General features: G+C 42.8%; 1 protein-coding gene and 1 non-coding gene across 2 annotated transcripts; both read left to right on the forward strand.

Moving 5' to 3' along the window:
* The first annotated feature begins 32,446 nt into the window (after nucleotides 1-32,446).
* LOC124802561 (galectin-6-like) lies at nucleotides 32,447-463,588 on the forward strand. Its single transcript, XM_047263428.1, has 7 exons — nucleotides 32,447-32,719; nucleotides 243,728-244,193; nucleotides 395,865-395,953; nucleotides 427,903-428,110; nucleotides 462,033-462,242; nucleotides 462,655-462,740; nucleotides 462,858-463,588. The coding sequence occupies exons 2-7, from the start codon at nucleotides 243,825-243,827 to the stop codon at nucleotides 463,180-463,182; spliced, it is 1,287 nt and encodes a 428-aa protein (XP_047119384.1). The 5' UTR covers nucleotides 32,447-32,719; nucleotides 243,728-243,824; the 3' UTR covers nucleotides 463,183-463,588.
* Nucleotides 65,043-65,115, forward strand: Trnaa-cgc. The gene has a single exon. It is a non-coding gene; the product is annotated as a tRNA-Ala (tRNA).
* Nucleotides 463,589-540,308: the final 76,720 nt, after the last annotated feature.

Below are 540,308 nucleotides of genomic sequence, written 5' to 3' on the forward strand. Positions count from 1 at the left end.
AACTACTTAAACCTAACTAACCTAAGGACATCACACAACACCCAGTCATCACGAGGCAGAGAAAATCCCTGACCCCGCCGGGAATCGAACCCGGGAACCCGGGCGTGGGAAGCGAGAACGCTACCGCACGACCACGAGCTGCGGACGCACACAGTTTTAATCTGCCAGGAAGTTTCATGTGCCAAATTTGTTTAAACCCCACTGGGGAATTGTGAAAGGAGTTTACTGGGGTACAGTTGTATGTTTACTAACGTAAAACAAAATGAAACTATGATATTATAAACGATGTATGTTTCTGATAGGCTTTATAAAGCAGATCGCTGACTGAACGACCGCAGAGCGAAAGATACTGTTTCTGGTCTGAGATTGTAGTGTTGGAGTAAGAGAGCAGTGCATAGCTGTCTATGAGCGAAAGAGGATGGAGTAGGCAGTTTTTGTGGTATGCTCTGTGAATGTATCAAGTGTTAGATTATAATGTAGGAATAACGAGTACATGTACGATTGGAAATAGATACGTGGAAGCAGAAGTGTTCACGCAAGCAAGGTAAAGATGTTAAATATTTATGATTCTCGTTTTTCCAGTGCGTTAGTGTAGATAAAATGGCTGATAATTCGTAATTGTTCAGAAACCCCAGAATGTACATAAACTATTTAGATATCTCCCATTTGTAATGTTTGTAAGATTTGTCAACACTGGTATATGTAATTTGGTAATTTGTATTTATGCTCTTTTCGTGAGGTTAGATAGTACTTGCTGTATAAATCTCCTTGTTTGTGACTCAACTAGAATGTAATTTTTCTGAGTAATGTAATTTCAGTTGTATGATGTTTTGAAAAGCCAACCTTGGAATACAATAACACCAAAAATGTGAGTGTTAGTAATTCACCATAATTTAGTACCGCCTCCCAGTCCAGGTCGTATGTTTTTCAAAGGCATTGAATTTTTCTTAAACGTTTTCTTTTATCAGCCAATAGAATTTCATGTGTATTTCAAAGTATTACGGCCAGCATTGCGCACTGCTGAGCCTGTAGCTAGTATACTTTTAATTTTTTTATGAGAGACCAAAATATATAGCATTCCACCATTGCTGCTGTAGAGGTAAGAAAACTTAATTTATTTGTTATGTCCAACGGGACCTAAGTTATCAGTTTTGAACAGGGCCAGAGGATTCAGTGCTAAGGGGCTGAATGAATTTTGCAGTGACTGCATTTCTTCATTGGTATTGGGAGTTGCATTGCCCAATGAATGCGTATAAAGTTTTTGCTAACAGTAACACAGAGTAAGTACACCAATCGCAGTTACAACACGCTACACGATAACTCCAGTTCCTCAATCACGCATTCATTCGATGTGCCACAAAGCAGATCGAGTAAGTCAAGCGGTTCTAGGCGCTTCAGTCGGGAACCGCGTGACCGCTACGGTCGCAGGTTCGAATCATGCCTCGGGCATGGATGTGTGTGATGTCCTTAGGTTAGTTAGGTTTAAGTAGTTCTAAGTTCTAGGGGACTGATGACCACAGATGTTAAGTCCCATAGTGGTCAGAGCCATTTGAACCTTTTTTTTTTTTTTTTTTTTTTTTTTGAGTAAGACAATTTCATTCTTTTTATGTGCAAAGGCACTCAATTAAGTAACTTAAAGAAAAATATTAAAGGAACGTTACAGGTGAAACGATGGGTGCAGTGCTGTGACCCAATGACAACCGCCACAGATGAACTTTGGCACCACGTGAAAGCAACCATTGGCGCCTTATACGCGTCCTTGCCATCACGCTAGGAACAAGTTATTAGAGCCCGTGACGGACCCTGTGCCTACCATGCAACAGGACATGCACAAATGCTGACCGAGCTGACTGAAATGCTAGCCTTTTCTGCAGGACATACTAACGTACATGTTCGGTGAATGTGAACGTCCTATCCCTAGTAGTGCAGGATGTTGCGTTTCTTCTGAACATGAGTATATGTTACCAACTTGTGGTAGCATATGAACTGTGACGTATGACACAAATGGGGGTCGCAATGTAGGCACTCCACACTCTTAAGAGTACCGACAATCCTGATATAGTTTTTCTTATTTGAGAGCTGTGGAGAGCAGCTCTCGAGAGATGCAGGTGGCCGTCTACACGAGAGGTCTAAGCTCGCACAGTACAGCTGCCTTGAGATCTTGCCAAATTCTTGGTGACAGCCGGCGAGTTGACTCTCGGCGATGTTTACTCTACACGTATTACTCGCAAAAGCTCTACGAGAGTGAAAACTCTCACCTCTACACCTAGCTTAAGTTTCCTTTACAACCCCTAGAAGCCTGTATTAAAAATTGTAAAACATTCTGTACTAAAGGAAGCGCCCTGTGTACAGACGTTGAAGTGTAATGGATGCTTGTTAGTTCTACGTCCTACATCTATAATCGATAACACACTGGGAAGTTCCTGACAGATGGTGCTAGCATGGTACCACATATGTCTTCATATTTCAATCGCGTATACAGCTCAGGAAGAACAATTGCTTGAATTCTTATTTGCGTGCAATAATTAGTCCGATTTTGACTTATGATCCTTATAGGAGCGATACGAAAGGGGCGGAAGTATGTAGATTCTTCACTTAATATTGGTTCTTTAAATTTTGTAAGTAGCTTTCACGTGACTCAGTCGGTCTTTAAGAGTCTGAAAGCTCAGCTTTTTAAACATTTCTGCGACACTCTCCCGTGAGTGAAACGAATCTGTGGCCATTCGTATCGCCCTTCTTGTATACGTTCATTATCGTCCGTTAGTGCTACTTGAACAGTATTCTAAAGTGGAACGCACAAGCGATTCGTAAGCAACCTTCTTTGTAGACTGACAGCATTTTCGCAATGTCCTGCTAACGATGAAATCGCACGTTTTAAATAAGGAATGTCTACGTTACAGCATATTACGGACATATTTCCTTTTATGAAGTGTTTAGAGGTTGCGGAGACCCAAAAAAACTTAATTTTAAGAACCGAAGTTTTCCACATGCTTTACCGACAACCAGCTCTGTGCGTTTATTCCGTTTCATATCCCTACGAATTGTTACACTCATATATTTGTCTGAGCTGACTGACTCTACTTGTGAATCATAATGTGATAACACACTGCTGTCCAAAATAAAGCAACAAACGGAAATCTTGTGAGGTTGCGTTTATTTTGCCACAGAACAGCGTAAACGTTGATAGTAATGTAGAAACAGTATAGAGTACAGAATGTAAACAACTGCCATATGCATAACGGTAGACAAAAGTGGTCTTCGTTTTTTCAAACTTAACAGATTTGCACACACATTCTGACAACTGGTTAATGTGCTCAGTATTCGGCGTGACCACCTCTGGCTGCAATACAGGACTGGCAACAACAGGACATGTTGAGGCAATAACGCTGACTCTTCCTGCAAAGCTGCTCTCAAGTCTTGGTTGGTGGATGCTGACGTGATGAACGTCGTCTTCCTAGTGATTCCCAGGCATGCTATATGGGATTCAGATCGGGAGAACGAACAGGCGTGCAATACCTTCCAGTCACCCGTGCTCTATCAGGTCGAGCATTGTCGTCCATCAGTGCAAAGTCTGGACTCACAGCACCTCGCAACAACCGCACATGAGGTCCCAACATCTCGTCACGATATCTGACAGCAGTTAAACCTTGCCCTTTCACCTGTACAATTTCATGAAGAAGTGTTCGAGTGTTCGACATAATCCCTGCCCACACCATTAGGGATCCTCCTCGATATTGGTATCTTTCCACAATGTTTGGGTCCCGAAAGTATTGGGACAAAAGCGATTGTGCCCCAAAGTACTGTTATCCAAGACGGCGGCGATGACGTCATTCAAGATGATGGATTTTGGCGGGAAGTTTGAATTTTGCCAGGAAGAGAAGATGGCGGATTTTGGCGGGAAGATGGGGCAATTGGCCTACCTCCACTAACCTAACCCCCCTCTCCCCGCAAGAAAAATGGCGGGAAGTTCAAATTCCAACTGGATAATGCAGTAATTAAGCAGATAATGCAACAAACGAGACGGACATCGCTGTAGATGATGTCTCCACACCACAAAGCACAACACAGGTGACACCCGACGCATCAGTTCAACAGAATATGTTGACACCACCACTCAGTTACGAGGAATAAGAGAAAAACAAGTTGACACTACCACTCAGTTCAATGAACAATTTTCCAGCTTACCTGATAAGCTTAAATCATACACAGAAACGACTGAAAACCGTTTAAAACGGGTAGATACAAATATTAAGGCCAGTGAGAAAGGTCTTTGCTATAAAATTGAAGCCACAGCCAGGCAATGGACCGACAGCACCAAACATCTGAGAGATGACATTAATGCTTTAAGGCATCAATGTAGTGAAACTTATAAAAAGCTTACAGATGAAATCCCATCAGTTAATGAACGAACAGATCTACAAGACACTCGATTAGACATACGTCTTAAGGTTCACACTGAGATCTCAGAAAAGCGATGCAAAGACTCAGTAGATGACATTAATTCTATTTCGACGAATGTAGTGCCCGCTTATACTGACGAGAAACAAGTTTCAAAATCCCACTGATGTAATGGACACCGTTACCGATTTAGAGGATGTCTCCGAAAATTACAACGACAAAGATAGTGACAGTTCTGTGGTGCCTACTTTGCAGTAAACCACAGACAATGTACATACCGATCCTCAAATAATGAACAAACTCCTCACACTATAATTTCACCCCTAATTTCACTAGTAATAAGACGGTAGATTACGGTATTGCGGACGCCGCTGATCTGTACATGGCTGACATTTCTCAATTGTTATAAATTATTCAACGTCAAGTTCAATGTGTAGTACAGCCTGTTGGAAGCATAGGGGCCACGGTCAAAGTGTGATGTCTCCAACAGGTATGTGCCACGCCGTCCTTGAAACCAACAGCTGCGCTATGAACAATACCGTCGAGCCGCACAACGGCATGTCAGAGATTACTTCTAAGCAATGTATCGCCACCAAAACAAAACCATGCGCCGCATATATCAAGCCCACTGATGCCAAAGTTATTTCCTTTTACTCGCAATACCAATCTGATTCAACAGCAGTGCACATATCCTATGAAATTAGTCGCCAAGTCATCAGCAGCAAATCAGTCAACAGTAAAACAATCAGGGTTCAATATCATCAGCACCAAACTGTCAAGCATATTTATTTGAAAACATCGATTTCCAAAACTAATTTCATCTACATTCATCTCGAAAATACACTCCTGGAAATGGAAAAAAGAACACATTGACACCGGCGTGTCACACCCACCATACTTGCTCCGGACACTGCGAGAGGGCTGTACAAGCAATGATCACACGCACGGCACAGCGGACACACCAGGAACCGCGGTGTTGGCCGTCGAATGGTGCTAGCTGCGCAGCATTTGTGCACCGCCGCCGTCAGTGTCAGCCAGTTTGCCGTGGCATACGGAGCTCCATCGCAGTCTTTAACACTGGTAGCATGCCGCGACAGCGTGGACGTGAACCGTATGTGCAGTTGACGGACTTTGAGCGAGGGCGTATAGTGGGCATGCGGGAGGCCGGGTGGACGTACCGCCGAATTGCTCAACACGTGGGGCGTGAGGTCTCCACAGTACATCGATGTTGTCGCCAGTGGTCGGCGGAAGGTGCACGTGCCCGTCGACCTGGGACCGGACCGCAGCGACGCACGGATGCACGCCAAGACCATAGGATCCTACGCAGTGCCGTAGGGGACCGCACCGCCACTTCCCAGCAAATTAGGGACACTGTTGCTCCTGGGGTATCGGCGAGGACCATTCGCAACCGTCTCCATGAAGCTGGGCTACGGTCCCGCACACCGTTAGGCCGTCTTCCGCTCACGCCCCAACATCGTGCAGCCCGCCTCCAGTGCTGTCGCGACAGGCGTGAATGGAGGGACGAATGGAGACGTGTCGTCTTCAGCGATGAGAGTCGCTTCTGCCTTGGTGCCAATGATGGTCGTATGCGTGTTTGGCGCCGTGCAGGTGAGCGCCACAATCAGGACTGCATACGACCGAGGCACACAGGGCCAACACCCGGCATCATGGTGTGGGGAGCGATCTCCTACACTGGCCGTACACCACTGGTGATCGTCGAGGGGACACTGAATAGTGCACGGTACATCCAAACCGTCATCGAACCCATCGTTCTACCATTCCTAGACCGGCAAGGGAACTTGCTGTTCCAACAGGACAATGCACGTCCGCATGTATCCCGTGCCACCCAACGTGCTCTAGAAGGTGTAAGTCAACTACCCTGGTCAGCAAGATCTCCGGATCTGTCCCCCATTGAGCATGTTTGGGACTGGATGAAGCGTCGTCTCACGCGGTCTGCACGTCCAGCACGAACGCTGGTCCAACTGAGGCGCCAGGTGGAAATGGCATGGCAAGCCGTTCCACAGGACTACATCCAGCATCTCTACGATCGTCTCCATGGGAGAATAGCAGCCTGCATTGCTGCGAAAGGTGGATATACACTGTACTAGTGCCGACATTGTGCATGCTCTGTTGCCTGTGTCTATGTGCCTGTGGGTCTGTCAGTGTGATCATGTGATGTATCTGACCCCAGGAATGTGTCAATAAAGTTTCCCCTTCCTGGGACAATGAATTCACGGTGTTCTTATTTCAATTTCCAGGAGTGTATTATGCCAAGCCGAACACAGAGGTAACAAAATTATATTGCCTTATGTAAGTAAATACAGCATAGCAGGATCCGCCATCACATAAATTACCTTTGATACGATTTTACTTTACCAGACTGCGACGTTACACACGATTCTGACACTGATACACTGAATTTGTCCATTTTTACGTCTTTTGTAGCTATGCAACACCTGAATGAAATGTACTCAATTTCAGTTTCCATCATATAGCAATAATGAGAAATTACTGAAATACCAATAAGGTAAGTTTTAGCGCCAAGAATACGGCTGCGATTATGAAAGAAATTATAAGCACACTTATTTCAGCAGCAAGAATTTCAAAAGAAAATTTTTATGTAGCCAGCTACTTTATTTACACTACTGATAGGCACCAATTTTGACGACATAAATTATTTCTTCAGTTCGATGTCTTGCATCCTGAAGATATCACACTACTGCTATACATATATTTTTTTACACTTTTCAGTTATGTCTGTTTTTTTGCTACTTTTCAGGAAATATGACACTTGGCACTTGTTTTGCAGAAGCCGTTAGTTGCATTACCAGCAAATATCAATTTCTGCTTCTTTTGGTTCTACATGCCAGTTCACATACCTATGGAAAACACACCAGAGCTTTTACTTGACACATTTCTATACAAATTCTGTTGGTAGCTTGTTTTCATGCTTTCTTAATTACTCAGCATTTTATTAGTAGCGACGTGCTCGGTAGGGAGAATCTTGCAAGTCGGCTCGCATACAGTAAGTTTAGACCTTGTACATTTTTGTGTTTTCGTATGCATGTGCATGAATACAACGGAAAGATGCACGATTTATTTTAACATGTGTCCAGCGGATTACATCCCTTGGGTGGTCTGACTGCTGCTAACGGTAACTCTAACTTTTTTTCTATAATAAGAATTTTTGTCCTTTGGCATACAGCCTCTATTTATCTTATGTTCATTTTATTTCTGATGCTATTTCGTCTTTGCTGATACGATGTAATGTACTATTTTTTATGACGCTATGCTAGTCCACTTTGCCATTAATGCATACCCTATGCAAGATACTATTACTACTGAAATTAATGATATTTTCTGATGAATTATTATTACATTTTTTGTTAGGTTAGTCACTCTTTGTATTTTATGATGTCTCAATGTTTCATTTATGCCTAGTCTTCCGCTCTAGTTTGCTATATATGGAAGTGAAATGAAGTCCCATGCTTCTTTACAGAGCGTAGGGGAACGATGCGGGAGACCCGCACCGCCTTACTAGGCAGGGTCCTAATGGAGGTGGTTTGCCGTTGCCTTCCTCCGACCGTAATGGGAATGAATGATGATAATGAAGACGACACAACAACACCCAGTCATCTCGAGGCAGGAAAAATTCCTGACCCCGTCGGGAATCGAACCCGGGACCCCGTGCTCGGGAAGCGAGAACGCTACCGCGAGACCACGAGGGGCGGACTTGCTATATATATATCTTGTACTTAATGATGTCACTAGTTTACTTGCTTTCATCTATGTAAATTTAAGAAATCAGTGTACCCTATAACACATGTCCATTTCGTATATTTTGCAGAACCAATGTACCAATGTCTCATTGCATGCAAAAGAGACATTACGCTCATAAATAGAAGCACATGAAAGTGTGAAATGTGCCACATGTAAAGGTGTGCAGGAAATGCATTACATAGAAAGCATGACATAAGCAACTGATATGGAGTACTAAACACCGTTGACACTTCCCACACTGTTTCCTGGCAGGCCTTTATAAACATTTTCCTGTTAGTGTACTAGGTTGCCTATAAAGATTTGGAATTAAAGACATTTTTTATCTGCATTTTGTGTTAGGTATAAGAGCGCTGTTAGAATATTTAATGAGTGTACATGCTCTGAGCTGCACCAGTTTTTTTGATAATGATGGAATATTGATGTTTAATGAGTGCTCATGCCCTGAGCTGCACTCCAATAATGATGGTTATATTGATATATTGATGATTTTTCTGTAACGATATTGTATAATGTTAATACGTATTTTGTGTATGTTGTGTTCTTTCTAGGAAAATCTGTATTACCCTGTGCCACATGATTGGAGGTGTTCGTGTGAGACTGTCACAGTAGCTTTACACCCAAAAAAGAATTTTTTAGCCATTCCTTGTGAGATTGCATATGATACTGCCTTCTTATGTTAGCATATGACTGCTTTTTCCCAGGTTAATAATCACATTTCCAGCTTCCACTATTTCTGCAGTTCACCCTCATCATTGCATATTTATGCCAAGATTTACTGTGATACGTTACATTTACCTAGTCAGTAAGCTGTATTGCACTTAGTACTCCTATCTTTATGCTTGCATAGACTACAATCAAATTTTCTCTTTGCTTTGGCCACAGCAGCTCTTGACTCAAGACGAATGATGATTGACTGTTAATTATTTTCTTTGCAGATAAAGTGCACTACCCTTATCAGTCCTTCCCTGTAGCTATGCACATTGTTAGGGATATAGGTCATTCAACAGACTGAAAATTATGAAGCCCCGAGAGTGCACTACCCAACCTATAAATATTGTGTCTTTACTCATACAATGCCATAATTTGATTTTATGATGCTATTTGTCTAATATGTGCTCATGCAGGCCATACAGAGCAATACTTCCAAATGATACTGCTATTTATGCACTTTGTTCTTGTAAAAGCCATATCGAGTTGCATCTTCTCTTAGGCCTTTGAGTGCCATATAAAGTTACAGGTAAATGATATTTTATGATATTTTCTCAGCTTTGATGTTTATCCTGTGTAAAACAAGGCCACTTTGAGGCACAAAGATGATTTAGGTAATATTTTAGTTACTAAGATCAGCATTTATTTCACGTAATAGACCACTTTGAGCCACAAAGATGATTTCTGTAAAATTTTTAGCTATTAAGGTCAGCATTTACGTATCTAGGAAGGACACTTGGAGCCTCTATCATTTTATAACTATTAAGGTCAGCATTTATGTATGTGGGAAGGCCACTTTAATCCTCTGATTGATATTTCCTATACGATTGTGTTAAATATTAAGATTTGCATGTACTCCAAGTACAAGGCCACATGAGGCCATTCAATTCTTGATTTTACTGTTAGAATTTCTTAAGTAATTGTGTCACAATATTGCATGTATAAGGCCACTAAGAGCCACAGTGTAATATTATGAACCAGTAATGTTCTCTGTCATGTCCAGTTATTCTATGTCTAATTGGCAGCCTGATGCCAAAACTTACTGATTTTGCCTTATTCAGAGTTCACTTTCAGTTCTGTCTATTCACTCTGATGTAAAGCACTGTTGCGTCATCCATCCTGTAATTTCATTAGGATACTGAAGTTTTTCTGATCAGATAGATTACTCGATGTTGACATAGAAATGGTTATGTTCCATTACCTTACCTTTGCTACCTTTTAATAACTTCCATTATTTGGTTCAAGGTATTGGAGGAATTTATAAGTGGTATTCATACTTCAACATAAGTGACAATATATGTCTTTTGGATCTCAGAAGAATCTCCACTATCATGACAAATGATGATGTAGGTCATCACATTAATGATATTATGAGGATTGCCAACTACGTTGGTTGGTAATCTGTTGCCAAGTACCTATTGTATCTCTGCACATGACTGAGGAAAATAATATAAAATGTAATCCACATTAGTCACTACTCTATTGTTGAACCTGTAAAAAAAATGGACCTTATGGTGCAGTCATTTCAACATACTCATCTTGCCCAATGCTGTACCATTATCTTGACTATTAGGATTGTATTCTGATTTTGCTTTACGTGATTAATTTGTCAGCAGCCTTGTTTACGAGACAATTTACTCATATTATCACCAGATTGTGATTAATACTAGTGCACCTGAGCACTCTCAGTTCTTTCAAGTTTAATTATGTTATACAGCCAGATTTTTTTGTACAACCATGATATGTTACTTCATAATGGTCCTTAGGACTACACTATAATAGCTCTATACTACTCAACCTTTCTACTTATCGGTAATGAGGTAAATTTACTACATATTTGTTGCACAAGGTACTTCCAAATATGTGCCAAATTTGTTTAAACCCCACTGGAGATTTGTGAAAGGAGTCTACTGGGGTACACTTGTATGTGGCCAGGGATTTTACCCTGTCTCGACATGACTGAGTGTTTGTGTTGTCCTCATCATTTCATCATTATTCATGCAAGTGGAAGATAGGACTGAGAAAAGGTTGGGAATTTGTACAGGAGCTGATAACCCCGCAGTTGAGCGCCCCACAGTCAAAAAATCATCATAATCATCATCATTTGTATGTGGCATCCGAATATGATAATAATACTAATGTAACTAAAATGAAACTATGATATTATAGACGATGTATGTCTCTGATAGGCTTTATAAAGCAGATCGCTGACTGCATGACCACAGAGCCAAAGATACTCTTTCTGGTCTGAGATTGTAGTGTTGGAGTAAGAGAGCAGTGCGTATCTGTCTGTGAGCGAAAGAGGATGGAGTAGGCAGCTTTTGTGGTGTGCTCTGTGAAGGCACCAAGTGTTAGATTATAATGTAGGAATTATGAGTACATGTACGATTGGAAATAGAAACGTGGAAGCATAAGTCTTCACGCAAGCAAGGTAAAGTTGTCAAATATTTACGACTCTCGTTTTTCCAGTGCGTTAGTGTGGATTAAATGGTTGATAATTTGTAACTGTTGAGTAACCCCAGAATGTACATAAACTGATTTGATGTAAAGGTTATTTACATATATCCCATTTGTAATGTTTCTAAGATTTGTTAACACTAGTATATGTAATTTGAAAATTTGTATTTATGCTTTTTCGTGAGGTTAGATAATACTTGCTGTATAAATCTCCTTGTTTGTGAATCAATTAGGATGTAATTTTTCTGCATAATTTAATTTCAATTGTCTGATATTTTGAAAAGCCAAAGTCAGCTTTGAATTAATTGCACCAAAATGTCAGTGTTAGTAATTCACCATAATCAGTACCACCTCCCTGACCAGGTCGTATATTTTTCAAAGACATTGGATTTTTATTAAATGTTTTCATTTATCAGCCAATAGAATTTCATGTGCATGTCAAAGCATTACTGCCAGCATTGCCCACTGCTGAGCCTGTAACTAGCATATTTTTATTGTTTTATGAGAGACCAGACTATATCGCATTCCACCATTGCTCAGTTTTGAACAGGGGCAGAGGATTCAGTGCCTAGGGGGCTGAATGTATTTTGCAGTGACTGTATTTCTTTATTGGTATTGGGAGTTGCATTGCCCAATCAATGCGTATAAAGTTTTTGCTAACAGTAACAAAGAGTAAATACACCACTTGCAGTTGCAACACGATAACTCCAGTTCCTCAGTCACGGATTCATTCAATGTCCCACAAAGCAGATCGAGTAAGACAATTTCATCTTTTTAAGTATACAGGCACTCAGTTAAGTATCTTAAAGAAAAATATTTAAAGAACGTTACAGGTGAAACGACGGGTGCAGTGCTGTGACCCAATGACAACCGCCACAGATGAACTTTGGCACCACGTGAATGCAGCCATTGGCGCCTTTTACGCGTCCTTGCCATCACGCATGGAACAAGTTATTAGAGCCCGTGACGGACCCTGTGCCTACCATGCAACAGGACATGCACAAATGCTGACCGAGGTGACTGAAATGCTAGTCTTTTCTGCAGAACTTACTAATGTACATGTTCGGTGAATGTGAACGTCCTATCCCTAGTCGTTCAGGATGATCAGTTTCTTCTGAACATGAGTGTATGTTACCAACATGTGATAGCACATGAACTGTGACATACGGCACATATGTGGGACGCAATATAGCCACTCCACACTCTTAGAGTACCGACAGTCATGATATAGTTTTTCTTATTTGAGAGCTGCGGAGAGCAGCTCCCGAGAGATGGACGTGGCCGTCAACACGAGAGGTCTAAGCTCGTAGAGTACAGTTGTCTTCAGATCTTGCCAAATTCTCGGTGACTGCCGACGAGTTGACTCTCAGCGATGTTTACGATACACGTATTACTCGCAAAAGCTCTCCGAGAGTGAAAACTCTCATCTCTACACCTAGCTTACGTTTCCATTACAACCCCTAGAAGCCTGTAAAGGTAATTGTAAAACATTCTGTACTAAAGGAAGCGACCTGTGTATAGACGTTGAAGTGTAATGGATGCTTGTTAATTCTACATCCTACATCTATACTCGATAACCCACTGGGAAGTTCCTGACAGATGGTGTTAGCATGGTACCACATTTGTCTTCATATTTCAAACGCGTATGCAGCTCAGAAAGAATTATTGCTTGAATTCCTATTTGCGTGCAATAATTAGTCCAATTTTGACTTATGATCCTTACAGGAGCGAGACGAAAGGGGCGGAAGTATGTAGATTTGTTAGTTGCTTTCACGTGACTGAGTCTGAGTCTGAAAGCTCAGCTTTTTAAACATTTCTACGACACTCTCCCGTGAGTGAAACGAATCTGTGGCCATTCGTATCGCCCTTCCTGTATACGTTCAATGTTGTCCGTTAGTCCTACTTGAACAGTATTCTAAAATGGAACAAACTAGCGATTCGTAAGCAATCTTCTGTGTAGACTGACTGCGTTTTCGCAGTGTCCTGCTAACGATGAAATCACACGTTTTAAATAACGATCGTATACGTTACTGCATATTAGGACATGTTTCTTTTTATGAAGCATTTAGAGGTTGCGGATACCCAAAAACAACTAAATTTTAAGGACCGAAGTTTGCCACATGCTTTATCGACAACAAGCTCTGTGCGTTTACTCCGTTGTTACAATCATATATTTGTCAGAGCTGACTCACTCTACTTGTGGATCATAACACAGGGGTGTCCAAAATAAAGCAACAAATGGAAGGTTTGCAAGGTTGCGTTTATTTTGCCTCAGAACAGCTAAACAGTTGATAGTAATGTAGAAACAATATAGAGTACAGAACGTAAACAGTTGCAATATGCATAACGGTAGACAAAAGTGGTCTTCGTTTTTGCAAACTCTACAGATTTGCACACACATTCTGACAACTGGTTGATGTGCCCAGTGTTTGGTGTGACCACCTCTGGCTGCAATACAGGCCTGACAACGACAGAATATGCAGTAAACGATGTCATCAACCTCATGTTGAGGCAATAACGCCGGTTCTTCCCGCAAAGGTGCTCTCAAGACTTGGTTGGTGGATACTGACGTGATGCAAATCGTCTCCCTAGTGATTCCCAGGCATGTTCTACGGGATTCAAATCGGGAGAGCGAGCAGGCGTGCAATACCTTCCGTTAACAAGAAATCATCAGTCACCCGTGCTCTATCAGGTCGAGCATTGTCGTCCATCAGTGCAAAGTCTGGGCTCACAGCATCTCGCGACAGCCGCACATGAGGTCCCAATATCTCGCCACGATACCTAACAGCAGTTAAACCTTGCCCTTTCACCTGTACAATTTCACGAAGAAGTGTTCGAGTAGTCGACATAATCCCTGCCCACACCATTAGGGATCCTCATCGATATCGGTCTCTTTTCACAATGTTTGGGTCCCTAAATCGTGTTCCATGTTCACTCCAAATGCGAGTCTGTCGAGAATCACTCTCTAGACCAAATCGGGACACATCTGTGAAAAGAACATTGGCCACACAGTTCGACTGCTCAGATGGCATATCGACGACTCCACTCTAAACGTTCCCTTCTGTGAATAAGCGTCAAAGGTATACACACAGCAGGTCACTGACAAAGACCACTCTTCTGAAGCATTCTGGACACCATTTGCCTCGAGATAACACTTCCAGTGGATGCTGTGGCGTCAGATGCCAGTTGCCGTGCAGCATGAAGGCTGTACCATCGTGCCCTTACAGCCATACAACGGTTCTCTCTTTCTGATGTTACGCGTGGTGGGTCCTACCCTGGTCTTTGGGATACAGTTTCAGGCTCTATAAAATGTCACCACAGCCGAGAAACAACAGAACGATTCACGTTAAGCCATCGGGCTACATCGGCTTGCGACTGTCCTGCTTCCGTTTTTCCCATGGTCCTCCATCGCAGAGAATCTGGTACGCGTCTTCCCTGTGACTGTGTACTGTAGCCCCCCTCGGTCTATCTGCCGTAGTTGACCTGTCTGGCCGGCCGAAGTGGCCGTGCGGTTAAAGGCGCTGCAGTCTGGAACCGCGAGACCGCTACGGTCGCAGGTTCGAATCCTGCCTCGGGCATGGATGTTTGTGATGTCCTTAGGTTAGTTAGGGTTTAACTAGTTCTAAGTTCTAGGGGACTAATGACCTCAGCAGTTGAGTCCCATAGTGCTCAGAGCCATTTGACCTGTCTGACGGAAGATAGTGATGTTGTTATCTGGTGTATATGCTGGACCTTTCGTTGTATCTTACATCAGATGGAGCAACCACAAACATCTTCACTGCAACGGGGAGTAAATTTCGGGTTTTCAAAATAATAATTAATGTTGGCTTTTTGCACAATCGATCACCCTTAATTTGTTGCTGCGTTACCGAAGACAAGATAGTTATTAACGTCTTTGTATGTCAGTTATTATTTCAACTTCCTATTTCCAACGTTACTACTGATCCGCATTGTTTCTGGTTTTGTATTATTTCTATCCGATTGGAAATGAAATGTTGAATAGGTTTTAAGTCACAATTTACCCCTTGTAATATTTCATAATCAAACTTTCCGTCATTCAGAGATACAGTTTGCAGCTTGCCTATGATTATCGTTGAATAATGATGAAATGTTGAATAGGTTTTAAGTCACAATTTACCCCTTGTAATATTTCATAATCAAACTTTCCGTCAATCAGAGATACAGTTTGCAGCTTGCCTATGATTATCGTTGAATAATGATGAAATGAAATGAAGTCCCATGCTTCTTTACAGAGCGTAGGGGAACGATGCGGGAGACCCGCACCGCCTTACTAGGCAAGGTCCTAGTGGAGGTGGTTTGCCGTTGCCTTCCTCCGACCGTAATGGGGATGAATGATGATGATGAAGACGACACAACAACACCCAGTCATCTCGAGGCAGGAAAAATCCCTGACCCCGCCGGGAATCGAACCCGGGACCCCGTGCTCGGGAAGCGAGAACGCTACCGCGAGACCACGAGGGCGGACATCGTTGAATAATACATATGCTATTATGGAAATTTTTTACTAACAGCATTTAATAATAATTAAACGATTATGAATGATTGCGTTTTGTATATAGAGACAAGAGGGTTAATCCTACACTTACTATAAGGAATTACGGAAACTAAAATGTCCATGATTTGTATAGTTCGTCACTCAAAGATATTATAGCTAGGACTACGGTCCATTACTATACTTCCATACAGTCATACAAACTTTGTACGCTTTTACTTTCACAAAGCTAAGTGTCCAATTCCGTTCTTATATTTAGTTTAACTTCCCTTCGTATAGTCCACAGATCCTATTATCGGTTATTCGGCATGTAATAGAATTTAATACTGAGCGCTACTTTTCCTCGCGCACCCAGTTTCTCAGATATTCTTAGTCCGTGACCTTACGGCAAAAGTCTGTCCCGTACAAATTAACTATAGTCAGTTTTCTTGCAGTTTAACACAAGTGCTCTGATACCTTCCGTAGCATATCACACGTAAATGCCAGGTACATCGCTCGCCGCAGCTACGTAAACTTATTCAGAGCACAGAAAACAAGACAAGAGAGCTAACAATACTCGTGCTTGGTTTATAGAGTAGAATTTAGAAACAAAAGTAGCCGCATTGAACCCTTTTTGACTTCTCTGAGGCGCTAGTTTGGTCCGGGGGTTATTCTGATGAGAGATTATATATTGGTAATTTTAATTAAAACTCTTTCAATGCTATTAATTATTTTTAATACAATAAACCACCTCTCCCCTATATGAGAATAAGCCTGATACTACTGTTCTCAACTAAAAGAGCTGTTATAACTCCCCCCCCCCCCACCCACCCACCCACCCACACATACCACACACCCAAAATGACAACAGTTTGCGCTCTACTGCACAGTGTTGTCATTCTCACTCTTAACCACGATCTTTATATTTCCACGAAGTTAGTAAACAGTCCTTACGTCGCTTAAAAGGGGGAAATGAACTTATATTTGCTGATTTATCTGGGGATTTTAATGTAGACTGTGAGGCTAATTCCCCTGGCTTTTGCAGCTCCGAAGTGCTGGTGATTGGCGAAAAGGGGAAGGTTGATGGTTACGTTATGTTTTTCTTTTTACGTTATTTTGTATAATGGTTCTTACTAATAGCATGTTTCATAATATCGCCATAGATTTTTACTTAGTATAAGTCTTCTAAATACTTCTTGACTATATTATTCAGAATAACTCTGCCTATCATAAATAAGTATCTGCATTTTAGATATAGTTCACTTAAATACTTCATCGTTAAATTATACAGAATAAGTCTGCCTATCATAAATAAGTATCTGAATTTTAGATATAGTTCACTGAAATACTTCATCGTTAAATTATACAGAATAAGTCTGCCTATCATAAATACGTTCAGTACAAGTATTTTACAATTGTTTAAAAATTGTCTAAAAGAACAGTCTTCGGTCTTGAGCTTGATAGAGTTTTCAGTCTATGAACTCTGCGTCGCCCTTCTCTTGAGGCCCTCCGTGCGGTTGCACAGGGGAAAGTAGAACCAGTTTTCGTGAGGCCGTCCGCACGGTTGCACAAGGGAATGCAGCAATTAATTGAGATGGAACTCATCTTTTCGAGCCGCCGCTTGAAAAGGCTAGCGACTCGACAGATTGCTGTTAGCACTGCCTGCATGCGGACTTCAATTGTTTGTTCGTTACGTCAACACCTCGGGGATATTGTTGCCAACACATGTACCCGCCTCTTCTTCTGACTTGGCGGAATACTTTAGTTCAATTGACTATTTGCTGATATGTCTCTTCTTATAATTACTAATCAGCGGTAGACGCTATATCTTGATCAATGGTGCATCTTATTTCTTCTTGCTGATTGACGAAGTACTTATTGACGTCTTCTTATCTTCCATTGCTTTCAATGTACACACATCAAAAAAAGTTTTGCGTCACCCCGGTTACCAGAAATCCTGAAGACAGACGTTGACTGTGGATATCGTATCACAGACACAGCCCCTTGGACTGTTCAGAGATGTCACTAAACCCGCCCAAAGATGTAAACAACTTTGCATGAGGAGAGCCTATTTTATACGGAGGGGATCCGGCAGCCGATCAGTTCCAGTCATTCCACCAGGAAGGAGGTACACGGTTTGTGTTGTCTGTAGTTCAACCATGCCTAGAAGGTCAATACCGCGGTTCGATCGCTTCCGCATTGTTACTGTGTGCCAGGAAGGGCTCTCAACAAGGGAAGTGTCCCGGCGTCTCGGAGTAAACCAGAGCGATGTTGTTCGGACCTGGAGGAGATACAGAGAGACAGGAACTGTCGATGACATGCCTCGCTCAGGCCGCCCAAGGACTACTGCTGCAATGGATGACGGCTACCTACGGATTATGGCTCGGAGGAACCCTGACAGCAACGCCACCGCGTTGAATAATGCTTTTCGTTCAGCCACAGGACGTCGTGTTACGACTCAAACTGTTTTTCTGTACAGGTTCCGGAACTCTCGGCACCGAGATGAAACAAAACTTTTTTTGATGGGTGTATCATGGCGTCCTTACATGGGGTTTTATTTTGCAGATGTTGCCCCCCCCCCCCCCCCCCCCCGCAGGTTTCTTTCTTCGTATCATCGTCAATCTTGAGGTAAGCAGCTTTAGACGACCATTTGATTATTAGGTTGTCGTTGTCGCAATTTTCTTAACGTCTTGGTACGTAGCAGCGTGCAATTTCGCCCCCCAGGATTCGTGTAGAAGTTCTCTGATGCAGCTTAATGTGCTCTCGTCCTATCAGAGAATTCAGGCAGCGACAACACGTCATCTCGACCACCAGTTAGTTTTGTCAGCGTCAGCATGTTATCTCGCCCCGCAAGATGTTGCCGACAGCGTCGGTGTGCATTCTCGTCCCATCACGTAGGTTGTGCAACGTCGGCGCGTTGAACCGAGCCCTCGAAGGTAGTGGTTCCGCACAACTCAGTCTCGGGGATAGTGTGTATATGGAACATAAAGCCGGCCGGAGTGGCCGTGCGGTTCTAGGCGCTACAATCTGGAACCGCGTGACCGCTACGGTCGCAGGTTCGAATCCTGCCTCGGGCATGGATGTGTGTGATGTCCTTAGGTTAGTTAGGTTTAAGTAGTTCTGAGTTCTAGGGGACTGATGACCACAGCAGTTAAGTCCCATAGTGCTCAGAGCCATATGAATGACAAGAGGTCTAACAAACCACTTCCTGCGCGCCACAAGCCCACGTTTTGTCTTTTATTTAGTTCCGAACACGTAACATGTATGATACGACTGGCCAATATTCTGTCTCACACGTTCAGTTACGTTTATCTTTAAACATACAGTCACAAATCATCAAATCACTAAGTATAGTATAAAGATTCGGTCCTCACGGTAGTTCTTAATACCAGATCAATCACAGTCGGTGACCATATATTGCAAGAACTCACACAGTTTGTTCCATTGAATTAGGATCAACCCTCGTAAACACGAAATAATTGACTGTTAACTTTTAGGACAACTGTCCTCGTGTTACATACTGAATTACTGCTTAAGCACTCATCGTGCTTCAGTCTGGAACCGCGCGACCGCTACGGTCACAGGTTCGAATCCTGCCTCGGGCATGGATGTGTGTGATGTCCTTAGGTTAATTACGTTTAAGTAGTTCTAAGTTCTAGGGAACTGGTGACCTCAGAAGTTAAGTCCCATAGTGCTCAAAGCCATTGGAACATTTGAACTCATCGTGCTTTTACATATACTGGCCTCATCAAACTGACTTTACGTCTGAGACATTTATTCAACTTAACACTAGAACGTAAATTCACTAACAACGCAAGTAACCATACATAAAACTACACTACGCAGTTTTCTTACATTTACATGAAATCACACAAAAATATAACTTATCCTAAAGCCAATAACTAAACTCTTCTTTCTCGTTCTGTTCTCATTCGTAAGATTTCTTCAGGTCTTTATGAGGGAACAATCCTTTGACGAGTCACCCCCCCGCCTCCCCCCATTATGGATATTTCCCAATACATAACTACCCAGATGTGGAATCTTAATTATCTAATACAGTCCGGTATATAGATGCTGCCATTTTTTATTCATCGTCTTCACCGCAGATGACTTGGCGTGTTTCCGTAACAGTACTTTATCATTCAAATTATATGTATTAACTTTAATTAGTTTCCTATCACACTTTCGTTTCCTTAACATCGCAGCTTTGTGCAAGGCTAGCTGAACTTTACTAATAAATACATTTCTGTCTATTACGGGATCAGCTATTCTCGGTACGTTCTTAATCCAGTCACAGGATGCTTCCTTGTGGAACATTATTTCTACAGGACTACACTGGGTGGATGAATGAGGCAGTTAGTTACGGATCTTTTCAAACAAACCTACGCATTCTATCCATCTATACAGGTTCTTCCCTGTATACGTTCTAAGGAACTTATTGAAGTCCCGGAATACCCGCTCCACAGGCGATGCCTCGGCCTGGTAACGAGATACAAAGATGTGTCTTATATTTAAATTATCCACACATTCATGCCAGGCTTCACTAGCATAATACGAAGCACTATCTCGGTCAATATAGCAGTGGGTTTGCCTAGATTTGGAATGTAGTAACTTACCAGTTTACTTAACGTAAGTTTGGCATTAGTAGATCGTAAAGGATAAATTCGTAGAATCTTCGAAAAAACATCAAAAAACGCTATTACATATTTAAATCATCCTTTCGCCGTTGTTAATGGCCCTACGACGTCACATAACACAAGTTTAAGAGGTTTTGACGGTGGGCTGTAACCATAGTTTCAAATAATTTCCTCTTCATGTTGAGAACAAACCAGTATTTTTTCAGAGCCGGCCGTTGTGGCCAGGCGGTTGTAGGCGCTTCAGTCTGGAACCGCGCTGCTGCTACGGTCGCAGGTTCGAATCCTGCCTCTGGCATGGATGTGTATAACGTCCTTAGGTTAGTTAGGCTTAAGTAGTTCTAAGTATAGGGGACTGATGACCCCTGATGTTAAGTCCCATAGTGCTTAGAGCCATTTGAACCATTTGAAATTTGAGTATTGTTTCAGTTTCTCCGAACACTTACTAGCACTAAAGTGTCTTCACGAATAATGGGTATACCGTACAAGCCGTGGAAACATTACCGTTGGGATACACGCTCTCCATCTCTCTTCCCCAACCATAATCTTACGAAACAGTATATTTAGATGTGACTTACACTTTAGCATATGTGAATTACTAATGTTATTCCGTAGATTACAGATAACTTACTCCAGTATGGGTCCCGTTGCTGTAACTTGGACATATTTTTACATAAATATCCTACCACGTTCTTAAAAGGTACGTTCTTACAAGGTACGTTTGAAATTCTGATTACGTTCGATTAGCTGACCCTCATCACCACTGCCTTGAGGTAATGGAGATAAAGAGTCAGCTATAATATTGTCTTTACCTTTAATGTTTTTTATTTGTATCTGGTATTCCTGTAATAGTAAAGCCCATCTCATTAGCCTTGAATGATGAATTTTGCACCTCATAAGAAAGGTCGATGTCCTGTGGTCACAATTTACTACTACCCTTTTTGCGCATACAAAATATCTAAACTTCTTGAGAGCCCACACCATGCTAATATCTCCCACTCGGTCGTAGTATATACTCTCCCGCAGTTCGAAAGTGTGCGGCTTGCAAATGAGATAACTTTAATACCTACCAAATTGTCAGTCTCTTTGACTTCGAATAACACGGCACCTATGCCCCTTGCTAACGCGTCCGTCATAATACAAAATTCTTTAATGATGTCAGGATGACACAAGAGATTAGCCTTTTACAAAGCTTCGAGTAACTCGTCAAAAGCTTTGCTGCACTCGTTGTTCCATTTTCAAGGTGCATTCTTTTGTAATAATCCCAAAAGCACATCATTGTTTAGCAAGCGATTGGATAAAACTTTCTCAAAAAAGACGCCATACCTAGAAAAGATTTTAATTGCCCTTTGTTTTGGGATATGGACAATTTCTAAATCGCATCCAATTTCTTCAGATTAGGTACTATCCCATCCGGCGAAATGATATGCCCAAGAAATTTGATTTTATCTCGGCCAAATTTAGGTTTTTCTAGATTCACAGTTACACCGTATTCACTGAACTTGACCAACGCCCTCTTCACAAAATCAACGTGCTCTTCCCAAGTAGTAGTGGCTATTAGCAAACCAACGGCGTAAGCGGTTACTTTCTCTCGTAAATCGTAACCTAGCGTAGAGCGCGGTGATAAAAACACCTCCACTTACATTTAACCCGAAGGGCATCACTCTGAATTGATAGCTCCTTCCGGCAAATATAAATGCAGTGTATTTTCTAGAATTTTTAACTAGTTTAGTTTGCCAATAATATGATCGGAGGTCTGGTACGTACAGGTTTGGTGATTTTATTAATATCTCGGGCGTCCAAAACAAAATGCAAACTACCGTCCGATTAAGGCTCGATTCACACGGTGGGCAACGTCACGTCAACGTCAACGCGGGTCACGTGACGTCAAAATATTCGTCCAATGCTTACAAATAGCGAGGTTCACACGGTGGGCAACGTCATGTCAACGTCAGTTTGCCTACCGGCCGGTGTACTTCGAAAGAATAGTTTGACGTTGACGGTGGGGGTCACGTGGTTGGCGAACTGCTTACGACTGGCTGTTACTTTTCGGTCTGTTCTGCGGCTGCTCGCATGGCACGAGTTTGATTCTGGTAGCAGTCTTCTCCACATCGAAAATATCTACTGAGTTTTTAGTTATAAAATATTTTTATATAAACATGAACGACGAGAAGTTAATCGAAATTGTTCACCAAAATGTGGAGTTGTATGACATGAGCTGCAAAAAATACAGCGACACTTTGTTTAAAGAAGAAATATGGAAGAAAATTGGATTGGTTATCGGTCGCCCAGGTAAATAACTGTATGAATATTGTAGGCCTACTGCAGATTATATTTATTTTGTATGTAACGTATTTAGATTTATAACATCGCACCTGCATCTATTTATGTATGTATGTACACACGATTAGGAGGTGAAAACGCTCTGCAGAGGTTAGAGCCTTGTTGCTTTCCAATTTTAGAATTATTCGCGAGTCGTGAAAGTTTATTTCGACCATGTTTATATGTAATACTTAACATTTCGAAGCAAATGTGAGTATTCCACGCCACATAGTCATTTTGGCTAGTAGTTTACTTATGTATGGTATTTATTTACATACTTTCTGGTACTGAGTCTCGCTCAACATTTCGTATGGATACAGCTTATTTAAGTACAACTGCAGTAAGAAGTTCGATGTTCCACATTTATATACAGTGCGCAGTTGGTTCTCTGCAGTGCCAAAGTTTATGCAGGACGAACTGTAGCAGATTTAGATCTACATAACAAGGGGCCATAAATTGTGAATGTTTAGCCTATAGATCAATTTGTTGATAGTGTGCAGTACTACAATAAATATTCTGTTCTATAAAATACGGAAAGGTACAGAACAGGAACCCTCAAAGGAATTGGTAAAGCTGAAGCATCAGATTCACCTCAAACAAACCATTAGTTTTTTTCGTGGAGAAATTGCACGGCGTATGTTTGTGTCTGCCTTCTTGATGCTGCCGCTTATCAAAGACAGCAAATTAAAAAATTGCTGTCTCGACATTCGTAAATATTTATAAAATGACGTCTCCTCTTCTTTCAGCTCTCTGCACAACGTGTGATATTCGCCTTCACACATTCTCTTCAAAATCATTTTCTTCTCCCACGTTCGTTTTGATTGCCTTGCCAATTCCCGCTCTCTTTCCTCATCATCTGAAGCAATTGCAATCGTAGCAAGTTCATCAAGACTAAATATAATGTCCGCCATCCTCTCTCGTGAACAGTTCCGTCCAGTGTGAATGCAAGTGGATTTTTGACGGTGTATGACGTCACTGACGTTGACGTGACGTTGCCCACCGTGTGAATCGAGCCTTATCCACAGCTACTAAGGGACTGCTGTACGGAGAAGTGGAAGGCTCAACGAAGCCCCAGTTCAACATGCTTAGAATTTCCTACGCTACCTTTTCCTTTTTTGCCCAAGGTATTGAGTATGATGCTTTACAGACCGTCTGAGGAAGGTATATATTCATCTCTTACTCATAATCCTTTATAACACCAGGTTCTTTTTTATCAAAAACATTAGCATCACTCCGAATTAATTCAGCTAGTTTGTACCTTCACTCATTAGTTAGATATTCCGATTCTAGCATTTTAACTTTTATAAGTTCATTGACGTCTGACGCTCCTTGATCAGTTAACGAATATATGGGAACCTTATTGTTGAAGTAGAGTATTCTAGCTTCATTACTTCTTATTTTAATTTGATTATATATTTTGTTTTGAAATGCCAGTTTCCGCACTAGCAGTAACTCAACAACCCGTCCCTGATTGTTTAAGGAACACACACCCTCCGAATTTGTCGAGCGTTGCGTCTCGTTCACTCATAAAATCCCATCCCCGATTACATGAGTAAATTAAATTAGGAGCCAGCAAGGAGATGCTAATAAGTCGTTCTCCTTGCGCTACTATTTCTATCTGAACTTGGGCCTTAATGGGTACAAAATGGGTTCCCAACGCTCCGAAGTGCAGTTGGCTACAGATAATACTGGCAACTTCTGTTTGCTATTCAAATATTTATGAAGTCCCGTATTCATCACACTAAAAGTTGTGCCAGTGTCCAACATGATGCTAATATGAAGGGCTTATTTCAGTAGTGGTACAAGTCCATTACCTCCACTTCTCTGTCTATAATGCTTCTGAAATTAATGATTCAAACAAACAGAAAGAAAAGTTCATCTTTAGCAAGAAGCCATATGCTTGAATATTTCTGGTATCTCAACTGCAGATTTTTCAGCTCTCATTTAACTTTAGGACTCTTCTATCTCAGAATGAACAAAAATGGACTTGTACCACTATTGAAATAAGCCCTTCATATAAGATTTTAACTTTAACCATGGCTTGCACCACTTCAATAAGTTTATTATCTAATTTTCCTGGATTATCTAAGAGTTCTTCTCTAATATCCAATACCATCATTGTACCTCAATGCATACGCCTTTAAGATTTTATTGCCTCCCGTCTGTTCGCCAGCTACACTGGAAAGGTCCAGGGCAGCTGGGTTTAGTTTGTCGCATCTTTTTGGTGGTTACCCGTTTCATCGAGCACCACCATTCGAACCCCAGAATTCTGACCATTCCATTCATTGTTACTGTTAGGAGATATATTCTCAGGCATAGACATTACGGGCGTTGGTACAAATTGTCCGTTAGCTGTAAAAACATTAGTGGGAACCCCCATTGAACATTCGGTCCATTACCCCACTAACACGCTGTCTTGCGCTTGTCCTTGCTGTCCCGACAGCTCTTCGAACTTTCGTTTTCTATTAAAACAGTTTGAATTGTGTCCATTCTGATTTTGCTGATTTCTGTTGCTATATTCAGCACTATTACTACAGTTTTGTCCATTACTTCCGTCACTGTTGTTAGAATTATTCTATTTATAATTTTCATCTCCAGACTGATCGCCATTATCCTGATTGCTAAACTTACTATTCTGATTTCGATTAACATAGTGACCCTTTCCATTGCCTTTCGTTTTACTATTACTGTTATTGCCACTACAACAATATTTTGGTGACAGTTGTTACAATTAGTACAGTGAAATTGATTCTCCATGCTCTTAGCGTCTCCCTGCATTACGTCAATAACTGACAAAAATTGGTCGTCTTCGTCATCCGGTACGTTTTTTAATTTCTTGCGGAAACAAATAGGTAATTTCCCTTGAAAATTCTAATAACCTCTGTGTGATTAATGTGATTGTCCTGGTATCGAGTTTTATTGATGCACTTTTCAAAGTATTTTCGTAAAGTCCCTTCTTTAGGATTGTAAAATTCCAGACTATATATTTCATTCCTTAATCGATTTTGTTTGCTTTGCGATCATATTTTGCAATGAATAATTTTTTCAAAATTTCTACTTGTTCTGCAACTTTCAGCCGCTTGTACCTTCGACACTATAAACTCTATTTTATCTTGTTCCTTCCAAGATCGGGGAAATACATTTCTGGAACTTTATAACACCATTGGAGGTATAGATTTTTGTCGTTCGAAAATATTTGAAATTGCTTAGTTTTGAAAATACTGTGTACAACCTTAGAGGATGAAACAGTTCCCTAGCGATCTTAATATCAATCTTCGAGATCCGACTCATCGTTACTCATATGATCGCTCCCTCTCCACTTTCGCTTCCGAATGGGCGATTAATTTCTAGAACAAGGTTCTGGATATCTTTCAAATTGGTTTTGTCTTTTAGGACGTCCTTTACCTTTTTACAAACGATTAGTTACATATTCCTGCCATAAAGGCATCTCGGATAAAACTTTCTCCTTAATAAGATTGAATTCTGCTTTCATTTGTTTCACGCTGTCTACTTCCTCGCGTTGCGTTGCATTTGGTTTATTCTGTTGCATCGCGTTCTCGATAGCATTCTGAAATTCCGTGTGAACTTCTCCCGCCTTTGCTTCTAACCAATCTGACAAATTTTCCTCTATCTTAGTCGTCTGTTTACTAAGATAGTTATCAATAAACTCCTGCCCTGTGACCAGAATGAGACTTTCACTCTGCAGCGGAGTATGCGCTGATATGAAAAAACTTCCTGGCAGATTAAAACTGTGTGCCGGACCGAGACTCGAACTCGGGGCCTTTGCCTTTCGCGGGCAAGTGCTCTACCAACTGAGCTACCCAAGCACGACCCACGCCCCGTCCTCACAGCTTTACTTCTGCCAGTACCTCGTCTCCTACTTTCCAAACTTTACAGAAGCTCTCCTGCGAACCTTGCAGAACTAGCACTCCTGAAAGAAAGGATATTGCGGAGACATGGCTTAGCCACAACCTGAGGGATGTTTCCAGAATGAGATTTTCACTCTGCAGCGGAGTGTGCGCTGAGCACTTGCCCGCGAAAGGCAAAGATCCCGAGTTCGAATCCCGGTCAGGCACACAGTTTTAATCTGCCAGCAAGTTTCATATCAGCGCACACTCCGCTGCAGAGTGAAAATCTCATTCTGGAAACATCCGCCTGGCTGTGGCTAAGCCATGTATCCGCAACATCCTTTCTTTCAGGAGTGCTAGTTCTGCAAGGCTCGCAGGAGAGCTTCTGTAAAGTTTGGAAAGTAGGAGACGAGGTACTGGCAGAAGTAAAGCTGTGAGGACGGGGCGTGGGTCGTGCTTGGGCAGCTCAGTTGGTAGAGCAGTTGCCCGCGAAAGGTAAAGGTCCCGAGTTCGAGTCTCGGTCCGGCACACAGTTTTAATGTGCCAGGAAGTTTCATATCCCGCCCTGTGATTTTTTTAAATCTTCTTCTTGTTTAGTTACTTTGTTAATCTGTTCAGCTATTTTATTCTGTTCTTTATTTGTTGCCTCCACATTCCCCTCTAATTTAGGTATTCATCCCTTTTCTTAGTACGTGATTCTAGCTCTTTAACAATCTTTAATACCTCTTACTTTGATTCCTGGTCTTGATGATCTCATAGATTCCGTAATTCTATCATCTCCTCCTGAATAGCTTTTTTCGCAAGTTCGCGTTGTTTCTCTTGTCATAAAATTTCCTCTCTAATGCTTTTATCACTAAGATCACATTGATTATTTAGCTCTGTTTGTTTCTGATTTGATTTCACTAGAAATTCAAATATCTCCAGATGGCATATTGACCACACTGGTAGGATTACTTTCCTCCCAAGTACCTACAGTTTCAACTTCGTCACTTTCGGTATGGTCATTACTCTTCTCCAAACTAGTTCTACACCTATTTGACATTTCAGGTTCCAACAAATCCTGTGTCGTATTAACATCAAAATTTTCCACACTGTTTTCATCGTCTGTCGTACCTTCTCTCCCAAAAGTCCCAAACTTGTATGTAGATTCGAGCTTAAATGGTATCCCCATTTCATTGTTATCAATATACACTCTCAGAATAACACCAAAATAATAAGGCACAATAAATAAAATATAACTCTAACTACTTATACAGTTTATGCGTCACGGACTTGCCTCATTTATCCACACAATTAAAATCAAAAGGAAGCACGATCAGGTACTGTTCAGCCAGTAGTAAAATGTGTTTACACATACAATTCCGAGACGCAGTAACACAAGTTTATTATGTTCTACTTCCGCACAGCTTCTGACGTCTCGTAGTTCCCGGAGGTAGGTGTCTCGTTGTCGGCTGCACTCGCAGATGCAATCTTCCGTCCGCAATCAGCTCGTGTCGTTGCACGCTGGAAGTTCTCAGTCACTGTTCATTACGGAATCACAACAATTATATTTCACCATTGTTTATTGCGTGATAATTGTTTTCATACGTTTTTTCGACCCACGCATTGGGCGACAGTTGTAGCCGCCCTCGGTCTATCTGCTGTCGTCGACTTCTCTGACGTAAGATGTTGATTTTGTTATCTACTGTATATGCCCAATTTTTTGTTATATCTCACATGAGGTGGAGCAGCCACAAACATCTTCACTGTAACGGCGACTAAATTTCGGGTTTTCAAAATAATAATTAATGCTGACTTTTTGCAAAGTCGATCACTCTTCATTTGTTGCTGTGTTACCTAAGACAAGATAGTTAATAACGTCTTTACATTTTAGTTATTATTTCACCTTCCTATTTCCGACGTTACTACTGATCCGTACCGTTTCTGGTTTGTATTTTTTCTGTCTAATTGGAAATGAAATGTTGAATAGCTTTTAAGTCACAATTTACGCTTCGCAAATGTTTCATAATCGAAACTTCAGTCATGCAGAGATACAGTTTGCAGCTTGCCTATGATTATCGTTGAATAATACATACGATATTATGGAAATTACTTTTTTATTAACAACATTTAATAATAATTAAATGATCATGAATGATTGCGCTTTTGTATATAGAGGCAGGCGGGTTGATCCTACACTTACTATCAGCAATTACTACAACCAAAATATCCGTGATTTTTGTAGTTCGTTACCCAAAGATGTTATAGCAAGGACTATGGTCCATTACCATACTTAGATACAGTCATTCAAACTTCGTACGCTTTCACTCTCATAAAGCTAAGTGTCCAACTCCGTTCTTATATTCAATTTAATGTCCCTTCGTATAGTCCACAGATCCTATTATCGGTTATTCGGCATTTAATAGGATTTAGTACTAAGCGCTACTTTTTCTCGCGCACCCAATTACTCAGATATTCTTAGGCCGTGACCTTACGGGAAAAGCCTGTCCCGTATAAATCAGCTATAGTCAATTTTCTTGCAGTTTAACAAAAATGCCCTGATCCCTTCCACAGAATGTCACACAGAAATTCCAGCTACAGTATGTCGCACGCCGCAGCTACGTAAACTTATTCAAAGCACAGAAAGCAAGAGATCTAATAATATCGGCGCTTGGTTTATATAGTAGGATTTAGAAACAAAACTAGCCGCTTTGAACCCTCTTTGATTTCCCTGAGGCGCTACTTTGCTGCGGGGGTTATTCTGATGAGAGATTATATATCGATAATTTTAATTTAAGCTTTTTCAATGCTATTAATTATTTCCGATACTATCAATCACCTCTCCCCTATATGAAAATAAGCCTGATAATATTTTTTAAAGCGGTTATAGTACACAACGATTGTGGATATAGGACTATCCAGCAAACACTGGCTCGTTTGACAGGTGTCCTGACGTCTTCCTTGGTGTGGTTGTCAGTTGAATGGTTCAAATGGCTCTGAGCACTATGGGACTCAACTGCTGTGGTCATAAGTCCCCTAGAACTTAGAACTACTTAAACCTAACTAACCTAAGGACATCACACACATCCATGCCCGAGGCAGGATTCGAACCTGCGACCGTAGCGGTCGTGCGGTTCCAGACTGTAGCGCCTTTAACCGCTCGGCCACTCCGGCCGGCGGTTGTCAGTTGACTAGAATGCCATATACCCTGCAGAACATGATCCTACGGACATCTGTTGGCTTTTTGTATTATTATATCGTGAATTAGACACGGGACGAGCAAATAGCGGTTTGTTGCTTTAATTTTGGACAGCGGTGTAGGCTATTTCTATTTCTATTTTTCGTTTTGTGAAGTGCATCATTTAATGTTTCTGTAGATTTAAAGCTGGTTGCCATTCTTTCCTATATTTGCACCACTGCGAAATCTTACGAAATCTTAACAATATCTGACTGAATAGATGTGCTGCTTTGCTTTTTTGAGACACTACTTCATTGTAGGTAAATGAATGAACTGCGAAAAGTCTGACTTTACTATTAACATCGTCTGATAGGTCATTAAGATACAATATGAACAAGAAGGGTCGCAACACTCTTACACTCTTCCATAGGACACACCGTAAGTTTACTTCTGCATCTACATACACACCCCGCAAGGTGCCTTATGATGCGTAGCGAAGGGTATCCTGTACCGCTACTAATCATTTCCTTTTCTGTGCCATTCGCAAACAGAGAGAGGAGAAAAACGGCAATCTATACTCCTCCGTACGAGCCTTAATTTCTCTTATCTTCGTGGTCCTTACGCGACATGTACATCGGTCGCATTAAAATCGTTCTGCAGTCAGCTCAAATGCTGGTTCTCGTAATTTCCTCAACAGCTTTTCCTACAGCGATTCTCATTTGCGTGTCCGAAGCATCTCCGTAATACTTCCGTGTTGATCGAACTTACCAGTAACAAACACAGTAAAACGCCTCCGAATCTCTTCAATGTCTTCCTTGAATCCAAAGGGTGGGGATCCCAAACACTCGAGCAGTACTCAAGAATATGTCGCTCTGTTGTTCTATACACGGCCTCCTTTACAAATGGACCACACTTTTGTCGATACCTCTATGTCCACGATAACATATTGCCTCCTGCCTATTAAGAAATCCTCTACATAGTCACTAGTTTCATTTGTTATCCTGTACCACCGTAACAGACGTTGATGTATTGAGTCAAATACTTTTCGGAAGTCAGGGAATACTACTACTACTACTGCTGCTGCTGCAATCACCAACCATGCCTCGATCCATGGCTTTCAGGATGTCATATGAGAATAGTGCGAGTTGGGTTTCGCATGATCGATATTTTTCGGAATCCATGCGGTTAGCATGGAGGACGTCAAATCTGTTCGAGATAGTTTTACTGGAACTGTAGGTAGGGCTTCTGAAGGTATCCTCACACTTAAAACCAGCTCCAACAAACAAAAACACACAGCTTTTGCAAGTTGAACAAACTCCCAAATGTTGTGAGTTCGACAGACTTACAAATATTGTCAACTGTTGCAAAATGGTGACAACAGTTTCAGGCTCTTATAAACACCCACATTTGGCGATTTTTATTATTATTTTTATAGAAAAGAAAATTGATTCTGGTTGTGAACATACAAAACGAAAATCAATCCAAAAAAAAGACGCTTGTCGTTCAGAAAGTTTTTGACAGAAAGAGAAACCCACAAAGTTTTAAAATCTGTGTTGGAGAAGCTCTATATTGAAGCCAGGCAAGGTTTCAGGAATTTTGTCATAATGACATGTGGATAATTCGAAGAACTCTTGAAGCTGGCAGCACCACAAATTCAGAGGAAAAACACAGATTTTAGTGCTACAGTATCACCAGGTCAACAGCTTACTGTAAACCTTCCATATGTGGCAACAGGTTACAGTTATACAAGTTTAATGTACTCTCTTTGAATATCACTGGCTAAGATTGGTGAAACTGTGCCTAGAATTTGCTGGGTTATCGTGAATTAACTCAAGGATTTTATAAAAGTAAGTAATCGATAGTCGCCATAGTATACACAAAAGAAAGAAACAAAGCAGACGACAGGACAATGAGCATACGCCTGTTACATAACTCTGCTGTGTTTTTACTCACTGGCCAGGATGTCATGTGAGAATAGTGCGAGTTAGGTTTCGCATGATGGAAATTTTTCGGAATCCATGCTGTTAGCATGGAGGACGTCAATCTGTTCGAGATAGTTTCACTGGAACTGTAGGTAGGGCTTCTGAAGGTACCCCCACACTTAAAACCAGCTCCAAGAAACAAAAACACACTACTTTTGCAAGTTTAACAAACTCACTAATGTTGTGAGTTCGACAGACTTACAAATATTGTCAACTGTTGCAAACTTAACACAATACTTCCCTCACATAGTTTTTCAGACTCAAGATTTCAAATAAATGTTGACGACAGTTGACAACTAAGTCGAACTTCGACATGAAAACAGTTGTCAGAGTTTCTTGGAGTTGGTTTTCCGTGCGGAGGTACGTTAATACTCGCGAAACGTTTCGGTTTCGGAATAGATAGTGTAAATGAACCGGCTGTGTTCGCCGCCCGGATTCCAAGGCCATCGGTCGCCAAAACTACTCTCGCCTGCTGGCGCGCTTCCCGGCCACTTCGCTTCGCTTCGGCTCGCCTCGCACGTGGCAGCAACAGCCTGGCACAATTCCCGACCTGCCCTCGGCTGTGGCCGCGCGTCGACGCGATGACGAAACGACCGCCTGCCTGCTCAGGTAGCGTGGCTCAGCCTGCCTGTCTGCCCGGCGCATGCGCAGGCGACGCCCCTGCGCGCTTTACTCTTTAGTATGAGCTCGGCGCTCCAGCCGTAAAGCCGCGTGCGGCGCAGTGAGGCCGGCCGGTGCAGCGAGAATAACAGGCCGCGACTGGGGAAGCGTGGCAGTTGGGAGTGAAGGGTACAGTGTTTAAACAGCGGCAGCGGGTCTGTGGTGTGCAGTGTGCTGCATATAACTCTAAACGCGGAGTTCTCCTGTGCTCAGCTGTTCTACACTTCTATACCTGCGGTGCTTTACCTGGGCGCCTGGATCAGCTGTTTCCAACAACACAGGTAAGGTGGCGCCGCGTTTGTTATTTACACTTATCACGGAAGCTCCGAAACGAAGTAGAAAGAAACTCATTGGGTGTGTGTGTTTATAGTATACACGTTGCTGTCTCTTGGAAGTCACTGTTTATCATTATTATTATCATCATCATCATTCGTTTAAAAGTGTCACCTAGTGGCGACTTCGATGCAGTGCTTCATTCCCTACCACTTTTACTGCATCATCGTCACTTTCTACACGTCTCACATTCTGTAATCGATGTTTTAACTTTCGAAACTAAAGTTCGCTACCCCTGGAAAACAGTCAACTAACAAAAGACTGCTGGTTAATCACATACCTAACGTTGCGGTGCACGGCAATGTAATAAATGAAAAGCACCTTTGTTCTACAATATTGTAGTTGAAGGTTCTTCAAGGGTAGCGAAGTTTAGTTTCGAAAGTCAAAACATCGATTATAGAATGAAAATCACCAGTTTGCTTTGTTCTGCAATATTGTAGAACAAAAGCAAACTAGTGGTTTTCATTAAGTATAATGTTGTTCTACCAAGAACCGACGGAAGATTCTGTTAGCACGCCAATGTTTTGGTCGGAGAGCCCCTGTAGTGGTAGTAACTTTTTGTGCTTACATGGCCTTGAGTACCTACAGTTAGTATAATAAAAAGCTTCCGTTTTCTGTAAATCGGAAAGTGTTCTTACTTTTGACATCCAGACTTAGACTTTCAGTAGGACAAATCATTCAAAATTAACAACTTTCCTGTAGGCTATTTTCAAAAATAGTTTTATTTGACATAAGCTCTCCACCCCATTTTCGCTCTTTTTATTTCTTCTGCTATTTATCCGGTTGTTAACTTCAACTCGTCAACCGGTTCTGTGGTTTCATTCTTTATTTTACCATTTTTGTCAATGATTTCATTAAACATTATTTAGGCTTATTGCAGTTGCTTTTAGGACCACTTCAAAACGTGCGTCACTAAGTCGTTTCATTAGTTATATGTTCTTCACCTGTAGTGTAGATAAGGTCCAACAACGAACAGACGAATAAGTCAAGAATTGGTCAAGGTTCCTGGTTCGAGTCCCGCTCCGACACACAAACGGTTTTAATGGCAGAAGCGCGCGCACTCCGCTGCAAAGTGAAATAATCATTCTCGTAACCAAGTCTGAACGTAGGTCTGAAAACCTACTATGAGAACATAAAAATAATGTACAATCAGGCTATCTGAAAGAAAACAATTCAGATCGATAGTGAAATAAGAGAACCAGTTGATACGTTATTCGTTTCACAGCTGAGGACACAATTCAAAGGTAAACAATAAAACTGAAGGAAAGAATAAACACATCTAGGAGAGTTTTTGGTAAACTAATTAGTGTTTGCAAAGTTAATCTTCCGTAGTCGTCTGAATCAGCAAGTATACAATCTGGGAGTGTTCTCAGTTTTGACTTACAGCGACCATGCGGAAACCATTAAAACAGGGGCTTCACAGGGAACACTGGAGAGAGACTTGACAGGAAGCATTACGAGGCATATCAAAACAAATAAATGTTGCGGAAGAACAAACTGAAGTTTTGACTGATGGAAATGAAATGAGTATAGCATGAGGCCACGCGGATGGATAATGGAGGAACCACTGAAGTGTTTTGTTCAACAAGAGATAACAGAAGACAGAAGAGACCATCTAATGGAAAGTGGGTGGACAGCTTTAGCAAACATGCAGCAGCATGTATGCGTACAGCCGACGACTGTAGTGCATGGAGGAGGCATTTATCGATCAATAGCTGTCAGGTGGTTGATATTGGTAAATATAATTTGCTGTGCAGACGTTCGGACTTAGTTATATTTCAAAATTAAAATATTTGTGGTTTTGTTTATATGGAAAACTACGTATGAACGAAGAAGAGCATGAAGTGAGAAGGAGCCGTGACTACAAAACTGGATCATCTATTGATGGGACCAGGTTAAGGTTCTCGTCACACCGTCTACGTGTTTGTCTTACTTTCCTTACGCTCCGTGAGGCATATGCTGCTGTGGTTCATTCGATTGAACCGAGTGCCCTTCCCGTCCCTGTGTTCTGCCGACGCTCGCTTTGCTGAGTATTTCGTCGTAACAAATTTACGATGCCATTAGCTCTATTCTTTCGATATCTCAGCCGCATGGTATTCCGAGTTCCAGCAACTGCGGATGGGTCGACAGAAACGTCCGATCCCACGCGTCGGCTTTGAGCCGTGACGTAACGGTGTTGTGTGTGACGTCATAACGGCGCGGAGTTTGGTTTGAGTGTGGCTGTCTCCAGTTCTGTTTTATCTTATTTTATTTACTTTTCTGATCTGTTCTTTCTATCTCGTGAGATTTTTTTTTATAATTTAAAAACACTTATTAGTTATTTTAATTATCTGTTTCCTCCCATTTCTGTTTTAGTTTATTATATTTATCTTTCTGATCTGTTCGTTCTATCCCGTGAGATTTTTTTTAAAAAAAGACAAACACTAATCAGCTACTGAAGCATCTTTATCTTCTATGGGTTGCAGGGGTTACGACCCCTGGGGAGGTGGGTGGGTATTCATGCATGGCTGTCTTCACTTACACGTTGTAGCTACGCAAGGCGTCTAAATTTGTTTATATTTAGTTTGCCCCCCCCCCCCCCCACAACCCAAAACACCCCATTTCCCGCGCTTGTCCCGTTAGTGTCATTATGTAGGCTTCTTGTGGAAAGTGTGTGTGTGTTTTTGTTTCCGCCATATTTGTGACGTCATGGGTCAAAGCAGACGGGCGGGATCGGACGCTTCCGTATTTCCCTGCGGATACCTTGTTTCCGTTGTTCAAAATGGTTCAAATGGCTCTGAGCACTATGCGACTTAACTTCTGAGGTCATCAGTCGCCTAGAACTTAGAACTAATTAAACCTAACTTACCTAAGGACACCACACACATCCATGCCCGAGGCAGGATTCGAACCTGCGACCGTAGCGGTCACTCGGCTCCAGACTGTAGCGCCTAGAACCGCACGGCCACTACGGCCGGCTTGTTTCCGTAGTGTTCTTTACGATATTTAGACGGCGACTGCTACATCTTCGGCGTTAACAATAGTTTTTTTTTTTACACGGGCAAAAAGTGGTAACCTACGTTAGTCTTAGTAGGATTATAAGTAACTTCTCATCCACGACTCTTTAAAGAATCTAACTCCACAAACTGTATTTTAAGAAAAGCTAGTCTTCATACATATTAATGCTTATGACGGCATCTCTCATGGATTATGTTTCGTACAATGATATACCACTGGAGGTGTCTGCAAAATTATATGTGGATACTGCCTGCAAAAAAAGTTTGGAGAACAGAGGTAGCGTTAAAGAATTAATGACTCAATACATCATGCCAGCTGATATGACTCAATACATCATGCCAGCTGATGAGTTTTTGCTGCACGAACAGCGAAAATATAGTAAGCGATAAACTCTTTCCTTTTTGGGAGGGGAGGGTGAGGGTGTCAGCTGGAAGAAATTTCGAAGAAATTATGTGTAAAATTTGTTGGAAGTTGCAAAATGCTCTCATTCCCAAATACTTGATGAACAAAGTCCGGTTATTTGATCGCCACGAGTTACCCTTTCTTAAGACATACACACAATTTCTAAATTTAAGTTTGACCTATTGTGATAAACGTTTAACGTAAGGGTAGACCTCTTAATGAGAGGTTATGACAGCATTTTAAATTTTGTCGAGTATTTCAAAAATATTAAAAATAGAATTTTTGTTCCCCTGGAAGCAGATACACGACGTGGATATACAGGATGTTCTAGGAGGAATGATCAGTATTCACTGTCACTGAATATTGATCATTCCAAGCAAAAAAAGTCTAGTAAACATGGACTCTAAAATGTATACCTTAACAGCTATGAGCACTTATTCAGTACAAATGTTTCGCAATAGCAAATATGGTGTTCTTAGCTCTTACGGCAAGCATTTTAGAGCCTTTTGTTTACAAGGCTTTTTTGCTTCGAAAGGTCGTTCCTGTCATATACCGGAACAGTGACAATTCTTCCTGGAACACAATTACTGTAGTTAAAGACGTAGAATGTAATGTAAATCATTTAGCACATACGACAGATAGTAAGGTCGATTCGTAGCTTGCACTGGAGTGGACCTTCTGTTTATTGGCAAGAAAAGTGCGTACAGCTACTGACACCAAAGGTAAGTAAAAGTAACGTGTTGTTGTCAGAATATGGTAAAGTAAGCAGGAAATTCAAATACAGGGTGTTTATAAATGAATATCGGAGTCGTAACGCTTTATAATATTTATTATATTAAACTTACAGTTATAAATGATATGTCAAATTAAAGAGCAACTCAAATTTTTACCAAGAACCTTATAAATGTTCAATGTGAGCACCATTTGTCACACGGTACACATCAATTCTATAGCCGAATTCTTCCCAGACATTGATAAGTGTGTCTTCAGTGATTGTCACAACAGCTGCTTCAATCTGGTTTCTTAATTCAGGGAGGTCTGCTGGTAGCGGAGGCACGTATACACGATCCTCGATAAAACCCCAAAGGAAAAAATCGCATGGCGTTTGGTCGGGTGCTCGTGGAGGCCATGCAAGGCAAGCCCTGTCATTGGGCCCCTTGCGGCCTATCCAGCGCTTGGGTACAGTGAAGTTCTACCAATCGCATGCTTCGCTATGCCAGTGCTCACATTGGACATTTATAAGGTTCTTAGTAAAACTGTTTGAGTTGCTTTTTCATTTGAAAAAAAAAGAGGTTTAAATGGCTCTGAGCACTATGGGACATAAAATCTGTGGTCATCAGTCCCCTAGAACTTAGAACTACTTAAACCTAACTAACCTAAGGAAACCACATACATCCATGCCCGAGGCAGAATTCGAACCTGCGACTGTAGCAGTCACGCGGTTCCAGACCGTAGCGCCGAGAACCGCACGTCCACACCGGCCCGCTCTTTCATTTGTCATATCATTTATAACTGTAAGTTTAATACAGGGCTATTAAAAATGATTGACGCGATTTCATAAACTCACTGTAGCTCCATTCATTGACATATGGTCACGACACACTACAGATACGTAGAAAAACTCATAAAGTTTTGTTCGGCTGAAGCCGCACTTCAGGTTTCTGCCGCCAGAGCGCTCGAGAGCGCAGTGAGACAAAATGGCGACAGGAACCGAGAAAGCGTATGTCGTGCTTGAAATGCACTCACATCAGTCAGTCATAACAGTGCAACGACACTTCAGGACGAAGTTCAACAAAGAACCACCAACTGCTAACTCCATTCGGCAATGGTATGCGCAGTTTAAAGCTTCTGGATGCCTCTGTAAGGGGAAAACCGATGGATCGGTCGTGGTGATCATGATCAGCAATTCATGTCACGGCCTCCACGCTCTCCCGACTTAACCCCATGCGATTTCTTTCCGTGGGGTTATGTGAAAGATTCAGTGTTTAAACCTCCTCTACCAAGAAACTTGCCAGAACTGCGAGCTCGCATCAACAAGGCTTTTGAATTCATTGATGGGGACATGCTGCGCCGAGTGTGGGAGGAACTTGATTATCGGCTTGATGTCTGCCGAATCACTAAAGAGGCACATATCGAACATTTGTGAATGCCTAAAAAGCTTTTTGAGTTTTTGTATGTGTGTGCAAAGCATTGTGAAAATATCTCAAATAATAAAGTTATTGTAGAGCTGTGAAATCGCTTCAATCATTTGTAATAACCCTGTATAATAAATATTATAAAGCGTTAAAACCCCGATATTCATTTATAAACACTCTGTGTACTGAATTCTTGGAAATGGAGGCACGTGAAAAGCTGACTTGGAAATATCACATTTAACATTTCTGACACCATCAAAGTGGTCTCCACGATCACTGACACTCAAATGTAAAAGTTTGTTTGCATCGCTTATCTTCGCTCTGTATTTCATAAAAAGTCTATGCACTCATTAACGATATTATTAGTGCAGGAATTAAGGGTCAGAATGATCTGCCATATCAGCTCCTAAACTTCGTATAGTCCGTTGTTCAAGAATGTCGCAGTTCGGAAGCTCTGGCAAATGCGATATAACCCGTCGTCTTTGATCAGGGGCGCTGCCAGCCATTAGTGACTAAGACGTCATGTCAGACAATCATATCAAATAGAAGTATCGGGACCCCTCGGGAATATGTGCGATGATTTCCTTATTGTTAACAATCCGAAAATGGAACGGGACAAAATTTAACATACAGCACACTAAAAGGATTCTTTGTCACGGTCTTCGCAGTTTGCAATTCCGTGGTGTGTGTGTGTGTGTGTGTGTGTGTGTGTGTGTGTGTGTGTGTGTGTGTGTGTGTGTGTGTGTGTGTAGATGCTCCGTGAAAAGAACGTATAGGAACTTGTTTTGGTTTTTGATGCCAGCTAAGGAAGGGAGGCGGATGCGAAAAACAAGTGATATTTTTCTGATATTTCAAGCATTTTGTGAACTATGGAAGGGGCAGAGATGCATACATTAAGCCTAGTTTACACGACGACATTGGGTTGCACCACTCGTTGCGTGGAATGAGTTGCACGCAAGTGCTTTCATATTTGACTGTAGACACGGCGACGCCTGTGTACACTTCAGTTTCGTCGTTTTGTGGGTCCCTGAGTCGTGTCTGAAATGAAAGTTTTGGCAGCTGCACGTCGCATGAGTTGTGATGGACTTAAAGCTTGTTGCGTGGAATCGCTGAATAAGAATAAAATAAGAAACGTGTGTGGATTCGTGACTGTATGAATAAAAGACGTCAGCTCGGTTGCTCAGCATCCTTGCTGAAGTAATTTATAATGGAAGCCCCAAGAAGTTCTTTTAATTATCGTAGAATGTCACCAGAACTGTTCACGTTTCTTCTAAATAGAGTTAATTATGCGGTAAGGAATAAAGATACTGTAATGCATGAAGCACTGCCTCCAGAAGTGAAACCGAGCGAGGTGGCGCAGTGGTTAGCACACTGGACTCGCATTCGGGAGGACGACGGTTCAATCCCGTCTCCGGCCATCCTGATTTAGGTTTTCCGTGATTTCCCTAAATCGCTTCAGGCAAATGCCAGGATGGTTCCTTTGAAAGGGCACGGCCGATTTCCTTCCCCATCCTTCCCTCACCCGAGCTTGCGCTCCGTCTCTAATGACCTCGTTGTCGACGGGACGTTAAACACTAATCTCCTCCTCCTCCAGAAGTGAAATTACATATCACATTGCGTGCATTACAATCGAGAAAACTCGGCATGCTATAAGATGCGCTTTTAGTTGCTAATGACGCTTTTCTTTAACACTAATAATTATTAACACTAACAGGAATAATTATTAACATTGAAAGCAGTAATTATTCGAAGCAGGCTGCATTAAGAAGAGAATGGCTTTCAAACTACTCTCTTGAAGATAGGTCTGTTCAGTGGCAATATTTCAAAAATTCAAACATGTCAATGTGGAACACTGCTGCGGCGTTTTAAATAGATAAATATTGAATAAAGAATGCAGCTTCTTGATTTGTGTAGCCTTCCCTCCTGTCAACAAAATCCCTAAAAATAAAAAATAAAAAAAAGACGGCCAACTCGAACGTCTTGTAGACGAGAGCATTTCCACAGATAGAATTACATTTGCTTGTATTTTTCTTAATTCAGTTGTATTTATGCTCCTAATTCAATAAATTTTGCCCTGCTGCTCAGATATTGTCAAACTATCTGTGTTCTGATCGCACGTGATGGCCTCGGGAGCAGCAATATTTTTGTAATCACCATCACTGAAATCCCACAAATACCTATGCATAGGATAGACTTCCAAAAAGCGGACATTATTCTCCGTTCCCCACTTCATATTTCAGTTTGTCCACACTCTGCGAACACACACAACCTCAAAACTTATGCAGCTAGTGTCACCAAAGTTCTAACATGCCGAAAGTGTTTAGTTCACCGATGAGTTGCGCAAACGCGCGGCGCGCATGCGTAGTGGCCGGTAGCGCAGTTGCCTGCAACCTAGTGTCGTCGTGTAAACTAGGCTTTAGAATGGGCCAAATGGGAGATTTATAGGTAAGCATAATGGTACATGGGGATTTCAGAACATAAGTTGCACATATCGTCACACGCTATACAGGGTTATTACAAATGATTGAAGCGATTTCACAGCTCTACAATAACTTTATTATTTGAGATATTTTCACAATGCTTTGCACACACATACAAAAACTCAAAAAGTTTTTTTAGGCATTCACAAATGTTCGATATGTGCCCCTTTAGTGATTCGGCAGACATCAAGCCGATAATCAAGTTCCTCCCACACTCGGTGCAGCATGTCCCCATCAATGAGTTCGAAAGCATCGTTGATGCGAGCTCGCAGTTCTGGCACGTTTCTTGGTAGAGGAGGTTTAAACACTGAATCTTTCACATAACCCCACAGAAAGAAATCGCATGGGGTTAAGTCGGGAGAGCGTGGAGACCATGACATGAATTGTTGATCATGATCTCCACCACGACCGATCCATCGGTTTTCCAATCTCCTGTTCAAGAAATGCTTCTGCTTTAGCCTTTTCCGTAAGATTTTCCAAACCGTCGGCTGTGGTACGTTTAGCTCCCAGCTTGCTTTATTCGTCGACTTCCGCGGCTACGCGTGAAACTTGCCCGCACGCGTTCAACCGTTTCGTCGCTCACTGCAGGCTGACCCGTTGATTTCCCCTTACAGAGGCATCCACAAGCTTTAAACTGCGCATACCATCGCCAAATGGAGTTAGCAGTTGGTGGATCTTTGTTGAACTTCGTCCTGAAGTGTCGTTGCACTGTTATGACTGACTGACTGTGAGTGCACTTCAAGCACGACATTCGCTTTCTCGACTCCTGTCGCCATTTTGCCTCACTGCGCTCTCGAGCGCTCTGCCGGCAGAAACCTGAAGTGCGGCTTCAGCCGAACGAAACTTTGAGTTTTTCTACGTATCTGTAGTGTGTCGTGACCATATGTCAATGAATGGAGCTACAGTGAATTTATGAAATCGCTTCAATCATTTGTAATAGCCCTGTATACGAGGTGTGGCTAGAAAAAAACCGGACTAGTACTGGTGAAACAATAAAACGAATGCAATAAGGCTGAAAGTCGCGTGGCCTGTCACGTGACTCTCGCTCCGCCTACTGCTCGAGTTTCATCTGCCTCCTGCACTCAGTCTGCCCGTGGCGTCTGTTTTAAGTAGTTGACGTTTTGTCTGTGCGTCGGAAAATGTTGAGTGTACAGAAAGAACAGCGTGTTAACATCAAATTTTGTTTCAAACTAGGAAAATCTGTAAGTGAAACGTTTGTAATGTTACAACAAGTGTACGGCAATGATTGTTTATCGCGAACACAAGTGTTTGAGTGGTTTAAACGATTTAAAGATGGCCGCGAAGACACCAGTGATGACACTCGCACTGGCAGACCATTGTCAGCAAAAACTGATGCAAACATTGAAAAAATCGGTAAACTTGTTCGACAAGATCGCCGTTTAACAATCAGAGCAGTGTCTGAGTTAACAGGAGTTGACTTGTTGTCTTGTCGAACAAGTTTACCGATTTTTTCAATGTTTGCATCAGTTTTTGCTGACAATGGTCTGCCAGTGCGAGTGTCATCACTGGTGTCTTCGCGGCCATCTTTAAATCGTTTAAACCACTCAAACACTTGTGTTCGCGATAAACAATCATCGCCGTACACTTGTTGTAACATTACAAACGTTTCACTTACAGATTTTCCTAGTTTGAAACAAAATTTGATGTTAACACGCTGTTCTTTCTGTATACTCAACATTTTCCGACGCACAGACAAAACGTCAACTACTTAAAACAGACGCCACGGGCAGACTGAGTGCAGGAGGCAGATGAAACTCGAGCAGTAGGCGGAGCGAGAGTCACGTGACAGGCCACGCGACTTTCAGCCTTATTGCATTCGTTTTATTGTTTCACCAGTACTAGTCCGGTTTTTTTCTAGCCACATCTCGTATGTTCCAGGTTTCCTGCAGAGACAGTTCTGGTGTGTAACGCTGTGCGACTGCAAGATCGTGGCAACCCGGAACGTAATCCAAAGCTAAAGTGGATGGGACAGCATGATTCTTATGGGCAAAACGTCTAAACTGCGTACGGATTCATGGTGAATTTATGGTGATATATGGATCAAACATAGTCTTATGTGCAGCCAAGTGGCGCCAACAATTTGACCAAGGCCGCACAGACGAGCGTGATGCTGATTGGCAAGTCAGATCTTGCACCACGCGATTACGGTCTTTTCGGCAAGATGAAAGAACATCTGGGGAAAGAGATTTTTGAGAACGTTCACACAGCGCTTTTCGAAAGGCTCCGTTACCATAGAGTGGATTATTATCGTCGTGGAGTTAACGAGTTATAGAACGTTTGGACTGAGAATTGGTGCCTATGTTGAAAAATAGTGTCAAGTGCGTGAGTCACTTTGAAGCGCACTGCAGCGTTCGATAAGTTGACCGGCCATAATGTGTAATTTACTTTTCGAAATTCCCTCGTGGAAGGATGTAGAGTCCCAGATTGCGTTCTTTAGTAGTTGTCGATTTCCGACTTCATTTTGGATGGTGTGCATACCCTGTTAATTTTCTGCCTATGGTTTGTCGCTAGTACTCGACGGTGTTGGTGAGTCAGATTGGTTTCCTAGTATATTTTTACTTCTGTTTAATCGTAGTCTTCTATTATCCCTCTCCGTTACTGTAAATTCGTGTGTAAATTTATGATCTCCCACCCTCTTGGTAAGATGCCTGTGAAACGTCCCCTTTTGAAAATTTACTGACACACAATATTTTTAGCGCAACGCAATCTGATTTTCAAAAAATCCCAACGAAAGAATGGCCCTGACTAACATTAACCTATACGTTTCACAAATCACTTACCTCACAAAAATCTTCGTTACTGGAACTACTGCAATACAGCGAGCGCCACTACTGCCAGCTAAATAAAAGATTCAAACTACGGAAGGCACTAACTACTGATAGGCATAGTTAGCAAATGAAAGATTTTAGTAGAGAACAAACAATGTATTTACCTCAATAGTCATAATTGACATCCAGTCTTACAAATTTCAAAACTCCATTTCTCTCCCCACATCCACCACTGCTGGCGGCTCACCTCCAACTGCGCAACGCTACGCGCTGTTCACATCCAGCTGCCGCTGCCCAACACTACAGGGTGGTCCCGAATTCATGGTACAAACTTTAATGGTAGGTACAGGACATTGTAACAAGGATTTATTGTATAGGAATGTATAGTCGCAGGTGACGCGGTGAGGCGTAAACAGGGGAAAGAGAAATGGAGTGATCGGTTGGTGTCACTGCCGGTAGAGGGCAGTAGATGAACATGATGTATCGCAGTAGGGACAAGCGCCATTCACAATTGTGCTGCCGTAGACGATGGGTGACTTTACGTATGCAGAAAAAGCAGACATGCATTACATGTACGGCCGTGCAAATGGTAACGCCAGAGCTGCGTTACGAATGTATCGCGCGGAGTATCCTAATCGACGAATGCCGGATCATAGAATTTTTCAACGGTTACATCGTCAACTTTGTGAAACAGGTACGTTCGACGTCAACAGACATGACGCTGGTCGATTAAGAGCTGTACGCACTCCAAGACTGGAAGAACGCATCGTGAACATAGTGGCTGATAGACCCGAGTCAAGCACAAGAACTGTTGCGCGTGACGTACATGTGAGTCATCAGACTGTATGCAGAGTGTTAAATGAAAATCGCTTACACCCCTTCCATTTTCAAAAAGTACAAGCATTGAATCCGGCAGATTATCCTCTTCGCGTGAACTTCTGCCAGTGGTTGTTGCAGCAATGTGCGTTGCAGCCGGATTTCGTAGGTCATGTGCTATTTACAGATGAAGCGACATTTTCACGCGAGGGTGTCTTTAATGCGCACAATTCCCATGTGTGGGCAACAGATAATCCACATGCAACGCGTCCACATGCGTATCAACAACGTTTCGGTATTAATGTGTGGGCTGGTATTGTGAACGACTTTTTGATTGGGCCATACTTACTACCCACGCGACTCTGTGGCGAAAGCTATCTTATTTTTCTGCAAGAAGTGTTACCAGAACTGCTGCAAGATGTTCCGCTCGCCATTCGTAACCGCATGTGGTTTCAGCACGATGGAGCGCCAGCACACTTCAGCACTGCTGTACGGAATTACCTGAATGCCACGTTTGGTGCTAGATGGATTGGGCGTGGTGGACCAGTCCCTTGGCCACCCCGATCTCCTGATTTCTCTTGCCTCGATTACTTTTTATGGGGACATCTTAAGAGTCTTGTTTATGAGACTCCAGTTGACTCAGATGAGGATCTCGTTGCTCGCATATCTGTAGCTGCTGCAGGTGTGCGTGAAATACCAGGCATCTTTGAACGTGTACGCCAATCGCTGCACCGACGCTGTCAAGCATGTATCGCTCATGGTGGACGCAATTTTGAACACTTACTGTAAACATGACACTTGTCAACAACGATTTCAATAAAATCTTTCGTTTTCCTTTCGGCCGTTATTTCCCCTGTTTACGCCTCACCGCGTCACCTGGGACTATACATTCCTATACAATATATCCTTGTTACAATGTCCTGCACCTACCATTAAAGTTTGTACCATGAATTCGGGACCACCCTGTATAATGGCAGACAACAATGCAAACTAGCCACAGACTGCACACAGCACAGCCAGTGATTTTCATACAGAGCGCTACGTGGCGTTACCAATAAGAAAACCTAAACAGCCTACTTACATAGCCCCCATGCTCCCCACAAAAAATTTTACAAATTGTTTTGGGCACTGGCCAATACAGATTTGAAAAAATTTCTTTTATTTTGCTGGCAGTAGTGGCGCTCGCTGTATTGCAGTAGTTCCAGTAACGAAGATTTTTGTGAGGTAAGTGATTTGTGAAAGGTATAGGTTAATGTTAGTCAGGGCCATTCTTTCGTAGGGATTGTTTGAAAATCAGATTGCGTTGCGCTAAAAATATTGTGTGTCAGTAAATTTTCAAAAGGGGACGTTTCACCTGGTATCATCTTTAGTGCGGTCTAATATTTTTGTTCATTACCCTTTATTGGTTCCCCCTTTTCTCCGTTGAATTATTTGTTGTTGTACGTGTTATTTTGGTTCAAACCAGTGCATACAGTACATCATCTCTGCAAACTTTTTTTTTTTCATATTTCGTATTGTGTTCCCATGTTTGTCCTACGTATAAAGCGCAATGATACCCAGTAGTATAACGATGACAGAACTGTAGTTGCACTATTACATCACAGCTCTATATTTGCGTTTACTTCCCTGGTGACAAGAAGGATGTTAAGGTGTTAAAGCGCAAAGCGGACCAATTGCATTAGCTCTGTCGTGAACCACGCTCCTCAATTGATCACTTGACTTGGACATGGCGACAGTTTCTTGAAGGAATTTACGTGCCACCGACATAAATTAAATAGTCTTTACGTGTTAACGACAATCTAACGGTATGTCCTTCATAGTGTGTGCATATGGACAGTGGTTTTGATGCACTCATTCCCTGAACATACTTAGTATCCTGTCTCATCTTTATCAGCAGCAAGCGTAGTGTTATTCGTGTACCTTACACAAAGACAACTGTTATCTGTGGCGGACGGAGAAGCGATGTTTACCTCGAAAAAAGTAAACAACGCTGTATCTCCCACGTAAGGATTCTGAGATCTCACTGAATCCGCGGGGAAACTCAACAATCTGGTGTTTCGCCTTCTTCTGAGAGCTGTCATTTTAGAATGAGAATCTTGTGCCCTCTGTCATGAGTACCTAGAACGGATCTTTCCTGATTACATTTGTGGATACATGTGCGTCAAAAACGCTGGAATGTTAAGCAACTCTGGAGTTCTTCGGATTCCACAAATATCTTGGTTGTTCTGTTATTTTGCCATACCTAAATGTAATTCACTCCAATTGCGGAACGCGTCTTTGTATTACATGTATAAGAATTAAATGTAGATTACAACAATAAACTGTTAATCATGTTCTAAATGTGTACTTAATTATCAACCTACACTTAAAATTCTATTACAGAGCCGAGACCAAACAGAAAGCGTCAGTAATACGGCTATGGGTGTAGGTGTTGTTCAAAAGCGTTTGCGGCATCATGACAGCAAACACCTAAAACGTTATATGAACAGTGTATATGTCCAGTGTTGGGTGTGCTAGAAATGGCATTATCTTTCGACTGGACACTTATAAAATTTATTTAGTCTTTGCTTCGGTTGATGTGATGTGTTACTCTCAAGTAATCTCTCTATGAAGTCGGTCAACGCATGTTCATTTCTGTTAACAGGACGTTATTCTCGTGTGGACCGGAAAACTAGACGACTTATAAACTCATTATATTTAAATCAAAAAGCTTCAGTGAAAGTGAAAGGAGGAAGTACCAACTGGATAGAACTAGGAAAACGCGTAAGACAAGTCTGCTGGTTGTCTCCTATCCTTTTCAATCTGTTCTTAGAAAATCTGATTGACCACTGCACACTAATGACAAGGGCGTAGGAGTTGGAGTAAGATGATGATGATGATGATGATGATGATGATGATGATGATATTCGAGGGTTGAAGATGACGTGAGGCTTCTACCAACAGACGAAAAAGAATTATAGGGTATAATGGATACCATGGAATGTAAATCACTAAAAAAACCGTAATGGCATGAAGAGCCAATAAAAGTCTAACGATGATACGGAAGAGAGAAATACCAGAACATGTGCAAAGCTTTAAATACCTAAGAAGCAGGATAGAAACCGACTGGAAGAGAAGCACTCAAATTAAAACCAGGATAGTATTGACAAAAGACCCCTTTTATAAGAAAAGGGGCATTTTCTCCAGCAATATGGACGAAGTATTAAGGAAAAGAATGATACAATATTTTGTATGAATTGTCCTCGGATATGGTGTTGAAGCGTTGACATTTAGGAAGAAAAACAGAGCAAGGCTGGAGGCTTTTGAGATGTGGATGATAGAAAGTGTAAGCGGTATGGATAGAGTGAAAAATTAGTGGATGAGCAAAGCTGCTGAATATAATCAAAATAAGGAAAATAAACTCGATGGGATGTATATCAAGAAAGGAGGTGGGGCTTATAAAAACAGTCTTCGTTGGATATTTGGAAGGGAAGAGGGGGCGAGAGTGGAAGACTTTTCAGATCCTGGATGATGTGATGTACGGCAGCACATACTGCAGCATTAATAAGGAAATGGAGACGCAGACCACCTGCTAATATAGCTGAAAATATCATAATAATCATAGTTATTAGTCTCGTGTCAACAGTATTTACATATTTCGTGTCATGTGCTTAATAAAAGATTTCTTATCGTATACATGAAAGGAAGGTAGAAATTCTTAGTATTATTTCTTTCAAATTCCTTCCAGTTCAGCACTGGCTTTTTCTTGGCCTACGTTGGCAAGATGACAGGTATCCTATATCATTCACTGTAATATTTTCGTCCATCACTCTCGACTGGCCCTTTACTTTTTCGTCTAGTAAACAGGAAATCATCGAATGTGCTAGTTTCTGTAACTTCGGTAGTGGTCTTCAGGATGAATTTTTTTCTAATTATTTCGTCAGAGGTTTTAGACACAACTGTTCATATTCTCTGGTGTTCACTATTTCCAAAAATGATTGTTTCCAGCATTTTAAAGCTAAAAATATTGAGTATATCCGATTTGTAATTTGTAATACGGCGAAGAGTGAACATACCTTACACCGAGACTGTTTGAAACAATTTGGTACCACTACCAAGTCACTAAATATTCTAACAACTCTACCACAAGAAAGGTCAAAATTTTAATAATGATTACGGTGTTGCTCACGCTGCTAAATACTGAATTTTCGGGCAACAACAAAGTTATTAAGTGGCAGGTGTCATTAGAGCACAGTTAATAAAGTCATTTCATGTAATAATGAATAAACTAGGCACTCATCTTTTCGTGTTTCCCACGCTGGTCTCGTTGTATAATCATGGCTCAATCGTCGAAAATCTAGGTGGTTATGATTCCAAGCTCGGGTGCAAGGAGGCCTAGGTTTTATTCTGCTACATTCAAAAGTTTTATAGATGTGTGTCATAAATCATTCTTGAAGATTACACTTCTGCAGGACAATGGTGATGTAAAAAAGTAATCAGCACTCCGAATTTAAGTTAACTTCTTTTTTTATTACTTTTGTTGCAGTATCACCTAACACACAAAACATCACATTATAAAACATACTTGAAAATATCTTCCTCACTGTTAAAGTTCACATTTTATAAGCTGACTACAATATGCGTCTTTTCAACATGACGTCCAAGACTTGACTTTCTCAAGGTCCGACTCTCTAACTAACTAACCAATAATCGCTTACGTGCCCAAAAATCAGAGTTAAAAGTACGACAAAGATTATAGTGACAAAAGAAAGAATACACATAAGAATAATATCATTGCAATATAAACATATCGATGTATCAAAGTACCTCTACATTAATCAAATCAAATCTGAATGTTGTCTCAGAAATATGTTTACTACTTTACATAAACACAGTACAATATTGCTGGTATCGAGAGGTTCAGGTGAGCTGCCGTAATAGTTACGTAATTCAAGTACAATTACAATATAGTATAGCGTGGCTGTAGATATATGTAAAAGAACGTGCGCGACGTTATAACAGACTTACGCACTGGCTGTTGTGGATGCTATATCATTGCGAGTCAGGCGCTGAGGAGGACTATGTATTCGGTAAGACAGGACAGGGGTCCACACCCACACCTAGGCATTAACTGCAGGTTCCTTAACCAGCTTCAGTTTATTGCTACAATGGCTCCAAATAGGTTATCTTAAATTCATTCATTCATTCAGGTCGAACCGAGCTATTAGTGGCTGGATATTGTAAACAGAGAATGTAAGTTTATGTTTGGGGGTTGGGCTTTCATCGTCAGGGCTTGGCGCTGACAGCTTTCATTTTCTGCCAGTCTAAGTTAAAAATGGATGTTTACGCGAAGTGCACGTCGATCTGAACAACAGTTATCCTTAAGCGTTGCATTGGCTGTATGTTTTACAGATACGTATTTTCAATAACCATATCGATGGGAGCATTCATATCCAAGAGATCAGTGCGAAATGTACACACATTCCAGTCACTCAGCAACGAGACCGTTTGGCTCTGCAACGAAAGACACACTTGTCTGTCACCTGAAGGCTGATTTTTATGTCGTTCCTCAAAACTGCCAACAGCCAATGTAATTCACACAGTGGAAATATTTATTTATTCATTTATTTGTCATTAATCTTCCAGTTGGCCGATTTTGCGGAGAACCTCGTCGCTTCAGGCGAATGTTGGGTTTCTTTTGTCTAAAGGCTACATTCATATCGTTCTCCTAACCATGATCTACAGAATAAGCACATCTGTTTTGATTACGTCAATGTTCTAATATATACTTCATTCGAGCATGTCACATGGTTTCGTGTAAAGGGCTAAGATGGTATTGATACAGGGATGTACGTGACAGCATAGGCGTCCGTAGAAATTTATCCAGGAGGGAACAAAATTCTAAAATTGTAATTTTCGATATAATTGATTCGGTGAGTTTGCGAATGTATAGTGGTCCAAAAACTAAATTTGATAGGAGTTACAGAAAACTATTAAATCTCAAACGAGTGATGGTATCGGTTCAGTGTTTTTAGGTACTTTACTTTTATACCGAAATGGCAAGCATGTTTCATTAGTTGAAGCTAAGTAGGCCGATATATTTTTATGCTATTAATATGAACACCATTATTTTGATTCAACGATTTAAAATTACATCTATCTTATGATTAAATCTATAGTATTCAACGAGTTATTCACAAGAAAATTTTGTTCGTGTACCAATAATATTAGGTTTTAACACACAATTAAAAATATGAAATCGGAGAAAACATCACAGCTACTGAGACAATCGTCTTGCAACAAATACAATCAGGCGACAAATTACAAGGTTTACAGCTTTGCTTCCGCCGTTTTTTCCCCAATATTTGAGGCTTTAATGAAACAGTTTGGTTACACATGTATTATTCAAAGTATATTCCATCGCTGGCCACTACTTTCTCCCATCTTTCGGGCAGTGTACGAATCCCGCGTCGAAAAAATTGTTCATCTTTTGAAGCGATTCACGAATCGATCCAGTTTGTGACTTCTTCATGAGATCGGAAGTGTTGGTCAGCCAGGCCATGCGCCATTGATCTAAACAGGTGATAGTCAGAGGGAGCAATGTCCGGAGAATACGGCGGGTGGGATAGGACTTCCCGTTTTAACGTTTCCAAGTACGTTTTGACCTCTTTTTGCAACGTGGGGTCGAGTGTTGTGTTGCAAAATCACTTTATCGTGCCTCTCGCTAAATTGCGGCCGTTTGTCTTTTAATGCTCTGCTCAAACGCATTAATTACGTTCGATACCGAGCACCTGTGATTGCTTCACTTGGTTTTAACACCTCATAGCACAAGACGCTGAGCTGGTCCCACCAAATGCAGAGCATGATCTTAGAGCCGTGAATATTCGGTTTGGCCGTCGACGTGGAAGCATGGCCGGGATATCCCCATGATTTTTTGCACATTGGGTTATCGTAAAGAACCCATTTTTCGTCACCGGCCACAATGCGATACAGAAACTCCTTCCGTTTTTGTCTCTGAAGCAACTGTTCTCAAACACACAAACGCCGTGCAACGTCTCTCGGTTTCAGCTCACACGGGACCCAAGTTCCTTCTTTCTGATCATGCCCATAGCCTTGAGACATTTTGAAATGGCTTGCTGTGTCATTCCCACTAATCGTGCCAGTCTGATGCGATTCTTCACTCAGCATCTTCGAAAACATTCTCTCTTCCACCACTATGCCGTTCTACGACGTTAAAATCGCCGTTCTTGAAGCGTCGAAACCACTCACGACACGTTCTTTCACTAATAGCGTCCTTATCATATGTACTTGAGAGCATTCGATGAGACGCAGCCGCTGTTTTCTTCATATTGAAACAAAACAGTAACACCTCTCGCAAATGACGAGAATTAGGCTCGTAAACTGAGATTTTCTATCAAGAACAACTTTATGATGAGTACACAAATAGACTAATGTTTGAATGAGGTTATGTTGACTGAGGTCGAAGCTAACTGCCTGACGTCTGCGATTTGTTTCTTTCGACCGCTACTTAACCGGTGTCGCCATCTATCGGCAAACGGCAGAAGCAAAGTTGTACACCTTTTATTTTCGTCCAAAGTGTGGAAACAGAATCAAAATGTAAAAATCACATCAATGCACATCGGGCTCGGCAGTGCTAAGTCTGCCATTTACAGAATGGCACGCAATCGTTGCTAGAAATGTGCGAAATTAAGGATGTACCCTCAGATTCCGCATGTGGACTCCTATGCGTGACAGTCGTTATCGAGCCCGTTGCTGTAGCCGAGCGGTTCTAGGCGCTTCAATCTAGAACCGCGCGACTGCTACGGTCGCAGTTTCGAATCCTGCCTCGGGCATGGATGTGTGTGATGTCCCTAGGTTAGTTAGGTTCTAGTTATTCTAAGTTCTAGGGGACTGATGACCTCAGATGTTACGTCCCATAGTGCTCGGAGCCACTTCAGTCGTTATCGCTACGGGAGGGAGATTCCCAACTTCTTGCTGCAGCGCGTTATCGCCTTAGCAAGTCATCTTTCTCAGCGCAAGCGAACTGCGGTCCTTTTCTGGAATCCTGTGCTGGTGACGTTGTGCTTCCCCGCCTTCTCGGTAGAGAACGGTACCACCGTGGAATTCCTGGCCAAGGCCGACACAGCTTTGCCGCCGTCTCACGCTACCGGAGGTGTACTAACAGGGCGATCCGTGTGAAACGGCAGTCATGTCCCGCTTCCGGTATTACACATCGGGCGGGACGTTCTATCGCTTGTGCTGTCGCTGTGGATCACAGCTACTCTGTTTAAACTAGCGGTTGTCAGGTTGTACCGCGGTATGCATGGTATTTCTTAGCATATTGTGCAATATGGAAGTGCTTACAAATGTGTCGTGTTTCATCTACATCCATACTCCGTAAGCCACCAGACGGTGTGTGGCGGTGGGTACCTTGAGTACTTCTATCGGTTCTCCCTTCCATTCCAGTCTCGTATTGTTCGTGGAAAGAAAGATTGTCGGTATGCCTCTGTGTGGGCTCTAGTCTCTCTCATTTTATCCTCATTGTCTCTTCGCGAGATCTGCGTAGGAGGGAGCAATATACTGCTGGACTACTCGGTGAAGGTGTGTTCTCGAAACTTCAACAAAAGCCCGTACCGAGCTACTGAGCGTCTCTCTTGCAGAGTCTTCCACTGGAGTTTATCTATCATCTCCGTAACGCTTTCGCGATTACTAAATGATCCTGTAACGAAGCGCACAGCTCTTACGGCAAGAAAAATGGAATAAAAGTGAGATAGACTTTCATCCTTCTTTACCTCCTCTGCATGACTGCAGATGACGTGTCACTGAGCACATTTGTACTGTGCATGCAGTACACGTGAGGTGCCTAGTTGTTTCCACTGCCCTATGTGGAATACATACGTTCTTGTACACTTCACTAACCTGCTGTCTTCATGATTATGATGATGTCCCCAGCGCAGAAAATAGCACGCAGGGCTTGGATTCTTTTTCTTGAGGCTGAAATTAACTTCGCAAGGAACTGCTGCTACGAATAAACTATAAGTCATTTGGGATGCCAGTCGCGTTTTTATTAATATAGACACGAGAAACTATTCTTGATCACAAAGTGTTGAACATACCTTTCCACAGTCATTATATCTGGCTAAAATAACATGAAATACATCCTGCCACAGACAACATGTCTGTCTACTGGAACCGTCAGAACTGGACAAAAAATTACATGAATCAAATATTACTGTTACAGACAACATGTCTATATCTAGCGACGGTCGGAACTGTAGTAAATAAAACTGCATGAAACAAATACTGCTATAGCAGACAACATGTCTGTCTACTGGAACGGTCAGAACTGGAGAGCCGGACTGCCCGAGACACTTCGCGCGCCAAGCAAGCAAGGCGTGACCCGAAGGCCACCGAAGTGCATCGGCAGTAATATCAGCAGTTCTTCGTTTTAGTAATACTTTGATTTTAATAAGTTTGAAACGACTGACTGATAGCTGGCTGTTTAGAGATCTTTATTTATAGAGATGTTTATTTAAAAAAATGTAGTAATTTGGATGACAGGTTTAATTAATAATAGCAACTAAAGTTTAACGTTTTGGCGCCCTACCGCCGAACACAGCAGCCAATCACAGAGCAGCAGCATCATGCAGGCGGTCTTTCTCACGGCAATGGTACCGAATCTAACATCTGTCACCGGTACCTCATCCCACATTGTGTCATCTCTATGCTTCTTGCATCTCCACTGCCCTGGGAATAGCTTCCTGGAGCCTAATATGATGGCTGGATAAGCTAGAAATATTACTCTCCATTGGATCTTCTCTATCACGTTTATCAACCCTATCTGGTACGGATCCCACACCGGTAAGCAGTATTCAAGCAATGGGCGAACAAGTGTACTGTAACCTACTTCCTTTGTTTTCGGACTGCATTTCCTTACGATTCTTCCAATAAGTCTGTCCGACATCTGCTTTACCAACGATTAATATTATATGGTCATTCCATTTTAAATCACTCCTAATGCCTACTCCCAGATAATTTATGGAATTAACTGCTTCCACTTGCTGATCTGCTATATTGTAGCTAAATGATAAAGGATCTTTCTTTCTATGTATTCGCAGCACATTTCACTTGTATACATTGAGATTCAATTGCCATTCCCTGCACCATGCGTCAATTCGTTGCAGATCCTCCTGCATTTCAGTACAATTTTCCATTGTTACAACCTCTCGATATACAACATCACCATCCGCAAAAAGCCTCAGTGAACTTCTGATGTTACCCACAAGGTCATTTATATATATTGTGTATAGCAACGGTCCTACGACACTCCCATGCGGCACACTTGAAATCACTCTTACTTCGGAAGACTTCTCTCCATTGAGAATGACATGCTGCGTTCTGTTATCTAGGAACTCTTCAATCCAATCACACAATTGGTCTGATAGTCCATATGCTCTTACTGTGTTCATTAAACGACTGTGGGGAACTGTGTCAAACGCCTTGCGGAAGTCAAGAAACGCGGCATCTACCTGGGAACCCGTGTCAGTTTCTTTGTAGTAGTTTTCAGCTAAGTGTGGAGACACATTACCACAAATAGATCAGACATGGAACACCTACCGAAAGTAAAACTACTGAAGCATTGAAGGCCAAAGTACAAACACATGTTTTCAGTGTGAATTTTCGCTGTACAGCCGATTGTGTGTTGACGTGAAACTTGCTGGTATGAAATTTCCTGGAAGATTAAAACTTTGTGCCGGACCGAGACTCGAACTTCGCAGAAGAGCTGCTGTGAAGTATGGAAGGTAGGAGATGAGGTACTGACAGAATTGAAGCTGTGAGGACGGTTCGTGAGTCATGCTTGGGTAGCTCAGCTGGTAGAGCACTTGCCCGTGAAGGGCAAAGGTCCAGAGTTCGTGTCTCGGTCCGGCACACAATTTTAATCTGCCAGGAAGTTTCACATCAGCCCACGCTCCGCTGCAGAGTGAAAACTTCATTGCGGAACTTGCTGGTAGAGTAAAACTGTGTGCCGAATCGGGGATCGCACCCGGGATCTTCGCCTTTCTCGGGCAATTGCTCTACGGACTGACGAAGTGTGAGTTCCGGCTCCCGCACACACTTTTAACCTGCCAGAAAGTTTGACATCAGTGCACACTCCACTGCAGAGTGAAAATTCATTCTGGAAACTGTCATGCCTTCTTTAGCATGGTGTGTTGTTCTTTTGTGGATACAGGAGCGAGGAAGAAATGCTGTTCATAAAAAAGAATTCAGATATTAATTTATTCCACATCTAATATCAAATAGCAAAAGCAATACAGAACTCTGTTGCTGTACTTTAAGCGTCAGTTGCTAACAGTAGATGTCAATGTAAAAATATAGTGACCAGCCAGAACATTGACCAACAACCTACTATCGATATAAATCCATCCAGGCGATAGCAGCATCACGTGGCGAGGAATGACTGCTGGTCAGAGACACGCACGGTGCATGTAGTATCAGCATGTGTAAAACGCGGAAGGCACGCCATCTGTCTTAGTCTGATAAGGGGCAGTTTGTGATGGCTCGAAGTCTTGGGACGAGCATTCCAGAAACTGCACGACTTGTCTCCAGGACATGGCGAAACCAAGATGAAAACACGTTCAGAAGTCTTGGGGTTGGATGGCCACTCCTCATTATACGAGGGTCACTCCAAAAGAAATGCACACTATTTCTTGTAAAATACAGTTTTCATTCTGCATGTGTGAAAGTTTTACAGTGTGTAGATACATCCTTCCCGCTTGTTTTCAAACTTAGTTCAACCGGTTCCCGTGAGTGGCGCCGTCACAGCAAGATGGCTGCTACACTTGACGTTCGTCAAAAGCAACGTGCTGTCATAGAATTCCTGTGCTGTGAAAACGACACAGTGGGAAACCTCCACAAGAGGTTGAAAAAGGTGTATGGAGATAGTGCTGTCGATCGCAGTACAGTTAGTCAGTGGGCAAGCAGGTTACGTGATGAAAAGCGGGCACAATAATATTGAGGATTGTCCTCGCAGCGGCAGGCCTCGTACTGCACACACTCCAGACAATGTGGAGAGAGTTACAGAATTGGTGACTGCTGACAGACGTATCACAGTGAACAAATTGTCACGCTACGTTGGGATAGGGAAAGAAAGTGTTTGCAGAATACTGAAAGTGTTGGCATTAAAAAAGGTTTGTGCCAGGTGGGTTCCCAGGATGTTGACAGTGACTCACAAAGAAACAAGAAAAACGGTATGCAGCAAACTTTTGGAACAGTACGAGAATGGTGGAGATGAATTTCTTGGAAGAATTGTGACATGTGATGAAACATGGCTCCATCATTTTTGACCAAAGACGAAGAGACAGTCAATGGAGTGGCATCATGTAAATTCACTCAAGGAAAAAAATATTCAAAACGACACCTGCAGCTGGAAAAGTTATGGCTACAGTGTTTTTCGATTTCGAAGGACTCTTGCTTGTGGACATCATGCCAAGTGGAACCACCATAAATTCTGATGCATATGTGACGACAATGAAGAAACTCCAAGCTCGACTGAGTCGTGTTCGACCACATCGGCAAAAGCAGGATGTTTTGCTGTTGCACGACAATGCTCGGCCACATGTCAGTCAAAAAACAATGGAAGCGATCACAAAACTCGGATGCGCGACACTGAAACACCCGCCTTACAGTCCTGACCTGGATCCATGTGACTATCGTTTCTTTGTGAAACTGAAACTGTCTTCGTGGAACAAGGTTTGAAGATGATGACTCCTTGTGCACGCTGCCAAACAGTGGCTCCAACAGGTTGGTCCAGAATTTTACCCTGCGGGTGTACAGGCGCTGGTTCGAAGATAGCGTAAGGCAGTTGAGAGGTATGGAAATTATGCGGAGAAATGAAAATATTGTTCCTAAAGGATGTATCTACATACTGTAAAACTTTCAAACATGTAGAATAAAAGACGGATTTAAAAAAAAATAGTGTGCATTTCTCTTGGAGTGATCCTCGTAGAAGGCGGGCGTCGTAGGCCGTGCAGACTGGTAAAACAGGACAGGTGGAGAACTGTGACGGAACTGCCGTCAGACTTTAATACTGAACAGTGTGTCTGAACACACACTGCATCGAGCACTCGTACCTATGGGTCTCTCTGCAGCCCCCCCCCCCCCCCAGGGGGTTCACAACTCTTTTGTGGATAAGTGCGTGGCGAGCACGGGGCCCCGAGCCATTGCAGCCTTCTTTCTCTCCCGGGCTGCATTTCCTTTCCGTTCCCCCTCCTTTCCCCTCCATGCTCCTTTCCCCTCGCCCTCTCCTCTCCCTCTATTGGTGTCCTTGCTTATGTTGGCCCCCGCTATCCTCATGGTGCTGTTGGTTTTACACTCCGGCTTTGTTGCGTAATCGTCTCCTCCTTTTGGCATTCCTTGGTCCCCCTCTGGGGTTTGACCTCCATTACAAAATTTCTCCTCCGTAGTGTGAGCCATTTGGGGAAGAGCACCTTACCCAGTGTCTCCGACGTGCGCCCTCCTAGTACATTCCACCTTTTCTTTCACGTCGTTGTTTGATGCTAGGGTGCATAGCCAGCACGGTAGCCAGCCCGTGTGGTGGGGTCGCTATGTACCCTTTTGGTCGAGCCCCCTGAACACACAGGGATCACACTTCTGATACCTGAGCTGTGACCTCCTCATGCATGCCTTGGAGTGGTTGCTCGTCATTCTGGAGCATCGGAACTCCCGGAAATGGCCGCCGTGCCAGACGGCCCTTGCTGTGGCTGGGTGGCGCCCGTGAGGAGAGCCCCTGATCGGAGTGGGTGGTATCAGGGCGGACACTATGCAGATGAAACGCATACGGGTCCAAAACTCTGGCCGTTCTTCTGCGGCCGTCTCTCTGCGTGGTACTGATTCCTCAAGTGCTGCTTCTCTTGCCCCTTCGGCCTTCCCTTCCATGGCTACCCCCTGGGAAGAGGGTCAGGCCCGTCGTCTAGGGGCAAAAACTTTCCCCCGTTATCTAGTTTACACCAGGACTGATGGAGATACTTTCACCAGTGTCAAACCTTTATTCTTTGTGGAACACATTGAAGACAAGTTCGGCGAAGTGGACTCCCTGAGCAAGATGCGGTCGGGTTCGTTGCTGATAAAAACCGCTTCAGCTGCCCAATCTGCGGCCCTTCGTGCCTGTACCCATCTTGGCACAATTCCTGTGTCCATTACCCCTCACCAGTCTCTAAATATGGTACAAGGTGTGATTTTTCACAGGGACCTCATCCTTCAAACTGATGAGGAACTTCGGGACAATCTCGGACGGCGGGGTGTTCACTTTGTTCGGCGTGTTCAGAAGGGTCCTAAAGATAATCGTATTGATACTGGTGCCTTTATCCTGGCCTTTGAAGGGGATACCCTTCCTGAGAAAGTTAAGATTATGGTCTATCGCTGTGATGTGAAGCCATACATCCCACCTCCTATGCGGTGTTTTAAGTGCTTGCGTTTTGGCCACATGTCTTCTCACTGTTCTCAGGACTCTCTCTGTGGTGACTGTGGACGTCCACTCCATGAGGGGAGTCCCTGTGTTCCCCCTCCTGTATGTGTAAATTGTCATGGTAGTCATTCTCCACGTTCACCAGATTGCCCAGTATATAAGAAAGAAAAAAAGATACAGGAGTATAAGTCCCTCGATCGTTTAAGCTACACAGAGGCCCGTAAGAAATATGCACGACTGCACCCTGTGTCCATGACATCTAGTTACGCCTTGGTTACATCTTCATCCCTTGCTCCCCCTTCCTTACCCCCATCCCGGACCCCTCTCCTTCCCCCCTCCCCTGCGGCTCCCACACCTTCTCCTCTGGGCGCTGCTCCCCCTCCCCAGCCGGAGAAGTGTCCCACTCCTTCGGCGTCTGCCGGTCAAGGGCGCCTCTCCCGGGATGCCCCTTCCCGGCACCTTCCAGGTCAAAGGTCTGCTGCAGCGCGGCGACCGCGAGAGCCGCGGTCTATAGGCCCCCAGGTCGCCCGGTCTCTTTCTGTTCCTGATCTTGCTGCAGCTGGCTCCATTATGCCACACAGCCCTCCTCGATCTCAGCCTGAAAAGAAGAAGAAACATAAGTCCCGGGACAAAGAGCCTCTGGTGTCACCGGAGGTCCCTTCCCCGACTTCACAACCGGATTCTGACCTGTCGTTTATGGATGTCGCCCCCTCCTTGGCGGTGACGGGTGGGGACCCGGCGGTATGACTGGATTTAGCGTGTTCAGCCCTCATTTAAACCATCGTTCTGTGGTTCTCCAATGGAATTGTAATGGCTACTATCGTCACCTTCCGGAATTGAAATCCCTTCTTTCGTCCTACTCAGCAGCTTGTGTGGTTCTACAGGAATCTCATTTTACTGATGCTCACTCACCGACCCTCCGTGGGTTCCGTGTTTTCTGTCGAAATCGGGTCGGACCCTTGCGGGCTTCTGGTGGCGTTTGTACGTTGGTCCGTACAGACATTGCTAGCACGTGGATTCCTCTCCAAACTACATTGGAAGTGGTTGCTGTTAGGGTCCACTTAGACTCTGCAGTCACAGTATGCAATCTTTATCTCCCTCCTGACAGGACTCTTACACCTGCTGCCTTAACCACCCTTCTTCAGCAACTTCCTCCTCCCTTCCTCCTCCTTGGGGATTTTAATGCTCATCATCCTTTGTGGGGCAGTGCCTTTCCATCTAGACGAGGTCTTCTTATAGACCAATTTATTGCAGACCACGACCTGTGCCTTCTTAATGATGGCTCCCCTACTCATTTCAGTGCTGGTCATGGGACCTTTTCTGCCATTGATCTTTCTCTTTCTTCTCCCTCTCTCCTCCCTTCATTACACTGGTCGCCACACGACGACCTTTGTGACAGTGACCATTTCCCGTTGATTATCACGCTCCCTTCCCGCTCCCCGATGGAGAGGTTACCTCGTTGGTCTTTCCACCGCGCCGATTGGCCTCTATATACTGCACAGGTCGAGTTTTCTCCCTCTTTGTCGGGTTGTATTGATGACGTCCTACGTGACGTGTCTGACGCGATTGTTCGCGCTGCTAACCTTGCTGTCCCGCGCTCATCTGGACAATTTCGTCGTCGGCAAGTCCCGTGGTGGAGTACGGCCATTGCCATTGCCATCCGTGATCGCCGTCGAGCTTTGCAACACTTTAAGAGGCACCCATCTGTAGCCAGCCTTTCTACCTTTAAGCGCCTTCGCGCTAAAGCCCGTTATTTAATCAAACAGAGCAAGCGGATATGTTGGGAACGATTCGTTTCTTCCCTTGGTTCCACTGTCCCTCTGTCACGGGTATGGGCTACACTTCGCTCTCTCCAAGGTTGCCATCGGCACTCCACCCTCCCAGGCCTTCACCTCCCAGATGGCATTTGTACGGACCCATTAGTTCTCGCAGAACATCTTGCGACCCATTTTGCAGTGGCATCAGCGTCGGCCTCCTATCCAGCTGCTTTCCTTCATCAAAAACAGCAGGCTGAAGCTGTCACCTTACGTTTCACCACTTGTGAGCCAGAATCTTATAACGAACCTTTCACTGAATGGGAATTTCTTTCTGCTCTATCTTCTTCTCACGATACGGCCCCTGGCCCAGATTCCATTCATAACCAGCTGCTTCAACATCTCAGTGCTCCACAACGGCACCATCTTCTTCGGGTGTTTAACCGTATCTGGCTCCAGGGTGACTTCCCTTCTCAGTGGAGGGATAGAATTGTGGTTCCTGTCCTTAAGCCTGGTCAGAATCCCCTATCTGTTGACAGCTATCGGCCCATTAGTTTGACCAATGTTGGTTGTAAGTTACTTGAACGGCTGGTAGCCCGTCGGCTCACTTGGGTCCTCGAATCTCGGGATCTATTGTCCCCTTACCAGTGTGGCTTTCGAGAGGGACGATCTCCAATCGATCATTTACTTCGCTTGGAATCCGCAGTTCGGCAGGCTTTTTCCCAGCGCCGCCATTTGGTTGCAGTGTTTTTTGACCTTCGCAAGGCCTATGACACGGCCTGGCGCCATCACATCTTACTAACCCTTCATCAGTGGGGCCTTCGGGACCCACTCCCGATTTTTATCCGCCAGTTCCTGATCCATCGGTCATTCAGAGTTCGAGTTGGTACTGCTTTTAGTTCTCCACGGACCCAGGAGACGGGCATCCCACAGGGTTCTGTCTTGAGTGTCCTTCTTTTCCTCATTGCTATCGATGGACTTGTGGCCTCTGTCGGTCCCTTGGTCGCCCCTGCCCTGTATGTGGATGATTTCTGCATTTGGGTTAGTTCCTCCTCGATGCCATCTGCAGAACGGCAGCTCCAGGTGGCTATACGGCGTGCCTCTGCATGGACCCTCTCACACGGGTTTCAATTCTCTCCTTTAAAATCGCGGGTGGTCCACTTTTGTCGCCGTACTACGGTCCACCCTGATCCAGAGCTCTATCTCGCTGCACAACGATTGCCTGTGGTTCCACAGATTCGTTTCCTGGGTCTTCTTTTCGACAACAAGCTCACTTGGCTGCCCCATATCAGACTCCTGAAGGTAGGATGTTTCCGTAAACTCAATGTCCTTCGCTTCCTTGCCCACTCCTCTTGGGGTGCGGACCGTTCCCTCCTCCTCCGTCTTTATCGTGCTCTCGTTCTGTCTCGTTTGGACTATGGTTGTCAAGTTTATGGTTCAGCTGCTCCTTCCACACTGCACGTGCTGGATCCAGTCCACCATCGTGGTGTTCGTTTGGCCACCGGTGCATTCCCTACTAGCCCTGTTGATAGTCTCCTGGTTGAAGCTGGGATCCACCCCCTTTCTGTTCGGCGGTCCCAGCTTCTGGTGTCTTATGCCCTCACTATCCGTTCTTCTCCCACTCATCCTTCCTATTCTATCCTGTTCCCAGACTATGGCCGTCGCCCACCCGACTCCCGCCCTCGGGCGGGTTTACCGGTTGGGCTGCGCCTTGCGTCTCTTTACCGTGATTTTCAGCTTCCTTCTTTGTCCTGTCTTCCTCGCTCCCTCCCCTCCACCCCTCCTTGGTTAGTTCCTCGGCCTCGAATTCGGATGGATCTCCGCCGCGGTCCGAAAGATTCCATCCCCCCGGTGGTGTTCCGTACCTTTTTCCGCCAAATTTTATGGGAGTTTCGGGATGCTGTTGTTTTTTACACTGATGGCTCTAAATCTGCTGATCATGTTGGGTATGCCTTCACGTCCTCTGTTGGAACGGAAAATCATCTGCTGCCACCTACATGTGGGGTGTTTACTGCGGAATTAATGGCAATTTCCCGGGCCCTTACCTTTAATAAACAATCCCAACACAAACGCGTTTTGTTATGTACGGACTCGATGAGTGGCCTTCTTGCTATTGACCGGTGTTTTTCGCGCCATCCCTTGGTCTCTGCCATCCATGACCATCTCGCTGATATTCACTGTGCTGCTTGTTCCATTGACTTCCTTTGGGTCCCTGGCCATGTGGGTATCCCGGGTAATGAGCTCGCTGATCGTTTGGCTGGGGGAGCAGTTACTTACCCCCCGTTTTTTGTAACCCCTCCTGCAGCGGATTTACGGCTTCACATCAAATCCCACTTCGCACAGTCATGGGCCAATTCTTGGGAGGCTACTCCACTGTCTAATAAACTTCGTACAATTAAGGTGACACCAGGCCCGTGGCGTTCTTCCTTTCGCCTCTCCCGAAAGGACTCGACCACACTGTGTCGTCTCCGCATTGGCCATACCAGACTGACTCATAGTTTTCTTTTGCGTGATGACCCACCCCCGCTATGTGGTTGTGGAGCCTTCCAGTCAGTGGCCCACATTTTGGTTGAATGCCCCCTTCTTTTGGGTCTGCGTGTTAAGTACAGACTCCCCCACACTTTACCTTTGATGTTGGCTGACGATTCCCGGGTGGTCTCTCTGGTTCTCGGTTTCCTCTGGGAGAGTGGTTTTTATTCTCAGTTTTAAGGTTTTTAATCTCTCTCTGGTGTTGGGGCGGGGCGGTGAGTGTTTGGGTGTCTCCCACTGTAGGCAGTGTTCAGAGATTCCCGATTCACCTCCCTGACCGGAATTTCTTTTTTCTTCCCCTTTTACTTTGTTTTTACCCCCCTTTTTTAAGGCGTGGTTAGTCTTTCTATTCCCATACGTACTTTGTGAATTATAGCAGTTGTACCTTTTAAGTCACAGGTGGTCTTGCCTATGCTGCTTCAGCATAGTGTTGGGTTCGTTTCTCTTGCCAACTTACCTCATTTGTTTTTTACCAATGACAACGTGACTGCCCTTTTACGTTTTTCCCTTTTTCCGTTTTATTGTTCTGACTTTTCTGAGATGTCCTGTTAGCAGAATGGAGTATATTTGAAACAAGGGACTGATGACCTTGCTGTTTGGTCCCTTACACCTCAAACAACCAACCAACCAACCATCTCTGCAGCCGACGACCCATGCATGTGCCAATGTTAACACGACAACATCGGCAACTACGACTGAAATGGGCACGTGACCATCGCCACTGGACGTTGGCGCAGTGTCGGATCGTTGTATTCCCGATGAATCCTGATACCTTCTTCATGGTACCAATTGGAGGGCGCTTCCGTCGCCTTCCAGGGGAACAGCTCCTTGACATCTGCAGGGCGGGACAGAGACTAGCTGCGGCGGTTGCAATATGATCTGGGGAGCATTAACGTGGGCACCCATGGGTCCAGTGGAGCTTGCGCAAGGCACCATGGCAGCCAAGGAGTATCATACACCGGTTGCAGACCATGTACATCCTTCCATGACGATCCTGTTTCCCGGCATCGGTGCATTTTTCAGCAAGATAATGCTCCATATCACAAGGCTGCAGAGGATCAAGTAGGTAAAAAGACGAGGGCTAATACAAATCCTTGGGTAACAGAAGAGATACTGAATTTAATTGATGATAGGAGAAAATATAAAAATGCAGTAAATGAAGCAGGCAAAAAGGAATACAAACGTCTCAAAAATGAGATCTACAGGAAGTGCAAAATGGCTAAGCAGGGATGGCTAGAGGACAAATGTAAGGATGTAGAGGCGCATATCACTAGGGGTAAGATAGATACTGTCTACAGGAAAATTAAAGAGAACTTTGAAGAAAAGAGAACAACTTGCATGAATATCAGATGGAAACCCAGTTCTAAGCAACGAAGGAAAGCAGAAAGGTGGAAGGAGTGTATAGAGGGTCTATATGAGGATGATGATCTTGAGGACAATATTATGGAAATGGAAGAGGATGAAGATGAGAGATATGATACTGCGTGAAGAGTTTGACAGAGCACTGAAAGACCTAAGTAGAAACAAGGCCCCGGGAGTAGACAACATTCCATTAGAACTACTGATGGCCTTGGGAGAGCCAGCCCTGACAAAACTCTACCATCTAGTGAGCTCTGTATGAGACAGGCGAAATACCCTCAGACTTCAAGAAGAATATAATAATTCCAATCCCAAAGAAAGCAGATGTTGACAGATGTGAAAATTACCAAACTATCAGTTTAATAAGTCAGAGCTGCAAAATACTAACGCGAATTCTTTACAGATGAATGGAAAAACTGGTAGAAGCTGACCGCGGGAAAGATCAGTTTGTATTCCGTAGAAATGTTGGAACACGTGAAGCAATACTGACCTTACGACTTATCTTAGAAGAAAGTTTAAGGAAAGGCAAACCTACGTTTCTAGCATTTGTAGACTTAGAGAAAACGGAGCTAGGTGGCGCAGTGGTTAGCACACTGGACTCGCATTCGGGAGGACGACGGTTCAATCCCGTCTCCAGCCATTCTGATTTAGGTTTTCCGTGATTTCCCTAAATCGTTTCAGGCAAATGCCGGGATGGTTCCTTTGAAAGGGCACGGCCGATTTCCTTCCCAATCCTTCCCTAACCCGAGCTTGCGCTCCGTCTCTAATGACCTTGTTGTCGACGGGGCGTTAACCACTAACCACCAGCACCACTTAGAGGAAGCTTTTGACAATGTTGACTGGAATACTCTCTTTCGAATTCTAAAGGTGGCAGGGGTAAAATACAGTGAGCGAAAGGCTATATACAATTTGTACAGAAACCAGATGGCAGTTATAAGAGTCGAGGGGCATGAAAGAGAAGCAGTGGTTGGCAAGGGAGTGAGACAGGGTTGTAGCCTCTCCCCGATGTTATTCAATCTCTATATTGAGCAAGCAGTAAAGAAAACAAAAGAAAAATTCGGAGTAGGGATTAAAATCCATGGACAAGAAATTAAAACTTTGACGTTCGCCGATGACATTGTAATTCTGTCAGAGACAGCAAAGGACCTGGAAGAGCAGTTGAACGGAAGGGACATGGTCTTCAAAGGAGGATATAAGATGAACATCACCAAAAGCAAAACGAGGATAATGGAATGTAGTCGAATTAAATCGGGTGATGCTGAGGGAATTATTTTAGGAAATGAGACGCTTAAAGTATTAAATGAGTTTTGCTATTTGGGGAGCAAAATAACTAACGATGGTCAAAGTAGAGAGGATATAAAATGTAGACTGTCAATGGCAAAGAAAGCGTTTCTGAAGAAGAGAAATTTGTTAACATCGAGTATAGATTTAAGTGTCAGGAAGTCTTTTCTGAAAGTATTTTTATGGAGTGTAGCCATGTATGGAAGTGAAACGGGGACGATAAATAGTTTAGACAAAAAGAGAATAGAAGCTTTCGAAATGTGGTGCTACAGGAGGATGCTGAAGATTAGATGGGTAGATCACATAACTAATGAGGAAATACTGATTAGAATTGGGGAGAAGAAAGATTTGTGGCACAACTTGACTAGAAGAAGGGATCGATTTGTAGGACATTCTGAGGCATCAAGGGATCACCAATGTAGTATTGGAGGGTAGCGCGGAGGGTAAAAATCGTAGAGGGAAACCAAGAGATGAATACACTAAATAGAATCAGAAGGATGTAGGTTGCAGTAGGTACTGGGAGATGAAGAAGCTTGCACAGGATAGAGTATCATGGAGAGCTACATCAAACCAGTCTCAGGACTGAAGACCACATTAACATCACAATTCAAGGTGGGTTACGGATTGTTTCGAGGAACACAGCGGCGAGATTCAATGGATGTGCAGGCCCCCAACTCGCCAGATGTGAACGCGGTCGAACACATCTGGGATGTGATTGAACCTGGCGTCAGAGCTCGTCGGCTCCCTCCACGGAATTTATGAGAATTAGGTGACTTGTTGTGTCCAGATGTGGTGACCTTAAGGGGAGACGGAAGGAAATTTTATCCAATGCTATTGTACACTTTGAATAGGTACACTTTTCAAAAGAGTAAGTGATAAAAATTAAATTTTTACTGCATATATATAACATATATGCCTCAATTTTCAAGTAATATGAACATTTTTGAAGCCTACTTGCCTTCCGTCTCCCCTTAAGGCCTCATTGCTTCCATGCCACGACGTGTCGCCGCTGTTATCTGTGCCAAATGCGGACATACCGGCTATTAGATACGTCGTCAGAATGTTCTTGCTGGTCAGTGTACATACAGGTACAAAAGATTTATAAAAGTCATTCTTCAATACAATATCTATTCAGAAGATGCCAAGCCCTTGCCGCTAAGAAATTCTGTGTTATTCAACTGGCAAACACTCAAAAGGTCAGACGATGACTGTTCGAACTTAAGTACACCCGCCACTGGAACTCCGGAGAGAGGATGCTTGCATCTCATTGGCAGCGGCGTAAACGTTGATGGCAGCGCCCTTGTGCCGCGGTGGCGGTCGTAGGAAACGCGGTGGCTCAGATGGATAGAGCGTCTGCCATGTAAGCAGGAGATCCCGGGTTCGAGTCCCGGTCGGGGCACACATTTTCAACATGTCCCCAATGAAGTACATAAACGCCTGTTTGCAGCTAGGGTGTCCATTTAATTATCATTCCATCTGGTTTCCCCCTTCAAGCTAGACGAGTTTCGTTCTTTGTAATTTTTTCGTCTGATGCTTATTTCGTGAGATATTTGGCCCTGTCACTATCAATGGACCACCCTGTATAGTGTGCGAGCCACTGTACGGAGCGTGGCTGAGGTTACATCATAGCAGTATTAAGGATTCCTTGTCCCACCCAGTTCGCGCAATGAGCGACGAAAAATGACTGCTTATATCGACCCAATCAAGTAACTACGAAGGTACTTACTGGGTTCGAGTCCCAGTTCGGAACACAGCTTTAATCGGACAGAAATTTTCGTTGTTGACATTTATTACCGCAGATGTTTTTATTCGAAAGGAAACTAGGCCGAGAGTCGTTTAATTTCTCATTACCGACAGCTGTTATAAATTAGAGTGCAGAGCAGTGTGTTCTGGCTGACGTCAGTTTTATATCAGTATGCGAAGACAACACTTCTCCACCCATGTCGACCCTGAGCTTCTACTATGTATCTAGTCACATCTACACTCCTGGAAATTGAAATAAGAACACCGTGAATTCATTGTCCCAGGAAGGGGAAACTTTATTGACACATTCCTGGGGTCAGATACATCACATGATCACACTGACAGAACCACAGGCACATAGACACAGGCAACAGAGCATGCACAATGTCGGCACTAGTACAGTGTATATCCACCTTTCGCAGCAATGCAGGCTGCTATTCTCCCATGGAGACGATCGTAGAGATGCTGGATGTAGTCCTGTGTAACGGCTTGCCATGCCACCTGGCGCCTCAGTTGGACCAGCGTTCGTGCTGGACGTGCAGACCGCGTGAGACGACGCTTCATCCAGCCCCAACCATGCTCAATGGGGGACAGATCCGGAGATCTTGCTGGCCAGGGTAGTTGACTTACACCTTCTAGAGCACGTTGGGTGGCACGGGATACATGCGGACGTGCATTGTCCTGTTGGAACAGCAAGTTCCCTTGCCGGTCTAGGAATGGTAGAACGATGGGTTCGATGACGGTTTGGATGTACCGTGCACTATTCAGTGTCCCCTCGACGATCACCAGTGGTGTACGGCCAGTGTAGGAGATCGCTCCCCACACCATGATGCCGGGTGTTGGCCCTGTGTGCCTCGGTCGTATGCAGTCCTGATTGTGGCGCTCACCTGCACGGCGCCAAACACGCATACGACCATCATTGGCACCAAGGCAGAAGCGACTCTCATCGCTGAAGACGACACGTCTCCATTCGTCCCTCCATTCACGCCTGTCGCGACACCACTGGAGGCGGGCTGCACGATGTTGGGACGTGAGCGGAAGACGGCCTAACGGTGTGCGGGACCGTAGCCCAGCTTCATGGAGACGGTTGCGAATGGTCCTCGCCGATACCCCAGGAGCAACAGTGTCCCTAATTTGCTGGGAAGTGGCGGTGCGGTCCCACCCGGCCTCCCGCATGCCCACTATACGCCCTCGCTCAAAGTCCGTCAACTGCACATACGGTTCACGTCCACGCTGTCGCGGCATGCTACCAGTGTTAAAGACTGCGATGGAGCTCCGTATGCCACGGCAAACTGGCTGACACTGACGGCGGCGGTGCACAAATGCTGCGCAGCTAGCGCCATTCGACGGCCAGCACCGCGGTTCCTGGTGTGTCCGCTGTGCCGTGCGTGTGATCATTGCTTGTACAGCCCTCTCGCAGTGTCCGGAGCAAGTATGGTGGGTCTGACACACCGGTGTCAATGTGTTCTTTTTTCCATTTCCAGGAGTGTATATACATATTCCGCAAGCCACCGTATGGTGCATAGCAGTGCATACCTTGTGACACTACGCGTCATTTCCTTTCGTCTTCCACTCGCAAAACCGAGCGAGGTGGCGCAGTGGCTAGCACATTGGACTCGCATTCGGGCCATCCTGATTTAGGTTTTCCGTGGTTTCCCTAAATCGCTTCAGGCAAATGTAGGAATGGTTCCTTTGAAAGGACTACCTTCACCACCCTTCCCTAATCCGACGAGACCGATGACCTCACAGTTTGGTCTCCTCCGCCAAATCAACCCCCAACCCACTCGCAAATAGAACGAGACAAAAAGACTGTCTATATGCTTCCTTACAAGCCCTAATATCCCTTATTGTCGTGGTCCGTACGCGAAACGTACTTTGGCGACAGTAGAATCGTTCTGCAGTCAGTTTCAAACGACGGTTCTCTAAATTTTCTCAATAGAGAGAACGTCGCCCTCCCTACAGGCATCCCCCATTAGTTCACGAACCAATACTCGCATGTTGGTCGAACCAACTAGTAACAAATATAGCGGCGGAACCGGTTTATAGTATTTCGTGACTTTAATTACTTATAAATGATATTTCAAGTAGATCAAAAAATATATAAAACCATTTACCTATTGTCACCGTAACAATTCGTTTGATCTCAAAAATGATTATCCTGCCTAAAATTTGTCACTCTGCTAAAGAAATCTCCACTTGACGTTGTGTAGAAATGTTGTCTGTAAAGTCGTGTGAGTGGCACTAAATTGCATATCATTTATCAGATTTTACACAACCGTTACTTAAGATGGAAGCACTTCTCTCTTGCAAAACGAACATTTAGTCACAAAATATTACCCGCGTACAACACTGACGTATGTCTCCTATTAAAATATTTCATTTAAATCGTTCGAAATAATTAGGTTTCATACATCAGCAAATACGAAATTGATATTACGTAACGTGCTGGGAGCACTATTTTTAAAGATTCAATATGAGTTGAATTCTGCCTTTTGAAGTAGATTCGGGACCACCGGTGCACATTTATTTCCATTCATTTATATCTAACAACATTTATGTTTGTTAAAATTCTCGATTCAACACTGCCGTGGAAATATTTTTGCTAAAATGGCGGCAGACAGACTATAGTCAATTTGTCTATTGTTATTCTCGATTCCTTTTATATCAAGTTAATATATTCAGATAAGTCTTTAAGCCTTTTGCTCTCTATTCTTTAGCATTTAAAATTATGCTCAATGAAAAAAGTTTCATATTTTTTATACCAGCTACTAGTAAACTCCACTGTAAGTTACTATCGCTAATGGCTGCGCCCCTAATTGCGGAGCTGAAAATTAACACTTAAAAACATAAATTAGGTTGAATTACAATTGAAATAAATACAAATCCACGTTTAGATAATAGCGACTCTATTTTTCAAATAATAACTAACAATATAGTTACAGGTTTTCTCTTTACAGAGCTCACACGTCTCACGTCCGAACAGTTCATCGGTTAGCACAGGAAGACAACTGAACCACAATTATCACAGATAACAAAAAATATTATAATTGTCGTTGTCTATGAATGTAGTTCTCTGATAATAATTTTAATTCACACAGAAATTAAATTATTACAGAAATAATGAAATAATTATCGTCACTTTTACACGATAGTCTTTTTATACGTAGTATCGATAATATTTGTTGAAGTTTGTACACGTAGTTTATTTTAACATCTTGTGGCTAGAACATAGTGTCGTGGATATTACATCGCCACTGAATTGCTTTAGTGTTTTCCTTTGATCGAACCTAGTGGGGACCTAAACTCTGGAGCTGTAGTCAAGAATAGGTCTCACTAGTGTACTAGACGCGGTCCCGTTTACATACTATTCCCCTTCCCTACTATCACCCTCGTATGTCCGTTCCATTTCTCTTTGCTTTGCAGCGCAACACCTAGACAAGTAATGGGAGTGACTGTGTCAGGCAGCATATTACCAATACTGTATCCGTACATTGCCGGGCTATTTTCGCTGCTCATTTGCGTTAACTTTTGTTTTTCTACCCTTAGAGCAGATTGACATCAGCACTGTAACTCGAAATTTCGTCTGTCTCGTATCCTCCTGCAATCACTCAACAACGAAACCTTTCCCTACACAACAGCGTTATCAGCAAACAGCCGCACATTACTGCGCACCATGTCCGTCAGATCATTTATGTATGTGAGAACAAGGGTGGTTTGTCACACTTCCCTGGAGCATTCCTACGATATCCTTGTCTCTGGTGGACACACACGCACACACACGGGATATTAAACATTAACTTCCTTTCTTTTTCCTTTAAATCGTCGTGCTAGAAACTGAATAATCGATTAGACTGATTGACTGTAGCTCGCTGAGGCGACAGTTTAATTGCGACAGTCTGCGAAGAGAATAGCAGTGACTGGTTATACAATTACTGATGCCTATTATAGTTGCGGTGGCGGTCAGGTCAACACACGTGCGTGGCCGGGCACCCGATTACTGGTGGCGCGGGCTATTCCCGGTCGCCTGTATGACCTCATTCGCTGGCTAATGCATTCTTCGCGTGTCGCCTAGCGGTGCCTAGGGATTCTTGGACGCAACGTTCTGCATACTGGAAGGCGAGTACTTCCCCTCCGTCGGGCGGGCTTATCTGCCACAGAGAACGCACACACGCTTCCTGGCACGAAATGGCGAGCGGCACTTCACAGCTACGTCTGACCTACACTGTCGACAGTAGCATAATCACACTTCGCAAAGGCAACGCCCCTCCTAATGCATGTATTTATAAATTCCACCTCAAATTACTGTATGTAAATTATTCACGATGACGTCACTGAGCTACCGTACAAATGATATTGATCTATTTGCTGACTTCACGGTTTTCAGACTCTTCTTCATCTACGGAACTACTATGCGGGTCTTGGGTTTGTGTCTATCTTGACTAGGTTAATGCGTTCGCTATTCTCTCCATAGTAGCTCACACGAGTTCCTATTTTCTGACACATTATAAGACCTACACTTCCAATACCCATTACTGATTTTGTATTTCTAGTTCGATACTCGCATGACCAGAAATTCTGTTCTTCCTACCTACGCATTTCCTTTTTCAAATTTGACGACCTATTAAACCGATGAATAGAGATAACATTTTACTGAAAAGTGGAACATAAATCTTTCAGTTTCCAAACTAACGCAGATGTCCAGCTACGCTCCAAAACAGTCTGAATCAAGAATCTCAACGATTTTTGCTTATTACACACACGGATACTGAAAGATACAGGCTTTCGAGAATCTTTTAAGTTGGAAGACGGGCAACAAATCACGAAAGAAATTACAAAGTGTCAATCTTCGGACCTTTTTCTGTACTTTTATTATAAAACCTTGGTTCTTGCCAAGTTTCATGGTTCTAGGTCAATGGGGACTATCCGACAGGCTTTAATAAGTGAAATTACAGTTAAATTAATACAATGAAATTAATACCCTTAGCTGCATACAGGCGTTGATAGATGTCAACGGGGACAGTTGAAAATGTGTGCCCCGACCGGGACTCGAACCCGGGATCTCCTGCTTGCATGGCAGACGCTCTATCTTTCTTTTTTTTTTTTTTTTTTTTTTTTTTTTTTTTTTTTTTTTTTTTTTTTTCTTTTTTTTTCCCGTTGTGTTTGGTCGTTACGGACGCCACATGACATCCGTTCAAGTTCGTTTGTTGATCCTTCCACTCACTTTTTTATTATACAGGCTAACTAGCTCTTTAACCGAACACGCTGAGCTACCGTGCCGGCAACGAAAGAACAGATACCATCTTCATATATATACAGGGTGTCCCAGCTATCTTGTCCACCCAAAATATCTCTGGAACAATAACAGCTATTGGAAAACGACTTTCACCGGTATCAATGTAGGGCTGGGAGCCATGAATGTACATATTTGGAAACATTCTAAAACGAAAGCATATGTGTTTTTTAACACAAACTTATGTTTTTTTAAATGGACCTCCTATATTTTTTCTTCAGCAATCCATAGCATGACAAAGCACATACACAATGGCGTTGATTGCATCGCAATATTCCCATTACATCCCGAGATATTGAGACGCGAAGTTGACGCTTGAAACACCCGACATGCGCTGCTAGCGCACGTCCTGAGGCTCAGGCGTGAACCCCATGCTGCCCGTAATCGCGATGTGATTGACATGTGTAATCACACCTCCATACTTATCAAGAGGGACACTTACTTGTCAATCACATCGCGATTACGGGCAGCATGGGGTTCACGCCTGAGCCTCAGGACGTGCGCTAGCAGCGCATGTCGGGTGTTTCAAGAGTCAACTTTGCGTCTCAATACCTCTGGATGTAATGGGAATATTGCGATGCAATCAACGCCATTGTGTATGTGCTTTGTCATGCTATGGATTGCTGAAGAAAAATATAGGAGGTCCATTTAAAAAAAAACATAAGTTTGTGTTAAAAAACACATATGCTTTCGTTTTAGAATGTTTCCAAATATGTACATTCATGGGCCCCAGCCTTACATTGATACCGGTGAAAGTCGTTTTCCAATAGCTGTTATTGTTCCAGAGATATTTTGGGTGGACAAGATAGCTGGGACACCCATATATATATATATATATATATATATATATATATATATATATATATATATATATATATATATATATATATATAGGCTCACCTGCCATTTGACCATCTTCTGTGCGGATGCACAAACATTGCCCGAACTCTTACAGGGATCGGTAAAGCCGCGATAATGAGTGTAATGGGCAGGGGCACTAAGAGTATAGTGCGGGACAATAAGTTGGGAATGTGGGTCTCACGGGAGGCGTGCCAGAGATAAGTCCCTGCAGTCGCGCTATCCTCTGTGTCCTCGGTGGCTCAGATGGATAGAGCGTCTGCCATGTAAGCAGGAGATCCCTGGTTAGAGTCCCGGTCGGGACACACATTTTCAACTGTCCCCGTTGACGTATATCAACGCCTCTATGCAGCTAAGGGTATTCATTTCATTGTATTAATTTGATTGTAATTTCATTCTAACTAGCTGCACTGTCACCGATGGTATGTCCGAAAGAACAGATACCATCTTCATTCATATATTTAATAAGTGAGTTAGCGAGTGCCAAAAATGACGTAAATGGCCACATCATTTGACTGCATCGACTGAAAAGCTTAGCTTATTTGCACAACCAAGGGGCCATTTGAAACTTGAGAAAAAAAAGTTTGTTACAATGTACGAAAATTGGTTATGATTTCAAAAGTAGTCGCCATAACTGTTAACACTTTCATCCCACTGTGAAACAAGGCGGCCAATGCGTTCACGGAGAAATGTTGGCGGTTGCCTACGGAACCATGACTGTACCCTCACGTGCAAATCTTCGACCGATGCAAACCAGCGGCAACGAATGTTTTTCTTGAGGGTCCCAAAAATATGGAAATTGCATGGGGAGAGATCGACAGGATGCGTAAGGGCTTCCCAGCGAAACGTCTACACCGCGGTCGAAACAATCTTGATAACCTGTGAGCGGGCATTATGCTGCAACAGAATGATACTGTCCTCAACATTCCCTGGCGTTTGAACTTGATGGCGCGCTTTAGTTCTTGTAAGGCATCCGCCTACCGCTGTGCGTCAGTTAATTGTAGTGCCCTGTTCCAGAAGGTAAGCGAGTAGTTCTAAAGAAAGACATTTCGCGGCCGTCGATTTGCTTCGGAAGAAGAGATGTGCGCCTGGGTACAATCGCCGTTCCATAGGCGACCGCAAATATTTCTCCATGAAGGTAACAGTGGGATAAATGTGTAAACAATTATTGCGATTACTTACTTGTTTTCTATCTGATTTCATTTGGCATCCCCTTATATATACACCGCGAACAAACGCAGCGCGTGGACGGACTGCCCTTATTAAAGTTTAGCCGAAGGATGCCAAAGGAAGTGCTTTATTCATGTTTTGTGTGAAAGGTATTGATTTATTCAGATCGTGGGATAGTTTGTTCCATACAGAGACAACAGCAATAATGACAGGGCTCAAGAACGCTTTTGTTTCCCTGACTGGGTAGCCTAAGGCTGCACATGTTGTTACCATTCTGTTGAGGGGTGTTCGGCATGTGAGACTGAGCGGCTTTCCTGGTGTGTAATGGATACACACGCACCATTCGTAAATGCATATCCCCCTGTGGCTTCACATGGTCAAACAAGAAAGGAGTGCGCCAGTTTTCAACACTGCGTCACCAGCTCGTGGTCTTGCGGTTAGCACAGTTGACTCTCGAAGGCGGAGATCCCGGCCGGGTCGGTGATTTTCTCCACTCAGGATTGGGTTTGTGTGTCGTCCTCATCATCATTTCACCATCGTCGTCGCGCATATCACCGAAGTGGCTTCAAATAAAAAGACTTGCACCAGGTGGCAGAACTCGCACTAAAGTACACTCACGCTCATAAATTAAGGATAATGCTGATACAACGCTCTGGTGGGCGGTTTGCGGTTTTAAATCACCTAGGACTATGACCGTGCGGTGCATTTGACCTGCGGTCGTCGCACGGTGGCGCTGGCAGCAGTCCACATACACAGAGGTGTGTGGGTGCATATCAGAGTACGGTGCAGCGAGTAAGTGTGCAGACATTTCAGACGTGCTAATGGTGACTGTTTGTTGAAAATGGCTCAAAGAACACATATTGATCACGTTATGAGGGGTAGAATACTAGGGCGACTGGAGGCTGGTCAAACACAGCAGGTTGCAGCACGAGCCCTCCGTATGCCACAAAGTGTGATGTCAAGATTATGGCAACGATCCCAGCAGACAGGAAGCGTGTCCAGGCGCTACAGCACGGGACGTCCACAGTGTACAATAACGATATCTCACCATCAGTGCCCGCAGACGGCCACGGAGCACTGCAGGTAGCCTTGCTCGGGACCTTAACGCAGCCACTGGAACAATTGTCTGCAGACACACAGTCTACAGACGACTGAACAGACACGGTTTATTTGCCTGGAGATCTGCAAGGTGCATTCCACTGACTCTGGTCACAGGAGATCTTGTAGAGCCTGATGTCAAGAACACAGTGCATGGTCATTGGAATAGTGGTCCCAGGTTATGTTCACGTACGAGTCCAGGTATAGTCTGAACAGTGATTCCCGCCGGATTTTCATCTGGCGTGAACCAGGAACCAGATACCAACCCTTTAATGTCCTTGAAAGGGTCCTGTACGGAGGTCGTGATTTGATGGTGTGGGGTGGGATTATGATTGGTGCACGTACACTCCTGCATGCCTTTGACAGAGGAACTGTAACAGGTCAGGTGTATCGGAACGTCATTTTGCACCAGTCTGTCCGCCTTTATAGGGCTGCAGTGGGTCCCACCTTCCTCCTGATGGATGATAACGCACGGCCCCACCGAGCTGCCATCGTGGAGGAGTACCTTGAAACAGAAGATATCAGGCGAATGGAGTGGCCTGCCTGTTCTCCAGACCTAAACACCATCGGGCACGTCTGGGATGCTCTCGGTCGACATATCGCTGCACGTCTTCAAACCCCTACGACACTTCAGGAGCTCCGACTGGCGCTGGTGCAAGAATGGGAGGCGGGAGGCTATACCCCAGCAGCTGCTCGAGCACCTGATCCAGAGTATGCCAACCCGTTGCGCGGCCTGTGTACGTGTGCATGGTGATCATATCCCATATTGATGTCAGGGTACATGCGCAGGAAACAGTGGCGTTTTGTAGCACATGTGTTTCGGGACGATTTTCTCAACTTATCACCAATACCGTGGACTTACAGATCTGTGTCATGTGTGTTCCTTATGTGCCTATGCTATTATCGCCAGTTTTGTGCAGTCCCTTAATTTATGAGCCTGAGTGAAAATCCCGGCAAAATATGCCATACGTACATTTTAGTATTCCAAAACTATTATCCAGGTACTATGAATCTGATTTTGTGAAGATTAGTATCCTCGTTCTAACTTTACAGCATTGAGGAATGGCAACGGGATGCCTGTTACGCATAATTTCCGCTGTCGCTCTCTCCCCCTCCCCGCCCCTTCCCCCTCTCTTGATCAATAGCCCGAATTCAGGTCAAGGCAATCGATTCTAAACTGCCCACCTCAGTGGTCATTGTATTTCGATACCTCTCCGCAGCGATTCTTGCCGCGAGTTTCTGTTTCCTCAATGCGAAATCATAGCTGCGGCTTACGTATTGGTTGTAGCGTTTAGCCACGTTCGTACGCTTTACAATAACATTGCGAAAACGATACACACAAGCAGCAGCAAAAAAAAAGAAAAAAAGAGGTTGCTGTGGCCAACATCAGTATGATCTCCGGTTGAAAAAATTAGCATCCTTTCCATTCTTTCTCGAAACAGTTGCGCAAAGTCAACTGTACAGCTGAGAGGATCATCATGTGCAAGTGGAAGACTGTAAGGACGATATGTGGTGAACAACGAAATGTGGTTTGGCAGACACACACATACGTGACAGTATTCCTCTCAGGATCTTCACTTCGAAGATTATCCTGACACGTCTTCCCTCATTTTCGACTGAAGGATCTAACAGTTTGCAGTACTTCCGGCGCTACTGTTTCTATAATTTGTATTTTAATTGGATGTGTTCCACGTTTTGACAAGACAGCGTATGTGTGGTTTTGAACAGACATATGCCTTCTATTCTAAGGGATGAATAGAAGAGTGTGGGACGAATTATACTTCCTGTATTTATCTATTTGGTAGCTAATGGGTCGACTGCACCTGTCTATACCTACATCCAAACTCTTCAAACCACTGCGACGTACCACGTATTACAGTTTCTTTTCATTCCACATATGCAGCGCCTGAAGTAGTACTCTGCGCGTACTATAATTAGTCTAATCCAGTCAACACGGAAACCACGCGAACGATACCCAGGAGATGGCAATATATTCCGCGTTTCCTCAATACTGCTAACTGAAATGTTGCATGCATAGAATTTTTCGGACTAGGCTGCATCACCTTTAAACGTCACAGGTTCAAAAAGTGGTTCAAATGGCTCTGAGCAGTATGGGAGGTCACCAGTTCCCTAGAACTCAGAACTACTTAAACCTAACTAACGTAAGGACATCACACAACACCCAGTCATCACGAGGCAGAGAAAATCCCTGACCCCGCCGGGAATCGAACCCGGGAACCCGGGCGCGGGAAGCGAGAACGCTACCGCGGTGCGAAAATCGGCAATTGCCCTAAATAATGGTAAGTGTGAGGTCATCCATATGTGTGCTAAAAGGAGTCCGTTAAACTTCGGTTACACGATAAATCAGTCAAATCTAAAGGCCATAAATTCAAGTAAATACCTAGGAATTACAATTACGAATAACTAAAATTGGGAAGAACACACAGAAAATATTGTGGGGAAGGCAAACCAAAGACTGCGTTTTATTAGCAGAGCTCTTAGAAGATGCAACAGATATGCTAAAGAGACTGCCTACACTACGCTTGACCGTCCTCTTTTGGAGTACCGCTGCGCGGTCTGGGATCTTTACCAGATATAATTAACGGAGTACATCGAGCAATTTCAAAGAAAAGCGTACGTTTTGTGTTAGAGGAGTAAAGGAGTGAGTGTCACTGATATGATATGGGATTTTGGGGTGGATATCACTAAAACAGACTTTTTCGTTGCGGCGGAATCTTCTCACGAAATTTCAATTACCAACTTCCTCCTCCGAACGCAAAAACATTTTGTTGACGCCGACATACATAGGGAGAAACGATCATCATAATAAAATAAGGAAAGACAGAGCCTGCACGGAAAGATAAAGGTTTCCGTTTCTTCCGCGCGCTGTTCAAGATTGGAATAATAGACAGTTATTGTGAATGTGGTTCGATGAACCCTTTGCAAGGCACTTAAGTGTGATTTGCAGAACATCCATGTGGATGTAGAAACTTGCACCGCGAGTGAGCACGTGGTTCTCTCTCTCTCTCTCTCTCTCTCTCTCTCTCTCTCTCTCTCTCTCTGTGTGTGTGTGTGTGTGTGTGTGTGTGTGTGTGTGTGTGTGTGTGTCAGTGCCAGATTTGTTGGGTATGTAGGCCACACACTGGTATAGCGCGCGCGGTGCCGTCTCTATCTTTCGCACACAGGACGCAGTAGGTGTGATTTCCCCTTCCTCTTCCGCTGAGGCCGGTGACCGCGTATCACCGGAAGTGAAATCGGTGACCGACGGTCATGGCCGCAGTGTGTCCTCCTATCCGTGTGGAGGAGATTTTCCAGGTGAGGCATGTGCATTCGTACCAGAGAGACAGAGAATGCATCTAGAGAGCCTGCAGTGTGTGCGAGATACAAATGCGCGACATATCTGGAAAAAATTTCGTCTAAGTTCTCTTCAGCTCATGCTTTGGGTCCACTCCCCCCCCCCCCCCCCACCCCCCGTACTCTACGGATTTATGGAGAGCCCTGCATGATTCATGGTGTTGATTCCCGCCAACACTACTTAAGACATTAGTCGAGTCCATGCTACGTCATGTTGCATGACTTCTGCGTGCTCGCAAGGGTCCTACACGATATTGGGCAGACGTACCAGTTTCTTTGGCTCTTCAGTGTATTTGGCCTATGTAGCACGTAGTCTGTTTCAAATTCAAGTGAAAGTTAGCCATACGCGGCATACAATTTATATAAAAGTAAACTTTTACTAGTGTGTTTCTCTATTAACTATGTGTTCTCCGAAGCTTGTGGATTACACGTATGTCTTACTGATACCTATCGTGTAGTCAAGGGTGTATTAAACAATACGAAGACGGATCCTAAACTCCTAAATTGAAATTTCCATTGTTTTCTCATTTTGAATGTCACACAATCAATGGGCTTACATTATTTGTTTGTAAGTATGAAGCCACATCTCGAAGACGAACTATATCAAATATTCGTCCTTTTTAATAATACATATTTCTCGCTATAAGTGCTGAACATCAACAGTTGGATGTTACTTTGTGGTTGTAAGGGGTAGTCAAACGAAAACTAGTCACAAGGGAAAATTTAAATAAACCTTATTATTTCGAAAATCACCATAACTGTATACACATTTCTTCCATTGTGAGACAAGGCCGTCAATCCCTTCATGGAAAGTCGGCGGCGGTGGTCTAGCGGTTCTGGCGCTGCAGTCCGGAACCGCGGGACTGCTACGGTCGCAGGTTCGAATCCTGCCTGGGGCATGGGTGTGTGTGATGTCCTTAGGTTAACTAGGTTTAGGTAGTTCTAAGTCTAGGGGTCTTGATGACCCTCAGATGTTAAGTACCATAGTACTTAGAGCCATTTGAACCATCTCCCCAAGCGATTTCCATATTTTTGGAGCCCCGAAGAAGGGCATTTGTGGTCGTCCAATTCCTTCGGTCGAAAAGGTGCATGCTTTGGTACAATCATGGATTTGTAGGCAACCGAAAATGTTTTTCGGTGGAGGTATTGACCGCCTTTCTCTCACAGTGGGATAAATGTTATAACAGTTACGGCCATTACTTCTCAACTAACAAGGGAACCTCCCCATCGCACCCCCCTCAGATTTAGTTATAAGTTGGTACAGTGGATAGGCCTTGAAAAGCTGAACAAAGATCAATCGAGAAAACAGGAAGAAGTTGTGTGGAACTATAAAAAAATAAGCAAAACATACAAACCGAGTAGTCCATGTGCAACATAAGCAACATCAAGGTGATGAAGAACCTAAGAGCGCGGTGGTCCAGTGGTTAGCGTTTACAACTGTGGAACGAGAGGTCCTTGGTTCAAGTCTTCCCTCGGGTAAAAAGTTTTATTTTCGATTTTCAGACAATTATTAAAATTCAGGCACTCACTCACACATAATCAACTTCGCTCTCCAAAATTCCAGGACATGTTCGGATTTGCTTGGACATATGTAGGATTTGACGGTCTACACACGGAAAAATTTGAAAAAGTTAAAAACTTATGTTTTGACAGAGCACTGTGCGACTGTGAAACTGTTGCATTCATTTGTTGCAGTTTATGTGACGAATTCTTATGTTTTCATCACTTTTTGGGAGTGATTATCACATCCACAAGAAAACCTAAATCGGGCAAGGTAGAAGAATCTTTTTACCCATTCGCCAAGGGTACAAGTTAGGTGGGTCGACAACATATTCCTGTCATGTGACGCATATGCCGTCACCAGTGTCGTATAGAATATATCAGACGTGTTTTCCTGTGGAGGTTGACCTATGACCTTGCGATCAAATGTTTTCGGTTCCCATTGGAGAGGCACGTCCTTTCGGCTACTAATCGCACGGTTTTGCGGTGCGGTCGCAAAACACAGACATCAAACTTATTACAGTGAACAGAGACGTCAATGAACGAAAGGACAGATTGTAACTTCGCAAAAATAAAGAAAGTAAAATTTTGTCTCGCGGGAAGACTTGAACCAAGGACATCTCGCTCCTCAGTTGCTCACGCTAACCACGGGACCACGGCGCTCCTTTCCACAGAGGTTCCTAGATTGTTGCCTATGTTGCGCGTGGACTGCTCACTTTGTATACTTTGCTTATTTTTTTCGTAGTTCTAAACAACTTCTTCTTGTTTCCTCGATTGATCTGTGTTCAGTTTATCAAGGCCTATTAACTGTGCCAACTTATAACTAAATCTGAGGGGGGTGCGTTGGGGAGGTTCCCTTGTAAGAAACAGTTTATTTACTACGTTGCACCTGCCTCATTTTCATTTGACTGCACCTTACACTTGACTCATTAAGTATCCTCCGAGGGGGCATTTAATAACTAACGCAACACATTTTTCTCTGAAAGCAGGTGAGGTTTATGCAGGACTCCAATACACCATATTATTCCCTACTCTTTTGGCTGCAAAACCGTATATTTCAACACAATCTCCGTTCAATGCGACGGCCTTGCGCCACATCAAGGGAAGGCCTGCTGTATGCCCGCATGGTATCCTTCTTCTGGACGACATGGGAGCCAATGTCTTACCTCCAAGTCATTGTCACGATCAGCCTCGTAATGCGCAAAAAATTCCGCACTGTTGGTCCTTCGTTGCTCTTTATGGTCTTCTGTTGGCGGCGAGGAAACAGCGGGTAAACACCTTTGAGTACCCCAAGAGGTAGCCAAGTGTGTCACCACTACCAACAGAGACATCCAGTGTTTGATCGCGATCCGTCGATCACTTCGAATGAGAGAGAACGTACGTTCCAGCATTGCAGTAATGATAGCTGTGAGCGGCCGGCCGGCACGCAGAAGAAAGGTTCGCGCAACCTTGTTGCGATAATGACAGATAATTCGCCCAACGACTCACCGTGCGTTTGTTCCCTGCCAGGTCTCCGTAGATATTCTGCAAGAACCTATAAGCATCTGCGTTGCTCGTCCGCCAAAAGAAATTTGATGACAACTGTCTGCTTCGAACGCATCTTCATTAGAGGCGCCATTTTAAAGGCTACGTATAGCGCCACCAGCCGGCCGCGGTGGCCGTGCGGTTCTAGGCGCTTCAGTCCGGAACCGCGTGACTGGTACGGTCGCAGGTTCGAATCCTGGCTCGGGCATGGATGTGTGTGTTGTCCTTAGGTTAGTTAGGTTTAAATAGTTCTAAGTTCTAGGGGACTGATGACCTCTGATGTTAAGTCCCATAGTGCTTAGAGCCATAGTGCCACCACCTATCGTAACTTCATGAAACTATAGGATGGCCGGCCGATGTGACTGAGCGGTTGTAGGCGCTGCAGTCCGGCACCGCGCTGCTGCTACGGTCACAGGTTCGAATCCTTCCTCGGGCATGGATGTGTGTGATGTCCTTAGGTTAGTTAGGTTTAAGTAGTTCTACGTTCTAGGGGACTGATGACCTCAGATGTTGAGTCCCATAGTGCTCAGAGCCATTTGAACCATAGGAGCTGAATCGGGAATATTACACTATGTTCCACAACAAATTCCGTCCTTTTTTTCAGCAGAAATTGGCGAAGAAAGCAACGTGCACCCATTTGTTTTGACAACAAAAATATGGCAGTGGGTAGTTCAATTAGCATCATCTCCGCTGCTGTGAAGCCTTCCTGTGGTGTTCTGTCTCTTGTTATTACACACTGAAACATTCCTTCCGCCTCTTCGTTGTTTATGGCTGTTGCATCGTTCAAAGTCCCTCCCGCGGATGCGGCCAGAATCCACCAACTTCCAGCGAAGTGCAGCGCTCGAGACGTATAGCTTCGAATATCCGAAAATTTACTAGGAAACATTTCTTGGCGGACCCAGATTAATTCCGTGCACTGATACAGTATTAGAGCCAGTCCAAACGAGGGTCGAAATCTCGTTTTAACCCACAGCATGACGTTAAAAGTGTCTGAGTCGTGTGCGGCTCGCGTTGATGCGTTTAGCTTGGCATCTTGTAATAGCGATAGTGGTGCCTAGTTTTTCTTAGTGTGATCACTGGCGCCACTACGTTTGCTCGTCTTGTCTGTCCGTGAGTGGCAGCAGCAGCAGCGCTTATCGATAGTGCGTACTGTGGTACCATCTTTGGAGCGGCCTCTAGTATTTCTGGGTCGTCGTGTGTCGAACCAGAAGAGTTGGGACGGAGCAGCAGTAAGGTCTGGACAGACACTACTTTCCCGACCCCTGGCAACGCAAGCACTGTCCAACGGAAGGATGTGGTCGCGAGTGTCAAGGACCAGATTTTCAGCAAGTTTTAGTTGAATGGACCGTGATATTCGAGTAGTGCAACTTTCACGCGCGCGCGCGCGCGTGTGTGTGTGTGTGTGTGTGTGTGTGTGTGTGTGTGTGTGTGTGTACACCCGTTGAAGTGACCTCATGGCAATAAGTTGTCAGTCGACGATTTGTACTGGGATCTTTCCCGTGCCTGACTTGAGTGGGGACGACCGTTGATTGGTCGCTCGATTGGTCGTCGCAGCGGACGACGTGCATTTGGCCTTCCGACCGCTTCTGCTTCTGGCTTCTCTGTGTTTGTGCCGACTTATAATTCATCTGTGTTGTTTCACAGTGACTGGTTTTTGTATTGTGAGTTGTTGGATCAGTGTGTATCTTGTGGTTTGGAATGAGCAGTTGTTTTAATGCTGTCTGCGTACTGGATTTGGGGAGGAGCTTCGAACGGAGATCAGTTCTGTTGGGGCGCAGCAGCGAGCAGGTCCGAGCAGCGCGTGGGCCAGCCGGGGCCGCTGGCGGCGTCCTGCCACTGCCGGATCGAGGAGGGGTAGCTGCGAGAGCGGCGACTTCGTTGCACACCGAACCTGGACCTTTAAGTTGAGTGAAGGGTTAACTGTTAATGCAACCTCGACTTCTGAGATATCGCCTTTTGTCAGCAGGTTGTTGCTCCTAAGGCCGCTGAGCCTGGCGGCAACGAGTGAAGTGTCTCGAGCCGGTGAAATACTGCAGCCGCCTTTCTCGATTTGTTATTCCTCATTGAATTTAGTATTATTCTTATTAGTGAAGTGCAACCAGCGGTATTTTCTGCCTCGTGGCCGCTAACGCCCCAGTTACCTGCCCTGGAGGTTAGCGCATTTTTCCGGCAGTGTACCTTTCTTCGTCGTGTTGTTGCTGTCAGACATGGAGTGTAGTTCGACAGCCTCTCGTATTGTACTGTGCGTATTTTTTGGGAGGTCTACCTGGTTCTAGTGTTTCCTTTGGCCTTGGTTGTTTTCTGAAGACGTAGTGCTGTCTGTCTCTTCGCCCTCGCCTAAAAATATTCCATCGTTGTACCGGTGATTGGACGTTAGGCGGATTGGTTGGTCGGTCGGTCGGTGCTTATGCTGGCCAGGGTTTGAGTTGCCATCCTGTTACGTGAGTACAACTCTTGGCTGCATGTTTCACCTTACCTTCTGTTTGAGTTACCTTCACAGGCCGACCTTTGGAACACTTGCTGAGAACAGCTTGTCCTGATTCCTTACATTGTGATGTGTGTTTTAAGGATATTTGTAATTTTCTAATTATTATTGGTATGGCCTTCAGCCGAGCACTAATTTCACTTCTTACACGATAAGGCCTTCAGCCATGTTAGAGTAAGTTTTTTGAATCAAACTGGTTTTAAAAGCGAGGTGTTTATTTTAAAAGTGATATTTGGAATTGTTTTCCTGACTTCAAATTCAGGCCTTCAGCCGTTTGTTATTTGGAATTGTTTGTGGCCTTCAGGCGAGTAATGATTTGACTTCTTTTATAATAAGGCCTTCAGCCGTGTTACAGTTCGTTTTAAAACGAAGTATTTATCTTAATATGTGCTATTTGGAATTGTTCTTCTGACTTCTAATTCAGGCCTTCAGGCCTTTGTTGTTTGAGGTTATTGTTGCCGGCCTTCGGCCCTAACAGTGTGGAATTTTTTTCTGTGATAAGGCCTACATCCGTCATATAGTCAATTGTGTTTAAGAGATTGTTTTAAAATTTTGATTTCTTTATAGTACTTTTACATATTTGTTGTGCAACCGAGAGTTACTTATTACGGCCCCATCCTGAGAAACCAGCTTTCAGTGTCACTGCTCCAAAACCAAACATTAATGCCCTGTAGGTATGTAATTAAAATGAGAAAGACTCTTAGATTCACCGACTACACTGGAAAATGTACGCCGCCAGTAGTTAATCCACTGCCTCCTCAAGGTTCCCTGGAAAATTTAAAAATAGAATAAGCCAGTTAAAAAGTCACAAAACATTAATCTTCCGCGGAAACAAAGATGATTTATTGTGGTCAGGTAGGCCCTACGAAGGCCATTATTTCATTAACCACCACCTTCAGCAAGCTAAATGCCGCGGTTGCGCGCTGATCAGATGCACGCACATTAAACTGCAATACTCGACATTGGAATCGGAAATAAATGGGGGAATTCCACTCCCGCACATGGGAATGCTCTTTCTAATTCTTCTAAACTGTCTATTCTGGCAGAACGAGTTTTTCGATAGTTAGGGTTCACACTCCACCAACATATACTCAACACTTTTACAAGAGATCCTCCTTCAAAGACGACACACAACTTGGCTCCCACATCTTTGAGGGCCATCAGCCGACTCCTCAAATTCCCAAGCTCCCGGAAACTCCTGAAAATTGTTCCAACATTCAAGCCTTTCAGCCATTCAGCACCAGGAGTACAAGGCAAGTACTTCCATTGGCCATTACTTGCTGCCGCTAACAGCATTCTTGTGCAAAAGTGCAGCTTCTTGCCCTGATTTTTCAGAAGTTCACTTCTAGCATGTGACGGAAAACATTCGACTCCATGAGAGAGTCACTAGCCCTAAAGTCAGCACGGCAGCCTTATATATTTAGACGAATTACGGAAAGTCTGACCCAGACCCTCATGGCTTGATCAGTGGGGTGCTATTCCGTTCAAAGTATCCAGGAGAACGACCCCATGATCGTTGCCAGGTATAATTTGTTGCAATACAGCTAGTGATACGTGACAGAAAACTTTCGAGTCTCACTGTAAGACAGTCGTTCCATTGGATGATTGTAGCGCGTGTGCGTAATAGTAAAGGCAAAGATGCGTTCAGGGCTACGTGGAAACAGTTTCAGCTGCTGCCACGTCTTATATTTTTACCGCGAAAGTTATAGCTGTACGATAGGTTCTCATAAATTTGGTCGTCACTCGCAGTTACAGAACGCAGTTATAGTATCGGACTCAAACAATGTATTGCGATCCACCGAAACCGCGACAAGACACAGCGAAATTTTATAGGAATTGCTGTTGACGGAGGAGTTTTGTGTGTCCGGTTCTAGAATGAACATCGGTCTACGGCTCTCCACTTATAAGACTTTGTTACGAATTTGGCTGATGAGCAATAGTTAAAGGGTTGGCGTCTTTCATTTTTCATAAAGGACAACACTAAGCTGTGACTAAACCAATAGTTAGCAATTGATTTCGAAAACGTGATTGGTAGACATTCTGACAAGGGAAGCTGATAAGTATCCCAAAAGAATATGCATCAACCATGGCTGAACTCTTTTTAAGTAAAAAATACACGGTACACGTGTTAAGGGTTTTTCTCCCTGGTAAATTCATAAGAAGGAGCATATGTAACCAATTGGTGTTTTTCTGCTGCTTTTTCAAAGCTAAGCAGAAACTATTAACCCAAAATGCGCCAGTCTCGCCATTCATGAAGATATCGAAATATATGTAGGCCGTTTGGATTTTCACGTAACAGTGACGTCCGTGTATAGATTTTGTGGTTTCATCAGTAGTTACATTAACACAGTCTTCCAGCGCGCAGTACCATTCCCATACTCCGGCGACCTTCTTCTTTCCGGCTACAGTTATTGTCGTTGTCGTTTGAAGGTTTTTCTGTCTTAATTTGTTAGACAAGTCTTCTTTCTTGTGATATTTCTGTGTTGATGTTTTGCTTTTGTACCAAGTGTTCAGCGAATGTTTAAATAATCCCACATTGAATAAGGATAAAGGATAGTCACATTCTTGCCAACACAAACCAAACTGAAATGCTAATGGGAGGGCGACACGGTAATTTCGGAAAAAGGACAGGGGGAGAGGTGTCCGTGTTGGTTGAGGGCAGGTGTGTGTGTGTGTGTGGGGGGGGGGGGGGGGGTTGACATCATCGAAAGCAAACTAGAAAACTATGGGCTATTAACCTGTGTGCCGTAACAAGGAAAATATCATGGTGTCAGTCTAGATGTTTGAGGATTGAATCGAAGGTTAATAGTCAAATGTTTTTTTCCAGCAGTTACTGCGGCTTCTGTAAGAATGCTTAGTATATATAAAGTGAAACTATATGATCTTTGTTTTTGATTACCAAGAAAACATTGAGACACACTAGTGAGACGTGACTACTACTGCAGTTTATTATCGCGACTACGCAGAAAAAAAGAAAAAAAATCAAAACTGGAACATGATTGCTCCCGACTCGGTCACAATTTCTCCAGGAATTTGTTCCTCTACACCTCAGCAATCGTAACCAAAAAGAACCCATTAAAAGCTGAGTCCGCTAGACTTGGTCTTATTCCCAGTTTTTTGAAACACTTACGTGTGGACGCCTGTAAAAGAAATTTCTATCGCTGTTGTCGGAGTCCTTTAATGTATGGAAAGAGCTTCTCAGATATTGGCATCTGGTTACTGAATAGCAGCGGAGCGTAAACTGAAAGGTAGCAGAAATGTTCTGTTAAGCGAAAAAAAAAAAAATTGTATATGAAACGACACTGCTGTAAATAGACTCGATCATCGTTTCAATGGATTTCTGTCGAATGAGATAATCGTTGTGTGTGTGTGTGTGTGTGTGTGTGTGTGTGTGTGTGTGTGTGTGTGTGTGTGTTTAATTGCTGTTCACTTCCTAATGATTTTCTTACTTTATCCACATTCGCCTCATAAAATTTTGGTACTGGAGCTGAAGACCTCGCTGTCATGCGCCCACGCCACCATATCAACATCATCATCATCATAATCATCAACAACAGGAACAGGAACATGGTATATATTACTTTGATATCCATGTCCCGACTAATCTCCCAGCCTATTGCGCGATCATGGGTCATAATGATGCCCTAACGCTTCCGATGTATTGTGGATTACACGCTGCGACGAACCGGCGCCTATCATCAGTACTTACTACACGGTACTGGGAACGAGTATCTAACTCATCTGCTCATTAGCTTCATTGACGCTGCGGCGCGGCCTTTCCCCAGTTATTGCCTCCATTCTGTCACATGCACGCATTCCAGGTGTTAGTGTCTGCCTGTCTATCCTTATATTTGTGACTGAGAGAGATAATTATGGGCCGCTACGGTCGCAGGTTCGAATCCTGCCTCGGGCATGGATGTGTGTGATGTCCTTAGGTTAGTTAGGTTTAAGTAGTTCTAAGTTCTAGGGGACTGATGACCTCAGAAGTTAAGTCCCATAGTGCTCCGTCATTTGAACCATTTTTTTCAGACCGGCAATAACAAGAAAAGCGCTTCCTAAAAAAAAAGAATTTTTTAACATCTAACATAAATTTAAGTAATAGGAAATATTTTCTGAAGATATCTGTGTGGAATTTAGCTTTGTACGAAACTGATACGTGGACGATATTCAATTCAGACAAGACTAAAGCTTTTGAAAGGTGGCGATTTACAAGAATGCTGTAGACTAGATAGGTAGATCGAATAACTAGTGAGCAGGAGCTGGATCGGATTGAAGAGAGAAGAAATTTACAACACAACTTGTGTAAACGGAGTGCGTTGATAAGGCAAATTCTGAAACACGAAGGAATCATCAATTAGGTAACGGAGGAAGCGTGAAGGGTAAAAACTGTAGAGGGAGACCAAGGCTCGACTGCTGAAAACAGGTTTAAATAGACGTAGGTTGCAGTAGTTACGTTGGACCCCATGACAACGCGCTGTTAGTGACAATTTTCGAAGCAATTTGGAAGAAAAAAAAAAGGCTAGGCCCCCTGCTTGCAAACAGGTTATATGTCACAATTCGAATCTCCTAGTGTGTCAGGGTAATGAAGCTCATTTCTTCGTCGTAAGCACGGTGATGAAACGTGTGGTACTCAATTCTCAAGATTCAATCTCTGGGAAGTGTTACGTGGGATACCGCCTATCTTACTTTGCAGAGGCCCGTAAAAAGACACACGTACGATCGGGAACCGAAAGTTAGTTTGTACATCAAGGCTGTACGGTGATAAAAAATGTACACCCACTATTTAGTTGTTTTCAGTATCCTACACGTCACTGTAAAACTCTCTAATGTAACTTTTTCGTACTTCTACAGCTAGTTACTTAGATGAAACAACGGCGATGTTCTCTAGACGAAGAGCTTCTGCGGGCATTAGAAGACGAAACTACTCAATATCGCCATAAGATGTTAGGAGAAAAAGTGTGGATTTACGATTAAGTTCACTGACGGGAATGTGTTTTCCAAAAAAGTACCTATTCTGATACTTGTAACTGTTACTCGAAACATGTTTGCAGTGAAGCAACATTGACGAATTGTGTCAATACCTCATGGGAAACAGCTAGGAACTGTTTCGCGAAGCTTCTAAGGTAACGGATGCCACGTGGTCAAACACGTCCGCCGTACATTTGTGTAGTTATATCTTTCAGTTCACAAGTATGTCACATTTATTATGTTTACCGGGCTTAAGAACCATGAGGGAGCGCCATTAGACTCAGTAAACTTTACATTTAAAATTATCTACAACAAAAACATCTTCTACCGTAATATTACTGTATAAAAACCGAAAGACAAAAGTGATTACACAATGGAATTTCTTTGGTGCTTGCAGCTCACCCTACCCTGTTGATGACGGAGTCATTCCGCTGCTAACACCACAGGACCGATTGCAACTCTGGTTTCTGCCTTTTGGTTTAGCGCATATTGCTCGCTTTTGTGAAATCAATACTTTCTTTCTAAGTGATGAGCTACCCCAGAAAATTATTCCGTAAGACATTATTGAGTGTAAATGTGCAAATTATGTCAGGAAGTTGATAAGTTTGTTTCCAAGATTAGCAGTTATGCGAACAGTGGCAGTAGCTGAACTTAATTACTTGAGAAGGTCAGTAATATGCTTCTTCCTGTCCAGATATTCATCAATATATACACCTAAAAATTTGGAGTATTCTACTCCGTTTACTGATTTCTGTTCAGGTGCTGAAGCAATTGCTTGTGTCTACTTGTTGTACTGAACTGAATGTAATAAGTTTTTCCAAAGTTTAGGGAGAGTCGATTTTCATAAACAATCTCTCCAAAAAGTTCTAATTCTGCTTATTGAATGAATGGTAGCTGGACGGTCACTCACACCTATAAGAAATAGACAGAAAATTGAACCCTGTGGGCCTCCCTTTGTGATTTCTCACCAGTCACAAAAATGTGTACCCTTCCAACATTGTTTGGGTTATTCAGCACAAAATTTTGTATTCTGTTTGTTAAGTATGAGTCAAACCATTTGTGTGTAAAGCCATAGATTCCATAAAAACTGATTTTTTTCTAAGAGTGAAAAGTGATCTATGCAATCAAACGCCTTAGGAAGACCACAAAAATACCTTCTGGTGTTATTTTATTATCTGAGGTTCGTAATACTTGGTGAGTGAATGTGTAAGCAGCATTTTCGATTGTGCAACGCTTTTGGAATCCAAACTGTTACATGCTAAGAAAATAGTTTGTACTTAAATATGAGACTACCCTTGAGTACATTAGTTTTTCGAATATTTTGGAAAAATGTGCAAATAAGAAAATTCGTTGGTAATTATGAAGTCTCTCTTGTCACCTTCCTTATAAAAAGTCTGCTTGGAAAGATTACATGGGCCAGTTATGCATGTCGTATATTACCAAGGACATTACTTATTAAGTTAGAGCAGCTTCTCAGAATTCTCTTTAAAGTTCTGTCAACACCGTAATATGAGCTTTCCATTTTTTAGAATTTTTATAATTCTGCCAAATTCACTGAAGGATGTTGGTGTTAATTCTACTTGCTTAAAGTTTTGTGGAATGAAATCTTTAATATATTCTCTTGTTTCACCAGCTGAACTTATTAACCCAGTTTTTTGTGTTACATTTAGAAAGTGGTTGTTAAAAGTACTCACAGCTTGTGAATTGCTACAACATTGTCATTCAGTTTAACTGTTGGATATTTTGTACACTAACTGGCCGTCCTGTTAGAGTTTGACAATATCCCATATACTTCTAATCCTATTATCTGCATTATTAATTTCTGTCAGGGCAAACACGCTTCTTCGCATTTTAATGACTTTCCTTAAAATATTACAGTATTGTTTTCAGTATGGAAGTAATACCGGATCTTGACTTAGTCTGGTCTTTACATAAATTTCCTTCTTCCTCTTCCATGAGCTTTTATTGCCTTTAGTTATCCACAGCTTACTTGTACAGAAAATCCATAAAAAAGGACAACTTTTTAGGAAAGCAACTTTCAAATATTGACACAGATTTAATATGCAATCAGTTTAATGACATTGGCATCTCTTTCTGTATACCCCTTATCCCATACTACCTCTTTCAATTTACCCTTAAAACGCTGTATCCTGTTCCCGTTGTATGAACCTGACTCGGGGCTGGAAGGTGCTATATTATTTTCACTACCTGTACATCATGATCACTTAGTCCATTAACAACTGCGTTCAGCCTGAGGCCTTGGTTGGGTTGGGTTGTTTGGGGTAAGAGACCAAATAGCAAGGCCATCGGTCTCATCGGATTAGGGAAGGAAGTCGGTCGTGCCCTTTCAAAGGAACCATCCGGGCATTTGCCGGGAGCGATTTAGGGAAACACGGAAAACCTAAATCAGGATGGCCGGACGCGGGATTGAATCATAGTCCTCCTGAGGCCTGTTTACAAAAATTTTATCAATTACGTTTCTATCCCTCCACCCCCACCCCCCCAAAAAAAGTTGTTAGTTGTAGCTGAAATATGATGTACTAATGAACACAGAGTCTCATGATGAGCTCAAAGTGCTCTTAAAACATAAATAAAATACTTTGTTCAAAGAGATATTAAAATTAGTTTGGGATTAATGGTTTTATATTTGATGGCAGCTTTTAATATATCTTCGGCTAATCGTTCTTGAGTGGTTCCTCGTAAGTAGACAGGCAGTAGCTGCTACGTAGCTGTCTGGTTTCACTTGCCACTCGTCGTCCTTGCATGTCGTGGCACACGCTAACCGCTGGTAATTAAGAGCCCTGCTTTCCCGTGTCTCAGCTCACCACTCAGGACTGTTGAGGTCCTTGATTCAAGCACTGATAAACACAGTACTGTACGTAATGACGAAAGTCACGGTAAATCAATTTGCTCTTGTTGTGAAAAGTACATTCTGAAATACGGCGACGGTTTGCAGATCAGTTTCTAGAATCGGCTCTAATTAACTAGCATATTGGGAGCCATAAGCGGTGTGTTAGGCGATTTTGGGCATCCGCAGTGTTTCTTACCTTCGACCACATGAATAAACTCTGGCGAGAATGTAAATTCCTCGCGTGCAGATTATCCTGCCACTAAAACAAAGGTAACAACATGGTTTTCAAATACCGGGTGATCAAAGAGTCAATATAAATTTGAAAACTTAAAAAACCACGGAATAATGTAGATAGAGAGGTAAAAATTGACACTCATGCTTGGAATAACATGAGGTTTTATTAGAACAAAAAAAAAAAAAGTCCGACAAATGGCGCTGGACAGCAAAACGTCAGTGACTGCGAATGACAATCATGTATAAAAGGAGCTGTAATGAGAGAGAGAATCAGATGCGCCAGCAGTCGCAACATGTTGACGTTACCTGAAAAGGCGCTTTTAGTGAAGCTGTATTATCAGAATGGGGAGTGTGCTAGTTCAGCGTTACTATCCTATCGCCGTAGGAAGGGGATTCGAACGGGTAAAGGTCCGTTGACAAATGCAGCTGTGGCGAGAATGATTTCGAAGTTCGAAGCCACGGGTTGTTTAGACGATAGACCCCGTAGTGGCCGACCGAGCACAAGGCGTAATGCTGCTGAGACAGTTCAGGAAGAAATGGAGACTGTAGCGGGTTCGTCTATGCACGGAGAAGTCAGCGCTCGTGCAGTCGCACGTCGCACTGGCATTCCATACACTACTGTTTGGTTGGCACTGAGGCGTACCCTCCGATGCTATCCGTACAAAATCCGTCGGCATCATGAACTGTTACCTGGCGATTTAGTGAAGCGGAGGGCATTTGCGGTGTGGGCGTTTCAAAAGATGGCGGAAGATGACTATTGGTTGAGTAAGTGTTGTTGACCGACGAAGCTCAATTCACGCTCCGAGGGTCAGTCAACGCCCACAGCTGCAGAATTTGGGCTAAAGAAAATCCTAGAACTGTCGTGGAAACTCTATTGCACGACGAGAAAGTCACGGTATGGGTTGGATTTACCACATCTACCGTTATCGGGCCTTTTTTCTTCGAGGAAATGCGTGATTCCGGTTTTGTAACTGTTACCGTGACGGGTGAGAGGTACGCCGATACGTTACAGAATCGCATCATCTCTAGCCTGGCTGATAAACACCTGCTGGAACGTACGATGTTTATGCAGGATGGCGCTCCACCCCATATTGCTAGACGCGTGAAAGATCTCTTGCGCGCGTCGTTTGGTGGTGATAGTGTGCTCAGCCGCCACTTTAGTCATGCTTGGCCTCCCAGGCTTTGGGGTTACCTGAAGTCGCAAAGTATCGTGATCGACCGACATCTCTAGGGATGCTGAAAGACAACATCCGACGCCAATGCCTCACCATAACCCCGGACATGCTTTACAACATTATTCCTCGACTACAGCTATTGATGAGGAATTATGGTGGACATATTGAGCATTTCCTGTAAAGAACATCATCTTTGCTTTGACTTACTTTGTTATACTAATTATTGCTATCCCGATCAGATGAAGCGCCATCTGTCGGATATTTTTTGAACTTTTGTATTTTTTTAGTTCTAATAAAACCCCATGACATTCCAAACATGTGTGTCAATTTGTATCTCTCTATCTACATTATTCTGTAGTTTATTCAGTTTCCAAATTTATACTGAGTTTTTGATCACCTCGTATAATAAAGGTGGTGATGAGACTCGTTTGTTCGTACCACTATGATAACAGTGTATGGGGGAGATGCTGTAGAGATTCCGAAACGGCACTTCCTAATCAGTAAAAAAGGAACTTTCCAATTTTTTAATTTGGGGAACGATTTTTGTTCATTACGTGTAACGCGAGAGACCGTCACAGAATGAGAACGTCTCGTGGCTGGAAGCGAGAATCAATCTGAGGAGTTACTTTAGAAATGTTTCCGTTGTAGTCTCCGATAAACATCTTATTTCCTACTGTGCTAATAATGGTGATCGAATTTCTCTCTGAGCAGTTCACTGTTAGCGTTCCTGGGACGTCAACGCAAACTTCTATGATCAATTAGGTTCTGACAGGTTTTGAAGAGAACGATTACTTTTTAACCAGTTGACGTTAATATTCTCATTGCATAACGATGACCATTCTTCTTTTGGCTTAACTGCAAGCCATCGATAGTAATCACAGAGAGAGAAAAGGGTATTATAGCGGAAGCGAATTCTTGAACGGTTTTGGAAGCTGGTCAGTGCGTTCACTATCCCTTCTGCCAATATGGCTTGATATCTGCTTGAGAACGATCTATTTGTGGAGCTCTTTCGATCTTGTAAGATGGCAAAGGATGTATTGCGCTAGATAGTGTGCATTTCTCCCCGACACTGGTCTGGAAACAGCGCACTTGCGGAATCTGTATGTGTCAGGACTTAGCCGACTTTAGCTCTTTTGCATGAAGTATGAAGTATAACTCAGCTGTCAACAAAGCTGTTTCTAAGGCTAGCAAGAAGGAGAGCATCTCTGACCATCGGCTCCATCGCAGAATATAGTTCCTGCAGAGATGCCTGGTATTCTCGAGCCATCTACAAACATTTGTTGTCCACCGTTTGGGGCACGGATCGGACGATTCGCATTTTATCGGTCGAAATTTTCGAAGGTGGGTTTCATGGCTCAGGCCAGGTGCGTGTTACTCTTCGGTTGAACTCATTTGTTACACAGCATGAACAATATCAGAGTGAAGTATGTTCGCCACGACAATGCTGGGCTTGAACAGGAGAGGAATGAAACTCATGGTTGGACTATTGACAGGCCATGGGAATTTAAAAAAAAAACCTATATACAGTGGGGATAATAGATGGTCGAGGAAACCGTATCACATTTGATCTTCGAATGCGAGGCATTGGAGATTAAAAGACACAGAATATTCGGATCAACCAGATCTGAAGACCAACTAAGAAAATAGGCCAAGCACTTCGTTCCGTTAAGGATAAACGTCCCCCTCTGTCTGCTAGTGGTGTATATGAGATTCCGTGTACATGTGGAAAGGTCTACATTGGAACTACAAAGAGAAGTGTGAATACACAGTTGGAGAAACATAAAAGTTTTAGCCTACTAGGGAAAACAGACAAATCAGCCGTGGCGGAACATGCTCTTCAATCAGGTGACCACGTAGTGAAATTTTCGGAAACTGAAGTTTTATGTACTATGACGAACTATTATCCACGGTTATATAGAGAAGCCATTGAAATATATAAACATGGGGATAATTTTAACAGAAGAGAAGTAGTCACGAAACTCAGTGATGTATGGACTGTGGCGCTACAGAATCGAGGAGATATTTTTACCTTTGACTTACTATAATCGATAGTTAAAAAGTTTTATCTTTGACAAGATTTATCTCTGCTATCACGTGAAATCCAGACCACGCCCACATTCCACAGTATTTAGGCCGGTCTTCGACGTCAGACTCTTCGGTAGGCAAGACTCAACACAACCAGGAGCACCTCCGAAGATGTCCAACGTAGCCATGGACGAAACGTCAGGGATTGAAGAGTTCCGTGGACCACGGCCATACAACGCGGAAAAATTCTCAGCAGCTGAAACATCCGGTCGTGAAAGCCTTCATTGTAAGATCTGAAGAAATTGTGTCTAGCAGAGCACTGATAAAGGATCTCCTTGCACTGTTCAATGGCACTGGTTGGCTTTACTAGACACACAGGGGACGATACCACACAATAAACCCTGTTTCGGTGCGGGCAGCAGCGGGCTTGACCAATGTTGTTTTTGCTTCCCTTATAAAATCAATCAATCACTTAGTCAGTCAGTCAATCCATGTTCGCCACGAGACATTCCACATAGCACTGAGGGGGCAAAAGCCATGGTATACCTCCTCACATCGTGTCGGACCTCTGTTTTTTTTTTTTGTTTTTTTTTCGGCGTAGTGCAGCAACTCGATGTGGCATGCCCTCAGTAAGTTGTTGAAATCCCCAGCAGAAATATTGAGCCATGCTGCCTCTATAGCCGTCCATAATTGCGAAAGTGTCGCCAGAGCAGGAGTTTGTGCCCGAAGTGACCTCTCGATTATCTATCAAAATTGTTCAATGGGATTCATGTCGCGCGATCTGGGTGGCCAGATCATTCACTCGAATTGTCAAGAAAGTTCTTCAAACTAGTCGCGAACAACTGTTGCCTAGTGACATGACGCATTGTCATCCATAAAAATTCCATAGCTATTTGGCAGCATGCATTCCACGAATGGCTGCAAGTGGTCTCCAAGTAGCGGAATATTATCATTTCCAGTCAATGATTGCTTCAGTTTGACCAGAGGCCGAGTCCTTTCCATGTAAACACAGCCCACGTCATTATGGGGCCACCACCAGTTTGCACAGTGCCTTGTTGGCAACTTGGGTTCATGGTTTCGTGGAGTCTGCGCCACACTCGAAGCCTGTCATCAGTTCTTACCAACTGAAATCGGGACTCTTCAGACCAGGCCACGATTTTAAAGTCATCTAGGGTCCAACCGATATGGTCACGAGACAAGAAGAGGCATTGCAAGTGATGTCGTGTTCTTGGCAAACGCACTCCCGTCAATCGTCTGCTGCCATACCCCATTAACTCTTTCAGGGGCAGTGGCTATCACCAAGTGTTATCTCTTTCAAGGGCGGTGGTTATCAATGTTAACCACCTATTTTACGACACCTGGTGACCGAATGGGTCAACAGGTGTCACTGCGAGCCACACAGTTAGTTCAGGGAGTTCTCCCTAGATGGCACGGCATTGGCTATCACGCATTTTGCTTCCCTATTGTTGGTACAGCACAATTCGTTTGTTGCCTAGCAGCAGTTTTGCGCCGTTTAGTTGGTGTACGTTTTGAAGAACAAATTTGGCACATATATACTACGTTCATTTCCAAGTAAGTATTTTCATATGTAAATTTAGTTCATGCCGATGACCTTCAGTGCAACAGTTAACGTGAAAAAAGTTTATTTATATCATACTTCTGTTACTTTAATCTAGGTTAGCGCTGGTAACCACCGCGCAGCTGGGATACCGCTTTCATTCAGTATGGCTAGGAGGTGTCTTAGTGATGATGAAATACGAAAACTACTTTTCGAGGACCTTCCATCAGACTCAGATAGCGAAATAAGTTTGTTTGAAGACTCTGACACTGATCCTACATATGAACCTGACTGTGGTAATTTGTGTTATCATGTTCTAAAGAGAGTAGCAATGAAGCAGATGATAATTTACCAGAAAGTAATCATCACTTATGCGATAATAAGCAGCCTTGCATGGCTAAAATTCCATCAAATGATGATTCTTCAGCCTCTGAATCACTTTCTCTGTCCATGCCTAGACGTTCGAGATCACCACTGGCTAAAGCAACAAAATCTGTGACAGTTAGTTCTTCACATATACAGCCAAATACTCCAAATCATTCTGGTACCTCTCCACATTGGAGCCAAAATTTCAGAGCTGAAGCACTGCCTAATTTTGTGGAAAAAATTGGTCCTACAGATGTTTTTACAGAGATGTCAAATCCATCACCACATGAAATATTTTGTGAATTTTTTATTGACGAAATGGTAAAACATATTACATTTCACACCAGTTTGTACACCACACAAAAAGGAAAGCCTTTCATGCCAACTGCTGAATATGAGATAATGGTTTTCTTAGGCATCAGTTTATTTCTGAGTGTCAAAAAACTACCAAGTTATCGAGATTATTGGTCTTCATCTCCAGATTTAAATGAGTCAGTTTTCTCCTCAGTCATATCTATTCAAATGACAACTCGATGATGCCTAAAAGGGGACAGGCCAATTTCAAGTTTTTAAAAATAAGGCCTCTTGCTGAAATGTTGAATAAAAGGTTTGCACAATGCTATCAGCCTCATCAAAAAATAGCAGTTCATGAGTCAATCGTGAAATTTAAAGGCAGAATGTCAATGAAGTAATACATTCGGGACAAGCCTGTGAAAAGAGGCTATAAAATACGGGTGCTGTGTGATGAATCTGCATATAATTTGAAGTTCCAAATTTATAGTGGAAGATAAGCTACAGAGTAGTCTGAACTGGGACTGGGTGCAGAGGTAGTAACAGATTTATGTGAAGAACTTTATGGCAAAAATCAAATTGTTTTCATGGATAATTTCTTCGCATCTTATACCTTTTTGTCCTACTAAAATCCCAGAAAACATTTGCAGTTGGAACTGTGACCCCTACACGTAGATTCCTCTCAAAACTGAAGCAAGATAAAGAGATGAAACGAGGGGACTTTGACAGCAAAGTCAGCAATCATGGTGTAGCATTTTACAAGTGGATGGACAAACGAGCTGTGAATTTGATCTCTACTGTGTATGATCCTACTGACACCACAAGTGTAAATAGGAAGGAAAAAGATGGATAACTACTGTAGTGGCATGTCTCCGTGTATTGAGTGACTATAACAGGAGCATGAAATTTGTTGACAATTTTGATCGTCTAAAAGGAGACTATGGTTGTGATTGCACAAGTAAAAAATGGAACAGTTCACAAATAAAGACTTCCGAAAGAAAGGATACAAAGGACTGCTTGCCAAGGCAATTGTCCATCGCAGTGGCCTAAGTCAAAAAGGGAAGAGCGTAAATCTCAGTAAACATAAACCACACTTGGACAAACAAATCAGACTGGAAGGTAGTGCACATCAGCGAAAACAGGGCACATCAAGATGACATGCAGTACGCAGCAGCCGGCCGGTGTGACCGAGCTGTTCTAGGCGCTTCAGTCTGGAACCGCGTGACCGCTACGGTTCGAATCCTTCCTCGGGCATCGATGTGTGTGATGTCCTTAGGTTAGTTAGGTCTAAGTAGTTGTAAGTTCTAGGGGACTGATTACCTCAGATGTTAAGTCCCATAGTGCTCAGAGCCATTTGAACCATTTTAAAGTATGCAGCACACGTGCTGTTCCTGTTAGAACAGTGTGGATGTGTTGTTCATGAAATGTGCCTCTTTGACTACGATAAGGCAAAACTTGCTGTCGAACATTTCATTCTCAACAATGATGTACTTTTGAGTTGTTTGTGTAAATAATTTCCTAAGAAAACTGTTCAAAATTTTACCTCTCAAAATTTCTCAACAGATAAGTAACTAATGAGTGGGCAATGGTTAACAGAGGCAACCACAATCTGACTGTAATTAAAAAAGTAAGCAAAATATTGTAAAATTATATTAAAATAAATTGTTTTGTTTGGTAAGAAGTTTTATTATTTTGACAAATCAGGTATTTTCATAAAAAAATCCTGCCCTTTAAAGAGTCAAAAAATGTGTTGTTAACATTGATAATCACTGCTCCTGAAAGAGTTAACGCCAAATTACGCAGCCATGTCCAACGGATACGTTCGCTGTAGATTGATTTCTGCGGTTATTTCACGCAATATTGCTTGTCTGTTAGCAGTGACAGCTCCACACAAACGCCGCTGCTCTCGGTCGCTAAGTGAAGCCCTGAATTGTCCATGGTGAGAGAAATGCCTGAAATTTGGTGTTCCTGGCCCACTCTTGCTACTGTGGATCTCGGAATACTGAATTCCCTAAAGATTTTCGAAATGAAACTCTCCATGCGTCTAGCTCCGCAGTCAAAGTCTGTTTATTCCCGTCGTGCGGCCGTAGTCACGTAGAAAACTTCTTCACATGGATAACCTGAGTAGAAATGTGAGCACCGCCAATGCACTGCCCTTCTATATCTTGTGTACGTGATACTACTGCCCATCTACGAGGGTCACTCCAAAAGAAATGCACTTTTTTTTTAAATCCATCTTTTTTCTACATGTTTGAAATTTTTACGGTGTGTAGATATATCCTTTAGGATCAATATTTTCATTTCTCCACATAATTTCTATCCCTCTCAACTGCCTTACGCCATCTTGGAACCAGCGCCTGTATACCCACACGGTAAAATTCTGGACCAACCTGTTGAAGCCACTGTGTGGCAGCATGCACAAGGGAGTCTTCATCTTCAAACCTTGTTCCACGAAGACTCTTTTAGTTTCCCATAAGAGATGATAATCTCATTGAGCCAGGTCAGGACTGTAAGGCGGGTGTTAGTGTTGTCCGTCCGAGTTTAGTGATCGCTTCCATGGTTTTTTGACTGACATGTGGCCGTGCATTGTCGTGCAACAGAAAAACATCCTGCTTTTGCCGATGTGGTCGAACACTACTCAGTCGAGCTTGAAGTTTATTCAGTGTCGTCATATATGCATCAGAATATATGGTGGTTCCACTTGGCATGATGTCCACAAGCAAGAGTCCTTCGGAATCGAAAAACACCGTAGCCTTAACTTTTCCAGCAGAGGGTGTGGTTTTGAATTTTTTTTCTTGGGTGAATTTGCATGATGCCACTCCATTGCTTGCCTATTCGTCTCTGGTGAAAAATGATGGAGCCGTGTTTCAGCACCTGTTGCAATTCTTCCAAGAAATTCATCTCCACCATTCTCCTACTGTTCCAAAAGTTCGCTGCATACCGTTTTTCTTGTTTCTTTGTGAGCCACTGTCAACATCCTGGAAATCCACCTGGCACAAACCTCTTTTAACGCCAGCACTTTCAGTATTCTGCAGACACTTCCTTCCCCTATCCCAACGTAGCGTGACAATTCGTTCACTGAGATGCGTCTGTCAGCAGTCACCAATTCGTTAACTCTCTGCACATTGTCTGGAGAGTGTGCAGTACGAGGCCTGCCGCTGCGAGGACAATCCTCAATATTACCGTGCCCGCTTTCATCACGTAACCTGCTTGCCCACCGACTAACTGTACTGCGATCGACAGCAGCATCTCCATACACCTTCTTCAACCTCTTGTGGATGTTTCCCACTGTCTCGTTTCCACAGCACAGGAATTCTACTGTATGACAGCACGTTCCTACTGACGAACGTCAAGTGTAGCAGCGATCTTGAAGACATGCTGTGACGGCGCCACTCACGGGAACAGGCTGAACTAAGTTTGAAATCAAGCGGGAAGGATGTATCTACACACTGTAAAACTTGCACACATGCAGAATGAAAACTGTATTTTTACAAAAATAGTGTGCATTTCTTTTGGAGTGTCCCTCGTATATATCTGCGTATCGCTATCCCATGTCTTTTGCAACCTCAGTGTATGAAGTTACAAAAGTCGCCATACTCCAGATTTGTTTCAACTACCCATGCACGAAGAGCTTGAGGTTACTTAAAATCTGATGACATCTGTGTCGACGAGTTGCTGTGTGTAATTTGTACAACAACTGGCAGTCTGGTCTGCGAGCGATGGCCATCTTGCAGGTGACGGAACGCAGGCCCTGAACGTGGGCTGCTGTTTTATGGGAAGTCGCGTCACCTCTCGGCATGCGGGGGGTCAGGAGGTGTCTGTCACTTCATTAACGCAGCGCAACGCGTGACCTAAAGGATCGCGAGACGTCTCAGCTCACACACGTCTGCTCCAGTCACGTACGGCACACGTACCAGTATATGGATTTTTAGCTTGATTTTAATGCGCACTCTATAGTCTGTATGATTTTAGCAGAAAAGCAGTATTACACAACTCCAGTATACGTAGTGCAATGGATGATGATGTGAGATCATAGGAATTTTTTGTCAAATTTTAAAGAAAAAATATTCATTACAGTAATTTAAATATACAGACGTGGAATCCCTATCTTGTCTTATTGATTATGAGAGTGAATCATTTTTAAGCATAGATATTACGTATAGGTAAATGATAATGCAGTCACATTGTTCACTGTAACTTTTTTATAATTTCTATCTGATTTGTTCCAAAATACTCAAGGAAAATGGCAACTCTTTGGTTCTCAAATTGTGGTGTTTCTTTGTCATCGTTGACAGTGAATATAAATTTCCATTCGTTTGCAGTTTAGGCTTTAAACAGTGTGAAAAGAATAAGATAGTAGAATCAGTGGAGCAAGGACGAGGGACTGTGACAAGCTTCCAGTGGCGCCGACTTGGTGGGAAGGGGGTGGGGGCGGCAAGGTACTTCGTGCCCCTGCAATAGTTCAAAGTAGTGGTCTCGCCCCCCCCCCCCCCCCTCATATTCAAACATGCATTTCTCACCGCTCTCTCCCCCTTCCTCATCCTTTACTAGGAAATTTCTTAAAACTTGCACATGTATTTTTGCATAATAGTATGTAATGATTATGTAGGGAAAAAATACCGATTTTGCGAGCTAATTGCGTATTCCTTTCTGCTGCTCCTCCAACCTCTGCATATGACGAACTGTCGTGACAGGGTTTGTCCCCTGCTTCTGTACTACTCGCACACTTTTACTGTACGGAGGTATGCGGGGAACGAAAGCTCGCCATGAGCTCGCAGCGCTTTGGCTGCTAGGACGAGCTTCACTTCCCCCAACAGCAGCCTGCTGGCATCTTGTAAAAGGAGCTAATGAGCAAAAGTGACACCGAATTTGATGGCGATCGCTAGGACACCACACAAATCAGCACCGGCTCCAGGGATTTTGCCGCCCCGCGCGAACATGTCAAGCGCCCCCCCCCCCCCCCCCCCACACACACACACACACACACACACACACACACACACACACACACACACACACACACACCCGACCCCTTTTTCGGCATAGTCAACTTTTCCCACACTATATTTCATACATGACACCTTATTTCCACATATCACACTCATTCGTCTCTTTGTTGTGAATATGTCTTTTAATATCAAAGCAGCAGTCAGTGATACGTTCATAGTGCAATACATTGTAAGCCATTTTTGTTGGAGAAAACGTTTCTTTTGTAAATCGGACCACACTGTTTCTTTACCATATATAATTTTCAATAAGACCATTGATTTTGTGAATAGTTTGTATTTCCAATTTATTCTCACATTCCTTCATTTACGCAAGATGGATTTGCCGCCCGCAAAAATCTGCCGCCCTGGGCGATGGCACGGTTCACCCCTCCCCCTCCCTAGAGCCGACCCTGACAATAATCAACACTGTTGTTACATGGCTACTTCTCGTTAGGCGCACAATACTGTTACGCAGGCCGCAGCTAATGTTGGCAGCGAACGTAAATATTCCGGAGCTGGGCATCGCCAGTGGTCAGTCTTACTGTGACTCGGTTCAGTTCTTAATCTTTCGTCCCTTACTGTCCAGTTTAAAATGGACGGGTTTCTAATTAGGAAGAAATGTGACAATGTGGCAAGTGTTAGCGATGGTGAAGCTAGACCCAGTGTTAGTGGTGCTGTGTGTGATAACAAAGCACAGATAGTGACGGAACTGTGGCGGTGACAAAAAACACTGTTCCCGGAAGAAAACAACGCTGTTATCAGCCCTCTTGGAAACAGCAATTTGCATGGATCGATAACAATAAGGTAAAAGATGTTATTTTTTGCAAAATTTGCAGACAAATGTTTGAAGAAAATCGTTTTCAGTTTTCTCACAGAAAGCTTACTAATGAAGTGTTGGCAGAAGAGCCAACACAGTGTTGCTAGAGGAGGCCGAAATGCACGCTTTTAAGCTCACGTAGATTGGCGTGAGGTCTGGAACAGTTAAGGGAATTAATAGTAGCAAATAAAGTACGTAGTTGATGTAATACCTAACTTTAATCCATAATTGGTGTACATCGCTCTTGTTTATATATGTTGTATAATCTCAATATCAAATGCTATGGCGCCTTGCTAGGTCGTACAAATGACGTAGCTGATGAAGGCTATGCTAACTATCGTCTCGGCAAATGAGAGCGTATTTGTCAGGGTTCCATCGCTAGCAAAGTCGGCTGTACAACTGGGGCGAGTGCTAGTAAGTCTCTCTAGACCTGCCGTGTGGTGGCGCTCGGTCTGCAATCACTGACCGTGGCGACACGCGGGTCCGACGTATACCAACGGACCGCGGCCGATTTAAAGGCTACCACCTAGCAAGTGTGGTGTCTGGCGGTGACACCACAACTAATATATCTGTCGTCTATAGCAACCTTTAAATCACAGGTAAGTGGAACAGAACTTCTAAACTTGGTTGTAAAATAATAAATGAGTTATTATTTTAAAAATTTTTTTTTCGAATTCTCGAAGTAATTGACTAACGTCCAGCGATTTAGCGCCCTTACACCGCACGCTATACATTTCTCCTGTTGCCCACACTGATCCACGTGATTTGCTGATTATATTATTCTTCCAAACAATTCGATTTCCTTATCGGTGCTTTTTATCAAGAAACTGCTGCTCGAAAACAAGTGGCAGAGTTCAGAGAGAATGTAACCAATCATTTACCTATACAAAAGTTTTACTTATTCGTCAGTTAATAAAAAAGTGAAGTGACGTCAGAGGTTTTTGAAGATATGGTCACCTTACGGTACACGAACTTCAGCTGTTCCAGAAAGCTTACTTTCGTAACTGCAAGTGCACTTTTTGGTTAAACACCGTGTCCCAAATGCTGTTTAAGGAACGTTCAAATTTTTTTCACCATCAATGCATTTATGAATAAGAGTAACGACAGATACCGTAGTTCTTTCCAAAGCCACATCAAATGAATTCCCAGTTGCGAATAAGGACTACCATCAGCTGTGGAATAACAACGAAAATTTATGCCAGACCGGTAGTCGAAGCCGGATTTCCCGCTTATCACGAGCGGACGCCTTACCATTTGACTATCCGTGCACGACGCGCGGTCAAACCCGAACTTCCATATGTCGTCAACCATTCGTCCACGACCTGCAGTCGTACATCAATTATGTATATTCGTGTGCTGATCACACGTTGTACTTGAAAGGTGCATGCCCGGTATCGGCAGATAAATACATTGCAGTCCCTGTGTTGCTCTGATTATGATGCAAAGTTCCTTTGTACATCTACATCAATATCTACGTGGATACTTCGCAAATCACATTTAAGTGCCTGGCAGAGGGTTCATCGAACCACCTTCACAAATCTCTATTATTCCAATCTCGTATAGCTCGCGGAAAGAATGAACACCTATATCATTCTGTACGAGCTCTGATTTCCCTTATTTTATCTTGGTGATCGTTCCTCCCTATGTAAGTCGGTGTCAACAAAATATTTTCACATTCGGAGGAGAAAGTTGGTGATTGGAATTTCGTGAGAAGATTTAGTCGCAACGAAAAACGTCTTTCTTTTAATGATGTCCATCCCAAATCCTGTATCATTTCTGTGACACTTTCTGCTATATTTCGCATTAATACAAAACGTGCTGCCTTTCTTTGAACTTTTTCGGTGTGCTCCATCAGTCCTATCTGGTAAGGATCGCACACCGCGCAGCAGTATTCTAAAAGAGGACGGACAAGCGTAGTGTAGGTAGACTCTTTAGTAGCTCTGTTACATTTTCCAAGTGTCCTGCCAATAAAACGCAGTCTTTGGTTAGCCTTCCCCACAACATTTTCTGTGTGTTCTTTCCAATTTAAGTTGTTCGTAATTGTAATACCTAGATGTTTAGTTGAATTTGCGGGTTTTAGATTAGACTGATTTATCGTGTAACCGAAGTTCGAGTTCCTTTTAGCACTCACGTGGATGACCTCACACTTTGCGTTATTTAGTGTCAACTGCCACTTTTCGCACCATTCCGATATTGATCTTCTGATGACTTTATTAGTCGATAAACGACATCGACATCTGCAAAAACCGAAGACGGAAGGAACAACAAAGGGCCTATAACACAAACTTGGGGAACGCCAGAAATCACTTCTGTTATACTCGATGACTTTCCTTCAATTACTACGAACTGTGACCCCTCTGACAGGAAATCACAGATCCAGTCGCATAACTGAGACGATATTCCATAAGCACGCAGTTTCAGTACGAGCCGCTTGTGTGGTACAGTGTCAAAAGCCTTCTGGAAATCCAGAAATACAGAATTTTATCAATAGCACTCGGCACTTTATGTGAATAATTAGCTAGTTGTGTTTCACAAGAACGATGTTTCCTAAACCTATGTTGACTGTGTGTCAATAGACCGTTTTCTTCGAGGTAATATATGTTCTAAAATCCTACTGCGTATCGACGTTAACGATATGGGCCTGTAATTTAGTGGATGCATGCATGTTCGAAGAAACTTTGCATCGTAAATGGAACATTCAATACAACGGCCAAGAGTGTGCCGAGAGTACCAAATTTCTGGCATTACGTTTGACCAAGGACAACGCAGGGGCCCGCGGCCTGTGCTTTAGGACGTAGAGCTATCACAGCTGACAGAAAAGCAACACTGCGTGAAATAGCCGTAGAAATCAATGTGGGACGTACGACGAACGTATCCATTAGGTCAGTGTGGCGAAATTTGGCGTGAATGGGCTATGGCAGCAGACGACAGACTCAAGTGCCTCTTCGAACAGCAAGACATCGCGTGCAGCGCCTCTTCTGGATTCGTGACCATGGACGTTGGACCACAGATGACTGGAAATCTGTGGCATATGAGGTCAGACCCGACTTCCGCCGGTTAAGAGCTGATGAGAGAGTTAGTGTGGCGCAGACACACGAACCCATGGATCCAAATTTTCAATAAGGCACTGTGCAATCTGGTGGTGACTCCATAATGGTGTGGGTTGTGTTTACATGGAATGGACTGGGTTCTCTGGTTCAACAGAACTGGTCGTTGGCTGAAAATGGTTATGTTCGGCTACTTGGAGACCAATTGCCACCATTCTTGGATTTCACGTTCCCAAACAATGATGAAATTTTTATGGATGACAGTGGGCCATGTCAGTGGGCCACAGTTGTTTCATTGGTTTGTAGAACATTCTGGACAGTTCGAGCGAACAATTTGGCCTACCTGATCGCGCGACATGAATCCCATTAAACATTTATGGCCGGCCGCGGTGGTCTAGCGGTTCTAGGCGCTCAGTCCGGAACCGCGCGACTGCTCTGGTCGCAGGTTCGAATCCTGCCTCGGGCATGGATGTGTGTGATGTCCTTAGGTTAGTTAGGTTCAAGTAGTTCTAAGTTCTAAGGGAGTGATGACCACAGATGTTAAGTCCCATAGTGCTCAGAGCCAAACATTTGAGACATATTCCAGAGGTCAGTTCGTTGCACAAAATCTTGCACCGGCAACAATAGAGTCAGCATGGCTCAGTGTTTCTGCAGGGGACATTCAACAACTTGTTGAGTCCGTGCCACGTCGAGTTGCTGCGCTATGCCAAAGGTCGGACACGATATTGAGAGGTATCTCATGACTTTTGTCACCTCAGTGTACAATGACAGACAAAACAGATCTTTCACGCTGAACAAATAAAAGTGTAATCTTAGTACAAATTGTGTTAGCAAATTAGTTACGGTCATGGCGTAGTGGAAACAAAATCACTTTCTGCCTGAATCAAGCAATTACTCTCACAGCGTGTACGACGAGCGTTTGAAAAGTCCGTGCGAAAGTCCGAGACATGGCACCACCAGAAAGATGGCACCACCAGCGCGTATCGAGATCATGTCTTCGACCATAGATTACTAGTAGACTGGCTTTGCTGTGCAGGAGCTATAGGGCTGGTGTGACTCCAACATAAATCACGTGACTGTTGGCAAAACGTGGCGGGATTTCAAATCAGCGGTCTGCCATCCTATCTTTGTTTCGTATTTTACCCACATTTCTCAATCGACTCCCAAACGTTTCCAGCAAAAAATACTTTTTTATTTGCGACAAATTGTCAGAACTACATTTGACCTGGATTTGTTCACAGTACCATTTATAAAATCTAACGAATACATCAAACGCCCATCTGGAGGGCAGCGGGACGAAATTACTATAAACTATCAATTAAAGTTAAATGTCGTTAAAATTCTTTTAAACAGTAAGAGTGGGCTCGTGTCAAAACTTTAAACATTGGAATCGCCGCGTTTTGAGCTGTAGTCACTTATAAAAGAAAATGGGATATGGGAATTACGTCAACTATAGGTGCCAAAATTGTCGACTTTAGGAGCAGGTCCATTTAAGAGTATCATATTTAGGTGCACTTCAAAGGTTCAGTTCCTACTATTTTTACAAAAGTTTAAACTATCAGCTTTAAAAAAAATGATATTTTAGATGAAAGGTGAGACTTTGACGTTTCAGAAAATAATTTTGGAGCCTACATTTATTTAATAGTATTAGAAGGTAGAAAAAAAAATTCCCTTCATGTGTCGACTATAGGTGGTCTTACCTTATTATACTCTCACTTGTATATACAAAAAGGCGCGTATGTGCAGATGGCTTAAAGTTTTTCCGTTTCAGGGGCTGTATCCAAAGCTGCCCTCGGTTTTCATCCTTAGCGAAACCTACGAGTAGGAACGAGAAACAGTTATACTTACTTCTGTAACCGAATTATCACAGATACTTTCCAAAATGTAATATGAGTCTGACTTTACAGGCATCACTTTCAACACTTTAATTTACGTGATCCTCTATTTCAAGTGTAAAAAACGTATAAACGTCACTTCAGCAGATTTCTATAAACGCATCTGCACTATCATAGAAATGTAATGCCATTTCCCCCGACAAAACGCTGAGTACAACCATAAGCGCAACACGAAACAACCATGTTTCGTCAACATTCACGTTGGAGCCACGAAAATGACGTCAGGGCCAGTCTATTTTATGGTCGAAGGATCATGTTTCGTTAGTAGCATCTTTGGAAAGAACGCGCACCAAATTTCAGCCATATTGGTCTATTTCTTTGTGTTTGGCATTCGCTTGAATCAAGGAAGCCGAGTGATTGTCAAAAAAACGGACGAAAAAGAATTTCGTGTGGTGATTAAACATTACTTTATGAAAGGCAAAACGTCTCAGGAGACTAAAGACAAGCTTGATAAACATTACGGCGACTCTGTACCTTCGATTAGAACAGTTTATAAGTGGTTACAAAATTTTCGGAGTGACCATATGGGCACAAGTGATGCTGAACGTTCTGGACTCTATGTAGAGATTACGACTCCAGAAATCATTGATAAAATCCATGATACGGTGATGGATAACAGAAGAGTTAAGGTACGTCAGATTGCTAGTGCTGTGGGTATCTCGAATGAACGGGTACATAATATTTTGCATAAACATTTGGACATGAGAAAGCTATCCTCAAGATGGGTTCCGCGATTGCTCACGATTGACCAAAAATGGAATCGTGTGAAGTGTTGCAAGGATGGTTTGCAGCTGTTCAGGAAGGATCCGCAGGACTTTAAGCGTCGTTTCGTCACTGTGGATGAAACATGGATACATTACTATACTCCTGAGACTAAACAACAATCTAAACAATGGGTTACCAAGGGAGAATCTGCATCAAGCAAGGCGAAGACCATTCCTTCAGCCGGAAAGGTTACGGCGACTGTCTTTTGGGATTCGCAAGGGATAATCCTCATCGACTATCTGGAAAAGGGTAAAACTATTACAGGTGCATATTATTCATCGTTATTGGACCGTTTGAAAACCGAGCTGCAAGAAAAACGCCGGCTATTGGACAGCAAAAAAGTCTTCTTCCATCACGACAATGCACCAGCACACACCTCAGCAGTTGTGGTCGCAAAATTAATGGAAATACGATTCCAACTCGTTTCACATTCCCACTATTCTGCGGACTTGGCTCCCTCGGACTACTGTTTGTTCCCCAATTTGAAGAAATGGCTGGCGGGACAGAGATTTTATCAAACGAGGAGGTGATTGCAGCAACAAATAGGTATTTCGCAGACTTCGTCAATTCCTATTATTCGGAAGGGATCAACAAATTAGAATAGCGTTGGACGAAGTGTAAAAGTCTAAAAGAAGACTGTCGAAAAATAAAAAAATGCTTACCCCAAACACGTAAGTAGTTTTAATTTTTGCATGGACTTTTCAAACGCCACTCGTAATTCAAGAATTCAGCTTGCTGCCGCAAGTAGTGCACGCCCTGCTTGACGGCAAGTAAAAAATCACCATTTTTCACAAAACAACCACGAACTTCAAAACATTTATTTGCCAGCGAAAACACAACAATGCACCGCTAACATACGACACAGTGTCAAGCAGTAAATGACTCAGGTAGTGAGTGCTTCCTTTCACATTCGGTAGCGAAGAAGGGGGCTACTGGACGTACCCTTTTTACGCCTCCACTGAGATCGCTGTCCGTTTGGCCAGTAAAAGATACTAACCACTCCACTAGGTTGTTACGTCCACACGCCGGCCATGTCCCGTCAGTTCGTGACGTCCGTACATTCGATCGTTGAGCGTCCCGAGTTTCTGACGTCATAGCTTTCGGGAGTGCAGCAAGTGCAGAGCAGTATCTAACGTGACAGATATTCTCAACGTGTGGTTGAACGTTGTCCAGTGAGATGGAAGAAAGCCACTTACGTTACATGCACGCCATCTCACTTCAGTACAGACATGCGAGACGTACAGACTTTCAGCTGAAGTCCGCATGTATATATCCCGTTTCTAGTCATCAAAAAATTAATGGTCTCTCGAAAAGCGCCGCTAATTGTTTGATTTGTTGTATAACATGTCGGGAAATGTCGTATTGGTGGTTAAAGAACTATTGTAACTTGGGTATTATAAAAGTGTCCCGTTTCAAGGCTACGGCAAACAGCAGCAATAAGAAATGCAATGCTCTTGATAAAATTTGTTATTACGAGGGTCACTCCAAAACAAATGCACACTATTTTTGTAAAAAAACAGTTTTCATTCTGCATGTTTGAAAGTTTTACAGTGTGTAGATGCATCCTTCCCCCTTGTTTTCAAACTAGTTCAACCTGTTCCCGTGAGTGGCCCCGTTAGAGCATGTCTTCAAGATCGCTGCTACACTTGACGTTCGTCAGAAGCAACGTGCTGTCATAAAATTCCTGTCCTGTGAAAACGAGACAGTGGGAAACATAAACGAGAGATTGAAAAAGGTGTATGGAGATGCTGCTGTCGATCGCAGTACAGTTAGTCGGTGGGCAAGCAGGTTACGTGATGAAACCGAGCACGGCAATATTGAGGATTGTCCTCGCAGCGGCAGGCCTCGTACTGCACACACTCCAGACAATGTGCAGAGAGTTAACGAACTGGTGACTGCTGACAGACGCATCACAGTAAACGAATTGACACGCTACGTTGGGATAGGGGAAGGAAGTGTTTGCAGAATACTGAAAGTGCTGGCGTTAAAAAAGGTTTGTGCCAGGTGGGTTCCCAGGATGTTGACAGTGGCTCACAAAGAAATAAGAAAAACGGTATGCAGCGAACTTTTGGAACAGTACGAAAATGGAGATGATTTTCTTGGAAGAATTGTGACAGGTGATGAAACATGGCTCCATCATTTTTCACCAGAGACGAAGAGGCAATCAATGGAGTGGCATCATGTAAATTCACACACACCCAAAAAAAAAAATTCAAAACCACACCTTCTGCTGGAAAAGTTACGGCTACACTGTTTTTAGACTCAGAAGGACTCTTGCTTGTGGACATCATGCCAAGTGGAACCACCATAAATTCTGATGCATATGTGACGACACCGAAGAAACTTCAAGCTCGACTGAGTCATGTTCGAACATATCGGCAAAAGCAGGATGTTTTGCTGTTTCCGATAATGCACGGCCACATGTCAGTCAAAACCATGGAAGCGATCACAAAACTCGGACAGACAACACTGTAACACGCGCCTTATAGTCCTGTCCTGGCTAGATGCGACTATCATCTCTTTGGGAAACTGAAAGCTCTCTTCGTGGAGCAACGTTTGAGGATGATGACGCCCTTGTACACGCTGCCAAACAGTGGCTCCAACAGGTAGGTCCAGAATTTTACCGTGCGGGCATATAGGAGCTGGTTCCAAGATGGCGTGAGGCAGTTGAGAGGGGTGGAAATTATGTGGAGAAATGAAAATGTTGTTCCTACCGGATGTATCTGCACACTGTAAAACTTTCAAAGATGTAGAATAAAAGATGGATTTTAAAAAAAAGTGTGCATTTCTTTTGGAGTGACCCTTGCATCATGCTTTAATTACGTGCTAAGAAACTTCGTATGGTCACTTAACAGTCGCGGTCAGTATTGCGTAACGAGTAGCGATTAAGAAAGGTAAAGAAGCAGGTCACGTGTTGCTAGGCCGCGACTATCTACATCCAAATATTATTTTACTATCCTTCCTGTTCTTCAATAGATTCTGATACTTTCTTATTAGTTTAATAAAAGTATATTCTATAAAATTCGTTGTTATGTTGTTGTATCTAGGAATCCTGCTTACTCGATGCGCGAGACAAAAAATCAAACAACTCGTATTAATGAGTCTTATTAGAACAAGACAAGTACAAATTCCTAAATTTGATCTGAGCATTCTTGTCCTCTATCCATGATCATCCACAAGTGCAATTACGCAGATGTGTTGCAAACAAAAGGGCGACATACAAAATAAAGTCTTGATAAACACACAAGTAAAACTTCTGGTCCTAGCGACCCCTTCTATCAGAAGTCTGTCAACTGCAGTGAATGCTGATCTCTAACTGTGATATGTAGATATTGCTAATGAGGATGCTACGATACGTCGGCTAACGAATAGGCTAACGTTGAAGCTGATATCAAAGTGCGCCTTCACCAGTGGGGCGCGGCGCTTATGTAGTCTTCACCTAGGGGCCGCTGTTGTCGCGTTGTCGTCCTGGTGGGAGGTGGGTCAGGGCGCCATTGGCTGACAGCCTTCTCTTCTCTGTCGTTCCCGATAAGCGTGCCGGCGCTAAACTTTACGCTGTAACGTGTGTAAATGTATGTGTACCACAGTGTAAAGTAACACTCGCGACACTCACTGCAGTAAAAGTAGTTACCGTTTGACAGGAGGAGCGACACTAGCGCTCCAAGCGGCGAGTAAGGTGAACGTCAGACGCGTCGTAAGCATAATGTTTGTTTTGCATCCATTTGCTACCTAATTTACGAAATATTTGAGTTATTTTCTTGCCTCCAAGGGTTTGTGTAGTATTAGAAGGCATATATGTTTCTAAAAATGATTCTAAAATAAGCGCAAGTATGGACAAAAACCATGAATCGAGCGACAAGCTACAACACATTCGTGAAGAAACACTTGTGACGTTGGATAGAATTGCAACTTACCACGTTGATACCAAAAGCATATAAACACGCTTATTCACACATACGAAGCACAGACATGTACCTCTACAAGGAAAAGCGATTGAAAGCTCATTTATTGTTCTGTAGGCCTACTGTGTTTGTCATTGTCGCCTGTTGCCACAAGTACGACCTTAATCTTTATGTTACTCTAAGTGAGACAAGCAACTGCCAAATAGTGGGAGAAATATGTTGAAACATTATAATGAGCTGATTACATTACATTTCACGCAAAACCAGATATTTGAATAATTTTCAAACAATCTGTCAGTGAACAAGGTGCTAACAAAATGTCATGACACGAAGGAAGCAAGGAAAATTGACTAACAACAGAAGTGAATGAGATAGATACCAAACATTACGCTTTTGTAAGACACGAATAACTGTACTTAATCTAACCACTTCATCGTCAAATCAGGTCTGTGTTGACGATTCACACGAATCTGGCACTGATACATGGAGAGCTGAACTGGCTGCTTCTGTGTCATAGGACTGTTTTACAGCTTTAGATGGATTGTCGAATCTTTTGTGGCAGTTTCCTCTTCGTCAGTTGAGGTGGCTTATTTCGGACGTCAAACATTGTGGGTATTGCATTCCATAAGTGTTTATCATTGTCTGCGTTCATGAACTGGTTTTGTTCGAAATTTAGCGAACAAAACCTGATATTGTTATACTGGTAACCTGGGTCTTTTTTCGTGAGGTCTTCTCGTCTGCTACTAACTAGCCATTTTCTGCTCCTAAAACGAAACATTGATCATTAATACACATGTAGTTTGCAAGTGACTCCTGACGATACAGTTTAGTAACATGATGGTATATACCTCTCAGGATCCTTAGGAAACCTAAAAAAAGACATCTGTGATGTCTTGTTCCTGTTGCTGCTACAAATTATTGCGCCACAAACGCTCCCGCTTGTAAAAACCATTGTAGGAATCAAAACAAACAACCACTATTCGCTTTCACGATCGCGCCGAACTCACAGTTTAGGTTACTGGCCGCTTGGGGCGCTGCTGGCGGGGTAGGCAACAAAATCTAGACGAAGTGTCGCAATTGTTATGTTAGGCTGTGGGTCTACTGTTTCTGAGGAGTGAGTGACTTCGATTGGCTTAATCTACAAGACAGCTTGCACTACTTGCCCTACGATATTTTGCACTTTCTTGTTTTAAGTTTCTTATTTCACATGTTGTAAGGATACTGCTGCTGAATAGGAACAGTGATCAAGTAAGAATTTGTATGGTACTATTTGTAGTGGAACTTTTATAAGACGATGTCCTTATTGACTGGACACGGTACTTTTCTTTTTGCCTTATAACATATCTGTGGATATTGAAGTTTTTATTTATATAGAGAGAACAACATTAGTAGCTTATCGACAAGGGAGCAAGTGTGCGTTTTAATAGAGCTAAAGTAGGAATTTTTACGCCCGTACATTCCGTAAACAGTGTGATGTGCGGGACAGATGCAGGCAAGTGCCGCTGGAGCGCGCTGCGATCGCGTATACGACGTTGAGAACACGCACCGTATGCACAAGCCCCATCGTTTCTGAGCACGTTGACGTTCGACAGCACTGTTCGTAACGCAGCACGGCGTAACGCAGCATACCATCAGTCCAGGCTTGGCATGTGCAGAACTCGCACGTTCGTCTCCGTGAGCACAACAGACTTCACAGCCGTTCTTACTTGCCATCGGCGCGCGGTCACGGCGGCGTCTGCGGCAATGAAGTTCCCGGCACCGTCCGCCTTCTTGCGGCTCCAGAGCAACACCCTTCTCTCCCTGGAGGCCTGGAAAAGAACCGTGTCGTCGACACGGCACGTAATACGCTGAAGCGCCAAAGAAACTCCTATAGGTGTGCGTATTCAAATAAAAGAGATACGTAAACAGGCAGAATACGGCGCTGTGGTCGGCAAGGCCTACATAAGACGTGTCTGGCGCAGTTGTTGGATCGGTTACTGCTGCGACAATGTCAAGTTAAAAAAAAAAGAAAGAAGTGAGTTTGAACGTGGTGTTCTAGTATGATAAAAAAATAGGTTAAATATATTTGATGTGTTTCATACTAGAATGTCGTGTTCCCAGTTTGGCACAGCTTTGCCACAGGAGACACGAAAGCGGTCGAAGACGTCCGTCTTCTGGTCGGCTCCTGATCGTTGTCAGAAGGAGGCTCGTTTTTTGATTACGCAAAGGCTTCTATTACTTGGAAAAGAACAACCCGGATTTCTTTACGTAATCGGTATGAATTTTATAATTACCTAAGGGACCTTTAACAATGAACAATAAACAAAATTGCATTTACAAATGAAATCATTAATAAATGGAGCAGCTATGAGTTGTATAGAAGACAAGGAGCGGCCTTCTGTCTACGACCAGGATGCCGCAGTATTCTCTGCTGTAGTAAAGGATGTTTGACATTTATAAAAATAATATGACTGGAGGTAAAAAAAATATAAAAGAAAAGAATAGAATAAGAAATCTCGTAAACACTAAATATATTCAAACAATTCTCACAAGCAATTAGGGCTTATTTATAAGCAGTATATCTTACATAAGTACTTTTCTAACTATATGGTGCTATCAGATTTCAGCCTGTCCTGTGCTAGCTCCTTGGTTCACGTTTTTGTCACAAATTACAGTCATTACTTTTCTCCTTCCTTCAAGACAATTCTTGCACCGTTCAACACCTTCATAACAATAACTTGCCGTTTTACAGTATCGAACATAAATTACTCGAATTTTATTAATTAATAACTGCTGTCTGCACGCTGGCAAGACAGCTCACTTTTATGGATTAAAGGCGACCTTCTTTTCGCTTTCACATTACAAGCAGAAGTACAATAAAATATGAAGATCAACAAAAGTTATTACTGTCGTCTTTTATTTAGATCGAAGCGGAACGTTCAGTTCAGCTTCTGTTAAAATGTTTCTTTGACTGCGCAATCGATGTATTAGCGTCCGCGCTAGATGCGCATCTTTACAGTTACGTAAATTATATAAAACAAGTGTCTTTCAAAGAACAGGTCTCATCTCATAAGTTGATCATTTAATATACAGATAGGTGAATGCCTTTCCAAGGGTACTCACAGCTTTCACACTACGGAAATCCCAATAATATTACAGTGTACAGTCGGCGCACGAGTGATGGGACACAGCATCTCCGAGGTAGCGAATACTGTAGTGTAACGTGAATATCAGGAATCCGGCAGAACATCAAATCTCCGACATCGCTGCGGCCGGGAATGGATCCTGCAAGAACGGGACCAACGACAACTGCAGAGAATCGCTCAACGTGACAGAAGTGTAGACAGAAATGTAGACAGAAGTGCAAGCCTTCAGCAAATTGCTGCAGGTTTCAATGCTGGGCCATCAACAAGAGTCAGCGTGCGAACCATTCAACGGAACATCATCGATATGGGCTACCGACGCCAAAGCCCTACTCGTGTATCCTTGTTGACTGCACGACAGAAAGCTTTACGCCTCGTCTGGGCACGTCAACACCGACATTGGACTGTTGATGATTGGAACCATGTTGCCTCGTCGGACGAGTCTCGTTTCAAATTGTGTCGAGCGGTTGGAAGTCTACGGGTGTGGAAAGAACCCATGGACCCTGCCTGTCAGCTAGGGACTGTTCAAGCTGGTGGAGGCTTTGTAATGGTGCGGGGCGTGTACAGTTGAAGTTATATGGGACTTCCAGCAGGACAGTGCGACACTCCACACGTCCAGAATTGCTATAGAGTGGCTCCAGGAGCACTCTTCTGACTTCCCCTCGTACTCTAACGGGTTTATGGACAGCCCTGCAGGATTCATTGTATCAATTCCCTCCAGCATTACTTCGGACATTAATCGAGTCCATGCCATGTCGTGTTACGGCGCTTCTACTTGTTCGTGGGGGCCCTACACGATATTAGGCAGGTGTACCAGTTTCTTTGGCTCTTCAGTGTGTTATGGCTCAACATTGGGCTGATCAGACGTCCCCGTTTTGCCGTATAATCCCAGTTTTCACATAAATGTCCTGTGCCCGAGAAAATCATTGGGGACACACAATTGTCCCACATGTTAGTCGAGAAACAAAATGCGTGCAATAATATTTTTATTTAATTATTATTTGTGAAAAACAAGTTCCCTACAACGTTATAGAAACATTTGGTTTTACTAGTATTATGACTAAAGCAAGAGAAAAAGATATATGGAAAATAAAGGCAGGGTCTACGTACTCCTGCCTCTAACTTACTGACCTCCCACTTTATGTACCTCACGACAAGCAAAAAGTAAACTAAAGCACGTATAAAGGAGCATCCGAACAGGATTGCAGCCATATAGAAGTTAATTTTCTGAAAACTGTGAATATTGTTAGCAGCGATTATTGAATATTGTTTGTGGTGTTTACACGTTTGCTCTAACAGTCGGGAATCTTGAATTTTAAACGTATAATTTGTATCTTATTACTGATTAGTTACATTGCATAGTTGTTGGGATTAACAGATAGTACCTAAGCACCTAGTTATTGAATAAAAATTGCAGAAAATATATCCAGGCTATTAAAATAAAAAGTCAGTTTTTTTGTTGCTTAAGAAAAGAATTTGTGTGTAACGTACCTAAATGTTCCTTTTCACATTCTTGCTATGGGTGTTTCGGCTGCTCAATGGTCATAAGCCTATTATCATTTTATAAATATCACGATAACTGACGAAGTGTAGTAATTAAGTTACGTTTGAAGTATAAACACCAGTGTCTCGTTTTTTTTTTTTTTTTTGTTTTTTTTTCCACTGAAATCTGGTCAGCCTACTCAGCAGTGCATTTGCTACCGTTATTCATTGTGAAAATAATACGCCCTCTTTAAATTACTGATTCCGTTAGATGGAAATAATTCAGGAAGTGGACATGTTAATCTCATTCGTCTGTATCTTGATACAAGAACTCAATCTTCCTTTGCATAGTTTCACCAAGATAATAAATACAATTTCTCAAAAATTTTGGAAAATTTCGTAAATTCGACGCAATTTTAGTAATCCTACGTTGCGCACTGTACAGAAAGTTCCTCGATTTCAAAACTGCATGTTCAGAGAGTTTCCGCAGCGGTAATTCGCACGAAAACACACAAAGCACCAAGCCCCTCTGCCGCTAGCTAAACTTAGTCTTTAGTATGCAGTTATTTTTGATCTGTTATCTGCATTTACTACAGCTATTGGTACGGTTCTATGGATGTCTCCATCCGTGCTCTAATGTAGGCTAGAGGGTACGAGGTAACCGCAGTTTTCGGCGTAATTTTACCTGTAGTTAAATTTTTCGTGGTTCGACTGTCCCTCTCCACATTCCAGTTTTACCTGTGGCTGCTGCTCAGTGGATGCAATGCAAACTACATGCGTTTTTTGTTTCGACGCTTCATGACTGCTGTATCCAACACGAGTTGCATTTACGCTCTGTTGGTCTACATTTGCTCGTATTCATACTCGTGACCTTCCTCCATAACACTTTTTTCAACCGAAGCACTTTACGTAACTTCCTTTCAAACACTGAATCGCGTTTCCGGTATAAAAATCTGCGCATAAACTGGAACATCCAGCTTGTCGCTCTCAAAGACTCTCTCCATTGTTCCATGATGCGTTAAATGGGAAATGTGGCAGCCACCAGCAGAGCACAAAGAACTGTGACAGTAACGAATGGAAAGAAAGAGACCACTACCACTGCACGGAAACCACTAATTACTGAACGTAACTCCGACATATCTCACAAAGCGTTACCAACGTTTCCATCACTTCCTGACACCCCAGAAGTACAGTTACCGTCAGTGACATATTGAAAGCCATAGGGAATATTTTCGAAGGTAATCAGTTGGCAGGAAGGAAAGACAGTAAGTGAACGAAAAGACTTAGTAGGAAATTACCTAAGGTTCCAGTTGGTATTTGTGATGGTAGCTACAACCATAAATGAAAATGGGAAACGCACGAATTTATATGCTTTCTTCTTCTTCTTCTTCTTCCTATTATTATTTCCCGCTCGGGCCGGCCAATGTGGCCCAGCGGTTCTAGGCGCTTCAGTCTGGAAACGCGCGACCGCTACGGTCGCAGGTTCGAATCCTGCCTCGAGCATGGATGTGTGTGATGTCCTTAGGTTAGTTAGGTTTAAGTAATTCTAAGTTCTAGGGGACTTATGACCTCAGATGTTAAGTCCCATAGCGCTCAGAGCCATTTCCCGCTCAACACCCAACCCAGAATCTTCTGCAGGGGAGTTTAGAAGTGCGCGACGAGGTTACGGCTCTGAAGCACTACTCCAAACCAGAACGAGTTAAGATTTCCGCAGCGGGATTCATTGGGCCAGCGCAATGAATGCAAAAACTACATACGGAATATAATTTAGGTGAGACCTTTAAGCTTGGGAACTCATCATCAGTGCGTCGTCCAAAAATATAAATAAATAAATGTAGGTTTAGTGACTTCACCTCTGTACACAGAGGCAGATGACACTATTCAGCACAAGTGATAGTGGGTTGGATTTCTGGGTAAGACAAAAAAAGTAACGACAATCGTTAAACCATCTACATCGTCCATTTCAAATGAAAGTAACACGAGAACTTTCGAAATAGACCGCTAAATAATGGAAAAGACGTGCTTTTTTCCATCAGTCATGAAATACGGCACTAGGAAAAGTCTATGCTACAAGATCGTAATACTGGTCAATCGTTTGTAGAGCATGCTGTTATAGTAGTAAGCAAATTCGCTATATCAAACCAATTTGTTTTGTCGCATACCCGGGTCCGTCTGCGTGATAGGTGGGAGGGCGAGATGGGGAGTGAGTGTGTCTCAGAGGCTCCTGAAGATTTGTGGAGGAAAGATGTGCTAGTATAACCACTAAACACAACTGTCTCTGTACAGGAAGTAAAAGAAAACAAGGAGAACTGTCAACTCTTTCGTCAGTCAACAGCTGGAAGACATCAGAGCGCGCTGCTGCAGTTGAGCTAACGCACGAGTAAGCGACGCAGCATATCTTGGTAGAAAACCCGTAACAGTCTCGCTGGTCGTTTTCTACTCGGACAGTGCAATTCTGAAGCGCTTTCGTGCTGATGGTACGACGTTCATGTAATGTTGACAGTTAAGTACATCCTGTGGCGCTGTTGCCGCCGATCTAGGTCAGACGTGACGCCTGGGGAACATAAACGGACAACTTTCCCCTCCGTGCTTCGTGACTGATAGCTTGTGAAACTTCTGAGCCTTCTTCCGTATTGCTGCGTTGTGAACTGCATCTTAAACGATAGCACGGCTCCCACTTAGATACGAAATCAAAATGTTCATACCAACAATGAACAAGGACGAGTGCAGGATAGCAGAAAACAACTAGCTGTAAAATGGAGAAAAAGCAATGATCGCCCGACGTCACATTCCTTGCTTTCAACATGTATTTGTTGGCAAAACTGTGGTGAATACATAAAAAACCTCGCATGAATCGGTTCCAAAACTGTGCGCCGTGTTGACTTGGGGCACTGCGAAAAATCTCCAGTACTGTGTGTGTGAAATCATATTGAAACGTCCCCTTAGAAAAACTAACGAATTACTGTGCTGATAAACCTCTTACATTATTTGATTTTCAAACAGCTGAGCAGAACTGAACGTACTCAGACATTTCGCTCTTTACCTATTCTGATTAACACTAAACTGACACACAATATTTTTAGCGCAACGCAATCCGACTTTCAAAAGTCCCTACAAAAGAATGGCCCTGACTAACAATAACCTATACCTTTCATGAATCACTTACCTCACAAAAATCTTCGTTACTCAAGCTACTGCAATACAGCGAGCGCCACTACTGCCAGCTAAATAAAAGATTCAAACTACTGAAGGCACTAACTACTAATAGGAATAGTTAGCAAATGAAAGATTTTGATAGAGAACAATCAATGTATTCACCTTAATAGTGTTCAAAAGTCATAGTATATATAGCACTTCATGATATCCAGTCTTACAAATTTACTGTCTCTGATGGACACACGTCCAGATCATCCGCTCTCAAAACTCCATTTCTTTCCCCACATCCACCACTGCTGGCGGCTCACCTCCAACTGCGCAACGCTACGCGCTGTTAACAGCCAACTGCCCAACACTACAATAGCAAATTCCAACAATGCAAACTAGCCACAGACTGCACACAGCACAGCCAGTGATTTTCATACAGAGCGCTACGTGGCTGTGGCGTTACCAATATAAGAACCTAAACAGCCTACTTACATTATGAGACTTAACTGCTAAGGTCATCATTCCCTAAGCTTACACACTACTTAACCTAAATTATCCTAAGGACACACACACACACACACACACACACACACACACACACACACACACACACACACACACGCCCGAAGGAGGACTTCCGCCGGGACCAGCCGCACAGTCCATGATTGCAGCGCCATAGTTCGGCTAATCCCGCGCGGCAAACTCCAGTACTAAACACCATCTGCAACAGTAACGGATACAGAGGAGGAATAGAAATACATTGAATTACTTCGTGATCCGCTGTATGCAGTTTGTTGAGTAAATTGTTGTGAATTTAAAACACAGGCTGTTCCAAAAAGAGTGATCCGATGTTTCAAGATTATATCTTCAAAATGAATGGAGTTACAAGCTCCATATGCATTTTAACCTACTGACAGAACTAAAAGGCCCCATCGTATTTTATAAGCCTACCAGTAAACCACCGATGCTTAGACGAATCGAAGGCCCATGTGTATAAAACAGCTTCAAACGTCTGACGACGAACGAGTAAATGTGTTAAATATTTGGCTTTAAGCACATAAGCGAGAAAAAGTTTACGAATATTTTGAAATTATGCTTAAGGTTTGTTGGAAGTCGTTAAGTGCTCGCTTTATGAAACACTGGATGTATGTAGTCTAGGTAGTTCGCTCTCTATTTGAAGCAAAAACTTCTTTTTCGCGAATCTCAGTGTTTATGATGTCACATTCCGTGAACTATGCGTCGTACAAAGATATAGTTTTGTAGGTACATTCAGTCGTATATGTGGATACTGTCTGCAAAGTGCGTCGCGAATAGAGTCAGTAATAAAGAAGTAATAAACTAAAACGTCACACCTGGTGCTGGAGTTGACTGCATGAATAGCGAAGATGTAGTAAGCAATAAAATTCTTTTGTATCGTCTTTTGCGGGGGAATATCAGCAAGAGCAACATTCATAAAGGTTTGAAATTATGTATAAAGTATGTTGGAAGCAGCTGAGTGCTCTCATTCTCAAATACTGAGTGAAGATAGTTCGGGTGTTAGCGCGCCTTCAGGTACGCTGCCTTATTACAAGCACACAATTTCCAACTGTAATATTTATCTTATTGTAATAAACTTTTAACATGGGATTACGACTCTTAGTGAGCAGATTATGACAGCATTTTAAATTTGATCAATAACTACACGAAATACTGAAAGTCAGACTTTTGTTGCCCAGTTCAAGCTGTTAGATTCGGAACCTACAGCTTGTGAAAATGCTCCGGGATAGTGCTTTAGTGATGTAGATATTTTTCACATTCTTGCAGATAAATGCTTGGGAAACTTTTTACATTTACTTATAAGATTAAAGACTTCGTTTAACCTTCCACAAATGTTGAACGCGACCTCCACTGAAGGCACGTCAGACATCCGGACGATAGATAAATTTGTCCCATAGTTCCGGAACATGTATGACGTTATACAATCTCTGCTGTTTCTGTGCGGAGGCGCATTTTACCCGTAGTTCTTGGAATGGGAGGCACACACAGTCCTTCACAAACCTCACAAGAAAAATCACATGCCGTGACTCGGCGACCTTTGAAGGCCAATGGTACAATGCGAGATTCTCCGATTATGGCTGTAGGACGTGCAGAGACGAACTTCGGACGAAAATCACGCCGCGTAGTTGTAACCGAATTGCGCTTGTTGGCGTAAAACCTCATTTATTGCTTTGCTGTCGCCATTTCGACGCACAATGCGTAATGAACGATCAAGAGGGTTCGCACACAGCTAGCTGGACCAGGAAGATCCCGGCTGGCAATCACTTGAACGGAAGCTTACTACTGGCGACAAGGTAAACTTTTAGTTTCAATAAGTAAGTTAAAGTATGGAAGAATCTCTCTGAGATGACTTGTACGTGTTTATTATTTTATTTTCAAACTAACATAACTGTATCATCAGCGCACTTCAAGTTGCATAGACCCATGTTTTGACTTAAAGCGACGCGGAGAAAAAGAGCGCCGGAAACCAAAATAAATAGGAGACCGCTGAGTAGCAACGATTTGAAGTAAGTGGCGTGCCACTGGAGGAGGAACGGATGAAATCACCTTGAGATATCAAGTATTGTCTGTAGGATTCAGTGTGGCACCCTTCAGTCACTACGTTCTGCAGTATTACTACTTACTGCACAATTTAAGACTGTGTACAGTGTTGTGCTACGAACTTTTCTGACTTTCTCATTCCCTCTGTAGACGAAGTCTGTCGAGCATCGCTTTCACAGCACCCTGTAGTCGCTCATTTGAGGAAGCCACAGGACTTCACGTCGCAAGGGACGACAATCAATGCGGCCGCATGCTGTGAGGCCGTGTGAGTCATGCTGCGCAGATGCGTTCAAACGAAGGAAGCGGGCACGTGGTCACGTGACGTTCAGCTGCGCGAATATGACCGACGGCGTGTTGCGTCATGAACGTCTTCGACAGTTGAAATAGAAGGTGATGGACCGTCCCTTCCTATAGTCGAGACTTTGCCGTGTAAGAAGCACTCCGTCACCAGACCACAAGTGGCCCGTCGGGACCATCCGACCGCCATGTCATCCTCAGATGAGGATGCGGATAGGAAGGGCGTATGGTCATCACACCTCTCTCTGCGATGTAAGACGTCCACGTTTATTTCCGGATATGAAGAAAAGGTTCCCATGACGACGCTTCACTTCAAATGAATTGCAGAAGGCAGAAGACTTTTTGTAGAAGCCCATAGAGCTGGTGCACCTTTGAGACAGGAGCCTCAATCACTGTCAGGTAACGCTAGTGTTATTCTATCCCCCCCCCCGCCCCTCCCCCCTCTCTCCCCCCTCTCTCCACCTCTCTCGCCCCTCTCTCCACCTCTCTCGCGCTCTCTCTCTCCCTCTCGCTCTCCCTCCCTCTCTCTCTCCCTCTCCCTCTCGCTCTCTCCCTCTCGCTCTCTCCCTCCCTCTCTCTCTCTCTCCCTCTCCCTCTCCCTCTCTCTCTCCCTCTCTCTCTCCCTCTCTCCCTCTTTCTCCCTTTCTCTCTGTCCCCTCCCCCCCCCCCCCCCAATAAGACCAGAGATTTAAACGTGTGAATATCAGAAAGGCTTTATGTACATCTACTTCATTCACAGACTATTTTTCAAAACGGTGATTGAGACTATTGTCTCAATTCTAATTAACAGCAATTGCTGACCCACAGCTATTCTAGGATGCTGGAAGTTAGTAAATCATTACACACAGGCTGACAGAAAATAAGACTCTGAAGTGCCTTAACTGGGCACAAGATTGGTTCTTAGATATTGTTGCTGACTTCGTTTACAGAACAGTTGAAGGGACAATTGAGAGGTATTCTACCAGTTTGACTTCATGGAGGGTAAAGACAATTTGGATGCATTTATTTATTTATTTATTTGAGCATTTACATCACTTGCTTTTCATTTGATCCTCGGTGTGCATACACTATTTATCCATCAATGATTATACTGTTTAGCCACAACGCAAGCTGATTTTGTGTGAAAAAACATAAATGTATAAATTACTTAGAAATAACAAACAATATTTCTTTACTATTAGCAAAGAAGGAAAAGCTTCAAGTCTGAATATGTAAGGAATAATTAAAATTTTCTTGACAAAAAATATTTACAAACAGGTTTATCCAGCCATAACTCTTAGAGATCCAAACATTTATATTAATTCCAGTATATTTGTTACAAATTTATATTATTCAAGAATATTTTGTTGATTAGTCGCTAAACTGGTGATTGCACCTTCTCTATAGTTCCGGGATCTTAAATTACCGTGCATCACCTCTATCACTTTTAATCGAGCATCCTCAGACGTTGTTTACAGTTAACACTGCAGTACACATATTATATTGATGATGATGATGATGATGATGATGATGATGATGATGATGATGATACAGGTATTACACAAGCATCAGTCCTGTTAATATTGTGCTTATTATATTTCTCATAATTCAATATTTCTGTCGCACAGGAGTAACGACTATTAACAGAAAGGCATGGCAATGAGAAAAGACGATAGAAAATTGTGCACATTTTAAGCAAACATACATAGCTAGCTCGAATCCTATGCAGTTTTCGGAATTTGTACCGTACTGAACTACGTCACAGAGACCCAGAAATCTAGAGAAGGCAATAACTCATCCTCAAGAGCGCGAGAATTAATGCAAGTTATCAGAACAGATTAGAAAAAAGGCCGGAAATGTGCAGGAATGACAAATGCTAGGAAAGTATTCACAATGTAAGGCAGCTACTGGATCGGAGGAAGACATCTAGAATATAACGAGAGAAACAACGCTAATTATAATAGCAAAATCTTTAGTTTCTTTATGAATGCAGCAAAGTTCTGAATCAGGCTTTGTTTACTACGTACTTTATTCAAAGCAATAAGGTTGAAATTGGGGATCACAAAGATTCAGAAGGGGCAATGTTATGTCAAGTGTTATTGCAGATGTAAGTTTTCTAAGTATCTAAACTGCACTTAGGCAACACAGTTGTTTACACAATTAAATTGTTTACATACACGTCATTTATGCTGTGACAGTCTTTGGAAAGTTTGAGGTAAGTTCCTAAGGGGCCAAACTGCTGAGGTCATCGGTCCCCAGGCTTACACACTACTTAATCTAACTTAAACTTCGCCTATGCCTGAGGGAGCACTCGAACCTCCGACGGGGGAAGTCGCCCGAACCGTTGAAGGCGCCTCAGACAGTGTGACTACCTCACGCGGCGCTGTCTGTTCTTCCCAGTTTAGGTGTTCATACTCGATCTACCTCAGCTGTTTTTTTTTTTTTTTCTTTTTCTAAAGAAATGTGGAACTGTTTCTGGAAAAGTGTTCACTGCTCAACTTTTGTATTGTTGTAAGGATCTCCTGAGACTTCTTGGTATATGATAGTGATTTAGGAAGTCGGCAAGTAAAGAACTACAAAAGGCGCGGGTTTACGGGCGACATCGACGCGGCAGTAACCGACAAGATTCGTTACCTGTGTGTGCACAGTATCTAAAACTACGAACACATCGCCACTTCTTCACTTAATGGAGCTCGACACAGAAATATCCAATTCCGAATGAAACTAACATTCGTAAACGATACAGAGGAATTACAAATATTGGTTGCGAGTGGGCATTGACTTGACTCAATGGGGTGAGGTTGGAAATTTTGCCGAACTGGGATTCGAACACGGGTGTCCTGGGACGCAGCAGATGCGCTGACCACTGCGCCATCTGGACACAGTGATGATCTCAACTGCACGGACTGTCCTGGCACGCCTGCCGTCAGACGCAAATTCATAACTCATCCACGCACTGCTTGTGTAGTGCCCCTTGCCCATTATCCACATAACTCGCGGCATTTCGCCGATTCTTGGAAGAGTTCGAGCCCGGTTTGCATCCGCACTGAAGAGACAATTGGCCGTTCTCCCCTTAATTATAGATATATGAGGTGTGTGTTCTTTCGAACATATATTCCCAAATAAGTCTAGCATGTTTATTGTAATGCTCTCAATATATGACAAAGAATCAGGCTGTGTATTTCTGTCTCGTTCATAATGAATCGGTGAATAGTGTAATCTACTGAGCAGATAAGTCCAGCACTCAAATATACAGGGTGCGAAATTAAGTACACAGACCTGCCAAGGGTGACAGCAACAACGGCTCGAACCAGGCTGGGCATTGAGTCGAACTGAGTGTGAATGACATACGAGTGTACAGGTATGTTATTCCATACCAGAATTCATCAACCGTAGTGGATGGTGACTGGTGCATGCCGCTCTGTAGGCAATTCATGATTAGATGTCTTCAATCGATGAGAGATCTGGGGAAAGTGCTGGGTGCCTATTGTGTATCTTTCCGCCATTGTGCCGATCGTTTCGGTACTCCATAATATCGAACGGTCTAGTACTCGAATTAGAGTCCCTGCGTTATTCAGTATGCATTTCGGTAGCGATACCGTTCGGGTCTAGAGAACCGAAGCGCCGTTGTCGGTTCGTGTCGCGCAAGCCAATGAAAAGCAAGGGGCCGCAGATCCGTGCGTGCCCACTGCAGCGCGCACAACGCCACAAACACAAAGCGGCTAGCTGACGACACAGGCGCGCTATTCTTCCAAAGTACCCCAATTCCATCGAGGTGACGTGCCCGCCTTCATCGTCCTTGCCTCCTCCTTAACAGTATCAGGCGCAGTATATCCATTTCCATGATTCTCAGCTGAAACATATAAAAATTTTTACAGTTTCTCTTACAGCATGTTTCCATGCATGCATAATAACGATAGCGTACTTGACTATATTCTGCAGATTGTCATCTTATTCTGATTCACACTGACATCGTGTTTTGGATTTTTACGTTTCGGAAAATGAGTTAGGAATAGTGTGTAATACCACATTGTACTAATACATCTATAAAAACACCCGAAAAATTGATTCTGAGAGTTTCAAAGAATAAGACGATAAGCAGAATGTGGTTATAACAAGCTCCTAGAGATCCAGATGATTAAGTAGCCCACTTCCCTATATGATGTGTCAACGTTTTGGGTCTTAAAAACAAAATTGAAAAAAAAAACTCATTTTCGAGAGCTCCTGCAGTTCGAAGTTTATATAACATGCATCTCATGAATGAAAATGTTTCGTATATGGTTCTACAGTCTAAAAATATTACGGCAGAGATCTTTCATCTCTGTCTACTGTCGTTGAGGATTCGATCGCAGATAAACACTTGTGACAAGCAAGATTATGAAGATGTCTGCTGCTAGTTACATTCCCAGTAATTTGTGCTCTTAGATTCCTGTCTAACTGCATACTCGAAATCGCTACATATTCGGAAAAAATGATGAATTATTTGTGATAAGAAAAAATATAAAGGTCACTATCGGTTGTTTCACTTACAGCAATTTCCTACTTTAAACACACAGAAATCACGAAATCATTACAGAGGAAGTGCGCTCTTATATGTAAGTAATAATGAATATTGCAGAAAAATCTTAACTTACACGAATAACAATGTCTCAGGACGCGTTGCATATATATATGAAGAGCAAAAAAAAATATTTGAATTCAACCATGCGCGTACCCGTGTCCCTTCGTATCGCAATCCCGCGTGCTAACCACTTGGCCACGCCAAACAGGCACGCAGTGGTCAATTCTTGTAGTATTGTGGAGAGGAACGTAGGCTGACTTCGTTGCCAAACGGTGCTGCGTGAGTCATATATGCGTGATAGTCTGGAAGGTTTCCAATATCAGGCTTCACATAATTGCTTTCCATTGTTACTTGAAAGTTGTAAACACGTTTCGATAATTACTAACCCATTTGTGGGGAAAATTACACAAAGGTACTAGAAACGTCAGTTCACACTCGCGTAATATACGTAAGCAGAGCCGATGACTTGATATTTAATGATGTTTAAACTCTTATTTGCATTAAAAAAACACGTATTTTGAGAGAATATTGACCGAAAACGTTTTTTTATGTAATCATTCACAGTAACAACCTAGCCTAACCACATTTCTAACAAAGGAAAATGGTCTATTATGAACTCACTTTCCAACCGGATGCGTCCTCTGGTGATTCTTTAGTAACACAATCACTACCAAAGATAAAACCACTAAATATGATTAAAATAACAGATTATAGGTGTACATAAACCACAGCTCAACGATCGACAGGGCCAGACCGAAATCCAAAACCTCTCGATACAATTGTTAAATCGGTGGGAGGACCGTTCGGTAACAAGTCTCAGAAGCTTACTGAATAGGATATTTCGATAAAGAACCGAAAATGACGTCACTACCGAGACTAACCTACTACACCGATCGGTATGAATGATACAGAATGAGGCCCTTAGTAAGTAGGCAGGGCCAGTTTAAAGCCGAAGCGACACAAACCGACACTTTGTTCGCCAAGCTGAGACGGGTGCAAGATTTGTACATAATACGTATCACATGCTTAAAATTGTGGTTGGTGGAAAGAGCAGGGGGAGGACTGGCTTCTGTGGATAAATATCCTGGAACCGACTTTGTAAGGAGGTCAGGGCAGGGTGGGCAACTGCCGGTCTTGTGTTATATTGTTGAAATACAGCGTCATGGACACCTCAAAGATAGGGCACTGGCCTTAAAACGTCAGAAATGGAACACTTACTACTGAAATTAGTGGCTGTGCTGACCAGAGGTGGTCATGTTGTGTACCGAATGACACCGCATACCATCATCCTAGGTGCTCCACCTTTGCTACGATGGCGAATGTTGCCTTGTCCCGGGGTTTAGTAGACGGTCGTCGCATGGTTATGTCTGTCCTCGTTTTCTTCGCGAAAATGGTTTGTCTTCCCAGGTTTAACTCCGTACATTTCCTTCTGGAATTGGAGTTCCTCGGTTAGCGTTGGCGTTGGTTATAGAGGCTTTGACGTTGCCTCCACCCCTCCGCTTTTCTCGTGTCTTCTCCTGCTGATGTTGCCCTCGTTTTGTTGTGATAATGGTATGGTGTGGAGATCTGGGAGGGTCGGAGGCGGTGCTGGTGTCCCAACGTGCGTAGCGTTTCTGGAGCGCCCCTGCTGCCGCCATATCCCTCCCCCCCCCCCCCATCCCCCACCCTACCCCTCCTACAGCTGTTCTTTCCTCCTACTGCTGCCCCGACGTCCCTTTTGCCTCTTTGTTTGCCTCTTGACTGGACTGTGCTGTTTGTGTTGTTCTCTCCCTTGGTTTCTGCCATCTTTGATCATGGGACTGATGATATCGCTGTTTCGTGCTCTCCTCCATTCAACCAACCAACCAATCAACGATGACGAATGCACCCTGGCAAAATTAGTTCTCCTCAAAGGCTTCACACATGGATACGCTCATCTAAAAAGAGCCAAGACTCCTCTGAAAATACCATGTGATGTCCTCATGAGTGTATTGTTCAAAATGGCTCAAATGGCTCTGAGCACTATGGGACTTAATATCTGAGGTCATCAGTCCCCTAGAACTTAGAACTACTTAAACCTAACTAACCTAAGGACTTCACACACATCCATGCCCGAGGCAGGATTCGAACCTGCGACCGTAGCGGTCGCGCGGTTCCAGACTCAAGCGCCTAGAGCCACACCGGCCGACAGCGTATTGTTGTTGAATGCTTCACTGTCGCTGCGCCTACCGCTGTTGAGACGTCAAGAGAAACCGCAACAATGGTCTCCATGCTGACCATCTTGCGGTGCTCAATACCGTGGCGCACTGTCCATGTGGATACTTTTCTTGCTGCAAATAAGCCCATTTCCAGACTCAAGTTGCTGACGTGGCTGTCCGATCCTCCATCCTCCACGACTGAACGCACTGTCGTGATGTCGAGCAGCAATATCGCTGAGCGATACATCTCATACTTGATAGGCCACGATCCTAATACTGTCGATTTCCGACACGTCAAGGTAGAAGTTTGTACTCCTCGCACGATCTTCTCACAAACGACCAACAGTTTCTGAATGCGAAACGGGCTGCGTAATTTTTCCTGCTATACAGAACGTATATGATGATATTCCTATACACTTCGTGGCGTCGTACTGAAATGCTAATCATTTAGTATGTAGTACACTCAATGCCAATGTGGCATATGTTGCTTGCCGCCTTGACGATTTTAGAAATTTGATGGTCCGAAGTGTACACCGAATGATATTTACTGGCTGTATTCAAGCCTTGGTCACTGTCCACTGTTTCTATGACAACAGTCCCCTTCAACACTAAACTGTCGCAGGATGTGTCCGGCCAACAGAACCCTTCTTGTAGTCAAGTAGTGAATTAAATTTCTTTTCTTCCAGATTAAAATCAGTATCCCGTCATTAGTGTTCCAACATACATCTATAATTCTCAGGATTTTTCTTTAGCACCATATTTCAAAATATCTTACCCTTCTCTTGTCTGTAACGTTTTTGGTCCACATTTCACTTTCATATAAGGCTATACTCCAAGCAAATACTCCCACAAAAAATTCGCAACTCATGAATTTATATTACACATCAAGAAATATTTCTTTCGCAGAAAATTTTTGTTACTATTGTGTTTTGTTTATATCTTTGCCATTGCGCCTCAGATACCAAAACTCGTCTGCTAGTTTGTGTTTCATTTCGTAATGTAATTCCCTCAGTACTGGCTGATTTAATTAGGCTACATTTCATTAACCTCATTTTACTTCTATTCATACCATCATTATGACCCCTTTTGAGTTCACTGTGGATATTCACCTCATCAATTAGTGTCAGTAGATCTCACGACGCAGGCTGCACTCGCTTTGGCGCGGGTTCGATTCTTACAATTGTCCCATGTCCAGTTTTTGTACCTCTCTCTTGGTCAGTTTTAGGAAACTTTTGGCGATACTGTCTCTGACGGCGCGCTTGAATTTGCGCGCGCAACGGCCTTATTGGCTAACTGCAATGCTAATTAACTCGGAAACAGCGCATCCCAGCACAACGTACCCTGCAGCACTCTAATCAGTCTGTTTCTGACCGCTCCGTAGATTCTAAACCGGCAAATAAGTCCTTGACAAAGCGCTTTTAAGAGGGAGTGGTGATGTGCTGGTACCTCAGAGAAGCGACCCACAATGCTGTTAAGCACTTGTTAAGGCTGACGCCCAATTAGAATGGCAGGCAGATCGCACGCTGGTGACGCAACCTGCCAAATGTGTAAACAATAGTCTACGTAGGGCACACTTCCGTACCTGCATACTTTCCCCTCTTCTTCGACGTCAGTATGAATCACGGACGTGCCTGTACGAAGCAACTAGCTTGCATTATACATTGCATGTTTCACCAGTGATCTTTCAGTTAACAGTCCCTCAGTCTTGGAAGCAGGAAGTAAAAAACGTTTGTTTGGCTGACGTTCTGGGGTTTGGTAGTTTCTTCTTCTTGGGTATCGTGTTTCACTTAAATCAATAGTTTCTATATAAAACACGACATTCAGTATATTTCTGTCTCCCCAATAAAAGATAAACATTCTTATAATCATGAATGAACACAGCAAACATTTTGTATTTTATTGCAGACCTCTGTAGATTTCAGCTACAGGGCAGACCTCAGAAGTGCGTTTAATAGCGAATTGTGTGGGCCCAGAAAGCTTGTGTATGCACATGTTGTTAAAGTGGCCTTAAGCTGGCGTATGGTCAGATTGAGGTAGCTTTAACAACTTGTGCATATACAAGCTTTCTGGGTCTATATGACTAGCTACTGATGACGCAATGATGATGGCTATATTGTAGCTGAAATCTAGCTAGATCTGCAATAAAATATAGATAGATACCTGTCTGTTTACTGTGTTCATGCATGGTTATAATCATTTCGCAGTCGCTGATCACAACGATTCCTAAAGGAATCCAACCTTATGAATATTCCTGTTAAGATTTGTAGCTTATCGCTTTTGTTGTTTTTTTTTTGTACAGCAAAGAAGTGCTGAAGGAAGTGCAAGAGTAATTCAAAGCAGAAATGAAGGTTAACTGGATCAGGTACAAACATTAAGGGTTGCAGACGACATTGCTTATTGTCTTTCTTGCAAAAATTAATGAAGACTTAAAAGCTTTTGAACGAAATGGGCGGTCTATTGAGCATCGAAATGTTCGAAATCATTAGTTCTATCAGTGTAAAAGAATAGCACATTATGTCGTTGTCGACGGTATTATGACAAAATACGGGCTTTGGCAAATACGGAAGCCCTTATTTCGTTTCTTGTTACTGACTGCCAGAGGCGTAGAACAGAATAATGTGCTATGCCAGAGGCCACAGTCGTAAACAACTGCTAAGAACAAATGTCCACACACCGAAAAGCGTATTCTGCAGGACGCAAATCAATCATACATTTGACTCAAAATACCATACACTTTACACCAGCAAATCTGCCATATTTTTTATAACCATTCAATTACGTTATGCGTATGAAGTTGTTGCAGTGCACAGTGACAGGAATTCTTCTAGTCTTCGGTGCGCGGGAAGAGCCTCTTAATGCCAGATTTCGACACGCACGTTGCTCAAATGAGTGTAGTAAGATTCTGGTCTTGTCACATGGACACATATCGTGCTGGATAATGACGGCTCAAGCGGAGAGACATTAGACAGGAAAATAATCAAACGCTTCGCATAGTTCAGATACAATTTCGATGAATGCGAAATTAACATATTACAAAACAATGACACGAGTTGAATCTTTGATCACAGTAGAACGGCTGAACTTGGAAGAACAGAATTACTTCTTAATACGCTAGAATTTGAGGAACGGATGATCCTCAGGAAGATATAGGACCTCCAAGAATAGGGGATAGTCTGTATAGAAGACGAGCAACAAAGAACTGTGTATCCGAGTAGAATGTCGTATAGTCTCGGGAAAAGGACTAAGTTACTCGAACACGTCCGTGGATAAACTAGAGGAGACTGAGACTTCCAATACTGTACTTTATAGTGAGAATAAAAACAAAAGTTTGCTGAATCCCAGAGGTACAAAGGGGTTTGGAAAATATGGTAATACAGGAAACTGAAATTTACAAAAGCATAACTCTCAAAACGAAAATCGAGTATCACAGGTCTCGAGGATAGAACTAGGCCCAGAACGAAAACATCGTGGACAGAGGAACGAGGAAGATTGCTGGAATGATGAAGGAAAAGCGAAGAGCTAACAGGGTCACATTACCGGAGATCCATTGTGTGAAAATGTGTATTGAAGCGGAGTTCTTATCCTTTTCATCCCCTCCGATGTACTTCATAGAATTTATGGACTTACCGTGTATTACTTTAAATTAATTATTGGAGCGTTGACTTACTACGCCTGGATTCATAGACTAAGTGGCCACTTCGCAGAGCCTGTAAGCTGTAATTCCCAATTCCTGCAGTAGTGTAGCCATTCGGGAAAGTTAAACGTGATGCTGCATGTTCGATATTAAAAAATTTAGACGATAATCGCAGTTACAATGCACAGCTGTCTGCATCACATGACGATGACGTTCAGGGTTGTGTGACATGAATGTTCTGATGGATTCCGTAAGACAATTGGCTCTGAGCACTATGGGACTTAACATTTATGGTCATCAGTCCCCTAGAACTTAGAACTATTTAAACCTAACTAACCTAAGGACATCACACAACACCCAGTCATCACGAGGCAGAGAAAATCCCTGGCCACGCCGGGAATCGAACCCGGGCGCGGGAATCGAGACCGCTACCGCCGTAAGACAATTCTTTGCGAATACGTCGTGGTGGTATCTCTGATACAGAATACATGAAAGAAGTTAGTTGGGGCATTTCATGGTCGATACAGTGAAAGTCGTAAGCTCTTTCTTCTTATCTCGTGTTCGCTACTGAAAATCTCGTGCTTGTACTCTTGTTAACTTTACTATTACAGAGATCGCCTAAACTCTTTTTTTTTATTGGTCCTGTGCGCAACAAATAACTTACTTGGTCTTTCTGCTGCCACTGCTTGATGTGCTGCATTCCATTATTTAACAAAAACATAAAAAAACCTATTATTCATGCTGAGTGCAATGCATGTTCTGTATGGCGGCTCCTGCTGTTGCTGCGCCTGCCTATTACAACTACATATAATTCAAGTGAAAGGGTTTGGTCAAATCTAAACTCGATAAATGATAACCCAAACAAGTAATTCCTTTTTTTAAAAACTATATTCTGAAAGCGATTCTTTCACATTCAATTAACAAAATACTAGAAGCTCTTTGAACAATCGCTTCTTGAGTAAATCTGCCTCCAGTGGCATTACAAATTAATCAGACTCTTGAGACAGACTGAAATACTTCTTAATTAAATACTTAGTGAAACAGTTCCCTGACAATTACAAAAGAAATCAATAACAAAAATCAATACTTAATCTATTCGACTAACAATGGTTTCGGCCGGCCGCGGTGGTCTTGCGGTTCTAGGCGCTACAGTCCGGAACCGCGGGACTGCTACGGTCGCAGGTTCGAATCCTGCCGTGGGCATGGATGTGTGTGATGCCCTTAGAACTTACACCTAACTAACCTAAGTTCTAGGGGACTGATGCCTAAGATGTTAAGTCCCATAGTGCTCAGAGCCATTTTTGAACAATGGTTTCCCTTGAGAATTCAACTCCTATCATTATCAAAATTACCGTCTGCTGCTATGCACATACACAGACCCTTTTCTTTAAATCAATAAGCGCGCTGTAAATTATTAAAAAAAATATCAACTCGATACCAAATCCTGTGTCGCTGCTGGCGGACACGACAGTACGGCAGCTCGGCGACGACCCCACGCCCAACACACGTGCGTACCACAGCAGGCGGGCTCCTACACTGGCCTCCAAACTGCCACTAGTTAATCCGTGCGCTGCGAAGCGCGACAACAATATCTTAGATTCCAAAGCTTGTGTACGCGCGCTGTAGCCAACCTTTAAATCCTAAGAGAGTTATTACCAACTCTCAACAGAAGCGACGGAAAAGGCGCTGTAACAGACAAAACACCATAGAGGGAAACGACGATCTGGTGCGATATTACAGACGCAACTCATTTATCTAATTCATAAAACTAATGAGAAGTTAGTTTGCAGCTGGATGTAAACAACAGAGTTGGGGCGGAGGACTGTCAGTCCCCTAGAACTTAGAACTACTTAAACCTAACTAACCTAAGGACATCACACACATCCATGCCCGAGGCAGGATTCGAACCTGTGACCGTAGCGGTCGCGCGGTTCCAGACTGTAGCGCCTAGAACTGCACGGCCACTCTGGCCGGCTGTGTGTGTGTGTGTGTGTGTGTGTGTGTGTGTGTGTGTGTGTGTGTGTGTGTGTGTGTTGGTGCTCAAGTTAGCAGTAACCCTGCGCTTGCTTTATTTTATTTTCAGGCTGTGCCCATTCAGCCATCTCAATAGTGGAATGTCAGTTATGACGATACGGACATAAGGACAACACAACACCCAGTCCCCGACATGAGGAAATCTCCGACCCGAAGAATCGAACCCAGGCCCCTTCGCTTAGCAATCAGACTCGCTGACCTCGCAGCTACCTAGACGGACGACGCGGCGTGTTTGGTTTGGTACAAACGAATCCGGCTGCGGTCTCATTAATTTTCCACAAACTAACGAGGGAAATGCGTGACCGCGAACTCTCAGAACCGCACGAAAAAGATCTTAGAATATAAATCACTCGTCACAAAATCCGTAGTACGGGCCATTCGCATGCAAAACTGTGCGTCTTATCACGAGAGGCATTTGAATAATCACCTATTCAAGAGACGGACTTTGAAAAACGAACCGAAGGCAACAAAATATTGCAAAGTCTTTTGATTTGTACTTCTTTAGGCAATACAGATTCTACATGAGAAGTATTGTTGATTTAGTAAGACTAAAATGTGGAAACTCATAAATAAAATTACACGATCGTCATTTATCATCAGACTTCATGCAGTGTTGTACAGTCCACTTTCTGCACGGAAATGCAAACCTGTGTTACAGTATGCTTGGTAAATTGTAGGTTATGACACTGAAATACAAACATCGTCGTTTGAAAATGCAATAAGTGTGGCGTTTGATATTGGATTGCTTGAAAGCATAAGTGATGTTGAATATGGAAAAGTGACTTCAGCCGGAAGTGCATATTGTTCTGTTTTGCTTATGCCGGCCGCTGTGCCCGAGCGGTTCTAGGCGCTTCAGTCCTACCACGCTGCTGCTACGGTCGCAGGTTCGAATCCTGCCACGGGTATGGATATGTGTGATGTCCTTACGTTAGTTAGGTTTAAGTCGTTCTAAGTCTAGGGACTGATGACCTCAGATGTTAAGTCCCATAGTGCTTAGAGCCATTTGAACCACTTGTTTTGCTTACCACCACTTGATTGGAATCACACACCTATATTTTTGAAGGTTAAGTAGCTATGTGATACCGTCAGGTCAGTAGGAAAAGTGGTTAAGATAGCAGAGGGACGTATTGCAATAAGTCACGACATCGATAAATGCGTGTTTTTGATCCTATTACACTGATGTTTTGTTTCTTTGGGCTACCGAAGCTCTTCTCTTCTATCTTGAAAACGATGTCATTCAAATGTCTTTCGTGGTAAGACACACAGTTTTTCATGCGAATGGGTCATTCCACTGTTTAGTCGGATGCACGATTTATACTTTAAAGACATTTTCGTGCGTTTATGAGTGTATCCAATGATACAGGATATTTCAGCGTAATACAAAGATCAACCTTATGTCATACATAAAGGCATGTGAGGGTATAAACATATTTAATGAGGAGAGGACCGGTGTTTGTCAAGGAACCATTTAGGCTTTTGCCTGAAGTGATTTAGAAAAGCCTGCATCATATCCACTACTTCATTCCGTTATACCTAATATTTCTTAACTTAATTCGGAGGAGGTTCGAGTTCTCCCTCGGGCGTGAGTGTGTGTGTGTGTGTGTGTGTGTGTGTGTGTGTGTGTGTGTGTGTGTCCTTAGGATAATTTAGATTAAATAGTGTGTAAGCTTAGGGGCTGATGACCTTAGCAGTTAAGTCACATAAGATTTCACACGCATTTGAACATTTTTTTCTTAACTTAATTACATGACAAATACACACTGTGCATTTACTCTCTCCACATATAGGATGGGACAAATAAAAGTGACCGGAACTAGTGGACACGATTGGACATGTATTTGTGGCAGCATTAAGGGAAGAGGAAAATACTTACAGTTACTTCCAACAAGATGGAGCAATTGCCCACACAGCCAGCCGAACCTTAGAGCACATTCACACAATCTTCACGTCTGGCAGAATTGCTAGCAGAAGTCAGTCACCTAGATCATCTAATCTGTCAGTGTACGATTGCTTTGTGTGGGGAGACCTCAAGTTTAAGGTGTATTGCAACAACCCTCATAGCCTTCAAGAACTGTAGCAGAACATTTCGGATGAGATTGCAGCAATTTCAGCGCTCCAGCTTTGATCCGCCTGCAGCAACTTGATCAGGGCCCAAAAGTGCTAAGAGATGAATCGTGGTCACTTTCAACGGCTGCTATAATAAGTTTAGTGCTTTATTTCCTTTCCCCTGCTGTGTTTAATTGTATCGTGGAACTCTGTTCTCCCGGCAACTTTTATTTGTCCTACTGTGTAGAATCGAATGACGTATCAAATTCCCCTGTAGCACTTAAGCCACCCCGCTCCCTCGGAGCTTTACACTACTACCATTTACTGCGTTGTCCCGTAGGAAATTCTTTGTTTTGCACACTATACTCTGTTCATCATAAGAATAAACCTGATGTAAACATTACGCCATGTATTCTTCCGCTTTCTCATTGGATTACGTTTCACGTGGAGTGGAAGGCAAGCTGTGACCAGTACAGTCAATTAAGATCGTAAGGATGCATTTTATATTGTGTTGAAGTACATAGACTGAGCGATAATGCGGAATAACAGCTTTACTGGCGCATTAATCTTGGACAGCGCTGGCCAACCAGCGGTCCAACTTACCTGCAATGATGTGAGTAGTTGCTGTTCAGACGTAAAACGAGACGAGCGAAGAAAAAATATAGCTCCGAATGTCATTTACTTTTTAAAGAGAATGAAGTAATATTCGGCAAAACTCTTGCACTACCGCGCGCTTCTTAGGTGACCAGACGGAAAGCATAAAATGCTCTCTTTGTCACCCAACATAATGTTCTGCTTACAAACAAGATAAACACAGGGTAATTCTTCTGAGCGAGCTGTGTGTGATGCAAAAGCATACTGCAGGGATTTCACCGTACTGTTGGATGTTGAAGCCACTAAAGGTATTAATTACAGTCAGTCGTCTGGTAATTTCTGAGCTCTTTCTTTATCCGAGATATACATTTCAGTTCGGGAACTGTCATCTGCTACGTTTATAATGAGTCGAACAACAACAGAATCCACGAAATCATCCAGGCGCCGCATTTTCTCCTCTTATTTTGCGACTTGCTGTTCTATATCGAGCCAGCGTTCGGCAGTGCCACGCGCAAGAGCTGCTTGCCTTACTTCAGTCGTTTGGCAGCTTGTTATTTCGCGGGCCAAATCCATATCTTGGCTCCAGATCAATTCTGTTCGGTTCATGTTGTAATGGTACAGTGACAAACTTAAAAATGCAGCATTTAAGGTGTGCTCGATGCTGTGAATATGTTCATGTTTCTACGACACTTATTTACATCTGTGGTATAAAATACTGGACATAGTATTTAGTTTTTCATTTTTGCCTTGAACATTTAACTTTTGTTTTCTTAAGTAACCGTTTTTAACGTCTTCCATAAAATATCGATAGCTAAAAATTTATATTTGAAATGAAAACAGGTATTTCGCTTGCAATATGTAATTAGAAACAAGGAGACGTGCATTATTAATAAAAAAAATGATAAATTTTACGATTACGAGATGTAATTATTCTGATTGAACGAGGAAAAAAAATGACTCAGACGAGACATGAACATGCGAATCACGATCTGCAGTTAGTCATCAAACTACTACGCTATCGATTCTGCTATACATCCAACGAACACTTGGGTTTCAACTGTATCTAATGCAGTCCCTCGGAAAACTTCAAAGCCGATTACCTCTCTAAATTTATGAAAAACATGAACCACCTTTTTCTCGACACTTTTTAACCATGTGCCACAATCAGCCTCAGCCATTTTCATACTGCATATTAACAGCGCGACAATAAGAGCACAACAGAGGCTGCGACTGCACGATTTTTGAAATAAAAACCACGCAGCTAAAATGTGAGTAAGAAAAAGGTTGATGGCTGTTAATGCGTTTGAATATCTCGATTTCGTTTAACGTAACTTAGTAAAATGTATCTACTACATAAGTGGGACCTACTTCCAAGAGTGTAACACCACCAGTGTACGTGTGTTACGGCTTTTGACCAATCATCACGTTTGTGTCTGTTTACATCATTTTTATTTTATGATGAACGGAGTATAGTGTAAAGTGACATACCTGACAAACATCGTGCAGAACAAAATCGGTCATAGATTAAAAGAAAAACTTTTGCAATCAAAGATTGTTTCATATTCTAAAAGTTTCATACATCCACTCGGTCTGTTCTTCACAGTGATTGTCACATCATCAGGGGAAATACAGCGACGTATAATAACCCGCCGTGAAGCTACTACCACCAACATTTTTGGTTTCAAGAGCTATTCGTATGACTCCGTCCGCAGTATAGCCACGATGATCAAGGGCTGACTACAGCTATTGTACCTGTGTGGGCCATTTAATAACGGTGCAGTATGACTCATCTGGTAATTCCCAGTTGCTACAACCCGCCATTATCAGGCAGCTCTAAGACACTTCCATTGCCCCCAGCACTTTTAGCTCCTTCTCCGATATCAGCCATGACCAAAATTATTTGCTCTTATTTATAAAGAGGACTAACTTCTTTCTCTTTCCTGCATGGAGAAAACTACGTCAGACGACTTGTCTACCAGATATTTCAGCGTCAGTCGTTGGCTTTCGAGTGACAGTAACGATACTCTCCACGTCTCATACTCGTTCACAGATCTCAGGCCGTTATCTGTGCTCAGCATTGCACGAATGATTTCTCACTTGCGCATCCGGCTTGTTAGGTATATGTTGTATAGTACTACGAGCGTTCCGGGTGACCGCGCCTGCTCATTGACATGTTGGAGACGGTCTGTGTTAATGGCTTGGCTAATCAACGTGCGCAGTACTGGCGGTGATCGAAGGCAGAGTTTTCCAAGTGTAGCTGTGAACGTAACCTTGCGGCGGTGAGAATTCCCGACAACAATCGCCCAACTCACAGCTGTGACTCATTCTATGAAAGCACGGAAGTGGGGACGCGACGCGACTGGACCTAGGCTTGCGTAACTCTATCCACACAACGAGACCAGTTCTTGCTGCGCAGCAATTAATGACCTGCAAAGCAAGCCACAGCCTACCACATACACTAATGTCCTTTATGGTTGGTTCAATGATAAAATTTTTTGACTGACAGCGCCTCTGTCCATGGTTTCTGTGTCCAAAAAATTTGCTGCTTTCCTTGTCTGCCCTCGGCTGTTTCTGAAAAACTCTAAGCGACATTGTCAACATTTTATATCATTTTGTACGTTATTTTTTCATCGAAATGTTCCACCTATCAGTTTTGTAGAATATCGTTTCCCAGTCCACGAGCAGAGGTTAATTTTGCGCGAGATAACACAGGAACGTGTGGTTAATCCACGTTACTGCATCAAAACCAGTTAACACACAAATGAATTTGTCACATATTCGTGTTGTATTAATTAAAGACGATACTTCATCAAACTGCATAAAATGATGTACACTAAACAACATAAATACTAAGACCATAAAGTTCTTATCCATCAAAAACTAATAACAATTCAGAAAAGTACAGTGCAGTGCCTTCTTTAAACTTTGAAAGAGGCGACGTAGATTCCAAAATAATGCAGTGATATTGATGCGTGAAACGACCGCGTCTATTAATGAAAGCGAAACCGTGTCTACGGCCAGGTGGCAAAACTACGAGCGTAAGTCAATTATTATCCGTAAAGTAATTATAAAATTTTATTGTAATCAAGTAGGTAACTTACAAGAACATCATTTTTCGACATAGTCTTCTTGCGTTTCAACGCACTTGGTCCATCCTTGTACAAGCTTCCCGATGCCCTCATAAAAGAAGGTTCTCGGTTGAGCTGCGAGCCAGGAATGCACCACTTCTTTCACTGCTTCGTCCGAGGCAAATCGACGGCCCCGTAATGCCTGTTTGAGTGGACCAAACACGTGACAGAAGGGGGCAAGATCGGGACTACATGGAGGACGATCCATACTTCAACTTTGAGTTTCTGGAGCATTTTAGCAGCGTGGGCAGCAGTATGCGAACGGGGATTGTCGTGCAACAACACACCACCTTTTGACAGCAATGCTCGGCGTTTGCTTCGAATTGCAGGCCTTAGCCTGGCAGTAAGCATGTCACTGTAACGTACACTGTTTATTGTTGTGCTTCTTTCCCCATAATGTTCCAGAACTGGACCTTGTGCGTCCCGAAAAACCGTAAGCATCAGTTTTCTTGCGTACGGTTGGGTCTTGAACTTTTTCTTGCACAGCAAATTTGGATGTTTCCATTCCATACTCTGCTGTTTACTCTCCGGCTCGTAATGATGCATCAATGTTTCGTCACCAGTAATAATCCGGTCCAAGAAGTTGTCCGCTTCTTTACCATAGCGATCCAAATGTTTTTTGCAAATGTCCAAGAGCGTTTGTTTATGCAACTGTGAGAGTTGTTTTGGGACCCATCTTGCACAACAAACTTTATGAAACCCAAATCTGTTGTGGGTAATTTCGTAGGCAGAACCGTGACTAATTTGCAGACGATGTGCCACTGCGTCAATAGTTAATCGTCTAAGAGAATTATTTCACGTGAACGCTCAATGGTTTCTTCATTTGTGGCGGTAAATGGTCGTCCGGCTTCTTCATCGTGCGTAACACTTGTGTGACCATTTCGGAATTTTTCAATCCATTCGTAGACATTCCGTTGTGGCGAAACACTGTTTCTGTGCTGTACCGAAAGTCTTCGATGAATTTCGGCCCCTGATACGCCTTCCGACCTCAAAAAAACGGATCACTGAACGTTGCTCTCCTTTGGTGCAAATAGAGAGCGGAGCAGACATGATTAACAGCACGGCAGCGATAACGAAACTAACCTAGCAACTTGAAAATTGCAAAGATATAACAACAAACAAACAAAGCATGCGTCATCAACATAAAACGACAGTACTACCCAAATAAACAAAAATATAACTAAATTGCGGATAATAATTGACTTACCCTCGTAGTTTGATAAATCGGCTCCTTCAAATACGCATTTCGAAGCTACAGTTACGGATAACGAGTTCAGATGAGGATGCTCAGTGTGGGATCGTTTTCGTTTTGACCCGAGTGACGGAAAAGTACTCCATATATTGCAAAATGATTTTAATTTGGGTCATGGTAAACGACTGTCACACCCAAAGCTCTAGCGGAAGTGTAGACGGCACAACTTAATATCTTTTTTAAACAAACCCATCCTTTTTGCAGTGAACACACAGTGTGTAGTGTGGCGATCACTCTGTTGTAGAAATAATTCAAAAGCCAAGATCACTTAAAGCGATCTTGGCTTTTGTATTATTCCTAATCCCATCCTTACCTTAGTTTTCTATTTATGTATGTGTGTATTATAAACATTAACTAGTACAGTTCTTCTTCAAGTGTCTAATTCAATCCATGTTACCAACATACTATTCTGAACCTACGAGTATAATGTGGGATCCTAAACATGCCGTCAGTTTTTGCTTCTCGAGTGCCCCACTTTCTCCTAAAGTCAGACCGGTCATTTCCTAACCTCATTTAGATTTTCCCTTCAATTCTTCGAGAAATGAATCTCATATTGAACAAGTGTTTTAGGGGTTTATTGCCGCTTCAGATTGTATGTAATCTCGTCTGCCGATGACAATAGAGGAAGTCGTCGTACGCTTGACACTGCACACACATCTGGCGCGCTAAGAGACCCATGAAACATTCTAGCATGATGCCGCGAAAAACTTTCTCATAACACTCTTGTTTTCTTGTTGCATGTCGTACTAGACCTCTTATGTGATAAATGGCAAATCTGTCACCTCTTGTTTTCTTAGAAAGTGTAATTATATTATTTTCGAAACCAGATGGAATTTAACCATTTACATTAATTTTATTTACAAGGAACCATGTCTTGCTGCGCCCTATGGCGCGATGGCTAGTATTTCAGCAATACCCGTGTATATGTTCCTTCCGAATAGGTCCCAGTAGTTATTTAAAATTACGTAGGTTCAAATTGTTTTGTGAAACGTACGTAGGTGCTCACATTTCAGATAGCGCTTGCTGGCAACCATGATAATTATGTGCTTAGTTCGAGACTGCTCCTTCAAAGGCAAATAAGTTTCTAGTGTAATTGGCTGACCACTGTGTAACGTGCTTTTGATCTGCCGGAGAGAGTGACGGGCCATAACATTGGTTGTGCAATTGAGCGTGTTGCTGGGAAACCGCGAAGAGGGCATCGCACGCCGGCCTCTGACAGAATGAACATACGAGGCAGTTGCTCCTTTATTCTATAATATGTCTGTCAAGACTGAAGGAAATTCTTTCCTTGGGCGATTTCATAACCTTTTAAAACGCCAAACTGGAAACCTGTAAAGGTCATTCGGCATACATTGCCGTCGACAGTGAGACGTACATTCCTAGTTTCGGCGGTAGCAATACACAAACGCCCCCTAGCAATATTTGTGCTTCCGTGACAATGTGGCGCAGTCTTGACGCTTCCAGTGACAATGTTGTTGTTGTTGTTGTTGTTGTTGTTGTTGTTATCTTCAGTCCTGAGACTGGTTTGATGCAGCTCTCCATGCTACTCTATCCTGTGCAAGCTTCTTCATCTCCCAGTACTTACTGCAACCTACATCCTTCTGAATCTGCTTAGTGTATTCATCTCTTGGTCTCCCTCTACGATTTTTACCCTCCACGCTGCCCACTAATGCTAAATTTGCGGTTCCTTGATGCCTCAGAACATGTCCTATCAACCGGTCCCTTCTTTTTGTCAAGCTGCGCCACAAACTCCTCTTCTCCCCAATTCCATTAAAAAAAATGGTTCAAATGGCTCTGAGCACTATGCGACTTAACTTCTGAGGTCATCAGTCGCCTAGAACTTAGAACTACTTAAACCTAACTAACCTAAGGACATCACACACATCCATGCCCGAGGCAGGATTCGAACCTGCGACCGTAGCGGTCGCTCGGTTCCAAACTATAGCGCCCAGAACCACACCGCCACTCCGGCCGCCAATTCTATTCAATACCTCCTCATTAGTTTTGTGATCTACCGATCTAATCTTCAGCATTCTTCTGTAGCACCACATTTCGAAAGCTTCTATTCTCTTCTTGTCCAAACTATTTATAGCCCATGTTTCACTTCCATACATGGCTACACTCCATACAAATACTTTGAGAAACGACTTCCTGACACTTAAATCTATACTCGATGTTAACAAATTTCTCTTCTTCAGAAACGCTTTCCTTTCCACTGCTAGTCTACATTTTATATCCTCTCTACTTTGACCATCATTAGCTATTTTGCTCGCCAAATAGCAAAACTCATTTACTACTTTAAGCATCTCATTTCCTAATCTAATTTCCTCAGCATCCCCCGACTTAATTCGACTACATTGCACTGTGACAATATGGAAATTAAATGTTGAATCTGTGGCCGTCTTAAACCTCATGCAGGCAGCCGACACTACGCTCAGTTAGACGATCCATGTGAGGGCCATCATCGTAACAACTTCGTCTTTGCCTTCCATATCATCATGAGCCATTTGACATCCACTCCCGATTAAACGCTACAGCTAGATTTTTCTATTCATTATAGTCTTCAGTCATATGCATCTATGTTGGTCCTGCACATTTCGTAGTATCATCTGCCAAATTTCCATTACCTGTCGCTTCTTTCTATATTAGGAATTCATTAAAGAGTATCCTTGGTTCACTTACTATCCTTTCGACTGGCTGCATGTCTAGCCCATCTCAGTTTCATTTTTATACAGTTATTTTCCTGGAATTAAGTAAAGAAGCTCTATGATAGACTGCCCCCTAGCATTTATTAAGTCAAAAGTGGACGTAAAAAATTAATATTTAATGTATAAAAGATACTAATTTCGCTCCTAAGCGGCGGGAGGCCCTACGGCATTCAAGATCGGCTAGTGAGAAACGCTCTTATGATTTGCTCGGTCTTCCCATCCCACTAGTGTAATTTCAGCGCCGTTTACCGTTGGTATCCTCCCTGCCTGCATTCCAGTCATGGGAAGTTCCTCCTTACTCAACGCTGTGGCGATGTATATCACTCCTTAAGAAAACTACACTCATGCTCATAAATTAAGGATAACTGCAGAATGTGGTGCCACACAACGTGGCACTACACAAAACTGGCGCTAATAGCATAGGCGCACAGGCAACTCACACGACACCGATGTGTATATGATCACCATGCACACGTACACAGGCCGCACAACGGGTTGGCATACTCTGGATCAGGTGGTCTAGCAGCTGCTGGGGTATAGCCTCCCGCCTCCCATTCTTGCACCAGTGCCTGTCAGAGCTCCTGAAGTGTTCTAGGGGTTTGAAAACGTGCAGCGATACGTCGACCGTGAGCATCCCAGACGTGCTCGATGAGGTTTAGGTCTGGAGAACAGGCAGGCCACTCCATTCGCCTGATATCCTCTGTTTCAAGGTACTCCTCCACGATGACAGCTCGGTGGGGCCGTGCGTTATCATCCATCAGGAGGAAGGTGGGACCCACTGCACCCCTGAAAAGGCGTACATACTGGTGCAAAATGACGTCCCGATACACCTGACTGTTACAGTTCCTCTGTCAAAGACATGCAGGGGTGTACGTGCACCAATCATAATCCCACCCCACACTATCAAATCACAGCCTCCATACAGTTCCCTTTCGAGGACATTAATGGATTTGTATCTGGTTCTTGGCTCACGCCAGATGAAAATCCGGCGAGAATCACTGTTCAGACTATATCTGGACTCGTCCGTGAACATAACCTGGGACCACTGTTCCAATGACCATGTACTGCGTTCTTGACACCAGGCTTTACGGGCTCTCCTGTGACCAGGGGTCAGTGGAATGCACCTTGCAGGTCCCCGGGCGAATAAACCATGTCCGTTCAGTCGGCGGTAGACTGTGTGTCTGGCGACAACTGTTCCAGTGGCTGCGGTAAGGTCCCGAGCAAGGCTACCTGCAGTACTCCGTGGCCGTCTACGGGCACTGATGGTGAAATATCGGTCTCCTTGTGGTGTTGTACACTGTGGACGTCCCGTACTGTAGCGCCTGGACACGTTTCCTGTCTGCTGGAATCGTAGCCATAATCTTGAGATCGCACTTCGTGGCACACGGAGGGCCCGTGCTACGACCTGCTGTGGTTGACCAGCCTCCAGTCGCCCTAGTATTCTACCCCTCATGACATTAATGTGTGTTCTTTGAGCCATTTTCAACACACAGTCACCATTATCACGTCTGAAAACGTCTGCACACTTACTCGCTGCACCGTACTCTGACATGCACGAACACATCTCTGCGTATGTGGACTGCTGCCAGCCCCACCGTGCGACGACTGCAGATCAATTGCACCGCATGGTTATACCCAGAGGTGATTTAAATCTGCAAAGCACCCACCAGAGCGTTGTTTCACCATGTATCAGCAATATCCTTAACTTATGAGCATGAGTGTACTTACTCATCTTTCCTGCAGCGTTCAAATAAGATGTTAAAAATAGCTGCACTAATGGCGCCCGAAATAAGAGGAACCTGAAACAGAATCGAGTATTACTGAAAGGAGCATGAATGAGAGAGAAATCGAAGATTACTGTTGTCAAAAGCAAGTACCCAATTCCTCTAATGAACGATTGGAGACCACATGTTGATTAAACCAAAATATTCAGGCAAAAATCTGCTTCCCAGATTTTGTCGGTGAGGAGATCAGGTTCATCCGTACAGCTTCATTCACAAAATCCAGTTTTTATACCGATTTCTAAAGCCAGTTTGTTCCTTTGCTTATTTGAAACTCATGTCTTTTTCGGTTTCATGGCTAGATGACCCGAGTTGACTATTGCGGTGTAAGCACCACCGAGTGGGGCTGCCATGTCAGGCTCCGCCGTTGTATAATATCTTTTGACTGTTTACTTGTTTCTGCAAAAGCTGTTCGCTTAAAGACGAGAATATATTAGTCGGCGATGCGAACCGGTTATCCGTCTGTAGCGGAAATACTCTTGCTCAAGTCACTAGGTACAGTCATGTTGTTCCCGGGTTCGATTCCCGGCGGGGTCAGGGATTTTCTCTGCCTCGTGATGACTGGGTGTTGTGTGATGTCCTTAGGTTAGTTAGGTTCAAGTAGTTCTAAGTTCTAGGGGACTGATGACCATAGATGTTAAGTCCCATAGTGCTCAGAGCCATTTGAACCATTTTTTGAACAGTCATGTTCCGATTCATAAGTACCGTGCGTTGTTATCTCGCAGTTCGAGCTGTAAAGAGTGATCGAGTAAAATATCTTTGCGGCAGGCTGCGACAACTTGGTGCTGTCACACATCCTTTCAGTTTCTTCACCACCTACCGAGCTATTTGGCATACAAACTTGTACTATTGTGGTGGGTGTTTGCTACATGTCTAGCTTGGCTATGATAATGCGTTCACTAGGCTAGTGACTGTATATCGCATACTAGAGTTTGAGAATTCTTGTCCTTCAGTTATTCTCATTCATTTTTAATGGCTTGTGACTACAGTCCGTTAGACTGCCTCTTTTTTTTTTGCAAACAGCCATTGGACCTTCTTGTACACCACGAACAAATAGCGAAGGGTAAACAGAGCAGATACCAGGATTCTGCCGAACAGAAGAATATCGTGCCGATCGAAAAAAATGCCGCACTGAAATGCTAAATGAAATACCACGCTTTATGGAGTATTTACGGAAAGTACCGAGCAAAACCAAGACCAGCCGTTCCTCGTCCCGCACGCGATCCGCAAATCCTATTGACATGCAGTATGGCACGTCGTTTCCGATCCTGGTGTATCGTATCTTCTTGCATCATACAACTACGGGGACTGGCACGAGAACCCCGTTTTGCGGAGCTTACATTGCAGTAGCCGATTTCGCTCGCCTTGTCTTTCAGCCTTCGCACATTTCTCGGAAACTTCTGCGAAAACTTTCATCGTCAACATTAGCAAGCGTCATAACACGGTATTAGTCTTTTCAAGCTCGCTAGTGCCGTTAAAAGAAAGTACATTGTAACACTAAAAAAAAAAGACACCCTTCATTATTTCAGTCGATACGACAGTGAAGATTATTTCCCAAACAACAAAATTGTGTGTCCTTCTGCCTGCCGTCATTTACTGAAAACCCTGTTTAGATACCTTAAATCGGTCACGAAACAAGAAGTGCAGGCTTATGTAATGCACGATGTGAGACCGTACAAAGTGTGCGCTTCTTTTGCTAACAACATAAAATGCGGCATGGGGTGAGCGTGGCAAGATTGTTAACATCAGATACATCGGAACACTGAAGAGCCAAAAATATAAAAACTGTTGTCAAATTCAAATGCAGACATACGTAAACAGGTAGAATACGACGCTGTGGTCGGCAATGTCTACGTAAGACAAGTGTCTGGAGCAGTTGTTAGGTCGGTTACTGCTGCTACAATGGCAGGTTATGAAGATGTGAGTTTGAACATGGTGTTACAGTCGGCGCACAAGCGATGGGACACAGCATTTCCGAGGTAGCGATGAAGTGGGGATTTTCCAGTACGACCATTTCAGAGTGTACCGTGAAAATCAGAAATGAAATGGTTCAAATGGCTCTGAGCACTATGCGACTTAACTTCTGAGGTCATCAGTCGCCTAGAACTTGGAACACACATCCATGCCCGAGGCAGGATTCGAACCTGCGACCGTAGCGATCGCTCGGTTTCAGACTGTAGCGCCTAGAACCGCACGGCCACTCCGGCCGGCGAAAATCAGGAATCCGGCAAAACATAAAATCTCAGACATCGCTTCGGCCGGAAAAAGATACTGGAAGAATAGGACCAACGACGACTGAAGAGAATCGTTCAACGTGAGAGAAGTGCAATCCCTTCCGCAAGTTGCTACAGATTTCTAAGTTGGGCCATCAACAAGAGCCAGCGTGCGAACCATTTAACGAAACATAACGATATGGGCTTTCGCAGCCGAAGGCCCACCCGTTTGCCTTTGATGTCTGCACGACACAAAGCTTTACGCCTCGCCTGGGCCCGTCTGCACCGACATCAGACTGTTGATGACTGGAAACAAGTTGCCTGGTCGGACGAGTCTCGTTTCAAATTGTATCGAGCGGATGGACGTGTACAGGTATGGAGACACCCTCACGAATCCATGGACCCTGCATGTTAGCAGGGGACTGTTCAAGGTGGTGGAGGCTCTGTAATAGTGTGGGGTGTGGGCAGTTGGAGTGATTTGGGACCACTGATACGTCTAGATACGACTCTGACTGGTGACACGTACGTAACATCACCTGCATGCATTCATGTCCATTGTGTATTGCAACGGACTTGGGCAATTCCAGCAGTACAATGCGACACCCAACACGTCGAGAATTCTCAGTTGAGTGTCTGTATGCTGAAGCTGCTGAACTACCACTCTACTACCGCTGTGACTTTCTCTTCAGCAGGTATGCATGCTGTTTGTCTCTCATGCGTGGCGACCCCTCCTATGCCTCCTCCTCTGATGATTTCTTTGATCGTCAGTACGGGGATCGTTCCTCTTCTGTTACCTCCTGGAGTCCGCTTTCGCTACTTCCTGCGGTGGCTTAACTTAGCGCTACCTGCAACTTTGCCAATGGGTGTGAACCGTTTACCACCTTGGCTTCGTGAAGCGGCCCATGCTAACTTTGGCCTTCATTCGCTCCCTAAGGACACTACTCAAGCCCCTGTCTATCGACTTCAGTTTCACGACCTTCGCATGGAACTTAGCAATAGTATCTTTGCATACGCTGATGGCTCTCGGACTGACCATGGCGTCGGGTGTGCCTTCGTCATTGGCATCCGTGTCTCTCGATATCGGCTTCCGGCACACACCTCAGTATTTACAGCCGAGCTTTTCGCCACGGCGTACATCGGCGGCACAGCCTTCCCAATTGTGTTCTTTGCTCAGACTCACTCAGTGCCCTTCAAAGTCTATGTGCACTGCACACTGCCCACCCCTTAGTCTAGTGGATCCAGAAAATCTGTCACTTGCTCACTGTTGGTGGAGCCAGTGTCAGGTTCTGTGGGTCGCTGGTCATGTCTGTCTGCAAGGAAACGAGGCTGCTGACGCTGCTACCAAGGCTTCAATCCTCGTACCTCAGCCCACGGTTAAGTCTGTTCCCTCTGATGATCTCTGCGTTGCCGTCTGTCAGGAGGTGGTGTCCCTTTGCCATCGCCAAAGCTCGTCCCTTCGCGGGAATAATCTTCTGCTTATTAAGCCTCTCCCAGTGCCTTGGACAACTTCCTCTCGGCCCTCTCGCCGGGAGGAGATTTTTAACTCGGCTGCGTATTGGGTACTGCCTTTCCAGCCATCGTCATTTGCTCAGATGCGCTACACCACCACTGTAACCACACTGCGCACAAATTTTAACTGTCCGCCACTTCCTGCTGGAATGCCCTTTTATTACCAATTTACGTTCCAGCTTGGGTTTACCTCCTGATTGATCAGCGGTTTTAGCGAATGACGCGCAGGCGGTCGACCGCGTTTTAGTTTTTTATCCGCCACAGCAATATGGCGAAGGCCATTTCATTTTTAGTTTTGGACCTCAATTTCTGTATGGTGTATTTTTAGCCCTTTTCCACGTGCCTGTTTTTACCTGTGTCCTATTCTCTCCATTGGGACTGACGCATAGTCGTTTAACTCCACTCTGTGTTCTGTAGTTTTGACTTGGGGCCTGTATGACCCCAGCTGTGCAAAATAAAGCAAACAAGACATATGGACAGTTTCTGACTGCTATGGTTCAAATGGCTCTAAGCACTATGGGACTTAACTTGTAAGGTCATCAGTCCCCTAGAACTACTTAAACCTAACTAACCTAAGGACATCACACCCATCCATGCCCAAGGGAGGATTCGAACCTGCAACCGTAGCGGTCGCACTGTTCCAGACTGTAGCGCTTAGAACCGCTCGGTCACCCAGGCAGGCCTGACTGCAATACTTTACTTACTATAGATTACGACAGCATTTTAAATATTTAAATTTTATTAATAGTTAACGCAATATTGAAAGTAGAAATTTTGTTTTCCCTGGAAGCCGTTAGATAGGCAATCGGAAACTGGGGTTGTGTCACTGTTTTAACCATTTAGTAATACAGATGACCCGTCGTCCGACATGTAAGCCGGCGAGTTCGCGCAGGTCCCCCCCCCCCTTCCCCCCCCCCCTCCCCCCCTTCCCCCCCCTCCCCACCCCTTGTCGACGCAGCACTGTGAGCGCACTAGAAACGCATGGAGCGGTAGACCACAGACCGCTTCGCTGCTGCGGCACGCCCAGCAGCGGAATGGTTAATAAGCGTTGGTTTAGCGCGCATCTGTTGTTTCGGCATTTTCCCTCGCAGGATGAGGACGTTCACCGTCAGCAACTCCGGCCGGTGTGCCCGTGCGGTTCTAGGCGCTTCAGTCTGGAACCGCGTGACCGCTACCGTCGCAGGTTCGAATCCTGCCTCGGGTTTCAATTAGTTCTAAGTTCTAGGGGACTGATGACCTCAGATGTTAAGTCGCATAGTGCTCAGAGCCAATTGAGCTAGCTGTCAGCAACACTGCAAAAAAAGGCTAAAGCCTCTTAGTCGGTAAAGATGTTGAGAGTTTGTATACGCGTAGGCGCTAGTAAAATAATTTCGTCATCACGTGACCAATTTATACGTAGAAAACCGCCGTACATTCACTCTGAAGGCGTCTTTTGCTACAAGATTAAATGCGCGTTTACACCTGTGCGCCTTGCGGCTAGTCGCCTTGCGACTGTGCTTACCACATCAGCAAGTACACTACTGGCCATTAAAATTGCTACACCAAGAAGAAATCCAGATGATAAACGGGTATTCATTGGACAACTATATTATACTAGAACTGATATGTGATTACATTTTCATGCAATTTGGGCGCATAGAACCTGAGAAATCAGTACCCAGAGCAACCACCTCTGGCCGTAATAACGGCCTTCATACGCATGGGCATTGAGTCAGACAGAGCCTGAATGGCGTGTACAGGTATAGCTGCCAATACAGCTTCAACACGATACCACAGTTCATCAAGAGTAGTGACTGGCGTATTGTGACGAGCCAGTTGCTCGGCCACCATTGACCAGACGTTTTCAGTTGGTGGGAGATCGGGAGAATGTGCTGGCCAGGGTAGCCTCGAACATTTTCTGTATCCAGAAAGGCCCGTACAGGACCTGCAAAATGCGGTCGTGCATTATCCTGCTGAAATGTAGGGTTTCGCAGGTATCCACTGAAGGGTCGTAACACATCTCAAATGTAGCGTCCACTGGTCAAAGTGCCGTCAATGCGAACAAGAGGTGACTGAGACGTGTAACCAATAGCACCCCTTACCATCACGCCGTGCGATACCCCAGTATGACGATGACGAATACACGCTTCCAAGGTGCGTTAACCGCTATGTCGCCAAACACGGATGCGACCATCATGATGCTGTAAACAGAACCTGGATTCATCCGAAAAAATTACGTTTTGCCATTCTTGCTCCCAGGTTCGTCGTTGAGTACACCATCGCAGGCGCTCCTGTCTGTGATGCAGCGTCAAGGGTAACCGCAGCCATGGTCTCCGAGCTGGTAGGCCATGCTGCTGCAAACGTCGTCGAACTGTTCGTGCAGATGGTTGTTGTCTTGCAAACGTGCCCATCTGTTGACTTAGGGAGCGATTCTTGGCTGCACGATCCGCTGCAGCCATGCGGATAAGATGCCTGTCATCTCTACTGCTAGTGATACGAGGCCGTTGGGAACCAGCACGGCGTTCCATGTTACCCTCCTGAACCCACCGATTCCATATTCTGCTAACAGTCATTGGATCTCGACCAACGCGAGCAGCAATGTCGCGATACGATAAACCGCAATCGCGTTGGGCTACAATCCGACCTTTATCAAAGTCGGAAACGTGATGGTACGCATTTCTCCTCCTTACACGAGGCATCACAACAACGTTTCACCAGGCAACGCCGGTCAATTGCTGTTTGTGTATGAGAAATCGGTTGGAAACTTTCCTCATGTCAGCACGTTGTAGGTGTCGCCACTGGCGCCAACCTTGTATGAATGCTCAGAAAAGCTAATCATTTGCTTATCACAGCATCTTCTTCCTGTCGATTAAATTTCGCGTCTGTAGCACGTCATCTTCGTTGTGTAGCAATTTTAACGGTCATTAGTGTATGTAGGTTGCATGCCTCTTCCTCAACATGTGCATTTGGGTGATTCCAATCACACCTGTGTTCACACTGGGTGCGTCTACTTCCATTTGTGGCAAGCTGCAGCAGCACGCCAACAACCCGCAAAGCTCACAGGTGTAAAAGCATCGTAACATTTGCCGACGAGACAAATTAGCCGATTTAGTTATTTCTTAGATCTGATACGAAATATCGGAGTAAAAATTGTTCTAAAATTTTTTCTGTTCTCGTGACATTTTGAATGGCCCACTATCCGTGTCTTTCAAAGTGTTTATGTTCGTGGTCTTCTACATCTACATTGATATTCCGCAAGCCACCCAACGGTGTGTGGCGGAGGGCACTTTACGTGCCACTGTCATTACCTCCCTTTCCTGTTCCAGTCGCGTATGGTTCGCGGGAAGAACGACTGTCTGAAAGCCTCCGTGCGCGCTCTAATCTCTCTAATTTTACATTCGTGATCTCCTCGGGAGGTATAAGTAGGGGGAAGCAATATATTCGATACCTCATCCAGAAACGCACCCTCTCGAAACCTGGACAGCAAGCTACACCGCGATGCAGAGCGCCTCTCGTGCAGAGTCTGCCACTTGAGTTTATTAAACATCTCCGTAACGCTATCACGGTTACCAAATAACCCTGTGACGAAACGCGCCGCTCTTCTTTGGATCTTCTCTATCTCCTCCGTCAGACCGATCTGGTACGGATCCCACACTGATGAGCAATACTCAAGTATAGGTCGAGCGAGTGTTTTGTAAGCCACCTCCTTTGTTGATGGACTACATTTTCTAAGCACTCTCCCAATGAATCTCAATCTGGTACCCGCCTTACCAACAATTAATTTTATATGATCATTCCACCTCAAATCGTTCCGCACGCATACTCCCAGATATTTTACAGAAGTAACTGCTACCAGTGTTTGTTCCGCTATCATATAATCATACAATAAAGGATCCTTCTTTCTATTTATTCGCAATACATTACATTTGTCTATGTTAAGGGTCAGTTGCCACTCCCTGCACCAAGTGCCTATCCGCTGCAGATCTTCCTGCATTTCGCTACAATTTTCTAATGCTGCAACTTCTCTGTATACTACAGCATCATCCGCGAAAAGCCGCATGGAACTTCCGACACTATCTACTAGGTCATTTATATATATTGTGAAAAGCAATGGTCCCATAACACTCCCCTGTGGCACGCCAGAGGTTACTTTAACGTCTGTAGACGTCTCTCCATTGATAACAACATGCTGTGTTCTGTTTGCTAAAAACTCTTCAATCCAGCCACACAGCTGGTCTGATACCAGTGTGACAACTGACACCCAGCACGTTTGTGTATGTTGCATGGACTAGTTGTCCTAGCGTCGTCCAGGTGGCCGAAAGACATAAGAGAAAGAATCCTTTATATGACCTCAGTTTTGCTTTCAGCTGTAACTGTTGTTACAAGGTTTGATGTCCTGTTATAAAGTCGAAGATGAGGTCCCATACTCCGAAGAGCGTAGGGGAAGATTGCCTTCCTCCGATCGTAATGGGGATGAATGACGATGACGAAGACGACACAACAACACCCAGTCATCTCGAGGCAGGGAAAACATCCCTGACCCCGCCGGGAATCGAACCCAGGACCCCGTGCACGGGAAGCGAGAACGCTACCGCAAGACCACGAGCTGCCGACTATACAGTTGAAGTATGTTAAAAATAACAACGTTCTTGTGGGGATAAGTGAGTTTTCATGGTAACGGTCAACGGCTGTTATCAATGACGTGAGAGGATTTAGGTTATTTACATCAAGGTTGAATTCGCGCGCACACACACACACACACACACACACACACACACACACACACACACACACACACACAATTACTAGAATGGCAAAGGCTCATCTTTTACTACAGCCTGACGTTTGGTGATGTATGATTGTTGTCTCAGGGAGTTTGTGTACTGCACTACTACGATTTTCTGAAACGGAATGATGATTTAAGCTCTGCAAGGTGGTCTAAACAAGTTCTGCAGCTGTGCAAATATCTGCAACTGGTTTAGATTAACACATAAGTTGTGGAATCGTGTTATGAAAAGAACATTATAGTTACATATACACACGTTCGGAACACTTTAATAACGAGCACACTATTAGAAGAAAAACCTAAGCTGATCAAAACTGGTTAAAAACGCATCATTAAGCTACTCTGTTAAAACTATATTTATGGAATATGCCGTCTGTTCTTGAAGGAATATTGATATATTAACAATTTGAGTACACAGTATTAATGTTCCACAACAATATCTGTTTAATAGTTTGTCATGAACAGGCTTTCGGCTTCTTAGGCTATCGCCGGATAACTTAATACTAAACAGATATTCCACACAACTCCAGCGAGAATGCATAGCTATACAGAGATTGTTGTACAAAGATATGTGACATTTTCAGCACCTTGCCAAAAATTAGCAAAAGAGAGCTTCACTAATTAAGACAAACTATATTTCAACCAAAATTCAGAATACCTAACTCACTTGCAATAGTGAAAAAACTAAAAGATGTACCCATTCCACATAGTGCAAAACTACTGTCATTTGATGTTAGTAATATTTCTGTTACAGAGGCAATGGAAATGGTAACAGAACTGTTACGTAAAACCAGAATAAATCCATGGGAGACAAAAGATATGAGAATGGCAACTGGAGCTTGCATAAAGCAAGATTATTTCAAATTTTATAGGCGCTGTACTGCCAGTCAGATTGGTTAACGGTGGAGTCCCCACTAGGGCCCATATTACCTGAAATTTTATGGATAATTTTGTGTGAACATTTTTCGGTAAAGAACGTCGAAGTTGTAAAATACCATACTGAATTTCGTATGTGGATGATGTACTATGCTTGTGTACGGGTACCACCAGAGAATTAAATCAATTTTTTCGACATTTGAATTCAAACCGCAGTAAAATAAAGTTTACAGTAGACTTGGGAGGAGACACAATCAACTTTTTAGACTTCATCATTGATGTCAGTAAGCAACAGCATTTAAGATACAGAGCAAAGTAACCGCAACAGATCTAGTAATACCAGCCAGTTCTCTGCATCCCATAACTCATAAGCATGCAGCCTTCCACTCCATGGTGTACCGCCTACTATCTCTACCACAAACCATACCAGATTTTTGAAAATGAATAGAAAATAATTAAAGAAACAGCACACAGCGTTGTTTATAGTCCTGTCCCAATTGACAGCATACTCAGCAAAAATGGGAGGGAGAGGGGGGGGGGAGAGGGGGGGGGGGGAGAGAGAGAGAGAGAGAGAGAGAGAGAGCGCGAGAGAGAGAGAGAGAGCACTCCTTTATCCACCTCAGACAGGACAAAACCATACTGATAACAAATGGGCCCCCACGCTGTATGTGGGTAGAACTTCATGGATTCTTGCGAGGAAACAAAAATCTAGGAAATACATTTCAGCAATACACTTCAGCTTCTTATACTAGGAGTACTATTGCCCACTTTCTGTTAATCGGTAGTTGTAAGACTCCACCTTTAGAACAGAGTGTAGTTTACAGAATTTCCTGTAATCTGGGTGCAAATTATACGTAGGGCAATCAGGTAGGGCTATAACTAATAGGCTGACTGAGCATGAAAGGAGCTGGAGACTGAAAAAGAAAGGTTACCTATGTGCTGAACATGCATGTCATTCATATGATGCGAAATGTGATGTTCTCCATAGAGGAGCTAAAGGCAGAAAACTGAACATTCGAAATTCTGGCCATTAATAAACATCAATCAAAGAATTCTGATGTTGCCCTTAATGACCAAACACAGTTCCATTTCTCATCCTTACTGAAGTAGCAGCATCCAGTCCTTATTTCCCTCGGCATTTGGTAATAAGCGTGTTACGACTGTTCCACAACCACATTCCATTCTGCCCCCCATTTTTTTCGTCCTGTTCATCATATTCACCAGTTTGCCCATATGACATAGCAGCATGTGCCACTGCTCACTTGTACAACATATTTAACTTATACATGGATATAGTTTTAATATTTGAATATACTGTAATATAACAATTAATTTGTTCGGAGTCTCTTAAGGTATGCTTGTCATAAAACGTCACAAGTCTTTGTACAGCAATCTTTATACAGCTATGCGTTCTCGGTGCCAAGTTGTGTGCACTATATGTTAAGTATTAACTTATCTGACAATGGCTTAGGAAGCTACAAGTCAGTTCATAATGATCTAGTAAATAAATATTACTGTATGTTCAAGTTATTAAAACCTGATTTATTAAACTCCTTAAAACTATTAAACTCTGCCGGTATTTCAGACAAGACACACTGTAATGTAATTATTTAGGCTAACATATAGTACAACTGTAAAAATACGTAAGATGGTTCTAGTTATGCTTGCTCTGAGACATGTTCCGGTGTATCTTCCGCCTGCCGTACGAAAAATTACAGCTTGACACGATGCATTATTGACCATCGTGTCAAAACTCTAAACGTCAGTGTATGCCTATTTCTTACTACTGTTTTACCAGTAAACAAACAGCTGTTACATATCTTTTGCGCTCACCGGCATGCTACGATTCTAAAGTCTGGCTTCTTGACACTAATGATACTGTGTATGTTATTGCCTGTGGTGTATTGCCACTCTAGTAATGCACGCTGTGAATTCAGTCAACATGAGGCAAAGATAACAAAGCAAGACATAAGTAAATCAAAGAGTAACCAGTCATTTGTACATTACCAAGGCGATGCTACGTTTTAAATAGTATAATACTGGACCATGTACACCAGAACGGGTTTTACGTAGGTAAAAGTGTATACTTACTGTATAGTACTGTACTAGGACATAGCGAAATGGCACCACTTAAAGAATTTATTGAGGCGGTGTACTCGTGTAGCAAGAAGTTGTTCAACGTTTGAAATTACAGTTCGGTTATTAATCTGATTATATTCTCTATATTATGAAGCAGATTGCCACTTATCCTAAAGATGACAGGTTGATTTGCAGCCAGCCACGCCGAAAAGACTGTTACGACATTTCGGCCGAAGCGTTGTTCAGAAAAACACACACACACACACACACACACACACACACACACACACAAAAGAATGCTCACATCACACCCATGACCATTATCTCCACCCGTCGTGCCTCTCTACAACTCAACGCGTAAGCGTAATATTTATGGTAAGGAGCAATCTACCCTTTCTTGTTGATATTCCAGCCTAGACTCCCCATTGTTTAATTTTACTCCAATTGTCGGTCTTTAAAAAAATATTACGTCACTGAATTTGTCTTGACGAGGCGTGGTTTTCTGGGGCCAAAATGTGACATAGTTTGACACGGAGGAGGCAGAGTTTCTTGGAACACTTCTGCAACACTGGGAAGTTTAAGTCGTGTTAAAAGTTGCCCTCACGTCTTCAATTCTGTAAAATTTTATATCCTATACGAGAGTCGTTCACTAAATAATATCCCATAATTTTTTCTTCGGGTACGTGTCTTACAAATGTCAGTCAAATTTTCTTTTGTATGTACCATTTCTCCACGTAGCCTCCACAACAATCTACGGCCTAACGCCAGCGTTGTGTAAGTGTGAGTATCCAATGTTGCTAAACGTTCTTGTCCTGTGTATGTAACAATGTTTTTACTACATGAATTACGCTCTCGTCTTCATCGAAGTGTGTACCACTTAGAGGTCCGAGGACACCGTGTCTGGGCTCTAGGGTGAATGATGGGATAATGTCCAAGCTAATTTCGTAATTTCCTGTCAGAAAGATCGCAGTTCGTAGCAACTGGTGCAAATTCACAAAAAAAGTGATACCTGGCGTTCCTCAGGTTAGTGTTCTATTCCTTCTGTTGTTTCTGATCTATATAAATATTTTAGAAGACAATCTGAGCAACCATCTTAGATTGTTTACCATCTAGTAAATTCATCAGACGATAAAAAAATTGCTAAATTATTTAGATAATATATCTGTATGGTACGAAAAGTGGCAGTTGACCCTAAATAATGAAAAGTTTGAGTTGATCCATATGAGTACTAAAAGGAAGCGATTAAATTTCTATCACACATGGCCGGCAATTGAACTAATTACCTAGGAAATACCTTTACGAACAACTTAAATTGGAACCGCCACGTAGTGAATGTTGTGCGGAAGGCAAAGTGTGGGGGTTTCTTCTCTTGCTGCGTAATATTCTATAAAAGGAGGTCCTACGTGTTTTTTCCAAAAAATTAACAATTTCAGTTTACAACATATGTTTATTTTAATCTTCTTATGCGAGCACACAAGTTTTCACAAATAGCGCGCACACTTTTTCGTATAAAGAACTTAGAAAATGTATCTCTCCTGCACAATCCAAAGAATTTCACCGAAAAGTTTCCGATCGGAAACTGAAAACAACTTGAATTAAAGTCTGAAAATACCAATCTCACTTAGCGCAAAAACAGTCCTATACAGGGTGGTCCATTGATCGTGCCCGGGCCAAATATCGCACGAAATAAGCATAAAACGAAAAAACTACAAAGAACGAACTTGTCCAGCTTGAAGGGGTAAACCAGATGGCGCTATCTATGGTTGGCCCGCTAGATTGCGCTGCCATAGTTCAAACGGATATCAGCTGTGTTTTTTAAATAGGAACCCCCATTTTTTATTACATATTCGTGTAGTACGAAAAGAAATATGAATATTTTAGTTGGACCACTTTTTTCGCTTTGTGATAGATGGCGCTGTAATAGTCACAAACTTATGGCTCACAATTTTAGACGAACAGGTGCTCGTTAAAAACGTAGCTGGTGCTGGTGTGCAAGATCGTTTAATGCTAGAAATAGTAAATTTTCGTATTCTTTAATTATGTAACTACTCAAAAGAGCTTTGCATTTCGCTTAGGTACCTTCCTGTTTCGAAGAAAAGTATTATAACTACATTTTATTACATTCTGCAATTAAGTGCTTATGATGGACACGTCATTTACAATGTCCTAAATTCAAAATTGGAAAGTGATGGTTTTAAAGTGGAAACTTTGATAGGAATTGGGGTACGTGGGGGACCTGTACTGGTAGGAGTCCATAGTTGCTCTTCTGAAATAGATAGTTCCTGATTTAATTGTTGATAATTGCGTTTGTCATTTTTTTTCATCTGTTTGCGGAAAAATCTGCCGCAGTCTTCCCACGTCAATTGGAATTCCTAATTAGAGAAAAAACAAACTGTTGTTCTTACAGTCATAAGACACTGGGCCAATACAAACAGTTCGATAAACTGTGAATGATAATTGCAATCCTTAAAAAAATACTCACTAGTACACGTTGGCTAGCTAGGTACTCTGCTACTGATACAGTTTTGAAGCAATGGGAAGAATTGAAGTTATTTTATCTCGCTAAAAGCGACTTTAAATGTTGCATGGCTGAACAACTTTACAAGGTAATGGATTGTGCAGTATCTACGATCTCACTCATGTTTCCCAGAAATGAATTAAAATCCATAAGCAGAATAAATTTGCATTTTTAAAATTAGGTTATTGAGGTTTGGAAACTCTTAAATGATTTCTTTCTGAGCTTCAAATTACTCAGAAAGATAGTTGCTCTAAATCGGATGTACTAAAGGAAGGCGAACTCGGAAGTTTTTCGTTCGAAAATCACCTAACGCGGACCGTAGCCTCCTAATTTCGTTACGAATTTCAATCCATGGTACAAGTTCTTAAGCCAGAAGAACGTTTCGATGTCCACAGGAGATGCACGACGCTTCTAGTAGAATTTTGTAGGGAATTTCAATAGCGATTGCCGGAAAATGTAGCAGATTTGTAAAGGATGACTGTGCTTCATCCTTCCACTGCAACTTCCCAGCAAAGGCCAGATGTTCTACCAGTTGTCAAGAGCTTTAGAAGTGCAAAGAAAACTGTTGAAATTGATGACATAATCTCAGAATGGACCGCCCTGCCAAATAAACAGTGGAAAAAGATAGTAGGCGTTGTAGATTTCTGCACAAAGGATTTGTAAAAAACAGACGCAGCTAGCTGGTAGTGCCAGACTTCGGAATATTGGCAAATTTGCATCTGGGTTATTAAAATTGGCCGTATCAAGTGCTACACCTCAACAAGCACGTCAGTATTTTCTTGCATAAAAAAACGTACATTGTTGCATTTAAAATCGGAACTTTCCAAGAATCATATGGAGAATAAGAGTGCCGTATATTACATTTTTGGTTTCCTCTTTGCAGATGTAACAGGTACTGCTTGAAACAGTTGAGTGATGGTGAAAAACTACAAATGTTTTCTTAATTATAGCTCTGCGACAACAAGTTAACTGAATTAAGCAAAGAAGTTCTGGGAGACCTCGGTGACTTCTGGAGGTTACCAACTTCATTTGTTAGCTATGTAAACAGTAAACGCTTTGTACGTAACAGTAGTTTAAAATATTATTACAATCGTTGTTACATGAACAATGCAAAATCAGAATTTGGTGAGTACTCTTGGAATAGCGAAAAACTATAGTCTACTCGAAACATTTCAGTTCTCCGAAAGCGTGCAGTCACCAAATTATCTTGAGATATTCACCACAGTCGAATATACGAGGGAAATCCCAAAAGTAAGGTCTTCTATTTTTTTATAAGTACATAGACCTGTTTATTTCTGCAATGGTTTACAGCTTGAACATTTAGCTATTTTTCGACATAATCACCGTTTCTGTCGATGCATTTTTGTAGACGCTGTAGCAGTTTTTGTACGCCCATGTCATACCAGCTCGCCGCCATGCTGTTCAGAAAGTTACAAATTTCTTCTTTCACCACGTCGTCGGAGCTGAATCGCTTTCCGGCCAAATGTACTTTTAACATAGGGAACAGGTGATAGTCAGTGGGCGCCAAGTCAGGACTATAGTGTGGGTGGGTGATTATGTTCCACTGAAACTGTTCCAGGAGAGCAACGGTTTGCCGAGCGATGTGTGGGCGAGCGTTGTCATGGAGAATGTGTACGCCCTTGCTCAACATTTCTCTTCTCCGGTTCTGAACTGCCCGTTTGAGTTTTTTCAGAGTCTCACAGTACCTGTCAGCGTTAATTGTGGCCCCAGTGGGCATAAAGTCGACCAACAATACCCGATCCCCAAAAACGGTTGTTGTGACTTTACCGGCAGACTGTGTTTGTTTGAATTTCCGCGGCTTTGGCGAAGAAGGATGCCGCCACCGGCGTGATTGTTCCTTCGTCTCAGGTTTCGTCACCCGTGACAATTGAGTCCAGAAAGTTGTCCTGTTCGGCTGCAAGGCGGTGAAGAAATGCGCAGGAGGCATCAACTCGTTGTATGGTCCTCAGTCAGCATGCGTGGCAGCTATCTTGCGCACACCTTCCGGTACTTCAATGTTTCCGTTAAAATTCTGTGAGCGGTGCTTTGTGAAACCTCAGGAACCGACGTGCAGAGATAATCCAGGCTGATCCGCCGATCTTCACGCATGCTTTGCTCAATCTTAAACACTGGCTCTTCAGAAATTGACGATCTCCTGCTTCTTTGTTCGTCGTGAATTTCGGTCCGACCAGGTGCAGACTCTCTACACCACTTCCGAACATTTTTGACATTCATGCACAACTCACCATACACTTCCGTCTATTGGCGATGGATTTCAATCGGCGCAGTGGCCTTTGCGTTCAAAAACCGAGTAACTGCGCGCAATTCGCACTTGGCGGTTACATCCTACGGGAGCTCAATTCTCAACGGCTGCTAAGCCAAGACTGAGCGCCTCAGCGCGGCGTGCGCATGTTTACACACGGCGCGTGAAGCACTCTTTACAACAGTGTGACCAACTGCCACACAGAGTTCTGTACTTGTAAAAAAAACAGGAGACCTTGCTTTTGGAATTACCCTCGCACAAAACGAGCTTTGCTACAGAGCAATGTTGAAAATTAGGTGGACTGATGCCGTAAAGAATTAAGCAGTTCTCTGCAGAATCGGCGAGGAAAGGAGTACATGGAAAACAATGACAAGAAGAAGGGACAGAATGATAGGACATTCGTTTAGACGTCAGGGAATAACTTCCATGGTACCAGACGGTGTTCTGGACTGTAAAAAAACTAGAGAGAAAGACAGATTGGAATACATCCATCAAATAATTGAGGACGGGAATTACTCCCGGGCCGCATCAAATCGGTCAGAAGAATGATGACTCAAAAGTACGAGCTACTCTCCTTTGAACTTTCTCGGAGTGCTCCGTTAATCTTATTTGGTAAAGATCCGAAACCGCACAGCAGTACTCCAGAACAGGTCTCATAAGCGTAGTGTGTGCTCCCTCTTTAGTAGGTTTGTTGTATCTTCTGCCAATAAAACGTAGCTTTTGGTTCGTCTTCCCCTGGTTCAAATTTAAATTGTTCGTAACTGCAATCCCTAGGCATTTACTTGAATCGGCACCATTCCAACGGGTTTTTTTAGTGCATATGTGGAGGACCTCACACTTTTGTTACGGATCAGCTGCCACAATTCGCACCATATGGTTATATTTAAATCATTTTTAGTTGTTTTTATCTTCTGATGACTTTACTAGACGGTAAACGACAGCGTCGTCTGCCAAAAACCTAAGAGGGCTGCTCAGATTGTCTCCTAAATCGCTTATATAGATGATCAACAGTGCCTTTATCCCTTCCTTGGGGAAAGCCAAATATCACTTCTGTTTGCCGATGACCTTCCATCAGTTACTACGAACTGTGACTTTCTTGACAGGAAAATACGAATCCAGTAGCACAAGTAAGATGCTACTCGATGGTAGCGCACTTCGAAGCCGCGTGAGAGTTACAGTGTCAAAATCCTGCAAGCCTGAAAACGTGGAATCCACTTCACATCACCCGTCGATAATACTAGATTACTTCGTGTAAATAAAGACAGTTTTATTTCACAAGAGCGATGATTTCTGAATTAGTGCTGACTATGTGTCATTAGACCGTTTTCTTGGTTGTATTACATAATATCTGAACACAGTTTGTTCCAAAATCATACTGTAAATCAGCGCCATTGAAATGGGTCCGTATTTAAAATGACTCGAAACCTATCCATCAGAAGAGTAGAGACGCTGCACTTTTCGCGCAGGTAGTGGGGCTCCTGCGAATTGTACAGCATCAAACAGCAGTCGCTGCAACAGTGCTGTTTCAAACGAGCGATAAAGCAAAACATCGATGCGGAAGCAATGCTCTTGTTGCAGTCAAGCGTGGCGCTCGGCGCATTTGAACGCAAAATTGGCTCTCTCGCGCCAATGTGGCAGCAACAGCGGTTCCTAGCGGCCATTCGCGACACTACAACCTGTTGAGGGAGAACGCCCAGCACATCAAATGCGCTGGAGTCACCGATGGATGGCGCTGGCGAGGGATGTGTGACTGTGGCGTCGCGCATTGCCTTAATGGTCTGACATTAATTAGCTGCGGGGAAAAAAATTGAACACGTAGGTGTTGCGACCTTTCAATAAATGTCGCCTAACCTCGTAAATAATCAGTTCATGAGTGTGATAAGCTAGCCGGGTACTGCGAAGAATGTTTGCAAGCTTAGCAGAACAGAAGATTACTGATGGGACTCGAAAGAATAAAGAAAAAAGAAGAAAAATACAGATTGACGGTTGAAAGTTTATGGACACCTAGTAAGAATGAACATAGATCGACTGAGTAGAAAGATATTGATCTTCAGTGCCATCAACATTGAAGTCCACATCTGATTGGATACAAGAGGTCAAAGGAGATGCGCAGGAAACTCGTATTATAGTAGCGATGACCCAAAACAGAAAGGAAATCAGAAGAAAAGTCAGTAGAACTAAACCATTTGAAGAGAGACCACTAAAAAGCGCGCGCACACACACACACACACACACACACACACACACACACACACACACAGAGAGAGAGAGAGAGAGAGAGAGAGAGAGAGAGAGAGAGGATGGGACGAGCTTCAGATAAAGGGGAGTAGGGGAAACACATCGAGGTAGAAGACAGGCCCACATGTACTTCGAAGAAAACTTAACCATAATGCCAGATACAATGCCCTGGTAGACTGCCACAAGCTGACGATGAGAAAATACGTAGAAATTACTTGGATATAGAGAAACTGTTCAAATAATTAAAGTACCCTGAAACTTTTTGTAGTTATGTGTGATTTCGAGAGCTATAGCAGTGAAGTTGTGGAAGGAGGCACGAAAGAAATGAAAGGAGAATGTATCTTCAACGGTGTTGCAATGGGTTTCACCTGGTTGCAGCGTACACCCTTCTTTCAAAATCACGAGAGAAGATGGTGTACTTGGAAAAGATGTGGAGGCATAGGAAGATACCATCGGTAAATAAAGATTTTACAAATAAAGCGCCTGACTATAAACCATGTCTAGGTTAGTATTGTTGATGAGAGGGCCGAAATTCAACATAATAAAGAAAAGTCAAACATTTTCATGGGCAGTAACGAATGGCTTTAGCAGAATCATCAGTAGTAGTACAATAGAAAAACAGAATGCAATGCAGTAGTAAGGCTCACAGAAGCTATCGAGGACTCAGGAAGCCAACGTATCCATGGAGAAAATACTACGAACGAGATAATAAGCCAGAAAAGTAAAATTAACAAGAAATGCAAATAAACTGTCAGAATTCACTAGGGAATTACGTGAAAGAAATTGAAAGAGACATGATCGCAGGTAAAATACATTCACCACAGGAGAAGATTAAATGTAACTTCGAAGATGTAAAAACTGTCAAACTACGATACAGAGGAAACGTATCTTCTTCTTCCTCCTGGCTTTATCCCGTGTCCTCACGGGGTTGCCATGTCGATCTGTGTTTGGCAGTGATGCAGCGGATGGCCGGACGTCCTGACGCCAAAAATCCTCCACATTTTGCAGACAGCAACGGTGTGCATTCGACAGCATGCGTATCTAATGTGTTCCAAAACGCCGCGCATAAAAATGAGATTTTCCGGTGCTCGTATCTCTGGTTCTACAGGCGATAAAAAGGTAAGGCCAAGTGTTTTTGATTGACGTTGGGCTAGGGACCATTTGCTTAGCCAACAGAACGATCGTCTTAGTGTTACTATCCTACATTGTAGGGTCAAAGTATGACATTACACACTTCCTCCTGCTTAAGAAAATGTAGCCAATCGGTTGGTTCTTTTTGCATTTGATGTGGCCTAAGCTGCGCATGATGGAACTTAGGGAGACACAAACACAAAAGAAGGTTTTTTTACCAACGGGCCAAAATCCAGTCGAGAATTCAAAGACGGTTGTGCACAGCAAATGGCTGAAATTTGTACGATATTTTCGAAATACTCCGATCTCGAATAACCTTGAAAATTTTCTTAATATCTTTATTCTGTTCCAAGATACAGAGGTTCTAAGTTATCCTACTTTTACACGTAAAATCTGGTATGAGGTGAGTTGGGTCGGGTTGTTTTGGGGAAGATACCAAACAGCGAAGTCATTGGTCTCATCGGATTAGGGAAGAATGGGGGAAGGAAGTCGGCCGTGCCCTTTCAGAGGAACCATCCTGACATTTGCCTGGAGCGATTTAGGGAAATTAAGGAAAACCTTAATCAGGATGGCCGGACGCGGGATTGAACCGTCGTCCTCCCGAATGCGAGTCCAGTGTGCTAGCCACTGCGCCACCTTGCTCGGTGTTATGAGGTGAAATATAAATAATAAATAACAGCAAATTGCTCAAATTTTAACAGTATGTTCTCTAGACATTTAATTAGAAGAGCCATCTCCCTGTTAAAAAAAAATATTATCCGTTATCGAGAAACACACCAAAAACTTGTTTTTGGGTACCAAAACCCAGCCACGGATTCCGAGACGGCTGTGCACAGCAAATGGCTGTAATTTTTACGGTGTATTCCTAAGATCACAATCTCGAAAATTCTTGAAATTCTTGAAAATTTTCTGAATATCGTTATCCGTTGAAGAGATACAGAGGTTCAATGTTATCCTATTTGCACACGTAAAATACGCACGTAAAATGTGGTGTGAGGCGAAAACGTAGCACGGAGCGATACGCTGTAAAGTCTCTGCGTTACGATCTGGGAACCCCATTTTGTAGTACTGAAGCGCCGGCAAAAGACAATTTTTTGTACGAAAAATCCTGTCGGGTCTGTAAAATTAGTTTTACTTTATTTCACTTAACTATCTAAATTTTATGACCAATATATTTCTTTTCATATGAATTAATGCCCTGTTGCAGCGGGGAAAAGAAGGGAACCAGCGGAAAAGTTTTCCTGTCGGAGCATAGAAAATGCGAATATATTTCTGTTTATATAAAAGACTTTGACTGAAAAGCCAGTTAACAGCTGCCTCTTTCTACATTCCTAAGCACCTTTAAAAATTTCCCCATAAATTTTGGCATGTGAATATAATCGCACTTTTTTACGCTGAGAGAGAAGACTGTGGCAGTGGCAAAGAGACGGAAAAGTAATAAATACTGGAAGATAATAGACAGTGCTTGTGTTATAGAGAGAGCAAAGGAGATAGGCAGTGTGAGAGAAAGAGAGAGGCACAGTGGCAGTGGAACATAGCTGACAGTTACAGAACAGTGCTAGGAAAAGAGTGAAGGGTGGGGGGGGGGGGGAGAGGGAGGTATAAAGAGAAAAGAAAGTGATAATGAGAATATGACAGTGCGAAAATACAGCTGTAGTGAGAAGGAAGGAATGAGATACTAGCAGTAAGAGAGAAAAAGGGAGACAGTGAAAGGAAACTGTAGTAGTATGACAGGACGAAGGAGACTGTTTAACAATGAAATTAGCCAGACAGCCGTGCAATTAAGAAGTTATTTTATTTTCGCTAGCAGTTTCGGCAGTTCATCGTCCGGTCCATATGCACCCCTCAAAAATATGAATATTGGCATACTGGGGCCCTATGCTTCTGGATGTCGTGAACTATCGGAGACTTGACTGCTACTCAGTATGCCAATATCGATTAATATCGATTATTTTTAGAGGTGCATTTGGGGCCTGAACATGGTATACCGAACTGCCGGAACTGGTAGTAAAAATAAAATAAAATAAAATAACTTCTCAATTGCATGGCTGTTTGGCGAGTTTCATTGTAAACATTTGACCAGCCAGTGTCCCATGTCCACAGTGGATCAACAGAGACTGAAGGTGACTGTGGTTGTAGTAGCACAGGAGGCAATGACAGAGAGACACAAAAGGAATAATGACAATCGGTTGGACTGAATGATTGTGAGAGGACAACGGCGACTGGATAGGTATGAGCGATTTGTAGCAGTGAACTAGTGGTGTGAGTGAATTACAGTTAGGGGAGATTGTGAGAGTTTGAGATGAGCTGTATGTTGAAAAACGCGAATTTTTGAGAAAATTTTTAAGGGTGCTGGGGATGTTGGGATGAGACAACAGGGCCGGGCGGAGTAGCCGAGCGGTTCTAGGTGCTACAGTCTGGAGCCGCGCGACCGCTACGGTCGCAGGTTCGAATCCTGTCTCGGGCATGGATGTGTGTGATGTCATTAGGTTAGTTAGGTTTAAGTAGTTCCAAGTTCTAGGGGACTGATGACCCCAGAAGTTAAGTCCCATAGTGCTCAGAGCCATTTGAACCATTTGAGACAACAGGTACTCCAATTTTCAGTTGGAGTCTTGTAAATAAACAGGATAGGAACATTTTTCCGCTGGTCCACATACCACTGAATGTACCTGAAGAATTGTATCAGTGTACGACACACATTTCAAGAGAGATGACGTAATAAACATTCAGATACGTAAAAAACCAGATCTTGCTTCCAACAGAGTGCGTATTAGCCAAACTAGACTCATCCAGTGTTTGATGATAACAGTCGGCGACTTCCAATAAACTTTAAACATAATTTCAAATATTTTTTTACAACTTTTCTGGCTTGTATGCTTAACGTCAAAGATTTAACAAATTACAATGAAATGAAGACTCTTAGCTGCTTACAGGCGTTGACATACGTCAACAGGGACACAGGGACAGATGAAAATGTGTTCCCCGACCGGGATTCGAACCCGGGATCTCCTGCTTACTTGGCAGACGCTCTATCCATTTTTTTATCTCATTTTGTTCGCTTTTGTTCGTCGCAACTGCTCGGGGCGGACGTCGTAAGACACCCTTTTAAGTTCGTTGTTGATCGATTAACTGAGTTTTTTTATTACAGAGGGCAGCTACCCCTCTGACCGAAAACGCTGAGCTACCGTGCCGGCAGATCTGAGCCACCGAGGTCACAGAGGATAGCGCGACTGCAGGGATTTATCTCTGGCACACCTCCCGCGAAACCCACATTCTCAACGTATTGTCCCGCACTACATTCGTAGTCCGAAAGAACACATACCATCTTAGTATTTATGAAGATTTAACACATTAACTCATTTGTAAAGTAATCAGACGTTTGAAGCTGTTTTATGTGGGAGCTCGATTCTTTAAAAATTGGGAGTGGGCTGTTTACTGATGGACAAACTAGGCTATGACAGTGAAGTTTATCAGTAGGAAGGAAAATGACTTGCTTACCATTAACGTTTTGAGGCGACACAGCGAAAGAATTCTCCTACCTAAAATTTGAGATTACACAGAGTGGCCGAAGCAAAGAAAATACCAGTGGACTGGTGTTGACGAAACCAGCTCCTTTTTTTCTGCAAATACAAGGACCCAACAGGTGTTGATTATTGAACTGTGAAAGGAGTTACTCGAAGTATTCGTGAGGAGCATGCCACTGTGTGAAGTGAAATGCGGAGCATGGGAAACTCGGAAAAAGAGAAACTGTGAGTGTGTTGAATTATGATTCTACGGAAGAAACGTTAGAAATTTAGTGGAAAGATAAACACGAAATAGAGGTACTGAAAGAAACGAGAAAGGAGAAGTCTACGGAAATTGCTCACATACGCAGTGAATGGTATAGTTCAGTGGGCAATGGCAGTGGAATCCAGTAATTGTTAACCTTAAGTTAATGCTAAAAAGATCAGGCAGTAGGGGTTGGGAGGGATGCGTGGTCGTCGACGACAATTGGGGCAGACAAAGGGTAGGTTATGCAAAATATACAGAGGAAGTTGGGTGAAGTATGTAGTTACGTCGAGATGAAAACACGGAGAAGAGTATCAAAGCCAGTGGAAAACTTCTTAAAAAACAAAACTAACATTCATTAGATTTAGGCAACCTGGGAAATCGGAAATCGGATAGCCGGACAGGATCTCGGGCCACAACTTACAAACAGGTGTCGCATTGTCTTAAATACTGCGCTACTTTCCTCGGCACGAACATCAGATAAGGCCCGCGCCAAGCCTTCAGGCCTACTTTTCTCCTGTTCTAGATCTGGGTAAATGGTGTGACGAAACGTTAAGCGTTCCTCAACATTGTACAAAGCTGGCCGTTGGTAAACGTTTACTTGTGAAAGGTGTTGATCAGACCAGTGAAACATAGTCGTGATTCTAACTGAGAAAAGCTTAATGTCTCAATGAAAACAGTCATTGAGCTAGTAAAAGCAAATTCTATGCATTTAACAAAAACAGTACGTTACGTACACTAGACATAATATTCAATTGTCATGCACTACACTCATTTGACCTTGCTTGAAGGATGCATCATTCGTAGCAAAAGTGCTAGGATATTCTGCATGCTTTCACTCTGTATGTTCTTCCAAGGTAAGGCGACAAAAATCTATATAACAACTTCTCTAATAGCAGCAAGAAATGGGATTAGTACGTGAAGTTAACAAATATATATTGTAGGGTTGTTGTGGTTGTGGTCTTCAGTCTTGAGACTGGTTTGATGCAGCTGTCCATGCTACTCTATCCTGCGCAAGCTTCTTCATCTCCCAGTAGCTACTGCAACCTACATCCTTCCGAATCTGCTTAGTGTATTCATCTCTTGGTCTCCCTCTACGATTTTTACCCTCCACTCTGCCCTCCAAAACTAAATTGGTCATCCCTTGATGCCTCAGAACATGCCCTACCAACCGATTCCTTCTTCTAGTCAAGTTGTGCCACAAACTCCTCTTCTCCCCAATTCTATTCAGTACCTCATTAGTTATGTGATCTACCCATCTAATCTTCATCATTCTTCTGTAGCACCACATTTCGAAAGCTTCTATTCTCTTCTTTTCCAAGCTAGTTATCGTCCACGTTTCACTTCCATACGTGGCTACACTCCATACAAACACTTTTAGAAACGACTTCCTGACATTTAAATCTACACTCGATGTTAACAGATTTCTCTTCTTCAGAATCTCTTTCCTTGCCATTGACAGTCTACATTTTATATCCTCTCTACTTCGACCATCATCAGTTATTTTGCTCCCCAAATAGCAAAACTCCTTTACTACTTTAAGTGTCTCATTTCCTAATCTAATTCCCTCAGCATCACCCGACTTAATTCGACTACATTCCATTATCCCCGTTTTGCTTTTGTCGATGTTCATCTTACATCCTCCTTTCAAGACACTGTCCATTAGGGACTCTTCCAAATGGTGCACGATTCTTACATCGTGGACATATTTTTAATAATGTTTATGGGTGTTAACAAGTAAGAAAGTTTCTGATGGGTTCCTTACCAGTGATCTACCTGACAGCTTAAGTGTGACATTTTCTTTTTCCTCTTTTTCTTCTTCTTCTTATTCTTCTTATGATGTGCAGGTCGACCAGCGAATGAGAGAACTGGCTTTCAAAGTAATGTTGCGCATGTTCGACGGGAACATCCATGCATATTGGAATTTCAGTGTTAAAATCGCAGTGGTCGTTTGTGGCTCACTGTTGGACATCAGTGTCATCTCCTGTGGAGTGGTGCATAATGAACGGATTAATAAAATAACGTCCGTGTTTCTAAAGTTGTCACATGGGACGAGAAAGCGCTCGTGGACGAGAAGTTTGTCGACTTCTCAGAAAGTAATTGTCACTCTGCAGAGTGAAAATTTCACTAAGGAAACATCCCCCTCGCTGTGACTAAGCCTTGTCTCCGCAGTATACTTTTTTACAGAAGTTCTAGTCTTCCAAGTTTCACAGGAGAACATCCGTGAAGTTTGGATGGTAGTGGATGAGGTACGGGCAAAAATAAAGCTGTGGGGGCGTGTCGTGAGTCCTTCTTGGTTGGCTAGTCTGTAGAACACTTGCCCGCGGAAGGTAAAGGTCTCGAGTTCGAGTCTCGGTCCGGCACAGTTTTAAGCTGCCACGAAATTTATTGGTCGACTTCTATGGAATTTTATGTTCCACAGCAATCTGTAGAATGGAACACTGAATAAGTCATGTCAATTTTTGCTCCGTGTCTGGTGAGATGCAAGATCTCGTTCTACATAACAAGCAGAACTAGGTAGACACAGTAATGGGTCTAGTCGTCTTTTTAGTGGCAGCTCATATTTGGCCGGTTTTCTATTACAGCTTACATCCTATCAATAGATGCTCCTTACAGTAATGATCACTCGAAAGTGCGTCTGTGTTTGTACGTTTTGTTGTAATGAAAAATGTCATTTCTGTTTGAAGAGTTTTCGTATTTTTTTCATGTTATAGGTTGCATGTTACGAAAGTATGTCGTTCGAGGCAACGGCGCAGTGAAGTGTTATGAAAAAGACATAGTTCTTTGTACAGTTTGATATAATGAAATGTCAGTTAACGATAAATCACCGGTTAAAGGCTCCAGCAGTTCTTATGACGAAAGACATATTCAGAAGCTTCAGAACTGTACCATACTGTATATACAGCAGGTTGGGGTCGAGAAATCCGTACCAGAACTACATGAATGTGCTATTAAAGATCACAGAAGGAACAGGAAGCATGACAGAAAAAGTCTTCCGAATATTTCGACCCTCAAATTTTGAAGTGTCGACTTACATCAATCTAGAACGCAAAATTTTCAGATAAGTGTACATCTGCAACATATTAATAAACTACTTAGGACACACTGAAGCAATACTCAGCAAGAGCCTGCTAACAATTAACCCAACGCGCTGCTAAGCACGTCATGGCAGTTTAATACCTTCACACAAATTGGTCACAAGTTTGAAGAAATCTCCTGGGAAAGATTTTACCCACAAATATCAGAGCTTTGGGGCTAGATGTCATCAGTGAAATCTACTCAAGTCTTGTTAAAGAAATCGAACTCCACCCTATCTCGCCTTCCCTCCCACCACCGTAGTCTTAAGCGAAATTGTAGTGTTGGAACGAACAGGGATAACATATATATGTGTACAAAAAAGATTTGAGTTTGGGAGTGGATAACAAAGAAACTCACTATTACTACGAGGACGGCCTTAAACACTCTCACCCAATTAAAGGGTACTGATGTACAGAAATTTATCGACTATTTGTAATTTGCAGCATTTGTGTCTGGAATCTCATCTAGGAAACGAATTCTGACCGTCAGTGCGCAATTACCTGCCTGTACTTCTCGATACAAGGTAAGAGAGGAAAATGATTATGAAGAGGACGCATTAGTCAATAACATAATCACATGATGGAACAGCACAGTTAGGACAATCATTTTAAATTACAAAAACAGCTGGGGTAAAAAACGGACTAGTTTGAAACCACACATAAGAATGCAACAGAGACAAATCATTGTTTGACGAAACTTTGAGTATTTAATTTTTTTTAAGTTTGAGAGAAGGAAACTATACATTTTGCATCTCACGTCTAATTTCAAACGTATGTAGTTTAATTCAAATGGTTCAAATGGCTCTGAGCACTATGGGACTTAACATCTATGGTCATCAGTCCCCTAGAACTTAGAACTACTTAAACCTAACTAACCTAAGGACATCACACAACACCGTCATCACGAGGCAGAGAAAATCCCTGACCCCGCCGGGAATCGAACCCGGGAACCCGGGCGTGGGAAGCGAGAACGCTACCGCACGACCACGACATAGTTTAATTAGCAGAAACAGGACAGAGCACTTTATCTCCAAAGAATTTGAACGAATCATTCGTATCACAAACATAAATTTCACTTCTTCATTTTCTTGAAGAATAGTTTTCATGTATCTATTGATAATGATGCGATTCGCAGTTGTGCTGCATCTCCAGATTAACGTAGGAAGTAATGTAGTGAGCAACATCCGTCCTTTAACGCCATCGTATGGCATTAAGGTAAAAAATATAAGGAAACATGGGCCTATCGTTATAAGACAAATAAAAGAATGAGGGAAATAATGCGGAGTCAACCGCGTTCCGGCGAACAGAGCACTGAGTGTTACGTACAGACGAAATGGAAATATAATGCGATCGAGAAGACAGGATACATCAGACCTCACAGCCGGCGATACAAACATAGAGCCACTTCTTCATTTTCTTGGGATACGTGTGAAATTATTTTAAGAAAAAATAAATTATCTAGCAATTTTTGCAGTTATGTTGTTCAATTTCTCTAAGGTACATCTAAAAGCAGTATAAACAATATACAAAATAACATAAAGAAAGTGTTCTGCAAGAAAAAAAGTGTACTTGATAGAGGCATCGAGCTACGAAAGCTGAAATACATGTTTTGCGACGTGCCGCATCCAAATATTGTTTTATTCACCATTATGAATCTAAAAGATTCTGGGATTTCCTTCTCAATTTGATAGAATTTTTATCTTATGGGGAAGACTATGGTTCGTTATAGAAGTTTTGAAAGCTGATGTGCTTGCTGACTGGATATGGAACTTAGTTTTTGCGTTAGGCTATTAAAGTTTTAGCTATGTACACTACAAACAGAACAGCATGGCTAGGCTGTGGAAAAGGCAGGAAATACGCTTGTTAACAGTAATTTTACGCGCGTCCATTTTGTAAACAAACTGCACCATTTACGAGTCAGACACAGCCGACAACTGCCGCTGGAGAGCGTTGCGGTCGTAAATAATATCTGCATCTACTTACATACTCAGCAAGCTACCATACGGTGCGTGGCGTGGCGTAGTGTTCATTTCTTTCCCTTTTCCAGTCGCGAACAGAGCGAGGGAGAAACAGCTGTCTATATACCTCAGTACGAGCCCTAATTTCCTCCTTCGTGGTTCTTAGGCGAAGTGTACGACGGCGGCAGCAGAATTTTTCTGCAGTCAACTTCAAATGCCGTTAATCTAGAGCGATACTTGTTCTTCAAAAAATTCATTTTTGTAAATGAGATTTTAGAAATGTACGTGCAGCTAAACATAGTAGAAGGGTATATGGCTAATTTTTTGCAGTTCTCACATTTTTCTGTGGCGTGTTTACTCCAAAATTATTCAGCGGATGCAGTTTTATAAGTCCGCAAGGAGATGTCTTACTGCAAGTCGCCGGCCGGTGTGGCCGTGCGGTTCTAGGCGCGTCAGTCTGGGACTGCGTGACCACTACGGTCGCAGGTTCTAATCCTGCCTCATGCTTGGATGTATGTGATGTCCTTAGGTTAGGTAGGTTTAAGTAGTTCTAAGTTCTAGGGGACTGATGACCACAGATGTTAAGTCCCATAGTGCTGAGAGCCATTTGTACCATTTTGTACTGCAAGTCTGTTATCTCCATTTCGAGTAAATGCTTTGAAAGACAGAAAGACAGAAAAACTTCGCAGCCACATCCATCCATTCTGCCGCTGGAGACATATCAAAACGCTGTTTTAGGAATCACGACAGCTTCTCTACCTCTGAAACGCTTTGGAATCCTGCTGCAAATTCCTTCTTAAGATCTGACATAAAATCTGAGAATTCTAAAATTTCCATTCCAGTTTGATTTTTATATTAAAAATTGTGGGACAGTGAAAACATTCTTGACTTGCAATATATTTTCCAATGATATTCAGCTTGCGACGGAAAGAAGACACAATTTGTCTCAGATCACACATTAATTTCCCATTTCATTGTAACTAGGTACTGAGCGCATTTAAATGTTTCAGAATGTCTTTCAAGAAAGCCACAGCTAGTGTACTGCATTCGTTTTCCAGGAACTACAAATGCTTCTTGTGAATCCAAGTCTTCTAAGAAGGATGTTAGTTCTTCTTTTTTTTGTAAAAACGTTCATTCAGTTGACCTTTACTTAGCCAGCGAACATTGTTCTACTGTAGCAAGTCAGAATGCGCTGAATCACACTCAGAAAAAAAACTATTTGAGCTGACGGTGCCGAGGAGTAGAACGAGACCTCACAAAATTAATCAACTTCACCAACCTGTCCATTACTCCTTTCAGAGTCACACTAAGTATTCAACAAAGGGCTGCCTGGTGAATTAGCCCAGGAATATTTACTTTCATTCTCTTCACTAGTCCTCTTCCTTTGTCGATAATAGTTAGGGACCCGTCAGTTGAAAGGGACACCGTTTTTGTCATCAAAAGTCTTGAATAAATCTTCTCCGTTTTTCTTGCCTTTTAGCGTCAATGTTGTTACCAATTCTTCCCTAAATTCTTTATTTTTAGTATCCAAAAATCGCACGACAGTTTACTTTTGTTCTTCATCAATTACGTCACGTGATTCATCTAGTACTATGGCGTAGCAAGGCATCTTCTGCAGAAGTGCGGGTAAATTATTTTTGTACGGCTGGTCCCGGCGGAGGTTCGAGTCCTCCCTCGGGCATGGGTGTGTGTGTGTGTGTTTGTCCTTAGGGTAATTTAGGTTAAGTAGTGTGTAAGCTTAGGGACTGATGACCTTAGCAGTTAAGTCCCATACGATTTCACACACATTTGAACATAAATTACTTCTATTGTCAGTAGCTATAAATGGTTCAAATGGCTCTGAGCACTATGGGACTTAACATCTATAGTCATCAGTCCCCTAGAACTTAGAACTACTTAAACCTAACTAACCTAAGGACATCACACAACACCCAGTCATCACGAGGCAAGGAAATACCTGACCCCGCCGGGAATCGAACCCGGGAACCCGGGCGCGGGAAGCGAGAACGCTACCGCACGACCACGAGCTGCGGACCAGCAGCTATAATTTGGGCTCTTCTTGTATTACTTGTTGACGACAATGGAATACATTGAACTGCGATAACATCCTTTTTCTCTTCAAAAAGTGCCTCGGCCACTTCCAACATACATTTGTTTTAGTATCTTACAGTGTGAAAATGGCTTCTGGTGTTCAATAAGCGTCCAACAAACACACATCACTGCTTCTGTAGATTTTTCGAGCTGGCTCATTTTCCTTGACGAGCTCCACTCCACATAGGAAAGTTTTTATGGAGCCGGTGATGAGTTGTTTCGTACTGCCGCTTTAAATTGGCACTTTTAACAAGAGCGACAGTTCACTTGCGTATGAGGCAAACTGGAGTAGCTAGAGACCTATGCGGCACGGTAAAGATATTGTTCAGTCCACTCGGTCAAAACTTGCTTTTTTCAGTATCAGCTTAAAGCGTTTTATGATCCATATCGATGCAAAAGAAATGTTATAAGCCTTGATAGTAAAAATCGCTCCGGACGAGGTGTCTAAAACTGCTGACGTAGTGACGATAAAATTTGTCTACTTTATAAACACTACTGGCCATTAAAATTGCTTCACCAAGAAGAAATGCAGATGATAAACGGGTATTCATTGGACAAATATATTATACTAGAACTGACATGCGATTACATTTTCAGGCAATTTGGGTGCATAGATCCTGAGAAATCAGTACCCGGAACAACCACCTCTGGCCGTAATAACGGCCTTCATACGCCTGGGCATTGACTGCTTGGATGGCGTGTACAGGTACAGCTGCCCATGCAGCTTCAACACGATACCACAGTTCATCAAGAGTAGTGACTGGCGTATTGTGACTAGGCAGTTGCTCGGCCACCACTGACCACACGTTTTTATTGGTGAGAGATCTGGAGAATGTGCTCGCCAGGGTAGTAGTCGGATATTTTCTGTATCCAGAAAGGCCCGTACAGGACCTGCAAAATGCGGTTGTGCATTATCCTGCTGAAATATAGGGTTTCGCAGGGATCGAATGAAGGGTAGAGCCACGGGTCATAACACATCTGAAATGTAACGTCCACTGTTCAAAGTGCCGTCAATGGGAACAAGAGGTGACAGAGACGTGTAACTAATGGCACCCAACCATCACGCCGTGTGATGCGCCAGTATGACGATGACGAATACACGCTTCCAATATGCGTTCACCGCAATGTCGCCATGTGACCATCATGATGCTGTAAACAGAACATGGATTCATCCGAAAAAATGACGTTTTGCCATTCGTGCACCCAAGTTCGTCGCTGAGTACACCATCGCAGGCGCTCCTGTCTGTGATGCAGCGTCAGGGTAACCGCAGCCACGGTCTCCGAGCTAATAGTCCATGCTGCTGCAAATGTCGTCGAACTGTTCGTGCAGATGGTTGTTGTCTTGCAAACGTCCCCATCTGTTGACTCAGGGATCGAGACGTGGCTGCACGATCCGTTACAGCAATGTGGATAAGATGTCTGTCATCTCGACTGCTAGTGATAAGAGGCCGTTGGGATCCAGCACTGCGTTCCGTATTACCTTCCTGAACCCACCGATTCCATATTCTGCTCACAGTCATTGGATCTCGACCAATGCGAACAGCAGTGCCGCGATACGACAAACCGCAATAGCGATAGGCTACAATCCACCTTTATCAAAGTCGGAAACGTGAGGTACGCATTTCTCCTCCTTACACGAGGCATCACAACAACGTTTCACCAGGCAACTCCGGTCAACTGCTGTTTGTGTATGAGAATCGGTTGGAAACTTTCCTCATGTCAGCACGATGTAGGTGTTGCCACTGGCGCCAACCTTGTGTGAATGCTCTGAAAAGCTAATCATTTTCGTATCACAGCATCTTCTTTCTGTCAGTTAAATTTCGCGTCTGTAGCACGTAATCGTCGTGGTGTAGCAATTTTAATGGCCAGTATTGTACATCTACAAGGATACTCTGCAAATTAAATTTAAGTGCCTGGCAGAAGGTTCATCGAACCACCTTTACAATTCTCTATTATTCCAATCTCGTATAGCACGCGGAAAGAATGAACACCTATATCTTTCCGTACGAGCTCTGATTTCCCTTATTTTATCTTGGTGATCGTTCCTCCCTATGTAGGTCGGTGTCAATAAAATATTTTTGCGTCCGGAGGAGAAAGTTGGTGATTGGAATTTCGTGAGAAGATTCCGTCGCAACGAAAAATGCCTTTCTTTTAATGAAGTGCAGCCCAAAGATTGTATCATTTCTGTGACACACTCTCCCATATTTCGCGATAGTAAAAATCGTGCTGCCTCTCTTTGAACATTTCCGATGTACTCCATCAGTCCAATCTGGTAAGGATCCCACACCGTGCAGCAGTATTCTAAAAGAGGACGGACCAGCGTAGTGTAGGCAGTCTCCTTAGTAGGCCTGTTACATTTTCTAAGTGTCCTGCCAATGAAATGCAGTCTTTTGTTAGCCTTCCCCACAACATTTTCTGTGTGTTCCTTCCAATTTAAGTTGTTCGTAATTGTAATACCTAGGTATTAGTTGAATTTATGGCTTTTAGATTAGACTGATTTATCGTGTAACCGAAGTTTGAGTTCCTTTTAGCACACATGTGGATGACCTCACACTTTTCGTTATTTAGAGTCAACTGTCACTTTTCGCACCATTCCGATATCTTTTCTAAATCGTTTTGCAGTTTGTTTTGATCTTCTGATGACTTTACTAGTCCATAAACGACAGCGTCATCTGCAAACAACCGAAGACGGCTGCTGAGATTGTCTTCCAAATCGTTTATATAGATAAGGAACAGCAAAGGGCCTATAACACTACCTTGGGGAACGCCAGAAATCACTTCTGTTTCACTCGATGACTTTCCTTCAATTACTACGAACTGTGACCTCTCACAAATCCAGTCACATAACTGAGACGATATTCCATAAGTACGCAATTTCACTACGAGCCGCTTGTGTGGTACAGTGTCAAAAGACTTCCGGAAATCCAGAAATACGGAATCGATCTGAAATCCCTTGCCAATAGCACTCAACACTTCATGTGAATAAAGAGCTAGTTGTGTTTCACAGGAACGATTTTTTCTAAACCCATGTTGACTGTGTGTCAATAGACCGTTTTCTTACAAGGGAACATCGCCATCGCACCCCCCTCAGATTTAGTTATAAGTTGACGCAGTGGATAGGCCTTGAAAAACTGAACACAGATCAATCGAGAAAACAGGAAGAAGTTATATGGCACTATGAAAAAAATAAGCAAAATATACAAACTGGGTCGACCATGCGTAAGATAGGCAACATTAAGGGCAATGTGAGGCGAGGAGCGCCGTGGTCCCGTGGTTAGCGTGAACAGCTGCGGAACGAGAGGTCCTTTGTTCAAATCTGCCCTTGACTGAAAATTTTAACTTTTTATTTTCAGTTTATGTGAAAAACTCTTATGTTTTCATCACGTTTTTTGGAGTGATTGTTACATCCACAAGAAAACCTAAATCGGGCAAGGTAGAAGAATCGTTTTACCCATTCGCCAAGTGTACAAGTTAGGTGGGTCGACAACATATTACTGTCATGTGACGCACATGCCCTCAACAGTATCGTACAGAATATATCAGACGTGTTTTCCTGTGGAGGAATCGGTTGACCTATGACCTTGCGATCAAATGTTTTCGGTTCCCATTGGAGAGGCACGTCCTTTCGTCAACTAATCACACGGTTTTGCGGTGCGGTCGCAAAACACAGACACTAAACTTATTACAGTGAACAGAGATGTCAATGAACGAACGGACAGATCATAACTTTGCGAAAATAAAGCAAGCAAAATTTTCAGTCGAGGGGAGTTGTTCACGCTAACCACGGGACCACGGCGCTACTGTCCTCACATTACCCTTGATGTTGCCTATCTTACGCATGGACGACCCAGTTTGTATATTTTGCTTATTTTTTCATAGTTCCACACTTCTTCTTCCTGTTTTCTCGATTGATCTGTGTTCAGTTTTTCAAGGCCTATCCACTGTGCCAACTTATAACTACATCTGAGGGGGGTGCGATGGGGATGTTCCCTTGTTAGAGGTAATTCATAATGTTCGAACACAATATGTTCCAAAATCCTGCTGCATTTCGACGATAACGATATTGGCCTGTAATTTAGTGGATTACTCCTACTACCTTTCTCGAATATTGGTGTGACTTGTACAACTTTCCAGTCTTTGGTACTGATCTTTCGTCGAGCGAACGGTTGTAAAAAATGGTTCAAATGGCTCTGAGCACTATGGGACTTAAATGCTGAGGTCATCAGTCCCCTAGAAATTAGCACTACTTAAACCTAAGTAACCTAAAGACATCACACACATCCATGCCCGAGGCAGGATTCGAACCTGCGACCGTAGCGGTCGCGCGGTTCCAGACAGTAGCGCCTAGAACCGCTCGGCCACTCCGGCCGGCGAACGGTTGTATATGATTGTTAAGCATGGAGCTAAGGCATCAGCATACTCCAAAAGGAACCTAATTGGTGTACAGTCTGGACCAGAAGACTTGCTTTTATTAAGTGAGGATATTTACTTCTACGTTACGCATGTTGGCAGCTTTATTTAGATTAGTTCTTTATAGGGTATGACTTCTCCGATTTAAGAGGTTTCAGAGGTTGCCAGAGTCTGAAATTGATTCCTAATATTTCCTTGTTCATTAAAGAAAATTCGTGTGTTGCATTCCTGCGTACAGAGTTTTTACGTGGAGCGACATAACATGCTGCCCCGGCCAGCCAGAGTCCTCTCTTCCGTCACCGTTCTCCAGCGCACTCTCTTGCGCCGCACAGCATAGCAGCTGCATACTTCATCTACCTACAACTAAACATGGAGAATTCTAATTATTCACCAGTTAATTGTGCACTACTATGAAGAATTCTAATTGTTGTTGTTGTGGTCTTCAGTCCAGAGACTGGTTTGATGCAGCTCTCCATCCTACTCTATCCTGTGCAAGCTTCATCATCTCCCAGTACCTACTGGAACCTACATCCTTCTGAAACTTTTTAGTGTATTCATCTCTTGGCCTCCCTCTACGATTTTTATCCTCCCCTCCAATACTAAATTGGTGATCCCTTGATGCCTCAGTACATGTCCTACCAACCGATCCCTTATTCTAGTCAAGTTGTGCCATCTCCTCAATTCTATTCAGTATCTCTTCATTAGTTACGTGATCTATCCATCTAATCTTCAGCATTCTTCTGTAGTACCACATTTCGAAACCCTCTATTCTCTTCTTGTCTAAACTATTTATCGTCCATGTTTCACTTACATACATGGCTACACTCCATACAAATACTTTCGGAAACGACTTCCTGACATTTAAATCTATACTCGATGTTAACTAATTTTTCTTCTTCAGAATCGCTTTCCTTGCCATTGCCAGTCTACATTTTATATCCTCTCTACTTCGACCATCATCAGTTATTTTGCTCCCCAAATAGCAAAGCTCATTTACTATTTTAATGCTCTCATTTCCTAATCTAATTCCATCAGCATCACCCAAATTAATTCGACTGCATTCCATTATCCTCGTTTTGCTTTTGTTTGATGTTCATCTTATATCCTCCTTTCAAGACACTGTCCATTTCGTTTAGCTGCTCTTCCAAGTCCTTTGCTGTCTCTTGACAGAATTACAATGTCATCGGCGAACCTCAAAGTTTTTATTTCTTCTCCATGGATTTTAATTCCTACTCCGAATTTTTCTTTTGTTTCCTTTACTGCTTGCTCAATATACAGATTGAATAACATCGGGGATAGGCTACAACCCTGTCTCACTCCCTTCCCAACCACTGCTTCCCTTTCATACCCCTCGACTCTTATAACTGCCATCTGGTTTATGTACAAATTGTAAATAGCCTTTCGCTCCCTGTATTTTACCCCTAGCACCTTCAGAATTTGAAAGAGAGTTTTCCATTTAACATTGTCAAAAGCTTTCTCGACGTCTACAAATGCTAGAAACCTAGGTTTGCGTTTCGTTAATCTATTTTCTAAGATAAGTCGTAGGGTCAGGCTTCTACCAGTTTTCCCATTCGTCTGTAAAGAATTCGTGTTAGTATTTTGCAGCCGTGGCTTATTAAACTGATAGTTCGGTAATTTTCACATCTGTAAACTCCTGCTTTCTTTGGGATTGGAATTATTGTATTCTTCTTGAAGTCTGAGGGTATTTCGCCTGTCTCATACACCTTGCTCACCAGATGGTAGAGTTTTGTCAGGACTGGGTCTCCCAAGGCTGTCAGTAGTTCTAATGGAATGTTGTCTACTCCCGAGGGCTTGTTTCGAATTAAGTCTTTCAGCGCTCTGTCAAACTCTTCACGCAGTATCATATTTCCCATTTCATCTTCATCTACATCCTCTTCCATTTCTATAATATCGTCCTTAAGAACATCGCCCTTGTACAGACCGTCTGTATACTCCTTCCACCTTTCTGCTTTCCCTTCTTTGCTTAGAACTGGGCTTCCATCTGAGCTGTTGATATTCATGGAAGTGGTTCTCTTTTCTTCAAAGGTCTCTTTAATTTTTCTGTAGGCAGTATCTGTCTTATTAAGTAATTAATTAATCTTCTAATTATTTACCAGTTAATTGTGCACTACTAGAAAAAATTAAAAGGGTGGCACTCAAAAGAATGTTATCTACAGAAAAACGTTTTTTTAAATAATTTGCGCCCTAAGTTATACTTTCAAAATATTTTTGGTGGGCCAGTTTTTGATCTTCGGCGGTCCGCCAGTTGCCGACCGCTGCTGTAAATGTTTGGTTCACGATGCACGCAGAGCAGTGGCACAGGGCAGAGACATTCTTCCGTAGAATGCTGGTACAGCTGTACCAGAGGACGGTGCTGTCACGCCCCTGGCCGAGATTTCACGGCGCGGAATGAGATCAGTTGCCGTAAATAGTGTGCTCAGGAGGCGGTGCCAACTGGCGCCAGCTGAATAGCTCACATGCCTGAGCCTAGGTGTTTGTCCGCTGGTGTGTCATGGCTCCGTCTTCATTCCCTAGCTGTCTGTTTTTTCCATCTTGTCGGTAAGCGGCTGCTTAAGCATGTTGCGGAGTTGCAAGGAAAGTTGAAAAAGTAAGTTACACATTATCATGGCAGACTAACAAGGGAAACTTCCCATCGCACTCGTCCCCCCCCCCCCCCCCCCTCAGATTTTGGGGTAAGAAGGCGCAGCGGGTAGCCCGTCAAAAACTGAACACAGGTAAAGTTTGAAAACAGGAAGAAGGTGTACTGAACTGTGAAAAAAGAAGCAAAATGGAAACAGAGAACGGTCCAAGCTTAAGAAGTGCAACATCGAGTGAAGTGGATGAGACACGGCGTCGTGATTAAGTGGTCACGGTATTGACCTGTAAAGCGGACGAGCCGTGTTCAAAACTCGCTCTACCATTTGCATTTTTTTCACAACATTGTGAATTGCCCATCCGGTCAGTGAAATGTTTTTTCTCTTTCTATAGTCTTGGCAGTTGTCAAACTCTACACTGGATATAGAATGTGCGTCATGTGGTAAGAATACGTTACCGTTGCAAGTAAATGTTATGAATGGTGAGAGCAGGCGAGACACCACATGGACATTTCGCAGAAACGAAAACAACAAAGGAACGAGAATGAGATTTTCACTCTGCAGCGGAGTGTGCGCTGATATGAAACTTCCTGGCAGATTAAAACTGTGTGCCGGACCGAGACTCGAACTCGGGACCTTTGCCTTTCGCGGGCAAGTGCTCTACCAACTGAGCTACCCAAGCACGACTCACGCCCCGTCCTCACAGCTTTACTTCTGTCAAAGGAACGCTTTTGGTAAACATTTTTGGAATACAGTGATCAATAGATTATTGTATTTTTAACTAAAGTTCAGTCTTGATCACAACACTTACGTCTCAATAACGTAGGTGGCTGCGTAGCAGCTGAGGAGAGCTCCGCCTAACATCCTCCAAGGGAGCCATGGGTCTGAAGATGGTTATATGAATATAACCGAAACCGGTCACATATGTTATTGAGAAATAAGTGTTGTGATCAAGACTGAACTTTAGTTAAAAATATAACAAAGGAACGGGTGTGAATTTTGTTACAACAAAGGAATTCGAGACTCAGAACTTCCAAAACGGAACGCAGCTTTAAAAACGTTAAAAACACATGTTCTGGCAGACCATGCAGAAACTGCTTGATTGTGAAACTGTTGTGTTCATTTGTTACAGCTTATGTGACAAACTATTGTGTCTTCATCATTTCCTTGGGAGTGATGACATTCACATTCATACGAACACGTAAATCGGGCAAGGAGGCATATCTCAGTCACAATGCGTAAAAATTAGGTGCGTCAATAAGACAGCCTTTTCATATGTCACGTACTGTCACCAATGCCGTGTATGACACTTACCGCCTTGTCAACAAATGTTTGCGGTTCCCATTCGAAAGCCATGTGCTTTCTGCTGCTAATAGAGCAGTTGTGCAGAATCAACTTCAATTATGTGTCCCTTCCTTACACCTCGCTGTTGCAAACGGACGTTACATCACGACTCAGACACAGATTTGAATACAGCGAACAGCGGGAAAAAAGAGTAAGAGAGAGTTTTGAATACGGCTCGCCCGCTTTGCAGCCCAGCACCCTGACCACTTGACCACGACGCCGTGGCTCTTGCACTGTGTTGTACTTCTATGTTGTACTTCTTCTGCTTGGGCCGTTATGGTACTATCTGGCCACGACGCACGCAGAATCCAAAACTACCACTGGCGGTACTCGGGCACGGATGTGTGTGTTGTTCTTAGTGTAAGTTAGCTTAAGTTGGATTAAGTAGTGTGTAAGACTAGCGACCGATGAACTCAGCAATTTGATCCAATAGGAACTTTTTTGTCATCAGTCTGGTTTGATGCGGCCCGCCACGAATTCCTTTCCTGTGCTAACCTCTTCATCTCAGAGTAGCACTTGCAACCTGCGTCGTCAATTATTTGCTTGACGTATTCCAATCTCTGTCTTCCTCTACAGTTTTTGCCCTCTACAGCTCCCTCTAGTACCATGGAAGTCATTCCCTCGTGTCTTAGCAGATGTCCTATCATCCTGTCCCTTCTCCTTATGCGTTTTCCACATATTCCTTTCCTCTCAGATTCTGCGTAGAACCTCCTCATTCTTTACCTTATCAGTCCACCTAATTTTCAACATTCGTCTATAGCACCACATCTCAAATGCTTCGATTCTCTTCTGTTCCGGTTTTGCCACAGTCCGTGTTTCACTACCATACAATGCTGTACTCCAGACGTACATCCTCAGAAATTTCTTCCTCAGATTAAGGCCGGTATTTGATATTAGTAGACTTCTCTTGGCCAGAAATGCCTTTTTTGCCATAGCGAGTCTGCTTTTGATTTCCTCCTTGCTCCGTCCGTCATTGGTTATTTTACTGCCTAGGTAGCAGAATTCCTTAACTTCATTGACTTCGTGACCATCAATCCTGATGTTAAGTTTCTCGCTGTTATCATTTCTACTACTTCTCATTACCTTCGTCTTTCCCCGATTTACTCTCAAACCATACCGTGTACTTCTAGACTGTTCATTCCGTTCAGCAGATCATTTAATTCTTCTTCACTTTCACTCAGGATAGCAATGTCATCAGCGAATCGTATCATTGATATCCTTTCACCTTGTATTTTAATTCCACTCCTGAACCTTTCTTTTATTTCCATCATTGCTTCCTCGATGTACAGATTGAAGAGTAGGAGCGAAAGGCTACAGCCTTGTCTTACACCCTTCTTAATACGAGCACTTCGTTCTTGGTCATCCACCCTTGTTATTCCCTGTTGGTTGTTGTACATATTGTATATGACCCGTCTCTCCCTATAGCTTACCCCTACTTTTTTTCAGGATCTCGAACAGCTTGCACCATTTTATATTGTCGAACACTTTTTTCCAGGTCGACAAATCCTATGAAAGTGTCTTGATTTTTCTTAGGCTTGCTTCCATTATTAGCCGTAACGTCAGAATCGCCTCTCTCGTCCCTTTACTTTTCCTAAAGCCAAACTGATAGTCACCTAGCGCATTCTCAATTTTCTTTTCCATTCTTCTGTATATTATTCTTGTAAGCAGCTTCGATGCATGAGCTGTTAAGCTGATTGTGCGATAATTTTCGCACTTGTCAGCTCTTGCCGTCTTCGGAAGTGTGTGGCTGATGCTTTTTCGAAAGTCAGATGCTATATCGCCAGACTCATATATTCTACCTACCAACGTGAACAGTCGTTTTGTTGCCACTTCCCCCAATGATTTTAGAAATTCTTACCATCACTACAAGGCTGCGTTTACGGTGCCACCGACAACAGTTGTTAGACACTGCCGGCAGAGGTCGGCCGATAACATCGGCCTACAGTGTAGTCATAGTGCGTCCGATCTCGTTAGTCAGTTTTCGGCAAGGTCAAGGAAGTTGGGTTTTAACCTCTTAGGATGTGGTGGATACCACGACCCTCTGTACTTGGAAACGAATGCTGCATAGCGGCTTCTGCTATTAAAGAGACTCCGAATGCATCTGAATGAGCTTTCCTGTCTCGTAAAGAACGTGACTGGTACTTACACACTCCGTCCTCAGTTATTGGAATAACCAGACAAGTTGATAAAGAATACATGAGATGACGGGAGAAACGTTCTGTTACAAACTCCAGACCTTTAAAAGCAAGTTATACACTCACTGTATTTGTTTAAAGTTGTGCAGACGTACGTCAGTTAACCTTCAGTGAATGTCATCTAGCACACGAGTGAAAGACAAGCAGAAAGTGTGGTATAAGATACTCTGACAATCCAAAGCACTTAAAAAATGGAAATACATACCGTACACCACATTCGCAAACCACTTCATGTTAACAGAACCACTACCCTACTGGCATAAAAAGCCAGTAAGCCGTAATCATAATTTGTAGACAGCTAATGACAACGTACCACAAAAAAAGATCCAGTACAGAAGCTATGAGCACACAAGATACGCTACTGTATCCACCCGAACAAATTATTTTTTGGGGCTACAATCTATGCTTAAAATTTCCATTAAAGATTTGAGGTTTCGAATAAACCTGCGTGTTCAGTCCGTGGACTCTGAACTATATCCCGATTATGATGATTTCATATTCAGGATGCCACAAACTCACTCCTTCTTAGACTAAAGTTATTCGTTTCTCACCCCCCCCCCCCCCCTCCACCATATTTCGTGTGCGCGAACATCGGTCGATTTGACCGAAGAAAACAAACTGATCCGAATTTCGCCGATTGTCGTCTGAAGTCTGTACGTTCGGTAGAGAAGACCGGCTATAGCTGGGGCGGGCAGGAATCCTGCACGTGTGCGGTGCACTTGCACGTGTGCAGTAAACAGGTGTTCTGGGTGCACACAGGGGCAAGCTGGCCACCCGCTTCTCTCCCCTCCCCGCCATACCGTCTCACCGCTTCTTCCTCTGTAATGCGTTTTGTTTCCTGGCCTGCTTTATTGAATGAAGGAATAAGGTTAGTACGAGTGCTTGAAAGAAATCATGGTTTGAAAGAGTACCTATTACCTACGATACGTTGTATTTATCACAGGTGGAGTTTATAATACGTTTAATGTCTAGAACAAAATTTCTACATACAGACAAACGCAAACAGTTACGTAAATTTTCATTACTGATGTTTACTTTTAACCGAGACTTACTAATTTTCATAACAGAAAAAAATCTCTCGCAAACGTATGTCGAGCCAAACATATTATCTTCGCGGCTTCACGATGGAGACGAGGAAACTCTTGCTGTGGAAATTTGTGATAAAAATCTATTACACGTCTCGCCAAAAGGAACTTGTCTCTCATACGAGAATTACGCTGTAGACTCTACAGTGTAGATCTGTTAATTCCATTTGCAAGCTGGGATGAATATCATCTACAGAAACAGCAAATTGTCTCGAGAACTATTCAAAACCATGGGATAAGTATGATATATCCCCAAATCGCTTGAGAATTTCCTCTTTTATTGCACTAAGTACGGGGACATATTGAAATTTATTATAATGGCGTTCAATATTAAACTTCCGCTGACCAGCGAGAATACTGTCATTTCGAATTTTCACGTTTTTGCACAAAGAAAAAGTGATTCTCCCATTCCTTTTTAAAAGATAGAAAATCTCCACTTCTCCGTTTCCTTGATTCACTCTGCATTTTCCGGTTCTTGAAATACAACGTTCACTACGTAGTGGTCGCTTCGCTTCAACGTCCACAGCTTAGCCTGGTACTACACTGCCGCACCCTGCCAGCTGTCACCACAGTCCCATTCGACGATTGCACGCGAGCAGCACACGTGCAGCGCTGTGCGCTCATGAGCCGCGTGCAACGTTTGCCCGCCCCAGGGCACGTAGTGTCTTACTGATCTGAAAAGATCGGCCGCTGTCGGTCGTCGGTGGTTTCCGCCGATCTCGGAGTCACCGTGACCGCAGCCTAACGTCGTGGACCGCCACGAAGACTGGGGGCGCTGCGAAGCCAACTGGCGCTCGTCCCTGCCCTGCCGCAGATGGCGCTGGGCTTCAATCTCGTATCAGTGACGTGACAGCATACATCTACTGGGGTGATAGCGGGTCTCGAGAAGTCTCCGTCACGTGCCGAGTAGCCGCCGCGTTGGGCCCATCGGCTAGATTTATTAACAAGAGGCCTTGGGTCGGTATCTGCATCAGTTTCTATGCGATGGGCAAAAAATCCATAAAGTGAAATTTCTTGGGTCTTGTAGGACCCCACGCTGGTTCGGTTGCTGATTAGTCGTGAAGGTTATTATTTCTGCGGAAATCAGCAAACTGGAATTTATGCTGAACTGATTAGTCACTGTGGACTAGTGGTCATACATATCTGTCAAGGGGAGACCACGATGATGGACTCACGGATTTACCTCAAATTTTGTACACCTTTGGTAGGCCATTAAAACAACATAATGTGCAAGTAGTAAGGCCGTGTCCTACGTGAGCGACAGAAGCGAGCGACTTCTGGATACGCGACACTCCAGCGACAAGCAGCAACATCGGGCGAAAACCTTGGGTGTCCTGTGTGTGAGCAACCATGTCGCGCTTCAAGATGGTTGCTTAGAGCCAAACAGCTGTTTCTATAAAACGGCGTCCTTAACCTGTAGAATAATGTACCTGTAGAATACTGTAGCTGGAGAGTAAGGCTACAGAGTTAGGCTTACTTAAGAAAATAAAGCGAAAATGAATGCTGTGCATGAAATTTACAAATTGAGGAATCTCCATAGAGAATTTCATAAGTATCGTCTGCTACGAAGATCAATGAGCAGAGGAACATTCGACTATCTCATGAATAAATTAAATACAAATGTTTTTTTTTTTTTACATGATCACGAACTTTCAACAGACAATAAATGCAGAGGAATGACTATTACGCGACTAACTATGCTAAATACAAACATAGCTACACATTTTGATACCAACGGATAATAACTATTTGTGGTGTAGGGGTAGTGTATTCACTTAATAATTTTGTGTGAAGAAAAAGTCCTCCATTCGATTCCTGGCCATTCATGTCTTTTTACTGACTCAGTTACGATTGTGTATACTAAGTTTCATGTATACTGTTCACACTGCATTGCTAAGTATATTTTTTAAGGTCTTGCCAAAGAACTTGATCTTCACACCTATCCCAATGTATTTACAATGAACCATGAAATTTTACAGATATTTGATGTTGCGAACGTAATCCTTCAGCAGTCATAGCTAAGGTCAAGCGTTTCAATTACTCTAAATAGTAGGTAAAGGTAAAGCTTACAAAAATTTTTTTAGAAGAAAGTCAAACATTTTGTGTAAAGATTTGTCTAAAAGTATGAAATAAAAAATATTAGGGAAAGGTTTGGTGCACCTCATTTTCTGTTCATGATTTCGAACATCATTCAAAGGCAAGTAGAACGTTTCTCTGATATACTTATTTCTTTTACACAAATCATTTAATAAAATATTTGACTGATTTCTTCCAGTTTTGAATTTCAAGTTTTATTCAGAAAGCATGATCTTACTGACTCCTCGTTTGCCTTCCTAACGTACTTTATTCGAAAGAAGCCTTTTTGACATTTAAATACCGCACCAATGTATCTTTTTATGTGCAAAATAGTTAGGTCTTGAACAGTTGACATTTTTGACACTTCATTTACAGCAGCTTTTCGTGAAATATTTCAATTTTTCCTCAGCTTATTAATTAAGTTTTGGTTCTTACCCTTATTACTTTGAGGCAGTTAAATATATTTTCATGCCAAAGAAGACCTCATGCTGGTCTCTGTGATACCCCATTTACCTGTTTCTCTCCCTTTGTTTGGTTGTTTGGCTATGAAAATTTAGACAAAACCTCATGGTGTAAGTTATAGGAAGTCTTGTTTTCGCTCTGCTCATGGGTTTACAAAAACGTATCGACTGTTAATCATATGATAAAATAGTCCTTTCTGCGTGCTGTCATTTTCAAAATTCGTCGTTTCGATATCTTGAACCTTTTATGAGTTTTTTACGACCACTTGATTCCCAAAGCGCAGGAAAGGTTCGGACGCGCCGCGAGCGACCCGTCTGCGGATATAACAATCAATATATCAAGAATGAAAAGGGATATCATTCCGGTCTCAACTTCAAATACAATTTAGATATATTTGTTACATTTCATACGCAATAATGTATGGCCGTAAATGAACTATACGGAAAGTCTACACAATGTGGTTTTACCTCTGCAAATTCTTAAAAGTTTCGTGCAGCCATGTACTCAGTTTCGTGCTGCACGGTAACTATGACGAATAACGAAAATAAATTCTGACCTTTATCATTTAAGGATATCAAGCTATAGGTTGCGGGAGAATCAAATTTTTTCACCGAATAGTTTTCTTAAAATCGGATGTTAAGTAATTCATAGTCGCCATCGCGTCTGCTCCATTGCTTTGCCAAGAAGACACGTTGCTGTCGCCCTGTGTCGCGCGTGCTGCAGCGACAAGATTCAAACACGTCTGGGCTAGGCGCAAATTGAGGCGCGTGTGTCGCGACGCAGCGCAGCGCGCGTTTTTGTAACATCACAGGTTCAAATGGGGCCGCGCAAATTGCGACGCGACTGGGACGCGACTGGGACGCGACACGCGCCTGCGCCAGGTCGCGCGGCGTTGTGGTTGAGGCACAGTTTCTCGCGCCGCGCGTCGCGCGTGCCTCGCTAGCACCGTGGGAAATTTGAGGCGGGCAGCGGAAAAGTAGCCCGGCCATATGCTCACATCGGAACGACGCATATGAGCAGTGGTAGTACTGCCCAAACGATAATTTTTGCCTTACTGTGTACAAAATTTTATTGCCTTTGGGTAGCGTTTCGTTTTTCGCCATTTAAGCGCTCCAGCTCTATTCGTAGGTACAATATACTTTTCTGTTATTTATATCTGTATAGTTTTGTTTTTCTTCTGACAAGAAAAATGCATACTTCAGTAACTGTTGAGCCATTGGCCTCTGGAATTGTATCATATGCCTCCGCGATGTTTTCAGATCGCAAGAAGGGCCAGAGGGTAGTGAATAAGGAAGCAAGGAATATTATAAAATCATGTGATTAAGAACCAAAGCAGGAAAGTAAAACAAGGTTATCTTCTCGCTGCCTAGTATGCTGGCGTATCTGTACGATCTGTTACAAAAATTTAGAAAGGGATAATCTCCACAGGTGTGATACCTTTTGTGTTCCTGGTAAAATGCATCCAAGATCTGAAGTATAGAAGTCTCACTGTGATTACTCTGATATGGGTGTAATACGACACACTGTACTACATGCATGTGAACATCACATTTCCACTGCAAGCTAGAAAGAGTCGAAAAGCAGTCACAAATAAGTGTTTTAATTGGTTCGCCGTTATGAAAAAAGCATTTCAATTGTTGCATGCACATTATCAGCATTAATAAACTAATTTCTACAACAGCCTACACAAATGAAGAAAGTGGTCGGTATTATTACGAATGTAGGAATATCCTGAAAGAGTGTTATGATTAGATATATTTAATTTGTTGAAATGTACTGCGGATCTACTTTCATGACAATGTTTTTCGAACTCCAATTCACAGGGTACACATGGCTAGCTTGTGCATTCCTGTCGCGCGCATTATCCTCCGCTACTGACAGTACACTGACCATTGTGTTGTGCGACGGACCAATTGTTTATTTTTCTCAATAACAACTATTTTATTCGCGGTCACTCATTGTCAGTTTGGCAAGCCGTAGGTGAGTAACCAGTATCTGGCATGTGCCTATCATTCCGCCTGAAGGAATGCTCGTCACTATTTATTACTGCTCAGATCAAGACAAGGAACAAAATCCTTTGGTAAGTTTCCATTCCAGTCGCTCAGTGTTAAAAATATGATGGGTTACGGGGATTACACCAAAATTCCAACAGAATTGGCAATCTATTTTGTGTGAGTTGTTAACCTTTTCTCATTCGAAGAAGCATCACCGTTTGTGAGTAACGGTCACATTTCTCTTGGTGACTGGTTTAATTGTACTTTCTTTCTCACAGTGTAATTTGCCAAACTCATCTCACAGCAGCTATTGAGACAGACTTCCGAAACGGGGTGCCTCATTAAACAAGTTATTGGCAATCACAGAGCTCAATAACTTACGAAAACCCTCATAGTGTCGGTTTTCAGTAAAATGAAAGAAGAAATTTCATGTTTATTTTCATACGAGGAAGCTCTTGTTTCGCTAACCGTCGATAACACTTCAAAAATTACAGTCACTGGAGTGAAATAAATAAAAAGGGAAGTATAAGTACTGATATATCGCCATAGATAAGAAAGTTCCGTGTGTTTAAGAATTGTCAAGACACTCTCCTCCTTTGTGTGGCATCATTCGCCAAACTTTCGTATCGATGTGTCGAGCGGTTTAGGAGATATCAGAGATGTTGCGAGTATTTCATTCTCGCGGGTGAGATCGGAAGTGAGCGCGCTACGTGGGATCCATTTTCTCGAGATCGGAGGCAAAGAGAGACCATCTCCCAAGTCTAAACAAAAATTCAGCATGTTAGCTAAATTTCATACGCAGCAACATATGGTGTAATACGCACCAAACGCAAAATCATAGCGACCCCTAATTTTCGTTGCAAACGTTTTGAGTTTTGCGTAGTGTCTTACGAAAATGTGTACATCACAATTAGAATGGTCATTAGCGAGGTGATGGGCACTTCGCCACAAAGCAGACACATAACGCTACAAGTAAGGCAAAAATGCCGCCCGGTGTGGCCGAGCGGTTCTAGGCGCAACAGTCTGGAACCGCGCGACCGCTACGGTCGCAGGTTCGAATCCTGCCTCGGGCATGGATGTGTGTGATGTCCTTAGGTTAGGTAGGTTTAAGTAGTTCTAAGTTCTAGGGGAATGATGACCAAAGAAGTTAAGTCCCATAGAGCTCAGAGCCATTTTTTTAAGGCAATAATCATATGTTTTCAGAGAATAGTTTCTGTAAAATCGTTTGAGAAAGATAACAGGTTGCGCGCGCTTCTGTTCTGTCAGCGCAGAGCGTCGTCAGTCGGCGCGTGCGAAGTATGGTGTACGCGTCGCAATATGAGCTGGACCCGCGCGACCCGTGCGGCACGTGCGTGTCGCGCTGTAGTGTCGTGTCATGTCACACGTGCTATACGCTTCTCAATTTGCGCCTAGCCTAAGACGTCGGTGTGGTCTAGTGGTTAGCGTAGTTAGAGAGTCGAGAGCGAGGCAAAGGTTCGAATCCAGCCAACACTTAATTTTTAATCTTTATTTTTTTCATCACTGGTCAAATTATTTAATTTACATAACATCTCTGACGTAATATAATAAAAAAAGTGCATTTTCATGAAGTTGCAGCGAATTTCATATGTTAGTTGTCTATTTGCTATTTGTAATTAAATTTTCAAGGATGAAGGACTGGCTTGGAAAACCCGAGTCACACCTCGATAATTAATGGTGCAGAAGACGTTATTCAGTAATACAGTACGTCACAAAGTGCCAGACCACAAGCATAATGTACAATTATTCGTCTGATGTGCTCTCGACTTAACACTTTGCACGATGGCATTTGTCATACAGGCATGGAAAACATACACTGAAACGGCATCTGCAACATCAGATGAATGCTGTTTTCCCGCATTTGCAGGAAACGTTCTGTTTTTCTAAGGGACAACACACCTTGTTGACATTTTCAAACTTGTGTCTGCGTACAATAGTTTGGATGCAAGCCACGTATGACCAGTGATGAAAAAACTATACATTAAAATTTAAGTCTGAGAAGGAGTCGAACCGTCGCCTCATGCACGTTCGTCTTACGAAGCTCGAACACACTTGACCACCATGAACTCGAACATCCGACCCTACACACAGATACATACGCCACATAACAGACGCGTGAAATTTCCCTTGCGATTTTCTCGAAATTGCCAGAGTAGTGTACATTGCTGCTTTCACATTACATTGTTTTAATTTCCTACTGAAGGTGATCCCAATGTCTGGCCTCCCCCTTGTATGTAACTGCTCTGAATCGCTGTTTACCAGAGGACAGAAGTTCAGTTGAAAGGGTGTGTTATTTGCTGTCAACCAGCAGATTCCTGTTGCACAGCGTGATTAACGTTAATTACAGTTATTCCATATTTTGGCATTCTTCCCTTCGGTGGTTAATAATTAATACATTATGAAACCGTTGCTGATGACTACTGGCTGTTTTGAGATGATCTTTAGTTCAAAATGTTCAAATGTGTGTGAAATCTTACGGGACTTAACTGCTAAGGTCATCAGTCCCTAAGCTTACACACTACTTAACCTAAATTATCCTAAGGCCAAACACACACACCCATGCGCGAGGGAGGACTTGAAACTCCGCCGGGACCTGAATTTCAGTAACCGTTTTAAGATCGTTGAGATACTGTTCATATTTTAAGTAAATTCATTCAAGGCAGTAATCCGCTGTTCCTGAAGTAATTCTAAAAGCTACGAGCCAGCATTTTATTTGCTTGAAAATAAGTTTAATTTAGGGATTAATTTGTTACTCTTGAGCTATTCTTATTGGAGACAGAATTGGTAATGTATTGATGTTTTACGTGGGTTTTTTACGGCTGTAATTTTTCAAAAGATGAATGTACTTGTAAATGCTAACTGGGAGCACACTCCTTCTGGGTGGTATTCTATTAGATTTTTTTGGGTGTATTTTTAAATATGCACACGCCTGTCAACCCACACCACCACTCCAAACCCTAGTTCTGCTACAGGTTTTTCATAAACTAATTAAATTACAGAACCAAGCATGTAGCAAGTACAAAGATCAGTTAGCATTAAAGACACCTTTTACGAGTTCTAAACAACTTAGAAACACATTTACAGACTTGAGTGTTCAAAGAACTAAGAATTACTTGGATTGATAGGTAATCGACTACTTTAAATCATTCGTGTAGTGTCTTGCCCTTGCCTCTTACACTCTACACGCTCCAGTAAAAAGTGCACGGTATCCTCTTCAACAGTAAAGTGATCACAATTATGAGAGACCGAGCGAGGTGGCGCAGTGGTTAGCACACTGGACTCGCATTCGGGAGGACGACGGTTCAATCCCGCGTCCGGCCATCCTGATTTAGGTTTTCCGTGATTTCCCTAAATCGCTCCAGGCAAATGCCGGGATGGTTCCTTTGAAAGGGCACGGCCGACTTCCTTCCCTAAAAAACCGATGAGACCGATGACCTCGCAGTTTAGTCTCTTTCCCCAAAACAACCCAACCCCAACAATTACGAGAGCCAATTAACTGAACACTTGCTTCGTTTTGTTGGTGGCCAAGAGCGCTTCTCCCAATCTGTTAATGGCGACAATTTCTTTTTATTTGAGTCCAAAATTAAGAAACAATGGACTCTCGTCTTGTGTACGGGAGGAGTCAGATTCATTGTGAGGTAAATTTTCCTAACTCGCTTAAGACGAATGCCGGATAGGTTCTTCCAACGAGATTTCATTACCCAATTTTGTCAAATCCGAATTAGTTCTCCCTCTCCAATTATGTCGTTAAGGTACGATAAGGTCTAATCTGCCTTGCTGTCATATTAGAATTACGCAGGAAAGTGTAAGTCAGGTACGTCTACATATTTCCATACTGCAAACGACATTGAAGTGTTAATCAATAATGAACCTTACGACACAACCGTAAAAATTCAGTGTAAAAATTTGGAAGTACATACGATAATTTGCATCATTCTTCGAAGTACACATTTCCGAAACACCGAACCATAATGAACGAACTTCTCATTAGCCTGATATGTACCAACTTATCTTCGAAACAAATAACGCGTTCTGATGATATATTTATTATCGCAGCGGTATGAACCTTAAGTCCTCTACTACTTCGTTAGTCGGGTCGTGAGACCTCTTCTAAGGTCTCAAAATGTATCCAAACACTATAGCACTTCCGCAGTCAAAATTATTGTGTAATATCTACAATTACTCAAAGTGCCAGAACCGACTCTAGCGACTGCAGGTTGTAACTAAAATAAAATATTTTGGCAACGGCGATTTTTATTTTATCTAAGATTAATATAAGTATCAATCTAAATCTCTTTTCTCTATTGTTTGGGATCGGTTTGGGTTATTATAACCATCAATAACAAAATTAATGTACCCAGACCACTTTTGGAGGCGTTGTACAGAACCACCTTGTACCATCATAAGGAGGCTGTCACAGACATCGGACAACGGTTATTATGGGACCTACAGCATATATTATGTCACAGTAGGACATTCTGCGTAGAATTACTAAACAGCATGGTGCTTCATATTTCTGTATATAAGCTTATTTCGACTTTATTGCCTTTATCAGTACATCTGCAAACAATTACATTTGTTTATATTTTACATAATACGTAATATATAAATGTCTTCTTACACTGTATGTTGTCCTGACGTTGTAAGCGAACAACGCCAAGTTCGAGTAAACAACTGCTGCTCTCTGTAGTTCTTGGATATAATATTTTTTCAATAACTTCTTAAAGTTGTCCGATAATTTGATGTTACACTTACAATATAATCCGTTTTTTATTATTTTGACAGTCGTACAAATTAAAGTTTGACAGCTACTTGTTTACTCAAAGCTGTTTACGTAATAATATTATCTTGGATCTCTTCCATTTGGTCCGTGTTTGCATAGAAAAACAGTAATATTACAAATTGAGTCCGCCTTGATGCTAAACACCTTGTTATTCAGAATGAGATTTTTACTCTGCAGCGGAGAGTGCGCTGATATGAAACTTCCTGGCAGATTAAAACTGTGTGCCCGACCGAGACTCGAACTCGGGACCTTTGCCTTTCGCGGGCAAGTGCTCTACCAACTGAGCTACCGAAACACGACTCACGCCCGGTACTCACAGCTTTACTTCTGCCAGTATCTCGTCTCCTACCTTCCAAACTTTACAGAAGCTCTCCCGCGAAAGGCAAAGGTCCCGAGTTCGAGTCTCGGTCGGGCACACAGTTTTAATCTGCCAGGAAGTTTCACCTTGTTATTTATTTCTGTTCCTAACGGCAAGATGGAACAGCAAGATGGCGTAATATTCTGGATCAGAAACAAAGTGCAAAAGTTTTGTTTTTCTGTGTAAAAAGCAGCCACACACCATTTAACGAACATGACATGATGTTCGCTAAGTAAAAAAACGGCAACAGAAAAAAAGAGCACAGAAAATATGTCACAAACAGCACCAATAATTGCTTAAAACATGCTGTAGCTTACAATATATAAGATTAAAAAAATCCCACTGATGGTAGTGATATTTGTCGCCGAAACTAGTTTGGGATAATAAAGAAATAAACGAATAACAAGGTGTTTTGCATCAAGGCGGACTCAATTTGTGATATTACAGCTGTTTACGTAGTTGCTGGTCGAAGGCCTATGGAAGCTCTGTGAAGGTGTAGGCGTGAAATAAAAATATTTGTTACCTACTGCTGTTAACACTACAAGATGGACTTGCGCCAAGGCATGTAGAAGTATGAACCTCTGCCTACCTCCGTCAGCGGAGAGTCAGAGCTGTCACGACGTGACATTTGTTTCCACTAAGTCAGAAAATAACACACAGCACGCGGGGTAGAGAGACGGTGAAGGTCATGGACAGTCGCAAAAAGTGCAAAGGTCGTGAACAACTGGTAAAAGGGGACAAAAGAGAGATGGATACCATACCTCTATTTTGATCGAGATTACGACCTTTTAATACGGAACAGTCCAGGAGAAGAAAGTACAGCGTCTGGATTTCTGTCGGCGAAAGCTAGATAAATATACTCAACATTTCGCGGCCCTGTCAGCAACTGTATAAATATTAATTTTAATTTCACTAACGAGTGGCTGCCGCATCTTGCTCGCGAAGTGTGGCCGAGGCAGTGCCAGATAAGTTTTACAGTCTGACGATAATTTATGGATTTGTAGTTTTAGCTTGACGATGTCCACTGTGGACAAACGATAGATGCTGTTTTTCTGAGGAAGGTTGGGTTATCCTGACTGAAACTTAGGTAAATTCTAGGTAAACGGTGCAGCTGAGGGTGTTCATTATTAAAATTAAGAAAGCTAGATAGCTTCTTCGATAGTAGGCCAGCACCAATTGGAGGCCCGACGTGTGTGCTCCAGTGTTAGCCAGAAATCAAACCCCAGCCATGCTTCTTGGTCTCTCTGATAATGCTTATCCAACAAAAGCGAATGAAGAAAGCAGTGTACGTAAAATAGCAGTGTGCACTATTTTTGACAGAACTGCAGGTTTTTCTGCTATGGTAGAAGACACCTTCGGAAACTTCCCTTTAAGAAACTAAGAGAAATAGCCGAAGGGAGGCCTTTCCTCAAAGAGAAAGGAACCATCAGTGGATATCCTTTTGAGTGTCTAGAAATACCCGAGCACAAATTACTCCCGTACATTATGCATATGGTGGAGCCATCAAGAAATTGTTTGAGAACCTGCACCATTGTATGTAATTTGATGGAAAGTACTTTGGGCTGATGGGAAGCTGGTTTTCAGGAAAGTATGAATTTACATTTCTTTCTAGATATATCTACCATATTAGTAACCGTTAGCCAACAATTCTACGTCGAATAATAGGAAACCTATCTAGACCAGCATACCTGTTGCCCTTTTCTGGACATCACTGCTCCATATTACATCTTTGTAGAAATGTGCGCATCGCCTTTCCCTGTTCTCTAGCGTTATCAGTCATTTGCAGTCGTCAGCTCCCATTAATATTCGATTGCGCCAGCGACTGATTCTGTAGATATCAGAATTTTCTCGTGATGTGTTCAAAAAAGTGGCTCTGAGCACTATGGGACTTAACATCTGAGGTCATCAGTCCCCTGGACTTAGAACTATGTAAACATAACTAACCTAAGGAAATCACACACATCCATGCCCGAGGCAGGATTCGAACCTGCGACTGTAGCAGCCGCGTGGTTCCGGACTGAAGCGCCTAGAACCGCTCGGTCACAACGGCCGGCACTCGTTATGTGTATCAGATTTTCAGTTTTTGGGTTAGCTCTTTACATGTTAGCTGATCTCTCTCTCTTATGATTCGATTGCGTACGCTTTTTTTCTTCTCTCGTTATGTCCTACTAAGAGTGCATCACCACTTTTACTCTGCATTACTTGACACACCTGGCTGAGGCACAATCCGCATTCGATGAAACACACAGTGGTTACAACCCCAGCGCTCGTTTTCCGTGCGAGCCATTTACTGGTTCACAATACATGAATAGGGTGGCGTCAGGTATTCAGAAAATTAGCAGTAACTCATATGGTTATACATCAGAGCAATTAAATGCCTAGCAGCAATTAAAGAGTTGCTGAGATTATTGTGAGTGAATTACATCACTGAATAGGTAACATAAAAGGTTACCGAAATCCCCCCTCCCCTATTTTTATTTCATTAAACACTGACGGAAAAAAATCGCAACACCAATAAAGAGTTCGGCGGCATAAATGAAAGTTGCTACGCGTGTTTCTACACCGCCGTGGTGGCCGAGCGGTTCTAAGCATTCAGCCCGGACTGCTACAATCGCAGGTTCGAATCCTGCCTCGGACATGGATGTGTGTGATGTCATTAGGATAGTTAGGTTTAAGTAGTTCTAAGTTCTAGGGGACTGATGACGATAGATGTTAAGTCCCATAGTGCTCAGAGCCATTTGTCCTCGCAACGGAAGGCTTCGTACTGCACACACTCCAGACAATGCGCAGAGTGTTAACGAACTGGTGACTGCTGACAGACGCATCACAGTGAACGAATTGTCACGCTACGTTGGGTTAGGGGAAGGAAGTGTTTGCAGAATATTGATCGACTACTTTAAATCATTCGTGTAGTGTCTTGCCCTTGCCTCTTACACTCTACACGCTCCAGTAAAAAGTGCACGGTATCCTCTTCAACAGTAAAGTGATCACAATTATGAGAGACCGAGCGAGGTGGCGCAGTGGTTAGCACACTGGACTCGCATTCGGGAGGACGACGGTTCAATCCCGCGTCCGGCCATCCTGATTTAGGTTTTCCGTGATTTCCCTAAATCGCTCCAGGCAAATGCCGGGATGGTTCCTTTGAAAGGGCACGGCCGACTTCCTTCCCTAAAAAACCGATGAGACCGATGACCTCGCAGTTTAGTCTCTTTCCCCAAAACAACCCAACCCCAACAATTACGAGAGCCAATTAACTGAACACTTGCTTCGTTTTGTTGGTGGCCAAGAGCGCTTCTCCCAATCTGTTAATGGCGACAATTTCTTTTTATTTGAGTCCAAAATTAAGAAACAATGGACTCTCGTCTTGTGTACGGGAGGAGTCAGATTCATTGTGAGGTAAATTTTCCTAACTCGCTTAAGACGAATGCCGGATAGGTTCTTCCAACGAGATTTCATTACCCAATTTTGTCAAATCCGAATTAGTTCTCCCTCTCCAATTATGTCGTTAAGGTACGATAAGGTCTAATCTGCCTTGCTGTCATATTAGAATTACGCAGGAAAGTGTAAGTCAGGTACGTCTACATATTTCCATACTGCAAACGACATTGAAGTGTTAATCAATAATGAACCTTACGACACAACCGTAAAAATTCAGTGTAAAAATTTGGAAGTACATACGATAATTTGCATCATTCTTCGAAGTACACATTTCCGAAACACCGAACCATAATGAACGAACTTCTCATTAGCCTGATATGTACCAACTTATCTTCGAAACAAATAACGCGTTCTGATGATATATTTATTATCGCAGCGGTATGAACCTTAAGTCCTCTACTACTTCGTTAGTCGGGTCGTGAGACCTCTTCTAAGGTCTCAAAATGTATCCAAACACTATAGCACTTCCGCAGTCAAAATTATTGTGTAATATCTACAATTACTCAAAGTGCCAGAACCGACTCTAGCGACTGCAGGTTGTAACTAAAATAAAATATTTTGGCAACGGCGATTTTTATTTTACCTAAGATTAATATAAGTATCAGTCTAAATCTCTTTTCTCTATTGTTTGGGACCGGTTTTGGTTATTATAACCATCAAGAACAAAATTAATGTACCCAGACCACTTTTGGAGGCGTTGTACAGAACCACCTTGTACCATCATAAGGAGGCCGTCACAGACATCGGACAGCGGTTAAGAAGTGGGTAGATTAGTTTTCTTTATTATGGGATATACAGCATATATTATGTCACAGTAGGACAAAAAAAAAATGGCTCTGAGCAGTATGGGACTCAACTGCTGAGGTCATTAGTCCCCTAGAACTTTGAACTAGTTAAACCTAACTAACCTAAGGACATCACAAACATCCATGCCCGAGGCAGGATTCGAACCTGCGACCGTAGCGGTCTTGCGGTTCCAGACTGCAGCGCCTTTAACCGCACGGCCACTTCGGCCGGCACAGTAGGACATTCTGCATAGAATTACTAAACAGCATGCTGCTTCATATTTCTGTATATAAGCTTATTTCGGCTTTATTGCCTTTATCAGTACATCTACAAACAATTACATTTATTTATATTTCACACAATACGTAATTTATAAATGTCTTCTTACACTGTATGTTGTCCTGACGTTGTAAGCGAACAACGCCAAGTTCGAGTAAACAACTGCTGCTCTCTGTAGTTCTTGGATATAATATTTTTTCAATAACTTCTTAAAGTTGTCCGATAATTCGATGTTACACTTACATTATAATCTGTTTTTTATTATTTTGACAGTCGTACAAATTGAAGTTTGACAGCTACTTGTTTACTCAAAGCTGTTTACGTAATTATATTATCTTGGAACTCTTCCATTTGGTCCGTGTTTGCATAGAAAAACAATAATATTACAAATTGAGTCCGCCTTGATGCTAAACACCTTGTTATTCAGAATGAGATTTTCACTCTGCAGCGGAGTGTGCGCTGATATGAAACTTCCTGGCAGATTAAAACTGTGTGCCCGACCTAGACTCGAACTCGGGACCTTTGCCTTTCGCGGGGAAGTGCTCTACCAACTGAGCTACCGAAGCACGACTCACGCCCGGTACTCACAGCTTTACTTCTGCCAGTATCTCGTCTCCTACCTTCCAAACTTTACAGAAGCTCTCCCGCGAAAGGCAAAGGTCCCGAGTTCGAGTCTCGGTCGGGCACACAGTTTTAATCTGCCAGGAAGTTTCACCTTGTTATTCGTTTATTTCTGTTCCTAACGGCAAGATGGAACAGCAAGATGGCGTAATATTCTGGATCAGAAACAAAGTGCAAAAGTTTTGTTTTTCTGTGTAAAAAGCAGCCACACACCATCCAACGAACATTACATGATGTTCGCTAAGTAAAAAGACGGCAACAGGAAAAAAGAGCACAGAAAATTTCACAAACAGCGCCAATAATTTCTTAAAACATGCTGTAGCATACAGCATATAAGATTAAAAAAATCCCACTGATGATAGTGATATTTGTCGCCGAAACTAGTTTGGGATAATAAAGAAATAAACGAATAACAAGGTGTTTTGATTCAAGGCGGACTCAATTTGTGATATTACAGCTGTTTACGTGGTTGCTGGTCGAAGGCCAATGGAAGCTCTGTGAAGATGTAGGCTTGAAAGAAAAATATTTGTTACCTACTGCTGCTAACATTACAAGATGGACTTGCGCCAAGGCATGTAGAAGTATGAACCTCTGCCTACCTCCGTCAGCGGAGAGTCAGAGCTGTCACGATGTGACATTTGTTTCCACTAAAAGTCAGAAAATAACACACAGCACACGGGGTAGAGAGACGGTAAAGGTCATGGACAGTCGCAAAAAGTGCAACGGTCGTGAACAACTGGTAAAAGGGGACAAAAGAGAGATGGATACCATACCTCTATTTTGATCGAGATTACGACCTTTTAACACGGACCAGTCCAGGGGAAGAAAGTACAGCGTCTGGATTTCTGTCGGCGAAAGCTAGATAAATATACTCAACATTTCGCGGCCCTGTCAGCAACTGTATAAATATTAATTTTAATTTCAATAACGAGTGGCTGCCGCATCGTGCTCGCGAAGTGGGGCCGAGGCAGTGCCAGTGTAAGGTGTCAGGCAAATCCAACACCTCCCATGAAAACCCTGACATGATAAGCAAATCCAGTAGTATGTCACATAGCTCCGAATAAATCGTGACATTGAATTAACCAAAGTAACACGAGTAACGAGTGAGCAATTGGAATACCACAGACTAACACAAGAATGCCTAAATGCAGACGCAGCTCCGAGGGGAGAAACGAGAACAGAAGCCGAGAGCAGAACAGTGTTAAGCTGGAAAGCCCTACTATAAGGGACGGACGGACACCCACGTCGCCAGCTAACCGCTAGGACCACACCACCCGCAAGTTTTAGCGTGAGACTTTTTCGCGTCTCTGTTACGTTGCAAACTTTAAAAACATTGCCCCACCACGAAAAGTATAACGTTTCTCATTGGATAGACAGAATTTTTGTAGGCGGAGCTTAAGATTAACATTGAGACCCTGACTGGTCTCATGAAAACACAGCCAGATAGTTTTTTTTAAACCAACTTCGGTAAATTGTAGTAAGGAGAAGTTAGGAGAGAGTTGCTTCGGAGATAGCGAGGTGAGCGGAGCTGTGCTGTCCGCCGCCCCCTGACGAACACCGACAAGGTAATGAACGCATGCGATGCCGCATTTTTGAGAGCATAAGGCTTCACTCAGAACTGCAGAAGTCTCATCTGTTACATCCCCTTTTTGCGTAATACTAGTGTCGATCGTCAATTAAAGCTCATGGTGTTCACATTTGCCACTTGAAGAAAAAATCTGAAATGCAATGATTTTTCTGTTATATAGTTATTGAGAAGCCACATCAGCCACTGTAATTTACGACAAGTTAGATAAATAATTAAAGATAATTGAGGGTCACTGTAGACCATCTTGATAGTTTTCTCTTTTGTGAAACTTAATTTAAACCTAGATTATAGATGTGATATGGCATAGGTCATCCTTCGACCCATTGTAGAACTTGGAAACCCACTCAGGGAATTTTCATTCACATTTTTGTTGAACGCAGTTGGTTTTTACCATACTGTATTAAAACATTTCCTTTTATCAATAGTGCAATTTATAAACAATGTTTTGTGAGTAGAATAAATTTTACAATGGTAAACTTAACTGCTTTTTCGACGTTATTTTACCAGCTAACTAAAAATAGGAAAGCCTTGAACCCCTTCCACTAAATTTAGTTAGTATTAAGATTCTTTTACAGGGAGTGCAGTGGAGCTGATGCTGAAATCATTAAGTATTTGGTTATATCATCGCTAGTCTCACTGAACTCTTCTGAACTCTACATGTCATGTGTGGTCTGGCGTCTCCTTACCAGCAACAGGTCCCAGGTTCAAACTAGTCAATTCCCTAAAAAACACGCTCAGAGCGTCGTTGCGCGAAAGTGGTAGGGAAACACGATATAGAACAAACAGACACCACGCAGAATGTTTAGACCACATACGTTTTACAGTCTGACGATAATTTATGGATTTGTAGTTTTAGCTTCACGATGTCCACTGTGGACAAACGATAGATGCTGTTATTCTGAGGAAGGTTGGGTTATTCTGAGTGAAACTTAGGTAATTTCTAGGTAAACGGTGCAGCTGAGGCTGTTCATTATTAAAATTAAGAAAGCTAGATAGTTTCTTCGATAGTAGGCCAACACCAATTGGAGGCGCGACGTGTGTGCTCCAGTGTTAGCCAGAAATCAAACCCCAGCCATGCTTCTTGATTACTCCGATAATGCTTATCCAACAAAAGCGAATAAAGAAAGCAGTGTAGGTAAAATAGCAGTGTGCACTCATTTCGACAGAACTGCAGGTTTTTCTGCTATGGTAGAAGACACCTTCGGAAACTTCCCTTTAAGAAACTAAGAGAAATAGCCGAAGGGAGGCCTTTCCTCAAAGAGAAAGGAACCATCAGTGGATATCCTTTTGATTGTCTAGAAATATCCGAGCACAAATTACTCCCGTACATTATGCGTATGGTGGAGCCATGAAGAAATTGTTTGAGAACCTGCACCATTGTATGTAATTTGATGGAGAGTACTTTGGGATGATGGGAAGCTGGTTTTCAGGAGAGTATGAATTTACATTACTTTCTCGAAATATATACCATACCAGAACCCTTAGCCAACAATTCTGCATCGAATAATAGGAAACCTATCTAGACCAGCATACCTGTTGCTCTTTTCTGGTCATCACTGCTCCATATTACATGTTTGTAGAAATATGCGAATCGCCTTTCCGTGTTCTCTAGCGTTATCAGTCGTTCGGAGTCGCCAGCTCCCATTAATATTCGATTGCGGCAACGAGTGATTCTGTAGATATCAGAGTTTTCTCGTGATGTGTTCAAAAAAGTGGCTCTGAGCACTATGGGACTTAACATCTGAGGTCATCAGTCCCCTGGACTTAGAACTATGTAAACCTAACTAACCTAAGGAAATCACACACATCCATGCCCGAGGCAGGATTCGAACCTGCGACTGTAGCAGCCGCGTGGTTCCGGACTGAAGCGCCTAGAACCGCTCGGTCACGACGGCCGGCTCTCGTTATGTGTATCAGATTTTCAGTTTTTGGGTAAGCTCTTTACATGTTAGCTGATCTCTCTCTCTTATGATTCGATTGCGTACGCTTTTTTTCTTCTCTCGTCATGTCCTACGAAGAGTGCATCACCACTTTTACTCTGCATTACTTGACACACCTGGCCGAGGCACAATCCGCATTCGATGAAACACACAGTGGTTACAACCCCAGCGCTCGTTTTCCGTGCGAGCTATTTACTGGTTGCGTTCTATTGCTTCACAATACATGAATAGGGTGGCGTCAGGTATTCAGAAAATTAGGAGTAACTCATATGGTTATACATGAGAGCAGTTAAATGCCTAGCAGCAATTAAAGAGTTGCTGAGATCATTGTGAGTGAATTACATCACTTAATAGGTAACATAAAAGGTTACCGAAATCCCCCTTCCCCTATTTTTATTTCATTAAACACTGACGGAAAAAAATCGCAACACCAATAAAGAGTTCGGCGACATAAATGAAAGTTGCTACGCGTGTTTCTACATCTGAAAGATATCTATACAAATCCTGCCATGGTGGCCGAGCGGTTCTAGGCATTCAGCCCGGAACCGCGCGACTGCTACAATCGCAGGTTCGAATCCTGCCTCCGGCATGGATGTGTGTGATGTCCTTAGGTTAGTTAGGTTTAAGTAGTTCTAAGTTCTATGGGACTGATGACCTCAGATGTTAAGTCCCATAGTGCTCAGAGGCACTTTTTTGTCCTCGCAGCGGCAGGCCTCGCACTGCACGCACTCCAGACAATGTGCAGAGAATTAACGAACTGGTGACTGCTGACAGACGCATCACAGTGAACGAATTGTCACGCTACGTTGGGATAGGGGAAGGAAGTGTTTGCAGAATACTGAAAGTGTCGGCGCTAAAAAAGGTTTGTGCCAGGTGGGTTCCCAGGATGTTGACAGGGGCTGACAAAGAAACAGGAAAAACGGTATGCAGTGAACTTTTGGAACACCAGAGACGAAGAGGCAATCAATGGAGTGGCATCATGCAAATTCACCCAAAAAAAAAAAATTCAAAACCACACCTTCTGCTGGAAAAATTGTGGCTACGGTGTTTTTCGATTCCGAAGGACTCTTGCTTGCGGACATCATGCCAAGTGGAACCACCATAAATTCTGATGTATATGTGACGACACTGAAGAAACTTCAAGCTTGACTGAGTCGTGTTCGACTACATCGGCAAAAGCAGGATGTTTTGCTGTTGCACGACAATGCACAGCCACATTTCAGTCAAAAACCGTGGAAGCGATCACAAAACTCGGATGGACAACACTGAAACACCCGCCTTACAGTCCTGACCTGGCTCCATGTGACTATCATCTCTTTGCGAAACTGAGAGACACTCTTCGTGGAACAAGGTTTGAAGATGATGACTCCCTTGTGCACGCCGCCACACAGTGGCTCCAACAGGTTGGTCCAGAATTTTACTCTTTGGGTATACAGGCGCCGCTTCCAAGATGGCGTAAGGCAGTTAAGGGGGATGAAAATTATGTGCAGAAATGAAAATATTGTTTCTAAAGGATGTATCTACACACTGTAAAACTTTCAAACATGTAGAATAAAAGATGTATTACAAAAAAAAGTAATGTGCATTTCTTTTGGAGTGACTTTCGTAGAATCCCCAAGTCTCTGGTCTTGAAGTGCGTAATCTTGATGCTGCTGTAGAACTGGGCCGCGACCAATGTCCTCTTCGCACAGAGTCTGCTGCCGTCGCGTTGTCGTCCTGGAGAGGAATCGGTCAGCATTCAACTGGCTGACGTTTTCTTGACAGCCTTCGCTGCTCTCTCGTTCCAGACTGGGGTGCCGGCACTTCACTTAACGCCGTAACAATCCACCATAAAGTGCACGTTGTCCAGACCATCCCAGTCTGCAACAATGCGATGAACGAACATCTGTGGCATGTGTACGTACCTGACTGCCTACATTGTTTCACAAAGAATGTACACCAATAAGAGTATCACCAGAAATACCACACTATCCTGTCAATGATGGGCATCACTGCAATTTTTCAGTGGTAGCTTCAGGATTGTTTTTGCTAGCTGTCCAATAACGGCAGTTACGGAGATTTGTGAACTCACCCACATGGAACACGGCTTCGTCTCACCACTGAATGTTACTCTTCCATCCATTGTAACGACTGGAAGTTGTGTAAGTATCGATGTACAGCCTGTCCCACTGCAGTTTTTAAGCATTGTTGTGGCACTATCATGTGAAGTAAACCAACCCCCTTCCTCGCTCCTGTCCTCCTCCCCCTCCCCACCTCCACATCCTCCCCTCCCCTCCTCCCCACCCTACACATCCTCCCCCTGCACCACCTTCGTCCCCCTTGTCCCCCCTCTCCCTCCCCCCCCCCCCTCCACACACAAACACCCCTTTCCAAACTATTGGACCAATCAGTTTTACTGATTGATGTTTTGTTTTAGCTATTACTTTTCCTATCGTGTGTTTGCATAATACCCACAGCTGTTTACCATTGCTAACGCTATGATAAAGAAAACGTCTGTATTTCTCTCCTGATTTTAATTTCATATTTCTATATAATATGTTGAATTCGTTGAGTTACTGGTGCATTTCTTCTTGTCTCCGTCACGTATGCATTACTGATAAATACAATTTTGACATATATAATGGACCATTTCGTTGCATTTGTTCATGTATACAAAGGGTCAACTCCCGAAATGGGACTGAAAATCTGTCATCTTACAAGTAATCTCCATAATCAAACGAATTTATCCCACTGAGAGACACAGCAATGAACTTCCACGCTGTAGGAAATTGGCGAAATCGCAGATACAATCAGTCACATGTGTACTTTCTTGCTACCAAACAGCACTCTCTAGTGGCCGTGTTCGAGTAGCGAAAGACGAAAGAAATAGGCTTTGTGGTGGATGTTACTGTTGGCAGCAGAAATACTGCAATGCTTTTCTCGTTTTCAAAGACCCTTAGTAATCAACAAAACTTCTTTGTTATGTTTTAGTGAGTAATACTCGTGTTGTTGTTCCGATCATGCTGATCGCTGATTTCTTTATCAGTACAGTGTGCCAGGGTCACTTGTGATTTTGGTGATAACCTCCCTCTTACAAACCGGTCAAGTTCGAAGCCAGAAACTTTGTATATCGGGCTTGATCATCAGTTTTTATTTGATTGTCGCTGACTGTTTTTATATTCCCAAACACACACACACACACACACACACACATGTGTGATCAAAAGTATGCGGACACCTCCAAAAACATACGTATTTCATATTAAGTGCATTGTGCTGCCACCTACTGCCAGGCACTCAGTATCAGCAACCTCAGTAATCATTAGACATCGTGAGAGAGCAGAACAGGGCGCTCCGCAGAACTCAAGGACTTTGCACGTGGTCAGGTGATTGGGTGTCACTTGTGTCATACACACGAGATTTCCACACTCCCAGACATCCCTAGGTCCACTGTTTCCGGAGTAATACTGAAGTGGAAACGTGAAGGGATACGTACAGCACAAAAGCGTACGGGCCGACTTCGTCTGTTGACTGATAGAGACTGCCGACAGTTGAAGAGGGTCGTAATGTGTAATGGGCAAACATCTATACAGACCATCACACAGGAATTCCAAACTGCATCGAGATCCACTACAAGTACTGTGGCAGTTTGGCGGGAGGTCAGAAAACTTGGATTTCATGGTCGAGCGGCTTCTCATAAGCCACATATCTCGCCAGTAAATGCCAAACGCCGCCTCGCTTGCTGTAAGGAGGGTACACATTGGACGATTGAACAGTGGAAAAACATTGTGTGGAGTGACTAATCAGGGTACATAATGTGGCGATGCGATGGCAGGGTGTGGGTATGGCGAATGTCCGGTGAACGTCATCTGCCAGTGTGTGTAGTGCCGGCAGTAAAAGTCGGAGGCGGTGGTGTTATTGTGTGGTGTTTTCAATGGAGGGGGCTTGCACCCCTTGTTGTTTTGCGTGACACTATCACAGCACAGGCCTACATTGATGTTTTAAGCACATTCTTGCTTCCCACTGTTGAAAAGCAATTCGGGGATCGCGATTGCATCTTTCAACACGATCGAGCACTTGTTCTTAATGCACGGCCTATGGCGGAGTGGTTACACGACAATAACATCCCTGTAATGGACTGGCCTGCACAGAGTCCGGACCTGAATCCTATAGAACACGTTTGGTATGTTTTGGAACGCCGGCTTCTTGCCATTCCTCACCGACCGACATCGATACCTCTCCTCAGTGCAGCACTCCGTGAAGAACGGGCTGTCATTCCCCAAGAAACCTTCCAGCACCTGACTGAACGTATGCCTGCGAGAGTGGAAGCTGTCATAAAGGCTACTGGTGGGCCAACACCGCACTGAATTGGAGCGTTACCGATTGAGGGCACCACGAACTTGTAAGTCATTTTCAGCCAGATGTCTGGATACTTTTGATCATATAATGTACATCATCACCGCGAGCTTTTTTTCAGATTACATGCTGTGTTCCGACGTTTGGCCGAGCCTCAGGTCACACGCGTTCTGCACATTATGCGTGCGTGAAGTCCTGCACCCCATGACTTACCCTGCTGTAGAGTACTAGCTCTTAGAGGAGTAACAAATTTTCGATTCTGAAGATAGTGTCAACTCCTTACTTCACTAGGCATCAGCCTGATTGAAGTAGCATTTCGCTACTTTTTCCTTGTTTTTAACCACATTATTTGTTTTGACTGTTCACTGTGGAAAGCAGACGACACAATTGCTTTACACGATGCAACGTTTCATTTGCGAGCCTATAGGGCTTTCATAGTATTGCGTTACCCACTCTACATACAATTTAGAGAGTAGTTTCACTACTTCATGTGAGTATTATAGCGACTGTCTTCACCTTGAACACAGAAGAAGAAGTGGTTTGTGAAACCCGTTTTTCAACTCTTACTCACTTCTACATCTATATGACTACTCTCGAATTCGCCTTGAGTGCTTGGTAGATGATTCAGACTACTTCTCGACGATTCCACTCTCGAACATCCCCACCGTCAATCCTATCTGGTTAGCATCCTTACTGTGGAGCATAGGTCCAGAAAAGGACGGACTAGGTTACTTTAGGCAGTCCATTCATTACGTTTGTTGCACCTTCTAAGTGTTCCGGTAAAGTGCAGCCCTCGGTTCGCCTTCCCCACAACATTTTGTGTGCGATGCTTCCATTTCACGTTGCTCGTTATTGTAACCCTTAGATATTTAGTTGACTCGTCTGTTATTGTGACGATTCGGAGGCTGTAAAATGAAAATCGTGAAAGTATCGTAATGCCATTGCCGACATAACAAGCCGTGGTCTCTAAAGAGCTATGTATGTTTCCAGGTGGAGATATTCAGCCGCCAAATAATTGTTAAAATTCATGGTTAAACCTTCAGCTGTCATTTCTTTTGCACAGTTCGCTACTAATTTCGGTCAGTGACCATTATGAAGTTCAGTAGCCTAAAAAAAAAAAAAATTAAACCATTAGAGATTACACAGTTTCCAGTTGGCATAAACGGCTGGAAAGTTATACCATAATTTGCACAAAACTAATTTTCTTTTTTAAGCTCACCATAGTACGTAAAAATTTTCTTAAAAATTACTGTGTACGACGATTTTTGTCAAGAAGAAAGTCCACATCGGCAGCTACACTACTGGTCATTAAAATTGCTACACCAAGAAGAAATGCAGATGATAAACGGGTATTCATTGGACAAATATATTATACTAGAACTGACATTTGATTACATTTTCACGCAATTTGGGTGCATAGATACTGAGAAATCAGTACCCAGAAAAACCACCTCTGGCCTAATAACGGCCTCGATACGCCTGGGCATTGAGTCACAGAGCTTGGATGGCGTATACAGGTACAGCTGCCCATGCAGCTTCAACACGATACCACAGTTCATCAAGAGTAGTGACTGGCTTATTGTGACGAGCCAGTTGCTCGGCCACCATTGACCAAACGTTTTCAATTGGTGAGAGACCTAGAGAATGTGCTGGCCGGGGTAGCGGTCGAACATTTTCTGTATCCAGAAAGGCCCGTACAGGACCTGCAACATGCGGTGGTCCATTATCCTGCTGAAATGTAGGTTTCGCAGGAATCGAATGAAGGGTACAGCCACGGGTCGTAAAACATCTGAAATGTAACGTCCACTGTTCAATGAGCCGTCAATGCGAACAAGAGGTGACCGAGAAGTGTAACCAATGGCACCCCATACCATCACGCCGGGTGATACGCCAGTATGGCGATGACGAATACACGCTTCCAATGTGCGTTCACCTCGATGTCGCCAAACACGGATGCGACCATCATGATGCTGTAAACAGAACCTGGATTCATCCGAAAAAATGACGTTTTGCCATTCGTGCACCCAGGTTCGTCGTTAAGTACACCATCGCAGGCGCTCCTGTCTGTGACGCAGCGTCATGGGTAACCGCAGCCATGGTCTCCGAGCTGATAGTCCATGCTGCTGCAAACGTCGTCGAACTGTTCGTGCAGATTGTTGTTGTCTTGCAAACGTGCCCATCTGTTGACTCAGGGATCGAGACGTGGCTGCACGATCCGTTACAGCCATGCGGATAAGATGCCTGTCGTCCCGACTGCTAGTGATACGAGGCCGTAGGGATCGAGCACGGCGTTCCGTATTACCCTCCTGAACCCACCGATTCCATATTCTGCTAACAGTCATTGGATCTCGACCAACGCGTGCAGCAATGTCGCGATACGATAAATCGCAATCGCGATAGGCTACAATCCGACCTGTATCAAAGTCGGAAAAGTGATGGTACGCATTTCTCCTCCTTACACGAGGCATCACAACAACGTTTCACCAGGCAACGCCGGTCAACTGCCGTTTGTGTATGAGAAATCGGTTGGAAACTTTTGTCATGTCAGCACGTTGTAGGTGTCGCCACCGGCGCCAACCTTGTGTGAATGCTCTGAAAAGCTAATCATTTGCGTATCACAGCATCTTCTTCCTGTCAGTTAAATTTCGCGTCTGTAGCACGTCATCTTCGTGGTGTAGCAATTTTAATGGCCAGTAGTGTAGTAACACATTGACAGATGTAACTAGGCCAAACAGTCAGTGTGTCGATGTGGACTTGCTTCTTGACGAAAATTATTGTACACAGTTATTATTGTGAGAAAATTTTTACGTAGTATTGTAGGCTTAAAAGAGCAAATTACTCTTGTTCAAATTATTGTTTAACTTCCGTCTGTTATGCCAGTAAGTGAAGTACTATTTAACATTATATTTCCCTGTAAATTGTGTGATCTCTAATGGTTTGATTTATTCGTTTTAGGCTAAGCTTGGTAATGGTCATTGGCCGACTACTGGTGGCCGAGCGGTTCTAGGCGCTTCAGTCTGGAACTGTGCGACCGCTACGGTCGCAGGTTCGAATCCTGCCTCGGGCATGGATGTGTGTGATGTCCTTAGGTTAGTTACGTTTAACTAGTTCTAAGTTCTAGGGGACTGATGACCTGAGATGTTAAGTCCCATAGTGCTCAGAGCCAATTTTTGGCAATGGTCATTGACCGACACTAGTGGCGAATTGCGCAAAATAAATGACAGGTGAAGATTTCACCGTGAATTTTAACAACTCTGTAAGCGCGTTGAGGCCTCACAATCGCTTGTAGAACTGATTTTCCACGGGAAGGGAATAAGTGATCCGCTAAAAACTATTAACAACATCGCGTTCTTTTTCGACATTACTTCTTATCCTTTTAAATGTTTCTGATATCTGTTTGTTATGCATTAAAATTGAAGTAATCACCGAATAAAACATATTTCTCTGACTTTTTAAAAATTTTGTTAACCTGCAAAATATACAAGGTTTTCCATCAAAGTACCAGGATTCTGAAAGTGTTCCGTCGGAGCGTAAGTTTGGGAACTCCTACTCCAGAGCGCCACGGGCGCACACACGTATGACTACAGAACGAGCACGTGTACCGTCGACCATCCATTGCATTCAGTCTTGGTGAAAATAGAGAAATGGAGGCCTCAAAAGAAGAGCAAAAGGGTGTGGTGTATTTCGGCAGTGGAAGGAGTGCGATGTACGGAAATGCATCAATGACTGGAGCAAGTGAACGAAGAGCAGTGCATGTCCGCAGCAGAGGTCAGGGCGTGGCACAAGCAATTCAAGGAAGGACGGATGTCGTTGGCCGATGGCGCACGATCAGGAATGCCCCACTGCATTACCAAAACCATGGTCCAGCAGGTGGGTTCCCCCATTGTTTGAGACGGCGAGTTTTCACGGTAGTATCCGTTGTTCCAAATACTGAATTGAGTTTTTGATGTTGCTGAGCGACAGTCATACGATAATTTTTAAATCAACACACCTCCACTTGACTGTATTGTTGTTTATTTAACTACGACCCTGGTTTCGGCCTTGTCCGCCATTTTCAAGTGATTGAGTTTGTCATTAACGTATATTGCAGGATATCAAGCTTAAAATTGGCCATAAATTAAGAAAAATATTTCGTGGGCACCCAATTGTTTTTCTTAATTTATGACCAATTTTAAGCTTTGTATCCTGCAGTGTACGTTAATAACATAAACTGCATCACTTGAAAATGGCAGAAAACAATACAGTCAAATGGCGGTGTGTTGATTTAAAAATTGGATTGAGTGTCGGAACTGCTAAGCACATGCAGTGCTCTTCGTACACTTCTGCGATGCTTCTATGAATTTCTGTTCCCTAAACACCTCCCACTATCAGAAAACGCACTACATCCCGTCGCTCTTCTTTTGAAGAATCAGTTTCGCTTCTTTTTACTTTTGCGGTCATGATTATTTCGTTCTCTTCATAGAAAGAACTGTGGACGATTTTCAGTAAACAAATTCCCGAAGTACTTCCTCTGTTCTTCCAATGTAATTAAGGTAATTGAATCCTTTCTGTTCTCTTAAATCGCAGGTATTTCAGAGTTCATTGCTTTTCGAAGCTCCCATACATTGAGCAATGTGTCTACATCTATAATCCTACACTTCATTTTTTGCATTTCTGACTGCTTTCTTCATCTCTGTTTTACGTTTTACATAGTCATTCCTGTTTTCTTTGTTCTTTGACATTAACAATATTCTGGCTAAATGGCTCTGAGCACTATGGGATTCAACATCTGTGGTCATCAGTCCTCTAGAACTTAGAACTACTTAAACCTAACTAACCTAAGGACATCACACACATCCATGCTCGAGGCACGATTCGAACCTGCGACCGTAGCGGTCACGCGGTTCCAGACTGACGCGCCTAGAACCGCACGGCCACACCAGCCGGCTAACAATATACTGTTTGCTCTCTTCCTTTACCAGTTTCTCAATGTTATCATTCCAGCATTCATGTCTCTTTTGAATTCCTGGGTTGCCCTGTATTACGCCTATAGCTTCCTTAGCTACTTCCCGTACATATCTGGTAAAGTCTTGGTGTACAGGGTGTTTGTAAATGAATATCGAGGTTTTAACGCTTTGTAATATTTATTACATTAAACTTACAGTTATAAATGAAATGTCAAATGAAAGAGCAACTCAGACAGTTTTACCAAGAACCTTATAAATGTTCAATGTGAGCACCATTTGTCACATGGCACACATCAAGTCTATAGCCGAGTTCTTCCCAAACATTGATAAGTTTGTCTTCAGTGATTGTGGCGACAGCCGCTTCAATCTGGTTTCTTAATTCAGGGAGGTCTGCTGGTAGCGGAGGCACGTACACACGATCCTTGATGAAGCCCCAAAGGAAAAAATCGCATGGCGTTAGGTCGGGTGAACGTGGAGGCCATGCAAAGCAAGCCCTGTCATTGGGCCCCTTGCGCCCTACCCATCGCTTGGGTATAGACTTGATGTGTGCCGTGTGACAAATGGTGCTCACATTGAACGTTTATAAGGTTATTGGTAAAACTGTTTGAGTTGCAACTGTAAGTTTAATATAATAAATAGTACAAAGCGTTAAAACCCCGATATTCATTTATAAATACCCTGTATATTAGACCCAGTACAATGATACGTTATTTAATTCTAAATTCAGTCTAAGATATACAGTAATGCTGTTCATTTTTCTCCAAACTTTTAAAACTGTACTTCATTTTGCATACCTCTTCATTATCGCGCTCTTCCTGATTTATAATTGATTTTACTATTTGGAAAATATTTTAGTTTTCAGAAGGTAATGGTCAGCACCACATACTGCACCTTTCTACATTCTCATGTCGTGAAATTTTAAAAGGAATTCCATTAAGCTACAATGTGGCAAATTACGTATTTTCTTTAGAGCGCTGCCTGTGTCCTTTTAAATTTATATATATTTTATGCTTATAATAACCATTTTGAATTTGTAGTAAATGTTCCTCACACACACAAATCGTTCACCACTAACATTCACACTTTCTCCACAACTACACCCGTTACTATGGATCCAGTGAGACCATTAATATGACCTAAAGGAATCCTCTCTTTCCTGCCGTTCATACTGTCCATATCTTGGCTTAAATTCTCTTCATGCTCATCCTTGGCATTAACTCTGTCAGCATTTTATGGAGTAAACACTCCAGGTACCACCACTTCCTATACTTTAAGCTCTACTTTTATAGCATGCTCGTCTATTTCACCCCTATCCGCTATGATTTTTAACTAAATTTTTTTTGACACATATAGAACACCCAGCCTTAGCTCGCTTGTCTTCATTGACACCCCGTGTAGACATAACCCGTCCAGCTGTTAGTTTCTGTTCCCCTTCCGTTTAGTCTCGGTTAGGGTCAGTATGTTCTTTTAAAATTGCTTTGTTTCATCGATAACGTCTCTTATTTTTGTTTGCTGCTATTTAATATTTAAAGTTCAAAATCGATAATCCGTTTCGTCGACTTTTAGTAATATAGTGGTTTTCTGCAGAACTAACATATTGCCGCAACCCACTACCATGAAGAGGGGTTGGGTTGTTTGGGGAAGGAGACCAGACAGGGAGGTCATCGGTCTCATCGGATTAGGGAAGGATGGGGAAGGAAGTCGGCCGTGTCCTTTCAAAGGAACCATCCCGGCATTTGCCTGGAGCGATTTAGGGAAATCACGGAAAACCTAAATCAGGATGGCCGGACGCTGGATTGAACCGTCGTCCTCCCGAATGAGAGTCCAGTGTCAAACCACTGCGCCACCTCGCTCGGTCTACCATGAAGAGCAGCCAAATTTTGTTCAGAGGTTTCTTCCACTTGCCTTTCGTGAACCAATGCCATGCGCTGCAGGGCAGCAACGTTTCTGTACAGGTGTCTTCCGCGTTCTTGGCTGTTGGCGAGTACTTTCTTCTCCCCTTTGGACTTCATCGTAGTCACCGCTGCCCATAGTGGAGTACAGATGCCGCCTCCTACGTTGCGAAGTATTTTTAGCTTCTCTCGCCCTCAACCATGTGACAAGCTACATCTTTCCCCGTTGGTCTACTAAGGCGCCCCAACGCAATAAGGAAGTAGTCCGCGATGCGGAATTTAATTGCATCGATAACCTTTAAATGCGTGTGGTTTATCGTGTAACTGAAATTTAAGGGATTTTTTTTTAGAATTTTTACTGTTTAACGTAAAGGACCAGCTGGGAGTTCTATTCCAGACAGATATCATTAAAACATTTTACAATTGGTTTTCATCGTCTGCTGATTTTACAAGACGGTAAATGAAAGAATCATCTCCGCCTCGGAGATAGCCAGATATCACTTTTGTTTCAAACGATGAGGTCTCGTCTATTACTACGAACTGTGACCTTTGTGGTAGGAAATCACGAATCCAGTTGTACGACTGAGGTGATACTCCATAGACACGCAATTCGTTCGGAAGCCGCTTGTGAGTAACGGCCCTTCTAGACAGAAATAGGTTTATTTGCTTTGTGATACACTTTCCCTAATCGATGTTTCATTTAATGAAGCTTTTTGAACACTGGCGGCTTTAGCTACAAGTGTCGGGAGCTGTTCATTACATCAAGGGTACTTCAGCACGTTAACACCTTGGGCTTTTACCAAGATGGGTTAATAAGAGCTAGAGAAGATAGAACGAAAAGAGGTGCGTTTCGTTGAGGGATCGTTTACTCACCGTGGGAGCATTACTGAATCCGTAATTGCAAACCACTGCGAATAACATGCCAGAGGATACTTCCACGTTTACCGCTGTTAGGGCTTCTTCCCGTTGCATTTGCGCACGAAGCTCAGGAAGAATGGTTAAATGTCTCTAATTACGTATTCAAAATCTAATCTTGTCTTTGCTTTCTCAACAGGAGATGCATGTAGGGATTTTTGTATATTCTTAAATTCCTGGCTTGTTCCTGGTCTTGAAGCTTGTGAGTGGGCTTTCGCGTGATGGTTTACGTCTTTCTTCGAGCGTCTTCCACTTCAGAGTTTCCAGCATTTCAATGACTTTCCCCAGCGGGTCAAACCGTCAGTGAGCCAGAATAAACTTCCACTCTGCGAAGTATGCGCTTTTTTGAAATCTTGACAAATTAAAATTGTGTTCCGTACAGGAACTCGGACCCCGTTGCGTTAGCCCTTTGTTCCAGAAGTGCTAGTCAACTGTTCAACTGTGTGTGAAATCTTATGGGACTTAGCTGCTATAGTCATCAGTCCCTAAGCTTACACACTACTTAACCTAAATTATCCTAAGGACAAACACACACACACCCATGCCCGAGGGAGGACTCTAACCTCCGCCGGGACCAGCCGCGCAGTCCATGACTGCAGCCCCTAGACCGCTCGGCTAATCCCGCGCGCCCAGTAGTGCCAGTCCCGCACAGTATGCAGGAGAACTTCTGTGAAATGTGGAAGGCAGGAAAGAGGTAGGGCCGCAAGTAAAGCAATGAGGACTGCTGGTTGGGTAGTTCAGTCTGTAGATCACTTGCCCGCGAAAGGCAAAGTTTCCAGGTTCGAACCCCGGTCTGGTACGTAGTTTTAATCTGTGAGGAAGTTGCAGACCTGTGACCATTAGCGCTTCTCTTCTTTGTTCACGTTCAGTATTACATATTAAGCCTATCCGGTACGGGTCCCAAATGCTTGTTCAGTATTCTGGCATGAATCGTACATGTGTTTAGTAAGCAGTTTCCTTCGTAAATGGATTGCATTTTCCTAGTATCCCATGACTGAATCGAAGTCTAGCACCTTCTTACCCACGACTGACATATGTGATCATTGTGTTTCATACCTCTACAGATTGATACATCCTTACCAATAAATCTTTAATCTACACTCACGCTCATAAAATAAGGATAATTGCAGAATGTGGTGCCATGGCACTAATAGCATAGGCACATAGGGAACACACACGACACAGATCTCTAAGTCTACGGTATTGGTGATAAGTTGAGAAAACCGTCCCGAAACACATGTACTACAAAACGCCACCGTTTCCTGCGCATGTACCCCGACATCAATATGGGATATGATCACCATGCACACGTACACAGGCCGCACAACGGGTTAGCATACTCTGGATCAGGTGGTCGAGCAGCTGCTGGGGTATGGCTTCCCATTCTTGCACTAGTGCCTGTCGGAGCTCCTGAAGTGTCATACGGGTTTGAAGACATGCAGCGATACATCGACCGAGAGAGCAACCCAGACGTGCTCGATGGGGTTTAGGTCTGGAGAACAGGCAGGCCACCGCATTCGCCTGATATCTTCTGTTTCAAGGTACTCCTCCACGATGGAAGCTCGGTGGGGCCGTACGTTATTACCCATAGAACGAAGGTGTGACCCACTGCAACACTGAAAAGGCGAACATACTGGTGCAAAATGACTTCCCGGTACAGCTGACCTGTTACAGCTCCTCTGTCAAAGACATGCATGTGTGTGCGTGTAACAATCATAATCCCACCCCACATCAACAAACCACGACCTCCATACACGTCCCTTTCAAGGACATTAAGGCGTTAGTATCTGGTTCGTGGTTCACGCCAGATGATAAAGCGGCGAGAATCACCGTTCAGACTATACTTGGACTCGTCCGTGAACATAATCTGGGACCACTGTTCCAATGACCACGTACTGTGTTCTTGACACCAGGCTTTACTGGCTCTCCTGTGACCAGGGATCATTGGAATGCACCTTGCAGGTTTCCGGGCGAATAAACCATGTCTGTTCAGTCGTGTGTAGACTGTGAGTCTGGAGACGACTGTTCCAGTGGCTGCGGTAATGTCCCGAGCAAGGCTACCTGCAGTACTACGTGGCCATCTGCGGGCACTGAAGGTGAGGTATCGGTCTTCTTGTGGTGTTGTACACTGTGGACGTCCCGTACTGTAGCGCCTGGGCAAGTTTCCTGTCTGCTGAAATCGTTGCCATAATCTTGAGATCACACTTCGTGGCACACGGAGGGCTTTTGATACGATCTGCTGTGTTTGACCAGCCTCCAGTCGCCCTATTATTCTACCCCTCATAACATCAATATGTGTTCGATGAGCCATTTTCAACACACAGTCACCGTTAGCACGTCTGCACACTTACACGCTGCACCGAACTCTGACATGCACGAACACACCGCTGCGTATGTGGACTGCTGCCAGCGCCACCGTGCGACGACCGCAGGTCAGATGGAGCGCATGGTCATACCCCGAGGTGATATAACCCGCAAACCGCCCACCAGAGCGTTGTTTCACCATGTATCAGCATTATCCTTAATTTATGAGCATAAGTGTAGTTACAAGGTTAGTTTAACACTCAGATGATGGTTCTTTCATTAATAAGCGGTTGTCTACTATTGTTTGAAATTTCTCAGAAGTGAAGAAATAATGGCGGTACCTGTTTCGCCTGATACATAACTTCCATATTTTCACATGAGAAAAACTGGAGTTGGATTTCGCATGACCGATGATTCTGGTTTTGGTTGACATGCAGGTCGTCATTCGGATTCAGGTACGTCATTGCGTTTGAGCTGATAGCATGTTCTAGGATTCTACAACAGAAAGATATTAGTGATATTAGACAGTAGTTTCATGGGTCACTTCTGCTACCTTTCATGTAGACGGATGTGACTTGTGTTTTCTTCTAACCACTAACCACTTTTTCTGTTGTATAAAGATTAGCCATTCCGGAGCCATGGAGTCTCTTCAAGCGGCGTTAGTATTCCCCAGTCGCAAGTTTTGTGTCCATATCGATGTCTGGTGAAAACTTAATCTGTACATGTTGCTACAGTAAAATCTCCTGCCGCATTTTCCTGGCTGTATGTGAAGGCTAACCTTAGGAAGTACTGTAGGACGGTTTTCACCAATAGACTTATTCACGAGAAATGTTTGTGTGTACAGGGTAGATATAAACAGTCTGAAAAGTTTGTAAGGATGTTGAAGAACACGTTGTGCTGAGAAATAGTTATTATGGATAAAACTGGATACGTTGCGCCGTTTCCACGTTAATTAGCATCGAAATTTGGCAGTCAGGCTATTGCGCGCGCCAATTCAAGCGGCACGTCAGAGACGGTGTTGCCAAACGTGTTCTTTATTTGGTTTCCTAAAACCGAACAAGAGAGCGATACAAAAATTGGACGTGGAACTGTAATAAGGATCGGACCCGAGACGAAGGATGAGCAATCTCCTGCTCCTTCATCTACGCTACGAGAACACGTGACACTAATTGTATCTGGCGGGTCGCTTGAAATTGCGCGCGCTGCAGCATGATTGCTAACTAACCCTGAAATGTTGTAACGCATTGAATTTTTTTCTTCACAATTATGCCTCAGCGCATCCTACCCTGCAACATAATTTGAAGCTTTTCAGACTGTTTTTGACGTACTGTACAATCTACTACCGCTAAGCCAGATGAATTGTCCGGTCACAGATACTTAGTGCCTCACCTTCGAAGCCGGAGCGGGTCGCTGGTGATCTAAAAGTTTGCGGCGATGTTCTGGGATCGTAGTAATGGAGGAGTGAGTCATGGAGCCTGGCGAGATGATGGGAGCTGTTTGGCTATTGCGGAGCGTTTAGTAGGTGGTTATTGTCTGCAGAAGCTTTTCTGAAGACTAGTGTTGTGGTCCACTTAAAAGTCGCTGACTTGAGACATACACAGGGCGTGATCACTGAACGTACTGGTGGAGCCTGGCGAATCTTTGACTTCATAATAAAAAATTTCAAATTGCAGAGCGTTTATGAATGTGAAAAGTGGAACTGAAGTTTGTCAACTTGGTACAAAACGCGAACCAATGCGATACAAGATTGCTTTTTATGTTGCAAACCGAACTGACCACACGCGATGTTGGAATGTATCTTTCTGAAGCATTTGGTGGTTTCTTTGCTAGAACTTGAGTGCTATGAAAATAGGCTGTTTCAAGGCATCTCCAAATTAAATGTATATAAGAAGACGTCGGCTTGTAATGTTGATGCATTAAGTTGTTCCGAAAGCGGTGCTGATATTCAAGACAATAAAAGCGGGTTAAAAGCTGTGAGCTATCTGGGGAAGTTAACCTTGCATTACTGAGTAACTGTTTCACCAGGTGTCCAATCTAGCTTACCAAATTCCCAACCAGACTAACATTAATTACAATCTTCTAATAGTCATCTTACGACAACCGGTGATATGTATATATAAAAAGAGAATTTAAATAAAAAGAAATAAATCTGTTTATATTTGGACATTTATTTTAACATTGATCATTCTTCCGTTAAAATTTCAGCATATTAAACTTGATTCATAACTAAACTGGTGCCTTATTTAGGATTGTGAAAATATGAGTTTGTAAGCTTACGCAACACATCAAATATGGAGCCAAGATTGGGGGACTGCATACAACACTGCATTCATAAAATAACACACGAAGAACGTTGAAACAAATACAAGAGGAAATTAACCACAACTAAACACACAATATTAGACCATCACTGAGACACATTTGGTAGAATTTTTATTTCGAAATTCACGAAGTTGTGTTCGATTTACTACACACCACTACCTTCACCCTCACCGCCACCACCTTAGTCTTAGGTCTCCTACAATCTAAAATTTAAATCTTTCAGTCTGATTGACCATACAATTTTAGCCCCACATGACTGAAACTTTGTCTGCTTGCTCAAATTAGCTGTCAGTGACTTTCTGTGTAGAAGAGCAAAGCTCGCCCTTATATCGATTGACGTTTCCACAGATATATTCGGATTTTTTCCGACCGTTTTCGACAATCACTATTACATTTGACGTATTAGCGTCATCGCGTGTTCATTTTTGGAAACTATATGTGTGAGAGCGCTATTGCCGTAGGTCACGTTGGCGAGCGCATCCCATGTGGTAGTTCCTGAGCAGCCAGCCACTCTGGAAATCACGCACACATCTTCGTCCTCGTTTTGTCAGAGGGCGACTTCAGTAGACCTTTATACGCAGTTTCTATTCTCGAATGATTGTAGCATGATCCAGCATGTGCTTTATGACTGCTCCCTTATGTAGCCTCATAAAGCTAATAGTCATCTGAAGATGGTGTTGATCTAAGAAAAGGGGCCTTGAGGTTTGTTAAAGTGAGAGTAAACCTTCTTATTTCCTCGGCAGCTGGTCTTTGATTTAGTGTGCCTGGCTCTTGAATTTTTTAGCTGGTATCTTGAGACTTACCTTTGCAGAGGGTCTGAAGACGTCGCCAAGACCCAGTTCAGAGGTTGATCTTGCTTTTAATGCAGTGTTTCAAATCCAGCTGTCAGAAATGGAGTCTTCCTGCGTGTAATCAACTGCAGAGCTCAAATTAGCAGCGACAGGCTGGCTGTGATTATCTGAGTTGCTCTGAGGGGTGAATGCTGGGATGGCAAGCCGTATTTACCGAATACAGAACTGTAGGAAATTGCTGCTGGTGCGTGGCGTACTTACTTTAATTAGCAGTTGAATTACAGACAGCTTCCGAGTTTGAGAGAGGGCTCGCCGGCAGGCAAAGCAGGAGGAGTGGTCCGGCGTGTCTTGTATCTTGGATAACCTCAGACCTTTGCCGTGCTGTCAACATCTTTTAAATTCATTTTAACATATCTTCATTTTTAACTCTTGCCTTGTTAAAGTTGGAGATAATGACGCAGAACGACCCCAGCGTTCGCCTAAACGGATGTGGAGGAAATGATCTAAAACCTACATACAGACTAAGCGACGTACGACACCAGCGAGGTTAAATCCGGGTGTCATTCACCGACTTCTACATCTACGGTTCGCAAGACACATTATGGTATATGATGGAGGGTACTTTGTGTACAACTGACGCTCTTCCCCCCCCCCCCCCCTTTCCTATTCTAGTAGCGAATGGTTCACTGGAAAAACGATTGCTGCTAAGCCTCCATGTGAGCTCAATTCTCTCTAATTTTCCCCTCGTGGTCTTCTCACGAGATGTAACAGGAGCAAACGTATTGGTTGACTCTTCAAGGAATGCAAGCTCTCGAAACTTTAACAATAAACCACACATTACGTAAAATGGGTGAGCCATTCGAAATAATCTTTTCAGTCACTCCGTCACTATCATGGCACCGAAACGGGAAACGACGTTTAGGTGGCCGAAGTACTGAATGCGGTCTTGTGAAACTGTTTCACGGCGGAAGATCGTAACACGTGTAAGCTTTCTGTGTAACTTATCTATGTATGAGGTGCAAAATATTGCTTTTTTAAAAACTTTCCCTTTGCAAAATGTGTATCGTATTCAACTGCTGAGCAATACTGTAGGTTGCACGTGTGTTGCACATGTGAACAGTGCCGAGAGACAATGAAAATGAATTTAATTAAATCCCCAAAGAAACTAATCATGTACTGAGTGAAAACTATTTAACTTAAACTCAATATTGAAATATGTTTTGAAAGTTACGTAGCCGGCCGCGGTGGCCGAGCGGTTCTAGGCGCTTTAGTCCGGAACCGCGCGACTGCTTACGGTCGCAGGTTCCGATCCTGCCTCGGGCATGGATTTGTGTGACGTCCTTAGGTTAGTTACGTTTAAGTGGTTCTAAGTTCTAGGGGACTGATGACCGCAGCAGTTAAGTCCCATAGTGCTCAGAGCCATTTGAACCATTTTGAAAGTTACGTAACATGAAGTGCAATGTCTGACTTGAAATACCCACAAAATAAAATACTCCTCAATCCGGGAGAAAATAACTGTTTAATATTACCTTCTCTGTTCACTGTAGATTAGTCCCCTTACTTAGTACATCATCTGAAAATTCTGATGATGTAATGTTTGCTCACAAGAATTCAAACCGAGATCTCCCTTGAAAGAAACGTAACTTACCTCTTACTCAACATGCTATTTTGTGTCTAGTGCACCGACATTCTCGAAAGCAAATTGAGATCAGCAAATACAGCAGCTAAAGAAAAATTATTTACACTAAATTTTTCTTTGCTTGTTACAGTCTGTGTCTATGTGGCGTAAGGTGCAATGCATGCACAACAAAATACTCAAAACTTTATTAAGAATCATGGAGGGTAGTTTTACTTTAAAGAAAAACGTTCTTGAACAATTTAACTTGGATTATTGTCGAAAATGTACAACATAAGAAGACTCTAATAAATACAAAATTCTGCTATTAGAAAAACTACAGACATTTCAACCAATTTCGTAACTAAACAGATTATGAATATTATTAGTTATCTAAGGGACAAAGATTTCCTTCAATTCATAGTTCTGACAAACATTTCACTCTTGCACGTACAAACGTTAACTTGAAATATTCCCCCCAAAATCTTCTCCTTCAATACAATCAACAAAATAGCTTCATGAACAAGTTTTCTTCTCTATAATAAAGTATTTCAGATAATTTCTATCAGATTCACAATCAGATCTCTTAACACTGCGCTGCTCGCTAGTGTGCCTCTAGTAACAGTGCCCCAGCTGCGCAACTGACAGGCGACCAAGCGCACCAAAGGTTACATTAAACACAGAGTCAAAGATATTATCCACTACTCGTGCAGCGTGCTCATGCATCTTTGCCCAGTACCGTAAAATTGACTTATTTGTAATGACAGAAAACATGTGAAAACCCTCCTTTCAAACATTGTAGTAACTTAGAAATGGCAGGCATTGAGATAACCGAGTGCAGAATAGAAAAGCTACTACCGTCGCTTGGTACTGGAAAGACCACGGGACCAAATAAGATACCTTTAAAAATCTGCCAAGACTATGCGAAAATACTTGCTCCACTTCTAGCACCAGTTTATCGTAAGTCGTCGGAGCAACGAAGGGCACCTAGCGATTGGAGAAAAACTCAGGTCATTCCCGTTTTCAAGAAGGAGCTGAGTGATGCACATAATTAAAGGCCTATATCGTTAAAGTAAACTGTTGTAGAATCATGGAAAATTTTGTGCTCACATATAAGACTTTTTTTGAGAACTAAATCTCCTCCATAAAAATCATCACGTGTGCGCAAGCAGAGGTCTTACGAAACTCGGCTAGCTCTCTTCCTCCGTAAGATCCGTAGAATCGTAGACATCGGCGCTCAGATTGGTGCCGTATTCCTCAACTTCAGGAACCCATTTGACACTGTCCCGCACTGCCGTTTAATGAAAAATATATGAACTGACAGAGTTTCGGATGCGACTGGATTCAAGACCTCTTTGCAGGCAGAACTAAAATCGTCGCTCTTAGCGGATCAAAATCGACAGATTTAAAGATAATTTCGAGTGTGCCTCGAGGAAGTGAGGTAGGACCCTTAATGTTTACAATAAATATAAACGACGTAGCAGAAATGCGTCGGAAGCTCTTTAAGACCGTTGGCAGATGTTGCGGTTGTCTGTAAGAAGCTAGTAAGAAGGTAGCAACGCCAGAAGATAGTAATGATTTGCAGAGGGGCTTACTGAGGTTTGGTGAATGGTGCTGGGTGACAGTTGACCCTGAAAGTAAACAAACGGAACATATTGCGCATACATAGGAAAAGAAATCCACTACTGTACGTCTACACTATTAATGATACATTGCTGGAAGCAGTACCTACCGTAAAATGTCTAAGAGTAATGATCCAGAGTGACCTTAAGTGGAATGAAAACAAATAGTAGGAAAAGCAGATGACAGACGGACATTCACAGGAAGAATGTTAAGAAAGTGTGATTCATCTGCTAAAGAAGTGGCTGACAAGGCGCTTGTTCGACCAGTTATTGAGTACCGTTCATCAATACGGCATCCATACCAGGTATGTCGTGTGGCTAGGGCCTCCCGTCGGGTAGACCGTTCGCCTGGTGCAGGTCTTTCGATTTGACGCCACTTCGGCGACCTGCGTGTCGATGGGGATGAAATGATGATGATTAGGACAACACAACACCCAGTCCCTGAGCGGAGTGGTCAGCGTGACAGACTGTCAATCCTAAGGGCCCGGGTTCGATTCCCGGCTGGGTCGGAAATTTTATCCATTCCAGGTAAGACTGATAGAAAAGAGAGAGAGAGAGAGAGAGAGAGAGAGAGAGAGAGAGAGAGAGAGAGAGAGAGAGAGAATATCCACCCAGAGAGGCACGTTTCGTCGCGAGGTCGTTCAGCGGGCGCGAGAGCGTTACACGGTTGGTCAGCAAACCCTACCAGAGAGGCGTTGCGCATCATGGAGAGGTTTACTATCGAAATTTCGTGAGAGTACTGTCTCCTTCCCTCCTTCCGAACGCGTTCGTCTCTCGAAATGACCACAACGAGAAAATTCGAGAAATTAGATATGATACGGAGGCTTACGACAGTCATTCTTCCCACGAGCTATTCGCAAATGGAAGAGGAAAGGAGGGATCAGTAGTAGTAGTAGTAGTAGTAGTAGTAGTAGTAGTGTGGTATTCTGCCTTACGGCAGGTCTTGTCTTCTCCATATCCACATCTCTAGTGCCTCCAGTCTTCTTTCATCTTCCTTCCTCAATGTCCAGGCCTCCGCACCATATAGGGCAACGCTCCAGATGTAACATTTGGAAAGTCTTTTCCTCAGATCTTTGTTTAGTGGTCCACAAAGTAATTTCTGTTTCCTCTTGAATCCTTCTTTTGCCATTGCAGTTCTTTGCCTAATTTCTGTTGAGCAATACATATCATCCATTATTACACTTCCCAAGTAATTGAACTTATTCACTTGCTTATTTCCTCTCCCCCTATTTTCATACGGCATTTTCTCCCCTTTCCTCCAATTACCATGCTTTTCGTTTTCTTCCTGTTAATCTTCATTCCATATTCTTCTAATTTTGTGTTTAGATCATCTAACATTTGTTCCATGTCTGTTGCACTCTCTGCCATCACAACCATGTCGTCAGCAAATCTTATACACTCCACTCTCCGACCCCCTATACAAACTCCACTCCTTCCATCAAAACTTTCACTAATAATTTCCTCCAGATACATACTGAACAGTGTTGGTGATAAACAACAACCTTGTCTTACACCTCTTCCCAGTTCAATTTCTTCACTCATCACACCTCCTATTCTTACTCTTGCTCTCTGGTTCAAATATAAATTTCTAATTAGCCGTCTATCCCTACAGTCAACTCCATGTTTCCTTAGGATTCACATCAGTTTTTCCCTTCTGGCATAGTTAAAAGCCTTCTCAAGATCAATGAACACAACATACACATTCCTTTTCTTCTCCATGTACCTCTCCCCTGTCACTCTCAGTAGCCCAATGGCGGCATCTCTAGTTCCCACTCCTCTCCTGAAACCAATTTGTTCATCTGCTATTACGCAATTCAGCTTTCCATACAACCTTCTGTTGAGCGTCCTCAGCAAGACTTTGGCTGCATGCGATCAGCTACTGGTCCTAGAAGTACCCTTCGCCCTTGCGGAGTACTGATGTAGATAGCCTCTCTTATGGCGTCTGCCCCTATAGATAGCTGAGCATCAGCGTTGGGCTTTCGTCCTTGCTAAATGTACCGAGCCAACGGCCTTGCCGCAGTGGTAACACCGGTTCCCGTCGGGTCACCGAAGTTAAGCGCTGTCGGGCTGCGCTAGCACTCTGAAGTTACTTTAACGTCTGAGGACTACTTTGCGTTGAGAATGACAAGCTGTGTTCTGTTTGTTAGAAACTCTTCAGTCCAGTCACACACTTGGGCTGATATTCCGCACGCTCGTAACTTCTGCTTTAGGCGGCAGTGCCGAACTCTGTCCAACACCTTGCGGTAATCTGATGCCACGGCCTCAACCTGGCCATCGGTATATCCTGCTTTTTAGGTCTCGTGGACTAGCAAAGCGAGCGGGACTTCGCATAATCTTTTGTTTTGTTTTCTAGAACCCGTGTTGATTACCACAGAGGAGATTTTCGGTCTACAGAAATGTCTTGCAAGCTATCGTTCACATCTTACGCTGCAGCATGCACACCATTAACGAAGATACGAGGCGTGTTTTTTTAAGTAAGGTCCGTTTTGTTGTGGACACTACTAGTTCGTGCGCATACCGCAACGAGCGCGTGCGTCGTGTACCGGCATGCCTCGGGAACAACTGTGCTCAGTTTCAGCTCTTTAGCTAACCTGTACGGCTCTGTTCTGTGCTTTCAAAATGCTTAAGACTATCAACTCGCCCTCCGCGTGTGAGGTTCGTTCACTGATAGGGTTTTTGTCAGCAAAGAACCTGTCTGCTGCAGAAATTCATCGACAGATTTGTGAAGTGTACAGTGATACTGTTATGAGTGAAAGCAAAGTGTGTAAGTGGGTACGAGAATTCAAAGATGGCCGTGAGGACGTCGAAGATGAGGCCCTTCTTTGATTACAGACGATTTCGTGGCTCCAGTTGAAACGAAGATTCGTGAGAACAGGCGCCTCACAATAACAGGTCTCTCAAACGAATTTCCTGATGTGTCGAGATCAGTGCTTTACAACATTGTTTCTGAACACCTAAACTGTGCTCCCATTGGGTCCCGAAACTCCTAATAGAGGACCACAAAAACCGAAGATTTGAGTGCGCGATGAAGTTCTTGACTCGTTATCACGAAGAAGGTGACAGCTTCTTGAGTCAGATCGTAACTGGAGACGAAACATAGGTTTCGCATATCACGCCCGAATCGAAGCACTCGCCTGTAAAGGTGAAGGCCAGACAGACACTGTCCCAGCGCAAAATCATGGCGTCAGTGTTTTGGGATAGGCATGGTATTTTTATTGGTCGACTTCATGCAACGAGGAACCACTATCAATGCAGAAGCATACTGCCAAACCCTGAGAAAGCTAAGCAGAGCGATTCAGAATAAAAGACGCGGCAAGCTGTCAAAGGGAATTGTCCTTCCCCATGACAACGCAAGACCTCACATTGCAGGTCAGACTCGCGATTGATTGGGCAGTCTCGGCTGGGAAATTTTAGACCATCCACCCTACAGTCCTGATCTTGGGTTGAGGGATTACCATCTGTTCCTCCACATCGAATAACACCTCAGTGGCAACCATTAAAATGATGACGACGACGTGCAAACGGCAGTGAACTCTTGGTTATCGGAACAGGTGGGAAGTTTTTATGAGGAAGGTATTTTAAAATTGGTTGAGAGGTATATTTCAACAAACTTGGCAACTATGTCGAAATGTAGAGTGAAGTATGTACTTTCTGAGAGTAAATTTAGTTTTTTGAAATAACGTTTCGTTGTGTACTTATGTTCTAACGGACTTTACGTAAAAAACACGCCTCGTAATTATCGTTATTGTATAGTTCTTCTGTTGGGGTTGCGAGTCCTCTGTGTAAACACTTGAACGATTGCGATTACTGTCATAGGTAGAGGTATGCGCAGATAGGAGTATAAGTGGAATGTCCGCTGTAGTAATTACTTTGCGGATAAAAACCTGACGGTAATAAATCGCAACACCAAAGTATAATGACTGTAAGAAATGAAATTTAGGGAATACATTTGTCTAGATAACATATTTCAACGATTAATGTTGGAAGATAACAGGTTAACGTTAGCGCGAGACAAGTCATGGCAGATGTGAAATGCTTGTACAGTAATAACCGGTGTAACCGCCAGAATGTTGAATTCAAGCATGCAAATGTGCATGTATTGTGTTGTACGGGTCGGATATCATTTTGTGGGATGGAGTTCCATGCTTGTTGCTCTTGGTCAATATAGGGACAGTTAATGCTGATCGTCGATGACTCTGGAGTTGCCTACTGATGATGTCCCACAGGTGCTTGATTGGAGACAAATCTGATGATCGAGCAGGCCAAGGCAACACGTCTACATTCTGTAGAGCACCTTGGTTACATCAGTATGTGGACGAGCGTTATCCTGTTGGAAAACACCCCATAGTATTGCTGTTCATGGATAGTAGCACTGAAGACCGAATCACCAGACTGACGTACGGATTTGCAGTCAGGGTGTGTGGGATAACCACGAGAGTGCTCCTGATGTCATACGAAGTCACAACCCAGACCATAACTCCAGGTGTAGGTTCAATGTGTCTAGCAAGCACGTTGGCTGCTGGCCCTCAACTAGCCGCCTCGTAACCAGCACACGGCCATCTCTGGCACCGAGGCAGAACCAGCTTTCATCAGAAAACACATCAGACCTCAACCTTGCCCTCCACTGAGCTGCTGCTTGACGCCACTCAAGTCGCAAATGGGTATGGTTTCGGGTCAGTGTAATGCACGCTGCAGGGTATCTGGCTCAGAGCTGTCTTCGAAGTAACTGATTTGTAACTGTTCGTTGTGTTACTGAGGCGCCAACTGCTCCTCAAATTGCTGCTACAGATGCAGTACGATGCGACAGAGCCATACATCGAACACGATGGTCTTCCCTCTCGGTAGGGTCATGTGACGGTCCTTCTTGCGACCATACATTCTTGTGTCCGCCGCTGTCAGAAATCGTGTACCTAGGCTGCATTCCTGTCAAAACCTCATTCGAACTTCGTGAGGCATTGATAATGGGGTTTTTGTTGCTTTAGAGGCATTCTGGGCTAATATCAACACACCACGTCCAGTCTCAAAGGTAACTGGCAGTCACGGTCGTTGCAGTGTGTATTTAAAGCAAACCTGCGTTGCATCCTCATAGTGGTCCTACCAGCGACTTGCGCGAAATTTGAATAGACATTAGAAAATTTAAAAAGGGAAATGGATAGGTTAAACTGAGATGCATGGGAATTAGTGAAGTTCGGTGGCAGGATGAACCTGACTTCTGGTCAGGTGTATACAGGGTTATAAATACAAAATCAAATAGGGGTAATGCAGGAGTAGGTTTAATAATGAGTAAAAAAGTAGGAATGTGGGGTAAGCTACTACAAACAACATAGCGAACGCGTTATTATGGCCAAGATAGATATGAAGCCCATGCCTGCCACAGTAGTACAAGTTTATATGCCAACTAGCTCCGCAGACCACGAAGAGATTGATGAAATGAATGATGAGATCAAAGAAATTATTCAGATAGTGAAGGGAGACGACAATTTAATAGTCATGGGTGACTGGAATTCGACAGTAGGAAAAAAAAAAGAACTTAGTAGGTGAATATGGAATAGGGTTAAGGAATGAAAGAGCAAGCCGTCTGGTAGAATTTGCACAGAGCATAACTTAATCATAGCTAACACTTGGTTCAAGAATCATAAAAGAAGGTTGTATACATGGAAGAAGCCTGGAGATACTGGAAGGTGTCACATAGACTGTATAATGGTAAGACAGAGATTTAGGAACTAGGTTTTAAATTCTAAGACATTTCCAGGGGCAGATGTGGACTCTGACCACAATCTATCAACTGTAGATTAAAACTGAAGAATCTGCAAAAAGGTGAGAATTTAAGATGATGGGACATGGGTAAACTGACTAAACCACAGGTTGTACAGAGTTGCAGGAAGGGCATTAGGGAACGATTGACAAAAATGGGGGAAAGAAATACCGTAGAAGAAGAATGGGTAGCTTTGAGAGACGAAATAGTGAAAGCAGCAGAGGATGAAGTAGGTAAAAAGACGAGGACTACTAGAAATCCTTGGGTAACAGAAGAGATATTGAATTTAATTGATGAAAGGAGAAAATATAAAAATGCAGTAAATGAAACAGGCAAAAAGGAATGCAAACGTCTCAAAAATGAGATCGACAGGAAGTGAAAAATGGCTAAGCAGGGTTGGCTAGAGGACAAATGTAGGGATGTAGAAGCATGTATCACTAGGGTTAAGACAGATACTGCCTACAGGAAGATTAGAGAGGCTTTTGGAGAAAAAAGAATCACTTGCATGAATATTAAGAGCTCAGATGGAAAACCAGTTCCAAGCAAAGAAGGGAAAGCAGAAAGGTGGAAGGAGTGTATGGAGGGTCTATACAAGGGCGATGTATTAGAGGACAATATTATGGAAATGGAAGATCAGGTAGAAGAAGATGAAATGGGAGATATGATACTGCGTGAAGAGTTTGGCAGAGCACTGAAAGACATGAGTCGAAACAAGGTCCCAGGAATAGACAACATTCTATTAGAAATACTGATAGCCTAGCCCTGACAAAACTCTACCATCTGGTGAGCACGATTTATGAGACAGGCGAAATACCCTCAGACTTCAAGAAGAATACAATAATTCCAATCCGAAAGAAAGCAGGTGCTGACAGATGTGGAAATTACCGAACTATCAGTTTAATAGGCCACGGCTGCTAAATACTAACACGAATTCTTTACAGACGAACGGGAAAACTGGTAGAAGCCGACCTCGGGGAAGATCAGTTTGGATTCCGTAGAAATGTTGGAACACGTGAGGCAATTGACCCTACGACTTATCTTAGAGAATAGATTAAGGAAGCCGGCCGGAGTGGCCGTGCGGTTCTAGGCGCTCCTGTCTGGAGCCGAGCGACCGCTACGGTCGCAGGTTCGAATCCTGCCTCGGGCATGGATGTGTGTGATGTCCTTAGGTTAGTTAGGTTTAATTAGTTCTAAGTTCTAGGCGACTAATGACAAAAGAAGTTCAGTCGCATAGTGCTCAAGAGCCATAGATTAAGGAAAGGCAAGCCTACGTTTCTAGCATTTGTAGACTTAGAGAAAGCTTTTGACAATGTTGATTGGAATACTCTCTTTCATATTCTGAAGGTGGCAGGGGTAAAATACAGGGAGCGGAAGGCTATTTACAATTTGCACAGAAAGAAGACGGCAGTTATAAGAATCGAGGGGCATGAAAGGGAAGCAGTGATTGGGAAGAGAGTGAGGCAGTTTTGTAGCCTATCCCCGATGTAACTCAATCTGTATATTGAGCAAGCAGTAAAGGAAACAAAAGAAAAATTCGGAGTAGGAATTAAAATCCATGGAGAAGAAATAAAAACTTTGAGGTTCGCCGATGAAATGGTAATTCTGTCAGAGACAGCAAAGGACCTAGAAGAGCAGCTGAACGGAATGGACAGTGTCTTGAAAGGAGGATATAGCGGGTGTGGAAACAAAAGCAAAACGAGGATAATGGAATGTAGCTGAATTAAATCTGGTGATGCTGCGGGGATTAGTTTAGGAAATGAGACGCTTAAAGTAGTAAATGAGTTTTGCTATTTGGGGAGCAAAATAACTGATGATGGTCGAAGTAGAGAGGATATAAAATGTAGACTGGCAATGGCAAGGAAAGTGTTTCAGAAGAAGAGAAATTTGTTAACATCGAGTATAGATTTAAGTGGCAGGAATTCGTTTCTGAAAGTATTTGTATGGAGTGTAGCCATGTATGGAAGTGAAACGTGGACGATAAATAGTTTGGACAAGAAGAGAACATAAGCTTTCGAAATGTGGTGCTACAGAATAATGCTGAAGATAAGATGGGTGGATCGCATGGCTAATGAGGAGGTATTGAACAGAATTGGGGAGAAGAGAAATTTGTGGCACAACTTGACTAGAAGGGGGGATCGGATGGTAGGACATATTCTGAGGCATCAAGGGATCACCAATTTAGTATTGGAGGGCAGCGTGGAGGGTAAAAATCGTAGAGCGAGACCAAGAGATCAATACACTAAGCAGATTCAGAAGGATGTAGGTTGCAGTAGGTACTGGGAGATGAAGAAGCTTGCACAGGATAGAGCAGCCTGGAGAGCTGCATCAAACCAGGCTCTGGACTGATAACAACAACAACAACAACAACAACAACAACAACAACATCTTTCAGATGTACAAACACACCTACCAACTTTCGTTTATGTGGCACAATTCTTGCTGTTGAGATTTTTTTTTTCTGTCGGTGTATAACCAAAGCAGATTTTTCTTCTGTTAAGGGTATTCATAATTTCTAAATGCTTATTCACACACCACAGTACTGCCGCATTCGTGAGTTGATCTATCCATGGTATCCTTATCATTCTTCTATGCCCCACATTTCAGATATCTCCAGTTCCTTACCTAATACTGGGGTAAGTGTCCATGCCTATACTTCATAGACTAGAATACTGACCACGTAGAATCGAAGTAGTCGAGAGCGAAGTATATTATTTCCGTCGCGGCTAGTCAGAACGTCATCTTCTGCAAACAAACTTCTGGCCTGTTCAGTTCTGCAGAGAATTTCTTGTAGAAGTCCCACTTATCGGTTATTTGTCACCGCATATATTTAAATGGTGAAAACATTTCGGTCTTACCATTACGAAGTACAACCGTGCCCTGAATTTCACCTCGGTTTCTGCTAACTACCAATAATTTGCCTTGTTCATCTTTGAACGTAACCCTGTAGTATTGTTCTCTTCAGTAGCAGTTTTTGGTAGTTCTTGTGAATCATCCAGCCACGTTGCAAGTAAGACGATATCATCAGCATAGATGATGATATTGATGATAACTCCATTAACCACCATTCTTTGATAATTTCCACAAAGAGCGTCTCGGAAACTCATCCAAGAACAGGTGCTGAAAAGGCACATGACTATAGTTCTTTAAAATATGAGTGATCTGTCATCGTTTCTCTGAAATATATTTACAAGTGCACAGTGTGAGCCATATTATATTGAGAAGTGTAGAACCTTGAAATCATTTTGGATTAGGGTGAACCAACGTACGTTTTATGAACGAACTATGTGACTATCTAAATGAATTTTATCCATAGTGGATGCTGTCGAACTCCGTGACTGTTCCCTTATAGGATGTAGAAAAATATCCGCTACCAGTCGCAATAAAAGGTTATTTATTTGTCACGCAACCGGTTTCGGGCTTGCGCCTATCCTCAGGTGTTTATACATTCATGTACATGTTTATACTGTTGGAGATATGTTACGTCTATGTTCTTTGACCACAGTCCACATGTTTGTATGTACATGTAGTGTATTTCACGAGTGCACATCGTAATAGTGAAATATGAAGCTATACTTGGTAAAACTGAAATATGGACGTGAAAATGGTGTGTAACTAAGTGGCAAAACTGTCACCACAGCGTAACTGTAATAATGGTGCTTCATCTTTATGTTAAGTACAGATATATTTTCGTCAAATGCTGCCTTGCCACTTACAATTGTCCCACTTGTATCTGTTTAATCACCTGCAAATAATTTTTTTGTATTTATACAAACATCTCCAACATGAATGTATAAACACCTGAGGATGGGCGCAAGCCCGAAGCCGGTTGTGTGACAAATAAATAACCCTTTATTGTGACTGGTAGCGGATATTTTTCTACACCCTATATGTGACTATCATTTAACAGTATGGAAGATGTAACAACTAGTAACAGGACTTCATCTGATTTTCCGATATTGCGAAAATATTCCTGGAAAATTTCGCAAACTACGTTTGAGTAATTACGATATGAAGTTGTGTGGTACGACTTCAGCAGACGTAAATTCAGGCCAGGAGCAAGCTTACCGCCAGATCTCATGTGAACAAGTGGTGTTAAAGTTCTTTTAAAAAATTTTACACTTGGGGATGCTGTTGCTGGCGTGGAAAAGGGACTTGGGGATGCGGTGTAGACAGCATTTCTCTCATCTACGGACTACTCTGCTTACAGGAATTACCAGGAGAGTAAGAAATGCAAAAACGCGTGCGGAAACACGCCGAGTGACAGCTGTTTACTATCCGTGTCCATCTGCGGCAGAATGGATGTTTCTGCTTCTGGAAGCTTACCACAAATGGACAATCCATAGCAGTAGTCATGATGGGTGAATATTTATTTCCTAAACCATGTTTTAATGTAGGGTCTAATTCCTGTTCGGTTTTAACGAAAGACTGTATCACAGCTCATAAATCAGTTTTATTGATGTCCCGAAAATTCTAACACTTTTTCTGAAGATCACCGCAAACAAGTACTTTAACAAAAATATTTTCATTAATTCGCACGTAGTTTGATTAAAGTATCGATTAGCATTCGAGGCTTGACATTTTTCAAGCAGTTGCAGTCGAAAGCATCAAATATTTCTCTTAATACACATGACATACAAATACATAACTGAAATCTAAAAGACTATCATATCTTTCATTAAACCAAAACGTAATTTTTCCGTCACGTTTCTTCTTCCTTCCTCCTCCTCTTCCTCCTCCTCCTTCTTTTTCTTCGTCTTCTTCTAATACACGTTCACAAATGAATGTTTTCATAGCATCTGAGTTTCCTGCAGCATGTTTCATTGAGTATACGTCTGTAGTCCCGTCCAATCCTATTTTTTTTTTCCAATCAAGACAACATCTTTCTCAAAATTCTTGTTTTGCCTTAAATTGCCAGCTGCAAGAATTAGTATTTTCCGTTCGCGTGATATGTCCTGAATACGCCGTTTGTCAGGTTAAAATTATAACTAATCTGTGCTACATTGTAGATAAAGTAGGTCTTATTATTGCAGTACGTTTCTGGTACTTCGCAGCTAGCTATCTTAAGACGACACTTCGAAAAGATAATAGCTTTCTGCCACGTATTCATGTAATCTCCGTACATAAAACGAATGTACCGACTGACAGCTCACCACCCGGCCAGCCCAAACTACTAAGAATAGAAATTTGCAGAGTTTGTTGATCTTACACCGCAAGCGTCGTTTAAGAAGGGATTTTTCGATATTCCATCCCTAAGGGGGTGAAATGGGGAATGAAAGGCTTTGTGAAAGTACATCGCTATTACGGCAATTTTGAAGCTGGAACTACGAAAAGTGGTAATAAATACATGCGTATTTCAGCATTTTTGGAAATTCAGTTACCAAAGGACTAAAATAGCGGGTAGGAGTTTATTAAATCTTTGTTAAAGTACTGCTGACGCACGTTTAAGGATATATCTATGAAAATATGTATTTGTCTTCTCGGATGGAAACAGATGTTTCTTGTTTAAGTGTTTTTTTGGAACTTCAGCCCCCAAAGGGGTGAAATACAGCCTGACTGATTCACTGACTCATCGTTGCCCAGCCCACACCGCTAGCGGTAGGAACTTGAAATACTGAGAGGGTGTTAATCTTATACTGCAGAAATCGTTTAGTAAGGGATTGTTGGAAATTTCCTCCGTATGAGAAGTAGGGGATAGAAAGGTTTTTTGAAAGTATCTCTCTATTAAGTCAATTTTGAAGCTAGAAGTACGAAAAGTGGTATTTGGTTTATCGGTCAGAAATAACAGAAGAATACGTGCAAAGCATTTCTGGAAATTCAGCCACTAAGGGGGTCAAACAGTGGGTGAAATTTCCTTGAAAGTAAATCATTATTAAAATACCACTAAAGGGTTTTTAAAGCTTCATCTATGAAAATTAGTGTTTGACCTCTCGGTTACAAATAAAAAATACGTGTTTTAGTGTTTTTGTAAATTCGATCCTAGAGGGGTGTAATGGGGATGAAAATTGTATGAAAATATTTCGTTATTTTAAAATATTTTGGAAGCAAAATCTTATGAAAATTTGTATTTGTCTTCTAAAGAAATGTTAGGGATGAAAGTTTCTATGGAAATATCACCAGAGGAACACACAAGGCAGGATTACTCCAGCTACGGGAATTGCTTTTTGGTGTGAAGTACGTTCTGAAAATACCATGCTTCTGTGCTCTTAAATAGCGTAAAAAGTTTAGAAGGTGTTAAGATTTGTGGCGAACATACTAATTCGATCAAAGAAAAAAAGATCTGTGCAGACCATACTGTCTACCCGAGTGAAGCAACGGGCGCTTCCGTAAAGCTGAGATCTTACAGCACGCCTATCGATAATTCCGTTGCGAGAACAACCTTAAGCCGTCGGCACACGGGCCGTGCTGTCGAACGCAAACGTTGAGCGTGCCAAGTTCAACGTGCTGCTGAACGCTCAGGAACGATGCGACCCGTGCATACGGTACGTGGGCCCCAACGTGGTATACGGGATCGCAACGCACTCCAGCGGCAGTTGAGGGATATTTCTAGTTCGTAAATCACATTGTTTACTCATCGGGCGCGCGTAAAATTCCCACGTTAGCTCCATTAAAACGCACGTTTCCTCCATCGTCCACGAAAAGGAATATACCATGTTCAGTCAATAAGGACACAGGCTTATAAAAGTGCCATTACAAATAGTGCGGAACAAATTTGGAATACTTCTCCGCTTAAGATAAACATTATTTCGTCTTAAGATAAACATTATTTCGTCATTCCTACATTTTAGTAAAGCCCCAAGGTCAGCCTTACTTGATCACTGTTCCTGACCAGCAGCAGAATCTTTGCAACATGTGAATTACGAAGCGTAAAAGAAAAACGAGCAAAATATCTTTATTCAAGTAGCGCAAGCTGTCCAGTAGAAAAAGTCAATCGAACAAAGTCACCCATCAACAAAAAAAGGTGTACTTATATTTACATAACATCAAATATTATAGTATATACTTATATTAAACTAATAATAAAGTATCAGAACCTAATAAAACGCGAATGTTAGGAAAAAAAATTTGGAAGTGTGAACACGTGAACCACCGCCCAAATAAACAACGTAATACAGGTCAGTGACGCTACGCTTTACACTGAACCAACAACACACCCTTTGCAACTAATCATAGTATCCTAACCCTTGCTGAAAACCTTAATTGTATATATGTTACTAATTGCAGTATAATTATAACAAATGGTACCAAGAACAATGAGTTTTGGTTGGATCTTCAGTGTGTCGCTGCCTTCAAATAGCCTACTCTCATAATAAGCAACTTACAATAATTCTTTTGCCACGAATATGACGTTTCTCATTATTGTATTGGAACGAATCACACAGTTAACAACGGGTTTTCCAGTGATTCTCAATTTGCTGGTGCTCAGAAACGGCAAATATACATATAGGCTTGAAATGAATGCCAATATGGCGCCTCACAACTCCGTACTGAAGGGAGACGGCGTGCGTGTGACGTAGGTGGCGTTGTGGCATCTCATTGGTCAACGCTCAGACGCACGCTCAGAATATCTGACATGCCAGATATTGCTCTGCGCGTTCGGAAAGACTCCCGAACGTGCTGTTCCACGCTATGACGCCAGAAACTCGGCACGCTCAACGCTCGGATGCACGGTCCGTGTGCCGACGGCTTTAGAAACGTACTCCTTAAGTGCAGACAGGGGCGGATCCAGGATCTCGGTCAGGGAGGCGCAAATTTTTTGGTACCTGCCTTCCAAAAAATTAATTCCAAATAAAACCATTAATACTCTATGTGAAGTGCGCGCCCACACACACACACACACACACACACACACACACACACACACACACACACATACATATATATTCTGTTTTTAGTTTAAGTGTGTTAAGTGTGTTTAATGAAATAACTTACTGCATTACCTAAAAAATATTCTTCAAATACGACACGTGCACTTGAAAAACTCTGTGATTGTCTGCTAATGTAAAATAATCTATAAAAATGCTAATGTTCATTTGTTTCCATTCTTAAATCTTCGAAATAAGTTCACCAATTGCCTTCATTTGACAGAGTGTTGCCATCGAATTCGCGCATGTGTTTATACGCAGCAACGACGACATGACTGCGAAAAGATATAACAGGGTATTTGACTGTGTTCAGGAAATCATCTTATATTGTTAATTACGTCATTTTATCCTCATAATACGCTGTTTTTCCTCATGAATCATGAATGTAAATATTAACAATAAGAAAAGATCGGTCACGCACCGGGGGGGGGGGGGCAAATTTCCCCCTTTGCCCCCCCCCTCTCTTTGGATCCGCCCCTGAAATGACTGATACAGTGGTTCCCAATATGTAGCAGCTCTAAAACATGTAGCCTGAACTGACGTAGAGAGATACGCCGCCAGAAATCAGCTGATTCCGTAGGGGCCCTTTCTCCGCCCCGCCCATCTTCGATCGACCTGCCCCCTCGGGACGCGGGTACCGACTGACTCTCGCGAGTCAGTGGAATCCCGCTGCGCGAAGCCCTTGGAGTGCAGAGCGCCGCGCCTCATCCCACGCTTTCCGTCTCCTTGCCGCAGGGGTGTCCGCTCCGCGTCGCGCGTCTTGTGCGCGCTGCAGCCCGCACAGTGGTCGACCTCGGGCGGCGGCGGTCGATAGCGGCGGTCGACTGCGCGCATGCGCGGCGAGGCCGCGGCCGCCATGGGCTGGCGCTGCTACTGCTGCGCTGACGGCGGCACGTGCTCCGGCGCGGCCAGCCCAGCCGCCGACGGGGACGGCGACGACGCCGAGTCGACGCGGCCGCTGCACAGTGGCACCGCGGACGCGCCGCCGGCCAGGGGCTGCAAGTCCGTCTTCTACTGCTGCGAGGGCACCTGCTCCACAGGCTGCGCCCACGCCGCCGCCGCTGACGCCGCCAAGAGCGACGCGCCGCCGGCCATGCGCGGCCACATCGTGCTGGGCACCCCTGTCGACGTAGCGGAGGACGCGGCGCGGCACTTCGAGCTCCTGGCGCAGTTTCCAGAAGATGTGCAGATCTCCAGGCCGGTATGTCAGCTCCGCGTACTTCCATACGAACAGACGTTACCTCACTGCAGTGTCATTGTCAAAACATTCCACTACGAGTAAAAGTTCGTAGACTTCCTTAGCCGGTGTCATTTTGGATAAAACAATTTTGTGTACCGAGCCGCGTCATTGTAAACTACTAAAAGAACTAAATTGCTGAAGTTAAGACCGACTTGCTGCGGTCTTCTTCGCCGCACTCGGGAGGCCCGCAGCAAGTCGGTCGAAACTCGGCCAAATATCCATAATTATTTTATCCGCAATTCCACTAAGTATTTCTATGGCATCATAGACACCAACCGCCAGGAGATTGCAACGTCAACGCCACAACTCGTAAAAGTGTTTAGATTATTCGACTGGACAGCCATGTCAGGTGACTATCTGGTCTAGCGTACTCCAGTAGTGTGTCAAATTCAGTGTCAACATGTTTTCGCCACCCTTACACTGGTGTTAGTAGTTCTTGTGCCTGTGAATCTTTTCCTGCTTGTTCATTTCTTCATGAAATATTGGTTGGACAAGGCATTCTTTCCCCACCCACCTTTCCACATCTCTCTCTCTCTCTCTCTCTCTCTCTCTCTCTCTCTCTCTCTCTCTCTCCCCCCCCCCTCTCCCCCCCTCTCTCATATATATATATATATATATATATATATATATATAAAATCGTCGCAACCCCCCCTTCCTCCCTTTTTCCCCCCGAATAATATGCCGCTATAAAGAAGCAACATGTGAGAAGAGTCTTAAAACTCCACAGTACGAAGCAAACAAAACAAACATGCATTGTGCAATAGATAGACCTGTGGCTTTGACAGGTTGCCTTGAAGCAAACTGAATGGTCGTAATTTTTTCGTGTTTATGCGCTTTATATTTAACACCACCTTTTGAATTTTGGTATTATTATTATTATTATTATTATTATTCCAGAATGAGATTTTCACTCTGCAGTGGAGTGTGCGCTGATATGAAACTTTTTGGCAGATTAAAACTGTGTGCCGGACCGAGACTCGAACTCCGGACCTTTGCCTTTCGCGGGCAGGTGTTTTTTTTTTTCTAATCTCATTTTGTTCTATATTGTTCGTTGACTTTGTTCGTGGCGGACGTCCTATAACACTTGTTCTGGTTGTTCGTTGATCCGTTCACTCAGTTTTTTATTACAGAGGGTAGCTAAACCCTCTGACCGAACACGCTACCGTGCCGGCTTTCTACTATTATTATTCTGATGCTGGCTACTTAACAGTCGAAACCGATGAACTTTGTCGTATTTAGTGCGATAATAGTAATTTTAATAAAAGTATGTTTTTATTTAAACCTCTCTTGCTGCGTAAGTCAATTGTTAGTCCAGTATACGTTTCAGTGGCCGGCATAATCCCTCTAAGTTCGAAGATTACCCATTTACATTCCTGGTATTTGTAAGTAGCATAGACGCCTTTTCTCAGCAGTAGGCCAAGTGGAAAACAATTCGCACTCAACCTCTTAAGCGCGAGAAGACGAGTGTGCTGCCCGCTAATACTAGGAACGTAAATTCCTGATTGTCTACCAGAAGAGTGCGATGTCAACTATATAACTGCGTAATGGAGTAATAAGCTAGTAAATGACGCAGAAAACTGTTTCATTTGTAATTAATCGTCGTAGCCATCACGATGTCTTCCTTTATCAAGAAACAGGTGCCGTGCAACTTTTAAGCACCTTGCTTCAACAATGAATCGCTTCGGATTACGGGGTAGGGAGAAGGCAGTGTTTTGACGTTATTACGTGAGTAGTAAGAAAAAAAATGCAGAGGACAACGCAGGTTTGTGATTCATATTGTGTTTTAAATACTGTGATATCTTCCCATTTGTGTACATATCCTGGAACGAATAAATGGTAGGCTTTTGATGTCTTGAAAGTATATGCGGCTCCTTTTAGTATTCTTTCAAGTTCCAGTTCTTTTTATAGCTATTTTCTTAGACGGAGTCTAAATCCCAACTTTTGTATGATAGAACAACCATCTTAGCCTCTCATCCACAGAGCATTACTGGAGAGTGCAACGTGACGTGTCGTTGACATTCCATTTTGGTCATTGTGCATCGATCGTTCAACATTTCTACACATCTATCTGTCTAGCATTAAAAAAAAAAAAGTGCGGCAAACCTCGTTGCTTCAGACATTGAAAATGTTTCCCCTACGATCCGCACCCGTCCGGATAGCCGGAAGCGTTAACACGCCGCTTCCGGGAGTCTGTGAGGTGGGTCTGACCTGGATCGAATCCTCCTCACGAATTAAGGACGAGGGTTGGTGAGCCGGGGACAGCCTGGATGTACTTTCTAAGCGGTTTCCTTCGTTGATGCGAACATAGCGCCTCAGGTATACGATTAAAACATTTAGAAACTTTTTTCACACTTGCACATGAGATTTACTGTAGACACAGACAAGTGGGATACATAGATTTCGTCCTGGGAGGCAATTGAGAGACGTATAACCATACATATTCAGTCTCTAAACTCCTAATCATCATCACTACGATCAGCCCACAATAAAAAATAAACGTCCTTGCACACTGCCAGTTTCCAGTTGTAACAGGTTACGTAACTGCCCGAAGCATCACAGGTAAACTCGTCACTGGTGCATATCATTCGTCACGTGCAAGCTTACCATACAACACACTTCACTGCGTTTCGAATTACAAGTTCAGCCATGGAACTGAAGCTTTGTTTACAGTCTTAAAGCTTACTCGGTGCGACGTAACTGTATCATGGCAGTCATTCCCTCAATCATTTTCTTCCTTCTTCGTTAGTCGTTACGGCGACAGGTTCTAAACTAGTTTTTCCTGTTTATCGCAAGGCGTTCTTGTTCTACAGTACACGGAATTAGGTTAGGAAAGTAACGTCGTCATATGTTCCCCCTCTGTTATTAGAACTGTCTTTCTAATTTTACTCTAATGAACAGTGTAAACTGCTTACTGGGATTCGGTGGGTACGTCATTTTGTAATAAAGTTGTATTAAGTTTTCTAATATAATAGTTAGTCACGGTTTCATTTTGGTTTAAGCACCAGCTCAGGTAAATGATGGCAAATATTTTAACGTACAGCGTAACGTTGTTTGTAACTTGGCGTAAAGATATTATGGCCAATAATTTTGGATTGTTTCAGTTACTGGACGAATTTTAAATCAGTCATTACAACATGAAAATTAATATTTTTATTACCAAAAGCGTTTCGTTTTATTGAAATAAAACTTCATCACTGGTCTGTAATGAAATATATATTTATATCCTGATTTGCTTTCTAAATCGAGAAACAGTTAGTTCCAAAATTATTTGATTTTACTTGCGATATTTTATACTTCGTTTTCGCTCCCATCAGGAAATGCCGTCTCCTTTCACGTTTGTGAAGTGGTCCATCGTTTATTGGAAAGACGGATTTAAAATACCTTCGGTAATTAGAAAAACAACTACGGAAAATACGGCCGCACGAATGGAGAATTTAATAAGGCCTTCTCATACATTGTTTTAGTATCTGCCTTTGTTCTGAACTGCCATAACTTGGACGCGTACTCGAATACGGCCTAACAGTGACCAAGCAACGCCCCCCCCCCCCCTCTCTCTCTCTCTCTCTCTCTCTCTCTCTCTCTCTCTCTCTGCTCCCATTAGTTGAGTGGTCAGCGCGGTAGAATGCCACGCTAAGGGGCCCTGGTTCGACTCCCGGCTGGGGCAGGAGATTTTCTCCGCTCAGGGACTCCGAACTTCCCCGAATGGGGGACTCCCGGCCCACAATGCCGTACGCTGATTTCCATTTCTCTCTCTCTCTCTCTCTCTCTCTCTGTCGTGTGTGTGAAGAAAAAAGAATTAGTTTATCATTTTCAATTGATACGCCAGTAGGGCTTCTAAATGTTATCTTGTCTGTGTCGGTCTGCATCTATTTGTGTAACAAAGCGTACAGAAATATACTCAGATAGAAAAACGCAATTTTGTTGCAAATCCCAGCGCTTTTCTGTAAAAATCTTTCTCATTTAGTGGAAGAGAGTTCAAGTCGAGGCAGTCACGATCGAGGAACGTAACCGCTCTCCTTAATTACCATACTTCAATAGTTTGTGGGCTCCCACAAATAAACAGTTCATGTAACGGAAGTTACTGTATTTGGTAAATATACACTAGGCTCGAAATGTTGAGATATTTGGTCTAAATATTTCTCAAGATAACCCTATTAAAAATCTTCTTTGATAGACTGGTGTGTAAACGTTACGAAAATTGCCTCTAACACATGACTGTGTACTTGAAATGTGTTTATCAAAATGGTTCAAATGGCTCTGAGCACTATGCGACTTAACTTCTGAGGTCATCAGTCGCCTAGAACTTAGAACTAATTAAACCTAACGGCATCACACACATCCATGCCCGAGGCAGGATTCGAACCTGCGACCGTAGCGGTCACGCGGTTCCAGACTGAAGCGCCTTTAACCGCACGGCCACACTGGCCGGCAAATGTGTTTATCGCTAACGTTTCTCCTTTCACCCTTATTTGTACTGTGAAGAGGCTCACCTGTCCAGTTGGGATGTACGGTTCGATGCAGACATGGTGTAGAGCGCAACTTGACAATACTAAGGTACAATTTCTTCTAGGTGAAGTTCATCAGAAATATCCACGGAGCCGACCCGGATCCGACCTCATACGTCTGTCTTCCGAGACACCTATAAAGTAGCTAAAATATGTCATTAATTACGGGGTCACTGTGTTGCTACACGGTTTTTCGCATATAAAGGTATAATGTCGCAACTTCTGTGTAAAAGCAGGAAGTACAGACGCCACCTCTATCGTGTGACCTGGGCTGCAATATGTCGGTTTTTGCAAGGTTAAACGCTACCTCACTCCAGACTGTGGGAACTTCGGAACACTAGATCGAGTAACAACACATTCGTTCACTATTCAAGCGCACAATCAATGCCGAAAATATAATGGATAAGCAGCAAAAAATCCTTCTAACTACAGTTAAACTTCATTTAAGCACTGACGTAATAATAAAGGATGTCTTAAAATAATTTATCAGAGTTCAAGAGACCATATATTCTACATGAATGAATTTAGAAACTTGGGGTGGATTTAACTTCGGTATCGAAATTAAACTTTTACGAGGGTCACTCCAAAAGAAATGCAAATTATTTTTGTAAAAATACAGTTTTCATTCTGCATATGTGAAAGTTGTACAGTGTGTAGATACATCCTTCCCGCATGTTTTCAAACTTACAATTAGTTCAACATCTTCCCGTGAGTGGCGCCATCACAACATGTCTTCAAGATTGCTGATATACTTGACGTTTGTAGGAAGCAACGTGCTGTCATAAAATTCCTGTGCTGTGAAAACGAGACAGTGGGAAACATGCACAAGAGGTTGAAAAAGGTGTATGGAGATGCTGCTGTCGATCGCAGTACAGTTAGTCGGTGAGCAAGCAGGTTTTGTGATGAAAACGGGGACGGCAATATTGAGGATTGTCCTCGCAGCGTCCACAGCTCGTGGTCGTGCGGTAGCGTTCTCGCTTCCCACGCCCGGGTTCCCGGGTTCGATTCCCGGCGGGGTCAGGGATTTTCTCTGCCTCGTGATGACCGGGTGTTGTGTGATGTCCTTAGGTTAGTTAGGTTTAAGTAATTCTAAGTTCTAGAGGACTGATGACCATAGATGTTAAGTCCCATAGTGCTCAGAGCCATTTGTCCTCGCAACGGCAGGCTTCGTCGCAACGGAAGGCTTCGTAATGCACACACTCCAGACAATGTGCAGAGAATTAACGAACTGGTGACTCCTGACAGACGCATCACAGTGAACGAATTGCCACGCTACGATGGGATAGGGGAAGGAAGTGTTGGCAGAATACTGAAAGTGTTGGCGTTAAAAAAGGTTTGTGCCAGGTGGGTTCCCAGGATGTTGACAGTGGCTCACAAAGAAACAAGAAAAACGGTATGCAGAGAACTTTTGGAACAGTGCGAGAATGGTGGAGACGAATTTCTTGGAAGAATTGCAACAGGTGCTGAAACACGGCTCCATCATTTATCATCAGAGACGAAGAGGCAAGCAATGGAGTGGCATCATGTAAATTCACCGAAGAAAAAAAATTCAAAATCACACCTTATGCTGGGAAAGTTAAGGCTCCGGTGTTTTTCGATTCTGAAGGACTCTTGCTTGTGGACATCATGCCAAGTGGAACCGCCGTAAATTCTGATGCATATGTTACGACACTGAATAAACTTCAAGCTCGACTGAGTAGTGTTCGACCACATTGGCAAAAGCAGAATGTGTTACTGTTGCACGGCCACATGTCAGTCAAAAAACCATGGAAGCGATCACAAAACTCGGATGGACAACAATGAAACACCTGCCTTACAGTCCTGACTTGGCTTCATGTGACTATCATCTCTTTGGGAAGCTGAAAGACACTCTTCGTGGGACAAGGTTTGAAGATGATGACTCCCTTGTGCACGCTGCCACACAGTGGCTCCAACAGGTTGGTCCAGAATTTTTCCGTGCGGGTATACAGGCGCTGGTTCCAAGATGGCGTAAGGCAGTTAGAGGGATGGAAATTATGTGGAGATATGAAAATATTGTTCCTAAAGGATGTATCTACACACTGTAAAAGCTTTCAAACATGTAGAATAAAAGATGGATTTAAAAAAATGCGCATTTTTTTTTTTTGGAGTGACCCTCGTACTCTGACCTGATAGCGCTACACAACTGTTCGGTCTTCAAAATGCAGGCGTGGGATTTCAGTGAAGTCGTCAGAGCAGAGTGGAACAGAACAGTATGCACATCTCACTAAAGCTATTTTTTTCACATTGTCACACTTCTTTCATGCAGTCCAGTATCGAACGCTACACTAGGTAAAATTTCAAACGTCACAGCGTATTGTGACATAAGCTTGTACTTCGGTGCAGAAATTGTTTGTATAATACAGAGTGAAGTCTGATGATAAAGTGACGATCGAGTAACTTTTACTCGTAATTTTTCACATTGTAGTCCTACAAAATCAACGATTCGTCTCATCTAAGGGCTTATATTGCATAAAGAAATGCAAATTGTAAATCAAGACTTTTCAAATGTGTGTTTTTGAACCTGTTAGTCGTCGCTTTGTTTCATCGCGTTATCAAAGCTTCTCTCTTTAGATCATTGTTCTCGGGATAAGTGATATATATTGTAGCACATTTTCGTGCGGTTCTGAGCGTTCAGTGTCACGCACTTCCTTCGTCGGTGTAATTTTTAGTGTTTCTTTAAACGACTTCTACTTAGAGGAACACATTCAACGTTCTAAACCTGGAGGCAAAATTCTTCCACCTCCTTGGGGTAAGTTTTAACGTTTTTAGTGGTATTTGTTTTATAGGCATTAGGCTGCGGCCTAGGGAATATTTCCCGGTCCAGCGTTTCGTCATTCAGTGCTGGGGACATCATCAGAGGCTATAACAACTCAGAAAGCAGTTAAATCTCAAAGTAGCTGAGTTCGTAAGTCCTTTCGAGTTGTTACCGCCTTTGATGATATCTGCAACAGTGGCACGCGAAACGTTTGTAACACCTCGGTTCAGTTTACAGTGATAAAAGCTATAGAAAGAATAATTTAAAATTAAGAATAGAATTTTTAGAGGGGAAAATAGTGTAAAATCAGAGTTCAGTAATTGCAGATCAAAATTATAGTATATCAGCAAGTAGTTTAACGTGTAAGTACAGCAAAGCCACGGAAGCTCCGTCATGGAGAAGGCAGTGACGTTAAGCTCTTGTGATGAAAAACGTATAAAAAGGCCTGATCGTCATTATTGCCGCCTCTTTTCCCTCTTGATTCTTTCGTTAAAGGGCGGGGAACCCGTGTCAGTCAGCGAGACAATAATTAGATTGGACTTTATCGTGTTAAGATTCACGATAAACTGTTAGAATATTACGGAGATTAAAAGTGATGTAGTGTACGATCTCTGACACTTGAGGTACCGCTATTCATATATTAACGTGTGGACTTTTGAAAGTGTCGTGTGCCGTTAGTTGCGAATCTGGACGTAGAGCGCGTGCATATCGGCATTTGCGGACTATTTAGATTCCTCCAGGCTAGGCACCTTTTAAATAGACCATCATCCATCACCATCTTAATCCTTGAATATAGAGGGAAAGTGAAATACAAGAGTGTTGTACTTATTTCATTTACCTAGTACTAATCAGTGAAGGTTTTACAGAACCAAAGCTATTCAGCAGTAAGTCAGCACCATCTAGCGGAAAGCGTAGGCATGAACTAACACGCTAACTGAAATGAACTTTTACGTGTTTTGCGGACTGCTTAATATGAACTTCTGCGACTCTTTGACGTCCCCACTCCCTCCGAAAGGTGGCGCAGGGTGTCTTAATCATAAAAGGGGAGGGGTTTAGCCGGGCAAAATACTAAATAGAAGCGATATTTACAAGACTCGCAGTAATAGCAAAACACAAGGCCCGCATCTCATCGGAGAGTCGTCGCTGTCACGTCGGGAAGTAAAGCCGGAAAACCTACCGACGATACGTATGTACGAGCAGACATCGACGTGGAGTACCTAAAAAGGGAACCACAGGAGAGTTGGGGATGCTTCACGTTGTGCAGATAGATGCCTTGTACCACGCCCCTAATGGCCATAAAACGTCACCAAATAAGCAAAATACCGTCCATGAAAGCGTGCTTTGTAGAGTTGCGTGTTGGGACTATAGAATGGTTGGGGGAGAGGGGGATCATGACAGCGTTGTTCCACCAAGATGTAAAGCCACTGACAACATTTTCACACTCAGTTCTGCGAGCAGGTGTTGGAAGACCTCGCGGTTCTGACGCCCAACGCATCATTCTCTGCCAACAGCGATATTGCGTGAAACGTGGCGAGGCATGTTCTATACACACTGCTCCCTCATCTGTTGCCAGGTTTCCGACGTTCGAGCCGCAACTTCTAAGTAGCTCCTCAACGGGCCTCACGTCCATGAGAAGACCGCATTCCAGTCTTGCGTCCAAGAGAAAGTTCCTGGAATCTCAGCGGGTTTATCAGTTTGGCTGACACGCTATCCATTCGGCTACGTAGATGTTATCAGGCTATTCAGACTACAGTGCCATTTTCAGGTGTCCAGCGAATACACAATCACTGCTAGATCATTTGAAAATGGAACTATAGCCAAAATTGTCCTGTCCTCTGGTTGATTCGATGCTGCGCGCTACGTTTTCTTCTCCTGCACCAACCTCTTCATTTCAGAATAGCACCCTAAGTCCTCAATTACACTACTGGCCATTAAAATTACTACACTAAGAAGAAATGCAAATGATAAACGGGTATTCATTGCGCAAATATATTATACTAGAACTGACATGTGATTACATTTTCACGCAATTTGGGTGCATAGATCCTGAGAAATCAGTACCCAGAACAACCTCCTCAGGCCGTAATAACAGCCTTGATACGCCCGGGCATTGAGTCAGAGCTTGGATGGCGTGTACAGGTTCAGCTGCCCCGTCAAGAGTAGTGACTGGCGTATTGTGACGAGCCAGTTGCTCGGCCACCATTGACCAGACGTTTTCAATTGGTGAGAGATCTGGAGAATGTGCTGGCCAGGGTAGCAGTCGAACATTATCTGTATCCAGAAAGGCCCGTACAGGACCTGCAACTTGCGGTCGTGCATGATCCTGCTGAAATATAGCGTGCCGCAGGGATCGAATGAAGGGTAGAGCCACGGGTCGTAACACATCTGAAATGTAAAGTCCACTCTTCAAAGTGCCGTCAGTGCGAACAAGAGGTGACCGAGACGTGTAACCAATGGCACCCCATACCATCACGTCAGGTGATACGCCAGTAAGGCGATGACGAATACACGCTTCTAATGTGCGTTCACCGCGATGTCGCCAAACACGGATGCGACCATCATGATGCTGTAAACAGAACCTGGATTCATCCGAAAAAATGACGTTTTGCCATTCGTGCACCCAGGTTCGTCGAGTACACCATCGCAGGCGCTCCTGTCTGTGATGCAGCGTCAAGGATAACCGCAGCCATGGTCTCCGAGCTGATAGTCCATGCTGCTGCAAACGTCGTCGAGCTGTTCGTGCAGATGGTTGTCGTCTTGCAAACTTCCCCATCTGTTGAGTCAGGAATCGAGAAGTGGCTGCACGATCCGTGACAGCCATGCGTATAAGATGCCTGTCATCTCGACTGCTAGTGATACGAGGCCGTTGGGATCGAGCAAGGCGTTCCGTGTTACCCTCCTGAACCCACCGATTTCACATTCTGCTAACAGTCATTGGATTGCGACCAACGCGAGCAGCAATGTCGCGATACGATAAATTGCAATCGCGATAGGCTACAATCCGACCTTTATCAAACTCGGAAACGTGATGGTACGCATTTCTCCTCCTTACACGAGGCACCACCGGTCAACGCCGTTTGTGTATGAGAAATCGGTTGGAAACTTTCCCTCTTGTCACCACGTTGTAGGTGTCGTCACAGTCGCCAACCTTGTGTGAATGCTCTGAAAGGCTAATCATTTGGATATCGCAGCATCTTCTTCCCGTCGGTTAAATTTCGCGTCTGTAGCACGTCATCTTCGTGGTGTAACAATTTTAATGGCCAGTAGTGTATTTGCTGGATGTATTCCAAACTCTGTCTTCCCCTAAAGTTTATACCCTCAACAGTCCCCACTACTATCGTGGAGGCTATTCCTTGGTGGCTCAACTCATGTCCTGTCATCCTTTCCTTGTTTGTAGTGTTCTCAATTTGTTCCTTTCCTCCCAGATTCTGACCACTTTTTCATCTTGACAGTCTACCCGACTTTCAACACCCTACTATAGTATCACATCGCAAATTCTTCAGTTCTGTTCAGATTTACTCACAGTACATAAACCACGACCATATAACAGTACGCTGCAAACACACGTTTTTAGAATTTATTTCCTCAAGTATGTTTTTTACTAGTAGAATACTCGTGGCCAGGATTGCCCTCTTCGCATGTGCTAAAATGCTTTATATTTTCCTTGCTTCTTTCATCGTGTATTATTTTTGCTTCCAAAGTATCATAATTCGTTAACTGTGTGCTTCACAATTTAGATATTATTTTTATTAATAATCTTATTTCTGCTTCTCCTCATTACTTTCGCCTTTCTTCGGTTTGCACACTGTCCATATTCTGTAATTCTAGGTTGTTCATTCCATTCAGCTTGTCTTGTAAACTTTCTTCATTTACACTGAGGATAGAAATTTCATCAGCAAATCTTATCGTTGGTATCCTGTCATCGTAAATTTTAATCCCACTCTTGAACGTTTCTTTTGTTTCCGTCATTCTTCTTCGCTGTACATATAGCACACAAAAGGGCGAAAGACTACATCCCTCTTTTACACCCTTTTTAATCAAAGCACTTTGTTGTTGAGTTTGGATGATGGCAGGGTACCACAGCCTTAGAGAAATTTTTGAACGAAGTCATTCCTCTTGAGGCTGTTACGCCTCGTTGTTGGTTTTTCATGCTGCTTGTTCCCACTTGCTCTTCGACAAGTTGTACATTATCGGTCTTGTCCTGTAGTTTACTCAGATTTTTCTCAGAAGTTCAAATATTTTGCTCCTTTCTACGTTGTCGAATTTTTTTCCAGGTGGACAAATCCAATGAACATGTCTTGATTTTTTTGTCTTGCTTCCACTGTCAGTCGCAACGTTGCAAGTGCCTGCCTAGTGTCCTTACGTTTCCGGAAGAGAAACTTATCGTCATGTAACAGATCCTCAATTTTCTTTTCCATGCTCCTGTATAATATTCTTGCATTGTCCATTAGTGTGATACAAATAAAAGCTATTACCTGTAATTATACAGTCTTGATGAAACAGCGTTTACATTAAGATGTGAGAGATGGTGATCCAAACCTAAGAAAATGTATAAGAGAACAATACAAGAAAAAAATATCTTCTCAGTTCAGTAACCCATATAAATAAATAGATGGTAATGAACCAGAACAATCAGAATATTCGAACATCGAAATCGCAGATACTGAGATGACCGATTGCAGAACTGAAAATCAGCTACGTTCGCTTAGTAGCGGAAAGGTTTCAGGACCACATGAGATCCCTAAAAGAGTCTATAAAGATTATACGAAAAAACTTGCTCCCTTTCTAGCAATAACTTATCGTAGATCGCTTGAGCAACGAAAGATACGTAAAGACTAGAAAAAGGCGCAGGTCATTCCCGTTTTTAAGAAAGGCAGTAAGACAGATCCACACAATTATAGACCTACATCGTCGACGTCAGTCTGTTGTAGAATTATGGAACACGTTTTATGCTCAAGAATTATGATGTTTTTGGAAAATGAACACCTCTATAAAAATAAACATAGATTCCGTACACAGAGATCCTACAAAACACAGCTCGTGCTTTTCCTGCGTGAAATCCACAGCGCAGTGGATAACGGCGCTCAGGCTGATGCCGTGTTCCTTGATTTCAGTAAGACATTTGACACCGTCCCGCATTGCCGTTTAATGAAAAAAATACGAGCTTACGGAATATCGGAGCAGACCTGCGATTGGGTTAAAGACTTTCTTGCAGTTAGAACTCAACACGTCGCTCTTAACGGAACTGAATCGACAGATGTAAAGGTAACATCCGGAGTACCACAGCGAAGAGTGATAGAACCGTTGCTGTTCACAATATATACATAAATGACCTAGTAAAAGGCGTCAGATGCTCTTCAAGGCTATTCGCAGACGATGCAGTTGTTTATACCAAAGTAGCAACGCCAGAAGTTAGTAAGAATTTGCAGAACGACCTGCAGGGAATTGATGAATGGTGCAGGCTCTGGCAGTTGACCCTGAACGTAAATAAATGTAACATATTGCGCATACAAACGAAAAGAAATCCACTACTGTACAGCCTACACTATGTTTGACAAACAGCTGGAAACAGCGTGTGCCGTAAAATATCTAGGCTTAACTTTCCAGAGCGACCTTAAATGGAATGACCACACAAAACAGATAGTGGGAAAAACAGACAGCAGACTCGGATTCATCGGAAGAATCTTAAGGAAATGTAACTCAGCCACGAAAGAAGTGGCTTATAAGGCGCTTGTTTGCCCGATTCTTGAGTACTGTTAACCTGTCTGGGATCCCTATCAGGTAGGACTGTTAGAAGAGATCCAACGAAGAGCGGCGCGTTTCGTCAAGGGAACGTTTAGCTCGCGAGAGAGAATTACGGAAATTCTAAACAAACTCCACCGGCAGACGTTGCAAGAGGCGTTGTGCATTACGGAGAGATTTACTATTGAAATTTCTGGACAGTGGTTTTCAGGAGGAGTCGGACAGCGTATTACTTCGCCCCACGTAGATCTCGCGTATTGACGAAGAGGAGAAAATTCGCGAAATTAGAGCCAATATAGAGGCTTACCGCAATCATTCTTCCGACGCACTATTCGCGAGTGGAACAGGGGTGGAGGGATCAGTACCCTTGCGGAGTACGATATAGATGTAGACGAATATTTGGACACAGAACATTAAGGCAATAAATTATAGCGCGATACTATGGACGTCCCAGAATCATGAAATTCCGAACCCATAGCAGCAGTGCTTGACTTACAGAAAGAGTGAACTGTTTGGATCATTCTAATGGATTAGCAAACATTAAAAACGCTAAAAGATACCGAAAACTTCGTTTCGCTTTCATCTGAGTTTCAGAGGGATGGCATTGTGTGTGTGTGTGTGTGTGTGTGTGTGTGTGTGTGTGTGTGTGTGTGTGTGTGTGTGTGTGTGAGAGAGAGAGAGAGTGAGGGACAGGACAGATCATACCAAGAAGTGTTAGTAAGAGTGGCCGCTGAGGAATCACATTCCTTCAGTCTGTCACGCAGCGACATCTAGGGACTCACGGTATCGCACCGTAGGGAGAAGCTGCCTGTAGTGGTGGTATGCCTGGTGGTGCTCGTTGAGGGAACGCCCAGAGGTGTGAGCTGCCATCGGAGCAAAATTTAGCTCGTTTCGTAGAGAGTTACCGCGCCCATGCGTATGCTGTCGTATAACACCAAAATACAGACGGCAGCATTTGGAGAGATGCTGCAATCTGGAGCCATGGACACCCTGATGAATGGCGTAGCATTTTGTTCAGCGATGACTCGCGGGTCTGCACTATCCCTGATGACTGTCGTTGGCGAGTACAGTGGCGAGCTAGAGAGAGATGTCCTGGAGAGGCACAGCGGCATTCGTGTGGTAAGCCGTCGGGTATGACTTCAGGTCGCAACTGGTAGTGATTGAGGGTGATGCAATGGTACATGATTGGCATTTCGCGTCATCACGTCGCCTTTCATGCGACAAGATGGCTTTTCGCAACAGGATAATGCCCGTCCAGATATGACACGTGCCTCTAAGAACTGTCTGCGTAATGTTGAGTTAGTTCCCTGGGCAGTAGGATTCCCAGATCTGTACCCGATAGAACATGTGTGGGACCAACTCGGTCAAATCCGTCCCTCTACCAGTAGCCGGGATATCAAGACCTGATTACATCAGTTGCGGTCCAGATTGCCTGTGGAGAGGATACAAAGGCTTTGACACCCTTTCTAACGCAACACTGCATGCGTCGACGCCAGAGATGCAAAGTCCTTTCTAAAGTGGACTCGATTTTGTGATAATTGCAATAACATCATATGCCCTCTCAAGCTGTGAAGTTTAATTTCGTTTCCTTCTCAGCTACTCGATACTTCACTTTCTGTGTTGGGCGCTATTTTTTTGAGACAGAATAGGAATGCTGATATTTTTAAAAATATGTCATTATCGGCTCTCGATATATTGAAAAAAGTATCGATATAACGGCGGAAAAAATGCCGATGTACCTGTACTGCCAGGTTTACAGCTGTATTTTTGAGTATTGATTTATTATTAGATATTCTGTAAATCATCAAACTAGCAGTCTGCCTATCCACATTAGAGCAAGAACGGAAGGGAAACGATGCGCATTCACGCTTGGCGATAAACCCTTTGCTAACAATGATAACTGCATATATGTGGCACAATAAAAGGTGTCTTGATGGGGGTTCGTCACGTATCGGATTTGTCCTGAACACGTCATGTCGACTTCCTGTTTTTTCTTCATTCCTGCAACCGCCAGCGACGTAGCTATTGCAGTGTCAAAACTGCTTGGTGAAGCTAATCCCCGAGCGCCGATTACGTCAGCACCGCCCACCGCAAAGACCAATCTTGTCATTTAGATTTTTGTTCATCAGTTTCAGCAACTGTTTTTGAAGAATGTAGTTGTGAAGAAATAGTACACGACTTTGCGTTAAAAATTGTTTTTTAGCGCAACGCAGCTGGTGTGCTGTTTCTTCACATCGGAAATCTTGTTTCATTCACACCGCTACCCACCAGTGCAATCGATGTTCTTCCTTTGTGCAACATATACTTGCGTCACACAAACAGGAAGATTGGACTTGATGAAAGATGAAAAAGTAGTAAGATTCCTTCACACATTGGAAGTAAAAGTACGTCATACTAAAATTCCAAAAGAAATTGAAATATTTTCCGGAAATGGCGAAAAAAATAGAAATTGAAAACATTGGCACTCGACATTGCCGTTTGGATAATGAAATGTCGGTAAAGAGACGTCGATGTAATCGGTACTTTCTTGAAAAAATGTGAGATTATCGATATTTTGTCAGCAGACGTAACAAAGATGTACATTTTAGTTATATTTTCATGTCACACAGTCACTGTTAATCTAACCGAAAAAGTCTGCTTTCATAGTACGTAGTTTGAAACAAAATAGACGGTGACACAATAATAGCATACACTAGTACAAACTACATTCAGACTAGGTTTGACAGCCCATAAAGGATTGTCGCAGCGACGATGCCTACAGTGGAGAGCCCGTCAAAAACTGAACACAGATCAAAAATGGAAACAGGAAGAAGGTGTACTGAACTGTGAAAAAAGATGCGACATCGAAACAGTGAACGGACCAAGCTCAAGATGTGCGACTTCGAGCATAGCTGAATGCCACGGTGTCGTGGGTATGTGGCCACGATGTTGGACTGCGATGGGGGACATCCGTGTTCAAATCTCCCTTATGCCTAATAATTTTTTTCCGCAAAACTATGAACAGTCCGTCCGGTCATTGACGTGCGTGTTGACTGCGTGCAAATTTGTGTCTGTATCGTAATGTAACGTCCGTTTGCAACAGTGAGCTGTATGGAAGAGGCCTGTAGACGTTCGTACCTCCTATTTGTTCTACACAAGTGCTAGTGGATATGACTTTTCCGTTTCGCTTTCGATGTTTTGTCTCTTGAATTCCTTCGTTTATTTGCTGTTTTTCCTTTCTGTGAGAGGTCTGTGTGGTATCTCGCCTGCTCTCACTATTTACATCTACTTACTGTGCTAATACATTCTTACCACGTGACTCATATTCTGTAAGCAATGTATAATATGACAACTACGATGACTACAGAAGGAGAACAGGCACGCCAAAGACCAGACGAAAATTTCATAATTTTGCAAAAAAAGGCACGAGGGAGATTCGAACACGGGTCTCCCACTTTGCAGTCCAAAGTCGTGACCACACACATCCATGACGCCGCGATTCTTGCAGTTCGCTCGATGTTGCACGTCTTGAGCTTGGACGCTTGTTGTTATTTTTGTGGTCTTCAGTCCTAAGACTGGTTTGATGCAGCTCTCCATGCTATTCTATCTTGTACAAGCTTCATCTCCCAGTACCTCCTTCTGAAACTGCTTGGTGTATTCATCTCTTGGTCTCCCTCTACGATTTTTACCCTCCACGCTGCCCTCCAATACTAAATTCGTGATCCCTTGATGCCTCAACACATGTCCTACCAACCGATCCCTTTACCTAGTCAAATTGTGCCACAAACTTCTCTTCTCCCCAATCCTATTCAATACTCCCTCATTAGTTATGTGATCTACCCATCTAATCTTCAGCATTCTTCTGTAGCACCACATTTCGAAAGCTTCTATTCTCTTCTTGTCTAAACTATTTATTGTCCATGTTTTGCGTCCATACATGGCTACACTCCATACAAATAATTTCAGAAACGACTTCCTGACACTTAAATCTATACTCGATGTTAACAAATTTCTCTTCTTCAGAAACGCTTTCCTTGCCATTGCCAGTCCACATTTTATATCCTCTCTACTTCGACCATCATCAGTTATTTTGCCCCCCAAATAGCAAAACTCATTTACTACTTTAAGTGTCTCATTTCCTAATCTAATTCCCTCAGCATCACCCGATGTAATTCGACTACATTCCATTATCCTCGTTTTGCTTTCGTTGATGTTCATCTTATATCCTCCCTTCAAGACACTATCCATTCCGTTCAACTGCTCTTCCAAGTCCTTTGCTGTCTCTGACAGAATTACAGTGTCATCGGCGAATCTCAAAGTTTTTATTTCTTCTCCATGGATTTTAATTCCTACTCCAAATTTTTCTTTTGTTTCCTTTACTGCTTGCTCAATATAAAGATTGAATAACATCGGGGAGAGGCTACAACCCTGTTTCACTCCCTTCCCAACCACTGCTTCCCTTTCATGCCCCTCGACTCTTAAAACTGCCATCTGGTTTCTGTACAAATTGTAAATAGCCTTTCGCTCTCTGTATTTTACCCCTGACACCTTCAGAATTTGAAAGAGAGTATTCCAGTCAACATTGTCAAAAGCTTTCTCTAAGTCTACAAATGCTAGAAACGTAGGTTTGCCTTTCCTTAATCTAGCTTCTAAGATAAGTTGTAGGGTTAGTATTGCCTCACGTGTTCCAACATTTCTACGGAATCCAAACTGATCTTCCCCGAGGTCCGCTTCTACCAGTTTTTCCATTCGTCTGTAAAGAATTCGCGTTAGTATTTTGCAGCAGGGACTTATTAAACTGATAGTTTGGTAATTTTCACATCTGTCAACACCTGCTTTCTTTGGGATTGGAATTATTACATTGTTCTTGAACTCTGAGGGTATTTCACCTATCTCATACATCTTGCTCACCAGATGGTAGAGTTTTGTCAGGACTGGCTCTCCCAAGGCTGTCAGTAATTCTAAGGGAATGTTGTCTACTCCCGGGGCCTTGTTTCGACTCAGGTCTTTCAGTGCTCTGAAAAAAAGAAGCAAAATAGAAGCAATAAGTGACACAGTTCAGTACACCTTCTTCCAGCTTTCATGCTTCATCTGTGTTCAGTTTTTGACAGGCTGTCCACTGGCCCATTTTACCACCAAACCTGAGGCAATGGGGAGTTTCCATTGTTAGATGATACTGATCCTAATAGCCTCTCACATTTTATATGTAGGCAGAGTATTATTAAATACGGGTTACAGACCCAATAGTGGTGCACTGAACCAGAGTTGTTAAGTAATTGTGAAATTTTTCCCGTGATAACAATGGGCGTAGTGCCCTATTTATTACAGTCTCTACTTTGTTCTGCGTGAAACGCTACGCGTCTTATCAAGTTGCAACATATGTGAGAGGATAGCTGTGCAGGCATTCCTGCTAGATAGCGGTTCTGGAAACAAAACTCGATGCAACTGCCTCAACCGAGTCTTTATTTAGTGCGGTCAGTGTGTTTTCACCCACTTCACTCATTGCCTGCTATGGCCCAGGCCTTCAACATCGTTCAGTGATACAGATGTATTCCCCTAATTTACTTATCATACCACTTCAAAGAGGAGTGATATGCATATTTGTCTAAGTGGCGTTGAGAAAGAGCGAAAATCGCTAAAATTAAACAAGAATCCAGAACCATGTGGGATCCCTGTCATATTCTGTTCAAGATTTACAGTTGAGTTAGCTCCCGTTTTAGCCCTGATATACCTTAGATCCCATCTAACAACAAAACTTTGCACAGTGACAGGAAATAAGTGCAAGTCTTAATTGTTTACAAGAACGGTAACAGAAGAGATTCACATAACTGCCGGCCAGTCTCATTGACTTCTAGCTATTCTCTGAATTCAAATATACGGTATTGAGAGTCTAGTATCCTTTTAGAACACCTAACTACCTAAATCACAAGTTTTGTTACATAGATTATCAGTTTCAGCCAGTTCAGTTTCCATCTTCAGATCTATGAAGGTTTACAACGAAATGCATGTCACTACATCTTATTTAAACAAAAAATGATGTTATACGATTAAGTAGAGTATATCATCTATACGGTAATATCAGTAACTGATCGCAGGTTTGTGTATAACACGTAAAAATTAATAATTTACGCAACTGATCCGAATTCGTCATTAACTTTACACCATTGTGCTACATGTACATTCCTTATCCGTAATCACTGAACTTGCAACATATTAGACATTGTATATAGGGCTGAGCACTCTCATATAGTGCAAAAACTGTACAGAACCCCATGTGTATGATCCTCTTACACGTGGGAACCAGTTTAAGTTGTCCCCCTGATTGAGACAGAAATACCATCTGCCACAGATCATTTACACCGTAAGTCGTAGCTGATGTCATTAGGTGGCAATACATTATAATACATTCAATATGTGAAGTTACACCGCTGTATGTTCCATTGTAAATTGAATAAAATATACAAGTTACCTAAAATCTATTAGTAGCTTTAGACTAAATGTCAAACATAATAGTGTGTAAGAGAACACAATGGAACTTGTAAGCGTTCAAATGCTTCACCTAGGCCACACAGACATATAAGGTGCAAGATTCAAGCTAGTTTTATTAATTTTGCTACGTGAAAACGTCATGAGATAGTGATACCAGTGCAATAAGTTCATATAAACATGACATCCAGTAATGAAATGGATACGAACTTCTGACAACAACAACATTTCTAGTCATGAACACAACAGGTACTTCAGACGTGTGTGTGTGTATGTATATAACAACTTGCCTATACCGGCCATATGCCGAAACACACTACGTCAGTAAGGAAATAGATACTGTTCCTAAGTTGAGTATTATAATACACAACCAGGACAGGTCCGTGGAAAGACTTGCGAACGTTAAATTATCCTTCAGGATACATATCTTTGCTGGCCATATGCCGGCGGACATTACGTCAACACAGCAACAGACACACTTTTTTTTATCCTGTATTATCAGACAGACCGTATAAGATCCAGATAGATTACAACCAGTTTCGAGATCTATAATACGCCGCTCGGTGTCTACGCTACACACGTGGTACACTATTTATTGTATGCTAACATTATAAAACACAGCTTCCCTCAAAAATCAGTTCTTAAAGCAAGGCGTGTAGGGTCCTTGATGGATGGCAGCAAGTACGAGAATAGTAATATGTTGCTCGAGATTTACTTTGAATAAATGTTACATTATCGTACGGTATCATCGTAAAAGCACTACATTTAAACAACCTGACACCCAGTAACTAACTGGATAAGATCTTTTAACAGTATCCATGAACAGGAACATGTACGTGATGACGTTATAAAACCAAAAATATATTTCTAAAATATAGGTCTTTAACAGGATGTGTGTCAGTGCTGGCCAAATGCCGAAGGACACTTACGTTAATATGGCAACAGATACTCTATTTTTATTTGTACTATCAACAGAATGTCTGGAATCAAAGTCGATTACAACCAATTGCAAGGAACCGTAATACGTAGCTCAGTGCCTGCGTTACCTACGTGTTACACTGTATTTACTTAATACTAACGTTGTATATTATTATATTGCTCATGGTTATTATCGAAGAAAATTTAAGATCATCATACACATGGGATTCTGCCAAATTTTTGCTTTATATGAGACTGCTCAGAACTCCATGCAGTGTCATTGATTACGCGTAAGGAATGTGCATACAGCACCATGGTATAATGTTAATGATAACTTCTGATCAGTTACAGAAATTATTATATTTTTACGTCCTGTTCACAAACTTGCGATTAGTTGCTGATACTACCATATACGCTATATTCTCACTATACAAAGGGAATTCAAAAAGTAAAGAGATTTTTGCAGTTTCTTGTTGTAGGGCTTGGTTAACACTGCTAGTATGCGGTGCTGAAGGACTGTCATCTTCAACAATTCTATACAACGTGTCACTCATTTGCGCGTTAGCCGTTGCGTTATAGCAGACCGTGAAATATGGCAGCTCCATTGTCGATCTGCGCCGGGGAGGAAATGAGGGCAGTAATTCGCTTTTTGTCTGCGGACGGTGTTAAGCCTGCGGAAGTTATTAGTCGAATGCAAGCGCTATGGTGACAGCTGTCTATCGCGAAGCAAGAGTTACGAATTGATAGAGCGCTTCAGACAGGGGAGAACTTCTCTATGTGACGAGGAAAGACCGGGCAGGGCATCGGTGTCAACAACTGTGGGCAACTCGGGAGTCGTTGATGGTATGGTGATGGAAAACAGACGAATCACAGTGAACTAAATTGTCAATACTTCACATATCAGTCAAGGTTCGAGTATCCCATCTTACTAAATAGGCTAAATTTTCGGAAAGTGTGTGCAAGGTGGGCACTGAAAGAATTGTCAGCGCAAATGATGGAATCTCTCGTAAACATTCGGCCCGTTATCATCGCGAGGGAGATGTATTTTTACAGCAAATAGTTGCTGTAGACGTAACGTGGGTGCGTGGGGAAGCGAGGCTGCGAACGTGGGTTGGAAACACCCATCATCACCAAAAGGTAAGAAATTTAAACGACCACCATCAGCTGGTAGGATTATGCTAAGACTATTCCGGGACATGAAAGGTCGGTAGGCGTTCATTTCACCCCAACAGGCAAAACTGTGAACAGTGAGAACTAGACTTAGCTACTGTTTCTATGTTTCGATACAGTGTATCGATACGTGGAACTGTTTCAGTGTTTCGGAACGGCTGTGGTTCACTGTTTCGAAACAGTGGTGTTTCATTCCGCCCCTGTCTCGGATAACCGGACCAGATTCGATCTCGAGCCAGACACAGAAACTATATCGTTGTACTTGGAACGGACTATTTGTATCGAAACACTGATGTTTCATTCCGCTCCGTGTCGGACGAGATTCGGGCTGGCACAGGTACTGAAACACAACATACCACTTCATGAAACACTTTCAAGAGTGTCGAAATCCTTTGACAGGCAATAGCATGAAGCTTAAGATATCCGAAAATAAAGCTTCGTGTCTAGCTGACTGTTCTATTCCGAAATGTCGTAACATCTGTTTTATAAACACTAACCAAACAATAAAACAACGCATACTATTCACATTCAAAACAATAAATATGTGAAAATCATTCAGTTAAATTACACTTTTTTTACAACATACGCTTCTCTGTTCATGTACAGTAATCATATTAACAGTTGCATACCAATGCTGTATGTTGCACTGGCCAACGCCAATGGGAGGGGGTCAGCGACTGACCCAACAACCATCACACATTCTCTATCTAGGATAAATCACATTACTTACGTATTTCCGTAATTTTGGCAGATTAGAAGATCAAAATGTTGATTATTATTACTGGGAAAGGGTTTCTAGGTCATTTTTTATAAAAGTAAATAGTTTTTTTTACGTTTATTTGTATTAATTTCACAATTACAAGGATCACTCAGATTCACATTCAGAACACTTTACAATACGAACTACTACTTCTTTCTTGTTGTGTGCAGGACTTCCTGCAAAAAGTCAAAGGCTTCATGTACTTACTGTCTTTGCTTCTGGCGCATAAGTAACAGCGTCCTTTCTTTGGCAGATTATGCACAGCTGCACGTGTTACTTTCCGTCGCGGCTCCGTAACGTTTTTACCTCTGCTCACAGCACCTTGGTTTTGATTACACTCATACCCAAAAGTTGATAACGCTGTAGTGTAATTTGAGTGTAGGCCTACAGCATTTTGAGCGCGTCTTTTCATGTTGAGGTCACAAAGTTCACGAGCAAGATCTTTTAGGTACTTCTTTCTTCCAGAACTCTTTGAGCTTTCGGATAGTTCACCACTAAATTCATCGTCTGAACTCTCAAGCAAATTCCTAATTTCGTCATCTGTCAATTTCATCTTCTTGTACATTCTGTCAAATGCCACAAAGATATTACCTTCCACTCACCACACTGTTTACCGGTTGTCTGCGAGTGGTGATTGTTGACCTGCTACGCCTTCCGTTATAACGAGCGCTATAACTCAACAATGAGAGTAAACCAAAAGATGTTCTTCTTGTCGATTGTAGCAATTATAATCACGATAAATGTCATGTATTTATTAAATAAACTACTGAACACGACAGGAGTTTTAGCCTAAAAACTTCGTTGGGGTCAGTTACTGACCCCAACCATTGGTATGCAACTGTTAAGAAACGCAAGCAAGCCCACAACATTTTGAATAAAAAAGGCATAGAGTGACCATTATTAGACATACACATAAATTAAATGTAGGTATAATAGCAAGCAATCTGTTTGATATATCACTGATAATGTAATGGTGAACGGGAAGGGCTGGGAAATATGGTGAATTTGTAGTAACTGTTAGAAACACCTTGAAATACAAAATTTTTTTGTTATATTTTGTTATATATTCGAATTATTTGGCGTTATTTGTGAGTCTATAGTCACTGTGCCTATTATCCACAATGATTCCCTTTGTGTGCATGGAAATTAGCAGGGTGGGTGTATTACCCATACTAACGGAATGTGGGAACCCCAGTAGCATATCCGTTGGTTCTGCAGTTTGCTACCACCTCCAGTTCCGTTCATGGTGGTTCTTCTGTCTTCAGCTATGGCTGTCCTCGGCCAATTGAAAAGTATGAAAGTCACACGACACGAAAGCAGCGCATTTGCTGCAGGAAATACGAAACTGCCAAGACGGCTAAGTGATAGTTTCATACTTTCTGTGACATGATCAGCGCTCTCGCACCTCATTCGTGTTTAAATGCACATACTTATACAGCAGGCATTCAAGATAATAAAATGTGTTTATTAGATTACAAAACACAAACTGTTTCACTGTTTCGAAACAGCGTATCGAAACATTACATTGTACTGTTTCATTTGTTTCGAAACAAAGTATGAAAGCTTTCACGACCGGATGACATATCTTCTGGTAAACCTTCCGGGATGTAAGGTCGTGGTCCATGAAACTCTTCAGCTCCTAACGTTTCGTTCAGAGCTGCGCTGGACATCTTCAGAGGGGGGGGTTTCTCCTCCGGTGAGTCTTGCCGACTGACGGGTCGGACGTCTGAGAGCGACTTATATATCGTAGAAAGTGGGCGTGACCAGAGTTACACGTGATATGCAGAGATAATCTTTGTCAGAGATAAAACTTAACTATCGATCGTAATCTCGTCACGGATAAAACTGTCTAGCAATTCTGTAGTGCTACTGTCCAAATATCACTAAGTTTTTTAATCGGAAAGAATTGCTAGACAGTTTTATCCGTGACGAGATTACGATCGATAGCTCAGTTTTATCTTTGACAAAGATTATCTCTGCATATCACGTGTAACTCTGGTCACGCCCACTTTCTACGATATATAAGTCGCTCTCAGACGTCCGACCTGTCAGTCGGAAAGACTCAGCGGAGGAGAAACCCCCCTCTGAAGATGTCCAGCGCAGCTCTGGACGAAACGTTAGGAGCTGAAGTGTTTCATGGACCACGACCTTACATCCCGGAAGGTTTACCAGAAGATATGTTTCGAAACAGTTACGTGTTTCAGTTTGCCCATCTCTAGTGAGAACTATTGTGATGTTTTGCAAACTAAACTCAAACCTGCAGTTAGTTCCAAACGTAGCGGAAAATTTCGAAAAGGTGTGATCCTGCAGCAAGATAACGTTCTGACAAAAGAAGGGCCGAAACAATAAAGGAGTTGGGATTCGAATTGGTGGAACACCCGCCATATGGCGCAGGCCTGGTTCCAAGCGATTTCCATGTGTTTGGACCTTTAAAGGAAGTGCTCAGGGGAAGATGATTTACAAACAATGCAGAAATCATTGGTGCAGTGCAAAATTGGTTACAGGTGCAACCAAATAACATTTTTTCAGACGGAATAAAAAAACTTGTGAAACTTTGGACAAAGGGAGGTTATGTACTGCAACAACCCCTTAGAAAAATTATGGAATACTGTGCTGGTAAACTTCTACGTTATTTGATTTTCAAACAGCTGAGCAAAACTCAACGTACTCAAACAGTTTTCTCTTTGCTTATTCTGATCATCATTAAACTGTGATCATCACTAAACTGACACACAATATTTTTTAGCGCAACGCAATCTGACTTTCAAAAATCCCTACAAAAGAATGGCCTTGACTAACGTAAACCTATACCTTTCATGAATCGCTTACCTCACGAAAGTCTTCGTTACTCGAACTCCTGCAATACAGCGAGTGCCAATACTGCCAGTTAAATAAAAGATTCGGACTACTGATGGCACTAACTACTGATAGGCATAGTTAGCAAATGAAAGATTTTTCTAGAGTACAATGTATTTACCTTAATAATGTTCAAAAGTCACGATATATATAGCTATCAATTCATGACATCCATCTTTACTTTTCACTCCACCTCGTATTACAACATTCATCCTTTGGATAAGATGTAATGACCTGTATTTCGTTGCAAGCATTTAAAGTCTTGAAGATGGCCACTGAACTGGCTGAAACAGGTTAGCCATGTAACAGAACTTACGATCTAGACAAAAAGTATCTTAAAAGGATTTTAGAATCGCAAATATAGATCGTCTCCTGCTTCACTGACTATGACAGCCAACCGTAACAATGTGCGAGCCAGGGTGGATTCCGAAAACATCGAACATGCGAAATACACCTTTCGCTTTTTTTTTTTTTTTTTTTTTTTTTTTTTTTTTTACTTGATACCCTCGAATGACGGATCAAGGAAGCAAGGTAGACGCAGTATTTCTTGACCTCCGGAAAGCATATGACTCGGTAGCAGACCAACGTTTATTAAGAAAAGTGCGACCGTATGGAATATAAAACAAAATTTGTGTTGAAGAAATCTTATTAGGTGGGATGCAGCCACTTACCTTAGATGAAGAGTCATTGACAGGTGTGGAAATAACAGCAGGTGTGCCCCAGCGAAGTGCGTTGGGACTCTAGTGTACACTGACTTCAAAAGCAGTTTTACTAACGACGGTTTTGCAGTTATATCATAAAGTACTGTCTGAAAAAAGTAGCAGAAATATTCTGTCAGTACTATCGTAAGATTACGAAGTGATGCAAAGATTGGCAACTAGTTTTAAATGTACGGAAGTGTAACATTGGATTATGCGCTTCACAAAACAAAAAGGTCATACCCAATGATTAAAATATCAGATATTTGCAATCAGAATCATTAAAAGTTGGTGGCCATATAAAATGAAATGATCACATAGGCTCATTCGTGGATAAGGCAGTTGGCAGACTGTAGAAAAGCGCGTTTTCTCTGAACTACAAGAGGTGCGGAAGAACCGACTGCAGCCCTGTCCAGCTTCCTGACAAAGAGAGAGTGAGTGACTGATTCAATAAAAGATAATTAAGGTTCCAATCACGGGTTCGGACTGCCCGTAAAATTAGGAATCGATTGAAATTGGTCACGGGTTGACCTGTCGAATTCCGTAGAATTGTGAAATAAATGGTACCAAACCAGTTTTCTCCGGCAATTAGAGACCACCGTGGGCTTATCTGAACAGATCGCTGTCGTCTCGTGGGAGTGGAGTAATTTTCGAAACCACGGGTTAATTATTCCTGATTTTTTACAATACGGCGAAAAACTATGAAGGATGGCCGGTCAGTAAGTTGAAAATCCGAGCCACGCATACAACGCGACGAGGGGACGCTGGACTATCCTACCCTTCTCAGAACTGACGCCTTTCCAGTTCCTATAATCTCTGAGCTATGGGTAATGATGTCGATGGCTCGAACAAATTGTATCGGCCACCCTCGTTGGACTGACCGCGGGGTTTTCTTTCTGCTGACGGATGCATGCTGTGATGCGGTGTCTGCCTCAACGAAAGTGTCAGTCGGTCGCAGTTCTTGGTTGAAGCAGCTTGTTACCCTCACTAGCGGGGATGTTGGCGCCATTTTCGTGTCTGCGAGCACGCTTCCTATTCTTGGTAGCAATTATGGACCAGAAGGCACGTGTTAGAGCTGCTTTGTTCATTGATACGGCTGCGAGTATTACGGTAGTGATTTCATAGTGATGAAACGCTTAACAACCCAGCTGGTAGGCGTGGTAAAGCTAGGATTGCTTTCGCTATAGAATATACAGAGGGGTCCAAAAGGAATGTATCCACTGTTTAAAAGTCCATAACTTTCAAACTAATTGACGGAGTTGTTTCATTTTTGGTGAACGTTTTGCTTATTAAGTCCAGCTTAAAGATATCACTGTAGGTGCTCGAAATGGTCACCATTAACATCCACACACAAACGATGACGCCGAACTGCAGCACGAACTACTGACTGCAACGTGTTCAGTTGCATATTTGCACATGAATGTACGATGGATTCTCGAAGTTCATCCAATGTGCGTGGCTTTTGTCGATAAACGACGTCATTTAGTGTTCCCCACAGGTAAAAGTCCAGAGGAGTTAGGTCTGGGGAACGTGGTGGATACTCCACAGCACCTCTACGGTCTATCCATCTTCCTGATTGATTTTCGTCGAGATGCGCCGCCCTAACAAGATTTTGGTAGTGGGCTGGGGCACCATCTTGTTGAAAGTAAACACTTCCGTCTCCATACAAGTCTCGGATGGCAGGTAAAATGGATGTCTGAAGCTTCTTAAGGTACACCTCACCAGCAACTTTGCCGTCAAAGAAGAATGGCCCAATCAAGCCCCGGTAAGACAACCCACACCACACATTTACCCCTGACAAATTCACGGCTTTGTCTACATGGACGTTCGGATTTTCGGCGGCCCAGTAGATGCAATTGTGGCGATTTACTGTATCATTGAGTTTGAACTGTGCCTCATCACACCACACAATCACCTCTGCAAACTCTTCATCGTTGCGCACCATGTTAGTAAACCACTCGTAGTACTCCATTCTACGATCTGGCTAGTCCTCGTTCATTGTGTGTATCAATCGTGGGATGTAGCACTTCCACTTTGCCGTCTTCAAAATTCGCCGAACACTTGAGCGACTCACTGCAGTTTAACGGGCACACACTCTCACATACTTCTGTGGTGAGCGAGTGAATTGTTGTATCACACGACGGGAGTCAGCTGGACTTGTTACTGTTACAGGTTGTCCAGATCGTTATTTGTGTACATCTTTAACACAGCCTTCGGCTTCAAAATTGTCTCGAATGCGACGAATCGTTAAACATGTCGGTGGCTCTGTTTGATACTCATTTCGCCATTGCCGTTGAACTTCATTAATGTTTTCGTACTTAAAATACCACTTCAAAACTGACTTCCTTTCATCGAATGTAAGCCTTGTGCCAGCCATGTTTACTCGAGTAACTAGGTGCAACTAAGAACAAAACACTATCTGGCGACTGTCATCTGACAAAACAAAACAACGCAATACAACGCGTGTGTGGCGATTGCCGGAAGTACAAACTATTACACTACCAAAGATGAGACAACTCCGTCAATTAGTTTGCCAGTTATGGACTTTTAAGCAGTGGATACATTTTTTTGGACCCCTCTGTATGTGCAGAAGAAATCAAAAAAGGTATGATTGTCGAAAGGAAAGACTCAGCATACAGGAAAGTGAAATCAGTCTTCGGTGAAACTACAAGCAAAGGTGGCAACATTAAGAGCGCAATCGGAATTCCACTGTTAAAGAAGAGCCGATATGTCGGAAGAGTACATCGAAGGCCTATATAAGGGGAAGGTCTTGCCTGATAACGTGATAGAAAAAGAAACTGGAGTCGATGTAGAAGACATCAGTGATCCAGTTTTAAAATATAAAAACGCTCTGGAAGACGTGAAATCGAGTAAGGCAGCAGGGATAGACACGATTATATTGGAGTTTGTAAAATAATTGGGAGGAAGTAGTAGCCAAACGACTATTAAAACTTGTGCCTAGAATCTGAGACTAACGACATAGCACCAGACTTCGGGAAAAACATTTTTTTCCGAAAACCAGCAGCCACGCAATTCTGAACACATCAAGAGCCGATAAGTGCGAGAATTATCGCACAATCAGCTGAACAGTTATGAGCATCCCAGCTGCTGACAGGGATAATACACAGAGGAATGGGAAAGAAAATTGAGTAACTGTTAGATGACGATTAGTTCGGCTTTAGAAAATGTAAGGCGCCAGAGAGGCAGTTCTGACGTTGCGGTTGATAATGGAAGACTGAAGAAAAATAACGACACGTTCATAGGATTTGTCGACCTGGAAAAAGCGTTCGACGGTATCAAATGGTGCAGGATGTTCGAATTTCTGAAATAAAATTAGGGGTAACCTATTGGTAAACACAGGTAATATAAGACGCATACAAGAATAAAGTGGAAACAACAAGAGCTGAAACCATGAACGAAGGGTCCGGATTAAAAAGGGTGTAAGACAGAGATGTAATCTTTCGCCACTACTGTTGAGCGTACACCTCGAAGCAATGACGGAAAAAAGAGAGATTCAAGAGTGTCTAAAATTCAGGGTGAAAGGATATCAGTGATAAGATTCGCTGATGACATTACTATCCTCAGTGAAAATCAGGAATTACAGGATCTGTTGAATGGAATGGTCATCTAATGAGTACATAATATGAACTAAGAGTAAATCGAAGAAAGACGAAAGTAATGATAAGTAGCAGAAATGAGAACAGCGAGATACTTACCAGCCTTGATGATCAGGAAATAGATGAAGTTACGGAATTCTGCTACCTAGGCACAAGATAAACCATGACAAACGGACCCAGGACGACATAGATAGCAGATTAGAACAGACAAAAAGAGCATTCCTGGCCAAGAGGAGTCTACTAGTATCAAACGTAGGCCTTAATTTGAGGAAGAAATTTTTGAGAATGTACGACTGGAGCAAAACATAGTACGATAGTGGAACGTGGACTGTGAGAAAACTAGAACAGAAGAGAATCGAAGAATTTGAGGTATGGTGCCACAGAAGAATGTTCAAGATTAGGTTGACTGACAAGGTAAGAATTGAGGTGGTTCTGCGCAGAATCGGAGAGGGAAGGACTATGTGGAAAACAATGACAAAGAGAAAGGACAGGATGATAGAACGTCAAGGAATGACTTTCATGGTGGTAGAGGAAGCTGTAGAAGGTGAAAAATGTAGAGGAAGACAGAGACTGGGATACATCCAGCAAATAATTGATGACGTAATTTGCAAGCGCTACTCTGGGATGAAAAGGTTGGCACACGAGAGGAATTCGTGACGGCCCGCATCAAACAGAAGATTGGGGTCGGGTATTCTTTTATTGTCGGAGCACAAAGTTTCAAATACCGGCTCCATGGCCATTGTTCGGTCTTCACAGCTGAGCTCTTTGCCCTCTACCAGGCTGTTCTTTACATCTGCCGCCACCGACATTCTGCTTATGTCATCTGCTCCGATTACCTGAGCGCCATCCAGAGCCTCAGTGATCCGTACCCGGTTCACCCTTTCGTGCACCGGATCCAACGCTCTCTTCAGCAGCTGGTGGACGTCGGTTCTCCGGTTAGCTTTATGTGGGTTCCTGGCAATGTCGGTATCCCTGGGAACGAAGCTGCAGATGCCACGGCCAAGGCTGCGGTCCTCCAGCCTCGGACAGCTTCTTGTTGTGTCCCTTCGTCAGATTGTAGCAGGGTCATTTGTCGGCGCATTTTATCGCTGTGGCATGCTGAATGGGCTGCACTTACAGACAACAAGCTTCGGGCCTTGAAACCTCTTCCCGCGGCTTGGACGTCCTCCTCACGCCCTTCTCGGCGGGAGGAGGTAGTTTTGGCCCGGTTACGAATTGGACACTGCCGGTTCAGCCATCGTCATCTGCTGACGGCTGCGCCGGCGCCGTTCTGCCGATGTGGGCAATTGCTGACGGTCCGCCACATTTTAACGTCCTGTCCGGATTTTAACACACTGCGTCTTGATCTTGGCCTGCCATGTACTCTAGATGCCATTTTAGTGGATGATCCACGAGCAGCTGCTCGCGTTCTTCATTTTATCAACTTGACAACCCCCTCAAAGGACATTTGATTATGCTGGTTTTTTTTTAATCCTATGCCTGTCAGTCTGTCTTTTATCGTGTTTTCCGTTTCGTTGCTGTTTTAAACTTGTGACTCGCGGTGCATTCCTAACGTAGTCTGGGCGCTAATGACCGTTGAAGTTGTGTGCCCTAAAACAAAAAAAAACAGAAGATTGATGACTCAAAGAAGATGGTGTTGCCATTCTGGTCTTCAGTCATTTCACTTCTCTTGGCTCCTAATCATTTTAGCGTCTCTCTCCGTCGATTCTCTCTAAACAGCGGCTGGAAGAGTTACACAGATGCTCATCTGTGTTTTGATTTCTTGCTTTGACTTGATCTGCAGCAAGATACTTTCATGTCAGGATTGGTTGAATTATGAATGGGGTAACAGTTTTTTTTTATATATTGTAACAGCCTACCTCGCATTGAAGTGTGTTTTTAGAAACGATATATTTAAATTTTTACCAGATCTTTCTTCTGGTCTGTAGAACTCCTCCCTTGTCCCCGATTTTTTAAGTCCTGCTAGATGAAACAGTCTGGTGCCGGCCACGGTGCAGACAACTGCGAATTACCATTTTTTTAAATAATGCATTGCAAACTACCAGCTGTACCAACACAACTTTATTCCTCTATCGGTTTCGGTTCATAAAACCGTCACTGTAGGGCTAAAATAATGCAGTAAAAACCTTCTAAGAGAAACAGAAAAATCTGTTAACCAAGGTATACCGCGAAGTGCCGTATTTCGGAACCTCTGTATAAAGGTCTTAAGCTGCACAATAAACATACCTTTTGCTGAACTCGTCCGTCGATCTTAGTCTTCCAGATATTTTATTTTGAAATAAGTTACTGTTTCGCTGGGCACACACTGTAAACCGTGCCCAATTCTGACAATGCCATTCACTGCATACGAAAGATTTCCGCCAATAGAAAATTACAAATACTGTTTTCAGATCAGAAACTGAGGCGACATTGCCTGTTTCTTTTAGTAAGCTATGAGTAATATTTGTTTCCAAAGTAGAATGGTTAAACAGTTAACACTGAAACACACATGATAATCGCTCTACTCAAGAATTAATATATATTCCCAAGGTTCGAACAAAACTTAAAAACCATTGATGGTAAGCGATTAACTTTCTTGAAGACCTAATACCACTATGCGAAATTCTAATAGTATATCGCACTGCACTCGTGGCATTTCCCCGATTGGTCTGGTTCATTTTCACAAGCGCTCAGTCCCAGCGGTCGTCGGTTGTGCGAACACAGAGCAGTGCTTAATGACTCAGATACGCGTGCCCCTGACGTAACGGAAGTTGATGCAGCGGCAGCAGCATTATGTAACGGTATCAAGAGAAGACCAGATGACCTTGATCCACTGTGTACGAAAATAAATCCTTTCTTTATCTGCAGCTGAATGAAAGTGAAGCGCGAATAGTACTGTAGCCGCACAAAAAGAATCTAAACCAACTGAAATGTCTTCGGTTAAAACTTCAGAGCTGACAGGCCGTGGTCGATGTATAAAATTTCCACCTAACGTTTCGTCTCCATCTGCGGGAGACATCTTCTGAGGTCATCCGGCTACTGCCACTGAAGCTCCACGTACTCTCGCGTTTATAGAGCGCATAGAGGGCACCATCATTCGTCACGTCATGCCGACGGTATGCCTATCTTTGGAAGGCGTCATCATTCTCGATTAAGAGTAATCGATTGTCATTCTGCTGGCGCAACGTCGACATCCATATTTTGTCCAATTTTAAAACTTCCACTTTTCTATTAAAATTATGGTGTTTGTGAATCTCTATTGCTTCTATATAAATGCGCGCATGATATGGCATGTTCGTACTAAAACGCTTGTCTCATTAAATTTAATTTCGTGGTTCCCATCTCGAAAAACGTGCTCAGCTACGGCCGATTTTTCGACGTGTCCTAAGCGAGTTTCTTCTATGTTCAGCTAAGCGGGTGTTTACACTTCTTTTCGTTGTTCCAGTATGTACTTGTCCATAACTGCATGGAATTTTGTATACCCCAGGTGTTGCTAGGGGGTGTCGGGTGTCTTTTGCAGTTCTTAAATATTCCTTAATCTCCTTTGCGGATCCGAAGATTGTTTCGATCCCATAACTGGCCAGAACTTTCCCGATACGGTCCGTGGCTTTATTAATGAACGGTAGGAAAACTTTTCCAGTAGGTGACCGTTGTTGCTCTGGACTTGTGGCTTCTTTTCTTCTTTGATGGAGGGCTCGATCAATTTCCTTCCTGGTATATCCGTTTTTCATTAAGGCTGACCGTAAGTGATTTAATTCATCTTGCAAGTAAGCCGGCTCGCAGATTTTGTTGGCCCTGTCCACCAAGGTTTTCATGACACCTCTTTTTTGCCTAGGATGATGGTTTGATTCCTTGTGGAGGTATCGATCCGTGAGAGTGTTCTTTCTATAAACCTTGTGGCCCAGCGTCCCATCCACCCGTTTAATAACCGACACATCCAGGAAATTGAGTTGACGGTTGCTCTCTTTCTCCATCGTTAACTGTATCTTCGGGTTAATACTGTTCAGATGTACCAAGAAGACATCACGCTCTTCACCATGAGTCCACACTACAAATGTGTCGTCAACATAGCGGTACCATTTAACTGGCTTTTTACTGGCAGTCTGCAGCGCTCGCTATTCGAAGATCCCCATAAATAAATTGGCAATATCTGGGCTGAGAGGGCTTCCCATCGCCACCCCGTCGATCTGTTCGTAAAACTCGTTGTTGTACTGGAAATGAGTTGTCAGGCAGTGTTTCGAGATGGGAACCACGAAATTAAATTTAATGAGAGACGAGTTTTAGCACGAACATCCCATTATCAAGCGCGCATGTATAGAGAAGCAATAGATTTGCTACAATATATTACTTTTACAAAAACATGTTTCATTAGGTCTCATAAAAGCGTGGAAATGGAGAGAAAGAAAGAATTTGACAGGCATCGTCTAACTGTACGTCCTGAAGACTATGAGAAAGTACTGCGAGAATCGTCAGAACAAGAATTACAAGAATTGTCAGATTCATGTGAATCTGAGTCTGGAGAGGATGCTATTGAAGAAGAAAACCACAGCAGTGACTCGGAACAATCAACAGGGGAAACAGATGACCACCTGGTTGTAGAGGGGAGACAACAGAGGATTACCGATTTTACGTAGGAAAAGATAAAGAAACTATTTGGATAAGTGAACCGCTTCCTTCCTCTCCTAAAACCAAGGCCAAGAACATCCTAAAAGTTTTGCCAGGTCCAAAAGCAAGTGCTGAAATTACGAAAAAAGAAATTGATGCATTTTACCTATTTATTACTGATGGGATGATTGTTTTTCGTTGGGTTAAAAATGTAAAACTAATTATTGCCTTTCGTTGAGCGTTGCGTCATGGAAATCCTCTGAGTGGTTGTTGTACGCGTTCATTCTTGTATGAACAACGAGGACCACAGATTCCAAATGTGCTGCGTGGCCGTGAGCTCCGGGACCTAGTCTATTTGATGACGTACACACGCGTAGATGCGGAGAGCAACAAGTGGTTCCTGGATTTACGTCAAGTCGGTCGCCCCTGAGCTCTTGCTGACGCTGCGTGTAGGGCGTTCTGAGCGACGGAACGTGCGCGTTGTCGCCTGCGCTGTAGCGATCTCTTGGACCTCAGCTTGTTACAAACTGACACTACTTTGACACTGCTTGGTAAACGTTCGGAAGGAGCAGTGTCCAGCGGCAGTCACCGACTACATCTGCGTCATGAATTAAGCAGAACATTTAACACTAAAACAGACGTGAATGTCTATGTTCAGTGTTGTCAAAGTGGAGCAGCAGAAATCGAACATACTATTGTGCAGACGTCAGTGGATTGCGCAGCACTCAGCTTGTGTAGCATGTTTTTGCTGTCGAAGTATCTATTTTGCAGAAAAAGAAAACGTCAGTCTTGCTACCACTGACATTGGCGCATAAATAAAACGCAAAGCATAACTACGGTCCCTCATTCTTCCGTTGCAGTGTACGAAGGGCGTCTGAAAAGTCCGTGCGAAGTCCGAGAGATGGCACCACCGGCGCGTATCGAGTTCATGTTTAGTTAGTAGCATCTTTGGAAAGAACTCACACAAAGTTTCAGCCATATTGGTCTGTTTCTTTGTGTTTAGCATTCATGTGAATCAAGGAAGTCGAGTGATTGTCAAAAAATGGACGAAAAAGAATTTCGTGTGGTGATTAAATATTACTTTATGAAAGGCAAAACGCCCCAAGAGACTAAAGAGAGCTTGATAAACATTACAGTGACTCTGCACCTTCGATTAGAACAGTTTATAAGTGGTTTGAAATTTTCGGAGTCGCCATATGGGCACAAGTGATGCTGAACGTTCTGGACGCCCTGTGGAGATTACGACTCCAGAAATCATGGATTTTATCAATGATATGGTGATGATGGATGACAGAAGAGTTAAGGTGCGTGAGATGGCTAGTGCTGTGAGCATATCGAATGAACGGGTACATAGCTTTCTCATGTCCAAATGTTTATGCAAAATACTATCCGCAAGATGGTTTCTGCGATTGCTCACGCTTGACCAAAAACGGAATCGTGTGAAGTGTTGCAAGGATGGTTTGCAGCTGTTCAGGAAGAATCCGCAGGACTTCAAGCGTCGTTTCGTCACTGTGGATGAAACATGGATACATTACTATACTCCTGAGACCAAACAACAATCTAAACAATGGGTTACCAAGGGAGAATCTGCACCAAAAAAGGCGAAGACCATTCCTTCGGCCGGAAAGATTATGGCGACTGTCTTTTGGGATTCGCAAGGGATAATCCTCATCGACTATCTGGAAAAGGGTAAAACGATTACAGGTGCATATTATTCATCGTTATTGGACCATTTGAAAACCAAGCTGCAAGAAAAACGCCGGCGATTGGACCGCAGGAAAATCCTTGTCCATCATGGCAATGCACCAGCACACACCTCAGCAGTTGTGGTTGCAAAATTATTGGAAGTAGGATTCCTACCCGTTTCACATCCCCTTTATTCTCAAGACTTGGCTTCCTCGGACTACTATTTGTTCCCCAAATTGAAGAAATGGCTGGCGGGACAAAGATTTTATTCAAAGGAGGAGGTGATTGCAGCAACTAATAGCTGTTTTGCAGACTTGGACAATTCCTATGATTCGAAAGGATCAACAAATTAGAACAGCGTTTGACGAAGTGTATAAGTCTAAAAGGAGACTATGTCGAAAAATAAATAAGTTTCACCCCAAACACGAAAGTAGTTTTTATTTTTGCACGAACTTTTCAAACGCCCCTCGTAAATCTTATGTCTTCGCTCTCCGCCTTCGTAACAGCATTGAATGAAACTTATTAATACAGCTCGAACCACCTGTTGCCTCACGCAGAGCTGCGGTTCGGCAATGAATGAAGACGTGAAACTCGTGAACTGTTAACAGAGAGCATCTCTTCCATGACTTAAAAAAATTTGTAGACGACTATGATATAGGAGTTTGTTACAAATTTAATCAATCTTGACCAAAGGCAAATGGACTCAGTGCAGTCCATAAAGGGCAACTACTACTTTGTCACAAATTTCACGCTATCACGAAGGAGTTTCCTTAAATTGTGTGGTCAAAGCCATGATCTAGTATTGCAGCCTGTTCGTCTTTTTTCAAACTAAAATGAGTCGGCTCTCCAGAGCAGTATATTCCGCCGCTACTACACTTGTGTAACACGTAAGCCAAACATCAGCCAAGAGTGACGCAAGGGAGGAGTGATGTATGTATAGATGGCTCGTACTATTGTGTTCTAAGGGATTTTTGGCGGTCTCGATCGGTAGCTGTAACATAAGTTTATGTGATCGCTGTAAGCTTGTTGACACCAGTGCCTACCAATTTAAATTATATATTACAGCAATGAAGATGGTCACTAAGTGACCGAAAATCGATTTTGCGTTTAATAAAACAAAAAAATACGACCAATGCTGTCTCTCCTTCCAAGTATAACATTATTTTTTTTGTTCTGTATCCGGGAGTGTAACGAGTATACCATGTCGTATAATGGAAGTAAACCAAACTGATGGGAAGTACAGAAATGAATTGGGTGTGTCTTTCAGTTGTTCAAATGGCCCTGAGCACTATGGGACTTAACATCTGAGTCCCCTAGAACTTAGAACTACTTAAACCTAACTAACCTAAGGACATCACACACACCCATGCCCGAGGCAGGATTCGAACCTGCGACCGTAGCGGTCGCGCGGTTCCTGACTGAAGCGCCTAGAACCGCTCGGCCACACCGGCCGGCATTTCAGTTGTCCAGTACAACATTAGTTGAGGCTTTTGAATGCATTATGGGAACAGCAGTGATCAATAAAATTGTAAATAATTGTTGTGATTCTCCAACAGAAAGGGGTTTCCACTCAATGGTCTGAAGATGACCACAGCAGTGGTCGAAACCGGTCACCTTATAAAATAAATTGTGATCAAGACTGTTTTTAATAGTAATTATTAGTTGAGGCATTGACAAGGGGATAAGTCATGAAAAGCAAGTTCGACGAAGAAGCAAAAACTGTTTTGACACTATGAAATACGAAACTATGTTCACAAAATGGTTATAGAAATTGCAGCTTAACTTTACAAACATATTTGCAGCAAGCTGTCATATTTGTATAAGAAATACAATTATGATGTACAAAGAGTATGGTAAAAAGCATGATATTTGATGTCCATGACCAATAACGCCCAGAGGTCCATTTTTCAGCATTACCGTTGACTGGCCTTCACTCAGCTAGTGGTAAAGTAGTTCTTGACAAATTTACCCTTTTTCAAAATGCTCTCTCCATGGTTCCATTTCATTGAACGAATCTTCTATTTCTGTGATGGGCAACTTATCCCGCACAATTATAATCGAAGAAGCGGAACTGATTTTCACTGGTGCTGTGTGCAGTAATGTATAGCACAGCGAGACGAGATCGTAGAAAACTTCCTCCATCATGTTTACAACATTGAATGGTTATACATTCTCTGCTTCTCTAATCATGTCAGCTATCTCGTGAGAAGTCGTTGGTTTTGAAACCTTCTTCCTCTTCTAATTTTCCCAAAATCTCGGTCACAAGGCATGTACGAATGCCTCGACACTAGAAATTTTTCAAACGGATGTTATCAACAATAATGTTTACCCCTGCGTAGGTTAAGGCCGTTAACAATATCAGATTTTTAATTCGGCCCTCGTGTTATATCGTACGTGACATTTGGAAAAGACAACAGGCCACCTAACTTCCTCCGCGACCAGATGAGACTCTTAGTAGTAGCTCCAACGTGAATGCAAAAAGTAAAACTCGAGAGCTGACGACTGTAAAACATGTTGTAATGTGAGTGTATGCATGTCCATGCTGATGGTGCATGTGTTACTTGAGGACATCCGTGAAGAAGCATCACCACCACCACTCTAAAGTTTCATAGCTCTCTCAGCCTCCCAGAAATGTAAATTATCGATTTATCGATGTGTCTACGAATCGATTCATCGAAACGGAAGTACCACCATCTCCGTATTAATACATCGATTTATAGTGACAACGGAACTCCGTTTTATCGATAGAGAGAAACGTGTGTGTGTGTGTGTGTGTGTGTGTGTGTGTGTGTGTGTGTGTGTGTGTGTGTGTGTGTGTGTGCAATCATTGGGCAGAGGCATGCAATACAGCTGTTATATAAAGAAACGTATTCTTCACAGAGCACTTAATGGTAGAACTCTACAGGAGTTACGAAGGGGAAAGTGTCGTGTTTGAACCATTTAAATTTGTTGGCTGTCGAAGAGAAGAAAGTGGAATACCATTGCTAAAGAACGTACTTTTGTAGGTTACGATGAAGTCACCAGAGGTTACAGACCAACTGATCGTGAGAACCCCAAGACAATTGTGGAAGGCAGGCATGTGGTTTTTCTGGAGAATGAGCCCATGACGACAGGACACCAGCTATAAATAATTAAGGTTACTGTTTGTTCTGCCGAATAAAGAGTATGCTGAACGGTGAGAGGCAGAGGAAGTAGACGCCGATCAAGACCGAAATTACATCTTGGATGCTCAGTCAGTGGTAGAAATAGGAGAGACTGAGCTACGGCCTCTGTCAACTGATGATCCGGAAGAGGACCAGCCAGTCAAAAGATCAACCCAAGTACCCAATCACAAGGAGTACCCGGATTATGTCACCTATTTGCTAAGTGATTTTCCTAGATGGGGGGGAAGAACCTATGAACTTGGAGGATGCCATGTCGAGGAGTGACAGCGAAGACTGGATAAAGAACAGTGGTGTTTGGGAACTTGTGGACCCATCAGAGAATAGAAATATTATGGATAAGAAGAGGGTATTTGAGCTGAAAAGGAATGCAGATGGTATAGCATTGTACTATTCTAGACTTGCCGCTAAGGCATTTACGCGTAAATTTGGTATAGATTATTTTGAATACTTTTCACCTGTTGTGGTATTCTTAGAGTTCGCATTAGTTTAGCTGTAAATCTTAAGATCAAGATTTATCGTTTTCACATTAAGACTGCTTTTCTATATGGGAACTTCGAGGGAACCCTTCTCAAGAGGTCACCAGATGGTTTTGTACCAAAAGCGAATGAAAGTATGTAAACTATATAACGCCATTTACGGTTTCAAACAGTCAGCTAGACAGTGGAATGAAAAGGCAAAAGGTGTACTTTCAGAACTAGGTTATGTTGCAAAGACTGATGAAGATTTGTGTTCATTAAAAGGTAAAGTAAAAACCGTGAATTTGTTTCTTCGTATGTAGGTGATTTTTATGTTTTTAGTAATGACAGTGTGATGAAAGACAAACTGTACCAGAGTTTATATGAGTGTTTTTACGTTAAAAAGTTGTGGGAGAAGTAAAGTACTGTCTAGGTACGTGTATGACTAGAAAGTGCGAGGAAAGTAGTTTAAATCTTGACCATATGGGTTATATTGCAGATGTGATGAAGCGGTTCATTTTACTCCTGTTGAAATACCAGTGGAAGCTGGATTAAAGCTTTTGCGATAAAGTGCCATATCAAGAAATTGTGGGATGTTTGCTGAATATCAGTACTGTGTGCTTTAGTAAAGAGGTTAGAACATGTCTAAATTATAGTCGTGTTGATATAGTGTAGCCACACGAAATTTGTAGGAATGCAGCTGGGTGTACTTCGTAAAGTGAGGGCCATTTTTAGGCACTGAAAAAGAGAAGTTGTGCGAGGGATTAACGTGTACATGATAAATTCCTTCCCTCGAAAATTTCCTTTCTTCATACCTGTTCTGCGTCACCACATATGATGTCACTGATCTCATTTGTACTGAGACTGCAGTATGTGCGTGGTGCTAGTTGCTCCCACCGGCCTAAGTGGAATGCATAAGTTCTAATTAATGTTCACAATCTTGCAGTTTTTCATAGTTGTCCCCTGCGCAGGAAACAGCACGTCGGTCGTGAATCCGTTATCTTAAGGCTGTAATACGCTTTTAGCGAGGAACTGGTATTGCATAAATAATTAAATTTTGAATTGGTTTGTTTAAACGGGGTGGCACTAGCTTTCTATTAGCAGACTAAGAGAAACTGCACAATTATAGCCCACTTTATGAATCGAAAATAATTTCTATTATTAACACTTTCAGAGAAAATAAACAAAATAATGAACTGCGTGTCAGCGTAATTACTATCAGACTAGTTCTAAATTACATGTTCAAAAACCAGAGGTTGCTAATTAAGTTCTTAACCAATACCGACCGCAGCGGACACAGCGGACAACATGTCTATCCTCGGAGAATGCCGAACCAGCTATGATCTTACAGCGACCCGAAGATCTCCGAAGTGTTTGGTCTGCCTTGTTGTTCAGCAGTTTATTATTCTGCTGGTAATTAAAACTTTTGAAATAATGAAAAGATAGCCTGCTATTGAGAGAGGCTTTTACATGAAATGCAAATAAATTCACTGTCTAGTTTTCTAATATTAATAATATTATTTTGCCACGCTGCTTCCGAACACGGCAGCCAATGGCGGAGAAAGACCACAATTTAGGCGGTCTTTCTCACGATGCACGAACCGAATGAAAACACTGTAACCGGTACATCACACCACATTACGTCATATTCCCGTTGCTGCCTTCTCAAGTGCTCTTGACTGCCTCTTGTAGCTGAATATGATGGCTGTAAAGCCAGCAAAAGTACATACGCTACGATGCGCCGTTTTCTCTCGAGCGAAAATGTGTTACATGTTTTCAGGAGGGTTTGTCTAATTTTTTTAGTATATCTTTGAATTAACTAGAATTCCAGTGCTTGCCCTAATGCTGAGCGAAACGATCCAAAATCCACAGCCAGTATTGGTGGATCTCATTACTTGAATAATTTGTACACAATAAACTAAATCCACTCTATAGTTTCACTGCTATAATGGGTAAGGTTGTCAGCAAAATCATCTGGCGATCATATTGCTGCCAACGAAGGTTCACTGTTTCAACATCCAATGTTAGAATGAAATTTTACTTTGCCGCGGAGTGTGTGCTGTTTTGAAATTTCCTGGCATATTAAAACTGTTTTTCTGACGGGGAACCGAATCAGGGAAATTTAGGGTGTGCATGCAAATGCTGTAAGCTTAGCGTCTGAGTATACAGGCACGAGTCGCGACCCGTCTTCACAACTTTCCTTCAACCAGTACGCCTTCACAACGCACTGAAAGCTGACGATAGATTGGTATCTAACGTAGAAGCTAGACATTTTACTTCATCTGCCAACTTCACGATTTGTTCAGGAGACAGAAAAATTATACACTGTGCTATATTTTAAATTTCCTTAGCTAGTTAGTCGATATAGGCACCGGTTTGGATGTTACCATCTTCCACACTGTTGACTTGTGATCTACGTTTAAATTCTGCAAATCACTGTAAAGGGCATGGTAGAGGGTATTTAGTACTGTACCAATTGTGAGGCCTTCTTCCAGCTCTATTCAAGCACAGGCGGCTCAAAGATTTCTCCTTAAACACCTCTGTGCGAAATGTAATACGTCTAATCTTGCCTTCGCGATCTCTACTGGAGCGATGCATAGGGGAAGCATAGCGAAGAAAATCGGCGGAGCCCTTTTCAAACTAACCATCCCGATATTTACGTTAATCGATCCAGGGCGACCACAGACGACCGGACGGAGATATAAATCGCCGTTCTCCCTAGTATGGTAGTAAGGCATGGTGTCGCAGCAGTCCACATCTAAAGCAAAGTTTTGCGCTATCGTACTGAGCTGAGGTAGCAGAAGAAGGTGGAATATCACAATTCGTCGTTCAGTCGACAATGCTGTCGCTGGAACCCAACTACCAGCTCGTATGGACGAAGAGGGAGGTGAAATTGGCTCTTTTTTTTTTTTGTTCGTGATTTACGGGGATAACAGAAAACTCTAAATGAATATGACTAGCCATTTCTAACAAGAATCCGTTTTGTAATATTTGATTATACGAGTTCACCTAAAGACAAACATGTAGTGTCGATTAATGCCGATTTATTTTACAAGAACTAGAAATCGGCCGAACTTGTAGTTGTCACAGTTGCTCGTAACGTTTGGATTACAATAAAGTGTAAGGTAATGTACAGGGTGCTCGGAAATTTCCGTTACGAACTTCTAGCACTTGTAGAGGGGAATGAGTACGTAATATTTTGAACAGGAGCCCATGTCCGGAAACAGCAGCCAAAGACGCTACAAAGCGATCCCAAAAATAAGGTCTCCTGTTTTTTTTTTTTTTTTTTTTTTTTTTTTTTTGTAAGTACATAGACCTGTTTATTTCTACAATGGTTTACATCAGTTTACAGTTTGAACATTAGCTGTTTTTCGACATAATCACCATTTCTGTCGATGGATTTCTATAGACGCTGTGGCAGTTTTTGTATGCCCGTGTCATACCAGCTCGCCGCCATGCTGTTCAGAAATTTATGAACCTCTCCTTTCACCTCCTCGTCGGAGCTGAATCGCTGGGACCACAATTAACGCTGGCAGGTACTGTGAGACTCTGAAAAAACTCAAACGGGCAATTCAGAACCAGAGAAGAAGAATGTTGAGCAAGGGCGTACACATTCTCCATGACAACGATCGCCCACACATCGCTCGGCAAACCGTTGCTCTCCTGCAAGAGTGGAACATAGTCACCCACCCACCCTATAGTCCTTATTTGGCGCCCAGTGACTATCACTTGTTCCCTAGGTTAAAAGAACGTTTGGCCAGAAAGCGATTCAGCCCCGATGACGAGGTGAAAGAAGAGGTTCATAACTTTCTGAACAGCATGGCCGCGAGCTGATATGAAGTGGGCATACAAAAACTGTCACAGCGTGTACAAAAATGCATCGACAGAAATGGTGATTATGTCGAAAAATAGCTAAATGTTCAAGCCGTAAACTGATGTAAACCATTGTATAAATAAACAGATCTGTGTACTTATAAAAAATAGGAGACCTTACGTTTGTGATAAAGAGATAATGGTGAAGTATAAATGTTTGTTTGACGCAAGGGTTCCCGTATCGGAAGCGAATGAGACGAAAGTTACAATTGAAGACATTTTTAATACGTCTGGCAGTGGAATACATTTACCGGTACTCTTGTAGCTAAGATTGTAGGGTAGACAACATTTAGAGGTGCTACTATAGACCAAAACAAGGAAAAAGTCCAGTAAACATGGGTTCTAAAATGACTGCCTTAAAAGCTATGAGAACTTGTTCAGTGGAAGACATGTTACACACTAGCGAAGCTGAAACAGTGCTCATGGCTCCTCAGATATACATTTGAGGGCACCTGTTCACTAGACATTTTTTCTTGATTTGGTCCGTACTACCACCTCTGAAAGTTACCTATCCAACATTCCTAGCAACGACAGTACCGGTACGTGTAACCCACTGTCACAGCCATCACAACGATTTTCGATTCTAACTTTCGACTCTTTCGTTTCCGAAACAGAGACCCTTACCTCAAATTGATACATTTATCCGTCTGCATCATCCTTGAAAGTTTGTATCGTCATCACGGAATCACCCTGGCGCCGGCGCCTATATCATCAATGGTCTGTAGCCTCGTTGGATGACGTTTCCGGACATGGGTTCTTATTGAAAATATTGTGTACTCGCTCCCCTCTTCCCACAGTCCTTCAAATTTTTAATGAAATTTCCCAAGACCTATAATTACAGATTACTTAAAAATGCTGGCGAATGCGCTAATATTTGTTGCCGGACGTGTCCACGGAACGTTAGAGTAGTATCAGTTACCGAATAGTAAAACAATCAGTCGAACAACGTCATTTTACCAAAACGAAACCAAACTTATTTTTCAGATGTTGGAGTGTAGATCAGTGCATTTAGTTTCTTTGGGAGCAGACCTTTCTTTTAAAGCGACGCGTGAACACCCGTTGTTTCTTCACGTATGTGTGTGACGTTGTTCAGTGGTAACGTTCCATTGTACGCTGCTTTCCCGGGTAACAGAGGACCTCGTATAACGTCAGTCGGTATCGATCAACGCGTAGCTTACACTACTACTGCGCAATTTCGCAGCTGACCTGAGCATTCCTACTGAGCCGGATGACACGGTTTTGCGTAGTGGAATATTCTCGTGATGCACTGGTGGCTGCACTTGCGGACAGATCGTCTGATACTGGAGAGGTCCTTCTGTATGTTACACTACTGGCCATTAAAATTGCTACACCAAGAAGAAATGCAGATGATAAACAGCTATCCATTGGACAAATATATTATACTAGAACTGACACGTGAATACATTTTCACGCAATTTGGGTGCATAGATCCTGAGAAATCAGTACCCAGAACAACCACCTCTGGCCGTAATAACGGCCTAGTTACGCCTGGGCGTTAAGTCAAACAGAGCTTGGATCGCGTTTACAGGTAAATGTAATCACATATCAGTTCTAGTATAATATATTTTTATGCAATGAATACCCGTTTATCATCTGCATTTCTTCTTGATGTAGCAATTTTAATGACCAGTAGCCTACATAAAAGCGGCTTTTTGGGATGTAGATCTGCTTAGCTGTACGTCGTTGCGTTTCATTCGCAGAGAGCCACTGCCTTTTGCTTTATCGTAGAGGACCGATTTGCCATCTCCAGTGACCTAGCGATCAAAAAGCGCATTTGTATTGTACCGCTGAAGCAATAAGTTGCATTTGCTGGATCGGTTAGCTTTGTCTTTAAGTTTCTTGGGTGGTCGACGAAGGTAGGCTAAGACTGTCTTACAGTTCCTTGATTGTCTGATACGGATTTGCTTCAACTTCTGTCCTCAACATGTCTCTGTGTAAAGTTGATGGTTATCCTGATAAGTAATAGTCGGAAAGATCATAGTTACCGTATTTGAACTTAAAATAACCACCTTCGGCATTTATGTACGTGTAACGCACTTGGATAAACTTTGCAGATGTTTCTTGATAGCAACTGCTGCGTAACTACCCTTGCGAAACTCAAAAACCATACGATGCCGGATATTTACCTCTTGTGGTACAGTATTTGGCTGGCCATTACACCACAAAGTGCAAAAAGATTGAGATTTAATCATTTACGAGTAAACAAATCGCTCTAACTTTAAAATGTCTTTCGCACAGGTTTGAACTACACATTGAGCTGATAAATAAACGAACATCGACATGGGTGGAAACATTTTCCGGTTCACGTAATAGTTGAATAAGTGACTCGTATCGACAATTACATTATGAACTCCGACCAGAAAAATATAAACGATAGAGTCTAGATGCACAGGCCCATTCCCTCTTTTTCAAACAGTTGCCAGTCGCAACCACGAACATTTTCGAGACGGATTCCTTGTATTATGGCCTCTGAAGGATAGTCGTGGCACCGGTAGGTATCCAAAGGCAGCTTATTTCGAACGGTTTCCCATCGCTGTACCGATCATCAGCCTCACATTAATATAGAAATGTAGAAAAATCTGCCATTTTCGAAGACCGCTTTACAAATAAGTAAAAGATTTTGTTTGAGCGGACATGGCGTTTAGCTCACGGGCTTAACAACTGCAACCCGATCATGAGAGGGGCTGTGAATTCTAGATTTCGTATTAAAAATGTTCATAGACCGCCTACGCACTCATGAGTGCGTGGAAAGGAGCACTAGCTATGAAGAGACTGCGCTGGGTTACCGCCTGTATTACACGTCTTGATTGAAACTATGAATCTGCGGAGTTAAGATTCGCCGTTAGCCCAGCGTTATCTCTGTTAGCAGTGGGAACAAGCACATTTACATACTGTCCAAAGCTCGGATTTTCATAAGGAATTAACGCGACAAGTGCACGCAGAACAACTATGGCATGCTTGCCTGACAATTTTACATAGGGTGTTAAAAAAAAGTGTCGAATACTATGAGAGGTAGCAGCAGCCAAGAAAAGTAAATCCTCCGGCGTAAGGAATGACGCACCCTTCGAAGTAAAGCCGTTTGTTGCTGTACCTGCTGGCACGCATTGAAGACGCGACCTGTAGTGTCCACACATCGTTGATCGGCGTGGCGTAGACCAATTCCTTCCCCATAACCAATATAGAGGGTCTGTACAAGGGCGATGTACTTGAGGAAAATATTATAGAAATGGAAGAGCATGTAGATGAAGATGAAATGGGAGATATGATACTACGTGAAGAGTTTGACAGAGCACTGAAAGACCTAAGTCCAAACAAGCTCTGGGAGTAGACAACATTCCATTAGGACTACTGACGGCCTTGGGAAAGCCAGTTCTGGCAAAACTCTACCATCTGGTGAGCAAAATGTAGGAGACAGGCGAAATACCCTCAGACTTCAAGAAGAATATAATAATTCCAATCCCAAAGAAAGCAGGTGTTGACAAATGTGACAATTACCGAACTATACTAACGCGAATTCTTTACAGACGAATGGAAAGACTGGTAGAACCCGACTTCGGGGAAGATCAGTTTGGATTCCGTAGAAATATTGGTACACGTGAGGCAATACTGACCCTACGACTTATCTTAGAAGCTAGATTGAGAAAAGGCAAACCTACGTTTCTAGCATTTGTAGCTTTTGACAATGTTGACTGGAATACTCTTTCAAATACTGAAGGTGGCAGGGGTAAAATACAGGGAGCGAAAGGCTATTTACAATTTATACAGAGAACAGATGGCAGTTATGAGTCGAGGGGCATGAAAGGGAAGCAGTGGTTGGCAAGGGAGTGAGACAGGGTTGTAGCCTCTCCCCGATGTTGTTCAATGTACATCTTGAGCAAGGAGTAAAGGAAATAAAAGAAAAATTCGGAGTAGGTATTAAAATCCATGGAGAAGAAATAAAAACTTTGAGGTTCGCCGATGACATTGTAATTCTGTCAAGAGACAGCAAAGGACTTGGAAGAGCAATTGAACGGAATTGACAGTGTCTTGAAAGGAGGATATAAGATGAACATCAACAAAAGCAAAACGAGGTTAATGGAATGTAGTCGAATTAAATCGGGTGATGCTGAGGGAATTAGATTAGGAAATGAGGCGCTTAAAGTAGTAAATGAGATGTGCTATTTGGGGAGTAAAATAACTGATGATGGTCGAAGTAGAGAGGATATAAAATGTAGACTGGCAATGGCAGGGAAAGCATTTCTGAAGAAGAGAAATTTGTCAACATCGAGTATAGATTTAAATGTCAGGAAGTCGTTTCTGAAAGTATTTGTATGGAGTGTAGCAGTGTATGGAAGTGAAACATGGACGATAAATAGTTTAGACTGGAAGAGAATAGAAGCTTTCGAAATGTGGTGCTACAGAAGAATGATGAAGATTAGATGGGTAGATCACATTACTAATAAGGAGGTATTGAGAAGAATTTGGGGAAGAGGAGTTCGTGGCGCAACTTGACTACAAGAAGAGATCGGTTGGTAGGACATGTTCTGAGGTATCAAGGGATCACCAATTTAGTATTGGAGTGCAGCGTGGATGGTAAAAATCGTAGAGGGAGACGAAGAGATGAATACACTATGCAGATTCAGAAGGATGTAAGTTGCAGTACATACTGGGAGATGAAGCAGCTTGCACAGGATGGAGTAGCATGGAGAGCTTCATCAAACCAGTCTCAGGACTGAAGACAACAACAACCACCACCAAAAGTCTAGGAGATTGAGATTTGGGGAACCAACATCGACATGGGCGTAAACGACATTATTTTCCGGTCCATCCAATTGTTGAATAAGTAGTATCGACAATTACCTCGTGCATTCCGACAAGAAAAATATAGAGTAAGGATAGAGTCTAGATGCACAGGCCCATTCTTTCTTTTTCAGACAGTTGCCAGTCGTAACCACGAACAGTTTCGACAAGTATTCTTTGTATTACGTCCTCTGACCAGCGGCCCTGAAGTGCCTGCGTCAGAGGTTCGCGCACATTGTGTAGAAAGTATGCTGGTGCTCCATAATGCATGAACCACTCTCGTATTAGTCGCTGCAACGCCACAGCCTCCAGAAGGGTAGGCAATACAGTAATGAGAAACTCCAGGTAATGCGTCCCAGTTAACTTTCGAGCTAGCACGTTGGGCCCTATTAATCTGTCGCAAAGTACGCCCGCCCATACGTTCGTTGAGAATCGGTGTTGATGGCATATTTCCTGAAGTGCTGGTCGATTTACATTTGCCACACATGCTGGTTATGGAAATTCACAAAACCATCTCTTGTGAACCCTAAAACTAAACTCCGTCCGAACAGGCCTTGGAAGGCCCAACGGGACCGACCGGCCGCCGTGTCATTCTCAGCCCACAGGCGTCACTGGATGCGGATACGGAGGGGAATGTTGTCAGCACACAGCTCTCCTGGCAGTATGTCAGTTTACGAGACCGGAGCCGCTACTTCTCAATCAAGTAGCTCCTCAGTTTGCCTCACAAGGGCTGAGTGCACCCCGCTTGCCAACAGCACTCAGCAGACCGGATGGTCACCCATCCAAGTGCTAGCCCAGCCTGACAGCGCTTAACTTCGGTGATCTGGCGGGAACCCGTGTTACCACTGTGGCAAAGCCTTTTGCCTTGTGAACCCTGCCGATCGGTAAATAAAATCTTGGATGTGAGCAATATATCTGCAGCACACTTCTGCAACAGCCATTGACAGAACCACCGTCTGCCATGGTGATACTGTCGTCTTAGGGCCTGAACGCGCTGTGGATGACATGGGTACGGCAATTGTTCATGAAGTACCCTCCAGATAAGAAAGTGAGACACGCCTTCTGCTGTTGCTAACCATCGCGCACTGGTCCCAGGGGTTTCTTCCACCGAACACGGCCTCCATGTCAGGCGTGCTGGACTGTGCTGGGCCTTCCACAGCCAGTCTTCCGAGGTGCAAGGGTACCTGTGTCCCTCAGACGCTGGAAAAGTCTGCCGAACAGCTTACCAGAGGGCACTCTGCGCTGTGGACGTTTTTCAATATGGAGGGCACTGGCTCGCATTTGCTAAATCTTAGCAGAATAGCATGTCCTCTTCCATTGCTAACGAGTCGTAGAAGAGAGCAAATGTCAATGTACTACAAACGTACAAACACTGCAGTAACAGTAAACATATACAAGGTGCGACAATAAAGTAATGAGACTGATGTGAAAAGAAAGTTGCTTACCATTTTAGTCAAGTTTAGTGTTGCCTCCTTCAAAGTAGTTCCCTTCTGATTGCACACACTTTTTCCAGCGCTTCTGCCATTGATGGTAGCATTTCTGGACATCATCTTCTGTATTATCCTCCAAGACCCTAGTCACAGCTTTTTGGACATGTTGTGTTGTTTGAAAATGGTGTCCCGTGAGCGCCGTATTGACTCTTGGAAATAGAAAAAAGTCGCACGGAGCAATAACTGGTGAATAAGGTGGCTGTGGTAGTACTGAAATTTGTTTTGAGGTTACAAAATTGCTGTACTGACAGAGCAGTATGGGATGGCGCATTATCGCGATGCAGAATCCAATTATCAGCAATGTTGGCACGGACACGAACAACACTCTTACGATGTCTTTCTAAAACGTCTTTGTAGTAATATTGGTTAACTGTTTGTCCAGGACGCAACCACTCTTTATGAACAATTCCTTTGAAATCAAAGAAGCACACAAGCATGAATTTCACTTTTGACTTTGACATGCGAGCTTTTTTTGGTCTTGGTGACCCCTTTGAGCACCATTGCGAACTTGGATTGTACTGAAAAAACCAACTTTCATCACCAGTGATAACACGGCTTAACAATTCTGGATTGATTTCCGTTTGCTCTAACAGATCGGCTGCCACATTTTTCCTTGTTTCTCGCTGTGTGACTTTTGGGGACTATTTTTGCACAAATATTTCTCATACCAAGATCTTCAGTTATTATTAGACGAACCGTTTCTCGATTGATGTTCAGTTCTTCTTCCGTCATTTTCACAGATAATCTTTGATCAGATCATATGAGTTCACGAACCCTGGCCAAGTTAACATCTGTCTGTGAGGTTGATGGTCGTCCACTGCGGTCTTCATCTTCAACATTCGTTCTGCCTTCACTAAATATTTTATGCCAACGAAAAATTTGAGCTCTTGACATAACCACCCATCGAAAAGCCTTCTGAAGTTTACCATAAGTTATCGTCGCGTTTTCACCCAATTTAACGCAAAAAGAAACGGCATACCGAGCACAATATTGTGCGGTTCCATTTCCGTGACGTGTTAACCTATTACAGCACAACTCACGTTTGAGCAGTTGCATCGACGTGCCACTTGGACTAGAAGCAGCTTATAGACCAAGGTCAAAGATATTGTGCCTACGCAAGCCTGCAGGGTTGCCACATCTTGCAATGAAAATCAGTCTCATTACTTTATTGTCGCACCTTGTAAGGGAATTCACGTTTGTAATGAGATAAAACACCACAATACGTACCAAGGGTTGATAGCACTGTACAGCATGGCACACAAAAACGACGAAAACTAACGTAGCCTACAATACGACTCGAAACACACAACTGACTGCAGACAGTATAATGGTAGTTAAACTACTGCAAGACGACATAATACCCTGCCGGCACATCTGTCGGAGCGTCAATACAACGCCTGTGTTAATATCGACCACCAAACGTCGATCAACCATTCACGTATTTATCTTGGAAAGTATACGTTTCCGGACCCATGTTTATTGGACTTATTTTCCTTTTTCCGATGAGTACTACCACCTCTCAAAGTATTCCATACGTTTTTAACACCTTTTGTAAAACCAATGCCACGCTGAAGACAATGACATCAATGTAGAATTAGACATGACTGTTCAAATAGTATATGAGCTTCATCGTTTATAGTATCTCGGTGTAAAAATGCGTGTAAAACAAATGTAATCACCACACTGGGAAGAACAAAAAGCTGAGTCCCTCTTGCTTTTACCTTCAAATTCTATTTCCCTTACGCCACTGTATGACGTAGTTTCGGAGGGGGGGGGGGTGGTTAGTACTGAAATTTTACTCCTTTCTACTCACACATCCACACACCGCAAACCATCTTACACAGTGTGGCGGTACGTCTGGTACCACCCAAGAAGCAGCACACCAAATAGTGGGAACACCACGACTATAGTGTAGCAGATTCAGCAACCTCCATCATGTTTTATGTTGTCAAAATAAATGGACTTGGTACAGGGCAGAGATAGATTTTAAGTAACTACGAAATAACTTGCAACAGTTAAAGTGCGGTAGTTACAGGTGGATGATTTAATACGCCCATTACTATACATCAAATACATACAAATGGAAAAAATTCTAAAATCATTTAGAGATGCTGTGTAACCACAAGTTTCAGAGAATAGACATAAGAGAGAAATGTTCTAGAAAAAGTTTGCTTTTACACGAATTGTACGTATCATATGGTTAAATTTGTATCTGAATTTGAAACGTTGTGGAATAAAGTGTGTGTAAGGGGAAATACGTAAACTCCGACTCTCGGACCAGGTACATTTCGACATAACCAACAAACACCAGTTGAATTAGAAACAAAACCGTTGAATGATAGTAAGTTTATGAAATCAGTGCTAAAGACACTGCCTAGCTTAACTGTTGTTCTCCTGAAATAGTTTATATAGTTTCTATAGGGTGTCCCAGGAGCAATGATCAATATTCGTGGATAGGACAAATTGGCTCTGAGCGCTATGGGACTTAACATCTGAGGTCATCATTCCCCTAGAACTTAGAACTACTTAAACCTAACTAACCTAAGGACATCACACACATCCATGCCCGAGACAGGATTCGAACCTGCGACCGTAGCGGTCGCGCGGTTCCAGACTGAAGCGCCTAGAACCGCTCGGCTACGGCCTTTGTATGATCCCCGAATATTGACAATTTCTCTTGTGCCACCGTGTGCAGACCCAAATTATGTAAAATAATAACCCATGTAAAAAAGAAAACTAAGATTATTTCATAGAGTAATTTCCACTTTTGATTTTGCATACAAAAGTTTCCTGCTGCAATTCGATGTTAGAATTTAAAACAAGTATTTATGTGCTCGAAGGAAATTACAGGTCTTTCTGACTGTAATCCAGTGGAAGCATACTTCATTTAAATTTCCGGAAAGAAAAAGCAAATATTGGCGTAATGCTTATTGCAGCTGAAAAAAACTGAATCAGTTACTTCACAAAACACGCACGCGCACGCGCACGCACGCGCACGCACGCGCACGCACGCACGCGCACGCACACGCACGCACGCGCACGCACGCACGCGCACGCACGCACGCGCACGCACGCGCACGCACGCACGCGCACGCACGCACGCGCACGCACGCACGCGCACGCACGCACGCGCACGCACGCACGCGCACGCACGCGCACGCACGCACGCACGCGCACGCGCACACACAGAGACGTCATACGCCGTTCCTCCCATCCAGCATCTAAGTTTTCAGTCGCAACAAAAACTTAACATCTAATGCTTCTGACGTCCCGAAAATTAAAAAGTATGCTGCAAGCCATTGTCCAAATCCCCCATTGTCACAAAATTTTCGGAATATCATGTGTCTTAACGTATATAACAAGAGGAATTTAGTTGAAAGAAGCTTCATTACTGTGCTATGCTGTTCACAAAATACAGCATAGTTACAGAACTTAGGTAAAAATACGCGGTCCAGTCACATTAATGTGACCGCCGCCAATGTCAGATATCAACGTCCAATAACCACTCACAGACGGCTGGAGGCAGCACTAGCAGTGGAGAGTGTATAAAATGGTCGGGCAGACGCGGAAAACAATGCAGTCGTTGTAAATAGACTTCACGGTTTTGCCGCCGGATCACGTTGTGCAAATTCCACAATATTTCCTCCGAGCAACTGTCAGACATCTTCAGGTGGTGCAACCTTGCTGGTGGCTAGGTACGACTGACGGTATCGGCACGTCGACGCCCCGTTTCTAGAACACGAACGCGAATAATGCGCAGGCGCGGAAATCTCGCATGCGCAATGATTTTCAGATAGATAGTGCCATATTCAAACTCCCTCTGCCGAAAATCGCAGAGCGGCTCTCCAACACGTGCGCTGTACGCTGCGTTTGCCAACAGTGCGGCCAGACGTTACTCACCAACGGCCGTAATACGAGGTGCATTCAAGTTCTAAGGCCTCCGATTTTTTTTCTAATTGACTACTCACCCGAAATCGATGAAACTGGTGTTACTTCTCGACGTAATCGCCCTGCAGACGTATACATTTTTCACAACGCTGACGCCATGATTCCATGGCAGCGGCGAAGGCTTTTTTAGGAGTCTGTTTTGACCACTGGAAAATCGCTGAGGCAATAGCAGCACGGCTGGTGAATGTGCGGCCACGGAGAGTGCCTTTCATTGTTGGAAAAAGCCAAAAGTCACTAGGAGCCAGGTGAGGTGAGTAGGGAGCATGAGGAATCACTTCAAAGTTGTTATCACGAAGAAACTGTTGCGTAACGTTAGCTCGATGTGCGGGTGCGTTGTTTTGGTGAAACAGCACACGCGCAGCCCTTCCCGGACGTTTTTGTTGCAGTGCAGGAAGGAATTTGTTCTTCAAAATATTTTCGTAGGATGCACCTGTTACCGTAGTGCCCTTTAGAATGCAATGGGTAAGGATTACGCCCTCGCTGTCCCAGAACATGGACACCATTTTTTCAGCACTGGCGGTTACCCGAAATTTTTTTGTTGGCGGTGAATCTGTGTGCTTCCATTGAGCTGACTGGCGCATTGTTTCTGGATTGAAAACTGGCATCCACGTCTCATCCATTGTCACAACCGACGAAAAGAAAGTCCCATTCATGCTGTCGTTGCGCGTCAACATTGCTTGGTAACATGCCACACTGGCAGCCATGTGGTCATCTGTCAGCATTCGTGGCACCCACCTGGAGGACACTTTTCGTCATGCAGGATTGTGTGCACAGAACCCACAGAAATGCCAACTCTGGGGGCGATCTGTTCAACAGTCATTCGGCGATCCCCCAAAACAATTCTCTCCACTTCCTCGATCATGTCGTCAGACCGGCTTGTGCAAGCCCGAGGTTGTTTTGGTTTGTTATCACACGATGTTCTGCCTTCATTAAACTGTCGCACCCACGAACGCACTTTCGACACATCCATAACTCCATCACCACATGTCTCCTTCAACTGTCGATGAATTTCAATTGGTTTCACACCACGCAAATTCAGAAAACGAATGATTGCACGCTGTTCAAGTAAGGAAAACGTCGCCATTTTAAGTATTTAAAACAGTTCTCATTCTCGCTGCTGGCGGTAAAATTCCATCTGCCGTACGGTGCTGCCATCTCTGTGACGTATTGACAATGAATGCGGCCTCATTTTAAAACAATGCGCATGTTTCTCTCTCTTTCCAGTCCGGAGAAAAAAAATCGGAGGCCTTAGAACTTGAATGCACCTCGTAGACCAATGTTATGAAGGGCCTGTTATGGAAGAATCTGGATTTTCGCGTCGTCATTTAGTAGCAGCCAATGCAGGGTTCCAGGCTGTGCTCAGTTGAAAATCAAATGATTCAAATAGCTCTGAGCACAATGGGACTTAGCATCTGAGGTCATCAGTCCCCCAGACTTAGTACTAGTTGAACCTAGCTAACCTAAGGACATCACACACATTCATGCCCAAGGCAGGATTCGAACCTGCGACTGTAACGGTCGCGCGGTTCCAGACTGTAGCGCCTAGATACCCTCGGCCACCCCGGCCGGTCTCAGTTGAAATCCCGTATCCTTGTTGATGAGGTTATCGGCTGTACGGATATATATTGCTTCCTTAATGACGTAATCCCAGAAAGATGATGCCGGGGATAAAACTTCCGTCTTTTCATAAATCATCCGATGTCCTGTATTCAGACAATGTTCCGCAATTGCCGACTTTTCCGGTTGACGAACTCGTGTATGACGGTGACGTTCATCGCAGTGTTGTTGTACTGTGCGGCATGTCTGGCCTATATACGCTGCCCCACATTGACAATCTTGTACACACCACATATCCTTAGGCCAAGGTCATCCTTAACCTAACCCAACAGGTTTCTCAGTTTTGCAGATGGTTGAAAAACACACGTAATGTCATATATTCCGAGGGCTATTCCTATTCTTGACGACATGGCACCAAAATACGGCAAAAAGGCCAAAGTGGTGGGTGTCTTCGTATCTTCATTCTGCTCCATAGATTGAACTCGCCTGGGCCTGAATGCATTACGTATCTGTCTCTCAGAATAACCGTTGTGTCGGAACACTGTATTTAAATGTTGTAGTTCACTCGACAGGCTTTCAGGATCAGATACCACCTGTGCTCTATGAACTAACGTACGTAATGCACTACCGTATTGTGCAGGATGATGGCAGCTTGTGGCCTTCTAACAACCCTACCACAACAAAGGTAAAAAATTGATTATGATTGTGGTGTTGCTCACGCTGCTAAATATTGCGTTTTCGGGCAACAACAAAGTTATATTATGTGGCAGGCGTCATTAGAGCACAGTTAATAAAGTCGTTTCATGAAATAATGGATAAACTAGGCACTCATCTTTTCGTGTTTCCCACGCTGGTCTCGTTGTGAACTCATGGCTCAATCGTCGAAAATGTAGGTAGTGATGATTCCAAGCTCGGATGCAAAGAGGCCTACGTGTTATTCTGCGATATTCAAAAGTTTTATAGATGTGTTTCATAAACCATTCTTGAAGATTAAACTTTTGCAAGTTAAGACAATGGTGATGAAAAAAAAAAATAATCAGCACTCCGAATTTAAGTTACACTTCTTTTTTATTACTTTTGTTGCACCATCACTTCACAATATAAAACATACTTGAAAATATCTTCCTCACTGTTAAAGTTCACATTTCATAAACTGACTGCAATTTGCGTCTTTTCAACATGACGACCAAAACTAGACTCTTTAATAACCGCTTACGCGCCCAAAAATCACAGTTACAAGTACGTCAAAGATCATAGTGACAAAAGAAAGAATACACATAAGAATATCATTGCAATATAAACATATCGATGTATCGAAGTACCTCTATATTAATGAAATCAAATCTGAATGTTGTCACACAAATATGTTAACTATTTTACAGAAACACAGTAGAATATTGCTGGTATCGAGATGTTGAGGTGAGGTGCCGTAATGGTTACGTAATTCAAGTACCATTACAGCCTGCAGATATGGATCTTCATGCGTTGAGCTTGCGGTAGACGCTATGTCCCAAGGTTCCATCTGCTTTCCTTCCTACCAAAACATCAAGAAAAGGTAAAGTACCATCTTTTACCACTTCCACTGTGAAGTTTATATTCGGATGCAGTGAATTTAGATGCTGAAGAAACGTAGGTAGAATACCAAAGTCCATGTGGCCACATCACAAATGTGTCATCCAGATAGCGCAGAAAACAAGAGGGCTTGAGAGTGGCTGACTGTAGTGCTTTTTCTTCGAAGTCCTCCATAACATAATTGGCAGTCGTTGTTGTAAAGCGGGAAAAGGGCGATTTATGCGACGTCAAGAAGGGCATGAATTTTCGCTAACGCGCCAATGGTGGAAACATTTCCGAAACGGCTCATACCGCCATTGTTAAAGTACACAGAGTATGGCAAAATGGCGCATCCAAAACCGGCACGGAGGCAACAGCGGTGCAGCACGGGCTATAATGATTAGGAGGAACGACGCCTGCGGAGGTATGTAAGTGCGAACGGAAGTGCAGCTGATAAGCAGCTGTCGACCCAGATGAACCAAGGGGCTACCAACAGCGAACGTTGTTGCGTATGGGCTTCCGCAGCAGGCGCGTGGCTCATACATCCATACAGATTGCTGTTCACCGGCGCCGAAGGCTGGAATATCCACGCCACTGCCGCAACCGGACGTCCACTGAATTGGCGACAGGTGACCTTTCCAGGTTAATCACGTTTAATGCTCGATCGGACAGATGGCCTTTGGCGTATAAGGTCCTGTAACAATCTTCGAAAGTGTCCAGGCCAGAAGAGGGAGCATTACGGTGTCGGAAATACAGGGTGTTTATAAATAAATATCGGGGTTTTAACGCTTTATAATATTTATTACATTAAACTTAGTTATAAATGATGTGTCAAATGAAAGAGCAACTCACAGTTGTTTCGCACCAGTCCGCATGCGCAGCGTGCAGTGTTTCCGCCGCAATGCGCTAGACAGCGGTAGTAGCGAAGATGGCGACTAGTGAACAGAAAGCGTTTTGTGTTTTGCAGTTTGCAAAGACTGAATCTGTAGTTACTGTGCAACGTTCGTTCCTGCTGAAGTTCGGTTGTCATCCTCCAAGTGATAATAAAATTCGTAGATGGTATCATCAATTTGAAGATACCGGCTGCATTTGTAGAGGGAAGAGCACAGGACGACCAAGAGTTAGTGAAGAGACTGTTGAGCGAGTGAGAGAGTCGTTCACTCGTAGCCCAAAGAAATCACTCTGGAAGGCTAGTTGAGAATTATAAGTTCCCATGTCGACTGTTTGGAAAGTTGTAAGAAAACGCGTACAACTGTGTCCTTATCGTTTAGTTATTACAGGCTCTAAAGCCTGCAGACCATGGATTACGTGCCAGCTTTGCAAACGAAATGTTGTTTTATGACGATGATTTTCTGGATCATGTTGTCTTCAGTGATGAATCGACCTTTCACCTTAGTGGACATGTTAACACTCACAATGTGCGCATCTAGGGCTCATAAAATCCTCACGAGGTGGTAGAAATGCAACGAGATTCCCCTAAGGTGACTGTTTTTTTGGGCCGTATCCTGGCAGAAACTTTATGGGTCTTTCTTTTTTGGTGAACCTACTGTAACTGGCAATTCTTACCTTCCTACACAAGAGCAATGACTCTTTCCTCAGTTGGAAGAAGATGAGCCAGAGAACTTCATTTTCCAGCAAGATGGTGCGCCACCTCACTGGCATAGTGAAGCACGCAATTGGTTCGACTTCACTGTACCCAAGCGCTGGATACGCCGCAAGGGGCCCAATGACAGGGCTTGCTTTGCATGGCCTCCACGTTCACCTGACCTAACGCCATGCGATTTTTTTCCTTTGAGGCTTCATCAAGGATCGTGTGTACGTGCCTCCGCTACCAGCAGACCTCCCTGAAGAAACCGGATTGAAGCAGCTGTTGCTACAATCACTGAAGACAGACTTATCAACACTTGGGAAGAACTTGGCTATAGACTTGATGTGTGCCATGTGACAAACGGTGCTCACATTGAAATGTATAAAGTTCTTGGTAAAACTGTTTGAGTTGCTCTTTCAGTTGACATATCATTTATAACTGTAAGTTTAATGTAATAAATATTATTAAGTGTTAAAACCCCGATATTCATTTATAAACACCCTGTATTTTCGTGGCGTTCCCTGGGTGATCTAGTCATTCTCTATCAACACAGGTATATACGTATCCTTAAGGATTAAAAGCACCCCTACATTCAGTTTGTTTTTCCTTGGCACAGTGGCATTTACCAGCAGGACAAGCCAATCCGCCACACAGTTCACGGTGCACGTGAGTGGTTCGAAGGGAACCAGGATGAGTTCACCGTACTCCTCTGGCCATCAGACTCCCCGGATATGTGGGACCACCACGATCGCCTGTTCGCATCATGGATTTTCAATCGAGGAACCTAGCACAGCTAGTCACAGCACTGGAGTCTGAATGGCTCCACATTCCTGTCTGTACATTTCCGCACCTCAGTGATTCCCTAAACGTCTGTGTTGCAAAAGGTGGTTACTCCGGTTTTTAACAGGTGGTCACAGTAATGTGACTGGACCATATGTGTATGTGGATTTTCAGTCTCATTTCCAGCTACGTGCATACATTGATACCCCGAGCAGACAGCAGGCACTATTCGGAATACAAATTCAGCAGTGTGGCTTACCAAACCATACACAGACTATCTCGCTATCAGAATAATACCAGAATAGCCACATAAAATAAGACACCTATTAGTACGGTGTGGCATTGCAGAGAGCGCTGGATAACATGCTACGACCTCAATGAACTCTGACCTCTTGGGTAATAATATCCCGTCCACATTGCCTGTTCGGTTCGCGAATGGTGCAAGGGCAGCAGATTGTCGGTAAGCCTTTGTAAGAACTCTGATTTCTTTGATTTTACCTTTGTGGTCATTTCGCGAGGCATATAGCGGAGGAAGCAGGATGTTTGCTGACTCTTGCCGGAATGTACTGTCCCGGAGTTCCAACAGTGAATCTGTGTGATACACAATGCCTCTCGTGCAGCGTCTGCCACTGAAGCAACGACCCGTCACGAAATGCGCCGCTCTTCGTTGGATTCCTCCCCCCCCCCCCCCCCCCCCACCACTCCTACATTAACATAACTGGTTCCAGACTGACAGGTAGTCCTCAAGAATCGGTCGAATAAGAGTTTTATAGGTCATTTCTTGCGTGGATGAATTCAGTTCCTGAATATTCTACCAGTGTATCTGTCTGAAGTCTGCTTTTCCTGCTACTCGTTTTGTGGTCATTCCACATTCGATCGCTTCAGATGGTCGCTTCTATATATTTTACGGCATTAATGAAAGCTCCCTACAGTTGCTAATGTATTCGTTATTAAAGTCCACGACCGGCTTCGGCCCAGGGAAGTTTCAAGAAGACGGTATTCTTTGGAATTTGAACCCCATTGATCCACAACGGTATGATGCATCAGTAATTATCTCTAAACTCGATCGACTTAGATGACACGGTGTTTCAAATAGCGGGTTTCTCGTGGTTTCGCAGAATCACTTACCGAGTTGAATTCTTAACATAAAAAGTAAATAAAATGGATATTAAACTGCGTTTTAGCATCTGGACGTTTCCAGTGGAGCGCTCACCACGTGCCAACGTAGACCACGTACGTTCCAGTGCCGATGCTTCAAGTCAGGTAAAAGCAACATCTTCGGATGACAGAGAAATACTGAGATTGAGAACCTAGTTTCCTTGTAACAGGCGCTTTATTTGCAACTTTTTACAGCACGACCAGTTATGAAACACAAAAATTCCGTCTTCAGATGCACCTGTACAAATCAACATACCATACGAGCACAGCTGTACTCTCATGACTGTGTGTGTGTGTGTGTGTGTGTGTGTGTGTGTGTGTGTGTGTGTGTGTGTGTGTGTGTGTGTGTGTGCCCGCGCCAAGTTTGTTTGACAAAGAGCACTTTCGCGCTGTCAGGTCTTTCCGTTGGAGGAAAATCCTGCAGTAATACACTCCTGGAAATTGAAATAAAAACACCGTGAATTCATTGTCCAAGGAAGGGGAAACTTTATTGACACATTCCTGGGGTCAGATACATCACATGATCACACTGACAGAACCACAGGCACATAGACACAGGCAACAGAGCAAGCACAATGTCGGCACTAGTACAGTGTATATCCACCTTTCGCAGCAATGCAGGCTGCTATTCTCCCATGGAGACGATCGTAGAGACGCTGGATGTAGTCCTGTGGAACGGCTTGCCATGCCATTTCCACCTGGCGCCTCAGTTGGACCAGCGTTCGTGCTGGACGTGCAGACCGCGTGAGACGACGCATCATCCAGTCCCAAACATGCTCAATGGGGGACAGATCCGGAGATCTTGCTGGCCAGGGTAGTTGACTTACACCTTCTAGAGCACGTTGGGTGGCACGGGATACATGCGGACGTGCATTGTCCTGTTGGAACAGCAAGTTCCCTTGCCGGTCTAGGAATGGTAGAACGATGGGTTCGATGACGGTTTGGATGTACCGTGCACTATTCAGTGTCCCCTCGACGATCACCAGTGGTGTACGGCCAGTGTAGGAGATCGCTCCCCACACCATGATGCCGGGTGTTGGCCCTGTGTGCCTCGGTCGTATGCAGTCCTGATTGTGGCGCTCACCTGCACGGCGCGAAACACGCATACGACCATCATTGGCACCAAGGCAGAAGCGACTCTCATCGCTGAAGACACGTCTCCATTCGTCCCTCCATTCGCGCCTGTCGCGACACCACTGGAGGCGGGCTGCACGATGTTGGGGCGTGAGCGGAAGACGGCCTAACGGTGTGCGGGACCGTAGCCCAGCTTCATGGAGACGGTTGCGAATGGTCCTCGCCGATACCCCAGGAGCAACAGTGTCCCTAATCTGCTGGGAAGTGGCGGTGCGGTCCCCTACGGCACTGCGTAGGATCCTACGGTCTTGGCGTGCATCCGTGCGTCGCTGCGGTCCGGTCCCAGGTCGACGGGCAGGTGCACCTTCCGCCGACCACTGGCGACAACATCGATGTACTGTGGAGACCTCACGCCCCACGTGTTGAGCAATTCGGCGGTACGTCCACCCGGCCTCCCGCATGCCCACTATACGCCCTCGCTCAAAGTCCGTCAACTGCACATACGGTTCACGTCCACGCTGTCGCGGCATGCTACCAGTGTTAAAGGCTGCTATGGAGCTCCGTATGCCACAGCAAAGTGGCTGACACTGACGGCGGCGGTGCACAAATGCTGCGCAGCTAGCGCCATTCGACGGCCAACACCGCGGTTCCTGGTGTGTCCGCTGTGCCGTGCGTGTGATCATTGCTTGTACAGCCCTCTCGCAGTGTCCGGAGCAAGTATGGTGGGTCTGACACACCGGTGTCAATGTGTTCTTTTTTCCATTTCCAGGAGTGTAGTTCCGAGAAGCACACGCGCGCGCGTACGTACGTACGTACGTACGTGTACATTGCGCACACGCGGTTATGTGCCGTAGCCGTTGCTTTGACAGCATCTATTTGGAACTTGGACAGTATGAACCTAAGGTAAAGTCACATCGTGAAGTTGCGAAAGGCGTTGATTAGATCGGTTTTGTATAGGTACACATTAAAATTAAAGATAGTCCGAAATAGATTTCGCTCTTAAAAAGTTGAAATGAAGTAGCTGTTATAAAGAAAGTAGCTCTGCAGGCTACACAGATTTTGCAGCTGAGATCCCAGCAGTAGAGCACTACAACGAGACAAGGAAAAGTAAACAGAGGAATAACTCCGAATTACGGCCCGTGATACCGTTTCACTTCGTCGGTAATGCTTACGACGGTATTACGTGTAGTAAAATGCAACTCACGACACACGAGTATAAAAAGAATCTGCTATGATGATCTGCAACGTAATTGTTACGTAGAACGTTAAGATTGTATTGTCTCGACTGTGTAAAGCCACAACAGCAAATGCCAGTTTAAAAGGAAACTACACTAAAGCTGTAGCGTAACTGTAAAACACTCGCTATCTAAGATTACTGGGTAGCCACTATGAAAACGTCTTAAAGATATTATTTCAGTCTCAGGACAAACTTCTTCCTGGAAAACACAGTGTACTGATGTTGACAGAATACTCAGCGTCGCATTGCGAATGCCAAGTTTGTTTGACAAAGAGCACTTTGGCGCTGTCAGGCCTTTCCGTTGGAGGAAAATCCTGCAGTAATAGTTCCGAGAAGCACACCTGAAGTATTTTTCAGGCAACCCAACGTTACCTTGACATTTGTCTCTTTTGGTCGGCTGTCTTCCATGTCCCATTTAGTGGGTTTTACTTTCAGAAAATCGAAGCTACGTCAGCTCTTCTCATTTCTGCTTAACATGTTCCATTTTATAATTTATTTAATCTTCGTCGTACAATAGTGTTGACTGAAAATAAAAAGGGTGCATACCTCAAACAGTATGGTACTCAGCGAAATGTCAACTCTGTAAAAACTGTAAATAAAAATTGAAGTAATTACTCTTGTTTATTTCTGTTTACAATCTACATCTACGTCCATACTCCGCAAGCCACCTGACGGTGTGTGGCGGAGGGTACCTTCAGTACCTCTATCGGTTCTCCCTTCTATTCCAGTCTCGTATTGTTCGTGGAAAGAAGGACTGTCGGTATGCGTCTGTGTGGGCTCTTATCTCTCTGGTTTTATCCTCATGGTCTCTTCGCGAGATATACGTAGGAGGGAGCAATATACTGCTTGACTCTTCGGTGAAGGTATGTTCTCGAAACTTCAATAAAAGCCCGTACCGAGCTACTGAGCGTCTCTCCTGCAGAGTCTTCCACTGGAGTTCATCTATCATCTCCGTAACGCTTTCGCGATTACTAAATGATCCTGTAACGAAGCGCGCTGCTCTCCGTTGGATCTTCTCTATCTCTTCTATCAACCCTATCTGGTACGGATCCCACACTGCTGAGCAGTATTCAAGCAGTGGGCGAACAAGCGTACTGTAACCTACTTCCTTTGTTTTCGGATTGCATTTCCTTAGGATTCTTCCAATGAATCTCAGTCTGGCATCTGCTTTACCGACGATCAACATTATATGATCATTCCATTTCAAATCACTCCTAATGCGTACTCCCAGATAATTTATGGTATTAACTGCTTCCAGTTGCTGACCTGCTATTTTGTAGCTAAATGATAAAGGATCTATCTTTCTGTACATTCGCAGCACATTACACTTGTCTACATTGAGATTCAATTGCCATTCCCTGCACCATGCGTCAATTCGCTGCAGATCCTCCTGCATTTAAATACAATTTTCCATTGTTACAACCTCTTGGTACACCACAGCATCATCTGCAAAAAGCCTCAGTGAACTTCCGATGTCATCCACCAGGTCATTTATGTATATTGTGAATAGCAACGGTCCTATGACACTCCCCTGCGGCACACCTGAAATCACTCTTACTTCGGAAGCCTTCTCCCCATTGAGAATGACATGCTGCGTTCTGTTATCTTGGAACTCCTCAATCCAATCACACAATTGGTCTGATAGTCCATATGCTCTTACTTTGTTCATTAAACGACTGTGGGGAACTGTATCGAACGCCTTGCGGAAGTCAAGAAACACGGCATCTACCTGTGAACCCGTGTCTATGGCCCTCTGAGTCTCGTGGACGAATAGCGCGAGCTGGGTTTCACATGACCGTCTTTTTCGAAACCCATGCTGATTCCTGCAGAGTAGATTTCTAGTCTCCAGAAAAGTCATTATACTCGAACACAATACGTGTTCCAAAATTCTGCAACTGATCGACGTTAGAGATATAGGTCTATAGTTCTGCACATCTGTTCGACGTCCCTTCTTGAAAACGGGGATGACCTGTGCCCTTTTCCAATCCTTAGGAACGCTACGCTCTTCTAGAGACCTACGGTACACCGCTGCAAGAAGGGGGGCAAGTTCCTTCGCGTACTCTGTGTAAAATTGAACTGGTATCCCATCAGGTCCAGAGGCCTTTCCTCTTTTGAGCGATTTTAATTGTTTCTCTATCCCTCTGTCGTCTATTTCGATATCTACCATTTTGTCATCTGTGCGACAATCTAGAGAAGGAACTACAGTGCAATCTTCCTCTGTGAAACAACTTTGGAAAAAGACATTTAGTATTTCGGCCTTTAGTCTGTCATCCTCTGTTTCAGTACCATTTTGGTCACAGAGTGTCTGGACATTTTGTTTTGATCCACCTACCGCTTTGACATAGGACCAAAATTTCTTAGGATTTTCTGCCAAGTCAGTACATAGAACTTTACTTTCGAATTCATTGAACGCCTCTCGCATAGCCCTCCTCACACTACATTTCGCTTCGCGTAATTTTTGTTTGTCTGCAAGGCTTTGGCTATGTTTATGTTTGCTGTGAAGTTCCCTTTGCTTCCGCAGCAGTTTTCTAACTCGGTTGTTGTACCACGGTGGTTCTTTCCCATCTCTTACGATCTTGCTTGGCACATACTCATCTAACGCATAATGTACGACGGTTTTGAACTTCGTCCACTGATCCTCAACACTATCTGTACTTGAGACAAAACTTTTGTGTTGAGCCAACAGGTACTCTGAAATCTGCTTTTTGTCACTTTTTCTAAACAGAAAAATCTTCCTACCCTTTTTAATATTCCTATTTACGGCTGAAATCATCGATGCCGTAACCGCTTTATGATCGCTGATTCCCTGTTCTGCGTTAACTTTTTCAAATAGTTCGGGTCTGTTTGTCACCAGAAGGTCTAATATGTTATCCCCACGAGTCGGTTCTCTGTTTAACTGCTCAAGGTAGTTTTCAGATAAAGCACTTAAAAAAATTTCACAGGATTCTTTGTCCCTGCCACCCGTTATGAACGTTTGAGTCTCCCAGTCTATATCTGGCAAATTAAAATCTCCACCCAGAACTATAACATGGTGGGGAAATCTACTCGAAATATTTTCCAAATTATCCTTCAGGTGCTCAGCCACAACAGCTGTTGAGCCATTGCAACTGTTATTAGAAAGTTATATGTGCATTCTCGGTAATTTCATTTGTGTGGTGCGAAATAAGTAATGTTTTTACTACAAACCATAACAGAAGCGAGTATGCACTGATGACTCAAATATTGTATAGTCTCGTAAAATCGAAGGAAGGAAAGAAGATTCGGGCTTTAATATCCTGTCGACATCGAGGTCATTAAAGACGGAGCACAAGCTCGGAATTTTTCATGGATGGGGAAGGAAATCGGCCGTGCCCTTTCAAAGAAACCATCCTGGCATTTGTCTGGAGCTATTTAAGGAAATCACGGAAAGCCTAATTCTGGATGACCGGATCGGGATTTGAACCGTCGTCCTCTCGAATACGAGGCTACTGAGCTAACCACTGAGCCACCTCGCTCGCTCCTAAAATCAACGCCAAGGAAATGTTCGAAGGACTTCATCAAGGAACCGATAAAGTAGTTAACGGTTGCTTCCGTTCGTACAGAACCGTTGATGTAGACAGTTGGGAACGCGACCGATTTGTGTTGCGAGAAAGGCAATGTTCTTTTAACGAAACACTGTTGGATCAGTTCATATAACCAGTATTTTAGCTCTACTGTAAAATCAGTATTCTGGCTCCATAACACATTTCACAAAAAGAGTTAAAGGACGAGGTAAGGCAGTAAGGGGCGGTTGGAGGCATATAAACTGATAAGAAAGTTTCGTGTTCCAGAATCAGCTTGCGATCAAGCAAAATGTTTTCCAATCTCCAGGTAAAAATTTGATGCTGAACAAGAATATAATAGGCCGCAAATTGAGTGTTAGTCCCGAAACGAAGTATGGGTAGCCGGTCGCTGTGGCCTAGCGGTTCTAGGTGCTTCAGTCCGGAACCGCGCTGCTGCTGCTGCTGCTGCTGCTGCTGCTGCTGCTGCGGTCGCAGGTTCGAATCCTGCCTCGGGCATGGATATGTGTGATGTCGTTAGGTTAGTTAGGTTTATAGTTCTAAGTCTAGGGAAACTGATGGCCTCAGATGTTGAGTCCCATAGTGCTTAGAGCCATTTTTTGAAGTATGGGTTGCGCTCACCCAGACTAACTGAATGCATTCTTCGACAATCTGTCACCTCGTTAATAGTATGCCATAAGCATTTCACGTTATTGAGTCCTCTTTCTGGAGAAGAGAACGGTCTCCGATCTTCATGGAGATTTAAAACTTTCTGGGACGCGGAATCCGCAGCGAAGAAGCTTCTCTACTGTCCGGTAAAAGACTTGAAGGACCACAGATTGTAGTTTTTAACTTCCAACCCCCAATTATCCCAAAAACACATAACCACATGTTTCATCAACAAAGTAACTTCATAGAGGGGAATTGACGTCTTGTCGCAGTAGCCATGGTACACGCTTGTTTGGATGCTGCACACATTACCGCTTTCAGATCAGTATGTACCGGCACACAGTAGAATATAACCAACTTCTCCAGATGCTGAAGGTGGTGGATGGTATTTTGAATGGAATGCACTGTTGGGAACACGTTCTGGGTGTAGGAAACGCGCTCCCGCAATCGGAATGGAGGAACATTGCCATGTACCGAAAGGTTTCCTTCCATCAGGCTACTCAAAATCGCATCCTACTACACACAATAAATATTGAATTCGTTACTAAGCGGACCATGAAAACGCGGTTGTGACATTTCACATAGCAGCCAATATTTTGAAAATTCGACAGACGAGTCATTATGTGAAAGATGATTTCCCCTAAGTACGGTATATTTCCCCACACGCTGCAAATTCATTGCAGTGTTAGCAATGACAGCAAACTCAAACTGCCCAATGAACTAGAGCGACGTATTTCCCTGTAATTTTACTAACCGATTTAAAAAAAAAAGACGCAGAATTTACCGCCGCGCGGGATTAGCCGTGCAGTTTAAGGCGCTGCAGTCATTGACTGTGCTGCTGGTCCCGGCAGAGGTTGGAGTCCACCCTCGGGCATGGGTGTGTGTGTTTGTCCTTAGGATAATTTAGGTTAAGTAGTGTGTAAGCTTAGGGACTGATGACCTTAGCAGTTAAGTCCCATAATATTTCACACACGGCCGGCCGTGGTAGCCAAGCGGTTCTAGGCGCTGCAGCCCGGAACCGCGCGCCTGCTACGGTCGCAGGTTCGAATCCTGCCTCGGGCATGGATGTGTGTGATGTCCTTAGGTTAGTTAGGTTTAAGTAGTTCTAAGTTCTAGGGGACTGATGACCTCCGATGTTAAGTCCCATAGTGCTCAGAGCCATTTGAACCAGTTCACACGCGTTTTTTTGAGAATTTATCACGCTGATAGTAAAGCGCAATTCGTGTAAAGAAAGCATATTGACTGAAATTTAATAAGCTACTTTAACACCTTGGTAGTGGTTTATCGTCTGCCCTTGCTCCCTATCGTTTGTCTTCTCTCTCTCTCTCTCTCTCTCTCTCTCTCTCTCTCTCTCTCTCTCTCTCTCTCTCGTATAGTTTTTCACTAGACGGATAGACGGTACCCCACTCCCGTGAAGTATTCCTCCAGTCATTTAGACACAGTTCTGGAAGAAGTTGGGAATGCACAGCTTTGTCGACATACCTTGAACGTTGCCCTCTTGGAATGCCAGATGCGTCGTCTGATACGGTATTCAGCATACTCGTGTCCTGATACCCAAGCATACCAGCGTGTAGCGCGTTTCTTCATTTCAGGCGACCAACGGAGTTATATCCGCGCCCGTGCCAATCGCTGTCTGGCCACTGTGGATAATGGAGCTGCTCACATACTATACGAGCGGTTACCAGACATTGAATTGCTGGTCGATTCGATCACCGTGTACCATCTATCGCAGACAGTCCTCGGTGACCACTACTGCCAACAAAATGTTGTCGACTGCAATTGACACTAACTAGAGGCGGTGGTTTACAGGAATCCCAGATACTCGTAGAACATCCGTGACATGGTGCTACGTGAAAAGCCCAGGGCCAGCACTACCGTTGTCGAATGGCTGACACCTCTTGCTACCCTCTGCTCACTGTAACGCCGACAACCGCATCTGACGACATTCGGTAATGTGACATGCCGAACCATCTCTGTGGCTTTGCTCTCTAATGTGGTAACTATCTCTAATTCAGCTCTCTATGTGTGCAATTGTTAATTTTTATTACAAAACACTCTTCTCCTGGAACAGTTCGATATTTTACAGTCATTCAGACCGTAGATACTAATCCCGAATATACGTGGGTAGACAGAATATCTTGGGATGTACTCCTTTTAGTACAGGAGCTACGATGCTTCACTACAAATCCATTGCTTCTCACCCTGATAATTCCGTTTACCACAATCTTGTTCCATCTTACACCGCTCTGAACTGTAGCTGTATTGGCTTTCACTTATGGAAGAGTTCCTAGATAACAGAACGCAGCATGTCATTCTCAATGGAGAGAAGTCTTCCGAAGTAAGAGTGATTTCAGGTGTGCCGCAGGGGAGTGTCGTAGGAGCGTTGCTGTTCACAATATACATAAATGACCTTGTGGATAACATCGGAAGTTCACTGAAGCTTTTTGCGGATGATGCTGTAGTATACCGAGAGGTTGTAACAATGGAAAATTGTACTGAAATTCAGGAGGATGTGCAACGAATTGACGCATGGTGCAGGGAATGGCAATTGAATCTCAATGTAGACAAGTGTAATGTGCTGCGAATACATAGAAAGAAAGATCCTTTCTCATTTAGCTACAATATAGCAGGTCAGCAACTGGAAGCAGTTAATTCCATAAATTATCCGGGAGTAGGCATTAGGAGTGATTTAAAATGGAATGACCATATAGAACTATCGGTAAAGCAGATGTCAGACTGAGATTCATTGGAAGAATCCTAAGGAAATGCAGTCCGAAAACAAAGTAAGTGGGTTACAGTACACTTGTTCGCCCACTGCTTGAATGCTGCTCACCGGTGTAGGATCCTTACGAGATGGGGTTGATAGAAGAGGCAGAGAAGATCCAACGGAGAGCAGCGCGCGTAGTTACAGAATCATTTAGTAATCGCGAAAGCGTTACGGACATGATGGATAAACTCCAGTGGAAGACTCTGCTTGGGAGACGCTCAGCAGCTCGGTACGGCCTTTTGTTGAAGTTTCGAGAACAAACGTTCACTGAGGAGTCAAGCAGTATATTGCTCCCTCCTACGTATATCTCACGAAGAGACCATGAGGATAAAATCAGAGAGATTAGAGCCCACACAGAGGCATACCGACAATCCTTCTTTCCACGAACAATACGAGACTGGAATAGAAGGGAGAACCGATAGAGGTACTCAAGGTACCCTCCTCCACACACCGACAGGTGGCTTGCGGAGTAGGATGTAGACGTAGACGTATATGTATATGTATGTCTCTGACTACGTTTTTGCAGCTGACGCTATTTACAGCTAATGCTGCGGAATTTTGCCTGTAGGTCTGAATGTGTTAATGTTACGCAAGCAGTCGCTTGAAAAGGGACAATATGTTCTGTCAGTCTTTCTGAATCATCAACGGTTCTCTGGAAGAAGAGTAAAGAAAGCGGTGTTTTTTTTTTTTTCGTGGAACAAGATTAAATTATTCAAGAAAACGATAAACGCACAGAGAAAATTACGAAACAACTGTTACAATTCATAACGCAGCGAGTTCATCTTATCGAAACCAAATGCTCTATATATCTGATAACGAACATCTTATATAAAACAGAAATACTATTCAACGGGTGGTTATTTATAGAAGCATAACTGCACCACCACAAATTCACATCTCGACGAAAGAAGGGAGGTACTGACTGGCAAAAAAGACCGTCATCATTACAGCTGACAGAGTATGGAGTATATTTTAGGTGGATAAAAAATAATGATGAATATGGTTCACAAAAATTATAATACACCTGCTGGCTAACTTTATCTCGGATGAAATTGCTTAATTTAAACATGTGAACTTTCTGAGGCAATTTGGAAAGCAAAATTGATGGAGAAATGGGGTAAGTGTAATCGACGAAAATATTAAAGTTTCACACTCTCATAAGGCAAACGTAAAGATAATGGCAGACTGCTTTAAATCGTGAAAAATTCACAAGGTTGTTTCGGTATAAACCAACTACGAAACGGGATTGTCACGTATAGAGGAAAGGAATGACGGCGCACAGTGAATATTGCATATCGGGGTGTCGTATAACGGATATTACCAAACACCACCACATCGTATCAGGAAGAGACGACACAAACATATATTTGAATTTCGTCAAAGTGTGTGGCCGTAAATGAACTCAAGGGGCAAAGAAAATGTGCATCACGGAGAGTGGCTCCAATCGAGTGAAAATTTAAAGCTTATTTATGTTACCGAGATATGACAAGGTGTAAGAGATCACGAGGTGACGGCAAACGGTTTACGAAGCAAAAAAGTGATAGCGTGATACGTTAATACTCTGCTGGGCACGCTACACACGCCACACAGGATGTGATCCGGACGGCCATGGGAGCATACAGGTTTTGGTCGGCGCGTTGCGGTGAAACCGCCCACGTCTGCAGCGACAGAAAATGTTAACTCCAGCACAGCATGAGGCTGTCACAGAAGTACGTTGGAGATCCGCTGAAGCCGACAGTCAAGAAAAGGCCGAGAAGTCGTCTTTAAATGGCCAGTATTAGAGAGCAGACATGTTGTCACGAACTTGTCTCTGTAAGATGAGCCTTTGTTTCGACGTTTTCGTTAACTAGTGTGTTGCCCTTTCGTTCACGTCTTCGGAACGAGTATTCTGTGAAGACTACTGTCTTCCAACTATTTTCACAGAACTGCAGGCATGCGTTCTTGGTTCGACGAACCGAGCAGGTACATGCTATCGCAGCCCCCGATTGACTAGCTGTATGTCCCGATTTTTTTCTGTTCGGGTCTTTCGTGACTGATGTAACTCACCACAAATTTCTCTCCTGTGCCAAGCTACACTACTGACCATTAAAATTGCTACACCACGAAGATGTGCTACAGACGCGAAATTTAACCGACAGGAAGAAGATGCTGTGATATGCAAATGATTAGCTATTCAGAGCATCACACAAGGTTGGCGCCGCAGGCGACACCTACAACGTCCTGACATGAGGAAAGTTTCCAACCGATTTCTCATACACAAACAGCAGTTGACCGGCGTTGCCTGGTGAAACGTTGTTGTGATACATCGTGTAAGGAGGAGAAATGCGTACCATCACGTTTCCGACTTTGGTAAAGGTCGGATTGTAGCCTATCGCGATTGCGGTTTATCGCATCGCGACATTGCTGCTCGCGTTTGTCGAGATCCAATGACTGTTAGCAGAATATGGAATCGGTGGGTTCAGGAGGGTAATACGGAACGCCGTGCTGGATCACAACGGCCTCATATCACTAGCAGTCGAGATGACAGGCATCTTATCCGCATGGCTGCAACGGATCTTACAGCCACGTCTCGATCCCCGCGTCAACAGTTCGACGACGTTTGCAGCAGCATGGACTATCAGCTCGGAAACCATGGCTGCAGTTACCCTTGACGCTGCATCACAGACAGGAGCGCCTGCGATGGTGTACTCACCGACGAACCTGGGTGCACGAATGGCAAAATGTCATTTTTTTGGATGAGTCCAGGTTCTGTTTACAGCATCATGATGGTCGCATCCGTGTTTGGCGACATCGCGGAGAACGCACGTTGGAAGCGTGTATTCGTCATCGCCATACTGGGGTATCACCCAGCGTGATGGTATGGGGTGCCATTGGTTACACGTCTCGGTCACCTCTTGTTCGCATTGACGGCACTTTGAACAGTGGACGTTACATTTCAGATGTGTTAAGACACTTGGCTCTACCCTTCATTCGATCCCTGCGAAACCCCACATTTCAGCAGAATAATGCACGACCGCATGTTGCAGGTCCTGTACGGGCCTTTCTGGATACAGAAAATGTTCGACTGCTGCCCTGGCTAGCACATTCTCCAGATGTCTTACCAACTGAAAACGTCTGCTCAATGGTGGCAGAGCAACTGGCTCGTCATAATATGCGTCACTACTGTTGATGAACTGTGGTATCGTGTTGAAGCTGCATGAGCAGCTGTACCTGTACACGCCATCCAAGCTCTGTTTCACTCAATGCCCAGACGTATCAAGGTCGTTATTACGGCCAGAGGTGGTTGTTCTGGGTACTGATTTCTCAGGATCTATGCACCCAAATTGCGTGAAAATGTAATCGCATGAATACCCGTTTATCATCTGCATTTCTTCTTGGTGTAGCAATTTCAATGGCCAGTAGTGTATTTATCTCACAGTTGAACTTGCAATCCATGTCCTCAGTTATTTTCTGGACATATTCCTCTACTGTTTTAGCCTTCTAGATGGGGACGTTTGCAAAACAACCCTCTAGTACCATGGAAGTTATTCGCTGATGTATAAGCAGAAGTCGTGTAATCCTGTCCCGTCTTCTTGTCAGTGTTTCCATATATTCCTTTCCTTGCAGATTCTGCGGAGAACCGCATCATTCCTTACCTTATCAGTCTACCTAATTTTCAAAATTCTTCTGTAACACCACAGATCAAATATTTTTATTCTCTTCTCTTTCGCTTATCGCACAGTCCATGTTTCACTACCATACACCGCTGTCTTCCATGCATTCCCAAAAATGTCTTCCTCAAATCAAGGCCTATATTTGAAACTGGTAGATTTCGATTGGCCAGGAATGCTCTTTCTGCCAGTGCTAGTCCGTTTCTTATGTCCTCCTTGCTCCGTCCGTCAAGAGTTAAAAATTGGCTCTGAGCACTATAGGACTTAACATCTGAGGTCATCAGTGCCCTAGAACTTAGAACTACTTATACCTAACTAACCTAAGGACATCATACACATCCATGCCCGAGGCAGGATTCGAACCTGCGACCGTAGCGGTCGCACGGTTCCAGACTCAAGCGCCTAGAACTGCTCGGTCACAACGGACGGCCGTCAAGGGTTATTTTGTTGCTGCCTAGGTAGCAGAATTCCTTAACTTCATTTATTTTTACTTCATGTTCACCGGTTTTAATGCTAAGTTTCTCGCTATTCTCATTTCTGGTACTTCACATTTCTTTCGTCTTTCTTCGATTTACTCTCAATTCATATTCTGTGCTCATTAAACTGTTCATTCCATCCAACAGATCGTGTAATTTTTTTTAACTTTCACTAGGGATAGCAAGGTCACCAGGAGAACGTATCATTGACATCCTTTCACCTTGAATTTTAATCCCATTCTTGAACGTGTCTCTTATTTCCGTTACTGCTTCATCGATTTATAGACTGAGCAATAGGGAAGAAAGACTGCATCCACGTCTTACATCCTGTTTAATCCGAGCATTTCTTTCTTCGTCTTCCACTGTTATTGTTCCCTCTTGGTTCTCGTATATATTGTATATTAACCGTATTTTCGTATGACAAATCCTGTGAAAGCTGAGACGTGGTACTTAGGGAAAGGCAGGATTCAGTGTGGACGGGTCAGTATTGAGTTACCGTTGGTGGCTCAATTTTTAAAAAAATCACGTACTTTATTTGAAAACAATTGCAAATAAGGTTGGCAATAAGGAACAATTATCAAATTTGACTGTTAAGAGACAATCTCTAATAAAAAAAAATTCTTAAGCAAGTTGCACTCATGGCTGCAGGCCTTATTGACCAGAAATTCAGCTTATTTGTCGGCTGAAGGCCCCAATAGTAATAACTCAAAAAACAATTTGACGGCTGTAGGCCTGGCTAGCGATTCTTAAGAACGAATTAAACTCCTCCAAGAGATACTAAAATATTATAAAAAAAGGACTATCATCAAATCTTCACTATTAAGAGACAATATCTAATAAATTCCAGACTGTAGCGCCTAGAACCACTCGGCCACTTCGCCCGGCTCAAAAGCGTTTTAATTTTTTCTCCAGTCTGGGTTCCATTTTCAGCTGCACCGTTAGAATTGCCTCTCTGGTGCCTTTACCTTCCCTAAAGCCTAACTGATCGTCGTCTAACAGATCACCAGTTTTCTTATCCATTCTTCGGAACTGTGTGGATAATGATTTTTCGAAAGTCTCATACATTCTAACACCGACGTGAATAATCACTGTGGGGTCATTTCCCCCATTGATTTTAGAATCTCCATTGTAATGTTATCCATGCATTCTGGTTTATTTGTTTCAGATCTTCCAGAACTCTCTTAAATTCTAATTCCTTATCAACTCTAATTTCTTCTTGTGGTCTTAATGTTATTTATTTCATTCCTAAGTGACCTTTATTTCTATATTCCTTAATTTTCGTAAACATTTTTATACCTCCATCAAGTGAAGTATTTCGTTTCGAGAGCGTTTTGTCGGCACCCTGCAGCAATGCCTTAATTATTGTCTTTATTTATGACTTCTGTTCTTCGCAGCTGCTTTCCTTGTACGTATGTTTTTCTTTCCAACTTCTGCGATTACCATTTTAGACATGTCCAATTCTCTTTGACTGAACTCTCGATATAAATCACATAGAAAACGTCTTGGATCATTCGGAATAGTGAGTAAATCGTACCAATGAACACTGCGATTAGTTACCTATGAGGGATCTAATCTTCAGTCAGTGGCTTCAGTTGTATGTGGCATATCTCAAGAAACTTGTGGTCTCTCTCCCTTACTGAATTCAGACCACGACCAAAAAAAGAAGCCGGTGTCACACGGGGGTGACTTTTTCCAGTATGCTTACTTTTGACTTAACACAAACCACATTAACCACTTTATAGAGACGACTGCGATAATTCGCCATTGCGGCACTGCCTGCTAAATTTTATTGCTCGTGGTTTGAATTGGTGACAAGTGTTTTACAGATACGGTGGAGGCTAATTATCGTATACATCTCATCTTTTATTGACTGCACAAAAGTCTCAGAGTATTAAGAAAGTTAAGGCACACAATGGCAGCTATTTTCAGTTAAGCCTGGAATCCAAGAGATTCTCTTTAGGTGGATTTCGTATACTTTCTTGTTCGTCTTGAATGACAGTTTGGAAATGGCAACAAAGATACATGCACTCAAGTCAGTAGGTCATCGATGCAAAAACCTACAAAAAAAACCTACATTGCGGATTACTTTTGGTCATAACCGTAGGCAGTGTGATAAGTATGGCCCAGATTTTAATGACAAATCATTTTTTTCTGAGTTTTTGGCTATTTTTACAATAATTTGTGCACGAATCTAGATACTGTAGTGTAGAAATATGTATTTTTACTGTCCATAATTTATATCTACGCCTTATTTAGTAATAGGCTACATTTCGGCGAACCTTTGCCAAAAATGCATATATTTTTCGCATATTTAAGAAGACATAAACTACTGATGGTGAAGAGCAGTAGTTTGTGATAGTCTGGGTGGTCGTGTCGACGTTTCTGTTAAGCCTAAGTTTAGATAGTTAGCTGCTGAGGTCTACGGAACCATCTGAGGCTTTAATGTATCTTTTCCAAGACTGTAGGAATTATTTATTGCTATTATTCGATTAGAATTTGAATCCAGAGAGCAATTTTAAGTGAATCAATCGCGGTATTGTTTTGTTACCGCATATCGTGTCTCAGTACGTAACGTCAGTCAGGTCGTGCCTGTTTAAGAATTTCTGAATTAATACGATTGCTAACATTGAACTGTAATTTTAACAGATTTTCTTTGATGAGATTACTGAGACCATTGTAAGAAATCAGACTCAGATTCAACAGAAACTGTTAGCATTGTAGGCTTCCAGGGCAGTGGCCGGATCTAGAAATTATTCCGAATGCAGTCACATTGCTGTCACTTGGTGATCAGCACTCTTAAGTTGTGACCTTTTAATCCTGAGTTGTAGCCAAAGGACATCGGTAACATAACAAAAAAACTACTTCCTTAATAGAGAAGTACAGAAAGTTGGTGTAGGTCTACGAAGTAACATTTCCTTCATCGACAATAAAGAAGTAATGCTGTTTTCAGGGATAGCTGGTGTCGCAAATACTTAGATGCACAGGATATGGCATGGATGATGACGCTGTGGTGGTGGTGGTGGTGGTGGTGGTGGTGGTGGTGGTGGTGGTGGCGACGACGACGATGATTGAAACGCCCGCTAAACCCGCTGGACAGAACAGGTGATTAAGATTGTGGAAAGGGCCAAATAAGGTGGCAGTCAGTTTCACTTCAAAATTGTAATTTATTGTAATTTAATAACACATTTAAACGAAAATGTCACATAGCCAAACCTTTAGAACTAAGAGTTTCAAAATCCAATTCTTTCACGGCTGAAGGCTTCCAAGCAAATCTTAAAGATCAACAAAATAAATTTCAAGTGACTGAAGACAAGCAGTTAAAATTGCAAAATCACAGCTAGGCAGAAAGCCTCAAGGCAAAAGTGGATAGAACAATACAAACGGCTGAAGGCCACAATTAAATTTCAAAATTTTAAAATATATTAGCGTAATCTTTTAAGGCAGAAGGCCGCAATGTTTTCGCTTAAGGGGAAATTTTGAGAATAAGGCTTTAAGCGGCTGAAGCCCCTCAGTCGATTTTCAAAAATTCAAAAAAATACCTTAACCTTCGAGTATTAAGTGGCCGAAAGCTCACTAAATGGAAAAGCAACGCAATGACAATAACTAAATAAGGTTTTAAGTGAAGGCCCACAATTGCTTTTACAAAAATTCAAAATACCTTAAACCTTTAAGTTTTAAGTGGCTGACAGCGCACTAAGTGAAAAGATAGCACAAAAACAGTAACCTTCAGCAAAATACCCACTTGCCAGAGCTCAAACTTACTTATATGGGCTGAAGGCCCTTGATTTACATAAAGCACAATAAAAAAAATTGTTTTAAAGCATTGGCTATAATAGATTACCATCAGACCATTAAACACCCATGAAAAGGACAGCCCAGCTACACTTGATCCATCGGTAACCCAACCAAGAGACAGTCACGGACCGACTGACCGACCAAACGACTTGCTTGCCACCAATCGGTACATGAACTCAAGGGCCAAACTATTATGGACATGATTATCCACAATGAAATACGTATTAAGTTGTCAAAACTACACATCATGTTGCACAGCGACAACAGGTGAGGAAAAGACACTGCCTGAAGTTATGTTAGTGGCCAGGGCAGGTACCGGAACACTACCGGCCACAATGCAGAAAATTCCGCTGGTGCACTTGAATTGTAGTGAACTAATATGGTTAATTCCACCGCACGGCGGCTCGATTTCACCAATACAGACACTCAGTGTTGCTCACAGGGAAAGCTCTCCAACAGCGAACCACCGAAACGAACGACACAACATGAACGGACGTGGCTTGGGTACTTCAGACACCACTCAACTTTGACATCCTGGGTCGGTGAGCCACAAAACTCGTAGCGATTGGACAGCTCCATACACGCTCCGACACTTTGCAGGAATCGCCAGCGGACCCAGCCAATGCACCGCACGGAGATCTCCTCCCTGGTCCGCACCAACCGACCAACTGCTCGGAAATTATATGCACAAGACCAAAGATGGTACACAGTGCAAATATCGATACTCATTGCTGCTGCCACACGTAGGAGGAGGAAGAATGACAGCATAACTGCAACAACGGCGGGAACCAAACAAATATAGACAGCTAAGTTCACGGAAACGCATAGTGTGGTGGTGGTGGTGGTGGTGGTGGTGGTGGTGATACTATTTTTGTAAAAATACTGTTTTCATTCTGCATGTGTGGAAACAAGTGACAAGGATGTATCTACACACTGTAAAACTTTCAAACTTACTTCAACCTGTTCCCGTGAGTGTTGTCGTCACAGCATGTTTTCAAGATGGCTGCTACACTTGACGTTCGTCAGAAGCAACGTACTGTCATAGAATTCCTGTGCTGTGAAAACGAGACAGTGGGCAACATGCACAAGAGGTTGAAAAAGGTGTATGGAGATGCTGCTGTTGATCGCAGTACAGTTAGTCGGTGGGGTAGCACGTTATGTGATGAAAGAGGGCACAGCAATATTGAGGATTGTCCTCGCAGCGGCAGGCCTCGTATTGAACACACTCCAGACAATGTGCACAGAGTTAACGAATTGGTGACCGCTGACAGATTCATATGTGACGACACTGAAGAAACTTCAAGCTCGACTGAGTCGTGTTCAACCACATCAGCAAAAGCAGGATGTTTTGCTGTTGCATGACAATGCACGGTCACGTGTCAGTCAAAAAACCATGGAAGCGATCACAAAACTCGGATAGACAACACCGAAGCACCCGTCTTACAGTCCTGACGTGGCTCCATGTGACTATCATCTCCTTGGGAAACTGAAAGACTCTCTTCGTGGAACAGGGTTTGAAGATGATTACTCCCTTGTGCATGATGCCAAACAGTGGCTCCAACAGGTTGGTCCAGAATTTTACCATGCGGGTATACGGGCGCTGGTTCCAAGATGGCGTAAGGCAGTTGAGAGGGATGGAAATTGTGTGGAGAAATGAAAATATTGTTCCTAAAGGCTGTATCTACACACTGTAAAACTTTCAAACATGTAGAATAAAATATGGAGTGACCCTCATACTATGATGATACGATGATGATACGATGATGATACGATGATGATACGATGATGATACGATGATGATACGATGATGATACGATGATGATACGATGATGAAGAAGAAGAAGAAGAAGAAGAAGAAGAAGAAGATACTATGATGATACGATGATGAAGATGAAGAAGATATGGTGGTAGTTGGATGTTACTGTGATGATGCTGATGTTATGCTGGTGATGTGATGGTGATGCAGAATGCTGGTGTGATAATTTGCTCGTTATGTGACTGTGATATTGCTTATTCATATTGCCTCATGGTGCTGCGACAGCGGCGATATTGCCTGGTGGTATTACGAGGGTGGTGATATTGCTTGGTGATATTGCATGGTGATATTGCAATGGTGGCGATGTTTTAAATGGATTGATGTGAGATTAACATGCTCATTTGCAAGGCAGACAGTTTTGTTAGCAGCGAAAAAAAGGTATCTTCCAAGACGACATTGCTCCCGTCCACTCTGCAGGAAATTACCAAAGTGGCGTGTTGAGAATGAAGATGAAATAACGCAATTTTCTGGCTTGCGTAACTGCCATTTTCGAATTTTATCTGGCCGTTGCGGTATGTGTTGAGGAACTGGAATTGTTTATTGATGGTGTTTAGTTTAACATCTCACTGGCAACAATTGAATTATAGTTTGTATGCATCGTTTGCTTTAGTGACCAGACGGTTCTAGACCAAATGTCCTGTAGCGAAATCGTGTAATTTTGTCCAATCCATGTGTCTTCGGACTTACTGCTGAGAGGACGTTGCCTTTCCACCGACGCACGTGGTGTTCGGCGACAGTTAGACCGTACCGTGTGGACTACGCAGCGCAGGTTCCGATAACGACTTCCGCGCCGCCAGACACCTCAAACAAGGTGCAGGATGACGCAGAGTAGCCGCAACCTCTACGGACGGATAGGGGCTCCGGCGCAGACGCCGCCGCCGACGCCAGCGTCGACAATCGATTGCTCCGGTTGCTGCCCCCCCAGCGCAGCCCAGCACGTGCCCCGCTCTGTGTACCAGCAGTGGGCGTCCTGCGACTACACGAGGCGGTCATGCCGGTGGCGCTCTTCCTGAAGCAACAGGCGCTGCGCCTCTGCGGATTCCACTATGACGTGAGTTCTCTCTCTATTACGCTGCCTCTCGCCAGTGAGCTGCGCGAGGGACGTTTCGCAAATCGCCAAGTGTGTCGATTAAAACTGTCTAGTTGTTGTGCACCGACGCCACGAACAGCTGCTACGCAGCAAGATACAGCTGCGTGGAAGGCCGGGAGTCAATCCGTACATATGACTGCGTGAAAAATAGCGCTAGCCGAGCCCGCCACCGCATACAGTTATGCACCAACATTTGTGGCGGCCTCGGACAGCCCAACTACTAACACAGTGTCCGCGACATACTTCGCAGTAATTTTACAGAGCATGGCGGACATTGCTTCGTACCAGTGTTAGAAGTAGCTAACCTATGTGGGTACAGGCCAAGACAAAAATTACTCTCAGTATGTATCGATCTGCATCCTAGTTTCTCGTATTTTCATCGTCCTTGCTTGAGATGTACACTGGAGGAATTAGTAGTTTTACGCGATCTTGCTAGAACAGCTTTCACGGTTTCCTACCTCACTAGGTAAAAATGTAACCGTTATAGGATCACTTTTTCGTCCGTCGATTAAGCCCCTTTTTTCTCATGAACGGGTCGAGGTATCAAGTTGAAATTTATGCCGAATATGAAGGTCTACGGCCCCACGGAGGTGTGAAAAATTTAAGCTTTCTGAGTCAATGCAATCAAAAGATACGGCCATTTGTCACATATTTTGATACTCGCAAACTCAGTCATCAAAACCTATAGATGAACTATCTATATACATAATTAAGTTTTCCAAGTATTTCAGTACTGTCACGCCTTCTTGATAGTTAAATCAGTACTCTAAAATTGTTCGCACTACAGCGTTGTAAGCAACTTCCGTTGCAATTTCAATGCACTTTCCAAAAGCTTGCACAGATCTTTTATTCGCCCACATTTCATACCTCTTCGTACTACTATCTTGAGATATTTAAATCAACGGGAATCTTTCAAATAATAAAAAAAGAAAGTACGTGCAAGCCTTTTTTTAATGCTGCAACGTGTGTGCTACCAGAGTTCATCAGCCATCAGTTTTTAAATATTACGTCATTTGCGGTCCACGTTCAGTAAGTTCAATATGAAGATCTCGCACAGCGCGGCACAGTGTGTTCTCTGTACTGTTGGCGACGTTGTTTTCAATCTGAGCCTTGAACTGGCCGAAGTTTTATCGGTCTAATCTGGTACACAATACTCTGCAGGTTTACCCATGAAAGGTCACAAGCTGAGAGGATTGGACAACGGGCCGGCCAAGTGATGTCAGCATTCCTTCGAATAATGCTACACCAAACAAACGTTTCATTGCAGTTACAGACAGTCGAGCAGTGTGTGAGGTGACTCCATCCTTTCGAAACCAGGAGTGCTGAATGTCAGTATCTGGAGGAGAATTGAGCCTTGGAACCAAAAGTTGTTGAGGTAACGTAGAGACATCGCACTGACAGCAGAGCCTGCTTCATCTTAAAAGAAGTAAGGGCCTATCACCTCACAACACGACATTGCACACCGTTCGGTAACTTAAACACTGTGTAACAGATGCTGGTGAAGCACAGAAGACTTTATTTGAGCCCAGTAACGTGTCTTCCGCTTATTCACGTATCCACTTAAATGAAACCGGGCTTCATCTAACGTCCAACAGTTGGTTGAAATTAGCGTTCTCATTGACTTAACCAACAGGTGTCACAAAATTGTACGAGCAATACGGAATCGTTGGGTCTCATTTCTTGAAGAGTCGGAAGCTTGTAAGGATAAAGCTGAAGGCTGTTATGTATTCTTTACACGCTCCGACGTCTGAGCCCCAATGACGAGGCAATTTTTCGCACAGAACAACGAAGACTTATTACCACTGAAGCTCGCACAGCATCAACGATATGTAGAGTACATATAGACAGTATGCACGCACTAGCTGTTTTTTCAAAGCCTAACCAGTCTCTTCAAAGTTACAAAGCCAATTTTGATTGAGTCTGAAAGTGGAACTTGACCTTGGCGTGATCTCATTGTGGCACCGAAATACGGGATTCGTACAGCTGTTACGGAGTCAGCATGTCGGCAATAAGCCCTCAAGGTGACTCAAAGTTCCTCTTACATCCAATGCCACATTGCGACTAAATTCCCCATATAGTTCGACATTTTGACGTTTTCTTCTCACTTATTGAACCTCTACGTCGTTGCCAACATCAGCTTCAGATGTTCCCGATTCTCTGCGCCACCCTGTGCGAGAGGCTCCAGAAGTACTTGTCTTACAATGAGATGTTATCTCCCTTTGGTATGTGGATCATCTTCCATACGTTGACTTTAGGCGAAAGCAACCATTCAGCAGAGCATATTTAATTATAGTATATACGGTCCGGGACAACCGGGAAATCTGGGAAAAACACTGGATTTTTTAAAATACCGGAAATTTTTCGTTGCTTTAGCTTTCGGTTAAATTTTTATAATTTTTGACTAGTAAGAAATGATACTCCAACAAAGAATTTTACTTTAGCCCGTTACTCCAGAATAATACTGCAGCAGTAAAACATAACCGAAAGAATAGCATCAAAAGAAAAATTCAGTTGCAAAGAAAATGCACCATTCACAACATCAAAACGCAGCGCACATACAAGCGTCTGCCGACAGCACGATGTGTGAAAGACTATGCAATTCCTCGTAACAACAAACTGCTTTCGATGAGCAGGAGCCGGCCGATGTGGCCGAGCGGTTCTAGGCGCTTCAGTCTGGAACAGCGCGAGCGCTTCGGTCGCAGGTTCGAATCCTGCCTCGAGCCGGCCGAAGTGGCCGTGCGGTTAAAGGCGCTGCAGTCTGGAACCGCAAGACCGCTACGGTCGCAGGTTCGAATCCTGCCCCGGGCATGGATGTTTGTGATGTCCTTAGGTTAGTTAGTTTTACCTAGTTCTAAGTTCTAAGGGACTAATGACCTCAGCAGTTGAGTCCCATAGTGCTCAGAGCCATTTGAGCCATTTTTTTCCTGCCTCGAGCGTAACCTTAGGTTACTTAGGTTTAAGTAGTTCTAAGTTCTAGGGGACTGATGACCTCAGATGTTAAGTCCCATAGTGCTCAGAGCCATTTGAACCATTTTTTGATGAGCACGACGTCGTAACTGTTTACATTTCTAGCAAGTCGCGAGAAAATATTGCGAATGGTCATTTGAGAAGCGTTTCATTCAAAGTAAATTTCCGTTTATGCGAAATGAATTATGTTACATGTGAGAACGCGCAAAGATTTTTTTTTAAATCACGGAGCGTTTGTTTCTCATTCAAAACATAGGACCAGCCAATTAGAAAAATTTCGAGCCTAGACCATTTATGCCATTATTTAAAAGTTTGTTGGCGCATTCGTGTCTGGTGCATCTTAAAGGGCAACACACGCTAAAAAAAGACCAAGTTTCAAGGTTAGCTTTCATATTTATTTTTGTTCTTTCATAGATCACAAATTATGCAATAACGATGACAAAAAGTATAATTATCCTTCAAAAAACAGTGCGAAGTGAGTTCTTGAGCAGTTTCACCACTAATTGGTTTATCCGTGGAAAAGTCGAGGTGCTCGATGGAACATACCGGGTGATCAAAAAGTCAGTATAAATTTGAAAACTGAATAAATCACGGTTTAATGTAGATAGAGACGTACAAATTGACACACATACTTGGAATGACATGGGGTTTTATTAGAACCAAACGTCTAAACAACCCGTGGCTTCGAACTTCGAAATCATTCTCGCCACACCTGCATTTGTCAACGGACCTTTACCCGTTCGAATCCCCTTCCTATGGCGATAGGATCGTAACGCTGAACTAGCACATTCCCCATTCTGATAATAAAGCTTCACTAAAAGCGCCTTTTCAGGTAACGTCAACATGCTGCTACTGCTGGCGCATCTGACTCTCTCTCTCTCTCATTACAGCTCCTTTTATACACGGTTGTCACGTGCAGTCACTGACGTTTTGCTGTCCAGCGCCATCTGTCGGACATTTTGTGAACTTTGTTTTTTTTTTGTTCTTAAAAACCCCATGTCATTCCAAGCATGTGTGTCAATAAACCACGGAATAATGTAGATAGAGGTAAAAATTAAGTTTTCAAATTTATACTGACTTTTTGATTACCCGGTATATTCAGCCAGGTGGCCCATGAAATTGCCGGTGCACAGTAATGAAATTTATAGTCGTGCCTATCACAAATATTCAGCTGCTGCAATTCATCAAAGCTCTTTCCAAAACACGATTTATAACCGGGATATCCGTGAGAAATATGGGATTGTTTCATGTCCCAGTATACGCCCTGGTGTGTCATTAGGAAATTCCTTGTGCTTTTCGAGCGGCGATAATTTTCTGGTGCTCTGTCGATCCCCTTTCCGAAATCTAGATTGGCGGAATTTACGAGATATCGCATTTGTAGAAAATCGGGCAATGTTTCACATGCGCTGTTCTTCCGGAAACAGTGCTGATACTTTCAGGGAACTTGCTTTCAATGCCCGGCCCGAAATTTACCTGCCACGGACTTCACTTCATCCGCAGAGATTGTCCCGCACGTAAGCAACGCAACGTGTACTCCGAAAAAAATTGTCGGGCGAGTCCATTTCAGTAATAAGTTTGTGTAACAGTCTTTGCAGCTGACCTAAATGTCTTGCCCATCTTAAGCCACTGAAACGTTCCTGCAAACGGTTTTTGCGAGTGCTTGATCCACAGTAGCTGATGTTAACGTCTGGTAAGCTACTTTTACTTGCTCAGTATGCCGGAGATACGACGGTAAATTGCGCTTCAGCATATGTTTCTCGTCTTCAGAACTCTGCTTATTCTGCAGTGACGAAGTTTGTAGTTAATAAATTAGTTGTATAATTTTGTCCAAATTTAGATGTAGTTTAATAAATACGAAGTTTAAACTTTGTGACCGTTGAGAGCAGAAATATAGCGCGCGTAATAAACTCAACATTTTTCTGCTTGTCATTAAAATCCGATTGACGCACTGACAGTCTTAACTTTGCCGCATGTTTTAGTTGGCTACTGAAGCATTCTAAACCTTTCACTGAGACTAGCAGACTGTCCAACAAATCTCACGTCGTTGCTAGCTAGCGGCCAGGAATGTCGCCATGAGCGTACGTCACAGATTGCAATAAAGGTAAGGTACCGGCGACGTAAAGTCAGTAGATGGCGCATAAAACAGCACAAGAAGCGTTTCACTGAACACTTACTCTTAGTTTTCAGTTACCCGTTGAAACGCCTGGTTAAATCCGCAGGACAGAAGAGGTAGTTGGAATTGTGGAAAGGGGCCAAAAATGAGCGGCTGTCAGTTACACTGGAATGCATATAACTTTATTTAGTTGCCCAAACATTACAGTTCAAATTTCCGAGCTTAACTATCGACTGAATATGTCACATAATCTTATGGCTTAAGGATACAACCTCTTTAATTTTTAAAACGGCTGAAGGTCCATGATTTAAAACACAATTACAATAAATTTTCAAAAGGCAGAAAGCGATTTTCAAAAGGCAGAAAGCGCAAGGTTTTATCCTTAAATAATATTTCAAAAGAGGCTGAAGGCCCAAACAGTCTTAAGACTTCACAAGTAAGGAATTTTAATTTTAAAACGGCTGAAGTCCCGTTATTTAAAACGAAACTAAAAGCATACAAATTCAAACCATCGGCTAGGAGCCATTAAAATACACAAACACCAATAAGAAAAGGCAGTACAGCCAGCGGCGCTCAGAAGTTTCCGGGGGTCGGTCTGCACTTCAAATATTAATGTCGGCAACCCAACCAAGAGTCAGTCAACGGACCCACCGACAAGACGACTTGCTTTCCACCCGACCAGTACACAAGGAACTCCAAAGCCAAAATGTAAAAGGCGTAGCCGCCCACAACCAAGTATGCATAAGCTGTCAAAACTAAACACGTGTTGGACAGCGACAACACGGCGAGGAAAGGACACTGCCTGAATTTTACGTTACGCCAGCGGCCAGGTCAGGTAGCTGGAACGCTAACGGCCACAAGGCAGAAAATTCCGCTGGTGCACTTGGACTTCAAATAACCAAAATATAGTTAAACTCCACCGGATGGTGGCCAAACTTTCGCCAACTCGACCACTCGCTGTTTGCTCACGGGAATACCCTCAACAGCCAACCATGAAAACCAACGGCATAATTTGAACAGACTGGCTTCGGTAATTAAATCACCACCCAACTTTGACGTCCTGGGTCGGTGAGCCACGAACCTCGGCCCACTGCGCCACGCGAACATTTCCTGGCTGATCCACTCACACCAACCGACCGACTGCCGCACACCGGCTAGCCGGAAACCATAAGCACCAGACCAAAGATAGTACGAGGTGCGAATATCGATACTCACCGCTGCTGCCTCACGTAGAAAGAGGAAGAACCACGGCTTAACCGCAATAACTGCGGGAAACCAAACGCAGAGTAACAGTCAAGCTTTAAACCAACGCATAAGCCAGGGCCAGCGCGGCTCACCCGTAAAACTAGCATGTGGCCCGTTCTTAACTGTTAAGTGAAAGATGAAGCTTAGTCCACTGTTTAATATCACACTGGCCAAAGAAATAAAAGGGCCACTTTTTGAAACCCCGTCATTTTCCCTATTGCGCCGCAGATGTGTGAAATTTGGATCGAAGGTGGCTACAGCCTTCCTCTGTAATGGTGCAAAAGCGTGTCGCCCTGAAAAATCACCCTCGGGCTCGGCGACATTTCAAATAGCAAGCTGTCGACACATACGAAAAAAATGCCTCAACTTAAGAGTTCATTTGAGCTGCACGATGCGTATATGATTTGACGTTGCCACCAAATTTCACCACAAATCTTGAGAACGCCACCATGAACGTCTCACACGGCGGGTAGGTTGTCACAGCCTGCTTTAATCGGACAATTCATCCCTTCTCGAAGGACATCGTGGGGCTGCAACACTATTGAACGTGATATGACCCTTTGGAATATAGCAGAAGCGTAGCTTTTGTTCTGGTACACAGGGTAGTACCACCAGGGACCATTGAAAACCATTCGACGAAACTCGAACGTGATCTGAGGCACCAAAGGGTGTTCATGCTTCTTCAGCCCTCCTGTGGCGGATCATAAGGGGTGCAACATTGAGACATGCATGAATAATCTGGCAAAGGTTCCCTTTGAGAACCCTCACTTCAGCAAGACCCTCAGTACCACCTCTGCACCTTGATGAGCACTTTAATAAAAATGTGCAAAGACAACTCTTGACATTTCTAGGCGCCTGTGGGCAGGCAACCCCTAAGACATCTCTCAAATTCCACATGCTCGCAACCAGGTGCTAAGGCAGCAGTGCAGTGCCAGTCAGCTGAGAACATGAGCTGCCATAATGTGTACTGCTATTAATGAAGTGCGGAGAAGTTGGCGTTAAGGAGGAGGAGGAGATTAGTGTTCAACGTCCCTTCGACAATGAGGTCATTAGAGACGGAGCACAAGCTCGGATTAGGGAAGGATGGGGAAGGAAATCGGCCGTGCCCTTTCGAAGGAACCATCCCGGCATTTGCCTGAAGTGATCTAGGGAAATCACGGAAAACCTAAATCAGGATGGCCGGACGCGGGATTGAACCGTCGTCCTCCCGAATGCGAGTCCAGTGTGCTAACCACTGTGGCGTTAAGGTGTGGGGCTGTTTTCCATGGTTAGGTTGTGTTCTTTGTATTTCTCTCAAAAAAAGCTAAATGCGGAAGGATGTGAACACATTTTACGATAAATTGCTATTACTGTCTACACTACAGGAGCAGTTCGGAGACGAATGAATCCTGTCTTAAAGCAGCATCGGTGAGGCAACGATTTGTGGACAGTAACATTCGTGAGATGGACTGGCCTGTCCAGAGTCCCGATCTAAACTCAGCGGACGACATTTGGGAAGAGTTGGAACGTCGACATATTTTGAGACCCCTGCGTCCAGCGTCACTATCGTCTCGGCTGTTACATCTTCAGAAATTCAGACATCTCTCTGAAAATGCCCCGTAGAGTTCAAGCCATTATAAAGGCGACACACTCGATATTAATTCTATTAGTTACGTACATCGTAATGCAGGTGGCTATAATATCGGAGATTCCTCTTATATTTCTATAAGTGACCACACGAGAGAGTTTTTGAAATGTGACGTTACTAATGTTTTAGAATATGTAATTTGTTAAACAATAACAACTGTGATCCAGCCTCTTCACAAGCAGTGTAGTAAGACCGACATCGATAACTACAGAAGCATACCCACCTGCAAGATTTTCTCTAGAATCATGCTAACAAGTCACTAACCAGATTCACTCCTGGTTAGGTTGGCTTTCGAGCTGATAGATCTCTCACAGAGCAAATATAAAACCCCAAGACCATTCTTACATACCGGAGCCACGGTGGGTATTCCTGGGTAGCCATCCTAGTGGACTTTCAAAGGCATTCTATAGGCTGACAGACCCTGATCTCAACCTACGAAAACTGAGGCTAGATGACAGGACCACCAGATTAGTCCAGGGAACTCTGGGGAACACCACTTCGAAAATCAAATTTTGACATGAGCTCTCTGAGAGCTTTACCATTAAAAACGGTAGTTAGACAAGGTATTGGCCTTTCGCGCATGCTCTTCAATTGTGAACTAGAGAAGATTATCAGGAAGTGGACTTCCACAGTACCATGGTGAACTATAATGAATACTGGATACAAGAAAGATAAGTGTACGCTGTCTAGCATTTGCTGACGATCTTGTCTTGATAGCCAACAATATAGAGGAGAATATTCACCAGCTATACAGAGCCTCTACAGAAATGCAGCCAAGACCGATTTCAAGGTCATTATAAAAAAACTAATGCGGAGGTATTGAATAGGATTGGGGAGAAGAGAAGTTTGTGGCACAACTTGACTAGAAGAAGGGATCGGTTGGTAGGACATGTTCTGAGGCATCAAAGGATCACCAATTTGGTATTGGAGAGCAGCGTGGAGGGTAAAAATCGTAGAGGGAGACCAAGAGATGAATATACTAAGCAGATACAGAAAGATGTAGGTTTCAGTAGGTACTGGGAGATGAAGAAGCTTGTACAGGATAGAGTAGCATGGAGAGCTGCATCAAACCAGTCTCAGGACTGAAGACCACAACAACAACATAAAAAACTGAGTTAATTACTAACATAAATGATCACACCTGCAATTTCACTAGAAGGCGCCATCCTTTCGTAAAGTTACTGCAGTCAAATGTTTAGAAGAGTGGCTTGTAGCAGATGAGAGTGAGAAGTTGCCAATAAGTACCAGATATGCAAAGCTGGAAAGCGTCTACCACTCCTGTAGGAGCAGTTAGATCTCCTAGTGCCTTTCCAAGAACCTTAAATTAAGCAGTAAGGCACTCCTTCTTGAATGTTTCTTGATGAACAGGAAGAGACTACTCATGAAACTGAAGCTCAAGGAACGGAAAATTTTAGGCCAGTAAGAGAAAAGAATGGCACCTACAAGATCAAACCCAACAGTGAGTCGTACCGTTTCCAAAGAGACGTAATAATGGACATTCGACATTAATCCCCCCTCCCCTCCCTCTCCAAAGACTCGCAAACAGGATCTTCACCACGACCTGTAGAGGGAAAATCTTCAGGAACAAAGGGATCACCACAGCGAAATAGACCTGCAGCAACCTGAAATTCCATTACAAACCATGCAGTACCTGTCCAAATTATGGCAGATCACTCTGCAAGGGGTATTCCCCGTGTCCCTTACCAGCTAAAAGAGCACAGGAACCAGAAGACCGAAATGGATAGAAGAGAGGAAGCTTGCTCACAGCCTAAAGTGAAAGCTTTTTGGGCTAAGAAGGAACAGAAGACCCTTGTAAAGAGTCCAAAGGAGCCCCGTGGTCGGAACAAGTAAGGTGGTGGTGGTGGTGGTGGTGGTGGTGGTGGAGAAGAACAACAACAATGGTAGTTGGGATATTGGGCGAGTACTTCGTTTACAATAATAGTTTAAAGTAAAACGTCGTGAGATAAGTAATTTTCACATGAAGTTTTTCACTGGATTATTTTTACAGTTTTCATAAAGACGTAAGTTAACAATAACAGCGCGTCAAATTACTTCGTCCAGCTTTTGACAATCACCTTCAGAAAGGAGTGTTTGCAGTTGGATTGCAAATTTTCGCCGTAGTCTTGCTTCTGACAGCGAAAGTCGGTTGTTCCGAAAACCATCGATGCTCTGCGTAACAAGAGTGAAGAGGCTTGACATAAGACCAACCATGTGGTAGCGACATCCTTAGGCAAGTCGTAGAATGCACTAAATCAGATTTTGCGTGAAAAAGAAAAAACCTGTCCCCGATGGATTCGACACAGTTTGACCGAAGCCTGAAATCACGCTCTTGCCAAAGTGGTGTAAACATTTTCTGTAAACAATTCGACCGAGAAAATGCAAAACTCTTATAGAACAGCGTAACAAGAGGCTAACCTGAAACGAGCGAGAAACTAAGGAGCAGTCAATCGTTTGAATGTTCCCCGATGAAGTGAATCCAACAAAAATGGTTCGTCCGCGAAGCACTTCGACGTACATGATAACCTGTTTCTTTTGTGACATTGAACGTGAAGTGTGACATTTGCTTCAGTGGATTGAGGAACAATTGATGCTTAATTGTATGCAATGATCATCGATGAAATCAGAAAATACTGAAAACGTCGCTTCAGTACTCATCATGACAATATCAGCTCTTACGTAACACACACAACGTTTATTTGACGGGAAATATCTCACTACTTGTATTCACCATAATTATCGCTTGCCGACTTTATTTTTTTCCCTTGTGTTAAATAGAAAGAGTGATCAGCATTTTGCCATCGCCTCAAGAAACACTTTTTAAGGCACTATCATAAGAGTGAAAAAATGTTCTAGAATTTGTTAGAATGCATGCAAAAGTTTACAAGTTTTAAAGGCACATATCTTGAAAAATAAAAATAGATTTTGTACCATAAATTAAGTTTTTCTGTCTTAGTTTCTTTAAAAATTAAACGCAGGCCCTTGAAATATGTCAATAGTACGTGCCTATGGAGTATCGTTTCAGTTATGCGACTGGATCTGTGATTTGCTGTCAGAAAGGTCACAGTTCGTAGTACTTAATGAAAAGTCATAGAGTAAAAGTGAACGATGCTTGGCGATCCTCAAGGAAGTGTTATAGGCCTTCTGCTGTACTTAATCTATATCTGGCAATCTGAGCAGCACTCTCATTGTGTTTGCGGATTATGCTGTCGCTTGTCGTGAAGTAAAGCCACCAGAAGATCAAAACCAATTGCAAGTTGGTTTAGGAAAGATATCTGTATGATTCGAAAAGTTGTAAATGACTTTAAATAATGGAAAGTGTGAGGTATTCCAATAAAGGAATCCTTTAAAATTCGATTGCATGATAAATCGCACAAATCTAAAGGCTGTTAACGAAATGCCAATGGATTACAATTACAAACAAATTGGAATGATTACATAGATACTCCTTTGGGTAACACGAAACCAGGACTGGGTTTTATTGGCAGATCACCTACAGGATGCAACGGGTCAACTAAAGAGAGCGCCTACACTAGGCTTGTCTGTGCTCTGCTAAAGTACTGCTCTGTTGCATGGGATCCTTACTGATGGAGGACATAGAAAAAGTTCAAAGCAACGCATCTCCTTGTACCATAAAATAGGGGAGAGAGTGTCGCGGGTATGATAAGCGAGTTGGGCTGGCAGTCATTAGAACAATGGCATTTTTCGTTGCGGCGAAATCTTTTCAAGAAATTTCAGGCACCCATTTTCTCTTACAAATCTAAAAATTTTTTGTTGACGCCCATCTACATATTCGAACGGAAAGATTTAAGTGTTCTTTTTTCCCGCGGTGTTCGAGAGTAGAACGGTAGATAAATAAAATGAAAGTGATTCGATGAACTCTGTGCCAGGTAATTAATTGTGAATTGGAGAGCAGTCATGTTGTAGCAGATGCACGGGACAGGTTTTGGGACACTGTGACCTTGTAGACGGTGACACTGCACTCTCTCATTACTCTGGTGAGGGCTTCCGAGCGCTGACACTTGCGCAAACAATGGCTCGCTAAGCTAACAGTGAGCGGCGTCCGGGGGAACGCTCACTAATGGCCCGTGTTGACGCCAACCCATTACCACCCTATAACGCCACAGCCATGCTACGTATGTTGCACGGGCGCTTTCATTAAGACGCACTCTTATCTATCGTTTCTGAAAGTCGTGGTTTCTTATCGTGAGATAAGATCGCCTGCTTGGCTGGGTGGTAACGTGCTCGCCTCACATGCGAGCGGTACCGGGTTCGATACCCCTTAATAAACTGGAAGCCCGCCTACCAACTGTAAACTGGAAGCAAGTGTGGTCAAATATCAATAACAGTAATCTGCCGTCCGATGTGTCTGCGTTGTGGTACAAACTTGTCAACAACACACTGCCCACTAATCAGCGTTTAGCCGATATTCAGCTTTTCGCCTCCCCCAACTGTGGCAGGTGTAACGTGCCTGACACCAGAGAACACCGCCTGCAATGTCAAGCTGTTTCCGATGTGTGGAGGACTTGCCAATTAATGGTGGCTCTCATCACGCGAACTACGCTGGCCCACGTCTTTGTTGATAGTGTCATTGTACCGGATTTTAAATATTTCCCACGTGCAGAACACAATACCGCTGTGTGGTTGTTGGGCCATACTGTCTACGCCCTCATCGATCGGCAAATTCACGATGGAATCACCTTTTCGACTTACATTTGGGACCAATATTCTAAGATCAAAAACAGTGAAAAACACCACGAATATTTTGCCAATTTATTATCAGCTGCATTGCATCATGCATATGCGAAACAACTCTAAGATGTGTGCGAGCTCCTCTTATTTCCATCAGTTGTCCATTGAGTCTCGCAATTGAGTTTTGATGATTCGTACACTGATCTCATTCTTGCGTCTTACATGTTGTCCTAACAAAAATAAGACTAGATATATAGTTCGCGTCAGGTGGTGCAACATAACCAGTCTCCATGTATCTGTCCATCTCCGTTATATGCCTACCTATAAACTAATATATATATATATATATATATAAAGGGGGACGAAAGCTAGAGAGAGAGAAACTGAGTAATGCGATGCGATTCCATTTGAAGAGTATGTAAACAAGGGAAAAAAAGGAAAGGAGAAAAAGAAAAACAAAAATAAACAAAAAAAGAAAAGAGAAAAACGAAAAACAAAAAAGAAATAAAAAAGAAAACTAAAAGAAAGAAAAAAATACACCGGTTCTCGTCCTATCACCGAAGTTAAGTAGCATCGGGCCCAAAAAGAAAAAAAGTAAAAAAAGTAAAAAAAAGATACCCGACCGGGGCGGAGATTTTCTCCGCTCGGGGACTGGGTGTTGTTGTTCTTATTTCATCCTGGCGGCCGAACTTCCCCGAATACGGGCCTTCCGGGCAACGATGCTATATGCTCATGTCATATTTACCGAGTCATTTTCCTCAGAAACACAGTTTCACGTTGTAGTTTGCTGTTCAGATCATCCCCCCCCCCCCCCGCACCAAGCAATGACGATAAACGTAATAAATGCTAGAAAACTATGTAGCGAACGCATTTCACTACAGTGTAGTGCGCGTGTTTCGTGCCGCGAGTGTTGGATTTCGTGCTATCAAATTAGTTCCGCGCCGACCGCCAGGAGCGCTGTGTTATGTCTATAAACTCTATTCCATTACAACAATGTGTGTGTTCACGTTTACGATATATTGAGTTCTGTGATTGGAGATAGAACGAATAAGCCTCTTGTGACTCGTTATTAACGACTAAGCACAGTTTCTCTTTGCATACACTGCGTCTAAGAGACGTTCTCTATTATTTGACCTACGAACGAATAAAGTCGTTGTCATCCCAGCAAAGGAGATGTCGTTTGTGCGTTATTGATTATAAACTAAGCAGGCTAATCGGTCGGTCGGGTCAGTACTTACCCCTGCGCCCAAAAGTTGATACATAAATATCTATTGAGAAACATAAGTAGGTAGGTGTAAATTGGTTGTAAGTCAGCCAGCATCGCATACTCAACGGTTAAGAAAACTAAAACCTAATACAGTGACCCACCATGGTTTCAAAGAAAAAAACTATTAACTCAGCATATAAGATCCAATTGCAGCATGTGTTAAAGCACGCTATACGGAGGAAATTCGTGAATACGTCTCAAAATTCAGAGGAGTTGGAAATGTGCCTATTCTTTCTTTAGAAGGTGCCAATAACATTACGGCGGCGTGCACAAAATAAGCGGTATACCTCCAGGGCAAGCAGTATATGTAGTGATCTCTGAGAAACTTCATTGGAAAAGACATCTGAATCCAACAGAGAATATGTTTTAAGATACCACCGTCTTTCTTTCGTGGTATCTTTGATGCATCTTAAGCAGTGTACCGGACAATGAAGTTGTTAGGTTTCGAGGAAGAAATATCAAGTGTCAGTGTATTCGCGGAAAATTGCTTTCCCGTATTAAATTTAAAAATATCTCTGGGTAAGAGTTAATGTAATTTCTTATTTAGTCTTTTGGAAGTGATAATGCTTCTTCGTATACTATTCCACTTCTTAAGTCTGACAGTGTCATTTTCAGGCGTGCACCTCTTTGAGTGTCGAGTTTGAATCTTTTAGTTTGTAGTTACGGAATACAGTTAAAAATATAAGTGTACTGCAGCTGTATACTTGCTAGTAGGATGGCATCAATACAGGACATGCCTACTGTTTCTTTGATGTGACGCAAACTGTAACAATTTCTGCTGCTGAGAACGTTTATTAGTGAAACTGCTCCGTAGCAGGAACTCAGGAACTTCACTGCTTAACTGGTATGTCTTCATTAACTTTTCGAAAGTGTCGAAGGAATTCTCATAGCACCGATTGAAACTTATCGCCCGAAAAAGTTCATACTACACAGAATGTGTCTGATGTAAAAGCTACCGTATAACTGATGATACTTTATCTCAAGGCTTATGAAAGCAAACCTTACTTTAATATTCTATTAACTACGAGAATCTGTATCTTCCAGTGGCGGTGACATAACCTATTTCACTGCTTCGAGAATTGTTAGTCGTCTCATGAAGAATACACAGAATGGAAAAGGTTCACGATTGTTACAGTGTCAAATCTTGAGAGGCAGAATAAGTTTTTGAGTTTTTAAGAGATGCCTCCCGATTCCCAAATTTTCTTGCCTGAGCCAGAGGCCACGTTTATTAAACGTTAGTGAGCTATCTTATTCGCTACAACGCCCATAACGCTCATTCCACGTTCTTAGGCTGTATTGACAAACATTTACGTTGTTGGTCTATGTTGTGTGTGTCAACGGTTAGCTTTGGCAGTGAGATTTGTTTTATACTGGGCCTTACTAATATTGTTACATGCTTTCGTCCTCAATTACATCATGCGACTTGTGTCGGTAGTAACAGCGAACAGCACACTTGCTAATACGCATTTTTTTTTTTTAAGTAAAGGCACAAGGTAAAGCAAACCAACCTGAAAATACAGTCAGAGTGGGATAGCGGACACAGAATCGATCGAAATTTCCTGGTAAGTATTGGTCGGAAATGAACTGTTTGGAACTAGGGCCGTAAAACGACAACCAATCAGTGAGAACGGCGCGGAAGTTTGTCCGGTAAGCGGCCCTGTTTGCGCATGTGTAGCAGCGCAGTTTTGTCACTGCTATTCTGCTGTGTTATGCTCTGTGGCGTTAAGGTATTTTTTCCGTTATTGATGTAATTATCAAGCTGCACCCAGCAAACAACATAGAAAATTCGCGTCTAACGTAACCAGCCATACCTAGCTGTGACTATTAAACTGAAATTATTATATTCAGCTGAAACTATGATCAGCAAGTAACTTAATTAGTAACTGATTCTTTTGCTTAGCTGGTATTAGCTGGGCAAATTAGTATAAATACATACTGCCGCAAGCTCATCGCTGATACGCTGTCGTATGACGGCCTTAGCTTCATAACTGTACATTCCTGCCGTATGATTATCAGGAGAATCTTACTCGATTCGATACTTAACCCTGTTATAACGTTAATTATTGTTTTTTTCTCTCCACACTGTATACAATACTTGCGTAGTGTAAAGTCTTCAGCAGTAATAGAAGCCAGTTTGTAGTTCCTCGCTTACCTTCAGTTAAGCAATCTATCTTTCTTACATTCGTACAGCGTGATCGAAAGTAGAAATTTCAGAAATGGGAAGAGGTACAAATAAGAGAAGCGAGTGTGATTCTTGAGTTTCTCCCGGCGTATTTGATAATCAAAATATCCACTATAGACCGGCAGCACACCCGTGGATATTTTGATTAAGAGAAGCGAGTGTCTATTGGAAACTACTTCTGCAGACTGTATGTGCAATGAAGTATTATCATACTGCTGTAATACTTTTTATTTTATTTATTTTTTTAATACGCATCTTGAATAGATTACGTGATTACTTTTATTTCATTAGTTAAGGAAAATTTTGCGGACGCTTGCCATAGGATACTTTGTTGGTTCAAGATTGGTCAAAGTAAACAGCATTTGTTCCCTACTTCTTCCATCGCATCGTACAGTGTCATATTCCAGAAGCCATTTTTCTTGTTTCCGTTTGCTCAGGTGAGTCACTGTTTCCTTACCTGCTTGGCTGATAATGACGACAATTGTCATTCTTCAAAAAATTCTTCACTGTTGTTTCCATTCATTTGTCATTTTTAGAAACCTGTTAGCAGCATGTTTGCGACACGGCAATTATCATTGCACTTCGTAGACAATGTCAGTGTTCTTCGGAGTAATTCTGATGGCGTTGAAGGGTGATAGAGAAATGAACGATATATCCTGTTTAAACTCTAGATTCTTTCCTTAGGTGTCATGCGGGAACGCGCGGCTTTTCTTTCATTGTCCTCCTTGTCATCCTACAATCCGTCATTCTCTCTAAATATTCTAACAAACGTCTCCCACTTTCTCGGTATACCATCAGACATGCATATTTGACGTGCCAATAATTCTTGGTTTCATCCTTTCGTGGTAGTAGACTTCTTTCCATCTTGAAATGCGTTTCCTAAAGCGTGTTGCTGTACTGATTTAATCGTGCGGTGCTATTAGGTACACGGCTATATCTGCTTAGATTCCTCCATGAGTAAGCTTTTATTGCACGCTAAGTTCCCAAGTCATATGTATTTGGGAAATAAGAAAATTATGACCGTGAAGATTTTCCCCACAAGCCTGAACTGCCCTGTCTGTATAACAAAGGAGTTTTTGGCTTCAGATGAGAAGATAACTTAAAAACAACTGAAAGCATTGTATTACACATGTGCTGCTTGCACCTTTATTGTTAATAGGGTGTATGCTATTGATAAAGTTTACAAGATAATACCAGGGTTGCGCCATTTGAATCTTCTTAGATAGTGCAGTTTCCCAGACAGGGGAATGGTCCAGTCCGACATGTCGAAACCTAACTGCAATTTTTGTACAGGAAGAATACACCGAAAGAAATGCCCTCTCAGTGTTTTAGCTGCTAAGGCGCACTGCGAATATTATTAAAATATTTTTAAAAAATTTCTCATTTTTTGCAGCACAAGGAAACGCTTATAACAACGGTTTGTACAATCCTTGCTGCGTGGCGCACAAATCGACGAAAGAGCGCAGTCATGTCAAGAGAACGTAGCGCCGTGCAGTTCAAGGTTCAGATTGCGCACTCGGGAATTTTAAGTCTCAAATCATTAACTTATTGAATAACTTGCAGTTCATATCGTCAACTAAATTATTGCAGATGTAATTGGTAAACAAGTGACAAGCAGAGGAAGGACGAACAAGACTGTGTGTGACTTTACATTACAGACGACTTTCATCAGTTGGGACTTTATTATATTGACATGAAATATTTTATAACAGTTTCTGTAGTACAGCTCTTACGTTGATTTTTGAATACTGATTAATTCCGCTAGTCGTCACAAAAATGCGAAGTGCCTGTTGGATGGAGAAAAACATTTTCTGTACACCAGACACACCTGGGAAAGGGAAAACAAACGCATTTAGGAAAGTCACAGTAATTTCTAGCCTTATTGAGACAGAATTGGAATGGAGTAAGAAAAGATCGGGCTGCTGTTCTGCATATTGTGCTGCGTCCAAGGCGTACTTCATCAAATTCGTAAAACCGGCTGACGGAAGTTTAATATTATTTTCCGCTGATAAACGTGAAATGACAAAGAGCTGTCAGAAATTGTCTAACAGTTTTCTGAAAAATGCTTAACAGTTTCGAAAAATTTCTGTCAAGATGCTGAATCGTTTCGTCTTCGTAAAACTTCTGAATCGAGGGGCTAAATCTTTCTCCCTTCCTCCTGAAGACATGTGTTACGTCCAGACCAAGATTCCAGCAAAAACAATGAATGAATTATTTGCTGCAACGTTTCGGATGTAATACTGTAAATTATTCTTTCATTTCTTCAGGTTTTGCTACGCCGATTTCAAGATTTTTGCAACTAAATAGTCATTTTTGTAAAGCTTTGGCCCTAATTTTCCTTGAGGTTCCCGAAGGCAGTTATAAAGCTGCAGAAACAGTAATCCACTGATATTTGTTACTGGCGTTGTTGTATACGAATGTGCCATAGCACTATCGAATGCACAAACTACTGCCCTTTTTTCGCTCGGAAAGATACAGAGCAGAGAGCAGTTTGTACAAAATTTGGCTGGTTGGCTTTATACACAGCATTTTAAGTGATAACAAGCAGCTTCGTCTTTACGTCAGCTACGTATTTCTCAATAATATTACCTATTAATCACATCTCCTTTACACGTTTACTTCAGGTAAACGTTGTAATTTTACTACTTAATTTTCCTTATAATTTCCTGTGTCCGTGTAACTAGGTCGAAGAAAGCTGAGAGTCAGTAATGTTAATCTCACTTGCAATTCAGAGGGTTCTGTCATGTAGATCTCCTTCCGTAACGGTGCATTAACCCTCACAAGCAGTTCCAAATCTTTTGAGTAGTTGTACTTTCACACTTTTGTGAGTTTCATTTTGGTGTGGATTTCGTTCTTCGTCCAAATCTTTGTTCCATTTATAAAATCAAGCACAGATTTTACGAAACGGAATAAGCCTTGCACAGTTTCCACCTATAAGCATTTACTCCCTCCTTCGTTCAACCAAAAAATTTACAAACATTTCTTTGACGCTGAGGTTTTCTTCGGGCTGGGAAGGGCATGTGTGTTCGTTCTGGATTTTAATGAGAAAAACAATCATTTCTTGAACCACAATTAACAGCATCGTCACTTATTTCCTGTTTATTCTAATGTTTCTATAATTTCATACGAAATGTCGGCATCGTTCGAATGAATGTCCAAGAAATTAAGTAATGAATTACACACACGTTGGTCCTCAGGAAAAGTAGAGGATTTAGACTGCATACCACATTCTTCATATGTCATTTTTGCACGTGTTGGAATCATTAATCGGATTCAACATTAAAATGAAGCTCTGGAACTTGCGCAGAGACAAGTGCTGTTATATTGCACATATGAAGAAAATACAGTGTCTGCCTCCATTGTTTATACACTACAAGCCATTAAAATTGCTACACCACGAAGATGACGTGCTACAGACGCGAAATTTAACCGACCGGAAGAAGATGCTGTGATATGCAAATGATTAGCTTTTCAGAGCATTCATACAAGGTGGCGACACCTACAACGTGTTGACATGAGGAAAGTTTACAACCAATTTCTCATACACAAACAGCAGTTGACCGGCGTTGCCTGGTGAAACGTTGTTGCGATGCCTCGTGTAAGGAGGAGAAATGCGTACCATCACGTTTCCGACTTTGATAAAGGTCGAATTGTAGCCAATCGCGATTGCGGTTTATCGTATCGTGACATTCCTGCTCGCGTTGGTCGAGATCCAATGACTGTTAGCAGAATATGGAATCGGTGGCTTCAGGAGGGTAATACGGAACGCTGTGCTGCATTCCAACGGCCTTGTATCACTAGCAGTCGAGATGACAGGCGTCTTATCCGCATGGCTGTAACGGATCGTGCAGCCACGTCTCGATCCCCGAGTCAACTGATGGGGACGTTTGCAAGACAACAACCATCTTTACGAACAGTTCGACGACTTTTGCAGCAGCATGAACTATCAGCTCGGAGACCATGGTTGCGGTTACCCTTGACGCTGCATCACAGACAGGAGCGCCTGCGATGGTGTACTCGACGACGAACCTGGCTGCACGAATGGCAAAACGTCATTTTTCGGATGAATCCAGGTTCTGTCTACAGCATCATGAGGGTCGCATCCGTGTTTGGCGACATCGCGGTGGACGCACATTGGAAGCGTGTATTCGTCATCGCTATACTGGCGTGTCACCTGGCTTGATGGTATGGGGTGACATTGGTTACACGTCTCGGTCACCTTTTATTCGCATTGACTGCACTTTGAACAGTGGACGTTACGTTTCATATGTGTTACGACCCGTGGCTGTACCCTTCATTCGATCTCTGCGAAACCCTACATTTCAGCAGGATCATGCACGGCCTCATGTTGCAGGTACTGTACGGGCCTTTGTGGATACAGAAAATGTTCGACTGCTGCCCTGACCAGCACATTCTCCGGGTGTCTCACCAACTGAAAACGTCTGGTCAATGGTGGCCGAGCAACTGGCTCGTCACAATACGCCAGTCACTATTCTTGATGAACTGTGGTATCGTGTTGAAGCTGCATTGGCAGCTGTACCTGTACACGCCATCCCAGTTCTGTTTGACCCAATGCCCAGGCGTATCAAGGCCTTTATTACGGCCAGAGGTGGTTGTTCTGTGTACTGATTTCTCAGGATCTACGCACCCAAATTGCGTGAAAATATAATATATTATATAATATATTTGTCTAATTAATACCCGTTTATCATCTGCATTTCTTATTGGTGGCGCAATTTTAATGGCCAGTAGTGTATTTAGCGATACCGCATAGACAATTGCTAATTCTTATGGCTCCTAAGTGAGTTTCAAATTAAAAGTAATAGTAACTGAGAATAATTGTATTGTGGAAACTATCTACGGAAACTGAAATTCACTTCACAAATTACAATATCATTGTGCCTTGTTGTCTGTTTACAAATGTGCCGTCAACCAAGGCTGTGCAGCGGCCGTGTTGCGCATATGCTGTCAGCCGCAGCTACTTTAGGGGTTTACATTCCTCCAGCGGCCTGGCGAGCTACGATTTTGGCAGTTTTCAACATTTTTTTTTTAAATACTTGCAGTGGGCTTTAGGAGCTCGGAATTTGGCGTTGTGTTCCTGGCGGTGTATTCTCTAAGTTCGAGGGTGAGTCAAATGAAAACCTTAAATTTTTTAAAAATATAATTTATTGTATAGAAGTGGTACAAAGCTGTATCACTTTTTAACATAATCTCCCCCACTCTCAATGCAAATCCTCCAGCGCTTACAAAGTGCATAAATTCTTTTAGAAAAAAAATTCTTTTGGTAGTCCGCGCAACCACTCATGCACCGCGTGGCGTACCTCTTCATCAGAACGGAACTTCTTTCCTCCCATTGCGTCTTTGAGTGGTCCAAACATATGGAAATCACTTGGGGCAAGGTCTGGTGAGTATGGTGGATGAGGAAGACACTCAAAATGCAGGTCAGTCATTGTTGCAACTGTTGTACGGGCAGTTTGGGGCCTTGCATTGTCATGTTGCAAAAGGACACATCCACGTCGCTTTGATTTGGTTACAGGCCGCAGATGATTTTTTAGGAGATCTGTGTATGATACACTGATGACAGTGGTCCCTCTAGGCATGTAGTGCTCCAAAATGACGCCTTTTTTGTCCCAAAAGAGAGTCAGCATAACCTTCCCTGCTGATGGTTCTGTTCGAGACTTCTTTGGTTTTGGTTATGAGGAATGGCGCCATTCCTTGCTCGCTCTCTTCGTTTCCGGTTGGTGGAAGTGACCCCTGGTTTCGTCCCCAGTAAAGATTCTTGCAAGGAAGCCATCACCTTCTCGTTCAAAGCGTCGAAGAAGTTCTTCACAAGCAGCAACCCGTCGTTCTCTCATTTCAGGAGTCAGCTGCCGTGGCACCCATCTTGCAGACACTTTGTGAAACTGGAGCACATCATGCATAATGTGGTGTGCTGACCCATGAATAATCTGTTAATATGCTGCAATGTCATTTAGTGTCACTCGGCAGTTTTCCTTCACTATGGCTCCAACTACTGCAATGTTCTGTGGAGTCACAACTTGTTGTTCCTGACCTGGACGAGGAGCATCTTCCACTGAAGTCACACCATTTGCGAACTTCCTACTCCATTCGTAGGCTTGCTGCTGTGACAAACTTGCATCACCATACTGAACCTTCATTCGTCGATGAATTTCAATGGTTTTCACACCTTCACTACGCAAAAACCGAATAACGGAACGCTGTTCTTCCCTGGTGCAAGTCGCAGGTGGGGCGGTCATCTTTATACTGATACTGCGACGGTATGATACATCTGCGCTATGCTGCCACTTACAGGCCATTCTGCACGCTGTTTATAGCACGCTTACCAACTTACAGGAAGACGGAGCGAAATTTCGATTTGTTATTACAAATTTAAGGTTTTCATTTGACTCACCCTCGTATAAAAAATTGTAGGACAGGTTTCGACATATCGGTTTGGACAGTTCCCCTGTGAGTGTTGGAAGCAAGTCAGCACACAATCTGGGCAGTGGGGTCTGTCCCTCATTCCAAGGCCTTGGTGTTGGTTCTCATACACATGAAGTATTCATTGTAGGTCAGTACAAGATCATCTAATACTAATAACTCCACAACAGGTCCAATATTTGACCTTAACTCTCCATTGAAAGCTTGAGAAACGTCAGGTATTCCCTGCCCCCCCCCCCCTCACTTTTTCCATTTTCGATATGCGACTTCAATTAACAATTCGACAAGACATGTTCAGATCGAGGTCTCAGCAAGTACAAACGGCAAATGATTCAGCTGTGGCATTAGGGCGCGGTGAGGGTCAGCTTTCACCGGCTAAAGGAGAATACTAGCAGACTCGGTCTCAATTAAGACGGCACCGTAGCGAATCTCCCCAGCAGAGGAGTGACACTTTACTGTTCAGCTCTCCTACGAAACACGTCCTGTTTTTTTTAGGTTTGTTGGATTTCGGGTGAATTTGCAGAAAGCAGGAGTAAGAGCGCTCTTTTCTACAGATGCCTATCTTTTTCCCTGGTCTGAAACCAAGTATAAAACATTCTGAAGAATGTCCTATGTTTCGTTTCTTAGCACTGATAAGCCAAAACATTATGACCACTGTCTACAGTGACGTTGGATGCCGCCTGGTGGAGTTGCGGGCTGGTGACGCGGTGAAGAAAGTACGTAAGCTGAACAGACATGGACAGGGATCACCCTAGGGAAGATATGGGCTGCAAATGGGGAAATTCATTGAGATAAGGGATTTTGACGAAGGGCAGATTATTATTATTATTATACAGAGCCTGTGGACGAGTATCTCGAAAACAACGAAGCGGGTCGAATTTTCACGTGCTACCATCTTGAGCATCTACGGAAAGAGGTAGGATAGTGAAACTACCCTAGGCGCTAAATTATGAAACATCCCTTTAGCGAAATTTATATTTTACTGTGCTGATAAACCTCTTACGTTATTTGATTTTCAAACATCTGAGCAGAACCGAACGTACTCAGACATTTCGCTCTTTACTTACTCTGATCAACACTAAACTGACACACAATATTTTTAGCGCAACGCAGTCTGACTTTCAATAATCCCTACAAAAGAATGGCCCTGAATAACAATAACCTATACCTTTAATGAATCACTTACCTCACAAAAATCTTCGTTACTCGAACTACTGCAATACAGCGAGTGCCAATACTGCCAGCTAAATAAAAGATTTTAACTACTGAAGGCACTAACTACTGATAGGCATAGTTAGCAAATGAAAGATTTTGATAAAGAACAAACAATGTATTTACCTTAATAGTGTTCAAAAGTCATATATATCAGTTCATGACATCCAGTCTTACAAATTTACTCTCTCTGATGGACACACGTCCATCCGCTCCCAAAACTCCATCTCCCCGCATCCACCACTGCTGGCGGCTCACCTCCAATTGCGCAACGCTACGCGATGTTCACATCCAACTGCCCAACACTACAATAGCGAAAATTCCAACAATGCCAACCTGCCACACACTGCACACAGCACAGCCAGTGATTTTCATACAGAGCGCTACGTGGCGTTACCAACATAAAAGCCTAAACAGCCTACTTACAAAATGCCTGGACGTCCACGACTCTTCACAGAACGTGGGGTTCGGAGGCTTGCTCTTCCGTAAAGTAGGATACGTAGTGATTGTGACATCTCTGACGAAAGAGCACAATGCTGATACACGTACAAGTGTTTCGGAGCACACCGTTCATCGTACATTGTTGAACATGGAGCTCCGTGGCAGACCATCCCTACGTGTTCACATCTTGACCCATCGACTTCGTTAATTGTACTGCATTGGGCACGGGACCATCGGGATTCGACCTTGGATCAATGGAAACGTGTCGGCTCTTCGGGTGAATCACATTTTTCTGCACTAGGTCGGTGGTCGTCTCCACAAATGCTGCGATGGAGGTGAACGGCGGCTCGAAATGTGCGGCGCGCCACGGACACAGGCTGGTTAGTGCAGTATAATGCTATGGGAAACATTCTGCTGCCCTTGCATGGGACCTGTAGTAGTAATCGAAGACACGTTGACAGCTGCGAAACACATGCATCCCTTCATGCTTGGGCACTACAGTCTGGAACCGCGCGACCGCTACGATCGCATGTTCGAATCCTGCCTCGGGCATGAATGTGTGTGATGTCCTTAGGTTAGTTAGGTTTATGTAGTTCTAAGTTCTAGGGAACTGATGACCTCAGAAGTTAAGTCCCATTCTGCTCAGAGCAATTTTTTGATCCTCCATGCTTGATGCCATCCCCGATGGCGATGTCATCCTTCAGCAGTATACTGGTCAGGATCTCTAATATGCGGAATCAGAGATGAATTTAGTTCCAAAGACGGACAAACAAGCTATTAAGCAGGTGGTCATAACGATTTGGTTCATCACAGTGTGGGAGACTGGCTGGCACCACGACAGTGGGATGGAAGGAATTTGGCCACCCACAGGCAGAAAGAAGCATCCTGCAAACTCGTGAAAAAAGTGCCGTTTCAGTATTTTTCCATCCGAAACGATCGGTCATTGGCTGACTAAAAAACGTGCTTTCATGTCTGAGTTTCAAGGCCCAGAATTGTATGTACAGAGCAGACCGACAGACACCGGATTGGAAGTTTCGTTTTTTACAATCCGTGGTGGGAGTAAAACTACAAAAACTGTAGGCAAAAGGTACGAAAACACTTGTCATTGGCGGACAACGTTTTTTAGCTCGATATCCCGCGCAGAGAAGACGCTGGGGGCGCAGTGACTGCACTCCACGTAAGACTCGATTGCTGACTTCGCCTTGCGTTACTTGACATATAGGGAGCGCCGACGGTCATGGATTGAGAGATCGAGAGAGGCGAAGCCGATATCTTCATTTAGACCGATAATGGTCTGTATTCTGGTGACCACCACCCTCTGTCTGCAGTCATCACGTCTTGCGGCGCGTCCTTTTTTTTCTTTTTTTTTTTGTGTGCGTGCGTGCGATGAACCAATTGCGACGGATTATACGTTGCTGCTGAAATGCAATTTCTTTTATAATTTTTGTTCACTTACCTTTTTACAGCGGTAGATCTTCGCACGTAAACTCCTGACTGCAGCTACTTACGAGATCACAGAAAAGCAGTGTTGAGGAAACTGTTACCTCATAGCTACGCTCCGGAGGCCGCTATAAGTAAAATTTTCTGAAAATTGTCTATGTACTTTAAAGAAATGATACGGAAAGGGGATGTCACTCGTACTTTAAACATGAAGTTCAAATTTAAACCTTCAATAGATCTTTATTGCCGTTAAGCAAGATCATCAGCCCCCATTTACGAAAATTACTTAAGTTTCTGCTCACAGTTATCACCATACCTAAAATAGCCAGAACTTTTACCTTCCAAAATTCTGTAACACAGTCAATGATCGGCCAATTACTTCTGCACACGATATTCAGTGGTTGTCTTTAGTTAGTTTATGCTCGCCATAAAATGCTCAGTAAGAATATACTCAGTACCACCACGATATATAATTCAAAGTTCACTCGCGATTTTCGTCGGAACGAATTATCACAACACTCTAAAGTTTTCATAAACAGTTTCTGGTCACTACCAGATACCATTAACACTGGACCATAACGCGGAAGTCATCCCAAGACTTCATCTCACACACAATGCGGAGTCACATCCAGCATAACCGCCTCCAATCAAAGCTAGCTCGCGACTCCTCTCTCTCTCTCTCTCTCTCTCTCTCTCTCTCTCTCTCTCTCCCTCCCCCACACCCAAAACTATGTCTCCTCGCTAGGCGGCCAACAGTCTCGCTTCTCATTGGCTGACAGCACTTACGACCAATGAGAACTCACTTCTAGGGCGCGGCTCGCGCCAAAATCTAGCAAGCACCAACCACTTCTCTAGGCTCATTGATGTCATCAAATTAAGTAACACAAAACTCTCTAATTAAATAAACAAAACAAAATGAACTATAAGCTTTACTCTGTATCTGGAAATTTATTATGTAGTCGCGAATGTTCTGGCTGTCTTACGCATAAGCATACATACTTGGACATCCGACATTCATTAATAATTCCGAACGTCCCACATACTCTCAAGCACGCATTCTCATTCACACACACCCTAACACACAATACACATATTTACATAGAAGTCTTGAAATTGTTATTATAGAAAAGTTACAGAGGTTTTCTGAAACTAAAAACTTTCCAAATTTATATATGAACACTGAAAGTGTTATCAGATCATCGTACATTATTACATCACTGTACTTATTTAAATTCTTGACTGACGGAAAACTACGTTTTCTTTTTTTTAGTTTTACTGACTTCCAAAATACAACTATTTTTGATCTCAGGCTTTGACATATTGTTTGTTTTCACAACAGAATGATGTGCATCAAATATGACGTCCCTCAGGTTATTCCTTTATTAGTTATTAATATTTTTAGTTTCATATAATGTAAGTGGCCTGCCAACGCTACTCCACTGCTTTGACACGCGCAGCTGCAACAGATGGTCGTGACGTCAGTCTGCAGGACACAACTCGTCCGTTACTGACCGTATAATCCTCTACCGGCTTACATTGCAGCCCACATACATTCTGAAGTAAAGCTTTTAATAGACAAATGGGCGATCGCGCACTAGTTGCGACGCCAGTGTCTGCTCACGGTTACGGTATGATCGTACAGCAGCTTCGGTGGTTCAGGTGCAATGAACTTAGTGATTCTCTTTACTCCAGTAAATTTACAGGCTCACCGAACTGAATTCACAGCAATAGTACAGGTGTAGCTCTCCTCCTTCCTCTCGATCATACAATCACTGTATTCACAGTATTTTCTAATATATAAATTGATTTTGAAGTGCCAAAATGTTCTGAATAAACAAAATGTCTATAAAACGCCACACTGTACAATGTACTTGCGGTGAGACAGTCGCAGTTCCTGAAATCCATCGCCCATGGCCTCTTGCCTGCTGGGGAGCACCTCGGTCTTGGATAAATTACGAAAATCTGCCGCATTATGCCCCACACAAACAGATCCGGCTTGCGGGTAGATCGGTGAGGCTAGATCTCATGGACAGGGCTTACACATTTAATGAATCTCTTATGAAGTGGGTTAGCATTGTAGTACATACCCTGATCAGATAGCCTTCCCAGACCGTTAGTGTACTTTTATTTCAATCAATTTCGTGTATCGATTGAATGTTCTAGAACAGTGGTTCCCAACAGGTGGTCCGCAGACCCCCAGGAGCCCGCGAGCTGTGCCAGAGGGGTCCGCAAGATGCTATTAGAATAAAAAATATATTAAATATATTTCGTATGATATCAAATTTTTTGCTTTGGCCGCTTCCTGCGTGAGCAGTGCTTTCTGCGAACGCCAATTTGTGGGTCCAGCGTCTTCCTAGAGCCAACTGACACTAGCACACTCTAGCACAAAACCAGAATTCGATAGAGGCAAATAGTTTTCCTGCATGTCGTTAGACTGCGCGCGCTGCCTCTTTGCAGCTGACAACTGACAGTCACTTTACACAGAAACTCGGATTTCAGGCGACAATCGGCCATTGTTAATTTATTGCCAGTGCTTTCACAGACCGTGTTGTTTACATATTGTGTATTAAAACAGTAGTGTTTGTAAAGCGTTGTCTTTCGCGGAAGCTACAGGTCGCGTAGTTAAAAATGGACCGTTAGTTACAAAGTGGTTCGTTAAAACGAGGAAACTCAGGTTTGATTTTTTCCTGTCATTTTCACTTCATACTGAATTTTTATTTTTTTTAAGAAGTTTGTTATACTAAATACCCATATTTGAAGACAAATATTTTGAGCAATAATAAAAAATTTAACAATAACACTGATGGCTAAATTGAAAAAGTTTTAAGCTCAATATTTTTCAATAATGAATATGCAAATGTTTTTTCAAGGTCCAAAAATAGAAAACGTATAAAAATACTCTTAATTTGTCTTTTTTAGGTACTTGATACTGTGATATGACAAGGTGCCAATCATGCTCGAAGAGGGGGTCCTCGAGAAAATTTTGTTGGGAACCTCTGTTCTAGAAGTGTGTATAACGAAATGTATTGTTTTCTATTAATCTGTGCACACATAATAACGCACATTGAAACTAGGGCTTACCAGGGCCGTGTATTTAATTTCTTAACTAGTAGATCCCTGTCATTTATCAATATAATAATTATGGAAATATCGTCATCATCAACAGCCAATTCAATCATTAAATGATGTGGCCTCTTCGAGTCGTGGATTCAGGTAGGCTTTCAGCAGTCTTCTCCAAGTGGGACGGTCTTGGGCAGTTCTCTGCCAGGTGTTACCAGCGATCTGCTTGATCTCTTTGTCCCATCTGTCTGGTGGAAATATAAGTACATGTAATTCAATGCTAGCCCCACCTTATTACCAAAAATACGTTAAATTTAAGCCCATTGCTCACCTGCATGAGACATCTGAATTTCAAGGAGCGATCTGCCTCTCAAAAATTCCAATTGATGCAGGTCAGGCAAGCTCGCATACGTTATTTATCAAGCTAATGATGTCACCGAGCCAGTTAGCTGAATACCTTGATGCTCCCTCGCGAGTTTTAGTTTCTCGATAAACTACACTGACGGGGAAAAATCACAGCACCAAGGAGCTGTGAGACATGAATGTAAGTTAGTAGGCGTGTTTCTACGTCTGAAAGATGATATCCATTCGTACAGCAGTGCTAGTAGCGCGATTATGAGGGTGCAAATCAGGTCTGCTTTTACACGCCGTAACGGTCGTGAGCGTTATCTTTGAGATTGGATATGGTGAGTTGATGTTACTTGAGAATACCTTTAAGGCGACATAGACACCACGTCACATAGTTTGAACGAGTACGTGTAATAGGGCTATGAGATGCTGGATGTTCCTTCTGCGATATTGCAAAAAGACTTGGCATTAATGTAGATACTGGAAATGATTGCTGGTAGCGGTGGTCACGAGAACGGACGGTCACAAGAAGACCGGGCTCCGTGTGGCGAAGAGGTAGTGTCGTTTTCGGCGTTTGGCTCTGTCGTATTGTACTGCAACTGCAGCAGCAATTTGAGCAGCAGTTGGCATAAAAAATGAACGACGAACTGTTACAAATCGGTTACGTAAAGGACAGCTCCGAGCCAGACGACCTGTAGCGTGCATTCCACTGACCCCAAACCACCACCATTTCCGACTTCAGTGGTGTCGAGCGAGAGCTCATAGGATGACAGGGTGGAGGTCTGATACGTTTTCTGATGAAAGCTGATTCTGCCTCGGTGACAGTTACGGCCGTGTGCTTATTAGGAGGTAAATTGAGGGCCTGCGACTACCCTGTCTGCGTGCTACACACACTGGATCTACACCTGGAGTTGTGGTGTGGGGTGCCATTTCGTATGGCAGCAGGAGAGCTCTTGTGGTTATCCCACCCACCTATCTATCGCTTGCACCTTATCCAGCAGTGTCGGTCATGATTAACCGGATTTGGCATGTTAATTGTAAGGTGTGGCCTGATGCCTTTCCTGCCGCCACCCCATACCCCCAGGACGGAATTAGCGTGCCCCAGCTGTTTGCGTCTAGTGTAAATCGTGAAATAAGTGTGAATGTGTTTCAAATGTCTGTGAGTCGTGTAACTGAGGCGGGACGTGGGGACCAGCCCAGTATTCGCCTAGTAGAATGTGGAAAACCGCCTAAAAACCACATCCAGGCTGGCCAGCACACCGACCATCGTCGTTAATCCGCCGGGCGGATTCGATACGGGCCGGCGCGCCTACGTGAGTCCAGGAAGCAGCGCGTTAGCGACTTTATGGAGCCATTCATGAACAGCATTCCGTGGGGTGTTTCCCAGCAGATAACGCTCGCCCACATACCGCTGTTGTGATCCAACATGCCCTACAGACGCGTCGACATGTTGTCTTGACCTGCTCGATCACCAGATGTCTCCAGTCGTACACATATCGCACATCATCGGATGAAACTCCAGCGTCATCCACAACCAACGTTAACCGCCGCTGTATTGACGGACCAAGTGCAACAGGTATGGAGTCCCGTCCTACAATCTGTCATCCGGCACCTGTACAGCACAACGTATGGACGTTTGCACTCTTAATGCACTCTTGATGTACCAGCATTTCACATTTACAATTGCTTATCTCGCGCTTACCTATGCTCTTGCAATATTAATCACTTAAATATGTTGCGTTTCACTACTTACCTTCATTATTTTTCGATGTTGCGATTTATTTCTGTCAGGCCTTTACCCACAAAGTAATTATTACAGCGGACATCCGCTTATACTCCTATCTGCGCATACCTCTACCTATAACGGTAATCGACAATCGTTGAAGTGTTTACGCAAAGGACTCGCAACCCCAACAGGACTACACAATGACGATAATTATCTTCGTTAATGGTGTGCATGCTGCAGCGTAAGATGTGAGCGATAGCCTGCAAGACATTTCTGTAGACCGAAAATCTCTGTAGTAATCAACATGGTTTCCGGAAAACAAAACAAAAGATTTTGTGAAGCCCCGCTCGCTTTGCTCGTCCACGAAACCTAGAAAGCAGGAGATGCCGACGGCCACGTTGAGGCTGTGGTATCAGATTACCGGAAGGTGTTCGACAGAGTTCGGCACTGCCGCCTGAAGCAGAAATTACGAGCGTTCGGAGTATCAGACCAAGTGTGTGATTAGACTGAGGAGTTTCTAACGAACAGAACACAGCTTGTCATTATCAACCGTAAGGAGTCCTTAGACGTTTAAGTAATTTCAGGCGTCCCCCCACGGGTTCTTATAAGACCATTACTTTTCAATATCGGATCGATACCGTTTATAGCGACATTACTTTTAACGAAGCGTTGGCTATAACAGCGAAATCCAACAGCCCCGTGTAAATCCTACGCATAAACCCGTTAATTTAAAAAAGCTCCTAGTACGACATCGCTTATTGTTTGTTTGTTACGTATTTGGGGGCTGCTAACAACAATGTGACGCTTGTTTCCAAACTTCTGTTTTCTCAGAATTGTTGGTTTCAAATCGGGCATTTAAACGAATGCAGAGTCAAATGCAAAATGCATACCCACATCTTAAATACCAAATGCGAACAAAGATAACTGATTACTTTAAGTAGGGCAATATATTGTAGTATACGTTACTGTTACTGTACTGCAGTAATTTCGTTACTCTGCATCAATTCTTGTGTGTGTGTGTGTGTGTGTGTGTGTGTGTGTGTGTGTGTGTGTGTGTGTGTGTGTGTGTGTGTGTGTGTATGTGTGTGTTGTGATTTTGTTCCGTCACTATATGTATCGGAGGCGAAGGGCAGACGTGTCAAGCGCACGTGCCGCTCACGACTCCAGAGATGAGATTTTTTATTGTGGAGTCAACGACGTGAGCGGTGACGTATAAATAATAAAATGTGTCGTTTACAGATAAGTTCTGCTTCAGTGTGCTAAATGATAGTTCCAGAACTTCCAATTGACGCTAATTTTCCCACATTCCTTAATTTATCTGCTTAAATATTAATAACAGGTGGCAAAAAGTTGTCATGTGACTACTTCTTTATGACGCATTTTTGTGTGTGTTGCCCCGTACATCTTTTCTTCATACCTCTCTGCTGTTTAATGAAATGGCTCTCCTCTCTTCGATCTCAATTTGATTACAGTTTTTCAGCGATGAATATCAGTGAACATCCGTTTGTCAATTTTCCTTGAGAACCAGTAACACAGAGAGCCGAATAAGCAACAGGTCATGCAGGTGAGGGGCGGTCTGGTTAGCTTGAAGGTCCTTCAGTGTCAAATGGTTCAAACGGCTCTGAGCACTATGGGACTCAACTGCTGAGGTCATTAGTCCCCTAGAACTTAGAACTAGTTATACCTAACTAACCTAAGGACATCACAAACATCCATGCCCGAGGCAGGATTCGAACCTGCGACCGTAGCGGTCTTGCGGTTCCAGACTGCAGCGCCTTTAACCGCACGGCCACTTAGGCCGGCCAACTTAACTTGCAGTTTATCAGAGAAACAGCAGGTGAACTCCGATGCAAAGGTTCCTCACACCCGACCGTGTACACGTCGCCAGCGTACCCAACTGGGCACAGTCACGCAGCCACGCGCTCTGTCACCGGAGCCCTCGTCGTCTCTGCACCCACGGCGGCGAAATACCACTCCTCAGGTTAGGCGAGTTACTAGTCCCTCATTCCCGCCTCCAGACGGAAAATTTAAAGACATCCTTTGCCGCTCCCACCAAGAAGTGACTCGGAACGACAGCCGTGGCCCCCGGGTGCTCACAGCAAGAGCTTACAGCCTTGTCCCGTCAACTCGTCTCGCACCGCCAGGACAGACCACGCGGCTTCTCGGAACAACAGCCAACTCTCCACCGCCACGCCGCGGTCTCATCGAACGACATTCTCTAATTCCCGATTTTAAAAACCGACCGACCGACTCTTCACCACTAGGCAACCAACCGGCCATCCCCCAAAGATCTTATTCCCATACACGAGGCTAACAGGAAGCAACGACTCGAAGATCGATAAGACCAGACACGCCGCCAGAGGGGACTCTCAACAGAATCGTACGCAGCATAACAATAAATATGGAAGAAGCAATTAACGATGGAACGGAAGGACTCAGAACAATCTTTACAGCGCAGTATATGTTGGGAGCCGACACACGGCTCAGTATTGTTTCTTTGCTCGTATCTTTTTACGTCTGAACTGCAACTGCTCACATCATTGCAGGTTAGTTGGACCGCTGGCTGGCCAGTCCCGTCCAAGTTTAATGCGCCGGTGAAGCTGTTGTCCAGCATTCTCTCTCAGTCTATGTGCGTGTAACATACCATGAAACGTATCCTTATGATCGTACTTCACTGTACCGGTCACAGTTCGGCTTCCGCTCCACGTGCAATGAAATCAATAAGATTCATACAAACGCGGAAGAAAAAGTGGCGTAGTGTTTACGTCATGTTTAAGATCGGGACACACATGTCCGGATCGTGTCCATGCCGAGACACGTCCGAGTATCGGCCGTCACCCGGACAACGAAATACACCATTAAAACAAATGTAGCGGGCCCCACTTGACCGTCCGTGCACGACGGGCGAGGGCCCGGCCCGGCGGGTTCCGCCGTGTTTAATTTTTGACGTGACGGACACGGCCTGACGGCAGAATTGTCTTGTGAGCTGTGCAACTGCGCAAGACTGTTCTGTGTACAAAACATGGATGTGGAACGTCTAATAGAAGTAGTTCGTAAGTTTCCTGTTCTTTACGATCAGGGAAGTGAAAACTACAGCAATGTCGAGTACAAAGACAGAGTTCGGAAGACAATTGCAACAGATTTACAAGCCAAAGATAAAAACTATACAAGTTTTAATACCCGAAAGATATTTATTAAATTTTTATTTTACAAACTGATGTTTGGTTTATGTCATCGTTATATCGCCAAGGCGACGTGTTCTTACCATTCCACAGTCCCTTGTGGAGAACTCAGGAATTTTTTGAGTTGTTCTCGTACAGCAAATGCAGCATCTGTTGATCTCCCACGAATTCGAGGTAGATTTCGAAGATCTGATGATCTTCCGGCAGTTTCAGCAGTTTCCTTTTGATCCATCCTCTGTTCGGGCACCCTATAACCTTCCATTTTTCGAATAAAGTTGTACAGTACACACGCAGCCGTCACAATCATTGTAAGGTTATTAGGATACAGATTCCCAAGAGGAGCAGTCTATTGTTGAAAACGAAAGAGTCTACACAAGGAGACATTGCAGATGAAGAATGGATCATTAAAACCCAGGGTAGTGAAACAGAGAATTTGATAGAGCGCACTCGGCATTCCCAGACGTCCTCGGCTCATTCGTCCGTCACTTCAAATAAGAACACGTTTATGAAATCGCCACTGAAACGAAAATTTCAGCGTGAGGTTAAACCACAAGAATCCGCATCAAGCCAGCTCATGGCTTACATTTTGGTAGAAAAAAAAACTGAAAAGCAGCGAGAAATACAAAACCCAGTTGATGCTTTTTTGGTTGGTATAGCACCAGCCCTAAAATCGTTGCATCCACTACTTTTTCATCAAGCTAAAAGTAGGATTTTTTCAATTGTGCAAGACTTTGAACTGAAGCAACTCATGTATGACGTATCAGTCCATCAATTCACTCCATCATCCTCCAATTCCTCAGAAAAAACTGTTTCAACACTATATCCTTCACCTGTGGAAAACGAGTCAACAGAACCTACACAGTAGCTTTTGGATCTGCAAAGGGATTCCCACAATTCGTATATAAATAAAGCCATCCTCCTCCAAGTTCCCCTGCGTCCTCATCAGCTTCAGAAACTAATTCACTGAATAGTTCTCATTTGTTTTTCTTAGGGTAGTAGAAATTTAACGGTATTATTTACTAAATTATGTACTAAACTTTCAATTACTAAAGTAATAAAATAAAAAATGCTGTCCTTAAAACTTATTTGTGTTCTGTGTACTTTTCTTTAACCTACCTTTAAAAAACAGCCAGTCGTTCTTTGAGTGAAACTTATACTCTACTGAAAGTGTCGTTTTTTCTCAGTCTTGGTTCTAGTTTCTTTAAAAGTTCACAGAAGGTGTACTGCGTCATCCTAAAATATTCATAAAACTTAGTCTCGTCCTCTATTAGATGAGAAAATAATGTTCGAAACCCTCCCTGTACTGGTCTTGTTTTCCAGGCACTGTGGATCCATAATTTTCTTCTTCTTGTTTGCCTTCGTTCTTTTTCCTCTTCGTCTAAAGCAAGTGCTATAAGTCCTAATTCACTATTACGAAAATTAGTGCACATGTTTTACAGCTTTCACAAACAGAAACACAGATCACCGCGCCCGAGTCACTACAAGGAACAACAAAGACACGGACGTGCCCCGGTCATGTGTGGCCCCTGCAGGAACGGACTGCAGCACGGCCGTCACTCGTCCGACGCTCGGCCCTGACACGGTCCGGACATGGGTGTCCCGACCTTTATGACGAACAGAGTATAGTGTCAGTCTATGTTACAGTGGGAAAATTGTTACCGGTGTAAATTTTGTCGGTGGTTTCTGTTGCTAAGTTGGTGATTAGAGAGAGAGTAGATTTAGCGTGCAGCAGCGGCCGCTACAGACACGGCTGGTTGTGGTTGTGTGGCAGAAGGCCGCGGCAGCGGCGCCGGCGGCGGCCATGTCGCGGCGGCGGGGCCATGAGAACGTGCTGCGTGCGTGGGCGGACGTCCATGCCGTGCTGGCGTCTCTGCTCCCGCAAGCGCCGCAGGCGACGCAGCTTCTCCTTATACTACCCGAAGCACGTGAGTAGCAGTCAGTGAGACCCTACGTACCGCTTCTGCTGACGACTTACCTGCAACCAGGGTTACCATACTCTGAAGACACTCACAATGGGATTGGTCAGTGCGTTTTTCGCACTGTTGTACTCCGGGTCTCGATAAGGTAGCAGAATAGGGTAATCATTGCTAGCGTCATATCACATATAGCCGTGCTAGAATCTTCTTTATGTTTAAAAAAATGTGATTTTTGTACCTCTTGTCTGTGGCGCACCCCAGGTAATCGTTGTTGTTGTTGTTGTTGTTGTTGTTGTGGTCTTCAGTCCTGAGACTGGTATGCTGCAGCTCTCCATGCTACTCTATCCTGTGCAAGCTTCTTCATCTCCCAGTGCCTACTGCAACATACATCCCTCTGAATCTGCTTAGTGTATTCATCTCTTGGTCTCCCTCTACGATTTTTAACCTCCATGCTGCCCTCCAGTACTAAATTGGTGATCCCTTGATGCCTCAGAACATGTCCTTCCAACCGATCCCTCCTTCTAGTCAAGTTGTGCCACAAACTCCTCTTCTCCCAAATTCTGTTCAATACCTCCTCATTAGTTATGTGATCTACCCTTCTAATCAGCAGCATTCTTCTGTAGCACCACATTTCGAAAGCTTCTATTCTCTTCTTGTCTAAACTATTTATTGTCCATGTTTTACTTCCATACATGGCTACACTCCATACAAATACTTTCAGAAACGACTTCCTGACATTTAAATCTATACTCGATGTTAACAAATTTTTCTTCTTCAGAAACGCTTTCCTTGTCATTGCCAGTCTACATTTTATATCCTCTCTACTTCGACCATCATCAGTTATTTTGCTCCCCAAATAGCAAAACTCCTTTACCACTTTGTCTCATTTCCTAATCTAATTCCCTCAGGACCACCCGACTTAATTCGACTACATTCCATTATCCTCGTTTTGCTTTTGTTGATGTTCATCTTATATCCTCCTCTCAAGACACTGTTCATTCCGTTCAACTGCTCTTCCAAGTCCTTTGCTGTCTCTGACAGAATTACAATGTCATGGGGGAACCTCGAAGTTTTTATTTCTTCTCCATGGATTTTAATACCTACTCCGAATTTTTCTTTTGTTTCCTTCACTGCTTGCTCAATATACAGACTGAATAACATCGGGGAGAGGCTACAACCCTGTCTCACTCCCTTCCCAACCACTGCTTCCATTTCGTGTCCCTCAACTCTTACAACATCCATCTGGTTTCTGTTCAAATTGTAAATAGCCTTTCGCTTCCTGTATTTTACCCCTGCCACCTTCAGAAGGTGGCAGGTAATCGGTACTAGGATAGTTTTAAGTAAGAAAGTAAGATTGTCGTAAAACAGTAACTGTAATGTAATCGATATTTGTACTAATGCCTTTAGCGTAAATTACAGTTGTTTCAAAAGAAATGCCATTTTTGCATGCTGCACGTCGAAATTTTTATTTCTTTATCCATAAATGGGTGCCTAAATAAAAATAAAAATTCGATGTCGGCATGCAAAAAAGGCATTTCCTTTGAAACAACTACGATTTCTACACAGCTGCTGCGAAAATGGCTACTACAACAAACGTATTATTAGCGTAATTTTATGTTGTCAGATGGATGTATTGCATACGTAACAAGAAAATAAAAAATGAAACTTCCTGGCAAATTAAAACTGTGTGCCGGACCGAGACTCGAACTCAGGACCTTTCCCTTTCGCGGGCAAGTGCTCTAATAACTGAGCTACCCAAGTACTACTCACGCCCTGTCCCCACAGCTTTACTTCTGCCAGTACCTCGTCTCCTACCTCCCAAACTTTACAGAAACACTCCTGCAAGGGCACTTGCCCGCGAAAGGCAAAAGTCCAGAGTTCGAGTCTCGGTCCGGCACACAGTTTTAACTTGCCAGGAAGTTTCATATCAGCACACACTCCGCTGCTGAGTGAAAGTCTTACTCTAAAAATATAAAATGTTACACGCATCGCACGTACCCACACTACTTTAGAGCCCTTGTTCCATGTGTATTTTTCATTGGGCTGAATCTTGTTTTAAAGCTCCTTTTGTTGACACAAAAAAAAATTTTACCCTTGCAGTTCCTTTTACAGATTCATCTCAGTCCCTTTCCTTTCTTCGTCCACTGTGCCCGAATTAAGGAAAACATCATCTCAACACAAGGGCTATGGCCTGTGGCTATGGGCTTTTTTTAATATGAAGAGTAATCAAAACATTTTTCAGCGCCGATTTCAATATTTTTATCCAATAATTATTTGATGAAATCTTCCACTTACGTCCTTCTTTCTCGGGCCTGTGTCCCGCTCCAACGCGGGGTCGGCTTTGTTATGACGGAATTGTCAGTGTTAATGGCAGAGGGTGGCCGGATGCCCTTCCTGCCGCCACCCCGAACCCCCCGGGATGGAAGTAGTGCACCCCAGCAGTCTGCGTCGAGTGTAAGTCATGAAATTGTGCGAACGTATTCAGATGTCTGTGAGTCGTGTGACAGAGGCGTAACTAGGGGACCAGACCTGTATTTACCTAGCGGGATGTGAAAAACCGCCTAAAAACCACATCCATGCTGGCCGGCATACCGGCTCTCGTCGTTAATCCGCCGGGCGGATTCGATCCGGGGCCGGCGCGCCTACCCGAGTCCAGGAAGCAGCGCATTAGCGTTCTCGGCTACCGTGGCGGGTCTAAATCTTCCACTTACGTCCATGATGATGTAATTCAGTACGATGCGAGATGAAAACAAAAATGAAAAGACGTTGATTTTCAGAGTTAAAATGCGGGCATTAGCAGAAATCGTAACAATGTGTGCGGACGCTACATGAAACGTCGAAAATGCGGACATGTTCGCATAAACCCTGCTTGCAACAGTACTTACAACGGAAGTACACCAGCTCCAGCGGCTAAAACCAAATAAGTATGATGCGAAGATGTATGCCCTATCATCCACAGAGGTCATTCACCTATTAAATCCTACGTTCGTGTACTGTCGATGTTTTAAATTTCGAACTTAGACTACAGAATCACTAATCGCTGAAGAAGCGATACCGTGTAACAGACAGTTACGAGCAGCATATTCACAAGAGTCCTCAATGATGTATTGTTTCGCGAAAAGCTGCTTGAAATAAAATACAGGACTGTACAAAAATATGAAAACGCAGCGAGAAATATACGCTTGAACATAAATGCAGATGTTAGCCGAGCCTGCAGGTTCCGCTGTTGTATGTGACCGGGAACGGCATCTGTGCAATGTCCTCAATACGTTGCAAGTGTCAGTCGTGAGGAGAATACTGTTCTGTGTGGTTGTGAGTGCATTCTGTGGGAGCTCAGTGCAGTCGAACATGACCAAATTGATGGCGCTCGTGTGATGGGTGCTTCCGTAACGAAAGTGTCCGAAGTGTTCGCTGTTCCAGGAGATACCGTATCGAAGATACATACCATATAGAGCGAAAGCGGTAAAACATCATCCGCTAAGCCACAACGCGAAATAAAGTGTATTTTGATTGATCGTATTATATATAAATGACCTTGTGGATAACATCGGAAGTTCACTGAGGCTTTTTGCGGATGATACTGTGGTATACCAAGAGGTTGTAACAATGGAAAATTGTACTGAAATGCAGGATGATCTGCAACGAATTGACGGATGGTGCACGGAATGGCAATTGACTCTCAATGTAGACAAGTGTAATGTGCTGCGAATACAGAGAAAGAAAGATACTTTATCATTTAGCTACAATATACCAGGTCAGCAACTGGAAGCAGTTAAATCCATAAATTATCTGGGAGTAGGCATTAGGAGTGATATAAATTGAAATGACCATATAAAATTAGTCGTCGGTAAATGAGATGCCAGACAGATTCATTGGAAGAATCCTAAGGAAACGCAATCTGAAAACAAAGGAAGTAGGTTACAGTACACTTCTTCGCCCACTGCTTGAATATTGCTCACCAGTATGGGATCCGTGCCAGATAGGGTTGATAGAGGAGATAGAGAAGTTTCAACGGAGAGCAGCGCGCTTCGTTGCAGGATCATTCGGTTCAAAATGGCTCTGAGCACTATGGGACTCAACTGCTGAGGTCATTAGTCCCCTAGAACTTAGAACTAGTTAAACCTAACTAACCTAAGAACATCACAAACATCCATGCCCGAGGCAGGATTCGAACCTGCGACCGTAGCGGTCTTGCGGTTCCAGACTGCAGCGCCTTTAACCGCACGGCCACTTCGGCCGGCGATCATTTGGTAATCGCGAAAGTGTTACAAAGATGACAGATAAACTCCAGTGGAAGACTTTGCAGGAGAGACGCTCAGTAGCTCAGGACGGGCTTTTGTTGAAGTTTAGAGAACATACCTTCACCGAGGAGGTAAGCAGTATATTGCTTCCTCCTGCGTATATCTCACGAAGAGACCATGAGGATAAAATCGGAGAGATTAGAGATCACACAGAGGCATACCGACAATCTTTCTTTCCACGAACAATACGAGGCTGGAATAGAAGGGAGAACCGATAGTTATTCAAAGTACCCTCCGCCACACACCGTTAGGTGGCTTGCGGAGTATGGATGTAGATGTAGATCGTGACGATCAGTGATTAGAAAAGATTGTGACGAACAGTAAAAGGACGACAGCTGAACAGGTCACTGCAGAACTGAATGTCGCACAGCGCCAAAACAACACAAAGGGAGTTCCATAAGCTGGGAATTGTAGGGTGAGCTAAAATTCCAAAACTACTCATCAGTGATAAAAACTCCCGTAACAGGAAAACGCGGTGCCGAAGCCATAAAGCGTGGCTATGGAACAATGGAAGAGTGTCCTTCGGTCGGATGGCCGCGTTCATACATCCCAACACTGAAACACTGAGGGGGTGGGGGTTGGGGGGAATGGTTCGGCGGTGATTTGGTCAGCCATATTGAGGTATTCGATGGACTCCATGGTTACTTTCCAAGGGTCGCATTACTGCCAAGTATTTTCAGACCGTTTTACTACAGGGGTACAAAGTTTGCTCCCCAATGGTGATCCTCTATTGGAAGACGACAGGGCTTCTGTTTACACAAGCTCTTATTGTACGGGACTGGTTTTCTCAGTAAGAATGAGCTGTTGCATCTCCTCTAGCCGCCACAGTCACCATATCTGAATACACTAGTGTCCATTAAAATTGCTACACCAAGAAGAAATGCAGATAATAAACGGGTATCCATTGGACAAATATATTATACTAGAACTGACATGTGATTACATTTTCACGCAATTTGGGTGCATAGATCCTGAGAAATCAGTACCCAGAAAAACCTCCTCTGGCCGTAATAACTGCCTTGATACACCTTGGCATTGAGTCAAACAGAGCTTGAATGGCGTGTATAGGTGCAGCTGCCCATGCCTGTCATCTCGACTGCTAGTGATACGAGGCCGTTGGGATCCGGCACGGCTTTCCGTATTACCGTCCTGAACCCACCGATTCCATATTCTGATAAGTCATTGGATCTCGACCAACGTGAGCAGCAGTGTCGCGATATGATAAACCGCAATCGCGATAGGCTACAATCCGACCTTTATCAAAGTCGGAAACGTGATGGTACGCATTTCTCCTCCTTACACGAGGCATCACAACAAGGTTTCACCAGGCAACGCCGGTCAACTGTTGTTTGTGTATGAGAAATCGGTTGGAAACTTTCCTCGTGTCAGCACGTTGTAGGTCTCGCCACCGGCGCCAACCTTGTGTGAATGCTCTCAAAAGCTAATCATTTGCATATCACAGCATCTTCTTCCTGTCGGTTAAATTTCGCGTCTGTAGCATGACATCTTCGTGGTGTAGCAATTTTAATGGCCAGTAGTGTATTATTGAGCTTGTATGGTGTACTTTGGAAAGAAGGGTGCGTGATCGCTATTAACCTTCATCGTCGTTGCCTGACTTGCCACTATTTTGCAGGAAGTGTGGTACAGGGGATTGGCAAAATAATGTGAACAGTGGCAGTAATGGGATGGTTGTGTTTGACGGTCAACAACGCAGGCAAGGCACGTGGCTGGACTGTGCGTGTTCAGTGCTGATTAGGCATTAGTGCAGGTTGTTCACGAGTAGTGCACACTTCGTATTTGCATTCAGAGGCCGAGGTCGATGTGCAATGAAAGACCGAACAGTGTTCCAAAGAGGGCAGATTGCAGGGACCCGATTAGCTGGAGCAGCATCAGTAACCGAGACAGCCAATTTATTGATCGTTTCAAGAGCAACTGTTTCAACAGTCACGTCAGGCTGCACAAAACATGGAAATACATCATCCTGTAAACGTAATAGTGGGTGCAAATAAAAACTAAATGACAGAGATAGTCGTACGCTAACACGAATGGTGTCAAAATAACTCAAAACTACGGTGGCTAAAGTGACTGCAGAGCTCAACAGACATCTTCTCAACCCCGTATCTATCGACACTGTCCGCCGAGAACTCCATAAAACGAATATTCATGGACGAGCCGCTATACCGAAACCATTAGTCACGACAACCAATGCAAAGTGGCGTAAAACATGGTAAATTAAAAGGAAGGTCAGCGTTGGCCGTAATATTGATGTTTTATTGATAGCAGAATCGATTTCCGATCACCTAGTGATCTTCAGTGCTGTACAAATTAAACTCGGACACTGGTATCAAGTTATTAATCCAACAATGAAATGAAATGTCGTGTGACGAGGGCCTCCCGACGGGTAGACCGTTCGCCTGGTGCAAGTCTTTCGATTTGACGCCACTTCGGCGACTTGTGCGTCGATGGGTATGAAATAATGATGATCAGGACAACACAACACCCAGTCCCTGAGCGGAGAAAATCTCCGACCCAGCCGGGAATCGAACCCGGGCCCTTTGGATTGACAGTCTGTCGCGCTGACCACTCAGCTACCGGGGGCGGACAATCCAACAATGATGCCATATTTCAGGACGTAACGCACCCATTCACACAGCCAGGACAGTACAATCGTGGTATGAGGAGCATGCAACTGAACTGCAGCGTTTTCCCTAACCAGCACAGTCCCCGGGCTTGAATATTATCGAACCCTTGTTGGCGGTATTGGAATGCAGACTCGGAGCAGATTTCTGCCTCCCTCGTCACTACAGGAGTTAGAGAAGGTTCTGATCGAAGAGTGGCATAACATCCCACTGGAGACTATAAAATCATTATATACGTGTATTCCAAGAAGAATCGCAGCCGTATTACGGGCAAATAGGGTCCAACCCGTATTAATAAACCATTCCCAAGTAAGTACAGGTGTTCACATTATTTGCCTGTCCCCTACATCTACATCTACATACATATTCCGCAATCCACCATACGGTGCGTGGCGGAGGGTACCTCGTACCACAACTAGCATCTCCTCTCCCTGTTCCACTCCCAAACAGAACGAGGGAAAAATGACTGCCTATATGTCTCTGTACGAGTCCTAATCTCTCTTATCTTGTCTTTGTGGTCTTTCCGCGAAATGTAAGTTGGTGGCAGTAAAATTGTACTGCAGTCAGCCTCAAATGCTGGTTCTCTAAATTTCCTCAGTAGCGATTCACGAAAAGAACGGCTCCTTTCCTCTAGAAGCTCCCACCCGAGTTCCGGAAGCATTTCCATAACACTCGCGAGATGATCAAACCTACCAGTAACAAATCTAGGAGTTCGCCTCTGAATTGCTTCTATGTCCTCCCTCAATCCGACCTGATAAGGATCCCAAACGCTCGAGCGGTACTCAAGAATAGGTCGTATGATTCCCTTGAAAACCTTACACACACGTATTTATCCATTCCGAGATGACTGGAAGCTGTTTTGAATTCCGCTGGTTTTCCTACACCATGTTAGGCACTGTAATGTGTTGTTTCCATATTTTTGTCCACGCCGCGTATGATAACACATGCATTAGTCATCTCTGGTGTTCAAAGGCTGGTTCGATGCAGCTTTCCAGGCTAGGATATGAAGTGCAAGCCTGTTCGTAACTAGTGCAACCCACATCCATTTGAACCTGCTAACCGGTGTAAACTGTAGATATTCTTCTACAGTTTTTATACCATCACCTTCTGTTAGTACATTTGTATCACAGATTCCCTTTTTCCTCATCTCCATTCAGTATTTCCTCATCAGCTATTCGGTCTACCCATTTAATATTCCACATTTCAAAAGCTCCTATTCTCCTGTTGTCTGAACTGTTTACTGTCCACGTTTCACTTTCGTAGATGAGTGTACTCCTAAGAAATATCATTCAGAAAACACTTCCTAGCACTTAAATTTATACGAAATGTAATTTATTCTCCAATACCAAGCCCTCGATTCTCAATGAATATGTCCTTCCTGGACGGGAATATACGTAACGTACGAGCGCAGGTTCTGTCACATGGTCGACAACATACGGAAGTCTGAGTCTAGCTGTGATTCGTGCACCGATAGCCGAAGCAGTGAAGGCGGCTGCTCGCGTATAGCTCGAAATTCGGGTTCAAATCCCGGTCCGGCACAAATGTTCATTCACGTCATTCCAGTATACAGCCAGTGGTGGTTCGTATTCTCAATTACGAATACATTTCCTGTACTTAAATTTTATATTCTGACTCCACACATTTAAGTTGTTCACAAATACTTTTCTTAGTATTATCAGTCTGTATTTTATGTCCTCTCCACTTTGGTATCTTCGGAATGACGACGATGGCATGTCGCAACATATTTTGTTTCCAGCAAATGTTTAGCTTTTCATCAAATAACACATCATCTAGGACTTAATAATCTGTGTACTGTCAGTTATTTCGCCACCCTAATAACAAAACTCCTTAACTAAAGTACTTTTAGAGTCTCACTTTCTGATCTAATTCCCTTTGCACCGTCTAATTTGACCCAATGATATTCCATTACCCTGGTTTTATGTTCGTCGAAATTTATATTTTCTTTTCAAAAAGTATTTTCAGATTGATACATGCCGCAATAGAAGTGGCTGTCTTGTCATATGTTCTTCCTGTATTCGCCATCGAAGTGCAAATGAGCTGTCGCGATGAAGCGATTAAAATTCCGTGGAATGCAACACTGTGCACACTGGACAACAAAACATGTGGACACGATACATCATTGTTCAAATGTTTGTGAATTCCTAAGGGACCAAACTGCTGAGGTCATCGGTCCCTAGACTTACACACTGCTTGAACTATCTTCAACTAACTTATGCTAAGAACAACACACACACCCATGCCCGAGGGAGGACTCGCAATCCGTTACATGGCGCCTCCAACCGCGCGGTCACTGCGCTCGGCGATACATAATTTTCGGTGCATCTGCGCCGCAGTGCAATAGCGAATGTTATAGCGGTCGCATTATTCAGTTCTGCACTGAGGTGACAAGTAATGGTATAGCGACATGCATATACAGATGGCAGTAGTACCGCGTATGAATGACGAGAAAGATTTTCGACGTGGTTATGGCCGCGCGACGGGAATTAAAAAAACTTTGAACGCGGAGTAGTAGCTGGAGCTAGACGCATGGTATATTCCATTTCGAAAATCGATAGGGAATTAATATTCCACGATCTACAGTGTCAAGAGCGTGCCGAGTACACCATATTTCAGGCATTAGCTCTCACCACGGACAAAGTAGTAGCCGACGGCCTTTACTTAACGACCAAGTGCAGCGGCGTTTAAGTAAAGTTGTCAGTATTAATAGACAAACAACACTGCGTGAAATAACCGCAGAACTCAATCTGGGACTGCGGCGAACCTATTCTTTCGGGCGGTGCGGCGAAATCAAGCGTTAATGCGCTACGGGAGCAGATGACCGACGTGAGTGCCTTTACTTTTGCTAACGCCACGACATCGCCTGCAGCGCCACTCTTGGGCTCGTGACCATATCTATTGGATCCTAGACGACTGAAAAACCGTGGCCCGGTCACTTGGTAAAAGCTCATTGCAGACTCCACGAAGCCATGGACCCAGGTTGTCAACAAGGGACTGAGCTAGCTGGTGGTGACTCCATAATGGTGTGACCTGTGTTTACATGGAATGGACTAGGTCGTGTGGTCCAACTGAGCCGATCATTGTCTGGAGGTGCTTATGTTTGGCTACTTGGAGGCCATTTGCAGCCCAACATTGAATCTTTATGGATAACAACGCATCATGTGAGTGGGCCACAATTCGCGACTGGTTGGAGAACATTCTGGACAGTTCAGGCGAATGGTTTGTCAGCTTAGATCGCCCGACATGAATCCCATCAAACATATATGGGACTTAATCGAGAGATGAGATCGTGCACAGCATCCTACACCAGCAACACTCTCGCAGTTGTGGTTGGCTGTAGAGACAGGTGGCTCAGTATTTCTGCAGGGGAGTTCCAGCGACTTGTTGAGTCCATGCCACATCAGTTGCTGCACTATGTGGGTCAGGAGGCGGCCTGACATGATATTAGGATGTAAACTCCACTCTTGCGCAAACTCCACTCTTGCGCAAACTCCACTCTTGCGCAAACTCCACTCTTGCGCAAACTCCACTCTTGCGCAAACTCCACTCTTGCGCAAACTCCACTCTTGCGCAAACTCCACTCTTGCGCAAACTCCACTCTTGCGCAAACTCCACTCTTGCGCAAACTCCACTCTTGCGCAAACTCCACTCTTGCGCAAACTCCACTCTTGCGCAAACTCCACTCTTGCGCAAACTCCACTCTTGCGCAAATAAGAGGAGGACATTTACCAATACAGCTTCTATTTTGCGCATAATGTCTGCCAGTACTGCATCTGTTGACATCTATTGTGTAAAACCCCATGTTTAGCTTTTTGCCGCATAAATCACATCTTTGACGTCTGTGAATCTTCTGGCTATTACACGGTATTGTTTCTTCAGTTTGTGCTTCACTAGTATTGAGATCTGTTAACTTCAAAACCTCGAATGTACCCAAAGACTGAATTCTACAAAAAAAAAAACTTTAATGATTGGTAGGACAAACACATCTCTGAGTTTTAGAATAATTTTTTTATTCAGTTTCTTCTGTACATCCCGTGTTAGGAATATTTCTTTGTAAGTCTGGTGAATTTCAGGGAGGTCGCCAGGTATTTTCATCAGAAGAATGACTCTTGCCAGGGGAGGTTCTTCCAACAATTTAGTTCAACTAGCAAACAGTTCCAACGCAAGTTCTATGTCGGCACTTGTTTTGTGTGACTGGTGTCAGATGTTTACAGAAATGGATGAATACGTTTGTTGCAGTTTTTTAAATTGGTCTGTAGTCCAGATATAGAGTACAGAGATTTTAATGGAGCTCTGATTCTGTAACCCTAGGCAGTTTCTTATCGGATAAATGGGCTTATGGTTTGGTAGCCTAGTGGCTAAGTGCCAGACTAAAAATCCAAAATTCTGGTGTTCACTGCTCAGTTAGCCTTGAGTTTTTCCGTCTTTTGTCGCTTTTTTTTAACATTTAATGTGATTTGCACACGTGGAAAACTCCAGTTTGCATCGTAGTCCATAGTTAATGATAAATAAAGTGAAACACCAACACAGAGAGATGTGATCATAATGAAATTTATTACACCGATTAGGAACATGACACTACATAAGTGATTAGCATTACAGACCTGTGCATGCAGTGTGACTGAGGAAATTCAGTATGGAGTAGCTCAAAGATGTGCAGTGGTCATCGGCCATTGTTTGTAATGCCTGCCCACACCATAACGCCTAGCCCATACCGATGACGTTCATGAACATTCTGTGGTGTGTAACGTGTCCCCCCCCCCATCTCTCTCTCTCTCTCTCTCTCTCTCTCTCTCTCTCTCTCTCTCTCTCTCTCTCTCTCTCTCTCTCCCCCCTCTCTCCCTCCCCCGCCCCCCCCCCTGGTGCCCAGAATCACTTGCCACAGTGAAGCGAGATTCGTATTAGTTGGAGAACACCAATGTGGACAACTATTGCCGACCTCAACCAACACGCTCCGTACACCAACGAACTCTCTCTCGGCGATGGCGTGGTTGAAGTGGGACGCATTTAACAGGTTTCCGAGCATACAAACCAACCTGATTTAATCACTGCGGAATGGTGAATGGTTCTGGCCGAGAGACGTGTATCGGCAGCGGTTGCAAGTTCTACAGCGATCTGTCTAGGATTGAGATGTCTATTTCTTTTCGCAACTAGGGCTATATGTCGATCCTCTTGCGGTGTGGTGGTCAATCAATGACAACGCGCATGCTTTCTCATGGCATTTCCACCTTCAGCGGCCTTTTTTAACGGCGAGGTGATACTTTTGGACGCAGCCGTTACTGTGGCCACAGTAGTGACTCGTTGACTTCCAGCCGTCCAACTGCTCGTCCACGATCGTAAGCATCCAAACGATGTCTTGCAGACATGTTGCCATACCAGACGGAATGTAGCACTAATCGGTTCCACAAGAATCTTCGTCAAACACCGTACTGCGTGAACTGACGAATGCATACAGAGCGTTCGTGAGCAGGCTTCTCTGCACTTCACACGTCCAGCTCTCTACATTTTCTTTTACTATCATTGGTCGGTTGTTCCTTAGCAGTTTGCAGTGTTCCTTAACAAATTGTTCCTCGATAATTGTCAAGCAGTGTACTAAGTCCCCTCTGCAACCCCAAGGAGCCTGTAATAGGAATTGTGAAACAAGCTGTTTTGCAGGGGCGCCATTCTGCTCAAGAGACGCTGTAACTCCGAAAGTTCCCCTGATATGCTGAAATACATCACTTTTAAAATGCGGGCACTGCCAGTAGAATAACTCCCTTGCACGTAAATTCCGCAGAATTATCGACTGCCGATATTAATGAACTTCGGTTAGCGCTTCAATCCTTGACTGAACATTCGAACGCGTTCATAAACAAAATCCGTGCACCAGTTTTCTGCTTTTAGTCGCACGGCTTACCTGATTGCCGAGTTTCTATAAGTGTGTTGCTGTACCGTATCGAGCAAACATACTCCCTTGTGATATGCAGTGAATTTATCTCGAGATAAGAAAACATAATGATATCGGCGCAGTATGCGGTGCGAAGCAGTGCCGTGTAGTCCGCGGCACAGAAAACGTGCCGTGGCCGTGATTCGAAATGTTGAGTCTTGTGAGTGTTTGTTTTTCCCGGAGTTCACGCGGATGAGGAAGGGAAGGAGGAAGTTCGCGGCGGCAGTTGGTAGTTGTGTGCTGTGCAAGCCGCAGTCCACGGCCGGTCATGACGACGAACGGGTGGTCGCCCTTGCCACCAACAGCACCGGCGCCATTGCAGCGGCACATCGCCGACCACTGGACGGCAGATAGAGAGCGTGTAACATACCCGGTATGTATGCGCGTGTTCCAGTCTCGTACACGTCTGTCGGAGATTTGTCCGGCGCCACTGCGTGAACTACTTCCGAAGATTCACATCAAATACGGTCTTCGCGCAGTAGTCGTAACTGTCGATCAGCGATCGATTCTCTTTGGTGAAGCGAAACAGATGAAATGAATTTGGTTCGTTCATTGTGCTTACTCCGGTGAAGACATTTCAATAACTAAACTAACGTTAATACTTTGTGGAAGAATTCACTTTCTCGCGCTGTAGAAAGTCTTCATGGCTGAAAAGGGGCATTTATGTGTTGACACTGCCGTCAACATAATTTACATTAAGCTCTTCCCGCAGCATGCCAACGGTCTTGCAGTGGTAACACGGGTGCCCGTCAGATCAGTAAAGTTAAGCACTGTAGGGCTTGGTTAGCACTAGGATGGGGGATTATCTGGGTATGTCGAGCCCTCTTGGCAAGCGCGGTGTTAAGTCCAATTGAGCAGTTACCTGATTGAGAAGTAACTGCTCCGGTCACGAAAATGGCCAGGAGAGCGGTGTGCTGACCACATGGCCCTCCATATTCGCGTCCAATGACGCCTATCGCTGGAGGATGACATGGCGGTCGGTCGGTGCCATTGGGCATTCCTAGGCCTTTTCGGATGGAGATACATTCCCGCAGCGGATATTCACACTGCCCAACCGTGACAATAATTTCATCAATCGATTCTTTTAGTAAAAGTCGTTCGTAGATTACGTAATAGGGAACTATTTTTGATTCATTTTCAACAAGCGTTTACTACGAAGACTTACAAAAAGGAAGCTTGACTGAAGTGGTTCAACTGAAGTTCATTATATTTCAGCAAAAGCTAATAAAATTAAACAAAACATTTTCGCTGAAAAATCTTTTGTGGTACTACAGCAAGATCTGGGCATATGACAGCGTATCATGTGCGACGAATTAATTTTGGTATCTGTTCATTTATTTTTGTAAGTGATAGGTTAATCGCATTAAAAAGAAACGATATTCCCATCCTATATAAAACCAGTGTACAGCATGTAAGCATCATATATCTGTCTAAAACAAATTAAGAAAAATGTTCTAAAATTAAGATTTGTTTCATGAACTTAGGTACTCTTATAATAGATCAAGAGAGCAGAATATTTCACTTCATAGATCAATGAAACTATTGTTAGGTTTAATGCTCACTCATTTTATGCTGTTCCGAGAAAATAAAAACTTCATTCTTTTACATGAAAAGCAACAGCCGTAGATACTAGCAGTTGATGAGGTATGGCCTGCTGGGACTTCAGTCGTGTTCGATAACAGCAGGATTCAAACACCTTTTCATATCCTCCTATTGTGTTGCAGTAGGTTTTCTACAGCGCCTCAGATAAATGTGTAAGTCACTGCGGATTGCTTTATCTATCTTTCGACTGTCCTATAAGTATTAATTCTCCGTCTACCTTGCTTTTAATTGACCGTTAAACATTTAGACGCCGTGTATGCTTCAGAAGTCAGTTTCAAAATTTTCATCGTTGAAACATAAGCATTTAAGTTCCTATTCGATAGCTTCTGATATACAGGTATCGTATTTTGTCATTCACTGGAGCAAGTGTTTGCTTGCAACTGTCAGTATTGCTGCTAACTACTAGTATAAGGCTTCCGTTGCAGTACGTGGATTGACAACTCGTACAGTTGGTTCTGGTCATGATTCTTTCTCCTCTTTTAGAATGCAAACACAGGATTCAGCGGTAAGGAGGTTCTACTGCGTCGGCACATTCCTGTCATTGTCCGCAAATGGCACGAGACACACTAGCTAAGGAGCCCCTCAGAGCGTCACAGCAACTGCTGAGGGCTTCGTCTTCGCAACAACAGCTCGCACCGTAGGCAGTTACTTCTCTTAATTGTTATTTATATTCCCTTCGAGACGACATATGTGTGGTGGAGTGGTGGTGGTGGTGGTGGGGGGGGGGGGCGAATGACAATAATACCACTGTCCCTCTACCGAAAGTTATGCATATACTGATGGACAAACATCGCAACACCAAAAAATAATTAACGTAGAGTAATTAAATTTCAGGAATACGTATTTGATTCTTGAACTCAAATTTGATGAATACTGCAAGATCACAGGTTAATGTAAGTGCGAGATCAGCCATTGCAAATCTGGAATGCTGGAACATTAATAACAGATGGAATCGCCAGAATGTTGAATGCAAGCATGCAAAAGTGTATGCATTGTGTTGTATAGGTACCGAATGTCAATTTGTGGGATAGAGTTTCATGCCTGTTGCACTTGGTCAATAGAAAGACGGTTAATGTTACACTACTTGGCCATTAAAATTCCTACACCAAGAAGAAATGCAGATGATAAACAATATTCATTGGACACATATATTATACTAGAACTGACATGTGATTACATTTTCCAAAATTTGGGTGCATAGATCCTGAGAAATCAGTACCTAGAACAACCACCTCTAGCCGTAATAACGGCCTTGATACGCCTGGGCATTGAGTCAAACAGAGCTTGGATGGCGTGTACAGGTACCATGCAGCTTCAACACGATACCACAGTTCATCAAGAGTTGTGACTGGCGTATTGCGACGAACTAGTTGCTCGGCCACCAGTGACCAGACGATTTCAATTGGTGAGACATCTGGAGAATGTGTTGGCCAGGACAGCAGTCGAACATTTTCTGTATCCAGAAAGGCCCGTACAAGATCTGCAACATGCGGTCGTGCATTATCCTGCTCAAATGTAGGGTTTCGCAGGGATCGAATGAAGGCTAAAGCCACGGGTCGTATCACATTTGAAATGCAACGTCCACTGTTCAAAGTGCCGTCAATGCGAACAAGAGGTGACCGAGACGTGTAACCAATGGCACACTATACCATCACGCCGGGTGATACGCCAGTATGGTGATAACTAATACACGCTTCCAATGTGCGTTCACCGCGATGTCACCAAACACGGATGCGACCATCATGATGCTGTAAACAGAACCTGGATTCATCCGAAAAAATGACGTTTTGCCATTCGTGCACCCAGGTTCGTCATTGAGTACACCATCGCAGGCGCTCCTGTCTGTGATGCCGGCCGCGGTGGTCTCGCGGTTCTAGGCGCTCAGTCTGGAACCGCGCGACTGCTACGGTCGCAAGTTCGAATCCTGCCTCTGGCACGGATGTGTGTGATGTCCTTAGGTTAGTTAGGTTTAAGTAGTTCTAAGTTCTAGGGGACTGATGACCACAGATGTTAAGTGCCATAGTGCTCAGAGCCATTTGTCTGTGATGCAGCGTCAAGGGTAACCGCAGCCACGGTCTCCGAGCTGATAGTCCATGCTGTTGCAAGCGTCGTCGAACTGTTCCTGCAGATGGTTGTTGTCTTGGAAACGTCCCCGACTGTTGACTCAGGGATCGAGACGTGACTGCACGGTCCGTTACAGTCATGCGGATAAGATGCCTGTCATCTCGACTGCTAGTGATACGAGGCTGTAGGGATCCAGCACGGCGTTCCGTATTACCCACCTAAACCCATCGATTCCGTATTCTGCTAACAGTCATTGGATCTCGACCAACGCGACCAGCAATGTCGCGATACGATAAACTGCAATCACGATAGGCTACAATCCGACCTTTATCAAAGTCGGAAACTTGATGGTACGCGTTTCTCCTCCTTACACGAGGCATCACAATAACGTTTCACCAGGCAACGCCGGTCAACTGCTGTTTGAGTCTGAGAAATCGGTTGGAAACTTTCCTCATGTCAGGACGTTGTAGGTGTCGCCACCGTCGCCAACCTTGTGTGAATTCTCTGAAAAGCTAATCATTTGCGTATCACAGCATCTTCTTCCTGTCGGTGAAATTTCGCGTCTGTAGCACGTCATCTTCGTGGTGTAGCAATTTTAATGGCCAGTAGTGTATATGTGGATGACGCAGGAGTTGTCTTCCAGTGATGTCTCATATGTGCTCGACTGGAGACAGATCTGGTGATGGAGCTGGCTAAGGCAACATGTCGACACTCTGTAGAGCATATTTGGTTACAACATTGGTATGTGGGCGAGCGTTATTGTGTTGGAAAACACCCTCTTGAATGCTGTTCATGGCAGGCAGAACAATAGACCGAATTACCAGAGTGACATACGAATTTGCTGGCAGGATGCGCGGTACTGCTGCTGTCATACGAAATCGGACCCCAGAACATTACTGTACTGGGTTCGAAGTTTTTCCAGTAAGAGAACAGCGTGGGGAAATTGGGTAAAGTTTATGTAGGAAGAAAGTAGCAAGATAGCAGTCGCCGAAGGCCCGGGTTTCTACAGTGTGTGGCGGACGGTACTTTCGGGGCCACTTCCGTGTACCGCTCTCTGCTCCACAAGACGTGTGGTGAAGTAATATGATGCTCGATTCTTTTTGGAACGTACCCTCTCGGAATTTCAACGATAAACCTCTGCGATTGACAACGTTTCTATTGCAGCGTCTACCAATGGAGTTGAGCGTCTCCGTAACACACTCGCGCTTACTAATCGATCTTGTGACGCTCTTCCTTGAATCTTCATTTTTCACATTAATTCAGCTTCGAAGGGGCCACAGACTCACGAGCTATACTCAAGAATGTGTTCTAGAAGCGTTTTCAAGCCTCTTCTTTCCGTAAGAGTCTTCCGATGACTCTTATCGTGTCATCTGCTTTCCCTGCAATTGTTTTTATGCGCTTATTCTATTTTAGGACGCTACGGGCTGTTACTGCTAGGTATTGCACGATTGTTACTGTTTCCAGAGAGTTTCCGCTACTCGCGTTAAAGAACAACAATGGATCGCTTGGGATACTTCTGCGCAATAGGTTAAATTATTCACGTTCAGTGTCAACTTTCAGACCCTGCACCAGCCAACGAGTCCGTAGACCTTCCTTAATTTCTCTACAATCTTCTGGCACTGTATCCTTCCTATAGACAACAGTACAACAGTATCGCCTGTGAACAGGCTCATGGAGCTTCCGACGTTATGCACTAGATCTTTTATATCGACTGTAATCAGTAGGAGATTCCTTGACATTTTATGTTCGGTGGTAATGAGGTGTAGGTTACAATTAGTTCGCTGTCGAGACTGCACGATCAGGAGCCCACAGTGTATGCTACGGAGAGATCCAATACTGGCGGCGTTGCTTGACTGCTTTTGAGAAGAACGGTGAAGATAGGAAATTAAAAATCAAAACGATGAAATCACTTAGTGATGTAACCAGATATGATGCCTCATATTTTCTGTGGATTAACTCAAATTTCCCACATGTTACACCATTCGGCCGAAGACGGTGGGAGATAAGACAGACCTGGTGCATGTTGGGCAGCAAGGTATGGGTGTGGTTAGCATATTGGAAAAGTCATGAGGTCAGAGGTTTGGTCGGAGGTAGTATAAAGCTATACTTTATAAGCTCGGTACAGTAACAGGACACTGCTTAAAATGAATGGGATGATTTTAGCAAACTAAAATCTGACCTTTTCGTTTTGAACGTTTACATATGTTACGTACATGCTGACCAGTGTGATCCGAAGACGAAATAAAACGTGTGTGAACTGTTAAACAGTTCGTTGCAACAGAGAAGAAAATTATTTGATCGAACCAATTACAGTGCACAGTTACATCTATCAATAACACCATACGGCAGACGGCTTTTTGTAATATATTTATTCTCCTGTGCCACTTAAGATAATTTGATGGTGGCAGTTCAGTTGAAATAGGCCTATTGTAAAATAAAAGCAACCAAACTCAGAAGCTTACTTGGAATTATAAATAATAATTTTTGTTTATGGTACTGGTACATGAAGTTCAGAATTCAAATATCAGTTGCCAAAGCAGGTCTACCAGAACTTCTATGAAGTGTAAAATACTTAAAGATATGGAAAAAATCGGTAGTATATGAGACTGGTAATGGCTGGATCACTGGTTCGAGTCTCATTTCGGTAATTATTTATTTCGTTTTTCAACAAGTATATGCTAATTATCAAATGTCATTTTTATGAAACATGCACGTTTCCTTATTTCTAATAACGTATCACACACACACACAAATCTAATTTTCATTGCAAATATAAATTCTTAATCACCAGTCTTTCATAAAAAATTATTGATAAAGCTTGTTTAGTTGAAAACACGTCAGACCAATTTTTCATCTGTATGTATTTTATTCTTCACGGAAATCCTCGTAAAACATTTCGTTTGAAAATTCGCTGTGACCGGGAATCGAACCTGGGTCAGTCATGCGGCAACGTGCATTCTGTCACTGAGCGTCGCAGCCTTTTGAAAAAACGACCTGGCTCTAGAGTATTACGCACGTTCGGAAAACTTCATAGTCGTTTTTCTTCGGAATTTTTGAGATAGGCCGTCTTTGGTCGAATGATTTTTCGGTTCTGGACTTCGCATACCATAAATATAAAAAAATCCGATTGTTGGCTGTTCTCTCGTAAGCTTCAGAATCGATATTAAGGTGTGCAGCTAACAGAACGTGGAAAAACCGATTTCAGTTAACATCTCTATGACGTCGGATTCCTCTGATTTTAGTGTCATTTTGCAAGATGTGTGCGAGAGGAAGTAATATGCCGCTTGACTCTTCGTGGAAACATGGTCTCGTATTCGAACAGTGAATTCCCTTCCCCTTTCTGATGAAAGGCACCACTCTTGTTTGTATCATATCCCCCCCCCCCTCTCTCTCTCTCTCTCACTCACTCACTCACACACACACACACACACACACACACACACAACACACACACACACACTTGTTAAAGGTCCCATATTGACTAGAAACGCTTAGAAACAGGTCGAAAGAGTGTTCCGTGAGCTACTGCTTACGTGTATGGATTAATTTCCTTCTACAACTACATAAATATTCTGTAAACCACTGTACAGTACATGGTGGAGGATACTTCATATCATATTAGCTATTTTCTATCTTGTTCCATTAGCATATTGAATGAGGAAAAATTGTAGCGTATACAGTTTATCTCTGTATACGGCCTCGTCTTATTTAATTCTCATCGTTCCTGCGCAAAATCTACAATGGTGTTAGTAGAACTGGCGCACGGTATTCCTGGGATAAATTTTCCAAATTTACTCGACAGGTTTTCATTTCATTTTATTATTCATCCAAAGATCATCTCACATGATACAGGAATTGTGACGGTAATAGTGTACAAACCAATAGGTTAAAATACACAACACGTAGGATATATATTTATTTTATGAGTATAGTACAGGTGGTATGTGAGGATAGGACAAGTAGTTGTCCGTATCCTTGATTAAGGACCCATCCCTGGATTTACCGTAGTGATTTAGGTAAACCAGGATGACTGGACAGACCAACCGTGAATACGAGATCAGTGACTTAAAAACTGCCCTGTCTCATTCGGTTACTTCCTGTTGTACAATGTCTCTTGAGTTTCGCGAGAAAAGCCTCGTCCTTTTTCCAAGGTTTCCCGCTTAGGTTTTTCGAACATTCCCGCTACACTATCATAATGAGTTCACCGTCCCGTTACGATCTTAGCAGCGCACGTCTGACTTTGTTCCATGTCTTGTATGAGATTTCATTCACACGTTCACTGGATTTCCCCAGAACCCTTCCAACTAAAAAATTATGCTTTGCATTCTCCTTGCTTACCGCTGAGTTTACGCTGTCATTCCAGTTCATATGGCTTATTTACAGTACCTCTAATATTCATTCGTTATTCGTTATCGTGTGTTTATCCACATGTAGAAAGAGCTGCTTTTCAGTAAACCAAGGGAAAATTTTGTCAGTGTTTCTAGTAAGACAGTATGTTTGGGAGTAGACCACGATGTAGTACAGTGTTGAAGACTTTCAGGACCGGAAATCGAGGAAGACAGTACAGTGTGTACATAAAAGACTGTCCCAGTTATAAAGGTTCATAGTGTCATCTGTGAGCGTTGTAGAGTTAGAGAGTAACTGAAACGGTTTAGGTAAGCATGTGCGAGCGCTCTTTGTTGTTTTCCCGCTTGCAGCTCCACATATACTCCTGAGCGTAAAGCGTTCGTGTTCTGACGTTTGCCAAGACTGAACCTGTGATTTCAGGTCAATGTGCAAAGTTTCGTTTAAAGTTCAGTTTTATGTTTCCCACATAGAGGATCAAAAATGAACTTTAAACGAAACTTTGCACATTGACCTGAAATCACAGGTTCACTCTTGGCAAAGGTCAGAACACTTCTTGATAGTGTGTTGTTTGGTGAGACAACTTTTCATCTAAATGGGGAGGGAAATACCCACAACGTTCGTATAGGGTAAGTCTGGATTAGTTGGACTATTTTTTTTCTTCGGCATAAAATTTGTGTATTTTTCTACTTTTTTGACTTCCAGGAGCCACATAAACTTGGGTACTTTATATTATTGAGGCGCTGCCACTTAAAGTACAATATACGTGCTAAAATGAAAATATTTATGAGTGCCCCATCTGACCCTCAGGTGTGTGTGTGAGATGGACCGTCTACTGGGAGAGATGGGCCATCCCATGACTATGTATGAAGAAGAATCAGTTAAAATATCATATTTTTGTTTAGAAAATGTAATTAATACACACTTATGGTATTAAATATTTTAGTCCAAAATAATTTTATCTTGACTGAACACTGACTTTTCTAATGATTTGTTGGTTTTGTTGAAGCATCAGCCCCCCCCCTCTCTCTCTCTCTCTCTCTCTCTCTCTCTCTCTCTCTCTCTCTCTCTCTCACTCACACACACACACACACACACACACACACACACACACACACACACACACATCACAGCAATTACACTTATTAGTTAATACCAAATCTTGACCATCGTGAACAAGTATCACAGTGAATCCAATCGAAATTTTTATTAGTTTCGTAACAGATTTCACCACATTCATCCTCATTTAGTTCACAACGTTATTTTCGTAATCTTCTACAGTGTCTGCACCTGATGAAGACGGTGAGCCATTTGCTGTATTTTTCTTATTGAGCTTCTTCAGTCGGTTTTTCTCTTCACTTTTCTGGTGATCTTTTTGTGGCTTTTTCTGTTTCTTTTCTTATTCCTCCTTTTCTATACAGTTTCAATATTTTCAGCAGAGTTTAGGCCTTTGGATACAGATGCTGCATTCCTCTCAAAATTCATGGTTTTATCAGTAGAAGGAACTGGTAATATTTCTTCCAAAAGTTTTATCTGTGATGGCTTAGGAATAGTCAGTTGTGATGAAGTGGTAATCTTGAAAATTTTAGGTTTAATAGGAGTGGAGTCCGAAGCTGTACCAGTGAAGGAATTTGACTTGTGCAGATAATCTTGTTGGTGTGCTTGGGATCAGTAGGTCTTTTGATGAGCTTCGAACTGTTGTGTACAAGATTCTGCTCTTCCATTTCGTGACACAGACATATCTTCCGACAAATAAGAATGGTCTGAGGTACGATCCTCTTCAGTGGGATTATTACACATGCCTTGAAGCTAAATTTAATTATGCTCCATCTCTCTTACATTAATACAAGTGGTCCCTCTCTCGCAAATAACACCGGTCCATCTGTCCCGACTGTCTGGGAGAGATGAACCACCCCGACTAAGCAGCAAAATCGGTGGCCATTTGTGGCTAGTTTTATGCCTACACATATGCCAAGCTCTCAGAAAAACCTGCATCAATATTGTGCAAACTAAGCCGTATACTAAAAGTACGTAAATTCACCATAACACTCTCCGGCTTACCAGAACAGAGAATGCCATTCTTCTCCACAACTAACACGAAAATGACAGTTGCATTCCTGCAACACATTTGTACACAAAATAGCTTTCTTGCAAGTAGCTGGAGCTGCTCTCCAGCGGGCATTTGTGAAATACACCGCCTGCCCTCTCACCCACTGGTCCAACTTTACCCTACTTATCCTATGGGGTCAGTACGTAAATTCACCATAACACTCTCCGGCTTACCAGAACAGAGAATGCCATTCTTCTCCACAACTAACACGAAAATGACAGTTGCATTCCTGCAACACATTTGTACACAAAATAGCTTTCTTGCAAGTAGCTGGAGCTGCTCTCCAGCGGGCATTTGTGAAATACACCGCCTGCCCTCTCACCCACTGGTCCAACTTTACCCTACTTATCCTATGGGGTCAGTATATCCCCATAAACTTGTAGAATATCAAACAGATTCCCCGAAATCAAGTGTTTTCTGTGCTGTGTCCAGACGTAAACTGTGCAGACCATTTTTTTGGCTGAAGCTACCGAAACATGGGTGGCTGATCGTTATATATTGGAAGAATGGCTCTGTCTCCAATTGGAAGGTAAACCTGAAAACTTCATTTGGCAGCAAAATGGACCCCCTCCCAATTGGCATCTCTTTATAAGAGTGTGGTTGAACGTTGAGATCCCTGAGCGATGGTTTGGTCTTGATGTCAAGTACGACAGAGTTCTTTCCCGCTTGCCTCAACGTTCACCTGACCTCACGCCATGCTATTTTTTCCTGTGTGACTTTATAAAAGATCGTGTCTATATTCCGCCACTACCTAATGATTGGCTGGAGCTGAGATACAAAATTGAAGAGGCTTTTTCTTCCATTAATCCGTACTTCAGAGGGAAAAATTGGTTTTCATGTTGGGTGTGTACTGTATTCTTAAGGTGCACACACTGAACATTTGTAACAAAAACTATATCAGTTTTCCTTCAACTTGCATGATTTGTTGTAAATAATCTAAAACACGATGGTGTAGGCTAATTATACCGCTGAAACTACAACATTGATTTATGGACAGCCTGTATAACTGTTGACGTCAGCTACTGTTTGTAACATATCGTGTATGAACAAAGCGTTTCACACGGTTGGTTTTTCCTAATCCATGCTGATCAGTTGAGAAAAGAACATACTTTCAGTAACATACTGACTGCCATCCGTCTGTCCTGCAAATAGTTTTATCCCGTTTTCTTTCTTAAATCCCAGTGGACACGTATCTCTAGAAAGTCACGTTTGTAACTGCTTCCAGGAATCGACGTCAGTGGTTTGGTCATACAGTACTAAGTCTTTCTGCCTATTTACAGAGTGCGTTCCATAAGTAATGCGACCAATTTTTTTCTGACGCAACGTTACACCACAGCGTGTTGTAACCGGCTGGGCTAAGTGGAGGGGGGTGTTAGCTTCAAAACGCTCTTTGTCTCATTCGGCTGCGAACTGCCGGAGAGTCAGAACGTACGTTTCCGTCAACCCCGTTTTGAGTTTATGTAACACCACGCAATGGATCACACTGTAGAGCAACGGTACGCTATCAAATTTTGCATTAAACTTGGGAAGTCCGCCACCGAAACGTTTCCATTACTTCAGCATGCATTTGGGAATGACTGCTTGTCCAAATCACAAGTTTTCCGATGGCACAAGTCGTTCATGGAGGGCCGAGAGGAGATCACCGACGAACCTCGCAGTGGACGACCATCAACCACACGAGTCGACGAAAATATCATGCGTGTGCTCGATTGTTTGAACTCTGACAGACGGCTGAGCCTTCAATTAATAGCACAAACTCTAAACACGTCAAAAACAACTGCTTTCCGCATTGTGACCGAAGATCTGAACATGAGAAAGGTGTGTGCCAAACTCGTCCCAAAACTGTTGACCGATGAACACAAGCACATGCGAGTACTTCGGTGCCGAGAAATGTTGGAAATGTGTGAAAATGATCCTCATTTTTTAAACTCAGTTATCACTGGTGATGAGTCGTGGATTTTTGAGTACGACCCTGAGGCAGAAAGGCATAGTTCAGAGTGCCACACTCCATCGTCGCCCCGTCCCAAGAAGGCACGCATGAGCAAGTCCACGATCAAAACCATGCTCATTGTCTTCTTTGACATCAGAGGCATTGTCCACCACGAATTCGTACCTACAGGGAATACAGTTCATTCAGCTTTCTACTTGGAAGCGCTCAATAGACTGAAAAGGAGGGTCTCGCACTGCCGAAGCGACAACAAGGACACGTGAAAAGTTCACCACGGCAACGCGCCGAGTGACAGCGCCTTCATTGTCAACGACTTCCTGGCCAGGGCCAAGACCCATTGGTTCCCCAGCTCCCTACAGTCCTGACCTGGCTCCCACTGACTTTTTTTTGTTTCATCGGTTAAAAGGAGTCATGAAAGGAAAACATTGGGACACGATTGAAAGCATCCAGGCGCATGTTACATCAGCTCTAAAGGACATACCGGAAAAGGCATTCCAGATGCCTTCCAGCATGGAAACACCGCCTCCTGAAGTTTATCGACGCAAGAGGGTGCTATTTTGAAAACTTTTATTATTTGTACGAATATATTCAATAAATGATTTTTTATGAATTTGGTCGCATTACTTATGGAATGCAGCTTGTATGCGCGTTTCTTTACGGTGGGGGGCTGCGGCCCATCTCTGCACCGAAAATAAATTTTTGGAGGTCTTCCTGGATTTCGCTACAGTTTTCGGGCGATGGGACTTCCCTATATACAACAGCATTATCCGCGACTATCGCCTTTTAGCTTCAACAGATTATTATTACACCATAAGAAGTGACGGTCCCAAAACACTCGCTCGAGGTACATCAGAAGCTACCGTTGCATCTAACGTTTTTCTCCGCATTAAAAAACAGTGTAGTATTTTTAGATATTTCCGAAGCTAAACGTCAAGGACCCATCGCGCTGTTACAGAAATGTATAAACTGATCAGCCATATCATCATCACAGACCTACTATCGATATAAACCCGTTAGGGTGATAGCAGCGCCACCTGACAGGAAATAGCTGCTAATCAGACACACGGACGGGGTATATAGTATCAATGAGCGTGCTGTCCGTTGGTAGAATGGGAAATCCGTGCGATGTATCTGAGTCTGACCGTAGGCAGATTGTGATGGCTCGGAGGGTCGGCGCGAGCATTTCTGAAACTGCACGGCTTGTCGGGTGTCGAGGAGTGCTGTGGTGAGAGTTTTCAACGCGTGGCGAAACCAAGGTGAAACCACGTCCACTCTTCGAGGGGTTGGGCGGCGACCCCTCATTACAGATGTCGGACGTCGCAGGCTGGGTAGACTGGTAAAACAGGACAGGCGGCGAACTGTGGCTGAACTAACATCAGAGTTTAATTGTGGACAGAGCGCAAGTGTCTCTGAACATACAGTGTACCGAACACTCATAACGATGGGCCTCTGCAGCCGATGACCCTTGCATGGGCCACTCTTAACACGACGACATCGACATCTACAACTACGACTGAAATGGGCACTTGACCATCTGCACTGGACGTTGGCGCAGTGGCAGAGCATTACATGGTCTGATGAATCCCCATACCTTCATCATCATGCCGATGAGAAGGCGCGAATATGTCGTCTTCCAGGGGAACAGCTCATTGACAACTCTACTACTGGACGGAGACAAGAAGGCAGCGGCTGCAGTATGCTCTGGGGAACATTCATGTCCGCATCCATGGGTCCAGTGGAACCTGTGCAAGGCACCAAGCGGCCAAGGAATATCGTACACTGGTTGCAGACCTCGTACAACCCTTCATGATGATCATGTTACCCGACGACAGTGACATTTTTCAAGAAGATAATGCGCCATGTCGTAAGGCCAGGAGTGTGATGGAATGGTTCGAGGAACACAGTGGCGCGTTACAATTGATGTGCTGGCTCCCCAACATGCCAGATCTGAACCCGATCGAACACATGCGGGATGTGATTGAACACGGCGTCAGAGCTCATCGCCCCACTTGCCGGAATTTACGGAAATAAGGTGTGTGTGTGTGTGTGTGTGTGTGTGTGTGTGTGTGTGTGTGTGTGTGTGTGTGTGTGTGTGTGTGTGTGCGCGCGTGTGTGTGTGTGTGTGTGTGTGCGCTCGCGCGCAGATGTCGTGCCAACTCCCTCCAGCAACCTACCAAGGCCTGGTTGCTTCCATGCGACGACGCGTCGCCGCTGTTATCCGTGCCAGAGGTAGACATGCTGGTTGTTAGGTAGATGGTCGTAATGTTCTGGCTGATCAATGTATACGTGAGTGGTGTCTTTTCTGTCGCACATGTCCGACAGTACAAACACCACTCACATATAGACATTCACGAAAATGTGAGGAAACATCAGTCGTAGAAAAAATGTGTAGTACACGCTGCTTGTAAATTGCATACCTTCAGTGCTCCAAATTTTAAGAAAACAAATTGTCTAGTATAGCTATGAGTGCTTGTTCAGTACAGCAGATGTGTGTCGCAGTAGCAAAAATGAACAAGAGCTCATAGTTTTTAAGGTATGCGTTTAGGCACACTTTCATTGGACTTTTTTGCTTCGAATGATCGTTACTGTCATATCCCCGAATATCGACCGTTCCTTCTGGGACACTCTGTATAAAACTGTCACTTTCCGAAAGTCAAAAACACAGAATAAACCTGGTCGCTGTTATCTGGTGTCTTTTAGACCTTACGGACAATCAGAGCGTGCAGAATTTCACAGGATTGCTGTTTCTGATATTTGCCTTGATTCCTACATAAATCTTGGATCGCAAAAAGAACATGGTATTAACCCCTGCAGAAAAAACACGAACTGCCCCCAGAGTCATCGGACGACTATTTCAGCCTGCTGTGCAATGTTAGCGGACAGGACCATGTGTGACTGTTCAACTGCAATTGGGCTTGATAAGCAATCGGAATGAGTCAGCTCTCTCGAAGCCCCGAGCAGAAGTAGGAGACTTATTTATAGGGTTCGGGACTTGGCAGGCGCTCAGTTATCACTCTGTCCTGACGCAACACTGAAGCGACACAGTCAACAAGTCCTGGGTAGCATTAGTCATGTTTTCCTGTAGCAGACGGACACATCCTCCCGACGGTGTGCCAGCTATTAATACCTTTGCTCGTGGCGCGCTCTTTCGCCAGACGAAACATTTCCAACAGAGAGCATACTACATTCGTGCAACGAATGCTACAAGTGGATCGCATCACAGTCAAGCATTATCCTGCGTCTTGAACGATTTTACGCATTCTCAATCCACGCGTCTATCGTATATCTGACAGTCTGTAGCAACCAATGTTACTTTAATGGCAGTTCATGATGCATATGTCAGGAGTCCAAATCTCCATCCTGCATTCATAATATACACTGTCTTTAGTTTCCGCAACCCACTTTAGGCGATTACTGCTGTGGTTCATTAACAAAACAGGTACCGATTTCTTTCACCAGACTTGTCTTAACCTTGCTTATGACCCGCCTTCAATAACTTCTTCGTTGACATTGTCTTGGACTTTGCTTACCTTAATTCTCTTAGAAACCTCGTATTCCACTATTGTCTCTACTGTGAGACCACTAAATCATATTTTTTACTTACGGAAGTCTTCTCACGCTGTTCTTCTTACTTGGCAGACATCAGGTGGAGTTCGAAATCGGGGAAGCCATATGGCTGGATTCTATGATGCGTGCCCTCATTTTTATTTTCCTTGCAATTTCGGGAAACGTCCATAGAAATACGAGAGATTCGATCTTCTTCGAAGCAAACACGAGTTCTGATTTGTTCTAGATCAACGAGTCGTTAAAAACGAAATTTAAAAGATGGTGGAATCAAGACCACGGTATGGCACCAATTTACTGTTGTTTATTTTGTTTTTTAATAGAATGCTACAGAGGAGGTAAGTGTCGGACACATGTGTAAATGTGCAGTTCTACGTTCTGTTCGTTTAGAAGTCGCCCAGAGTAACGAAGAGTTTGAGCAAGTCGTAAGAATGGCACCTCTCATTGGCACACCGCAGGAGGTATTCTTTTCTCACTGTACAGCACGTCAAACATTTACTTTTCAGAACAACATCCTTTATGCGTATTAATGTCAACAAAAGAAACAACAAATATCACAATCATTGAAACTTCCTGGCAGATTAAAACTGTGTGCCAGGAAGTTTCATATCAGCGCACACTCCGCTGCAGAGTGAAAATCTCATTCTGGAAACATCCCCCAGGCTGTGGCTAAGCCATGTCTCCGCAATATCCTTTCTTTCAGGAGTGCTAGTTCTGCAAGGTTCGCAGGAGAGCTTCTGTAAAGTTTGGAAGGTAGGAGACGAGGTACTGGCAGAAGTAAAGCTGTGAGTACCGGGCGTGAGTCGTGCTTCGGTAGCTCAGTTGGTAGAGCACATGCCCGCGAAAGGCAAAGGTCCCGAGTTCGAGTCTCGGTCGGGCACACAGTTTTAATCTGCCAGGAAGTTTCATATCAGCGCACACTCCGCTGCAGAGTGAAAATCTCATTCTGGATCACAATCATTGTACTAAATTTACAACTCAATCTTAAAGTATCATCGATTTTAGATTACCTTCTCTTGGTAATTATTTTATTGCTACAATTATCAACCATGGCAACGCGCTTAGTGATCCCATTCTAGAGGAAAAATGAATCACCGTTTGTAATTTAATATAAAACGTTGGCAGATACTCTGTCAAGATGTATTTTAGCAGGTCCCTGAACCTTCCGCCTGATAAAAATTTTCTCATTTTCTCTAATGTGCGACCCTCGTATTTGATGTTTACTGCTATTATAAAATGCAGTCATTCTTTACACGTAATCGACGGCTTGCTCTGCAACTAAGAGACCTGAGGACGTTATAAAATAGACCGAAACCGGTAATCATTGTAAACACAACTGTGACGCTAGACTGAAATAAAACAGTAATTGTTACTGGTACATATCTCCATCTTGACATGCCAGACTGAAACAGAGTACACTCGGTAACTGCTTCAATTTTAGTGGCTGCGCTGGAGAAGGGTAATGACCTGAAGATGCACTAGGATCTTGGCAAATGTTACTGGGGAGACAAAAGAGGGCAGTTGTTCCTTGTATTGCTTGGCGCTCGAAGTGCTTCAAGGATGATATGGTCGTGGAGAAATGGAAAAGTGTGTATCGTTTAGCTGGCATAATGATCATTATATAAAGAACATAAGCTCAGCTGGACAGAGACGGTGAAATAAATTGATCGTATTTACCTTCAAGGAATTTTTCTATCTTTAGACCAGGGCCGGCCAGAAATTCTGCACGCGTGCGGTGCTCCTGCACATGAGCAACTTCCGGGTCACAGCGTGCACGCCGCAGCCGTCAGCGTTCATGTAGTGCATGTTTCTACGCGCAGGTGTCGCTTTATCCATTTGATGAACAGGCGTATTCTAGTGCTCTTTTCAGAGCTTGCCGCCAACCATGGGAAGGTATTTCGCGTATTAAACATTTAAAATACTGTCACAGTCTACTCATTGAGACGTCTACTTTTATGTCAACAGCTTAACCCAGTAAGACAAGTAATACAGTTAACAACGGTGGGTTTTTATTAAGACAGCTTGACTGACGGCACGTAAATACGCGTAATGTTTTTGATCTAGTATTTAAGAAAGAGAGCAGTTAGAGATTTCCAACAAACTTTATTCATGATTTCAAATAACATTAAACTAATGCAAGGTTTCCTATAACTAATTCTCGGTGCCCTTAGTTACACCCACTTAATTTCTGTCTCACTGACCTCTGAACAGAATGATAACCGTTGACTTCTCGATGATCACCTGTTATTTCAATACCATTATTGCTATGTCTCTCATCAGTTACGTCTGAAATCTGCATAATAACCGACAATTAGATGAATGTTATGTTTTATCGACTTCAGCTGAGCGTAGCTCTCCACACATTAAAAAAAAAACCTAAATGTAAGTATACATTGGAACAATTGGTTTAATGACCAACTTTCCTGATAATAATGTAGCATTGAGCAGAATGAGGCAATAATGAGGCAATAATACACAGTTAGTAAACAATAATTTCTAATTATGAAAGGAATAAATCCAAAGACGTTTATCAATGGTCATGAGAAATAACTGATTTGCTGTATCTCATCCATTTTCTTAAGGACATTTAAATTTGCTTGCCTTCTTCACTGTTGAGTACACTACACTAGTCTTTGTGATATGTATTGTAGTGTCTTTCAATTTAAAACTTACGCTGGCCGCCTATTATTCGGCGGCACAGCAAACATTGTGAGTTTTCAGCAACGGCTACAAAAAAGAATTGCATTTCCCAGTCATTTTTAAACGACGTCCTTTGCTTTTTCACAGTACTTGCCATTTCTCAGTACTTCTTTGTTAAGGTTACGGTTACCAGGGGTAAACGAGACTGCGTATGTTGCGCTCTTGCTTGTACCACATAAATTGGGAAGTGGAGCCGCCGCCGTTCATTTAAGACACATGTCTAATAACAGATGTCGCTGTCGCACACGTGCGCACATGTGCAGCACTTCCGCACGTCTGCACACTGTGCAGCGTTTGGCCGGCCCTGCTTTAGACTCATCTCATTTTTAGCAACTATAAAATATTTACTACAGGACGATCATACGGGTATAAAGGGCATTCAAATGGAAACGAGACAAACGAAAAATTAAGTAAACTGTTCATTATTTCAAAAGTATTCGACGTAGCTGTTAATATATTTATCCCTCTGTAATAAAAGAGCATCAATGTCTTCATAGGAAAAAGTTTGCGGTTGTCTAAGGAACCACGATTGTCTCAGGCTGCACATCTTCTCCGAAGCAAATCGACAGCCACGGATCTCAGTCTACGGGGCTCCAAAAATATAAAAATCGCATGGGGAGGGATCGGAGTGTATAGAGGGTGTGCAAGTGCTTCCCAGTTAAACTTCTGCTGCTAGTCCCGAACAATCTTGGCAATCATGGGTACAATCATGGTTCCGTAGGCAACCCCAAACCTTTCTCTACGAAGACCTTAACGCCCTTGTCCCACAGTAGGATAAATGTATTAACAGTTATGGCGATTACTTTTGACGTAATAAACAGTTTATGTACTTTTTGCCGTCCGCCTCGTTTCCATTTGACTGCTCATTCTATTTACACTCAGCTTTCTCGCGAAGTAATTCGAGCGCCCGTTTGTAAGTTAGTCTGTACGATTCACGCAATACTGATTATGCTGTAGAGGACCACAAGCAGAGTAATTTGAGATAAGTAACGTTTGTCCGGAAACGATTGTCTCAGGCGATACGAAGTCTTGGATTAGCAGTACGCGCTGCATCGACGTTGGTGCCGCTGCTTCGTGCAACATTACATGTTCATCTGTGAAGTGCCCTTGATAGTTTTGCTATGTGATTAAATGAAGTCGTTTGTCCTTGAAACAAATAATAAATAAATAAAAAACTGAAGAGCAACTGTTCCGTATGGCCCTTGCTGCTTGTCTTATTGTACAAAAGACAAGAGGAATATTTAGAGCCAATGGCACACTTCTAAGCGTCCTTGTGATAGGAACATTGAGATTCAGCGATAACAGACATTGCCTGCAGGAGAAAAAGCGACTGTGCAAATTTTTTCAGGACATCCACAAGTCGCACTCGGTACTTTTTATGGACGTGTTTAGCTCAGTCTATCAAAAACGTTGTCAGAAATTGTGGAATTTGCAGTTTTTGTCGATGCCCTCGTGAAATTGGGCGAAACCGATCCATAGAAATATTTAGTGCGGGTTGTGACTGTCTTGAAAAGCAGAATAGTGAGACCATTACTGTTTTCTCTCCAAGTACTTTTAGTTTCGGATCCTCTGCCATTTATATAATTTCGACCATGTATCTTTGCAACAACCTGTAGAGTCGAATGGCCCACATTACTCAATAAGCCCAATCAGTTTTTTGCATTGATATAGCAGACGTGTTAAATCATCTGTTACTTAACAAAATGCCAGTTTTCCTTTTATTTAAAGCATTTGAAATGGGTACCTGAGGAAATAAAACTCGTTGCTGCTTTAACATACCAACACACACAACTCCCAATTTGTTATGAGTAAAATAGAGTTTACTGCTGTGAGTATAAGTTACACCATTTAATAGATGGGAAATGGCACTCCAACGCAAAAGTCTGTGGTTGTGTATCCAAAATTCTCCCGCTTAAAGTAAACCGTGCGTTGAAGTCGGCGTGTTTCTTTGCGTTTTGTCTTCAATTTCAGAAGGCCTTGAATATTTTAGTTGGCGTAGCTGTGAATTAAAATTTTAGATGTATTATTACTTTTTTAAAAGAAAGTTATTACGGAAGTACAAAATATAATAAAAACTTTGAATTGTTTCATGTGAGAAGCAGAAAATTTTAAAATTTTCACTAATTCGAATAAGGACAGATCTTGCGAAGATGGTATTCAGTAATTTCACTTTAATTTCGCGATATACTTCAGAGACTAAGACAGTAAAAGAGATCGTACTTTAATACATATAGGATAATTGCTAGTATTACTAATTTTTCTTCCTTAAAGGTTTCGTTAGCAATAAATGATTTGTAATATTGAATACCAGGCTTATATTTTTATCAAGATTCAAGATTCCACTTTAAATGTTGGCTACTGATGATTTTTTTAAATTTATTTTCTGTTGTTTCTGCACATTGCAACACTGCTAATCCGAACTGTTGGGACAGGATTTCGGATTTTGCTTGGTGTGACGTAACGCATTCGACGTGACTTCCACCTAAAGCAAAACCTTACGCTTGTGCAAAATACGAAACTACACAGCGATACTTATTTCTTGGTAAAATATTATCGTTTCCTATCCAGTTTGTGATGTTTTTTAACTTATTTGTATCTGCTTTAGTGAGATAAGACCACCTTTATGGTATCAACTGAAATGGGCAAGTGTGTTGAAGTTATGGCTGAGATAATGCACTCGTATTCTGGAGAAGCAAGATTCAATTTCTCGTCATACCACTGCCCGTTTTTGCTCTAAATCTCTTAAAGTGAATCCCTTTAGTAAGGTCACGATTGACTACTTCATCGAAATGAATTTAATGAGCACTGACTGTCAGTCATGTGAGCCTTCTTGCTTTCTCGTTCTTTTCAGTTAAGATCCACTAAAGACAACTCATCCCACATGTCATGCCAGTGTGTGTCATTAGCATGATTTGTTTTGTTCTTTCTTTTGCATTTTGTCGTTCCCCCATTACCGGCATAGTACTTTCATTAGCTTGATTTTGACATAAAGCACTATATATATGTAGGGACTGAAATCGTACCAAACGATCAACCAAGTGAAGCGAAACTGTTGTAATGGGGTGGGGTGTTCGGTAGGTTCGTTGGGCAAAAGCAGGCTTAACTGACTCTATAAACTACTGGCGAATGTGTTCCAAAACTCTCTGGAACAGTCCCTCACTCCCCCCCCCCCCCCCCCCGCAATAGTTGGGCAGTGTTTGTAAAACATTTTCTCTCTTTAGTGTCGTCTTGTTTGCAAGCACTGGAGCATGCTAATGTGAAATTGTTGCTCATTTCTACAACACTTTCTTTTTTCTCATTGACTCCTCAGTGTGTGTCGCCTAAGCGTACTTATCTGTCGAAGATGGCACGCTTGTTTGCCCCCCTCCCCGCTACACACACACACACACACACACACACACACACACACACACACACACAAATTTAACCAAGCTTTAGCACGTTGGGTGCTGGGAGCAGATATAAGGGAGGGTGGGTTGTTTGGTGGGTTGGGGGGTTGGAGATGTAAGGGACTCCTGCCTCCCATATACACTGTCGAGGCCAGCAGAGGTGAGTATGAAGGTAAAGATCACTCTCACGATTTTATACAACCTAAACTGAAATCGTGTTTTTTTTCAAATTACGGACAATTTAACTGGATAATTTTGCGGGGGATACCGAGAGTGAGCGAATAAGGCAGTAGAAGTAGGGCGGTATTGACGTATTTCCGCTCATGCCAACCTGTTCGCATTAGCGTTTTACATGTACTACTATACAACGCTAATGCTAGCAGTGTTCTTTGGGTACTCGGGTTTGTATGAACGGAAATTCGTCAATCCCGCCCTGCTTCTACTGCCTTATTCGCTCGCTCCACCGAGCGAGGTGGCGCAGTGGTTAGCACACTGGACTCGCATTCGGGAGGACGACGGTTCAATCCCGTCTCCGGCCATCCTGATTTAGGTTTTCCGTGATTTCCCTAAATCGTTTCAGGCAAATGCCGGGATGGTTCCTTTGAAAGGGCACGGCCGATTTCCTTCCCAATCCTTCCCTAACCCGAGCTTGCGCTCCGTCTCTAATGACCTCGTTGTCGACGGGACGTTAAACACCAACAACCACCACCACCACCACCATCGCTCGCTCCCAGCATCCCCTGCAAAAAATGTCCAGTTAAATTGTCCGTATAGCGCGAACTCCACTTTGGTATAATCCTTCCAGATTTCACTTTCCGCCTCGCCGGTAGTAGACTTACGAGTAGCACAGGCGCCAGTCTATTTAGCTCGATTGTCGTACATTTTGGTGAACAAATAAGATGAAAGAGTTTGACGGTTGTGTTGCTTTGTTGTTGCAGGGCGTCCCGTATGTTGGGGAGCTGCCGGTGGTGCTACAGCCGGGACGCATGGTACTGGTGCAAGGTCGAGTCACTCCAAACGCCATCAGGTGTGTACTCACAACAGCACTCACATTACTTCTGTTACTTATATCTGCTATCCTCACCGAAGGAGTCTTTCCTTATGTTCCGTAATTTTTCAAATCTTTATTAAGATTATGTATATTGGCATACGCTAATGCTCAAAAACATCGTCACAACTTGCTTACGGGGATTGGTTCGTGAACACAAGGAGAAATCTTGAAAAAAATTTTCTGTTTTCAAAATAGTGTAGCTCAAAGAATAAGAGTTGTAAGCCCGTGTAATGCTTACTATTTGTAACAGACGTTTTCGGAATAATGTGATACATGAGTCTCAGCTTTTCGTGTCTCACTTTTTTTTAAAATTACATACCGTATTGCAAGTGAAACAAAACGTGTTCATTGTTTATGTACAGCCTATCTCGAAATAAAAGCAAAGTAGGAGCTTCATTTTTTCTAAAAGTTCTGTACACTACTCTGTTTAAGGCAGATTTTTAAAAAGTTCATAAAATATTAACAATTTTTTGATAATGATTATAAAAAAATTGTTATTAACTTAGTTTTTCTGTAAAGTATTTAATTTTCAAATTTGAGTTATTAGAATAGTTTACGTTTTAGGTTACGTCTTTTTTAAGACAATACATAAAATTTCAGCCGTCCCTCTTTAATAGTTTTCAATCAGTGTGTACCACAACATCAAAAAAAGTGCACTTCCGGGAAATTAATGTCAAAGCTTGTTTCTTTGCCTACCCTGCATAACACTAATGCATCCCAGGTCCGTATTATTCTTGCTTCTGGTGGTGTTCTCCCTCCCACTCCTTCTTCAGGCTACTACTTGTTGTTCTTGCTTCTTTGACGGCTGCCAGCACTGATTTCTGTGCTTCGATGAATCACCTGCGGTCAGTGGCAACTGAACTGCTTCGCATATTTGGTTCGCCAGCCAACTCCCAACAATTCAATAGCCTTCAATCTCAACCCTGCACCGTCACTGAAACATATCACCCAACTTTCAAAGAGCTTAGTCCTACCAGCACAATTATTGGTATCAGTTCCAATTTACAGTTGTTAAAACTCTGACTTTGGTTTTGAGTTCTACCGGGTGGTTATAAGCAAAGCGCACCTGCTCACGGACATCCAGTGCGGAGTGTAATTACCGGATAACAGCGAAACTTAGTAGATATGCTATTGGGTTAAAGTGGAGCCGATTTGCGCTGGAAACAAATAAGTTCCAGTTTTGGCCACCAGGTTCAAATCTGGTACTGTACGGCATCTCGCTGACGTCTCTGGTGCTCCCGTTGGACAAACTGTGTAAGGGGCGGTAAATAATAAAATCGATATTATGCCTTTCTCACTTGTCTGACCGTTTCTGCCGACGCCTCTTTCTTAATCCAGTACAGACGGAAACATTTATTTACGTCTTTCTTGCATTCACAGCGCAGAATTTCACCTGGTGGCCAAAATAGAAACTAAATTTTTTCTAGTGTAAATCGGTTCCGCTTTAGAGATTTAGAATATCTACCAAGTTTCACTGTCACACTAGAACTACAGCCCACACTGAACCTCTATGAGTTAGCTGCACTTTAATTACAATTGCTCGGTACCGTGTAATTACTTCTCTAATTATCTTGTGTAACTAGGGCATTTGAGACTAAAAAGTCATGAATAAAAAACAAATGAGCACAAAATTCTGTTTTTAACAGAGCTGTGTGCACGACTTGGGAGTGTCTTCATGTTTGCAGACTCTCTTAAATTCCTCTAATTTTGGAGCTTTCTTTAGTACAATTTCCCCAAAGTAAACTTCTTCCAATGCAGAAAACTGTAGAGAATTTTTAAGACCAAAATTCAAAAATCGATTTTTGACACTTATCCACGTACTAATCCCCTTAAAAGCATGTTTGTCCACCTTTGGAATGCAATACAGCATTCGTGGCGTGCATTCGACAAGGCCGTGGTGGGCTTTAAGAGGTGTGTGACACTGATGTCTACGCACAGGTCACGCATTTCCCGCCGGCCGGAGTGGCCGTGCGGTTCTAGGCGCTACAGTCTGGAGCCGAGCGACCGCTACGGTCGGAGGTTCGAATCCTGCCTCGGGCATGGATGTGTGTGATGTCCTTAGATTAGTTAGGTTCAATTACTTCTAAGTTCTAGGCGATTGATGACCTCTGAAGTTAAGTCGCATAGTGCTCAGAGCCATTTGAACCAACGCATTTCCCGTAAATTACGGACCGGTGATCTTCGGGTGCCGAGGTAGCACCCGATAGTATTGCAAATGTCTTCCACCGCGTCCAGATGGGGTGAATTTGGTGGGTATATATCAACGTGAATTCACCGTCGAGCTCCTCAAACAGTGTATCAAGATGCTGTACTGTGACACTGGCAAATACTCAGCTAGAAGACACCATCGCCGTCTAGTAAAACAAGCGTGAAGGTATGCGGCTGGTCCGTAAATACACGTAGCTCGCAGCTGTCATGCTGTGTTAGATTACGACATACAAACTGTTCTAGGAAAGTTTTGCAATGCGACTTTATTTAATTTTTTCGAAGTAATTTTCGCCACATTGAATACACCTCTCCTTTTTAAAAACCAATTCTCCTAAGTTTTTGTAGGAAGTAAGGCACATTCGTTGTCCCTTAGGAGCTCCTCATCACCTGAAAACTGAACTCCTCTCAGCTTCATTTTCACATGCGGAAACAGTGCAAAGTCACAAGGAGCAATGTCTGGACTGTAAGGAAGGTGCTCAAGAAGTTTCAGCCCTGTACCCCGCAAATATTCAGTGCATTCTTTGGCGTGGTGTGGAGCGTTGTCGTCATGGAGGAATTATCATTCTTGATATCAGTCGCAGGGTTTTCAAAGATTGAATGACTCTGGGCAGGCACTGCTCAATGTACCGCTTAGCTGTGACTGTCTTGTGTGTGTACAAAACAACACGGTCCACAATTCCACTCGATTCGAAGAAAAAGTTTTCATTTACTTCTTTACTGGTCAGGATTTTCTGGCAGCTACAGGTGTGTCGCCATCTCCAAAAACCCAAACTTTGTTTTGAGTCTTAGTTGGCACGTCGTAATAATTGTGTATTGTGTATGAAACCGGGTACCTGGAAACGACAGAGAGGCTTCGTCCCGCTGTAGCCCTCAGTGGTTCACAACCCGACAACAGGCGACAGCAGTCCACCCGTCCCACCGCGAACCCAGGTTTATTGTGCGGTTCGGCCCCCAGTAGACCCCCCCCCCTTTCCCCTACTGGGAACGTTTCATACCAGACGAGTATAACCCCAAATGTTTTTGTGGTAGAGTAATTATGGTGTACGCGTACGTGGTGACAGTGCTTGCCCAGCAATCGCCGACATAGTGTAACTGAGGCAGAATTAGGGGAACCAGCTTGCATTCGGCAACAAGGCAGACGGAAAACCTCTGTAAAAACCATCCACAGGCTGGCCGGCACATCGGACGTAGACACTAATTCGCCGGGCGGATTTGTGCCGGTGACCGGCATGCCTTCCCGCTTGGGAAGCAACGCGCTAGACCGCGCGGTTAGCCGAGCTGGCATATCATAATAATACAGCCAAGTCTCCTCACCTGTCACAATGTTATTCACATACTGAGATTGTCTCTTAGAAAACTTCTTTAACATCTCCCGGCACCAAGTCACATACCGTATCATCTGCTCTTCAGTCTATGTGGCACCCAGAGACAACAAAGTTTCTCTACTTGCAAATGGTCATGCAAAATCGAACTGCGGCTGCGTTTAGCCCTAAGGTATCGTCTATCTGCTTATGGGTCACTCGCCAGTCTTCGTCTAGCATTCTCCTCGCAGCATCAACTTTTCCTTCTTCCCGTCCTCTCGACGTCCTCCAGATTGAAATTTCCTCTTTGGAATTGTGTATACCACCTGAATATAGTTGTGCCGTGTGGATACACATTACCCAGCGCAAGAGTCATTCCTTCAAAGCACTGGTCTATGTTTAAACCACGCGCGAAGTTGTACCGCAAAACTGCCCGAATCTCACTTCGTGATGACGATGCCATAGCAAGGACTTCTAACCAACCCTGCTGGTGAACGACTGCGCCCACAGACTTGTCACAGCGGCTACAATGTTAGTATGAAGAATTCTCGGAACTCAGCAACAACCAACCTCCAGCGACTCAACGTTACGTCGTATTGCAAAACTTTACTAGTACCCTTTGCACGCCCCCATAGAGGTCCAGGTGAACAGATGAAAGCCTGCGATAGCATAAACTGCTCCCCCCCCCCCTCCCCCCTCGCACCAGACTGCGTCCATCGCGCAGTGCATGTTTCGAGCAGCCTGTCGCCTTCTCCTGGTCTCACCACCTGCCTGCCACCTTCCATAGAGGGTAGCTTCGTAACAGCCGACTAATGTCACCGTTTCCGAGATGCTCATTCCCAGGCACTGGACCACAACAATCTTCCCTTCGTCAAAGTCGCTGTCTGTGAACTTAATCAGTTGCGGCGACTATCAGCGTTAGAATGATTCTCCATTCGTCTCGTATCTGCTTACATACCTTACTTACCGCACCTTGCGCCTGCAAGGACACATGAAGCATTGACTGTCGACGAGGTCAGTGGCCATGATGTTTTGCCTCATCATTGTTTAAGAAGTCTGTACTTGCTCACACAACTGTTTCGCGCTCGCCCGCGGAAGTAAATATATGTTCGCGCTCACCGTCAGAAGTAATGCATGAGTGAATTGTAACACATTAAAAATACATTTAAATTATTTGAATACAATCTCTGTATCGTATGTAAGTTCTATATATTTTATTGGGTAATCAGTTTCGGCCATTTATCAGGCCGTTTTTTTACACAGCAAACAAGAGTATCGCATATTGCAACCGCATGAGAAATGAATTTAGTCATAGAACTAAAATATAATAAATGGATGGTACACCCTTGGGGATAGCAGGGACTTGTGGCGTGGAGCATGGCCGCTCTGGAGGCGTGGGGCACTGCTGAGTAGAGGGCAGTCACTCGTAGTTTACAGCGAAAGCTTCGCTCACCGCCTCGTAATCAAAGCTACCAGTAGCCATTCGTAGAGAACCGTTACTGTAATCTGCCAGAGCTGTTTGTAAATGTATATTATAATAAGTTAGTCATAGGAAAAAAACACAGAAAAACAATTAAGGATAATTTGAATATACATACATATACCTGTAGAGAACAGTATATACTGAAATGAGCCAGAGTCATTGCGGGAAACGTTCTGTTCTATCTAAGAACAATTGATAATGCTCGTCTTTTATGTATAATCATAACATCGTTAACTGTTTTTTCTAAGACTTTAATTGATAACAACATACCTTTACAAACAATTCCTGCACGTTGCACTACCGGTTCTCTACAATTGGCTGTTGATGACGTTATGTAGGACTCCTTCTGCCACCAAAGGTATATCAGCTATTTGTTTTCTGTTGTTTTACTTTTAAGATTGTATTCATTCCTCGACGACTTACAGGATGCGATACTCTTGTTTACAGAGTAAAACAAAAGGTCTATGATGGTCTGATCAATGATCGAAACAGGTCACCAAATAAAATATACACAATTTACATGCGATCTAAACTGTTTTATTAAAGTTACAGCATATTAAAATTATTTTATCGATCTGTGTTTTCCTAAGGACAATTTTGCAAGAAAATTTTAAACATTAAAAATATCAGCATACATGACATCTGACCCCTCTGCATCCACTGTGCAAACGGTGACCCTGAAGCAGTAAATGCTTACCGCTCGTTGTTAAGAACTTAGCTGTAGCAGCAAGTAAGAATGATTTTGCTCGCCGAAAACAGAAAATAAATGAACAAAGTTACGCAGTTGTCGCGAACTAGTAGTATCGAACAAGAATATTAACATCAAAAGAACTACACACATGACAAAATGAGCTGAAGATCTGTCAAGGAGGCAACTTTTAGATTGACACGAGAAAGTTGTTGCTCTGTGTAGAAAAGGGCTAGGAGCTTGAAAAAGATACGCCTACTACGAGCTCAAAAGTCTTAGTTTAAACTCTGTTATCAACAGCTGGAAACGTTGTACCAGTCAATCTGAAGAAGTCGAGCAGAATAGAAGAGCTGTACATAGGGGGCTGAACAAAATTCCTAGTTTCTTCAGTACTGGCGCTTGAAAATTAGTAAATAGGCCTTCAGGGGTAACAGCATCTTTCTTCAAGCGTCTGCCAGTTCGGATTTTTCAGCAAGTGCGTAACGCTGTCTCGTGTGTCGGACTACTCTTCTATCATTCGTGTTGCCCTTCTAATTATAAGTTCAGTATTCCCTTTTACGCTTGTCTGATATGGATCCCATGAAATCGAGCAATTTGTGGGATGGGTCGCACGCATTGGCGTCCGTAGATATTCGTCTAAAATACCCCAACAACTAAATTTGAGAGAAGGTATACCAAACTTACTGTGCCTCAAACTACTGATCTACCCAGTACTTTCGAGGACGATTACTTTTATGGCTAAACGCTAAGCACATCTCAGTAGTATATGCGAATATAGGTATGGAGCTACATTTTGGTTCAAAGATCTGAAATTACATCCTCATTGGCGTAAAACCAGGTTATCCAACTAGTTATGAAATACAGCTAGAAAATATTCGCAAAAATTGTTTTTGTAGTTTACTGCAATAATACCCGGTCCTGTCACATAAATGTGACCATCGCCTTTGTTAGACGTCAACGTGCAATAACTACACACAGAGGGTAAGTGGCATTACTAGCAGGGACGATACAAAGCGTGTCGGGAGATGCGGAAAACAGTGCAGTCGTATTGTGGAAACGAAGCGATTTATCTGACTTCCAAAAGGGCATGACCATTAGCTTTCGGGCCGACGGTGAAAGCATTTCCGAAACGGCTAAATGTGTAAACTGTTTGCAAGCCGCTGTGGCTAAAGCATACCGCGCATGCAAAATGGCGCTATCCAAAACCGGCGCCGAGGGAACTGTGGTCCACTATGGGGGTAGATGACAGGGATGGACGAAGGCTGCGGAGATGTGTACTGGTGAATAGACGTGCAGCGGTCGAGCAGGTGACCGCCCAGAAGAACCAATATACTACCATCAGTGCTTCCTCGACCGTGCAGCTAACACTGCTGCATATGAGCCTCCGCAGCAAACCGCTGTGCATCGGCGAAGAAGGCTGGAAATAGCACACCGATACAGCAAATGGACGTTCACTGAGGGGCGAGAGGCGCGTGGGAGGCGTGAAAAGTCTGAAAAACACTCTGCAACTGTTGTGGTCTGGGGAACGTTTTCGTGACATTCCCTGAGCGATCTCGTCATTCCGGAAGGCGCAATACATCAACATAAGTATGCATCTAGCCTTGGTGACAATGTCCACCCCTACATGAAGTTTTTTTCTTGGTGCGATGGCTTGTGGCAGCAGTACAATGCAACGTGTCGCAGAGCTCGCAATGTGCGTGCCTGATTCGAAGAGCACTCCACCGGCCACCAGATTCCCAAAATGGTTCAAATGGCTCTGAGCACTATGGGACTTAACATCTGTGGTCATCAGTCCCCTAGAACTTTCAAAGCTACACTTTTGGAATGCTACGGTAAAGTGTTACCCAGGACCAGTGTAATACTAGATGAACGAGGATTTGGAACTGCGTCAGGTCTGTGTCTTTTAGCCGTTCTCCTTGTTCGCTGTCCGTCTTAGTCCCTTCACTGCATGTGTTCCTGTTTTTATGCGTTTGGGCGCTGATGACCACGCTGTTCAGCGCCCGTAAACCTCAAACACACACACACACACACACACACACACACACACACACACACACACCAGCCGGTAGAATCCACTGGTGACAGCCCACGACGGACCCAAGGCAGTTCTCGTGTATTCTGTTAGTCACATTATTGTACAGCCATGCCAAATGAAATGTAGAATCCGCATCTCTGAGTGCACGTGGCGTTGAGTTGCAACCGCTACAATCTGAGAAGGTCCCAGTTCTTGGAGCGGACGTCTTTTCGACTTTGAAATTTCACACTATATTTTGTTTTTTCGAATGATATATTAGCTGTTTTCTCGAGAGTCCACTGCAATAACTTTGCCCTGGAAAACCGAGTGTATTCTCAGAAATACATCAAAGATCTCCTTCGTCCGCAGACAAAGGGTTGTGATTCAGTTGTCCAGCGATGAGAGGGGCTATATAAAGGAACTGAGGACGAATGACTGAGCCGTATACTGCTGCCATGAATGAATGTGTTGTGTTGGGAACTGGCATTAGAATCTGCGAGACAGTGCGTTGGACTAGTCCCTTTCTGCAGCTCGACAGCTTCTGTACTAGTAAACGACAGGTAAAAAATGAGGATACTATTTCGGCGTGCCCCTGTAAAAAGCGCAAATCCGTCATGACTACAGAAAAACACCCAACCTGCTGCTGCAACGAGGAATCATGTCACAGTATTTCTCGGTGATGATGGAGTGGGAAAGACGTGAGCCGGAAGTATTAAAAACAGGCTACCGTCTGTCAAACTATTTGATACGCTGGACATGTTGGGATCCCAGGGAATGAACATGCCTAAGGCTTGGCAAAGCTGGCTACCAGGATACCACTTTTGGAAAGGGGGTGCCAGAACTGGACCTTCGGTCGACTCTGTTGGAAGTCTGGTACTCGAAATGGTTCGCCCTGGACTTCCCAAACAAACTTAGGGCAATAGAGGAAACCACGACCACGTGGCAATCTTCCCTTCGCACTTCTCGCAGGGAATCCATTTCCTTTGTCAAACGCTCACCTTACCCCCTCTCACTCCCAGTCTACATCTTGATTTTCTCTCAGTCGTATTGTATCTTGCTTAGAATCGGGCTTCCCAGGATTTGCCCATTGTACTCTCCTTCCGAGGGTTATTCCTATGTAGGATGAAGGGACTGATGATGTCGCAGTTTGGTCCCTTTAACTCCAACAACCAACCACACTGTTCGACGATGGAGCACTTCCTTTCTAACCCAAAGAAGGGACGAAGCGGTCATCACTTTCCTACTGATCGGACACAGGTGAATGACACTCGCTTATCTCTCAATGCACCAAGATCCGCCTGTATGTATTATTGCCAGATATTGTGGGAGTCAGCACTGACACAAAACAAGGAAGGAGATAAGTTGCGATGGCCGGTGGTAGAAATCCAAACTGATCTGTACAACCCACTTGTAGATTAATGGAAAGAAGGAAAGAAACATAACTTCTCGTTATGAGTGGCTTGATATCCTTTCTGTGCCTCCTACATACATGGAAACATTATTGCTACTTCAGAATGCAGACTAAGTATCATCTTAGTATTACTCAGTACTGACGCTCTCGATGTGTGCGACCGAACTGGGACCGACCAGCAATGGACAGGTGGTTAAGTCAGCGTTCACAGGGGGCGCTGAACTCTGTCTTCGTGGAGGTGTGGCACTGCCCGCTTTTTCCAGTGGCGTGCGGGTTAGCTCCTCCTTGTCTCTGTTTTTCGGCGCTGCGCTGGTCGGTGTAAAGTTGATGCTTTATGACTGCACATGCAGTATAGTGGCATAGCACTCTTGTTTTAACGTCGTGTATTTTGTATACTGACAGGACGGAAGCCATTGGTCTTCCAATGGACTTAGCCTCAATTATAGGCGATAACGAGAAAATAGCAACAAAACTTGACATTTTGTCTGGCATCAAGACTCCTGCCTATTTTAATGGAATGGAGATCTTAATGTGTTTTTGGGTGGCTGGTTCACCCTATGAATTACACAATCATCCAGCCTTATTTATGCACTCAACTCTTCTGGTTATGCTGTGAATGTACAATGGTGGAAATTAGTATAATTATTTGTGGAAAAACGTGTTTATTTACATATTTAGTATTGCACTCATTTTTCCTGTACAATTTACACCAAAGCAAATACACTCATTTTAGCATTAGCATTGGTACTTTAAGAAATGTAAAGAAACAAAACAACCTTAGGGGTGGAAATTGTTATAAACGCACAGATGACTGTTGTCAGATTAACCTAACGTATTCAATAAAAAGATCACAATTACGTCCTAGTAGTTAGTCGAACTTCCATTGTTCTTAACAACTGCAAAAATCCTCTTAGGCATTGATTCTTCCGAGATTGAGGTCCACTCCATCAGAATTGTTTTCAGCTCGGCCACAGTCTGACTGTCGCCCATTGCGATAAACACGACGTGGTAGGATGCCCCATAGATTTCCCGTGGCACTTAATCTGGATTTCTCGATGGTCAGCTCAGAAATGGAATTGTGAATTATCATCGTCAAATTCATCATACTTGCGAACCAGTTCAGTTTTCAGCATTCCTATATAATCGTCGGACTTCATTTTGGGGTGCAGCCATGCTCTATTGGACGTGTATTTAGCACAAAATGCTGCCCAGACCATAACGTTGCCACCGCCAAGATTTATACTCTTCCGAACCTCTTTTCCGTACGGAGATCATGCTAGTAATGCTGAAAACCATCTGGACCATCCGAATTAAACTTCTCATCGCTGAAAATTACTTTGTTCCATCTCCGGAGCACGACATACGTTAATGTGCTAACTTGAGTCGATCCTCCTTATGTGTATCGTTTAAAGCTGACTTACGGAGCCGTTTCTTGAGTGCCAGATTCGCTTCTTCAGCAAGGATTTATCTGACGCGTTTGAAGTGACTGATGAGTGCAAATAAGTCACGATTTGAGAGGAACGCAAGCCTCTGACTTTGGCTTCACGCAAAATATATTTGACTGTTTCCTTAAAATAGTCTGAAATGATTTGTTATTTTATGCTACAAACATGCTTTTTTTGCTCTTGACTTTCAATATTCTTTTATAAAAACGGAAATGCACATCAAATTATTTTGAAAGGCCGCGAAAACGCTCCATTCCAGTCATGTGGTGCCTGTGACATCACTGATTAGCTCGCTGCTCCTACTATAATACTAATAATTCACAGTGACGTCTTGTTTTGACAGTTACATTCCAGAAAATGGGTTCCACACGGTATGTAGTACCATAATGTACAAATAAATCTATAAAAATTCGTGAAAAGTGTTTTTTGAGTGTTCCAAAGAATGAGATGATATGTAAAATGTGGTTGCTCTGGACCGGCAAATTCCTACCACGTCGACGCACAAGTTTCCTAACTCAATAAAAAATGTTTTGCAGTGTGAAGTTAACATTAATTTAAATTAATTAATTAATTTAGCATTAATAATCTTGGTGAAAATTGTCGTTACACCCATCGTTACATAAATTATTCGGTAGCTCAGTTGTTATAATGGTAGACCGTCGAATGTTATAAGATGTCCATAGGTCGTTGGTTCGAATCCAACTTGAAAGAATATTTTAACTTTTTCGTAAAACGACCTGTCAATCCTCTCATACGAAATCAAATCACATTTACAGAACTTCACCACACCGATTAGCAACAGAATATTACTGTTTTCCTTGCTGTTTACATGCGCTTACATTTGCAATCGCTATTCACACACGTCACGTTCAGAAATATATTTTTAGCTAATGTGACTAGGCTCTTTTTATGTATTAGAAACAATTTTTTTTCTATATTCATACTGTCCAGCTAGGGTCCTTATTGTTTAAACTTTAGAAGTTTCATTATCTTACATAAAGATGAAGTAAATCTGCTTCACACAGTGACGTTCGTTTACACTCAGTCATCATAGCCCTTGCTGTGTGTTACCTGCATGTTGTACATGCTTTATATCTCTCCGTATAGAAAACCTCATCGTCTTACACCTCATTGTACTTTGGGCATAGGTGATATCTTCACTACTAGCAATTCTTTCCAAAAAACTGAATTGTTTGTTCGCAAAGTAAATGCATTTATCCTGTTGCCCATTTCTCAGAATGAGACTAATGCGAAGCTATATACAATGCATCCCACCATCGAAACAACTTCTACAATCAGTTCTTACTAAAGCTATTTTCATATTTCGTGTAGAACTTCGTTGTAGGATTCGAACATCTGAATTCTTTGTCAGCAGTCAGATGAGCTATCCGTTGCGCCACCGAACGCATGCTCGGGACATTACCTCTGCTGAGCGAGTGCCTTCTCTAGAGGAAATTAGCACAAAGATTTGCCAAGAATAATTTTATTGTGCTTTGTGTCGTAGCTGATGGCTGATATTCAATCATCTACCTGCAATATACGGACCCATTTGGGTAAGTTCTACACATACTTAGTTTTGAGCGAGTTTAATGATGCTACAGGGAGCAGAAGGTCGTTTCACATATCGCCGCTCTAATTGGGTGAGAATAAACGTATCAACTTTCACAACGTTTCCACTATCAGCGTTCACAAAATTCCATTATGTTGTTATTTAAAAGTTGTAATTGCGTTTTCCACCACAAAATAGCTAAACTGTTTGCAGAAAAAGTACGTAAGAAGCTCGTAACGTCGGCTGACACTCCCCAAAACACACGTATAGCTTCATCTGACCTAATCTGACGTTGCCAGAGCTTCAGACAGTAACAGAGCGTTTTCAATCACGTGACCAAATCTTGATATTTAATGATTTTTAAGCTTTAATTGCGTCAAAATGGCAGATATTTTGTTAGAATACGTAAATGCTGTTCGAATATCATAATCAGAGGAACAATAGTCAGAACCATACTTCTAACGTAGGAAAATAACCTGTTAAACGTGTACCTGACGCTGACAGCTTCCATGTCAGACCATATGTGCAATTTGTGCCTTACAGTGCACCCAAGAATAACACAACTGGAACGCTCTAATTTCTTAGCAGAGTGGCAATTAAACAGGCCCATTTCTTAGTACACCTTAATACTTGCTTGCTCATCACCCGATAGAAGCTTTCTACGCGTCCTTATCACAGTAACTTCCCTACGACGTTAGCCAGCGCGCACACACCTCCAGGTTGAAACTGTAGCGAACTGTTAACATTCACCACTGTGCGCGTCATGTAACTGACCTGCCATTACACCAAATTTGCCCCCCCCCCTCTCTACCCGAAAGACTGTCTTTTTTTCTTTTTAAGTACTCGGTCTAATTCTCATGGTGAAATGAGAAGTATTTCGTTCTGCTTTGTTGTAAAGTGTACGGGAAAATGCGTGCAATACCAAATACGGAAATAAACTTTTTTTTTTTTTGCAAATAGCCACGTGACTTCGTACTAATTTCCCCCGCTGTATGACAACAGTTTGAAAAAATATCCTGTAGAATGTACGTGAACCATTTTATGCCAGTAGCTCTTGATGTACGAGGGCAGTTCAATAAGTAATGCAACACATTTTTTTTCTGAAACAGGGGTTGTTTTATTCAGCATTGAAATACACCAGGTTATTCCCCAATCTTTTAGCTACACAACACTATTTTTCAACGTAATCTCCATTCAATGCTACGGCCTTACGCCACCTTGAAATGAGGGCTTGTATGCCTGCACGGTACCATTCCCTTGGTCGATGTCGGAGCCAATGTCGTACTGCATCAATAACTTCATCATCCGCGTAGTGCCTCCCACGGATTGCGTCCTTCATTGGGCCAAACATGTGGAAATCCGACGGTGCGAGATCGGGGCTGTAGGGTGCATGAGGAAGAACAGTCCACTGAAGTTTTGTGAGCTCCTCTCGGGTGCGAAGACTTGTGTGAGGTCTTGCGTTGTCATGAAGAAGAAGTTCGTTCAGATTTTTGTGCCTATGAACACGCTGAAGTCGTTTCTTCAATTTCTGAAGAGTAGCACAGTACACTTCAGAGTTGATCGTTTGACCATGGGAAAGGACATCGAACAGAATAACCCCTTCAGCGTCCCAGAAGACTGTAACCATGACTTTACCGGCTGAGGGTATGACTTTAAACTTTTTCTTGGTAGGGGAGTGGGTGTGGCGCCACTCCATTGATGGCCGTTTTGTTTCAGGTTCGAAGTGATGAACCCATGTTTCATCGCCTGTAACAATCTTTGACAAGAAATTGTCACCCTCAGCCACATGACGAGCAAGCAATTCCGCACAGATGGTTCTCCTTTGCTCTTTATGGTGTTTGGTTAGACAACGAGGGACCCAGCGGGAACAAACCTTTGAATATCCCAACTGGTGAACAAGTGTGACAGCACTACCAACAGAGATGTCAAGTTGAGCACTGAGTTGTTTGATGGTGATCCGTCGATCATCTCGAACGAGTGTGTTCGCACGCTCCGCCATTGCAGGAGTCACAGCTGTGCACGGCCGGCCCGCACGCGGGAAATTAGACAGTCTTGCTTGACCTTGCGGCGATGATGACACACGCTTTGCCCAACGACTCACCGTGCTTTTGTCCACTGCCAGATCACCGTAGACATTCTGCAAGCGCCTATGAATATCTGAGATGCCCTGGTTTTCCGCCAAAAGAAACTCGATCACTGCCCGTTGTTTGCAACGCACATCCGTTACAGACGCCATTTTAACAGCTCCGTACAGCGCTGCCACCTGTCGGAAGTCAATGAAACTATACGAGACGAAGCGGGAATGTTTGAAAATATTCCACAAGAAATTTCCGGTTTTTTCAACCAAAATTGGCCGAGAAAAAAAATGTGTTGCATTACTTATTGAACTGCCCTCGTATGACTATCACTTCTTATTTTAACAAGAATGCCTACCTGTTGAACCTTATTAACAGCCTGAAGCAAAGGGTACTGATGCCATCGCTGTTTACCGCACAATAATTTGAAACCCATCCGTTCTACTGCCAGAAATCCTTGAGAATGCTGTAAATAATTTTAAAAAAAGCCTATACTCAGATTACGGGAGGGGGTGAAAGGCACCGTCTCGCCATGTTTTTATTGTCTCCACTACCTTTTGCGCACGCTTTTGGTCGCACAAGTGCTTCGTAGATAGACTGCATTTTCCCAGTACAGTATCCTATCAAGAACCTAAGTGTTCCACTTTCTTTACTTGTGATTACGGGTGTGTGACCACAGTTGTTTTCAAATATCGTATTGTCTTGTAAGAACGAAACGAACTTCCTTCTTTCATTCATTTAAAATTATCGGTACACCGTCATTCATCTGGAATGAATTCACCTGGCTACGGAGTCTGCGCTGATATGAAACGTCATGGCAGATTTAAACTGTGCTGGAGAGGGACTTGAACCCGGAACCTTTGCCTATCACGGGCAAGTATCTACCAAGCGAGATACCCAAGCACGACTCACGACCTGCCTCACAGATTTAATTCCGGCTGTACCTCCTCTGCTACCTTCCAAACTTCATACAAGTCTAATGTTCATCATCTGATAAAAATTTATAGTAGATACGTTTTATTTCTAGTTAACTGTACCCAGATCTACAGTTTAAGTTACCGTTCACAACATGAACGTAAACTAGAGAACATATAAAGCAATAAGTGTTAACTTTCTAGCATTCTTCTGTGACGCACAACTTTCTTTACTGTGGAATTCCGGTGTGTGTGTGTGTGTGTGTGTGTGTGTGTGTGTGTGTGTGTGTGTGTGTGTTAAAAACGTGGCTCTGAGCACCATGAGACTTAACTTCTAAGGTCATCATTCCCCTAGAACTTAGAACTACTTAAACCTAACTGACCTAAGGACATCACACACATCCATGCCCGAGACAGGATTCGAACCTGCGACCGTAGCGGTTCGAGGAGTTGGATAATGTGAACAGTAGTAGCTAACTAAATTAGAACATGTTTATGTTCAGATCACGCCTTATTCGATGTTTTAGACTGCTTCTTAAATTTCGCGTGAAACAGCTAGCCTCAGAAGCCCACACGAGATCGATTTTATAGCCTACAGATCCTCATCTATATCTGAGTCAATCGCTAGCAATGCGACGCAGTCAGCTGTGCGCGACGCAACCTGGCCACGCCCACCTGTTTATACTGCACATGCTCCCAGCGGGGATGCACAGCTGTCCAGAAAATTAAACACGCCGTGGCGTGCTGTCTTTATCAGGCGTGGCGCAGACTCCTCGGCGTCACGCTGTACTCACGTTAGTCACGCGCGACTTCACCTGTAGCGCAGTTCTAGGCCAGGTTCGGGGGTACCAGAAACAAACTGAGATTTATGTTTACAAGTTTTGGGTTTGCCTTCCAATTATCATTTTCTCTTTACACGATATTTCGGCAACTTATTTAGTTATATTCATTTGACACCAAGCGCGGATTTCGTTGATCTCTATTTGCAATGTCCGTGGTAGGGATGGGAAAAACCGATACCGGTAGTTTAGTTCTGAATAAACCGTATTTTTTCGGTATTCGTTTGGTGATTTCTGTTGTTTTTTTTTGTTTTTTTTTTACAAATAACGGAACGAAAATCAAAAAATCATTAGCCATAGCAGCAGTGCTAAAAATTTTCTTTTTAAATATATCCTTTTTAAGAAAGAAGTGGATTTTATTCCTGAAATTTGCATTGTTTTGAAATATTACGTTATTATAGAAACTGGGAAAAGCAATAAGTGCTACTTTATTAACGGTGCCGCATTGCTGAGACATTTGTGCCCCTATATTGCCATGTATCGTAACGAGTACATACAGTGTGCAAGACATTTCCCCACCTGGCCTGTACATTAGTTCCTCGCTGTTGTCGCTGGACATCCAATGTATTGCAGAATTGCACCAATCCTAGTCTGGAAATATTTTTACAGAGTGACGTAGCAGTGAAGTACAATACTTCATTTTCTGTAATCGATTCCCCCCTGCGGGTTCGGGGTAAGAATAGGCTCGCGGTATTCCTGCCTGTCGTAAGAGGCCGCTAAAAGGAGTCTCAGACGTTTCGGCCCTTATGTGATGGTACCCTCTTGGGTTTAACTACCATATTTCAAAATTATTCCGAAGAGTGAGCCAATTGGGGAAGGGCGCCTTACTTGGTGCATTGTGCATTGAGACCTTTAGCCAGCTTATTCGTCGTTTCATTGCAGTCCCGCTCGCTCTCCATCGCTTGGGCGAGGATACATTCCTGGGTGCGATTTCCGCCATGCACTCTGCAGTGTCGCTTTCTCCGCTGACGACGACGATGGGGTCGCCATGTACCCTGTTGGTTGTAGCCCCTGACAACACAGGGATCGCTCTACTGATGCCTGCGCCGTTAACTCCCCACGTATGCCAAGGAGTAGATGCCCATCTCCCTGGGCCATCGGGGCTCCCGGCAATGGCTATCCTGCCAGGTGGCCCTTGCTGTGGCAGGGTGGCGCTCGTGGGGAGGGTCCTTGGTCGGAGTTGGTGGCATCAGGGTGGATGACACGCAATGAAGCGTGGCACATCTTCTCTTGCTGGTGCCCAACCACCAACAGTCTCTAAGCGTTCGAGGGCTCACTTTAATGCACAGATGTATGACCCCAAATCGTTTCCTTCCCTGGCCACACCATGGGAGGAACGAAAGGCTATGAATGACAGCGAGACGTAATCGTCTCGGTATCTAGTCTGTACAAGAGCTGATGGGGAATCCTTTGTGTCCATGAAGCCTCAATTTTTCGTAGAGCATTTAGAGGACAAGTTTGAGGAGGTGGAGGGCTTGTCAAAAATGTGGTCCAGGTCAGTCTTGATAAAAACAGCATCCTCTGCCCAGTCACAGGCATTACTAGCTTGTAAGAAGCTGGGGGATGTTTCTGTTACTATCACGCCTCATAAAAGCTTAAATATGGTCCAGAGTATTATCTTCCGCAGGGACCTTCTTTTACAGTCCGATGACGAGCTGCGTGCCAACTGAGACCGACGAGGTGCCCATTTCGTCCGGCGCGTCCACTGGGGTCCGAGGGATAATTAGGTTGCTACCGGTGCCTTCACCTTCACCTTGGCCTTCGAGGGTGACACATTACCCGAGAAGGTGAAGGTGATGGTCTACCGCTGTGATGTCAAGCCATATATCCCTCCCCCAATGTGGTGCTTCAAGTGCAGGAAGTTCGGCCATATGTCTTCCCGCTGTGCTTCCAGCCTCATATGTCGCGATTGTGGTTGTCCATCCCATCCCGATACTCCATATGCCCCGCCTCCCATCTGTGTCAACTGTGGAGAGCACCATCCCTCTTGCTCGCTGGACTGTAAGATTCTACAGAAGGAACGGAAAATAATGAAATACAAGACCCTGGACTGACTGACCTACACTGAGGCTAAACGAAAATTTGAACGGCTTCATCCCGTGCACACGACGTCATCTTATACCACCACTGTCACTCCTGTTACCGCTCCATCCGTTGCACCACATACAGTCAGCTCTCAGAGCTGAAGGACCACACCTGCCCCCTTGATGGTGGGAGGCACTTCCCTCCCAGTTACTCCCGCACCACCTATCTTGGGAGCAGCACCCTCCCATCCCCCAACCATCGGGGACACCAGTCCCCACTTCTAAGCCAGAGAAGCGTAAGATTTCTTTGCCTTCTCTCTCTAGGAAGGGATCCCTTGGGTCACTCCCTTCCCAGGTTCCTACCAGTGGCAAACCAGACACCTGCCAGGGGCTGAAGAAGCCCCAGGTAGCTGGTCATAGGGCTTCGCGGTCATCTTCAGTCCCAGAGACTGAATCAAAGGAGCCCTCCCAGCAAGGGCAACCAAAGGAACAGGGTGAGAAATCGAAATCGAAGACCCCTAAGACGAAGGAAATTGCAGTGGAACCCACTCCACCGCTACCTACAAGCTCCGAGTCTGAGGATGTGGTGGAGATTTTGGCGTCTGCTGAGGACCTAGATCTCGCCGGTCCCTCAGGCATAATGGATGTCGCTCCCATCGGTACTCAATCAGTGGCAGCAGGTGACCCAGCGGCGTAATCTGCCTCCTCGGTCCCTTCACGCCTTTCTCGGCCATGGACAATGTCATCCTCCAGTGGAACTGCAGCAGTTTTTTCCACCATGTAGCTGAGCTCCGACAACTTCTCAGCCCTTTCCTCTGCATTGCTCTTCAGGAAACTTGGTTTCCGGTGATGCGAATCCCCACCCTCCATGGCTATCGGTGTTATTATAAGTACCGGGCGGCTTATGGGAGGGTATCTGGTGGCGTCTGCATCTACGTCCTTGACTCTCTTTACAGCGAGTCTGTCCCTCTACAAACAGCTTTTTAGGCTGTCACTGTTTGGGTGTGGATGCCTCAGGCTGTTATTGTCTGCAGTCTCTATCTTCCACCGGATGGTGATGTCCCACAGCATGTCCTGGCTGTGCTGACACCCCAATTGCCGCCACCTTTTCTGTTACTGGGCGACTTCAACGCCCATAACCCCCTGTGGGGTGGATCAGTGGCAACAGGCCGAGGCAGCATCATTACGCAAGTATTTGAACAGCTCGACCTTTCTCTTTTAAATACTGGTGCCTTCACACATTTCAGTGTGGCGCATGGCACGTACTCAGCCATCGACCTTTCTATCTGCAGCCCTAGCCTATTACCGTCTGTCCAATGGAGTGTGCATGACGATTTGTGCGGTAGTGTCCACTCTCCGATCTTTCTGTCACTGCCACAGCGTCACTCTTCTGGGCGCCCCTGCAGATGGGCTGTGAACAAGGCTGCCTGGGACTTGGTCACCTCCATTGCCACTATTGAGCCTCTTTCCAATGGCGCTATTGATGCGGTGGTTCACTCGGTCACCACTGGCAGCGTTACTGTCACAGAATCTGCCATTCCCTGTTCTTCTGGGTCCCCTCGGCGGAGGACTGTGCCTTGGTGGCCGCCCGAGATCGCTGAGGCGATTGAAGATCGCAGGCAGGCACTCCAGCGTCACAAGCGGCATCCCTCATTGGCACCCTCATCGCCTTTAAACGGCTCCGTGCGCGAACCCGCCTTCCCATTCGCCAACGCAAGCGGGAGTGCTGGGAAAGGTATGTCTCCACCATTGGCCTCCGTACCTCTCCATCGCAGGTTTGGGCCACGATTAGGCAACTGTATGGCTGTCGGAGCCCCGTCAGCGTACCTGCGCTTTCACTGAACGGAGCAGTCTGTCCTGATTCCAACACAATTGCAAACCGCTTAGCGGAGCATTTTGCTCAGAGTTCCGCTTCTGCGAATTACCCACTGGCCTTCCGCCCCCTGAAAGAGCGGTTGGAACGTCGGAGCTTTTCATTTCACACGCGCCACTCTGAATCGTACAATGCTCCGTTCAGTGAGTGGGAATTCCAAAGTGCTCTAGCCGCTTGCCCTGATGCGGCTCCCAGGCCAGATCGCATCCACTGTCAGATGCTGAAACACCTCTCGGTGGACTGCCAGCGACGCCTCCTAGACTTTTCAACCGTATCTGGGTTGAGGGCGAGTTCCCGTCGCAATAGCGGTTCAAATGGTTCTGAGCACTATCGGACTTAACATCTGAGGTCATCAGTCCCCTAGAACTTAGAACTACTTAAACCTAACTAACCTAAAGACATTACACACATCCATGCCCGAGGCAGGATTCGAACCTGCGACCGTAGCAGTCGCGCGGTTCCTGACTGAGCGCCTAGAAGCAATAGCGGGAAAGCATCGTAATCCCCTTGTTGAAACCTGGCGAGAACCCACTGGAGGTGGACAGCTACCGCCCCATTAGCCTCACCAACGTTCTTTGCAAGTTGCTCGAACGCATGGTGAGCCAGAGGTTCAGTTGGCTACTTGAGTCTCGGGGCCTTTTGGCTCCGTGTCAGGATGGGTTCCGTAAGGGGCGCTCTGTCGCCGATAATCTGGTGAGCCTGGAGTCTGCCATTGTATGGCCTTTGCCCGCCGTCAGCACCTCGTCGCCGTCTTTTTTGACATGCGGCAGGCATACGATACGATATGGTGACATCACATCCCCTCTACGTTTCATGGTTGGGGTCTTCGGGGTCCGCTCCCGATTTTCGTACAAAATTTTCTGTCTCTTCGTTCCTTCCGCGTGCAAGTTGCGGCATCCCATAGTTCCTCCCGAGTTCAGGAGAATGGGGTACCGCAGTGATCTGTCTTAAGCGTCTGCCTGTTTTTAATTGCAATTAATGGGCTCGCTGCGGCGGTGGGAACGTCTGTCTCAGCTTCCTTGTATGCTGACGACTTCTGCCTGTACTATAGCTCCACTGGGATTGCAGCTGCTGAACGTCAGCTGCAGGGCGCTATCCGCAAGGCGCAGTCTTGGGCTGTAGCACATGGCTTTCAGTTTTCGGCTGCCAAGACCTGCGTTATGCATTTCTGCAAGCGACGCACAGTTCACCCTGAGCCACGGTTTTATCTTGACGGCGAACCTCTTGCTGTGGTGGAGACGCATCGGTTTTTGGGATTGGTTTTTGATGTTGACTTGGCTCCCTCATATTCGGCAGCTTAAAAAGACGTGCCGTTTCAAACTGAAGCCTATGCTGATATTTTTTTTGCAAATAAGGAGTTCAGCCCCTCCATGCCCACACTTACAGTGATCATTCAAAAAGATCTTCTATCTCCTCTGTTTAGTATTTAAAAAAGAATTCCGCTAAAAATACAATAGAAGTAGTGACTTATTTTCACCTGCCATGTTAACCATTTGTAACTATCAGAGGAGCCTCACGAATGACGAATTTCGAGTAAAACCTAAATTTCTCTTGTTGCCATGTGAAAATTTGCTTTTGGTTACAAAACACAGCGGAATTTACAGAGTGTCATTTCAGTAACATGCTGGGCAGACGCAATTGCTTGAGAATTCTGAAAGAGTGGTTTATTAAGTTTATTAGGTGAGGAACTGAGGAAAAGTAATGTTACTAGCTTATGAGAGAGCCTGTACTCGGTACAAAAATGAACATGTAATGCCTTCGCTTATTTTGTTCCAAAACCCACAGTATTTCTCGTTTCACCAGCTATCGATGGCCCTTAAAAATTACATTCTTTCATTTAGAAAATGTGTAGTGAGTGGAATAACACGGTACATAATGAAGTTTCGCATAGTAACCAAAATACTCCCTCTTTGCATGCTATTGTTTGCCAAAATCTCATTTCGATATCTCAAACCATTTATGAAATATAAGGAAATACGAAGAATGTTGTAGATAATTCATTCTGGCCTTTATCGCTAGCACACGCGATCGCAAATGAGTGTGCTACATCAGATCAATTTTCTGAGATTGGTCACAGATAACTTCCACCCTGTGTGTGAAGAAAAATTCAGTATGTTAGCTAAATTTCATAAGCAGCAACATATAATGTAACATGCACAAAATGCAAATTTCCATTGCAGACTTTTTCGAATGTAAATAATACAATAAGTATGACTGTCAATGAATTGATAGGCACGTCGTCATAAAGCTGACAGATGATGGTTCAGATGGCTCTGAGCACTACGGGACATAACTGCTGTGGTCATCAGTCCCCTAGAACTTAGAACTACTTAAACCTAACTAACCTAAGGACATCACACACATCTATGCCCGAGGCAGGATTCGAACCTGCGATCGTAGCGGTCGCGCGGCTCCAGACTGTAGCGCCTAGAACCGCTCAGCCACTCCGGCCGGCTGAAGCTGACACATGAAGCCCATAAGTAACGCAAATAAGAAATTTTTTATGGAACAGTTTAGGTAAAACCATTTGAGTTAGAGTGTAGAGTGTGCGCCTAGAGTCTGTCGTCGCCGACCGGCCGAGGGCAGGCAAACGATGTCGGTCCCCCCTTCCGAACAAACAAATGTACTCGCCCAGCCCTCACGACGAAAATTGGTAACTGCGCTTCGGCCACCGTATCCTGAGCGGACTCTACTTTGTCCACTTTAGACGGGTGAAACGCTTGGTACAACCGTTCTTATAATCTGTCCAATATACGTCATATTCGCATGGCACGTGATATGCAGTCGATTTTCGGAGCCCTAGATTAACTTGCCCATAATGTATTACACATTTGAATTTCGTTGGAGGGAACGGTATAGTTTATATCGTTCTGAATGTTTTAATAAGGTATTGAGGGTTTGTGGTCCTGTAGACCAGGCGCCAAAGTACTTTCAGTATCCCAAGAACCGTAAACCGTGAAAGTCTTTATGCATCACAAAGAGAACAACCAGAAACGAAATCGCTACTTAGAACCAGTAAGGAAAGTAACATCTTCACTGTTCTTGGTAAGAGCTTAGAGCGGGCAGTGAATGACTAATAGTGGAAATTGTTTTAGCAAGATTAAATGTTTCAGTCCTACGCAGGATACAATTCTCTGAATGGCCTATTTGCTCAGTAAATAATGGAGAAATGTGTAATGGGAAGAACAACAGTTTTATAGTAAAAGTAGTGTACACTACTGCAGAACAAATACGCTGATCTGTATTCGTTATTACATCTAACTCCGTAAGCCGTCCTTGTGGCCTGTGGCAGGGAGTAGTTTGTGTACCACTGGCACTTCTGACTCTTAATGCGCAGTCGCGAATGGTGTGTGGGAGGAACATTATTGATAAGCCTTCATGTGAACTTGTACTAGGGTGGTTTGAAAAGTTCTCGGAATGGAATAGAAAAAAAAGTACTTACTTCAGTGAAACTTTATTTTTCGATATAGTCTCCTTGTAGATTAATGCACTTGGTCCAACAATGTTCTAATGCCTTGATACCATTTCGAAAATGAGTTTCCTCAAGGCCTGCAAACTAGTTGTCTGCTCTGGCTATCAATTCTTCGTTTGAAGTGAATCCACCAAGAAAAATTTTCAGTTTTGGGAAAAAATGGAAGTCTGACGGAGCCATATCAGGTGAATAAGGCGGATGTGGGAACAATTCATACCTTTCTTGTAATTTTTCCATTGCGACAGCACGTGTGCAGGCGCGCATTGTTTTGATGGAAGACAATCTGGCCTTTTTTCGCGTATATTTTGTTGCAATTTGTCCAGCAGGTTAGCATAGTGTTCTCCAGTAAATGTTTACCCAATGGGGAGATAATCTACAAACAGAATCCCCATCGCATCCCAGAACACTGATGCCATGACCTTTGACACCGAAGGAATTGTCTTTGTTTTCTTTTGTGGCGGTGAATCAGTATGTTCCCACTCCTTTGACTGTTGTTTTGTCTCTGGGGTATAGTAGTGCACCCAAGTTTGATCTGCTGTCACTAACCGGCGAAAAAAATCTTGCCCGTTTCTCCTAAAGAGGGCTAAACATTGCTCTGATTTGTCCACTCTCACGCGTTTTTGATCCAGCGTCAAGAGTCGCGGCACCCATCTTGCAGAAAATTTTCTTCATTTCTAAGTCTGCCTTTAAAATGTGATACACCCTTTCAGATGACATCTGGCAAGCGGGAGCAACTTCACGCACTTTCAATCGGCGATCCTGCATGACCATTTTGTGCACTTTTGCAATGATTTCTGGACTAGTGACACATCTTGGCCGACCACTGCGCGGATCATCATCTAGGCTCTCCCGACCAAATTTAAATTCGTTTGTCCACTGGGCAACAGTTGAATACGAAGGAGCCGAGTCCCCCAGTGTACCCCGTAAATCAGCATGAATGTCCTTTGCTTTTCATACCTTTCCTAATGAAGTACTTAATCACTGTTCGAATCTCGATTTTTTTCCATCTTCGCAAATCACTACGCGGGAGCAACAATAGAGCCACGTCACCGCCACAGCTCTCTTCCAAGAGTACTGACGTGTCATGTGTTTACAGGCAACAGTCGAATGAATATCACGTAAACATCTCGTTGCGCTAGTGCTGACCTCTCGTGGTGATTCCGAGAACTTTACAAACCATCCTCGTACGTCGCCGAAACTGGTTGCTCAATAAAATAAGAGTTGGGAAATTTAGCCGCCGGCCGTGTGGCCGAGCGGTTCTAGGCGCTTCAGTCTGGAACCGCGCGACCGCTACGGTCGCAGGTTCGAATCCTGCCTCGGGCATGGATGTGTGTGTTGTCCTTAGGTGAGTTAGGTTTAAGTCGTTCTAGGGGACTAATGACCTCAGATGTTAAGTCCCATAGTGCTCAGAGCCATTTGAACCATTTGAGCCAAATTTAGCCGGATGAAAGGTGTTTTGATTCGACATTCTGATGTGGTAAAATGTTGCATATATTGTCCAACAACAACACATTAAATGAGAGGTAGCCTGTTACAAGTGAATAACGGTTACTGCATACAAATTAAGCTAAGAAACGGCGAGAAATTATCTTGTTGCAGGTCAAGACACAATAACAATTAAACAGGACATAAATTACGGTCATTTTGATGAATGTTTTAACCCTGAATTAAATGGCTCAGATGGCTCTGAGCGCTATGGGACCTAACATCGGAGGTCATCAGTCCCCTAGAACTTAGAACTTCTTTAACCTAATTAACCTAAGAACATCACACACATCCATGCCCAAGGCAGGATTCGAACCTGCGACCGTAGCAGTCGCGCGGTTCCGGACTGAAGCGCCTAGACCGCTCGTCCACCGCGGCCGGCAACCCTGAATTAAGAGAGAATCCACCGAAGATACTTGAAATGCTGCTACTCGTGAGAATTGAGGAGAGTCAGGGACGGTTTAGATTGCTATTTTGGAAACATAGTACGTTCACCTCGCATACTGTCCGGTATACACGCTATTGCATCAAGTCGGAATTACCGGTTAGCTCACGGAAATTGATTACTGAGCATACTGGAGCGAGTCGCGAAATCAATGGCGACTACTGATGCAAGAACCATGCATAATGCATACGAGAAATTAGGGCTCTTACTGAGGCATTAGGTAGTTTTCCCTCCTCCTGTTTGCAAATGAAACAGAAAAGGAAATGGCTAGTAGTGCTACGGTGTACCCTCTGCCACGCACCGTAAGATGAATTGCGGAGTATCGATGTGGATGTAGAACTCGCTAACTGACGTTGGTCACAAACCTGCTCCAACTAAGAACTGACGTCAACTAGAGCCATCGATGACGTATCTCGTCAGCTTTGTATACGGAGACCTAACGACACAGTATGACTCCACCCGCTAGAAGGAATAGTGACCAATCTAACAGGTGCGCCTCTTGCAAATTTGTTCTGGGACGTGAAAGCAGCGCACGCGGCCCAAGGTTGGAGACCTGAAATACGGGCCTTACACGAAAATGGCGGACGGGGTATATCCCTCTACCGCTAATGGAGGAGGACTGAAATTCAAACTAACTGCTACCTTGGCCTTCCAGGAATATGCCATATTCTACGGATCCTATATTAATTAAACTAGGCGTCAAAAAATTATAATCCCTTTCACAGCCTTGATCCCTTTTGTTAGGCAAGTCGATGGAGGTCCCAAATTACCATGGAAAATTCATCTGGTATGATTTAATTGGATTTTAAACTACTAGGCTGATTAGTCTGTGACCTGTAGTAATCGACTCGTCGTTCGAAGACAAAGCTGAATCTGTAATTAAAAGTATGAATTAAAATTTTATTTGGGTACTCTCCCTTTGTCAGAGGGCTGGACTAGCCTCTACCGTGCCTGCACTGCTGTGTGGCTACGTGGCACAATGTATCAGTGCTATACGCGAGCATAAAACGTATTCTAGAATTCTGTGACAGCTGACGTCAGCAATGTAGGCCTTTAGTTGTGTCCTCTTGGAAAAGGGGAATAACATAGACATCTTTCCAATTACACACATCAAAAAAAAGTTCTGCATCACCTCGGTCCCAGGAGTTGCATGTTGTACCATCATACAGCGAGACCTTCAAAGGTAGTGGTCCAGATTGCTGTACACACTGGTACCTCTAATACACAGTAGCACGCACTCTTGCATTGATCCAAGCCTGTATTCGTCGTGGCATACTATCCACAAGTTCATCAAGGCACTGTTAGTCCAGATTGTCCCGCTCCTCAACGGCGATTCGTCGCAGATCCCTCAGAGTGGTTGATGGGCCACGACGCCCATAAACAACCCTTTCAAATCTATCCCACGCATGTACGATGGGGTTCATGTCTCGAGAACATGCTGGCCACTCTAGTCGAGTGATATTATCCTGAAGGAAATCATTCACAAAACGTGCACGATGGGGGCACGAATTGTCGCCCATGAAGACGAATGCCACGCCAGTATGCTGCCGATATGGTTGCACTATCGGTCGGAGGATGGCATTCACGTATCGTACAGCCGTTACTGCGCTTCCATAACCACCAGCGGCCTACGTCGGCTCCACATAATGCCACCGCAAAACAGTAGGGAACCTCCACCTTGCTGCATTCGCTGGACAGTGTAAGGCTTTCTGCCTGACCAGGTTGCCTCCAAACATGTCTCCAACGATTGTCTGGTTGAAGGCGTATGCGACACTCATCAGTGAAGAGAACGTGATTCCAATCCTGAGCGGTCCATTTGGCATGTTCTTGGGCCCATCTGTACCGCGCTGCATGGTGTCGTGCTTGCAAAGGTGGACCTCGCCATGGACGTCGGAAGTGAAGTTGCGCATCATGCAGCCTATTGCGCACAGTTTGAGTCGGAACAAGACGTCCTGTGGCTGCACGAAAAGCATTATTCAACATGGCGGCGTTGCTGTTAGGATTCCTCCGAGCCATAATCCGTAGGTAGCGGTCATCCACTGCAGTAGTAGCCCTTGGGCGGCCTGAGAGAGGCATGTCATCGACAGTTCATGTCTCTCTGTATCTCCTCCATGTCCGAGCAACATCGCTATGGTTCACTCCGAGACGCCTGGACACTTCCTTGTTGAGAGCCCTTCCTGGCACAAAGTAACAATGCGGACAGGATCGAACTGGAGTATTGACTGTCTAGGCATGGTTGAACTACATACAACTCGAGCCCTGTACCTCCTTCCCGGTAGAATGACTGGAGCTGATAGGCTGTCGGATCCCCTCCAATAGGCGCTGCTCGTGCATGGTTGTTTCCATCTTTGGGCGTGTTTAGTGACATCTCTAAACACTCAAAGGGACTGCTTCTGTGAAACAATATCCACAATCAACGTCTCTCTTCAGGAGTTCTGGGAACCAAGGTGATGCAAAACTTTCTTTGATGTGTTCATTAGGATTGCTTCACTCGTACATCGCGACCTACGGTACACTCTTCCAAGGAGAGCTAGATGCATTTCGTCTGTTGATTAAAAGGGATGCCGCTTAATGGATTTTAAACATATCACTTCCTCATTTTTGCGTGAAATAGAAAGATGTTACAATTATTAATTTTACATGCATCAGTTCTTCTTGGTAACAAAGTTATCAATCACATTAGCTTTAAATTTCTGATCACTTAAAAGTTGTTTAACCAGGTTTTTTTCTGTGGCAATTGCGCAGAGAGAACTTAACCTATCATTTGTCATTAAATTGTGAAGCCAATTCTTAATTCTTGTAAGGGTGCTCATAGTTCTTTCAGAAGAAGGTGTAGTGACAGGGGTCCGCAGCTCGTGGTCGTGCGGTAGCGTTCTCGCTCTCCGCACCCGCGTTCCCGGGTTCGATTCCCGGCGGGGTCAGGGATTTTCTCTGCCTCGTGATGACTGGGTGTTGTGTGCTGTCCTTAGGTTAGTTAGGTTTAAGTAGTTCTAAGTTCTAGGGGACTGATGACCATAGATGTTAAGTCCCATAGTGCTCAGAGCCATTTGAACAATTTTTTGTAGTGACAGGGAGTGTAAAAATCAATTTGATAAACTTTGGTACTTCGTTATAAATGTTTACTAGCTCATTTTCCAGTCGTTCTTTGTTGAAGAATGGGTCAGTTGTGAGAAGGCCGTTCAATTTCATTGTTGAGAAATTTGATTAATAATTTCCAAACTGATGCTTATCAAACATCTTTACCACCTGAATATTCTGAACATCTGCAAAGCGCATTTCCATTTGCACTATCCTGCTATCTAGGATCTCGTAAGACAACGTCTTAAGGGACTGAAAGTCACCCTCACTAACAGTTATTTCACTGTGAAACTTGTTACAGCTTTCAGGACATGAGGTCACAGCTTTTTAACTCATATCCTTTAACAAACCGACGGTGCTCTTGATTTCAGTATTGCACAGATGATATCACATGGATTTCTGTGTTGAATAAGTGGACAGAGAATGTCAACATATACAAATATATCTTTGTAAACGCAAAGCAGGAAAAGAAATTGAGTTTTATTAAGAATGCTAAGCAAGCTAGAAGCAGTGTTGAGCGACTCTGCATCCCAATCATCATCTGTCGTGATACTCTGGAAAATATCTTTCAACTATTGGTATTGTCTCAACAGCTCGTAAACTGGAAGTCCAGCGTGTAGTGTACATTTGAGGCAATCTGAATCATTTATTTTTCAAGAGTTTGCTCTCTTTGAGGTCTTGCTAAAAATGAATGAATTGCTACAAGACTGGTACAAGCCTAAATGCTTCAATATGTGACAGCACTAGATTAAGTTTATGAGCACAACCGTGGAAAAATGGAGCTCACAGTCACTTCCGTTCAACAAAATTTTGGACACATCCACGTTTACCTAACTCAGTGGTCTCACGATTTCTTCAGACCTCCCCAAAATCAAAATATGATAAACCCTGAGCAGTTTTGTCACTATAAACATTGCGAAAGTCAGTAAATCTTTCTGTGGGACTGTCTTGTGTACAAACCCGGAGAATGATACTCATTTCTGAGTGACAAGAAACATCCAGCATTTCATCTGCCTGCGCTCCAACAAACTCGCAGGACTGTAACTCTTTACTGCCATCATTAGTGAGTTCGGTAACTGATTGAATTAATTCTTTTTGAATTGTGGTTGATGCACCTTTCAACCCAGAAGTGCTCTGCAGGTGATCACGAATAAACTGTTCTTGTCCAGACAAAAGTTCCAATAATTCAGGGAAAATTGCCTTTGTTGCCAGAACTTTCATCTCCTCTGAATGCAAGCTCCTGCTTGCCCAAGAAACCAACGACATAAATATCTAGATTACGAATCTATTTTGTTTCACAATCGGATTAAAAAAATGGCTAGAAGTTTGTTTCCTTCAGATACTGAATGTTCAATTCGTCCATGACCTGTTGTTGTTGTGGTCTTCAGTCCTGAGACTGGTTTGATGCAGCTCTCCATGCTCCTCTCTCCTGTGCAAGTTTCTTCATCTCCCAGTACCTACTGCAACCTATATCCTTCTGAACCTGTTTAGTGTATTCATTTCTTGATATCCCTCTACGATTTTTACCCTCCACGCTGCCCTCCAATACTAAATTGGTGATCCCTTGATGCCTCAGAATATGCCCTACCAACCGATCCCTTCTTCTAGTCAAGTTGTGCCACAAATTTCTCTTCTCTCCAATTCTATTCAATACTTACTTATTAGTTGTGATCTACCCATCTAATTTTCAGCAGTCTTCTGTAGCGCCACATTTCGAAAGCTTCTATTATCTTCTTGTCTAAGCTATTTATCGTCCACGTTTCACTTCCATACATGGCTACACTCCATACAAATACTTTCAGAAACGACTTCCTGACACTTAAATCTATACTCGATGTTAACAAATTCCTTTCCTTCAGAAACGCTTTCCTTGCCATTGCCAGTCTACATTTTATATCCTCTCTACTTCGACCATCATCAGTTATTTTGCTCCCCAAATATCAAAACTCATTTACTACTTTGAGCGTCTCATTTCCTAATCTAATTCCCGCAGCATCACCCGATTTCATTCGACGACATTCCATTATCCTTGTTTTGCTTTTGTTGATGTTCATCATGACCTAAAAACTAAAAACTCTTGATTCTGAAGGTGCCTTACTGAATTCCAGTGTCTCTCGTCGTTTCTGTCAATATTTTTTTGTCACGCATACTCCAAAAGAAGCTGATGTCCATTCTCCTTCAATCCCAGACCGACCAAACAAAATACATACGTAAGAATAAAATTTGTTACATCGCACCTGAATGTTAAGGATACTTTTTGTATTACGAAAATCGAAATTTTCTAATTTGCCCTGCCGGCTGCCCGGTGGACACGATAGGCTGTTTTCACAAGCCTCCAGTGATCTTATAAACTGGATGACATGCGTAACGCAGTGAACTCTCAACTCACGGATGGATTGAACGAAGTTGTAATAACACACAAAACTAGGGTTACCAGACGTCCGGATTAATCCGGACATGCCCTCCTTTTTAGCTCTTTGTCCGGGGTCCGGGCGGATTTTTACGGTGTACGGCTTTTTCGCAAAGTTGAGCGTCATACAGTTAAATTTACAATTCGTCCCGTTCTATTGCTCTTTTCTTAAATACTTCTATTGGCACAGCCTTCGTGATAAACACGCACGAAGGCGGTGTTAGTAGGTGGCACCAGGATCGTCGATGTTCTCGTTGATCGACCTATAAGCGAATGCAAATATCGATTATTTAAAATTTCGTTTCGTATCTTCACTTTGTATTGACTTGGCTTCCTGTAGTGCACGTCTGATTTGTGAGTGTAATTTTTAACCGAATGAGTTACGGTACGTAAAATATTTGGCTATGCCTAAGCGAAAGTGTACATTTTCTGATGTCCTTTCCTTCAAATATCCGGCTTTCAAGAAAGGGAGAAATGAATTTGAAGCGGAATGTAAGGTATGTGGAGCTGGAACGTACGTCTCAGTGGCCAATAAAAGTAAGAAATAACTCGGTAGATTAACTGTCATGGTTTTATTTCATTGTTTCATAGTCATTCAATTTATTTGTATTGGGAAGGGTTAAGTGCAGTTTACATATCAGCTGCTGCTTGAATTGTAGATGTTGGTAGCGGTGCGTCGAATGAAGGGAGGTGAATGGTCTTAACGTTTTTCGCTTTGTAAACAACTCCGTGTTGTTGACGTAACAAAACAATTAATGCCACACTGTCACCACAATCAATGTTTTTATTTTTTTTTATATTGCTCAGTTAACCACCACTTGACCATCAATAACAATTGACAACTAGTTTTAATTCCCGCCAGAAACTTGCAATCTTATTGGCTGACTGGACGTTATAAAACGAAATGCATGCTGCTTTGTCTCTGAAATGTTGAATTTCTTGCACAGGTGACCAAGATCTTGAACATCACATTTGTGTGTCCTCTTTTTTCTTCCTTTGTCCTCCTTTTTGAAGCTGTTTGTCCTCCTCTTTAAACCACCACATCTGGTTACCCTACACAAAACAAACTTGTGCGGTTGTCAGTGCTCTGTTAGTTTTCAGTGCTCTGTTATATTGTAACTCTATGTAAGTTTTCTTAAAAGATTTGTGTGGGCCATGCCTCAAAAGCCTGTGAAGAGCTTCGCCACTGACAAATCTGTGCCGGTCGGCAGGTTCTCGGTGAACCTGGCGTGCGGTTCGGAGCCGACGTCGGACATCGCGCTGCACGTGAACCCGCGCTTCGACGAGCGTCGCTTGGTGCGCAACGTGCGCATGGCCGGCACCTGGGGCGAAGAGGAGTCTTCTGCGTCCTGGCCCTTCCCCATGGGCCGACAGCTCCCCTTCGCGCTGCTCATCTACGCGACGACTGACGTCTACTATGTGAGTTAAATTGCGCCACGGCTGCCACGCTGCTGCTACATGCACTTCTTAGAACTAGCACAGGTTGGGGTCTGCATTAGGGGCGTTGATAATATATCTATGCTTTTTCCAAAAATATCGATGTATAAGGCGACATTTTTTCCTCCTGTTAAATCGATATAAAACTGGCGATATCGAATGCTGATATTTTTATTTTATATTTTTTTCGCAATTTTCGGTAAATATTTGAAGTTGTTCTGGAATTGTAGGAGAACATACTTTTACTTTCTTTGTGTGAAGGAGTCCTACAAGTTTTTGAGCTTTAATCGCGTCCAGTCTTTCTCTTTGAATGTGTGAATCACAGTCTAACATAACAGCCGCGACACTCACTGCTGTAAAAGTTGTTACCGTTTGACAAATGGAGCGACACTAGCGCTCCAAGCGGCGGGTAAGGTGAACATCAGATGCGTTGTAAGCATAATGTTTGTTTTGCATCCATTTCCTACGTAATTTACGAAATATTTGAGTTACTTTCTTGGCTCCAACGGTTCGTGTAGTATCAGAAGGCATATATGTTTCTAAAAATGATTCTAAAATAAGACATAACGTTAGCGACAGCCTCGCACTTCGCACAAGTACCGCCCAATCACCCCCCTCCACACCAATCCATATCCTAAGCTCCGCCCATGATGTGCCGCATGTTCCAACATCAAAGTTGTTCGTATCACAGATACGCCAGTCATAACAAGGGAGAAAATCAGTAGTTAGTACGAAATACATTTTTTCCGGTACCATTGTGAAAAGAATTAGAAATATGTTCATTGAATATGCAAGTTGAAAAATCATCAATAAGAAAGAAAAATAAAAATGGTATCCACATTGTCTTTTTTATTTCATGAGCTTTCATCTGCACTATATCAAAAAACCTGATATTTGTTATCTGCTGTGAGCGCAAATTTCCGTCACATCGCGTAGTGTACGAAATTCAGTTGGGAAATATTAATTTGTAGTATCGGTAAGGATGCTGTCCATTATCTCGATTGTCTAAAGTCAATGTTGTGCATAAACAAGGCAAAGTCGATGTCTTGGTTTGTTTCTGATTACCTCAATAAGACTAAAGAATATAAGAGTGGGATAATGTAGAAATGCGTAATGCAAGCAGTCAGATATTTATACGGTGACATTCTTCATTAATATTTGCCTTTGTAATGGGTGAATTTTTACTTGTGAACTCTTATGACTGCTTGCTTATAGCAGACACGAAATTACTTTGAGTTCTTCTTCAGTGTTTGAGAGCTTTAGAGCCGCCTGTTGTTAAACATATGTACATAATTTCGTCAGTGTCATTCCAACACATCTTATCGTACTTTAATGTCTGTTAGGTATCAGTTTTGACAGCAGTTGGCCACAACAGTCAAGATTAGGTACCTTGTGTATGATAACTTTATTGAGAGTGCATATCTATGTTTCATTTTGATAGTATTACACAAACTGCTAAGAAGTACTAACAGTACAACACTGCTAGTATGAACAACCGCGGCAAAAGAAAAAACGGCGAACAAAAACACGACAGCGACGAGGACTACCAAAGATCATATTGATGCGTTCTTGGGTTGGCTCGGCGGGGGGGGGGGGGGGGGGGTAGGTGTGGAGGGGGGTAAATGGGCGGGGATTGTGCAAATGTCCGGGGCTGTCTCTAACGTTTCCTAAAATAAGCGCAAGTATAGACAAAAACTAGGAATCGAGTGGCAAGCTACAACATATTCGTGAAGAAACACTAGTGATGATGGATAGAATTGCAGCTTTCCTCGTTGATATCCAAATAATATAAACACACAGATTCACACGTAAGAAGCACAGACATGTACCTCTACATGCAAAAGCTATCGACAGCTCATTTATCGTTCGGTACGCAATCTGTGTTTGACATTGTCGCCTGTTGCCACAAGTACGACCTTAATCTTTATATTATTCTAAGTGGGACAAGCAACTGCCAAATAGTGGGTGAAATATGTTGAAAACATTATAATGAGCTGATTACATTACTTTTACCCAAAACCAAATATTTGAATAATTTTCAAACAATCTGTCAGTGAACAAGGTGCTAACAAAATGTCAGGACACGAAGGAAGCAAGGAAAATTGACTAACAACAGAAGTGCATGAAATACATACCAAACATTACGCTTTTGTAAGACACGAAGAACTACACTTAATCTAACCACTTCATCGTCAAAGCAGGTCTGTGTTGACAATTCACACGAAGCTGGTACTGATACATGGAGAGCTGAACTGGCTGCTTCTGTGTCATAGGACTGTTTTACAGCTTTAGATGGATTGTCGAATCTTTGTGGCAATTTCCTCTTCCTCGTCAGTTGAGGTGGCTCAGTTGGGATGTCAAACAGTGTGGATACTGCATTCCACACGAGTTTATTATTGTCTGCGTTCATGAACTGGTTTTGTTCGAAATGTAGCGAACAAAGCCTGATATTATTATACAGGTAAACTGGGTCTTTTTTTCATAAGGCCTTCTCGTCTGCTATCAACTAGGCATTTTCTGTTCCTAAAACGAAACATTAATCATTTATACACAAGTAGTTTGCAAGTGAATCCTGACGATACAGTTTAGTAACATGATGGTATATACCTATCAGGATCCTTAGGAAGCCTAAAAAAGACAGCTGTGGTGTGTTGTTGCTGCAAATTTATTGCGCTACAAACGCTCCCGCTTGTAAAAACCATTGTAGAAATCAAAACAAACAACCACTGTTCGCTTTCAAGATCGCGCCGAACTCACTGTTTAAATTACTGGCCGCTTGGGGCGTTGCTGGCGCTGTAGGCAACAAAATCGAGGCGAAGTGTCGCGAGTGTTACGTTAAATTGTGGTGTGAATCAAGTGTAGGTGATACAAAAGTAGTAACCCGATTGTACTGGCAGATGATGTTGTGAACGGAATAACAGGATTTCCGATGTGAAGAAATAGCACACCAGTTGCGTTAAGAAACAATTTTTAACGCAGCTAGTGTGCTTAATCGGCGCTCGGCGGTACCGACAGAAACTGCACCGTTTAACTTCACCACAAAAATTTTTGACACTAAGACTGCTATTACAGTGGCGTTTGCACAAATGAAAAACAGGGAAGTCTCGTTATGAAGTAGTCCAGAAAAATCCGGTATGTGACGAAACCGAACGACGGACCGAAAATACATCATTTATTGTGCCACTTAAATGGAGTTACCATTGTTACCAAAGTGGTTATCGTCAAGCATGAATGTGCATCGTTTATCTTTCAATTCTTGCTCTACATCTACACCTACATTTATACTCCGCAAGCCACCCAACGGTGTGTGGCGGAGGGCACTTTACGTGCCACTGTCATTACTTCCCTTTCCTGTTCCAGTCGCGTATAGTTCGCGGGAAATGAAATGAAATGTCGTGTGACGAGGGCCTCCCGTCGGGTAGACCGCTCGCCTGGTGCAAGTCTTTCGATTTGACGCCACTTAGAACAACTGCCGGGAAGCCTCCGTGTGCGCTCGAATCTCTCTAATTTTACATTCGTGATCTCCTCGGGAGGTATAAGTAAGGGGAAGCAATATATTCGATACCTCATCCAGAAACGCACCCTCTCGAAACCTGGACAGCAAGCTACACCGCGATGCAGAGCGCCTCTCTTGCAGAGTCTGCCACTTGAGTTCGCTAAACATCTCCGTAACGCTATCACGCTTACCAAATAACCCTGTGACGAAACGCGCCGCACTTCTTTGGATCTTCTCTATCTCCTCTGTCAACCCGACCTGGTACGGATCCCATACTGATGAGCAATACTGAAGTACAGATCGGACGAGTGTTTTGTAAGCCACCTCCTTTGTTGATGGACTAAATTTTCTAAGGACTCTCCCAATGAATCTCAACCTGGCACCCGTCTTACGAACAATTAATTTTATATGATCATTCCATTTCAAATCGTTCCGTACGCATACTCCCAGATATTTTACAGAAGTAACTATCAGTGTTTGTTCTGCTACCATATAATCATACAATAAAGGACCCTTCTTTCTATGTATTCGCAGTACATTACATTTGTCTATGTTAAGGGTCAGTTGCCACTCCCTGCACCAAGTGCCTATCCGCTGCAGATCTTCCTGCATTTCGCTGCAATTTTGTAATGCTGCAATTTCTCTTTATACTACAGCATACCCTCTAAGGTGGGGTAGACTGCTAGCTTGTTGATGTACAGAGTACCTAATAATGAATGAATACTTAAATATACAGCTCTAAAACTGGCATATATTTACAGTGTGCAGCCGATACTTTTATAGGCCTGTAGGCCTACGTCGATATTTTCTCCGTCGATCCATCCATACATTTTCCGATGTCTAGAGCCGATAATGATATTTTTTGAATTACCAATATATCGGATTCCTGATATTTTTAAAAATATCAGCATTTTTAGTCTGCTCATTCTTCGTTATATTGTCTTTGAAAAGCGAGATCTCATCACCAGATGCTCAAATCCACAGACTCCCCACAATATACTAATCTTTTGGATGCCGGTTTTTCCAGAGTTGCCAGTCCACTGAAAAATTGGATTTTAAATTTATAAATACGAGGGGCTTTCTGTGAGAAGTGCATTTCCTCGCCCAGTTTCCGTTCAAAAAATACGGAATTTGTTGTGGGACATCGTGGAATATTCCCGCTTCAGCCAGCTCTAAAACTGGCATATATTTACAGTGTGCAGCCGATACTTTTATAGGCCTGTAGGCCTACGTCGATATTTTCTCCGTCGATCCATCCATACATTTTCCGATGTCTAGAGCCGATAATGATATTTTTTGAATTACCAATATATCGGATTCCTGATATTTTTAAAAATATCAGCATTTTTAGTCTGCTCATTCTTCGTTATATTGTCTTTGAAAAGCGAGATCTCATCACCAGATGCTCAAATCCACAGACTCCCCACAATATACTAATCTTTTGGATGCCGGTTTTTCCAGAGTTGCCAGTCCACTGAAAAATTGGATTTTAAATTTATAAATACGAGGGGCTTTCTGTGAGAAGTGCATTTCCTCGCCCAGTTTCCGTTCAAAAAATACGGAATTTGTTGTGGGACATCGTGGAATATTCCCGCTTCAGCCCATATAGTTCCATAAATTCCGATAGGTAGCGGCCCTATGCAGACCTTCAAAATAGCGTCTATAAAGGCCCCCACACACGCTACTGCATGCTTGACAATCACGCTTGCGCAAGCGTGCTAGCTCAAGCGTGCACAAATTCCTCGCGCCTCCACACGTCTCAAGCACGCACGTACAAGCATCAGTTTGTGTACATTGCAAAATGTCGAGCACAGACGGCGATGCGCTTGCTGTTGCAGCCTTTTTGCTTGTTTTACGGAAAAAAACAAGAGGTAACGCGATATGTAGAGTAAATAGTGGCTTAAAAAACGAAAATCGTATTCTCATACAAATTTATGGAGTGAATTGAAGATATATCCTCGTGATTGGCATAATTACCTCAGGATGAATGAGGAAACGTATTTGAATCTTTTGTCCCTCGTGACGTCTTATAGCTTAACAACAGAGGATTCTAATATGCTACCATTGCAAAGGTCTACTGCAGGAAACATTCCACTTGATGCTAAACATGTGAGAGAGGAATTTATGAACTGGTTTGTCAATGAAGGACAAGTTCCTTGGTAACATAATTTTGTGCATAAGCGGTAAAGAAAAATGTAAAAGAAAACAATAACTATTGCAGTATAGTATAAACAAATAAAAGCATAGGCATAGATCTGAATTGTAACAGTGCTTCTGTAACTAAATACCACTACCAACCTATCTCACTTACCTCTACTCCTTGTAAATAACTCGAAGAGCATCTTGGTTTCTCCTGTTCATTTAAAAAGCTGAAAAGATCAAAGTACCACAGAACAGGTCTGTAAACTTGGTCTGCTGCAGCCCCTGATTTGCAAGTGCTGTCACATTTCCGTTTTTTTCGTCTGTAATTCGTTCGTTATGTATTAATTTTCTTAATAACAGTATTTTTAGTTGCTGATGGCTATTTCTTTGTACTTCGTGAGAAGCACCTCATATGCCGCGTCTCTTCATTTTATCGTAATACTTTTTTATTTTTAATGTTCCATAAACATGGGTGTCTTTTGTAGCACGTAATAAATTCCTCCAACACTTCCCGGTCCGACATCAGAACGAAGAAGGAAGCGACACAGAATCTAAATAAACGAGCTCTTCCACAGTCTGTCCGAATGACAGATGGCTGCTTGTTCAAGCCGCCCTACTCTAGGCACACACGAGCAAGCATGGACACGCTTGGAGATTTGCACAAGGACGCATAATCGAAATTCAGTCAAGCGTCAAGCTGCTTGTGCAAGCCTCATGCTTGCGCCAATTTACCCTACACACGGTCAAGCACACTTGCGCAAGCACACTTGCGCAAGCACACTTGCGCAAGCACACTTGCGCAAGCACACTTGCGCAAGCACACTTGCGCAAGCACACTTGCGCAAGCACACTTGCGCAAGCACACTTGCGCAAGCACACTTGCGCAAGCACACTTGCGCAAGCACACTTGCGCAAGCGTGATTGTCAAGCATGCAGTAACGTGTGTGGGGGCCTTAACGGAGGTGTGTTTCAAGCATAGTGCTGTCGTGGAGTTTCCTGTGGCGGAAAAGCAGAGCATCGCAGATATTCATCAGCGCTTCCAGAATGTCTGTAGAAACCTGGAATTGAACAGAAGCACGGTGAGTCGTTGGGCGGGGTGTATGTCATCATTGCAACAAGGTCGTTTAAACCTGTCTGATTTCCCGCGTGGCAGCCGTGTGTACACAGCTGTGACGGCTGCAATGCTGGAACATTCGTACACTCTCTCTTGAGATGATCAGTGGATCACAGGCAAATACCTCGGTGTTCAACTGGACGTTTCTGGTGGTAGTGGTAACACATTCATCCGTCAGTTGGAGTACTCAGAGGTGAGTGCCTGCTGGGTTTCTTGCGCCACTTAACAGGAGACCATAAAGAGCAATTAAGGATCACCTGTGTGAAACGTCATGCACATTATCAGGACGATTGTGAAAATTTTTTGTCGGTCATCACAGGAGGAAAAAAAGGGTTCATCACTTAGAACTGAAAAAAAAACAACAATGCATGGAATGGCATCACACTGCCTCTCTTCCGAAGAAAAAGTTCAAAGTAGCGCTCTCAGCTGGTGAAGCCATAGCGATAGTCTCCTGAGACTACGAGGCGTGTTTTTTTTTTAAGTAAGTACCATTTCAAATAAAAAAAAGACTTGCTAAGATATCTCAATAATTTTATTTCTACGTGAAAGCCTTGTCCCTTAATCTACTTTTCTACATAATTTCCGTCAGTATTGAGGCACTTGTCATAACGTTGTACCAGTTTCTGAATACCCTCCTCATAGAAGTCTGCCGCCTGACTTGTTAACCACTGCATCACCACTGTTTTGACTTCGTCATCGTCTTGAAGACGCTGACCGCCCACGTGTTTCTTCAAGTGCAGGAACAGATGGTAGTCACTGGGCGCAAGATCGGGGCTGTACGGAGGATGATCTAAAGTTTTCCTTCGAAAAGATGTAATGAGATCTTTGGTCTGATTCGCCACATGCGGACGGGCATTGTCTTGCAGCAAAACGACGCTCTTGCTCAACTTCCATGGACTGTTGCTTTTATTCTGGTGTGACGTATGCCACCCATGTTTCATCGCCCGTAACAATTTGGCTTAAGAAATCATCACCGTCGTTGTGGTACCGCTCAAGGAAAGTCAATGCACTGTCTAAACGTTTGGTTTTGTGCACATCCGTCAACATTTTCGGTACCCAACGTGCGCACAATTTTCGGTAATTCAAGTGATCGGTCACAGTGTCATAAACACTACAAGAAACATTATGAAAGTCATCCCGCAAGGAGGAAATCGTAAAGCGTCTGTTTTCTCTCACCATATTGTCCACTTCCTGCACCAAACTGTCATTAACGACAGGAGGAGGCCCACTCTGTTGTTTATCATGCACATTTGTGCGGCCATCTTTAAATGCTGTCACCCACTTTCTCACCATTCCATCACTCATAATGTTTTCTCCGTAAACTGCACAGATCTCACGATGAATATCGATCGCTTTTAGGTCTTTAGCACTAAGAAATCTTATAACAGCCCGTACTTCACAGTCGGCGGGACTCACGATTATCGGAGGCATCTTAAACACTCAGTACACAACGTAAACAAGGAACGATCAGACTGTAATGGCGTCAGGGCGTAGATTAAGGTAAAGGCTTTCATGTGAAAATAAAACTATTGAGATATATTAGCATGTCTTTCTTTAATTTCAAAACGGTACTTACTTAAAAAAAACACGCCTCGTATGAAGGAGTTATTCTGTTTCATGTCCTCCCTCATTGTGCAACAATCAACACGGAAGTGTATTGTGCTACCCTCAGGAAATTGAAGAAAGTACTTCAGCGAGTTTGTTGCCACAAAAATGCAAACAGATACATCTTCTTCTCCATGATAGCGCAAGTCTGTGCACCTGTGAGGAGCTCATGAAACTTTATTGGGCTGTTCTTCCTTATCCATCCTACAGCTCGGACCCCGCACATTCTGACTTCCATCTGTTTGACGTAATGAAGAATGGACTCCATTGGAAGCAGCACGTGGATAATGGGGAGGTCATTGATAAGGACATTGGCTCTGATCTCGACCAGTAGAGTGGTACCATGCAGACATACAGTTTGTCCCAATAACGAGGCATAAGGCCGTCACATTGAATGAAGATTATGAAAAATAGGGTTTTGTAACCAAAAGAGTGGGGAATAACTTGGTGTAGTGGAATCCCGGAAAAAAATACTTCAGAAGAAAAGTGTTGCGTTACATACTGAACACTCCTGGTATTATGGTTATTATTGACAGTACCTCATAACTAATTTGCGTAGTATAAAGCCTCTACCAGGTCCATTCACCATTCTAAACAACCGGAGCAGCCTGTTTATTCTCAATTCTTTCTGAAAGCAAATGAACCAAACTTCAAAATGTAATTGGAAGAAATGATGAGTGAAGTTTTGATGATGACAATGATACCGATCCAGATTACGTGATAGAAAGTGGTTATGATACAAATTCAAAACAGAAAGGGACGATGATGATGACGACGACGATGGAATCTAAGACCTACAAACAGTTTAGGACGATCTAAATAAGAGAGTCATATAGCTATGAACCCTTCTTTCACGGTTGGGGAAACTGCTTCAGATGGAGAAAAGCACAACCACCAACATAGTGTTGCAAGTTCCTGGTCTGCTACTTAGAGTAATGGTTTTGCTAAGAACCCAGATACTGAAGAAATGCGGATCTCCATTTTGTTCAAGACAATTTTCATGATATATTCCAGTGGTCAAACAATAAAATCGGTAAAATTAAAATTACACTTGTATCTTTGGTATGTGATACTGATGTTCTTGATCTGAAAGTTTTTATAGGCTTTACAGCAATCTCCAAATCTGGCAGCGAATCCATAGATAGAATTCTCTCTGGTTGGCAACGAAAGTAACATTTTTCGCAGTATTATAAGAAAAGGTTTTTGTTCATATGGATGGCTCTTATATTTGAGAACTCAGATTGTGAAACGAGGAAAAAATAAGATGAGACTTCCACAGTGTCAAACATTTCTAATATATTTATTTGGAACTGTCAGCAGTATTGTATTGATGAAATGCTTATGCCTTTTCATGGACGATGTGTGGATTTTGGAATTATTAACTGCGTTGCTAACAGTAGTAGGGATTGGAGATCTGGCAGAGGGTTGTGATGTTCTTTGGCCCAAAGGTTTTGTTACTCATGAAATTGCGTAGAAAAGTACATTTCAAGCGATGAAGTGATCTCGATAACTAGTGTGTTGAATATCAAAATATCTGGCCTGCGTCCAGCACTGACTATAGGGGACAATCTGACAAGTAACACTGTTGCAGAAATTAGAAAATGACTCGTAACATCTGAACATGATAATGTATTAGCCTTAGCACCATTGTTCTACTAAAGATTTAAGATGCTTCAGCATGTTTGAAGGCAGTCAAAAGCATGAAGGATCTACTATCAGCTGTTGAAAGGACCATCAGTGAGGATGGGAGACACACTGATACGTTACAGAATAATGGAGAAAACAAATTTGATTTATGTTGTGAAAATTATAGAATAGCACAATAAAATATTACTTTGCACTCTGGAATAGGAATGGATCTTCTATTGCAGGTCAGTTATTATCAGAAAGATCACCTTCTAGGTCTTAAAAAGGATCTGTTAGAAGTGTGGCATCACATCATCGGTACTACTTATCCAAAGGAAAAAAGAAAAAGGAAAAAAAGTACTTAAAAATTTGGCTACAGACTTCTGAAAGAGTGTCTTGGAATCAGGATATACTCCCTGTCATAATGCAATAGACTGAAGCTGAAACTTCTATCAAAAATGTTATTTTTACAGCCTTTAGACATGTGGGATATGTAATTAGAGGTACTTACCAAACGAAAGCGCTGGCACGTCGATAGACACACAAACAAACACAAACATACACACAAAATTCAAGTTTTCGCAACAAACTGTTGCCTCATCAGGAAAGAGGGAAGGAGAGGGAAAGACGAAAGGATGTGGGTTTTAAGGGAGAGGGTAAGGAGTCATTCCAATCCCGGGAGCGGAAAGACTTACCTTAGGGGGAAAAAAGGACGTGAAATGTTTCCCTCTATTAATTATAGGTACTGCTATATTTGTTGTTTAATAAATATAACATTAGAAGAATTTGTATGGTGCTTTTACACCATTCTGTAAAATTGTCGTATGTTTAGTAGTCAATGATGAAATTGTATTAATCATCGATGCATCATAAAATGCATTTCATTTTGTTGATATTACACTTTCTTAGTGGTATGTCATTAAACATATTTACAAGATGGCTTGCTTTCTAGATATAAAAGCAGTGACCAACAGTAGTCTCCTGTTATAATGTTGTTCCAATTGCCATATTTGCATCGCTCTAATGTCTTGCTGAAAGTGCTCATATTGTTCCTCACTGAGAACACCCAAATTTCTAGGGACAACAAATCAAGTTGAACTTTCACAGCAGGTTGACCTTACCTGCATACTGAATAACAACCTACTTGAATGATGCCCAAACCTCCTTGACACACCAGTCATTTACATTTCAAAGTTTTAATTGGCCATCATTTTTTTGAATGTCAGATAAAACTAATCTCCCTCTCTCAATTCCACTTCTGGTTCAATTAACCTCACCTTTAGTAGTTGTATAGTGGTAGCATAATATCTGTCAGCAGATTCTTAACTACCCCAAACAGTTGATGTCACTTGTGGTATCTGAAATGTTTCGGTAATGTGGTTCAACCAAAGCATGTGCCCTGTCCCAAGTTTAATCATCTCAAGGTTGACAAATGGCTTGATAGACATTATACTATTGCACTTCTTCTGACTGTGAAGTTGACTTCTCATGTATATAATATTCCATGATCCTTAGTGCCTCATAATACTCTTTGGCAAGTCTGTCTCTTATTCCCCTTCCTCTTTAAAATGTTTAATATGGTTAACTGTTCTTGAAAAAGTAATTTCTGAAGTGTGTCTGCACACTCCTAGCACATTGCTGCAATCACTGAAAGTGTGTTCCTATAGACTTCTGAGTTGAAACAGATTAATTTGATTGATTAAAACACAGTATGGACATTTCAGAGACTGCTAGATAATGGAGAAAGTGGATATGTGTCATATTGGCAGGAAAAACCAAATTGCTACAGGCATTGATGTCTTAGAAGTCAGTTGAATTCATAATATATGATCTGTTGGCTGTCCACACCTTGTCAAAAAGTGTGGATGTCTTTATACTGGAAAAAGTACAAGTGTTTCATACTGTACCATTCAGTAGCATTCCTTCAGTGGTTGCTTCAAAGCAAGTTGGTCACTACCTCAGGGGTTTTCCATCTTAAATTTTCAGTGTTTCATTTCATTGTATACTTTTTATTAACCACCTTGAATTTCATGCAGCTGTTGACACTATAGTGTTATGGCCTGAATCTATATCTGCTCCTGGATATGCTTCATGGATATGCTTTGTAATCAAGGAATTAGTGTCTAAATCTTAATGTAACATTGATGTAGTCCAGTTGATATCTCCCTGTGACGCCTAATCATTTCGAAGTATAGCCTCCAATATTGTGATTTTGGAAGTGTGTTTCCTACAACTGACTGAAATCTATGACATCTCTTTAGAAACCTCCCTCCTCTCTCATTTATTCCTCTCAGGTAATATTCTCCAGTAACCCTGTCTATTCACTTCTCTAATAACTTTCCATTTTCACATGACTATGAAATTTTCATCCTCTTTTCATGTATTTTATCAGTTCCTTCATGTCCTCATATATCAGTATCTGCATATACTGTGTACTCTGCAAACTGCTGTGAAGTTATGGCAGAGGGTGCATAACACAGCATCATGTGTTAGAATTTATGTTACAGTTGTGTATGGAGCATGGGAATAGTAACTGATTAGATGCCTCTGTGTGTGCTGTAATCAGTGCAATCTCATCCTAGATGGATGGTACCTAGTGTCTGGAGAGTATCTGTGGATTCTTCACTTGAGGCTGTTACTTGTGGTGTGAGAATGTAAGGATAAAGTCTCATTAACTTGGTTCCTCAATTCATGAATTCGTACATTGTCTCCCATAATTCTCATAATGGAGGGAACTATTCAGAGACTTGGAATGAATGAAGTCTTACTTATCAACCTTTTGTTTTCATTTGTTACTTCAAACAAAGTATTTACTGTACACAGACCACTTTCAGGTGTCTATATACTGTCAAAGTCAAGATTAGTTCATATTAACCATTAGAGTTAGGCAGAATTTGCATCCCTGAACCCATATATTCTAATAAATGGTACAAGAGGCTAAAGAGGTGTTATCTTTTTTTCTTTCTTTCTTTTTGAATAACTGGGAATTTTGCTTCTAGTATTGTGACTGTGAATTTCATAATTCATTCTAAATTTACGCTTGGTATTTACTGCAAACGTTATTGGTGAGTATAAGAATTAGCACATAACTGTAAAAATACCAAGGGCTATGAAGAGACTTTCTGACACATTTGATTATGAATTGTACTGAATACCTTTCTTGTATACTTCTGTAAAATAAATAATTCTTTGGCGTAAGCTGCATCACCCTTGTGTTACCATTAGAAACTACTAAGTGAAGGTACACTAGCAGTCTTGTCTGCAGGTCAGTGTGTTTTGGCTGCCGTACATGCGTGCTCTCTGTTTATCCATGTGCATACCTAGGAACTGAGCACACACAGGATGATTCTCCATGTGTTAGTGATCCCTACTTTGGGTACTTGTAAATCATTTTGATCTTTTTGGAATTGCATAATATGAATCTTTTTAAAATTAAGGGTTAAAGGATTATATTTGTACCATTTTGTAAGCCTGTTCCATTATTCTCTTGACTGTGTCTAGTATGGATGTGTTTCTGGCTGTATCATTATACCAGTGTAATGAGCAAATATCACATTTTTGGAGTGTTTTTCAATGTCACAGGTATATCATTTATGTAGATCAAGAAAAGGAGCAAGCAATGAACCTTACTAGACACTTTTACTTAATATCATCCTACTCTGAATTTGGTCTTATTTCTGTTGTATCACTTGTTAATTTGACCCTTTGTTTTTAATTTTAATGATAATTCTATACACATATGGGGTGTACCGTACCCTTTTAGTTCCTCTAGTAGAAATTAATTGGCAAGATGACAGAAAATTCCAACAGGGTGGTTTTGAAAACACAGGGGAGGAGGAAGATGGATCTGTAGTTAGAAGTCATTGACTTACTTCCAGTTTCATAAATGGGTGTTACTACTGCAGTCTTTCAGGAAATGCACCTCAACTCATCAGTTGGCTGCAAAGGTGACTCAAGGGTGACGCTACAAAGTCAGCACAAGATTTTAGTAACTTCACTGAGATATTACCATAGCCCACAGAGCTACTGCTTTTATGTGACATAATGATTTTTGTGATCCTGCTAACTGATATCTGATCTAAACTGATGCTTAAGTAAATCTAAGGGATCACTTTTGATGAGAGATTTTTTGTCCTCATGTTCCCAGCTGCTGTTAGGAAAAGTTCAACAGCTCCAAATATTAACACTGTAACTCAAAATTGTCAGTTTGACAGGAGAACTGAAAGAAATTTACAATGAGCAGTATAAATGAAAATTTATTTCAGTTTTATTGAACCTTCACAGATAAACAGATGAAGGGATTTAAATATCCTATTCTGACATGCTCTATCTGTTGTCAAAAATTGACTTTGTGGACGTAACAATGCCTTTCTCTGGAAAAATCTACAGCATATTTTTATTGAAAATTGTACAATAATAGCTTTCTTATAATAAGAACTGAGAAGGTAATCTGTTATGATGTTCATGTGCACTTTTCAGAAGAGATCATTATTCATCAGCACCTGGTACATCACCACCAGTATGTTCTGGTGTACCAATTTGTTTTGAAGCCAGGCTTTGATAAAACTGATGATCAGCAGTTGGGATGCACTTGGTGTTGCATAAGGACAAGGGATCCTTCAACTTTTGTTCACTGATGACAGGAACCTGTGATATGCTGTTTGAGGATATCACAGGGTGATAGCGGCCAGTGGTCTCACCACTCTTTGGCGGGTTAGTGCTTGGCTACCACTGGGCCCCAGCCTTTGTAGCATCTTTTCCCTTCCATGCTGCATGTCCCTTCATTGAAGAACATGCCTGGGGTGGTTTTGGAAATGTTTTCCACTTTTCCAGTAGCTGACACAAGAACAGTCTCGCCACTGTGTTTCGTTCCTCTTTTCCTTTCTTCATTCACCTTCTGCTATCCTTCCTCCACTTAGTCTTTTGAGGCTTCTCTTTCTCTTCTTCCTCCATGTGCACTCCTGATGGCCAGTGCATGCATCTGACATGCAATAGGTGACTGGGTAATGTGTAATTCCCAGCCACCCTGGGTCTGGTACAGGCCAGGCCCAGTGGGGTTTACTGCCTGAAGTGCTACCTTCCCAAGTTGCCGATTGGTCCCTCTGTCATGTGTTCAGGAGGTGTGACCTGAGGTATGACCTAAGGTGGGTGCGTCCCCTCTGAAGGGGGCCCTCAGTGGGAAGGAGCATGCCATTGGGAATGCTGACAATCATAGCGGATTTTCACGCAATGAGCCAATCGTCTTCACAGTGAGCAGCTGCTAAATGGAATGAGGCTAACAGTTCAAAGACCCTTTCAGCTGTACCACTGTTCCTCGTGGTTTCAGGTACTGAACACGGCCAGTCCTTCACAACAATAAATCCCTTTATTATTCAGAAAGGTGTTGATGGAATTGCCGGCCCTGTGAAATCCTCCTCCTCGTTTACGGAATGGCACTTTCCTTTTGGAAACCACTTCTGATTCTCAAGCACAACAGCAGCTTGCCACCTCACTTCTCCATGGCTATCCTGTTCGTACTGAGGCCCATAGAACTTTGAATTCTTCCAGTGATATTATTTACATTAGGCTGCTCAGCAGTCTGACCGAGGCTGAAATCCAATTGTACCTCTCTGATCAGGGTGTCATTGCTGTCCATCAGGTGATGAAAAAGGTAGATTCCTCTTTGGTGCCCACACATACTCTTTTTCTCACCTTTGATAGAGTGGTGCTTCCGTCCAAGATCAAAGCAGGCTATGAAACTATCACAGTCTGACTGTACGTTCCAAACCCAATGTGCTGCTAGCAGTGTCATCATTTCAACCACACTAGAAAGTCTCGTCAACTCCCAACCAAATGTGTAACCTGTGGTAGGGACACACATGAGGGCGATTGTCCACCTCCTTCTCCCCACTATATCAACTGCAGTTGTGACCATGCCGCCTCCTCTAGAGATTGTCCCATGTATCTTGATGAGCGGGCCACCCAGGAGATCCACTTAAAGGAAAAAGTGCCTTATCTGGTTGCTCGTAAATTATGGCTAGTCGCAAACCCTGCATTCTACCATCTGGCACTTATAGTTCTGTTCTTGATACATCTCGCTCCATGAAGGACATGGCCATGCAGACCTGTGATCTCAGATACAGCTCTGAGGTTGTGAAATCACCCAGTATCATGGTGACATCGCCATCCCCTCGTCCAGCTGTGCAACAAGCCATCAAACTCTCGCCTCTAGGGGCAAAGCCATCAGCTACACAACCAGCAGTCCGGGGAAGACAGGAGGAGTACTCTCATGAAGACTTCCTCCGTCCCTTCAGCCAACCAACACGAGTCGTCCTCTTCTAACCGGAAAGGCTATAAGAAGTCCAACAAAGGCAAACGTTCTTCTCCTTTGCCGACTTGATGATTCTCTGTGACGGTGTTGCAATGTGATAACTTCACCCGGAAGGCCTCTGTGTCATCAGTGCACACCACGAATGATTTTTCTGCGTTGGACTCCACAGACTGATAGCACAGGAAAGTTGATGCTTCTGTGGACCTTGTGGAGCAGGACCCAGGATCCTCATACCTCTGTGCCCTGTAGTTGCGGATCTTCGCAGGCTGGCATTCGGCAGCCACTGAGGTGATACCCCTTCATTTTTTCCTCATCATGACTCTCCTCCAGTGGAACGTTCATGGCCTACAATCCCTGCTTTTAGAATAGCTATGTCCCCTTGTACTCTGCCTTCAGGAAGCAAAATTGCATCCTCATGACCACTCTGAGCTTTCACATTTCTTGCTGGTCTGTTTTGACCTTCCCTGTGAGGTCAGCATTCCATCTCATGGGGAAGTCATGCTGCTTGTATGGGATGATGATCATAGTCAACCCATATCCTTAGTCCTGTCTTCAAGCTGTTGCATTTTGACTTTTCTTTCCTCACCTATCTTTTTCCCTTTGTATCATTTACGTCCGTCCGTCCGTCCGTCCGTCCGTCCGTCCGTCCGTCAGTCAGTGTCACCACGGCAGACTTCCTCCAGCTTATTGGGCAGCTATCTCACACATTTCTGCTACTTTCTGACTAATCTCAGAACCTGTCCAAGGCCTTCCTGGCTGATCTTTTTAATCAATCTCTTCTGTCTTAACACAGGGCACCCACATTCCGTTCCGACTCTTCACACACCTATTCCCATTTTGCCCTCTCCTTCTGCACTGCCCAGCCTGCCCATCATCCCAAACGGTCAGTTCTGATACCCACCTGAGCGACTATTTCCCATGTGCTATTCGTTTGCTGACTCCTACCACACCCATGTGGCGCCTTACTATGGCTGACTGGTGGCTCTACTCCTCCCTGACGACCTTCGAAGAAAAAGATTTCCCCAGTTGTGATGACCAGGTGGAATATCTTACAAACGTTATCCTTAATGCTGCAGAACGTTCCATTCCTTACACTTCCTCTTTACCGCTCCATGTCCAAGTCCCTTGGTGGACTGAGGTATGCCACAATGCTATTTGCACGTGGAGATGTGCGCTCTGCATTTTTAACCATCATCCTACAATGGCAATCTGCATTCATTATAAACAGATACGTGTACAATGGCTTCGCATTCTTCGGGAAAGCAAAAGGCTAGGTGGATTTCATTCACTAGTTCTTTCAACAGGTCCACCCCTTCCTCTGACTGAGCAAGGCTGTGCGATGGTTCGTGCACTGGACTCGCTTTTGGGAGGATGACAGTTCAACCCCACGTCCGGCCATCCTGATTTAGGTTTTCCGTGATTTCCCTAAATCGCTTCAGGCAAATGACGGGACGGTTCCTTCAGTATGGCACGGCCGACTTGGTTCCTCATCTCCTACCCCAATGAGACCGATGACCTCGCTGTTTGGTCCCCTCCCCCGAATCAGCCAGCCCTTCCTCTGTCATGTCGGCTGACTTCTGATGGCTCTCTTGGACCAAGATCCATTCCCTAATTTCTGGCCTGACAGTAGCAGATGATGTCATCATGGATCCTATTGCTATCTCCAACATCTTGGGCCGCAGTTTTGCGGAAGTTTCAAGCTCTTCCCTCTATCACCCTGCTTTCCTCCATTGGAAATGAGTGGAGGCGGCTCGAGCGATACCCTTCTCTTCTCAAAATCGTCAGTGCTACAATGCTACTATGCTACAGTGCTACTATGAGGGAGCTAGATCACGATCTCAGTTCATCTTGATTTTCTGCCCCAGGCCCAAACACTGTCCACATTCAGATGTTGCAGCACCTTTCTCTTGCAGGCAAGCACTTTCTGTATAATACATACAACCACATCTGGGCAGAGGACACGTTTCATGGATGGTGGGGTAAAGCCACTGTCATACCCATACCTAAGCATGGTAAGGACAGACACCTTCCTTCTAGCTACGACCCCATCTCCCTTACCAGCTGTGTTTGCAAGGTGATGGAATACGATTCATGCCTGGCTGGTATGGTGGCTCAAGTCTCGCAATTTACTAACCACTGCACAGTGTGGATTTCGAGTGCGCGGTTCTCCGGTTGGCTATCCCGTCTCTTTATCCACCCATGTCATGAATGGTTTTCTGTGGAAATCCCAGACTGTGGCCATATTTTTCGATTTGCAGAAGACCTACGACATCTGCTGGAGAACTGATATTCTCTGCACTCGTTACAAGTGGGGCTTCCATGGCATTTTTAAAAGATAGTTTTCAAGGTACATGTGGGGTCTGCCTTGTTGGACACCTTTATCCAGGAAAACGGTGTGCCTTAGGGTTCCATCCTGAGTGTCGTCCTCTTTGCTATCGCCATTAACCCTATCATGGCCTGTCTCCCACCATGCATCTCCCTGGCTCCCTTTTTGCTGACGATTTTGCCATTTATTCCAGTTCTCCAGGGACCTGTCTCACTGAGCGGCATCTTCAGCGCTGTCTCAATCATCTTTTCTCATGGAGCATCAACAGTGGCTTTTGTTTTTCCACTGACACTGAAAAAATTTCTGGTGGCACAGTTGGTTTCTCCCACCATCTTTACATCTTGGACCTATTGCTCTTCCATTTGTTGAAACTATGAAGTTCCTGGGGTTTCTGCTCGATAGGAAACACTCTTGGTTTTCCCATGTGTCTTACCTAGCAGCATGTCGTACACGCCTCCTCAGTGTCCTTCATGTCATCAATGGTACTTTCTGGGGAGCCGATGGAACCACCCTCCTCTGTTTGTACTGGTCCCATGTCTGTTCAAAAGTAGACTAAGGGTGCTTTACTTATGCATCTGCACTCTGTCCCTCTTACGCTGTCTCACACTATCCACAATTGTGGCGTCCGTTTGGCCACTGGCGCTTTTTACGCTAGCCCAGTTGAGAGTCTGTATGCCAAAGCTGCTGTTCTACAACTGTCAGACCAGTGTCACTTCCTCCTCAGTAGGTATGGATGCTGTTTGTCTGCCATATGTGGCCACCCATCTGATCCCTTCTTCGATGACTCATTTGATTTCTATTCGGGGGCACACCTCTCTTCTCTGCTATCTCCCGGAGCCTGCTTTCGACACTTGCTATGGCTCTTAACTTCACACTACCTGCAACGTTTCTGTTAGGTGTGAACCCTTCACCACCTTGGCTTCGTGCAACGACCCGTGTTCACCTCAACCTTCCTTTGCTTCCTAAGGACACTACTACAGCCTCGCTCTGTCGCCTTCAGTTTCATGACCTTTCCATGGAACTTCACTATAGTACGTTTGTGAACATTGATGGTTCTTGGACTAACTGAAGTGTTGGGTGTGCTTTCATTATTGGTGCCATTGTGTTTTGGTATTGGCTTCTGGCACACCGCTCAGTATTTACAGTCGAGCTCTTCGGCCTGTATCAGGCCACAGAGTACATCTGGTGATACAGCCTTTTCAATTGTGTCCTCTGCTCAGATTCAATCACTGTCCTTCAAAGTCTCTGTGCACTGTACACTGCCCATCCCTTAGTGCAACGGGGTCCAGGAAAACTGTCACTTTCTCACTCTTGATGGAGCCACTATGATGTTTATGTGGGTTCCTGGTCACGTTGGTCTGCCAAAAAACTAGGCTGCTGACACTGCTGCCAAGGCTGCAGTCCTCGTACCTCAGTGCACCAGTTCCTCCGATCTCTGTGTTGCCGTCTGTCAGGAGTTGTCATTTTGGCATCAACATTGGTCATTCCTTCATGGGGATAAGCTCCAGATTATTACGCCTCTCCCACCCAGTTTGGATAACCACCTCTAGGCCTTCCTGCTGGGAGGTCATTTTTAACTAGGTTGCATATAGGGCACTGCCTTTTTAGCCGTCACCATTTGTTAAATGGTGCTCCCCACCGTTTTGTGCATATTGCACACAAGTTTTAACTATTCACCATTTCATGATGGAATGCCCATTTATTAACCTTATACGTTGCCGCTTGGGTTTGCTGTTAGTTATCAGCCATTCTAGCAAATGACATGCAGGCTGTTTACCGTGTTTCACTTTTTATCCATCGTAACAATAAGGCAAAGGCCATTCAATTTTTGGTTCTGGACCTCCATTTCTCTGTGGTGTATTTTATAGTGCTTCTTCCTTGTCCCTGTTTTTAGCTGTCTTCTCTTATGTCGACTGGTACTGATGCTTAGTCATTTTTTAGCTCCTCTCTGTCTTTGTGTTCTGTAGTTTTGACTTTGGTGCATATGACCCCATATTTTTTTGTGTCCTAAAATAAAACAAAAAGCAAACGTAAGGAAATGATATTTTTTGCCCTCCTTCCCATTGTCGCCACTTCAAATGTACAAAAACAAAGCATCTCTAAGAACAGGTTGAACAAAGAAAACTAAGAATCATACAACAATGCACACAAAATATGTCAATAATCTTGCCTTTTGATACTAAACCTGGGACAATCATTTGTAAACCTGGAGCTACACCTTCCAGCATTAGTGGGAAATGATTACTCTCTTCTCTCTTTTACACTTCCCTCTCACTTTTAGACCGAAATGGGTGGTTTCAAATAATAATAATAATAATAATAATAATAATAATAATAATAATAATAATAATAATAATAATAATCCCTTCAGGCATTTGTGGTATCATCTTGTACGTATCTGTTTCTGCTTGTATCCACCGTGCATGCCTGTTATGTTGTACCGTGTTTGACCATATGTTGCTCCAGAAGTGTTCCATGTCTGTTTTGTTTGGTGGATTGTCTATTTTAATGTGTGTGTTATCTATTGTCTGGTAAAATTTCTTTTGGTTTGTGTTAATGTTTGGTTTTGTTTCCTTCTATTTTCACTTTTTTTGTACCTTCTAAGTCGTTTGGCCAATGCTTGTAATTTCTGCTACTTTTCATCTAATTGCTCTATCACTTCTTGTTGTGAGATTTTACCTAACCTTTTTCGTTTTTTTTCTGACATTTCATTTCTTATAAATTGTGTTAGCTGTCCGATGTCTTTTCTCAGTTTTTCTATTCTGATCTGTAGCCTGTGTTGCCATGCTGGTTTTGTGGGTTTCTTCTGTGTGTTGGTTGGTTCTGATCTCTGCCTAGTGTGTATATTTAGTGTAGTGAGTGCTCCTATATAAACCAGTAGTTGTAACTCTTCCATAGTTGTGTTTTCATTTATTTTGTTGTGTATGATTGTGTTGATAGTTTTTATTGTTGTTTCGACTTGTGGGTTATTTGGCAGTCTATGCAAGAAAGGTCTAATGTCTGTATTTGTGTCTTTGTATTTTATATATGTCAGCTGAAATTTTTCTTCTATATCTAACATGTGTGTCACTTCGTGTTCTATTTGTGCTTGTTCTGGTGGCTGTCTTAAGATTTCGTTTTCCTCCGATTGTTTAATTGATGCATGTTGTTCTTTGTTTGTTTGCTCTGGGATGTTTGAGTCCATTACTGTATTTTCTTCTTCTTCTTCTGATTGCACATTATTTTGTTCCAGTATTTGTTGTACTTGTTGTTTGATGTTTTCTAATTCTGACTGGGGTATCCTGTTATTCACCTCAACACATTCACATCTAACTAAATTATTTAACAGTTACATTGCAGACCCATACACATTCCCTGATACACTTACACATGGAATAACTTATCTGAAACCTAAAGATCAAGCAGACACAGCAAACCCAGCTAAATATCGTCCCATAACATGCCTACCAACAGTATACAAAATATTAACTTCCGTCATTACACAGAAATTAATGACACATACAACACAGAACAAAATTATAAATGAAGAACAAAAAGTCTGTTGTAAAGGAGCACGAGGATGTAAAGAGCAACTGTTAATAGATGCAGAGGTGACATATCAAGCTAAAATTAAACAAAGGTCGCTACACTATGCATACATTGATTACCAAAAAGCTTTTGATAGTGTACCCCACTCATGGTTACTACAGATATTGGAAATATACAAAGTAGATCCTAAATTGATACAGTTCCTAAAGATGGTAATGAAAAATTGGAAAACCACACTTAATATCCAAACAAATTCAAATAATATCACATCACAGCCAATACAGATTAAGTGTGGAATATACCAAGGAGACTCATTAAGTCCTTTTGGTTCTGCCTTGCTCTGAACCCACTATCCAACGTGCTAAATAATAAAAATTATGGATACAATATTACTGGAACATACCCACACAAAATCACACATTTGCTATACATGGATGATCTAAAACCACTGGCAGCAACAAATCAACAACTCAACCAATTACTAAAGATAACAGAAGTATTCAGCAATGATATAAATATGGCTTTTGGAACAGACAAATGTAAGAAAAATAGCATAGTCAAGGGAAAACACACTAAACAAGAAGATTACATATTGGATAACCACAGCGACTGCATAGAAGCAATGGAAAAAACAGATGCCTATAAATATCTAGGATACAGACAAAAAATAGGAATAGATAATACAAATATTAAAGAAGAACTAAAAGAAAAATATAGATAAAGACTAACAAAAATACTGAAAACAGAATTGACAGCAAGAAACAAGACAAAAGCTATAAATACTTGTGCTATACCAATATTGACCTACTCATTTGGAGTAGTGAAATGGAGTAACACAGACCTAGAAGCACTCAATACACTTACATGATCACAATGCCACAAATGTAGAATGCATCACATACATTCAGCAACAGAAAGATTCACATTAAGCAGGAAGGAAGGAGGAAGGGGATTTATCGACATAAAAAACCTGCATTATGGACAGGTAGACAATTTAAGAAAATTCTTTATAGAATGAGCAGAAACTAGCAAAATACACAAAGCAATCACTCATATAAATACATCGGCTACACCACTGCAATTTCATAACCACTTCTACAACCCTTTAGATCACATAACATCAACAGATACAAAGAACGTAAATTGGAAAAAGGAAACACTAATATAACTTCACAACCAACAAATTATGAAAAAATTCTTATTTTGTGTATAACGAATACTTACGTTCAACAGCATTCGTTAGTTTGAGGACCATGCTCATTATTTTGAATGTTAGACTTGAATACATAATTAGTCATGAACTTAATTACTGATAGAATGACTCATTCAGTCAGCTGTTTATCAATTATTATTCCTTGTGAAATCACTGGTTATACCAGAAAAGATGACCATGACTACAGTCAGCACAGATATCATTGGCTACAGAGAACCTTAGATGACAGTGCTCCAAACTTAATAGTGAAGATGAACATCACAAACGTGTAAACAGTAAACTTTCCCTGTACAAACATTGTTAACTACATGCAATTTTAATAAAATTATGGTACCATTCTCTTGAATATAATTTGCTTTATTGAGTTAACATGATACATGCCTAGCATTGCCTAAATTGTTCTTTGCCTTTTTGGGAATTTAGAATTTTTTGTGCATATTACGTGGTTTTTGCCTGTTTAATGATATGCTGAAGAATTGTACAATACTGCTTATAGCAGATTTTCAAATCATCATTAGAGCTTATTCATGTGCAAAAAGTAACACTCTCCCTTTCTAGCACAAGATGCATTCATCACAGATTTTAGCCACTCTTTTTTTGTCAGCTTCCTCTGTAAATGTCCCTGACTCACTTTAAAGGAAAAATCTATGTCTGACATTGTATGTATGTTTTATGGAAGAATTAAATTTCTATCATGAGTGATTCTGTATGGAATTTGTGTATGTAAGTGATAATAATGATTTGACTTACATCTCTGCACACTGGATGACAGCCATACAGTGGTCAAAATCTAGGTATATCTGTAGTGAATACGCTACTGGCCATTAAAATTGCTACACCACAAAGACAACTTGCTACAGAAGCAAAATTTAACCGACAGGAAGAACATGCTGTGATATGCAAATGATTAGCTTTTCAGTGCATTCACACAAGGTTGGCGCTGGTGGCGCCACCTACAACGTGCTGTCATGAGGAAAGTTTCCAACTGATTTCTCATACACAAACAGCAGTTGACCAGTTTTGCCTAATGAAATGTTGTTGTGATGCCTCATGTGAGGAGGAGAAATGCATACCATCATGTTCTCGACTTTGATTAAGGTCGGATTGTAGCCTATTGTGATTGCGGTTTATTGTATCGGGACTTTGCTGGTCGTGCGTGCTTTATCCCAGTGGCCTCGTATCACTAGCAGTCGAGATGACAGGCATCTTATCTGCATGGCTGTAACGGATCATGCAGCCCCGTCTCGATCCCTGAGTCAACAGATGGGGATGTTTGCAAGACAACAACCATCTGCACGAACAGTTCGACGACGTTTGCAGCAGCATGGACTATCAGCTCGGAGACCATGGCTGCGGTTACCCTTGATGCTGCATCACAGACAGGACCACCTGCGATGGTGTACTCAACGATGAACCTGGGTGCATGAATGACGAAACATCATTTTTTTGGATGAATCCAGGTTCTGTTTACAGCATCATGATGGTCGCATCCGTGTTTGGAGACATCGCGGTGAAAGCACATTGGAAGCATTTATTCGTCATCTCCGTACTGGTGTATCACCCGGTGTGATGGTATGGGGTGCCATTGTTTACACGTCTCGGTCACCTCTTGTTCGCATTGACGGCACTTTGAACAGTGGACATTAAACTTCAGATGTGTTACGACCCGTGGCTATACCCTTCATTCAATCCCTGCGAAACCCTACATATCAGCAGGATAGTGCACGACCGCATGTTACAGGTCCTGTACGGGCCTTTCTGGATACAGAAAATGTTCAAATGCTGCCCTGGCCAGCACATTCTCCAGATCTCTCATCAATTGAAAACATCTGGTCAATGGTGGCTGAGCAACTGGCTCGTCACAAAACGCCAGTCACTACTGTTGATGAACTGTGGTATCGTGTTGAAGTAGCATGGGCAGCTGTACCTGTACGCGCCATCCAAGCTCTTTTTGACTCAATTCCCAGGCCAGAGGTGGTTGTTCTGGGTACTGATTTGTCAGGATCTATGCACCCAAATTGTGTGAAAATGTAATCACATATGTCAGTTCTAGTATAATATATTTGCCCAATGAATACCCGTTTATCATCTGCATTTCTTCTTGGTGTAGCAATTTTAATGGCCAGTAGTGTAGATTGTTTGCAGCGGATTGCTGTACATTTCTCAGTTTCAATTAAATTGTTGATCTACTGTTACTATTCAGTAAACTTTTCTCTTTTTTCATTCTGTAAATTCTTCCTGAGTAGTGTAACTGGGTCAACATTCATACGTCTGTGAGATTTTACTTTTTCTTTATTAATAGAAACTGAGCCAAGGGGGTGCTTTACTGCTGCCATTTGGCCCTCAAGGTCAGATAAATATTTTATTATGGAGGTAACACCTGTTTCATTAAAGACAATTTTACTTAGTGCAGCAGAAACTGATAATTTATTTCTGTGTCCTATTCAGTCATGTTGAGAATGTGACCAAAGCTTGCCATCAGTGACTATAGATGCCCTCAATCAGAAGCATCAGAGATGAAATCTATATTGAAATCTCTGCATAGAATAACTTTTTATCCTCACTAATTGCACAATGAAGCTTAAAACATTTGCTGTTTTTAGGAGGGCTATACACAACAGCCATCTTGTATGTTGCCGTGCATATTATTAAGTATAGTACTCAAATAAATGGTCAAAGCAGTAATCATTTAGGTTATAGCCTGAGACTTTAATCCACTTCCCATGTAAATAGCTTTTCCCCATGTTACCCGAGGTGCCCCAGGTTTTGTTAAATGAATGGTTACAGTATTTTTCTAATCAATGTATGTATGTATGTATGCTTCCTTTGCATATCGTTCCTTAATGTACTTAAAATTTATTATGACTCACTGAATTTACCACATAATAAAGCTGAGTAAGAGCAAACAATATACAGATTTTCCTATCGTCAGGGTTTAAATGACTGTCATTCACCAACAACCCATCCCTAAACCTACCCAGAATAGAAAGTCTTACTTTACAATCCACTGAGAAATTTCATCACCACATGGTCTCTGCTTATCACCTGTTAATTATTCTTCTCTGTTAGACCAGATTTGGGTGTTAATGTAATGTAAGATAACTATTTTGTTTAATACAATTTAGTTTTATTTCATGGAAAACAATTAGTTTCCTTTGTACACATATGTTTGTGAACATTACAATACCCAGAAAGAGCCTCTTGATAAATCCAAACTTGGACAACACATGTAACTGTGTACCAGCAATGAACTACATATATAAGCTCAGTAGAGTCCTCTCTTTTGTGACCAGATAGACATGTTATTCACAAAGACCAGAGAGTGAAGAGCAAAAACATAGTAGACATGAGAAAGCTAGTGTCACTATTCCTTGGTGGTTCAAAACAATGTGATATCAGAATATGAGTCAGTTGAAGGGGTATCGCAAACTAGTGTCTGGGGAATGGAATCACCATACAGTGAAATATTGGTTCATATGAGGCATTCTACTTTAACAGTAATACAGCACTAAAATTAGAGCATTGCAACTAGTGGCTACTGAACTGCACATTTCATTTGCAACACAGAAAGTCTACCATCTTGCCGATGTACAAAACACACAGTACAGCTTCGAGCACAAATTTGGCTCAATGCTGGGAGTACTGCAGTGCAATTGGATTTGACAGTGGTTCAGTGCTGCAGTGCAGTGCTGTCCGCACACGCACATGCACACACACTCTCTCTCTCTCTCTCTCTCTCTCTCTCTCTCTCTCTCTCTCTCTCTCTTTCCATCTCTCCATTTTCCAGAAGGCACAAATTCTTCTAATTCCAGTTGTCACTATAATGGTTATTGTTTCAACTGTATTAGTTGTATTTGGGTGAAACTTGTGTATCATGCTCATTCTGAGCTTTCGACACTGTGTCTCATGAAATCTTATTGAGCAAACTGCAATTCTATGGCTTTACAGGAAGTGCTCTGGAATTGATAAAAATCTTATCTAAGTAATAGAGTGCAGAAGGTGGTTTCTAATGGTGCAGAATCAGATTACTTACCTGTGGGCATGGGTGTTCCACAAGGTTCTGTACTTGGCCCAATTCTATTTATTATTTATATAAATGACTTACCATGTAACATAGTTGGGCCGTCAACTAGGACTTACTTATTTGCAGATGATCTTGCAGTCTGTATAACTGCAGAAACAGCACAGAGGGTGAAATATGAAGCAGACCAGTGCACTGTCAAAGTTGAAAATTGGTGTAAAGCTAATTCCCTTTGTGTCAACCGAGGGGAGGGGGGGGAGGGGGGGGGGGGGGGGGAGAATACAAGACCTGTATGTATCGTGGAATAACAACACTGAACTTGAGCAGAGCTCAAATGCTGTTAATTTCCTTGGAATCTCAATTGATTCAAATTAATCCTGGGGTAGCCATATAGAAAAAGTGGGAAGCAGCATTAGCAAAGGAATATTTGCTCTAAGGAAGCTGCGTCTTTGCCTAGATGTGCCAGTACTTAAAGTGGTTTATTTTGCTTTAATACACAGTCATATTTCCTATGGTACAATACTATGGTACATGTTAAGGAAATGTCTAGTTTTTGAGCAATAAGGTCATACATTCATGAGCCATATGTTCATTTTTCAGGCAAACAGCAGTATTATTCCCTAACGAAAATAAGTTCTGTGATATACTGTGTCCTACTGTAAAATGGCATTTCTGTAGTGGTGTATTTTGGTGTATCATAAGATTGCATTCATGTGTAATAATCAAATCTTATTACAAAATGTTTGGGGCAGCATTTTTGAGAGCAATACAAACAATTAAAACAGCACTGTTGCGATAATGTTTGATACCACATTTTCCTAATCATAACATTGATTGTAGTACACTTTTGAAATTCAGGGCAGTTTCTTTCCCTTGTCATATAGACATTTGATGATAAACATCTGAATGAAGTTTCATTATTAATACTCAGTCATGTGATGTGTCTTGAGATGCCTCCAGAATAAAAGTATTTCTGAAGCAGTCTTAAAGTCTGTGAACAAGAAGTTTATATTGCCTGAGAAAGTAGAGTTTTAACAGCTGTATGTATTTATTGGGTTGTGGGGGAATTATTTCTGTATGTATGTGTTTTCTGTTAAGGATTTCTGAATTTCAGGTTCTTAAAACACAGCTCCAACTGTTTGCTCAGTCCAAGACTCCAGCAATAGTTAGGCGTTGCCTTTTAAATGTGGAATGAAAATGTGTTTAACTAACTGATAACATGGTTCCATGTAAGTTCACTAGAGGTGCTTGTATCAACTACTATGTTAAAAGCAGTTTTCCACATTATTAGGTGTGTCATCCTTGGTCCAAATTTACCTTTTTGTTCTTGAAAACAAATTTTCAGCTTTGTACCTAAAAGTCCTGCAGATAGCATACATCTACAAAAGCTTTTGATTCAAGGCATTTGCATTTGTTTTTTGACAGAAAAGATAGCCCAGTTTCGTAAATTGTAATCTTGGACAATCAGACAAATACTCTTTAAAATTTTCAAACATTTCATTTTTTTATTAAAGAATATTGATATGATATTGGAAGGTTTTCACAAAATCTGACTGCATTGTTAACTACATACATTGTACAGTTAAACAAGAGTGTCACCGATATGTATTTTCTGTTGTGCTTCTTTTTAGACATTTCTTCATGAGTGTAAACTTCCCTATAACTTTCTACAATGGTTTCTGTTAATTCATTTCATTAAGCTCTGTCTATTCATGATGGTTTGTGCTCCCTTGTATAATAAAGCCCTCCATTCCCACTGTTTACTGCTGTGGCCCCATAAAGACATTCATCTTCAGAGGTACCGTCGTCGTCGTCGTTGTCATCTAATGTATCATTTACAGTGAGAGAAATTTCTCCAGGGAATTTACTGTTAATGAGTTTGAATAGTGTATTTGAAATAGAAATGTCCTCATTTCAATCTTCAATCACATTTCGATACACTATTGCCTGTGCTGCATAGTTTTGTTAAATTTTCACAACGTCGGTTGAATTGTGGTGATGCTTGCTGGCTGAAAAGCAAAATTGGTAATACTAATGTGAAAACTTTTAACTGTAAGAATAAATGTATTGACAATATGATCATAAAGACTTTGATATTGTACTTTAAACATATTTGAATATTTTACCACATGAAGCCAGACTGACTGAGGATGTGCAAATATGCACAAGCGCTCTACGGGTAGTTAATTCTGCATGACAACAACAGAGGGAACTGTCCAAAATGTGAGCCTAGAGTCACAGAATTTTGAATTTTTATATGTAATTAAGTCAAAACAAGGCTCTGGGAGTAGACAACATTCCGAACTACTGATAGTCTTTGAATAGCCAGCCATTGCAAAACTCTTCCATGTGATGTGCAAAATATGACAATTGAAATAGCCTCAGACATGAAGAAGAATACAGTAGGTGCAGTTCCAAAGAAAGCAGGTGCTGACAGGTGTGAATATTACCGAACTATCAGTTTACTATCAGTTTAGTTAGCTATGTTTGAAAAATGTTAACATGAACTCTTTAACAGAAGAATGTAAGAACTGGTAGACGCCAACCTCAGGGAAAATCCGTTTAGATTCCAGAGAAATGTAGGAACACACAAGACAATACTGACCCTATGACTTCTTTTAGAAGAAAGGCAAACCTACATTTATAGCATTTGCAGACTCTGAGAAAGCTTGTGACAGTGCTGACTGGAACGCTCTCTTTGAAATTCTGAGTGTAGCAGGGATGAAATACAGGGACTGTAAGGCTATTTATAACGTGTACAGAAACCAGACAAGGGAACCAGTGGTTGAGAATGGAGCAAGGCAGGGATGTAGCTACCCTGATGTATTCAATCTGTATACTGAACAAGCAGCAAAGAAAACAAAAGAAAAATTTTGAGTATGAATTTAAGTCCAAGGAGAAGATATAAAAACTGTGAGGTTTGCTGATGACATTGTAGTTTTATTGGAGACAGCTAAGGACTTGTAAAAGCAGTTGAATGGAATGAACAGTGTCTCGAAAGGAGGAGATACGATGAATATCAATAAAAGCAAACCAAGGGTAATGGAATGTACTCAAATTAAATTGGGTGATGCTGAAGGTACGAGATTGGGAAATGAGATACTTTTGCTACTTGGGCAGCAAAATAACTGATAATAGCCGAAGTAGAGAGGATATAAAATGCAGACTGGCAATGGCAAGAAAATCGTTTCTGAATAAGAGAAATTTGTTAACATCAACTTATGTATTAAGAAGTCTTTTCTGAAACTATTTATACAAATGCAAATAAATATGAAGTTTAGCAATGTATGGAAGTGAAACATGGACAATAAGCAGTTTAGACAAGAAGAGAATATAGGCTTTTCAATGTGGTGCTAAAGAAAAATGCTGAAAATTAGGTGGATACATCATGTAACTAATGAGGAGGTAGTGAATAGAATTAGGGAGAAAAGAAATTTTTGGCACAACCTGACTAGAAGGAGGGATCAGTTGACAGGACACATTCTGATACATCGGGGGATCACCAGTTTAGGGACGGGAGAGAGAGAGAGAGAGAGAGAGAGAGAGAGAGAGAGAGAGTGAGAGAGAGAGAGGTGTGTGTGTGTGTGTGTGTGTGTGTGTGTGTGTGTGTGTGTGACAGTAAACAGATTCAAAAGAATTTTGGTTGCAGCAGTTACTTGGAGATGAAGACACTTGAATGTGATAGAGCAGCATGCACAGTTGCAGCAAACCCGTCTTTGGACAGAAGATAAGGACAACAACAACAACAACAACAACAACAACAACAACAACTTATATAAACATGTCTTACAGTGAGGGCTACAGATATGTTGGACACTTCATTGATAGCTAAATCTGTCAGCCTGAACTGTTGAGTTGTGTTGCAGACAAGTATCAGAATGGAGCAACATGGAATTGTAACTTCCACGTACGAGAGTTGGAGCTTAAATAGTGGCAACTGATGATTCACAACTGATACAAAAGAGTTACATGTTAGCACCTGTTACTGTCCTTCAAAGCAGTCACCATCATTGTGTAGAACCTGTTGCTAGAGATGTGGAAGGCGTAGTATACAGTTAGTAGAGCATGTTCTGTTGATGGTGCATATGGAGCAGTCTACTGCCTGTCGAATCTCTGGAACAGTTCTGAAGTAAGTGCAACGAAGTGGTTCCTTCATCTTTGGAATCAAATCAAAGTCACAAGTCCTTAAGTCTGGGGAGTAGGGTGGATGGTACAGTACTTCAGAGTCCCATCAACTGAACAGAGCAGCCACAGCACTATGTGCCCACGCATTGTCGTGCAAAATTATGGGAGGTTTGCGCAGAAAGTGCTGCTGCTTCTTTCGCAAAGCTGGTCACAGATGATGCTCCAAAAATGAACAGTAATACTGTGCACTGAAGGTGGCATTCGCTTCAGAACTGTTCCAGAGATTCGACAGGCAGTGGACCGCTCCATTCTCACCATCAACAGAACAGGCTCTGCTAACGGTATACTACGCGTTCCACATCGCTGGCAACGTGTTCTACACATTGCTGGTGACTACTTAGAAGGACAGTAACAGGTGCAAACATGTAACTCTTTTGTATAGTTTGTGAATAAACAGTTCCCACTATTTAAGTCCCATCCCTCTTATTAAGAGGTGTCAGGCAACTCCACCTGCTAAGTTTCAACAGTACAGAATGCAGACATATATGGAAAGCAGTGCCCAATGTACAAGCCTTTGTGGAAGAATGACAGTCTTCCTGTGGTCTGCTTCTTCATCTGACACATCACACATCAGCCTTGTCTGGGCTATGGTCAGCTGGCAACTTGTTTGTAAGGGTGCTCTTGCAGGCAGTGTTAATGCTTTGTGAACATGCGTATGAGGTGTGTTCAAAAAGTATCAGGAATTTTCATTTTTTGAAAATAATTTTATTTATTCATCTACATTGTTCTCGTTCAGAGTAATCCCCATTAAAAATTATACACTTACGCCAGCATGCCTTCTAATCCCCGAAACAATTATGGTACTCAGTCTTTGGGATAGCACTTAGCCCATTCAGCAATGTGTTTTTAATCGTATTTAAGCCTGTAAAACAATGGTCCTTTAAGATTCTGTTTATTTTTGAAAACAGAAAAAGCCACAAAGAAGTACATCTGGGAAATATAGAGGTTTGGGCACCATTATAATGTTACTTATCGTCAAAACTTCAGAAACAGTGGAGTATGGGTAAGCACATTGTCGTGGTGCAAAGGTCGTAAGTTGTTTCACCACAGAACCAGGCCTTTATCTCAGATTGTTTTCAACGCAAGCAGCATTGAACTTCTAGATAGTATTCCTTACCGATTGTTTGATCTTTTGGCAAGAACTCGCAACATACAATGCCATTAAAATCAAAGAAACCAGTTAGCAGAACCTTCATATTCATTTGCAGTTGCTGATCTTTTTTCGATCTTCCACTGGGATGATTGAGCCTTCATTTCGACATCATACCTGTACACCCATGTTTTTGTCACCTGTTATGAAAAGTTTCAGTAGTTTTGCACTGTTGTTGACTTCATTTAGCAACTTGTGAGCAATTCCCATTTGCAGCTGTTTTTGCTTGAAATTCAACACCTTTGGCACAGATTTTGGTGTACAGGTCTCATTTCCCAAACATTTCATGGCATGAGCCAGTTGATGTGGCAGCATCATCAGTAACTTCACTGATTGTGCTTAGGTGATTGTTAATACTCATTACTTTCACTTTTCCCACATTGTCATCAGTTGTTGATGTGCAGAGGTGTCAAGAATGTCGTCTTCACCCTCTTCATAGCCATCTTGGAATTGGGTATCCTACCTGTAAAGCCTTGTTTTACTCACTGCAGACTCACCAAAAACAAAATTCAACATTTCTAAGATTTTGTTACTTTTATTCCATTTTTATAGCAAAATTTAATATATCCATTTTTACCATAAACCATTCATCACCACTTGTTAGGAAACTTATGTATCCTTATTAATAGCTGATTGCATACTAGACATCCAATACAGCTATAAGTGTACAGGTATGTTTGACATGTTTATGAAAACAAGAACAAAAAATTGTGCAAATCTGACTAATACAACCCTCGAAATTACAAAATTCCTGATATTTTTTGAATACACCTCATACAAAACATACGGAGTGAAATCCCAAGAAATGTATGCAGGCTCACTTCTATTCTGTACCATGACATTTAGAGACTGTGATTGGAGCTGGTGGAAGATTCATGCCATGCTGTACCTTAGTACTCTATATTAACATATCAGGTTAATTTCACTCGGATTCATCCTTCTTGTTGTTATAGTTTTCATAAAAATTAGTGCGATTTTTACAAAGAGAAAAATTATAGATTTGTCTCACGTTTACTAGGGTAATTAATAGTGACTGGGAGCCATCTGAGTGCCCTTGTCTGATTACATACTGTAGGGTTAAATTTTTTGCAGTTGGAAGTACATTGCATATGATTAAATGTTTATAATATGAAATTTGTGTACTTTTAAACTGAAGGTAATGCTAGAAGGTATCTTCTTCTATTACAGATAGCCATTAATGGAAGGCACTACTGTACATATACACATCGTATACCATTGCAGAAAGTTCAGGTTGTCCATATAAGTGGTGATGTTGAAGTTGACTTACTGGAATATCGAAGGGTTGAGATCTATCCTGAACAGTATCCAGGCTACAAAAATCCAACTGTAAAAATTCCAATGAATAAGTCCCTGCGAGATGAGCATGAAGATCCACTGGTAAGACGATAAAAAATTTAATAGAGTAAATAGGAAAAGATTAACATCAAAGAGAAAAAATTAGTGTGCTATTCCCAATGTTAAGGCCCAAATATGTAAATTGATTCACCCCTATAATCACTCTAAAATCACTCCAAAATTCATAAAAAAGAAAATCATGCATTGGAAATATTTGTAAGATGTTAAACAGATCAACCATTCATAATAAATATAAATTAATATGAACGGCTTTTATAAATGACATTTGCTAGTTAAGATTTATTTAGTAGTCATAAATTTTATTAAATGAAGTTATTGAGGTTATGTATAAATAATCATCTGAACATGTGAAATGAATTCAGATGTGTCTTACAAATCATTGTAAGTAATATCCTTTGAGCAGTCTTTTCAAAATATGTCTCTTTCTTCGCAGGATACGCCTTTTACTGGAAGTTTAGAAGAATTTGGTATTGGCCATGAGCTTGAGATTACTGGAAGAGTAAAAATATTGCCTCACTCGTATGTAGCTTATCTTTTTACAAAAATTAATGTTCATATTTTTTTTCACTTCCAGAATATTTTTAAACCATTTTCTTGTGAGCAGTTCAGTACATTTCTCTTTTTTTCCCTTTCCAGGTTCTATGTAAACCTTCAAAGTGGATCATACGTGTGTCCACATCCAATTATTCCACTTCACATCAACCCTCGTTTCCGTGCAGGTTACACAATGGTACGAAATGCTTGGGTGAAAGGCAAATGGGGTACTGAGGAGAAGGCGCACTGCTCGCATTTCCGACCTGGTCGACCATTCTGCTTAAAAATTGTGTGCACTGAAGACCAGTATTCTGTGTATGTGGACGGGTCATTGATGGACAGTTTCAAATACAGGTGTTCTCCGCAAATTGTGGACACATTGTACATCCATGGTGATATTGTGTTAAAAGATATTGTTGTGAAATGAGAGACTTCCTTGGAATGTTTGACTGTCAGCTGTTCCATCTATGTCATTTACATGGTGTAACATGTAGTAAGTGGTGGTCAGTTCAAAGGCAGTTTTTGTGGTTTCCTTCCAATAGACAGTTAACAAGGGTAATGTGGGGGCCAAAATCTATGAATGACATATTTTGTAAACTTTATCAAATTTGTACTTGTATTTATAAAAACATGCTAAGCAAAAGTATTATTTCTTGAAATTATTTTTTAAAAGTTGATTAGCAATCTCTGTGACTTGCTTAGGAATAATTTGCTAATATATTTTTGCCACTGATGCACTGATTTGTAGACTTGCTTTATAGTTCCATTGCTACAGTGTAGCATGTAACATGGTTGAACAATATTTTGTAAATAAATTTTGAGTAACCTGGAAATTTTCAGCCATGAAAGCACTTTTATTATTCAACACATACAGAAATATTCATAAAGTGGGTCCAGTTAATTCTCAATATTTATGGGATGAACAATGCTGTTTGTTGTTTTCCAGATACAATTAAATGAGAATTTTGCTCACAGAGGTGACAGAATGGAACTTACTTGCAGTTCGTCATATACTAATGATGATGCTGAAAACATTGGCTCAGAATCAAACTGTTCATTATCTAGTTGGAGCCAATACTGTAAGATTTTCATTTGTGTAATCAACAGTTAAGAATTTAATTGTGTGTAGACCTTGCCTTTGTCAATCACATTATCACCTGTGACACTTATTTTATTGGTCAGATTGCAGTGTTCATTTTATGACTATATAATGTGCTTTAATATTACCATTTGCTGAGCTTTAATCTTAGCTGATAGTTGTCTTCATCCAGAATGAGGACCATAAAAATGTGGGTTCTTTTTGTAAGACTATTGGCTTGAAAGGAACTGATCATTGATTTCCATCAATTAATTGTCACATCAATGCAGTTTCAGATCGTTATTATGAGTATTATCAGCTGAGGTAAGCAAATTATATGTCTGTAAAGAATAAAGGGCCAATTTATCAATAAATCTGTGCATTCAGTTTGCTACAGTTTTGTCTACAATATTATCATGACATTAAAGGGCTATATGAAAATGAAGAGAGTAGCAGAAGACAGGACAACATGGAGAACATATTATAAAAATGTGTACCTTGACTACCCACAGGCACCATGAACGTATAGCATTCACAGAGTGTAATAGGACATGCGCTACTTCCAGGAATGATAAAAAATAAATCTGATGGCCAAATTGACAGCCCTAAAACTGACTTACTAACCCTGCAATGAAGTAGAGTGACTAGCCCAGTGCTGACTGTCAGCTTTCTCATTCCATCTCTGTTGTTGTCGTTGTTGTGGTCTTCAGTCCTGAGACTGGTTTGATGCAGCTCTCCATGCTACTCTATCCTGTGCAAGCTTTTTCATCTCCCAGTACCTACTGCAACCTACATCCTTCTGAATCTGCTTAGTGTATTCATCTCTTGGTCTCCCTCTACGATTTTTACCCTCCACGCTGCCCTCCAATACTAAATTGGTGATCCCTTGATGCCTCAGAACATGTCCTACCAACCGATCCCTTCTTCTGGTCAAGTTGTGCCACAAACTTCTCTTCTCCCCAATCCTATTCAATACTTCCTCATTAGTTATGTGATCTACCCATCTAATCTTCAGCATTCTTCTGTAGCACCACATTTCAAAAGCTTCTATTCTCTTCTTGTCCAAACTATTTATCGTCCATGTTTCACTTCCATACATGGCTACACTCCATACGAATACTTTCAGAAATGACTTCCTGACATTTAAATCTATACTGGATGTTAACAAATTCCTCTTCTTCAGAAATGCTTTCCTTGCCATTGTCAGCCTACATTTTATATCCTCTCTACTTCGACCATCATCAGTTATTTTGCTCCCCAAATAGCAAAACTCCTTTACTACTTTATGTGCCTCATTTCCTAATCTAATTCCCTCAGCATCACCTGACTTAATAAGACTACATTCCATTATCCTTGTTTTGCTTTTGTTGATGTTCATCTTATATCCTCCTTTCAAGACACTGTCCATTCCATTCAACTGCTCTTCCAAGTCCTTTGCTGTCTCTGACAGAATTACAATGTCATCGGCGAACCTCAAAGTTTTTATTTCTTCTCCATGAATTTTAATACCTACTCCGAATTTTTCTTTTGTTTCCTTTACTGCTTGCTCAATATACAGATTGAACAACATCGGGGAGAAGCTACAACCCTGTCTTACTCCCTTCCCAACCACTGCTTCCCTTTCATGCCCCTCGACTCTTATAACTGCTATCTGGTTTCTGTACAAATTGTAAATAGCCTTTCGCTCCCTGTATTTTACCCCTGCCACCTTCAGAATGTGAAAGAGAGTATTCCAGTCAACATTGTCAAAAGCTTTCTCTAAGTCTACAAATGCTAGGAACGTAGGTTTGCCTTTCCTTAATCTTTCTTCTAAGATAAGTCGTAAGGTCAGTATTGCCTCACGTGTTCCAGTGTTTCTACGGAATCCAAACTGATCTTCCCCGAGGTTGGCTTCTACTAGTTTTTCCATTCGTCTGTAAAGAATTCGTGTTAGTATTTTGCAGCTGTGACTTATTAAGCTGATAGTTCGGTAATTTTCACATCTGTCAACACCTGCTTTCTTTGGGATTGGAATTATTATATTCTTCTTGAAGTCTGAGGGTATTTCGCCTGTTTCATACATCTTGCTCACCAGATGGTAGAGTTTTGTCAGGACTGGCTCTCCCACGGCCGTCAGTAGTTCCAATGGAATATTGTCTATTCCGGGGGCCTTGTTTCGACTCAGGTCTTTCAGTGCTCTGTCAAACTCTTCACGCAGTATCATATCTCCCATTTCATCTTCATCTACATCCTCTTCCATTTCCATAATATTGTCCTCAAGTACATCGCCCTTGTATAGACCCTCTATATACTCCTTCCACCTTTCTGCTTTCCCTTCTTTGCTTAGAACTGGGTTTCCATCTGAGGTCTTGATATTCATACAAGTCGTTCTCTTATCTCCAAAGGTCTCTTTAATTTTCCTGTAGGCGGTATCTATCTTACCCCTAGTGAGATAGGCCTCTACATCCTTACATTTGTCCTCTAGCCATCCCTGCTTAGCCATTTTGCACTTCCTGTCGATCTCATTTTTGAGACGTTTGTATTCCTTTTTGCCTGTTTCACTTACTGCATTTTTATATTTTCTCCTTTCATCAATTAAATTCAATATTTCTTCTGTTACCCAAGGATTTCTACTAGCCCTCGTCTTTTTACCTACTTGATCCTCTGCTGCCTTCACTACTTCATCCCTCAAAGCTACCCATTCTTCTTCTACTGTATTTATTTCCCCCATTCCTGTCAATTGCTCCCTTATGCTCTCCCTGAATCTCTGTACAACCTCTGGTTCTTTTAGTTTATCCAGGTCCCATCTCCTTAAATTCCCACCTTTTTGCAGTTTCTTCAGTTTTAATCTACAGGTCATAACCAATAGATTGTGGTCAGAGTCCACATCTGCCCCTGGAAATGTCTTACAATTTAAAACCTGGTTCCTAAATCTCTGTCTTACCATTATATAATCTATCTGATACCTTTTAGTATCTCCAGGGTTCTTCCATGTATACAACCTTCTTTCATGATTCTTAAACCAAGTGTTAGTTATGATTATGTTGTGCTCTGTGCAAAATTCGACCAGGCGGCTTCCTCTTTCATTTCTGTCCCCCAATCCATATTCACCTACTATGTTTCCTTCTCTCCCTTTTCCTACACTCGAATTCCAGTCACCCATGACTATTAAATTTTCGTCTCCCTTCACAATCTGAATAATTTCTTTTATTTCATCATACATTTCTTCAATTTCTTCGTCATCTGCAGAGCTAGTTGGCATATAAACTTGTACTACTGTAGTAGGCGTGGGCTTCGTATCTATCTTGGCCACAATAATGCGTTCACTACGCTGTTTGTAGTAGCTTACCCGCATTCCTATTTTCCTATTCATTATTAAACCTACTCCTGCATTACCCCTATTTGATTTTGTGTTTATAACCCTGTAGTCACCTGACCAGAAGTCTTGTTCCTCCTGCCAACGAACTTCACTAACTCCCACTATATCTAACTTCAACCTATCCATTTCCCTTTTTAAATTTTCTAACCTACCTGCCCGATTAAGGGATCTGACATTCCACGCTCCGATCCGTAGAACGCCAGTTTTCTTTCTCCTGATAACGACATCCTCTTGAGTAGTCCCCGCCCGGAGATCCGAATGGGGGACTATTTTACCTCCGGAATATTTTACCCAAGAGGACGCCATCATCATGTAATCATACAGTAAAGCTGCATGCCCTCGGGAAAAATTACGGCTGTAGTTTCCCCTTGCTTTCAGCCGTTCGCAGTACCAGCACAGCAAGGCCGTTTTGGTTATTGTTACAAGGCCAGATCAGTCAATCATCCAGACTGTTGCCCTTGCAACTACTGAAAAGGCTGCTGCCCCTCTTCAGGAACCACACGTTTGTCTGGCCTCTCAACAGATACCCCTCCGTTGTGGTTGCACCTACGGTACGGCTATCTGTATCGCTGAGGCACGCAAGCCTCCCCACCAACGGCAAGGTCCATGGTTCATGAGGGGGATTCCATCTCTATCCAAGGAAATTTTGGATTGTAGTATGGAAGGTATATGCCATATCTCACTTGTTAACCAGTTTTCAGAATGAGAGCAACAACTACTTTTTGTCAAGTAACTCCTGCACTCTCACTCGTCTTTCCTGACAGTATTATTTCTGTAAAACTCTGGAAAACAGTTTCTGTTCAATGTATTTATCATTGCTCATGTCCGCCCCTGGTAGCTGAGTGGTCAGCGTGACAGACTGTCAATCCTAAGGGTCCGGGTTCGATTCCCGGCTGGGTCGGAGATTTTCTCCGCTCAGGGACTGGGTGTTGTGTTGTCCTACTCGTCATCATTTCATCCTCATCGACGCGCAGGTCGCCGAAGTGGCGTCAACTCGAAAGACCTGCACCAGGCGAACGGTCTACCCGACGGGAGGCCCTAGCCACACGACATTTCATTTCATTTCATCATTGCTCATAAACTGAAAAGGCACATCAAGACATTTAATTCAACCTGATTGTGAGGTAGGAACGTAAACTATTCTGAACATTTTCTTCCGTGAAATGAAATATACTGTTACAAAATATTAGTGAAATATTTTCATTGTAGAACCACAATAATTAGCTTATTGAATATAATGTATATGAGTATAAACTTTATTGTGCAATAAAGATTATTCTCACTACACAGAAATAGTTGCAAAAATAAGTCATTAAAGTATCATTAAGCTCTGCGGCACTGTCTCTTTAAAGTTTTCTGTCAAATATCAAAATCAGATTTATGGTGAAGTTTCTGTGCATCTGGATTGAAGTGAAATGTAAATCATGAGAAAACCAGGGAATGAAGTGTTGTAGTAAAATGTCTTGAATTGGGATGGCCAAATAAAGGATAATATGAAGTGGTACTATAAAGGATGTCCAAGCAAGGTGGCGAAATTATTAGCACAGTGCACTCGCATCCGGGAGAGCGAGAGATCAGATCCCTATATGCCCACCCGGGCTAAGATTTTCTATGATTCCTCCAAATGCAAATACTGGAATGGTTCCTTTGAAAAGGGCACAGCTGATTTCCTTCTTCATTCTTTTGTAATCTGAGCTTGTGCTTCATCTCTGATGACCAAGTTATTGACAGGATATTAAATTCTCTTCTTCGTTCTTTTTATAACAGCTGGTTGAGAAGAGAAATTTGTGGAAAGTCCTTACCAGGAGAGAAGGGGCAGTTCAGATGAATGTGTCAATCCATCTAGAATTACTTTAGAGGAAGAGCTGTTGAAGGCAAAACTGTAGATGATGGGAAGATCATCTCAAGATACCTGTAGCAGGATAAATGGTATCAAATTAGTCAATACTAGTGAAAAGGTGTTGTACATTTAAGTTTGTGGCTGGTCAAGGAATTTTTCATTTGGTAGAACTCTTAAGATTGCCTTCTCTGCAAGATTTCTCTGCACACAATTATTTTGAATACGAGGACCTTCAGACTCACAAAGGAAGATACTGCCTCTTAAATTTTAAATTTAGCAAGAAAGCCTCTGTGAACATGCTGATGAGATTCCTTTGATTTTCCAGTGATCCTGTCACTTCCTGGAAATTAGGCTCCCCAAAGGGCCAACTGGCAGTTGTATAGCTCTGCCATCACCTTTGTCCTCTCTTCATCAGATTGTATTGACAAGACTGACTAAGATGTTTCTGATGCCGTCACCTACATGGCTGGAAATGGTAACCCCTTTCTTGTGAATCCCATCCACCAGGGTACCATGCAGTGTCTCAAATGACGTCCTTCACTGATCATTTTTGTCACTTGTAAGTGGCTCTTTGCAGAACCTTGCAACCTAATTAAATACAGTAAGAAGGAATGCTTGGAGCACTATGTTCCCTCCTTGGGAACGTATATCTCATAACCCCTGGACTGTTTGGCCAAACTCTGTAGTTTAGTGTGTGACCAAAAGTCACAACTGCTCTGGATCTCCTCCTTGATAGTGGTATTTTTATGGGTGCATCATTTCTTGCTGAACACCTCATGACCCCTTTTGCAACAGCATTGGTGTCCTCTTCATATATGTTACCTTATGATTGCATAAAAGAGAAATAGAAGACGTATCCTGTCAGTTACTTCCTCTGACCCTGAGTTGCATAATTAACCTTTCAGTGAGTGAAAACTGCTTCAGGCCCTTAACTCATCTTATATGTGCCCAGCTAATGATTCCATTCATAATCAATTGATCCAAAACTCAAGTCCAACTCGGACTCCATCTACTCAAGTCTTTTGGTTAAATTTTGGTAAAAGGAATTTTCATTTCACAGCAGAGCACTAATGCCATCATCCCAGTTTTTAAATCGGACATATCCCCAACATCCTTTTACGGCTACCAAATGATAAGCCTCACTGATGTGCTGTCAAACTGCTTGAAACAGTACTTGGCCAACGATTATGTTGGGTTCTTGTATCAGTGTAGTTTTCAGGTGGGATGATCAACCACCAGTCATCTGATTTTGGTGAAAACAGCAACCCAACTAGCATTTTCTAAATGTCAATATCTCATTGTACTTTCCTGATCTACATAAGACATATGACACCATTTGCCGCCATCACATTTTCGAACTTACCATGACCGGGGCTTCAGAGTGTCCCTATGAACCCATGGTCTAGGAGTAGCATTTTTCAGTAGTAATCTAAACATCCTGGGTCCTGTTTAAACACAGCCACTGCTTGAATTTTGAATGGTCAAACCCTTCTGGTATAAGGGGTCACACTAGCTCTTCCAAAGATCTTCCCAAGAGGATGAAGAAGTGGGTAGAGTTTCAAGGCAGGTGGGAAACTGCTCCTAAAATACGGAAAAATCAGCAATGATTAATGGCATGAGGATGCAGAGAGCAATGGAAACTACTCCTCTAAAGACACACAATGTGTATCCACAGGACATGTGTACTGTAACTGAAAATGTGTCATGATCAATGTTGTGGACTGGCAAGACAGCCAATCCACAGTGACGGGTAACCGAAAGGCACGCGCTTAAACTCACGCGGGCTCTTGTGAGGTCTGAAACAGGATACGTAATGAATGCTATAAAGAAAAGTACGTAGCTGCTGGAATACTTAACTTTAATCCACAATTGGTGAACATTGGTCTTGTTACTGTACATGCTTCATTAGATACATAGCAAAGGATAAATGGCGCCTTGCTAGGTCGTAGCAATTGACTTAGCTGAAGGCTATGCTAACTATCATCTCGGCAAATGAAAGCGTATTTGTCAGTGAACCGTTCCTTGCAAAGTTGGCTGTACAACTGGGGCGAGTGCTAGTAAGTCTCTCTAGACCTGCCGTGTGGCGGCGCTCTGTCTGCAATTACTGACAGTGGCGACACTCGGGTCCGTCGTATACTAGCGGACCGCGGCCGATTTAAAAGGCTACCACCTAGCAAGTGTGGTGTCTGGCGGTGACACCACATTCCTCCCCCGCAAATAGGCGTACGGTTGTGTTATAAGGCTTCCGCCTGCCGTGGGGAGGACCCCATGTTGACGTATGCGACGAGGTGGGGAGCCTAACAACAGGCGAGGCTGTGCCACCCGCACCTGGCCATTCGGTTCGAGGGGAGCTAGGAAACGCCTGAAAACCTAGTCCAGGGTGCACGCCAACATGCGGTGTATGTGCCCTTAGATAGTCAGGAGGGGCCAAAGGGTCGACCTCCATTGATTCGGAGCACCCGACTGGCGAAGACGACAGATGGTCCGGAGCGGGCAAGAGTTCGATTTCGGAGGACAGCTGGTCATGGGAAGCGATCGGCGGTGCGTGACGCAGGGAGGTGCCCGGCGGTTGCAGCGGCGTGTCCACTGCGGGCGGCGCCAGCGGCGGCTGCGACGGCGGTGCGACGCCATGGGGCAAAATGGAAGGCATCGTCGGTAACACCTGGGGATGAGGCGAGCCAGTAGATGGGTCCCCAGGGCACTGACCGGACGGCACCGTCGCTGAAAGCAGATGGGGAGCGGCAGAACCCGTGCGACGACAGAGGCGCAGCTGATTGAGATGCCGACGCACCTCACCAGAGGCCCCCAAAACCAGATACATAGCGCGGCCGAGGCAGCGAAGATGTGCCCTGCGAGCCAACGCCATGAACCTCGATAGTTGCGATAGTATACAACATCGCCTGGAGCAAAAGCAGGTGGCTGCCGCTGCACAGGAACCTGATGCGGCGGATGCAGCAAAGACATCAAGGTTCGATGAGGACGACTATGGAGCAACTCAGCCGGCGAGCGACCATCTCGGGGCTGAGAGTGATACGAAGACAAGAAGAGCAATAATGCGTCGTCCTGAGAATACGACTCTTTCAACTTCAACATCTATGACTTGAAAGTCTGGACCAATCGTTCAGCAGCATCATTTGACTGAGGCGAAAACGGCGCGGATGTCAGATGTTGAATACCATTGGCCTTGCAGAATGACTGAAATTCTGCGGACATGAATTGTGGGCCATTGTCGGAAACAATAGTCTGTGGAAGACCTTCAATGCAAAAGATAGCGGATAATGCTTGGATGGTGGTAGACGACGTCGTGGAAGACATCCGGACAACAAAAGGAAAATTACTGAAAGACTCGACCACAACCAACCATCGAGCATTCCAGAATGGACCAGCAAAATTGATGTGCAAGCGTTGCCAAGGGGAAGTGGCTTTCGGCCATGCAAAGAATTTCCGCGGTGGTGCGGATTGTTGTTTGGCACACGCCATGCAAGAAGACCACATATTCGTAATCGCAGCATCGATTCCGAACCAAGTACAGTGCTGACGAGCAAGTTGTTTCGTTCTCACGATACCCAATGTCCTTGGTGGAGAAGCCGTAAGACAGAGGACTGCAACGAACGTGGGACCACGACCCTGGACTGATCATTATCAGAACGCAACAGCAAAACACCACGTTGTACAAAAAGTCTCTCCTTGTGAGCAAAAAATCGGCGAACCAACAGATCCTCGATCCGTGACTTTGACGAGGGTCATTGCGTAGCAACAAAACGCAAAATGGTAGCAAGGACAGGGTCAGCAGCCGTGGCTGTAGCTACACGACGAAAATCAATCGGAAACGATTCGACCACGTCATCGGTTTCCGCATCAATGAACATGCAAGCAAGTTCGGAAGAATCGAATGCTCTATCCTCAGCAACAGGCAAACGGGGCAACGCATCGGCGTTTCCGTGCTTAGCAGTGGACCGATACAAGATATCGTAGTGGTACTGCGAGAGGAAAATAGACAAGTGAATGAATTTCTGTGCTGTATGTGGAGGTACAGGCTTGTTCGGATGAAAAAGCGACGTCAAAGGTTTGTGGTCTGTGATGATGGTAAAGTGATGACCGTACAAGAAATCGTGAAACTTTGTAACACCAAATACGGGAGCCAAAGCTTCTTTCTCGATCTGTGAATAATTTCTTTGCGCAGACGAGAGCAATTAGGACGCAAAGGCAATAGGGCGATCATGCGAACCATCTTTGTGCGCAAGCACAGCACCGATCCCGAAATACGAGAGCCAAAGCTTCTTTCTCAATCTGTGAATAATTTCTTTGCGCAGACGAGAGCAATTAGGATGCAAAGGCAATAGGGCGATCATGCAAACCATCTTTGTGCGCAAGCACAGCACCGATCCCGAAATCCGATGCATCTACCATCAACAGGGGTTTCTGGGGATCGAATGGCGTAAGGCAAGTATTAGAAAGCAACGCCGATTTCAACTGGTGAAAGGCGCGTTCGCAATCCGTCGACCAGACAAACAGAACACCTTTACAGTGTAAGCGATGAAGCGGAGCTGAAATGGAAGAGGCATGGGGGATATGGTTATGATAATAGGTGATTTTTCCCAGCACACACTGTAGCTGCTTCAAATTCTGCGGCAAAGGCAAGTCTTGTATGGCACGAAGGTGCTCTGGACTCGGATGTATGCCTTGGGCATTGATTACATGTCCCAAATATGGTAAGTTACGAGCAAAAAACACACATTTGTCCTTCTGCAAGCGAAGACCATTTTGTCGCAAGACCTGAAATAATGTTCTGAGATTGGCTAAATGTTCTCCTTCTGTCTTTCCGGAGATCACAATATCGTCCAGATAGTTTGCTGCAGTAGGGACCGACGCACAAACAGTTTGTAAATATTGCTGGAACAATGCAGCGGCGGATGCACACCCGAATGGCAGTCTTTTGAAGCGATACAAACCAAGATGCGTGTTAACCACCAATACGCACGGGGATTCATCGTCCACCGGTAGTTGCAAGTACGCATCTTCTAGGTCCAACTTCGAAAAATATTTACCCGGGCACAGTTAGTCAAAAAGATCTTCCGGGCGGGGTAAAGGAAAAGTTGCAATCACTAGTTGTGGATTCACAGTTGCCTTGAAGTCCACGCAAAGTCTCAATTTTCCAGAAGGTTTTGGCAAAATTACTAAGGGTGAGGCCCAGAGAGAAACCTGCACACGTTCAATTACATCTTGTGATTCTAAATCGAGTAATGTTCTTGCGACCTCATCACACAATGCGTGGGGAACATTGCGCGCTCTGAAAAATTTCGGTTGCGCGTTTACTTTCAGTTCCAAATGTGCTTCATAGTTCTTAGCGCAGCAACCAAGGCCCGGTGCAAAAATGTCTGCAAATTCTTCACATAGACGAGAAACACTGGCTGAAGGCACAGTCTGGTTCACTGATAGGACCTGATTGACTATAGACAAGTTAAACAACTGAAATAAATCTAAACCAAACAAGTTCACTGCAGAAGAAGAACGAAGGACGTAAAATGACACAAGTTTTGTTTGTCCCTTGTATGTTGCAAGAAGGCTGCACTGTCCTAACACAGGGATATGCTGTCCGGAATAACTATGTAACTTAACATTTGCGGCACGCAATGGAGGTGTGCCCAGTTGTTTGTACGTGTCTTTATTGATCAATGAAGCTGCAGCTCCGGTATCGAGCTGGAATGGGATCACGTTGCCATTAATGTCCAAGTCGACAAAAAGTTTATTGTCCTGCTGACAAGAAGAGCGACTGTTTTGTGCAACGTGAACACACACTGACACAGAATCACTCGCGACTTGACGTGATTTCCGTCGATGTCGACGCACACTTTTTGTGGGACGAACACAGTCACTGTTAGAGAGAGTGGCACTGGGCGGAGTGGAATTAACTACATGTATGTCCATGGGCGAAGGTTCACGAGCCTGAGTATTCTTGGTTCGATTCCGGCGCGAAGCAAAGGGCCTGGAATCGTTGTGAGTGTCCGATCTGAGCTTTTTCTGGCAAACACTCTGAACATGTCCTTGTTTATTACAGAAAAAGCAAATAGCTTGGTGTGACGGGCAATTCTCACGCGAATGTCTAGTAGCACACCGCGGGTATGACTTTAGTACTGCATTTGCATACTGGCGCGGGACACGTGGCTGCGCGGACATGCGCGAGGGCTGTTTACAGTTCCGTGCAGCTCACCCGGCAGGCCGGTTAATGTGACACACAGCTGGTGAAGTTTCAAACGATTCCTGAGCAAAGTCAAGTGTGTCTTGCCTATCCAATATGTCTATCACTTGGTGAAGGGAGGGATTGACTAGTTTCAAAATTTGCTCCCATATACGAACGTCAGAAATGTTCTGTGCAATTGCATCATGTACCATAGTATCTGAATAAGGGAGTCCACATTCACACTCAAAAGCACAATCCCTTGTAAGGCCTTGCAATGTTGCAACCCACTCCCGATTAGTTTGACCGGCCGTACGTTTTGTACGAAAGAACGTATACCGTTTTGCAACTACATTAACTGATTCCTTGAAATAGGCATCTAAAGCAGACAAAATTTCTTCGTAGGACAGAGTTGCTATGTCGCGTCGGGGAAATAATTTCACTATCACACGGTACATTTGCACCCCTACACACGCCAATAAATGAGGCTGCCGCTCGTTACCTTGAACTCTGTAGGCAGCGAGATGAAATCCAAATTGGTGTGACCACTCCGTCCAGCTTTCCATCGCCGCATCGAATTGATGAAAAGGTGGTGAAACTGCATGTTGTGGCTGCGGTAGCGGTGGAGCGGCGGCTGCCGCATCGTTTTGCATTGCACATTGACCCTGGACGAGCTGTCCAAGGGCATCCAATAACACCTGCGTCTGCTGATTCTGCAAGCGATAAAATTCGGACAGTACATCTAGAGATTGTGGCGAAGCCAAGACACAAGGAAATTAGTTATATATAAAGGAGACCGTCTGTATCCGAGTCGCCAGATATGTTGTGGACTGGCAAGGCAGCCAATCCACAGTGACGGGTAACCGAAAGGCACACGCTTAAACTCACGCAGGCTGGCGTGAGGTCTGAAACAGGATACGTAATGAATGCTATAAAGAAAAGTACGTAGCTGCTGGAATACTTAACTTTAATCCACAATTGGTGAACTTTGGTCTTGTTACTGTACATGCTTCATTAGATACATAGCAAAGGATAAATGGCGCCTTGCTGAAGGCTAGGCTAACTATCATCTCGGCAAATGAAAGCGTATTTGTCAGTGAACCGTTCCTTGCAAAGTTGGCTGTACAACTGGGGCGAGTGCTAGTAAGTCTCTCTAGACCTGCCGTCTGGCGGCGCTCGGTCTGCAATTACTGACAGTGGCGACACGCGGGTCCGTCGTATACTAGCAGACCGCGGCCGATTTAAAAGGCTACCACCTAGCAAGTGTGGTGTCTGGCGGTGACACCACAATCATCTCTCCATTGGTGATAGAGTTTAGGTTAGTCGCCCATTTGGATCCTCAGGAGTGGGAGGTAATCATGAGAAAGAGACTGAATAACCAATGAAAAGGTAATGTAATAAGAGTAAGAGCATAGATTGCCAGAAGTCGGAATGTGGTAGGGAAGCTGGAAAACCTGGACAGGAGAAGGAAGGGCTTAGTCTAGATATAGTCACAAGTGTGGGGAGTGGGGAGTCTCTCTCTCTCTCTCTCTCTCTCTCTCTCTCTCTCTCTCTCTCTCTCTCCCCAGATGGATCACATTGTGGTCAGACAGAGAAACTGAAACTAGATATTGGATTGTAAAGGCCCCTGTAAACAGACAGCCGGACAGATTGTCAAACTTCTCTAGTTCATCAAATCATTAAGCAGTGTGCATCATTGGTTGACATGTTTGTTAAACGAAGGCTGAGTTTGAGAGAAATTTTGATTAATGACCAATTTGTCAAGATGTCTGACTTTGTTTGTATTGATGTTTCACACCACATGTTTAGTGACAGCATTTTTCTCACTGTTATTAGTTTCCACAGTTGTGGAAACAGGAATTGAAAGAGTATGTGGATAAAAACAAAAGACCAATGGCAGTTGTCATAATGGTAGAAGTGTCCCGTCTTACCCAGTCACCTATTATGCAGGTTCTATGCATGAGACACAAGTGGGAGTGCAATAAAATAAAAATGATGTTCTCTGGGTTTTCCATGGATGGTGTGGGTGTGTGTGTGTGTGTGTGTGTGTGTGTGTGTGTGTGTGTGTGTGTGTGTGTGTGTGTGTTCCCACATTACGGTAATTTAATGAATTTTAATTAGATTTTCATGGGTGTATTTATCTCTGTTTCAACCATTCTATGAACTAGCATGTTGTTTTAATTTGCTTCATCATACACAACACTGAAGTCAATATAAGAAATGCTTTGTCTGCATTGGGAGCCATTTCCACTAGTTTTAAAATACTTTGTGATACAATATGCACAGTATGTCAGCTGTTGCAAAGATGAAAGTAAAGTTGACACACTTTCTTCGTACACCTGTGTGCTTGTTTGAGAAACCCACCTTAAGATATACCCAGGAGCAGATACAGGACCAGACCACAAATCAGTTACGATAAAGGATAGCCTGAACTTTATGATACTCCTCTGGAAGAATCAATGTAGAAAGAAGTGGGAGACTGAAGTACTGAGGAATGATGTTACATATTTGAAGTTGTATAAGGCTGCAGATAGTGCAATAATGAATACTAAAATATACCACAATAGTGGAATGGACATCACTAAAAATGTCAATCACAGTTATACAGACAAATGTAGGCACTAGAAAGGTAACTGCCAAGAAACCATGGGAAACAGAAGAAATACTTCAACTGATTACAAGGAAGGGAGTACAAAAATGTTCAGGGAAGATCAGGAATAGAGAACTATAAGTCACTTAGGAATGCAGGGAAGACAAAGCAAAATGACAGCAGGAAAAATACAAAGAAATAAAAAAGAACTGATCATCACAGGGACTGACTCAGCATATAGAAAAGTCAAAACAACCTTTGTGGAAATTAAAAGCAAAGGCACCAACATTAGGAATGCAATGGGAATTCCACTTTTAGGTGCAGAGGGGAGACTGGGTAGGGAAAACAGCACATTAAAGGCCTCTGAGAGAGAAAAACTGTCTGATGACTTGATTGAGGAAGAAATGGGAATCCGTATGGAAGACATAGAGGATGTGGTATTATTTTGATTTGATTTAATTTAATTTAACTGGGGAGAGAAAATAAGTGGCCCTAGCCCCTTGTTGCCCACACCAAATCTTATTTAGTTGTGCAGTATCTCTCCATGTCATTCAAGAAAAGCCAACCAGTGCCCTTAAAAGTGGTATTACTAAATATTTTGAATATAATAGAGGGGAACATTCCACGTGGGAAAAATATATCTAAAAAGAAAGATGATGCAACTTACCAAACGAAAGTGCTGGCATGTTGATAGACACACTAACAAACACAAACATACACACAAAATTCAAGCTTTCACAAGCAATGGTTGCTTCATCAGGAAAGAGGGAAGGAGAGGGAAGGACGAAAGGATGTGGGTTTTAAGGGAGAAGGTAAGGAGTCATTCCAATTCCGGGGAGCGGAAAGACTGACCTTAGTCAGACCTGACAGGTACACACTCGCACGCGCACGCACACGCGCGCGCACGCACACGCGCGCGCACGCACACGCGCGCGCACGCACACGCGCGCGCACGCACACGCGCGCGCACGCACACGCGCGCGCACGCACACGCGCGCGCACGCACACGCGCGCGCACGCACACGCGCGCGCACGCACACGCGCGCGCACGCACACGCGCGCGCACGCACACGCGCGCGCACGCACACGCGCGCGCACGCACACGCGCGCGCACGCACACGCGCGCGCGCACGCACACGCGCGCGCGCACGCACACGCGCGCGCGCACGCACACGCGCGCGCGCACGCACACGCGCGCGCGCACGCACACGCGCGCGCGCACGCACACGCGCGCGCGCACGCACACGCGCGCGCGCACGCACACGCGCGCGCGCACGCACACGCGCGCGCGCACGCACACGCGCGCGCGCACGCACACGCGCGCGCGCACGCACACGCGCGCGCGCACGCACACACGCGCGCGCGCACGCACACGCGCGCGCGCACGCACACGCACACACACACACACACACACGCGCACACACGCACGCACGCACGCACACGCGCACGCACGCACGCACGCACGCACGCACACACACACGTCTGCTTGTGTCTGTGTACATGCGGATGGATATGTGTGTGTGTGTGTGTGTGTGTGTGTGTGTGTGTGTGTGTGTGTGTGTGTGTGTGTGTGTGTGTGTGTGTGCGCGCGCGCGTGCGAGCATATACCTGTCCTTTTTTCCCCCTAAGGTAAGTCTTTCCGCTCCCGGGATTGGAATGACTCCTTACCCTTTCCCTTAAAATCCACATCCTTTCGTCCTTCCCTCTTTCCTGATGAAGCAACCGTTGGTTGCGAAAGCTTGAATTTTGTGTGTGTTTGTGTGTCTATCAACATGCCAGCGCTTTTGTTTGGTAAGTTGCATCATCTTTCTTACTAAATATTTTGTGTGACCTCCAGTGCTGTGCATTGGAAATTATCATAAATGTGGTATAGTTTCATCCCCCAAGCCACATAGTCTGCACATAGAAGCTTCTTTCTCTATTCCCATCATGTGGAGGTTATTTTCTGAAGTTTCTATGGCCAGTCATTGGACCTACTGTGAGATTAATGTACCTCCTGTTCAAGTCTGAGTTTACAAAACTTTTGTTAAAACATGGTTTCTACATCATTAGCTTGCCATGTTCTTGTTTTTGGGTTTTAGTCTAATACTCCGTGCTACCTCTTGGTCCAGCTATATGGTTTAGATTTTATCAACAACTTAGAGATAGTTAACTCCCTCCAACAAATGGAATCATTGCCCTTGCTGTGGCCATTGTATTTGCTTGTTCATTCCTGAGTGATCAGGGCCCTTCAGCAGCTTTGCCCTCTAGCTTTCACATGCAATCGCAAGGGTACTTTGGCATTCTGCAATAATCTTTTATCTGAAGCTAATTGACTGTCTGAATGTATGCAGATGTTGTGAATCTTGTTACATGCAGGTTCTTCTCCACACATTCTCTGGTAGTGATCATCTCTGCCTGGAATACTATAGTTATATTCCCTAGAGACACTGCACTATCCAGTTGAGGCTGCAGCCCATACACCTTGGCACCAGAACCTTCATCTGTTTCCAACTTGTCAGTCAACTAGACTATATTACCTAAGTGGTATCGTGGTTCTTTCCTCCAATGTTCCCTACTTTCTATTGTTACACTGAAAAGTTTATTCAAGCAGCTGGAAGTGGTTATATAGTCATCCAGCATTTCCCTGACCATTCCTATACTTGCTACATTCGTTATACTAGTGTGGGATTCTGGATATCCTAAATATTTCCAGTTTTAAAACTGTATGTTGCTTCTGCTGCTTCTATTGTAACTTGAAGTGTAAGGAGAGCATGTCCAGCATGGTCTCCAACTGAGCAGTGGGAGTGGAGCTGATTCCACCATTATTCTAGATGTGAGGTGTCCATGTTAGTTTCACATCCAAAGTTATCTCCAGATCCTTCAGTATCCATGCTGATGGCAGAATTTCACCTAGAGCATAAGATTCCAGTGCCTGTCCTGGATATGTTTCCTCATCAGAAGAAAATATGAAAAGATTGTGTGGCTTTGCTCCCAACTGGTGTTGTTCAGCTGCCTGATGCAAGTCTTGATGTTTACTGCCACTTCAATGACCTGCATCTCTATGAAGATTGGATGAAATTATTAGGACAGCACTAACACTGAATCCCCGAGTGAAGAAAATCTTTGACTGGTTGGGAATTGAACCCAGGACCTCATGATCTAGAGGCAGTGATGCTAACCACTAGACCATGAGCTGTGAATGTCTTTAGAAGAAAGGGCAGACTGATTGGTCTTGTGTCACCAGTTCTTCGTGGATTCAGAATGAAAACAATCTGCACTGTACTCCAAGCATTAGGAATGGCTCCTGCAGCTAAACTGACTCAAAACAGTCTGCATAGGAGTTGCGATTCATCGTTTTCCTGCTTGTTGCAGCAGAGCTAGAAAGAAACCACCTGGATCTGGTGACTTGAACAGTTGATATGTTCCCACTTCCCAATGGATGTTTTTGAAATCCCCTGATTCATTGACAGATTCCTAGTTCTTCTGCTCATAACCTGTAAACAAATACCTCACAGGGGATGAATCTTGGTGTGAACTATCTGCAAGAGTGAACTAGGGAAATAAGTCTCAAAGAGAACTTCTGGTGTTTCTTGCACTGACAAGTGCATTGGACTGGACAGGATTAGATGAGATTACATTAGATGGATGTACTTTTTCATTCTAATAGATACCTGATGGCGAGATCCTTCAGGATGTAGAACATGTCAGAAAAACAGAAATAGACAATAAAGGTTGGTAAGGAAAAACAAATATGCTGACGTGACTTCAACAGATCCCACGTGTAATGATCATCATGAATGTGGAATAAGTACAAAACATGTAAATGTTCAACACATGCAGATGCATAAGATAATTTTAGGCTGTTGTAGCCTTGCGTCATCGCGGAAAAAACAGCACTTATTTACAATGATCACATTACTGCACTGAATTTGTGTAGGACTCAGGTTGTGCTAATATTCTGATACTGTTAGTAACATATACACATCAATTGGTTCTAATAAGAAATTCGTCAGAGGAGTTTATATCACAGTGGGATTTTGTGAAGTCTGTCTCTGGCAGATGTATCTTCCACCTCTTCACAGAGTACCTTCTAAGATAATGGTTTCACTTGCTTAAAACAAAAGGTTGTGTTTAGCAAGGGCTTCCTGATATTTTTCCCATTGTCCTTCTTCCTTGAAATTCTGGATTGTTGTTTCACAAAGATACATGCCTGTTAGAGCACTTGTTGCTGACTGAACCATTTTCTAAATGCTGTACAAGGTCATGATAGCACCCTTTACCTTATCTTCCATTTCCCCTAAGTCTAATGGATTTCTTATCAGAGTTTCAGCTTCAGATAGATGTGAGTTTAAGTCCTTCATATATTAAATCATTGTGGAACTGCAGTGATTGTAGTTAATTTGTTGTGATCTTGACTGCTTTTTATTAAAATAGTAATTTTTATTTTTGATTCTGTTGACTGGATTTGGTTGAAGATCACCTTCAGACCAGTCTTCAGCTGACATGTCAGGTACCAATCAATACTACACAGAAGGTAGGTGAACCAGCTCCTCCCATCATCTGGAGCTTCTAGACTGAAGAAGATCTTTAGGCCAAACCTGTTATCAGTATCAAAAATAAACAATTTGTTACCTGGATTGCTTTTATTATAATATTTCCTATATGAAACTCAGTTTGTCTTCTTAGGACTCCTATGGGCTATGATTGTTTAGCACCCATTTCCACCTTAAACTTAATATACACATGGTCAGAAGGAATAATCCATTGCCACATGCCAGTGTTTGAAGTAACTACCCATTAAGATGGTCCCAAAAGTTACGTCAATTACTTTTCCCATGTACTATTTCTGAAGGTAGATTGCTTATGTCTACTCAAGATCTCTAGGTTACTCTCTAATCAGTATTTAAGTAGGGACTCATCTGTGCTGTTGGTACTATTAGTTTCTCACACTTGGTAGTGAGCATTGGCATCACAACCAACCAACGGTTGTACCTTCAGCTCGAAGCAGTTGATAGGTGTTTTTGTCCTGTGAAAGGAGAGTAACAGACTCTTTCCACATTCTCTTGCTACCTGTCTTAGAATGGGTCTATCTACATCTTTCACTTTGAGTCAGTCTTTTTTTGTACATCTTGGGTTCAAGACCTGTCACTCTTCTCACTTCCTTGGATGAGGGATCTGACTTACACTGAGGCCAATACTACCACTCTCATGCTCCATTCGTTATGCTACTTGATTCTAATGGTCACTAAGTTGCTGTAACAGAAGTTTGATCAGCGCGAATGACATTCTATTTTCAGCATTTTTAGATTTCCTGTGTAAATCAAATTGCCTCCAGTTCCTGTGAGGCCTGATACACTCCCCCTGATATAAGTAAGTTTCTTGGATCAGGAGCACATCCACCTCCTCTCTTTCCATAAGGCAACCCAGGGTGGTATTTGCCCCCTTACTGTGTTGTAGGATTATATGCAGCACTCCCAGCTGCCAACTTGCTGCCATGTTTGCCTTTGATGTCTTTGATTATCCTGACAGTAACCACTGAGAAGTCTAAATACATGTTTAGATCTTCCTTTCACATTGCATTAAGGGATTTCTCCCTGACTTCCACCACAAGGGTTTGACCTTCAGCATCAGCCCTGTGCTTAATGATCCTCCAGTCCTCCATTGAGAATTTCTGGTTCTGAACTCATGATTTCTCTAACAGAGTCTTTGGGGGAACATCCTTAAGTAGTTTTGGTATCCAAATTGGTACTTCAGTAGTCTTGAATAGTCCAATTGCTGTCTTGACCAGCAACTTCACTTCATCTTACAGAGGTATCATATCCTTCAGTCAGCCAATGTTTCCATCCCCTCACAAAAAATGATCAGAGCACCCTTATCCAGAGAGGTGATCCTGAATTTGGGGCCTTGACATGAATCCTCCCCAATTTGTTCAAAGAGGGCCACCTAGACCAGCATCTCCTGCTGCAAGGTGATGGTAACAAGAATGTTGCCTTGTTGGATAACTGCCATCCTAAAAGCAGACTCTACAGTACTATAGGTCTGATTTACTATTTCCTGCCTTGGCATTTCTCCTGTGAATTGGGAGAAACAAAATATTCCCTCATTCCCTTGCTACCTGTCATAGAAGTAAAAGTGATCTGTTTTACTCCCATTCACTTTGAGCCAGTCCTTTCTTAGGGGCCTCAGATTCAAGATCTTTCGGTTCCCTCCATTTTTTCTTAGTACCATCCACATAACCCAAAGAAAGTAATAGCAGACAAGTGCATGAACTGTAACGTAATCAGCATAACTGCTCATGCATCCAAGTTACTGACAAGAATAATGTGCAGAAGAATGGAAAAGGAAATTGAGAACCTATTACATGACTATCAATTTGGAATTTGGAAAGGAAAGAGCACCAACAGGACAATTCTCATGTTATTATTGATAATGGAAGCAAATCAAGACACAGTCATAGGATCTGTTGACCTGGAAAAAGCATTCAACAATGTTAAATGGTGCAAGTAGTTCAAAACTCTGAGAAAAACTGGAATAGAGCTATAAAGAGAGACATGTAATATGAAATATATACAAGAACCAAGAGGGAGTGGGAGACCGAGAACAAAATGCTCTGATTAAAAACGGTGTAAGACAGGGATAAAGTGTTTTGTCCCTACTGTTCACTTGATACATTAGAGAAGCAATGAGACAGAAAAAGAAGAAGTTGCTGTAACTACCAAATTTGTGTGTGCACCACTTCATAGTTTGCATGTGAAGTTTGTACTTGGCCTGCTAGTTCGACAGCAGTTGGGTTCACAGCCTGCCAGCTGTGCCCCTTGTTAGGACCAATGACTATGTAGGCCGGAGCGCAAGACTCTGCTCACCATTGGATGTTCTGTCATTTTTATTTTGTCTGTAATGCGTTTATGCTTTTTATGTAACGTGCATGTGTACAGAAAGCCATTCAGTATGCAGGTGGTCACAGGTGCAGCAGCAACAACATTGGTGAATTCTCAAACTTAATTGCATTTGGGTTCTCCCCCTCTAGCTCCAGTGTCACGGGGCTGGCTGGTTGTAACAACTGACAAGATTCCCATTCTTGGACAGTTTTCTCATTACAAAGCTGATGTTCATTCATTAACATTCCTAGTTTTGGACAATGCTTACACTGAAAATCCATTTGGTTTGGATGATTTTTGAACTTTTTGAATTCTCCATCAATAAAAAAGAGCAATTGGTATTTGATCAGTTTCCATATCAACAGTTAGATGCTCTCTGTACTGAATTTTCCTGTTTATTTTCTCTGGTATTGGGTTGTGCAACAGAATTTCAGGCTTATATTATGATGAAACAGACTGCCTGCCCCCATTTTTTTCCGGGCAAGTCACCTACTGGTAAATTTACTGGATTGAGTAAAAGCAAAATTAGATCATCTTCAGTCCCTTGATGTTATTTGACCTCTTTCTTCCAGTGAATGGTGAACACCACTGGTGATAGTAAAGAAGCTACAGGTATTACGCCTCTACAGTGATTTTAAAAAATCAGTGTTCATATCTCATGAATTTCAAGAATTTTGTAAAAAAAGTGATTTTCACAATGTCATGGGTCCTCCTTTCCATCCTCAATCAATTGGCAAAGCAGAATGACTAGTTCTAACATTCAAGATTCAGATGAAAAAATACATTCCGGATATGTCACTGGAAGTGCCTCGACAGATTCCTCAGTTATTAAACATTTACCCCTGTTTGAAATAAGGGTCTGGCAGAGTTGTTGTACAGCTTCTCAGCTCAGGACTCTGCTGCATCTGCTTCACCCTATGACAGGACATATGCCAATACCGGCACCACTACACTTCCAACCTGGTGCACCTGTTTCAGCTCGCAGTTTTCGCTACCATCCAAAATGGGTGCCGGCAGTCATTGAGAGTCACTGTGCCAATGTCTCTGCATTGTTCGCACTGCTGAGGGGAGGATGTCATGTCACTTTGACCAGCTACGACCTCGGGTGGGCGGCTGTGCACTGGGAGCACCTCTGGTGCCCTTGTGTCCTCAGTCTGCTCGGCTGCCTCATACATCGAGGCTAGTGCTGGAGTTGGACTTGGTCATAGAAATGGAAGCTGTGCCAGCATCACCTGTCCTACCATGTGGTCTCTCGCAGGGGACAGACACTGCACCTGTCAGTGCTCATGGCACTTCCAACCCTATGCGCAGGTGGCAGTGCGTTGCATGGCTCAACAATCAGTGTTGATGACAGAAGCAGAGGATGTGAGCATAGTGCTCACTTCTTCAGAAAGGACGAGGAGTGCTGCAAATATCAAATTTGTTTGTGTGCTGCTTCATAGTTCACATGTGAAGTTTGTGCTTGATTTGGTCACTTGAGGCCACCCAGCCTGCTATTATGACAACATTTGTGTGTGCAGCCTGCCAGCTGTACTGCCTGTTAGAACAAATGACTATATAGGCCAGATCACAGGACTCTGCCAGCCAGTTGTGTATTGTCTGTCATATGTACTTTCTCTCCCATGTGTTTATATTTTTGCATGTAATAAAATTAGTGTTCTTGGGTTAGAAAAGAAAGCTTGCAGAATGGGATTAATCGATGATAAGATTCATTGATGACATTAGTACCCTCAGTGAACATGAATAAAGACATGTTGAATGAAATGAACGTTCTAATAAGTACAGAATATGGATTGAAAGCAAACCTCATAAAGACACAAGTAATGAGGAGTAGTAGAAATGAAATTAGTGATGTACCTAACATCTAAATTGAGCTCAACAAAGTTATGGAATTCTGCTACATTGAAAGCAAACAAACACATTATGAACAAAGCAAGGACAACATAAAAAGTGGATTATCACAGACAAAGAGGACTTTCCAGGCCAAGAGAAGGATATTAGTATCAAATGTCAGTGGACTGTGAGAAAACCACAAAAGAAAAGAAATGAAGCATTTGTAATATAGTGCTACAGAAGGATGTTGAAAATTAGGTGGTGTGTTAACTAATGAGAAGATTCTCTGCAGGATCTGTAAAGAAACGAACTTACGAAAAACACTGACAAAGAGAAGATATAAGGTGATAAGACTTGATAAGACATCAGAAGGTAAAAACAGTACGAGAAGACAGAGATTGGAATACATCTAACAAAAACATTGAGGACTTAGAATGCAAATGCTACTCTAAGATGAAGAGGTTGGCACATGCAATGAATTAATTGCAGGTTGCACTGAACCAGTCAAGGCAAGTGACTCCCCAAAAAAGATATTTACTAGTTTTTATCCACCAAATATGTCTGAGGTTGAAGATAATACATTTCTCAGCTGCGCAGAGGTCAAAGAGAATGGCATCCCTCAGGTGTCTGTACTGAGTGAGGACACCCATCACATGAACCATGTGTCAAAGTCTCTTGCTTTTGGTATAGGTTCCAATCTGCAGCCTTGTCTGAATGCCAATTCAAGGAACCATCTGGAGGTCCTCCATATGAATGATTTCCCATGGCATTCAATATTCTCCTGAGAAAATCTGATCATGCATTTCTTTCATTGTACTGTTTTCATCTTAGCACAGAGCTCCCTTGGGTACCCAGCACTTGGAAGTTGTTGCACAGTCCTAATTTTTGGGACACGTCTTTGATAAAAAAGCTGGCATGTCCACACCATGGTCATCAACTGAAGGCTATCTGGGTGTGAGAGCTTAATATTCTTTGCCTCTTTGGCCGTGACTTTTGAGTTCCGGCTCGTGCTACTCTATTCTGTATTTACCAGGCCATGGTATCATCACAGTTGGACTATGGTTGTAGGTTTATGGCTCAGTGTCACCTTCAGCTTTGAAATTGTGACCCAGCACATCACAGTCAAGTAAGACTAGCCATTGTCACCTTTCAGACTAGTCCCATAGACAATCTCCTTATGTAGTGGGGACTGGAATGTATAAGATATGCTGCTGATATGGTTTTAATGGCAGGAAGGGTATGAACTGCAAAAAAAAAAATAATAAAAGAGCCAAATGGAGTTTGTGGGGAATATGAGATGAGAAACAATACGGCAAAAACAAAGAGTACAGTGATTGATACAGGAAGGAAACTGGAAAATATTAAGATAGAATAATTTGTTGTCAGCCAAGTAAGAGCATTTAAACATTTTGGAAGTGCAATCACAAAAGACTTGAGATGTCATCAGGGGGCGAAAACCGGCAGTGCAATAGTGGAGGGGGCATTCAACAGGAAGAGGAGATTATTATCAGGCAAACTAAATAAAGGTCTGAGGAAAAGGGAAAGAAAGAAAGAAAGGCAGGCAGGCAGGCAGGCAGGCAGGCAGGCAAACAACCTGATGGGACTTTCAGTGAGATGGAAGTGCTTGTTGACACACACTATGGAAGGACTAGTTTGTGGAAGGAGAGAGTGAGGTAGGAGTAGATTGAAGATAATAGATGACATAAGAGGAAGCAAAAATTACATGGACTTGAGGAGGATGGCTGGAGACATGAGAGCATGGAGAGTTTCAATGGGAAAACCATCCTTTGGGCAGAATACTAATTAAATTACATTTGTAATAGAGTCTTCTCACATACTTACCCAATTAGTACAATATTCATATCCAGTATTTTTGAGTTATTGTTTACCTCTGCATTGCCCTCAGCTTTAAACTACTCCTTTGATTAAGGTCCAGTTTCCGGCAAGAAGTTGAAGTGTGATTCTCATCCACAGTAACTAACTGGCATATAAAATAAGATTGATTATTTATAAATTGGCATGAACACCGCTGAGAAGTTGTCACATTTGCTGTTTGTCGATATTCAACAAATGCGGCACCTTTTTGTACAAAGCTTTCTCATTAACTTCTTTATGATACTTTTATGTTACGGCATTAAACCACATTAAACTGTAATTGTAATACTAATTGTTCCATCATTTTAAACAAAAACTGCATTTGTTCATTACTGCTTTTTAAAAATTAGACTAGGATAAATTAATGGTACTGCCTGTGTTATCCACTATCTCATAATCAGCTAATCACTGTTCATTCAGCATGATTTAGTACATTTTCTGGAATGTTTCATTCATGGCTGTAGTGTTGGGACAGTTTTCAAGTGGATCATAAAAAACAAGAAAGGCCACATTTGAAATCAGCTTCCCATGTGTTAACCCCTCAATCATACTCAATGAACTGAGTTTGTGTTGCCTGGTGGTGCTGTGCTGTGTCCTCAACGAATAGTGCTCAGGCCCCCAGTTAGCAACATTCTGGGAGGCCCTACGAAGTGTATTTTCACATTGAGTTTACTGATAGATTGTTAACAATAATACTTAATGAGACAAACATATTTGCTGAACAGTTTGTAAGTTTACATCTGGGTACATTGAAACAATGATCACATGGGCACAGATGGGTACCAACCAACAACTGAGATTTCTATTCTTTGTTCACAGTGCTATTCCTCTTGAAATATCTAATCACCGAAAAGTATTGTGTGTACGTTTGCTCCTTCAGTAAAAACCTTAATGATACTCTCAAAATAAATAAGTTGTAACATGCTTATTTTCATAGTACACATTCTTGCTGCCAAAAGTTTCAATTTGTTGACAACTTACAATCAACAATCTCATAATTTGAGAAAAGTGCACTGAAACATGTAAAGATTATGCTGTGCTGCAGGAAAGTGCCACAAGGCATGGGAATAATTACATGGGCGGGAACAGATAGCGGTGCAAAGAAGTCAAGGGGTAACTGCTGAATATGAAGGAACAGACTCATTGTGAACATTCAACAAATTTGGATGAATTTTTATTGGTGATAATCTGTTCAAAACAAAACAAACTTTTTGAGAGCAAGATAGTCTTGGATGGAACACAACCAGTGGGAACTGAAAAAAGGCCACACAAACAAAACTATTTGTCAGTTAAAATTGACACTTGACTTACAGTATTGAAACTAGAGGAAGTGGCACAGTGGATATTGAACTCATGTTGGGAGGTTCAAATGGCTCTGAGCACTATGGGACTCAACTGCTGAGGTCATTAGTCGCCTAGAACTTAGAACTAGTTAAACCTAACTAACCTAAGGACATCACACACATCCATGCCAGAGGCAGGATTCGAACCTGCGACCGTAGCGGTCCCACGGTTCCAGACTGCAGCGCCTAGAACCGCACGGCCACTTTGGCCGGCTCATGTTGGGAGGACTACGGGTCAAATCCCTATTGAGCCATGTGGTTTTAGGCTTTCCTGTGGTCTTCATAAACCTCTTGTAATAAATGCCTGGATGGTGTCTCTGAAAACATAGTGACCAGTTTCCTTGTATGCTCTGTCACAAATGATCTCACTGCCGATGGAGTGGTTAACCTTAATGTTCTATCTCTTTTTCTCATGTGTGCCAATGCCACAAAGCAGAATTTCACTGATACGAAAACCCACCTCTGTGCAAGAGACAAATTTCTTATTTACACTGGTATACGTTAGGTTTGAAGTATCCCTGGTAATGCTGCAACTTAGGATGCTTCATGGCAAACACTATGCCTCACTGCAGCATTAACTTTGCAAGCTAATGAACTTGTTGATACATTTCTGCAAAATACTACCAATAATTCTAGCCATATTAACACTTTTGTTTCAGCATCGATAGAGGCAATGGTTTTGAATAGTACCTGGGATCTTTGACTATTCTTGTTTCCTCGTTACCATCAAATACATTCTCTCTGTTAACAATTTACTGAAGAGATACATTGCACAAGATGAACAGCAGCATCAGTTATGCTTGGCTGCTTCCATCTACATCAAGACTAACCTGCACATGTAACCAAAACTTCAGAGAGAACCTTCATTCACTAATGTATCAGCTAATAGGCTGTATCAGAATAGAGGTGATCTTAATGAGTCCACAACAGATCAGAAAAAAATTAGTGTTCACTGAGTGATGGATGAGACAAAAGTTATTGTAAAACTACAATACAAGCTTTCTGTGAAAATCATCTAACATGTGGCTTCCGGCTTTCCCGATCAATATATGACTCTCCAGACAATGTCTTGCAAAGCCTGTAGCATTTCTTTGAGGCAACTGCCAGACATCATCAGGTGGTGGCTGTTGGTAACTGCTGGCAAGTAACAGTGCTAGTTTACAAAATATGGTCTGGTGGCAGACCAGGCAGCCATATGCTGCACATACAACGTTGTGTAATTCCCTATCTATGGTGGGGGAAAATTGTCTGCGAGAAACAGAGCTTACCTCTCTGAGTATCTGTAACTAGAGACTGGGATCAGCAATCATAATGTAGTTGTAGATCAAAGAGCTATAGCAATAAGCAGAAAAGGATGGAAGAGGAAATTCTATCATTTCTCAAGCAGGAGCTACAATAATTTAATTCAAGCAACAAATATCAAGGGACTATTTGTCCACAGTGAAGATATAGAAAAATATTAAGTATTGGAATAGTTAAAGACAAGAAAAATCTCTGTCCCCTTGGTACACAGACTATATATTGTAAAGCTTCTTACAAATAGTGGCTACTGCACAAAATGTAGGAAGGCAGGCCTAAATCTCTAGGTAGGCAGATGTTTATCGAAATATACATGGTTACAAGAAGGGCATTGTGTGAAGCTTTCAGTAGATACATAGCAATATGTAATGTTACAGGACCTCTCCTGAAATACATAGAATGTGTCATGTGCTCAGGAAATCACAACATTCTTTCCTTGCAGACCAATTGCTCGCATAATTGACAGTATGTTAAATGGCCAGCTGGTCCAACTAATCATGGAATCCAACATCAGCTCCCCAAGAAAATGAAAATATGGTCTACTACAATCATTGCTCCACTTCTCATCAGCTTGTACATTGCAGACATGCCAAAAACAAAATCAAGATAGCTGGATTACGCTGATGACTGGGTATTTGCAACAAGGTGTACTTCAACTGAACATTCATAAGAAATCCTAATGAAGGACCTAGATGTAGCGGGAAATTACTTTTGCAAATGGAGACCCCAAACTAACTCCAACAAAAATGGAGCTTTCTTGCTGGAGGGGAAACTAGACACACAGTTTGAAAACACCACTCAGACTCGTAACAAAGCACCAAATTACCTGGGTAACCCTTGATAGACCTCTATCTTTCAGAGAGCTTCTAACAAAAGCAGCCAAAAGCTGAAAACAAGACCTGCATCATTCAAAAGTTATGTGGTAAAACATGGGGTGCATTAGCACCCACCTTAAGTTTTTCTGCCCTGTTTTCTCAACTGCTGAATACTAGCTAAGCAGCCCATATGCACCAAAGATAGATGTCCAACCAAATAATGTCAGGAGGATGATGGTTGTTATTATTAAAACAATCCTACAGAATGGATGCCAGTTCTAAGACAGATTCCAACCCCTCAACTACATTGCATAAATGCTTTCACAAATGAAAACAAAAAGATCATCAAATATAAAAATATATCAGTCCATCAAAATGTCATGATGCAAACCATAACCAACTCTGCTGCAAATGACCACCAACAAAATAACAGGGGTTGCTGTGGAAGATGAGTTGAACATTATTGATGCATGGACTGTACAACAAAATAATAGATGGGGTAACCAACCATCTCCACTTTCTGTTTGTGGAGAAACACAGACTATCAGAAACATCATAGAAGAATGCCCACAAGATCATATGATGGTAGACCAGAAGACTTCCGGCTGGTGACTTCAAAGTTAATAGATTACGTAAATGCTCTATTTTTGTAATGTAAATATATGCTCTACACACTATGTATTTTTTTCATTCTTTCAAAAAGCCTTGTGACAAATATATAAATAAATCTCTTGAAATCCCAAGAAATTTTTGTAATACAGGGTGTACATAAAGTCCATTAACACTTTCAATTATTTATTGCACAAGAACTAAACATTGTACAGATGTCATACATATTGCATTTCGAAGAGAAACTCTGAAAGTCTTTTCTACAAACATTTTCGATATGCTAACCATGAGTGACCCAGCAGATGTCATATGGTAATCGAATTCTTTCCATATCCATCTCAGCATGGCATCGTCGATTGTGGCAGTCGCTTTCCGTATTCTCTCCTGGAGCTCTGCAACATCACATGACAGAGGTGGTGCATACACCAGATCTTTAATGTGTCCCCACAGAAAAAAAAGTTACAGATCTTTAATGTGTCCTCACAGCAAAAAAGTTACACGAAGTGAGGTCTGTTGATCGGGGGGGGGGGCCATTTCATGAAACAGTTGCCCCCTTTTGTTGTAGCATGGCTGATCCATCGATGCAGGCAGCAGCTCCATGCTCAGGTACCCACGAGCTTCACGATGAAAATGGGGTGGAGCCCCATCCTGCTGAAAGATGACTGGAAAGTCTGAGTGCATTTGAGGCATCAGCCTTTGCTGTAACATGTCCATGTAGTACTATATGGTGATAGTGCTCTCAGCAAAGAAGAATGGCCCATACAGTTTTCGACATGACAAGGCACAAAAAACATTTACCTTTGGGGAACCACAATCAAATTCAATGCATTCTTGTGGATGCTTTGTACCCCAGATTTGACAATTACACCTGTTCACTTTCCTATTAGCATGAAACGTGGCTTGCCGGCCGAAGTGGCCATGCGGTTAAAGGCGCTGCAGTCTGGAACTGCAAGACCGCTACGGTCGCAGGTTCGAATCCTGCCTCGGGCATGGATGTTTGTGATGTCCTTAGGTTAGTTAGGTTTAACTAGTTCTAAGTTCTAGGGGACTAATGACCTCAGCAGTTGAGTCCCATAGTGCTCAGAGCCATTTTTTTTTTTTTGAAACGTGGCTTGGTCATTAATAAATAGCGACAAACAATGCCATCCCCATCCTTATCGAACAAAACTCGAAATGCTTGTCTTTGTCATCATCATTGAGCTTCTGCACTAGCTCCAATTTGAATGGTTTCATAGACAGCTTCTGCTGAATGACTTTTCACACTGTCATTGGAGCCATTTTGAGTTCACGGGATGCACAATCCACCTATTTCTTTGGACTCCTTATGAATGTCTCTAGTACATGCTCCACATTCACTTCACTCATACTGGGATGTCCGCTTCTCTTTGCTGGGCACAAGCAACCCGTCATAATGATTTTGTTGTGCCAGTGGTAAAGGGCCTTCCTTGTTGGTAGCTTCTTACTGTACTTGGTTCTAAACATCCATTGAGCAGCTGTAGTGAACTTGTTTTTTTTGAACTCCAATACACAGAAAGTTTGCTCCGCACCTGAACTCGCCATGTTTGCGACTAGTGCTGACTATCGGCAAATTACCAAACTATGCTGTGGCAGTATACATGGGAAAAAAACTTTCAGGGTTTCTCTTCAAAATGACATATGTATGATATCTGTGCAATGTTTGGTTCTTGTGCAATAAATAATTGAAAGTGTTTCCGGACTTTATGTACACCCTGTGCATTAAGGGGATTGGAGGCAGAAATCTTAATGTAAAATATACATACTGGCAAAATAACTGAAACAGGTAGTAGCATACCAAAAGCTGTAATGTTGAATTCTGTGTTGAAATGTTCCAGCAGATGTTCTCACCATTCAACTGCTGTATCACTGCAAAGATGACTGACATACCAGTCAATTTATTGATGTTGAAAATTGGCTGAAATGGCTGAAGCTCAACAAGAACTCAGCGTCTGACAGAATTCTTGTCAGTTTCTTTACAGAATTTGTGACTGAACTGAAGATTTATTTACAGCAAGAATGAAGCATTCTACATTGGATGAATCATCATCGAAAGATATAAAAGTAACGTGCCCATTATTATTTGTGAGATATATTAATGATAGAAACAGGCGAATAATGTAGAGAAATGGATAGTTGTGCATTTTACAAAATGAAAAAGAAAGTAGTGGCCTTAGGTTCCATCAGTGAATCATAGCTAGTAAGCCATATCATAAATTCAAATGAAATGCAGTGTTCACATAAGCTCAGTGGTACATACAGTAATGGAAGTGTTTGGTTTGTTAGTAGGATACTGGAAAATCACTTTGTTACAAGGGATTCCTTACTAAGGTTTTGTAAGGCCTGTGCTGGAATGTTTCTCAACTGTGGTTTACATACAAGTAGGGCAGTGCAAGTGACTGCAGGCTTTTTGTGTTCAGAAATACTGTTTGGTGGGTTCTTCATGCAAGATGCTGTTTTAGGTATACTACGCAACACCACTAAATAAACACTATGAAAAATACTGAACTTTCTTTGATTTATTATTTACTTTCTTCAGGGCACATAAAGTGAGGATACATCATAAAATAGTATCTATGGGTATCACATTCTATTCTAAGTTCGCACAACTTGAACTTTGATTCAAATCAATTCTGCCATGCCCCCGCCCCGCCCCGCCACCCTGTTGTAGGGAGAACTGCAGCTTGTCTAACAATATGCATAGAACATAGAAACAGAGCAAAAATTAAAAGTTTCAAGACATCTTTGTATCCTGCAGATACCTAAATATTTCTCCACCTGAAAGAATCTGAATAACAGGAGGTAGACTTACAAGTGAAGGAGTTTGATGCAGACTGTTGCTGTCCTTGGTCAACATGGGAACAGTTCCCTAATTTCCATCATAATAGGCTGGCTTTATGTGATCAGTTGAGAATGCATCTGGTTTATTATTTCTGTGTCATAAACATTGTGTCGTCATGCTGTACGATCCTGAAAGGGCCAGAATAGTGAGGGGTAAGGGGAGGTTTGACAGTATCATCACATAACCAAACCCAAACATATTGGCACGTCTTCAAGTAGTGGTACAGGGTACCCTCTGCCATGCACCGTACGATGGCTTGCAGAGTACCTACGTAGATGTGGAAGTCCCTATGTGCAATAGGGTTGGGTCCTGTTTGCAGTAGGGTTTTTGGGAACTGGACTTTCCATGAGCTTTTGTAGTTTATTTAAAAACTCAACAAACTCCCTGGTATGCAAGGAAGTAAATTTAGATAGTGAAAAAAAAATCATGAGGTACATTCATTGATTCGTCATCAACCACCTGTGTTGGAGAACACTGCATGTCATCCTTAGTACCAGCAAACAATCCCAATAAAGCTAAAGGCAATGCCAAGATCCAAGATACTGGACGGCATGCCAATGCTGTTTTTAAGGTCAAATATGCAGTAGTTCTGTGAATAACTGGCATGCAAACTGATGTCTGCTATCTGATGTAATGACCTGCAGGATATCAAAACACAAGCAATACACATTGCAGAAATATCCTAAACAGGTACAACCTATAGGCAATGAGTAAATCAGTTGATTATCATGACCAAGAAATGATATCCTTCAAAGGGGGACAGGTGGCCAACAATGTCGATGTGCAGATGAGAAAAGCCCTGGAAGCGGTGGGGAAAATCAGCAATAGAAGCAGCCATATGTCTACTAATTTGTATGTCTTGCATTTGATGCATTCCCTCACTGAACTGTGGCAACACTTCCATATCTCAGGCCAGACAACTTTGTAACTAAACACACAGTCACTCTTACCCCTGGGTGAGCCAAAGGGTGAAATTAATTAAAAACATTTGAACACCACTTTCCAGGAAAAGCTCATACTAGAGGAAGAGTGGGTCTGTGTCCTGATGTGTAGTCACTTTCCCAATCAATAACAGTACTCACCACACAATTGTGAGACAAACAATGTGACACCACATTGTTCTGCCCAGAAATATGCTGAATATCTTAGAGAATTGAGCTGTGAAATCTGCTTGTGTTCCTGTCAAGGAGAATTTAGCTTTGTAACATTTTTGGAAATTGAAGTTAATGATTTGTGGTCAGTATATATATTAAAAATCTGACCTTTAAGCCAAGTATGAAAATGTTTTTCAACAGGAAAAATGGCTAGCAGCTCTCCTTCAAAAGCACTCTGAGACTGTTGCTGTTTTGCCAAGGTTTTAGAAAAGAAAGTTGGAGGTTGCCATGCTTGAGAAGTATATTGTTGCAATGTGGCACCCACAGCAACTTGACTAGCTCAACAAAAAGAGTAACAAGAACGTAAGCTACAGGGTGAGCCAGCAAAGAAACCTGAGCAAATTTTGATTTTAAGTCCTCAAAAGCTTTAACTGCTCTATCATTCTAAGAAATCTTTCTGTTTCCAGAAATGTGCCTTCAATTTACAAGGCTACTAAGAAGCTCTTGTACATCAACCAGCAAGAAAAGATGTTTGTAATAATAATAATAATAATTTAATGTGCCTAACATATGGAATTGCCCTTTAAAACTCTCAGGGAGAGGCATGTTTTGAATATCTGAATCCTTACTGGGCATAGGAGAAATGCCTTTGATGCATACCTAGTAGCCTAAGAAAGGAACTTCTTTTCTTCATGAAAATACACTTATCAGCAATAATCATGATACTATTGTCCTCCAACTTTCAGAGCACAATATGTAAATGTTTTCAAATGGTCTTCACATGTAGCAGAAAAAATTATACATCTAAATAGCAAAAAACAAATGGACATTCCTGAAGAGCTTTTTACATGAACCATTGCCATGTTCAAGCTGCATTACACAGTCCAAAAGGCATAAAATTGTGTTGAAGTAATGCAAGAGGTGTAGTAACAGCAGTCTTCATTTTGCCTTTTGGCCATAGGAGTCTGTGCAACCTTAGCTCAGCCAAGAACAGTAAAAAATTGTGTGCCCAACAAATTACTGGTAAAGTCAGATACACTAGGGACAGTGTACCTTTTGCGGAGTGTATGAGAGTTCAAACCTCTGTAATCATGACAAATTCTCCAGTTTCCACATTTTTTTCTGACCATGTTTAAGGGAGAAGCAGAACCATCACTAACCAACCTATCGAACTCTTTCTGAGCAGCATGCAGCTTTTGTGGAGGCAGGCAATGAGGTTCATTAACTACCAACAGACCCAGTGTAGTTTTGATATAAGGGAGAGTAGAATGGCAATGCCTCTCCATTGCGGGCATTGAGTTGTCGGGACTCAAAAATCCTTCAGCAACAGCTGACCAGTGTCATTATCCACTGCATGGTCAGTTTCAGCTGAGAGAGGGGGGTTGGATGGCAAGTCTTTGGTCAGCATATCAACTACCTCACATAACTGTTGTAACTTCCAGTGTGTCCACTCCAAGGCTATACGCACATGCCTTGTCTGATCTCACAAGTGCCGAGTTTGTTGTTGTAGACAGGTCAGTGCAACATTTCCTCCATGCCACATTTCCAAACGTTCTTCAGTTTGAGCCATCAGTGTGGAGCACTGTACATGCAATTCTGAAATTTGCACCATGATGCATCCAGGAGAAGGCAATCTCTTCTTGTGTGACCCACCTGTGTGCATTATACATGTGGATGAATGCAGCTCCAAGATGCATTGTACCATTGCTGGTGACGTGCTTGGTCCAGAAATTTTTTGTTGTCCACTGCACAGACATTGTGACCCAACACGATATTCAGCTGAGCACATGAAGTTTGTTTCATGAGTCACTTATTCAGCAAGTCTGGTATCAGAGAAAAAGTTGCAAGAAATCAGCACCAATAATATGACCAGGAACATTGGCAACAAAGAATGTCAAAGTAGGCAAAAAATCATTCTCCAAGGCCAATGTTAATGTTTGTTTACAAAAGGTTATCAAATTACTGGCTTTCATTACTGGCTTTCATTAAAATAGGCATTTTAATAACCTTTTTAAAACAACTTGCAGTTGGTGGAATAACACTAGTCTCCAATCCAGTGTCAATCAAGAACACAACTTGTGGTAACTTACCTTTAATGAACAGTCTTGCGGAATAAGCATCAGTAACTACAGCATCTGAGCAGTATTGTAGGTGCTGTAAACAAGATCGTTCAGTGCATGCTTATTGGTCGAGTTTAGGTATGAGTTGTTTTTAGTACATTACCTTGCTACCACCCCGAAATGCTTGTGATACCAACACCATATGTGAGTACATTGAAACTTGTTTCTTGCATAAGCAGTAGATTTGGTATTCTGTCTGTTTAATTTGGCATTTAGGGGTGCAAATTCATTTTCCAAACACTCAATAGCTCATTCCGTCAGTGTTTTCTATAACAGGCATGCATTTACATGGTCCATAGCATTCATGTGCTGTTCGGGGCTGCCACCCATAACATCTTTAATGACAGCACAATTGTTCCTGTCAGCACATGTAATAGTAATTGCATCAGCTTTCTTATCCAGTTCACCAATAGACAGATCAGCGACAGCCAATAGAACCTCCTTGACATTCTGTGGGAGCCTGAACATCCAAAAGATCTTTAACAAAGCATCAGTCAGCAGTTTGTTTCCTGTGAGCATGCAAAGTGAGCAAAGAATTTGAGACGAGAAATTACCCGCATACATTTCACTATCAACAATTTTTTGTAGGCAAACTTCTGGCATGAAAACGAAAGTGTTGAGCACTGTCTCTTTAAAAACACAGAGAGACTGCAGGTGCAGAGTATCATCGACTTGTTGAACTAAATTAAGATCCAACTGTGAAATAACTAAAGTGAACTGGCCTGAGTCTGACATGAGGCCATGCAATCTAAAATTAACTTCAACCTGGGTAAGCCATGATTGTGGCCTTGTAGGTCAAAAAGTGGGCAACTTAACGTTAAAATTTCTGTTGGTGTCCCTAGGACTTGATGAAACAATGTTGTGGCCATGGGCAGAGGGTCATACTTATGATTTTGTGTGTGATGGAATCCGTTATGCTGCTCTGAAGACATAAAAAACAAGGCAAACTCACATAGTATTGGGTCACCACTTTAGGTATACTATGTAATACCTCTGAATAAACAATATTAAATGTACTGAGCTTTCTTCAATTTATTATACAGATATATTTTCTTAAGAGCACATACAATAAGCATACATCACAAAACAGTATCCAAAGCATTCAGTTCTTATACATAAATATCACATTCTATTCTAAGTTCATAAATTGATTAAAATTGATTCTGCTACACTGTATGTACTTTGCAAATCTGATTAAAAATGTTAAGAATCAGTTGTCATTGTAGGAACTCCATATTTATTTTAGTTTCTTCCCTTATCAATTGTTAAGATGAGATTGGATTACTAACATGCTTGCTCAGGCATATGAGCAGTTGATGTTCTCAATTAATTTCTGCCAAAGTTTTCATACTGTAGTTAAGAATCTTTGTTAAGTGTGGATGTATAAAATATTTATTGCTTATTTACTTAATGTAATATCCAGTTCCAAGACAAAAATTTGTGTATGTGTTTACTTTTTCTCCATTGCTGGTTCTTGTGTATAAAGAAATATTTAATTGATCAACTCCTTTTAATAAGTAGTGAAAAATGTAATAGTTTTTGAGAGATAATGATTCTGGTTCACAAAGAATGTGAACTGTCCTGAGAAAGCCTTATTAATTCTCAGTCAAAGAACTATTTTGACTAGTACTCTAACAATGACATACTAAAATCCTAAACTTCCTTTAGGGTAACCTTGCATCATGATCATAAAGTTGATCAGTTAAGAAATAAGCTGTCTGGATAGTAATTTTGTTTCTTGCAAATCTTCCATATGTTAATGAGATATGGAACCTCAGTGGAAAAATGTCTTCCATTTGCCCATTTTACAGTGTTGTTGTATTTTTCCATCTTTGGATTATTTAATAACTGAACTTTGTATCTTTTTATTCAGCAATTGGCAGTACAAGTGTGTAATCTTTTGCCTTTCCGTCATGTGCCTTTGTGTGGCACTTTTTTTTATAAAGCATGTGTTGCTCAAGCGTGTAAAGGTTAGTTTTTCTTCACGTGTTTTTTCAAGTGTGTAAAAGTTGGTTTGTGGTACAGTAAATCTCAGCAGGTTATGGGCCCAGCTGCATGTTAGAAGTACACTTGCTCGAAAATGAAAACTTAACTCTCTGCTACAAGTTTCTTAAAGTTATCTCTATGAAGCTGGTTGTTTTATTTGTGTGGTTATTGATTCCATGCAACCAATAGTGGATTCCACAAAAATTATCAAAATCGGACTTCTGGAAGGAAAAATGAACTGGTATACTTGGAAATACAAAACGAATATTTGTCCACAAAAAATTCCTGGCACACTGGTTGTTGTGGAAGGCAGGTTAGTGAAAAACCTAATGTAATTTCTGAAATTGTAATTGCTGAACAAAGGGCAATGCAGAAAAGTGCATTAGAAGCCTTCAATAAAGCAGGCAGCAACACATTACTTATTTTAACTTCAAATATGTTGAAAGAAACTTTGCACAAAATAATGTTTTTGCATACATCTTATGAAATGTGGTCAGAACTGCACAAGACAAAGTTTACAACCTTTGTTTGCAGTTATTTAGTTACAAAAAGGCTCCTGAATACAATATTGCAACACATACTTCAAAATTGAAAACCTATTGAGTGAACTGAAATAGGAAATGGCTAAGAAGACAGTAAATAATACAGAAATGCCCAGTTTGTTTTTAATTTGCAAAATATTAGGCATGCTACTATCAGATGACTACTTTCCATCAAATCTAGTTGGCTGCTAATGACTAGAGACAACAGAGCAATTGACAATCTTACAAATCAATTGTATGCATATGAGAAAGCTTTGTGGACAAAGGAGAATGATTTTAGTAAACAAGATGCTCTCACTACAGATTCATCAAGGCAGTCATCTCAGCAGATAAACCCAATGGAGAAAAAGAAAAATATGTAATTAATGCAAGAAACCCAACCATACAATTAAAGTGTGCAGAAAACAGGCAGCTGATGGCAACCTCCAAAACTATCTAACACAGATACAAACGTGATACTTTTTATTGTTACATCCTCTGTGATGAACTCTGACTGCAAAAATGATGAATGGTACATAGACAATGGTGCAACAAGTCACTTACAAATCACAGAAGTTGTTTCAAGACTTTTGAGCTGTTTTCAACAAAATACTCAGTAAATACAGCTAATGGTGGCACAATTGAAGCAACTGGAAAAGGAACAATTGACAATGAAGCAGCAGTTGGAGGAAAATGGCACAGAATTACTCTGTCAGGTGTGTGGTATGTACCTCAGATTCATGAGAATCTATTCTCTATCCTTGCAGTATGGGATAAACATACAGAAAGTACATTCATATCAACTGCATAAATGTGTAAATTCAATGTTGAGTGTGTCACTAGATTGGTAGGTGCCCATGATCGCTCTGGAGGACTTTCTTAACTGGCTGTGCAATATGTGAAACCCAGCTCTCTGGGTCACTAGCAAAGACAATCTTTCGCAGCTTTATCATGAAAGATTTGGACACTAAAACAAGTGCCATCTGAAGGTTGCACTTAGCAGTGAGCTGAATATCAATGTGTAAATGGACGGTGAACTCTGTGAAGGCTGTGTGTATAGCAAGGCTCATTGTTTACCATTTGGCACCAGGAAGAGGTCTTGGAACTGGGTGAGCTTATTCACACAGTCTTGTGTGGTCCATTTCAGAGTTCAGTGATGGGATATCAGTATTTTGCACTTTTTAAAAATGCTTATACAAAGTTTAGGGCAGTGTATTTCATCAAACAAAAATCTGGAGTTGCAGGTAAGTTACGTCAGTTCATAGCTGAAGCAAAAACTGCTGGACATACCATCAAAGAACTTCTGAGTGAAAATGGAACAGAATTTGATAATAAAGAAGTCAAAGAAATTCTTCTTAAAGAAGGTATAATTCACAGTCTCATAATGCCGTACACTCCAGAACAGATTGGATGCAATGAAAGAGAGTACCACACAGTTGACGAAACTGCCAGAGTCATAATATATGCACATGGAGATACTCCACAAAAGCTTTGGGCAGAGATGGTGAATACCACAACCTACATCCTGAAGCAAACAGGGCCTTCCAATGTTACAGAAACATCTCCGTACGAACTGTGGTATAGCACGAAGCCAAGATTGAAACATTTTCTGGTGATAGGCTCCACCTGCTGTGCTCGTGTTCCAAAACATCATAGAAGGGAGATGGATTGGAAAGCAGTGACAGGAATTCTTATTGAATATGATCACACTGAAGGTTAAAGAATTTATTATGAAGATGAGTGCAAACTCATTAGATTACAAAATGTAATCTTTGAAGAGAGGCCACTGAAATCTTGTAACTTCTCCTGTGACTACTTTTAATCATTGGGATCCAACACCTTGGACTGATGACCAATCCATGATTGATATTGAGAGAGACAATTCAACAGCTTTTCTTTACAGTGATTTGAAAGAAACCATATACAAGCAGTAATCTGAAGGAAGTGGTGATTGGCCTGGGAGAGAATGTCACTTAAAGAAAAGTCTGTATGGCTCCTCATTGCTGGAATGAAAAGTTCAATAATCATCTCACTAAAATTGGCTTCCAGAGGAATGAAGCTGATCCTTGTCTTTTCATGAGACAGAAAGGCTCTAATAAAATATTCCTTATGCTTTATGTTGATGGTTGTTTGATTGCAGCTCACAGTGAACGGGAACTTCAAGAATTTATCAGTGATTTCAGAGAAGAGTTCAAAATTACTTCAACACGTGCATCACTTTTCTTAGGTCTGAAAACTGATCAACAAGGAGGTGGATCTGTTCATGTAAGTCAGTCTCATTATGCAGTCATGATATTAAAGCATTTTCACATCAATAATGGCAAGGCTGTATCTACTCTGGTTATAAAGGACAGTGATGCTTAAGGAAGTCCTCATAACTCTCACTTTCCATACAGGCAAGCTGTCATATCACTAATGTTTTAGATGTGTGGGACATGCCCTGATGTTGTGTATGCTGTCAGTTTGGTATCTAGAAATGTGGAAAAACCAACAGACTGTGGTGTTGTGAGAGTGAAGAGGATTCTACAATATCTGAGAGGTTCAACAAATTGTGTGATCAAGATGGTGATGGCGCAGGCCACTCAATGTTTGGTGTTCTTTTTTCTTTATTCAGGGGCATCAATCTCCTGCATTAGTCAAAGGCAGTCTTCTGTTACCATATCCACAGTCGAAGCTGAGATTGTAGCTGCTGTTGAAGCTGCTCAAGAGATAGTCTGGATGAAGAAGCTTTTCACAAAATTGGGTCAGTTGAAAGCAACACCAAATTTACAGACTGACAACAAAACTGCTATCCAGCTTGCCCAGAATCCTGAATTTCATCACCGAATGAAGCATATTTGTATAAGACACTTCTTTGTTTATGAGTTAGTTTTAGTGCTGCTGAAATTACAATCTCAAAAGTGGACACCAAATGACAACTTAATATATTAACGAAACCATTGTTTTCAGTTACATTTCAATATTTGTGTAATATTATTGGAGTCTGCAAGTTATTAAATAAAGGAGATTGTTGATGTATTTTTTCATCTTTCGATTATTTAATAACTGAACTCTGTATCTTTGTAGTCTGCTATTGGTTGTACAAGTGTGTAATATTTTGCCTTTTGGTCATGTGGCTTTGTGTGGCCTGTTTTTGAATAAACCGTGTGTTGCTCAAGTGCATAAATGTTCATTTCTCTTCATGTTTTTTTTCCTTTCTTTCCTTTTTTTTTTCTTTCTTCCAAGTGTGTAAATGTTTGTTTGTGGTACAGCAGATTTCAGCGCATAGTTATTAAGATACCACAGTCTAATGTAACAATTGGGACCTTCCGTCTGGTTTTTGTTACCAACGGTGACAGCAGCACCCCAAGCTGCCAGCAAGCAACACTTATGAATATGATATTAGGTGACTTCGAATGCTAAAGTTTATATTGATTTGTAACATAGTTTTTATGATAGTGAGAGTATGCAATGCCATAACAATCGACAATAACTAAGAAATGAAGCCACATTTGTCATTATTTAGTTTCCTAATGACCTTGGGAGATACGGAATGGTACATTACAGGACAGTTTATTTAAGATTCTTTTGTAACATACATACATGTACTGAATAATGTTGTTTTCCTTTAATAACACAAAAGCTGCTAGTAAACATCAAAAGACTTGATCTTTCACAGGAAGCCGCCATATATCTACCAACAAAGCAGAGTTCTATTCACTCCATCTTCAGTTAAATCAGTGAATGTGGAACATAAGAAACCTATATGAAATGTTACATCATCATAATTTAACATATAAAATAAGCCACCACAACTGTAGCATAAGGGAAAACTGCACAGATGGGATTATAAATTGTCAAAACCAATAAAATGGCTTTCCAACACAGAATAAACAAATTTGATGATTGTTAAATGTGAGTGACAGGCACCTAGAATCTACAACACATATGCTTTTGAATCAAAAGTAGTAACATTTACGCCGGCCGCGGTGGTCTCGTGGTTCTAGGCGCGCAGTCCGGAACCGCGCGACTGCTACGGTCGCAGGTTCGAATTGTGCCTCGGGCATGGATGTGTGTTCTGTCCTTAGGTTAGTTAGGTTTAAGTAGTTCTAAGTTCTAGGGGACTGATGACCACAGCTGTTAAGTCCCATAGTGCTCAGAGCCATATGAAAGTAACATTTACAACAATATCCATGTATTAGAAAGTCGAGTGAAGTGTAAGAATGGGCAAATCATTACACCCCACAAAAAAAGTTTAACTTCTAAGAAAAGTGCCTATGAAGTTAATAATAGAATATTGAAATACATGGTTCTCTTGCAACAAATATGTGTTTATATTCTCTCACTTTCAGCAGAATAAGTTGCTAATATACACATACTTGAAAGTATTTCTTCATGAAGATGTTGTACCTTATGTAAATGAACCAGTGTGATTCAGCTGTATTTCATGATAATTCATGTTTCATGGTAATTTTCTAACATATGAAATGCAAAAATATTAGCAACTATTTCAATAATTAAGTAGAAAATAATTGAAAACATCGTTATGATGAATATGACTATCTGCTTTGTCACCATTTGGAGTGCTAGTGTCGAACCAGCTGTCAAGCAGGAACAACTTTTGCAGCAGACAGTGTCACAGCTGTGTGTATTAGACTGTGAACATACTTCCCATGAACATAATCCTCCCCCCCCCCCCCCCCCAAGAGGTGTGATTTCATACAGCCTGCTTACTTTATTTATGTATCAGGTTTCGTGGGACTGTGTAACTCAAGCTCACAGAGTTTATAAAATGCTGACTAAAAATTTATAAACATTGAGTTAAAGAATTAATAAAACAAAGAAGAACACTGCGAGGAACTTCAGTACAAAACAGAAGTGGTGCATCACAAGGAAACCTTTCAACTTGGATTTAAACACTTGGGACTTATCGATCTTTTTTTCTCAGTTCTGCTGGAAGCCTGTTCAAAATGAAACCTGTACATGTTACTGCACAATGATTAAAGGAGTATTATACACGTGTATATCTTTTTCCATCTGGCACTCACTGAATGAATGTTGCAGTTCATTTTGCTTGAGTCAATAATGTCAACTACACTGACAAAAAAAATCACGGCACCAGAAAATAATTAATGCAGAGTAATGGAATTTTGGGAATGCGTTTGTCTAGGTTACTTATGTAAGTGATTAACACTGCAAGATTGCAAGTTAATGTAAATGTAAGATAAGTCATTGCAACTGTGAAATGCTGATACTTTAATAAACAGTGTGACCACCAGAATGTTGAATGCAAGCATACAAGCATGAAAACATGCATTCCTTATGTTGTACAAGTGCTTGATGTCAGTTTGTGGGATGGAGTTCCAAGCCTGTTGCACATGGTTGGTCAATACAGGTTAATGCTGGTTGTGGATCAAGCTGATGTTGACATCCAGTGATCTCCCATATGTGCTTGCTTGGAGACAGATCTGGTGATTGAACAGGTCAAAGCAACATGGCGACACTCTGTAGAGGAAGCTGGGTTACAACAGTGGTATGTGGGAGAGTGTTATCCTGTTGGAAAACACTCTTTGGAATGCAGTTCATGAATGGCAGCACACCAGGTTGAATCTGTAGTTAAGATGCATGGAATAATCACAAGAGTGCTCCTACTGTCATAGAAAATTACACCCCATACCGTATTTTGTGGTGTAGATCCATTGTGTCTAGCACACACAGTTTGTTTACAGGCCCCCGACTGGCCTCCTCCTACCTAACACACTGTCTTCACTGGAGCTGAGGCAGAACCAATACAACAGATCTCCACCCTAAATTCCAATGAGCTCCCACTTGACTCCACTGAAGCTGCAAATGACAGTGCTTTGGGGTCAATGGAATTCACACTACAGGCTGTCTGGCTTGGAGCTGTCCTGGAAATAGGCAATTTGTAACAGTTCATGGTGTCACTGTGGTGCCAACTGCTGCTGCAATATGATTCACCCAAGCCACATGCTGAAAAGGAACATCTTCCCTCTCGGTAGTGCCATGTGGCCATCTGGACTCTGGTTTTCTTGCAACCATACATTCTCCTGACTACGTTTCCGGCAATCGTGTACAGTGGCTACATTCCTGCCAAGTGTCTCTGCAGTGTTGCTGAAGTAACAACCAGCTCCTCTTAGCCTTATTACACGACCTTGCTCAAACTCAGTGAGGTGTTGATAATGGCGTCTTTGTCACCTTAATGGCTATCTTGACTAATATTAACTCACCACATCCAATCACAAAGGTAACTAATGTTCACAACTGTTACAGCATGAGTTGAAGCAAACCTGACTTGTATTCTCATAGTGGCACTACTAGCATTACTCTTATGGGACTTGCATGAAATCTCAACAGACATCACCTTTCAGATGTAGAAACATGCCTACTGTAATGGGATGGGCGGAGCGGGTGACATGGTCAGGGTTGCAGGCGTGGCTGGGTAGAAGAAGGTGGCTGTTTTTAGCAATCTACCTCTTTATTGTTGGTTCTTCCAATACATTTTCCGGTAGCTCAGCCTCACCACTCGTGTCGTGGTGGAGACGAGCTGATGCACGCAGTCCGGGGAATGTGACGCCACGGCACTCAGTCAGCGGCTGCGCAGGCGGTAGGAGGTTAGCAGCATGAGGCGCGGCCCAGCTCGCAGATGCGGTGGCTCGTGACGACACCGGGAGTCGCCGATGCAGCAGCGGGCAAAGCCCCCCGCCGACCGGTCCTCGGGGACAGCATCACTGATGACGAGGACGTGACAGCGACCGAACCCCCAGTCAGTCGAACCGAATGCTGACGCCCACCTCTGATGCCCTTAAATAGTGCAGGCAGCTGCTGAATCTGCTTGTTATGTGGCGGTGTGTTTATTAGAAGGTTCTTGATGAGTTGGCTAATGCAACCGGGCCACAGGTGGCCCGCACCTGCGTAATTCTGCTAGTGCTGCGCTCTGATGGCTGCTGCGCATGTACACACATACCGATGCTCATTGCAAAACTGAGTCACCTGCATAACATGCTGGCCAGCCTTTGTCCGCCATTTGCCGTGAGGCTGGTGCATCGTGCACTGAAACACACTAAATCACAATTTCGCACCATATTTCCTAAAAATAACCCCTTGTCCTCCACAATTCCTGTCTCATATGAAAAGAATTCGTCCCCGAATTCAACCAAAAAGTCAAAACAACTACAGTTCACTTCACAAAATGCGATTGATTCACTATTTACACTGTGTTCATTCACTTCTATCAGTCTAATCTTTGTCCATAAAGATTACTCAGTGTTCTGCTGCAGTGCCTCACAACTGTTCAGTGATTTTATCTGGACCCTTGGGTTATAGGTTGGAAGGGGGCAGGATTTGGGCTACCGTCATCTTGAACTGATACTACACTAATCCTACAACAAAGATAAAAATACAGGTGGCGGTGGTTGATGATCCAATAACTAGTAGATGTTGCTTATGCTCATTACGGTACTCATGAACTCGTTGAAAAAGATGTTCCATAGTTATATGTCCATCCTGAGCTGCTAGCATCCAGTCCAAAGAGGCGAGCAAAGTTGGGGCTAATGTGCTATTTAAAACAGTGAGATTTTCTTTCGTCACTAATTGCACCGGTTGGTCGGGTACATAGATCAATGTGCGTGTTATGTTCATGATTGTAGCTCCAGTAATCACCCCTGGTAAATGGAAAGTTGGCCCTGAAATGTCACACTGTTTGCTGTTAATTAACAGTCCCTGCCCCTGCAATTCTATTCTTTGTGTACTCCCTTGCTTACCCTGCCTGTAACAAACTCAAATAATGACTGTGTTTTCCATTACTGAAAATACCCAATGTGAACCCACCTGCTGAAAGAACTGCACTGTACCTGCTATAATTTCCTTAGGGCACTCTGTGACTGGTTCTTGAGAGTGGAATAGAGAATACTCACAAGATTTGGGAACAGTGTGTAACAATTTCCCGGGGCAGATGGTAACTGAACCTGTTCAACAACACAGCAAATCTTGTGCAGTGAGGAACGCATGAGCCTGTCTGTTACGTACCACTAACAGTGTTTCCTGTATGGTTAATTGTACGAATTTCTGCAAAATTTCCCACTTCACTGGATACATATTCAAGGCATAACATTCAAATTTACAATCCTTACATGTCAATGGTATTATGATATGAATTCTCAGCAGGGTACCCGTCCGCATACTGGTAACAGTGGCCATTTTGTAGTACAGAGATAAGTGTCCATCTGTTAATGCCGTCAGTAGCTCCAGGCATGCGAGCAATTCCGATTGAATTTTCCGTAATCCTTTCCAAAGTTGTTCTGAAGGTAACAGTACCGGGGTTAGGTGCCCACGTATTGCGTGCAACAAAGCCTCCTCTAGTTCCGTGGCTTCTATGCGTGCTTCCGTAATACTATCAGCAAGAAAACAGAGCAGCTTAGCAATCATCAGCTGTGAATCAATGTTATCCAACCGGTATTTGATTATACCCAAGTCGTGATTGTTTGTGTCAGCTGTGGCCTTAATGTGGGACATCAATGTCGTGGCCAAAGCTCACAATTGACACGTATTATTAACTACATCTTCCTCCAAACTCTTTAATTGGGTTGTGTGAAGATCTAGCATTCCCTGGTTGCTATTCACATTATCCTGTACCTGCTGTAGCATTTCATTAATACTTTTAATATCTTCCACGTCAGCGGTCCCACAAACAGTTCTTAGGATATGGCCACCTGCATCTAACCATCCTCTTTTACTACGGACATGTGGGATTAACCCTGCAGTTTGTCGCAACTGAGCTTGTAAGCATGCAAAAGCTGATCATAGTGGCTGATATTCCCCATGTGTGTCATTAAACCTTGACCGATTAGCCACCATGGAATGAAGTTCATTAAATGTATCCTCTAATTTACAGATTTTGTCGTCAACTGCCCAAATATTACAGTCCACCCTTAAGGTCCATTGACGTCCGGACATAATTATGTCCCGTTGTCACGAGAACAAAACACCACTTAATATAGGACGTATCTTCAAGGCTTCAGCTAAGTTGCAACATCAAAACAGAGTAACTATGCTGAGAGATAGTGAAGACCTTCCCTCTTCAGTGCAACCCATGATGCTGGAACTGCTGTTCTTACCAGGACATCACGCCTCCTGAGAAACAAAACGAAAAACAACTCACATTAGCTCTTCCTTTTAAAGTGTGGCCTAAAAGCATAATAGCATGTCTGAGCGCTTCCACAATTAACTTGGTTCTCTTGTTTATCTACTCTGTTCTTATTCTTTTTCTTAGATTCATCTTTCTCTCCACTAGAAATTACTGCAGACAATGAAAGAAGTTCCTCAAAATTCCCCTTGAAAGGCATAATTCAGCTCACATGCACAATAGTAGGGCGAGTTGGAAGCTGTAATTTTACAGTCACCGGCAATGTCATCTCGATCACGTGGAAAGGACCTTGATAACGAGATGCAAATTTTTCGTTTTGCCTTTTGGCACATACAGATTAGTCATCATCACCCATTGTCCTACATGATATTTGCGTAAAGCTGCCTTTCTATTGTCTCTCTAATGCTTTAGTGTTCATTTTTTTCACCTGCCGCCAGATTGTTTTCAACTTTGTGGATAAATCCTTAACAGCCAAAATATCGGCTCCTGGTGGGGTCTTAAGCAATTCAAATGGAGATGGCATCTTCCAACTGAACAGTACTTCATACGGAGACAATCCTGTACTTTCATGCACTTTTGAGTTATACGCCACGGTTACAAATGCCAGTAGGGTATCCCGACTGTTGTGTTGCGAATTTACATAATAACTTAACATCTTAGCTATTGTATGATGAACTCTCTCGGTCTGACATGGTCGGGGTTGTAGGTGTGGCTGGGTAGAAGAAGGTGGTGGTTTTTAGCAATCTTCCTCTTTATTGTTGGTTCTTCCAATACATTTTCCGGTAGCTCAGCCCCACTGCTTGTGTCGTGGTGGAGATGAGCTGATGCACACAGTCTGGGGAATGCGACGCCTCGTGCTTGGTCAGCGGCTGCGCAGGCGGTAGGAGGTTAGCAGCATGAGGTGTGGCCCAGCTCGCAGATGCGGTGCCTCGTGACGATGCTGGGAGTCACCGATGCAGCAGCTGGCAATGCCTCCCGCCAACTGGTCCTTGGAGACAGCGCCACTGATGATGATGATGTGACAGTGACCGAACGCCCAGTTGGTCGAACCGAATGCCAACGCCCACCTCTAATGCCCTTAGATAGTGCAGGAGCTGCTGAATCCACTGGTTATGCGGCGGTGTGTTTATTAGAAGGTTCTCAATGAGTTGGCTAATGCAACCACGCCACACGCGGCCCGCGCCTGCGTAATTCTGCTAATGCTGCATTCTGATGGCTGCCGCGCATGTACACACATACCAATGCCCGTTGCAAAACTGTGTCACCTGCATAACGTGCCGGCCAGCCTTCGTCCGCTCTTTCCTGTGAGGCTGGCGCATCACACACTGAAACACACTAAATCACAATTTCGCACCGTATTTCCTAAAAATAACCCCTTGTCCTCTACACTACCAACTTTCATTTACGTCACATAATTCCTTAGTGTTGTGTTTTTTTCCGTCAGTGAATAGTTCCCATGACAAAATATGCACTGCCTAGCAAAAGTTGTGCAGCACCCAAAAGACATAGTCAGATATCAATGTGATTTCATAATTCTACACACCATTGGCAGGTATGCAGATGATTAGGAATTGCAATTTTCTGTGAATAGTACAGTTGAACGTCCACCAGAATTCATTAATGTTGTTCATGTTTAGTGTTGTTTCCAAGCCTGGTAGAGCATATAAGGAGTGTGAAGAGGCATATCATGTTGAGTGATCACTGTGAAGGCCACAGAGGTGCCACGTACTGGTTTGAGACAGCATTATCAGCATCTGACAGACATTGAAAGGGGCCTCATTGTGAGTCTCCATTTGGCCATGAAGGAGGAATGTCTGGGTATTACCACTTACAGGTCAGCTGTGCAGTGAGCCAACTTAACTGTCACACCCACACACTTTGTTCAGAATGTAGGCCATGGTAATGGCATGGCAACAGGATCTGATAATTACACTTGCTGAAAATGAACTTACTCTGCCAAATGAATACATGAAAAAGTGACAAAAATGAAGTCAGATTGAAATTTCCATTAACAGGCAATCACAAAAATTGTCTTTGCATAACACTACCTCTTGAACACTCATGCTGTAGGGTGTACACTCAGTGACGAGCACATTGTTTGAATGAAACGAACCCTTTTCTAGGGATTGTGGGATGCCATATATTTCGTGGACAAGACGAAGTGAAGGAGGAAATGAATGGAGAGTGCCAAATAAACTTCTGTATGCATCTGCGGGGAGTGGAGCTCACATTAGGCTCAACCCGCAATGTCCACAAACTGAAGTTGCAGACTCTTGAAAAATGCGTCTGTATTGTACAGCGGTTCAGTTCACACTACCTGTTGCTTTTTCTGCTGACCCACATCCACGCATGTCACATGTTGCCACAATTTTGCCTGTTGGCAAAACTGAAGTTATAGACTCTTGAAAAATGCATCTGTATTGTACAGCGGTTCAGTTCACGCTACCTGTTGCTTTTTCTGCTGACCCACATCCATGCACATCACACGTTGCCACAATTTTGCCTGTTGGCAGGTATGCATGACAATGGATATCTGACGCAGCTAACTTGGGCTGACCGTGGGCAGCTCTGATCCGTTCATGCATTTTTGCAGCAAGGCTGCAACACCGATCCCCTCTTGGAGAGCGGAACTCGGAAGCTGTCAGAAAGTGCAGGTGTCCAGCTTGTGTGACAGATGTTTGGGTTTCACATGCTTCGTTATGATGTTGGTGCAAGCATGATGGAGGTGGGGCAGTCAGCAGTGACTGGGCAGTGGCATGTGATGTCAGCACACGGGTGCACAGTGGGTGTGCCCTCATGCTGCTGGCTAGTGACAGTAGTGACGTACAGCACAGGCTGTGAGTTCATGAAAAGATGTCACTTGAGAAAAACACTGATAGCAGAAAGTAATGAAGTAAAGCATTCATGAGTTTCACTGTTCAAAGTTGACGTACTTGGTTGTGGGAGCATGGCATGGGATTCAGTCCAGACTCAACGCTTTGGCACAGTGGAGGTATGGAGATCCCGTAAAGTGTCTATACTCGTACGAGTATGGTGACATCACATGGCACATGAATGCAGTTCCTGGAACTGTGATGGACAAGCCTGGAGGCAGACAGGAAGGACACAGAAAGCCAGCATGGAAGTTAATCCAGCCTTAACTCCTGATGTGGCAGAGGCAAAGGGACGTGAATGCGAGTCTGGGTCTGTAATGGACAAGCAACCAGTAATGTGGGAGCTGGTTTCTGCAGCCTGACTGTAGATGATGTGCTGATGACATGGCTCACTGGAGACAGGATGTCCACAGAGGGTGACGGCTGGGGTGTTATGACACAACACAGACATTTGAATAACATATTGCAGTTGGAGCCTGTGATGTAATCTGCTGGCATCTGCAGTGGAGGTGGGCCAGACACTTGTGGTGAGCACAGCATGGGTGGCTGTGCTGGCTAGCCGGGCAAGGTGGGCTGCAGCTGTGGCACACTTGGCGGCGCGATGACAACTCGCTGCATGCATCCATCATTACCGGTCATGTTTGTGGGTTCTGTCTGACTGGTGGTGAAGGAAGCATTGTTTGTTAACAGATCTTCTGCTGGGTCAAAGCAGTGAATGGCAGCAGGAGTAGTCAAGGCTGCACTCAGCCAGTTGACACTTTGGTTGATTTGCTGTTGTCCTCGAAGTCAAGGGTTCTCTCGCCGCAGGTGATGATGTGGTGTGGACCCGAGTACAGTGACCAAAGTGGTGGCTGTGCTCTGTCAGTAATCAGCATGATGTGTGTACAGCACTGTAGGTTGGCATGTATGAACCCTTTGCCAGTGCCATGCCATGTCGGTGCGTGCACTCGGAGACAGGCCATGTGGGTGTGCGCAGACTTTCTGCCAGTGGAGGAGCCTACATGTCACATGGTGATGGTATCTTCTCCATAAAATCACCAGAGATGAGGAGAGATTTTCTGTACAGAAGGTTGGCAGGTGAAGTGCCAATCTCTTCTTTCAGTGTTTCTTGAGGCTGAGCAGTACAAGTGGCAGTGCATCCATCCGGGTGGCGTCGGCAAGTTAGGACAGCTATCAATATTCGATGCAGCTGCTTGACCATGCCATTAGACACCACTCCGTAGCTGGTAGATCTATGTAACTGCATGCTACACAGTCAGATGACTTGTGTGAATAGCACACAGTCAAACTGACAGCTGCAATCTGTTGTGACATGACTGAGGCAGCCGAGGCATGCCAACCAGATATCGATGAAGGCGGTGGCGACAGTCTGGGCAGTGATGTCTGCTTTGGGCATTGCCTCCATCCACCAAGGGAAGCAGTCTATCATTGTCAATAGATAATGCTTGCCTTGGGACAGAGTAGCAGTCCCATGATGTCAACATGGATGTGTGCAAATTGGCGTGTCATGTTGGGAAAGGCACTGATCGGTGCATGGGTATGCCTCCCGACTTTGGCATGCTAGCATACACTGCAGATGTCTGCCCATGGATGGCAGTCTTCTCTTAGTCCTGGCCAGACAAAACTAGTGGCCACAAGCAACAAAGGAGCTTTGATGCCAGGGTGTGACAGTCTGTGGATATGTTCAAAGGCACTGTGCCTGAATTTCTCCAGGAGAAATGGGCGATGTGTGCCTGTTGAAATGTTGCACCAAAGTTTATGGGCAGAGCTGGAAATGGGCACTGGATCGAGATGTAGGCTGCTGGAGGTGTTGTGGCTGAGGCTGTTCTGTTGTTTGGCATTCTCCTGTTCTTGGGCAACTTCCTCAACGTTCACATGAGGAGAGATAATGGCACAAGTGTGGAACAAGCAGTCGGTGATGATGTCAGTTTCAGAAATATGGGTGTTTTCCATGGAGAGTTGTGACACATACTCCAATAGCCAGATGTGGTGCAGCATAAACTTGGTATTATTGCTCCAAAATGCGTGAGTTAGGGGCATGTGGTCGGTGAAAATTATGAAGGGACGAGCTTCTGCCAGTGAGCACAAGTATTTTACTGCCTCAGACACTGCAAACAACTCACAATCATAAGCAATTCACAATGCTGTTACTCTGAAAGATTCCATGACAAGAAATTGAGTGGCTGCCACTAACACGTTATTGAAGTACTACATCTATGGCTCTCTGGTTAGCATCCACAATCATGGCCAGTTCAGCATCATGCACCAGGTCAGGAAGCAGAGTCACTTCTGTGAGGCTTCGTTTCTCTCCATTGCATCCGTCTAGTTAACAGTAATCCTTCCCTTTGAGATAGCGGCTCATAAGGCTGCAGTCAGGGGTTCGGGCACTGCAGCAGCATTAGGCAGATGGTGCCAATAAAAATTTATCATGCCAAGATAGCAGCGTAAGACTTTGTCCATCTGTAGGCACAGTACATTCAAGATTGCTGTACCTTGCCTGGTAGTGGCGTGGATTGGCTAGGAATGATTAACTGCCTAGAAACTCAATTTTCGTGACACCGAATGTACTTTTTGAGGGGTTAGTGATGATGCCAGCCTTGCTCAATTGCCGAAAGATGGTTGTAAGGTGGCAGTGGTGGAGTTTGGGTGACTTCAAATAGATAAGGATGTTTTAATGTACATCAAACAACATTAAGCGTTGTGAGACGACATCCAGCAAACGCTGCCAAGTCTGGGCAGTATTCCAAAGACCAAACATCATGTGTGATGACTGCTGTTTCCTGAATACCTTCAGATGCCATAGGGATCTGTGTGAACGCCTTTGTGCAGTCAGTTTTGCTAAATATAACTTTGCCTGCCAAGGCTTGGCTAAAATCTTACAGCTGCAGTACCGGATATTCGTCCAGCACCATTCGTGCATTTAAGGCATGATAGTCTCCTCATGGGTGCCATGAATTATCTTTCTTTGGCACTAAGTGCAAGGCAGAGGACAATGGGCTGCCTGATGGTCGAACAATGCTCTGATGTAACATGGTCTTGAACTCAGCCTTTTCTACAGTGAGTCACTCTGCCTCAAGTTTATGTGGATGCCATGAGGTGGGTGGACCGGGTGTAGGCGCAATATGGTGGACTGTTTAACATTCCTTAGTACACCAGGCAGGCAACTGAGCTCTGCAAATTTGTCCAACATGTCTCCATATGGTCCGGGGACTTTGATTTTTTTTTCTTTTCTTTTTTTAAAAAAACCTTGTAGGGACTGATGACCTCAGCAATTTGGACCCGTAGGACATTACCGCAAATTTCCATTTTTTTTTAACCCTGAAGAAGGTAGCTGGCTGTCACTGTCCCTCTATTTTCAAATTTGTTGTTGAATCCATCAGCATGGTATTCACAATGTTGGTTAATAAGTTGTAATGACTGAGGAAATCCACACCAGGGATTGGTTCTTTGACATCAGCCTCAGTAAACATCCACAGGAATGTGTGGCACAGTCCAAGGTCAAAATTTCGGTGATAAATGCCACACATTTTTATGTTGAATTCTTTGCCACAGTAAGAGACAGCGCCTCAGCCTTCTGGTGGTCTCTTAGCGTAGATTAGGACAAAATAGACAGATTGGAACCTGTGTCAACAAGGTACATCATACTGCCAGCCCATTCCGTTTCAACAGATGCTTGGATATTGCACTGCAGCTATGTGTGAGAAGGCCCAGTTGCAGCTGACATTTGGATGTGAGCAGGGAGGCCAGCATTCTGTTGCTTCATTGCCAAACCAGGAATGATACCAGCAAAATCCACTCAACTGCTGCTCTAATGTCATCGGCATTCCACCAGAACAGCTGGTACCACACTGCTGGTTGAGCGAGCCACATTGGTGGTATCAGGATCTGCTGCCACTACAGCACCTGCTGCCCTCTGTCCATGAGTGTGCCAACCAGTTGATCTTTGTGCTGAGTGCTGCCACCTGTGCACCCAAGTTCTGAACAGTGTGGGGCAGGTCGGCGTCTGTGCTGGTGATTGTGGGAGATGTGTGTCATCAGGGAGTCAAGTTTGCCAGCATGGCTATAGCATTGTGGGCGGCCACAACTATGATATTGGATCAGCCAAGTCGATATGGCGTCTAGCTGCATTTCTGTTTGCACAGCAATGACTTATTGCACTTGTGCTGAAAGGCTGTGCATCCAGATAGCACACATCAGCGAGTCCAGGACCATGTCAGACAGTGCAAGGCTGCAGGAACTGAGATGGCCACCTGCTGCCACACTCCTCTTGGCACTGTAACAATAAAATTCGCTAGATTAACTCCTCTTTTAGTTGCTCATATGAAGAGTGCATTGTTGAGGCAGTGATTATGTCCTGCTCTTCAGCCACATAGTCTCGATCTAGCCGGCTCATGACAGGTCTGAATTTGTGAAGGTCACAGGCGATGTTGCTCAGAAAAAATGCCTCCATTTGCCTGAACCATCTGATTGGATCCCAGTGCCAAATGGGTGGCAGCCCAACCAACACATATCCTGTGCTTGCCGTCATTCCTGTAACAGTGGGAGGTACCAGTGTGGCTACACCTTGAGCATGGAAGTTTTCCTCAGCTGTTCTTGGGTGAGTAGAAACCACACATGTGAAGAGTGCCTGTAGCTGCTCCTAGTTTCTGGTTGCACACTAGCAGCTCATCTGTTGTCTTTTGTCTATTGTCTTCTTGCAGTTCTTCTAAAGTCATCATCTAGCTTTAGCATCTAGTTCATGATGGTTTGTTCACAAACTCGCTCTTCGTATGCAAGGACATTAGTGTTAGATCACTTGCGGTTCCATGTCGCTCACACGATTGAAAGTTCGACACCACTTATTTAGCCTAGTGATCATATCGGGGTCACCATTGAAATGGGAAATTGTGGGCTGACTTAACTGTCACACCCATGCACTTCGTTCAGGATGTAGGCTATGGTAATAGTGTGGCAATGGGAATTGGTAAGTACACTTGCCAAAAATGTATTTCTTCTGCCAAATGAGTTAATGAACAAGTGAAAAAATTAAATGTCCATTAATCAGCAAGAGTGAAAATTGTCTTTGCAGTGCACGCAGAATACCATGGCTGGTAGATGCACAGATGGCAGGGCATGGTTGGGGTGGATGGTTATGGTGGAGGCTGTGGGTGGGCACTGTAAGGGAAATGCTCTGCATGGGAAGGGAAGTGCTGTTCTAAACTGAAATCTACACTCACATTTTTGTAAATGTTAAGCAGGACCCCTTCTCACCCACACTTGTCTGGTGACCATTCGAAAAGATCTGTCACCTCTTCTTTTGTTGGTACATAAAAAGAATTCCATCATAAATGCAGTGACTTGCTTTTGCGTGGCTTGCTAATGAATTGTAACTTTCAGAGAAGTGTCACAAGTGGGGAATTTCGATTAAAACCTACACATTTCTCTTGTTGCCATGTTAAGACTTGCTTCTTTTGACAAAACTCAGTGAAGTGTACACAGTCTCACCTCAGTAAAATGTTGTGCAGATGCAACTGCGAGAGAATTCTGAAATAGTGGTTTAGTAAGTTTATTAAGTGAGGAACTGAGAAAAAGTAACGTCAGCATCTTACAAAAAAGCACATCCTCAGTACAAAACGAATGTGTAATGACTTAACTTACATTGTTCCAACACCCATACCCTTTCTTGCTTCACCAGCTATTGATGTTCCTTAATAATTACATTTTTTCATCAAAAAAGTCTGTAGTTGGTGGAATAACACAGTAGGTAACAAAGTTTTGCATCATAACCATACGGAAAAATACTCTCCCCTTTGTGTGCTATCATTTGCCAAAATCTCACTTCAGTATCTCAAACTGTTTATGAAATATGAGGAATGCTTTGGATATTTCACTCTGGGTTTATCTCTGGTGCAGTGTGATCATAAATGAGCCCACTACACCAGATCAATTTTCTTGAGATTGGTGATAGACAGTGACCTCCATCCAAGTCTAAAGATAAATTCAATATATTAGCTAAATTTCATATTTAGCAAAATATTATGTAATACGCACCAAACACAAAATCATAGTGAGCCCTGTTTTTCCTTGCAAACATTTTTTAACTTCACACAGTGTCTTACTTCCATGTAAATGACACAATAACTATGTCCATTAATGAAATGATGGGCACATCATAATGAACCTGACAAATAAAGCTATAAGGAAAGCAAACATAAAAATTTTTACTGAATAGTTACTGTAAAATCATTTGGGAAAAATTGCATGGTGAGTGCGTTGATTCTGTCATCACCATCTGGCTGAAAGGTGGCACACACTTTTCAGCCTCACCTTCTGAACAATGAATAAAATCGCCCAGTCATTTGGATCAAAACTGGTCACGGCATGTCAGCCCCATATCCTGCATGATCTATATTTTTCTGCTTTGATATTGATTTAATGTCATTTGTAATGATGTTTATCACACCTTTGCCTTTTGAAATACTGAAATATTGCAACCTGAAAGTTCTACCAACCTCAAAATAACAACTCCAGTGCTAACAAAAAATTGCTCTAGATAGATAATTAGGCTATTATAGTTGTTGTAGTCTTCAGTCCAGGGACTGGTTTGATGCAGCTCTCCATGCTGCTCTATCCTGTGCAAGGTGGTTCATCTCCCAGTACCTACTGCAGCCTACATCCTTCTGAATTTGTTTAGTGTATTCATCTCTTGGTCTCCCTCTATGATTTTTACCCTCCACGGTGCCCTCCAATACTAAATTGGTGATCGCTTGATTCCTCAGAATATGTACTATCAACCGATCCCTTCTTCTAGTCAAGTTGTGCCACAAATTTATCTTCTCTCCAATTCTAATCAGTACCTCCTCATTAGTTATGTGATCTACACATCTAATCTTCAGCATTATTCTGTAGCACGACATTTTGAAAGTTTCTATTCTCTTCTTGTCTAAACTATGTATCATCCACGTTTCACTTCCATACATGGCTACACTTCATACAAATACTTTCAGAAATGACTTCCTGCATTAGTAGTGCCTACATATTTTTAACTTACTGTAACAATAGTGAATGAATCATAATTGGTTTCCTTCTACTTTCCTGTTACAAACATATCCATTATTAGATACTATAACAACAGCAAACAGCACAAAAACAGTAAACTGCAGCACATACATTACATTCAACTGCTAGTATGAACTGAACTGATTAACAAAACGACAACTGATCTCACACAAGGCCAATAATGTGCAGCAGTTTATCTTGGCTAAATTAGTAACAGGTGATAGCCAATAGTGCTATCAATAGATAGATGATTTCAACCTATTGATGGCCTTGTTGACTATTGATAGTGCATATCCCTTTTTCATCTTATGACTGAAAATCAAAATATCTTTCAATTTCACTACAGAGCAGCTACTCCATGTGTGATGTCATTTAGTTGATAGGAGGGTCTTGACACTCTGGAACTCCCTCTCTGCCCTTTGGCTACATCTGCGCTTTGGCTACATCCTTGGGTGTGCTGGACAAGGCCCGACCTGTCTTGGCTTTGCTTAGTTCTTCTTGCAAGTGCCTGGAACAGCATGACTTTCCATTGATTACAGCAATGTGGCATTTTTCGGTCAGCACAACTCTCTTCAAATCAGCAGAATTGTGGTATCAGCATTATTTATCCCTCACTATATGTTCATGGTATGAAGGACATAATAGGTCCAGTAGCTGTATGCATGAAAAGAGGCAATTTGGTGATCTATCATCACAAGCCTTTGAAATGAATGGGAATGACAGAAGAGAGAGAGGTGAGATTTCTCAATAGATATTATGCAGTCACATAAGTAACATTTACTGCAAGTTTGCTATGAAAAGACATTACAATACCAAGCAGAAAGAGTTTACACATTTAGCTGACAATGAAAGAGCAAAAAATTATAATGATCAACAGATGGGGTTCACTGTTCTGTGCATCAAGAAACACTTTGTGCTAAATTGCAGGCACAGAGCACGTGATTAAATTGGTGGTATGAATAATAAAATTTTTGAAGACAAACACATTATTCCAATGTCAATTGCAATTGTTTTTGATGGAAGTGAATGAGGGGTATGAAGATTTTATATATTATTGCAAAGTATACTGGTTAAGTCAAGGGGCACACGAGGAACTATTTTTTTATTTAAAGCTCCCTATTGTTGAATTTATGAAGGAGAAATGAGTTCGGGAATGAAAATTAGAACATTTGGAATGGATTGCAGACCTTGCATTTTAAGTGAACATAGCACACACTGCCCATACTAAGACATTGCAATGTGAGAAACAGCTTTGTTCTGATTTGATAGGAATGCATTCAAATGGACATCACTTTGTAAAGTGTACAGTTCCCAAAGATAACTTCTGTCGAAGAAAACGTGAGATCTGAAGAATCCATTGTGGTTTTCAAAGAATTACAAGGATTGTTTCCAAATCTTTTTTTGTGTCAGTTGAAATCGCCCCTGTGCATAAGCAGATGTAACTGACTGATCTGCAAGGTAATTACCATTTTAAAGACAAATCCCTTTAACATTAAAACTGTCCATTGCTTTCCTTGGGTAGTGTTTCTACAACTTCACAATGAAGCTGCAAAAGTGTGACAATATTTTGTCCAACATATGTTTATGTGAAAGATGTTTTTTTCAGTGATGAAACTAAGTAAGTCAGTATTATGTGGCAACCTCAGTGCAAAAATCTATGAAATTTTCTGTCTGTCTGTATGCTGGCAGTTTATACCAGATAAAAATCATATAATGTCTTCAGCACAAGAGAAATAATTACATGATCCAAAAATTTGTTCTGTTTTTAACCTATGTTATTGGGAAATGTGACATAAAAAACCAAGTTGTACACAGTGTGACCGCACTGACATTTAAATACAGCATTTTTGGAGTTCCCCTCCCCCCCCTCTTCCCCCTGCTTGTACTTGGACAGCATGGCATGATGGTGGGGAGAATGTGCCAGCCAGTATGAGTGCTATGGCACTCGTGTCAGGACACTGCTTGCGAGCTGACTTCTTCACCACCCCTGTTCTAGAGCAATATTATGACATTTTTCCTAGAGGCACATGCATTGTGTAGTCTTGCCAACACATCAATAATGAAACTGAGTGTCACAAACGGATTTTTAACACAAACATGTAAAATATCAGGTGAAATCTTAAAAACGACATAATCTTTGAAAAATTAAGTACCGTATGGTATCTACATGACAAAAATGCAAACCTAAATTTACTTTCCTGTAGCCAGAATATTCAAGACTTTATTAATTGTGAACAATGTGTAGCTCATAAAGAAAAAAAGTTGACACATCAACGAACTCTGAGCATTACTATTCTATACTTCTATATAAAGACAAGACTTTGTTAAAATTGGTTACCAAACGGTTCAAAAAGTTCTTAACCAGTTTACTTAAAGCTTTAACCCAATACCCTAATAAATATCTGGATGGACATATGCTGTTTGTAATATATGTAAATACATGATGTTGCATTGTGAAAATATAGCAATAAAAGTGTGTAGTAGATCCACAATAAACTTTATTTATCATCACAGAACTACAAATATCAACAAGTCAGAGATACTTCTCCAAAGCATAATCAGATAATCTTTCACTTGTAACAGGTATCTCACCCTGTGACTTCCTCCCCAACTTGGTCGACCTGTAGAGGTACGAAGAACTGCACAGGACAACTATTCAAATGACCCTCTGGTGTGCTGAGATTTTTTGTTCTTATCTTTTTATCTCTACTGGGCAGTGCTCTCTCAACAGAAATGGAGACAGTATATAAACACACAGAATCATCTGCAGAAGAAGGGCATATGCTACTGGAACTAAGCTCAAAAATAAATAAATAAATAAAACCCAATAAAGGTGATCAGTAGCAGCAAGCAGCAGTTGCACAAAGAAAAAAAGAAAACTCACCTGAAATAGGGCCTACAAGAACTTCAGTAAGAAAGAGGATGGCATCTCAACATTTGGCCACTGATTTTTTACAGTACAGTCAAGGAAAGAAAAAGTGGAAGTTAGATATTAGTGGCAAGAAATATGAATGTGAGAATCAAACAGAGAGTGAGAACTTTATCATAAAGGAAAAAAATAAAGCTCAGAATTCTGCATCAAAATACACAATGCATGAGCAATAAAAAATAGGAAGTATAAGTAGTGACAAATGAAACATGCCCAGACATAATGTGTGTAAGTGAACATGAGTTAAAAGAGAATGAAATGCGCAGTTTTACTATAAAAGATTATGTTCTTGCAAACTGTAGCTGCAGAAATCTGTATAAGGGTGGAGGAGTAGCAACATTTGTTCAAACGGCTGAGAATTATGATAGCAGTATGAATGATACATACAAAAATTGACCCAGAAGTAAAGAAAATGATTTTGAAATTACAGGTACTGTGCATAACGAGTTAAGAGTATTCTGTGTGTACCAATCACCATTGGCAAAATAAATACTTTCCTCAAAAAACGTCCAGTCAACTAGAAAAAAATACAAGATGGAAGATTATATAATATGTGGTGATTTTAATATTGATATAGGAAAAGGAGGTGATGCTAATACAGTATAACATAAAGGCAACTGTAATGGAACCTACAAGAGTAACTTTGGAAACTGAGTCAATTACTGATAACATTACCTCTAATATAGATAGCAATGAATATACAACACAGGCTCTACAAACAGGACTTTCTGATCATTTTGGGCACCTATGTGAAGTATATGGAAATCTAAACTTACAAACAGAAGATAAAAATGTAGAAAGAGATACTAGGCTTTTCAACCAACAAAACATCAACATATTTAAAGTAATGTTGAGAAAAGAACATTGAACAGACATTCTTCAAGTTCAGGGAACAGATGAAAAATACAATGCTTTTCAAAGTACCTTAACACATTTCTTCAACATTTCCAAAAACCAGGAGGAAAAGAAGGAAAAGAAAAACCCTCCAAGACAAGCAGTGGATCATGAAGAAAATAATAAAAGAGAAGGCTACCTTAAGAATGATGAAACAGAGGGAAAGTGCTAAACCTACAAACAGCATCAGAAGTAGTACAGATAGTACAAAGGCAAATCGGTTAATGAGATTATTTCAAAATCAACAAATAAAATGAAAACTGCCTTGGATATAATTAACACTGAGAGGAGTGACAAAAAATATACACAGAAAACAAATGAAATACAAAGCATGAAAGTATGTAAGAAAATCATTACAGACAAAACAGAAATTGTCAGTGACATATAATAACTACATAGATACAATAGAAAACCTAAAACATGCAAGCAATAACTGAGGAATTCATCACAGCACAGTGAAAGATAAGCCAACCCGTTAAATGTTCCTGAAACCGGTATCTAAAGAGTAAGTGACAGAGGTTGTAAAAGAGCTTAAGGGAAAAAAGTTTGCTGGACACAGTGAAGTGTCAACTACCTAATCAAGCAAGTGGCAGCAGAAATAATTACGCCACTGCTGAATACTGTTAACTGCTCATTCCAAGAAGGAATATTTCCTGATTAACTTAAATTAATTAAAATAGTACCTGTATACAAAAAGGGAAAAGATGATGATCCTAATAACTACAGACCAATATCCTTATTATCAGGCTTCTCAAAACTATTAGAAATGCTAATGCTCAACTGACTAACTGCTTATCTGGAAAAGCATAATATGCCAACTCCAGCACAGCATGGATACTAGAAAAGGAAATCAACTGAAACAGCAATTGAATCATTAACAGAATTTATTGTACAGGCCTTAGACAACTGGATGGTAGTGTCTGGGGTTTTTGTTGACTTATCCAAAGCATCTGACACAATTAATCATGTGGTTCTACTAAAGAATCTAGAGAATACTGGTGTTCTTGGACAAGTAACATATTGGATAACACCATATCTCAGTAACAATACACTATATGTAACCATTAACAACTCAAACAGGTCAGAAGTTAGAAGCATTAAGTATGGGGTGCCTCAAGGATCTGTTACGAGACCTATCCTTTTCAATGTATTCGTAACTAATGTACAGACATATGAAAATGAAAATAAGATACTGTATGCAGGTGATATGACTGTGCTAAATCTTTCCGACAACTTCGAGGCACTTGAGAAAAACACTTTCATGTCAGCCAATAACACAGCACAATGGTTCATGAACAATGAGTCAATTATTAATCTGAAAAAAAAACCTCAGTGAACCTGGTTTTCAACACTAAACAAAAGGAAGAACGCATGGAAGTTTTTCTAGATAAAAAAAACTAGAAGAAGTAACTTCAGTTAAGTATTTAGGTATAGCAATAGCCAGTGAGCCAAATTGGAAGCAGCAGATAAATACTGTATCCAACAAGCTAAGCTCAGTGATACCTGTAATGAAATAAATGACTCAATATGCACATCAAGACCTCTTGTGCACTGACTATGGTAGACTTTTTGAACCATACATGCAATACGATATCACAGTACGGGGGAACTCAACCATCTCAGGAATGAAAAGAATATTCAAACTTCAGAAGAAAGGCATTCAGATTGCACTGAAAAAGAAGCAAAATAGGTTCTTGTAGAAACTGTTTCAAAGAACTTAACATTTTGACGTTTCCATCAGTGTATATATTCAGGAACATTACGACTGCATTATGAGACCCTACAAGACTGGAGATCAATGAGACTGTTCATACTCATAACACAAGGGACAAAAAACAATTGTGGTGCATTTCATACAGATTTCAAATTTTTGAAAAATGACCCATATATGCTGATATAAAATTAATACAATCATTACCAAGGGACTTAAAAACCTCAAAACTGAGACAATGTTCCCTGCATCTCTACAAAAGTTTTTGAAAGAAGAATCCTACAGTGTGTGAGTACATGTGCAGACAATGAGGAGAAGTTCATACTGTGAATGACAAATGTCATGTACAATATTAAGCAAAACTAGAATTTCAAATTAGTGTAAGGAACTGAACTAGAATTACAACTACTCATGTACAATATAATGGAAAATGCAGGATAGAATGTATCAATATTATGTTAAGGAAAGTTGCTACTCACCATATAGTGGAGATACTGAGTCGCAGAGCGGGACAAGAAAAAGACTGTTGCAAATAAAGCTTTCAGCCCGTAAGGCTTTTGTCAAAACTACACCAGACAACAAACAAACTCAAACTCACACACACACACACACACACACACACACACACACACACACACACACACACACACACACGACTGCAGTCTCAGGCAACTGACGAAGGCCTTAGAAAGCTTTATTTATGCCAGTCTTTTTGTTGTGCCTATCTTCAACTCAGCACATCCGCTATATGATGAGTAGCAACTTTCCTTTTCATAATATTGTTACATGTACAATATAAGATTCACAAGAATGTATTTTTTACTCTGGTGTAAATCATTTAGCATTATATACATATTATGTGAGCTGTTGTATGTTATTACTGTGTAGGCTATTATATGTGTATTGTTTAGAGGTAAGCAAAATGACGTGTCTTATATTACAAATACATACCTGTACAAAAAGTAATTTAAGGGACCAATAAAAATCATGATCACAGTCTCTGTGTTCTAGCCTTTCTCTATGTGTGTCATGGGCACATATCCTCTTGTATCAGACTAATGTCCCCAGGATGGAATTTGATGAGCCATCCTAGCTGTTCATGAAAGTTCCTTAGCTCCAACAGGTATTGTTTTGTCCAATGTTTCCAAACGCTGTCACAAAATTGCTGTCTCAGTTAGGCAGAATTCTATTGCTCGGTTTGTGTTTGACATATGCTATGGTCCTGTTGGAGTTGTTAAGAGTATCTCTGCAATCAGAAAATGGGAAGGGGTCACTGCATCTGCTTCATATCCCATTTCGCTTGGCAAGAATTGTCCAGCAGCGGCATATGTCATCCATAAAAGTGCCAAGAATTTTTGGCATAAGGGCTTGCCTGTACCCATTCATGTCTTCCGCAAGGGCCTGGAGAGCTTGATTACATCACTGACAATCAATGATGTCGAACTGAGTTCTTCTGGGGTGGCCACTGACTGGGTTTTGTGGCTTATATGTAATCTGGATGTGCCTGAATTATCTGCTCCATGTTGCCATATCAAGACTAGGGAATGCTCTTCATTTCTGCACATGCCTCAGCTGTCACTGCAAAACCTTCTACTAAATGCTTCAACTCTGCATCCAGATAACCACGAAAAAAATATTAGTTTATTGACGGTAGTTAGCAATACGTCCTTGTCGACTGGCTTATCAAACTGTTTCCAGGACTGTGCCCATGTCTCAAGATCACCAAAAAAGGGCTCAAGTCTGATCAGCAGAAGTATTATTGGGTTGTTTGGGGGTAGAGACCAAACAGTGAGGTCATCGGTCTCATCGGATTAGGGAATGAAGTCGGCCGTGCCCTTTCAAAGGAACCATCCCGGCATTTGCCTGGAGCGATTTAGAGAAATCACAGAAAACCTAAATCAGGATGGCTGGACACAGAATTGAACCGTTGTCCTCCCGAATGCGAGTCCAGTGTGCTAACCATGGCGCCACCTCGTTCGGTAGCAGAAGTATTATTGAAGTTGAAAGAACACCCATTGTTACAGATTGTACCATGGGGGTATTGGTAATGTTTAAGATTGCTGCAGATTTTACAAGCTGTTTATTTCATGTGACATTTGAAAAACAGTGTGTTGCGTGATGCCTGTATAAGCTTCACCTTTTCAAATGTCTGCCTCATCATCATCTAACAGGTCATGGATCCCTCATCTGGTTTGGTGAGCCAGTCCAGAAAATCTTGTAGTCTCTCTTTATAGTGATTATAATCTGCGAGTTCTGCAGTGACTGACAACCTTTAAACTTCTGCAGTGAAGCACATAATGCTCAATCTTCCTCTTGTGCATTTCCATATTAAGCCATGTAATTGTGCTTCCGAATTGTTGTCTGCCACGTTCAGTCTGTCACAGGTACTCAAAACTATACGGCTGTGTTGGCTCATAGTCAGATGTTCCTGAATTGGTGTTGTCTGAGGATCGCTAGTCTGCGTAGCATAATGATAACCATCGAATGCCAGCACTTGTTAACACAGTAAACAGAAGTCAGGTGGCAGCACTAGTAATATGGACAGTCACAGCGGCATAATAGTACATATTATCATTACGAATGAGACGACTGTTTTATTTAAATAGTGATAAAGTGCACAAATAATATGCAGTGTCTCACTAATATCCTGAGCATCAAATTACTTTATTACTACTGATGAGTTTGTGTAGTACTCAGAAAGTATTACAATTTTGTAGTTGTACTTATCTGCATTATAGAGAAATGGGTGTTTTTTCTTGTCATCCAGCTCATCTTTGTAGGTCTGTATTTTTCTTTTCAGCTCACTCCTTTCCAGATTTTGGCATCAAAAAATGTTGTGTCATGAAAATATAGTACTAATAGTGTGTAATAGATCTACAACAATTATTATTTCTTGTCACAGAACTACATATATCATCATGTATATGGAAAGATTGTTGGTGATAATCTTGAAAAGTTATTGGCTGATTTACCTCAAATTTTTACACAATACACTAATAAACATTCACACATATAAGGCTATATACCTTTTAAACAATAATTTAGATTTTCAGTTAAAACCGACAATGATAAAATGAAAATGCTGTGCGATGCAATTTAGTTTTCTTTATCTGTAAGTTTTAACTATAATGTCAAGGAATTTAAGCCAAAGGCAGTTTTTTCCCCCATATATGCTCTTTCTCATTATACAGGTTTCTAAAATGAACGTAAAAAATGCGAGGGCTGGTAGAATGGGTCATAAGGAGTAACTTTCACATAGCAGCAACCCATACTCTCATCCCTTGTATTCAGCGATGGGCATCAGTCAACTGCATTGTGTGCTGCTGGGAAGGTAGGCATACAGCCCATCATCCAAATCGAAATAATAGTAGCTATTCCAGGTGGACAATGACACAGAATTTATTCTGAAATTTGCTGAGATGTGACTGCACTGCATTTGGCAGCGCAAATGCCTGATTGATATGATGTTGCACAAAAGGCGGCACCTGTGAACACTGCACATGGGAATGCTCTTGTGTTTGATACTGTGCAGAGTGGCCAGAAAATTGAGCGCTTTTCTCAGAAGGAAAGGGCAGATACGCTTTGTGCTTACAGTGGTAGATGGAAATGCTATCGCTGCTCAATGGATGTATGTTCAGTGGTTTCTGACTCATCAAGTGACAGATCCAGGCTTATCACCACCACCCACAGGTCTATGAGAAAGACAGGTGCACTTCAGATGAGTTGCCCACTGAGAAGGTACTGGAATAGTGCATGTGCATTTAAGGCATACATTGAAACCTGATGCAATCATTTTGTGACACTGATGCAAAGGCTGGGTGGATGCAGTAATCAACACACAGTGGGTATACCAGAGTTTGATGCTCTTAACAAGCACATGTAGAGTTACTTGAGAAATGGGTGTAAGACATTCCATGGCCTATTTGCACTGTTACATCCTCCAGAAAGTTCAAGCTCTTAACCTTGAAGATTTTCCACATCACATTGACTTCTGCCACTGGTTTTTGAAGAAGTGTGCCATTCAACCTGAATTCTTACAATTTGTACTTTTGAATGGAAGAGGCGTCCTTTGCAAAGGAAGGTGTAGGTATGTTCAATAGCTGCAATCAAAATATGTGAGCATGGGAAAACCCGCACACCACCTTTGTGGTCACCAAGAGCACTTCAGTGTTAATATTTGGGCTGGTTTGGTAGGCAATAATCTAATTGGTCCATACCTGCTCCCCCAGTGACTGAATGCAAACAGGTGCTTAATCTTCTTAAGGGAAACACTACCTGAGTTTTTGAAACATGTCCCACTCAACATTCAAGTACATGTAGTACCAAGATAATAGAGCTTGGTGCATTTCACTCATGTGATGCAAAATCATTTGGATGATACTTTTGGTGAGGGCATGGTGGGCCGGTATGTTCCCCCAACTTGATGCCCCTCGATTTTTTTCTTTGGGACACATGAAATTTGTTGTTTACAAAATACCTGTCAAGATGGATGAAGAGCTGATAGCACAAATTATGGCAGCATCTGATGCAATCACCACTCTGCCATGGGATGTTTGTGCTTGAAATGGTGAGACAATCATTCATGTATTGCTGCATAGAATACATTCAAGCAGAAGGGCATAATTTCAAATAGTTTTTGTAACTGTTTGCAAATAAAGGTCATAAAATGTCAGCCCCCCCCCTCTCTTTTACCTTGATATTGACTCAGATGGCAGATTGTATGCCTACCTTCCCACTGGTACACAATGCTGTTAAATGTTGCCTAGCACTGAACACTAAGGAATACAGGTCTGGGTCATTATGTGAAAGTTGCTTGTTATGTTCCACTGTACTAGCCCTCAAATTTTTTACATTCATTTTAGAAACACCCTCTATATAATTTTAAACAAAAAATTATATAGACTAATGTGCTATTTTGTTTCTTTCCTCACAATCAATTTTAACATGAAACAGCAAAGCTCTATTTATGGCTTATCAGCTTATGATTAGTATAGTACTAGGGAATCACTATCATTCCCCAAACCCCTCAACATACAAAATAATCTTACATCCACAGAAAGAACCACAGTCCACCATGACCTTATAATCTTACCTGTGGGCAAAGGTTGCACCACTGTTGTTTTGAACCGCAAGGATTACCTGGCAGAAGGACTCCGCCAGCTGTCAGATACTTCCACCAACAAATCTCGCCACAGTGACCCTGTTCCAGTAATCCAGCAGGGTCTCCTGCCAGTCCTCAAATCCTCAGCACCATCCCAGAGCCTCTCCCCAGAGTCCATCTCTACTCACCCCTACCACTCCCTGTACTCCTACCTTCTACAACCACCCTAAAATCCATAAACCTAATAACCCAGCATGCTCCATTGTGGCTGGTTACTGTGCCCCCACTGACAGAATCTCTGCCCTTATTGACCAATACCTTCAACCTACTACCCAGTACCTACCCTCCTATATAAAAATTACCAACCATTTCATCCACCGACTCTCCACAGTTCCGGTTCCTTTGCCACAACGTGCCCTGCTCATCACTATTGATGTCACCTTCCTGTACACTAACATTCCTAATGCTCACGGCCTTACCGCTATTGAAAACTACTTTCCCCAATGCCCGACAGATTCTGAACCAACAACCTCCTTCTCAGTCGCCATGACCAACTATAGCCTCACCCACACTTACTTCTCCTTTGAAGGCATTACCTATAAACAAATCTGTTGCACCGCTATGGGCACCAGCATGACACCATCCTATGCCAACCTGTTCATGGGCCATCTAGAGGAATCCTTCCTAAAAACCCAGAATCCTAAACCCCTCACCTGGTTCAGGTTCATTGATGACATCTTTGCTATCTGGATTGAAGGTGAGGCCACCCTATCCACATTCCTCCAGAACCTCAACAACTTCTCCACCATTTGCTTCACCTGGTCCTACTCAACCCAAAAAGCCACCTTACTAGATGTTGACCTGATGATGGCTGCATCAGTACCATCATCCATATCAAACTTACTATCCACCAGCAATACCTCCACTTCGACAGCTGCCACCAATTCCATACCAAGAAGTTCCGTACAGCCTAGCCACCTGTGGTTGTCGCATCTGCAGTGACAAGCAGTCCTGCTCGAAATATACCGAAGGTCTCACTGAAGCCTTCACTGACCGTAATTATCCTCCCAACCTTATACAAAAACAAATCTCCCATTCCTTATCTTTTGTCTCCCATCACCTCCCAAAGTCCCACCATCTGGCCTCAGAGGAGCATTTCCCTCACAACTCAATACCACCCAGTACTGGAGCAACTGAGTTACATTCTCTGCAAGGGTTTCAATTACCTCTCATCATACCCTGAAATGAGAAATGTCCTGCCCACTATCCTTCCCACCCCTCCAACAGTGGTATTCCGGCATCCACCGAACCTACACTATATACTCGTCCATCCTTACACAACCCCTGCTCCCAATCCCTCACCTCGTGGCTCATACCCCTGTAATAGACCTAGATGCAAGACCTGCCTCATACATCCTCCCACCACCACCTACTCCAGTCTGGTCACTAACATCACCTATCCCATCAAAGGTAGGGCTACATATGAAACCAGTCATGTGGTCTACAAGCAAAGCTGCAACTACTGTGCTGTCTTCTATGTAGGCATGACAACCAACAAGCTGTCTGTCTGCATGAATGGCCACTAACAAACTGTGGCCAGAGAAACAAGTGGACCACCCTGTTGCTGAATACACTGCCAAACATGATATCCTTCATTTCAATGACTCAGGCCCTTCCCATTCCAGCACTACACAGCCGTCATTCCACCATCACACCCAGTCTTTTTATTTCTCTCGTTTCCTCCTACTCACCCCCCACTCCCCACTATACTAATCCTCCCCCTCCCCACCCCAGCCTCCTCCTTACCCCCTCGCCCCCCCCCCCCCCCCAAGTCGCCACTCCCGTCATGCACTTGTGCTGCTGCTCGCAGTGTTTTTTATTGCCTGAGACTGCAGTCGTGTGTGTGTGTGTGTGTGTGTGTGTGTATATATATATATATATATATATATATATATATATATATATATATATATATATATATATATATACATATATATATATATATGGTTATAATAGAGGGAAACATTCCACGTAGGAAAAATATATCTAAAAACAAAGATGATGTGACTTACCAAATGAAAGTGCTGGCAGGTCAACAGACACACAAACAAACACAAACATACACACAAAATTCAAGCTTTCGCAACAAACTGTTGCCTCATCAGGAAAGAGGGAAGGAGAGGGAAAGACGAAAGGATGTGGGTTTTAAGGGAGAGGGTAAGGAGTCATTCCAATCCCGGGAGCGGAAAGACTTACCTTAGGGGGAAAAAAGGACGGGTATACACTCGCGCACACACACACACATATCCATCCACACATATACAGACACCCATGGATATGTGTGTGTGTGTGCGCGAGTGTATACCCGTCCTTTTTTCCCCCTAAGGTAAGTCTTTCCGCTCCCGGGATTGGAATGACTCCTCGCGCACACACACACACATATCCATCCACACATATACAGACACCCATGGATATGTGTGTGTGTGCGAGTGTATACCCGTCCTTTTTTCCCCCTAAGGTAAGTCTTTCCGCTCCCGGGATTGGAATGACTCCTTACCCTCTCCCTTAAAACCCACTTCCTTTCGTCTTTCTCTCTCCTTCCCTCTTTCCTGATGAGGCAACAGTTTGTTGCGAAAGCTTGAATTTTGTGTATGTATGTGTCTGTGTGTGTTTCTATCGACCTGCCAGCGCTTTCGTATGGTAAGTCACATCATCTTTGTTTTTTAAATATATTTAAATATATTTTTCCCGCGTGGAATGTTTCCCTCTATTATATATATATATATTATATATATATAGTTGACGGAGACCTTAATGACCGACAGCTTTAATTGTGAGTGTCTTTTTGTTGTGCCTGTCTGTGACTCAGCGTCTCCGCTATACGGTGAGTAGCAACTTACCTTATAGTATACCTCCTCATTATTCTTTGCAATCACATTGTTAGCTTGGAACAGCCCTTAGTTGAGCATTCTTTGTAACACTACTAAAAAACCGAACAAAAGCAATGGGCAGGACTTGTACGCATTTGGCTGGACATGACCACAAAAGCTGAAAGACAGGCACTTGGAAGCTCTATGCTCACCAAAAGGCTATGTTCTGTAGCACTTGCAGCTTCTGTATCTTGTTTGGAGCAGCATGCTCCAGATATGCTTTCTCTAAACTAGGGTGATACCACTTGAAACAATCATTCAAAGATACTACACTGTGTAATTGTAGAACATTAATGTTAGCTGCATTCCACCAATCTTTCACTGCAATGAAAGCAGTTTTTATTAACTTGTTGACTGTAATGCCCTGTGTTTTTCTCTGAACTGTTAATTTAAATCCAACAGTGTTCACTGCATTTGCAGTATATATTATGCAAAATAAAGATTAAAATGTGCTTTACAATTTTTAATTCTGGGAAAACAGTTTATTGAAGGAATAGGGCTTACAATAGAACCAACTGAAAATAATGTAAATGATGGGAAAATGTAAAATCTTGGAATGTAAAAATAGGTTTTAATATTTGTCTCTCCTAATAGTCATTAGCCCCATTTTCTCTGGTGTTTTGACCATATTTGCAATTTCATTTTGGCAATGTGTAGTTGGTGGCAACCCAAATGAATATTGCTCATCATATCTTTCATGTGACACCCATTGTTGATGGAAAATGTCTGTTTCCCATTATGAAGAATATAATTTTTAAAGCAAATTTTTAAACGCCCATTTGATAAAACTGTCTTGTATAAGTCTAGTGCCACACTTGTTTAATCAAGATGTATTAACACAAAGAATAATCAATTCTTCAGCAGCGAATTTCCGGGCTGTATGGTTCTGTCACTGCGACAGTACTGTTTACTCTTTGTGTTTTACTATCTCTGTTTACTGATGCTGATAAAACAAATATCGACTAGATTAATATGGGACTACTCTATCAAATGGGCATGTAAAACTCCACTTTAAAAATAATTTTGTTTAAAATGAGAAAGAAACCATTGCTTTCCATTGACTGTTGGCATCGTATGGACATGACCCCTGCGAAACAATACAAAAACAATATTGCAAATACCTACCGAACCCCAGAGAGTGCCTGATGGCTCTTAGGAAAGGCACCCTGTGTGTGTGTTTATGAGAGAGAGAGAGAGAGAGAGAGAGAGAGAGAGAGAGAAGAGACTGACTGAATGAGATGAAAAACTGCGGGCACCCCTGGTGAATGCAAGGGTTGTCCCAAAATATAATACCACACATGGTAATAGAGTGAAAGTAAACAAACCTTCATATTTCGGTGTCAGAGAGAGAGGAACTCATTCTCAAATGTGTTAGATCTCGAACATGATACTTTTGTAGCAGTTAAGCATTTCTCTCTTCTCAGAAAGTTATCTGCTGATGTTACTAATTACCATGTCTTTCACAATAACACTTCTGTCATCGAAGAGAGAACAACATCTATGTCAGGTGTCACGTTTAAGGGCAATCAATGATATTTACCGTGAAAAGCAATCAACCCAAAAAGAACAACACTGGTGGACAACCTCCTGCTTCCTACATTTAGATATTAAGTGAACCACTATTGACCTCTTCCATAATCCCATAATGTTCTAGTTATGCAAAAGTGTTATCTGGTCCACACAATGAAATGCTTTTCTTAAAGAAAATCTCTATTATTTATCCCTGCTAGTGTCTCATACAGACAATATTAATAACAAACTAGTATTTTCTGTCGATATTCCTTTCCTGAGGCCAAAGCGATGGTCTGACAGTAAATTATATATATCGAGATTTATCACTACCCTCCTATTCTATGATTTCTCAAAAACTTTTCAAAACACTGGTTGCAAAGAAATGGGCTGCTAACTATCTATGTTGTCTCTTTCACTTTTCCTAGAAAGTGGTTTCACTGACAAGTATTTCAGTCTGTAAGGAAATTGACCACACATGAAAGACACATTGCACAGGTGACAGTACAGAACTAATGGATGGTGTACTGATCTTCATACACTACTTGAAATTCCATCATACCCACGGGAATCTTTACTCTTTAATACCATAGTAACTGATTCAGTTTCCTGTAGCTGCATGTGATGTAGTTGTCTTGGAACACCAGCTTTCAAGAGTTCAATATATTTACCTGTACCAATAAAATATTGGTTTGACTTGACGACTGTTGACAAGAAGTAACAACTCTGGTGGGTCAGTAACAGTTTAATGCTCACACAAGAGGTGTGATACATTGAGCATGCACATTCTGCCCTGGTACCTCTTTCATAAGGGTCCATATGCACTGTGCAACCCAAATAAAGTGCCACTTTTCCGAAAACTAGTTATTGTTTCCCACTGTGATGTATAAGTTTGAAATTTTGTTCAAGGGGCCCTACAGCCTTCCTCAGTAATGGTGAAAATGCGTGGCACCCTGTAGTGTCACTCTCCGACTCATTGATGCTTCAAACAGCAAGATGTCGATATATGTGAAAAAAAGGCCAGAGCTCAGCAGTTCATGCGATATGTAAGATGGGGCACTAAATTTCACCACAATTCTGCCCAATGCTACTGTGGTTGTGTCACACAATGGGAATGTCATCACATCCCCTCTTATCCAAACTTCAACCCTCCATTTGACACCTCAGCAGTAGAGGACAGAACCACGATACCCAGCAACCAAATCACACAGTTTTATTATTGGTGATGAAGGAAAACATTTCAAACACACCACTGCTCAAAATTGACATGAAAGGGCCTCAGGAAGCTGCATACAGGGTATCAATTAAATCATCCCCTCCCTTACCTTGGTGTGTCGATTCCCACACATTTCACAGTAAAAAGCAACAGTTTGCAGTGCGACTAGCAACAGGATGACGTTCTTGATAATCTTTGATACTGCCCCCCCCCCCCCCCCCCCCAAACTCTTCAACACTTCTCTAAGGACATTGTGGGCCTGCAACACAAGTGAACATGATCACACACCTTTCGAGAGAGTGGTGAAAATTTTTGCTATGGTGTACATGTGGAACCTCTAGGGACCCTTAAAAAGTGTTCAACGAAAGTTGAATGTGATCTGAAGCAGCAAAGGGTGTTTATACTCTATCACTCTAAAATCCCCCAGTTCAGCAACACCTTTGGTGCCACCCAAGCACCTTTATTGGGCTCTTTACAAATGTTCCTAGACACAGACCACCATTCACCAATTTCAAGGTGCCAGTATGACCGGCATCCCTTTCCAGACCCCTTAGATTTTGCATGCTGCCAGCAGGTGATAGTTCAGTGATGTGTCGCCACTCAGCCGTGCTTTGTCAAATGGTTGACTGTCACACCAGCACCAAGGAATTTGTGAACGGCTGTCTCTGTACAAGGATATTTTTAAAGTGACCAACGAAAGTGCACAGATGCACCGAGGGTGTTGCCAAAGAGAGGTATCTTGGGCGGACCCTTTGCCACTTTATTCAAGCCTGATGACGTCACATGAGGGTGCGAAATGAGGAAGCTGCAAATATATAGACACCTGTTGCTGCTTTTGATCATGTTCATAATTTATTGATTGGTTTTGAAGGATCCTAGTGGTCCCACCCTGTGTACCAGAGAAAAAATTGTGGTTGCACCACACTCCAAAGGGGTCAGCTAACGTTCAGTGGGACTGCGACTCCACAATGTCCTTGGTAAAGGTTTGAATTGCCTGGGGGTGTCAGCAGTGTTGAAAGTTGTCAGGAACATTGACCTGTTGCTCATCGCACTGCAAACTGTTGTTTTTGACCATGAGATGTGTGGGTTCAAATGGCTCTAAGCACTATGGGACTTAACATCTATGGTCATCAGTCCCCTAGAACTTAGAACTACTTAAACCTAATTAACCTAAGGACATCACACAACACCCAGTCATCACAAGGCACAGAAAATCCCTGACCCCGCCGGGAATCGAACCCGGGAACCCGGGCGTAGGAAGCGAGAACGCTACTGCATGACCACGAGCTGCGGACGAGATGTGTGGGAATCAATGCCCCAAGGGAAGTGGTGGTTTCATTGACACCCTTTATAGCACTCCCTGATGCCATTTCATGTGGATTATGAACTGCAGTGTGTCTGAAATGTTTTCCTAGGCTGCGGATAAGAAAACTGCATGATTTCAACTCTGGGTATCTTGGTTATGACCTCCATTGTAGAGGTGCCAAGAGAAGGGGGTTGAATGTGGTTGATAGGGGCTATAATGAACTTCTCATCATGTAACATGTCCACAGTGGCATTTGGAAGAATTGTGGTGAAATTTGGTACCAATGTGGCATCTTTAACCCACCTTACACCTCATGAGAAACTGCTGAGATCCAGCCTATTTTCACATGTGTCAACACTTGTTTGAAACGTCAGTAAGCCCAAGGTTGACACTGCAGAATGCTCACCTTTTGCACCATTACAGAAGAAGGTTGTATGCACCTTTGAGCCAAATTTCAAACTTATGCATTGCAATGTGACAAATATGGGGGTTTCAAAAAAATTAACCCTTTAAAATTCCACTGCACAACACAATTTTGATCCAAGAGCTCCTTGTTCTCTTGGCATAATGCATAATTTTAACCTGTCTGATGACATTCCTCAGCACTTCAAGATACTGTCTGTTGTGGAATTCTCTTACCAGGTTTCAACTTTCTGTCATAATATTATACAGCTCCCATTTCCTCCTACATGATATTCTAATGCCATTAGTTATACAAATCAGTTCATTAGTACTACATATGTGCCTGCTCTTCGTTTAGTATGAAAGAGGTGTTACAGAGAGTGATAAAGGCTTGAAGGAATGTATTATATTTGTTGTTCAAATTGTGTGTGTGATGGACTTCTCACCAAATTAGTCCTTCGAAGCTGCCTTTACATGTTTACATTGCAAATGGATTTATATATCTAAATCTTCTGTTTACTACTTTGAAACATGACTCTGGGTTGATTCCTTTTGGTAATACTACCTACACATTCTGTTGTAACATGCTATTTTTAACTTTCCTCAAAATATTCATCAACTAGAAAACTATCTATGAAGATATTATCCGATAGTGCTGCTATTTCCTGAACTTTATTTGTTAACTATACTGTCTGTAGTGGGTTGTGAGATCTAACAATCTTTCCTCTAGAGACTCAGTCAGAAAACTTACATTGAAATCACCACAAAAAATTAACATCATGTCTTTCTTTAGAACTGAGCATTGTGATGTATGAAGTCTGGAGAGGAAAACCATGTAGTCTGAAATGGACGGAACTATAGAGGCCTGGAATCAGAAGCTTTCTTCCTTAAAAATTTCTTTGCTGCACAACTTTTAAGCATTTGGTCATTGCAATGTCTTGATAGGTTAACTCATTTTTGTAACATGAGAGAGAACATTTGGCATAAGTGGCCACACCTCTCTTCTGCAATGAACTCCTTGTAAAGAAATCAAATAACATGCACATCCCCAAAGGAAGCCTTAGCATTTCTTTGCTACGTAAATAGCAATGAGATACAAATAATGTAATTGTCAATATATACAAGCAATTTATCTACTTTGCTTTTAATTCCCCTAATATTTTAAGGAAATACTCTCACTCCACCTTCTGACTTGCATTCCCTATTTATTGAACTTTCTTTCATCATTAAAGGAAACTTCTTCAAGCAGTTATACTTCCTGTCTGAATTCACATAAAATACTGGTCCTTGTACACATTATCAACAGGCTTTGGCCTTGAGTGAGCCCAAATCCACCTGCTATACTGTCACTTATTGGCTTCGCCCACCATCCCTTCCCCTGTTCAGGTGCAGACCATGTTTAGTGTAGTCAGACCTATGGATATATCTACTGGCACCATCAAATGGTGACGCCGGTAACTACAGGATACTCCTGTCCATATGACTGAAAGTTGGATAAATCTATTACTCAGCATTCAAAATGAAACTGTCTGAGCATGTTCTCTTATAATAGCCTTACTGCCAGTTCCTACTTCTCCACCCTCCTGCTCCATAGCCTCTTCAGTTCTTGTCGGCTTCTCTAACTGTGCCTGAAGGGCACATATTCTCTCTTCCTGCTTGACTATTAAAATTTATTCCTACTACACGTCCAACAGTTTCAGGAGAGGGCCTCCCTAGATTCCCTCTTACATTCACTCTGGTGAAACTACTTACTGCATCTGGTGCAGCACGTATGAAGTCCTATTTGAAAAATACATGTTCACTAGATGAGCAAACTGAACTGACCCTTTGTACAACACAAATGCTGGTTTTATGTTTCTTACTGCATCTGGTGCAAAACGTATGAAGTCCTATTTGAAAAATACATGTTCACTAGATGAGCAAACTGAACTGACCCTTTGTACAACACAAATGCTGGTTTTATGTTTTTATTCAGATCTCTTTTCCATACAGCAAATACAAAAATTAGTATTATAACTTAAATGTACAACAGAAGCATGCATTCACGCAAGTCATAAATTACTAACATGCAAAAACCCAATAAAATAAGGAATAAGTTAATTGTTATAAAATAGTTCCACATGTCTGAATGTATTACAGGATGGCTTCATTTACATTCAGTATGTACAGTTATGTTATCTCCAGTACTACCATACGTTATAGTGAATTGAAAACAAGATCAAATAACCAGTATGAAAATTTATGGT

The sequence above is a fragment of the Schistocerca piceifrons genome, chromosome 6, assembly GCF_021461385.2.
Source record: "Schistocerca piceifrons isolate TAMUIC-IGC-003096 chromosome 6, iqSchPice1.1, whole genome shotgun sequence".
Taxonomy (NCBI): Eukaryota; Metazoa; Arthropoda; class Insecta; order Orthoptera; family Acrididae; genus Schistocerca; species Schistocerca piceifrons.

What these genes read in the sequence shown, in the direction of transcription:
- LOC124802561 (XM_047263428.1), top strand. Translation starts at nt 243,825, where the DNA reads ATGCGCGGCGAGGCCGCGGCCGCCATGGGCTGGCGCTGCTACTGCTGC. An exon ending in GTCACTCCAAACGCCATCAG is followed by an intron (nt 395,954 to 427,902) that starts GTGTGTACTCAC and finishes GCCGGTCGGCAG; the next exon opens with GTTCTCGGTGAACCTGGCGT. An exon ending in ATGAGCATGAAGATCCACTG is followed by an intron (nt 462,243 to 462,654) that starts GTAAGACGATAA and finishes CTTTCTTCGCAG; the next exon opens with GATACGCCTTTTACTGGAAG.